The sequence below is a fragment of the Delphinapterus leucas genome, chromosome 5 (genome assembly GCF_059928025.1).
Source record: "Delphinapterus leucas isolate spDelLeu-1000000601 "Yukka" chromosome 5, BTC_Dleu_Yukka2, whole genome shotgun sequence".
Classification (NCBI taxonomy): Eukaryota; Metazoa; Chordata; class Mammalia; order Artiodactyla; family Monodontidae; genus Delphinapterus; species Delphinapterus leucas.
Window position 1 is genome coordinate 67,764,222 of NC_143133.1, and position 576,716 is coordinate 68,340,937.

General features: G+C 36.3%; 4 protein-coding genes and 2 pseudogenes across 20 annotated transcripts; 2 read left to right on the forward strand and 4 right to left on the reverse strand.

The window, feature by feature from the left end:
- Nucleotides 1-20,625: 20,625 nt before the first annotated feature.
- KCTD8 (potassium channel tetramerization domain containing 8) lies at nt 20,626-276,652 on the reverse strand. 3 transcript variants are annotated; one of them, XM_089911865.1, is made up of 7 exons: nt 275,996-276,504; nt 275,578-275,959; nt 259,828-259,854; nt 54,848-54,858; nt 45,364-45,383; nt 23,875-23,882; nt 20,626-21,458 (listed from the first exon to the last, which is right to left on the reverse strand). In XM_089911865.1, exons 1-7 carry the CDS (start codon nt 276,474-276,476, stop codon nt 21,074-21,076), a joined length of 1,314 nt encoding a protein of 437 aa, XP_089767991.1. In that variant the 5' UTR covers nt 276,477-276,504; the 3' UTR covers nt 20,626-21,073. The 3 variants fall into 3 exon arrangements, with proteins under 3 accessions (XP_089767991.1, XP_089767992.1, XP_022420785.1); XM_089911866.1 differs by lacking the exons at nt 23,875-23,882; nt 45,364-45,383; nt 54,848-54,858; nt 259,828-259,854 and adding exons at nt 190,986-191,002; nt 210,545-210,556; nt 266,487-266,503 and having other exon boundaries at nt 20,626-21,474; nt 275,574-275,959; XM_022565077.3 differs by lacking the exons at nt 23,875-23,882; nt 45,364-45,383; nt 54,848-54,858; nt 259,828-259,854 and having other exon boundaries at nt 20,626-21,534; nt 275,582-276,652.
- On the forward strand, nt 130,887-132,474 carry LOC111170194 (dnaJ homolog subfamily A member 1 pseudogene; annotated as a pseudogene).
- On the reverse strand, nt 225,154-226,561 carry LOC111171580 (enhancer of rudimentary homolog pseudogene; annotated as a pseudogene).
- A 125,260-nt stretch (nt 276,653-401,912) lies between the features above and the next one.
- On the reverse strand, nt 401,913-423,866 carry YIPF7 (Yip1 domain family member 7). Of its 2 annotated transcripts, XM_022565063.2 has the most exons (5): nt 422,981-423,866; nt 416,971-417,129; nt 410,133-410,280; nt 405,536-405,717; nt 401,913-402,981 (listed from the first exon to the last, which is right to left on the reverse strand). In XM_022565063.2, the coding sequence occupies exons 1-5, from the start codon at nt 423,094-423,096 to the stop codon at nt 402,819-402,821; spliced, it is 768 nt and encodes a 255-aa protein (XP_022420771.1). In that variant the 5' UTR covers nt 423,097-423,866; the 3' UTR covers nt 401,913-402,818. The 2 variants fall into 2 exon arrangements, with proteins under 2 accessions (XP_022420771.1, XP_089767993.1); XM_089911867.1 differs by lacking the exon at nt 416,971-417,129 and having other exon boundaries at nt 410,133-410,278; nt 422,981-423,098.
- A 17,624-nt stretch (nt 423,867-441,490) lies between these two features.
- On the forward strand, nt 441,491-465,457 carry GUF1 (GTP binding elongation factor GUF1). Of its 8 annotated transcripts, XM_022565032.3 has the most exons (17): nt 441,492-441,848; nt 443,892-444,003; nt 444,152-444,300; nt 444,582-444,662; nt 445,564-445,641; nt 447,269-447,352; nt 450,764-450,828; nt 451,342-451,545; nt 453,021-453,160; nt 454,284-454,407; nt 454,749-454,881; nt 455,699-455,842; nt 456,650-456,783; nt 459,560-459,661; nt 460,533-460,652; nt 461,955-461,991; nt 462,825-465,457. In XM_022565032.3, the coding sequence occupies exons 1-17, from the start codon at nt 441,684-441,686 to the stop codon at nt 462,960-462,962; spliced, it is 2,010 nt and encodes a 669-aa protein (XP_022420740.1). In that variant the 5' UTR covers nt 441,492-441,683; the 3' UTR covers nt 462,963-465,457. The 8 variants fall into 8 exon arrangements, with proteins under 8 accessions (XP_089767996.1, XP_022420740.1, XP_089767994.1 ...); XM_089911868.1 differs by lacking the exon at nt 444,582-444,662; XM_089911869.1 differs by lacking the exons at nt 453,021-453,160; nt 454,284-454,407.
- On the reverse strand, nt 465,458-493,353 carry GNPDA2 (glucosamine-6-phosphate deaminase 2). Of its 7 annotated transcripts, none has more exons than XR_016393272.1 (7): nt 490,092-493,143; nt 485,863-485,964; nt 484,621-484,803; nt 478,621-478,805; nt 472,846-473,020; nt 470,377-470,538; nt 465,458-466,483 (listed from the first exon to the last, which is right to left on the reverse strand). XR_016393272.1 is itself a non-coding variant. In XM_022565053.2 (7 exons), the coding sequence occupies exons 2-7, from the start codon at nt 490,213-490,215 to the stop codon at nt 466,422-466,424; spliced, it is 831 nt and encodes a 276-aa protein (XP_022420761.1). In that variant the 5' UTR covers nt 490,216-490,253; nt 493,210-493,352; the 3' UTR covers nt 465,458-466,421. The 7 variants fall into 7 exon arrangements, 6 of the variants coding, with proteins under 6 accessions (XP_022420761.1, XP_089768006.1, XP_089768001.1 ...); XM_022565053.2 differs by lacking the exon at nt 470,377-470,538 and adding an exon at nt 493,210-493,352 and having other exon boundaries at nt 490,092-490,253; XM_089911880.1 differs by lacking the exons at nt 470,377-470,538; nt 490,092-493,143 and adding an exon at nt 493,210-493,353.
- Nucleotides 493,354-576,716: the final 83,363 nt, after the last annotated feature.

Below are 576,716 nucleotides of genomic sequence, written 5' to 3' on the forward strand. Positions count from 1 at the left end.
GATTGATCCCTTGATCATTATATAGTGTCCTTCTTTGTCTCTTGTAATAGCCTTTATTTTAAAGTCTATTTTGTCTGATATGAGAATTGCTACTCCAGCTTTCTTTTGATATCCATTTGCATGGAATGTCTTTTCCCATCCCCTCACTTTCAGTCTGTATGTGTCCCTAGGTCTGAAGTGGGTCTCTGTAGACAGCATATATACGGGTCTTGTTTTTTTATTGATTCAGCCAGTTTATGTCTTTTGGTTGGAGCATTTAATCCATTTACATTTAAGGTAATTATCAATATGTATGTTCCTGTTACCATTTTCGTAATTGTTTCGGGTTTGTTATTGTAGGTCTTTTCCTTCTCTTGTGTTTCCTGCCTAGAGAAGTTCCTTTAGCATTTGTTGTAAACCTGGTTCGGTGGTGCTGAATTCTCTTAGCTTTTGCTTGTCTGTAAAGTTTTTTTTCCCCCATCAAATCTGAGATCCTTGCTGGGTAGAGTAATCTTGGTTGTAGGTTTTTCCCCTTCATCACTTTAAATATGTCCTGGCACACCCTTCTGACTTGCAGAGTTTCTGCTGAGAAATCAGTTATTAACCTTATGGGGATTCCCTTGTATGTTATTTGTTGCTTTTCCCTTGCTGCTTTTATTTTTTTTCTTTGTATTTAATTTTTGATAGTTTGATTAATATATTCTTGTCGTGTTCCTCCTTGGATTTATCCTGTATGAGACTCTCTGTGCTTCCTGGACTTGATTGACTATTTTGTTTCCCATATTAGGGAAGTTTTCAACCATAATCTCTTCAAATATTTTCTCATTCTTTTTCTCTTCTTCTTTTGTGACCCCTATAATTCGAATGTTGTTGTGTTTAATGTTGTCCTAGAAGTCTCTGAGACTGTCCTCATTTCTTTTCATTCTTTTTTCTTTATTCTGCTCTGCAGTAGTTGTTTACACTATTTTATCTTCTTGGTTGCTTATCACTCTTCTGCCTCAGTTATTCTGCTATTGATTCCTTCTAGAGTATTTTTAATTTCATTTATTGTGTTGTTCATCACTGTTTGTTTGCTCTTTAGTTCTTCTAGGTCATTGTTAAATGTTTATTGTGTTTTCTCCATTCTATTTCTGAGATTTTGGATCATCTTTACTATCATTACCCTGAATTCTTTTTCAGGTAGTCTGCCTATTTCCTCTTCATTTATTTGGTCTGGTGGGTTTTTACCTTGCTCTTTCATCTGCTGCATATTTCTCTGTCTTCTCATTTTGTTTAACTTGCTGTGTTTGGGGTCTCCTTTTCTCAGGCTGCAGGTTCATAGTTCCTGTTGTTTTTGGCATCTGGCCCCCATGGGTATGGTTGATTCAGTGGCTTGTGTAGGCTTCCTGGTGGAGGGGACTGGTGCCTGTGTTCTGGTGGGCAGGGCCATGTCTGGTGCTGTGTTTTGGAATGTCTGTGAACTTAGTATGATTTTAGTCAGCCTCTTTGCTAATGGGTGGGTTTGTGTTCCTGTCTTGCTAGTTGTTTGGTATGGGGTGTCCAGCACTGGAGCTTGCTGTTCGTTTAGTGGAGCTGGATCTTAGTGTTGAGATGGAGATCTCTGGGAGAGTTTCACCGATTGGTATTACCTGGGGCCAGGGAGTCTCTGGTGGTCCCATGTCCTGAATTCGGCTCTCCCACCTCAGAGGCTAAGGCCTGACACCCGGCCTGAGCACCAAGACCCTGTCAGTCACACAGCTCCAAACTCTGGAGCGCCACACTCCAGAGGCCCTCCATTCAACGTGCTGCCTCTCCCCTTCTGCCTCATTAGTTGCTTTTTGTGCTAGAGAATGTTAGTCAAACATTGTTAAGCTTGGCAATGATGCCTCATGGATGTAGAGCTAGGAATAAAGAGAAAAGTGTTGCCAGATGGACTAAAGGTGACCATGAATAATGTAGCAGAATCAGGCAGGGAAGGAAAAGTGAACACATGGAAAAACTCCTTAACAACTATGTCCAGTGACATTAATTGATACATTTTTAGGATCAAATGCATGTCTGACTTTAGCCTATGACTTAAAGGATTGCTGGCTGAAGCAAATGCACAAGGCTCCATCCAGAATGATATAAATTTTGGGTGATAAAATAAAGAGTAGCTTCCATGCATAACCTGACATTCCATACCTAACACTACTACTTTTGAAATTTATCCAATGAATAGATTTAATTTATTCAAATCCAGAGAAACACTCCAGCGGTCTTATCTTCTCAAATAATCGGAAGATATTTGTATGTGGTCATTTAGAATTACTCTTGCAGCAAAGAGCAATTTAAATGAGAATATTTAAAGCCAGTCCATAATTATTTAGGTTATTTCCTAATTGGGAACTCAGAAAACATGGATTCATGCCAGGAAATTATAGAGTCATTTAATTTAGAGGCAATTGTTATTTTCTGTCATTATCAAAGTTATATGAACATTGCCAGTAAACAAAAATATGAGACATATGCTTACTAACTAGGAATACTTGGAGCACTGAATGTGCATTTTTATGGCTCTGGAGATATACATGATATACATGACATATATGCTATAGATACAGCAGCTGGACAGTGCTGGGTCAGCTTTCTGGTGGTCTTCATAGGAGGGGGGAAGAAATGTAATGTTCACAAAATATGCAGTAGAAAAAGATATTGGCATTATAGTTGCAAAGCTATAGCCCCTAAGCTGTTTTCTGCAGGCTAATTGGATTCCTGCAGATATTTGATGTGACAAATAGATGAAACAGTCAACAGGCTGTGACTTAGAATGTGTAATCGAGTATTAAACTTCTCCTTTCCAAACGTCTCTTTAAGAATAATTTATTCCCCATCTCTACGCACCTATCTTGTTCCAGGTACAGAAGTATTGCTGCTAACCTACTTGAATTTAAATTCTGTTAATAATAGCAATATTTCTATTTGTGGTTTATAAAGTACTTTGAGTATGTATTATCTGATAGATATCGTGGGTTTCCACTATATAGCCAACGAAGAGCTAATTCCAAAAGGTTAAGTGACTTGCCAGTCGGTAGTGAATAACTGCAGTGGAATTCCATTTGCATCTGTTGCTCTTTTCACTTAAAGTTTTAATTAACACTAAAAGTTGTTATATTGGATATAAAAGTCGTATAAAAGGGTTAAGCCCACTAGACACATTTGTAACAGATGTGCAATATATTCGTTACAGCCCTGGGTCTTTCCAATTACTTCACTTCTATCTATATCCAGGATTTACCACCCTGTTTAAATAGATAATCTCTACCCTGGGTTATTGTGATAGAATTCCAACTGGTGGTACATAAACTCTTACCTTCCTTCCTCTGCAACCACAGTGATAGTCTAAAAGCTTTTTGTTCATGGACTCTAAAGTTTCCAAACTTTTATTGGCTTCTCGATGCCCCTAGGAAAAACCTAGAGTCTTCGATATGGCTTAAAAGGCTCAGGTCTCCACTGACATCTGCAGCTTCCTCCCTCTACATTCTGCCTTCTGGGTTTCTTTTCCTTCCCATTCTTGCAAGCCTCTCTCTTGAATTTGAAAATACTATTCCCTCGACAAAATCATTGTGTCATCCCCTTCACTTCCTGCCTACAAAATTCCAACTAATTCTTTAAATGTAGGCCAAATGTCTTCTGGTAGACCTCCCTTTTACTCTCAGATCCCTTGAGATCTACATGTGCTCCTATGGCACCTGTGCTTCTATTTGTCAGCCTTCTTTACACTCAGAATCATTTATTGAGGAAAACTTCTGTGAGTCCACCATGTCTTTGTTACTCATGATTGTAGTGTCAATATTTAACTTGGTTGTCAAATAAAAAAAACAGAAACAAAAGGAAAACAAAAAATCAACAATGGGTGAATGAATGAACAGATATAGAAATAAAATGGTGGGTACAGATATGAACAAAAAAACTAATGGTTCTTTAGCTAGGTTTCCATTTAGCTTTTTAAAAAATTACCCAATTAAAAAAAACTCCCAAACTTCAAAAACCAATATGACAAGCCAACCTATGGGATATTTTTTACATTAATAGTGGTTAACGGAATGACTATTTAACATAAGAGATACTACATTTTTCAAATAGAGAACAGACAAACAGACATAGTGATGGATGTAGTGAAAACACACACCATAACAGTGTAGGAAACTTTGCTTGTTTGAATCAAAAGTTCAACGATGCCCTTAACTGTGCTACAAACCCATCTGTTTCAGTATTTAGATGCTGACAATAGCACAAGTGAAATGGAAATCTTACCCTAATTTGAAGACAGATCCATTCTGCTCTCCATCTGCAGGTGATTTCCACTATCAAATGGAAGAATCTAGGAAGAAAAAAAAAACAATTAAAAAAACAGTTTAAGGTTTTTCAGTTAAATATTTACAGCATTAAATGATTTAACAATACTTTGCTCTTTTCAATTCTAGAAACAATAACCTACATATTTCCTTGAGATAATAAATATTCTTTACATAGGACTGTAGTGATGATTATTATAAGCAACATTGCTGCATAGAAAATAATGTATTTATGGCACACTTCGTTTTCTTCATGTCCTCAGGTGGCAAGAAATAGCATTTTCAGTGACAATTTATTTGCTATTAGGAAGATTCTAGTTTGAGATGGGATCGATTTAATTTGTGTGTTTTGTGTTATAGGTAGATTCAGAATTTTATGCTGAAATATTGCTAACACAGTTTATGAGCAGTTCTATGTGATTATGAAATGGCTGCTTTATCTCTCTGCTTGTCCTGTCTCCGTTTCAAACAGGAAGAAGCCTGAGGTTGTTCAAATTATGAGGGGGTGTGAGAACCTATTAAATACGCTGAGTTAATTGGATTGAGGGTTTATTACTGTGATATCAAAAACATTCAGTTTGGCTTTCAAATTGAAAAGGACTATTTAAAAATAAAAAGGTTCTCGGGCTCCCCTGGTGGCGCAGTGGTTAAGAATCCGCCTGCCAATGAGGGGGACACGGGTTCGATCCCTGGTTTGGGAAGATCCCACATGCCGTGGAGCAACTAAGCCCGTGCACCACAGCTACTGAGCCTGCGGTCTAGAGCCCGCAAGCCACAACTACTGAAGTCCATGTGCCAAGAGCCCGTGCTCTGCAACAAGAGAAGCCACAGCAATGAGAAGCCCGCGCACCGAAACCAAGAGTAGCCCCAGCTCACCGCAGCTAGAGAAAGCCCGCGCACAGCAATGAAGACCCAAAGCAGCCAAAAATAAATAAATAAAATAAATAAGTTTTAAAAATAAATAAATAAAAAGAGCTAGGCAAGGCCTGATATAGTTCAAAAAATAAAAATAAAATAAAAAGGTTCTAAAAGAACATTATACTATCCTGTTACAAGCCAGTCCGTACACAGGCATACACTCCCTGTTCAAGGTGAATCAGGTCCTCATCCATAAACCAAGGCTTTGAATCTGCACCTCCATGACCAACTGGTGATTTTGTTTCCAATAGAACTTTCCAAGCTACATAATTCCTCTACTGACAAGTGTTTTGAGAAAGGTGACTATCCTAAACAGCAAGCTTTTTACTACAGTCTGATCTAATCAGGACGAAGACATGAGCTCCTTTGAAGTGATTGGATTTATTACCAAGTGTAATAAATCCAATCACTTACCAGCTTCTGGCTTGGCCTCTTTTCAAGCAGGCATATGATTTCTAGGTACAGAGGGAAGTGATTATTATGCTGTTTAGAATGCAGGGAACACTGAACAATGGATGTAGTTATGAAAAATTGATTTTTTGTCAATCGCTATCATTTAGTGTCCAGGAAAGCAAATCTAGATACAACAGTCAGTGCTTTTATTATCATTAGATCAGAACTGCTAGTATTTTTAGCTATGAGAAATATAACTTTTAACATATCACATATTCTTTGATTTATGCTATTGCACCGCAGTCTTAGTTTGCATGGTGCATAATTCATCATAGAATTATAATATAATCTCAGAGTGATAAAATCAAGAAGCAAGAATAAAGGAAAATGTCCTGTGGTCTCTGTTCCGTACTCTGTTCCATAAGAGTTGAATTATGTTGAATTTGAACTGGGGATTCTGAGAAGACAATGGAGGGAATAGTTTTACCCAGTAAGATTCTATGCAATACCACTGGGTGAGCACAGATTTTCTGTGCCTAGAAAATATTTGATTTCCTATTTGTGAAAAAATTTCTCCAGACGAGGACAAACATTAAAATTATATTAAATTTCAAAACACTGATAAGACAGGAATGGATAAAAACCTCCAAAAATTCACTCCTCCGTAAAAGCAATGAGACTGGCAACAGTGGCCAAAATCAACGTTTTCAAAAATTCTGGAAATTAACCAAACACTTGCAACAATTTGGGTAGTCTTTATTCAAGATTTTATGGAATCTTAGTTTAAAAAAAGTGAGTTTTATGGCATTTCAATATTTCCTAATATCAGGTCCCTCTCTACTAGTTCTGTGGTAGCCTTGAGAACCAACAGCCCATAGTCAAAGTGAAAACCAGCAACCTAGCATCTTCTGAAAAGAGTGAAATGGAGCTGGTTTCTCCAGGTTTCCTGGAAAATCCCACTGGCAGAACTTGTTTTATTTGACCTGACTCAGACCTCTCACAGGGTGAACAGTCTTCTCCTGAGGGTGTTGTTGAAAGTACTCAGTAGCCATTATGTCTCATCACAGCTACCTGAAGCAGTAAGAATTGGGGCAAATAAAATAACGGACCAAAACAATTTAAATGAAAAGCTGGGGAATAAGACGCCCATAGGGGACTTTGAAAGCACCAATGTTATTCTGGAAATCTACAAGGCCACATGCATGTGTAGAGTTGTGTGAAATCCTAGGAGAGGCATGTACAGGGCTGTGTATATGCCTAGGACAGACCTAAGAATGTCCTACACTGTCACTGCTGGCTGACTTTCAAGCCCTGTGAAAGCAGTAAACGAAGGCCAAAATGGTGTAACGATCTATCTCTGTGTTGAAGGTAGGCCCTAACATGCACAAGAAACCTCTTAGCAAAGACTAGGAGACATTGGTGAAAACATTCAAAAACAAACAACCTTAAAGTCCTTTATCTGATAAGGATTTAGTATTCAGAACATATTAAAAACTCTTACAATCTAACTATAAAAAGACAAACAATCCAATTTAAAAATGAGCAAAGAACTTGATAAACATTTTCCTAAGGAAGATACACAAATGGCCAAAAACCTCAAAAAAGGGTGCTCAACATCATTAGTCATTAGGGAAATCAAAAGCACAACCACAACAAAATATCACTTCACACCTACTAGGATGGCTATAATCAAGACAGACAATATCAAATGTTATCTAGGATGTGGAGATGCGAGCCCTCATAGACTGCTAGTAGGAATGCAGAATGTTGTAACCATTTTGAACATGAGTTGGGGAGCTCCTCAAAAAGTTCAAACATAGAGTTACCTTATGACCCAGTAATTCTACTCCTAAGTATATACCCAACAGAATTGAAAATATATATTTACTCAAAAAATGGTATGCAAATGTTTATAGCAGCATTATTTATAATAGCCAAAGATTAAGAACAACCCAATTTCCATCAACTGATGAATGGATAAACAAAATGTCCTATATCCATCTTCAGCCTTGAAAAGAAAAATGAAATACTGATTCATGATGCAACATCCATAAACTTTGAAAATGAAAGTGAAAAATGAAACATGCTAAATGAAAAGAGCCCCATACAAAAGATGACATATTGTATGATTCCATACACATGAAACGTCCTCAACGGGCAAGTTCATAGAAACTGAAAGTAGATTAGTAAAAAGTAGATTAACCAAGGGGCTGGGGTGGGGGGGGGCATTGGGAAGTGACTACTAATGGGGATGGGCTTTCTTTATGGGATGATAAAAATGTTCTTGAATCAGGTAATGGTGATGGTTTTGCCACCTTGTGAATGTATAGATGATCACTCAGTTGTATACTGTAAATGAATGATTTTTATGGTGTTGAATTATATCTTAATAAAAAAACTGATAGCATTTAATCACTAAAGAAAAAGAGAAGAAATTCACCTTGATGTCAATATTTGTATACATTCAAGCTAATCAGATAATGAAATATTGCAATATTAAATCAAATTTAGGGGAAATATTACTTTTGGAACAATAGCGACCCCAAAAAAATTCTTTAGCAGAATCTCAAAGTATATTTGCATTCAGATAATTCAGTTTTACTACCTTAATATAGATGGATTTGAATCTTAGATAATTATGGCAAATATTTACATGCATAAGCATCTAAAATATCAACACTGATTTGTGTCCAGGTTTAATACATTTCCTTGGTATATAGATGAGATATATGAAGTTTAGCTATATATTTTTTTAAGTTTTCTGAATAGACTTTTTAATTGAAGTATAAGTGATTGAAACCTCTGTAAAATAGCACATTTCCTCAAAAGTTTGTGGAATAAATTAAGTTTACTAACAAACAAGGGGCAACTATAATGATGTATAATGATGAAAAATAGATATGCTTTGGTTTTCTGAATCAGAAAGGTGATGAATAATTAATGGTGGGGCATAACTCAGGAGTCTTAAGGTTGAAGCCTGAGTGAAAAATTAGCATCTTGTAGAACAGGCTGGGAATTTGAGAGCATTCATTTCTCCTGAAGTTTCACTTTGCAAATTCATGCTACTTTGTTTAATCTCTCTTTCATTTATTCACTGATTCATTAATATATTTATTCACTTATTTTATTTAATTTAGATATTTGATATTCAATCATATGCATTTATTAAGTAGCTAATGATGTAAAATATTGCTTAAATGTAATTAACACAAGACTAGTGCAGATTATAAATCTTCTTTCATGTAATTACAGAATGAACTTAAGGTCACATGTGGAAATATTTTGAGGTATAACAATTATATACCTCTAATAAAGGAATTTTATTTTGAGGTATAACAATTACATATCTCTAATAAAGGAAACAAGGAAATACCATCATGGCAAGAAGGTCTTTTTATAAGTGTTGAAAAAGTTTTTGAACAATGCTAAGCATTGTTTAAAGTGCCTTACATATATTAAGTCCTCACTACAACCCTTAAAGTGGCACTATTGTTATCAACATGTTTAGATGGCTACTATGTGGTGGAGATAGGATCTGAACCCAGGCAACATTTGCTATGATGTGTTTACCTGGACTTTGATGGGATTATCGTTTTGGTATGAAAAATCTTAGGGAGAAAGGGAATTCCAAGTTTGGAGAATAAAAAGAACTGAAAAGAAAAAACAGGAAGAGGATACATCTGATTGGAACTGAGGCTGATGGGAATTAGTGATTGGGAAGGTGAAATGAACAGAGTGTGGATAGGTAAGAGAGAACTGGGAACGACAGATTGAGAATTTTGGAAGTTATCTGGAGAAAGAGAGAGACTGAGAGTTTTGAGTGAAGGAGTGGAACTATGAAAGCAGTGTTTTGTGAACAGTAATCTTGCCTGGTATGGGTTATTTGCTTGAGATACATCTGAGGGAGTGGTTAATCAATCATGCAGTAAGGTCAGAATTATGGAAGTCAAATCCTTAGCCAAGAAAGTTGGAATAAGTAGATTCAAGTGATTTGGGCCCTTCTAGATTCTCTTTAAAATTTAAACTGTTAAAATCAATTAAAAGAAGAGCTTTCTGTGACCACACCCTCCATTCCCTCCACTTTGCATATACAACCACTCTTTCTGAGGTCATGCTTTGATTCATGAGATTTCCAGCCTAGTGACCACTCCATTATCCACCCCCCAATGTACTGCTTTATTTTCCATTCACTTATTTATTTTTTACATCTTTATTGAGGTATAATTGCTTTACGTTGTTCTTATTTGCTACTGTATAACAAAGTGAATCAGCTATATGTATACCTATATCCCCATATCCCCTCCCTCTTGTGTTTCCCTCCCACCCTTCTAGGTGGTCACAAAGCACCCTCCCTGTGCTATGTGGCTACTTCCCACTAGCTATCTATTTTACATTTGGTAGTGTATATATGTCCATGCCACTCTCTCACTTTGTCTCAGCTTACCGTTCCCCCTCCCCGTGTCCTCAAGTCCATTCTCTACATCTGCGTCTTTATTCCTGTCCTGCCCCTAGGGTCTTCAGAACCTTTTTTTTTTTTTAATTCCATATATATGTGTTAGCATACGGTATTTGTTTTTCTCTTTCTGACTTACTTCACTCTGTATGACAGACTCTAGGTCCATCTACCTCACTACAAATAACTCAATTTCATTTCTATTTTTGGCTGAGTAATATTCCATTGTATATATGTGCCACATCTTCTTCATCCATCTGTCGATGGACACTTAGGTTGCTTCCATGTCCTGGCTATTGTAAATAGAGTTGCAATGAACATTGTGGTACATAGCTCTTTTTGAATTATGGTTTTCTCTGAGTATATGCTCACTAGTGGGATTGCTGGGTCCTATGGTAGTTCTAGTTTTAGTTTTTTTAAGGAACCTCCATACTGTTCTCCAGAGTGGCTGTATCAATTTACATTCCCACCAACAGTGCAAGAGGGTTCCGTTTCACCCACACCCTCTCCAGCATTTGTTGTTTGTAGATTTTCTGATGATGCCCATTCTAACTGGTGTGAGGTGATACCTCAGTGTAGTTTTGATTTGCATTTCTCTAATGATTAGTGATGTTGAGCATCTTTTTATGTGTTTGTTGGCAATCTGTATATCTTCCTTGGAGAAATGTCTATTTAGGTCTTCTGCCCATTTTTGGATTGGGTTGTTGTTGTTGTTTTTTTTTTTTGCGGTACGTGGCCTCTCACTGTTGTGGCCTCTCCCACTGCAGAGCACAGGCTCTGGACGTGCAGGCTCAGCAGCCATGGCTCACGGGCCCAGCTGCTCTGCGGCATGTGGGATCTTCCCAGACCGGGGCATGAACCCGTGTCCCCTGCATCGGCAGGCAGACTCTCAACCACTGTGCCACCAGGGAAGCCCAGGTTGTTTGTTTTTTTGATATTGAGCTGCATAGCTGCTTGTATATTTTGGAGATTAATCCTTTGTCAGTTGCTTTGTTTGCAAATATTTTCTTCCATTCTGAGGGTTGTCTTTTCATCTTGTTTATGGCCTCCTTTGCTGTGCAAAAGCATTTAAGTTTCACTAGGTCCCATTTGTTCATTTTTGTTTTTATTTCCATTTCTCTAGGAGTTGGATCAAAAAGGATCTTGCTGTGATTTATGTCATAGAGTGTTCTGCCTATGTTTTCTTCTAAGAGTTTTATAGTGTCTGGCCTTACATTTAGGTCTTTAATCCATTTTTTTTTTGTATGGTGTTAGGGAGTGTTCTAATTTTATTCTTTTACATGTAGCTGTCCAGTTTTCCCAGCACCACTTGTTGAAGAGGCTGTCTTTTCTCCATTGCACTTAATTTTGTAAAATCCAGTTGAATTTGTAAGGTCCAACTTTTCACTAGGATCCTCACCAATACTCTGATCTCCCTTGCTTCTCTGTATTTCATCATAAAACTCTAATGGATAAAAAACCAAACACATAGATAATTATTTTTGTACAAATTCTCTGTGCTCTCACCCCAGTCTCCCACCTAAGAAGTCTAATACTGCTTGAGACACACAATGGGATAAATTGATGTCACTAAAAATTCTTGTTCACTAACCTCAAAAGTGCTTTCAAACTTTGCCCCAAACTCCTGTTATTCATTGAGTCAACAGTCTCCCACTTCTCAAAATGTTTTTTAAAAATTATATTTATTTTTGTTTTATCTTAAAGCATGCACAAAATTGAAGAGAAACCATGAGTATCTGTCATTTGCTTCAACAATTATCAGTGCAGCCAAACTTGCTTCATGTAGTTCAACACACAGCTCCTCCCCTATGTATTATTTTGAAGGTAAACTTGGACATCTTATTGTTTTATCCATCAATAATTCAGAGAATATCTCTAAAAGATATGAGCATTATTTTCAACATATTCACAATATCACTGTTAAAATAATGATAATTTCTTATCATTAAACATTTATCTTAAAGCTATTTGATGATGGTGATGATTTTTACAGTTGGTTTGGTTGGAGTCAGGATAAAAACAATATCCCCACATAGCATGTATAGGATCTATCTTTTAATTAAAGGTCCTTCACCCTTCATCTTTGTTTTCCCTTGCCATTTTATTATTGAAGCAGAAACTAACACACCATTGTAAAGCAATTATACTCCAATAAAGATGTTAAAAATAAATAAATAAATAACCAAAAAAAAAAGAATCAGGTAATTTGTTAGGTGAAATCTCCATCCTTTTAAAAATTACTAACTACATCATTTTATTGTCTTTTTTTTGGTGGGGGGTGGGGGTCAAGCCATTTTGTTGAGGGACTTCAGGGCAGTGTTGAAGGGCTAGGAGGACAATGAGATCTGACATTCTTTTCCTGGCTGGGATTCTCCAGTTTCACAGTCACTGAAAGCTATTGTCTTTTTTTTTTTTTTTTAATTTGATTGGATTATAGTTGATTTACAATGTTGTTTTAGCTTCAGGTGTACAGCAAACTGATTCAGTTATACGTATACATATATTCATTCTTTTTTCAGATTCTTTTCTCATATAGGTTATCACTGAATGTTGAGTTGGTTATCTATATATAGTAGTGTGTGTATGTTAATCCCCAGATCCTGATTTATCCCTCCCCGCAACGTAACCATAAGTTTGGTAACCATAAGTTTGTTTTTGATATCTGTAAGTCTGTTTCTGTTTTGTAAATAAGTTCATTTGTATCATTTTTTAAAATTAGATTCCACATATGAGTGATATCATATGATATTTGTCTGACTTCACTTTGTATAATAATCTCTAGGTCCATCCATGTTGCTGCAAATAGCATTATATCACTTTCTTATGGCTGAGTAATACTCCATTGTACATATGTATCACATCTTCTTTTAAAAAGTTTCTTTATCCCTCGTTTTCCCAGCAAACTGGCAGTTAGATCTACAGACCTGTCAGATTCGGCTCTAATGATTTTGGTAAGAATACATCATAGCTGGTGCTGTGCTGTCTCTCTAAACATGATGATAAGATTTGGATCAGATACTATTAGCCTGATTCACCCCTTATACAGTTTTTCATTATCCTTTCATAAATAATTTTAGCAGCCATGGATGACTACTGTTTACATCCATTATTTCATTAAGGTTTGCAAAATGGTGATATTTTATTTTTATTATTTATTCTGCCATGAAAACAAAGCTAAGAGGAAAGAAGAAAAATGTTCTAGGAATGGGGTGTGTGCTGTGTTTCTTGTATTCGCAATCTCTTTTATTCTATATCACCAAATATGTGAGGACTGAGCTGGAAAATCTTCATCTTTGGGAGAGGCAGAGGGAGGAACATTCACACAAGTTAACAAATTTTGTCCCTGCCATAATAAATATTACAACTGTGGGCACAAAGAAAGAAGCGGCAAATTCTTCTTGGGAGTTAGAAGTAGTTAGATGGAAAAAATAATGTGTGTTTGTGTGTGTGTGCATTGATACATGTGGGAACATGATGATAAAACTGGAGAAAAAGAGGAGGCAGAAAATGGTGGACTTTAATAATCATATAAAGTAAATTTTTTTCCTAATAGGCAGAGAGATAAAAAGTTTTAAGCAAGAAAATATGAAAAATTTGTGTTGTAGGAAGATCACATTTCTAGCAGCATGAAGAATGGACTGACAGGGAAAGATAGAAGGCAGACCAGTGTAGTCCTTATTCCTGTAGCTGAAATGAAAATGATGAAGGTGTGAACCTTTAGTTGCAGTAGAGAGAGTCCTTTATACCCCTAGCTCAGCACCTGTTAAACTATACTGTAATTTCTAGTCTGTCTTCTGCATTTAACTGCAATGAATATCAAACAAAGGTGATGGGGGCAATTTTCCCCAGGTGCAGGTAATAAAAGTAGATAATTTTAAAATGCCAATAAAACAACTATAAATTAATCTCCTTTTTATTATTACAATGCACCGGCAATTCTAAACAACGTTAGTATTAAAATACTCCTCCCCGATAAAAAATATTTTGTTGGTCTAAGTTCTGATTTTTCTTTTCATTAGTTTTAACTAATCACTTTCCATTTGGTCTCTTAACAGCATTTTAAAGAAAACTTAATTTGCATCTACCTTAGTGCCTGCGGCTGCAATCGGAGACTGGGGGCCAAAGAGAAAAAGAACGTAGGTGGGTATAACAAGAATTTACTCATGAGAATATAATCCTGAACAAGGAGATTCTTATTAAAATATTCTTCAACAGAAGAATGATATATTCATTTAAAAAAGTTGTATTTGGAAGTGTCTACAATAATATTTTTATAAATATTTTTCTGGAATATCTTCATCTGCTCCAGTCTTCTTACATATTTAAACTTATAGCCATTTGTCTTTCCTTACACAGTTCCATTTTCAGCATCCTTATAGGTACAAATCCAAATTCCCTTTCAAGTCCCAGTTCAAATTCCACTTCTATTGTAAAGCTGTTTCTTTCCTCTAAACTTATGTAGCAATATTTATGCCTTTATGTGTAAAGGCAGTATAGCCAACCCACTGCCTACCCTTAATCAAGGGTCATTGTGTACACATTGCAAAATTGAAATTAAATCCATTTTTATTATTGTTTATTCACTGCTGTATATTTAACACGTCTGATAAAGTGCTTTGCCCACAGTAGGCAAATTAGAAACAGGCATAGATTACTTTGAATTCATTTAAGATTTTTTAAAATCTTAAGTTTTAAGATTTTTAAAACTTTTAAGATTCTTTCAACCCTGCAGTTGTGTGATTCTTTTAACCTCTGTATGTTATGCTTCAAAGTGAATACTTTGGGGACTGTAGAATAGAGAGGGAGAAAAAAATTGAAAAAAAAATAGATTTATGTTTAAGGGTTTTATAAGAAACTCTTCAAATTATATCCATTTTTAATGAACATAATACTTTGGTAATATTTGCTTAACTAATCTGTACTAAAAACACTAATATACAAGGTCACAGGTTATGTTTATGGCAAACAAAGGTAAACACTGTGGAGGAGAAGACATAATTTTAAGGCCTGGTGATTGCATCTCTAGCAAGAGATGCTTAAATCACATTCATCCAAATTGGAACAAACTATGAAATATTTTTAAAAATAGTCTTTTGATTCATCTCTCATGAGAGATTAGAAATGTAGGACCAATGAGTGGGATTTGGCCTGAAAACATTGTAAAATAGCTTTTAGCAAGCCTAGTGAGGCAGGAAGAGTACCTACCAAGGACTGTTAAGGAAATTCTTACATTGAAAAGGATGTTTACTTGTTTGCCAAAATCATTCATACCTACTGTGTGCCAGAAGCTGTCTACTTAATTGTGTCCCTTCATACAAAGAAAAGTAAGAGCTTAACCTATATGAAAAATATTTCAGAACAATGGAAAATACAAATGTATATCATTACTCTTATATACTATAAAACATAAATAATATGTAGAGCAAAAGAGGATGTTTTTAAAGTGCTCTGATATTTCTGAGAATGGAATGATTAATAATTCTGTCCTTAAGGATTAAAGAAAGCTTTGGAAAGTAGGTGGTATTTGAACTGAAACATGCAGTATGGGAAAGATTTCAAATGTGAATGAAGAAGTTTGTGTGCATTTTGTGGGGGGATGGTGACAACCGGGTGCAGTAGAATCTTAGCAAGTCACTAGTAACTTGGTGTGCAGTTTGCTTCTGGTTGTGAATCTGCAAAGGATGGATTGGTTCTATAGTAGATTACAAATGGCCACAAATCCTTTGTTGCTCCTCCCATTAAGAGGTATAGTGTATTTCCATATCCCTTGAATTTGAAATGACTTGCTTTGACCAAAAGAATGCAGGGTAAGTGATGTTGTATGAGTTTGGAGCCAGGCCTCGAGATCCTTGCAACCTCCTGTCTTACATTCTTGGAACAACCAAGCGTGAACAAATCTCAGTCAGATATCTGGAGAGGATATGTAGAGAATTGAGGCACCTTGATTGAAACCTGTCAATGCCAAATATGGAGTGAGACCATTATAGTTTATTTGACCACAGACAAATTATCAGTAGATTGTCCAGAATAGTCAGCCCACGTGAGATCAGTGGAAGGACAGCCCAGCTGATCTCAGTCCAGATTGCCGATTCTCAGAATCATGAGCTGATAAATGGTTGTTGTTTTTTTAAGCCACTAAGTTTTGGAAGTGGTCTATTGTCACACAAAGGTAAATTGATATGAAGCCACTGTATTGAGGGCCTATAATGTGATACTAAAGTTTTTGGATTTTATTTTCAAAAAGTGGGGGACTTCAATATACTATCAATGAACAGGGGAATTTGAAATTAAAAACACACTACCATTAACATTAGCACTCCCTAAAATGAAAAGCTTAGGTATAAATCTAACAGAATATGTACAATCTCTGTATGAGGAAAACTACAAAACTCTGATGAACTGAATCAAATAAGAACAAAATAAATGGAGAGATATTTCATGCCCATGGATAGGAAGAGTCTACATTGTCAAGATGTCAGTTCTTCTCAACTTGTTCTGTAGATTCAATGCAATCCCAATAAAAATCCCAGCAAGTTTTTTTGTGGATATCAACAAACCGTTTCTAAAGTTTATATAAAGAGGGAAAAGACTCAAAATAGCCAACACAATATGGAAAGAGAAGAACAAAGTTAGAGGACTGATGTGATCCAACTTCTAGACTTACCATAAAGCTACAGTAATCAGGAAAATGTGGTATTGTTTAAAAAAAAAAAAAAGACAAATAGATCAATTAAACAAAATAGAGATCCCCCAAATAGACCCATATAAATATAGTCAGCTGATCTCCAACAAAGAAGAAAAGGCAACACAGTGGAGCAAATGGTTTTAAAACAACTGGACGTCCACATGCGAAAAATGAATCTGAACACAGAACTTACACCCATCACAAAAATTAATTCAAAATTGATCACAGACCTGAATGGAGAATGCAAAACTATAAACCTCCTAGAAGATAACACAGGAGAAATCTTGGGTATGACAATGACTTTTTTAATATAACACCAAAAACACAATCCATGAAAGAAATAACTGGTAAGCCAGACTTGATTAAATTAAAACCTTCTACCTGTGAAAGACAATGTCAAGAGAATGAGAAAACAAGCTACAGACTAGGAGAAAACGTTTGCAAAAGAAATATCAGATGAATGACTGTTATGCAAAATACATAAAGAATGCTTAAAATTCAACAATAAGAAAACAAATAACTGGATTAAAAAATGGGTCAAAGACATTAACAGGCATCTCACCAAAGAAGACATATAGGTGGGAGAAAAACATATGAAAAGATGCTCCACATTATGCATCATCAGGGAAGTGTGAATTAAAATGATGAGATACTACTACAAACCAATTAGAATGGCCCAAATCTGGGACATTGACAATACCAAACGCTGATGAAGATGTGAAGGAACAAGAACTCTCATTCATTGCTGGTGGGAATGCAAAATGGTACAGCCACTTTGGAAGACAGTCTGGCAGTTCCCTGCAAAACTAAATATCCACTTACCACATGATCTAGTAATCACACTCTTTGGTATATACCCAAAGGAGTTGAAAACTACATCCAAACAAAAAGCTATATATGGATGTTTATAGCAGCTTTATTCATAGCTGCCATAACTTGGAAGGAACCAAGTTGTCCTTCAGTAGGTGAATGGATAAATAAACTGTGGTAAATCCAGACAGTGGAATATTATTCAGCACTAAAAAAAAAAAGAGATATCAAGCCATGAAAAGACATGGAGGAATCTTAAATGCATATTACTAAGTGAAAGAAGCCACATCTGGAAACGCTATGTACTGTATGATTCCAATTATATAACATTCTGAAAAGAACAAGCCTATGCAGACAGTAAAAAGAACAGCAGTTGCCAGTGGTTGGGGGAAGGGTGAGGAATGAATAAGCAGAGCATGATTAGGGGGGCAGTGATGATTAGGGGGGCAGTGAAAATACTCTGTGTGATACTATAACGATGGATATGTGTCATTATGCATTTATCCAAACCCCCAGAATGTAAAATACTAAGTGTGAACAATAATGTAAACTATGGACTTTGGGTGATAACGATGCATCAAGGTAGGTTCATCAATTATAACAATGTACAATTCTGATGGGGGATGTTGATAATGGAGGAGGCTGTGCATATTGGAGGGTAAGGGGTACACAGGAAATTTCAGCACCTTCCTCTCAATTTTGCTGTGAAACTAAAATTGCTAAGTTCTTTAAAAAAAAGTAGGGAGCCTTAAAATGACTATGCAATACAATTGTGTCTACCTACCTGCAACCTGACACAGCACAGCAGCTGTTATATAAATGTTTTCTGTCTTGCTAAGTTGCACCTTTCCTGGTCCTTTGGCTAGAGAGAGCAGGATTTTGTTGGGCCTTGCTTCTTCTGCACCTGTTAATATTGCTGGGTTACCAGCTTCAGCGATATATAGACAAAAAGAAAACCCAAGAAATTCTGTCACTATGCTGTTTTTTGATCCCAATGCTTCTAGCCAGCTTTCCTTCTTTTATGAGCCTTTCAGAGCCTCTTAAGTGTGTTTGTATATAATGTCCAGGGTTTTCAGTTATACTTAGTGGGAGAAATAAGGAAAAGTATATCTACTCCATTTTCCCAAAACTGAAAATCTCACAATTTCACTTTTGTTTCCTTTTCTCATCTTAGTTAGTACTCAATTTATGTTTCCACTTGAACTAATAATAAAACATCAGGTCACAAGTTAAGTAAATACTGTATATCAAACAAAAGGTATTCTCCAAAAATACTCAACTTCAATGACTTTCCAGCTCTTTTGACTTATGGTGATCCACCAGATTTTATCTCCTGATTCTTTGGAAAAGAAGTTTTATACAGCAGTTTTAGTCTAACTCATCTTTAAATTTCGGAGTCTCCTTTTCTTCAGGGAAGAGTCCTCATTCTAGCTTCCTCCCTTGATTCTATGGTAAACCCAATTGGGACCAGCCAGGATCTAGCCTCTGGTGAATGTGTAATGATTTGGGAGAATCAGACCATAAGCTTCTTCCCAAGGGCAATAGCTAGTAATTTGTATTTCTTGAATATGTTGTTAACCTTTGAGCCAAATGTTTGGTGTATGGTAAGTGCTCAACAGACTAACAGACAAATTCTTACCATTGCAATTCTATTTGAAGTTTTGTGTTGGGAAAAAATAGAGTAGATGTGAAGTGTTCTTCAGATCTATTCCCTGCCTTGCACTGCTAGGCTTTGTATCACAGGGGGATCACCTCTATTAAATTAATTTTCCTAGGCTCCTTTGCGAACTGCTTCTACTTATATTGGGACAATGGAAAGTGTTCGTGGGGAATTGGAATGTGGGAAGCTAGGACAATTTCTCCCCTCTCTCTTTGTTTTGGGAGGTATCTTTGGAAGTGATTCTGACTCCTTAGTAGACAGAGCTCTTTTTATTCCCAATCTTTTTTTTTTAATTGGAGTATAATTGCTTCACAATGTTTAGTTTCTGCTGTACAATGAAGTGAATCAGCTATATTTTACATATATCCCCTCCCTCTTGGATCTCCCTCCTAAACCGCCCCCGCAATCCCGCCCATCTAGTTCATCTCAGAGCACGGAGCTGAGCTCCCTGTGCTATACAGCAGGTTCTCACTAGCTACCTATTTTACACATGGTAGTGTATATATGTCAATCCTAATCTCCCAGTTCATCCCACCCTTCCCTTCCCACCATGTCCGCATGTCCATTCTCTATGTCTGCGTCTTTATTCCTGCCCTGCAAATAGGTTCATCTGTACCATTATTTTAGATTCCACATGTATGCATTAATATATGATATTTGTTTTTCTCTTTCTGACTCACTTCACTCTGTATGACAGACTCTAGGTCCATCCACATTTCTACAAATGACCCAATTTCATTCCTTTGGATGGCTAATAGTCCATTGTATATATGTATCACATCTTCTTTATCCATTCATCTGTCGATGGACATTTAGTTTGCTTCCATGTCCTGGAAGCAAGTCTCTAGCTTGTCAACATTAAGGTTGAACATATCATTCTCCAGTTGGGGATTTTAAAGGAAAATTGAAGACAATGCAACAACTGAATATTTTAAAAGAAGAGTCAATAGAGATCAAGGAATTCTAATATATTTTCCTTTTTTTAAACAAATACATAAAGCTCTTTACCATTTCCCTCAATTATTTTGATTAACGTTATAGTCAGATCTTTCAGAGCATCATTATACCAATTTTCACAGCCTGATGTAAGGACTCATTTCACAGAAATAACCATGACTAGCATTAATAGATGAATGTCAGTGTCATAACACAAGATTATAAGGCATATTTACATCATCTTAACATACATACAGAACACCATACACATACACAAAAAAATCACAGATCCAGAACAAATAAGATTCAGTCTCCTAGACAGCTTACATTTATAGGCTTTGCCTGAACCTTTCTTTTTTTTTTTTTTTTTGCTATTTTTTCATAATTTTTTTCTTTCCAAGCAGCAAACAAATCTTCCCTACGTCTTGTGAATTATTTGTAACATTGTGCTCATGCAAACATAATACTTGTTTTATTGCATTAACATTTAAACAGTTTTGGATTTGGGTCCCCAAACCATGATCTAACATTTTACTTGATGTGGCTTCATCCATATTGTCACTTTACTTGGAGTGATATGATGATTTTGTTTTTGGTGAGTTACAAAATGACAAACATGACCACAGTTCAAAAATCAAGATTCTAAGCTTCTTGGTCATGCACATTTTGCTTTCATTCTTGCAAAACGGTTTGAATCAGGAACATCATTTGATTCAACATTTATGAGTTTTCTTTTTTAAAAATCATATTTCTAAAAACAACAACAACAACAAAAAGAATGAAAGAAAATACTGTCCCACATCCACTGTTCACAAAAAGGAAGAGCAGCAAAAATCACACTGACCATTGTTAGTACACAGTCAGGTGGTGACACCGTAGTAAACACTGAACGTCATTGAAATACTGCAGGAATGTGATAATTACTATAACCCATACTTCTGTAACAGTTCAGACTGCCACTGGCGTTTGCGCTCTGGAAAATAATCTGGAATGTGGATTTTTTTAAAATCCTGAATACACTTTTTCATTTCTTCTTCCACACTTAGCTTCTCACAGACTTTCTTTTTGGAAAGATTGGTTTCCCGGGATTTGCTGATGAGCGTCTGAAAGAGTTCACTGTTTCTGCGTTTGTCTGGTGGGGGCATCCATTGCACAGGTGCTTTTTTGGAAGGACGATCCAATGTTAAGGTGTTAGGTTGGTGAGCTGTCGCCTGCTGGGCACTGGGTGGGTTGTCCTGGGGAGTGCTTGCCTCTGAGTGGCTGTCACAACTGGAAGTGGAGAGCTCATTACAGGAAGTCCCACTCTCACTTCCTTTATCTGTGACTTTGTCATGTTTCCTATCTTCATGCTCTTGTTTAGGTGACACTATTTTCTGAGATGGTCCTAAAAAGGAAAAAAGGAGTAGGAAAACTGAGTAAGAAGTGGGAAGGTCAAATTAAGCAAGCTTTATATTTTTTATATTAAACCAAGAACATTTAAGAAAAATGCCGTTTGTTGCACTAGTTTATATTTGAAGGATTAAATACAACACCTGGTGTTGTTAATGTATATTGAAACATGCAACATGGTGATTAATTATTTATAACAATAAAATTCGGGAGGTTTGCTTGATGAGCATTTATGCCATAAAAGATTTTCAGTAACTTTATGCCAAAAGAGATTTTTGTTATTTCAGTTACTAGTTCCTGAAATCTGAAAAAGATATCATATATAAATATTTTGCTAGTCCCATAACTATTTCACTAGACAGTTCAGTTCTGTTTTAGCGAATGGCATTAGTTGTCCTTTGCATATATATTTCACCATTATAAAAGCAGAAAGTGGGCTTCCCTGGTGGCGCAGTGGTTTAGAGTCCGCCTGCCGATTCAGGGAACACGGGTTTGTTCCCCGGTCCGGGAAGATCGCACATGCCGCGGAGCGGCTGGGCCCGTGAGCCATGGCCGCTGAGACTGCGCGTCCGGAGCCTGTGCTCCGCAACGGGAGAGGCCACAACAGTGAGAGGCCCACGTACCGCTAAAAAAAAAAAAAAAGCAGAAAGTACCATTGCTCTATTTTACAAAGTAGCAGCATTCTCCAGGCCCAGAAGTGCAATAGCATCATTTGTGCTTCTAAGAGAGAGGCTGGTTTAAATCTCATCCTCCATCTCTTAATCTTGCTTCCTGTCTATTTCCTTGGAGAGAATTATGAAAATGATGTAAAATACATATGTGCCTAATATTATGCTGAAAAATAGGGTTGAAATATAGTATTCTCTTAAATTAAAAGGCTTACCATTTGAGGTAAATTACCTAGGAGGACAATTTTCAGAAAGTGATAGTTTGCCAAGACAATTATTTCAAATACACAGTTTATTTCCAAGAGGGAGCATATATTATACTCTTTGACTCTGCTGTGGGATTAGGACCTCCATCTAACATTTATTGAATACCACCACATACCCAGAACTATAATAAAACCTTGATTTAACTGGAGCCCAACCATTCAGAAATATAAGTTACCCAAATCTTATTTTTTTCTTGTAGTCAACTTTTATGAACAAGTTATATAAATCAGAATTGAAGGGAAAAGCATCAATATTTTAAGCAATTGCCTAGGGGATTCTGCTGTGCAGCCAGAATTGAGAACAACTGATCTAATTCAGAGGTTTCAACTTTAGCCACATATGGAATTACTTGGAAAGCTTAGATTATTGATGCCTTGGTCTTAACCCCAGACATCCTGCTTTAATGAAATGCTACCTGACCATCAGGTCATTTAATAAATTCAGGTGATTTCAACATGCAGTCAAGATTATGAGCCTTTCCTCAGTCTAACATACATGAATTGAGTTAATAACCAATATGAATAGTTTATATAAGTCAGAAGGTGGGGAAACAAACCAACAAGAATACTTTTCATAATAGCACTTACTAAGTACTACCCACTGTTGGATGTTATCACCAATTTTCCTATTTAAAATCAGAAGAAAAAAACATTGATACCAGGCATTTAGTTGAGTGGGATTAAAGATTTTTAAAAGCTTTAGAACCTTTTGGAGTGATGAAAATATTCTATATCTTGACTGTAGAGTTAAATACAGGACTGTATACATTTGTGAAAACACAGAATTGCAGAGCTAAAATGGATGGGTTTTTCTGTATGTAAACTATATCTGAATTAACCTAACCAAAAACATACAAAAAATCCAAAAAGCTTTAAAGAATGTGTACTTATTTGAGAGACGGTGTTAACCAATATTTCATACTTCCTTTGTCCACAATACAGTAAAAGCAGAACAAATGCAGACGCTTATGAAAGCTTAGTAAGAAAGTGCACTAATACATTTCAGAAGCATTTGCAACCATGGATTAAAGAAAACAAACACAAACAGTTGTTTCCTTTAAGTCTCTGCCATTTTCGTTTATGGTAAGAGAGAAAGGGGGTGAATCTGAGGTATGGGGGTGGAGAAGATACACTTCCTAATACTCCTTGCTGACTTACCCACATCCATTCTGTACCCTCCACTGTCTTTAGTGGCTGATATGGGCACAAACCATGTCCTTAGGCTCCCCTGCCTTGTGGTTTTCAGTTGGATTCAGCCAGTGATAAAGACTGGCAAGATCATGCACTACCTGACCTCACCCCCAGGATTTCTGTGATCTGGTTTCATCTTTGGACCAAAAGGCACAGCCCTGTCTGGCAGCTCTCTCCACTTCTCTCACCTTCCCCCCCTCCCTCTGCCACCCCTCCTTCTGGATTCCATTAAACTAGGCTCACAACTTCAGGCCTACAGGTATCAACCATTTCCACTGTAACTGGCATGAAGGTATTGCCTACACTGTTACAAACTGACAATATTCAACTGTGCTCAAATTACTCAACTGGATATGCTTTCTCTTTCTTCTGGGACCTTGACTGATAGACCCATACCGGTCATTAACCATCCATTGACTAGAAGGGTGTTATTTGTAGGATCAGTTTTTTTTAGTGGCATCAGGTTTTAGTGGCAATAATATTGAAAAGGGAGTGAGTTTGAAGTCCTACTGAACTGGAATCAAATTCCAGCTCTCTGGCAAATAGTCTTGTGGCCTTGAGCAAGATACTTAGCTTCCCCAAGTCTCAATTTCCTTATCTATAAAATGGTAGTAGTAGTACTTCCCTCATAGGGTTATTTTGAGATTAAATAAAATACCATACAAAAGGGCCTAGTACAGTAATTCTCAACATTGAGAGTATATCATTGTAATTAAAAAAAATGTACATATGTTCAGTCCCATCTCTGGAGATTTAAAGTTTGCTGAAGGGTTTGTGTGTATGTATTTATATGGAGGTCAGAGTGGTGAAGGAGGTATAGCATCTGCTTATCTAATTATCTTAATGGCAGAATGTGATCCCAAGCTGGCATGATGCCCACCAGCCTAGTAAAATGTAGGATATAAATAAATGGTTTTTACCCTTTCTGTCAATCTTCTGCATTTCTTTAACCAGAAATCTCCATAGAGGAATCTAAGATTTTCATTCCCAATAATGACTAAAGGATTAAATTGCAAATACCTGGGAAAACCAATTTATGTTTAAGGATAAATGATTGATGAGAATTTTTTTCCTGTTAATAGGCAGGGGAATAGAGCATTAGATAAAGATACCCAGGCAGAAAAGTAATAACATCAGAGAGGAAGACAGTACAGAAAGAGGATACTAGGTACCTCCAAAGCAAATGGTTCATTCTGTTTTTATTCACTGGGGAAAAACTGTTTAATGAGCTAGGCTAGCTGTTTATATACAGAGCTATATAAAGTCCATGTGTTAACTAAATAAATTACATATATACAGTTATTATGCCTAATGGCATTATAATTTATTCATGGAAATAAGACTCTTCCCCATCCCCTCCCCGAAATACACACAAGCAAATGCAGACTCCACAATACAGTAGGATGCAACATATGTATGATGGAAATGGATTGCTCTTGTTGGTAGTATAAGATGGAATCTCAAGGAAGATTTCTTTGAAGAAGGCATTGATCAGTTTAGCCAACAGAATTTTATTGAGCACCACTACATTCCAGGCACTGTGCTGGGATCTAAAGGAAGCACATAATGGGTGCTCCAGTGAAGTTCACAGACTATTTTATGGTATTTTATAACATAAAGTGTTTAAAATGCATGCTGCACTGTAGAATATCTTCCACTATAGACTTTAAACTCTATGAAAAAAAATGGATGTGGGAACCCGAATTTTCTATGGTCTTAAAAGCACCTTTTTATTTTTTTCCAAAAAAGAACTTGGAATAGGTACAGATATTAACAAGAATTAATAAATTTACACTTTTATTTCTCATCCCTCCTACTTCTTAAGTTATCTTTGGCAAGATGGACTCCCAATCAAGAGACCAAATAGGTTCAGATGTTTACTTAAGAGAAAATGCATAACTTAATTTTGTCCACAATTTTTGGTTTGTTTTTGAAGTGTAATTGGTCTACAGAGCTATGTTAGTTCCTGTTACACAACATAGTGATTTAATATTTCTATACATTCCAAAGTAGTCACCACAATAAGTCTATTTATGTCACCATACAAAGATATTACATAGTTATTGACTATATTCCCCACATTGTACATTTCATACCTGTGAGTCATTTATTTTGCAACTGGAAGTTTGTACCTCTTAATCTCCCTTACCTATTTCCCTTATATATACCACATCTTCTTCAGCCATTCATGTATTGATTGGCACTTAGATTCCTTCCCCATCTTGGCTATTGCAAATAATGCTGCAATGAATATAGAGGTGCATGCATCTTTTCTAGTTAGTATTTTCATTTTCTTTGGGTAAATATGTAGGAGTGGAATTGCTGGACCATATGTTAGTTCTATTTTTAAGTTTTTGAAGAACCCACTTTTTTTTTTTTTTTTTTCGGTACGCAGGCCTCTCACTGTTGTGGCCTCTCCCATTGCGGAGCACAGGCTCCAGACACGCAGGCTCAGCGGCCATGGCTCACGGGCCCAGCCGCTCCGCGGCATGTGGGATCTTCCCGGACCGGGGCACAAACCCGTGTCCCCCGCATTGGCAGGCGGACTCTCAACCACTGCGCCACCAGGGAAGCCCAAGAACCCACTTTTGAATGTATGGAATACTATGATAGTTCTTTGTATAAATCATTAAGGGTAATAGTCTCCTTTTGATTTATGTCAGAATTTTTGATGAGGCATAATATATTATATATTATAAATGCTATTTGATTAAGCATACTTTAAATCATTACTGATAACAGTGGATTGAAATTGGGACAAAGATATAACAATAAAATGATTTATGTGTTTTTTATGACATGAAATGTAAGAAAAATAAATGAATTAAGAGGAAATAATCATTTACTCTGGTTGCTTAGTTTTCTGTGGATGCCTGCTAATTGTAGGCTTCCAGGGATAGTTTAAAACTTTACGTCATTCCATTCAATGATCCAAAGCCGCTTGAAATGCCTTAGCACAACATGAATAATAACTTAAATAGCACTAAGTCCTGTATATATGGGAACAGCATGATTGTCAGAAACTTCTCTGTGTTTCTTCCGATAATAATATAATCAAATATATATCTAAGTGATCTTCCTAAAAGCATTTTGCCCTCTGAGTTGCAGCACCAATCAGACAGCATAAGAAAAGAAAATGAAGTATGATTTGGCGGCTTAATCAGCTGGGCTTTCTTCCATCACATAAAGAGACTAATGAATAATTATTAGAATAGGCAACAAACCAGTGAACAAGCAAATCTCACACCTATTTAAGATTTAATTTTAAAAAGGAATTAGTTATTTAAAAGTCCAATATATATGTGCAGCTAGAAACTTTCCAAAAAGTATTTGGAAAATTAAATCTTCCACTTTTCATTTGGCTATGTGCCATTAAATAGACTAGGATTTTCATCCAGGAGTTGATTGTCTTTCAGGGGGATTTATAGCCTTACCTTGGAGACCTGCAAGCCAGCTACCTAGGTCATGCTGCTCCACAACTAATTTTTAAAAGAACACTCAGTACACACATGCACACACATGTAACATACATTCTGTTCCTTTATTATGCTCACATCTTTCTTCACTGTGGGAAAAGCCTTGGAAGATCTGAGTCTGAGCTTGTCTCAGCCTCTCTAGGCAAGTACTTTGTGCTGGTCATATCACCTCTCTAATATTTGATCTTGCTGGTTAAAATTTTTGGCTTGGCCCCTAGATTCATTTATGTTATAAAGTTCTATAATTCTAAATTATATAATGAATAGGAAAGACTTTTCCATGTAGTAAACTTCTAATCAAATATTAAATATAAAACATGAAAGAGTCCCCATTAATAGAAATTACCTCTTAGAATGGAGAAACAAATTCAATTTCAACTTAAGTACTTCACAGAATTACAGGGTTCAAGGATAACTTTCTTCCACGTTCATTGATAGGAAGGGTAGTTCTATAAGACATTACCAACTTACATTTGTTTCATTAAATCTACCCTTGTTACTGAAACACCAGCAATGAGAATGATGCTTAAGGCAACACAGTGCAGATTGGCTGAGCTCACATCCTAGTTCAAGGACTTACTAGGTGTGCTTTTTTGGCCAGGTTACTTACTTTCTTTGGGCCTCTGTTTTCTCATGTTTAAACTTCACTGAGTTGCAGCAAGGATTCAGTGAGCTAGCACATGTGAAGTACTCAGGATGTGCCCGGCAAGTGTAAATGCTCACAGTGTTCATTATTATTATTATTGTACAGAATAAACATCCAGTGCTATTTGACTATAGTATGGCATAGCCGTTTATCTGAATATTGACAGTACTGAATGAGGAATCCAAATATTTCCATTCTAATTTTGGTCCACACATAGAACCCATGAACATATGAATTTCAGGCAAGTCACTTACTTCTCTAAGCCTGAGTTTTTTTTTAGTCTATTAAAAATGAAATAAGAATAGTAATTCCGGGGCTTCCCTGGTGGCACAGTGGTTGATAGTCCACCTGCCGATGCAGGGGACACGGGTTCGTGCCCCAGTCCGGGAGGATCCCACGTGCCGTGGAGCGGCTGGGCCCGTGGGCCATGGCCGCTGGGCCTGCGCGTCCGGGGCCTGTGCTCCGCAACGGGAGAGGCCACAACAGTGAGAGGCCCGCATACCGCAAAAACAAAAACAAAAACAAGCATAGTAATTCCTAGTCATATAGCCATAATAAGAAAGGAGATAATAGATGTCAAAGCAATTTTGCTGTAAAGTTCTCTATAAGTGATTTGAGAGGCTATTAAGTATTGAATTCTCATGTCCAAAAAGGAACTTATTTGAGAAAATAAAACACAAACGCTCTCTTTTGAGTTATTAAAATGTGTGAATTAAAAGTAGTAGTAAAAACATTACATTAAACAAAATATGCTACATTGAAGGCATCACAATGGGCCAAAACTTGTAAAACTGGGCAAAATGGGGTTTTCAATTAATTACATTGGGTTTTATTACACTGATAGAGAAAGGAGGAAATGATAGCTTTTCTAAGTCATTTGGGTGAATAGTGTCGTACAGAAATTAATCATTAATACTTTTATCTTTAAAAAAGGCACGTGACTACTGGGCAGTGCTGGGTGTAGACACATTCAGTACTAGTACTTCCTTATTTTTTTCTCAGAATACACAGGGATTTCCAAGTAAGGTCTATGTGGATAACTGCACACTTGAAAAAACCTTTTATTTTAATCTCTTTACCTGCCTAGTGATGATAAAAAAGACTGAATATGTAAAATGTGTTTTCCACAGGCACAATTCCCAGAAGGGAAATTACCCTTTAATAGTACTAAACTCAATGGTGTGTGAATGGTTATGTGGTACTTGAACAGAATGAACCAATCTGTCTTAAATATTAGCACCACATGCCTCTAAGTATTAAGCAGTTTAGTCAAAAAGGGAAAAAGTCCATTTCAATTTGATAAACATTTGTTGAGCAGCTACTATGTACCAGGCCTCACAGTGTTAGTTTAAAGAGGAAGGACACACACACACACACACACACCACCACACCCACCCACACACACACACACAGAGTCCCTGGAATCAAGTAGTCCAGGCTTAGTGTGACAAGCACAGTAATGCAGGTATATCTAAAGTGTGAATGGGACAGGAAGGAGAGAGCAGGAGTAAATGGTGATTGGAATGAGCTAAGGAAAGGGGATCATTTTTAATTCATCAGTTAAAATTTGCATATAAACTATAGTCAGCCCTCCTCTGTATCTGTGATTCCCCCCTTAGCTGAAGTATTGAAAACTAAATTGAAACTTAAAGATCATATGGGAGATGCATTCATCTTAGAGTAAAAAGGCTATTTGAATGAATAAAAACTAATTTTTATTTATTTATTTTTAAAATTTTTTTATTTTTATTTTTTTAAAGTTTTTTTGTTAGTTATCTATTTTATACATATTAGTGTATATATGTCAATCCCAATCTCCCAGTTCATCCCACCACCACCACCACCCCACCACTTAAAAACTAATTTTTATATGAGAAAAATTAAACTCATTTCTTTATGTTTTTTATAATCTCTACTATCATTACTTGACCACTTCTATGAATGAAAGTGAATAGGAAAGAAAAGTAAAGAAGGGTAATTTGAAAAGAGAAACATTTTGTGGTATTCTTTCTTCCACACTGACATGATTGGCCACTAACCCACTCTTCTGATTCTTCTTGTACCTGTTAACTTTTTACTCTATCTTTTTATTTACAGTGTATCTCCCTGTCCTTAAATTGTAAAGGCCTTGAAGACAGAAGCTGTGCCTTTGTAGCCTATCATGAAGCCTTCATCAGAGTAACTGCTTAACCAAATTAATAAAATGAAAATGATCTTCACTCCTCTGAATTTCTGTAGTATCTACTACTGACTGAATTTCTATAGTATCTACTACTGACTATATCATTTGTTTGGTACTTAGCATTCAGTACCTTTTATGTTACTAAATATTCACCTAAATGACCACTGAGTAGTAATGATGCTCCCATAATCCACACACAAATGTCCGTTCCAAAGTCACATATCCAGTGTCCTATCTTCCTCAAAAGGGTTATACAGTTGACCCTTGAACAACATGGAGGTTAGGGACACCCTCTGTGCAGTGAACAATCTGAGTATAAGTTACAGTCAGCCCTCCATACCTGTGGCTCCTCCGTATTTATGGTTCTGTATCCTCAGATTCAACCAACTGTGGATCGTGTAGTACTGTAGTATTTACTATTGAAAAAATTTGCATATAAGTGGACCCACACAGTTGGAACCCATGTTGTTCAAGGGTCAACTGTAATTTCCATGAGGTCAGAGACTGTGTCTTAAGTTTCCTTGTATCACTCAGTTCAAGAGGCTGATTTGTTTTATCATTGAATCAAAGATACTAATAAGTGAATAAGAAAAAGTAATGTAGCACTAGGAAAAAATATACGAGAAAATATACATTTAATGGAACGTATTTTGGAGGAAGTTTTAAAAGTAATCTTATCGCCTTCCTCCCATTCTATAAATCTGTATCTTCCTGTTAGTTATTTCTATAGATTATACCCAAGTCACCTTTGACTACCCAATGGATTCATCTTTTATTTCCAATTATTTTCCAAGTGTTTTTAATTCTACTCTTACACTGGCACTTGAATCTACCCCTTCATTTCTATTCCCATTTTCACCACTTATAACTGGTTTCTCATTATTTCCTACTGTCTCTTAACCAGTTCTCTGACTCCATTTTAGTTCGATTTCAAACTATTCCCTACATCATTGCTAAATAAATATTCCTAAAGTCTAATTCCATGTACAGAAACCTTCTAAATAGTTCCTTTGCACATAGAATGAAAACTCTGTGCCACATTTTGGCACTGAAAACTGTCCTCAGTGTGACCCAAATGATTATTGCAGCCTATCTTGTAATGTTCCCAATATATCAGCCAAAATACATTTATTGTTCCTGGTAAATGCCTTGCTTTATCCATGCTTATTTCCCTCCTTCTGGATTGTATACCTTCCTTGCTCCAAAGGAAAGTAACACTTTCAAAGCCTGCTCCAAATGGTGCTTTCAGCATCAAACCTTCCATTCTCACATTTGGATGTGAGTTCTTGTTATTTTTTGCTCTCTAATGACCCACTGCACTTTGTTTGAGTCTACCATGTATTGAGCTTATCTTGTCTCAAATAATAGTTATTTTTATACTAATTTTAACTTGCATCCCTGAGTTCTGCCCCACAAGACAAACACACAAACACTCATACAATCTGTTAGTCATTATGGAACAGAGATTTTATTTTATCTTTGTATTTCCTGGAGCTCCACCCTCATGACAAGGCTCATAATTATTCAGTAACTATTGAACTCAATAAAGTGAAATTAGTATAATCTACAAAAGAATGTCTAAGCACATAGGGAATTTTTTATCCCCAAAGAAGTTTTGTTTTGTTTTGTTTTAACTAAAAGAGATAAACCCAAGTATAACTAAGCTCACAGGATATAACAAAAACAAACAAAAAATAAGGGTGAAGATATGAACCCTCAGCAGTGATCTATAAGAAGGACCTCACAGTCTCTCTAGTAAGTGAAAATATTCTTTCGAGAAAGTCCCTATGTTATCTCCTTCAGGTTACAAAAGAGAAGTGAAAAGTTTTGGGGAACCACATATAATAATGAAAGACATTTTTCTTTGTTGTGCAGAGAATTCTACATCACTTATGTGATTGTACCTGATGCTTGCACATAAATATGCCTAGGAGAAAAGGTATTAAGTGTTCACTTGTCCATTCAGAATCCCTGTCACATGCAAAATGTTTACCAACACCTTGCAAGAAGTCTACATTTAAAACTGGTCTTCATATTCACTCACGGGAGCTAAGATTCTGTGGCACATGTACCCATTTTGTATTAAAAAATAAAAATAATAAACAAGAACTCCAGAAAGATGCCCTGGCTTCTTTTGAATCTTGAAATTAAGATCTGCTCATTCCCAGGTTCCCACATTTGAATTCACCACACCTTATTATTGATGGATGTCTGACATTTTCCCCATGTGCTGAAGTAGCCATCTTCTAATGACCTCCTTTATCACAGGCACATACTGTATAAGAGGGATAATTTACCTGGCTTTCAAATTTGTGAACACAAGCCCACTCATGCTTGTTCCATATCTGTAACTTGTGGATCTTAATACCTACATGGTGCTTGGCAAGGATTGAGAGGTTGTATCCACAGCACATCTGATGGCTGTGGGAGGATAAAAAGGAGCCCTGTAACTATAGGTTGGGGTGCACCTAGGGTGTGCTGTGTATAACAAATTGAAATGAACAAAAAACCATGCTGGTTGTAAATTATCCTTGCCTGTTACAAACTACTAAAAGAAAAAACCTGATGACAACAGAGGAAGCAGAGTTTGTGAGGAGGCAAAAACAAAACAAAACAAAAGGAAGCAAACAAACAAACAAACAAAACCAGGCTAATACTCTTGGGTCCCAGGAGCAGCAGTGATTGCCGGCAGAAAGTCATAGCTAAGGGGATTTGCTTGTCAGATCTCTTCAGAATCTGAGTGCCTTCCTACCAATAAACATTTTCAAGTACTTCCAACAATGGCCAGCGAGATGACACTTCTTACAGCTGCCATACTGTTTAATGTGAGTGCCACCTCTTTTCCCTTTGAGATGTATAAAAGTGTACCTGTTATAGAAGCAGCTATACAGTGAATGGAAAAAGGAAACATAAATGTTTACAGCAGGGTTTAATTTCATGTTGTGTGACAACGAAAAACTGCTCAGCCTTTGAAAACAGCAAGACAGTGTTTGAAGTAAAGTTCTGACACCTACTAGCTATGTGCCGAAATGTTTCTTTGAGATTCATTTTCCAATTTTGCTTAAGAAGGATTAAAACTATGGTACCTCCCTCCTAGAACTGCTTTAAGGAAGGCTATGTATGAGGAAGAGCCTAACAGTAGGCTGAAAAGTGGCCCCAGAAAAGACATCCCGTCCTAATCCTTGGAACCTGTAAATGTCACCTCATATGACAAAGTCTTAGCAGTTGTGATGAAGGATTTGGGGTTGGTGAAATTATTCTGGATTTTCCGGTTGGACTCTAAATTAATTACAGGTATCCTTGCAAGAAGGAGTTAGAGGGAGATTTTATACACATACAGGAGGAGGATGCAATGTGGTCACAGAGTCAGAGATTGGAGTGATTTGGCTGCAAATCAAGGAATGCTGGCAACCACCAGAAGCTGGAAGGGGCAATTTTCCCCTGGAACCTCTGGAGGCAGTGTGGCACTGCTGTCACCTTGATTTCAGCCTGGTGAAAATGATTTTGCCCTTCACCCTCCTGGAACTATGAGACAATAAATTTCTGTTGTTTTAAGCCACCAAATTTATGGTAATTTGTTACAACAGCCATTGGAAACTAACACAAGTCTATTTAGTCTAATGTCTGGTCCTTGGTCAATGCTGAGTTATGGCATTTATATAAGTGAACATGGTATTATCCTTAATAATGGATGATATTGGATCTGAATTATAGGATCTTAGTTTCTCGACTAAAACACAATCTCTTGCAATCTCTGCCAAAATGTCATCCTGTATCTTTTCCAAATAATAGCCCTTAAGATTTTGGAAAACAGTTATCATGTCTACTCTAAGTTTTCCCCAATTATGTAAATCAACTATTATTTGCATAATGAATTTTATAGTTCCCTAATGATGTCACATCTGTTCCCACAATACACTCTTCTCTTTCTACACACACACACACACACACACACACACAAACACACACTCACACTCACCTTCCCCACTCTACATACACACATTATATATATACATATATCACAAACTGTCTCTCATCTATAACTGATTCCATACACATCTCTAGCACCTGACCATTCTTTGACATATTAGCATCAGATTTTACCGCTTTCTGGACATCTAAACTTCAAACACCATATGCCAAAAAATGACGAATGACCTCACTATTCTTTCCCCTATAAACCAGTTCCTCCTCTAACGTTTTCTATTTTTCTTTTTTATAAAAGCACCACAATCTTCTGAATCTCATAGGTTTGAAATCTTAGTCATCTTCATTATTCCTGTTCCTACCCCTCTATTGATCCCTTCCTCATATGAACAGTTACCTAACCCTACTGAGTGCACTTTGATAGCATCTCAATCATTTCCCTCATTTCAGTTGTCACCCTCACAATTATGATCCTCATTAATCTTTTGTAATGACCTTTTAACCTCTTACTGAATCTACTGAAATGACATTCTAGAGATTTTTTCATCTCTAATATCTACCTCCTGTTATCCACGCTGAGAACCTAGATACATATCACTGAAACATAGCTCTTCTTATAGTATCTGTTCTCTGAAAATGACAATGGCTTTCAAAACAAATCCAAATTTCTTACCACATAAACAAGACTTCCCATGATATGGTCCCAGTTTAAACTCCAAAACTCATTTTCTATTACCAACCTATTCAAGCCAAATTAGAGATAATTAGTATTATCCTAAACACCATGTGTATTTTTGTCTTTAATTCTTCACCTATGCAAATGATAGGTTGATCTCTGTTTTGTATCATACTTATACATATGGAGTAAATTCTTTATTGCCTGTGTGTGTATGTGTGTCTGAAAATATATGTGGCGCCCCTAACCATCTTATGTAATAGACTCCGAGCCCAAGGAGTATATTTATAACCTAGACTGGGACAACCATAATACCTTACCCGCCCAGCCCCATATTCTAAGGCGAAGATGACAGGTAGGAGGCAAGCAACCTGGGTAGTCCAACAGCAGGAAATCCCTGGGATATTTTAAACTGTTGATGGGGGGAAAGAAGGAGAAGACCTTTACATGTATGGTGAAACGCTCTTGGATGTGACTTCAGATGACTAAGTGCCCAGCCCCCAACTAGAGTAGAAGAGAATGAGAGAGGAAAGGAAGCCTTAACAGTGTTGGGGGTGTCTGACTCAGTGATCCCTCTAGCCAGTTCCACCTGTTGGACAAGTATTTTAGACAGAATAAAATATTAATCTCACCAGAAAAATCCTTTTTATAAACCTGTTTAGATATTTTATTAGATGCAAACAGCCTTGAAATATAACTGAAATCTCTCTTCTTGAAGCAAGTTGAGTGACATGGTTGTATTTGTCATTGGAAAACTCTGATGCTTAATGCTTAATGCATAAACAAGTATTTTATGTTACTGATCAGAAAAGTTGGGGAAATTTAGAATGAGTTAGGCAGAAATAAATATATAATCAGTATGTATTTATGAACAAATCATTTCAACTGAAATGATTGCCTGTCAAGGACTTACTTTTATTCTATTAACGGGACCATGGGCCCCCCATCCCTGTGTTAAAACCTGTGACCAGGGTGGGGAAGGCACTGCTATTGTTCCAGACCTATCCTCATCCATTCCTTAGTCCTGGGGGAAAAGGTCTGTTTCAAGAAGGAGACTGGGGTGCAAAGTAAACACAAAGATATACACACACACAAAGTTGATATTGCTTTATTATGTAAATGTGCTTAAATTAAAAAATCATGACGTTTTGGAGTAAAGTAACTGTATCGCACCATCCCATAGCAACACATCACCGTGTGTCATGTTTTTCTGTGTGTCACTAGTAAAGGAGATGAGCTGAAGCAAACATAATAATACAAGCAGGGCAGTTTTATACTTAGTTCATATTTTACCAAGTGAGTCAAAGGTTGTACTGATACCGAACATATATTGAATGCTTACTATGGACCAGGCACCATGCTAAGTGCAATATGCTAGCATTGTACCTACAACTCACAATAACTTTATAAAGGAAGCACCTATTATGACTATTTTACACATGAGGAAAGCGAGGCATAGAGAGGTTATATTACCTGATGGGTCACATTTGGAAGTGGCAGAAACAGGAGTCAGAGGCAGATGTCTGACTTCAGAGCTTATGCTGAGTTAGGCTCTGAGATGCATTGCCTCAAAAACCCTGAAAACATTGTTAAAGCCATGAAATCCTAAACTAGATCTACAACTAGTCATGAATTTCAAGCCCTGAAAAGATTAAACTCAGATGCACATCTGTGAAAATTTTGGGATAAAAGTGTCTAACTCTACTTGGCTATGATAATTTCTGTAGATCATTTGTAATACTCAATTATGTTATAACATGTCTATTTAAAAAAAAACAAATTAAAAAGTCTAAATGTGTAAAAATACAGATTGTGCTTTCTAACTCAGTTCCTTGAGATTATTACTGGGACCAAAACACTTTAACCAGGAAATCTGTAACAAATGTAAGATTTTCCCATTTTGAAACAAATGCTTATGTTGTTATATCTTCTGAAACACATATTTTTGTAAATTTAGACCTATAAAAAAGGCTCTTTTACATTAACTGGATAGGCATGGATCAAGAAACAAGTATGGTTTAAATGAAAATTATATATTTAAATGTGAATTCCACTTTAAACTTTACAGAGTGAAAATAATTAAGAAAGAGATAAGAAGATGTAGAATTATAGCAGAAAAGAAACAGAGAGGATGAGGGAATTATCTCAGGACTCATGACTTGCCAAATTCTATAATATATTCCAAAATATCAGAATTAGATTTGTATAATATGGCATCTTTAAGACTGAACCTTTCAATGATGTGTGTCTCTTGATCAGGAAAGGTTCTGACAAAGGCCAGATGTGTTTGCTAAGAGCTTTTGGAGCCTAATTAAATAATGAGTAGATTCTGTCAGGGTTGAGATGCCTTGAACTTTTCATGTCACTTCATAGTGCACTTTAGTCTAAACCTAATATTTCAATAACAGCAGTAACATCAATCTTCCTTTCTGACATTAAAGCCTTACAGATGAAAAGATTGTGAGGTGGTACTTGTGAAACTATTACAAGATAAAAAGATGTACTGGTAGCGCCTTCTATGTAGATCAATCAATATGGTTATGTAAAGGGAGAATTTGCACTGGGAATACATTAGGAAAACCATGTTTAATTACAAGATATATTAATGATTATTCATTAAAAGCTTGAAGATAGCACTTTTTAAATATAGGCAGCATAACTAAAAGAGTGTGCCCCCAGTGTGATGCATATTGAATAACTCTTCATGAAGTCCTGAGAACACAGGATTCACAGAAACGAGTAGTCTGCTTTGACTTTATGTAGTTCAGTGAAAGTGATCTGGGGTGGTCACTCTTTGTTCACTTTATAAAACTTACTTAAACAAACTATGTACAATTTGAATGAAAAATTCAAATATAGGCATTCCTTTTAGGGTAAAAATTTCCATAACAAGGAGCTAAACTAGAGCTACAATTACTCAATAATAAGAACTATATATAAAGATCACTACTTAGTTAGAAATTATGATTTACATTATAATTGATTTTAGTACAACTATGACTGTATGTCAGCATTAGAGAAGTACAAAAAAAAAAGTGAAATCAATGATTAAAGACTCACAGCTCCTTTGCTTGAATGACTGGGTGCTCCATGTGCCTTTAATAAACAGTGAAATACTTTGCAAGCAACACTGCAAAGGCTAAAGGTCACATAGAACACAGAAGATTCTGATTTTGTAGATCAAAGAGCAAATGAGAATGGTTAATGTTTGTCTTTATTGGTTTAATTCTATCAACTTCTATCATTTTTGTTTACAATAGCAAAAACATGCATATAATTAGACAAAAAACTTTATAATGGAAATCTCAAATAAACAACCTAACTTTAAACCTAAATCAATTAGAGAAAGAAGAACAAAAAGCCCCAAATTTAGCAGAAGGAAAGAAATCGTAAAGATCAGAACAGAAATAAATGAAAAAGAAATGAAGGAAACGATAGCAAAGATCAATAAATGGTACATAGACCAGGCTGAGATGATCACACTTGACCTATTTGGTGACATAAGAAGTTCAGGTAGAATTCAAGAAACCAGTATTGAAAGAAGCCCCAGGAAATGGTGATAGGCTAAGAAATCCTGTGTCCATTACAGAGTTTTACTCTTTGAGTATAAAAGGTGAACACAGCCTTTAAGAAGAGGTTCCACTCAGCTTTCTTAGAAAGAAAATTTCTCAATTACCCCAGCAATTATCCCTGTACTATTCACTTATATTCTCTGTGAAAACAGTTCCTAATCATTGCCATAATTGTAATACAGTAATTGCATTCAGTGTTTAACCAAAGGCACTGTTGCTAATTATTTTTACAACAGTTTTACTGAGTCAATACTGATCAGTGTCATCTCTCGTATTTGCCCTGTGTTTCCTGCCAGCTGCTAGCAGGGGAAGTAATTACCTGGGAGCAGAGCCACAGGGATCTTCAGAGAACTGCACCACCACCAGAATACATCTTAATGAGTAGCCTTTGAATCTGTACTTCCACCTCTTATTCCTACTTCCATAAAATGATGCATTCCTTAAGTAGGATCATCATATCAGGTCTCAAGATAGAACTACAAAGTATATTGAAAACTTTAAAGTAACCCTAAATAAGAAGTTTGGTATGCTCCAAAAATAAATGTATGCAAATTTTTCATCCGAAAAGACAAAAATCTCGTCTAGGATTGGAATAATTGGGCTGCAGTTATTGTAGCCTTGTGTCTCTCAACTCTAACTGATATATTGTCCTGCCCTTTCACTCATATTTTATCCTCATAAAATTCAACTGGAGTCTCCCCCACTTATAGATACTGCAACTACTGAAGAAAGCAAAGTCTACATCATCATACTAGAAATTAGAAATAAAACTAGGGAGGATATGTTTATTTTTACTGCGCTTGCCAGCTCTGACTTGATAACTTATGTAAAGATATAAAATTTCAAATTAGGTGAAGGTCCACCTCTAATCCACAAGCTAAATCTCTAGGCCATATGGGAAGGATTTTATTCATTTGTTTGTTTGTTTATTTGTCTGTTTATTAAGAGGTATTCAGTTTCCTTGCATGTGGATTTTATTTGGGGGGGGTGGTTATTTTAGAAATAGCATGCACTTTCTGTTTAAGTATCCTAATAGAAAAATTAAAACAAAAGAATTAAAAATGTGTTTGTTCTGGAATCTTGGATTTTTACTCCCTCACAAACAATAATATTTAATGATCTGTTAAAAAGGGATTTTTCTAAAGGGTTTTGATTATGCATACACAGCAGGGTTTGTTTTTAAAATGGCTTGCTTCTATTGCAATGAGAAACAGAGAAAAGAGGCGTGATGGGCCAGAGAACTTAATAAAAGAATATGAGATTCAGAATTCCTGTTCAAAGGCAAGATACCAACTAGGGAATATAGGTTCAAATATGATTTTCATCTTTTTGAGTTCACTCTTTAAGCTAGTAAACATTTTATTTAACAGACTTTAGTAAAGCATTGTCCTTCCTCCTTTCACCTATGTAAAATAAAAACATACGATTAAGTATGAAAAGCAAAAAATAAATGTATGAGCAGAGGCACATTAAAGAGCCTGGACAGACTGGGCAGTAAAAATATCAAGTTGAATGGTGATCGAAAACTTACACTACAGAAACCAAGGAGATTATGCAATTCTAGCTAAATAAATAACTCCAAGAGTTGAAAGCAGCAGTGAGTTCTAGAGTGAAGGAATTGTACAAAAAACCCCAGTGAAAACAGAAAGACCAGAAGGCAAATTGACCTCTCTAAGCTCAGTCTGAGACCTATTGGAATGCCCAACATATATTTTTTTTCTCAGAATTGTATCAATACCGCAACAATCAGATAGCTGTTATCGCTTATCTTTTCTTCACAATTCTTTCCTTGAGACTGCTTTCCTCCCTCTATAAAACGTTAAAGCATCCTCAGTGAATCTAAATCCTTTAAGAGTTTTGAGAATGGGGAGTTGCTGTTCAATGGGTATAAAGTTTAGTTACATAAGATGACTAAGTTCTGGAGGTCTGCCGTACACACAATGATTATAGTGAACCATCTATACTGTACACTTAAACATTTGTAAGAGGTTGGATCTCATGTTGTCTGTTCATACAACAATTTTTTTAATTTTTATTTTGGCTCCCAGGCCTGTGGCTGTGTTATCCTGGGACCTCCCTCTGCTCTGGTCCTGGGAATTCCTTTTGCCCTTCTGTGATTTACATTCCCTATTTCTAGGATTTTTCATCTTCTTTTTTTAAAAGAGGGGTTTTAGGGCTTCCCTGGTGGTGCAGTGGTTGAGAGTCCACCTGCTGATGCAGGGGACACGGGATCATGCCCCGGTCCGGGAAGATCCCACATGCCGCGGAGCGGCTGGGCCCATGAGCCATGGCCGCTGAGCCTGCGCGTCCAGAGCCTGTGCTCCGCAATGGGAGAGGCCACAACAGTGAGAGGTCTGCGTACCGCAAAAAAAAAAAAAAGAGGGGTTATAGGCCCTCCTACACTGTTGGTAGGAATGTAAATTGGCACAGCCACTATGGAGAGCAGTATGGAGGTTCCTTAAAAAATGAAAAATAGAACTACCATATGATCCAGCAATCCCACTCCTGGACATATATCCAGACAAAATTCTAATTAGAAAAGATACATGCACCCCAATGTCCATAGTAGCACTATTCACAATAGCCAAGGCATGGACACAACCTAAATGTCCATTGATAGATGAATGGATAAAGAAGATGTGGTACATATATACAATGGAATATTAGTCAGCCATAAAAAAAGAATGAAATAATGCCATTTGCAGCTACATGGATGGACCTAGAGATTATCATATTAAGCAAAGTAAGTCAGAAAAAGAAAGAAAAATACCATATGATATCACTCATATATGAAATCTAAAATATGACACAAATGAACTTATCTACAAAACAGAAACAGACTATCAGACATAGAGAACAGACCTGTGGTTGCCAAGGTAGGGGGAGGGGGAGGAGGAGGAGGGATGGGAGCTTGGGATTAGCAGATGCCAATGATTATATATAGGATGGATGAATGACAAGGTCCTATTGTATAGTACAGGGAATTATATTGAATATCCTGTGATAAACCATAATGGAAAAGAAAAAAAGAAGTTTTAGGAAGTCAGATGACCACCGTAATGAGCCTTCCCAATTCTCTAATTCTCTGGGTGTACTTGTGGCAATGAAAAAAACTGCTGGAGCATTTTTCTTTATCTTATATATTTATCCCCTATTAGTCATAGTAATTTTTTTAATAAATCTTTATTGGAGTCTAATTGCTTCACAACACTGTGTTAGTTTCTGTTGCACAACAAAGAGAATCAGCCATATGCATACACATGTCCCCATATCCCCTCTCTCTTGAGCCTCCCTCCCATCCTCCTTATCCCACCCCTCTAAGTCATCACAAAGCACCGAGCTGATCTCCCTGTGCTATGTGGCTGCTTCCCACTAGCTATCTATTTTACATTTGGTAGTGTATATATGTCAATGCTACTCTCACTTTGCCCCAGCTTCTCCCTCCCACCCCACGTCCTCAAGGCCATTCTCTAAGTCTACCTCTTTACTCCTGCCCTGCAACTAGGTTCATCAGTACCATTTTTTTTTAGATTCCATACATATGCGTTAGCATATGGTATTTGTTTTTCTCTTTCTGACTTACTTCGCTCTGTATGACAGACTCTAGGTCCATCCACCTCATTACAAATAACTCAATTTCACTTTTTCTTATGGCTGAGTAATATTCCATTGTATATATTGCCACAACTTCTTTATCCATTCATCTGTTGATGGACATTTAGTAGCTTCCATGTCCTGGCTATTGTAAATAGTGTTGAAATGAACATTTTGGTACATGACTCTTTTTGAATTATGGTTTTCTCAGGGTATATGCCCAGTAGTGGGATTGCTGGGTCATATGAAAGTTCTATTTTTAGTTTTTTAAGGAACTTCCATAGCTGTTTTCCATAGTGGTTGTATCAATTTACATTCCCACCAACAGTGCAGGAAGGTTCCCCTTTCACCACACCCTTTCCAGCATTTATTGTTTCTAGATTTTTTGATGATGGCCATTCTGACGGGTGTGAGGTGATACCTCATTGTAGTTTTGATTTGCATGTCTCTAATAATTAGTGATGTTGAGCAACTTTTCATGTGCCTCTTGGCCATCTGTATGTCTTCCTTGGTGAAATGACTATTTAGGCTTTCCGGCCATAACTGGATTGTTTGTTTTTTTTGATATTGAGCTCTATGAGCTGTTTGTGTATTTTGGAGATTAAACCTTTGTTTGTTGTTTCATTTCCAAATATTTTCTCCCATTCTGAGGGTTGTATTTTTGTATTATTTATGGTTTCCTTTGCTGTGCAAAAGCTTTTAAGTTTAATTAACTCCCATTTGTTTATTTTTGTTTTTATTTCCGTTACTCTAGGAGGTGGGTCAAAAAAGATCCTGCTGTGGTTTAAGGTCAAAGAGTGTTTTTCCTATGTTTTCCTCTAAGAGTTGTATAGTGTCTGGTCTTATGTTTAAGTCTTTAATCCATCTGGGATTTATTTTTGCATATGGTGTTATGTAGTGTTCTAATTTCATTCTTTTACATGTAGCTGTCCAGTTTTCCCAGCACCACTTATTGAAGAGGCTGTCTTTTCTCCAGGGAGGCAAGTAATTTTGTTTTGAAAACAAGAAGATGATATGGAAAATGTTTTTATAAAATAATCAAGAAGAAAGTCTCATCAAATGAGGACATATATGTAAGTGATTAGGAAATTTTAAAGCAGTTCGCTATAAAAACAAGTGCTTCTCTGCTGGTGGGAATGTGAATTGGTTCAGCCACTACGGAGAACAGTATGGAGGTTCCTTAAAAAACTACAAGTAGAACTACCATATGACCCAGCAATCCCACTACTGGGCATATACCCTGAGAAAACCATAATTCAAAAAGAGTCATGTACCAAAATGTTCATTGCAGCTCTATATACAATAGCCTGGAGATGGAAACAACCTAAGTGTCTATCATCAGATGAATGGATAAAGAAGATGTGGCACATATATACAATGGAATATTACTCAGCCATAAAAAGAAATGAAATTGAGCTATTTGTAATGAGGTGGATGGACCTAGAGTCTGTCATACAGAGTGAAGTAAGTCAGAAAGAGAAAGACAAATACCATGTGCTAACACATATATGTGGAATTTAAGAAAAAAAAAATGTCATGAAGAACCTAGGGGTAAGACAGGAATAAAGACACAGACCTACTAGAGAATGGACTTGAGGATATGGGGAGGGGGAAGGGTAAGCTGTGACAAAGCGAGAGAGTCGCATGGACATATATACACTACCAAACGTAAAATAGATAGCTAGTGGGAAGCAGCCGCATAGCACAGGGAGATCAGCTCGGTGTTTGTGACCACCTAGAAGGGTGGGATGGTGGGGTGGGAGGGAGGGAGATGCAAGAGGGAAGAGATATGGGAACATATGTATATGTATAACTGATTCACTTTGTTATAAAGCAGAAACTAACACACCATTGTAAAGCAATTATACTCCAATAAAGATGTAAAAAAAAAACCAAGTGCTTCTTTTATTACTGTTATTTCATTATTATTATCTGCCTCAAAGAGCATCTATCCACTGTTTGTTTTGGTAATCACATAGGAAAAAATTTTTCCTAAAAGCCATTGGGTTTCAATTAAATCTGATAAACAAATGCTGGAAGGAGGGCATACATTCAATTAGGGGATAAAATAAATTTGTTATAGGAATATAGAGATGGGGCTCAACCCATCTCTGATAGGAAGACAGGAAGGAGGGGGAAAACTTTTCCTCTTTTAAGATGTGCCTGGAGGCTGGGATCTGCAGCTGGGCATTAAGCAGTTCAGTTTCTAGGAGAGTTTCCATTTCCAGTTAAAGGAGAAAAGTAGGGAAGCTTGCTCTCTGGAGGTGGGTAGAGAGTCAGTGTCACCATCAATGGAACTAACAGCAGGACTAGGCAAGCGGCAAGTTGGGACTGTAGCAGAGACACAGCTCACCAGTCATCTAGCGGCAGAAATGCATTTATTATGATTTTGCCTAATGTTTGTAAACAATAATATTATATTTGACCAGGAGATCTCTCCTTTCACTAGATTTATCCTTAACATATCTTTAAAATACCATTATAATAAGGAAAATAATATTAGGCTCATTGTAATTTTTTTTGGATTACTAACATCTTACTTCTTAATTTTTATTTTGTTCTCATTTTTCCTTTTCATCTATATTTCTTTTTTCTTTTTTTTATTGACTGAAAATTTTAATTTATACTTTTATTCTGTTTCATATTTTTCCACAACTAATTTGAGATCTATAAACTTTGTTTTTATTCTTTTAGTAGGTATGAAAACTTACTATGGAATTTAATATTTTTAGACCTCAAGCCTAGGTTAATCAAAAGGTTAATCAATATTTTGGCCATCCTCTTGAAAAAAAAATACAAGAAACTAGGTACTTGAACTCTGACCACCACCCTCTTTAGTTATATGCTATTTGTTGGCCAGTATTGACTTCTGTTTTATTTTAAATTTTTTGTAGTTGCATAATTTAGACACTATCATTATTATTATATTTGGAAAATATATCATTTTTTGTGTAGGTATATTAATTTCTGTTTTTGAGTTTTTCTGCTAGACTGACTGTCATTTGAATATTTATTTTATAGAATGTTTCTGAGGATCTGTTGATGGTGAATTTTCTGCTTTTGCTTATCTATTTTTTTATTTTTTTGTGGTATGCGGGCCTCTCACTGCTGTGGTCTCTCCCACTGCGGAGCACAGGCTCAGCAGCCATGGCTCACGGGCCCAGCCGCTCCGCGGCATGCGGGATCCTCCCCGACCGGGACACAAACCCATGTCCCCTGCATCGGCAGGCGGACTCGCAACCACTGCGCCACCAGGGAAGCCCTTGCTTACCTATTTTTAAAAGTTTGTTCTTATTCCAAAAAGACAATATTGCTGAGGACATACTTCTAAGTGGACTGTAAACTTTTCTTAGCAATTTAAAGATATTTGTCCAATGTTTTCTGACTCCATTATAGCTATTGAGAAATTTGTTGTCATTTAGGTGAACTTTCTTTTGTTTCTAGGTCCTTTTAACAGAGATTGGGAAACTACACCTAATGGCCTGTCTCCTGTTCTTATATGGCTCTCAAGCTAAGAATGGTTCTTATATTGTTAAAGGATGAAAAAAGAATAATATGAGACAGTAATCCTACATGGCACACAACGCCTAAAACATTTACTCTCTGGCCCTTTTCAGAAAGTTTGCTGAACCTTGTCCCTGTTTGCCTATTATAAGGATATTTTCATTTTATCTTTCTCTCATTAAATTCAATCATTCATTTTTCTTCCTCTTTCCTTCCTTCCTTCTTCTCTCCCTTTCTTTCCCTTCCTCCCTCCCTCCCTTCATTCCTTCCCTCCCTCCCTCCATTCTTTTTCCCTTCCTTCCTCCCATTTCCTCTTCCTCTTCCGTCCTTTCATGAGCTCTCTCTCTCTCTCCTTTCTTCCTCTTTTTTCTTTTTGTTTTGCAGTTTCTCTACAATATTGTAGGTGCCAATTTATTTTTGTTTGTTCTACTTTATATAACTTGTAAACTTTGTGCTGGTGAACTCATAGGTTTGGTTTACTTAAAAATAAATTCTAACATTGTCTTTCAAGTATTATCTCTCTCATACTTTTTCTACTGATGAAACTTGTCACTCTGTTCCATGTCTATTAAACTCTTTCATAATTTCCATCTCCTTTTTCTTAAGAAGCAAATCATGAGTCATTTTTCCAGCTCTATTTTCACTTTCATGAATTCTCTTTTCATCTGTGTCTAAACTGCCATATATATATATATATATATATATATAACTTATATCTTGAATTTGTCTAGCCTATGTTTTTAATTTTTAAAAGTCGTAATTTGATTTCTAAAAGTTATACTTTGTTCTAATTTTATTTCTAAGCATTATACTTTGTTCTTTGCCAACAAGATTTTGGCAATTTTTTGTCCTTCCTGATTTTTAAAATTTTGCATTTTACTTATGCATATTTATTTTATCTTCTGAATCTGATAATTAGCAAATCTTAAGTATTTATGCATTAAGTATACTTTTTATATTAATTCTCACTCATGGTGTTTAACATACTTAAATGTTAGCTTTTTTTTTTGTATTTATTGTGGCCACATATTTGGTTTAGGTTAATATATAAGAATCCTTAGGACTTAAATCCTCTTGTAAAGAGGATTTGGATCTACTTCTACTTGGGTCAAGACTGCCACCGAATTAAAACTCCTCACTTTAATTGCTCTAGACTAATGCAGAATATCAGGTTGGCTTCTCCACCTTGTGACAATGCAGGCTTACCTTTCCTATCTGATCTCAGCTATCTCAACTCCCTTATTGATGCTTGCTTCCATATAGGCCTTAGCTACACTTGACTTGGGGGTACTATTCAAATTCTCTTCTTCATCTTCTACTGCTCCTTCTCATCCTTCTTTTTCTGACCCTTGGGGATTTCCCTGGAAGCTCAAGACTCTTTAAATATAATTTATGGTAGTTTATCAATGATCTGCTTGTAGATAGATTATTCTTTAGACCATATAGTCATTTTTGCTTCTGTAAAACAGGAGTCCTCTAACTTACAGATAAGAAAACTAGAAATTGGAAAGAGTATGCAATTTTTCTCAAGCAACATAGGTAAAAAGTGGCAGAGGTAGCATTATAACTTATAATTTCTAGTTCTTATGCCAATAATTCTTCCATTTTTTACAATATTACAACTGACTCTCAGGGATGAAGTCCATCACTACTGACTCTTTTGAATTCAAAGTGACATATAGGGCTTCCCTGGTGGCGCAGTGGTTGATAGTCCGCCTGCTGATGCAGGAGACACGGGTTCGTGCCCCGGTCCGGGAAGATCCCACATGCTGCAGAGCGGCTGGGCCCGTGAGCCATGGCCACTGGGCCTGCGCGTCTGGAGCCTGTGCTCTGCAATGGGAGAAGCCACAACAGTGAGAGGCCCGCGTACCACAAAACAAAACAAAACAAAACAAAGTGACATATAATATGAACTACCCAATTCATCATCTCTTACTTTATACTCATTTATATGGTTGATTTATTTTAATGTATATCAGTTTTGTCTCCATATGTAGACTGAAAAATCCCTGATGTCAGGCAACATATCTGTCCTCATACCTTTATCCCTTTATCCTTTGAATATCTAAGTGAATATCTAAATTCTAAGCACCAACACTTGTTCACTGATTGTTTATGAATCAATATAATCCATGCAACATTTTAGCTCCTACTTTCTTTACTTTGTCTCTCCTTCTCTCTTTCTGTTTTAGTCAGTATTTCAAGTATACAAAAATGCAATCTTCTTCATATCAAAGGTCTTGTCAATTCTGCTTAAAAGGGAAATCATGCATATTAATGACCTGTACGCATAGTAACATGAGCAATGCTATATAGCTTAGTATTTTATCTGTCTAAAACTGAATCTATAGCAAACTATTTATCAAATAAAATAATAAAACAACATAACCCAGAAAGAAAATTAAGTTTTATTTTAATAATTTTTAATTAAAAATATAGGTAAGTGGTAATTCAATTTTAAATAAAATGTATGTGAAGTAATAGAATTCTTCATTTACTTAAATTTTAATAACACTCTTTTAAATAGTTTATAATTTTTATATGGAAACAATTAATTTTAATTGAATACTAAGGACAATTAAATTTTACATTTCTATATTCTGATTATGATATTTAATTAGGAGATCAATAAATTAAACTTTAATTCAGAAGTTACTTCTCCTTAGAGGAGTAACAGAAAATGATGCATGGAACTGATGATAAATTTTAGCTAAGATCTGTTTTAGGATCTCGTTACCTTCTCAATTTGTAATGCTTCATTAACTTTATATAGAGATTTAATGACTCCAGAATTATATAATACAAAAGGGGGTTTTGAAAAGGAGTGGACCAATATTAAGCTGTCTAGTTCTCCTGAAAGGAAAGAACCCACAAATAGGAAAAGAGCGGGGTTTCTGCCTCAACTGATATGTCTTTCTGAGAATACGAAACCAGAAACAGGGTCCCTGTTCAGGGTCATGTCTTATTAGCAGCTTAAAAAAGTCCTCAAAGCCTGATAATAAGGGAAAGTACAGACAGAGGCAACTGTTAACATTCACTGCAGCCAAAAGCACTTTCAATTTTTATCTAGAGATACTCTGAATGAAAGAAAATGCACAGAACCGGAAATTAGTATTTTTGAAAACTGTCTCTGCTATTAAATTTTTATGAATGGCTACCCTAGAGTTTTTGACAAAATAGAGAATTCATTACGCTATAAACATTATCAGTTTTGCAATTTCACAATTTAGTTTTCTTATTCTTCTTAGCTAAAGTGGCTTTTAAATTCATAGATATCAGGTCCAATCACCCAAAGCATCATTTCCCCAAGAATCTCTAAGACTTCTGGATTAAAATGAAGCAATCTCTTGGAATAACAGGCCACAAGGATTATGATTCTTGACCCAAAATTAAAGGAGACTGACTGGGAAAGCATAAGGATTGTTAAATTGATCTACAGGAAAATTTCACTGGCTAAAAGAGGAATACTTGTGGAAGCAACAATGAAGCATTTGCACTGACATGGAAATGTGTAAGAGACATTCAAACTGGTTTCAAAAGATAAGAAATATGGAGTGCCACAATATCTGTATTTATTGCTAAGTCAAGGGCCTTCTCAATATTCCTTCCTCAATCCCATCTTCCACTCTTCCTGGGTCAGTGTAGCTTCATGAAACAAGAGTTAGAGATACACAACATAAAGTGAGATTCTGAGCTAAATAATGATTACAGAATCCTTCTCTGCTTCATAAAACCAGAGCCCCATGGTCACTTATTTTCATAACATTGGGATTGTGTTTTCCTAAGTGTACCTGGACGAGCAATTTCATTCTCTTCTATTCACAAGGCTGTGGTTTAATGTTTCATATTATAGGACATGGACCCATGTCTTCTTGGCTCATCCTCTATCAATCACCCTTTCATACACCTAATACAAATTCTTTTCAGCCACTACAAAAAGTGTTATAAAGGAACCAAATTTTAAAATCTCCTTGATGAATAATGCTATAATATAATGAATTTCAATTTTATTTCTGATTTTATGCCCAATCCACAATTTTGGCAATTAATTTTATAGAAAATTTTTTTAAAATGTTGCATGTTAAATTTTGATCATTTTAAGCAAAAAGAAGACAGTATGAAGCAAAGAACCAACTAACAAATATTAATTTTCAGTTGCTTTATGTTGTGGGTTGAATTGTGTACCCAGAAAGATATGTTCAAGTTCTAATACCCTGTACCTTGAATGTGGCCTTATTTAGAAATAGGGTCTTTGTCAATGTAATCAAATTAAGATGTGGTCATATTAGATTAGGATGAGTTCTAATCCAATGACCAGTGTACTTATATGATGGGGGAAATTTGGGCACAGAGACACAGAGGGAAGAATGACATATAAAGATGGAGGCAGAAACTGGAGTTATAACAGCTACAACTCAAGGAATGCCAAAGGTTGAAAGCCACCACCAGAAGCTAAAAAGAGGCAAGGGAAGATTCTACCCAGAGTCTCAGAGGGAGCATGGCTTCTTGATTTCAGGTTTCCAGAGTCCAGAACTGTGAAAGAATAAATTTCTGTTAAGTTACCCAGCTGTGGTGATTTGTTATGGCAGCCCTAGGAAACATATCATTTTATTATTAAATATTTGTCATGGTGGTCACTATTAGAAATAATTTTTGGTCACTACATCTGCATATAACTAAAATTTATAATCACTGTTCCAAAGAGTGACTTACATCTGTGAGAATAGTTGGGATAATTTAAACATTTTACCAAAGGCAAATTATCTATAAGATTCAGACCACAACAATGTATAATTTATGAATATAAAAGTCCTTTATTTTCTGTAAGTGAAAACCATTATTTGAGTGCTTATGTAACCAAAATTCATCAGGACAAAGTGATATGAGAGGTACAAAAAATTGTAAGAACTGGTTTCCGTACTCATTTTGAAGGAAGTCACAATTTTTTTACATATATGGATTAAAGCAGCACATCAAAATGTAACCATGAATTATTCCACTGACTTTACTGCCCATTTTTTGATGTTGGGCCTTCAACCTTACTTTTGGATTGAAGGTGATTTAAGAATTTTATTACTTTAGGTTGAAGGGTTTATTTTCTTTTGACCATGTTATCATTCTGAGCCTAGCTCATGAAGGTCCTGGCTCCTACTTATTGTATTTTGGAAGACGTAAGATGGATTTTAGACCTAAAGATCAATAACCAGTTGTACACCCACACACATATACATATAACTGAATAAACAGAACAAATCCATCACCTTGGTATGAGCTAGCAATGTATATCATCATCACTGCTTAATACTTGACTTAGAAGGGTACAAATGGGGAAATATCATTGGCAAAAATCCATGATTATCCTTGGAATGCTACTAATACTAAATAAAGAACTCTGTAAAGCAGTTTTCAATTTACTGTCTCACAGCTCCAAGTTCACCCTTCAGTGCCTTCTCAGCTTCAATGGACTGGGCTCCTTAAGTATTTCAAGCATTTCTCCTTTACAGTGAGCATGATGTTAAGTACTGACAGCAGAGGGCGGTGGTGGAACACTGCAGGAGGAATGAGGTGGCTCTTGTTCTGTTGTGCTGTGTTTTGCTTTTTCTTTGCTTCTGTTGCATGGTCCATCGTGTGTGTGTGTGTGTGTGTGTGTGTGTGTGTGTGTGTGTGTGCACGCACGCGCAGGGACATCCAGTGGTGCTTTGCCTTAGCCATGTGCCAGAGGGGCAGTCCCTTGAGGGTCTCGTAGGCCTGCCATGGTCCAGTGATGACACTGCTCTTGCCCTCTCAACACAAACAATGTCTGATTCAGGACTCATGCCCAGATGAGTGTCCCAACTTCCTCTCCACTCAGTAGCTTCTGCTCACCTATGCCACAGAGGGCTGTATCCTGAGCAACTTCTCCATCCTGTGGGCTGCAACTTCACCTTCTCCAGTGAGGTCTGATTTCAGATTTCAGGAGTCTAGTAGTTTCCTAGAGCTACTCTAACAAAGCACCACAAACTGAGTGACTTAAAACAACAGAAATGTATTGTCTCACAATTCTGGAGGCTGGAAGTTTGAAATCAAGGTGTTGGCAGGTCAATGCTCCCTCTGAAACCAGTAGGGAAATTCTTCCTTGACTCTTCCTAACTTCTGATGGTTTGGCGTGCCTTGGCTTGCAGCTGCTTCACTCCAATCTCTGCTTTCCTTGTCACATGGCATTCTTCTTGTATGTCTCTGTCTTCATATGGTGGTCTTCTTATAAGGACACCGGTCGTCCTAGATTAGGCATCCACTCCAGTTCAGTATGACTTCATCTTAACTGATTATATCTCAGCAACTCTATGCCAAACAAAGTCATCCATTCTGAGGTACTGGGGATTAGAACTTCAACATATTGGTGGACACAATTTGCCCCATAACAGGGAGGAAAGTCTTCTTCCAAGTTTGTCCCCCCTCAAACACTCTCCCTCAGCCTTAGGATACATTTCAGAGTTCTTGTTATGTCTTCATATTTACTCTTCTACCATAGTCTAATCAAACTTTATATTAAACCTCTCTGTTTAAATTGATGTGTGGTTTCTGTCTCTTGATTGGACTCAGACTAGTAAAGACTGTGCAGAACACACTACAATTGAAATAGTTTTTGGAAGACTTCAGTTTTGGACTGGATGTTCTGATTGGAGAGTGAGATTTATGTCTCATCAATGAGGAATTTTCCAAAAATTCCTAGCGAAATAACTTGCTGTTTTAAAAATTAAGCCTCAATATAGGTCCATTTTCTTAATAAACTGGAATTCTTTTTAAAGGGGCAAAGAGATAGCATGCTAGAAACACTAGACTATAACTGGGAGACTGGGAAATAAGCAGGACACAAGATATAAAGCGTTTTCTAAGAGGAATTGTTAAATCTATATCAGGATATTATTTCAGGTTGGCAAAAAGGGACTGTGAATAGGAACACAGATAAATGAATAGGCATAGAGTGGAGGATTGTTGTCATCTGTGTATAAGCCAGAAAGGTTCATCCTAAGTTATAAGCAAAGATCCTGTGCAGAACTGCCTCACGGGCCTTGATCATGTGTATGTAAGAGAAGACAGGTCTTGGGTTTATATTCTAAATTTCTAACCTTGGATCTGTGAAATCTATGCTAGGCTTTTATGTTTGAACTGGAAGATGAGTTATAATATCCTATCCTTCATAGATGGAGCCTAAAGACCTAGAAGCAGGTAAACTGAATTCATAAGGAAGCAATATATAATCAGAAATTAATAAAGATTATCTGACTTCATTTATAATCCAAGAAATCAACCAGAATTTCACTTTAACTCATCTAACAATGACTGAGAAGAAGAGGCAAATAAAACAGGAGAAGAACTGAGTTGATAAGGCAGGAAAATTTAGTAAGTCAGAAGTGCTACACATCTGATTCCCCTGCTAGGAAATGGATCTCTGACAGATGAAGTCATAGAAGGTGAAGAAATATGGGTTCTGCAATCCTAGTTAAGGGGAGCTCTTGGCAGTGCCTGGTGACATAATTGTTTGGCATAATTATGGTCAGAGGTGCTACCAGCAGCTAGTGGATACAGGCCAAGGATGGAACTAAACATTTGCAACTCACAGAACATCCTCTCTCCTTCCCCCACTTCCACAACACACAAAAAGGGATTATCTGCCCCAAATCGTCAATAGTGGTAAGTTAAGAAATCTTGATTTAGGCTGACAAGTTACATTATCTAGAATTCCTTTCTCTCCTTCTAAATCTGAGAAGACTGGCACTTGAGGCAAACCTTTGTAACACGTGATACAGCAAGACAAACTCTAGATTAGCATGTTCAACGAGGCAGATCACACTCTATCCAGCCCACTTATCTCCCAGGACATGCTGCTTTCCCAGTAAAGGATCAAGCTGGTTTATACGATGGCCTTAGAATTCCTGAAGCCAATGAAGGTGTCGCACAGGGTGAGGTTCCTAACCAATGGTGGACTTGCAGTCTTGAGTGCTCAAGTAGAAGCTGCCGCCATTTGGACTGCAGCAGGAAAAGAGAAAGGCTTTGTTGAGAGGTTCTACTTAATCTCAGAAAAAAGAGGCCTCACTATCAAGTCCAGAGTATCTGACATTGTGCTTAATATTGTGATTTAGACCAAAGCAGAAGTGACAGGTTGTGAATGAATGTGAGCTGGTCACAGCATGTGATTATCACTATAGACATTTAATGCAGATCCTGTGATGCAGCTGTCCTCAGTATACTTATTTACCTCAAGTAAAGTGAAAATTGTAGAAGGGGGGGAGTACAATCTGTTCATATTTACTGCCAAAATAAAATGTATCAAATAGAATGAAGGCCACTAACTGAGTTCCAAACTGTGTTAGCTAATATCTTAAAAATTCAAATGTCTTATTAATGATATCTTTTCTCATTATTACAAATGAAAGCCGATAGATAAATAAGTAGGTAGAGGATGAATAAATAGATCAGTAGATACGTAGATAGACAGATATGCTATTTGACGTTGGCAGGGTCTTCACTGATCCTTGGCAACCATTTTATTTATATCTTCATTGAATTACTCACAATGTTTTTGCAAACATTTTTAATTTGTCTCTAGCTCAGATCCCTATTTAATTTCTTACCATTATCCCTACACTCAAAAGATGCCACATTAATCCAACAAATATTTATTAATTGTCTCGGTATACCAGGCAATGTGATACATCCTAGAGATACACTGTTCAACAAGACAAACAAATTACTGGCCTCATAGATCTTGCTTTCTAGTGGGGCAAAGGGAGAGTCAACAATAAAATAAATAACCATAGCTGTGATAGATACTATGAAATAAATGTAATAGAGAGAATCTATTTAAGGTGAGGAATCAGGAGTAACCTCTTTAAAACCTATTTAAGAATTGATATTTTTGCTAAAATCTAAGTTGGGAGTCACTCAGATAACTAGCATTGCTATGAGAGTATAGAATAAAGAATTTATTATAGGATTTAGTCCTCATGGAAATGTGACAGCCAACGGGAGAATCTGGGCAGCCTACTGCCTCTGTTTGCAGGGTTGAGCCTGATATTGCTGTAGAATCATGAAGACCAGAAGTCGTGAAGGAAAAGAAAGCTGAATGTGGACAAGAGCAAGGACAAACTGAAGCCTGCAGGGAAAAACTGGAAACCACAAGGACTGACTACTGAAACTGCATCTGTCTTTCAAGAACTCTAACCTTGACCTTGTGTTGACCTGCAGGAATAGCTGGCCCCTTCTCCACAGCTGCACACATGTGTCTCTGACCCAGAGAAGCCAAAGTTGGAGATCTGATCAGAGCTGGAGGAGCTGTGTGTCGGGATAAGCCACCACAACAGTGAGATGCTGTAGTTCCTAGTTTAAAAATGTGACCGCTGCTTCACTTCCACTTTTCAAATCTCATGCAAAATATATCTTGTATTTAAGCCTTACCCAAAACTATACACTGAAGGGAATTCTGGGAATTCTAGGTTCGCACATCAAGCATAAAGCCACCATACCTGCCTAATATGCAAAGAGAAGGGGAAAGAACCAGGCCAAAAGAAGGAAAGCAAAATTACCTGGAAACAAAAAAAAGCTTGAGAATTTTTAGGAAATGACAGCAACAATGACTGGCCGATACTGGTTAAGGTGGAGACTGGCCTTGACACTAGATTGGAGATGTGGATAAGAGACTAATTTTAGATGTCCTTGTAGGTCATGATGTGGAGTATGGATTTATTCCAAATTCAATGGGAAATCATGGAACAGTTTTAACCAGAAAATTAACTGACTTAACAATTATGTAGAGAATCTAAGGAGGGTATCAATACTGGAAGCAGGGATGTTCTGTAGCAGTCCATATGAAAAATGATAATGGAGAGAAATAGATTTTTTAAAAACTTTACTCAAGAGTGGGATCCACAAGCATGTCTGAAAACTTAGATTTTTTTCCCCAAATTGTACTCCTCTAAGGAAGAGAACAAGAATGGCTCATAGGATTTGTTTTTAGTGACTGGATAAATGGTAAAGTCACTGATGAAGATGGAAGCACTGTAAGATTAGATTTTGAGGTGGAGGAGGAAAGGAAATCAAATATGGCATTTTATACCTGTTAATTTTGAGATGCCTTTGGGACATCCAGGTGTGGAAGGGTTAGATAACTTGTTCAAAGTCAAGAATATTTCTAATAATGGCACAACTATTTTCCATTAACTCAAGCTTAACAAACAGTCTGAAACACCTTGGGTCTTTGTTCATTTTTTCTCATTCTCCATATTCAACAAGTTACAAATTTTCCAGTTAGTTAAATATTTCACTGAGTACTTACCATGTTTTCAATATGAAAATGAATACAATTTAGCCTTTCTTTCATGGAGCTCCTAGTCTAGCAGCAGAGAAACATGGACGCTGATTTTAGAGTCACCATGGAAAGTGCTACACTATCTCAGCAAGTTCTGTTTGATTGATGTCTGTGTGTTGCATCCCTTTCCTCCTTTGTCCTTCCACCTTCTACCCACCAGTCTCGTAGTTGAAGTCTTGTTGCTCTGCATCTAAACCAGGGGTGGGCAAACTAAAGCCCACAGGCTATTAAACTGTTTTTATAAATAAAGTCTTATCGGAGCATAGCCATGCCTATTCATTTAAGTATAGTCTATGACTGCTTTCATATTATAAAGGCAGAGTTGAGCAGCTGTGGCCTGCAAGCCTGAAATATTATCTGGCCCTTAAGAAACATTTGTAGATCCCTGATTTAGATCAAAGTATCTTTTATATGAGCTCCTTGTTTCCTCTTTCCTTCAATCCAATCCTTCTTATACATCACTACTATATTAATATCTCAAAAGTTGTTATAATCCTTTCTTCAAAGAGACATGGTATACTTAAATAAATATGAAAAAACATGCTAAAAATGCCTTTGAATATATTATAGCCTGCTCATAATCCTTCAAGAGCTCTCCACTGCCTTATGAATTAAATATGAACACTCATTCTGACATTCAAAAGTCTCCATTATATGATCAAGACCTAATTTTTTAGGCTTACCTCCAATTACACCCCAGTAGAGGTGCTTCAGCCAAACTGGTTTCCTTCCTATTTCTGTGATTTCTTCTCCTACCATAAAATCCCTCTTTCTACCATTCTCTTTGCAGTTTCAGTGATATCCATCTGCATTTGTTAGGATAATGTTAGCTTCTAAAATAGACAAACTCCTAAATTCCTGGCTTAATACAATAGAAATAAATTTTTACCCACACAATAGTTCAATACCTATGTTCTTGGTCATTAGTGTGAGGTGACATGTGGTGAGTGTGGTAGTCTACTCCACAAAGTCATTCGAGACTGCCATTTTCAACACAAGTCTTTTAAGGTCAACTTGGATTTCTCCTGGATACCTTTAGAGAAAGGATATCGTTTCTTAAGCCCAAAGAAGTCACACACATTGCTTCTGCCTACATTTCATTAATGAGAACTAGTCATATGGCCCCACATAATTTCAAGGGAATTTGAGAAGTTGTGGTCCCTGATGAAGCATCTACTCAGCAACAAGTCTACGTGATCAGTGGGGAGCGTGAATCTGTGATGGGCAGCTAGAATTCTCTGCCAAGCTATCTTTCATTGCACATCTCCATACTACCTTCCTTTTCAGATAAGTTCTGTTCCCTAGTCAACCCTGTAGCACTTCATTTTTATCTATTATTGGGTTCTAACATGGACTATCAGGTATTTCTTATATGTCTATTTATATTACTATTTTGTAACTTGATTTATCTTTTTACTTTTCAGACAATACCCTTTACTGACATTACTTTCCTGACAATACCCTTTGTATCCACTGTGATGATAAGTAAAAAACTCTTGTGTTGAATTTCATTTTGAATTTGTTGTTCAGGAAATAATTTTTATGAGCAAGGCATTCATAATTTTTCCTCTCCCTGTACTACCAAGATTGATATTTGAATGATGCAGGAGGTAATAGACTCAGTGAATGTTTCCTGAGAGACAATATCCCTGAGGTGAAAGGGAGATTCATAGATAATCCCTGCTACAAATACATGATAGTTTCAGAAACTAACTGTTACAGGTTGAATTGTGCTCCCCCGCCCCCAGCCAAAAAGAAGAGGTATGTTGAAGTCCTAACCCCCAGTACTTTAGAATGTGACCTTATTTGGAAAGAGGGTGTGTACTTTTTAATCAAATTAAAAAGAGGTCCTTGTAGTGGGCTCTACACCAATATGACTGGTGACATTATAAACAAGGAAAAGTTCAGACGCAGACTCACACAGAGGAAAGATGATGCGAAGACGCACAGGGAGAGTGAAGTGAAAATGGATCAGAGACTGGAGTTATGCTGCCATTAGCCAAGGAACACCTGGAGTAGCAGAATCTGGAAGAGGTTAGGAAGAGTCTTTCCTCTTGGGTTTCAGAGGGAGCATGGCCCTGCTGACATGTTGGGTTCGAACATCTAGCCTCCAGAACTGTGAGACAACATTTTTTTGCTCTTTGCATGTCTGTTTTTTCTCTCTCTTTCATTGTCATTGCCAGCTCCTCAGAGAGGTCTTCCCTGGCCAAAAAATCTAAAGCATGACTACTGCCCACTGTTCTCCCATCATAAACTAACTGAGCATATTTATTGTCTACGTCCCTCCTTGAAATGTACCCTATGGGGCAGGGTACTTGTCTCACTCTTTTGTTGCTTTAATCCCTCTGTGCTTAGCACAGTGACTCAAACATCATAGAGCCTCAATAAACAACTGGTGAATGAATGAATGATTGTTCCTTTTGCTTATATAAAGTAGGAAACTTATTCAGATAAATCATCAAATTTTTTCAAACTTTTGGCCATATTTTGGATTTAAAATACACAGATTCTGAAGCCAAACTTACTGGGTTTAGAACCCAGCCTTGCCATTTCATAGCTCTGACTTAGGGCAAGTTGAATATCCTCTTTGTTATTAATTTTCACATCTGCAAAATGGAGGTAATAGCTATACCTAAGGCACTGGATTGTTATTGTGATTGAATGAAAATGCTGTTTCTGGATCACAGATTGAATGAAGCATTTAATACATATTCTACATACATATTAATACATTCTAAATACATAAAGTATTTAGAACTAAACACAGCACATGGTAAATGCTATATTAACATTTGCTGTTATTATTGTTATTATTATAGATATGCAAAGTACAGTTTATTAGTTATAGTTGATAAAAAGAGATTAAGGCCATTTTTTTTTCTGGCTACAAGGACTTTACTATATAGCCAGGTAAACTGTATAAGTTATTCAAATAAAATTCAACTTACCAATTTAAAGCAAATGATATAATACAAATACAAAATATATAATATTTGAGGTAATAAATATGGTGAAAATGAATATAATTAACATGATTATGCATTATATAGTTATTGCCAAGTGAATTGTATTACTTAGGACTGATTTTACCATCTCTCATCACCTGGATGACAAAGCTGTGTTCCAAGAAGCATTATTCACAAGGGATTTCACTAGAAGTTACAAATTAACTTCTCCTCAAGAATTTCTAAAGGAAGTTCTTTAATGATGTGAAGATACCCAGTGACTGGCAAAAATCTACAGCAAAATATAGGATGTCTTAGGGTCTCTCACAGCAGGCGCCCCCACATCTGGGATCACTGTGCAGCTTATACGTGAGTGTTCTTTCTCATGGAGGAATGCTTGAGGGACTTTCAGTTCAGCTTGCCATTAAAATCTCTTAATATTCAAAGCTTGTCTTCAGGATCTAGAGATCTTGTTAGTACACACCATTTTCAACAACTGCGAATTGGGAATATCCAGACTCTCGAGCATAATGGACAAAAAAGAGTGTGGTTTCCAAGCCCATCTAGCCATCTGTGCTAGGCAGTTCCAAGCAAACACCCTGAAAAAATTGATTTTGCTTGCAAATTTATAAATTTGGTCATAAATTCTCTGTGTTTGTTTAGTGTTCCTGCACTGGGCAGCAGAGATGCTAAGTGGTAATGACAGACTCAGATATGCACATTTAGGTGATTATCTTGGATTCCAAACACCTGCGCCAAAAGTTGGTCCGTATTCAATAATCCCAGTTATCCTCCAGCTGCCGTGGGACTTGTTTCATACACAGGCTAGGAAAAGATCATATATCTCACCCTACTTCCCCCCACACAGGCCCTATCTCTGATTTTCAGGTCTTTCTATAATTGCTTCAATCAATGCTATAACACATTAAGTGGATATTTATGGAAAATCAATTCAGAACACCATAATTAGCAAGCACTATAAGCCTGGAAATGTTGATGCAAAGCATTCAGCTCCAGGAAGGGATTTATCTATAATAAAATTTGTATAAAATTACCTATGACGTTTACTAATACTGTCTTGGTTAATGCTTAAATCTTGGTTTTTAGCTTATTTACTTGAGATACTACATATCATGGCCTTTATCTTATTTTCTCAAACAATGATGATAAGCTACATTTGAACAAAATGGAATGTTATTTTTGAATATATAGTTTAAATATTTTCAGAATTATGTTAGGAGAGGTAAAAAGCCAATTTTGTACTCCACTGATAAAATTACTTTAATGTTCTTAATATATGAAAAAGGCATACTAAAAAATTAGCTACATATATTTTTAAATTTAACTTTTCATTAAAAATTTTTCTTGGAATGAATCAATCTCTTCTCTTCTCTTATTTTCTCTTCTCTTCTCTCTCTGATTCTCTGTTTCTCTCTGTCTGTCTGTTGATGGAATAACAAGTTGTTACCTGGTTGATTCTAGCCAGTGACTCCAGAAAGGATATCACAGTGGCTGTTCTAAAGTTAAGTTCCGAAATGCAAACCTTTTCTGTATCTTTAGGTATGTATATAATGAGTAAATAGTTCAAAATTGGATAATATTGTCACTATCACTAGTTCCCAGGCTTTTATTTCTACCAGAATCATCTGAGGAGAAGGTGTGCTGGTTAAAATGCAAATTTCTAGGCCCCAACCATAGAAATTCTGATTTAACAGATCTCTAGTGAGACCTATGTTTTAAAAACACTTAGGTGAGTCTTAAGTGGTCACTTAAGTGATCCAGAAACAGCATTTTCAGAAACAACAATTTCTAGACTAAAAGCCTCTTTCATATTGTTCAAACATTCCTTCCTAGCTTTCTCACTGATTAATTTCTCAAGATCTTATCTTTATTTTTCCCAGGGCCAAAATCTCACCCCTCGTTTATTAACGATTGGAGTGCTTATAGAAGTTGTCAGAAAATTCAATGTTGGAGCAGAGGCTCAAACCCATCCTTCTGCCCCACTCTTTTCATCATGCCCCCCTGCTTCATTATAGACCCAGTCTGCCTAGGATGGTGTTTGATTGACTGATGTTTGAAGGTAGCTGCATAGCTAGAGGATGAAGTGGGCCATAACATTCCACTCAATTTACAGATAAAACGGAATTCAACAGTGTTTACCCTTTTATAGCAGAAGAATCGACTTTGTATCAACTTTACCTCCTAAAATGTGATGACTAAATAAATAGATGGAGCTATTACGATAGCTTAATAAAAATAATAAACAACAAATTCAGGATAGTGGTTTCCTTTGGGAAAGGGCAGTCCAACCGTGGCTGGCGTGTTTTACTTCTAATTTGGGACATAGGTTCATTACATTATTATTTATACCTATTTGAGTTAATTAGGTATTTAAATAAAATTGTATTATACATTTATCTAGAAACATGGAGGTAAATGATGAAATAAAGAAATAGAAAATGGTTGCCTCTTAGGAGCTAAAGTTGGGAGTGGGAAAGTGGAGGAAGGTACGGGGACTCGATTATTGTTACAAATCCTATAGTACTAGTTGACCTTTTAAACTATACAGTGCAATATTCAATAAATCCAAAACTTCAATAAAATATTTAAAAGCCACTAGCTTAACTAGTGTTTTATTTGTTTAGTTTTGGGATTTTAATTTGCTGTTTTGTTGTTTTTTATAAGCAAGCTAATTTAGGTGATTACCTTATGGAACTCTTTCTAGAGATAAATAAGAAATGTGTGTTTTCCTTACTATTCATTTTAGTTGTTATAGTACACTATTCTGATCTGAGTTCTTTATTTTGTGAGATTTTGGCTTCCCTGAATATTTTCAGTGTCTTCCAAAGCCTCAAAATATTTCTATTAAAGATCAATTCTTTTACCATTTTTATCTTTCATTTCAATTCAGAGTGTTTCTGTTTCTGTAAATCTAATAGTCACAAAAGTAATTTGTTCTTTTTCAAGTAGCTTCCTAATTTATCTCAATGCTACGCGGCATTCCAGTTCCACTGGGTTTGTTTACCACCTCAGCATTCTGTACAACATTTGAATCTGTCAATCCCTGATTTCATTAAGATTAAACTTGCTTTAACGTAGGAAATACAGTTGCCCCAGGTTTAGGTGCAATGAACTGAAGAACAGAAACCAGGTTGCTGTCATATAGAACTGTCAGGCATATTCTGTTGCTTTGTCCTTGTTCTATTTTTTTTAATATAAATTCTATATCTCAGGGGAATATCAAAGGTTACCAACATTTAAATTAAGAATGTGATTTACAAGAAGTCTATTCTCTAAAAAAGGAAAAGCATACTTTATATAGTCCCTAAGAAGTTTAAGTATTTTTTGTAAGAATCAGGGTTTCTTTAAAATCATGTATTATTGACACAAACACTATGTAGAACATTCCAATAAAGAGATAGTCAGTGCTACTCTCTCACTTCATCCCAGCTTACCCTTTCCCCTCCCCGTGCGCTCAAGTCCATTCTCTAGGACTGCATCTTGATTCCTGTCCTGCCCCTAGGTTCTTCAGAACCATTTTTTCTTTTTTTTATTTCATCTGTATGTATGTGTTAGCATATTGACATATATACACAACTAAATGTAAAATAAACAGCTAGTGGGAAGCAGCTGCATCACATGGGGAGTTCAGCTCGGTGCTCCGTGACCACCTAGAGGGGTAGATAGGGAGGGTGGGAGAGAGACGCAAGAGGGAGGGGATATGGGGATATATGTATACATATAGCTGATTCACTTTGTTATACAGCAGAAACTAACACAACATTGTAAAGCAATTATACTCCAATAAAGAGGTTAAAAAAATAAAGAAATTGTTTGTAAATATGGTGGTTTCAGATATTTTCCCATTCATTTATATATTATTTCCTACTAGCTGCATGACCTTGGGGAAATTGCTTAACCTCTCTGTGCCTTAGTTTTCTCTTCTGTAAAGTACTATCAACATTATAAGATTGAATAATTTAATAATAAAGCTAACACGCATATTTACCATATGTCAGGCACTGTTTTAAGCCTCTTATGTGTAATTATTATTTAATCCTCAAAACAACTCATGGGAGAGTTACTCTTATCAACATCTTAATTTTATAGATTAGGAAAGTGATGCTGGGCAATTGAGATAGGACAGTGGTGTCTATGACCTACAACAAGCATGGTTTCTATTCTTAGGGGTCTTATATAGAATATAAGCTTTTACAGAATATAGAAGACAGTTAAAATCAAGTGTGATTAGTGTTTAGGCATAAGCACATAGGAGGGGGTAGGAGACAACAGGAGGCTCCAGTATGCTCTAGAGGGTGAAGGAAAACCCTTCAGGACACAGCTCTCCCCATCTGACAAAGTAGTAAAAGCCAAGCTCCATAAGAGTTCTGAAGATGACATCAAGGATGGTCTCAGTAGGCGTCCTTTGGTAGATGGGTATCAAAGGAGAGGACTGAAGAGAGGATTTTTAGGATGAATGGAGGAAAGTTGCAGCTACTTTGTTTTCTCTAGTATTATTCATAAGAGCCAACTGGATGGGGAAAGTTACCAGAGAGGAGTCCAGCACTGTCAAGGGCAGTCACCAGGGTGTGACTAGGCTTTGCATCTCTCTGCGTTGACTCTCAGAGGGAGAGAGCAGAATAGAAAACCTCTCTTCTGGCCCCCCCCGCCGCCACCTCCTTTTAGTCAATGAACACATAAGACATCAGTACATGACAGGCCCTGCTGAGAAATAGCAGGGATATTGCAGATACAATGTGTGCCCTTAGGGCCTTCACATTGCCATGTGAACCTAACAAAAGTAAAGACTTCACTACTGAAATCATCACTCTCCTACAGGGGAAAAAAAAAATTAAAAAGTAATATTCTAGAATAGGCAGACTCAGGCTCAGTTCTAATTGACATTTCCTTTAATGCCAGGATTGGTAGATGAGCTTAGCCTTGAGCAACACTGTAAAGAATAATCAGAATATATGAAGAATCGTGAGGCAGAAGGTGGTGTTTGCTTGTCCAACTCTAATAAGAAATCAAGGTCATGAAATCATTAACTAAACCCATAAATCAACATTGACCACTGTTGAGCAATAATAATGATAATGACGATAATGATATATTAGTAAAAATAACAGAAAAATGATTGAGTGCTTAAAACTTGTCAGGCAATGTGCTAAATTTTCTGTATTCAGTATCTCACTCAACCCTCAAAACCTTTTGTACATGAGAAACCCGAGACTTGGAAGAGTTAAATGACCTGTCCAAAGTCACCCAGCAAGTGAGAGGCAAAACTGAGATTTAAATCCTTACTTGTTCTGAGTCTTGTTTTGGATGTCATTAAAACTAGGATAAATTGAGAATAGTTTGGGTGAAATCCAATCACTAAGCAGGGATGAAGCAAATAGCTTTCATTCTACCAATAAAATTGTTTTATTTTAGTATTTTATTATGCTATTTTAAGTAGTACACAGAATTTAATATCATACATCTCTCAATTGTGTGGCACTCTCTGTGTTTATTCAGAGATTCTCCCCCAAAATATACCATAATGCCATAGATATTCTAGGCTTTGATTTTACACACAGTTCATCACTTTTATGACAAGGACTTCCCATACCAATCAAGGTCATGGCAGGAAAAAGAACTCAAAGATGTTGATGGGGTAGAAGTTAAGAAAGGACAAAGGGTGAGTGAGGATGAGGGGAGCCCGACAAGAGATGCTAAACCACCATAGGCCTAGCAACACGGGGGAATCCTTATTGTATCTGCAGAACTGAAGGGCAAGAGGCTACCCCAACCCGGAAAGAGTGTCTACATCCTAGCTGAGAGCTGCCCAGCAGGGGCTCTGGCCCCAGGTCCGGGAACTCAGCCACTGCCACCTGCAGCCATGAAAGAAAGAGCCCAGGAAATCGAAACCCCGACCTCATTATTCTCCTGTTCCCGACATCTTGCAGTGCTTCCCACTGCCTGAACCCTATCTGAAGTTCGAGTGTAAGTAAGCATGATTGATGCAGTACAGAAAGCCTCCTGGAGTCTGGAGGGTGAGGTACAGGTAGAAGTCCAGGTAGGTTCCATGGTTTCTGGCTACCCAGTGGACAGTGGCTGTGGCACTCACTCTAAAAGGGATGGAGAAGAGAAAGACGAGTTCATTTTGCAACCAAGTGTGTTACTTTAAAACGAGTTCCATTTTGGAAGAAATGTGTATTTCTTTATTTATTTATCCCTTTTAGAGTTTTTAAAAATTGTGAGTTGATTGTATTTAATGCTTACATATGTAAACACGTGATTTTGAAGCTATATTAACAAAAAGAAAAAAGCAAGCATCCTTCTCCACCTGGGACGCTGTGTATTAATTTGCCTGAAATGTACACACAGATATATACATATGTCTACATGGCAGACGAGTAGAAATGGCCAGATCCTTTGGAAAAGATACTGAAGAAACAAAATAAAACAAACAAAAATGAAAATATAGCTAAATAGCTATGGAGGAGCATAGACATATATTTACCCTCTCTTGTTTCTATAATAGGGAAGAAATGTCCACTACACTCCTAAGAGAAACAATGTGGGAAGAAGCCTTTATGCCTCTTTCTTCATATCTTCTCACCCCTCCCTACAGAGGGAAGAGTGAAATCTGACAGGTGAATGATTCTAGAGTCTCTCTCCCTCCTCCCTTCTCTCTTTCTTTCCATTTTCCTCTGCAAGATACACAAGAGTTCCTGTTTCTCTGTAGGCTGAGTTTATTAGGACAGAATTTGACTCTGCAGTTTGCTGTTGGGGAAGTGGGAGTCGATCTGATGGGATGGAGTGGCCTATAGTTATGGGTAAAATTAATTCATGGAACACTGCGAGGAAGACCAGTTGTGACCTGGATGTAAGTTGTATTCTCCAACTCAGATTCACCAATAGTAAAGCAAGCATTTTGATCTGCATCTGTCTAACTCACACATCACCTCAACTGGTTTGCAATTAAGGAGGAAAAGAAAGGAATGGTCTTCATACTCCACCCTGTAAAGAAGCCCAGCAGCTACTATCTTGAAGAATGAACTCATAAAAGAAATCTCCCTTTCCTGATTCTCTGTTTAACCCTGAGCATATGCACATTTTGTAAGACCTTTAATATGCCCACTTGGTTTGAATAGGCACATCATAGGAGTGAGATGACTCATTAAATAAATCTCAGGTGTTGGAGGGGAGGAACACTGCTGAAAGATTATGCAGAAACCAAAGAAACAGCTGAGATCCACATGTCACAGTTTTCAGTCGTGTGTATATAACATCCAGATCTGCTTGTCATTCAAAACAACACTAAAAAAATAAACCAAAACAAAAAACACAGAAACCCTCCAATATCTTCCACTGCTGTCAGGATGAAGTCTGAAATCTGACAGGATCAGAGCTCTGGCCTCTTCTCCCACTCACGATTCATCTTGTACCACAATCTCCCCAAATCTCTATGCTCTCTACCCCTCAAACCCAACATTCTCCCTTCTGCCACAGGACCTTTGTGTATGCTGTGAGCTCCACTTGGAATGTTCTCTATTCATGATTCATATTTTAGCTTAAGCTTCTCTTCTTCAGGAAAGCTTCCTTGACCCTCTAGCTTAGGTTATTGATACAGTTATATGCTCTCATAGTTTCAGCTACTCTCAGTCCCTCTGTCTCTGTCTCTCTCTTGATTTATACCTAGTTGTGATGTTTTATTTACTGATGGGATTATTTAACTAATGAACTATTTCAACCCAGACTGTAGCTTCATGAAGGTAGAGACCATGGGTAATTTTGTTCCCCTATCATCTAAAATAGAGCTTAGCAGAGTCTTAATACCTGTGGGTTGAATTAATGAATAAAAGAAAGGATGCAAATTAATAAAAACTATAGTCACCCATGTGTTAGTATACCATGTGTATATATGCAGAAATACTGATTAAATAGATTTTATGGGTCTTAGGATACAAGATCTTAGTGTATCCGAAGAGAATATTCCATACTGAAAAATAAATTGATTTCCACATTAGATTTTAGTAGTTTGTTTTTTGTTTCTCAAAAATATGTTCATTTCATTTTAGTGGCATAAAGTTTTAAAACCTCTGCTGTGATACAGTGAAGTTATTTCTTTATTATTCACACAGTTATCCCATTTTTAAAATCTATATAATTCATACAAATGGTAGCATTATTATGTATTATCTTAACTATCAAGGCACTCCATTGAATTTTCTAAAATTATAAATTGGTCCCAAAAAATAAATGTTGCACATTCAAGTCTTATATTAGCCTTGATTTATAAAAGAAAATCATAAGATGCTCAGAAGCAGAATAGGAGAAGCTGATTGCTTTGGGGGAAAAAAAGTAGAGCCCTTGGGTTCTAGTTCATACCACAAATTGCAAGCCATGTGCAGGAGTAACTTTAAACAACCTGAACATCTGTGTGACTGAGGAAAATGCTGCCTGCTCTGTCTTTACCAGGGGAGGATTACACAAAATAATATGGTCTCACCTCTTGGTAAAATCTAAAGTACAATTCAAATCAAAGATAATCATAGGCAATCCCTATGCTGGGAAATTTCAGAGAAAATTTTGATGCTGTTGTGGACTCTGAAGCTATGTCATACTTGTCCAAAGCCTAGAAGTGTTGGGATTAAGAACAAAGAAAAGCCTCAGTGTTCATAGGCAGTAGTTCCTTCATATCAGTCTTGGCACTGATTTTTTTTTTAATCTGACACCAAAAAGTAAAAGCAACAAATACAAAAATAAACAAATGGACTACATCAAAGTAAAAAGCTTCTGCAGAGCAAAGGAAACCATCAACAAAATGAAAAGGCAACCTAAAAAATGGGAGAAATTACTTGCAAATCGTGTATCTGATAAGGGGCTAATATTCAAAATATATAAAGAACTCATATAACTCAACAGCAAAATAATAATAATAATAATCTGATTAAAAAGCAGGCAGAAGATCTGAATAAACAGTTTTCCAAAGAAGACATACAGATGGCCAACAGGTACATGAAAAGATGTTCTACATCATTAATCATAAGGGAAATGAAAATCAAAAGTACAAGGAAATATCACCTCAAACCTGTTAAAGTGGCTACTATCAAAAAGACAACAATAAAAAGTGTTGGCGAGGATGTGAAGAAAAGGGAACCCTCGCGCACTGCTGGTGGGAATGTAAATTGATGCAGCCACTGTGGAAAACAGTATAGCGTTTCCTCAGAAAAATTAAAAATGAAACTACCATATGATCCAGCAATTCTAATTCTGAGTACTTATCCAAAGAAAATTAAAACACTAACTTGAAAAAATATGCACCCCCATTTTCATTGCAGTACTATTTACAATAGCCAAGATAGGAAAATAATGTAAGTGTCCATTAATGGATGAATGGATAAAGAAGATGTGAGATATATATATATATATATATATATATATATATGTACACACATACATACACAATGGAATATTAATCAGCCATAAAAAAGAATGAAATATTGACGCTTGCAACAACATGGATGGATTTGAGGGCATTATGCTTAGTGAAATAAGTCAGACAGAGAAAGACATGCATTATAATCTCTCTTACATGTGGAATCTAAAAGCAAAAAAGCTCATAGATACAGAGAACAGATTGGTAGTTGCCAGAGCTAGGGGACTAGGCATGGGAGAAATGGGTAAACTGTTTTTTGTTTGTTTTTTTTCTTTTAGTTTAAATAAATTAAAATATGCTTGGGGTTTTAAAGTCTCAGGCTACTTACAAGCTGCTTTCTGGAGCAGTCCCATGGTACTCAATCTTTCAGCTAACATGTGTATTGAACAGCTACTATATTCTCAGCAATGTGAATCAACTTACGTGAACATGTGAACAGCAATATAAATAAGAGAAAAAAGAAAAACAAAAAACAGAACACGGCATTTAGAGCCAGAAGGCTGGCCTCAAATTCCAGCTTCCTCACTTACTGACTATGTGTCCTCAGGCAAGTTACTTCATCTCTATGTGCCTGTTTCCTCAGTAATGTGAAGGCAATAGTAGCATATATCACATGCAGTGCTATCATGCAGATGAAATGAGGTAGTATATGAAAAGTCTGAAGAACAGTGCCCAGCACAATTATTCACAAGGACTGGTGCTATGTAAGAATTCATTGTCTGATCTATGGGTTCCTTATATTGATGGTGTGGGTGGTGGCAGTTTATTAATCCCTTCACCACATGCGTCTGCAGCCTTTTGGGTGGGAAAAAAAAATACTCTGTCCATTTAACACTTTGGAGATATTTTATCAAGGGGGATATAATGAGATATTTTATCAAGGGGGATATAACTTTGCCAATTGGAATTTAATTGAAAGACATTTATCATTTTTAATTTACTGCTTATCTCTACTGCCTTTGGTTTCACTTATACTTGGTCTTTCCTTCTCCCACAATGGGATGTGTGTTTTCTTTTGATTGGTTTGCACTTTCATCTCTCAGACTAGGCCTCCAAATTTTCCAAAGTAGTTTGGCCTCTAAGCTTGCTACCTGGTTTCTCTCTGTCTTGAGGGTTCTTCACTTCAAGATTTGTTAAGCTCACTTCTCCATTTCATGCCAATTGCCTCCCTATGTAGATTTAACAATAAAGAAATTGCAGAGGCAACCAAATATGAACTCCTGCAGAAACCACTGGAACTTCCCAAAGTGCCTTTTATGATGACCCCCACTGCCAGGCTCAATTATGTGCAGCAGGGTCACTTTGAAGCCCATTTAAATCAATTCTGTAAAACTGCCTGAGACACTAACAAATGATTTACTGAAACTGAGATATAACTCTTGCCTCCTTGGCAGCCACAAATGGTGTCCTTCTACCAAAAGAGCAATCAAGTGAGTTTTGCATGATTTGCTTTTAAGAGAACCACGGCCTTCACTGTTCACGTTCATTTCATCCTCTAGATGCTAGCAGCTCCTTTTCCTATTCCCTTACCTTGTGGAGATTAAACAGAGATTTGAGAGTCAGTGATTGCCGGCGGCAGGCAGTGCAGCTCTCTCCACGCGGTCATCACCGTCTTGTATTGCTCCCGTCATATTTTTAATGTACGTCTTTAACCCCACCCATGAATCAGAATTATTATCAGCCACAGGATTTTATTCTAGCTTGTGTTCATGAATGATTTTGTTGTCCTCCCAAGGGCTGTGACAGGAATCCGGTATCTCCAGGAGCCTTGAGTGAGACACATGCCCTACAGTGGCTTTTAAAACATGTCTAAGACTGACATTATTACAATTCTAAAGATCAGCTGGCCATGGTCAAAATCGTATATTTATCTGTTCTTTAAAAAAGTAAAAAAAATACATATTTATGGATGTGCAGAGTCTACATAGCCCCAGAGGCTGCTGTTCAACTATAGTGAAATAAACAGGAATTTCTGTTAGTTTACATGACCCACCTGTCAGAAGGCATTCAGAGGAACACATGCAACAACGTCTTCACCCTTTACTCCCTCCTCCATGATCTCAGGCAGGACATATCTCTTGAGATCAAAACCCACACCTCATTTTCCTATAGTTTCTACCAACCCAATTCTTTCTTTCCCCCATTTTGAAGCTCAATGTCACCTTGTTCTCATTTTGCCAACTGCAAATCCCTAATCTATATTACAGTTATTTTCTGCTAGGTGAGGTGCCAAGCACTGGTTATGAAATTTGTATGCATTTTCTCTTTTTATCCAGGAAAAGGAAAACTATTCATGTTTATAACACAGGTGCACCTCACGAAAGGTCAAAAATATGTAGGGCTATAGGTGTCTAAAAAATAGATTTATCTTGTGAATTTATATCATAATTCTGAAAGAAAATTAGGAGTTGTATTTAATATGTAACAATAAATAAAACAATATGTATATATGTATGTATAATTTATATACACACACACTCACTTTGTCCTTCCCCAAATCTCTATGATTATCCTCATTTCACAAAATGAAACTGTTGCAAAGAACAATTAAGTAACTTCCAAAGGTGAAACAGCTGAATAAATGATAGAGTCAGGTTTTGGACCCAGGTGGTCTGGTTCCAAAACTAATTCAAGGAATACTTAAGGAGTACATACTATGGGCAGGATACAAAGTAAATATTATTTATATAATCTGTTTTGTTTGAAAAACTCCACTCATATAAAAGCAAATAAATATCTTGTATCATACTGAATTCTCAGTTCAATAAAGTAGACAAGAATCACAGGCCATAGCCACCAAGTAACCTATCCCTTGAATGGCAGGTAGACTAACCAGATCCCTGGTGAAAGGTAACCAAACCTCTGAAAGTATAAGCCCAGAAGTCCAGACCATGTAAAGCAACCTGGTTATGAATACTGTTTCTGAGTTATACAAAAGAGAGGGCACAAGATACGTGCCTGCTCTTTATGCCTCTAATGAAAGCACAATGCTGGACTGTGCCCCTCGGTTAGGTTTTATGATTCTAGAGGTAGGCTTCCACCCAAGGAGATATCATTGTTGCTCTCGGCATTAGTCGATGCCCTGACTGAATCCCCTGCTGCCTCTCAGGTTCGCTTCGGCTGCCAATCTCCAGGCCACTGACTACTCAGTGTGCAGAGAATGGAGAGTACAGGCTTATTTCCTTGTGAAGCAAAACCTGTATTAATACAACATTTAAATGTTTTAACTCTATTGTAGTATTTAGTTCTTGTATCAACTCTATGTGATAGGTTCAGCCCAGCCCCCCTTTTTTCATATGAGGATACCAAAACACACGGAAGTTAAATAACTTATCCAGAGTCACCTGACTAGCAGATAAGTGAATAAAGAGCCTGTTTTAGAGAGTGAAAGATTATATGGTCTTAACTGAACCACAAAGCCACAGAGCCACAGGGAAAAGAACAAACAAAGAAGATGGAAGGGAGCTGATGATTTTAAAGTCAAGAAGGGCAACTTTTATTTTGTAGGTTCAGCAAAATAAAATTGAGAGATGCTAAATCAGCAGTTAAAAATCTTGCTGTCAGGGCTTGCCTGGTGGCGCAGTGGTTGAGAGTCCGCCTGCCGATGCAGGGGACGCGGGTTCGTGCCCCCGTCCAGGAAGATCCCACATGCCGCGGAGCGGCTGGGCCCATGAGCCATGGCCGCTGAGCCTGCGCGTCCGGAGCCTGTGCTCCGCAACGGGAGAGGCCACAACAGTGAGAGGCCCACATACCGCAAAAAAAAAAAAAAAAAAAAAAAAAAAAAAAAATCTTGCTGTCATTTTACATTTAATAAATTAAAACCCATGCACCCATGTGTTCTTACGAGCTGATCCTATTGCTATCTCCAGAATGGTTACAGCTTTTGTATTTACAGGATCATTTCCTGTATTAATAAAAATTACAGATTTAGAGTACACTACTACAGAGACTGAGTTCACAGTTCTAAGACAAATATCTTCCATTAATTCCTCCACCTCTGTGACTACCTGTAAAAAATCTCAGAGACAATTCTCAAAGGCTTAACGCAGGGGCCTTCATAAAAGTGAGGCTTGGCCAGGTGGCCCTTCTGGATTCCCGGTCATGGGTCCTTTTACCTGGGATGGCCCACACTCTGATCTGAGTGCTTTAAGAAATCATTTGATCTTCACAACAACATTTTCATTTTTATAAGCTGGGACAAATGTGACTCAGAGATGTTGATAACCTGACTAAGGACCGTCAACTTATAAGAAGTGACACTGCCAGGATTAAAACCTAGATCTATTTCCAAAGCCATGTACTGCTTTGTCATTCGACAGCAAAAGAATAAGAAGGGAATGAGAACAGTTGGTGGTAGAAACACTCCTGTCCGTCATCTCATTCCCCTCAGTCCTTTCTCATAGGCTACCATCACTTGCCATCTAACAACAGTCTCCAACAGGACACCTGTCTACTATATGTTTTCCTCCCAAAGAGTCTAGCCTCCCTCCTCCTCCTGGCTTTCAATAATGGGCTTCAGAAGGCGGCTTTGCTCTATTCCCCTTTGATCACCCACATTCTGGCTATTCCCAGGTAGAGCTGCCAGATAAAATACAAGATGCCCATGCAATATTTGGGACAGCCCGATACTTTAAATCACTCAATATGGTTATCTGGAATTCAAACTTGACTGGGCAATCTGTATTTTTTTAACTGAAGTATAGTTGCTGTGCAATATTATATAAGTTACAGGTGTATAATATAGTGATTCACAATTTTAAAGGTTATACTCCATTTATAGTTATTATAAAATATTGGCTATATCCCTCATGTTGTACAATATACCCTTGTAACTTATTTTATACCTAATAGATCGTATCTCTTAATCCCCTACCCTTTTATTGCCCCTCCCCGCTTCCCTCTCCCCACCGGTAACCACTAGTTTGTTCTCTGTATCTGTGAGTCTGCTTCTTTTTTTTTTTTTTTAAATATAAGGGCAGTCTGTATTTTTATTTGCTAAATCTGACAACTTTATTACCAGGAGACATTAATTTAGGCAAGATGTTCACATTCTATTATCAACACTTCAGCTCTCAGTACTCTAAACTTTCTTCCTTTTCCTTAGGCTTCTTTTCCATATTCAAACACAAAGATATTTGTAGAGACTGAGTTTTCATCCTCTTTTCTTGTGATTCTGAAATTTGATTGCAGACAACTTTTTTAGCATCCACATTTTTTTCCAGTTTTTCTTAGAGTAAAATAAACATAACCAACCTGTACCTCTTTCCTCTAGCAATTCAGTAAAGTAGCAAAAAAAAGTGCAAACTTTTGAATTCATGACTTCGAGACTCTATAAGACATGTCCAAAAAGGAGGATAATGATAATAAGGAATATTAGAGCCAGCTGGTTTTCTGGGGAAGGAAAGGGAATAGGGAGACTGGAAATGAGTCTAATAGTCCTCAGAACATTTTAAAATATATAAAAATATTAGTATCAGTGTACTAAGACTGAAACTATAGGATATATTATACTCAAAAGAGGCTAAGAGGGCTTCACTGGTGGTGCAGTGGTTGAGAGTCCGCCTGCCGATGCTGGGGACACGGGTTCGTGCCCCGGTCCGGGAAGATCCCACATGCCGTTGAGCGGCTGGACCCGTGAGCCATGGCCGCTGAGCCTGCGCTTCCGGAGCCTGTGTTCCACAACGGGAGAGGCCACAACAGTGAGAGGCCCGCGTACCGCAAAAAAAGAAAAAAAGAGGCTAAGATTGGCAGCTAACTATAAAAATGTATATATTTGTTCAGGTTTGGAAACCTCAGAAAATAATGTGACAGAAAAAAACAACAAACTCTTACACTTAGTTAACAAAATACATAGGGTCTGGGTTAACATTCATGTAGGTTCTTATATGTGTTATGGCTTTTATAGTAGTATGTTAATTTTTTCTTTAATTTTCTTTGGAAGAAAAAAACTATTTTTAAGATACCAGTAGAAAAGAAAGATAAGATTAATCTCACAATTCAATAAAGTGATAGACTATCAAGAAAATGAGATTGAGTGTAGTCTATCTGATGTTAAAATGTCAGTATTCCAATAACCATACGCCAGCACTAAAGTCAAATTAATTAGTATTTTTTTCTTATCAAGCAATAAATCAAGTAGAAGACTGCAGAAAAATCAGCTGACTTATGAAACATTCTGGCATTAGTTTTCTAAAACTAAGAAGCCTTCAGATAATCAGAAAATGCTTGAAATGATTTGAATAATTTAAGAATTCAGAAAATAATATATAACATGTATAATCCTTGTGCTTTTTACATATGCTTCTAATACTTTAGTTTTTCATACTTTTTTAATACTGAGAAGACAGTAAACACTAGAGTGAGCAAACAAAAACACATTTTCTTGTTAGGGGCAGTATTAGCAAGAAGGATATGATGATTGCCCCCCAAAATTGATGACTTGGAGTTATAACGGATTCCAATATAGAAAGACATTTGGACAATATACTTATTTTTGTCACATAGGAAATCCTTCTAATCTATCCTACCATTCCACTGGCCCAAACTATTTACAAATCAATCCAAACCTTTATAACAATCCTCAAATAAGCCAACTTCAAAAGATTTCATTCCTGGCAAATGACTCTGTCTCTTACTTTAAAAGGAATAAGTCATTGGGTATGAACTACTAGTCTCCAAACGATCGAACTCATCTAGTTCTTATCCTATTTTTCTCCCCATCTTTCAGGATGCAGTGTCTCTCCTCTCGTTTCAAGAGAGTCAACCCATTTATAATTTTTAACCTTTTGTTTTCCATTTCTTCAAGGAACATGATCCATTGATCATATCTAATTTCTCTGAGATCTTTAATCTACAAACATCCTTCTTTCAAAAGAAGCAGGCTTAAGTTTCTCGTATGAAAATCAAAATCCTTCCTTTGGCTTACTTTCTAACTATTTCTTTTCCTCTTTCTCAGTTTCCCTATTTTATCTTCTTTAAAGAGCCATCTACTCTCCATGCTTATAATCCCTCACTTCTCTTTCACTCTCAATCATCTATTTTACTTCATCCTCCCATCTTTACCCCCCATACCTTCCCCTGGAAATACTGTTACTAAAACCCAACTATGCAGACTGTTGCCAAATCCGGTGGCAATTTCTTAGTCATTATCACATTTCCCTGTGGCCTTTGATATGTTGAGCACATATTTGGCCTTCTTGCCATCTACTGCACCTGTTTCTCCTACTCTTTGCTATTCCATGTTGATCACAGTTGCATCTTCTTACTCTGATGTCCTTAAATCATAGCACTCCATAGAATCATACCACAGGCCCCCTTTTTTTTTAACTTGACAATTCTCATTATTTGTATTATTTGAGGGTGGTGATTTCCAGTTTCTATCTATAGTCCAGACATCTCGCAGGAATTTCAAAACAGCACGTATATCTGCCAAGTGGTCATCACCACCTGAGCACCTTGTAAATCACTGAAACCAACCTGCCCAAACTTTACCATCTTATGCCTCCCCCAATGCCTCTGCCTCTCACCTCCCTAAAAATGCCCCCCAATTCTTATTCTTTGTCTCTCTTTATGGTATCAATGGTTATAAATGGGGAAAAAATAGTCTTAGATCCATTTTTAGTGATCCATGCTCCCGTCATCCAATTAATCATTCACTCCTGCTAGTTATAACTTCTAATTATTTCCTGATTGTTTTCCTTTTTAACTATCAATACTGTTTTGGTCACTATTATTATCTTTTTTTCCCCTAAAATCTCTTTACTGGGCTTTTACAAATTTTTTAAATTAATTAATTAATTTATTTTTTGGCTGCGCCACACAGGCTTTGGAGTCTTAGTTCCCGGACCAGGGATCAAACCTGTGTCTCCCGTGGTGGACGCAGAGAGTCTTAACTACTGCACCGTCAGGGAAGTCCCCTACTTTTTAAATTTATAAAATTAATTTTTTTGGAGTATAGCTGATTTACAATGTTGTGTTCGTTCTGCTGTACAGCAAAGTGAATCAGTTATACTTGTATATCTTGTATATATCTTGTATACTTGTATATCCGCTCTTTTATAGATTCTATTCCCATATAGGCCATTATAGAGTATTGAGTGGAGTTCTCAGTGCTATACAGTAGGTCCTTATTAGTTATCTATTTTATGTATAGTAGTGTGTACGTGTCAATCCCAATCTCCCTATTTATATCTCCCCTCCCTTTTCTCCCTTGGTAGCCGTAAGTTTGTTTTCTACATCTGTGACTCTATTTGTTTTGTAAATAGGTTCATTCATACAATTTTTTTAGATTCTAACTATAAGCAATATCATATCATATTTGTCTTTCTCTGACTTAGTTCACTCAGTATGACAATCTCTAGGTGCATCCATGTTGCTGCAATGGCATTATTTCATTTTTTTTATTACTGAGTAATATTTCATTCTATGTATGTACCACATCTTCTTTATCCATTCCTCTGTTGATGAATATTTAGGTTGCTTCCATGTCCTGGCTATTGTAAATAGTGTTGCAATGAACATTGGGGTACCTGTATCTTTTCAAATTATGGTTTTCTTCAGATATGTGCCCAGGAGTGGGATTGTAGGATCTTATGGTAGCTCTATTTGTAGTATTTTAAGGAACCTCCATACTGTTCACTGTAGTGGCTGTACCAATTTACGTTCTCACCAACAGTGTAGGAGTGTTCCCTTTTCTCCACACCCTCTCCATCATTTATTGTTTGTAGATATTTTTATGGTGGCCATACTGACCAGTGTGAGGCGATACCTCACTGGCGTTTTGATTTGCATTTCTCTAATAATTAGTGATGTGGAGCATCTTTTCATGTGCCTCTTGGCCCTCTGTATGTCTTCTTCAGAGAAATGTCTATTTAGATCTTCCACCCATTTTTTTTGATTGTGTTGTTTGATTTTTGGTGTCAAGCTGCATGAGCTGTTTGTGTATTTTGGATATTACTCCCTTGTCAGTTGCTTTGTTTGCAAATATTTCCTCCCATTCTGTGGGTTGTCTTTTCGTTTTGTTTATGGTTTCCTTTGCTGTGCAAAAGCTTTTAAGTTTCATTAGGTCCCATTTGTTTATTTTTGTTTTCATTTCCATTACTCTAGGAGATGGATCCAAAGATACCTGATTAAGAACACTTAACAAGAGATGTACGCTTCGAACAAAATTTTCAGTGCACAATACAGTACCGTTAACTGTAAGCATAATGTTGTACAGCCAATCTCTGGAACTTACTCATCTTGCACAACTGAAACTTTATACCTGTTCCACAGCAATTCCCCATTTCACCCTGCCTCTAACCCCAGGCAACCATCATTTTACTCTCTGCTTCTACGAGTTTGACTACTTTAGATATCTCATATAAGTAGACTCATACAGTATTTGTCCTCCTGTGTCTGGCTTATTTCACATAGCACACTGTCCTCCAGGTTCATCCATGTTGTCACATATTACAGAATTTACTTCTTTTTAAGGCTCAATATTATTCTATTGTACATATATACCACATTTTCTTTATTCAGTCATCCATCAGTGGACATTTAGGTTGTTTCCGTATTCTGACTATTGTGAATAAAGCTGCAATGAACATGGGTGGGCGTTCCTCAAAAAATTAAAAGTAGAACTATCATATGATCCAGCAATCCCATTTCTAAGTATATATCCAAAAGAATTGAAACCAGTATCTCCAAGGGATACAATAGTGTTTTTTTACTGTTTTTTCCTCTTCCTCTGGAGTTATCCTCTTCAATCTAGATTCCTTTATGCTGTCAGTATGACTTTCATTAACGTTCACATGACCATAACTTTCATATGCTCTACTCAAAACCTTTAAAGACTCATTATTACCCATCAGAATGAATGTAGGCTTTTTAGCATGGCTTGAAAGAATTTCATGATATGTACCATTACTGGATTTATCAAATTAACTTATTGCACAGGACATACCTTCAGTCAGTATTTACCTGAAATTCAATTTGAATCAGGCATGCTGTATTTTTCTGGCAACCTCCATGATAGGAGACTTGATTATTACTGCTCTAGTTCATTCCTTCTGTGCTCTACCCACATGACTACTCCCCACCCTGTACTTGATTATCCAACCCCCCACCCTAAGAAAAAGAAAAACCTATAGGTCTACTTTACTCTTCTTTCTAGTCTTTTGAAACACTATACTTTCTTTCCTGTAATGTCTTATCTTTATCTGTGGTTGCTCTCTTTCTCTTTAATAGCTGTGCATAGGTATGCCCAGCTAGACCACACTTCTAGAATGCATTTGAAGTTAGATGAGGCCATATGATCAAATTATCTCCAATGAAATGGACCAAATTTGATTTGTGCCTAAAACTAGCCCTGTTTCATAATACCTCCAAAGAGTGCCCATCAATGCTCTTTGGCATGATGACACAGAGAGGGACCTGAAGTCCACGTATGGATGATAACTAAGCTGCCATCAGCCTGGGTCCCTGAAAAACTGGGTCATTGAAATGTCTCTCCATCCTCCTGGAGCACCTGTCTCAGTTTTTGTAAATAAAACAAAATGAAACAAAGTTCTATTGTGTTTGAGCCATTACACTCAGGGTCTAATTATCCTATCTTACCAATTCTCTATCTTCCCTTATATTCAGGTCTCAGCTAAATAAATATTACCTCATATAGAAATGTTTTTCTGCCTCCCAAATACTGGATTGCAGAAGGATAGGAAGAGTAGATGAAGGAAATTTGATGATTCTGAAGATTAAGAGCTGCAGTGAGAAAAGTATGACTTTCCTTACATTTTATTTGAGACATGAATTATAATACAAGAAGCCTGCATCCTCATTATTTCTTATGAACAAAGAAATATAGGTTAATGATTTTTCTCTTATGACTAAATTTAGGCTTTTCTGACTTTCACCTTTGAAAACATTTAAAACTTATCAAGTTACATTCAACAAGGCTTTGCATAAAATCACTCCAAAAGTCAATTCCCTTTACAAGTCACTACATTCTAATGCATATTTTTTAAAGTTTAAAATACTTTGTATGGGAAAAGCACACATTGTACTCTATACCAAGTGTATTTTTTTCTATACAGAGTCATATAAGAAATATTTTAGAATTTGTAGACTACACGGTCTCTGTCAATTATTCACCTCTGCCACTAAAAGGCAAAAGCCACCATAGATGACATATCAATAAATGAGCATAGTTATATTCCAATAAAACTTTATTTACACAAACATGTGACAGGCAGGATTTGGTCCATAGGTTGTAGTTTGCCAACTCTCTGATCTATACCCAAATACAAAGTACCTATAAAAACAACACAGAAATGATAAACATATTAATATTTTGCATTATTCTGTCTGTCTCTCCAAATTCTACTTACCTCCTCCTCCTCCTTTCCCTCTGCTTTCTCTCTCTCTCTCTCTCTTTACTTCTAAATGAAATGTTACAGATACAGCGACCCCCGCTTCCTTGTATCTTGCCACGCAGGTTATTATCTGACATAAATTTTTGTCTATTTGAAGAGTGTTAAATGAAATTCTCTTATTGTTTTAATAGTAATTGCTTAGATTTAAGAAATGCTTAGGTCAAGCTTGATCAAAATGATTAATATGTCTTAAGACAATCATATGAGGAAAGATTATTTTCATCTCCGTCATATAACCGAGATAACAGAGGGTCAAAAGTGTAAAGTAACTTTCCCGGGGTCACTTGGCTACTCAACGATAAAATCAGAATTTCAACTCAGGTAATCTAATTCCAAAATCCATGTTATTTACCAATGAAACTAATAATTCTCTCTCTAGGTCTGACTTTGCTTTTCTCTGACTGTGAGTAAGCCATGTCTTTTTAGTAAGTCTTCCCATCTAGTGTGGTCAATTTTCTCTCACACCCATGAAAATACTAAGACTTGGGTATTTTCATCCCTTCAGCTTTTCATGTAAATTCTAGGATCAGTTTGACAAATGCAAAAAAAAAAAAAAAGAAAAAGAAAAAAAAGAAGAAAGGCCAACTGGTTGGATTGGGAATAACTTGAATATATGGATTAATTTAGGAAGAACTGACATCTTTATTTTATTGAGTCTTTGCAAACATGAGCATGGCAAATCTCTTTATTTGTGTCTTTTTTAATGTCTTTCTTTGAGGTTTAATATATTTTTTCCATAAAAGTTCCATATAACTTTTGTTAGATTTATTCTTAAGCACCTTATTTTTGTTGTTATTATAACTAACATTTAAAGTTAGATTTTCTAATTATTTATTGCTGACATTTATGAAAGATATACATTTCTGTGATAGTAGTCTTTCTCATTTTGTTCCTCCTTTAAAATAAAATGTCTCTAACATTTCTCCATTGAAGATAATATATATTATAGGTTTTGGATGATAACTTTTGCGGAGTTAAGGACATTCTTTGCTATTCCTAATTTACCAAGATTTTTTTTCTTTTAAAATCATGACTAGGTGTGGAACTTTTCAAATGCTTTTTTGTATGTGCTGAGAGGTTATTTCCCCTTTATTGTTTACTGTGGAAAATTTCAATAATAGATTTTTCTGATGTTAAACCACTCTTGCTTTACTGAAATAAATCCTATCTTGTCTCAATGTAATTTTTTCAGAGTATACTCCTGGATTGATACTGCTAATATTTTATTTAATATTTTTACCTCTACAACCACATATGGCTTCTGGTTTTCTTTTCATAGAAAGATACTTACAAATTTTATTGAGTTATATAGCAGTCTCAAAAATTGAAAAGAGGTACTTTCCCTGTTTTCTGGAATGCTTGCATCTTATAGGTAGTAACAATTTGAAGGTTTATCATAATCTAACCTTTAAAACCTCCTCAGCCTCGTGTTTAGCTTTTTGTTTGAAGGTAGCCTTTAATGTATTGATCCTGTTCATTTCGTGGATAAAAGTTGTTTCAGATATTCCATTTTTGTCTTGCATCAGATTATCAAAGTTCCATAAAGAGTAGAATAAAGTTATGCATAATAAAGCATTATGTGCTTTAGTTATTTTTAATATTCTCATATTTTAAAATTAATGATTTTTCTTCTTTTTTAATCTCACTAGAAGTTTTATAGTCTTTTCAAAGAATAAGTTTTGCTTTTGTTGATCTTCTTTATTTCTTCTTTCATAAAATCTACCAGTGGAATCATCTAGGTCTGGGGTTTTCTTCATGGAAAGGTTTTTTGTTATAAATTCAATGTTTTAGTAGATACAGCCTACTCGTATTTTTAATTTTTCCTTTCTTCAGTTTTAAGAACTCATACTTCTGAAAGAATGTGTCTCTGGTGGATTAAAAGTGGCCATAAATCATTGTCACTACCCTGTTTAAGTGAAATTTGTGTCCTCTTCTTTAAACGTGGGCTGTTTTTGCCAAATAGAACCCAGAACATGGTGAGAGTGATGTCATGCCAGTTCTAGACCCAGCCTTTAGGAGGGCTCACAGTTTCCACTTAATATCGTTCTTATTCTTGAAGTCCAGATGCTATGTAAAGAAGCTACCCTCAGGCTTCCCTGGTGGCACAGTGGTTAAGAATCCGCCTGCCGAGGCTGGGGACACGGGTTTGATCCCTGTCCCGGGAAGACCCCACATGCTGCAGAGCAACTCAGCCCGTGCGCCACAACTACTGAGACCGCATGCTACAACTATTGAAGCCCACGTGCCTAGAGCCTGTGCTCCCTAACAAGAGAAGCCACAACAATGAGAAGCCCTTGCACCGCAATGAAGAGTAGGCCCCGCTCGCGGCAACTATAGAAAGCCTGTGCACAGCAATGAAGACCCAACACAGCCAAAAATAAAAACAAATAAATAAATAAATTTATTTAAAAAAAAAAAGAAAGAAACTACTCATGGTGAGCCTGAAGAGACAGATAGAGGTACCACCCTTTCTTTGTTAGTACCTTCTAGTTCTCCAGTCATACATGTGAGTGAAACCATCTTGGCTCGTTTAGCTCTATATGCCCTCGATTTCAGCCACATGAATGACACCAAGTGAGACCAATGGAATAACTACTTGGCCAAACCAGAAATTCATGAGATAATAAATGGATTATTTTTGTACTTTGTCACTGAGTTTTGGAGTTTTTGTTAGATAGCAATAAGTAGCCAAAACAGAAATATACAAGTGGGGTGAGACTATAATAAAACCCTAAAATATGTGCTAATGGAGGTGGGCAGAAGCAAGAAGGGCTTGGAGAAAACGGTTAGTGAATAGTGGAAGGACAGTGAATAAATTTTATTACCAGGATTAAAAAAGACAACCTGTGTTATGCAGTGGTGGAAAATGTGGCAACACTGTCACCTACAGTAACATGAAAAATAGAAAATATATCTAGTGAATTTGTGGATTTGGCTAAGAAGATTTCCACGCAGAATACTGAAAATACTGTTTCTTTTTGCTGTATATGCTAAGGCATAGAGAGAGATAGATGAACTAAATAACAAATTGTTCCATTATTAAGCAGAATCTAGAGGAAATATTTCCGGCCCAACACTTACAAATATAAAGCTACTTCTGATTCCCAATCTCTCCCAGCAAAAGATTTTCAAAACAAGTAATGGTCTTAGGAAAAAGTCAAATTCAGGTCCTGATAGGAAAACATAGTCTGAGGATCAAGATGCCAATGACTCCTTGTTCTGCTTAGCTCTGATACTTGCATCCAGTTTTCAGCCTGTAGCCTCTAGTCACTACTAGATGTTACAGAAACTTATCCTGCAGATATGCAGCCCAGCCAGAGGCCAAGGGTCTATGGTGAACACAAACATAGACTTCGAGTTCCTCCCAGTGCAAAATTTCTCTTCTCCAGTTCTCTTCTGAAAAATTCAAACAATTTAGCAACCCTGAATTCTGATCTACATCTCAGCTTCACAGGTCACCTCTCAACTTGTGCATTTCTTCTCTGCACTGTGGTAAAGAAAGTACTCCCATTCAGAGAGCCTGGGTAAATATGAGGTTCACTTCATGTACTTTCTCTGTCTCAAGAACCTCAGCATCTCTGCCTATAGTCCAATGCCTGAAGACAGTTTTGTTAATTATCTTGTACCGCTTTGTAGTTGTTATGGTAGGAGAGGAAATCTGGTCCCACTTACTCTGTCATGGTTGGAGGTATAATTATTTTGAGCTCATATTTATGTGTGATTATTATCTCCATTTAAGAATATTCTATAATTTGGGTGGGTGAAAATGTCCCCTAAGCAATTTCGTACTTGTTTTTGCCAGTATCCTAGAGGTTTCACCATGTCAGAAATAATTTTCATGCTGAGGAGTAAAATTCGAAACTTAAAACCTATATGAGTGCAATAAGTGCACAGAGATTTTTATTTTTTTATTTTATTTTTTTGTAACCCAGAGCCCAGGCACAAAAAATATAACACCATCTTACCTGTGATGGTAAACAGCTTTTTTTTTTCCTAAATCACCTTTGCACTATTGCAGCCTTTCTTGGCTAATGGAGAATTAGCAGTTCCAACACCTCAATTCAGGCAGAATCTATGCTATTCCTTCTGTTTGGCTGTAGGTGCTAAAACCTACCAAAGCTCGAAAGCCTAAAATCCTCAATCCCCAACCGTCTCATTCTTTCCTCAAGGAACCAGCAATATGCCCATTTTGGGCATCTGATCTCCAGACTGTAGATAATAAATTTATATCATTTTAAGCTACTAAGTTTGTGGTAATTTGTTACAGGAACAATATAAAATTCACCCTATGAGAGGCTATTTCTTTCTTCAGTAGACCCTTTACAGGGAATGCATTCATTAAGAGAGGTACTATAATATTCACAGCAGCACTACTTGCAATACTGAAAGCTACAAACCAGTGGCCTATCAATAGCAGAATGGATAAATAAATTGTAATATATTCACACAAAGGGATATTATGTAGAGATGAGGATAAATCACCTATAAATACATGAAATGATATGAATAATGTCACAAACAATGTTGATAGACAGAGGCTCAACACATAAAAGTAAATGCTGTATAATCTAATTTGCATAACATTTAAAAATTAATAGAAATGTAAATAGTGGCTACACCTGGGTGCAGCATAGAGTCTACATGGGCACCAAACAGGTATATTTGGGTGCTGTTAATGTCAGTTTCTTAGTCTGTGTGATGGCTGTGAGGGTGTTCAGTTTGTGAAAATCCATCACTTTCTCTACATACACTTTTCTGTAAGTATTTGACATTTTAATAAGAAGTTAAAATGTAAATTTAAAATGTGACCCAGAAATTTCTTTTGATCAACAACAAGGAAGATTAAAATCTATGGAAATTTTAAAACATTTTAAAAAATTAAAATGATTTAAAAAGTCACTTTGGATAAATCCATTAAAAATATTAACCAAGGTCTTTTTGAGGTCTTATTTAAAAATTGAAACATTCTCTCAAGGCTGAAGGCTTAGCCTGAGGCCGGGACTGTCCCTAGAGCACTGTCATGAGGTCACGCATATTTAATTGAATAGTTGATTGAAATACACATAGAAAAAAAATTTTCCCAAATATGACACAATGGCAATGTTTTCCTTTCTAGTTATTTGCTCCAATGTCCCGATCGAGACAAAAATCTTAATATAGGCTGCACTTTTAGCTACAGTCACTTCTAGTTAGATGTCTTTCAATTCCTAGTAAGGCTTTTGTACTACTTCTCCTTACTAGACACAGTGCCATTAGCGCCAGGGGCTCTCTGCTTAGAGAGTAGGTGTATGAGGATGCAATGCAACCATGATCCAGGTGTTAAAAGTGAGTTGTGAGTAACGGACAAGGCCCCTACTTTCCCTCTTTGCCTTTATATAAAGAAAAAGGATTCCACTGTCAAGGTACAAAAGCCTTGATCCGCTGACCTGAATACCCCGTTTTTAACGATCCAAGTAGCTAGACAGGCTATCGATAGCCATGGGTAAACTCATCTTCAATAGAAAGAAAGCTACTTTCCTTAATCGTGCCTTCCTAAATTCCTTGCAGTTCACTAATTCCTTTCAGTTAAAGTAACATACTTTGAGTTGACTACTGGTACAAAGCGCTGTTTTAAGAAACTGAGGGGGTCACGAGAATGAGTTAGAAAGTCTTTGCCCTCAAATAAACCAGATTCTTATAGGAAAGGTAAGCCATGATTTATGCGCACAAGTATATTTATGCACACAAGTATATTAGTATGGTATCTCTCCAATTCATTTCAAGGTTTTAAGTTTAAGGGAATATCTGGAATATTCAGTATAAGAAGATTTGAATTGGGAGTTAAAACACTGAAGAATCAGTAAATTCAGAATATATATTGATATATGTGTATATATATGAAATCTGTTTACTTACATACACATCATCATTGTACATCATCTATATCATAATGTATAGCATCTATATTAAAGCAAGTGTACAATCCTACATGCTAAATGTTAATGCAAACAGCCCTTGAGTTGCAACATAGCAGAATCAAACAAAGGTCACCACTCTCTGTAATTTAGCTTGAGATAAATTTCTCAGTTTGAGTTCTGAAGCTAGAGTAGACACTATGTAACCTTTTGTAATTTCTCTATGTCTCCATGATGAAATAAAGTAGTGATGTCCAGGATTCTGCTCTTCGTCCCCTATCCCCCCATTACTGTAGTGCATTCTATGAAGCATTAGGAGTTTGCTTTGCACAGTACCTTTCCTCAAGAAAATTACCCACCCTAGCCTTCGTTCAAGGAGCCATTCTAGACTAGTTCATTCACATAAGCCAACAAATCACCTCAGTGACAGGTGACTGGACCAGAAAGAGGCACCTAGACCTGAGATAGCCAATCTTAGAAACTCTCTTAAGGGATTTGTAAATTTGAGACCTAGAAACTAAAATCAGAAGTCAGGAGCATGTAGGGGAAGACTAGCAGTGACTATGAGGCAGAGGGAACCATGAGAGACATGACCAGAAAGAGGTTATTAATCTGAGGAAGCAGAAATCAACAGATACAAGAAGTAGAGTCTTAGGAGGAGGCAGCTGGAATGGTAGATGTAAAACAAGGATAGGCTGTTACACATTGGAAGCAGAGCATACTCACAGAATGGGAAACAAATATTTGCAAATCATGTGTCTGAAAGGCACTTGTATCTAGTATATACAGATCTCTATAGTGAAAAGACAAGTAACCCAATTAAAAATGAGTAAAGGATCTGAATAGACATTTCTCCAAAGAAAATATACAAATGGCCAGTAAGCACACGAAAACATGCTCAACATCATTAGTCATTAGGAAAATGCAAATCAAAATAACAATGAAATACCACTTCACATCCACTAAGATGGCTTTATTCAAAAGCCAGACACTAAATATGTGTTGACAAGGTTGTGGAGAAAGTGGAACACTCATTCATTTCTAGTGGGAATGTAATGTTTAGTCACTTTGAAAAATAGCTTGGCATTTACTAAATTGCTATACATAGATTTACCATACGACCCAGCAATTCCATTCCTAGGTATATATGCAAGTGAGATAAAAACACATCCACCAAAAACTTGTACATAAATGTTCATGGCAGGATTATTCGTAATTGCCAAGTGTAAACAACCTATATGTCCATAAAGTGATGAATGTATAAACAAAATATGTATAGTCTTACACTGAAATGTTATTCTGCCATAAAAAGGAATGAAGTACTGATACCTGCTGCAACATGGATGGATCCTGAAAACATTACGCTAAGTAAAAGAAGCCTGTCACAAAAGACTATATATTGTATAATTGCATTAATATGAAATGTCCAGGCAAATCAATAGAGATGTAAAATATAAATTAGTGGTTACCCAGGTAAGGGAGAGGGGAGAACAAGGAGTGAGTGTTAATAGGTACAGGGATTATTTTAGGAGTAATGAAAATGTTCTAAGCTGAGATTGTGCTGAAGGTTGTTTAGCTCTGTCCATATACTTAAAAATATTTAAAATTGTATTCCTTAAATGGGTCAATTTTATTATGTGTGGATTGTATCTCAATAAAGACTTTTTTTTAAAGCGAAGGACTAGGGGAGGAAATTCATTTATCTGGGGAGAGAGGAGGTGAAGGCCAGAACTGAACTGTGTTTCCTCTTTCCAAAGCCCAGCCAGAATATTTGTGAGTGTTCATAATTTTTGGTTGTGTGGCCATTTGTATATTTGCAAATTGAAGTGATTTCACTCCCTTAATGTCACATATGCCTTCACTGTAAAACATCCCAAACTTTAAGTAACCTGAATAAGATTATTTTCCTTAAAACCCAAATAGGATATTTAAAGCACTTCCCTGGATAATACCTCACTCCATCTTCATACTGGCTTCACATCCTTTAACCCAAAATGATTATGAGGATTGTCTTTGATATCTATATTGACATATGAGTCAAGTATTTTAAAATGTGGTCTCTCTAGCTATAGCACTTGGATACCAATTTGGTTCCACAACTTACAAACTGTGTGATCTTGGAAAAGTTCTTAAGCTCTTTGTGTCTCAGTTTCTTCATCTGTAAAATGGGATAATAATGATACCTACAATGTAAAATTGGTGTGACGTACCTGACACATAGTGAGCACTCACAAATATTAACTATTATTGTATCATTTAGAGCCAATATATTTCTAAATATGTGGTTTCCACAATTAATGAGCTGAGTTAGGAAACTTTTGGGGGAAGATAAAGCAACCTTTTCAAAATTCCCAAATACCAAAAGCACTTAAACTTTTAGCTAAAGGCTCTGTACTGGGTTTGGAATAGTGCCTCCAGGAACTTTATTTGTTTTTTAAAAAGGATATTATTTGGTTTAGTTTTGTCTGTGTTGTCCATCTATTTATTTTTTGTTTGTTTTGTTTTCAGAGTGATAGTACATGATTTTCTATATGTAGCAGTTTGAGTAGAGAGATGGTAATTACATGTTTCTTTCCTACACCTTGAGGAAATTATCAAATATTATCAGCAGGTTCCTATTACAAGTCAAGTATAAACATGTCACACTGTATGTAAATATCAAATATTATGTTGAACACCTGAAACTAATATAATGTAATATGTCAATTATACCTCAATTAAAAATAAATTAAAAAAAAACATGTCACACTAACACTTTGAATCTGGCAAATAAAGTTTCTACTACTTTTTCAAGTATAAAAGGTCATACAATTATAGAAACAGATTCAATAGAGCAGGAATAATTGTAAGATTTATTTTATTCATCCTCCTCTATTCAAGCACCTAGTCCCAAAAGTAACAGTTACTTTATTCTCCAAAACCTCTTGAGATGGAAACGTATTTTTCTTGGCAACCTCTTCCAGTGTCTTATAATCTGTATAGCCAAATAGTTCTTTATAAAGCAAGTTCAGAGTAAAGAAAAAAATTGAACACACTTCTATTTCTGATTCTTTCTCTATACATGATTTTTTTTCCATAGAAGCTGCCTGAATTTTATTATCACTTTTGTGAGATGTTTGAAGCCATTAATGCTAGAATATTTTAACAGGAGCAAAAAAGTCTAAAGGCAAATTGTTCTTCATGTTTTCATTGAGGTATACTGAGGTTTTCATGGTTTCTCTCACCGCCCCCCTAAAATTCTTAAATATGTTGCTCTAATTGTTGTAAATCAAACATTTTGAACATATCAATTCCATATCTTAGGTATAAATTTGACAGGAAGGCTCAATACCATATCTGAGGCATAAATTTGACATGAAGGTTCAATTTCTATATATACTTCAGCTTTCCACAAGTTATTTAGTTGTTAGGAAGCCAGCCCAAAAAGAAACAGAATGCATTACTAGTGTCTGAAACTCTGAAAAGGCTAACCTGGTGGCACAAAAATGGAGATACCATCAAATGGAAAATAATTAGTTTACATTAAAATGTAAAAAAAATTATTAAACAAATAAGAGAAATGATTGGTAGAAAAGTAAGTAGGATAAAATTAGAAAATATCTTGAGTTAAATAGGAAAGTAGGGGGAACATGCAAGTGATAGTCATCATTTACTCAGCATATGTGATCTGAGCACCTACTATGTTCCAGGCACTGAAGATTCAGCATTGAGCAAAGCAGAAAACACGTTCACCTTCATGGGACTTACCTTCCAAGCAGGAAGATTAAAAACAACAAATTATTAAACAAAGTTATAGAAAACATAATGTCAGGGGTTGATAAGCACTTTGAAGAAAAACTAAAGCAGGTTAAAGGAAGAGAGGGAGGAAAGGTAGCGCTCAAGATACGGTGGTAGGGAACGTCTTTTGAGGTGCTGTAATTTTAGCAAAAGTCAGAATACAGTGAGAGCTGAACCACACGAACATGTGCAAGGAAAGTATTCCAGCTCAGGAACCTCCAAGAGCAAAGGGTCTTGGAGGTCCTGTCCTCATATTTAGAATTTTCAAAGCACAGAAAGACCAGTGTGGGGACTTCCCTGGCGGTCCAGGGGTTAAGACTTCACCTTCTAATGCAGGGGGTGCGGGTTCAGTCCCTGGTCGGGTAGCTAACGTCCCACATGCCTTGCGGCCAAAAAACCAAAACATAAAACAGAAGCAATACTGTAACAAATTCAATAAAGACTTTAAAAATGGTTCACATCAAAAAAAAATCATTAAAAAACAAAGAAAGACCAGTGTGGCAGGAGCTAATGAGTAAGGAGAAGAGTGATGGAAATGAGTTATGAGAAGCCGGATGACACAGGTGATGACATACAGGCCAAGGACTTAGGAAGGTCAAGAACAGGTGCGTAACATGGCATGTATTTTGTTTTACAAAGGATCACTCTTGTTGCCGCGGGATGAACAGACTTCAGTGAGGTAAGACTGGAAGCAGACCAGTTAGTGCCTATCAAGTTAAAACATGAAAGAGATTAAAGTGGTTTAGACTAGGTTCTTGGTGGAGAGGATTAGAAGTGGTAAGATTTGGGTCCTCTTTTGAAGACACAGTTAGTAGAATTTCTACTGGTTGTATAGGAGATAGAAGAGAAAGAAGGAAGAGGACTCAAGGAAGGTGCCAAGATTTTTGACCTGAGCAACTGATGAACTAATGGTGGTCTTCACTGAGTTGGGGAACACTAGAGAAGGAAAGAGTTTGGAAAGAAAAATCAACTATTAAGTTTGAAATAAATATGAGATATTGAGAAAAATGTCAGTAAGTTGAACACACAAGTCTAGACTTCAGCAGCAAATTTGGTCCTGTAATTCAAAATTTAGCCATCATCAGAGTACAGATGTTATTTAAAATCATGAGAATGGATGGGGTCACCAAAGAAGTTCATATAAACAGAGAAGAGAAGAGGTCTCAGAATTGAGCCCTAAGCCCTAGAGCACTTGAAAACCTCAACATTGGAAAATAAGCCAGTAACAGAGACTGAGAAAGAGTAATATTGAGACAGAAGGTCTGGGAGAGTACACTGTCCTAGAAACTAAGGGAAGAAAGTACTTAAAAAAGAAAAAAGTGAACAGTTCTGTCAAACGCTTCTAAAAGAATAAGTTGTGAACAAGTATTCACTGGGTTTGACAATGAGAAAGTCATTGGTGACATTGACGAGTTCTTGACTAGACTTTCAGTGGAGTGATGGGGAAGAAGAGAGAATAGAAGATGAGGAAGTACAGATTTCAAAATATTTTTCTCTTGCCATTGCTGCCAAGGGGGATATAAGATCAAATATAAGATCAAGGTACCTATCTATCGATCTCTCTATCATCTATCAATCATCTATTAATCAATGATCTAGGAGAGAAGAGATAATTGATGACAAGGAAGAGAGAGGGAATAACTGCATGAGTGAAATCTTTGAAAAAGAAATATGGGGTAGAGTTCACATTCATTATATAAAGACATTGCTTACATACATACAAATGTGTCTTACAGTAAGTCACTTGTGCCTTAAGGTATATAAAAAGGCATTTATTCTTTACATTAATGTTAAGGAGTGATTTTATTTTGCTTTTAATGAGAAAACCTCTAGAAAGTGTGTATTAAATTTTATTTGAATCACCGCTTTTGTCAATCTCTTATGGTGGATAAAACAACTGATATAGCCCTAAAAGAAAGTGGTTTCTATAATGGTTACACTTTCCCCTCTTGGGTTTTTAAAAAATATTAAGTAAGTGAGACAAGGGTTGCACACAAGTAGAATGATGAAACATGGCCTGGTACTTTATTCTCAATCAAAAGTGTAACAGCTTGTTCAAAAATTAATATTCAATATTCTCAAGGGTTTCTTTCAAACTTCAAAGCAAGACTTTCTGATGTTTTAGTTTGTATGAAAACTTGAGCAAAGTAGAACAGCTGGGTATAACGAAATTCATTCAATTACTGTAATAAGAGATAAGTTTAGGGCAAGAGGCTGTTTGCTATATGAGATTTTTGTGTAGTTGTTTTCACTCTGCCCATGACGATTCTAAATTTCACTCTGACATGTTCTTTCTTCTGCCACTGCAGCAATGGGAAGCACACAGTAGTTTTTCTATAGGTTGTATTTTAATAATCTTTATTTTGTCACATTTCAGGCATAACAAGTAACATGAAAATCTGCTTCTTTCCCTCTCTCAAACATGAACTTATGCACTGAAAATCTAGGTAGATGAGGAAATGAAGTTGTTCTATTTTTCAAAGCATACAAGTTCACGAACCATGTCTGTATCTCTGGATTCTTTCAAAGAGAATAATGGAACACCAACGTTACCATGACCTCAAATCCATATTAATAGAGTTGGCTTTGTGTGAATCCACTGATGTTTTGGACCCTAAACATGGTTAATTCTTAATTGTTTGCGGTAGCTTCAAGCCTTTCAAACCCAGGTATAAACACTGTGCATCCTTACTGTCTACAGGTAGATTAATATACAATTTATTATTTTATTTTACTTTGGTATTAGAAAGAACAGAGAGTAGTAAAACTAGAAGGAAAGACAAAGGAAAGGGACGAGAAAGAAAGGGAAGAGAAAAGAAGGCAATACCCATTTTGGGGGAAATGGCTTAAAAATACTGAAAAGTGCTATTAAGATTACTGATGTCTTAAAATGTATCCCTGGTCAACAGCCTTCAAATGGCATAAGAAGTTGGATCTGCCACCAAGACAGGAAGTAGAATCATTTATCCATTCACATGTTTGCTTGCAATATCCAAATGTAGCTACACTCATTTCCTTAGTAGAAACTGAAGGCATTACAAAGAAGGCTCTCTGTGTCCCTGATAGTGTGACATCAACTGACATTATTTTTCTTTTCAAGAAACTGTCTCCGATCTCTCCCACTGTTGGCAAGTGATTGCCACAATTGACTGTTTCCCAAAGACACTAATTCAGAGCAGTGACTTTTCTTCATTTGCCTATATTTTCTCATCTATAAAACTAGAAAAACATCAAACTAAAACTACAATGAGTTATCACCTCACTCCGGTCAGACTGACCATCATCAAAATGCCTACAAATAATAAATGTTGAAGAGGGCGTGGAGAAAAAGGAACCCTCCTACACTGTTGGTGGGAGGAATGTAAATTGGTACAGCCACTATGGAAAACAGTATGGAGGTTCCTTAAAAAACTAAAAATAGAGTTACCACATGATCCTGCAATTCCACTCCTGGGCTATATCTGGAGAAAACTATAATTCGAAAAGATACATGCATCCCAATGTTCATTGCATTATTTACAATAGCCAAAACATGGAAGCAACCTAGATGTCCATCAACAGATGAATGGATAAAGAAGATGTGGTATAAATATACAATGGAATATTACTCATCCACAAAAAAGAAGGAAATTATGCCACTTCAAGGAACATGGATGGACCTAGAGATCATCATACTAAGTGAGGTAAGCCAGACAGAGAAAGACAAATATCATGATATCGCTTATATGTGGAATCTAGAAAAATTTTGATGAACTTATTTACAAAACAGAAATAGACCCACAGACATAGAAAACAAACTTATGGTTGTCATAGGGGAAGAGGAAGAGAGATAAATTAGGAGGATGGGATTGACATATACACATACTACTATATATAAAATAGAAAATCAACAACGACCTACTGTACAGCACAGGGAACTATACTCAGTATTTTGTAATAACCTATAAGGGAAGGTAATCTGAAAAAGAATATATATACATATATATATGTATCTAACTGAATCACTGTGCTGTACACCTGAAACTAACAGAACATTGTAAATCAACTATACTTCAATTTAAAAAAATTTTTAAAAATAAAACCCTAAAAAACAAAACTGGGATAATATCAATTTCCATCTCAATGGGTTATTATGGAAATTAAGTGAATGAAAAAGGTAAAGTGCTTTAAACTGTATCTAGAACATTTTAAACACTAAATAAATGTTATTATTAATATTACTATTAGTCCTAAAATAATGAAGAGCAACTCCTTTTCACTCTTTAAGTTCAAAATTTGAACTTATTCAAAGCTTATCCTAGGATTTGAGCCAGAATTCAGTATTTGGCCCCTTTATTACTTAATCAATATAAAATCTAAACCAATTATTAGTACTTCCATAAGTCGGTGTCAAATTTTCTTATTTTCTTTGGATTAGGGTGTTTGTCAAGCCTCATCACTGTACCTGTATTAAATTATAAAATCTTAGTAGCAGTTTTAGGCCTTTGTTGGAAATTTTCACATACTTATTATGCCCTAGCACTTGGGTTTAACAGATACTTTGGGACAATGCTGTTGCAGAAAATATAAGTGGTATATTCTACATAGGGAGAAACTTCTGAAAGCACAAATAGTTTGTTGGCAACCATATTTTCATTAATAACTTTGTTTTATAAGAAATGTGTTTATATATACATGAATGTTTGTTTCATTCCACATGATTTCCATGTCAACATTAGACCTTTTTCTTCAAAACTGTGCTACCTGTGAATAAGAAGAGTTCTTTTAAAATCCACTTATTCTCAGAATACAATTTCTTTTTTCCAAAATGTCAATCCCAACCTTTTTCTTCTTTCATTCACACTCTTAAAGTGTGAAAACAGCCCACCTGTTGACTATATGTAATATGAAAGATTGCACACTATAGAACCCCCTCCATTAAAGGCATGAGCTTAAGAGCCAAATTGAGGCTAAAATCCATAAAGAATAAGGGCAAGTTATACAAGTGCTCACCCTGACATTATTGATTAAAATGTTAATTTATTATAACCATTATTGCCTGTCAGAAGAAGTAATGTACTTCAAAGACTTTTCATTTGGAGTTCATCCTCAATCAATATTTACATGGAATTCCAGTCCTCTAGAAGGAATATTCAGCTTAACGAATAGCAATCAATCATTAGAGAAATATATTGAGTACACCAGATAATTAATATGCCAATAATTGTTTCACTGTGGGAGACAGAATGGACTAATAAAGAGTCTACAGGTTTGGATTCCAACTTCTAACGTTCAAATCCCCGTGCCACAGTTTACTGAGTGTGTTGTTAATTCCTCTACCAAATAAAGGTAGTACAATTACTTAAACCTCATGGGGGTTGTTGTTGGTATGAAATAAGAAGACACACACTAAGTGCCCATACATAGTTATGTCCATCGATAAACACACATCATATTACTAACATGGATATATGTTAGGCTGAGCCACAAGTAACTGTAATATTTTGTATCTGTCAAATATTGGAAGGATAATATAGTTCAATCTAAGAAATGCACACACAGAGTGACTCTCCAGAAGCTTCAAAAAAAACCCCACAAAAGTTAACAGCAGGCTTCCCTGGTGGCGCAGTGGTTGAGAGTCCGCCTGCCGATGCAGGGGACACGGGTTCGTGCCCCGGTCCGGGAAGATCCCACATGCCGTGGAGTGGCTGGGCCCGTGAGCCATGGCCGCTGAGCCTGCGCGTCCGGAACCTGTGCTCCACAACGGGAGAGGCCACGACAGTGAGAGGCCCGCGTACCGCAAAAAAAAAAAAAAAAAAAAAAAAATTCTGTTGGAGTTGGAAAACCTATCACACCCACATTGATCAACAGAATTCAGGTTGAAATGAAAGGGGTCTGAAATCAGAAATGATGAGAGTTAACAGTGACCTGTTTCAGAGTCAATCCAAGGCCTCATCTCTGTTCTCATCTTTTCTGACCTCTCAACCATGACTCAAAGAGTTGACCACTCTGTCTCCAAGTTTCCTCAGCCGTGCAGACGACAGACTCCACTGGCTACCAAAACCTTCTCCTCACTTTCCCCAACGTTTTCTTTATGGATATGCTGTGGCTCATTCCCAAACTCTCTGATCTCTATTCTTGTTCCTTGAACTCTTAAATTTGGGGAGACTCGCCTCTTAGAATCTGTCAGGTAGGTACTGACTAGTGGAAAGAGCACAGGTTTGGGGATCAAGGACTCCTGGGTCTTAGTCCCCATTACAACATCAGCTGTGCCACCTAGGATGAGTTGTCTATACCTTTAAGCCTTAGTTTTATCTGTGAAATGGAGATGCTGATACCTGTATCTAGGCATATTCATTTTCTCTTGCTGCCATAACAAACTACCACAAACTTACTAGTTTAAAATAGCACCCACTTATTATCTCACAGTTTTCGTGGGTCAGAAGCTTAGATACAATGTGACCAGTGAGGTTCTCTGGTTAGGTCTCATAAGGTTGAAATCAAGGTATGGCAATGCTGTGTGCCATAATGGAGGCTTGAGGGGAAAATACATCCAAGTTCATTCAGGACATTGAAAAATTCAGTTCCTTCCCACGATTTGCATGTGGTCCCCTCTGTCTTAAGCCAGTCCTTAGAATCCTCTCATGCTTCAAATCTCATTGACTTTCTCTTTCTGCCCTCAGCTGAGAGAAAGATCCCCTTTTAAGAGTTCGTGTGATGACATTGGCTACACCAGAATAACACAGATAATCTATATTATAGTCAATCTATTAGTAACTAATTACACCTGGAAAGTCATTTTTGCCCTGTAACATAACATATTCTTGAGTATGATGCCAGGAGGCAAAGGTCACGGGGGCCAAAATTCTGCCTCCTTCAAAGGATTAATGTGAAGATCAAAGAAACAAACACATGCAGGGCGAAGATCTCCATGGTGCAAGATACATAACCTGTTCTAAATAAATATTTTCTCATCTGTGCTCACCCCACACAACACACACACACACACACAAACCTCTTAGCCTTGATATGTTGGCTTCTATCTCTCCTTAATAAGATTAAATAGATGCATGAAGATGAAATGTAACATGTTATCCCAGTCTCATTCATAAAGATAGTAATGCATTAAAAACCAACCATAAATGTTTATTATTTTTTCTTCATCTTTTATGATCAACTTGTGTCTAAACCCTTAGCTCATATTTTTACCTGGGACTGAAAAATGTTTGGAGAATTTTCAATCACCTTGGGGAAAGTGCTGTGAAACATAAAATTCCTGACCTAGAGAATTGCTAGTGGACAAGAACTGCTGAAGAATCACATTTATCTTATCTTTCTGAGGAACTAAGAAATTTCAAAGAGCATGCTGAGGCCAAAGCACACCTATATTAGGACTATGTTAAACGGAAGGAGACAGGCTTTTCTTCTCCACTGAAACAGGTAAGAGACATTGGGCAATAGACAACTGATACTGCCAGCCTTTGGGCATCTTTCTCTTTCACTAATTCAAGTTTTAAAGCAACTGAGGCTATCTTCCCCTCTCCCCAAACACTCAACTTTTCCATCACCATTGAGAGTAGCATCCTTTCCTCAGATTTAGGACCACCCGGGTACTCAAACCTCACTGATGACAAGCACTAATCTCACTACTGAGGATCAAGACGGGGTCAAGGCCTTCATTTTATGCCCTCCCTCACAGCTACCTTGGGCTAGGGCGACTAGCACAGGGAGTCAAGTGGTGGAAGGAGACAGATCCATGTGCTACAAGCACTCCTTTCATTATGATCCCATAGCTCCTGCCAAATCTAGATGACATTCTCACCCTTGCTACTGAAATGTTGCCCTTGGTTTTCTTCTTGGGTTCCCTGGGTTCATGTACATCATTTCAGTAAGACTTTAAATCAAGATAAAAAGGAATTGTGGTTGCAGTGTTTCGTAAAGGAGTAATGTGGATAGTGAAATGGTATTTCTAGAGGTAGCTTGGAGTATTTCTCCAAGAAAACTGTCATTTTTATAAGGATGATAGAGTTCAGAGCTATGAGACTCAAAATTACCTAATCCAACTATGTTGTTATAAAAATTAGTAAATTGAGGCTCTTCCCCGGAGGTCCAGTGATTAAGACTCCACGCTCCCACTGCAGGGGGCAGTGGGTTCAATCCCTGGTAGGAGAACTAAGGTCCCGCATGCCACACGGAGTGACCAAAAAAAAAAAAAAAAAAAAAAAGAAGAAGAAAAAAGAGTAGTAAATTGAGGCTAAGAGAAGCTAAGTGATTTGCTTAAAGTCGCACAGTTTAATCAGGGCTAGTGAGGATCTGCACAAGGAGGGTAATCGGATGTGATTCCCACTATGCTACACTCCCTTCAAAATTCCACTAACCTCAGTCAATTTGTGAAACTGTCTCTAGGTATCTGCACCCAAATTAACCAGTGCCGATCACTTTCCCATTCCTGGTTTTTGAAGATTTACTGATTGCAACAGAATTAAAGTTATGGGTTGCTCTTTCATACAGAACGTATCTCAATGGTTTCAATTTCATAAAGTGTATACATTTTCCTACTTAGATTTAGAAGGAATACGTGTCCTGCTCTCTCCCTTCTCTATATTAAACTGTAAATGGTTCAAGTGGCAGAGATACCTGATTTCAGCAACTTCTCCTGGGCACTACTCTGAACAAACTGATGTATACACTCATTAAATACTGGGCTTTGACTGGTAAGGATTTTCCATGTGCCTTCTTCTGTCTAATGATATTAAGACAGAGTTCCCAATTTGTACCTGTGGTGATTTACTGTTCCTGCTCCAACACTAACGATGGAAAATGCTTTTCCACTATCATTTAATTAACCCAGAATCCTAGTAGAAATTAGTCTTTAAAATGTACCAGCAGAGAAAAGATTGAGAGCAGCTGTAAAGAACCTTGCACCAAGACAGGACAACTTTAATAGCACAGCATTGGTATTAAACACTATTAATAATGGGAGCAATCCTTTACCACACAAGAGTTAGAAGCAGACATCCTTAGCTTTTGGGGACTTGCGCTCCATATCTGTATAAAGAGGCTGGGCTAGCACATTTGAAATATTCGTCCCCAAAAAGATATCCTAAAATAAAGAGGCCCTGAGGATGAATACCATGTTAATAAATATTCTAAAATGAATGAGAAGTAATTCCAAGACAATGAAGTAAATCTGGCTTGCTTAACTACATATGTCGTGTCACACTATAGCTTAATTCTTATAAGTCCTCATGTGCCCAGCAAAGTACTACTACTTTAAGAAATATCTACTCCCTTAAGAAATATCAATTATATTTCTGATTGTTCTCCTGCATTTCAGATAGCAAATATAAACTCATCTGGAATCGTTAAGAAATTATGGTAACAGCTCAGGATTGATATGTCCTTACAACTAAACATGAGTTACAATATTTAAAGTACAATAAAATGCCAAATATTGAGGCCATAGTGAATGAAACAGATACTCTGATAGGCTTTAGAACTGCATAGTGATTTTGAGTTATGTTATACCAAAAAAAAAAAAAACTTGATAAATTATAGTTCTTTGAGCTTTCCAGCTGACTATGTAAGTGAGGATAACTCTAGGAAAAGAATAATGTCAAGAAAATAAAACAGGATTTGCTTTTCTAAGAATCCGGCAGTCAAAATATGTTGACTTCTTTATAAGAAAAAACTGGCTTTTGCTTTTGCGTTCTTTAGTTTTCTCTTCAGTAAAGTGAAAAATTAGAGTCACATCAGATATCACACAAAGGATATGGTGTATCAATTACATCTCTGCTTCTCAGGTATGTAAATGCTAAAATACAAACACATTTCAATACCAGATTCATCATAATGCCTTCAATTTTGATTTTTTAAAAATCTGAAGTCAATCATGATAGATTCAACTATAAGAATGCACAAGCCACATATCTAAAATTATGTGAAAAATCATTTTATCACAGCACATTGAAGTAGAAGGTTTTATATTTTTAACTACATGAATACCTGATTCACAGAGAACTTAAGAAATATAAGTGGTTCATAATGATTTTTTTCCTTTAAAAAACTGCACAAACTTGAATAAAGTCTACGGAAAGTAAGGAAAAAGTAAAATGTATTTCTGACTAAATTGAACTTCACATATATACGAAGAGACAAATCAATTTCAAAATTTTATCATAGAGAGAAGTTATTACTCTCTATATCTATCAAGGCAATAATGCCAGACTTTTAAAATAATAGTTCCAGTGTACTTGGTAAATTTCTTAATTTCAAGAATGAAAGATATTTTTAGTCTGAAAGTATTTTCTAGAAACTGTTATGGAGAGCAATATTTTTTTACTTGTCAATCAATTAAACACCTAAATTTTATAATTTAAGGTATTTTGACATTTGTTCATTTTACAGCAATGGAAGAATATCACAGTGCTTAAAATTTTCCATTTAAAGACATAAGACTAGAAAGAGAATCATTAAAATATATTACCTATAACTGTATAGAAGACTTGAGTTAGCAAAACATTTTCTTACCTTTTCTCATTTAATCCTTTCTGAAATCCTCCCTTTTTACAGAAGAGAAGATTGAGTCAGCAAATGGTTTTGCTTTCTATTTCACTGAAAGAACTAAAAAAAAAATATATATGGAACAACTCCCATAGAATTCCACATCATTCCATGTCTACCCACCTATGAGTAACTGCACCCACTTTCTCTGCCTTCTTATGAATGAGCCACTCATGGCCTCTCTAAAGACATTCTCTCTACTTGGATAGGAAATCCTGTTCCCTCTCACAAACTCACATACCTTTCTCAAGCAACTGTCAGCTCTCTTCCATATTCAACTTTTTGCTTTCTACATGTACACTTCCATCAACACAAAAATAATACAAATGTGATATAACTTCTTCCATCTAAAACAAAGCAAACAGCACTTGACTTTACTCCATTTCCTGCTCCAGCCACAACCCACATCATTTCTTTACCTGTGCAGAAAAACTCCTTGAAAGAGATATTTATATTTGCTGTCTCCAATTCCTCTCCTCTCATTCTCTCCTAACCTACTTTCACCTCCACCACTCCACTAGAACTGCTCTTGTCAAGGTCATCAAGGAACTACTTGTCAGATCCAATGGTCAATTCTCAGCGCTCATCTTACTTGACTGGTTAGCACCATTTGACATGGCTAATCTTTCCCATTTCTTGTTACGTGTTCTTCACTAGACTTTTTGAACACCACACTCACTGGTCACTCCTTCTCAGTATCCTTTGCAGATTTCTTCTCTTTTTCTAAAACCTCTTAATATTCTAGGGCTGTCTAGTTCAGTTCTTTCCCCCTTCTCATTTTTGTCTACATTCAGTCCCTTGGTAAACATAAGAAGTCTCATGACTTTAACTACCAAGTACATTCCAACAACTCACAGAACTTTAACTTAGCCCAGACCTCCCTTCTCAACTCCAGGCTCCTATATCCGACTCTTAGACATCTCAAATTCAACATCTCCAAAATTGAATTCCTGATCTTCTCTTCCAAATATCCCCTATACTTAGCCTCTCCCGTTTTAATTGATGGCAACTCTATCCTTCCAGTTGGTCAGGCTGAAAACCTTGGAGTCATCCCTGAATCCTCTGTCACAATATACCTGTCAGGAATTGCTGTTGGTGTTATCTTCAAAATGCATCCATAACTGACTACTCCTCATCTCCAATACTACCACCCTTGTTTTTCACTTATAATAATGCAATAGTCTCCCAACAGATAAAAAGTCCAGTGTGGCTGGAGTGAGGGAAAGAGGGGATGGGATATCAGAGAGAAAGGCTAGAGGTAGATTCCTGTAGAGCTTTTTAGGTAAATGCAAGAAGCTTAGGTTTTTATGCTACTACGATAGGAAACTATTGGAGTAGTTTAAGTAGGAAACTGACATGATCTGATCTGTTTTAAGAAAGATGACACTGCGGGCTTCGCTGATGGCGCAGTGGTTGAGAGTCCGCCTGCCGAGGCCGGGAACACGGCTTCGTGCCCCGCTCCGGGAAGATCCCCCGAGCCGCGGAGCGGCTGGGCCCGTGAGCCATGGCCGCTGGGCCTGCGCGTCCGGTGCCTGTGCTCCGCAACGGGAGAGGCCACAGCAGAGAGAGGCCCGCGTACCACAAAAGAAAAAAAAAAAAAAAAAAGAAGAAAGATGACACTGCTCCGGGAGGGAGAGTAAATGGTATAGGAGCAATGGTAAAAACAAAGGCATCAAGCAGGAGGCATTTCAGCAGAACAGAGAGAGATGAGAGTGAATATGGAAAGAAGAGGGCAGATTCAGAATTGGGGTAGAGACCACAGGGTGCGTTGAAAGACTGGATGAAGGAAGGTGGGAAAGAGAAATGAATGTAACTCCTGGACTTTTAGCTTAAGCAACCTGGTATATGGTAACATTATTTACTAAGGGGAGATTCATTTACTATAGTTTCATGGCATCTTCAAACTTATAACCCAAGAACTGTTTATTCTCACTTTAAATGATAGAAACTTGCATAAGTTCGATGAAAACTGAAATTCTAAAAATGATTTCATATATATAATAATGCTTCTCTGCTTTAAAATGAACTCCTTAACCATATCTTGGTCATATTGATAAACTACTTCCTACAAGCTTAGAATCATAATGCAGAAAGTGTCTATAATGCCTAATATTTCTCAAATGTGTGGCTAACTTATGTGCTAAAAATTCCAGGGAAAGGAAATTCATCCATCCCAGGGACTCTAGCACAATTTTTAAACTTATCTAATCATTAAGGTACTTTTCTCTATATTGAGCCAAAATCTACCTCCTAGGATATTTATCTAATAGTCCTTATTCTGGTTACTTAAACAGCACCTAATCTAGGATGAACAGTATTTGCCACTTTTGGCGCCCCGTTTTGTTCTTCAATTCAGAGCAGACATTGTTAATTTGATCAATGTACCCTTTCTTGCTGATCCAACAGTGGCTTCAGAATCACTTTCGACACAGTACTGTTGGCAGCCACTACAAATCAACAGAAGCTAAATCGAATTCCTCCAAATCAAAAAATGTTTATTGAGTGATTATTATGTTTCTGCACTTGAGGAATTCACAGTCTAGACTTGTAGGCAGATGATTATAAAACCACCTCATAAATACTGTAGAGAAAGAAATACAGAATACTATGAAAGCACAGAAAAGGTCACCTGTCCCAGATTGAACAGGATAAAGAAGAGCTGTCTTCCTGCTAACAGCCCTTTAATTAGATAGATATTACATATCTCTCATTTTCTTTCTCCAGGGTAAATGTCCTTAGCATCCTCAAACTCACGTGCTAAAATAAAATGTTAAAACATATTAGGGAAAGATTTCCAACCCTTTTCTATGTACAAGGCACTAATGAGTTGCACATAATTAACATTAGAAGACAGTTGAGAAATGACTGCACAGTTCTAATGTGAAAATATAAATCAAGGATGGTACACTTATCCAAGTGTCCCTTCATCTATAATCAAAAGAGAAGCAAGAGATTAGGTATTTTAGCCCATGGAAGCTCTTCTTTAAAAACACACAGACATACAAACTGACAATGAAATCTAACCAACCAAGAGATTAATCCGGATAGGTCAATAATGGAAAATAATGATAAATTAAAAATATCCAATGGTGAGTACCAAATCTAGTTAAATACAGAAATTAAGCATGTACAAGCTTTGTGAGGTGATAATTTCCTCTTCTTTCCTAGCAGGGAGTCAGTGGATACTTTGCATATTTGAAACAGTACAAAACATATCAATGTCAAGCAACATAGGTGTCTCTTTAGAGGTACAGAGGTAACTATCTTCTTATGAAGAAACATTCAAGTTTCTTTCAGTTTTACTTCTGTTCTTTTTATTTCAGTTGCGTTGAAGTAAAAATTAAATCAGTGTTTTCTATCTTTAAGTGAAAATGTATTGTATCATCCCATTTCCAAAAATCATTTCTTTCTTAGTAACCATCTAACCTTCCCTCTTCTTTTTTGCATATATGTTGAGAAATGTAGATGTAGAATATATTCAGAGAAGATGGGTAATGATTATCTGTGGTAAGCCATATTTTGAGCCTTATTCAAATGTCTCTTACAAATATATATCATTTTTATAAAAAAATAAAGAATACTTTAAAAAAACAATAGTTTAAAAACCTATATTTTAATTTTAGATTTATTTATTGTTCTGAATATCAGAATTCTGATCTGTAAAAAAAGGGATACTGTCGGGACTTCCCTGGCGGTCCAGTGCTTAAGACTCCGCACTCCCAATGCAGGGGGTGTGGGTTCGATCCTTGGTCGGGGAACTAAGATCCCACACGCTGCATGGCGTGGCCAAAAATATAAATAAATAAAATAAAAATAAAGACTTTAAAGAAAAAAGGATACTGTCTACTCACAGACTGTTGTGAGCTTTAAACAAATTGATCTATATAAATGCTCTCTGAACTGTTCAGTGTTTCATAATTATACATACACATAGCATATACAAATATGTATATTATATAATATACAATGTAATTATATATTAACAGAAGATTATATATTAATATAGTACTATGTATTAATATGATTATATATTAATATAGCATAGTAATACTATTATATGGGAACTACACCTCAGTAGCAATAATTTCTCACAATATATTAATAATAATTATGTGGGCAAAAATAATCACAGACCAAAGTATAAGAAAAAATTAAATACAAGTCAAAATTGGTATAATTGTTTTTAGATAAAACAAGACTGATCCTACTTATCCATCATTGAAATACAGTTGGATGGTGATGTATATTTTTCTTTAGCAACTATCAGTTTTAGGTATATTGGGGGGGAAAATCCAAGAAGTAAGATTTAGTCTTCATTAATAGTTCTCTAGAAGGGCCTACATTTTCCTAATCATTCCATAGCTTTCTACAGGATTAAATTTTATCTCAGAAATACCAGTAATTCCCAAATAATTTTTTTAATTATAATTTTTAATTCTAAAGCACTGCAGCTGATTTCGACTATGTGTTTACATAGGGATTAGGAGAAATAACTTTTCTGCATCTTCTATGGTTGAAATCTTTTTCAAGCCTCCTTGAAAACAATTTTCTAGTTATTAAGAGACTATAGATAGTCATTGTAGATCATTAAGAAATGCTAAAAAAATACTGCAAAGAAAATAAAAATTTCATTTAGTTAAAAACAAAAAACAATCTAAACAGATGGAAACCTTACTTAAGCACAGGATTATCATGGACACCAACACCTCTGTTTTTCTAATTTGTTTTCCATATAATGTAACTTTCTTTTGAAAACTATTTTAAGAGGCTTTTTTCTTCTTAATTGGTGGCCTTTTGCCATTCAGAGTTATCAGATATAATCTACCAAATTATTAACATTTTTTTTTTAGGTTTAAGAAAAAAATTTTAAATTATTTTGTTTATATGTTCCTTTTTTGATTGCTCAAAAATAATATAATTAAATATGTCAAATTTAAAATCCCTTTCAACTTCCTTAAATATAATATAAAAACTAAGTGGTAATACACTGTGTAAGGAATTTTTCTATACCTCAGTTTGATGCTGGTTGGGCTGGTGTGTTATGACTGCCTTTGTTTGTCAAAACTTGCAGTACTAAACATTAAACTAAGTTGTTTCTTTTTAAACAGCTTTATTGGAGTATAACTGCTTCACAATGTTGTGTTAGTTTCTGTTGTGTAACAAAGTGAATCAGCTATACGTATACATATATCCCCAAATCCGCTCCCTCTTGCGTCTTCCTCCCACTCTCCCTATCCCACAGCTCTAGGTGGTGACAAAGTACTGAGCATATCTCCCTGTGCTATGCAGCTGCTTCCCACTAGCTATCTATTTTACATTTGGTAGTGTATATATGTCAGTGCTACTCTCTCACTTCGTCCCAGCTTACCCTTCCCCTTCCCCTGTCCTGAAGTCCATTCTCTATGTCTGCGTCTTTATTACTGTCCTGCCTCTAGGCTTATCAGAACCATTATTTTTGTTTTTTTTAGATTCCATGTATATGTGTTAGAATACGGTATTTGTTTTTCTCTTTCTGATTTACTTCACTCTGTGTGACAGACTCTAGGTCCATCCACCTCAATACAATTAACTCAGTTTCATTTCTTTTTATGGCTGAGTAATATTCCATTGTATATATGTGCCACATCTTCTTTATCCATTCATCTGTCAATAGACACTTAGGTTGCTTCCATATCCTGGCTATTGTAAATAGAGCTGCAATGAACATTGTGGTACATGTCTCTTTTTGAATTATGGTTTTCTTTGGGTATATGCCCAATAGTGGGATTGCTGGGTCATATGGTAATTCTATTTTTAGTTTTTTAAGGAACCTCCATACTGTTCTCCATGGTGGCTGTATCAATTTACATTCCCACCAACAGTGCAAGAGGGTTCCATTTTCTCCACACCTCTCCAGCATTTATTGTTTATAGATTTTTTGATGACGGCCATTCTGACTGGTGTGACGTGATACCTCATTGTAGTTTTGATTTGCATTTCTCTAATGAGTAGTGATGTTGAGCATCCTTTCATGTGTTTGTTGGCAATCTGTATATATTCTTTGGAGGATTGTCTATTTAGGTCTTCTGCCCATTTTTGGACTGGGTTTTGTTTTTTTTTTTGATATTGAGCTGCATGAGCTGCTTGTATATTTTGGAGATTAACGCTTTGTCAGTTGCTTCATTTGAAAATATTTTCTCCCATTCTGAGGGCTGTCTTTTCGTCTTCGATATGGTTTCCTTTGCTGTGCAAAATATTTTAAGTTTCATTAGGTCCCATTTGTTTATTTTTATTTCCATTTCTCTAGGAGGTGGGTCAAAAAGGATCTTGCTGTGATTTATGTCAAAAAGTATTCTTCTTACATTTTCCTCTAAGAGCTCTACCAAATTATTGAGCTCAAATTATTTCCAAAAGCAAAGTTCAGCTTGCCCAAATTTGAAACCAGATTAATTTATCCCCCATACTGACTGGAGAAAAATAACATTAACTGCTGCCAAGATTCTGAACTCAGTTCTGCATCCTGGTTTACGTTTGATGTGGGCAAAACATCATTAGTAGCTATAGACTGAAGCATGGAAACCATGAAAGTGTAATTGCTAGAAGTAGCACACAAAGGACATAAAGAAATCTGATTCCTATAAGAAAATGTCAGGGAAAAGCAAATTATATTTATTACTTAATAAGGTAGACTGTCAGTCTCCTAGGAATCTGATGTGGTAGGTTTTCCTAGGAAACTGATGTGGTAGGTTGGTTGATAATATTTTACTCAATTGTTTGATGACTCAAGGGAAAGAAAAAGACCCAAGAACCTTTTTAACACTGGCCCAAAATGGAGCAAACTGTTGAAGATATTGGAGCAGAGCTACTTGAAAATTCTTTCAGCATTCCATAGCTAAAGAACAAGATATAGCATCAAATATTGTCAGACAGCCTATGGAACACCAACCCCAAAGAGAATTCCTTATCTGAAATGTTTTTAAAAAATTATTGCATTGAGAGTGAGATAAGTCTGTCTATTCATTTGTTCAACAATCTTCATGGACATATACTTTTATTAACTTCATCGTCAATGCAAAAAATTTCACATGACTAATAAAAAATTTAAATTAATGCAACCCCATGCATTTTTGCCTAAAAACTGACAAAAGATAATGGTCATGGTTAGCAAGAGTTTGATAAAATTAACATTCAAAAAATTAAGACGTAAATGATACCATGTTACTGTAGATCTAAATCACAGAAATGATTTGACACATGTAAGTTCCATATAACTATACGGAAGGAAAAATTAACAATTACATTACTGCTTCCTGAACATCCCTCTTCTTAGTATATCTGGATCCCTGGAGTCCTGTGGTAATGTAGGAAAAATGAAAGCCAATATGACACTTGGAAACTTAGTAGATTTTATGAGTTTCACTTGCCCACTGGTACCTAGGAGCCATCAAAGCACTCTCAAGATCAAAATGTAGGAACACATTCTGACCAAAGTTTTTATAAATCAAAGCCAGATTTTCTCATTGTAATGAGAGAAAATGTTTTCTTAAAAAACAAATCTACTCTTTTCTCATGCCATCCAGTTCAAATTCATTTCCTTATCACCCTCTAGCACCACAGCAACTGGTAAGATTATCTGGTTTTGATTTACAGTAGGATTGGCTCACTGTGAAACAGACTGCCTATTTATGAATATTGAAAAATTTCCTGATGGAACTTGATTTTCTTGACAACTTATCCCCTAAGATTTCACTTGGGACCTCACCAAATACCATCATCAATAGAATGGAAGAACGCTGATTCTGCACAACATCCTTTATATCAATTTTTGCACAAATTTTCTAACTTAAATTTTAAAGTTGGACTTGTTTTCCTAAGTGAGTCTTATGTAGAGCCCAATATACAGAGCAGATGAAAGTGGAGCTGACTTGTTAAAAGAGGGAGAAACCATCACCCTTCATGTTTAAGGTCCCACTTTTCTCTGGTAAAATCCTGAGGCATGTCTATTGAATCTTAAGGCCAAGGAGAACTCAGGGAATACACCACAGAACTAGGGGAAAAGGTAAGACAAATTGTTCTAGGACAAGAGGAGATAAGATGCTATCAGAGACAGAGAAACTAGATTGTGATACAGATGTCCTCCAACGGGCTCTTCTAGAACTAAGATGCTGGGAATCATAGATTTGGCCCTGGGCTCAATAGCTTTTAAGTGTAAGACCCAGGAAAGCCCTCCTTTCAGGTCCTTTGATGTCATCCTTATTTAATTGACAGTTTCTGGGGAAGGGAAGGAAAGCAAAGAAAAAAAAGTTTTTTATGTTAAATGTTGCAGATAAACATATATTGTATTTGTACCTGAATATATTCATATTCTTTGTTTTCCTATAAGTATTACCTTTTCCTTTATCTTGATATGCAATTATTAATATTAGTGATCCATTAAATATTAATTCAGTTTTAATAGTTTTTCCTTTTGTAACTTAGTCGGGTCATTTGGTAGACAAATTTAAAATTATAAGTCCCTAGATAATTAAAACTACTCTACCCATTCCCCTTTAATCACCTACCATCAATAATGATTTTTCTTGATTTAGGTATTTCCAATTCTTATCCTATCATGTTTGTTATTAAAAGCAATTTTGCAGCAGAACAAGGAATGTTAAGATTCTGTTAACAATAAATGCTGGAGAGGGTGCAGAGAAAAGGGAACACTCTTGCACTGCCGGTGGGAATGTGAATTGGTACAGCCACTATGGAGAACAGTATGGAGGTTCCTAAAAAAACTACAAATAGAACTACCATATGACCCAGCAATCCCACTATTGGGCATATACCCTGAGAAAACTATAATTCAAAAAGAGTCATGTACCAAAATGTTCATTGCAGCTCTATTTACAATAACCCGGAGATGGAAACAACCTAAGGGTCCATCATCGGATGAATGGATAAAGAAGATGTGGCACATATATACGATGGAACATTACTCAGCCATAAAAAGAAACGAAATTGAGCTATTTGTAATGAGGTGGATAGACCTAGAGTCTGTCATACAGAGTGAAGTAAGTCAGAAAGTGAAAGACAAATACCGTATGCTAACACATATATATGGAATTTAAGAAAAAAAAAATGTCATGAAGAACATAGGGGTAAGACAGGAATAAAGACACAGACCTACTAGAGAATGGACTTGAGGATATGGGGAGGGGGAAGGGTAAGCTGTGACAAAGTGAGAGAGTGGCATTGACATATATACACTACCAAATGTAAAATAGATAGCTAGTGGGAAGCAGCTGCATAGCACAGGGAGATCAGCTCCGTGCTTTGTGACCGCCTGGAGGGATGGGATAGGGAGGGTGGGAGGGAGGGAGATGCAAGAGGGAAGAGATATGGGAACATATGTATATGTATAACTGATTCACTTTGTTATAAAGCAGAAACTAACACACCATTGTAAAGCAATTATACTCCAATAAAGATAAAAAAATATGTAAAATAAATAAATGGCAGCAAATGCAAACAGACATTAGGAAAGCATTTTTTAAATACCTAGATACATATTACATGAAAGGATTAAAATTTTCCTTTGTTGGGCAAGCAAGAGATAAGTCTTCCCTCATTTTTCTGACCTTATGACTAAGTCAATTTCTCTACCTTTCTTCCCATTCAAGCCAAAATGAATTTCCTCCTAGCTGTAATAGCCAATACGAGAAAAGGCTGTGGGAAATCCTAGCTCCCCTCTACTAGAAGACCTGTGTTTGATCTTGGAAATGACTTTCCCATGGAATTAATGACATAAATGGTGTTAGTCTCAACAGTCCCATAACAGTGCCACGTAGTTTAATGAGACATTTGTAAGCAAGATTAGGGATCCAACAATCATTTATAATGCTACTATAATATGTTTCAAATTGATATGTTAATGACTTATGAAGCTTTATAATGTACAAATCATTTCTAATTGTTTGTTACAAAAAGAATATCTCAGGCACCAATATAATCTGTAGACTATTTTCTTGAGCTCTAACAAGTTCACAAGATTACTTGACTCCTCTGAGAGCACAGTGATAAATGGTTATCACTTAGGTTCCATTAATATTTTTCTCCTGAATTCTCATAAAGACACCAGAAAGCTTTGGGTTTTTTTCTCAAATATTTAGTTTCTGTGAGTTTTCTGAAAAATTATTTTCAATATTTCCCACCGTGATAACCTAAAATCAAAGGATACAAATTGTCTCTGAAAAAATTCAAGAAGAATGAGAGCCCAAAGTTTATTCTATCCTCAGCGTCACATAGTCCAAGTTACATAGGGATAATCTGAAATCTTCCAGTAGATAGTGGAAAATGATATCTTTCTATTTTCTTTTACTTCAGTAAAAGACATATTATATTAGGCTTCCAAAATTACGATTCCATATTTTAAAGTGTATATTCGGTGCTTCAGAAGCAGTGTACTTTCATAAATACTCTTGGCATATCTATGCACCAAACACTGGGTCGACATCATAAAAACCCAAATAACCCAAATAATACATTCAATAATTCAATTCAGATACTAACACATAGAAAGCATGCTATCAATGCAATGTACTAAGTTTAGATAAACAATTTAAAATAATATAAGAAAAACAAAAGTATTCCACAAATAGGTACACTCAGTAAATGGAACAAGTTAAAATAAAATGGCCCAAATAGTACTATTTTTTACAAACTTGTAAAAATAGAATTGCCATCTAAAATTTCAATTTTTCCACGCAAAAAAAAATCCTTTTTGTACATAACATGGTTCCCTATTTCTAAGATGCATATTTTTTCTATTTAAATAGCTTTCTACATTTATTATAGTACTATTATGTATTTCTCCTTTGGTAAACTATTAATTAAATAGCACTCTAGGATCAGTGAAAAATAGTATATATGTATGTTTTCTATTTTTGAGGGAAAACACTAATTTACCATTTCCTTGTACTTTAAAACATATTTGAAAAATAATGTTCCTTATTATAATGGCCAAAATCTGGAACACTGACAACACCAAATGCTGGTGAAGATGTGGAGAAACAGGAACTCTCATTCATTGTTAGTGGGGATGCAAAATGGTACAGCCATCACAGTCTGGCGATTCCTTACAAAATTACACATACTCTTACTGAATGATCTAGCAATTACATTCCTTGGTATTTACCCAAAGAAACTGAAAACATATGTCTACACAAAAACCTGCACACAGGTGTTTATAGCAGCTTTATTTATAATTGCTAAAACTTGGAAGCAACCAAGGTGAATGTATCAATAAACTGTACATCCCACCAATGAAATATACTATTCAGCGCTAAAAAGAAATGAACTATCAAGCTACGAAAAGACATGGTGGAAGCTTAAATGCATACTACTAAGTGAAAGAAGCCAATCTGAAAAGGCTACATACTGTGTGATTCCAACTACAGGACAGTCTGGAATAGGTAAAACTCTGGAGACGGTAAAAGATGAGTGCTGCCAGGGATTTACGAAGGAGAAGAGATGAATAGGTAGAGGATTTTTAGGGAAGTGAAAATATTCTGAATGATGCCGTAATGTTGGCTACGTACCATTATACATTTTTCGAAACCCTAAAAAGAATCTACAACACCAAGAGTGGACTACGGGTGATTATTATGTGTCAACGTAGGTTCAATTACTACAAATATACCTCTCTGGTGAAGAATGTTGATAATGAGGGAGGCTATGCATGTGCTGGAGCAAGGGTTATATGTGAAATCTCTGTACCCTTACTTAAATTTTGCTGTGAATCTGAAACTGCTCTAAAATTATAAAGTTTTAATAAAAATAAAAATGACCCTCCTATATGGCTACCATAAAGCATCCTGAATAAAGATCGTATTTATTAATAATGTATAAACAGAACACTATACCTGCTTCTTCCTAGACAAAGTTTTCCAGATTCTAATAGGAATATGGTATGTCTTAGACTCGTTATAGTCCAAGGGAATATATTTATCATATATATGTAAACATAAGAAAAGTCCAATTCTCCACAATGCATTTGAGACTTCCATGGAACACAGCACTTGTGCAATGTCTTTTAAACACATCTGAGTAATTCCAAAGAAAAACCTATGATTGTTTAAGGAATATTTTTTACATCTGGCAATTAGAGGTCAGTCCTGGTAGGTTCAACAGTCCTCATCCCTTTATAATGTAACTGGTGTATCCATATGTGAGCCTGCCATTAGACTGAACTAGTTGCAGTACAGAACCATCTTAAGTTATCTCTTTCCCGTCACAAAGAGCACTGTGTCTGGTATAGAGTACATCAGTGTCAAGAAGACGTGTGGAATGAGAGTTATAATGGAAAATACATACAAGAAGATGTGTATACAAGAAATATACATGAAGATGCTGCAGGAATAATAAAATGATGCTGGGTCTAACATTTCTCATTCTCTGTGCTCAGATGGAGATTTATAGTAGTCCTTCCACAACCACTGATGCTGAAGACCTCTTTGTTTCCCACAAATAGTCTGTCAGGGCTTCTTCTGTTTTGGAATTAGAAGATGATATGTTCAGTGATATATATCACCCAGAGTGGACCCGGATCCCTGCAGGGAAATGGCAAAGTCTCTACCTTTTTTTCACAGAACTCCTCCTCTGATGACCTGCCATCTCCTTTATTTTTTATAAAACAAAATTAACAAAAATAAATTAGGGTAAAAAGCATCACAACCATCACTGACTTTGCCTACATGTTTGTTTTGTTTTAGCAGCAATAAGGTATAAATATATATTAAAATCACCTCAGGGGAAGAGCTGACAGCTCCACAGAAACAGTAGGAAATAGCTCCCTGGAGAATTTTCCTAGAACTTGCTTCCTGACAGTCATCCTGACAGCCCCAATGTGAAACAAACTTCCTTAACTGACAGAACTTTTTTTAAAGTATTGAGAATGACTATCAGTTTGGAGTTCATACCAACTGGGTCTGTATCCAAGTGATAAAATACTACCTTCTTAAAGACAGGTGACATTTCTGGTCTGAATAACCCTCACTGGATCCAGAAGAACACAATACAACACCAAAGTTAGACATGAAATAAATATTTATAAAATGACAGCAAATAAAGTAACAAGTGAATGGACCTTTTGAAAAAGGCATTTATCACATGTAAATGGACAGCCTATTAAGGTGAAAACATGGTAAAGCACATATAGTTGTAAAAATTCCAAAATTCCAAATTTTGAATGGCAATAAAATCTAACTAATTTACTTATTATTCTAAGCCTCTTTGAAAACTGCCATGCAGCGAGGTTAAAGATGTAAACATCGCTGAAATTTATTTTAACGTACGTTAGTTAGGTGTCATTTTCCCCATTACAGATGTGAATAAACACATGCTTGTGGGCATTTATAAAGACCAGAAAAGTATGAAAGGATATCAAATGGCTAATAACTGCATCACCTAAAGATGAGCACTGCAAAAATTCTTACCTAACACTGGAACAGATGTTTGCAAAAGGCCTCTCAGTCTCATTTTCCAAGAGAAATTCTTCCTTATTTCTCTTTAAGAACCAAGCATGTCATCATGCTTTGCTGCCCATCAAGTCTTTCATGTAGCAACATTCTCACATGATGATGTGATTATTTCCTCTAAAAGTTTAAAGTGAGACAGCAAACTGGAGTGTGTTCCTTTCTTCTCGCACAAAAATTTAGTGGGTATTTTTTTTAAAACAACTGACTCATCTATTTTTAATATGTAACAGAAATTCAGAATTTTCTAAAATGACCTATAGAGGTGTAGAGTAACATTGTTTTACATTATTAGGTCTTCCCACTTATGCATAAATTAGAAAAGATTATAGTACCCTGAAGGTCTGGTATTTATTAGAGACATAGTTTCTGTTTCAGTTTCCTATTCATGATTTTTATTGCTAGTAATATAAGATAATAATAAATGTAAAGAATCTTCCAAAATGGATCTAATTCCAATCATGCTATCAGAAAAAAATTACATTCACATATTTTATGAGAAAATTATTTTCTATATTACCATCTCTTTTTTTTTTTTGCCATACGCGGGCCTCTCACTGTTGTGGCCTCTCCCGTTGCGGAGCACAGGCTCCGGACACGCAGGCTCAGCGGCCATGGCTCACGGGCCCAGCTGCTCCGCGGCACGTGGGATCTTCCCGGACAGGAGCACGAACCCGTGTCCCCTGCATCGGCAGGCGGACTCTCAACCACTGCACCACCAGGAAAGCCCTACCATCTCTTTTTAAATGAAAACTTTGAAAGAGTCTACTAAAGGATTGCAGAAGAGTAATCAGTTTTACAATCTGATTGCAACAAGGGAAAATACTATCATATGTGATAACTGGGGAAAAAACTAAACACTTTTATGGTATGTTTTTTAAATGCTCAGTTCAAACTAATTCTACACTACTAAGATTTTCAACAACTCCTAAATGTTTTTAAATTTTTCTTAAATAGGCCAAAAGAAAGCAAAAGTTCTTTAAATTAGCAAACTATTAGCAGAAAGAGTATAGTGCTCCAAAATCTTGGCTGCAAGACAAACACAAATTCAGGTTACAAATCAATAATGTAACATGTATGAAGTCACACTGAATCTTAACAAAAGACACTGCTAAACATGTTTCATCTAAATAAACATTGACTATGTAAAACAATATTAACAATACGTTAATTGTAGAGTATAATGAACACTAAAAAAAAAATTCTAAAAAAATTCTGGAATCAATAGCAAATACACCTAGTGGGAAATGTTTTAAGCTAAAATGTTGTAAGATTATTTTATTGTTTGAGAATAGAATAAAGAAATTGATAGATCACATGCTTTATTCAAGTACATAAATATCATATTAAAATAACTAGAATGTACCCTAAAAGAAGAGAATAAAATATGTATATTACAGTCTACAGTCTAGAAGAAAAAAACTGAATTCATAAAAACTAATGCTTACTTACTACAAAGGAAGGAGTAGAAAGAAACTATATGGCATGGATAAAATTAATAAAATATGTGATACAAAATAATCAAAGTATATAAAATATCAAATTAATTATAAATGGAATAAATTCTCAAGTTAAAAGAAAAAAATTATAATTCTGAGTAGTAAAATCTGGTGAATTACTAACCACAAAAAATTCCTAAATTTAATGACACATAAACACAGAAAATAAAGGAATATTTGAAGAAGTGTATCAGATATGTGAAACCAAGAGGGTGCAGCCAAATTCATATTAAATTTTTTTAAAAATAAAAGGCATTATCAAAGATAAATATTGAATAGAATCACTTCATGATAATGAAACAATTAAATTCAGTAGGGTAATCTAAACTCATACACATTTAACAACATAATATCAAAATATATAAACAAAAACATGACAGAGTTACAAACCAATTATCACACTGGGTAATTTTATATTTCCCTAAGCTAAGAAGACATCAAGCAGATGAGAACAATTCAGTGAATCAGCAAGGCTATAGATTTGAATAATACAATTAATATGACTAATTGAATATATTCATGCATGTTTATAGCTCTTTACCCCAAAATGAAAAATATGAATGTTTTTGGGCTTCCCTGGTGGTGCAGTGGTTGAGAGTCCGCCTGCTGATGCAGCGGACACGGGTTCGTGCCCTGGTCCGGGAAAATCCCACATGCCGCAGAGCGGCTGGGCCCGTGAGCCATGGCCGCTGAGCCTGCGCGTCTGGAGCCTGTACTCCGCAACGGGAGAGGCCACAACAGTGAGAGGCCCGTGTACCACAAAAAAAAAAAAAAAAAAGAATGTTTTCAAGTATATATTAGACATGTATAAAAACTGACCTTTTATTTATTATATCAAAAACTTTCAAATATTTACTATCAAAAAAAATCCTACCACATTTTCTGACCCTGAAGCAGTTAAATTAGTAATTAATAACAAAAAAATTTTAATGTTTAGAAATTAAAACCAATAAAAACGTTTTTAATTAAATCATTTGTCAAATATCTAAGGATAGAAATTAGAAAATACTTAAAGTTGAATAAAAATGTTGCATATCAAAATCATTTAGAGGGAAATTCTAAAATAAAATGTTTATATTAGAAAAGGTAAAAGGTTAAAAATTAATACACTAGGTATTCAACTTAAGTAGTAGATAAAGAATATAAGAATAAACTAAAAGAAAGTGAAAGGAATGAAATAATAAATATAAAACCAAAAAATTGTAAGTAGAAAATGAAGATATAATAGATAAAATGTTAGTTTAAAAGAAGGAGAGGAAATAATAGTTGTTAAGTCTCTAATATGCAATAGGTATCATGCTATCTGCTTCTTAGTATGATACTATTATTTAATATTTAGATAAGCCAAATATTATATCTTCACTTTCCTGTTAAATAACTTGCCAAAGATTACATGAATAATAAGTTAGGTATTAAAATACATGTTTCCCCAGATCCAAAGCCTTTGGCTTTTTCAATATACTTTTATATATAAATAGGAGTATAATTGATGAACAATGTTGTGTTAATTTCAGGTGTACAGCAAAGTGATTCAGTTATGTATACATACATGTATCTATTCATTTAAGAGTTAACACCTATCCTTCTGAAACTATTTCCAAAAAATTGCAGAAGAAAAACCCCTGAACTCATTCTATGAGGCCACCATCACCCTGATACCAAAACCAGAAAAAATACCACAAAAAAAAGAAAATTACAGGCCAATATCATTGATGAACATAGATGCAGAACCCCTCAATAAAATACTAGCAAACCAAATCCAACAGTGCATTAAATGGATCATACACCATGACCAAGTGGGATTTATTCCAGGGATGCAAGGATTTTTCAATATCCACAAATCAATCAGTGTGATACACCACATCAACAAATTGAAGAATAAAAACCATATGATCATCTCAACAGATGCAGAAAAAGCTTTTGACAAAATTCAACACCCACTTATGATAAAAACTCTCCAGAAAGTGGGCATAGAGGGAACATACCTCAACATAGTAAAGGCCATACCTGACAAACCTACAGCTAACATCATACTCAATGGTGAAAAGCTGAAAGCATTTCCTCTAAGATCAGGAACAAGACAGGATGTCCACTCTCACCACTTTTATTCAACATAGTTTTGGAAATCCTAGCCATGGCAATCAGAGAAGAAAAAGAAATAAAGAGAATCTAAATTGGAAAAGAAGTAAAACTGTTACTTCTTGCAGATGACATGATACTATATCAGGAAAATCCTAAAGATGCAACAGAAAACTACTAGAGCTCATCAGTGAATTTGGTAAAGTTACAGGATACAAAATTAGTACACAGAAATCTGTTGCATTTCTATACACTAACAACAAAATATCAGAAAGAGAAATTAAAGAAACAACCCCATTTACCATCGCATCAAAAAGAGTAAAATACCTAGGAATAAACCTACGCAAGGAGGCAAAAGACCTGTACTCCAAAAACTGTAAGATGCTGATGAGAGAATACAAAAATGGCACAAACAGATGGAGAGATATAACATGTTCTTGGATTGGAAGGATCAATATTGTCAAAATGACTATACTAACCAAGGCAATCTATAGATTCAATGCAATCCCTATCAAATCACCAACAGCGTTTTTCACAGAAATAGAACAAAAAAATCTTAAAATTTGTAAGGAGACACAAAAGACCACAAATAGCCAAAGCACTCTTGAGAAAGAAAAATGGAACTGGAGGAATCAGGCTCCCTGACTTCACACTGTACTACAAAGCTACAGTCATCAAAGCAGTATCATACGGGCACAAAAACAGAAATATAGATCAATGGAACAAGATAGAAAGCCCAGAAATAAATCCACCTACCTGTGGTCAATTAATCTATGACAAAGGAGGCAAGACTATACGATGGAGAAAACACAGTCTCCTCAATAAATGGTGCTGGGAAAACTGGACAGCCACATGTAAAAAAGTGAAACTAGAAGATTCTTTAACACCATACACAAAAATAAACTCAAAATGGATTAAAGACCTAAATGTAAAACCGGATACTATAAATCTCTTAGAGGAAAACATAGGCAGAATACTCTTTGACATAAATCATGACAATATCTTTTTCTATCTATCTCCCAGAGTAATGAAAATAAAAATGAAAATAAACAAATGGGACCCATTAAACTCAAAAGCTTTTGCACAGCAAAGGAAAACATAAGCAAAACAAAAAGACAGCCCACAGAATGGGAGAAAATATTTGCAAATGATGTGACCAACAAGGGATTAATCTCCAAAATTTACAAACAGCTCATGCAGCTCAATATCAGAAAAACAAACAACCCAATCAAAAAACGGGCAGAAGACCTAAATATACATTTCTCCAAAGAAGACATACAGATGGCCAACAGGTACATGGAAAGGTATTCAACATCACTAATTATTAGATAAATGCAAATCAAAATTACAATGAGATATCACCTCACACCAGTCAGAATGACCATCATCAAAAAGTCTACTAACAATAAATGCTGGAGAGGTTGTAGAGAAAAGTGAACCCTCCTACATTGTTGGTGGGAATGTAAATTGATACAGACACTATAGAGAACAGTATGTAGGTTCCTTAAGAATCTAATATACTTTAAACATCTTCATGTTAGTTCATGCTTTGCCAGCTGCACAGATCATATGTCAATATAAAAAATTTTAAAAAATCAGTTTTTGTTTCTTCACAAATTGTAATATGGAGGCCCAAATCATAAAGTTATCCATATTCCTATTATTCAAAGTGTAATCCATGGACCACTATTACCTGGAAGCTTGTTAAAAATGCAGAAGCTCAGGCCCACCCTAAACCTATGCATCAGAAACTGCACTTTAACAAGATGACCAGGTAATTCATAGGCACATTAAATTTTACGAACATTGCTATGCATAATTCATTATTCACCTACTATCATATCTACATGAAGAATCATGTGTAATATTCACATCAAATGATCAGGACATACACTGTTGGGAGAAATTAACATAATAGAGAATGGAATTAAGATTGCCAAAGGTCTGGGTAGGCTGACTCAAGACCTGACTCAAGATCAATAAATGTATGTTTTCTATGAAATGGCCTACTATGTGCTGTTCACAGTACTATGGGTTTTTTTGTTGTTGTTGTGTTTTTTAATCTCACAAAAAGCTAATGAAGTGATGGTTACAACCCTATTTTATAGATGACAAAAAAATGAGGGGCATCTAACCCAATATTGTAAATCATCTATACTTCAATTAAAAAAAAAAAATGAAACGAGAGGCAAAGGATTTAAGAAAAATAGGCCCAAAATTTAGTTCTGTTTGACTCCAAGAGCTCTGTGTTTTCCCTCTGTGGCACATCTTGTATTTTAAATTTTAAAAATTGTATCTGTATAGTAGAAGACAAAGCTGAATCGTAGCTCATGTAAAAAAAAAAAAAAAGTACCTGAGAATTATAAGGGACAATAAATGTAACCTAAGCACATAGTGTACTGTATCACTTAAAATTATATATGCACCCTTAGAAGTACCATGCCCCCATTTTGGCATGATCACCAAATTAGGCTATGTCTTCAGCATTACCTTAGTTCCAGAGCTATATTTTTTTAAAATGTATTAGACATTGAGTTTGGCTATATGTAACAAAAACCCTAACAGTAGCTTAAACAAGTTAGTGAATTCTTTTTCTCTCACAAGAGCAATTTAGAGATAGGCAATTCAAAGGTGGTATGCCAGTTCTACAATGTCATCTTGTAAATGATGCAACATGGGGTTTGGCTGCTCGCTGCTCAAGGGCCAATAAAGAGGCAAGGTTGGTGGAAAGGAAAGTTTGCTTATCTTGGATGCCAGCAATGGGGGGTGGGGGTGGATGGGAGGGCAGACTCCTGCCCAAAGGCCAACACCCCCCCAACCCGTGGGCAAGAGCTTTTATAGGCAGAGGGAGTGGGGCTACATGCAGAAACAGCACAGTCAGCTCTGGCAGTCATCTTGAAATTGGTCATGCGGTGGTCTGATCAGCATCTTCTTGATTGTTTTAAGTACAATTAACCTTCAGTTCCAGGGTAGGTTTGTTCCCATATCTTTGAGGCCAATTCTCGGAATTGTGGCAGCTTATGTCATGGCTACAGTTTGGTCATCATGTACGTAACTTCTTCCACCTGGTGGGTGTTTCCGTGTCTACAGGACAGCTCAAAGGATATGGCTCAGAATATTATCTATAGCCCTTGAGAACTAAAGGTCCTTGACTTTGCTTAATGACTAAACTATTATTATTTAGTCTTGTTGGACTGTTATCCTTTGCTTCTATATTTTCTCACTTCTCTGATTAAACTTATTCTTTGGCTAAAGTTTCTCCACAGACAAAAGGCAGGTGGAGGACATGGCGGGGAAGGACCACAGGGCCCTGCTCCATTTCAATCTGAGATCTACTGACCTTCAATATTCCTGTTCAGCCACTCTTAGCGAGTGCTTGTTGCCTCATTAGCACAAGATGATGGATCCACCTCTTTTTTTCTGAATTACAGTCAGAGAGAAGAAAGGTAAAAGAAAAGGTCCATCAATGTGAGTCAATACCCCTGTAAAGGCATTTTTAGGGAGAATATAGCCAACATTTTGTACTTAAATATGATTGGTCAGAAAATAAGTGAATGGCCATCTTGGGGAGCTAAGAAATTACGAATTTTTATTGAATTTGTCTCCAATAAAACTGGCGTTCTGTTAGTAAAGAAGAAAAAATGGATTTTAATAGGTAACTAGTACTCTCTGCCACAGATCATTAAAAAAAGGAAGAAAAGAAAGAAAAGGAAAAAGACAAGCCTCTAATTAACAAATTGGATTATCTTCAGTAGAAGGCAAGCACCAGAATGCCTAGGGTGCCTGAAAAACCAAAAGATATAAAGAATGGTTAAAGATATCAGAGACATTTCAACTGGAGAGAGTGGCTTGACAGCTGTCTTCAAATACATAATGAATTTTTAACCAAAACAGCCACAAAGAAGAACAGTAATAAAAAGTTATAAAGGAACAAAATTGGGCTCAATATAAGAAAGGATATTTTTATTAAGAGTTATCCAATCAAAGCTAGTGGAGAAGTTCCTCGTCCCTAAAGAATTTCACCACAATCTGGTGAATGTTTGTTAGGGATATTGTAGAGGACTATTAGTCTAAGCGGAAGATCAGATTAGGAGAAACTCAAGAGGCCTTCCAAGCCCATGTTCAGGTTCTAGTAATGAGGATCACATACTTTCTTTGCAATCGTGCCCAGAATTAATCAAACTTACAGAGTTAGAATTAAGCCAGCTCATCTATATCTGTTGTTTAAAACTGATCTGTTATATTATGGGAAATGCCCAAACACTTTCACATTGTGAAGTCATCCTATATTTGTTTATGCATTATTATTTTCAAGAGGAATATCATTTTTAGAAAATACTGCAATACTAGATGTATATATTTTCAATGTTTTGTCTAATGACACATATTTATTGAAGGTCAATATACCATCATTGTGATGTCAGATTACAAACACAATGTGAACCTTTATATAAAAAAATAATAGAACACTGGGTATAACACAAGATTATTTCCACTGTAACTTATTTTCCAATTAATTGCATAAATAAATTTCTAACCCTAAGAGAAAACATTCTGATTCAAGCTGCTTTTCATTATATCAACTGACATGATGAGCAAAGTAGAAATTATTATTAAATAGGCCACAGAGTGTACATAAATTTTTTCACAATGCAGTCTGATCACTCATAAATCTATGTACCTAAATAAAAATCTTTAGTCAAAAATCATAATATTAAAATAGTGTAGAAGCTCAGTGTATAATAGTTTAAAAAGACCCAGACAGAAGACAGATTTATTAATTACAAAAAGGTTAATATCACTTCCTTAAGCAACCTACAAATATGCGAATACAGCCAACTGTTATAGTCACTATTGCTTATTTCTATATACTGAAATACATCCCTTGTGTGTTTTTCATATTTAATTGCTATTATATGTAGATACAAAATTGTCCCATTATATGCAGGTGCTCCTTTATATATAATTCAGTGATCTACATTTATAAATTAAATAAAACCTTCTACGGGTCAAGATGAAAAAGGGAACATTTAAGCGTATGTGATGTCTCATGTCTGGATATGGCAACAAAGTTTTCAAACTGATATTAGTGTAGTACAATCAATCATTTAATCAATCAATCAATCAATCAATCATTTAATCAATCAATCAACAAGTGCTAGTTAAGCGCTTAATCTATGCCCATGGTAGAGATCAAATTACAACAAAACCTCTTCTTTTCCCCTAAAAAAGTAAAACACGTTCCAAATTCAGACAGTTCATTAAGAAAATTACGTAAATCTCATTTTTCTGGTTTAATAGATTGTATACTAATCATAACCCAGCAGAAAGAGTAATACGTAAATTGAAAAGGAGTAAGTAGGAAAAACAATATGGAATTTGATCCATTCTTTGTTCAATATACATATGATTTGATATTACAATATTTCATTATGTATGTAGTTTAGTTTGAAATTATGGATGCATGTTTTGAGAAGGTTGTGATGTTTACAAGGATTAAATATACTATTAAAGGAAAGTAAATATGCTTACATTTATGCTCATATCGTGTGTAATGCTTAGGGCCTCTTCCTTACAAAGTGAAAGATAAAAATAATGAAACGTGGATTGCAATTTAAACGTAAAGTAATATACTAATCAATAAAAAAAAATGCAGACTATCAAATAACATTCACTACAACACAAAGTTTTCTTAAATAAAATATGAAGAGATAAATGTTGAATCCTTTATATTATTTTCATATAGGTCTGAATTTCAGGCTTGGTGATTTCTCTTAAGGTAAATAACTTTCTAAGATCCAGTTAGGGCTTCAAATTCTTCCATAAATAATGTTCCAACCAATCTTTTAAATTACAGACATGAATAGCCTTTAGTTCGAATATCCTTTCTCCATCATTTTCCTCCTCCAAAATTTTCAAAAGTATTTTATATTCACATCTTAAATGACAATAAAGACAATATCTACAATAAGCTCCCTTTCTCTCCGTTATTTCCTATCTTACATAGTGTTACCAGCAATCTCCAAATAATTTTCCATGTTAATAGGAGCTTCTTTCACCACAAAGGTAGATAATCTTCCTGTCTATACGTTGCATCCAAATCAGTCAAATGAAAATGAAAATTGCTCATTCAACCTCAAACCATATTTACATATAGCAAATAAAGCTACCCACTTTGGCTTTATTTCAAAGAAGTTAGATTTTGAAATCCAAGAGTCACCAACAAATACCATAGTATGTCCATCGCAATGGACACTAGGAACACCATCCCCTTTGCCAGTCAGATGGAAAGCCTCTCATTACAATGCTGGGACCCAAGAGAAAACATACAGTATTTAACATTCAACAAACCATGGCATTACCAAGCAAATCCAAAGGGAGGGGATAAAAAAACGAATGTGCTTTATGGTATGAAACTGAAATGCAAGTAATTCAGAATCTGCAAAACAAAAGACCAAAATAATTTATTTGCATCTCTAAACCCCTAAATTGAATTTTAAAAGCTGAATACTAAATTTTTATTCTTCTTGGTTTCCTCATTGTCATTATGTAATCTCACGTCATCATCACAAAGGATACCTAACTGGGCTGATCTAAGTGAAGAAACTGAAGGAGACCTGTGGTTATAACCAGAGTGCCCACACGGATCCTATCAGAGATAAAGGGCCATAATTATTCTCTTATCACTTTCCCCTCTCAGTTCCAAAATCCACTTCTCTTTTGAATTTCAGGTGTCTTGATTTGTAACTTTTAAAGTTAGATAAAATGTGACTGTGGGGAGAGGTATATTTTCAGATTTTGAAGTAGTTAAATGTTGGAAAATGTTCTCTAGAGATTTTTCAAATGACATATTTTGCTCTTTGGGAGCTCTTTGAGAGTGGAGGGGGTATTTTATTTATCTTTGTTTTTCAATATACATTTAGGTTCTCAACAAGTGGCGGGGGTGTTCTAAGCCAGATAACTCACTTGATGGGACTATTAAATTGAACTGACTAGACTTTCTAATTGCATTTGCAAACAGAAAGGCCATTCAAGTCAGGACTTGAATCACTGGAGATCAATGATTGGTTATTTTTTTAGGGTACATTAAATACATATGGTTAATATTGATTATGTCTTTTTCTCCTTTTAATGGTTCACTCATTTTTTAATGTAATAGTAAATGAAAATTATCTAAGGTATAAAATCTAAAAAAAAAATAGCAATAGAGAAGACACAACTACATATGACTATAGAACTAACTCCTAAGTGCATTTTGATGCACCTAGAAAGTGAAGTTAAACTTAAAACCTTTTGCACAGCAAAGGAAAGCATAAACAAGATGAAAAGACAACCCTCAGAATGGGAGAAAATATTTGCAAATGAAGCAACTGATGAAGGATTAATCTCCAAAATATACAAACAGCTCATGCAGCTGAATATAAAAAAGACAAACAACCCAATCAAAAAATGGGCAGAAGGCATAAATAGACATTTCTCCAAAGAAGACATACAGATGGCCAAGAGGCACATGAAAAGATGCTCAACGTCACTAATTACTAGAGAAATGCAAATTGAAACTACAATGAGGTATCACCTCACACCAGTCAGAATGGCCATCATCAAAATATCTACAAACAATAAATGATGGAGAGGGTGTGGAGAAAAGGGAACCCTCTTGCACTACTGGTGCGAATGTAAATCAACACAGCCACTATGGAGAATAGTATGGCAGTTCCCTAAAAAAACTAAAAATAGAACTACCATATGACCCAGCAATCCCACTACTGGTCATATATCCTGAGAAAACCATAATTCAAAAGGATACATGTACCCAATGTTCATCACAGCACTATTTACAGTAGCCAGGACATGGAAGCAACCTAAATGTCCATCGACAGAGGGATGGATAAAGAAGATGTGGTACATATATACAATGGCATATTACTCAGCCTTAGAAAGGAACGAAATTGGGACATTTGTAGATGTGGATGGACCTAGAGTCTGTCATACGGAGTGAAGTAAGTCAGAAAGAGAAAATCAAATATTATATATTAACACATTTATGTGGAATCTAGAAAAATGGTACAGATAAAGCTATTTGCAGGGCAGGAATAGAGACGCAGACATAGAGAATGGACATGTGGACACAGAGGGGGAATGAGGGGGTGGGGTGAATTGGGAGATTAGGATTGACATATATACACTACTATGTGTAAAACTGATAGCTAGTGGGAACCTGCTGTATAGCACAGGGAGTACAGCTCAGTGCTCTGTGATGACCTAGATGGGTGGGATGTATGGGGGGGTGGGAGGGAAGCCCATGAGGAAGGGGATATAGGTGTACATATAGCTGATTCACTTTGTTGTGCAGCAGAAACTAACACAACACTGTAAAACAACTATACTCCAATAAAGAAATAAAAGAAAAAAAATTTACGTAGATGCATGAAGAAAGCATTCTTATACCCTATCCTCTGCCACCTTTAAGATTGAAGTTTGCTATGCATTCCTTCACAACTTTCTTTATGCATAAATATGTGTTTCTATACACACACAGCATAGAACTCATTATTTGATTCTTTTGCTTATTGTTGCTATTCTGTATATGCAATAATGTTTGTGGGAAGACAAACAGGTTTGTTCAATGAATAATCCAGATACTCTCCTGAATTTGCCTGGTAATGAGCCAGCTGGGACCAGGGTTTTCCTCCTCTCCCAACAACGGGTGCTGTGCAAAATCTTCATTTTTACCCAAAGCCTCCATTTGGCAGGCAGCTGGCATTCTCACTCCCTCATATTCTGTTTCAGACTATATATCCAAACTCAGACTGTTTTCTCCCAGTTTTGAGGTCACTTTCAGACTCATCTCACATAAAATGAGAGCAGCAGGATGGTGGGTCACTTTCTTGTAACACAGTGCTGTGGTGTGCACAGCTATGCCTAGCCCAAGCATACTTTCTGCAGAATTCTAAGAAAACTGGAGACATATGTATCTGTGACCTGCCCATGAGCTCCAATCAGTGAATGGTAACACCTTCTTAGTGTGTGCTCCCCCAATCTCTGTGCATCAGTGGCATCAAATGTGGGGTGAGCACCATTTGGTGCATGTGAGTTAAAAAGCATTTAAGTGAGCACACCAACAGACAGAGATATATCTCTAGAGTTACAGCAGGTCATAATAAACATGATGGCCGTGTGGTCATGTGGCCCCTGGGCTACAAATATCCTGAAGCAGGTCGGTCATTTGGCCTTGGTAGGGTACCTATAATCTTAAATGAAATTGGTCTCTAATTTGGTACATTGTTTAATTTGAATCAACAGTATTTCCTAGCTCACAATAAACTCCTCAATGAAAATTTTCTCCTCCTTGTTAATCCTTAGCAATGAGTTGGTCTGTCATTTATTTGTTCCATCTGTAAGTCAGATTCTGTCTAGAAGAATGACATATATCATTGATTAATCCATTTAATACAAAATTGTTATTGTTTATAGTTTACCAGGCACTGGTTTAGGTAATGAAGATATGATGATACCTTACTAGGAGGTGTAGATAAATAAATACCTATGAGACAAAGAGGGATAGACACAGGATCCTTTGGAACAAATATCTAATTTCTGACCTGAAAAGTATATCAGTTGTTCGCCTGGCAGGGATGTGAGGAAAGAAATTCCAATACAGAAACAACACCTGCAAAAGCCTGCAAGGAAACCTGCCAAAGTTAGGGAAATAAAGGTAGCTTCTCCTTCACGAAACAGAACGAACAAGGAAGGAGTCATGAGAGATAGATAGGGCTGATGAAATAAACCAATGGCGAGATAAAAATGGTCATGTAAAATATGGTAAGCATTTTGGCCTAAATCAAACTGGGTTGTAGAAGAAAGAAAAATTTATAAATTCAAGAGAGCAGAAGATTAAATGGATAGGATCTAGTGTTTGATTGGATATATCAGTCATGAAGATGGAGAATTAGTGATGTCATACCAAGGTCTAGCTTGGGCACCCGGTGGGAAGGAGTTCTCATTCATAATAAAGAAAGGCAAACTAGACAACAGTACCGGTTGCTTTGGGTTGGTGAGGTAAAGCACAAAGATTGTACATTCTATTTTGGAAATGTGTGTCTCAGATGATGTGAGACATACACGTAGATGCAGCTGCTGGTAGTTAAGATATATTAGGCTGAAGTTCCAGAAGATATCTGGGTGGTTAATTCAGATTTGTAACCAGCAGAATATATCTGAGATATGAAGCAGTATGAAAGAATGGACAGAAAAGTAGTAAGAAAAAATGCAATGTCGTGGAAGTCAAGTAATAGCTTTTATTTTCTTAATTACATAAGTTATATGTTCCTTATAATCTGATCCAAGCAGGGAAGTGTGCATTAAGTAAGAAGTAAGTCCTGTTTCCTTCACCAATGCAATCTCAATCCTCTGAAGCCTTTGGTGTGCACTACACCAGACGTTCATTACACCAGACATTCACCAGACATTCATATATATATATATATATATATATATATATATATATATAAAAATACATACACCTATACCCATATTTATACACTAGGGATTGTATTCTATATCTTGTAACTTATTTTATTTATTAGATTGTGGATATATTTCACTATCAGTTCATAGAGATGTATGCTATTCTTTTTAGTGACATCATATTCCATTGTATGAATATATCATGAGTAAACCATTTAAATTTTATATTTAAATGCTTATAATAGAAATAATTCAAGGACACTATGAAAAAAGTAATAAAAAATAAAACTAAAACCTTAAAATCTTCCTTCTCTACTACAGAATTGACCCCTGTTAGTTTTTTAGGCCACCTGGAGGTTGTTGCCAAGTATTACATTTAAAATTGTATTTTATAATCCACCAACTTTAGATTTCTATTACTCCTCACCTATAAAAGATGAAAAATTTAGGAAATTTTTGCAACCTCTCATTTCTCTTCCCCTCTACATCTAAATCTTTGTTAGTTAATAATTTTAATTTCTTCTAGGGTTTGCATTTTTTATTTATTTATGTAACAGATTGTAATCTATTTTTCTTGAGTTACTTATCATTTTTAATATCATTTATTTTCCCTTGAATTACAAAAAGAGAAAATTAGCTACTCAGCTTTTCTTCCATTTCTCAAAAAATTTTGGCATAAATTATTTTAGGCGCCTAACTTTTGCATTCTCTTCTGTAAATATAAATTCTAAAAGTAATTTTCTTTATTTCTATAGCTTAATACTAAAAATGTTTAACCACTGTACAGAATTTAATATATGATTATGTAAACTTTATATACCATAGACTCAAAATGTGGGCTCGAACTCATAGTGATGTAAGATTATGTTATTTTAACTATTGTTTGTAGCTGCCTTTCCAACTTCTTTATAAGTATTTTTGTATTCCATATTGCCCTCCCTGCCCCCATTTTCGGTGGAGGTTTTTCTTTTTATTTCCCGGAATACTTCCTCCAGTGATTTTGTTTTTCACAAAGTAAATATGTATAGTGAAATTTCTGAGTCATTCTACTCCTGCAAAAGTGTGTATTTTAACTTCACATTTGATCAATAATATATTCAGATACAGAACTCTAGTTTCACAACATTTTCCCTCAGACTTGGAAAGCCATTGTTCTAGGTTCTGATGTTTCTCATGAGAAGTCTGATGTCTTTCTGAGTGCCAATTCTTTGAAATCAACATATATTAACATAATTGCTTTGTCTCATTTCTTTTTGGATAAGTTTAGGATTTTCTCTTTAACCCTGATATTCTAAAGTTTTGCTCTTTTGGCTCTTTTCATTCATCTCGCTTAGTAATTAAAAACTTTTTACCCATGTATTCAGAACATCAGATAAGGCAAATCAGTGTCTCTCTATTCTCCCTCTAAAATTCCTTTTAGACATGCACTGGGCTTTTCTGATTTACTTTTCTTAATTATCCTCATAATTTTTATCTGTTTCTTTTTTGTCTAAATTCTGTCAGATTTCCTGATTTTTTTCCTGGATGATTTGTTGCTCTTTTTTAAGATAATTTCTTCCACCAGTACACCTTAACTATGTTCATTTTTACCACTCAGACTTTGTCTTTTTTTTATTTCCACAGTCATTTTTATAATTTATAAATAATCATTCGAATAGTTTAATTTACACCTAAATCTTAATAAGGACAATTACATTTAACTTTAAGTTTTCTTTCGTTCTCTGAATTATCTCTAATCCTCCAGAGCTGATTTTTCTTTTAGTTTATCTTGGTTCTTCTCTTCTCTTTGGTGATGTTAATTTTTTTTCAGATGTCACATGTTCATTCATAAGTATAAGTGAAATACTATCTTAGCTAGTATAGTGGCTTAAATCTTTTTCTCACCAGTTATATATGTCTCTTCTAGGTGATAGCTCTCTTCAACTGGAAGATCAACTGCAATTGTCAGTATAAATATTTGGGCATGTCAACAGGTAATCTTCCTATAGGCTGCACAGATAAGAAACAGGACGTCAGACATCTACACTGCCAGAGGAAGGAGCAAGCAATTTGGCAGTGGAGACAGTCGTTTTACTACTTGATGAAACTATATTTCTTTTCATTTCTCTCCTTGGTCTTTTGTGGATCTAGAGCAGAGGTTGACACAAGTAACACGATTTTAATGGAACTCAGCCATGCTCATTGGTTTAGGTACTATTTATGGTTGCTTTCATGCCAAGACAGAACTGAGTAGTTGCAACAGATTATATGGCCTGAAAGACTTGACTTACTATCAAGTCTTTTGTTAAGAAAAGTTTGGCAACTCCTTGTCTAGGGTATCCTTAAGCTCCATGATACTTCTTTCTCATCCTCAATGCACACTAGTAACTGTGCTCAGGTAGATCACTTTCTGTGTTTAAGAAAGAAATTCCAGTACTTATCTTTATGTTAAAAATACCAGTTGTTAGATACTTAGTTTACAATAGGAAGGGGGAAGAAAGTCATCTGTCTCAGGTATTCTAAAGGTGTTTACTTAATAAATTATCTGGTTGATTCCCAGTGGTCTTTGAATTTGTTGACTCTGAACCTGGAGCATCTCTGGACTTCCTTGGGAAGTCCTTGCTTATCCCTGATATCTACAGGATATTCTACATTTATCTTATGCTATCCTCTTTCTATATCCCAACTTTATGAAATTTCTGATTCATTATTGACATAAATTATTTCTTGTTATTATTGTAACTGTATTTTAGCTTCTGTTTTTGTGAAATTTCTGACTGATTTATAAAAGCTTTTGAAATAAGTGAGCTAGATTCTGGTGCTCAAGCTGTCATCTGGTACATGAAACTCCAAAGAAGAAAGTTTTACAAGAAGTAATAATCAATATTGCTAAATACTGCTGAGAATTCAAGTGAGATGTGGGGGAAAAGTGGCTCTAGACATAGAAACAAGGAGGTCATTGGTTACCTTGTAGATAGTAGGTTAAGTAGAATAGTGGGGGAAGAGGGCAGAGAGCAGTAGCTTGGGGAATGATTGAGATTTGAAGAAATAGACACACATACAACTTCCTGGTGTTTGATTGTAAGGGAGAGGAGAGATATAGGTGAGTGTGTGACCAGGAAAGTATGATTAAATTGTGGACTCATGTTTGCTTCTTTATGGTTATGGTTTATGTTTATGGTTGCTTTTCCTTTTTAAGATTAAAGTGAATACATCATCTTTAAAATCCAGTGAAAAAAACTTTGAAACAGAAAGACGTTTTATTTGAAGAAAGAAAAAGGAAAGGAGGGGGTATAATTTATGAAATGTGTCCTTGAACAGGCAGAAAAGAGTAGAATCCTGGGTAGAGATGGAAGAATTCACTTTAGATAAGATGGTAGACAGGAGAGGAGGGAAGAGCAGTGTGGATACAGTCTAGAAATCGATAGCAGTAAGTCACAAAGGTTTTCATCCTTATTACTTTTAGTTTCTATGTGAGGAACCAGCTGGGAATGTTTATGTGTTAGCTAGCCCTAGAAATTCAGAGAGGGTTGGAATAGCTGCCATAGATAATGAAGAGAGAAGAACTCAAATAACACTGAACTACTGAGGAAGCATTAAGGATCCAACTGAGGGTGGGCACCACTCTTTTAGTACAAGTTTCAGTTTGTAATTTTCTATAACAGCTTTGAGCACTCTGAATAAGGGTGCAGAAGAAGCACACAGCTAGATTTATCCAGAGTCAGGGTTTTACCCAGTAAAGAACCAGGAGATTTGCAAAACACTAACTGAAATTTGACCACAATGCTTAAGATGAATAGGAAGGAAGTAAAAATAGGAGGTGACTGATATGGTGAAAATGTAGAGGATTTAGGGACTGCATACCTTTGTGGTTAAAAATGCATGATAGTGTAAAAACATGGAGTGACAGAGTTGCAGGGAAAGATGTTGTGACTACAGAGTCAATTTTTAAATTTAAAATAATAGCGGCTACAAAAGACAACGGCTGCGGCGCTCCAGGCGGAACTTTCCAGAACGCTCGGTGAAAAAGCGGAGGAGCGGCGGCTGCCCGAGCTGCGCACGGCAACGCGCTCCTTTCCGCTCCCCCACACCGGCATCGGCCCTCTCACCGGCTGTAGGAAATGGTGAAAGAAACCACTTATTATGATGTTTTGGGGGGTCAAACCCAATGCCACCCAAGAAGAATTGAAAAAGGCTTACAGGAAACTGGCCTTGAAGTACCACCCTGATAAGAATCCAAATGAAGGAGAGAAGTTTAAACAGATTTCTGAAGCTTACGAAGTGCTCTCTGATGCAAAGAAAAGGGAATTATATGACAAAGGAGGAGAGCAGGCAATTAAAGAAGGTGGAGCAGGTGGCGGTTTTGGCTCCCTGGACATCTTCGATATGTGTTTTGGAGGAGGAGGCAGGATGCAGAGAAAGGAGAGGTAAAAATGTTGTGCATCAACTCACAGTAACCTTAGAAGATTTATATAATGGTGCAAGAAGAAAACTAGCTCTGCAAAAGAATGTGATTTGTGACAAATGTGAAGGCCGAGGTGATAAGAAAGGAGCAGTAGAGTTCTGTCCCAATTGCCGAGGTACTGGAATGCAATTAAGAATTCATCAGATAGGACCTGGAATGGTTCAGCAAATTCAGTCTGTCTGCATGGAGTGCCAGGGCCATGGGGAGCGGATCAGTCCTAAAGATAGATGTAAAAGCTGCAACGGAAGGAAGATAGTTGGAGAGAAGAAAATTCTAGAAGTTCATATTGACAAAGGCATGAAAGATGGCCAGAAGATAACATTCCATGGTGAAGGAGACCAAGAACCAGGACTGGAGCCAGGAGATATTATCATCGTTTTAGATCAGAAGGACCATGCTGTTTTTACTCGATGAGGAGAAGACATTTTCATGTGTCTGGACATACAGCTGGTTGAGGCATTGTGTGGCTTCCAAAAGCCAATATCTACTCTTGACAACCGAACCATAGTCATCACTTCTCATCCAGGTCAGATTGTCAAGCATGGAGATATCAAGTGTGTGCTAAATGAAGGCATGCCAGTTTATCATAGACCATATGAAAAGGGTCGCCTAATCATTGAATTTAAGGTAAGCTTTCCTGAGAATGGCTTTCTCTCCCTGGATAAACTCTCTTTGCTGGAAAAACTCCTACCTGAGAGGAAGGAAGTAGAAGAGACTGATGAAATGGACCAGGTAGAACTAGTGGACTTCGATCCAAATCAGGAAAGACGGCGCCATTACAATGGAGAAGCATATGGGGATGATGAACATCATCCTCGGGTTGGTGTTCAGTGTCAGACCTCCTAAGGCGGCCAGTGAATAACACTCACTGCTGGCATTTTATTTGCAGTAGTGACTGAGTGAAGGACTATAATCATAATATGCTCACTACTTGCTATTGTTTGTTTTAATATTCAACTATAGTAGTGTTTTAAAAGTTAAATGAAGAATAAACTCAAATATAAAAGCTCTGACTTTGCCCTGTACGTATGATGACTTCAGTGTGCATGATAAGTTTAATACTTGTAAAAACTACTTTAAAAAATTTCCCCTAGCATTTGTTAGGCCATACTTTGTAACTGATTTCAGCTATGTACATGGAATAGCTTAGACTGAAATGCCAGGTATATGTATTGGCTTCAGTGTATGACCCTTAATTGCCAAGCTATGAAGTTAAAATTGTATTTAACTGGCAGTCAGACAAAGAATTTGTAGAAAAGTGTTGGTCTGTACAGTGGTATTAAGTGGGATTCATTGTGATGCCTCTGCATTTATTCTATTGCCTCAACTGTTACTTGAAGATGGCATGCTATATAATTTAGCCTGTGGTATCAGTGATAGAAATGATACCTTTCTAAAGAAGGGGTTTATCACATAACATGCTGCTTCTTGAGGGCTTGCACTTGTAGGATTGCATTCCCTTCTGCTGTGCCATCTTTTTTTTAATATATCTAGCTATTGGTCCTGGTTACTTTCTTTTTTTCTTCCTTCTCTTTGGACCACAGTAAGCCTTAGAGTAGTCACTTCTGGAGCAGGGTAACTTAGAGGTTAGAGTAATGAGAAGTAATTTGCATATATGAGTTAGGAAGGTGTTTTGCAGGTATGTTACAGGCTTACTTTAAACCATTTAACTTATGCTCCAAAGTAAATGTAATTTAATGTTGGTAGAATAGCAAATTATGAATAGCTTTAATTGTATGTTTAAAGTCATATGTTCACAAGCTTAAATCTGGATATCAGAATTTAAGCAATTCTTGAAATGTATGAATGTCTCCTTAATATACTGATTCAAAAGCAAAAAATAAATAAATAAAATAAAATAAAATAATAGAGATAATGCACCCCTGTGCCATGATCTTCTTATAGATAAATTTCTAGTTAAATTCTCACTTCAAACTGAAGACCTATTATTTAATTCCTCTCAGAGATGAGAAAATCAAGTATAAGAACAGTAACTTGCAAAGGTTTACACAATGCCAAAAACTGATGGACCTGAAATTTGAAAAGTATAGCTGTTTGTAAAATCAATCCTATATTCTTCACGTTCTCCCTGTGTCTCAATGATATTTCCAATGAGAAGTGGACCAGTAGAGAATGACACTTCTATGCCCCGTTCCCATAGAGCATCAAGTCCTGCAGCAAGTTACTCTTATCCGCTCCTATATTTTATGTCTATCCTTTCATATACAATTTCACATAAAGAAAACAATCCCTTTGTGAAAATGTTTGGGCACTCCAGATCTGGGGGGAATTTTTTATTTGCAACTAGGTTTTTTTAAAAGGCACTTAGAAAAGGATATTTCAGAATTTTCTTCAGTAGAAATCCACTTTAGATTCTGGTATTGCCTTAAATTATAAGAATACATGTTATGATTCAGATATATAGCTATGCCTAGTCACTGGTACCTTTTCCCTGTAAATATTATGAAATAAGGCTTCATATATTTTGGTGGTGTAGAGAGAATCACTGAAAAATAGACCTCACCCAATAAAGTATTTTTATTTTGGAAGCATAATTACAGCCTTAGAAAACTCTGCTAGAATTCATTTTCAGGAAAAGTTTTGCAATTGAAAGACTGGATGCACAACAGTAAAGCAGCAGTTGTGTGTGAGAAAATGGAGCCAAGGTTATTGAATCTATAATAAATCCCTATGCAATGGTGACTGGAAGAATGGAAGAGAGAGAAATGAAACAAAATCCATTATTCCTGATTCTAAGAAAAGCCCATCAATACCTCCTCTTTTCTAATGTACCTTGTTTAAGACATTTTAAGAAGGCAAGCAAAAGGACAAGATTAGAGTGACAGGAGAAGCCTGATAGTGGAACCAGGGGCCTCACAAAATGGCATTTCCAGATGGATCTGCACATGCTGTTCTTCATGCCTAGAATCTGCTCCTTGCAATGCCCATGCTCCATTTCTTCCATTTGTGTTCCAAAAGTGCCATGTGCTCACAGCAGCCTTCATCAACCTCCCTGGGTAAACACTTCCTACCCTGTTTTGCCTATCACTTCACTCTGTACCGATTTCCTTCAAAGTATTTATCATAATACCTGTTTTACTTGTACTTTTTATTCTCACTTTCTGTCCTCTCTTTAACCCCTATTTTTTACTGTATGAGCGATTAGATCAGGATCAAGGCTGTTTTATGCACAATTTCCCACCATGAACCTTGTATACAGTATGCACTTGATTATCTTTTGCTGATTTAATTAATTAATCTGCCATCCTCATCTTTATGACAACAGTCTTCCAAAGGCTTACTGTAAGATTCACTGCGTCACTCAGGTTTGTATTTGAGTGCAGGCAACAGAGACTCTACAGTGGCTTGTCCAAAGGATATAGCTGTTTCACTTTATTTTTTCACATAACAAAGTGCTCAGAGGTAAGTAGTAGTTCAGGAAAGGTGTGACAACACCATATTACCATTGTCCTAAAATCCTTTGATTTTTCTGTTTTCCCAGCCTTAGCATCCTGCAAGAGAGATTGGAAAATGTGTTTTTTGCTTGTTGGGAATATTGTAAAAAATATCAGTGTTCTGTTCATAAGAAATAAGTCTGAGAGAAGAATTAATAGCCCCTTTATACACACTAGAATGCCTCCTGGTTGATATATAACAACAACAAAAAATCATCATCACATGATCTATATCACCCCAGCAGGCATAATCAGCTATAGAGACTGTTCTATACAGGAAACAAAATCTTTATCAGAGAAGGTCTAGAGAATACTGAGTTAAAATGAAGAGAGGTAGATAAATGAGATAACAATGGAATGGAAGGATAAGACAGCCTGATGTATACATATTCACTTTAGGGATGGCTTGTCCAATGAGATAGGAATATTCAAAGTTTGTTGAAAAAGGCACCTTCTTCTCTAGACCATATTCGAATTGACACAGTCAAATCAATTCTGGGACCCTCTCTTTTCTATACCTCATTTTCTGACTAAATCCTTTCTTAAGGGCATATTCTTTCTTTTGATATTTTACTATATGAAATTAAATTAAACTTAGTCTTGTAATTCAAGAAGTTGGTATTTCTCTTTAGGGCAACTTTGTATATCTCTGAGCTGATCTAGTATGTGTTGACTTCAAAGTTTAACTCTCAGAAAACAATTTCATTCTCATTTTTTCCCAAGTGCTCCTGAGACATTTCAGCATAGTCATAAAATATTGACAACGGATATATGTAGTAGACAATACCTAGTGTGCAATCTTAAAATTGAGTAAAAAATATTCATCATAAAATATCTTTCAAAGTTTGCTTAATTAACTATTCCTTCAATTGCCCCTTAGGCTGGATAATTGTCCCCAATAGTATTTTAGGAATAAAGATTCTTCTGCTAATGTCCAATATTGATACTGGTTTCCCCTTGGAGACTTTTGGTAAATATATTATTTTCTTAACCTAAGAATTGTTAACATTTCTGAATGTGTGATTGCTTAACAGTTTACCAATTTATTCTCTTTTTAAGTGTAAGGGTTTGGAATATGAATGGTCCAATTTGAGGCTGGCTTTACAATACTAACTGATTTTAGGCAACTCACTTGACATCCCTGAACTTGATTTTCTCCATCCAGTGATACATCTGCCAAGCTATCATACAAAATTGTTTAAAAAATCAGATTACATAGGCATGAGAAAAAAGTAGGATGGAAGGAATGATCTTGGTTAAGGCAAGAATTTCTAAGTGTTGCTTAACTAAATTTCTACAATTCTGGAAGATAGAACTTTAAATACAATTGTCTGTTTGAATATAGCCAATGCAGATCTCTAGCCACAATTGCCTCTTTGGAGGGTTGCAAAGAGTTTGGATATATAAGCTGAGATACCTCAGGTGTGTGTATGTAAGGCCCCTGAAAATACAGGAGGAATTCAAGGTAAAGAGAATAGTTCAAAAACTGTAGGGGGGAAGGTGTGAGGGCAAGCTCTCCTAGCACTGCCATCTTCTAGAATAGAACTCTGAGGCGTCTAATAATTATAAATTGAAACCTGGCATTCTAGTTTTTATGAAAATATATTAGTCAAGGTACAAAGGTAAAACCTGTTTTATTTAATAATTTACTAATTCGATATACAATTTAAAATATTCATACATATAGTATATATTCTTGTCCCATACCTGCAAATGTTATTAGCAGCTGGCTTAAATCTTAATCTCTCCCTATACTTAAGAAATATTTATAAATAGCCCTACAGAAGGAGGTGTATCTTCATCTCCTTAATTCATGCAGTATATAATCAATCCAGTGTTACATGGCACGAGACATCCAAAACAGGGCAGAAAGAAACTTGTAGAGATATAAGATATACATTTCATCTGCTTCAAACACTGGTGAGGTGGGAAAAATCTAGACTCAAGGCATAACTTCTCAAAATAGAATCTCTAAATATACAGGAAAAACAAATGTGAACAAGGCAACCACTGTGCAAATGGCCAGGCAGGAGATGTGCTCTGAAGTATTCAGTTTGAAATGCATATCCCTTGTATGCCATTGCTTCTTCTGCTATGTTCACAACTTTATACTGTTCTGGGGTTATGTGTGTTCGATTCATTGAGTAAATTGGGCATATTCTATATGTGATGAGCCTTTTGTATATTTTTAACATTCGACACTTCATATTTTGGGTCATTTTTACCCTCAGGAACAACAGCATAGCACCAATCACACTACGATTAAACATGATTTTGTATGTGTGTGTGTGCGCACGTGTGTGTGTGTGTGTGTGTGTGTGTGTTTCAGTAGCTGTCTATCACCTAGATTAATTTTTTCTAAAAAAACAGGATTCTATTTTGTGTGATATGTCTTTAACCTCTATGGGTTTAGAATTACGATTAAACCAGTCTGATTTGATGAAAGTGATTACTTAAATCCCTCAGAATATAAAAACCTCAGGCCTATTCCCATATATTTTACTTACAGGGTTTGGGACCTGAATTACCGAGATAATTGCCTTCACTCTTCACTGTATTTGTCTAAACAATTTAAAACTTAAGCCCCATTTTATTTTTCACATTTTAGCTAATCTTATTTTTTTTTTGTATAAAACAGGTTGTGTCTTTCTTCCTCAGCTTTATGCCCTATTTGTTTGTCCAGTTACTTTTCTCCCTACTTGTTATTTACTACAGATGGCCATGGATGATACTCCTGTCTTTCTAATATCTTAACATTTTAAAGCAAGCTGTTTTCCAGAAAGATTCCCATGCATGAGTAACAAGTATTCTGACAGTGAAATTAACCACCTCATATTCTTCATCCCTTTATTCTTCCAAATGAGAAAACTAACCTTGTTATGTAAGAAGTCATTACTTCATCTACTCATCAGCTGTTTCTGACATGCTCCAGTTGGCTCTCAGTTTGTAAATAAAATTACACAAGAATGAAAATGAAGACTGTTTCAGAGCATTTTCAAGGAAGATTTGTTCCTTTAATGGGCTCTTTGCTGAAAGATATGGTTTTAATTTGTGAGAAAATAAAAGTGCAGTTCAAACAAGTGAAGCATACAAAGTCAGGGGTCAAAAGACTTTCTTATTTTTTATAGGAAGAAGTTCAACCTCCATATGAAGTGAAATCACAAGCACAACTTTTGCTGTGATTTATCTCTTAACAGTTTGGGCAATTCATCGAAAAACAATTTAAAATTTAGTCTGGTTTATATCAGTTTTTCATACATATTAGTTTCAGAATCCAATATTTTTTCCAAGTAAAGTATTAAGCACATTAAGTTCAGCCTCACCATTTCTATTTTCTCGTAATTATAGGTCTCTGTTTTACATTTTCTGGCAAATAAAATATTTCCTAATTGATACACCAGGTTGATAAAGAATGTTTGCATAATGTGCTCCACAGTAGCTCTGGTTGCAAGAGATTTTACAAATATTTGAGCTGAGAGCAAACCCTAAGGATACAGTGAAATAATCAAGGCTCAGAAAGAAAGAACACAAGAGTCTGAGATAAAGTTACTTATTATTATCATTAATATTATAATTAGTATTATTTTATTTAAATACTTACAGAGGTAGGAATTAAGAAAACACAGTCTCCCGAGACAGACTTTCTGTACTCACATGCCAGCTTCACCACTACCTAGCTGTTTAGCTGTGCAATCTTGGGCAGTTACTCAGCATATCTATGCCTTGATAGCCTCATGTGTTGAATGGGGCCAGGGTTGGGGAGCGGTAAATAAAGTAGGTCGTAACTCATATAGGCGTTGTGAAGATTTAATGATTCATTACAAACTGTAATCATTTCCTGAACACTTGCTTTGCTTCAGACACTATTCTAAGCAATTTATAATCCGCAAAGTTTGTAACTTTAAGTTTTAAAATATTAAGTTTGAAAGCTCATTGGCAATTTATACACTCCTTCAGGGATATTTCTTTTATAGGAAAATAAAGTAATGCCACTATCTCATATCAACTAATAATTTAACAGTTTTACTAATGTTTAACTGTCCTATGTATTGTCTTCATTTTCAAATACAAATACATAAAAAATAGATTTATTGGTTGTAGAAGGCACTCTGCACAAAGCATCAACATAAAAATAAACCACATAGTTGCTAAATTTGTTGATGACAATGGCAACCATGTTGTAATTGACTTATCTTTAAAGGAGTTTTCCTAACATCTACTAAATGTCTTATTCTGACTCCAGCAAACATATTTGAATTAGAGAGAGATCTTTGCACAACTGAGAATTGCATGACCACTTTGTTAATATATACTCTGGTAAATCCAATGATGTGGCCCTACTACATGTTTCTTCTCTTAGCTTCTAGCAATTTTCACATGGAAGGCATCCATAAAATATATTGATATTATTATGCATAGTAAGAACTCATTAAAAATAAATTTAGATGATTTTCCATTAACTATTCTGTGCTAGCAAAGACCATGATAATCAAGCTGCTAAATAATCAGTGGCATCCTGAGAGTTGCTTTTAAGCTTCAACAAATAATAGATGTGGCTGAACTCAGCCAGGGGAAATAGTTCCAGCTTTTATTCAGTCTAATCTTAACTACCCGCAAGTTACTTTGGAAAATCCATTAATCTTCAGAGAGCTCTGAGATTTACTTCATTACTGACTGTCAGTAGAAACTGAGTTCGCCCATCACTCCCTGGCAGCTAAGGAGTAAAGAAAAAAGAGAACTGGGTTCTCGTCCCCATCCTATAGCCACTTAGTTGATATATTGTACAAGTCACTTATGGTCCCAGGGCTTTTGTATTTCCATCTACATACTGACACTGAAATATCTCTCTTAAAATCTTGCTAACTGTTTGGATACTGCGTAGGTACCATAAGAACTAGAGTGTTCCTTTTGGAACATTACATCAGAGAAGTAAATATTACTTTAAGGTCTTATGCTAATTAATGGGTTTCAATAGTTTTAAGGATAAATTCTCTACTTTTTGTTTTTCAAGATAGAAAACAATTTTGCTATTTTTCTTCTAAAATCTGTCTTATTTAAAACATGTGTAGATACCAAAAATATCATTCACAAATTAATTGCATTTCCAGCAAAGATGAAGTTTTGTAGGTAATATTCTGAAAACTTTGAGAAAAAGTCACCTCTCCCATTTTATTTCTTTTTTTTTTTTTTTTTTTTTTTTTTTTTTTGCGGTACGCGGGCCTCTCACTGTTGTGGCCTCTCCCGTTGCGGAGCACAGGCTCCGGACGCGCAGGCTCAGGGGCCATGGCTCACGGGCCCAGCCGCTCCGCGGCATGTGGGATCTTCCTGGACCAGGGCACGAACCCGTGTCCCCTGCATCGGCAGGCGGATTCTCAACCACTGCACCACCAGGGAAGCCCTACATGTTTCTTAATAAGTTTGTACTATGTTCTCTCCTCTTTTCAGAGGGTCTCTCTGAAGCACAATTTCAGTTCTATCATGAGGTGAAACTGGTACTGGTCTAAATCAAGCCTCTCATGAACTGCTCCTGGCTTGACCAGTTCCACCGTGTGACTGTGGTTTAGTCATTCAACCTGTCCAGTCTCAGTTACCTCACCGGCAGCAAAGGAGGGACAAATGGGAAAACTGCCTCACTACTGGAAGTGAACCAGCAACACTGGTATCACCCAGGACCTTGTAGGAAACTGCAGAAACTAAAGCCCAGACTTGCTGAATCAGAACTGACATCTTAACAAAATCCCCAAGTGTTTCCTGTACACATTAAACTTTGAAAAGTGTTAAAAGAATGAAGTTTAACAACTGTGAGAGCAGTTTGTAATTTGTAAAGTTCTATAGATATGTAACACGCCATTATTCTCATGTTCCTAATTCCAGATACAATTAACCCTGAGCTTTTTCTTTCCAATCAGATTTAAAACATAAGCACCCAACACAAACTTTTGTACTAGAATATGAACAATTAATATATATTTATTGGATGAAAAACAAAAGTGATATTTACCCAAAGAAAACACTAATTCAAAAAATATACACACATCAATGTTCATTGCAGCATTATTTAAAATAGCCAAGATATGGAAGCAACCTAAAGTGTCCATCGTAGATGAATGGATGAAGAAAATGTCGTATATATACACAATGTAATATTACTTAGCCATAAAAAAAGAATGAGATCTTGTCCTTTGGGACAACATGATTGGACCTAGAGGGTATTATAACAAGTGAAATAAATCACAGAGAAAGACAAATACTGCATGATCTCACTTAAATGTGAAATGTAAAAAAAAAAACAAAGCAAAATGAAAACAGTCTCATAGATACAGAGAACAAACAGATGCTTGCCAGAGGGTAGGGGGGTGAGGTGGGACAAAATAGGTGAAGAGGATTAAGAGGTACAAACCTCCAATTATATAATAAATAAGTCATTGGGATGTAATATGCAGCATAAGGAATATGGTTAATAATATTGTAATAACTTTGTATGGGCAAGATGGTTACTAGACTTATCATGGTGATCACTTCTAATGTATGCAAATGTCAAATTATTATGTAGTATACCTGAAACTAACATAATTAGTCAATAACAAATACAGTCAACTATATTTCAATAAAAAAGAAGACATAAAAATGTAAGTTGAGAATGTAGAGCACCTGTTCTAAATGAAATATTTATAACAGTCTATTACATAATTTTAAGATACAAAGGACTCAAATCACTAGTTTTTTCTCTTCGATGTTATAATGCCAATACAGGTAGGTGGTGACAGCCGGTGAAGAAGGAAGGTAGATTTTAAACTGTAATTAAAATCAAAATGTGTTTTGTACAGGTCATGTAGAGAAACATTCATGGAGTAGCATGCACTAAACCTGGAAATCAATTTTAATAATCCAAATTGGGACTTCCCTGGTGCTGCAGTGGTTGAGAGTCCGCCTGCTGATGCAGGACACACGGGTTCGTGCCGGTCCGGGAGGATCCCACGTGCCGCGGAGTGACTGGGCCCGTGAGCCATGGCCACTGAGCCTGCGCGTCCGGAGCCTGTGCTCCGCAACGGGAGAGGCCACAACAGTGAGAGGCCCGCGTACCACACACACACACAAAAAATAATAATAATAATCCAAATAAATTACCTTCTAAATTTCTTGGAATAAGCTTTACCACATAAAATTGAAATGTCCATTCTAAATTTGACCTCATAGATTTTAGCTTAGAGGACACTATAGTGAGTATAACTCTGACTTTTCATTTAAGACCATCGCAGCTTCCACGTACTGGCATTTCCCAATACCATGAGAAATATATCCTGAAACCATATGGCTCAATATCTCACAATCTGGCCACCACACCTACTTTATATTCTATATAGAAAAGCCTGAACAATTCAGAAAAAAATGCACATGACCCTGTTGGCTCTTTCTATCGTCATTGTACTTTTCAATGTAACTGAAAGCCTCACGTTTCAGATTAGATATGCCTGAATCATAGCAGTCAGGTGGATCTTTTGGTTAATCTTCCAGGCACCAGTGATATGCTGTTAGAATTTCCCACAAAATTTACAAATGTGGGTCAAACCTCAGGCAGATATTTCACTTATAAAAATTTTACCCACTCTTGACTATTTGCTTGAGCCCTCAGGTCAATGTTGTCTTTACTTTTCTATAACACTATCACTAGTTCATTCCTATGCTTCATTTAATTCTGCCCTTCTCAAATATATCAATTTCTCTCCTTACCTTATGAATTTTTAGAAATTTGATATCTCTAGGATTGAGCTTCCTACTCTAGTTTTCATCGGCATTTGTTATTCATGGGTGTTATCAGTATCAATATCTATATCTATCAATATCAGAATATTATCTATTTTGCAGAGACTCCAGCCCATCTTTGCAGTAGCTTTTATGATTAAAAGTAAGTAGTTAATTGTGGTATGTATAATGGAAAAAAATTAGAATTGAAAATCAAAGAGACCTGGGTATAAATTAGACCTGTAATTTATAGGTGTAATTTAGAGGTGTAAACTTGAGTTAAATTACCCAACTCAAAAAAAAAAAAAATTACCCAACTTATACTCTGAACCTTGGTGAATCTGTCTATATAGCAGGTATGAAAAATGGCTACCAGAAATTCACACCAGAAATGTGAATGCTAAATAAGGTAATATATGCAACGCACTGGTACATAGTAAATGTAGGACTCGGTTTCATGTGGGATTGGTTGTGTGATGATGATGATGACTGCGATGATGACAAAGACAATGTGTTGATGATGCTGATTCAGAGCTTCAATCACTTTCCTGTTTGAGCCAGAGAACAGAGAGCTCTAGCAACAACATTCTCCCAAAGCAGAGAGGACATTGTAACACTGCCCCCCTCCAACCCCAACCTCATCACCTCTTAGATGCTTTATGATAAGACAGGAGAACTTTTACTTTTTGTGGATTATACCTGTTAAACAGTTTTCATCTTTGGAGACATTGCTCTTAATCCCAGGTACATTATAAACTGAGAAGCCTTGGTAGTCTCACATGACTTCTAAAGAAAGTCCATGAAAAAATAAAATGTGAAAAAAATTACATTTTTGTAGCTATCTGATTCTTCTAGGTTCAGCAATACATTTTTGATGGAAAGAATAGCTCTAACGGTCAGAGGTCTTAATATATTAATATATACAAATTACATAAATATTCTTAATTTTACATCCTCTAATAATGTCAAGAAAAATGGAGAACCAGAAGACACACCCTATGTTGAAGATATTTTAATTCAATGATGATAGGTATAAAATTAGATCCTACACATTTTAACATAGTATTTTACAATTATTTTCTTTAAAAAAAATATCCACTCAATTTAATATTCTTCATTCTGTTATAAAGCACTGAGAAAATGATTTGGATTCAGTGAGAGAAAATAGATGGTAGAGTCTTAATGATTGGATAGTCATATTGTTCTTAATATAGTTAATGTGACAAGATGTGTATTCAAATCAATCTGCCAGAAAACTCACTGCCATTTTTTTTTTTTTTTTTTTTTTTTGTGGTACGCGGGCCCTCTCACCGTTGCGGAGCACAGACTCCGGACACGCAGGCTCAGCGGCCATGGCTCACGGGCCCAGCCGCTCCGCGGCATGTGGGATCTTCCCGGACCAGGGCACGAACCCGTGTTCCCTGCATCGGCAGGCGTACTCTCAACCACTGAACCATCAGGGAAGCCCCTCACTGCCATTTTTGAGTAGAAAAATTCACTGCTCATCTTTCATCTTCCTTGTTGATTTGGAGATAGCAATTTACAGAAGCAAACTACAGAAATATATATATATATATATAGAGAGAGAGAGAGAGAGAGAGAGAGAGACTGACAGACAGAAAGACAGAGACACAGAGAGGTGGAGAGAGAAAAGGCAACCCTACAAGAATCCATGCAAATAACTGTTTCATTCTGAGACCGATTTTTCAAAAGCCTGAAATAAGTCACAAATGATAAAGAGTTATTATACAGTTACTCCACAGAAACTAATGGATACCCTCAAGTAAAACACAGGCCAAGTTTCTCTCAGATCATCACGCTTTGACAGGTATAAAGTTTAATGCAATATGTGAAAAGAAACACTCTAAGGAGTCAGAAGACCTAAATTTCACTGACTGTTCAATTAATTTCTAGCTACACAATCTCCAGTAAGTCACATCTTCTAAATTTCAATATTCTTTTTTTTGGAGTATAATTGCTTTACAATGTTGTGTTAGTTTCTGCTATACAATGAAGTGAATCAGCTATATGTACACCTATATTCCCTCCCTCTTGGACCTCCCTCCCACCCCCTCATCCTGCCCATCTAGGTCATCACAGAGTACTGAGCTGAGCTTCCTGTGCTTTATTGCATGTTTCCGCTAGCTATCTATTTTACGCATGGTAGTGTATATATGTCAATCCTAATCTCCCAATTCGTCCTACCCTCCCCTTCCCATCCTATGTCCACATGTCCGTTCTCTACATCTGCGTCTCTGTTCCTGCCCTGCAAATAGGTTGATCTGTACAATTTTTCTAGATTCCACATATATGCATTAATATGTGATATTTGTTTTTTCTCTTTCTGACTTACTTTACTCTATGAAAGACTCTAGGTCCATTGACATCTCCACAAATGACCCAATTTCATTCCTTTTTAAGGCTGAGTAATATTCCATTGTATATATGTACCACATCTTCTTTATTCATTCATCTGTCATTGGACATTTAGGTTGTTTGCATGTCCTGGCTATTGTAAATAGTGCTGCAATGAACATTGGGGTACATGTGTTCTTTTGAATTATGGTTTTCTCAGGGTATATGCCCAGTAGTGGGATTGCTGGGTCATATGGTAGTTCTATTTTTAGTTTTTTAAGGAACCTCCATACTGTTCTAGAAGGACTTGGAGTAGATCAACTAGTGTTTTTCGAACTAGTCTTCTTAACAGTCGACTTTTTCAAACACGGTCTGTACAGTACATGTCTAACAGATGACAGTGGATCTGCTCTGTTGGAATGAAGATGAGAGAAACATGGTCCAGTAACTTCAGCCTTATCTGTCACACATGGCTATTATACAAATACCTTAAACATTGTTTCAAATCAATTATTTCCACTTCTAAAAGTCATTCATCACAAGTCTATGAATTTCAGTCTTTCAACACAGAAGAGAATGGAATATTAGTCAACAGTTTCATTCTCAGTGGAATCACACAGCATAGGTGCTTAACAAACGGTTATTGACTTGAATGCCTTTATCTGCAATTCTACCTTATATTTATGTACTATTTTACTTCTTACAAAGAACTTCCACAGTTTCTCATCCTCTCACTTGATTTTGCCACTTAAGAAGTAGGCAAGACAACTATAAATAAAAGAGGAGATTCCTTCTTACTGTATTCATCTTTCTCTTTAAAAAAATCTCAGTAGTTAGGAAAAGACAAATCCATCATACTAATTCCATCTTGAATGATTATATTTTTATCAGACCACACAGCACACATATCCCATATTCATATCACTCTTTCAAAAATGCCTTTTGCTTTATATGAGAGACCAGCGATTCTCTTCCTTGGCACTATTGACATTTGGGGTTGGATAATTCTTTGTTGAGGGATGCTATCCTGTGAACTATAGGATGTTTACTGGCATCCCTGGTCTTTACCCTCTACATACTTTTTAAATTTCCCCAGTTGCTACCACTGAAAATGTCTTCAGATTTTGTCAAATATCCCCTAGGAAGCAAAATCATCTCCAGTAGAGAGCCACTTGGTAGACAAACACTGAGACTAAATGTAATGATAAGATTCATTTCAATATGCCTGCCATATTTTCAACTATTTGCACAACTGAATAGAGAACAATGCCATTCTTCATTGCTGTTGCTGTTGTTAAATGGCCCAAATAACCAACTGAATCCACTGAAGCCTTCTCATTTACCCATATTGAGACAGTGGAATGAGTACCTCATAGGACATGTGGGTAATTTATTAGACCTTGGAAGACACTGTATCTCTTCATTGATATTGAAGATAGAGACAGGAAATCTAATACAGAGACCAGGAAAGATGTGAGTCCTAAAATGAATATTATGACTCTAATTATATAGAAGAGCAGACTGTATAGAAAATATCATGTGCTTAAATAAGTCACCAGTAAATTAAGGGAAGCCTTTTATTGGAAATATTCTGAATAAAAACCTGTGCTACTGTATTAAAGATATAACTCAATACTTCTCAAATACTGTGCTTTACCCATATCCTCCCAGTGACGCACAGCAGTAATTCAATTGTCAAAGGTAGAGCTGAGCACAAGCTGGGTGTAACTAAGGTCAAGTGTTCAGTTAATACTTAAGGACAATACATAACTGACAGTCCTTCAAGGAAGACCGTGATGACTACTCGAAACTGACCCCATCACTCATCCACTTCTCCACACATTTATTAAATGATCATTTTATCTGATAATATGTAAGAGATTAGAAAATAAAGATAGTATAGCAGCTAAGCTAAAGACGTGATGTATGGAGATGAATGAGACTGATGATATGGAGATGGACAGTCTTTTGACAGAAAAGTTTTAAAAATGAAATGCAAAAACATAAGGCAAATCCAAATGTAAAAAGGAGTAGTGGCTATATTAATTGCCAAAGAAATTAAAGGAAAGAAGGTCGATCACTTTATATATTTAAAAATTAATATGCATAGAAAGATCTAATATTCATAATCCTTTTTACACTAAAAAGGTATCATCAAAATACATGGTGCAAAGACTATTAGAAGTATGAGAAAAACTGAAAAAAATGCAACTCTAAATAGCACTACCAATTTATTGTCAATTAAGAAGGCAGAAATTAGGACAGAATTTGAAGAATAGAATTAATACAGTTGAGTTAACAGCTACAGTGTATTCAACTTAGCACTCTACAGAGAGATATTATACTTTTTATTCCAATAAGCCACTGAACATTTTTAAAAAGTCACTCAATACATTAGGTGTCTACTACATGCCAGGCACTCTCCTAGTAACTGGAATACAGCAAAGAACAAAAGGAAAAATTTGCTTCATCATGAAGCATACATTTTGTTGCACTAAGCCACCAAGAAACCGTCAATAAATTCCAAAGTAGAAATTGTACAAGACATATTTTCTAACCACAGCATAGTATAAGAAGAAATTAAATTCGACATGTTCAAACAAAACCCTCACCAGGCTTTTTGTTCTTTTTTTGTATTAAATGTTCATGTTCATGACAATTTTACCTAGTAATACAAGTTCTAGAAGTTTATCCTAAGAAAATAATGAGATATGGGCACACAGTTTTATTTGCAAGGATATTTGCCAAGGCATTAACTATATTAATGAAAGCCATAGGGTTTGAATTGTAAATTTATGGAAAAAATTTCAATCAACCATATGATGTAATAATATGCAAACTTTTAAAATACAGGTTTGAGGAGAATATACAATAATATGAGAAAATTCTTAAACATAAGAATTTTAAAAATCCAGAATGTACTCTAATGTATACAGTCTGATCACAAAAGAATGAAACATCAAAATGAAAACCATAAATAGTTGGAACTGGGGGCATGAAATAAATAAATATGCATTGGAAATTTTGAAATACTTTGCTCAATTGCTTTATACTCAAAGTGAAATCCAAACATACAACTGCAGATTACCTAGAATACAACCAAAATGAGGATAACATATATCAAAAATTTTTAAACACTAACACATAATAGGCAAATTAGAAAAATGATTAATTTTTCATCAGACAAGGGATAATACCATGAAAATAAGGTTTTAGATAACAAAAGTATTCAAATGGACAATTAAATACAATAATTGGTTCTGGCAAAAGATTTTTTAATGCTCTATCTAGAAAGCACAAATAAAGTTAGCAATAAAAATGTACATATAACACATATGAACTATTGATATTTGAAAAATATGATATTATGTACCAGTCTATGCTAACAGAGTTGATTATCTCAATGAAATGGAAAATTATTTTTAAGTGAAATACTTAACAAGAACAAATAAGCAAACATAAATTCTGAAAACCATGAAAAGACCACTAGTCACAGAAGACATTTTAAAAATAAGAAAGGATCTTCTGCAAGAATGACAGTTTTATTAGTGAATTGAGAATTATTAGTGAATTTGTTATGCTTTCCAGACCAGACAGTACCTGTTACAGGTGCAATATAGATATAGATACAAGAAAAATGATAGTCTTTTAGAGAATGGAAAAGAAGGAAAGCATCTCCTGATTCAATGAGAAGATTGTAACCTCAAAGGACCTCTGAACACAACAGAAGAAATTACTGAATATTTATAAAACAAAATTTTAAATGTTTGAATAAAATATTAGTGAATTGAATTGAATATTAAAACAAAAATGAAAAATACCAATAAGGATTCATCTCACAAATATGAAATGGCTTAATATTAGACTCTCTAATAAACTAACATATCAATAAAACAAACAAGAAAAAATATCATCTTCATTGAATTGAAAATTTATCTGGTAATTTTCATTACTCAATTACACAATCAGTAACAAAACATACCTCCTTAAAGTCAAGAAGCATGTCATACTTAAATAGAGAGCATTTTATTTATTTCCATTTATGGTGAGTCAATGAAGGCACACATACCAAAATCAAAACCCCCAAACTGTTGTTGCTTCTGGGCTATAAAACAACAACAAAACATGAAACATAAATAAAAATTATAATTATAAGAGAAAGTATGACTGTTTACAAAATATCAACTAAAAATTAGAGATACAACATATTCAAATGGCTGAGAAGATAGAAGTGAAAAACTACATTCTGTTACAGCAGGAAAAGAAAATATATAAACAGTCATAACATCATAAAATTAAAATATCCCAAGCAATAAATGTGTGACATCTACTTGGAGACATCTACATAAGTTAATTAGGAGATATAAAGAGAACTGATGAGCACTTTGTTAAAAAAAAAAGAATAAAATTATATGTCCAAGCCGAAACTTTGCAAGCCAGAAGGGAGTGGCAGGACATATTTAAAGTGATGAAGGGGAAAACTTACAACCAAGGTTACTCTACCCAGCAAGGATCTCATTCAGATTCAATGGAGAAATTAAAACCTTTACAGACAAGCAAAAGTTAAGAGAATTCAGCACCACAAAACCAGCTTTACAACAAATGCTAAAGGATCTTCTCTAGGCTGGAAACACAAGAGAAGGAAAAGACCTACAAAAACAAACCCAGAACAATTAAGAAAATGGTAATACGAACATACATATCGTTAATGACCTTAAATGTAAATGGATTAAATGCTCCAATCAAAAGACATAGACTGGCTGAATGGATACAAAAACAAGACCCATACATATGCTGTCTACAAGAGACCCACTTCACAACTATGGGCACATACAGACTGAAAGTGAGGGGATAGAAAAATATATTCCATGCAAATGAGATCAAAAGAAAGCTGGGGGGGGGGGCTTCCCTGGTGGCGCAATGGTTGAGATTCCGCCTGCCGATGCAGGGGACGCAGGTTCGGGCCCCGGTCTGGGAGGATCCCACATGCCGCGGAGCGGCTGGTCCTGTGAGCCATGGCCGCTGAGCCTGCGCGTCCAGAGCCTGTGCTCCGCAACGGGAGAGGCCACAACAGTGAGAGGCCCACATACAGCAAAAAAAAAAAAAAAAAAAAAAAAGAAAGCTGGAGTAGCAATTCTCCTATCACACAAAATAGACTTTAAAATAAAGACTGTTACAAGAGACAAAGAAGGACACTACATAATGATCAAGGGATCAATCCAAGAAGAATATATAATAATTGTAAATATTTATGCCCCCAACATAGGAGCACCTTAACACATAGGGCAAATGCTAACAGCCATAAGAGGGGAAAGTGACAGTAACACAATAATAGTAGGGGATTTTAACACCCCACTTTCACCAATGGACAGATCATCCAAAATGAAAATAAATAAGGAAACACAAGCTTTAAATGACACAGTAAACAAGATGGACTTAATTGATATTTATAGGACATTCCATCCAAAAACAACAAAATACACTTTCTTCTCAAGTGCTCATGGAACATTCTCCAGGATAGATCATATCTTGGGCCATAAATCAAGGCTTGGTAAATTTAAGAAAATTGAAATTGTATCAAGTATCTTCTCTGACAACAATGCTATGAGACTAGATATCAATTACAGGAAAAAATCTGTAAAAAATACAAACACATGGAGGCTAAATAATACACTACTAAATAACCAAAGTATCACTGAAGAAATGAAAGAGTAAATCAAAAAATAAATAGAAACCAATGACAATGAAAACACGACGACCCAAAACCTACGGGATGCAGCAAAAGGGAGTTCTAAGAGGGAAGTTTATAACAATACAATCCTACCTCAAGAAACAAGAAACATCTCAAATAAGCAACCTAACCTTACACCTAAAGCAATTAGAGAAAGAAGAACAAAAAAAAACCCAAAGGTAACAGAAGGAAAGAAATTATAAAGATCAGATCAGAAATAAATGAAAAAGAAATGAAGGAAAAAATAGCAAAGATCAATAAAACTAAAAGCTGGTTCTTTGAGAAGATAAAATTGATAAACCACTACCAGACTCATCAAGAAAAAAAGAGAGAAGACTCAAATGAATAGAATTAGAAATGAAAAAGGAGAAGTAACAACTGACACTGCAGAAGTACAAAGAATCATGAGGGATTACTACAAGCAACTATATGCCAATAAAATGGAAAACCTGGAAAACCAGACAAATTCTTAGAAAAGCACAACCTTCTGAGACTGAACCAGGAAGAAACAAAATATAAACAGACCAACCACAAGCACTGAAAATGAGATTGTGATTAAAAATCTTCCAACAAACAAGAGGCCAGGGCCAGATGGCTTAACAGGCAAATTCTATCAAACATTTAGAGAAGAGCTAACACCTATCCTTCTCAAATTCTTCCAAAATATAGCAGAGGGAGGAACACTCCCAAACTCATTCTATGAGGACACCACCACCCTGATACAAAAACCAGACAAAGATGTCACAAAAAAAGAAAACTACAGACCAATATGACTGATGAAATACATGCAAGAATCCTCAATAAAATACTAGCAAACAGAATCCAACAGCACATTAAAAGGATCATACATCATGATCAAGTGGGGTTTATCCCAGGAATGCAAGGATTCTTCAATATATGCAAATCAATCAATGTGATACACCATATTACCAAACTGAGGGAGAAAAACTACATGATCATCTCAATAGATGCAGAAAAAGCTTTCAACAAAATTCAAAACCCATTTATGATAAAAACTCTCCAGAAAGTAGGCATAGAGGGAACTTACCTCAACATAATAAAGGCCATATATGACAAACCCACAGTAAATATCATTCTCAATGGTGAAAATCTGAAACCATTTCCTCTAAGATCAGGAGCAAGACAAGATTGTCCACTCTCACCACTATTATTCAACACAGTTTTGGACGTTTTAGCCACAGCAATCAGAAAAGAAAAGGAAATAAACGGAATCCAAATGGGAAAAGAAGAAGTAAAGCTGTCACTGTTTGCAGATGACATGATACTATACATAGAATATCCTAAAGATGCTACCAGAAAACTACTACAGTTAACTAATGAATGGGGTAAAGTAGCAGGGTACAAAATTAATGCACAGAAATCTCTTGCATTCCTATACACTAATAATGAAAAATCTGAAAGAGAAATTAAAGAAACACTCCCATTTACCATTGCAACAAAAAGAATAAAATACCTAGGAATAAACCTACCTAAGGGGGAAGAAGACCTGTAAGCAGCAAACTAAAAGACACTGATGAAAGAAATTAAAGATGATACAAACAGATGGAGAGATATACCATGTTCTTGGATTGGAAGAATCAACATTGTGAAAATGACTATACTACCCAAAGCAATCTACAGTTTCAATGCAATCCCTATCAAACTACCAATGGCATTTTTCACAGAACTAGAACAAAAAAATTTCACAATATGTATGGAAAAACAAAAAACCCCGAATAGCCAAAGCAATCTTGAGAAAGAAAAACGGAGCTGGAGGAATCAGGCTCCCTGACTTCAGACTATACTACAAAGCTACAGTAATCAAGACAGTATGCTACTGGCACAAAAACAGAACTATAGATCAATGGAACAGGATAGAAAGCCCAGAGATAAACCCACGCACATATGGTCACCTTATCTTTGATAAAGGAGGCAAGAATATACAATGGAGAAAAGGTAGCCTCTTCAATAAGTGGTGCTGGGAAAACTAGACAGCTACACGTAAAAGAATGAAATTAGAACACTTCCTAACATCATACACAAAAATAAACTCAAAATGGATTAAAGACCTAAATGTAAGGCCAGACACTATAAAACCCTTAGAGAAAAACCTAGGAAGAACACTCTTTGAGAAAAATCACAAGATCCTCTTTGACCCACCTCCTAGAGAAATGGAAATAAAAATAAAAGTAAACAAATAGGACCTAATGAAACCTAAAAGCTTTTGCACAGCAAAGGAAACCATAAACAAGACAAAAAGACAGCCCTCAGAATGGGAGAAAATATTTGCAAATGAAGCAACTGAGAAAGGATTAATCTCCAAAATATACAAGCAGCTCATGCAGCTCAGTATCAAAAAAAACAAACAACCCAATCCAAAAATGGGCAGAAGACCTAAATAGACAATCCTCCAAAGAAGATATACAGATTGCCAACAAACACATGAAAGGATGCTAAACATCACTAATCATTAGATAAATGCAAATCAAAACTACAATGAGGTATCACGTCACACCCATCAGAATGGCCATCATCAAAAAATCTACAAACAATAAATGCTGGAGAGGTGTGGAGAAAATGGAACCCTCTTGCACTGTTGGTGGGAATGTAAATTGATACAGCCACTATGGAGAACAGTATGGAAGTTCCTTAAAAGATTAAAAATAGAACTACCATATGACCCAGCAATCCCACTACTGGGCATATACCCTGAGAAAACCATAATTCAAAAAGAGTCATGTACCACAATGTTCATTGCAGCACTATTTACAATAGCTAGGACATGGAAGCAACATAAGTGTCCTTTGATCAATGAATGGACAAAGAATATGTGGCACACATAGACAATGGAATATTACTCATCCATAAAAAGAAACGAAATTGTTATTTGTAGTGAGGTGGATGGACCTAGAGTCTGTCATACAGAGTGAAGTAAGTCAGAAAGAGAAAAAGAAATATGCTAACACATATACATGGAATCTAAATAAGAAAAAAAATGTTTCCGATGAACCTAGGGGCAGGACAGGAATAAAGATGCAGACGTAGAGAATGGACTTGGGGACTTGGGGACTTGGGGAGGGGGAAGGGTAAGCTGGGATGAAGTGAGAGAGTAGCATTGACATATATACACTACCAAACGTAAAATAGATAGCTAGTGGGAAGCAGCTACATTGCACAGGGAGATCAGCTTTGTGCTTTGTGACCACCTAGAGGGGTGGGATAGGGAGGATGGGAGGGAGACGCAACAGGGAGGGGATATTAGGATATCTGTAGACATATAGCTGATTCACTTTTTTATACAGCAGAAACTAACACAACATTGTAAAGCAATTATACCCCAATAAAGATTAAAAAATATTATATGTCCACTCTGTATATCAAAAGAAACTTAAAAACTTAAAATAAATGGTACATAAATCTCTAAATAAGAAGTGTTTTTATTTTTAAAAAGGATTGAAGAAATGATAATTGAAAACCAATTCAATAAAATGACAAAAGGGAAAATATTTAGAGTAATGATGCCAAAATATGAATTAATTTAGGAAAGGATCTGAACTAAAATGTCATAAAGAAGAAACACACATAAGAAATACAAACCTCTAAAATGTTCAGTATAACTAATAATAAATTATAAAGGAAAGCAAATTACAGATTAATTAATCTAACTTTAATGAACTAATCAGAGGGATTTTTTAAAGTATACATTTTGAATAGGATTTTTAGTGCAAGGAAACGCAGAGAAGATGGTTAAGCAAATAATTTTTACTTATAATATAAAAATCTCTCTTCATAAGACCTTAAATACTCACAAGAAAACAAAGCAGAGAAATAGCTATCTGAGGCCTTTTTTGAATAAGGAAGCACATTCTGAATTTAAATGAGGAAAAATGGGATTTTTTCCTATTTTTAACTCCCTTGCATGGCAGGGAAATTTAGATTTTGAAGGGAAGGAAACAGGTTAGAATCTTGAATCTGTAGTTTAAATGCTGGGTAACATTGAACCTCATTGACTTTATCTCCAAAAGGGAGATATTACCTGCCCAATTTACCTAGCAGGATTGTTTTAAGACTAAGTATAATGTAGAAATGTATAGCTAACGAAGTGATTACTAGTTGTGATACAGTCTTCTTTAAAATTTTCAAAGGTTATTTTTTTAAAACTTGAAGTATATTTACTATAATTCATGTTTTATTTATTGAGGAAAGAAGAAACACAACCTATCAATACATACACAAGAAGAGCTTTGGGGATTCATGTTGGGTGTATAGTGGAAAGATCCCTCAAATTGCAAAAGGAATTTTAAAGGTTGTATTAATGATTATTCCAGAGTGTTTAGGATCCCTAACAAAATACCCAAACATTTAAGAACAAGAGAAAAAACTGTTTTAAATGTACCAGTATTTCAATCAGGGTGAAAACTGGATCAACTCAAAGAGTATGTGTCTGTATGAATCATTTTACCCAAATCTACAGAAAGAGAAAAAAAGATTAAGTAGCTATAATAGGATCACACACACACAAATCAAATGCTTTGGCATTCTTGACACATATGTCTTCCTTCTTATTTTGTTAGTTCAATCCCATATCTGTTCTTTTTTCTCCCCCACCTCTCACTACACAGTAACAACCGCTCAGCCAACATTTGATATAACAAAGGTCAGAAAATTATTGGTTCCTCTAATGCCTCTAAAGGGCGTCAATTAGCACTTCAAATTGTAATGGATATTAAAAAGCAAAGTCTATCATCTTTGAGGTGCTATGCCTTATATGTGGGTCCTGAACTAACAGAGATTTCATAAAGAATTTCTTAGCATCTGTGGTAGGATGAATAATACTTCTCCCCCTGCAAAAAGATTTAAAAAAAGAAAAGTCCTAGACCCACCTAACCCCCAGATCCTGTAGCTATGCTACCTTCAATGAGAACAAGGGACTCTGCTAATAATGATAGGTTTAAGGGCCTAGAGTTGTGGAGATGATGCTGGATTATCTGGGTGGGCCCAATCTAATCAAATGGGTTCTTAAAGTTGAAGACAGTAGAAGAGTGGATCAGAAAGACCCAATGTGAGGACTCAGTCCACTGTTGCAGGCCTTAAACACTGAGAAAGGGGGCTACAAGCCAATGAATTCCAGCAGTCTCTAGAAGCTGGAAATGTCCCTCAGTTTACAGCCAAAGAGAAAATGAGGTCCTTGGTTCTACAACCATAAGAAACTTAATTCTGCCAAAAACACAAAGGAGCAATAAATGGATTCTCCTTTAGAGCCACCAGAAAGGACTGCAGGCCTGCCAAAACCTTGATTTTAGCTCTGTGAAACCCTTACTGAGCTTCTGATCTGTGGGCCTGTAATATATTTATGTTGTCTAAGCCACTAAATCTGTGATAATTTGTTATGGCAACAATAGAAAACTAATACAGAATCATATACTCAGAGAAAATGTTAAAAGTCATTTGGAAGAAAAAAGGACAATTGTAAAATACTCATGTTCTGTCAAATACTATCAGAGCACTAACTGATCATAAAGCATTTATACTAATTATTTACTAAGTATCATCAAATAATATAATCTAAAAAATATAATTACCACTACTACTAACAATAACTTATGTACACAGAATGTGAAGTGTAATCCTAAATACGTGACTAATATTATCTTACTTAACCCTCAGAAAGCCCTTATGGTAGATTTGATTTTTATCCCTATCTTATAGATAAACAAACTGAGGCTTAGAGAAATAAAGTAAATTCCCTAAAGTCACTCAGATAGTAAAAGGGAGAGATGAAACTCAAACCCTAATCTCTGGTAACAAAACTTGTGATTTTAATACTATGATAAATGTTATATATTACCCATTAATGTAGTTGGCAAATTTGGCTTTGTGTCTTTGCATGTTTTGGAGGATCTCTGCTCCAACTATTTTACTGTATTTCTCAAAGACCCAGAACCAGAACTTTCACAGAATAATTAATACCCTCTAAAGTTTGCAAAATATAGCAGCATATGAATTTTTTTAATAAATAAAAATACCACAAAACACTTCAAACATTGACATTTACAAATAAGAATGAAATGATACAAATAAGAAGTCAAATTAAAAATAAATATTCTTCAATTTCTTATAAAAATATTTTTGAGAGCAAGCTATGTGTCACCCACTCTTATAGGTAACTGTGCATATTGCCCAGGTGTTTATCCAAAAGAAATGAAAATTTATATTAACAAAGCAATCTGTACATGAATATCTATAGTCTGCTTATTCATAACCACTGAAAGTTGTTAATAGCACTACTGTATTTTACCCAAGGGATGACTAAACAAACTCTGATAGTACTCAGCAATAAAAAGGAAGGAGCTATCAATACATACAACAGTATGACTCTCAGATGCATTTTTCAAAGTGAAAGAGTCAGACTCAAAAGGCTATATACTATATATTTCATTTATATCATATTCTGAAAAATTCAGCACTACAGCAATAGAGAACAGATCAATGCCTAACTGGGGATGGGTGTGGGAGGAATGGTTGTTTATAAAGGGAGTTAATAGAGCATTCTATATATGTTCTATACGTTGATTATGGTGATAGACACAATTCCATTCTTTTTTAAAACCTACATAACTCTAAACCAAAAAGAATAAGTTTTACTATGTAAATTAAAAATATATAAAAAGGCAATGTTTACAAAACAGAAATAGAGTCACAGATGTAAAAAAATCAACTTATGGATACGGGGCGGAAAGGGGGTGGGAAGGATAAATTGGGAGATTGGGATTGACATATACACACTACTATATATAAAATACATAACTAATAAGGACCTACTGTATGGCACAGGGAACCCTACTCAATACTCTGTAATGATGTATATGGGAAAAGAATCTAAAAAAGAGTGGATATATGTATATGTATAACTGTTTCACTTTGCTATACAGCAGAAGCTAACACAACATTGTAAATCAACTGTACTCCAATAAAAAAAATTTGTTTAAAGTGAAAAAAAAAACCCAGCAGAGTATATATTATGGAATGCTGAAAGCTACTCAGGAGACAACAGGATTGAAGGGTCAGAGATACAAAAATCAAATGACACAAGTAGGAAAAAACCCCAGCAAAATAGGCTTACAAACAACTATATCAATCATTACGTTAATCATAAATTTATTAATACTTTAATTAAAAGGAACAATTATCAGGGTGGATAAAAAACTAAGTATATGCTATCTTTATCACATATTAAATGTAAACACGTAGATGGCTTAAAAGTAGGTAGATGGCCAAAGATACAGCTTGATAACACTAATCCTTAGAAAATTGTAGTGGTTTATCAGAAAAAGTAATCTCCAGTTAAGGAGTACCATCGAAAATAAACAGATATGACCATTATTTATTTATTTATTTATTTTAGCTTTGTGAACACCTAGAGGGGTGGGATAGGGAGGGTAGGAGGGAGGGAGATGCAAGAGGGAAGAGATATGGAGATATATGTATATGTATAACTGACTCACTTTGTTATAAAGCAGAAACTAACACACCATTGTAAAGCAATTATACGCCAATAAAGATGTTAAAAAAAAGAAACAGATATAATTCAAATGATAAAAGGATCAATTCATCAGGAAGATGAAATTCCAAATACATAAGCACCTAAAAATGGAGCTTCAAAATACATAAAACAAAATGATACAACTGAAGTGAGAAATAGTTCCACAATTATAGTTGAAGGATGTAAACCTCCTTGCTCAGTAACTGATAAAACAAGGAGACAAAAAATCCACAGGGATATATAAGATTTTAAAAACACTATCAACCAACTTAAAATAATTGACAATTTAGAACATTACAACAAAATAGTGAGAAGGAGCATATTCCAAGAGAGACTAGTACTTTGAAAAAATTTAAATCATATAAAATAGAGGGCTCTGATCACAGTATTAAATTAAAAACAAATAACAAATATATTTCAGATAATTGCCAAATACTTGGAAATTAAACATCCAATAATTGTCTCATAATTGCCTGATGAAATATTTGTACAAAATACAAAAGCATTTTTCAAATAAATAAAAGACAAAACCTAATGGAAAAACAACTTGAAAAGACTTCAAAAGTAAAACACACAGACGGTCAATAATTACATAAAGGGTGTTCAATATCATTAGTCATCAGGGAAATAGAAAATAAACCACAGGATACCACACAAACTCACTAACCTAGCTAAATTTAAAGACTGACAGCACCAAAATTTTGAAAGGACATCGAGAAACTGGAGCTCTCTGTATTGCTGATGAGAGTGAAAATGGTACAGCCACTTTGGAAACTCGTTTTACACTTTTATAAAATTAAATAACTCAGCATTTGATACAATAATTCTACTTCTAGATTTACAAAAGTGAAATAAAACATGTCTGCATAAAGAAATATATAAGAATGTTAGCAACTTTATTCATAACAAGCAAAAGTTGGAGGCAACCTAAATGTCCACCTAAAGATCGATGTATTAAAAAATTGTGGCAGGGCTTTCCTGGTGGCGCAGTGGTTAAGAATCCACCTGCCAACACAGGGGACACAGGTTCAAGCCCTGGTCCAGGAAGATCCCACATGCCGCGGAGCAAGTAAGCCCGTGCGCTGCAACTACTGAGCCTGCGCTCTAGAGCCCATGAGCCACAACTACTGAGTCCACGTGCTGCAACTACTGAAGCCCGTGCGCCTAGAGCCCGTGCTCCACAAGAGAAGCCACCGCAACGAGGAGCCTGCGCACCACAACAAAGAGTAGCCCCCACTTGCCACAACCAGAGAAAGCCCATGCACAGCAACAAAGACCCAATGCAGCCAAAATAAATAAATAAATAAATTTATTAAAAAAATAAAAATTGTGGCATATTCAAGCAATGGAATACTATTCAGCAATAAAAGAACTGAACTCCAGCAAGTTATTCTGTGGGTACAAACAAATGATTCTAAAGCTTATCAAAAGAGACAAAAGACACAGAATACCCAATAAAATATTGAAAGAGAAGAAAACGTTGGAGGACTGAAACTACCCAACTTCAAGATTACTATAAAGCTACAGTAAACAAGAATGTGGTAATGGCAAAGAATAGACAAATAGATCAACATTATTCCCTTCTTACTTGTTTCTGTGTTCTTTCATTGAGTTCCAAGAAAAAATTTCACTGTCTTTCCTGTATCTTTTAGGACACACTGTAATTGAAACTACTTCAGCATGTTTCTCAGGCCTGGATAGTTTAGACAGTTTCTACTTTCTTTACTTTATGTTTTATTCATTTCCAGTAATTCAGGATTTAGTTTGAGAATATTTTATTAAGTACTAAGAGCAATAAATTAGCCTTTAATTTCTAATTTACAATAGAAATTATTTTTAACATTCAAAAATCCCTATTTTTACTATAAAGAATTTTCATGAATATTAAATGCAAAAGACAAATGAATATCAGATATATTCAAACATAGTAAAGAAAACTGGAAATTTTCTCAAACATGCTCTTGGCAGATTAGAATAAAACGCCCTAAGGAAATGGTTTCAAAAGTACTCTGGTTAGATTTATACAAAGTAAAATAGAGAACTAACAATTAAGTGATAAATTCTAGAGGTATATTCAAACAATATGGATAGTTTAAACAAAAACATACCATTGGTCCTAGTTATCTAAGTGACCACTTATATACCCCTAATTTACCATATAGTGTTCACAAAACATTAAATTAGAGACCTAGCATCATCACGATCAGTTTAATTTACTATAAGAAATAGAAAATTTTATGTATTTAGTGTACATACTGATCAAGTTTTCACCTTTTTATTATGCCGAAACACAAGCATACTCTCCTATGGTCAAAAGGGTTTCATGTTTTTTGCTTGTTTGGTTTTGGTTTGGGGTTTTGTTGTTTGTTTGCTTCTTTCTTATCACCACAACTAGACTAGACTCTATTCTCAAGTACCAGATTCTCCACAAAGCAGAGAACTGGGGAGAAAACACACTATGTGTTACTAAAATTAAAACTGATTTATATGTTACCTAGATAAAAAACAAAACAGACTTTTTAGCAATTGTGTATCATGAGTAAACTTTCAAAAATACATTCAAAAGCCTGAATACTGGGAGCCAAGACAAAGACAATGAAAGAAATATAAGAATAATTAGAGATGCTTATATCCTACTAAGTGGAGATGTCAATCAAATTGAGGAGCTCATAAACTATGTGACAGTGCTTTAATATTAACACTTTGCTACCATATTAAAGAAAAGTTATGAACATTAGCTAGATCTGCATTTGAATAGCTGAGCAGAATCAGATCTCGATAAGACCCCACTTGAGAATTCTATGGTAGCTTGCAAGCTCTTTTTCAAATGATTATATACACATTTATATACCTCAAAGGCTTGGTTTTGTCAAAATGACTTTAGGATTGCAATATCATTCTGTCCAGGGTCTTAACTGACACCTGTAACCAGAAGCTCTGGTCCTCATTCCAAAGATATTTACTGAAGATGTGTCAGAGCAAACTACAAGAATGGGCAAATTTTATATCCCTAAATCCATTACATTCTGTAGCCATTTTAAATTCCAACTCCCAAAACTCCTTGTGGTGCTAATAAAAGTGACAAATTCAACCAGTCACACACTTTCTCTATATCTTAGGCCCAGCCACTAACTGATTTCATCAGCTTCCTACTGGTGGCTTGTTAGTCACCCAGAGTAACTATATCACATGATTGAACTAATTAATAAACAAGTGACCAGGGGTCATTTTTAGTGATAGACCTCAAGTTCCAGAGAAAGAATGAGAATATGTCAAACCAAAAATGTATACAGATACAAATGTCACACCACCTCTTGGCTGCATGAAATAAACGGGATATTGGAACACAAATGACTGTGTAGGAGTGGCACAAAAAGAAACCTGTAATACTGGCCAGCCCTCCTTAGTTCTCCAAGTCACCATAAACCGGGACTCCCATTGAGCTTGTGCTCTTCTTAACAAAATATACAACCTTTTAATTAAAAGAAATAGACCTCTTCATGTTTAGTAGGAGGGACTGGGATTGTAACCTTGGTTTTATAAACACAAAAAGTGAAGAACATATTTGAAGGGAAAGAACAAGATTACTAAAACCTGGACTGAATCTCTCATGAGTTCAGCAGGAAATGGGGAAATAAAACCAGTGTACCAAATTGCTCTCTAGGGTTCTTCAGATTTAGATTCCTCAGAACACATTATCTAGGATGATTCTATAGCCCACAACATTAAATACAGCAATGTTGTGATTGGGGATGTCCAAGTGGAGGCTGCTGCTCAAATGCTGTGAATAAAGATGTAGTTCTAGCTCTTCTTAAAGTTAACATAATGTCAACCAGTGGAAATGAGCAATTGTTCATATTATTTTAAAGATTCAATCAAACCTTATTAAACATGGTAACATCATCATTAGGTACATCTAATGAAGGAAGGGCCATCTAAATTCCTCTGATCAAGGCCCATAACAATCATGGCTGGAACAAAGGCTTTGGACCACATATGGCTTAGGCCAGTTCTTCAATATCACCAATGGCAGCATGAAGCAGAGAGGATGGCAAGTGACTCAGCTTTTTCTCAGTGCTAATTGGTGGCAACTAAAGCACTAGGATCAGAAGGCACTCCTGAAGACAACATCAGAAGGCTACTGGCCAGTGGAGACTTTCTAACCTCCATCTTCAAGATCTGATCCTGGAGAAATCTCTTTGTTTGCTCCTATTAATTCCCCAATGTTTAATGCAGTATTCCTGAGCTTTTTCAACTAAGCATGCTTAGTTAGCACTAAAATCCTTAGGAAATGATTAATAAGTAAGGTATTTTATGTCCCAATTTTTGTATTTGTCCTTAGTAGAATTAATGAGAAAATTATATTAGATAAAAATACATCAGCATTATCAACACTCTGACATTCATGATCAACAAAAGAACTTTATATAAAACTCTTCAGCTATATGATTTTTTAAATTAGTTTTAAATATAATAATATTATGTGTATAAGCCAGAATCATGCTAATGGTAATGCAGGCAACCACATATTTCTCCTGGTACCAGTAAAGAAATAATTAGATCAATACTTTTATAAAAAAAAAAAAAAAAGCCATTATTATCCCTGTAGGGCATAATCTTGGCCTTTCACTTAAGATAAGATGGCAAGTTTCCTTCATGATAAATAATGTAATCTTAATATCACAGTTGGAGAACTGTTCTCTGAATACCCACAGCAGGTACAGGAATTACAGCCCAATTTTACTTGGAAATACACCACTTCTTCCTAATGAGTATGTCTAGATTCAAACAAAGTAGAAGGACAGAGTTAAGACCATAATTAAAGTGATTGTATTACATTAAGAAGCACACAACTTTGCATAATAAAGGCTGTAGGTCAGCTGTGAAAATGACTAAAGAAAATGACACAGTTAATTGGGCTAAATATTAGACAAGGAAAGCCATTATTCAAAGCCCTATTTTTCTACTTCCCTTTTCTTAACATAGTTTAAACTAACTGCAATAATGCAGATCACATGTGTAACACCAATCTGAAAGACACACTCTAGAAAATAAAGGTGTAAACCAACTAAGGAGATATTATGTTTACTTCCATTTGCTTCAACCAGGGTGGAAAATGAATGCAAACTAGGTAGAACCACGAAGACAAATGAAATGTGTGAGTGTGTATCTTCAAAGTTTATTCTTACGATCAATAGTATTCATTCTAATAATGAATATGTGTGTCTTAACAACAGTTGACTATGATTCTTATATCAATTCCTTATCAAAAATACTTATAAAAAATATCTATTGCTTCATTGGGGAAGTGGTATTTCCTTAGGGTTAAGTTCTAGACCTAAGGTTCTAGGAGATTAGTGACCCCTCTTTGTCCTTGTTGCTTATAGACATTTATGCTCACATTGAAGAACAGAGTCACATTTCAGAAACAAAAACCAGGTAACATGACCTTTCTGCTGTGCTGACGCTCCTTGACAGTTTGGCAGTGTTTATGGTATTGATTCCCTTGTCCTCACTGAAACTCACTTCTCTGTTGGCACAGTTCTCCTGTTACTATCCTTAAGCCTCCTTTTTTTTCTGACTTTTTCTCTCTTTCTTAGATTCCACCTCTTTGGATACATTGGCAGTTCTAGGAACTGCACACTTATAAACTGTATTTCTGGATAGGATGCTAAAAAAATTAAGTGATGCAAAGGTCAAATTATCCTCATCATCCAGCATCAGCTCTAGCATTTGTCTTCACTCTCGGATTTTCACACTTTAATTACCCCCAGATGAACATTTTTGAGATAGAGATAGGAGCACATGAGATTTGTTGGGGATAATACCTGTGAAAGATAAAGAAGGTGAAGAAGGAAGATTGGGTGGGGAAATCCTTCAGACTGTGATACAGATCTGAAAAATATTTAAGACAAGGACTTAGGGGAAGGAGAGAAGCAGAATTGGCAGAGAGAGCCTCAAGCCACAGTAAAGATCTAACAAAGTCTTGCCTAACCCAGTGGGGTGCTCTGGAGCAAGGACTTCCCATTACAGGAGTCCTGCATTGGGCAGAAATGGCCAGACTCTAGGGCCCCTGACATGCTCAGTCATCACTGGTACAGAAATGCCCAGGAAAAAGCATGACCTCGGTCCAAAACCAATGTGAATCCTGAAAGCACTAAACAGCAGGAATCTGTCCACTAGCTGTACAACTTGCAGCTGACCAGCAGGCTGTTTCTGAAAGGGAGAGCCAAGCAGCACATCTCTATGGCTGCCATACTCTTAATAACTTCAGCTTACATGAATACATTTGACTTAGGCTTGGTGTGTTCTAATCCTATTTCTCCATTCCAATCAGTCCTAGACTCAGCCATCAGATTAATTTTCCAAAGCACAACTCTGATTGTACCAATGTTTATTCAAAAAGGCTTTGATATTATTTAATATTATTTATTATGTATTTATTATTCAATAAATGAAGTTGAAATTATTTAACTCAGTATCAAAGGTTAACCAAAATCTGGGCCCAATGATTCTTTACGGACTTACCTAAGAGACAGTGAAGTCCAGTAGAAAAGACACTTCGGAGCAAGAGAGATAAGATTCTATCCACCACTCAGTAGGTATACAACTTTTTTTCCATCTTAATTTCCTCACTAGTAAAATAGGAATATGTGGGGTAGATTTTTGAAAGTTTATTGAGATAATTTTAGGGCATAAAAAACACAACATGTTTTAATTCCCTTTACTGTTTATTTCTCCTCTCTGTATCCAATTGTATTTTAAGTATCCTATCAGATCATTTACCATGCCTTGAATATGACTCATGCTTTCTTGCCTATGCCTTACCTCTGACCCTTTTTTAAACTCTTTCTCTGCACCATACCATTTCCACAGTACCTTCTCAGCTATTAAAATCCTACCCATCATCTGAAGTCTTACAGTCCAACACTTCTGATCACCCCAGTCAGATGCAGCTCCATAATTTAGACCAAAACAAAAACAAAACAAAACAATGAAATTTGGGAGAACCTGCATGGACTGCAATGTACTCTTTATTTCTACACTCATATGTTTTCATTTATTCCTATAATAAGTGGATCATGAGGTCAAGGTCAGTATATGCACACATATTATACATAAATACATGCATACACAGCTTTTGCACTAGTAGATTCTCAATAAATATTTCAATACAACATCATCTGGTTGTATGTAGTCTAACAGCTTCATAACAGTATTTAGTAATATTCTAAGGATATCTGTTTACATATGATGGCACCACAAAAGATGTATGTTGGCAAAGTGAGTAAAAATTTTTCATTGTTTAGAAAAAAATTTGATAGCCCCTAATCTATGAAATGTCATCAAGGTAAAATGACACTATAATGAATCAGAAAAACTAGACCATCCTTTCCATCATTTATTTGACAAATATTGATTTTCTGCCCTAATTCGAAGTCCTTGAAAGAACTGTCAATACCTCCTCTCTTCCCATCCTCTTATCCACTGCAATCAAACTTCTGTCACCGTTTCATGAATACAAGCATTATCGCATTCACCAATGAACTCCATGTTGGCTCTCTGGAACACTCACAGGGTAGATTCTAATTCACCCAATACCTCAATTTCATTCAGATCTCTGTCCAAGTATAGCTCCTCAGCTTCCCTGACCCCCTATTTAAGAAAGAATTTTCCCCCATTTATTTTATTCTCTTTCTGTGCTTTTCCTCACATACTTATAATTACCTGACATAATTTACATATTGACTCTTTAAAATGGTCAAAATTTCTGTCTCCTTTCTGGGAATGCAAATTTAATAAGGACATAGACTTTGTGTTATTCACTGTTTTACCACCAGCACTTAGAAAATCTCCTGGCTATCAGTAAATAACTGTGCCATGCATTAATAAATGATGGTCTGAGAACAGCATTATGGGTTAGATGATCTGATATTTTCACCAGAGGACTGAAATTAGTTTGATTTTTAGTTATTAAAGAAAAAGATTTTTGTGCATTAAAAGTACCCAAACACATTTAGTTAGTATCAAAACCAAGATTTCCATATTATTTTGGCTATATTTCTTCAGAAAAAAATAATATAGATTGCTGAAAAATTATCTTTGTCATTGATTTTCAGGTTGTGTGATTCTGGACCATAAAGTTCAGAGGAAGTCTGGGGATCTCAGCAAGAACCCTAGACCTCTGTGGAATTTTCTGGAGTGAGTGAGACACTGAGTTCTGAGTTTCAAGTGTTTCAGGCTCATACTCCCTCCCATCCCAACTGCCTTTTTTCTTTAATTTCATGCATTGAAGGCCCACACAGTATTTCCTTTGGTTAGGGTGGTGTAAAAAATGTGGTTTTATTACTTTAACAATGAGATGATCCAGGAAATATCATTAATGTAAAGTATCAATATGCTATAATAGGACAAAGGGATCATAACATCCTTGAAATCATGAACCTGACCTTTCAGTAACTTTATATTATCTCTCTACCTAGAAAACTACTGAGTACAGAGGGCTGGCACCAATGAGAGCTATTTGAGATGAATATTCATTTATTCTTTATTATTATTCTTTATTAAACATTTTAGCTTCAATTTATTCAGGCAAATTCAAGCTTCAGTAAATGTCCATTCATCTTTGCTTATACAGGCATAGTCTAAATAGAAGAAAACAATAAAATAGTTTACGTATTTTAAGGAAGAAAATGGGCCTAGGGATCTGAAAAACTTCTTGCCTGGTCATTACCAAGGACACAGACATTCTCTTTTCATTCCATGAATCCTAAAATTTTTGCTCACTTATCTTGGAATACCACCCTGGATATAGGCCAGGATTCATTAAAATGAAGCCAGCTTCCTAAAAATGAAGGCCTTGTTAGCCTTACTCAACATTTTTTTCAGCTTACACTGACATCTCACACATTTATCAATGAACTCATTACCTCTGAAGCAGCAAGATGCTGACTTGTGGTTAAGTGGGTGACATATGTGATGATGGTTAGAAAAGGCATAGCTCCCTTGATAGACAGGGACAGGAAATTCTGTAATAAAAAGATTAGAAAGGCATCAGATTAACTGCTATTAATCCAATCCATTGAATTTTCAATTTAGATATTTTATATTTCAGCTGTCGGTCCCATTTAATTCTCTTTCATATCTTCTATTTCTATTATTATTATGTTCATGGTTTTCTTTAAATCTTCAGCATGTTTATAACAAATGATTTAAACTATTTTCTGTTATTTTCATCATCTCTGTAATTTCTGCATTCATTTCTATTATCATATTTTTTCCTGAAGAGATTAGGCGTTACATTGGTTTTGCATATCTCACTTTTTTTTGGTTTTGGTTTCTGGACATTGTGAATGTTGTTACTGAGTACTGAATTGTGTTGAATTTTTCAAAAAGGTATCTGACTTTTCTTCTGACAAGCAGTCATGTGCAGACCAGCTTGATCCTTTTTAGACTTGTTTTAGGTTTTGTGTGTGTGTTGATTTTTTATTGGGGAGCGGGGGAGGGTCTTATGTAGCCTTTATTCTAAGCTAAACTTACATCTGTTTCTAAGGTGTGATCTTATGTGGTCTCTTATGAATGTCCCAGGTGTTCAAACAGTTCTCCCTACTCTAGCCTGTTGGAACTAAAACATCCCCTAGCCCTGTGTGATCTCTGAAAATTGATCACGTTAAAGCTCCCTACTTATTCCTTAATCAGCTTCATGGAATTTCCTTCTACACCTGGCTGGCTTAGTATTCACCAATAGACTCAATGATACAACTATTCGAATTTTTAGAGCTCTTTTTCCTCATAGCTCCCTCCTGCCTTGTAAATTCCAGCAGTTCGGGCCTCCTCAATCTCTGTGTCTCTCACCTCAACTCAGAGAGACCCCTGAACTCTGCCTTGACTCTTCCTCCTTGCACCATGGTTAGGAAAATGTTTTCAGGGAAAAAGCCAAAGTGATCATAAGGCTCTCCTCATTTTTTTCCTCTTCTCTCTGTGATCACAGTCCTGCATTTCCCATTGCCCAATGTTCAAAAACATTTGTTCAACTTATTTTATCCAGTATTCTATTGTTTACTGAGACACAGCTACTTTAGCCCCAGGTATGGTGTCATGGTTGGAAAACCTGCTTTGGGTTACTCCAAAGCATTGTTATTGCTCACCTTGCAACCAACATTAGAAAACATCTAGTAGATACTCAATTTAAACAAAAGTTAATTTTCTAAAATCCATCCATGACTCCTTCTTTGCCATTCTTATTATCACTAGCCTACTTTGTTTGCCAGTTGTTTTTTTTTTCAATAACATACAACATGTCTCTTTTCCTCCAATCTCTTTTTAAAAAAACAAACTAAATATATTAATTTTCTAAGATAAAATTTGAATCATATCAGCTTCTAGGCTTAATGTATTTTTTTTGTAATTTCTAAATTAAGTAAAAAACTTCTCAGATTGGCCTAGCAGCCCTTCCACTCTCTGACCCCAGCATAACGTTTCTAGATAGTTCGATCCTATTCCTTCATGCTTATTTTCCATACCAGTGAAACTGGATCACTCTTCCCTAAATATGACACACAGTCCCATCTGTGAGCCATGGCTCTCTCCATCTGAAACAGCTGCCTCTTTCAGAGTGTTGCCTTCTCGCACTTATCAAAATCACATCTTTCATGTCCATCTCAGATTCTGTATTTTTCATTGAGCCTAAACTATACAGACGTAACCTCCTTCTTCTGAACCATTATAGTATATTCTTATTTTATCAACTTACTGAGCACTTAGTATGTGCCACTTACTTTTCTAAGTGTTCGTGCAAATTAAAATAAGTTGTCTACAAACTACACTACTTGTAAGCACCATGCTGTGTTGTTTTACTTAGCACATCCTTACAGTATCATAGATATATTCGATACTATGAGCCCCACGAGGGCAGTGGCTTTGCAAATACCCTGAATAGCTCAGGCATAGTACGGTAAGTATTTGTACCTCCTCTGGGAGGCAGAAAGAGTGAAAAGTAATTGCCATGAAATGTGATTCTTTTTTAAAAGTTGATTTAATTTTGGGAAGACAAAAGCACAGGAATTAGCAAGTAGGCAATAAATAAGAGTTTTAGCTGCCTTGACACTTTATTTGCATAATTGTTCTATTAAAACTAAAAACTGAAGTAGAAAACTTTATGAAAATTCAGTCAATTGAGAAGAATTCAGTAACGACTAGTTCTAATGGAAATTCTGTTTCCAGATAAAGTTTACCCTTTATGTAATAAAATTTTATTTTAAACTTATTATTATTGAGAAAATTCTTGAAACATATATGCTTTCCTCTGTCTTTTAAAACAGGGGATACCAAAGCACTACTCATCCTTTCTCTGATAATATAGTCATCAAAAATATTGATTACTAAAATATGCAGTTATAAGGTCATGCCTTCAGTACTTAAACGAGATCGATGAAGACATTTGCTTTATTGCTGGGCACGTTGCTTCTTGCGTCTTCTTCCTTACTAGGAACCATGATACAGTGTTTCCACTTTAAGTAACCCTAATCCATGCTGTTAGTACTTTGTGATGTCAAATTTACTAAATTAGACAACATAACTTTACACATATTTTTAAAAATATTCTCTGCCATAGTGGGTTTTCTAATTCTATTGTAATCCGCTATGGACTTTGCAGTGTTTTCCCTTAAGAAATTGTTTTCATTTATTTCTTAGTGAATTTGTTTAGATTTTTAGAGTTGTCAAAATATGACTTCTACACAAATAGAGTATCTATATAAATAGAATAAATTACCATCCAGTGTCTTAATGAAACTTATTTGGTCTGCATATTGAGGACACGGACACAATCAATTGAGAAATCCAGATTAGCAAACTTCTCCATTCCATAATATTAATCTCCAGCTAAAAATGCAACTTATTTATCTTTGCTTTCTATATGGTGCAGTGTAGTTACTTAAAATGTTTAGTAAATGAACAAAGCTACTGTAAGAGTAAAATCTAATCATTAAATAAAATTCACAGAAGTACAAAAAGTAATCAATACAATTTACAGCAAAAGTTATACAAAATCTGAGTATTATCATCAGAAATCATTTGCAAAATTATCGCTATCTAAACTTGGAACGTATTTACACAAACACACGATATGTAGATACACAATACGTAAATTCTTCATCCCAATTAGGCTTTGTCCCTCATGCTTAAGTAGTATATATACATCCTTCTAACTTAGTCTGAATCTTACATAGTCTTCAGGTTTCAACTACAGCTTAAGAGTGTTTAACTTTGTGTCAAGTCTCTTTTTTTACTACCTCTCACTCAACTTTAATATTTACCTACTTTACCTAACATTTACTAAGATCCTGAAGATCCCAAGAAGTCTGCTGTGAGTTTAAAATGATGGATGTATCCTTATCCTCTCTCCTTATATTTCTGTGCATTGTTTCTTCTTTTATGGTAAAATAAAAAAGAAAGGAAAGACTAAGCCTTATTAGTTGACAGTTATAAAAAAGTAATTGCTTCTCTCCATAGATCTCATCACATGTTCTTAAAGCCCTGTTTTTTCTACCTCTTATCAGGCGCCTAGATCATGGGCAAGGTAGTATCAAATGAAAAGAGCAGTGTACTAGAATTTATGTAATCCATATTTCATTCCATCTCAGCTGCTTGCTATTTGTGTACTTGGAATAAAAGACTTAGTTTGTATGAGGATATCAATGACTGTGATAACTCTGACCTAAAACTGTCATAAGACTCAATAATCCATGTTCAGAACAATATTTTGAAAATCTAAGCAGCATAAAATTATTAAATATTCTTTTTGTAGACAATCCTCCTTTGTAAGATGTCATGCCATTTTTCACAGAACTCAATTTAAAGGTAATTATTGCAAAAAGATATTTAAAACAAAAAATAATCTTCAAAACAAAGATATAAAATAGTCAACGGTTACATTACATGAATTAATCCATACCTCTTCCTCTAACACGCCATTCTGTCCTACTTCTAAAGACGAGGAAAGTGAGAAACAAAGAGATTAAATAACTTGACAAATGTCACACTAGTAAAGTGGTGGAACTCAGGCAGCCTGACCCCAGACACAAAGCTCTGGATTCAACTTTTGTTCTTTCTTCCCCAGTCTACCCTTTCTCCTTCTCTCTCCTCTCCTCCATCATTACCAAACCACTGGCACAGAGAAAGAGGAATACATATTTCAATGAATGAATGCATGCAGCCTTCTTCCTCTGCTGATTAAGATTAATCCAAGGCACAGAAAATTCCATAAAATAACTACATTGGCTCTCAATACAGAAAAGCAAACAGCTGAAGTCTATTACAAGAATATTTAAGACTGAGTAGGGGGTCAGTTAACACCACTATTTAATGGCAGACTATTTGCCTCCTAAAGCTAATTCCCCAACAAAAAGGAACAAAGAATATAAGTAACAGTCCATGAGAAACTCTGCTCAAAGGAATCACCAGAGTTGGATATATCATTCAGAGGAAATAAGTAGGAGCACTACATATAATGGTTACCATTCTGTAACTTACCTAAAATTGAAAGAGAAAAAAAAATCAACTCTGTATATACTTTTAAGTAGATATTTTATTTTATACATTTACTTTCTGTTTGAATAAATGCTAAACTCTAGTATTATCAAAATAAAAGGAAATATGAAGTTAAGGACTAATTATATCCAGCATAAGACAGATATTTTCTAAATATATAGATATTCTTTAATTAGATGTTCCAGATTTCACCTATTCTATTTGTTTGTTTCTATTTCATAGTATAGTAAAAAAAATGTGAGGTAAAAGAAACACTGCTGGAAATATTTTCTTATGGTAAGCTTGAATGCTATTAAAGTCTCTAAATATAGAAAGTGAAACTGAGTTGGAAATTTCTACCAAACCCATAGAGGAAGGACTTCACAAGGTCAGGGGAGAGTTTTCTTCCCCTCTCTTGAAGCTATACACTTCTTGCAATTGAATATGAACATAAACATGTTACTTAAAATATCAAGGTAGGGTCACTGCTTAATTAGCAGTTTAAAAATTGTTTCTTTCAAGGCCATTACAGTATAATGGATATGCAGTAGAATAACTGGAGGTAGTGGAAAGTATACTGATTTAGAAGCAGGCGAACTGCGTTCTGTTCCCAGAACCACTACCGAATGACATTTTCACATCACTTTCCTCTATGAATCTCTTTTTCTTCTTTGATAAAAATAAAGTGATTGTTTCAGATGATCCCTATGGTGTGTTAGATTGAGTTACTGTCTTTTTTCTTGAGAAGAGGTTTTTGTTGTTTTGTTTTTTTATCAAAAACAGAATGACCTCTGTTCCTCCAAAGCTACCCTTCGATTCAACATAGTTTTGATGTTTCAGAGAGAGGTAAGGAGGACTTCCAAAACTAAAATCTTCCTGCTCTAGAACCTGTGAATTTTATCACCAAGAGTTTCTAATTTCTGAACTATACAATTTGTTTTCTACTTGCATGATATAATGGTTTGTTTCCTTTTGCTTTCTAAAGTTAATGTACAACTTCCTTCATTCTGCATTTCATATTAAAGGAAGAAGCACTTAAATTTTACCATATTTGCTACAGACTTCAACACAGTGCTAGAAGAAAAAGATATTAAAATATCATTCTTAAGTAAACCTATTGGTATTAGTGAATAATTAATTATGGTTTACTGAACAGGTTAAAGAGGCAGACTGTGGAGGGTTGATTCCTGTCTTACAGCCTACCTGCTGAGTGACATCTGATAAATTTCTTAATCTCTCTGTGCTTCAGTGCCCTTATCTACTAAATAATAAAAACCTACTTTATCAGATAGTTTTGAAGATTAAATAAATGAGAAATGTGAAAACCTTAGGAAATTGCTGGCCACAGAGTAAGCACCAAGTAATATATATTAGCAATTATTATGTTGTATTTTTTCCTATTTTTGGCATCCAGTTAAAAAGAAACATTTTCAATAAGAGAAATATTGAATGATAGTTTATATTCATTGGGTAGAAAAGGCTGCTCTAACCATGACAGAAAATGATGAGCTATAAAGATCAAAAGATTAAAAATAGAAAAAAAATCATTGTATAAAAATAGCTCCATAAACAAAGTTAAAGACTAAATACCACACTGGAATAAGTATTTGCATCATAGGTGATAGACAAAGCATAAGAACCCTAATTTTAAAAGGGTTCCAATAAGTCAATAATAAAAAGGCAACCCAATTAAAAATGAGAAAAGGGGTATATAATCAAAATGGTGGCATAGGAAGACCCTGAGCTCACCTCTCCCATGAACACACCAAAATTACAACTACTTACAGAGCAACTATTTATGAGAATGACCTGAAGACTAGCAGAAAAGATTTTCCACAACTAAAGATATAATGAAGGAACCACACAAGGCAGGTAAGAGTGGGGGAGATGCAGTATAATCAGGACCCAAATCCTCGAGTCCACAAACCACATACAGGAGGAATATCACAATTGCAGAGGTACTCCCTGAGGAGCAAGAGGTTCAAGCCCCACATTGGGCTTCCAAGCTCAGAGCTCCCGAAATGGAAAGACAAGCTTCTGGAATGTCTGATTTTAAAAAACAACAGGGCTTACATTTGGTCAAGTTGGAGGGTTATAGGAAACAGACTCCTCTCTTAAAGGGTGTACACAAAATCTCACATGCTGCAAGTCCCAGCAGAAAGGCAGTAATTTGAAAGAAGCCTGGGTCAAACACACTTGCTGACCTGGGATATCCTCCCAGAGAGGCAGCAGGCAACTGGGACTCTGCTGTGGACAGAGATGCTGGCGACAACCACTGTGGGAACTAATTCTACCAGGAGGACATTGATGTTGGCAAGTGCCATTTAAAAGTCAGCCCTCCCTCTAGCCTATTAGTATCAAGGGCTTACACATCAACCAGCAGGTCTGCTCCAGCACTGTGGCACCCCAGTCCTCACAACAAGCCATCTGGGGACCCAGTGCTACCTACCAGCAGGCCAGCATCAGCCCCAAAGCTCCTCAGCCTGGGCAGCCAGACACTCAAGGACAGAGTCCTGCCCTCCAGAGGGCCAGCACCAACCTTGCAGCTCCCTGGTCTGCACAGCCAACCATGAGGGGACACAGCCACACACCCTATAGCAGGCCTGCAGCCACCACAAAAAGAAGGGCCTCACAGATAACCAGGGGCCAGCCACACTGACCAGGATGCCCATAGTGGCCAGCAATGTCACAATAGAAGGTGGCACTCTACCCAGATAGGGTGCACCCCTAGAGCATATAGTTCTGTTGACCAGAAGAAAGCATGCTGCTGGGCCTCACAGGACATGTCCTAAACACAGACAGTTCTCCAAGATCAGGAAATGTAACTGACTTACCTAATACATAAAAATAAGCTCAGATAATTAGGTAAAATGAGGATATAGAGAAATACATTCCAAACAAAGGAGCAAAACCTCAGAAAAAGAATTAAACTAAGGGGAGATAAGCAATCTCTCCAATAAAGAGTTCAAGATAATGATCATAAAGATGCTCAACAAATTCAGGAGAAGAATGAATGAACACAGTGAGAATATCAACAAAGAGTTAGAAAATATAATGAAGAACTAAACAGAGGGAAATACAATAACTAAAATTAAATACAATAACTAAAATATAATAACTAAAATACAATAACTAAAATTTAAAAATACACTAAAAGGATTCAACAGTAAATTAGATGATATAAAGGAACAGATCAGTGATCTGGAAGACAGTCACCCAAGCTGAACAGATAAAAAGAAAAAAAAATGTAAAAGAAATGAGGATAATTTAAGAGATTTCTGGGACAACGTAAAGCATACTAATATTTGCACTATACCAGTCAAGAAGGAGAAAAGAGAGATAAACGAGCAGAGACTTATTTGATAAAATGATAGCTGAAAATTTTCCAAACCTGGGAAAGGAACCAGGCATCCAGATTCAAGTAGCATAAAGAGTTCCAATAAGATGAACCAAAGAGGTCTACATCAAGACACAGTATAATTAAAATAACAAAAATTAAAGATAAAGGAAGTACCATAAAAGCAGCCAGAGAAAAGCAACCAGTTGCATACAAGAAAACTGCCATAGGATAATCAGCTGACTTTTCAGCAGAGCATTGCAGGCCAGAAGGGAGAGGCATGATATATTCACTGAAGAAAGGAAATCTACAAGCAAGAATACTCTACCTGGCAAGGATATCATTCAGACTTCAAGAACAGATAAAGAGTTTTACAGACAAAAAAAAAGAAAAAAGAAAAAAGATAAAAGATTTCAGCACCACTGAACTGGCATTATGAGAAATGTTAGAAGGATTTCTTTCAGCAGAAAAGAAAAAGGCAATAACTAGAAACATAAAAATTATGAAAGGGAAAATGTCACTGGTAAAGGCAAACATACAATAAAAGTAGTAGATCAACCAATTATAAAGCTAGCAGAAAGATTAAAAGACAAAAGTAGTAGAATCATCTATATGCACAACAAGTATTTAAGGGATACACAAAACAAAAACATGTAAATATGATGTCAAAAACATTAAATATGGGGATGAGGAATAAAATTGTAGGGTTATAAGAATGTGTTTGAACTTAAGAGATCAACTTAAAACAATCACATAATGCTAAAGATGGTCATCAAATCTCAAGAGAAGAAAAAAGGAACAAAAATGAACTGTAAAACAACCAGAAAACAGTCAACAAAATGGCATAAGCAAATGCCTATCAATAATTACTTTAAATGTTAAGTGGACTAAATGCTCCGATTAAAAGACAAAGAGTAGCTGAATGGATGAGAACAAAACCCCTCTATATGTTGCCTACAAGAGACACACTTCAGATATAAAGATACACACAGACTGAAAATGAGGTGATGGAGAAAGGTATTCCATGGAATGGAAACAAAAAGAAAGTTGAGGCAGCAATACTCATGTCAGACAAATTGACTTTAAAATGAAAACTTTAACGAGAGACAAAAAAAGACATTATATAATGATAAAAGGATTTTTCCAACAAGAAGATATAGCAATTGTCAATGTATATGTACCCAGCATAGGAGCATTTAAATACATAAAGCAAATATTAACAACATAATTGGAGAAATTGACAATAACGCAATAATGTTATGGAATTTTAACACCCTACTTACATCAATAGACAGATCAAATATACAGAAAATCAATAAGGCAACACTGGCCTTAAATGACACATTAGACCAATGGACTTAATAGATATATATAGCACATTCCAGCAAAAGCAGCAGAAAACACATTGTTTTCAAATGCACGTGAAACATTCTCCAGGATAGATAGCATGCTAGGCCACAAAAAAAGACTCAACAAATTTAAAAAGACTAAAATAATATCAAGCATCTTTTCATAAAGGTATGAGACTAGAAATCAACTACAAGAAAAAAACTACAAAAATCACAAACATGTAGAGGCTAAACAATATGCTACTAAACAACCAATGGGTCACTGAAGAAATCAAAGAGGAAATTTCAAAAAAACACCTGAGACAAATGAGAATAGAAACACAACCATCCAAAATCTGGGACACAGCAAAAGTGGTTCTAAGAGGAAAGGTTATAGTGATACAAGCTTACCTCAGAACAAATAAACAATCCAAACTTACACCTAAAGGAAGTAAGTAAAGAAGAACAACAACCACCGCTGCCCCCCCCAAAAAAAAACAAAGTCAGTAGAAGAAAAGTAAAGATCAGATTGGAAATAAATGAAATAGAGACTGAAAAAAAATAAAACAGAAAAGATCAACAAAACTAAGAGCTGGATTTTTTAAAAGATAGACAAAATTGATAAACTTTAAGCAGACTCATCAAGAAAAAAAGAGGGTTCAAATTAATAAAATCAGAAGTGAAAGAAAAGAAGTTACAACACAGAAACACAAAGAATGCTAAGAGATTACTGTCAGCAATTATATGCCAATAAAAATGGACAGCCTAGAAGAAATGGATAAATTCCTGGGAACATAATCTCCCAAGACTGAATCAGGAAGAAATAGAAAATATGAACAAAACGATTACCCTTAAAGAAATTGAATCAGTAATTTAAAAAAAACACCCAAATTCAAAAGTCCAGGACCAGATAGCTTCATAGGTGAATTCTATCAAACATTTAATGAAGAGTTAATGCCTATATTTCTCAAACTATTCTGAAAAATTGAACAGGAAGGAAGGAATGCCTCTGAACTGATTCTATGAGGTCATTATCACCTTGACACCAAAACCAGACAAAGACACCACAGAAAAAGAAAATTACAGGCCAATATCACTGATGAACATAGATGCAAAAAATCCTCAACAAAATACTAGCAAACGAAATTCAACAATATATTAAAAGGATCATACACCAAGTTCGAGTGGGATATGTCCCAGTGATGCAAGGATGTGGTACACAACAAATCAATCAATGTGATACACCACAATAAGAAATAGAAGAATAAAAATCATACAATCACCTCAATAGATATAGAAAAAGCTTTAGAAAAAACTTCAACATTCATTCATGATAAAGACTGTCAACAAAGTGATATAGAGGGAACATACCTCAACAGAATAAAGTCCATATATGACAAGCCTACAGCCAACATCATACTCAACAGTGAAAACCTGAAAGCATTTCCTCTAAGGTCAAGGAGCAAGACAAGAATACCCTCTCACTACTTTTATTCAACATAGTATCGGATGTCCTTGCCACAGCAATCAGATAAGAAAAATAAATAAAAGGAATTCAAACTGGAAAGGAAGAAGTAAAACTGTTTCTATTTGCAGATGACATGATACAATGTAGAGAAAATCTTAAAGATACCACCAAAAGACTACTAGAATAAATGAATTCAGTAAAGTTGCAGAATATAAGATTAATATACAGAAATCTATTGTATTTCTCTACTTTAACAACCAGCTAACAGAAGGAGAAATTAAGAAAACAGTCCCATTTACAACTGCATTGAAAGAAATAAAATACAAGGAATAAATCTAACCAAGGAGATAAAAATACATGTACTCTGAAAAGTATAAGATACTGATGAAATAAACTGAAGATTATATAAACATATGGGAAGATATACTATGTGCATGGATTGAAAGAATTAATATTCTTAAAATGACCATACTCTCCAAGGCAATCTACAGATTCAATGCAATCTGTATCAAAATACCAATGACATTTTTCACAGAAGTAGAACAAATAAATTCTGAAATCTGTACAGAAACACAAAAGACTCCAAATAGCCAAAGCAACCTTGAGAAAGAAGAACAAAGGTGGAGGTATAATGTCCCCTTACTTCAAACTATACTACAAAACTACAGTATATTACTGGCACAAAAACAGACACATAGATCAATGGAACAGAATAGACAGCCCATAAATAAATTCACACTTATCTGGTCAGTTAATCTGTGACAAAGGAGGCAAGAATATACAATGAGGAAAAGAAAGCCTCTTCAGTAAATGGTGAAAATGGTGCAAATGCAAAAGAATGTTACTGGACTACTTTTTTACATCATATATAAAAACAAAATCAAAATAGACATCCAATTCTATGTTTAAATACTTAAAAGTAAGGCCTGAAACTAAAAAACTCCTAGAAGAAAACATAAGCAGTATACTCTTTGTCATCAATCTTAGCAATTTTTTTTTTCTTTTGGATCTGTCTCCTCAGGCAAGGGAAAAAAAAAAGTAAAAGTAAACACATGGCACATATCAATCTAAAACACGTTTACACAGTGAAGCAAACCATCAATGAAGTGAAAAATCAGCCTACTGAATGGGAGAAGATATTTGCAAATGATAAACCTGATAAGGGGTTAAAATACAAAGAACGCATAAAACTCAACATCAAAACAAACAATTCAAAAAATGAGCAGAAGACTAGACATTTTTCCAAAGAAGACATACAGATGGCCAAAAGACACATGAAATTATGCTCAACATTACTAATTTTCAAGGAAATGCAAATTAAAACCACAATGAGATAGCACCTCACACCTGTCAGAATGGCTATCATCTAAAAGACAACAAATAAGTTTTGGTGAGAATGTGGGTAAAAGGGAATCCTCATGCACTGTTGGTGGAGCCACTATGGAAAACAGCATGTGGGTTCCTCAAAAAATTATAAATATAATTGCCATATGATCCAGAAATTTCATTTCTGGGTATTTACCCAAAGAAAACAAAAGCACCTATTCTAGAAGATATACTCACCCTAATGTTCATTGCAGCATTATTTACAATAGTCAAGATATGGAAGAAACCTAAGTGTCCATTGATAGATGAATAGACAAAGAAACTGCAGTACATACATATACAATGGAATATTACTCAGCCATAAAAGATGAAATCTTGCCATTTGGGACAACATGGGTGGATCTAGAGTGTATTATACTAATTGAAACAAGTCACAGACAGAAAAACAAATTTCTTATTATCTCCTTATATATGGAATCTAAAAAACAAAACAAACAAAACAAAACAGAATCATAGATATAGAAAACAAACACGTAGTTGCCAAAATGAAGGGGGTGGGGTAATGGACAAAGTAGGTGAAGATTATTAAAAGGTACAAACCTACAGCTATAAAATAAATAATCCATGGTATGTCATTTACAGCAGAAAGAATATGGTCAATAATATAACTTTGTATCAGAACAGATGGTTATTAGACTTGTGGTAATCATTTCATAATGTATGTAAATGTCAAATAACTATGTAGTACACCAGAAACTAACATAATATTGTACATCAACTATATTTCAATTTTTAAAAAGAGGAAAGGATATTCACAGGAAGATATATTCAAATGGTCCCAAATTACAACCTACTTAAAAAATTGAAAATTAAAATGAGATGTCATTTTTGGATATCAATTTGTCCAAAAAATAATTGTGATTATTATTTGGTTTTGGAGAGAATGTGAGGTTAGTGCTCCAAAACAACATGCTTGATGTGAGTGGAAATCACGTTATTAGAGAGCAATTTTACATATTATGTCAAAAATTGAAATCACATGCTCTGAACCCAGCAATTCCACTTAAGGGATCTATTACAGAAATATTCACATACATTTTCAAAGAAGTTCTTTACAACATTATCTGTTATAAATAATTTAAAAACTTATACACTCATTAAAAGGGGTATGGATAAATTAATTTTTAGAACATCCAAGCTATGAAATAAGTAGTTATTTTTTTAAAAAATAGATCTATTAATAAAAATATGCATTACTGTTAAAAAAACACATTGCTGAGTAATTATATATTATAATCATTTTCTTCTAAATTATACAAGTTGGGGGAGATATTACTAAATATATCTCAATGACACAGCTATGGGCTTAAGTTAATTTTTTTCTGCATTCTATTGCTCTGTTAAGTCCTCTCAGTAAGAACCTCTTTCTTAGAAAACTTGATAATATTAGCAATTCTTTGGAGGGAAACTAGCTTACATGCATGTGACCTTGAAATGATACTTTTATTCATTAGCAAGATGATGCACGTACTGACATGGGCACTTTAAAAATCTTTCAGTGCAGTGATTTTACAAATTAAAGTAATGCTTTCTTTGACTTTTATTTTATCAGAAGGAGGGTTATGATTACCAGTTCTATTATCGAGAAATTCTTAACATTATAGACACATAACATTTCGATGACAAAATGATGTTTCTATCAAATCCCTATTCACAGAACAAAAATGCCATTTCTGTATACTCTCCTGACAGGCATTCATATTGAGGTTTTATGTAAAAATTCAGTAATAGCTAAAACATAATTCAGAATGTCAAGTCTGTAGATTCAGTGTTGTCCTGAATTTTAGAAATAAATTCAAATTGCACAAATGTCATACAAATATTACTATGGAAGCATATTAAGCAATTTCATTTTCTCTTTTAAAGATGTCTTGTACATACCTAAAACATTTAACAATTGAAAATAGATGGCACAGTAAGACAGAAAAGAAAACCAAACACTTAATGAGGTCAAGTTAGCTGTTAAGTTAGCTGTTAAACACTTAATGAGGTCAAGTTAGTTGTCAAGACACCTGCAGTGTTGTCACATGAAGAGTAGACAGACACACATTCTCTTGCTCCAGTGGCTGAACTTAGTCAGATGTGTGGAAATAGCACAGAAGAAGAATTACTTTAGCAGTATAAAAAACTTCTAAGCTTTCACTTTTTATTTCATACAATTCTCTCCTACCTGCATGATTTTTTAAAGAATCATGTATTATTTTTAGAATAAAAAATGACATTTAGAAAAAAAAAAGTAGAGAAAAATAAGTAGAGTCATGAATTCTTAAAGAATTGATATAGAAAGGGACTATAGTATTGTCCAATAATGAAGAAGGTTGCCTCAAAGAATACCATTCTTCATCCTGGGAAGCTTTCCAATAGATAGTATGCAATTAAATTCCAGATATGTAGGCCAAGTTCCTTCTTTAGTTTGAATGAAAAGATCTCTGAAGTCTCTTTGAAATACAATAGATTAACCTAGCATTATAACATTTAGTCCTGCACATATATAAACATTACTCTAAATGTAATTAATCTCCAGGAGCATAGCACATCTGGAAACAACTGGAGTACAGGAAGTGACTCATTTTGTGAGTAACACGGTTGAAGTTTGAGGCATCCCTGGAATGAAAAAAGGGTTGAATATCCACCCTAACTGAACTTCAGTGCTCTGCCAAAAATAATGTTATACATCTTATTTTAACTCCTGGAAAATTAAGTTATAGGGTAGATTTCTCTTCACATAATAATACAGTTTCTATGGAAAAATATTAAAAATAGTTATACCAAGACTTGACTCCTAATTGTCTAATCTTCTGTTTCACTAAACCTTTTTTAAATAAATTATCATGTTTTGACAAATTAAAATCAATAAGGGATAATAGAATATACACTATATATATATATGTTTGACAGATTAAAATCAATAAGGGGTAATAGTGGAAAATATATATATGAGCGAGAGAGAAAAGAATATGGTGGCTCCAGAAATCCTATTACAGTATATATCCATATTTAGCAAAGCATTTGCTACTAAACTTTAGAGAGAACTGCCTGATGGGCACCAGGCTGTCATCTATGACCTTCCTCTAAGGAGGAGTTACTATTAGTTTTTCTCTCCAGCATTCATGTCCTTTCTTAAAAGCATTCAGTTTTCCTTAAGGAATTATACTCTGCTCTTTTTCCCATTGTGTGTAGCATTGGTGCAAAGATAGTTTTCAGGAACCATCTTCTACTGAAAAAGACCAAAGACACAATTTTCCCTCTCTTTATATAAGGAGAGTCAGGAAGTGATCTAAGTTTGGTAAATTAAATGCTCTGTGCTATGAATAATACACTTGAGGAAAAGATGCAAGAATAAGCAAGAACATAGAAAAGTTGTCACAGAGGAAACATGCTTTCAAACTTCAGTTCATGATCCTAGGACCTTGGCATTGACTTTGTTCTCACTTGTTTTGAAAACAGATTCCCAGAAACCCAGATATCTTTTCTCTCACCTGTATTCTCTTTTAAGTTCTCCTTTGCGTAAATTAGCCAAAATCAGTTTCTGTTGCTGGCAACCAAAATCCATAGATTTTCAGAGGGCAATGACAAAGTTATTGTATTGAATTGAGATACACAGCAAGCATTACTAACCCTGATATAAAATAATTTTAGAAAGATTTACACGGATGCCAGAGACATAGTTTTACAAGGGCTCTAGACACATAGTAGCTTGAAAAACATGCTATTTATGACAGTAGGAAAACCAATCAAATACTAGGATTAAATCTCATAAAAGACATGAAGGTCTCTTCACACAAAAAAATGACATTTTATTGAGAGAAAACACAAAAGATCTAAAAATCTGGAGAGATACATCATGTTCATGGATTTGAAGTGTCAACATTTTAAGATGTTAATTCTCCCCAAATTTCTCTAAGGGTTGAATGAAATACAAAAAAAAAAAAAAAAAATCACAATTTTGTGTGACATGTGTGTGTTTGTATCCTTGTAACTTGACAAGTTGCTACTAAATGTGGAAGTGCAAAGAGCCAAGAATAGCTGAGACACTACTGAGGAAGAACAAGGTAAAAAGACTTGCTCTATGGGATATCAGGAGTTATTATAAAAATACAATTATTAAAACAACGTTGTATGGGCACAAGGACAGACAAGAAAAACAAATGGAACGAAATGGAGCATTCATTACCACATGTATGCACCTATGGACAATTGATTTTTAACAAAGTTAGCACTTTATACAGTGGGGAAAGGACAGTCTCTTTCAATAAACAATTCTAGGACAATTTAATATCCACATGGAATAAAATGAAGCTTGTCATCTATCTCACATAATACATAAAGATCAATTCCAGGTAAACTATTTAGCAAAATGTGAGAGGTAAAACAATAAAGCTTCTAGAATACAATACAAGAAAGTATATTCATGATAGGGCAGGGAAAGATTTCTTAAACAGGGCACAATAAGCAATAACTATGGAGAAAAAGACAGGCCAACTGGACCACATAAGAATTAATTATTTTTGTTTCCAGCAGACAGCATTAAGAAAACAAAAAGGTAAACTACACACTGGGAGAAGATATTTACAACAAATATAACCAACACAGGATTTTTATACTGTGTCTGAGTGTGTGGGTGTATTAATCATACAAATCCATAGAGAGGAAAAAAGATAACACAATAGAAAAATATGGCAAGAGATTTAAATAAAACCTTCACAAATGGCCAAACAGAACTCAACCTAATTGGTCAGCTATGCAAATTAAAAGTATCCTAAGATACTACAACACATCCATCAGAGTAACTAGAATTTTAAAAGCAAAGAAATAACAAAGGTTGGTAAGGACGTGAATTAATGGGGAAATATCAAATGGGAGTGCAGAGTTATACCACGTGGGAAACAGTTTAGCAATACCCACTAGACCTGAAGTTACACATTCCTAGCAATTCCACACTTATGTATACACCCAAGAGTCATGAAGATAAAAACTAGAAACAATTCAAATGTCCATGAACAGAATGGATTTTAAAAGTGTAAAAGAGCCATACAAAGAAGACAATATGGCAATGTAAATGAACAAAGCACAGCTACACACAACATGGCTAAATATCACATATACCATGTTAGGAGAAAGAAGCCAGGCATGAAAGGATGCATAGTGCGTGATTCCATTTCTCCAACAAATGGTGAACTAAACATGGTTAGGGATGTGCATTTCATAGTAAAAACTATTAAAGAAAAGCAAGGCAATTAATAACATTAAATCAGTAACCTTAAAATTAGCATAAAAGTTAACTTGGGAGGCTAAGGCACAGACGGTGAATAAAAGGGCAAAGATCTATTTCCTGTCCTGCATGTGGTTGCACAGGTGTTGGCTTTGCAATAGAGATAAAGTGTATAATTTTGCTTTAGAGGTTTTTCAGAATATATATCATAGCAATAGAAATTCAAAATTAAAAAAAGAAAAAGAAATAAAAACAAATGTTACTCTCCAAATGATAATTTTTAAAAAGCAAAAGCCCCACATACACTAAAAAAAAAGCACTGGGAATTTTGTTTTATTAGTTTATTATTTTTTTCCTGCCTGGATTCATGTATTTAGCAAGATTTTAATACATTGTTCCCTCTCCTACTAACTGGCTTTCCCTAACATATCAAATTATATGATTATATTACTCTATTGATATTTTATTGAAATTAATGGCAGGATAAAGTTTGTAATAGGAATAAAATTAGATAAATTTTGAACATATCACTTACAAAATTTATTGATCATCCAAGTCATCAATTATTTGTAGACTGGACAGGTAGCACACCTCAGAGACCGAGAAGGAAATAAAATATGTAGGAAATGCTAGTGGAACTGTTTCTTACGTACTTTCCCTTATACTGAGGTAATATAATATTCAAAACCCTCAACACAGTTAATTCATTTTACACAAATATCATTGGTTTCTTTAGTTATTGAACTCTGTTATTTGGCTCTTGCTGCTTGTGAGGCTTAATTAAAAGTTTAAACCCATGTAGAACATTTATCTTTTCTCTAGTTTTAAACAAAATTTCTAGCAACAAAGACCATTTTGAATAAATTCAACATTGATCTGTTTGAGATCAGATAAGACCAGCCTGAGAACAGAGAAGAAATTTATTATTAAAAATCTGTGGGGGCTTCCCTGGTGGCGCAGTGGTTGAGAGTCCGCCTGCCGATGCAGGGGACACGGGTTCGTGCCCCGGTCTGGGAAGATCTCACATGCCGCGGAGCGGCTGGGCCCATGAGCCACGGCCGCTGAGCCTGCGCATCCGGAGCCTCCGGGAGAGGCCACAACAGTGAGAGGCCCGCGTACCGCAAAAAAAAAAAAAAAAAAAATCTGCATGTAGCTCTCCCCTAAATATTTTTGAGATGGTACAGCTTAACAAAACCATACATTTTTATTCTAATTGTGTTGCACAATGAATAGATGTACATGTGACATTTTAAAAAATAAGGAATAATGCATTATTCCAGCAGGGTTAAAGCACAGTAAATTATTACATTAAAAGTATATATACAGGAGCAAAACTATTTACCCTTAGCAAACCAACACCTAAATATGTTTTATTTTATAATAAAATATTTTATTCACAAAAAGGAATGTTTGGAACATATAAATTGTAAATGTAATATAATGAAAAAGTAGATTATCCAGATTGCTTCATACACACCATCCAAATGCTCTAAGAAGCTACAAAATTTTTATATGGTTTATCTATTCCTGGCCTTAAAGAAAAGATAAATTGTTAAAAGCCCTGCTCCCTGTTATGCTTTTTGCACTTACTGCTTGTGACTCTCTTTCTACCAGTGCCATCCAGAACTATACAGTTATCTTTCATGGACAATTTCATAAAATTCTTAAAGAAAAGTTAGATGCCATCAATAGAATCGAAGCTGCCATAAGGAACACAACAACAATACTCTGGATGGTTTTAATTATCCTTACAGCTGCTGGAAGTCTGAAGAGGTAGACCAACGAACAAGTGTTTTCTTTATTAAATAAATTGAGTATTCTTTTTCAAACAGCCAGGAGTATCAAGGGAACAGAATGGAATGGCAATCCTTGCATTTGTTAAAACTAACCGAAGTGGAAACAGAGATATCCTTGAGGGATCCTTTTAGGAAAGCAATAATAAAAATTTAGTATTTAAAGTCTTAAAATTTTTTTAAAGATTAACAAGTCAGTATAAATGCAGAGCAAACAGTTTTTTAAACTTCATACTGACAGACATTAAGTATGTCTTAAAGATGCAATCCAGAAAAGCCTCCTATTTGGGGCCCTACTGCGCTTTTTATACTTCATTGACTTATGGGTATATTTCTTTCCACATGGCTTTGTTCCGTTAAATTCCCAATATTTCTTCTTCAGTTTTCTCAAATGCTCTTTTCTTTTCCTCTCCCCTTCCATCAAAGTCCATTATCATCTCCTGACTCTCCATCTCAAAGCAGAATTTTCCTTAGAGACATCATTAAAAGCCTCATATATGCTTTATGCTTACCTCATCTCACGCAAAGTGAGATTTTTCTTCCTTGATTTTACTCATTCCAAGTTTTTCACTGACATAATTCATCTATCACTACAATAGCTCTAGGGTTCATTTATCACATTCTTTTGTGAAGGTCCTTATTTTATAACGGAGGCTATGAAATCATCTTCCCTTGGGATAATTAAGACTAGAAGAGTTGTCTTCCTGTCAGAAATGGTTTAGGTAAAACTTGCCTGAAAATACGGAAAATGTATTAGACAGGTTAAGAAGCTTTTTTTAGTCTTATGGTGTATAATGAGATATTATGTGATTATCTGGGGCATTTTTTAACATGCTCTTCTGAACAAAAGGACACTCATTTAGTAATACAATAGAATCTTATGTGTTCTGATGGTTTGGAGTCAGAAATAAAATAGATATTCTAAAAATACAAAGTATCAACTAAAAATGCCTTCAGTTCTCTCCTTAATGGGAATAGATTTGTCAAACTTTGATATATCAGGGGACATTTCTGCTGTTATAGCCAACTTGAGCTAATTTTCTAGATAATAATAATAATAAATATACTCAAGGTGATATGCACTCTGCATTGCTGAAATCATCTAAGAAGTCCTCCTGAGCCAACACAGGAAAAAAATTATCCCAAATTTTGTCCATTTTTAATGTTTTAATGAGAAAAAAATATCTCTATGAGAAATAATCCTGAAATAATGGGATGATTATAGATATTAAAAAGGTAAATTATACCTTAATTCACCAAATGGTTATTGAAAACTTTGTGTCTGATACAGTTCTAAGTGCCATGAGCTTGCATGACTATAACACTGGCCTTGCTATTGTGTACCTTAAGGTCTCTTAGAAAAGACCTTTATACAAGTAACTACTATTCAAAGCAGTAAGTATTAGGTGTCATAAGAAAGTAAAAATCAGTGCCCTACAAATATCAGGAAAAAAGGGGTCATTCTTCTTAGGCTGCTTACATTTGATCAGGAATTTGAAGATGCCTTGTCAGGTTGCATTAATGAATTGGGAGCATTTCAATAAGTGATGAAGATAGAGGAAAGAAATTCCAGGCAGCAGAAATATAAAAGAGGTGGAGGTACAGGAAGAGAGAAGCCAAGGATGGAACATAGGAGTTCTGAATGGGCTTTGGCTAAAATGTTGCCCATGTACAGATGAGTTAATGTGTTGAGAGGTGGTCTGAGCTCAAACTCTGGTTGATTTTGTATGCCAAGTTAAGAATTTTGGACTTTCTTCAATAGACAGATGAGAAGTATTAATAAAATAAGCATTATTTTCATTTAATCATAATTCCAACTTTTACGAGTTTGTTGAAAAGGCCCCATTTTATAATTAAGGACACTGAAACTTAGAGAGATTAAAGACTGAGTCCAAAATTCCGGAAATAGTAAGTGGTCTTTATTGCAAAACCCATACTCTTTTCTACGTCACAATGCAGAAGTTACTATAATAATATGAGCAGTATAGTGTTTGCGGAAGATCCAATAGTGGGTAGAGTATGGGGCAAAACAGTGAAGGGGAAGACTGAAGTCAGAGACATCATGAAGTTGTTATAAAAATAGTCCAGGTGATTTTCTCAGGGTATATGCCCAGTAGTGGGATTGCTGGGTCGTATGGTAGTTCTATTTTTAGTTTTTTAAGGAACCTCCATACTGTTCTCCATAGTGGCTGTATCAGTTTACATTCCCACCAACAGTGCAAGAGGGTTCCCTTTTCTCCACACCCTCTCCAGTACTTATTGTTTGTAGATTTTTTGAGATGGTGTGAGATGATACCTCATTGTAGAGTGGCATTGTCATATATACACTACCAGATGTAAAATAGATAGCTAGTGGGAAGCAGCCGCATAGCACAGGGAGATCAGCTCCGTCCTTTGTTTCCACATAGAGGAGCGGGATAGGGAGGGTGGGAGGGAGACGCAACAGGGAGGAGATAGGGGGATATATATGTATAGCTGATTCACTTTGTTATAAAGCAGAAACTAACACACCATTGTAAAGCAATTATACTCCAATAAATATGTTTAAAAAAAATACTTCAGGTGAGATGAAATGGAAACCTGCAGTAATTGTAGTAGGAAAGTAATGGAAAAGAAATATTTCAAATGATACTGCAAAGAATTTACACACCTTCTTCACTGAATTGTAAAGGAATACCACAATAACTTCAAGTGACTATTTCTTTCTATGTTAAAGGTGAATTTTTAAAAAAATTCTTTAAAACATTAACCCAGTTAAGACCCCCCCAAAATTAAGAAATAGCAGATATTTAAATACTAAGAAATAGCTCATCAATTCCAAGCATAATTCTCTAAATACCAAAGTGTTATAAGATGTATTTATAATATTTAAACCATCTGCTTACTTTTTTTGTTTCTATAATTTGGGTTAAAATAATCTGGTAGAACTAGACAAAAATAAGCATGGTGTTATATGGAATAAAATAATTCTTGAAATCGATATTTTCAATTCATTTACTCCAGGAATGAGCTTGTATGCAAGATGGTAATTTAATCAAGAAGCTAGAGGAATTAAAAATACATTCTTTTTTCAAATCAACTGAAAGCATCATTAATTCTAAGTATTTCCTTGATGCCTGTCACCATGGTATCAAATCACAGAACTATTAAAAGAGAAACATTAAAAGGAACTGAAACTTTGACATCTTTTTATTCCATTGTAGGTCATATCAAAGCTTAGGAACTAAAAGAAATATTTCCAAGTTATTTATTCCGAGGTTAAAGAGGGTCATTTAAAAAAATGTGTCTTTGATATATTCCTGCACATTTTAATATTGAGACTAGAGCCAGTCTCCAGGAGTGTGGATCAGGAGCTTGGGCATCTACTGAAAACTCTCTGCCTCTGGCATCAGTGAATGAAGTTCACTGCCAAACAACAAAGACAAAGGTTACAGACTTAAGTAAGATGAGAAGCAGTAAGAAGGACCAGGGCAGAGAGGGGAGATGTTAGAAAACATAATTTCTCCTCTAGGCAACACGTATAATTTTGCACCAACTTTTGAATAGTCCTTTGTGTGTTACTAAACAACATACCAGTTCTATTAAAATGGGACATTATGGAAGTGTTTCTGCCGTGAATTCATCTTAAGGAGTCTTAGAATAAGTAGAAGTCACTTAAATGGCTTTCAAGCAGACCATTCAGAAGTAGCAAATATTCAGATCTATAAATCTATAGCCACATTTATATCTTAGTATCAATAACACAGGGATGCTTCAGGGTTCCAAGCATGGACAAAAAGACATCTGTGGTGCTTGAACAACTGGACATCTACACCAAAAAAAGTGAATATAAACCCAGTCCTTACACCTTTCACAAAAATCAGCTCAAAATGGATCATAGATCTAAAAGTAAAACACAAAACTATGAAATTCCTAGAAAATAACATAGGAGAAAATTTAGATGACCTTGGTTTTGGAGATGACTTTTTAGATACAAAAATAAAAACACTAATGATGAAAGAAAAATTGATAAACTTGACTTTATTAAAATTAAAAATGTCTGCTCTGTGAAAGACACTGATGAGAGAATGAAAAGATAAGCCATAGAAAATATTTGCAAAACATATATTGGATAAAAGACTTGTATCTAAAATATACAAAGAACTCTGAAAATTCAACAATAAGAAACAAACAACCCAATTAAAAAATGGTAAAAATTTTGAAGACACCACATTAAAAAAGATGTGCAGATGGCAAATAAGCAAATGAAAATTTGCTCAACATATATCATAGGAAATTACAAATTAAAACAATGTGATACTACTATACATCTATTAGAATGGCAAAATTAGAAAACACTGACAACTACAAATGCTAGTGAGGATGTAGAGCAACAGGAACTCTCATTTATTGGTTGTGAGAAAACAAAATGGTACAGCCATTCTGGAAGACAGTCTAACAGCATCTTACAAAGCTAATCATAGTCTTACCATATGATCCAGCAATTATGCTTTACCCACATGTGTTGAAAACGTGTCCACACAAAAGCATGCACATGAATGTTTACAGCAACTTTGTTCATAATTTCCAAAAATTATGGAAGTAGCTATAATAATAGGTAAACAAACTCTGATTTGGAATAGTATTCAGCAATAAGAAAAAGTAAGCTATCACTCCACTGAAAGACATGGAGTAACCTTAAATACACACTGCTAAGTGGAAGAACCCAATCTGCAAAGGCTGCATACTATATGATTCCAACTATATGACATTCTGGAAAAGACAAAACTATAAAGACAATAAAAATGTCAATAGCTTCCAGGGGTTCAGGCAAAGAAGTGAGGGAAGGGAGGAGAGACGAACAAGTGGAGCACAGGGATGTTTAGGGCAGTAAAACTATTCCACATGCACATTTAATATAGATACATGACATCATACATTTTCCCAAATCCATAGAAAGTATAACACAATATGATTTATGGACTGTAGTTAATAATAATGCATCAATATCGGCTCATCAACTGTGACAAATGTACCACACTCATGCAAGATATTAATAACAGGGGAAACTGCAGGAAGGGTTGTGGGCATATGGGAACTCTGTATTTTCTATACATTTTTTCTGTAAACCTATAACTGTTCTAAAAAATAGAGTCTATTAATTTTTTTAAAATTAGGAAAAATATCTGTGAACCATTTAGTCTTTAGAAAAATAGGGCTTTGCATAATGGCATCAAGGAAAATGTGTCTTTATAATGTTAATTTTACCTGGTTCCACCAGATACTATCCCTGAACTAAAAGAGATGACTCCAAAGTCTAAAAAGAAAAGGATATGTTATATTAAGCACTAAAATATTTTAAGGATATTTAATGATATCAAAAGAATTCCTAAAAATGAAATTAATACACCAAAATGTGATACAGAGCTGTTGAGAAAAATAACATTAATTTCAAAATAGTCAATGAAAACTGTAAAACGTATCATCTGTAACCTAGCAGAAAGGCAAAAAATAATAATCTGAATAAAAATGCATCTATCCAGCCTTGACAAAGACATAGTAAAATGGACATTATTTCCAAAACTGATAAAGATTAAATTGTTTCAAACTTTTTGGAGGGCAGAGAATCCATAAACATATTGAAATTTTAAATGTTTATACCAACTGATCCAGTAATTTCATCTGGAAATTTATCCTAAGAAGATAATCAAAGATAAAAAGATTTATTTCCTAGGATACTCATTCAGTCTTGCATAATAGGAAAAAATGGAAGTAGCACACATGTTCATCAGAAGGAAAATTTTTAAATTCTGGTCACCCTACAATAGGTTACTATCAAAGTGGAGCTTCTATATGTCTCATTGACAAGGAAATATCTTGCTTAAAAATTGAGTTTGAAAAGCAGTTTGTAAAATTATACTTCTAATACAATTTATATAAAATTATATACAGGCTGCCTGTATGTATACATTTATTCATTGCATGTGTGTGTGTGTGTGTGTGTGTGTGTGTGTGTGTACAAAGAGGGAGGGCTAAGAAGGAATCTTTGTTTTTATTTTTATATCTTGACTTCTTAAAAATGTGGACGTAGAAAAAAAATAATTAAAACAAGTAGGGCTTCCCTGGTGGCGCAGTGGTTGAGAGTCCGCCTGTCGATGCAGGGGACACGGGTTCGTGCCCCGGTCTGGGAAGATCCCACATGCTGCGGAGCGGCTGGGCCCGTGAGCCATGGCTGCTGAGCCTGCGTGTCTGGAGCCTGTGCTCCGCAACAGGAGAGGCCACAGCAGTGAGAGGCCCACGTACCGCCAAAAAAAAAACAAGTAGGCAAGCAAGCAAACAAACAAAAACAAAACCAGAGAGCTTATTTAGGAAGACTTCCATAAGGGGAGACTTGGCTGTATGGATTAGCTTACAACACTAATAGTTATCATCATAATAAACTTGTATCCATAATTCATTGTAATGGGATTTGGAATTACAAACAATCATGCTCAATTTTTGGAAACCCAATTAAGTAACCCAGTCTTCCTTTTACTGCCCTTTGGTCATTTGTAAAGTCCTAGAAAGCCCTAACCACATGGTGGGTATACACTCCCCATTCTCCATTTCTTTCCACACTCACATTTCTTTCCACCTGAGCGGTCTTTTTAGAATAAGAATTTTTATCATATTATAATGTGTCCTACCCTGCTCTCTGAATCACCTATTTTAAAATCCTTTAATGAATTCCCATTGCTCTTAAGATAAAGATAAAACACTTGAGGACCCTGCTTGATGGCTCTTCCCTACCCATTCCAGCCTCACAGTGAGCTACATTCCATTCTACACTCCAGCCAGCCCTGTCTTCCTTCAGCCCCTCAGACTTGCAGGGCTCCCTTCTACCACAGACACTTTGTCCTCTTCCCCTACTTAACTCTTCCCCTACTTAACTTGTTCCCTTCCCCTCTTTAACTCCTGCTTCTCCTCCACACATCAGTTCAAGCATGGCCCTCACCAAAGGCCTCCTTGACCTCCCTGACTAGGTGAAATCTTCCATTATGCTATCACATAATATCATGTACTTCTGTTGCTTTTATCACAGCTGTAATGTATGATAAGTCTGACTAATGCCTCTCTCCCCTACTTCACAGCAAGCTCCAAGACTACAGGGGGGAACATGTCTATTTTTGCCTACTATTGCATTGCCAGCCCACAGCTTGATACCCAGAAGGAACTCAATAAATCATTCACTGAATGAATAAATAAATGAATCAATCAATCAATATCAAAGCTAACAGAATTCTTAGAGGTTCATCCCTCATTAGTGAATCCAGTTTAGCACATCAGGCTGCAATGCTTACACTGTACATTAAGTTTACAACAAGGAATCATATGAACAGACTATCACTGACCTTATAAAGAAGTATTTTTAGAATACTCCTAAAAAGAAAAAAATTTAAGAAATATTTTTAAATACCAGTAAAATATATTTTCTCTCAATATTCAACTTTTTTTGTGTGTGGGGGGAAGGGGCTCAGCATACTTGAAATTAGAAATAATGCTACAATCTCTTCAACTAACTAAATTAGCATTACTGAAAATCTCTGAGATGGCTACAGAAAAAAATGATGGTGGTGTTTCTTTTTTACTGGCTATAAGTTTGATAATCTAAGGCGGATAATCTTTTCAATACCTTTCCAGCTATTGGGTGTATAAAATACAGCAAATGAAATGACAGAAACCATCCAAAGATATTCAAGATTTCATACAATCTTTAAAGCTAACACCATAGGTTGCTATCTTAAATTATGATAGAGACCCAAGGGAGGAAAATGAACTGACAAAGTAGGAGAAAAATATTTTCTTCAGAAAATCTTTTGGTTGCTTTATCAAGATTGCTTTGAACTGAAATCCTCTGATATGGGCATTCATGTACAGTCTTTGAGATTAAAGATAAAATCAGGATTTCACAGACATCACCTAGAGTTTCTTGAACAGTTTCATCAGTGTCTGGTTTGTATCTTTCCTAAAGGCAAATCGGATTCTGCATGAGCCATACTCTGTAATTTAGCCAATGACTACTAAAACTCAGTGACACTAAAGTAACAGCAGGATGTCCAATCATAAAATTAATTTTTGGTGAGATTAAGTGGAGCACTACCTTTAGTGTATCAAAAAAAACTCTATAAATATGGATAGAACAAGCTATGCTTTAGATCCCTTGACTGTTGGAATTAGCAGTAGAAAGATAAATATGGATTTTGGCACCCAGAAAGGGAACAGGTTTTTTGAGGAGAAGAGCTGTTATGTAAACTAAAAGGTAAAGAGGTAAGCTTAGAGACAGCAAACAATAAACCCTATTAGACGCCTCTTTACCCCAACAGTATTTTCAAAATCACTGTCTCCAGAGAAAGCAACATAAATCCAGAGTCATAGTTAACTATGAAGGGCAAATGATGATATTTTGAGAAAGGATTAAAGCTTCATAATCATTAAGAAAACACACTTTCTAGAAATCTTACCTTCTGGCACATTTCAGTATCTGGGCTGGGCTGCTTCTAACTTGATTTTACACTTGACTGGACTTCAGTGAGTCACCAGCATAGACACTGCTCAGCTCCTTCTGTCCTTTTTTTGCAAAGTTACATGCAAGCTGGTCGTCCAGGTTTTCTACTCAAGTAGTAGCTGAGTGTACACCAGTGTAAGGAAGACATAAAATGAAAATATTCCTTTCTGGTTAAGAGGGGAAAAGTGGGGCATTTACTGGCATAAAAGAACTCTATACTAGAATAGAAATGCATTGAAGAGGGAGAAGTATTTATTCCCTTAGCATAGTCTTCTGTCATTGATTGGAGAGAGATTATTTTTAAGCTCCGTGAAGATTACCTATACTTCTAATTAGGTCATGTTTAGCGTTCAAGAAAACAATTCCAGAAGAAAAGGTTTTTTGCCTTCTATGTAGGAGAGCTGAGCATAATGACTAGTTCAATATATGCTCATAGTTCAAAACAAGGTAACAGGACATTTAAGAAAGAATAACCATAGCAACCTGCTGGCAGGATTTACACATTTTATGTGAAGGAGTTTGCAAACTGCAGAGCACGTCTACATGTGAAGATGTGAAGTTTTCTGAGTTTTGCTTAACTTAGTAGATAACCACTTTTTTTTTAGTAAAAGGGATAGAGATGATAACGGACGAGCACAGTTACTTTTATGGGCATTTCTTTTCTGAGTACTTGCAGGTTTTTTGTTTGTTTATTTTAATAAACAATATCATACCTACTGACTGGAATTTCCCTGGAATTTACACAAATCCTCAACACATTTTCTGGGTTAAAAATTACCCAGATATTTCAGAATAATGAAGAAAACACAAGTTAGATGAGAACAAGTGTCTCCTGACACTGCAGTTCTTTCTGTTTCTGCCTCTTAGAAATAAAGATTGGGTTCTCTTTTCACCTACAGTATATACACAAGGAAACATTCTCTTTTTTAAAAAGGCTCCTGGGCATTAGTGTTCTACTATTTCTCTCTTAATCCTGCTCTCTCATAGAAAGCTGATGGGGTTATTTTATGCACTCAAATATACCTTTACTATCATTGAAAAGATACAATGAGTTGAAAATGTACAGTTAAGAAATACCAGTCATTTGAATTGGATGCTATCAGATATTTGGCATTATAAAATGTTTTAAACCTTCAAGATGTAAATATGGCCAAAATGCATCCCATGTCATACCCTTATACTCAAAAATTATACATCAAGAAGTTAATCTTATCAGAATAATTAGAAATGGGTTCAATATTTTGCATATGATATTATTTATTATAGCATAATTTGAAAACTGGAAAAAGTGTAAAATAATCTAAAGACACCGAAACAGCAGGTTGGCTGAATAATAGGTAACAGTAGGACTCTATGTAGCTGCAAATCACAGAAAATCTGACTTGATAATGCAGACTTGATAATATGAGTTAATTTTCCTCACTTAGTAAGTCTATGGTAAGTAGTGGCTCACACTGCTTTTGGTGCTCAACAACGCCACTTGGATTTTTCTGTATTTCTGATCTAACCATCCTTAGAATGTTGCCTGCATTCTCATAGTTGAAAGACGTCAGGCATAGCTCAGATATCACCTTTCAAGGTAGAAAGAAGGGGATAGTGGTCAAAAATCTCAACATATCAGTCCTTTTTATCAAAAAAGCAAAACCTTCCCAGAAATCCAGGAAGAGACTTCTCCTTAAATCCTATAGGCCTTACATAGGTTACATGCCTTCCCTAACTGGAAGACAAGTGAGAAAGCCAAGTACTTCTTTTCCGGCCTCAATCCCTGGAAGCAGAGAGGAGGAGGTGTAAATGAAAGCTGAGTTAGCCAACCAACAGTAGTGGCCACACAAATTACATCTTTGAAATAGTTACATGAGAACAGGAACTTTATCTCTTGCCTTATGTATCCCTGGGGTACAGTCCACTGCTTGGCACACAGTAATATTCAATGAGTGGTTGAATGAATGGATTGATAATTGAATGGAATACAGGCAGTCATAAAAGTATATGTTCAAGGGATATTAAGAGAACTGGGGATTGCTCCCAACAAAATATGATATGAAGAAAGCAGAATACAAACCTATATATTCTGTGACCCCGATCCTGAGCACACACATAACAAACAAGTGTGACTACAAATTCCATACTCTTAAAGTGGTTCTCTCTTGTTAGCATTACTCTGAGTTACAACTCTGCTGTGCCTTAGTAGCTACACTGTAAAACTGGTAACATCCCAAGTTCGTTATGATACTGAAATGAAATGAGTATAATCCAAGTTGTTGTTTATCCAAAAGAATCTGCTTTCTTCCCTTTCCTATTCTTTTCATTTCTTGAAATGAATTAAATGTATTAAAATTTTGTTTGAGCTTTGTTTTCCTGCCTGATTTTCTCAATTTCTGCTCCAGATAACTTAGGTGGTGCTTATAGCTACATTCTGCTGATTCTCTATTTGAGATCAATCTTGACAATGAAATGGTTAAAAAAAAGAACCAACTGGTGAACACTGAGGACAATCTTTGTATTTCTAGGGAGCCACGCATTTCCTTTTTCTGATCGAAATAGCATTATTCCCCACTTGATAATATTTTAGTAGTGTTAGATGATTCAGACTTTTAATAAGTACAATATGTCATGCAGTCCATTAGAATGAATATAATAAAGTCCCTACTCTCCAGGGGCTCACAGTCCAGTGAAAGACAAACAGAGGTACTAAGAATTATAAGTACATGAGGCAGGTGCACTGATGATACTAAAGCTACAGTGAGGGTACGGGTACAAGCATGGAGGAAGGTCACAGGATCAACTAGGGCAGGAGGGATGAAGACAGCTTTGTGGAGGAGGTGATACCAGAGCACAGTCATATTACACAAACAGGTGGACTTTGAAGGGGAGGGAAGGGAGGTAAAGCATTCAGGAACAATAAAAAGAGAACATCTTTTAAAGGATTATTCATTTCTATGAAAAGAAGCCTGGGGCATTTTTTCCTTCAGTCACTTTACTCACTTCCAGATCCAGTGAGTTTCTGCTTAATAAACATTCTTCATTGTGTCAGAAAGGAAAGGTCTTAAAACCAATAACAGGATGCCTTTCCAGGTACAGATTTGTGTCTTAATGTATGCTTCTCAAAATCAGGCTGCATTTCAGAGACACTGCTTCAATTATTTTAAAAACTTGGGACACTATTACAAGGTTCATGCTTGGTGCAGAGAAATAACTCCATATTATCTTTCGTTACAGCACAACTATAATTAAAATCCGAGCTTTATCAGTGGTTTTGTAAGTCCTTCCATATGATAGGTTTTAGCAGCTCATAAAATATGGAGGGATGCTTCTCTGTGCAATAATATAGAATGATGTATCAGTTGCAAATACTATTTATTTTGTATAAAGTAAATGCAAAATCTTTCCCTTTACCAATGGAGCTCACCTTCCCTTGAGCTTCCTTCTTCCTCCCCTCATGTGGCTGACCTCCACTATCAGCAGGCATAAACCTCACCTTCTCTGGAATCCTTTGCTAACTCTGGAACCCTGGGAGAGAAGTCTTTCCTGTCGGCTTCCTTATCTTCTTATGCGCTTCATCCCAACACGTCTATTCATTGTCCCTGTCCTTTACCGCACTTCCAGTGCCCATGGACTATAGACCCTCAAGAAGGCTCAGTACAAGGTTGTAGTTAAAAGCAAGGGCTCCAGAGCAGGGCGACTTGGGATCAAATCCCAGCTCTGTCACTCAGTAGCTCTATGATTGTATGTACTTAACCTGTTTATTCCTCAGTTTCCTCATTTGTAAAATGGGAAACATAACAATATTTATTTCATAGGGTTGTTATGAAGATAAAATAATATCATATTTTAAAGCATTTATTCTAGGGCTTGACCCATAGTAAGTACTATACAAGTTTAGCTATTATTTTTATTATTTAAATCATTAGTGTTTGCCCAGGACTAACATCATTCCTGGCCCCGAACTGGTAATAAATATGTGTTGAATAAAGGAATGGAAAAACATTATGGATAAGACTTTCTCCTCCCATCTCATTCTTCCTGCTCTTCCTGCCTCCTTCATTCCTTCTTCCCAGGCCCCAGTCTCTTTTCCTTCTCTCTTATTCTTTCTCCCTCTCTCACTCACATTTCAGATATCCAGTCAATAGTCCAAGATATTATAAAACCCTTGGATTAGAAACTATGAAATTTCACACACCTCATTTGCTGCACTGAAAGGTCAGGCTTGATTAAAAATATCTAAATCTATTTCTCCCGAAGTACTATCCTTTAGAAATAACACAAAATAGTTCAGACAGCTATACAGCAAGGTAAGTGAAGATTACAGTCTTCTCAGAAGAACTGGGGCAATCCTCAAAACCAGTCTTTCATGTATATAATGCTCAATATGTGTTAGCCTAGAGTATCTATAACTTTCTAGACGATCACAGGGGTTTTTACTATACACGGATGGGGAGGCCCAAATTCTAAGTGAAGACTAATGCAAAAAAGTATACAAAGGTGCTCCTGGAGGAGAAAGGACAGTCAACATGAAAAGGAGTGCTGGCATGCATAGGAAGAATTTTGCACACTTCCCTGGTGGTCCAGTGGTTAAGACTCTGTGCTTCCATTGCAGGGGGCACAGGTTCAATCCCTGGTCTAGGTACTAAGATCCTGCATGCCGCACGGCATGGCCAAAAAATAAATAAGTAAATAAAAATACAAACTGATGCAAAAAAAATCCATGAAGAACAAAAAAATCAAAATTAAAAAAAGAAGAAGAATTTTGCCTATATTTTAGCAGAACTTGAGGCTGTAGAAAAAGGTCCAAATGCCTTCACTCCTGAGGTGAGATTGAAGCTCTCCTCTCATATTGCCTGGCATTCTCTAGCTCATCCACTAAAAGGAACAAAAATGAACAAACACTAAAAGGAACAAAGGGAGCACCAATCGGTAAATGGTTCACTGTGACCAGGGGAGGTTGGAAATAACTTTCGTTCTGGGTCTTCAAGAATATGTGTCAGGTTCTTAGATAAAAAAGTTGAAAAGGGTATTCTTGGGAGAGGAGGTAATACATGCAAAAGCATCAAGTAACATAGAAGGCTGAGAAATCTGTAAGGCACTAGATATGTCTGGAGCACGCGGAATGAGTGAAAAACAGGGGGAAATAATCTTGGAGAAAAGACTTGACACTTACATTTGCAGGACCCAGAGTAAAAATATAAATGAAGTCTGCATACCATATGTCTAAATATTTAAAATGTGTAAGTCAAGATAACCCAATGTTAAATAGAATATGCTAGCCTCCTACGTTTACAAATAGATAGTTTTAACAACATGAAGGCCAGAATGAAATCTAGACTTCTTGTATTTCTTGAGGTTTCACATCAGAGCCTGGTGGTGTGTGGGAGACAGCTGCCATACTTTGGTCAGTCCCACCTCTCTCCCCACCCTTAGTTCCTTCCCTTAATGTGAGGGGATTCTCACACACATGAATTGGGACACTCCAGCCTGTGTGATCAACTTCCATCCATGCTCACTGGAACAGTGGTCATCCCTCATGCCAACAGGAAAGCACATTGACAAAGAGCCTACTCTTGGAAGGGCAGACAATATTGAGGAGGCCCAGGGATACCCTGGAAGCAGGCTCAAGGTCAATTTCGAGGGAAATTATGGGGTCCTGAGTACCTCACTCATGGTCTAAAAGAAGGAGGTGCAGCTCCAGGGTGGGCACCAATCCTTGGGCCCACAGACAACATATGCTATGGAGAATTGTCTGGAGAAAGACCAGAGGAGGTCCAGCCAAACACAGGGCTGACAAGAGTTGCTGTTGCTTGAGTTTCAAGACAGTCCTGCCGTAGAAGGAAGGAAGGAGAAAGGTCATAAAGGGTTTTATACCTTTTATCCTCAGCTCATTATCCTATAGGTAATATGGTGACATGGAAGGAAGTCACATGATCAGACAGGCCTTGATGGAAGCAGTGTAGACTTGCTAACTTAAGGATCCATAGCCTTGTCTGTGCTACGTTATGTCTTCTTTCTTCCCTTCCCCCTTCCTCCTATGAAGCTTTTATTGAGTCCCAGGATCAGAAAACTTAAATCACTTCTTACTCTACCTTCCCAGAGAACTCTTCATAATTCTGTTTGGAATATAGAGGCAAGTTAGCTGTATAGATATCTGCTTTCCTCCATAGACTGTGAAATGCTTTATAACTGAGATCTCCTATGTATAAAGTCAACTATTTGTAAGATGGGATTCTCTTTGTGAGCTGAATCTATTACTTGCCATATTATTAAGAAATGATAATATTATTGAAATAAAGTTCATGCCACTGCTCTAGAGCAATAACTAAGAATAAACCTAGTCATATCTATTTCTCCTTGGAATTAAAAAAATACAATGAAACGTATGTGGGAACAGTCTATACTTCACATCTGAGTTATATTAGGGTGTGAGGTCATGGAAGGCCACCTATTTATTATCTACTGCTATTTGAAAAATTACCCCACAACACAGTAACTTAAAATAACAACATTTGTTATCTTTTAGTTCTATGGGTTAGTAATGCAGGCACAGCTTACGTGGATGCTTTAGCTCAAGGTCTCTCATAAGGTTACAACCGAACTGTCCACTGGAGCTGTGACCTCATTTGGAGGCTTGACTAGGAGAAAATATGCTTCTGAGATCACTCACATGGCAGGTTTCTTGATAACTATTGGAACTATAACCTCAGTTCATCATAGCTATAGCTTTGGCCAGAGATTTCCATTTCCATCAGTTCCTTGCCATGTGAGCACCTCCATAGGACAGCTTACAACACAGCAGTTGGCTTCTCTCAGAGAGAATGAGTAAGAGCTCAAGAGTGAACACCTAAGATGAAAGTCATTGTCCTTTTATAACCTAACCCTAGAAGTGATACCCCGTCACTTTTACTGCATTCTATTCATTTGAAGGGAGTCACTAGGTCCAGCCCACACTCTAGGAAAGGGTATTACACAAGAGCATGAATACCAGGAAGCAGGATCAATGGGGTACCATCTTAGAGGCTTCCTACAACAGACCACATGCAGATAACAATTACAATCAAACACCCTTCTTTATATATATAACACAGAACACACAGACACACGTGTCTGTGCATACAACAATGAATGAACAAGTGTTAGGATAATAATGTTCATGTATCCTTGATTTAAAATGGTTTTGAATTAACTATTAGTGACTGCAGTGAACAATGTAATGATTATTTTTTTTACTAATAAAGCAATCACAAAGAAATTCCCATAAATATTTTGGGGTTGAATTAGTTTCCTACAGCTGCTGTTAATTTCCTCAGACTGCAAATCATCACAAATTTGACAGCTTAAAACAACACAAATTTTTTATCTTATGGTTCTAGAAGCAAGAAGCTCAAAATCAGTTTTTGTGGACTAAAATCAAGGTGTCAGCAAGGTTGGTTCTTTCTAGAAGTTTTAGGGGAGAATCTGTTTCCTTGCCTTTTCTAACTTCTAGGGGCTGCCTGCATTACTTAGCTCATGGCCCCATCTTCCATCTTCACCACCAGCAGCACAGTATTGTCCAATATCTTTTTTTAACTCTGAAACTCTTGCCTCTTACAGGGACCCTTGTGATTACATTGGACCCACCTGGACAATCCAAGATAATCTTCCCATTTCAAAATCCTTAACTTGATCACATATGCAAACTTCATCCAAAGTAACATACTTTCAGATCCCTAGGATTAGGACATGGACCATCTTTGAAGGGTTAGGACGTGGACATCTTTGGGAAGGATTAGGACATAGATATCTTGGTGGGGGAGCACTCAATGATTGGTATAAATAACCAAAATAATACTCTTTGTGAATGTAAAAGTCACCTACTCTTTGGCCATGCAATTTAAATGAAAATAAAAAGATCAAATTACATCAAATTGTTTAGAACTGTCCCTAATCTTCTGAAGTGAGCACACCTTGGGATTATACTCGATAAACTGTTGAGACCTACTGTTAGGTTTCACATGAGGACTAAACATTAACACTCTTTATATTAGGTCTTTGACAGATCCTACGTAAATCCTGTGATTAGTCCATGAAAACTAAAATAGAAGCTGCAAAGCGGAATAAAAGCAGGTGTATATGTGTGTGTGTGTGTGTGTGTGTGTGTGTGTGTGTGTGTGCGTGTGTGTGTGTGTGTGTGTGGTCTGTCTGCCTTCTGTATATATCTGTGTGCATGCTTACACATGTATTCATGCTAGGGATAAAGGAGTGTTGACACCATGTAATGGATAAATTGGTTAAGAATCAAAACACCATGTTCTTCATATTTTATTGTAAAATGTCCTCTGTGAGATAGCACACTGCAAAGGATATCAACTATCTAATTTGATTAAAACACCATATTAAGCTAGGTAATGGAATTATGTATTGTTGCCATGTAAAATTACATTAATCTTTATAGTGCTAAAATTTTTATTGCATGACCATCACATACACTATGGAAATCTAGCATTTATACAGAACTTGACTTAAATTTTAAATTCAAAGTCTAAAATTTTTATTAATTCATTTTGTAATTCCCTGAGGTAGCTAGGCATTTCCTTTCAATTAAATAAAACCTATTATAATACAGCACAGTTATCTTTTATATCAATGATAAATTTAGCATTGTCTGATAAAGGAACAAATTTCCTAGCATATATTGTTTTGTTTCCTAAAGTGTCATACTTGAATGTATCAATTGCTGTGAGCCTAAGGACCAGTCCTAGACAAACTGTAAAGTAAATAAAATTTACCTTTTCCCTTTTATTGTTCTATCATGGGACACATCATATACACCATCCTCAACCTTCCTCATAGCACCCCCTTTCATTTAATGTTCAACAACATCATCATATTTAGCCACTCTGGCTTCTAGTCTTGGAGCTCACTTCTGTAACACAGTTAAACACACCTATCCACATAAGATAGAAGTAAACCAACTGCAAAATTTGGCCAATGCTGAATGAGGGCTGTTAAAAATCAATATTTGGTCAAGATTAAAAAAGACCAAAATGAATATTTTAACTCTATAGTGAATGTATGTGATACAGTAATAAATCTGAGGTTTTATTAAGCAATTTAGCTATTAATATAATTTTATTACTAAAATTTTTAATGGTAAATTAAAAGTTCAACATTATAATCCAGGAAGGATAATTTCTTAGCATAGAGAGTTACCACATTGCTCCTGAGATCACCCAATTTCACATCTGTAATCCTAAACAGATTGCCACTTTGCAGTGACAAATAAATAAATAAATAAATAAAAGGTATTTAGAGCATACCTCAATTTTCTCTATAACTGTGTTCTTTTCTTCATACATTTTTATATTCCTTATAATATCTGGATTGAAGAGAATTAATCACAAATCTTCTATGTGATTTGGAAGGCTTCCCTCCTTGTGAAATGTTGAAGTGCAAAGTTGATATTCTTTGTCATATTTGCTTAAAAGATGTAAAGACTTTCAAAGTGAAATCTTCACGTTTAATTTTTTTAAAATTAGAATTATGAAATCACATATATTGAAATCTCTATATTCTACCTTTTACTATTTTTAAAATTATATAAACATTTGCGGGTTCAAAAAGAATATAATGTATTCCTAAGCTAATTAATTAATGCAATTACTCCTAATAGACCTATTATATTTCAATGTACTTCCAAATTTATTTGGAAATTTTTAATAAATATTTTTCTTAATAAAATTAAAAACCTTCACAATTTGCCTTATTGTAGCATTTTATGCTTACACTAATATACACGTATACTTCAAAGTATAAATCACATGAGACTTTTCAGTCTAAGTTAGCTCTAAAATATTTACCTGTTTTTAAAATTGAATGTTCAGCTACAAAAAAATCCTCTTAGAACAAATAATGAATTCAGCAATGTTGCACGATACAAAATCAACACTCAAAAAGCAATTGCATTTCTACACACTAGCAATGAATAATATGAAAGGAAAATTAAGAAAACAATTCAATTTACAATAGACCAAAAAGAATAAAATACTTAGCAATAAGTTTAACCAACAAGGCAAAAGACTTGTACACTGGAAACTACAAAACACTAAAAGAAATTAAAGAAGACACATCATGTGGGCTTCCCTGGTGGCACAGTGGTTGAGAGTCCACCTGCCGATGCAGGGGAAATGGGTTTGTGCCCCGGTCCGGGAAGATCCCACATGCCACGGAGCGGCTGGGCCCATGAGCCATGGCCGCTGAGCCTGTGCTCTGCAACGGGAGAGGCCACAACAGTGAGAGGCCCGCATACCGCAAAAAAAAAAAAAAAAAGACACATCATGTGTGTATGATTGGAAGACTTAATATTATTAAAATGTCAATACTACCCAAAGTGATCTACAGATTAATGCAATCTCTATCAAAATCCCAATGTCATTTTTTGTAGAAATGGACAATTCCATTTTAAATTCATATGGAATCTTAAGAAATTCTGAATAGTCAAAACAGTTTTGAAAAAGAAATAGTTGGAAATCTCACACATCCCATTTTAAAACTTATTACAAAGTTACAGTAATCAAAACAGAGTGGTAACAGCATAAAGCAAGATATATGATGGAATATAATAGAGAGCTCAGAAATAAACCTATATGGTCAAGTGTTTTTTGACAAATGTGCCAAGATTACACAATGGAGAGAGGACAGTCTTTTTAACAAATAGTATTGAGAAAACTAGATATCCATATGCGAAAGAATAAAGAATGAAGAAAACTGGATATCAATATTCATATGCAAAACAATTAATAAAGAATGCGAGAATTAAGTTGAACACTTGTATTGCATCATATGCAAAGATTAACACATAATTGATCAAAGACCTAAACATAAGAGTGAAAACTATAAAACTCTTAGAGGAAAGCATAGAGGAAAAGCTTCATGACATGGAATTTGGCAATGATTTCATGGATATGACACTAAAATCATAGGCAACAACGAAAACAAAAAATAAATAAGCTGGACTACATCAAACTTTAAAACTTCTGTGCATCAAGAGACACAATCAACAAAATAAAAAGGCAACCCACAGAATGGGAAATAATATTTATATATCATATGTCTAATAAGGAGTTAATATCCAGAATATGTAAAGAACTCTTATAACTCAACAACAGAAAAACAAACAACCTGATTAAAAATGGGCAAAGGACTTGAAAAGACATTTCTCCAAAGAAGATATATAAATGGCCAACAAGCAGAAGAAAAAATGCTCAACATCAATAGTCATTAGAGAAATGCAAATCAAAACTATAATAAGATACTACATCACACACATTAGGATGGCTACTATATTAAAAGAAAAAGAAAACAGAAAATAACAACCATTGGCAAGGATGTGGAGAAATTGGAACCTTGTATATTGTTAGATTAGAATGTAAAATGATGCAGTGGCTACAGAAAACAATATGGCAGTTCATCAAAAATTTAAAAATAGAATTACCATATGATTCAGCAATTCCACTTCTGGGTGTACACCCAAAAGAATTCAAAGCAGTGAGTTTTTCAAAGAGATATTTTTACATGCATGTTCATAGCAGCATTATTCAGAACAGCTAAAATGTGAAGCAACCCAAGTGTCCAGCCACAGAAGAATGGATAAATAAAATGTGGTATAAACATATAATGTAATATAATTAAACCTAAAAAAAGGAAGGAAATTAGACTATCACATGCTACAATATGGATGAACCTTGAGGACATTATGCTAAATGAAATAAGCCATTCAAAAAAAACCCTGCAAATACTGTCATTCTATTTACATGAGGTACCCAGAGTAGTCAAATTCTTAGAGACAAAAGTAGAATGGTGGTTGCCAGAGACAAGGGGAAGAGAAGATAAGGAGTTGTTTAATGAGTATGGAGTTTCAGTTTTGCAAGATGAAAAGCGTTCTGGAGACTGGTTGCTGCTATGATCTGAAATTCCTATGTTGAAACCTGATGCTCAATGTGATAATATTAGGAGGTAGAACTTTGGGAAGCATAATTAGGTCATAAGGGTGGAGGCCATATGAATGGATTAGTGCCCTTCTAAAAGAGGACCAAGAGAGCCATCCTGCTCCTTTCACCATGTGAGGACAGAGCACAAAGGCACAAAGGCAGTCTATGAACCAGGAAGTGGGTCCTCATAAGACACTGAATCTGCCTGTGGTTTGATCTTGTACTTCCCAGCCTCCAGAACTGTGAGAAATAAATTTCTGTTGTAGCAGCCCAAATGGACTAAGGTAGTTGTACAACAATGTAAGTGTACTTAACATTACTGAACTGTACACGTAATGGTTAAGACAGTAAATTTTATGTTACGTATATTTTACTGCAATTAAAAACTTAAAATAATAAACATATGTTCAGATTTTCATAATCAAAACAAATGGCATACTTTGTATTACTGTTAAACTGATTAGGTGTACCATAATATGATGGTAATCCAAGTAATTCCGCACAAGTTCAAGGTTGCCAGAAATGACACAGAAATGGCATTCAGCAAATTAATCTTCCTGAGCCTGATGCTAAAACCAAACAGCAGGTGTAGTCTAAATTTCAAGGCCTATGCCAAATCTCAGTACAAGCTGAAATGAAGACTCTTACAAGAGTCTTGCCAACTGTGAAAATTTCAGAAACTTTGGCAGACAGGTTGAGAACAAATTTTTGGTCAAGCAACCCTATTTGCCTTCCTTCAACCTACATAGATCTTACTATTTAGATGAGTGCTCATTCCCTTAATCACAGAATCAGATCCATAGGTTTGTACTGTCCCTAAAACTTAAATAAACCTCTTCCTTATTTTAAGTTGGTCCTAAGAAAGGCCATTAAGGTTTATGGAAGGAAAGAGAGTTGGTCCTCTGAGTGGGTATATCGTGTGGCCCTTTCCCATCTCGGCAGTGTTAGAGGAGCTTTCTACAGTGTACGTGGTCTTCTGCAAAACAAGGCTTTAAATATATATTAAATAACACATTTATTGACTGTACCTTTTGAATCCTAAAAAATAACAAGTTGAGCTTCTGGGCTGGGATTTTAATTGTCATCATATTGTTTCAACTATTACTGAGTCAGATTACTCACAACATCATAGTCAAATCTTAGTTAAACGGTTTGGGTGTGCTTGGAAAGGACTTTGCATCGCTCCAAACCATCTTAGTTTCCCTGCCAATAATCATGAGCATTCAAAGGTTAGAGGCTGATTCACTCATATAAAGTACCATTAACAAAAGATGCTTACTAAGTATTTTTCATCAAGCTGCTGATGAAAACTTCTGGAGCTAAGAATAGTCAGGTGAGATAATCCCAAATGGTGGATACAACTTCCCCTCCAAGGTTAAATGAGGAAAAGTATAACATGGTGAGATTTGGTTTTCAGGCAGAGAATGGTCTCAATTCATCATAATTTCTTCCTTGAACATTGCAATATAAAGTTTATTATAAACTATAGCTCTGTACAGCTGAAAAACATCTATTTTTACTAAACACCAAAAATATCACCAAATGATATTCATGAGATAAACCTAAATATATCAAATTGTCAGAACAGATAAGGACAAAGAAGCACTTTTCTCCCAGCCTACAAAGCAAGAATACTGATCACTGCTAAGTCATAGTTGGGAAAAGTGCTGACACTAAATTCCAATTCCTGCTGGAAATATTTATGCCCCACAATGTGGGAAAGATGCAATATTGTGACAATGGAAGAGTTACACTCCTTCCATATTTAAGCATTGACTGTAGTGAGCACAGTTCTGTGGCTTTAAATGAGTATGGTATTTTTAGGAGCATTATAATAGCAAACTATAGCTTTGCTGGCTTGTCAAAAGGAGGATCAGATTTCAGTAAGACATGGTTGGGACAAAAACAAAGGTTACACTATTTTCCTAAAGTTATAAAGAAAGTTGAAAGAAGAATACAGATTTGGTCTTGCAATAATATATTCCTTATAAATTAGTGTCAAAAAATTTCTAAAACTATACTACGGTTATTCACACACCAGTGTGGCTAGAAGTATGTAATTAAACAAAAGAATTAGGAGATTAAAATTATGCCAATGATGTTAGTAAATGTACTATCTCTTCAAAACAGAGTCGCTACTGATGGTCACTGAAAAAAATACATGAAAAAAAGCCTATTTTAAAACTCAATATAAAAAAATCAGTCATAAAATTCAAATGAGCATTCTTAGAAAACTACCCTTCATCAACAATGGAGTTTCTGGATAGTAACTGGAAGAACATTAAAGTGTCTTAAAGAATTATTAATGTAATAGTATTTCATATGCCAGTATTATGTTTATAGCTCTGCAATTACTTTGAATTTGATAATCTATGTAACATGGTTTTGGTCAATGAGAATATAGAGTTCAAGAGAACATATTTCCCAACCATTCAGTGTGTTTAGTTTATTGTCACTTCTTTACTTTCTCTTAAGTCATTAGAAAGTATCAAAAGTAATCTTTATTTAAAAATATGGAACATTCACTCTAAAACATAATTTTAAGTAGCAAACACAAATGAATCAGAAGAAAAAGTAACATCTACTGATTGCCCAATAGCATGCCAAGGACTAGGAGTTTTCATGTGCATCGTCTAATTTAGTTGAGGATAAGTGCTACTATGCCCTTTAATGAAGGCAAAGAAACAGAGGGTCAGAAAGATCAAATAACGAGCCCAAGTTCACAATTAATAGAAGTGGGATGTGAGTATTCGTCTTCTTTGAGTTGCCCAATTCCATGATCCCAATGCAAAATGAACGTGTCTCAGAAAACTTAAACTCAGAAAGGAAAAGATAAATCCTGTCTTTGTTGAAGTACTCCAGGAGAAAGCCAAGGTTTGTGTAATATGTAATCCCATATTATGGTATTTAATGTCACAAAATAACCATGATGTAGTCATTATTATTCCTATTTTAAATTTAATTCCTCAAGATTAAATCCTGGCTTCAAACTCAAGTCTCTCTGACAACATAAAACCACAGAGTTCAAATCAGGTAACCTGAGTACACACTTTTATGTATCTCATGCATGGTACAGACAGATGAAGCATTCCCCCTAGGGGCTTTTAATTACAACTCCAAACCAAGCCAAAGTCTCAAAAACAAAAGAACCTTAATTTGAGTCAGTGAAGAAATGGATACTGCATAAATTGAGCATTTACCAGAAAATAAGGAAAATCTTACAGTGACAAATATTTTCTCGTATTAACAAGGCATCTAGGTTCTAACATAGGCCTTGGTCCAGTGACTCAACCATGTTAGGGCTCAACTCTGTGGTTACCTAGGCTTTTCCTTCATTCATGGTCCCTCATGCTCTCAAGATGGCTGCTCAGGTTTCCAACATCAGAGCTGTGCTTATGGCAAAATGAGAAAGGAGTTTTCTCTTTTATAGTGAGAAAGCAAAGCTTTCTTGGGCACATTCCTAGCAAACTTCTTCCTATGTCTAGTGGCCAGAACTGTGCAAGCTTTCCAGCCGTACCAGCAAGAAAGATGGGGAAACAGTGTTCAGCTTTCCAAACTCTATAGAAAAGACAGAAAGAAGTGTAGGCAGAGGGAAAGAGGCATTGTGTCAACCAACTACAGTGTCTGCCTCAAGAACTACAAGGGAGGTTTTTTAAATGCTTCAGATTAAAAGATACTTGCAATTTTGTTTATCCTCAAAATCAGCTCACAGAAAGCTAAAACAACCTCATCAACTTTTCTTTGTCAATCTGCTCATAACATGAAACTTCTGAAGAAATATATAAAACCAACGAAAAGAATAATTCGATCTCCACCTAAGAAAAAAATCAAGTTGATCTTTGCCAGAAACTATTAGGGAAGTATCTGCGGCAGAGTCCACTACTAGCATACTCACTATCTTTTCTCCACTTCTTCTTTACTAAGAGAATCACCTTCCTTAGCATCCGGGAATGACCTCACGACACATTTCAAACCCATGCAGTGTAAATTGGTGGAAGGAGTTTTAAGAAAGTTCCTCAAAAGAAAACAACCGATTCAGCTGATGTGTCCCATTTTGCCCTTCGTCATCCTTTTACTTACAGATTGAAATGCAAACCTGGTGGCTGAACTCCAGCAGGCAATTTGCAAACTTGAACAGTATCATACTCTAAGAAGAGAGTTTGAGAAAGCTCAGAGGGGTCTGAATTCTGGGGACACAATAGGGCCTCCATAACATTCTAGACTGCCTCCATCAAGACTCTTTCTCGCAAGTGAAAGAGAACCCCTTAATTTGTTTAAGCCAGAGTTTTTTAAGTTCTGTTAGTCAGATTATGAACTGCTATTAATTGGAAATAAAATAAAGATAGCATAACAAATCTAAACGAATCAGTTTACATAAAAATGGGAACCACAAAAACGTTAAAAATCAATAGTCCCTTTTATAGATCACATTCCAATTAGTGAAACTATTTTTAGTAATTTTGTAAGTATCTTGACCATAAGTAGCACATATGCACATATTAAGCCCATCTCTCTAATATTTTTATATACATTTAAAATTATACATATATTTATGCACATTGATATATATGTACATAGAAAGTTTGTGTGTGTGTGTGTGTGTGTGTATGCACTCACACATATGCCTATAAATATAATATATATACACAGAACACAACATTCAGTTGGTAAATAGGAGTTTATGTTATGGCTCAAAATAAGTTAATTCAAGTCTTATATAAAGAGATAACTAGGGCTTCCCTGGTAGCACAGTGGTTGAGAGTCTGCCTGCCGATGCAGGGGACACGGGTTCATGCCCCGGTCCGGGAAGATCCCACATGCCGCAGAGCGGCTGGGCCCGTGAGCCACAGCTGCTGAGCCTGCGCATCTGGAGCCTGTGCTCCACAACGGGAGAGGCCACAACAGTGAGAGGCCCGCGTACCGCAAAAGAAAAAAGAGATAACTAGAGAGTCATCTGCATAATATTGGTAATAGTATTTTCTGGGAGGTTACTTTTTTTTTTTTTTTTCGGTACATGGGCCTCTCACTGTTGTGGCCTCTCCCATTGCGGAGCACAGGCTCCGGACACGCAGGCTCAGCGGCCATGCCTCACGGGCCCAGCCGCTCCGCGGCATGTGGGATCTTCCCAGACCGGGGCACGAACCCGCGTCCCCTGCATCGGCAGGCGAACTCTCAACCACTGTGCCACCAGGGAAGCCCTGGGAGGTTATACTTGAATAACTATTTTATTATTATTATTAAATGTTTCTGTATTGCTTATCTATTCTTTTAATAACGAGCTTGTATCTTTTTCTTACAAAAAGAATGAAATCATTCTTTAGAAAAAAAGAAGTTAGGATTTATTGTTGCTAATTTATTAAAACTAAAATACACTGGCAAATGTTTTTACTATGTGGGGAAATATTATAAGAATTTTGAACTGTTTTTTTTCCCAATAATATAAATTTTATTATTATTGTTTTTAACATCTTTATTGGGGTTGAACTGTTTTTTCAAGCACAATTCTTTGCAGTCATGGTATCTAACACATAGAATTAATTTATTTGTGGTTACAAAGCAGTTGTAGCATAATGAATTACAGTTAAATCTATATTTAAAACAGAAACTAAATTTCCTTTTGCTTAGATGTATTTTTTTAATGCGATGAACTCATTTTACAGCCTGTTCCTGTAGGAAAATCACTGATAGAAAATTGAAATATTTATTCTTGGGTTCACACAATGAAACTCAGAAATGTATTTTACTTTATTTTATAAGACAGTCATAGAAAATATTTAAAATAACATATGTCAGGTAAATAACTAGAATATACATAGCTATATGCCTTTAGAGGTCAAAGCCTTTTATCTGTTTTCCTTATTGCCTAAAAGTTATTCCTTGGAAGTAAGTTTAAAAAGTCAACTATTGCAGTCCCTTAAATCAGACATGCAAGAAAATGGTGCCCAGTTGTATGAGTTAATGTGTCCTCTTTAACACTTGTTACTTCTGTTCCTGAAAGGATTAGATTCTCTATGTCACTTCTCACCAGAAATAAAAGAGCAAAGCTGAAGAACAAACATGAAAGATGAAGTACAAAGAGAGGTGACTTATCCTAAGTCACACAATGATAACTGATTTATTCATTAAGCATCCACTGTGCATCAACTATATTCTAGCTGTCAAGGACACAAAGTTGATGAAGGGAATATTTGAAGGTATTTTGCTCTATGGCCATTATAGCAGCCTTTCAACTCTATCATCTTAGGTCATTTATGTCTATCACCAAATTAAAGATTCAAAACAACCTCTAGAGGACACCTAGTACAAGCTTATTTTTTTTATAGCTTATTTCACTGGGCAGCAAGAAAGCAGACCTATTTTTTATAAGGTAGTCATTTAAAATTACACCTGAAAAAAGAGTCACGCATGTGAAGAGCAAGGTATAGTAAATACTAAGCACACATGGAGGAAACAGCATGTGTGGTTCTTGGAACCGAAGAAAGGCCAGAGTGACTGGAGTATATTGATGCCAAAGAAGAGAAGTATGAGTTGAGGTCAGAAAGTAAGCCAGGACCAGAACAGGCAGATTCCTGGGGTCTATGGTTAGGAGATTGGATTTAATTTTAAATTAAAAAACAAATTAGAGAAGAGATTTGATAATAAAACCTTCAGGAATGACTTCTTACATTTGGTACAGAGGAGAAGGAAAAGGAATGAGCAAGGTTGGGTACTATGAAGATAACCAAGACAGGACTATGTCACAGAAGCCAAAGGCGGAGAGAGTTCTGGGGAGGGTGGGGGGAAATGATCAATACTGCCAAACATTACACACACAACATGGAGGTTATTCCATTTGTCCATTAGATGAGAACAGTTTCAATAAAATATTGAAAAGGCAGAAGCCAGACTGTGGGGGAGTAAAAAATAACTGATTACTGAGAGAATTGAGGAAACTCAATTTTGTAAGTGAAGGGAATAAGAGAAATCAGTGAAGACAGACCACTCATATGGAAGTAATAATGGTGAAAAAAAATTGTTGGAATGTGGAAATTCTGGTTTCAATGCAGGTAGGGGCAAAGAGCCAGTGGAACAGGGAGAAACTAAGGATGTGAACAAGATCAGAGAGAAGGCAGGAGGGGATGGGATCTGAATCAGAGGTGAAAGAGTTGCCCTAGGCAAAGGGTCAAGCAAAGAAGAGATCAATGGCCATTTTTATTGGATTAGAAAAAGCTAGTACAATCCATAAGTGATGGTCCCTCAGCAGGATAAAGGGTATCAAATACAGCAACAGTGAGTGTATGGCTTGGGGACTTGAGGAAAAAGTAAAATTGGGAGAACATACTCTGTTAAATGTCAAAGGCATCCTCAAAAGATGAAAAACAGCAATCAAGTCATAGTAAGGGTCTCATTAAGGTTGGATAGCATTAATCACACAACAGAAGAAAAAGGCCCAAACGTAACTAGGAGTATCTTTACCTCTCTCCAACTGTAATGGAGATAAATCTGTTACTGAGCATCTACTCTAGATGGTATTGAAAATAAATATAGTCTTTTTAGATAAGCCAACTCATCACATTTTCAGCTGGCCTCTGAAACAACCTTGAATTTCCCACTATCATTCTTTAATTTCGCATTATTTTCTGTGATAAAAGGATACCTCACACTAGTTAGAGACTAGATAATTTACAATTGATACCAACTCTACTGTTCACAGTACATTTTAGAATTGTGTACCTGACATTTCAATTGCCTTTCTCTGTTCAAATAAATCTGCATTATTTTATTACTAGGAGAAGGCAGGCTCAGTCATATTTAATTTCTGATAACAAGTCTCTGTAAAGTTCCTTCAAAATTCCTCTGTAAAATAATGGCCTGTATTGCCTCCCCATAGCAAATGTTTAGTGTTTGAAGTATAGAATTTCACCTACTTTCCCACTGCTTCAGTGAGATAGTGATGTCAGGCAAAAACCATGATATTCCTGTCTCCTAGTTTCCATCTTCTCTAGAATGCTGTTACTATGCTCAAACTGGAGAGAAGAGAAAAAAAAAACAGACATCAAAAAGCACCTCTTTTAGCCTGCATGTACCCTTCTTGCTTAAGCACTGCTCCCCTCTGGGGCTAGGGTCATGGTGGAGGGGAGGGGAAAGCACACATTTAAAAGGAACAGAGCCAGCTCAGACCCAACCCTCAGGACCTCTGCCCCAGCAACTTGGGATCTGACCCCACCCCCAAAAGAGCAGTGATGACCAATGAGCAGAGGGGAAGCCCTGCCTCACACCTGGCTCCAGCCCTAGCCCCTCCATCTCCAGTCCACTTCCTACTAAGGTGATAACTGCTAGCATACCCTGAGGAAAGAAGTGACTTGCTTCCATGTCAAATTGGGCTCTCCAACCAAAAGCACTGAGCACACATGGTCCATGCAGGAATGCTTGCACGTAAGGACATCACTTCAATACTGCAATAGGTAATTGTTTCACTGAAATTCATAGAGATAAAGACATTAAGCAGATTGAGAAAGCAGAAGAACTGGTCTCAACTGAAAGAGCAAGGGAAAACCCCTGAAAAAATAATGAAACAGAGATAAACAATTTACCAGATAAAAAATTCAAAACATTAGTAAATAAGAATGCTAACTGAATTAGGAAAAGAATAGATGAACACAGTCAGTGAGAATTTTAACAAGGGACAAGAAAATATAAAGGAAACCCAATCAGAAATGAAGATTCAGTAACTGACATAAAAAACACACTAGAGGGGCTTCCCTGGTGGCGCAGTGGTTGAGAGTCTGCCTGCCGATGCAGGGGACATGGGTTCGTGCCCCGGTCTGGGAAGATCCCACATGCCACGGAGCGGCTGGGCCCGTGAGCCATGGCCGCTGAGCCTGCGCATCCGGAGCCTGTGCTCCGCAACGGGAGAGGCCACAATGGTGAGAGGCCCGCATAGTGCAAAAAAAAAAAAAAAAAAAAACACTAGAAGGAATGAATAGCAGACCAAGTGATACCAAAGAACACAAAAGTGATCTGGAAGATAGGATAATGAAAATCACTCAATCAGAAGAGCAAAAAGAAAAAAAAAATTTTTTAAATGAAAACAACTTAAGAGATTTGGGGGATAATATCAAGCATACCAACATCTGCATGATAGGAGTTCCAGAAGGAGAGGAGAGGGATAAGGGGCTTGAAATTGTATTTGATAAAATTGTGGCTGAAAACTTCCAAAACCTAAAGAAGGAAACAGATATCCACATACAGGAAGCACAGAGTGTCCCAAACAAGATGAACCCAAACAGACCCACACCAAGACATATCATAATTAAAATAGCAAAATTTAAAGATAAAGAGAGAATTCTAAAGGCAGCAAAAGAAAAACAGAGTCATGTATGAGAGAACCTCCATAAAGCTATCAGCTGATTTTTGTGCAGAAACTTTGCAGGCCAGGAGGGATGGAAAGATATATTCAAAGGGCTGAAAGGGAGAAATATGCAACCTAAGGTATTCTACCCAACAGAAACTTTGCAGGCCAGAGAGGTGGAAAGATATATTCAAAGGGCTGAAAGGGAAAAATATGCAACCTAAGGTATTCTACCCAACAAGACTATCACTTAGATTCAAAGGATAGATAAAGAACTTCTCAAACAGGCAAAAACCAAAAGAGTTCATCAATACTAAACCACCCCTAAAAGAAATGTTAAAAGGTATTCTCTAAGTGGAAAAGAAGTAAGCATCTACAAGAAAGGTAAAATCCCACTAGAAAATGCAAATATATTGTAAGGGCTAAGGATCAAACACTTAAATAAGCTAGAACAAAGATTAAAAGACAAAAATTATAAAAGCAACTATAATCACAATAAACACTTAAGGGATAAACATGTATATGTAAAATAGGATGTCAAAAACACAAAAAGTGGGGGAGGAGAGCAATAAATATAGAGCTTTTAGACTGTATTTGAACTTAAATGACTACCAGTTTAAAACAAGAAGATATAGTTATAGGTCAACATATATGAACTCCATGGTAATGACATAAAAAAATCTACAATAGATACACAAAAACTAAAAAGGAAGGAACACAAGCATACTACTAAAGAAAATCATCAAAACACAAAGAAAGAAATATAAAAATAAAAAGAAGAAATGAACAGAGAATAACTACAAAAACAACTGGAAAACAATTAATAAAATGGAAATAAGTACCTACCTATCAATAATTACTTTAAATGCTAATAAGCTAAATGCTCTGATCAAAAGACATAGAGTGGCTGATTGGTTAAAAAAATAAGAACCATCTATTTGCTGCCTACAAAAGACTCGCTTCAGAGCTAAAGATACACACAGATTGAAAGTTAGAGGATGGAAAAAGATATTTCATGCAAATGGGAATACCAAGAAAGCGGGGGTAGCAATACTCATATCAGACAAAAAAAAAAGACTTTAAAACAAAGGTTATAACAAAGACAAAGAAGGGCATTACATAATGTAAAGGAAACAGTACAAGAAGAGGACATTATACTCATTAACATATATGCACCCAATACAGGAGCACCTAAATATAGAAAGCAAATATTAACAGACATAAAGGGAGAAACTGACAATAACACAATAATGGTATGGGGCTTTAATGCATCACTGACATCAATGGACAGATCATCCAGACACAAAATCAATAAGGCAACAGTATCTTAAATGACACAATAGACCAGTAGGACTTAAAAGAGATCTAGAGGACATTCCATCCAAAAACAGCTGAATCCACATTATTTTCGGGTGCACATGGAACATTCTCCAGGACAGATCACATGCTAGGGCACAAAACAAGTCTCAACAAATTTAAGAGGACAGAAATCATGACAAGCACTTTTTTCAACCACAAAGGTATGAAACTACAAATCAATTACAGAAAGAAAAGTGGGAGAAGCACAAACACATAGAGACTAAACATGCTACTTAAAAACCAATGGGTCAATAAAGAAGTCAAAGAGGAAATCAGAAAATACCTTGAGATAGATGAAAATGGCAACACAACACACCAAAATCTATGGGATGCAGCAAAAGCAGTTCTAAGAAGGAAGTTTAAAGTGACATAGACCTTCCTCAAGAAACAATAAAAAGGGCTTCCCTGGTGGTGCAGTGGTTGAGAGTCCACCTGCCTATGCAGGGGACACGGGTTCATGCCCTGGTCCGGGAAGATCCCACATGCCGCAGAGCGGCTGGGCCCGTGAGCCATGGCCGCTGAGCCTGCGCATCCGGAACCTGTGTTACGCAATGGGAGAGGCCACAGCAGTGAAAGGCCCAAGTACCAAAAAAAAAAAAGAAACAATAAAAATCTCAAAAAAAACCAACCTAAGCTACCAGCTAGAAGAACTGGAAACAGAACAAACAAAGCACAAAGTCAGCAGAAACATAGGAACAATAGAGATCAGAGAGGAAATAATACAGACCAAAAAAAAAAAAAAAAATCAGTGAAACCAAGAGCTGGTTTTTTTGAAAAGATATACAAAACCTTCAGCTAGGTTTATAATGAAGAAAAATTAGAGGACCCACTAAAAAAAATAAATGAAAAAAGAGAAACAACAACTGATGCAAGAGACATATAAAAATTAATAAGAAGGAATACTAGAGACAGTTATATGTGAACAAATTGGACAATCTAGAAGAAATGGACAAATTTATAGAAACATACAACATGCCAAGACTGAATCAGGAAGAAACAGACAATTTGAACAGACTGATCACTAGAAGTAAAATTGAATTTATAATAAAAAAAACTTCCAGCAAACAAAAGTGCAGGACCAGTCAGTTTCACATAGAAATTCTACCAAAAATATAAAGAAGAAAAAATACCTATCCTTCTCAAAATATTTCCAAAACACTGAAGTGGACAGAACACTCCCAAATTCATTTTACAAGGCCACCATTACCCTGATGCCAAAACCAGACAAAGACACCACAAAAAAAGAAAATTTCAGGCCAATATCTTGATAAATATAGTTGTAAAAATTCTCAACAAAATATTAGCAAACTGAACTCAACAGTATATGAGAAGGATAATACACTATGATCAAGTGGGATTTATTCCAGGGACACAAGGATGGTTGAATATTTGCAAATCAATCAGTGTGATACACCACATAAACAACAACAAAAAAGATAAAAATCACATTATCATACCAATAGATGCAGGAAAAGCAATGGAAAAAATTCAATATCCATTTATGATAAAAACTCTCATCAAAGTTGACATGAAAGGAACACACTGTAAAATAATCAAGCCATTTATGACATACCCACAGCTAACATCATACTCAATGGTGAAAGCTGAAAGCCTTTCCTCTAAAATCAGGAACAAGACAAGGATGCCTGCTCCTCTCTCTACTTCTTTTTAATATATAATAGTATTGGAAGTCCTAGCCACAGTAATCAGACAAGAAAAAGAAAATAATGTATCGAATTTGGAAAGGAAAAATTAAAACAGCCACTATCTGTAGATGACATGATACTCTATATAGAGAACCCTAAAGTCTCCACACAAAACTATTAGAACTATTAAATGATTTCAACAGGGTAGCAGGATACAACATTAATATATAGAAATCTCTTGAATATCTATACACTAATAATGAAATATAAGAAAGCAAAAGTAAAAAAATAATTCTTATTTAAAATTGTATCCAAAAAAATACTTGGGAATAAACTTAACCAAGGAGGTGAAAGACCTATTCTCTGAAAGCTGTAAAACACTGATGAAAGGTATTTAAGATGATAAAAAGAAAGGGAAGATATCCCATGTTCTTAGATTGGAATAATTAACGTTAAAATGTTCATACTACCCAAAGCAGTCTATATATTTAATGCAATCCCTATCAAAACACCCACGACATTTTCCACAGAACAAGGACAATCCTAAAATTTATATGGAATCATAAAAAACCCCAAATTGCCAAAGCAATCTTGAGGAAAAACAATGCTGGGGGTACCAAGCTCCCTGACTGTAGACTCTACTACAAAGCTACAGTAATAAAACAGAATGGTACTGCCACAAAAACATACACAGAGATGAAAGGAACAGGCTAGAAAGCCTGGAAATAAACCCACACACTGATGGTCAATTAATCTATGACAAAGGTGGCAAGAATATATAATGGATAAAAGACAGAGAACGCAAAAGAATGAGATTAGAACATTTCCTCACACCATGTACAAAAATAAACTCAAAATTGTTTTAAGACCTAAATGTAATACCTGAAACCATAAAACTCTTAGAAGAGAACATGCACAGAACACTCTTTGATATAAATCATAGGAATTTTTTTTGGATCTGTCTCCTAGGACAAAAGAAATAAAAGTAAAAATAAACAAATGGGACCTAATTAAACTTAAAAGCTTTTGCACAGCAAAGGAAACCATTGACAAAATGAAAGGACAACCTATGGAAAATATTTGCAAGTGATCTATTTACTATCCAAATATATAATAGTATAATATTTACTATCCAAAATATATAAACAGCTCATACAACTCAACAATACAAAACAAATAAACTGATTAAAAATTTGACAGAGACCTAAACAGACATTTTTCCAAAGAAGACAAACAGATGGCTAACAGGCACATGAGAAAATGCTCACCTTGCTAATTATTAGAGAAATGCAAATCAAAACCACAATAAGATATCACCTCACACCTGTGAAAATGGCTCACCAAAAAGTCCACAAGTAACAAATGTTGGTGAATATGTAGAGAAAAGAGAACCCTAGTGCACTGTTGGTGGGATTGTAAATTAGTGCAGCCACTGTGGAAAACAGTATGGAGGTCCCTCAAAAAATTAAAAATAGAACTACCATATGATCCAGCAATTCCACTGCTGGGTATATATCCAGAAAGAACAAAAACACTAATTCAAAAATATACATGTACCCCAATGTCCATAGCAGCACTATAGCCAAGTACAATAGCCAAGACATGGAAGCAACCCATCAGACAAATGGATAAAAAAGATGTGGTATATATATATACAGTGGAATATTAGCCGTAAAAAAGAATGAAATTCTGCCATTTGCAGCAATGTGGATGGACCTTGAGAATATTATGCTTAGTGAAATAAGTCAGAGAAAGACAAATACTATATGATATCACTTATATGTGGAATCTGAAAAATAAAGCATATGAATGTACATAGCAAAACAGAAACAGACTCACAGATATAGATAACAAACTAGTGCTTACCAGAGGGGAGACGGAAGAAGAAGGGGCAAAATAGGAGTAGGGGATCAGGAGATAGAAACTACTATGCATAAAATAGATAAAAAACTAGGAATATTTTTATCCTTGTACAGCACAGGGAATTATAGCCATTGTTCTGTAATGACTTTATATGGAGTATAATATATAAAAATACAGAATCTCTATGCTGTACACCTGAAACTAAAATAATATTGTATATCAACTATACTTCAAAAACAAGATTTAAAAAGCAGCTCTTTTAGTACCTTCAATTCTGCAAGCTCAATCAATCTCATGGGAATTCACTATACGGCTACTTTGTTTCAGTTCAATATGGATAAATTTCATGATTTTGTTTTGATCATGAGTTTCTTAAGATGCAGTTTGGTATGATAAATAAATGCTGCAGACTTACGGTGCTAAGTGCTTTCAAACAAGACTTTACAATTCACACATTCAGTACTTTTCCTCTAATCACCATATCAGAAGCAAGAATCCTTTAGAACTCTCTGAAATGACTGAAGTTTTCATCCTTGTTTTTTTCAGTGTGTTCCTCTTGTGTGCATCTTCTTATAGCTGTCACTGACTCACTGCCAAAGAAAGTGGGGCAGTACAGGCCAAAGGTTAGGTATTTGGGCTTTCAAGTCAGAATCCTGTGGGTATAAGCCACGTTTGTGCAAGTTACTTTACCTCTCTGAGCCTTGATCTCCTCATCTATCAAATGAGAAGGAAATATTGCTTATGTTGCAGTTATGTTAAGGAATAAATGAGTTAAGACATGTAAAACATTTAACACAGGACACAGTACACACTAAATCTTAACTAACGGCATTAGTTACTACTCTATTTAGGCATCCCCTCTTATTGCCATTTCCTTAATATTCTCTCTAAGCCTCAAAATACCTACACTGCTCCCTCCAGAAGCTACAACATTATTATGGTATTGAATAAATGAATCTGTTTTTTACACTGCCAGGAGCAGCATAGCTCTCCCAAAATAATTTTACACAAAGGACCATGAATTTCCACAAACTGAAATATATGATGAAGCATAAGGTAATCCAACAAAGATTCCCTTAGTTATATCAAGCTCTCAAATTAAAAAAAAATCCTAAATTTTTGAATGAAAATCTATTTTCTAGGTCAAAAATTGAATTTACAAAGGTAAAGTACACCTGGCACTTGAATATACAGTAAGAAAGATTTAACCAGAGAACAACAACAAAATAAAGGCTAATTCAGGGAGTTACATTTTTAACTTCTTAGATTTTAGTCATGCTGCTATCTGCTTTTTCATTTTAGTATCTCTGAATTTAAGCCTGTCAACCTCAAATGCATATTTTCTCTTTTATGCACAGCCCTTAGCTCAACAGAGTAATGAATATAAACAATAATCTATTAATGCAAATATTCCAAGACTCTACTTCCTCTTGGCATTAGAATCCTTAACAGAATATCAATATTTAATTACTATTTAACTGAAATTGCCATATGACATTTAAATATATAAGAAAGAATAAAAATGCATAAATCCATGCTTTAGAAAAGAAAAATAAAACTACATAGAGAAAGAGACCTCAATAGTGCCACCATTAACTGCTGTGTGAATTTAAGCAAAACTCTTGAGTCACAGAAGCCAGCTTACCCAGAAGCTACTAACGCTTAAGCTTCAAGGATCCCTCCCAGGCCCTAGGAGGAACCCTAGCAATGGATTTACACTTAGATCTTCATAAAATTTGCAAAAGATATCTTAACTGCAATTGATTCTAATTGCTGTCTTTTCCTATGTTGATTTCTGTCACACTGAAGTGTTTGTGAGCACTTCAGGAATCTGGCTAAGGGGAATTTGAATTAGGAATGCATGCTGTCTGATATGCTGAAATTTTAAGTAGCTTCCATTATATTACCCATTCCAGAGTACAAATGGCTTCTAAGAACACTTCTACTGTCCACCAGCACCACTTACTCAGCTTTGAAACACAAAGGCATAGACTGAAGATTATATCATGATATAATTGTGTCCTTTGCCACCCACTATTAAAAGTATGTGGTCAGTGAAGGAGAAACAAGATTGTCAATGAATGGAGCCAGAAGCTAATCTGTGAGAAATTCTTTCACTTATCGAACATTTTAATGTAAAAATGAAAATGGAAAATTTATCAACACAGTTAAAACGGAAGGTTATCTCTTGTCAAGATACTCAACAATGAGCATATGTAAGCATAAAAGCGTATTTTGGCAGGTTTCGAGTTGAGCAAAATAGAATTTATCAGAATTACTCTGTTTGCTGATCATAATGTGAGTACATCTGTGTGTAAAGTCACATGGTTTATGCATCTCAATGATAAAAAAGTATATTTCAATTTCAGTCATACAAGAGGAAAAGCGGAATTTTCTCTCATTTTTCCTATAGAAAATATTACAAAACCCTTTTAGTAGGTAGAAGGTGGAGGCATTCTATTAGTTTGCTAGGGCTGCTACAGTAAATATCACAGACTGGGTGGATTAAACAAAAGAAATTTATTTTCTTGTGGTTCTAGAGGCTGGAAGTCCAAAATCAAGGTGTCAGCAGGTTTGGTGTTTCCTTGGGTCTCCCTCCTTGCCTTGCGGATGGCAACCTTGTGACTGAGTCTTCAGATGGTCCTTTCTCTGTGAGCACACATTCCTGGTGTCCCTTTGTGTGTCCTAATCTCCTCTTCTTCAAAGGATACCAATCAGATTGGATTAGGGTCCACCCTACAGGCCTCATTTTAACTCGAAGGCCCTATCTTCATTCTGAGATAACTAGGGGTGAGGGTCTCAACACACAAATTTTGGGGGAACACAATTCAGCCCATAACAGACACTAAGAGCATGCAGCCATAAAATGTAATTAAAAAGTAACTTTTGTAAACAATTAACAATTTTTTAACATCTTTATTGCAGTATAATTACTTTACAATGGTGTGTTAGTTTCTGCTTTATAACAAAGTGAATCAGCTATACATATACATCCATCCCCATATCTCCTCCCTCTTGCGTCTCCCTCCCATCCTCCCTATCCCACCCCTCTAGGTGGTCACAAAGCACCAAGCTGATCTCCCTGTGCTATGCAGCTGCTTCCCACTAGCTATCTATTTTACATTTGGTAGGGTAACCACCAATGTTCACGTCACTCTCTCACTTCGGATTTTGGGATGTTTTCAACATTTGTCATCTTTTTTAAATGTGCAATTTGTTGCAATTTATTTTCTCATGTGAAAGACACATTCACTTTTGTACTGAGTTTTTTATTCATAATTTGCTTTGTATTCCTTCAAGAGAGCTGCTTGCCCTCCATATTGCACTGGATTCGGTTGTTACAAAAAGGAGGATCCATTCCCATCTCATAGATTCAATATCTTTATAGGTTCAATTGATTAATCTCTAAAATAGAAATCATTTTATTGATGTTGAAAAATGTGTAGTTTCCATTTCAATACAAGATATCTGCATTTTGCAAAGAAATAGTCATCCCTGAAATGTCATATATTGAAATTGTTTCCTAGAAGGCCATAAATAACGTTTTTCCTAATATACAATTGTCCTTAAATCCAGACATTAAATTCCTTGCATGTTATTATATTTCATGTCTTGTTCCTACCTCTCTATATAAAAGTCATAAGTAGAAAAACGTTTAAATACCAATGAAGGAAATGTTGCCTAGTGACACCAGCAGTATCTACATGAGCCTGCCCTTGCCAAGAGGACAAACGTAGGACATTTTACATTTCTATATTATAGTCTATACATCATTCTTTAATGAGGTGCAAATTGTGTAAACCTGTATAGAGTTTCTCCTGGATCATCAGCATGCCCTTGAGTATGATCTAAGTTTTGCCTTAGGTCTAAGGAGATAGAATCCAGAAGAGGAAATAGACTGAATGACCTCAAGAGCTGGCCTGTTTGACAGACAAGCAGGGCAGTAGTGAGAGAGAGAAATTGGGAAGTTGATTCATAAAATCCTCATATTTTGCATTTCAAGAAATCTCCTAACTCACATTCATTCAAGATTCTATCATTTTATGTTTAATTTCATGTTTGAAGTCACATAAAAGTAATGAAGCTTGTCAAGCAATCTCACTTTAAACAAGTAAGAAGAATTTAGGTCAGATTTCAGGTGCTAAATGCCTCTCTTGTTTCATAATAATCACGGTTCACCTTCATGTGGCAAGGTTTGAAGTAAAATATTTTGGGTTGTTTAGGACAAAGCTGCTTTGAAAGCCTAAAGAAAGTACAGTTCAAAGTAAATAACTGCAATTTTATTTTTCAAAATTTAAATTTCATGAGCTTCTTAATTTAGGTCTGGATTTCTACATTCTAGGATCTAAAATTAATGATATTTACCAGCTTTTGTTCCAACCAAAACAATAGCAGAAAAAGGATTTAAAACACTCATGCATGGTCTTAGGTCAAAAAATAATTGCAAAATGTGCTCCTATTAAGGGTAAAAGATCTGATTAGCCAGGTTGTTAAAATCAAGCAAGAGTAGAATAGGGCATGGTCATAATTCGTGTCACTCTTCTAATTTTCTTGTTTCGTCCTCTGGAACTCTACTCAAATAGCCCCACATAGCAAGAAAAAAAGTATTATCCATTCTTCTCTTAACCCAAGCTAAAAACCAAAGTTTCTTAATGGTGGTCAATGTTAACTTGGGGATGAATTAACCAATCATCTCTCTAGTTATGAGTATTTTTTTTTAGCTAAAGAACATTTATTTGTTTTTCACTAAGACTTTTTCTTGAGGACATAACTAAACCGCATCACCACCCCCCACCCCAATGTGAAGAAGGGTTAGTACCGTGAATGTTATAAAGGAACAGTTTGAAGGATTGGAACCAACATTAGCTGACAGAAACCAACTTCCATCTAAATCATCATAAAAATGTTTAAGTAAAAAAAAAAAAGGAGGGGGCAGGGGGGGAAAGGGGGTTTCAGACTGAACAAGATCCTCACATTTCATCTAATACATTCAATCCTGGCTAGAGTGCACCAAAATGGAAACAGGATTACTATAATACAAAACTTCCACTGCAGCACACTGTACACAGCTGTGTTCCAAGCCCACCCCGTCCCCCTAATGCTTCCAAACTCAACTCTTTCCTGGCCTGTTGTGCCTGTCGACAAAGGAGCACCTGGATCTTCTCTTTAATCCAGTCTTTGCCATAAGGCTGGTTTGTCTGGGTATCAGCTCAGTAAACACGGCAGCTGAGGTCTGCCGGCTCATCAATAGAATCAAACAACTGACTGATATCATATGTGATAGAGGGGCTGTTGGGATTCATTCTCTTCAGATGTTCTTCATACATTTTACAAACACCTTCCATGCATTCATTCACAGATTCATAGTCAGCATAAGTTCTGCCTTCCGGCCTCTTGGTAGGCTGTTACCAGCAAAATGGTGTGAGACATCGCACCAAACTCTTTCTCTGCAGCCACTCCTGACTCGGCCGCTGCACCTAGTTATGACTATTTTGAAGAGCTTGCCCAGTTTTCTCCAGAGAACAACCAATAGTACAGTTCTTCTCATTCCAAAGCACATCTTTATGCTCTGAGCCATTCTGCGCACAAGTTTTAGAGGAAACTAAACAAGAGTAGAAGAAATGGGTGGCTACGCTAGAAGATTGGCATGATATTTTGACAGCCCTGCTTTCTTTGAGATCAACTTATATTTTGCACTTCTTGGTAAGGTTATAGTCAATAGAAAAATATAATACATCTCATCTAGATTGAGACATTTCTGCTTTCTTCATTATATTCTGTATACCCTCTTCCTCTCCCCACACTGGGATAGCATCCAAGGATGAGGAGGTGAAAATACAGTGGATATCAGTTCTGAGATTAAGATAGAAAATGGACAAATATTTGGTAGTCAGCATAGCATGCAAAGGATATACTGGATATCTTTCAAGAGCAAAATATAGTCTGGATAGTTAACTTCAAAGCATAATTTTATGCACTGAAAGATATGGCTCTTCTCTTTACTTAACTCAAGCATGATCTATAAAATATCAAATGTAAGAAAAGGATTTAGGAGAATAAATATCTATGGCAATGACAGATTTGACCAAAAAGAAAAAAAGTTGAAGTAAAATTTTTGAAAAAAATTCAAGTGATTCAAGTGCATCCCATCTGTGCTTCTTGTCACATTATTTTTATCCTCAAATTTACATATTGTATTTACAAATGTTTCTGTTCTCAGGTTAATTTTAAGAGCTCAAGTTGGGTATTTAAATGTTTGAATTAAGCATAACAACTAAATAAATATGAGAACACAAATCTTAGATGTTAAATGCATATAGAAGACTATCAAATTTGTCTTCTTAATCCTCAGCCAACACTTGAGTTCAGTTCCATCTAATAATCCACTAGAGATTCCACTGTATTGTCCAACCATCAACCCACAATTCTCTAAATACATTACTTTTTCTTCCTCAGCAAAGTACTGCTTTACATTGTTTCCTTACTTCAATCAATGTTATCAAAATCCTTTCAATTACTTAAAATACAAATTTCAGCATCTTCATTTTCTCTTTCATCTCTTTCATCCCCAAATAAGTTCTAAAGACACTGCCTTCCAAAATCTCCTCTTTTATTAACTTAGGCAAGGTTTTCATCATTCTCGTCTCAACTACTACAATAAACTCCTAATTCATTTTAATGTTCAAACACTACCTCTTTCTAGTTACCCTGACATAGACATCACATCAATTTTTTTTTAATTCACTATTTTCACCATGACATTCCATCACCGTGGATCAAATCCTTCAATAATTATTTACCACCTACTCTAACAATTTTAAGCTTTCTAGTCTGTTACCTACTTTCTCACACTGCCTACCAAATTCTCATACTTCAAGAGTTAATCTGGTCTCACCTCTTCTCTGATTTTTCTTTACCCTGTGTCATTAGAAGCAGTATGGTAGAGTAGGAAACATTTACTCTGAGGCTTCAGGTGACTGTGAGATGAAATCCCAGCCCTGTCATCTATCTACTGGGAAGAACAAGTTAAACCCTTGAACCTTGGCTTCATTATATGCAATATATGAGATAATAAAGCCAAATTCCTATGGCCAATGAAAGATTAAATGAAACAGTGTATGTAAAGTACTAGCAAGGACAAATGATTTTACTTGGCAGATTATTAAATACTAATCCATATTTCTAAATATAATAGTAAAGTGTTGTTAAAATTATGACCTTGACTCACCAAATGATGCCTAAACATTTATTAAACAAAAAAGAAATATCTGTAGCAAACTCTTATTACTACCATACATTCTTATTCTATGAGCCCTTTGAAAATTGATAATATATACCTGGTGTATGGCCTTCATTTAACTAGAATTCTTTATTAACAAATAAATAAATAAATAATAATTCCCTCAAATGACATATCCACAAACAGCCAGACAAAATTTAATATATTTAATGGTTAAGAAATGAGTGTGAAGATTTTTGAATTTAGAAAGACCTGAATGGAAAATTTCTAACCATCCTTTTAGAATTATGATTCTTCTGAGTGAAATGACTGACAAAGAAGAAAGTGACATTTTTAAATATCCAAGGGAGACCCCAAGCAAAATCTGCAACTCTTCCAAGAAAGAACTGTCATACAATATCAAGTTGTGCTGGCAGAGCAGTCCATATCCTCTAAGGGGCAGGAGGACAAGCTGGTGACTCAAGTGGTCTAGCTGTAAGAAGCATGGTGGTAGCAAGCGGAGAGATTATAAGGAACTGATGGGGTAAGAGGGACATTCAGAAACTAAGAAATAATAGTGAAGTGGTAGCTGGGTGCTTATCTTTAGCTTACACAAAAATAATCATTTTAAGGGACATAATTCAGTAACATTTTACCAACTTGGTAGAGATTATGAAGCTAGCAATTTCAACCATGTAGAAAAATATACTCAAAAATCTGCAGAAGAAAAAAAAAGCTTTCAGCCATCTTTATTATTTTGAAAAGAATTGAATGACTCGCATTATCAGCTTTCCAGTTTATGGTGTATTTTAAAAGAGCAAGGGTTGAAATAAGCGATAGAATAGAGCACCTAGGAAACAGAAAAAAAGAAATTGGCAACTAAATACCTGACATAAAGGACAAAAGGAGAAAACACACAAAAATCCAAAGCACAGCATTCTGAGGCTTTTATTACAAGTTCTCTCAGCCTTATATTTTTCAATTGCTCCAGGGGCTTAACTTTTTTTTTTTTTTTTTTTTTCTGGTATGCGGGCCTCTCTCTGTTGTGGCCTCTCCCGCTGCGGAGCACAGGCTCCAGATGCTCAGGCTCAGCGGCCACGGCTCACGGGCCCAACCGCTCCATGGCATGTGGGATCCTCCCAGACCGGGGCACGAACCCATGTCCCCTGCATCGGCAGGCAGACTCTCAACCACTGCGCCACCAGGGAAGCCTTTCACTTAACTTTTTAACAGTACAGTGACTAGTATTCTGAATGAAGAACCTTCTTAATTTTACTCATCCTCCAAAAAACTCTCCCTAAAATATACTGCATGATTTCCTCCATTATTATACATATTACATAGATTCTAATATAATATTTTTTCTTGAGATATTGCTGTAAAAAGCTAAAATACTTAAATACTCTGAGAATAAAAAGTATGTTCTCTTTATTCTGTGAATTATATAGAAATTGTGTTCAAGCTAATAAGTATGGTCCTCTTGTTTGATGGATCTCAACATCACTCTGGATTAATGCCTAGTGACAAATATTGACTAAATATAAGACTAAATCACATTAATGATAAACATGCATTGAATACTTTTTATGGTCCAATACTGGGTCATACTCTTTGCCTGTTTTATCTTACTTAATAGTCTCAATCATTTTTATGCTATAACTGTAATTATTATTCTTATTTTACAGTTGAGAAAACTGAAGCATAAGAACGTAAATTAACCTTTCCATATTCCTAATGAAAAGGGACAATAGTATATATGTTGTGATTCCCTGATTTGTCATTTTCCAAAACAGTTGTACAAAGTACTGTGTTAACATAATTAAGAGTTTCCGACATCTAAGACATTTGGGGAACTTAAGGTTAGGTTCAATATATTTCACACAGGACTTCTGAATGACTTTAATATCTTAAGGAGTACTAGGTCTCCAAGAAGGGTACATAAAATGTAGACTAACATTCAGTTAATCTCACCATTATTTGATCATGCACTCCACTTTTCTTAGAGCATCTTGAAAAACTAGTTTTTCTTGGGACAAACTTACAAAACAGCTCATTTATAAAAAGTACAATAATTGTTTTCATACAATCATTAGTTCTTTGATACAAAGTTGAGAACATAATGCCAAAATAATACAATTCATAGGGCTTCCCTGGTGGCGCAGTGGTTGAGAGTCTGCCTGCCGATGCAGGGGACACAGGTTTGTGCCCCAGTCTGGGAAGATCCCACATGCCGTGGAGTGGCTGGGCCCGTGAGCCATGGCCGCTGAGCCCGCGCATCCGGAGCCTGTGCTCCGCAACGGGAGAGACCACAACAGTGAGAGGCCCGCATACCGCAAAAAAACAAAACAAAAAACCCACAATTCATAAAAATAATTCTGTTTTTCCAAATATAGTACACATGGTGTTATGGGTTGAATTGTGTCCCCCAACAAAGGTATGTTGAAATTCTAACCCCCAGGTCTTCAGAATATTACCTTATTTGAAACTAGAGTTGTAACCCACGTAATTAGTTCAGATGAGGTCATACTAGAGTAGGGTAGGGCCTTATTCTGATATGACTGCTGTCCTTATACGAGGAGGAGAGACACAGTAAGGAGAATACCATGTGAAAACACAGACACACTGGGAAAATGCCATGTGATGACACAGGCTGCAGTTGCAAGCCAAGCAGCAGACTGACAGCCACCAACAGCCAACAAAACCAGGCAAGGAAGGAGTCTACTAAGTGTCTTAGCGGAGCATGGCCCCGCAGATACCTAGATTTTGAACTTCTCCAGAATTGTAAGATAATAAATTTCCATTCTCTTAAGTCACCCAGTATATGGCACTTTCTTACAGCAACCCTAAGGAAACCAATATGCATGGGTTACAAGAACACAAAATATTGATACCTTGAACATGGGATACAATATAGAATATTTAGAGTAAAGCACTGTGTAATAATTGGAGAGAGTAGATAATCCGGAAAGAAACTTGAGAGCAGATAGTCATGTGGCTGAGAAGAGATCTACTTGTTTATATTAATTTTTTAAAAACTAAAGTAAGTATTTGAACATCTGTCTAAACATCAATTTTCTTATCTGGAAAGTGGGGTTTCCAGCTCATTCCTTACAAGATTATTATGATGATTAAGTGGGAAACACAGTATATAGGAAGCAATCAAGACATATAATTATATTACATTAGCTACTTCATACCATCAAGTTATCTCTGCAGCCTAGACCTCGTGTTATCTCAGAGAAGTCCAAAGTCACTGAAAACGTGTTATTCTAGTGAAGAAAGAATTGATACTATAGAGGGCAGAAGCAAGAAGAACTACAATTCTGCAGTCTGTTGAATGCAAACCACATTCACAGAAAGACAGACAAAATGAAAAGGCAGAGGACTATGTACCAGATGAAAGAACAAGATAAAACCCCAGAAAAACAACTAAATGAAGTGGAGATAGGCAACCTTCCAGAAAAAGAATTCACAATAATGGTGGTGAAGATGATCCAGGATCTCAAAAAAAGAATGGAGGCAAAGATCAAGAAAATGCAAAAATTTTAACAAAAACCTAGAAGAATTAAAGAACCAACACCTAGAAGAATTAAAGAACAAAAAAACAGAGGTGAACAATACAATAACTGAAATGAAAAACAGAGTAGAAGGAATCAAGAGCAGAATAACTGAGGCAGAAGAACGGATAAGTTACCTGGAAGACAGAATGATGGAATTCATGGCCACAGAACAGAATAAAGAAAAAAGAATAAAAAGAAATAAAGACAGCCTGAGAGACTTCTGGGACAACATTTAACACAGCAATATGTACAATATAGGTGCCCCAGAAAGAGAAGAGACAGAGGAAGGACCCAAGAAAATATTTGAATAGACTATAGTCAAAAACTTCCCTAATATGAGAAAGGAAATAGCCACCCAAGTGCAGGAAGCACAGAGAGCCCCAGGAAGGATAAACCCAAGGAGAAACATGCCAAGATCCATAGCAATCAAATTGACAAAAATTAAAGACAAAGGAAAATTATTAAAAGCAACAAGAGAAAAATGACAACATACAAGGGAACTCCCATAAGGTTAACAGCTGATTTCCCAGCAGAAACTCTGCAAGCCAGAAGGGAATGGAATGATATATTTAAAGTGATGAAAGGGAAGGACCTACAACCAAGATTACTCTACCCAGCAAGGATTTCATTCAGATTGGACAGAGAAATCAAAAGCTTTACAAACAAGCTAAAGCAAAGAGAATTCAGCACCACCAAACCAGCTCTACAACAAATGCTAAAGGAACTTCTCTAAATGGGAAACACAAGAGAAGAAAAGGACCTAAAAAACAAACCCATAACAATTCAGAAAATGGTAATAGGAACATACATATCGATAATTACCTTAAACGTGAATGGATTAAATGCTCCAACCAAAAGACACAGGCTCGCTGAAGGGATAAAAAAACAAGACCCATATATATGCTATCTACAAGAGATCACTTCAGACCTAGGGACACATACAGACTGAAAGTGAGGGGATGGAAAAAGATACTCCATGCAAATGTAAATCAGAAGAAAGCTGGGGGGGCTTCCCTGGTGGTGCAGTGGTTGAGAGTCTGCCTGCTGATGCAGGGGACACGGGTTCATGCCCTGGTCCGGGAAGATCCCACGTGACGCGGAGCGACTGGGCCTGTGAGCCATGGCCGCTGGGCCTGCACGTCCAGAGTCTGTGCTCCACGAAGGGAGAGGCCACAGCAGTGAGAGGCCCGCGTACCGCAAAAAAAAAAAAAAAGAAAGCTGGAATAGCAATACTCATATCAGGTAAAATAGACTTTAAAATAAAGAATGTTACAAGAGACAAGGAAGGACACTACATAATGATCAAGGGATCAATCCAAGAAGAAGATATTACAATTATAAATATATATGCACCCAACATAGGAGCGCCTCAATACATAAGGCAACTGCTAACAGCTATAAAAGAGGAAATCGACAGTAACACAAAAATAGTGGGGGACTTTAACACCTCACTTACACCAATGGACAGGTCATCCAAACAGAAAATTAAGAAGGAAACAGAAGCTTTAAATGACACAGTAGACCAGATAGATTTAATTGATATTTATAGGACGTTCCATCCAAAAACAGCAGATTACACTTTCTTATCAAGTGCACACAGAACATTCTCCAGGATAGATCACATATTGGGTCACAAATAAAGCCTCAGTACATTTAAGAGAATTGAAATCACATCAAGCATCTTTTCTGACCACAAGGTTATGAGATTAGACATCAATTACAGGGGAAAAAAACGTAAAAAAACAAACACATGGAGGTTAAACAATACGTTACTAAATAACCAAGAGATCACTGAAGAAATCAAAGTAAAAAAATACCTAGAGACAAATTACAATGAAAACACAACAATCCAAAACCTATGGGATGCAGCAAAAGCAGTTCTAAGAGGGTAGTTTAGAGCAATACAAGCCTACCTCAAGAAACAGGAAAACCTCAAATAAACAATCTAAGCTTACACTTAAAGAAGCTAGAGAAAGAAGAACAAACAAAACCCAAAGTTGGGAGGAAAGAAATCATAAAGATCAGAGCAGAAATAAATGAAATAGAAACAAAGAAAACAATAGCAAAGATCAATAAAACTAAAAGCTGGTTCTTTGAGAAGATGAAAAAAACTGATAAATCTTTAGCCAGACTCATCAAGAAAAAGAGGCAGAGGACTCAAACCAATAAAATTAGAAATGAAAAAGGAGAAGGTACAATGGACACTGCAGGAATACAAAGCATCGTAAGAGACTACTAAAAACATCTCTATGCCAATAAAATGGACAACCTGGAAGAAATGGACAAATTCTTAGAAAGGTATAACCTTCCAAGACTGAACCAGAAAGAAATAGAAAATATGAACAGACTGATCACAAGTAATGAAATTGAAACTGTGATTAAAAATCTTCCAACAAACAAAAGTCCAGAACCAGATGGCTTCACAGGTGAACTCTATCAAACATTTAGAGAAGAGCTAACACCCATCCTTCTCAAACTTCCAAAAAATTGCAGAGGAGGGAACACTGCCAAACTCATTCTAGGAGGCTACCATCACCCTGATACCAAAACCAGAGAGAAGTCCAAAAGAAGAAAATTACAGGGCTTCCCTGGTGGCACAGTGGTTGAGAATCTACCTGCTAATGCGGGAGACACAGGTTCGAGCCCTGGTCTGGGAAGATCCCACATGCCATGGAGCACTAAGCCCACATGTCACAACTACTGAGCCTGTGCTCTAGAGCCCACGAGCCACAACTACTGAAGCTCGCGCGTCTAGAGTCCATGCTCCGCAACAAGTGAAGCCACCACAATGAGAAGCCCATAAACCACACGAAAAGTGTGCCCAGCTCTCTGCAACTAGAGAAAGCCCATGTGCAACAACGAAGACCCAACGCAGCCAAAATAAATAAATAAATAAAATTTTGAAAATAAAGAGAAAATTACAGACCAATATCACTGATGAATATAGATGCAAAAATCCTCAACAAAATACTAGCAAACAGAATGCTACAACACATTAAAAGGATCATACACCATGATCAAGTGGGATTTATCCCAGGGATGCAAGGATTCTTCAATATATGCAAACCAATCAATGTGATACACCACATTAACAAACTGAAGGATAAAAACCATGTGATATTCTCAATAGATGCAGAAAAAGCTTTTGACAAAATTCAACACCCATGTATGATAAAAACTCTCCAGAAAGTGGGAACAGAGGGAACCTACCTCAACATAATAAAGGCCATATATGACAAACCCACAGCAAACATCATTCTCAATGGTGAAAAACTGAAAGCATTTCCTCTAAGATCAGGAACAAGACAAGGATGTCCACTTTTGCCAGTATTATTCAAAATAGTTTTGGAAGTCCTAGCCATGGCAATCAGAGAAGAAAAAGAAATAAAAGGAATCCAATTGGGAAAGAAGTAAAACTGTCACTGTTTGTAGATGACATGATACTATACATAGGTAACCCTAAAGATGCCACCAGAAAACTACTAGAGCTAATTAATGAATTTGGTAAAGTTGCAGGATACAAAATTAATGCACAGAAATCTCTTGCATTCCTGTACACTAACAACAAAAAATCTGAAAGAGAAATTAAGGAAACACTCCCATTTACCATTGCAATAAAAAGAATAAAATACCTATGAATAAGCCTAAGGAGAAAAAAGACCTGTATGCAGAAAACTATAAGACACTGATGAAAGAAATTAAACATGATACAAACAGATGGAGAGATATACCATGTTCTTGGATTGGAAGAATCAACATTGTGAAAACGACTATATTACCCAAAGGAATGACTACAGAGTCAATGCAATCTCTATCAAACTACTGCTGGCATTTTTCACAGAACTAGAACAAAAAATTTCACAATTTGTATGGAAACACAAAAGACCCCAAATAGCCAAAGCAATCTTGAGAAAGAAAAACAGAGCTGGAGGAATCAGGCTCCCAGACTTCAGACTATACTACAAAGCTACAGTAATCAAGACAGTATGGTACTGGCACAAAACCAGAAATGTAGATCAATGGAACAGGATAGAAAGCCCAGAGATAAACCCAAGCACCTATGGTCAACTAATCTATGACAAAGGAGGCAAGGATATACAATGGAGAAAAGACAGTATCTTCAATAAGTGGTGCTTGGAAAACTAGGCAGCTACCTGTAAAAGAATGAAATTAGAACACTTCCTAACACCATACACGAAAATAAACTCCAAATGGATTAAGGGCTTAAATGTACGACGGGACACTATAAAAGTCTCGGAGGAAAACATAACATAAATCACAGAAAGATCTTTTTTGACCCACCTCCTAGAGTAATGGAAATAAAAGGAAAAATTAAAAAATGGGACCTAATGAAACTTAAAAGCTTTTGTACAACAAAGGAAACCATAAGCAAGATGAAAAGACAACCCTCAGAATGGGAGAAAATATTTGCAAACGAATCAATGGACAAAGGATTAATCTCAAAAATACATAACCAGCTCATGAAGCTCAGTATTAAAAAAACAAACAACCCAATTAAAAACTGGGCAGAAGACCTAAATAGACATCTCTCCAAAGAAGACATACAGATGGCCAAGAGGCACATGAAAAGCTTCTCAACATCACTAATTATTAGAGAAATGAGAGTCAAAACTACAATGAGGGGGCTTCCCTGGTGGCACAGTGGTTGAGAGTCCGCATGCCGATGCAGGGGACGCAGGTTCATGCCCCAGTCCGGGAAGATCCCACCTGCCGCGGGGCAGCTAGGCCTGTGAGCCATGGCCTCTGAGCCTGCGCATCCAGAGCCTGTGCTCCACAATGGCAGAGGCCACAACAGTGAGAGGCCCGCATACCACAAAAAAAAACCCAAAAAAAACTACAATGAGGTATCACCTAACACCAATGGGAATGGGAATCATTAGAAAATCTACAAACAACAAACGCTGAAGAGGGTGTGGAAAAAAGGGAACCCTCTTGCACTGTTGGTGGGAATGTAAATTGATACAGCCACTATGGAGAACAGTATGGAGGTTTCTTAAAAAACTAAAAATAGAATTACCATATGATCCAGAAATCCCACTACTGGGCATATACCCAGAGAAAACCATAATTCAAAAAGACACATGCACCCCAATGTTCATTGCAGCACTATTTACAATAGCCAGCTCATGGAAGCAACCTAAATGCCCATCAACAGACAAATGGATAAAGAAGATGGTGTACATACATACAATGGAGTACTACTGAGCCATAAAAAGGAATGAAATTGGGTCATTTGTAGAGACGTGGATGGACCTAGAGACTGTCATACAGAGTGAAGTAAGTCAGAAAGAGAAAAACAAATATCGTATATTAACACATATATGTGGAATCTAGAAAATTCGTACAGATGAACTGGTTTGCAAGGCAGAAATAGAGACACAGATGTAGAGAACAAACGTATGGACAGCAAGGGGGGTAAGTGGGCGGGGGGTGGTGGTGGGATGAATTGGAAGATTGGGATTGACATATATACACTAATATGTATAAAATAGATAACTAATAAGAACCTGCTATATAAAAAATTTTAAAAAATAAAACTGTCAACATTTTAAAAAGTAGATTGCAAAAAAATAATCAAATGTATCACATTTATTTTAAAAAATGGGTACTATAAATAGGTCCCCAAGTTATAATTTTTCATACTTGGTATCCGTAAGATACCAAGTGCATTAGCTTAATGGTTCAGAAGACTTAGTACAACTTCTAAAAGCAATACATATATATTAGAAGACAGCATCAAGACATATACCTTTGAAACTTTGCCTTCTATGAAAGGAATTCCTATAACATTTGCTTTTTTGATAGACTTGGAGGCAGACCTTGGCCTAAGATTACACATTTTAAGAGTATTTAATTGGACAGAATAGCCCCCAGGTACATAACACAATGAAAAAGGAAGCACTTACAACGATGACACTCAAAATACAATTTAAAATTAATGCTATCATTTTGCTAGCCGCATTGTCAATTAGTTAAATTATTTAATATGATGTAAAGCTATTTGCCTGAGATTTCATGTAGGTAATTTTTATTTATTTGGAGGGCTGGTCCAAAGCACAAAACTACCCTTCTTTCTTCTCAGTCCTTTCTCCCAGTTATCTTCACCTTGTCATGATCATGCTTTCCTGCTACTGCAATTTAGTCATTAGTTCAGAACTTATAAAATGAATAGACAGCACAATAAAATATTGCCTGTATTCCATCTAGAAGTCACTCCCAGGTAAAAGTTTCTTATTCTGTCCTTATATTTTGCTGTTTAATACAGTAAATCCTATAACAACAGTACCTATTACATCTCATCAAATCAGTGCAGACATATAGATAGCATCAATATATGGAAGGCCCTCAAAAAGGAAAATTCATTGTATAATTTACCTAAACTGACAGTGAAAAGCATAAGCACATCTAAAAAAGTCAGATTAAAGTAATTATTAAAATTTTAAAAACTACTATTATGATACATTAATATTTAACTGAATTAGCATCCTTAGAAAAACAGCAATTCCAGGGAAATAAATTTCCCAAGTAACTGAAACTTTTAACTTCATTTTTCTTTTTTGAAGTATAGTTGATTTACAATATTACATTAGTTTCAGGTATAAAGCATAGTGATTCAGTATTTTTACAGATTTATACTCCATTGAAAGTTACTACAAGATAATGGCTATAATCCCTTGTGCCATACAATATATCCTCGTTGCTTGTCTATTTTGTACATAGTTGTTTGTACCTCTTAATCCCCTACCCCTGTATTTCCCCTCGCCTCTTCCTTCTCCTCAATAATAACCACTAGTTTGTTTTCTATATCTGTGAGAATTTCATTCTTTTTTATAGCTGAGTAATACTCCACTTTATACATATACAACTTCATTACCCATTCATCTATTGATGGACACTGGGTTGTTTCCACATCTTGGCTATTGTAAATAGTGCTTCTATGAACACCTGGGTGTTTGTATCTTTTCAAATTAGTGGTGGTTTTTTTTTCTGGATATATACCCAGCAGTGCAATTGCTGGATCATATGGTAGTTCTATTTTTAGTTTTTGGAGGGATGAAACTTGCAACTTTAAAAGATAAACTTTGGAAAAGAAGTCCTCACCCCTACAGGTAGAAATTTCTAAATATATGACCTACATCCTTGAGACTTCTAGTAGGTAACTAAGAAGTACTTGAACGTCAATTAACATTAGCCTGTAAGAATTGAACCAGTAAATTTAACACATAAGGAATAAAATGAGCTATTACAGAAACCTGCCTAAAGGACCAGATTTCTCGTAAATCAGTGCTTAAAGAGCAGTCTGGAAATATAACTGCACCATTGTTAAATGTGAAAAATGTAAGTATCTGATCAACAGTGTTACAACACCCACAGAAAGACTATCTAGATGGCTGCGGTAGGCAGAATAATGCCCTGTAAACTGTGCAGCCCCCAATCCTCAGAACCTGTGAGTATGTCACTTTATTTGGCAAAAGAGATCTTGCACATGTGATTAAGTTAAGGATCTTGAGATGGGGAGTTAAGTATTACCCAGGTGGACCCTGAGTCATTATAAGTGAAAGAGAGTGGCAGGAGAACCAGAGACATAGATTTGAAATATTACTCTGATGGCTTTGAAGATGGAAGGGACCCAGGAACTAAGCAATACAGGCAGGGTTCTAGAAGCTGGAAGAAGCAAGGAAACAGATTGTCCACTAGAGCCTCCTGAAGAAACACAGCCCTGCTGACACTTAAATTTTAGCCTGATGGACCCTTTCCAGACTTCTGACCTCCAGAACTGTAAAACGTACGTTGTTTTAAGCCACTAACTTTGTGGTAATTTGTTACAGCAGCTATAGATAACTAATATGGTGGGCTTCATAGAGTACTGAAAAAGAACAAAATATCGGAAAGATGTTTTTATTCAGCATGACCAAAGGAGAAAGACTCTGAAGTGCACTAGTTATTGGAAAGGTATACTCTTTTTGGTCAGGAGACTTTAATGGGTTTTTAAGCAACTTGGATAAAAAAATTCCCCAAACAGTGCAATTCTCTTTGATTTGCTTCAGTGCTCCTCATGAAAACTTCTAGTGACCAAATTGGCATCTAGGATATAAAATAAGAAGAAAGTGCTCAGAGTAGTGAACTGTACTATAAAAATGGCATTGTCTCCACTACAAATGAGCCAAAAGTAGGAGCATCTCCTGATCCTTTTGAGTCCATTTAAAAAGATGCATCTCAACAAATTACCTGCCCTCCCGCCCACTGCCCATAGCTGAGGACTAGATTGATGACCATTCTTTCAGAGGTCTGGGTGTCTTGCCATGATTCCTTCATTGACACCTTTATCTCACTTTTTAATTTTGACACTTACTTGAATATATATATACTGTAAATTATATGAAATATTTTAAAATATTCAATATTTAATAATTAGATAATTAAACAAATATTTAAATAATTCTGGGGAATTATTGCAGTAACTACAAATATTATAGTAAATATATTTTGAGGGCTTACTATGTACCAGGCACTATACCATGAACTGTTAAAACCATAATCTCTTTAATCCTCAAAATAATTTCTGAAGCATCGCACAGTGAAGAAACGATACTTAGAATAGCTAAGTAACTTGTCCAAAGTCACATAATAAGGATCCAGAAGTTGAATCCCCGTGTGTCTGACTGCAAAGCCCCAAGCTCTGACCTATAATCACTGTAATATAACAATGCTATTGGGGGTTACTTATGGCTTTTTGCTCACAGCAAATTGTCCCCAAGAGCTAGATTTTTGAAATTCTTGAATGATGTCTCTACTGGTTTTTCCTAGCTTGTTATCAGAATCTAATTCAGATCTCCCACAGAACTTAGAAAGCAAAGCTTATTTAAAAATATGACCAAATTATAGCCTATCGGCTATTACTCTAGGAGAGCACTTTATCTACAAGTTGTCTTTGGTGAAACCTTAGCCTTGAAAATTATTTTAAGATAAAATAATACTATCTATTCTAGTAAATTACTAACTCAAAAGAATTTGCCACACTGTTTTATAATCACTGGCAAAATGTTTTCCTAGTTACAGTATATCCTACCTGGGATAAAGAACCAGGCATTACTTGGATTTGTATCCCTGTCTATGGCAGATCCTTGAGAAAAATCTCTTCCATGAAGCCTGAAAAACACACCACCAACACCCACTCGAAACAAGTCTCCCTTCTTGTGGGAAGCTGGAGGCATTAGCAGACTGTATATATTGTAACTGCTGTCCTAAACAGGCTGCCTTAAGGTCTTTGTGCCATTTTCTAAAACTAGAGACTGCATACTGCAATAAGGAAGGAGAACACCAAATACCCTCTAGTTACCTAGAAATTTTTTGCTCCATATTTCTATTTAAAAATAGAGATACATTTTCTCTGAAGCGTCAAAACTGAGGTAAGAAAATTATGCTTGAATGTCATCCAAAGACCCATAAGTTCTCCCCTGAGATGAAGGAGCCAGAAATCACCCCTTTGCAAGAGTTATTTAAAAGAATAATGATAACTTGGAACCTAGACCCACTAGGACAAGTGAATAATTTCACCTTTAGGCAGAGGACCAGAAATAGTTCAACTAACTTCTGAATATTGTTTAAGATTGAATTTGATCAGAAAATAAATGAATAGTAAAACCATTTTGTCTAGTCTATGTCTCTTGATGTCCTGAAATTTCTGTCTCATTGTAATTTAAAAAATCAAAGCAGAGTGTTTTCCAGAAAGGTCCATTACCCCTGACAAATCTCTAGACCTATCTAGAGATGACAGGTATTAGCTTTGAATATATCTGTGATTTATTAAATGAGTGAATGAATAAATGAATGATGGAAATATAGGTTGATAAAGCATGTGAGGTTGGAGAAAAAAATCAATCTGAATAAGGCTTTACAAAGGCAGTGTTTAATTTATCTTTAAAATTCAATTTGTTTAAATGAATATAAACCACTAGACCCAAGAACAGGAAAAGCTGATTATAAATGTTAATTAAAAATATTTAATTTTCTGGGCATGATGAGCCACATGAAGAAATACTATTCACACTCAGATAATTCTCAGAGAACTGCCAAGCAAAGAAAAAAATTTTGTGGCAAATATAAGTATAAACAACTGCTGTCTGCCTGTCTAGCCATGCTGATTTAAGTACAGGTTTGAACATATGTTATTAGATAAGTAATAACAGAAAGGCAAAGTGAGTATGCAATTGTTAAGTATTTGTTTTCTAATCAAGAAGTTAGACTTATAACTAGCAATATAAGCTCACGGATACTAACTGGGTTCATCTAATAAAACTGATTTAAGTAACTGCTGTGTTCCAGGCACTGTCGAGACTCTGGAGTTACGAAGGTGAGTAAAGTATATCCCACTCCCTGGTCAACTTGGAGTCTAGGAGATCAGACAGGTTCACAAAAACTCACCTAAACATGCTCTGAGGAATGAATGTTATGATAAAGATCCTTTCCAATGACTGTGCGAGGACCATTAAGGAACCACAAATTCTGCCTCTGCATTGGCGGAAACTAGGGAACGCTTCATAGAACTGGCCACCTAAGCATCTGGCTTTAAAGGATGGCAATGGAAAAAGGACATCCATGAAGAGATGGCAGCAGTGTGAGTGGATGAAACTAAATGGCAGCACTACAGAAAGTGACCAGATGGATGTGGCTAGTACACAGGATTTGTAATGGGCAGTCATTGGAAGCGGGAAAGAATAAGCACGAACCAATAATGGTGGAATAGTTGAAATTTCTTCTGGGGAATAAAATGTGGACTGTAACATTATCCATTCATTCATATATCTTTATGACCAATTAGAACTTATAACAGATGTTTTAACGTTTTTTATTTTGGATTCTTACAATTAAGCAAGGGATCAGATTGATGTCAGCAGGCAAAGAGGAAGCTGTGCAAGGATCAGGGGAGTATTTTTAGAAGCTTTTACAGAAGATTAAGGCAGGGGGTAAGGAAATGGAAAGAAGAGAAAGGAATAAAAATAGGCCTTGCTGAACAACTGCAAGTGTATTACAGTGGTCCAGGCATGGCCTTTGCACTCAGACTTGCTTTGTTAGAATTCCAGCTCCCCAATTACTAGTTGTGTTACCTTGTGCAAATCATGCTTAACCTCTTCAAGCCTCAGTCCCCTTATCTGTAAAATGGTAAAAACAAATACTATGTATGTCCTAAGGTTAATTCAGACAATGCACACAGAAAATAATCAAAAAAGAGCAGTTATCATTATTATAATTTTTAAATGCATGCATTACCAGTTTGTTCACCTGGCAACCACCTTGCATATACCCAAATGTGACCGTGTTTAATAAAAACTCAAATCATTTTATTATTATTATTCTCAAATATTGTAACATACTACATTCAAATAAACAACTAATCAAAACAATTGAGTCAGGAATCCTGCAAAAATGGTGGCAACCATGGAAACATAATTTTGAATCCTCTGAATCTCCATATAAAAACATAAAAAGGCACTACACTGCAAAACTAAGAGCTCATGGACAACATTTACCAAAGATAGGTGACAAGATGCTCTGCACAGCCTCAAAGTAAACGTGAGTGGTTTCAAATCACTAACAGCCACAAGACCTGCTAGGTATCATCACTTTGTGAAAAGAAACAGAAAGAATCAACAGTGCCACTGAAGATCTGAGAACAAAAGAATCCCAAAGTAGCCACTGGGTAGTCGCTGAAAAGTGCCACTGAAAAGTTTTAAGAACTGCAACTGAATAGAAGGGGTTTTCCCCACTCCAATAGTGTCCCATGGTGAGGGCTGACGGAGCTGGACTAGTTTAATGCATATGACTTCTAAACAAGGACCTTCCAAGCTGCCTTCCTAACAGAACTCCACAGCAAGGAAGAACTATGGGGAATGGCATCAAAATACAGTAGAATAGAGACAAGAGGGAGGGGGAAATGAGAAAACTCAGAAAAGAGAGTTTAGGAACCAAACCAGGAAATCTCAGAAAGTAAGGTGCCATATTATTTAATGCTACTCAAAAAAAAAAAAAGCAGACTGTGGGAAAATCTACCAAACTATCCAGATTCTTTAAGAGATAAATTAATTGTAAGTGGAAAAAAAAAGGAGGGGAGGGAAGTTGACAACTTTTGGGTATCACTTGGAGACATAGAGAGCTGAAAAGCCTTCACTCCCAACTTTAAACAAAAATGATATTATGGATGTCTTAGTTCATTTGGGCTGCAATAGCGGAATACCATAGACTGGGTGGCTTATAGCCAACAGACATTTATTTCTCGCACGTGTGGAGGCTGGGAAGTCCAAGATCAAGGTTCTGACAGATTCAATATCTGGTAAGGATCTGCTTCCTGGTTCACAGACACCACTGTGTCCTCACATGCTAGAAGCGGCAAGGGAGCTCCCTTGGGTCTCTTTTATAAGGGCACTAATCCCATTCATGAGAGCTCCACCTTTATGACCTAATCACCTCCCAAAGGTCCCCAGCTCCTAATACCATCACATCGTGCATTAGGATTTAATACAAAAATTTTAAGGGCACACACAATATTCAGTCTATAGCAATAAACAAACAGCAAGTTGACAACTTGAACTTAACTGAATTGCTAAGGTCACAGGGCAACCAAGGGGCCCAAAATATATAAGAAGAGTCAGGTGCCTGCAAGAAGAGACTAGAGGTGAACAGTGATTTAATTGGCCGAGATACATCTGGACACTGATAAGAAGAGATCAAGGGTCGGCAAACTTTTTCTTCATGGGGCCAGATAGTAAATATTTTCAGCTTTGGAGGCCACACAGACTGGATCACAAATACTTACCTATGTAAAAAACAGACATAACTAATAGGTAAATGAATGAGCATGGATGTATCCCAGTAGAAGCTTATTTAGAAAAAAATTCACAGCGACCATGGTTTGGTGCCCCTGAGCTGGATGTGTGGTCAGTTGCTTGAGACTGAGTGTGCCCTGGCAAGAGAGTAAAGCCCCCAGGAACTGCAAATACCGAGAGAGTTTGCCTCCTCTTCCTGGGCTTCTCCCCAGGTATTCAGAGAAAAGATCAGGAAAGTCCTGAGAAGGTCTTTCTCATGAAATAAAATAATAATTCCTAACAATCCAGGTAATATTTTAAAGAGTTATAAGGAGAAATTTTAAGACTGTCAGGAACCTAATTAAAATAAGTCAGAAAATGAAGGCTCTAAAAAACTACAATTAAATAGTATAAAATAGAGTAAGGTTAGTGGTCTTCAGTCTCTAGGATGACTCAGAGACAAATATAAGCTGCTTTTTAGGAGAGGATGGAGGAAAAAATGATAGGCAGTGAATTTCCAACAGAAAGGCAAGGAACTTATAGAACCCCTTCCTGAAGATGTTTTTAAAATTGTTTTCTTTTTCTTTTTTTTCATTTTATTGTTTTGTTAATGCAGACAACAGATATAGCATAAGTGGGTTTTCCTGAGAGCAAATGTTTTTTCATACCCTCTGGTTTTATAATATTTACTAAGTATGACATTTAATATATATGTCTTTCCAAAGAATGGAATAAATTTCTCAAGATTAGACTTTGGAGAGCACCTATCCAAGCAGATTCACAAAAGTTTAATACAACATATGCATGATAGGGGTATTAAATGACTTCCTATCCCTCCCTCCCTACCATTTAAAATATATAAAATCCTTGGAAATTATGGAAAAAACATGCAACATCTGTTTCAGATGTTTCGGTGTTTAATGTAGCTACTATTGGGAGAAAGCCCAGAATTCTTATAATATGGGAAAAAATCTCACAATGACTTGTTCATAATGATGTTTATTGTTTCCAGTTTTAACCATGGATCCCCTTTTTTTCTTTATATAAATTATTCTGTGTTTAACAGCAATTACATAATCTGAGCATGGGCATTAATTAACTGTTCCTAAAATATGTGCCATTCATTCTTATTTTTGTTACTTAGCAATATCTTTCTAAACGTCTACGCTTAGTGTAATACACTGTGTTTCTTAGCAATAAAATAGAAATCTCAAACTTGACATTTATATCTTTAACTTAGAATTTTACCCCTCCTTAGTTTTTCTATCTACTTGTTAGCCATCTGGTTGGGTTATTAGCCATAACCCTTCTCTCCAAGAAAACAATAAAAGTACTAAAGGTAAGTCTATCAAACTTTGTTATTAGAAAGAAGGTCTTGTAATTTAGGAATTAATGTGCTTGTAGTAAGAAATTTTTTTCTCCATTATCAATTGTTGGAGTGAATACCTTTGAGATACATGAATCAGTGTGATTTTCAATCTGGGAACATAGGAGGGAGGTGAGAAGACAGGACCAACCTCATGGCCAAGAAAGAATATTCTAATACTTTGGAGAATAGGTACAGTTTAAAGGAGCTCCCTCCAAATTTTTCTTTGGAGATGGGTCTGACTAGGTTTCATCCTAACTGCATCACCTATCAGGTATTTGACCCTGGGCAGGTAGCTTAATCACCTTTAGCCTCAATTCACAGGGGAGTAGAATGAGAACAACAATGTTCTCTTCATAGGGCTTTGAGGAGGAATAAATGAAACAACATAAAGGGCCTAGGATAGTCCTTGGTACTTGGTTTGTATCCAGCAAATGTTCCTTTCCATCTCCTTAGCCCAAGGGCAGTAGCTGTCGTTGTCATTGTCATCGTTGTTGCTGTTGTTTCTGACTAGGAAAGAGACCGACCCTTCCACAACTCTATTTTACCAACCAGAAAGTTGACTGCTTCAGTTTCTAGGGTAAATTTGGACATTGATCTAAGTCAGTGGTTCTCAGCGAGGGCAATTTTGTCCCCCACCCGAGGATATCTGGCAGTATCTGGGGACATTTTTAATTGTCACAACTGGGAGAGTGGAACAGGTAGGGTACACTAGTGGCATCTATTAGATAGAGGCCAGGAATTCTACTAAACAGCCTACACAAGAAGTACTGGACCCAAAATGTCAAAAGTACTAAAGTTGAGAAACCCTGACCTGGATTAGTAAAGTTGGCACACTTACACTGTTTCTTCAGTGAATACCCATTACACAGATCGGGGTACATGCTTTTCCACTCTTTAGCAATTTTTGAAGTCTGCTATCACAACACTCTGAACACAAAATATTCCATTAGTAAAACAGCTATGCTGTTAATTATTTTGTGAATTGTCAAGACATCAGTGAAACAAGAGCTTCTCTGCAGTTCATTAACTGACACAGCTGTGATTCCAGAGAATGTCTACAGGTCTTATCTGCTTAATAAAAACTGACCCAATTCCTCTGTTAATTTAAGCTGTAAAAAGTTCTTGAGAATGGTCCACAAGAGACAATGAACTTCATCTCCCTTTAAAGGCAAAACAAGAATTCTAAAGCTAAGAGACACTAGAAAGTTAGCAGGGGAAACAAGTAAATAATAAATGTACCATGAGATTATTATTTACATGAGTCAACAGTGATGGAGAAATTATAAGCTTTTATAATCCCACTGAGTCATGAACAGAAGGTGAGCTGCTTACAACATAAAAAGAAGAGCACTTTAACCAGCAGATCCATACACCTTCTACACATTCTGAAGTTTCATCCTAAAGAAAAGTTTGATTTCTTCCATAAGTATTTAATGAGACTTCCGAATAATCCTTGTGGCTTAATTTAACAGTTAAATTCATTCAGAGAGAGCTTACACACTTTCAGGTGCTGATGATAAAAATAATATATAAATGATATCATAATGTCATACTGAACTATACCCAATAAAGTAGTACTGAGTAGTCTCTATAGGCTTTTTCTAACACAACCCATCTTTAAACCAGCCAAATGGGTTCTAGTTTGATTTTATACAATAAACAGTGTCCACCTTTCAGATCCAGAAAGACTCTATTAACCAGTATGGGTTGACCAGTCTTTTCTAAAGACGTATCTATGGCCTTAAGGAGACTCTCCTGGGTTTCCCACCAACTCCCCCAACCCTTCCCCTGGTCATCCACCGGTCTGGCCATTTACCTATACTTGTTTCAACACGCAGTAGAAGCTCCTAGAGTCTTACTTGACTGTCCTCACTCCCAGCCCATCATTCTCAGGGTTCTTTCCACTACATGACCCTGCTTTTCTACATAATTCGACAGATTTCCACATATACACACAATGTAAGTAGCCATTCTCTCTTCTTTGCCAATCAATTTTGCCTATATGCTTACAAGCAAAAATTAGTACAAAAGAATGGGAAATTTGGAACAGAATAACACTTACTAAAAAAGTTAAAGACTCTTAAATACTGTTCAGGAAATATAAGTTGAAAGCAATCCTGTCTGACATAATTGTGTGAGGCTGTCCCTCTGTAATCCAGGTTTGTCCACCAAAAATAAGTTTAGTAATTGCTTCTAACATTAGCCCTGAAAAGCTTAAACACATAGTCATATTACTTTAAATACTCCAAAAACATCAACTCCAAAGTTAACTTATGGAAATATCTAGTTCTACTAATTTAATCATAGAGAATATCTACCAGTAACATTTGTTATAATAATATTAAGAAACACTTCATTGTTACATACTTCCCATAGTTATGGACTGAATTGTATCCCCCAAAAATTCATATGATGAAGTCCTAACCAATACCTCAGAATGTAACTATATTTGGAGATAAGGTTTTTGAAGAGATAATTAAAGTCAAAAAAAATAAATAGGGTGTTTATCATATCAGACTGGTGTCCTTATTAGAAGAGGAGATTAGGACACAGACATACCAGGGGGAAGACCATATGAAGAAACTAGAAGCCAGCCATCAACAAGCCAAGGAGAGAGGCCTTGGAAGAAACCAATGCTGCCACCATCTTGATCTCAGACTTCTAGCCTCCAGAATTGAAAATAAATTTCTGTTGTTTAAGCCACCCAGTCTGGTACTTTGCTATGGCAGCCCCAGCAAACAAATACACTCAGGTAGCCTAAACATTCTGATTTTTGAAAAATGTTTAAAATGGAAGAAAAAGTTCCCATGTAACATGGATTATTTCCATAATTACATGTGATTTACCAATTTTGGCCTATCTGCATCTGACAGAACAAAAGGAAATGGAGCAGATACTGCAGTCAGCCAGTCCTCTGCTTCTCTGGACACTGAGTATCACATATTTATGCTTACATTAAGTCTGACCAGCCAGTTAGTTTTGCATTTATAAATGTATAGCTATATTTCATTTTGGCTTGGAAAAAAAAAAGGTTTTATCAATAAAAGTGTGAGGGGGTTAGCGTGTCTTTTTCACCACTTAATCCTCAGCACCTAGAACTATTCTGGACATTGTCATTGCTTAATCAATAGTTATTGAATGCTGAAATAGTCAATGAATAGAAAATACTAGTAGCTTCTGGTTCCTGAGAAGATGGCAAACTAGCACAGGCTGCTGCTTCTTCCCCTAAAATTCATCCTTTGGACAAAAGACAGAGAGAACCATAGATCTGAGGAACCAATGTAAAAGCTATGAGAATCCAATAAAGATGTTAAATTTTGAAAAATTAAAAGAAAAATAAAAACTGTGAGAAAACTGTTGTGGCAGAGCATGGCTAGGCACAGAATCAGAGGATAGTTTTGGGAGGGACCCTGCTCTTGCCTCTCCTAACCATTGTCTTAAAAGAATCACTCTCTGTCCCACACTATTTGCCAGACAGTAGTAACAATATATATATATCAAAGTTATGTGACCCAAAGCAATATAAGCCACCAATAAAAGAGAGGAAATGAAAATATGTGTCTAGAACCAAGTAAAACAATGCTAAATAACATATACTAAAAAAGAAAAGAGAAATGAAAGAATATAAACTGAATAATGCATATAAACATGTATACGACACTTTAAAGTATCATTTAAATGAAGATTTATTTTAAGTACATTCATCAAGAAAGAAAAAGTGTTGGAAAAAATGAGCCAATCCTTGAACTTGGAAAGTGGGAAAAAAGGGCAACATAACAAACCCAGAGAAACAAGGAAGAAGAAAATAATAAAGACACTAACAGAAATCAATACATAGGGAACAAATCCACCCAAAAAATGAGGGAAAACAAATAAGTAAAAGCTTTTAGGACATTAATAGATACATAGACTCTGGCAATTAGTTTTGGGAGTGAGAAGGAGGGAGAGAAAGAGAGGAAGAGAGAGAGAGAGGGGGAAGGATGGGGAAGACAAACACAGGGACAGGGAGAAGATATAAATAGAAAAACAGAAGTGAGGAAGGAATAACTATAGACACGAAAGGATATTAAATTGGTAAAAGAATATTATGAGCTCCCATATGGTACCAAGTTTGCAAATGCAGACAAACATTTATTTCTGGAAAAATACAAAATGTGAAATTAATATGAAAGGAAATAAAAAACTTGAATAGATTAATAAGTATTAAAGAAATTTAAAAGGCAACTTCTCTTCCTCCACAAAATCCCCTGGTCTTGCTGATTTTTAGGTGCGCTCTACCAAACTATCAAAGAACAGATAATTCTTATCTTTCAAGGAAAAGCAGAAAGAAAGAAAGGTGCCCATTTTACGAGGTTGGTGTAATTTCTATTCCAAAATTAGATAAAGATTGTGCAAAAAGAAAATTATAGGCCTATTCAATTACAAATAGTGCAAATGCCAAAAATAAATATTAGTCAAATGAAGAGGTATATTAAAATAAAATTCAATATGATTAAGTAGGATTTATCCCAGCATTGGGAGAAAATTTTAGTACAAAAAAAAAAACACAGCAATATAATTCACCATGTCATTATATAAACATATAAGAAAGAAAGCATATAATTATTTCAAGAGATGGAGGAAGATGGATTGGATAAAACCTAAAACATATTTATAATTAAAAAAGAAATCTACTCCTAGAAAACTAGGAATAGAAGAAAATAGACTAAAATTGGTTATGGTTATGAACTAAATACTAAAGCAAATATTATGCTTAAAAACTTCATTTAAGGGAAAATTTTAGACATTTTTTTTACAATCAAGATAGGCATTTATAAAAAATTGTATATTGCATTTTGGGGGACTTACAGAATTGCAAGAGGTCCAAGAAACTGCAAGATTATATATGCTTTAGATAGTACTATAAATCCTGGCAAGTGCTCTAAAAAAAGACAGAGATATAAAAGTACAAAGATTGGAAGGGGAGCAATAAAACTGTCCTTTAGGTAATATGATGGTCTACAACAGAAAAAATGATAGAATTAGACAAACTATTAAAATGAGCAAAAAGAGTTTTATCAAATACAAGATCAATTTCTAAAAACATGAACATTACACTAGAAATAACCAAATAACCTGCTATATATGAGAAATAAAATACCCTTCATAATAGAAATCATAGAAAAAGAAAATCTAAGGCTTCCCTGGTGGCGCAGTGGTTGAGAGTCCGCCTGCCGATGCAGGGGATATGGGTTCATGCCCCGGTCTGGGAAGATCCCATATGCTGCGGAGCGGCTGGGCCCGTGAGCCATGGCGGCTGAGCCTGCGCGTCCGGAGCCTGTGCTCTGCAATGGGAGAGGCCACAACAGTGAGAGGCCCGCGTACCGCAAAAAAAAAAAAAGAGTACTCCAGATGGTTAGAAAAACCTCAATATAAAAAGTAAAACTGAAGTTAATAAAAGAAATAATCTTGTTTAATGTTTCCCTTGTTATTTTTGACATCCTGTGATAGTAGTACAGGGCTAATTGTTACTTTGAACAGTAAAATAGGCCTAGGGAATTGGGCTGGGTGATATTATAATCATAAGTCAGAGGCAGATCAGGGCACATGAAACATAATGGAAATTAACTTGTACAAACAAGTTAAAAAGAAGCTCATTTTATCCCACCATTTTTAAAATACAAATATAAAATTTGATGAAAATACCACATGTTTTTATTTTGCATATAAACATAACCTATTTGAGTTTGAAATAAATTATAAACAGGGAATTTTCCTACGCCGATGCACAGCAAAGAACAAGTATGTTCAGGCTTACATTACTATCAGTGCAGTTTCATTTAGGATAAGAAGTGATGATCTCTACTGAAAATAATTTGATTGTGACCATTAAATGTGTTAATGGGAAAAGAGTAGTGTCTGGCCTGGAAGTCAGGGGCCTGGGTTCGAGTTCCTTCTTTGGCTCTAGCCAGAAGTATGATTCTGCCAAAGTCACTTAACCTCTCTGGGTTTCAGTTTCCTCATCCATGAGTGAGAAAGTTAATCAAAATATTGATTAGTCTTATCAATATTTTCTTGGATTCTGGACCCTTCTGAGAATCTCATGAGTACTAGGTATCTCTCGCCTAAAAATGCTCAGACAATTATGCACAGAAAATTGTGAATCAAACGTTCAAGGATTCATTGATCTGCAAGGGGCCCCTGCACCTCAGATTAAATACTTGTAAACTAGCAAATAGCTACAATTCCTTTTAACTCTAAAAGAAAAACAAGCAGAGATGTATGTCAAGGAAGAATACTAGATTTCTGGCTTCTATAACAGAATGCATGAAATGGCCATTGACTGAAAAAGACAACACTGAAACTGAAATAGGTATTGGTAGGAGTGGGAGAGGAGAGAGATTATGAATTTTGGACTTGTTAGCTCGGACATAATAAGTCAGACATGTCACTCACATATTTGCATGGAAACATTGAATAGAAGCTGGGTTACCAGTAGGTACGGCACTCAAAGGAAAAGTTTATGCTGTGGACATAAATTTGGGAGCCATTAGCATATACATGAGCATACATCAGCATACACATCACGGTGATGAGAGCTCCCAGTGACAAGGGAATGGTAAGAAAGGACATAGAACAAAACTTAAGTAACTCTAATATTTAAATGCTAGGTAGAGAGTGGTGATCCTACAAATGAAACAAAAGGAAGAGCCAAAGAGATAGCCATAATGTTGTGTCATAAACTTCAGAACCCTGAAAGTATACCTTATAAATTGGTGAATAGAAAAACATCTCCTCTTTCCTCTGGGTCTGACACTGGCCCATGCTTTTGCACAAGGTTTGCATAGAGGGTCAGACATTAGATTTTATTCCCTCAGTCCCTTAAGCATAAGCTGAACGGCCAGATGCACAGAAGCCAAGAGAAGGTGTTCCAAGACAGAACAGTCAACAATGGCAAATGCTGATAAGGAGTGGAAGGAAAGATAGATAGCTACTGAATTGAATGGCATGGATGGAAAACTAGAGACCTTTAAAGGGGCTGTTTTAAAGGCATGTTGAGGACAAAAAGTCTGATTTGAGTGTACTGAGATATAAGCACAAATTGAAAAAATGGAAATATTGGCATCAAAATACAGACCGTTCTCTCAAAAAGTTCAGTTGTGTAAAGTGGTAATTGGTTAGATATAAGGAATAACTTTCAAAAAATTCAGCTATGTAATGGAGTAGTTGGATAAAAATAAGAAATAACTTTGGGGACATTGCATTATTGTTTTCATGGAAAGAACTCTAGCAAGTTTGAAAGCCAATGGGAAGGATACAGTTGAGAGAGAGAGGTTGAATGTCAAAAACTAAAGGTAATAATAATTAATGCAATATTCCTAGTAATGAGGATGGAATGGAATGGCAGTGATAGGACTCAGAGCATAGAGTGGAAGAACTGTCCCAGTGCAGAAGAGATAGTTCCTCTATCAGCAGGTAAGGTAGATAAGATGGTTTCAGTTGTGGATAGTTTGCATGATTGGCAGCAGAAACATGAATGAGCAGGAAGATGAATGAATGTAATGGCTTCCATGTTCTCTATAAAGAAACAGATAAGGACATTTGCTAAGAGTGATGATCAAGAATAGGTGAGGTAATTGGAGGTTTAAAGAAAAGTTATAATAAAAATGTACTGTGACGATTAGAAGGGTTTACCAGAGAAGCATGGGAGATTTGGCAGGCAGTGCTGATGGTTTATTTAAAACTGGTGTTCATGGATTTTTAGTAGGAATGATCTTCTCTGTTGTGTGGTTTTCTCTGGAAGTTCTATGTTACTTGATTATAGCAGGGAAAAGGTGTTAGTTAGGTCCACTCAAAGCCGCCAAAGGGATTAGGAAAAAACAAAAAAAGATGGAAGAACAAGAGTATTTAGGATATTTCCAGGAGAGTCACTGGAATTACAAACCTGTAACCTAAATAGATAATGAGGGCAGTGAACTAAAGAAGGCTAATGAATGCAGAGGAAAAGGTTATAATAGAGAATGATGACACAAGGTGGCAGGAGAGGATGTTATAATGAGATTTTGAATTAGTAGTTTTGAAGATGGAGCAACTATGCCTATACAGCATATGGTTTACCTTTGTTGTCCTGAGTTAGCGACCAGAAAAATACAAAATTTGCCCCAAACTTTTTGTCTCCCCCAGTGATCTTTCTATCTAGGAAGTTTATTGGTAATCCTCTTTCCATGAAGGCACGTTTTGAACAGGGCAGAAGTACAAACTCTTACAGATATGGTTATGACTATAATGACCATCTTGATTAAAATGAACTAGCCTCATTATCTTCCTCCTGCCCCTAAATCTGTCTTTCCTCTCATCTTCCATAGTCCTGTGAGTTCTTCTAGGTACCAAGTACTGAAGCATGAGAGTCACCTTTGACTCTACCTCGTACCTCCCTTGGACTCAATAAGCAGTCCACAGCCCGAATAATTATTTCTTCACAATGTGTTTCATATCTATCCTCTCTTCTCCATTCAAGTTATCATCAGCTCAGTTCAAGCTAGGCCCATCTCATGCCTGGACTCTTGCAGTCACCTCCCAAAGGCCTGTGTTGCTATAATTTACGCCCTTCATGCTTTCTTTGGCCTCAATACCTTTAATATTTGCCATTATCTTCAGGTTAAAGATCTCATTTGTTTTGTATAAAAATACCACCTATATTGGTAGTCCCTGAAGTTAAGAATATTTATGATTTATACATTTTGATATTCCTCATTAAACAGTCCAGCTTCTAATAATTACTCAATAAACATTTATGAATTTGACACACTCACTTGGCTCTGACACTACTGTGTATGACACCAGCTTTGTCAAAAACCTAACACAAAAAAAATTCCTTGGTTTAAGTCTTCCAAGAAATATTCTGCCCTCATGTACTCATTTTCTATCAGGATAGCTGAAGACAGATATATGACTAGGTGACTAGTAATCTATGGCAGATTTCAGCCACTTCTCTAAGACGACCTTCGAGATTTTCCGAGCACAGCTGAATTCATGATTTCAGGCTTCTTTCAGACTGATGTTCCCTCCACATCACTGTACTGATTCTACAAAGTGATCTGTACGTTGTTTTTTCCATGACACTTGGACAGTTTAGGTCTTGATCAAAAAAGTGGGTAGAAGCTGAGAGTCTGAATATCTGTAATCTTAAGAGTGTTAGAGGACAGGCCACCCTCATCAAAATTATGATGTACATGGAATTTGTTTTTCGCACACAAAGCTCTGCTTTTTACTCCATGTTCCTCTCGGTATCTTTCCTCTATACCTTATTCAGGTATGAAATGTCTTTAATGTTCTTTCTTCCTTCTATCTTTATTAAAACATTTTCTTTAATACAGTATCCTACCTGTATCTATAATCTAGTACATAGAAATACATCATTTATTAGCTACCAATTTTTAATAATCGTAATTTATTTTTCATTATAAAAATACAAGCTGAAAATAAAAGGTTTACAAAAATAAAAGTTATTTAAAAATCCTACAATCTAGAAATAACTAAGTTATTTTAAAGCCTTCCAGGCTTTTTAAATGCCTGAACATTGACTTGCGTCTTTTTTAATATAATTATCAGCATTCTATGCATACAGATCTCTGTCCTACTTTTTTTTTTTTTTTTTTTTTGCGGTACGCGGGCCTCTCACCGTTGTGGCCTCTCCCGTTGCAGAGCACTGGCTCCGGACGCACAGGCTCAGCAGCCATGGTTCACGGGCCCAGCCGCTCCGCAGCATGTGGGATCTTCCCGGACCGGGGCACGAACCCGTGTCCCCTGCATCGGCAGGCGGACTCCCAACCACTGCGCCACCAGGGAAGCCCTCTGTCCTATTTTTTAACTTAATATTCTAGCAAGACCTTAATTTTTCTCAGTACCCACTTGTTTATAATTAGGGAAATTCTTAAACTTTAATCTGGAAAACTGCTTAAAGAAGAATATGCTCAGGCACCCAGAGATTCTAAGTCAGTATGAAACAAATATTGAAGTTTGAGCAACATCTGAGGTTCTACTACTACAAGTTCCTTAGACTATCACAACTTTACTGATTTCTTTACCCACCCTGGAGGAAGCAACTAGTTGTACCAACTACTCATTTATCAGTATTTTTTTTTTTTTTCTTGCGGTACGCGGGCCTCTCACTGTCGTGGCCTCTCCCGTTGCGGAGCACAGGCTCCGGACGCGCAGGCTCAGCGGCCATGGCTCACGGGCCCAGCCGCTCCGCGGCATGTGGGATCTTCCCGGACCGGGACACGAACCCTTGTCCCCTGCATCGGCAGGCGGACTCTCAACCACTGCGCTACCAGGGAAGCCCTATCAGTATTCTTAACTAGCTCTGCTCTGCTCTTCAGAGCACCCACACTAAAATCCACAAGCCTGGATGAATCCCATTATCTACCCTCTCTACTTCTGCATCCACATCAGAGGCCATCCCCGTCATGCAATTCGTTACCACTACAAATTTATAATTTTCTTTAATTATCTCTAAAATCAGTAATGAGCTCCTAATTGGTAAATCTAATTGATGTTTTCAGTCTTAATCGATGGTCAACCCTGCAGCATTTATACTGTTCTGCTTAAAACTCACTTCTTTGTGCTTAAAACTTGTTTTTCCTATAAATTCCACAACCACTTCTCTCTTCTGACACTTCCAATGTCCCACGGGCCTTTCTCAGTGTCATTCACGGGCTCCTCTTTATTTACCTATTCCTTCAACAGCTTCAGCACAGTCTTTCTCTCCATGATCTCTTTCTGATCATTCATGTGATATCCAGTACCTACATTTTGAGACATATCCACCTGAAAATTACACAGATATCTCAAATTTAACAGATCTAAAACTGACCTTATCATCCTCTCCTTAGGGATGGGGGCAGGGCCTCACTCATCCAGTATGCCTTCTCTCAGTTACAGCCATCACCAACTGGAGTCATCCTCTATATCTCTTTCTCCCTATTCCCTACATCCAATAGGTCAAAATGTTTGAACTAACACACAAGATCAGATGGTCACATTGGATGCCCATGAAACAGATCAGAGTATCAAGTGTCACCAACAATTTAAAGAAGAGAGGCACAGATGAAACCAGAAGTGGTCTGGGACATCCCACATGACTCCCTAGTTCCTTCCTTCCCACACAGGACATTCACTCTCTGGCCCAGAATGATCAATGAGGGATTCAAGGGAAGTTTTATGGGGTTCCCCACACAGGCAAAGACATATAAGTTATAAAATTTCTACATGTTATATATCCAGAGAAATGAATAGCTCATATGGTATCCTCCAGGGATCCATGCCTTATAGATTCTGTACTTATTTACTGTAAGTCATCCTTTAACCAGGGTCATTTGGAAAAGACGTTCACTAATTAAGATCTCTTCTTCCTATAAACAGCATTCATCTATTTACTTGGAGAGCCAGCTGACAAGGAGAATAGACCAAGTCACCTGCCTTCTTTTCTTTCTCCCAAGGTATCCTCCTGTGAAGGGAATAAATGAACCATCGGTCAGCTGTCAGATGCTTTAATTCCTTCTTCCCAAAGTTCAATTGACTATACCACCTACATAGCATCAGAATATATCCCTTACTTCCTATCTCTACTGGAGCACATCAGCTCATCTCTGGCCTGAACCTTTCCCATAACTACCAACTAACCAAGTAACTTCAGTTTCCCCAAGTACATGTCTCACTCTGCTGCCATAGATGCTTCTTGAAAATGCACATTTAACCATATCCTTTTCTGGTTCAAAATCCTTTGACCAATATAAACTGTACTTCATCAGCTTTCCCCCGCTTACATTTCCAGATTTTTTCCCCCAACACGTTCCCTGATATCCAGCCAGACCAACCTATTCTCTAACACTCCATGCCTAGCAAAGCTCCCAAGCTCTCACATGGATGCCCACGTTCAGCCAATACTTTGCAATGTCATCTTTTCTTGAATGCCTTCCCTGAACCCCGACATTCAGTTCAGGCAATAATCACATCCTCTGTATTGCCACTGTTTCTTGTAAATAATAAGTAAAATAGTTCACTTTAGAAAACCTTGACTTTGAATAAGATGTTGTGCCGAGTTTTTTATTTGCCTCATACAATTTAATCCTCAGAGCACCCTCTGAAATATGTACTGTTATTCTGATAATTTACAAAAGAGGAAACCATGGCTTGGATACAATACATGACTTACCCAGAGTCACACAGTTATTAACGAAAAAGGTTAGGATATGAATGTAGCCCTGTTTTACTCCAGAGCCCTCCTCCTTAAACTCAGTCATAATATGTCTCTACTCACCCATTACACAGCTTCCCTAATTAAATTAACAAACATTTGTTAAATGACAATTTGGTGCCAGGCACAGTGTGAGGCTTCACTGAGTAAGGCATGGAGAGTAAATCTAATTTAAAAAGTCACCCTCTCTAATTAAAGAAATCACCAGTTTTAATTTCACTTAAAAAACCAAACTAGTATATACCACCCCTTACTACTTCAATCAAGAATTAGAGTGTCAGACACAGTGTGAGATTTCATTCCATAAGGAAGGGAGAGTAGATCCAATGTGAAATTATATCCTTAACTTGATTAGCAAAAAAATCTGCATCAGGTTTAGCAGTGAATTTCTCTGGGGATTTAAAGTTACCTAGAAATTGCTGTCATTCATGGGCTTTTGTGGGATCATTTATTACATTGCACAGGCATTACCGTTGCCGGTACTTTTTTTACATCTGCCCTATATCTTGCACTTCAGTGACTTAAACTCACATTCCCTTGCCAGACAAAAGATATTCATCTGGCACACAGCTGGGGTAGAACCCTCAGCTTGTATCTTACCTGTGACAGAGAATGAGATAGCATCTTAACCAGCTTCTTCCTCATAGTTTACCTCAAAGCAATTTATATGTTGTTACTATTGGTTCAATTTATATATGATAATTCAACTGAGGTGCTAAAAACACCTGACATGTATCATCTCATCCATGCTCAAATCATTCTTAAGATGAGAGATGGGGAAATAATCTCAAAGTATTTAAGGGATTTTCGTGAAATCAATAAGTAGAAAGTGACAGAAGCAAAAGGTTAGCCAAGATCCTCTGATTTTCTCTAATCTTTGCCACAATCCATATACACTTTAGCATTACTACAACTATAGATGTCTAACAATTTAGCAGATTTTCATTTATCCTAGACTCTAACATGCATATTTTGAAACTACATACTTGTAGTATATATATACTTCCACTATATACTTCTAGTATATACTACATACTTCTAGTATATACTACATACTTCTAGTATATACATACTTCCACTACATACTTCTAGTATATACATACTTCCACTATATACATATATGTATATATATATGAATATATATATATATATTCCTCAGGTAATTTTTTTATTATCCAGGCTGAGATCCTACTTCCTATATTGTTCCTCATTGATACCTTGCACTGAAATGATGTCATTAAAATTACTAGTCTCATTTCTACTATACACACATTAGTACATAAAAGAATTCCCATAAAGGGGTTTATACAATGATGTCTTTGTAGAAATGAGATGTGTGTGACTATGAATATATTTGCAGGCATTTTAATAAAAATTATTGTCTTTCTGAGATGTTCTTCTTGAAGTTAATTGAGGCACAGGGTGTGCAGAATATAGAGCATGGGCCTGCTGTTTACTAGCAGGAAGAGGCTAGATAGCTGAAAACCAAATTTCCTGATTCCACTGAGATGGGCTTCTGGATGTAACCCGTGTTGCGTGAATCAGCTGTCCTCCTACAGACTTTCATTCAGAATTCAGAGGAGGCAGGGAGCATGATGGTTTTGCAGGGGAAGTCATCTGTGGCTATGCTGGCCGATTCTTATTCTGAGTCCCCTGTTTGTGACAAAGGCAGCAGCCCCATCAGGGGCCAGTTCTCCAGAGTGCTTTAACATCCTCCTTCCTAGGGTCTATTTCTTCATTCCTTCCTATGATTCTGTGAGATATGTACATCCTTAATAAATCCCTTTCAGCTTAAACTAACTAGAGTTCGTTTGGTTTTATGCAGCTAATGAATATAACTTAGACTAGAGAATGTGGCTCTTGCTGTGATAACAAACCTAAAGTAGGGCACTGGTTTAATGTAGTGGGGAAGCAGTCCAGTGGTTGGCCACAGGATAAGGATGTTATAGATGAAAACACAGACAACAATTATTATGTGACAGTGACCATATGGTCAAATTATGATCCCTAGAAGGTAGACATATGCCAACTACCTTAGAAGGTAGACATATGCCAACTAAAGCTATAGCATGAGATAAAATGCTAGGAAATTTCAAAATAGTAGTGTGTAGTGTTGGTTTCCTGCCTCTTTCAGCATCATCTTATAAGAAAGACCCACCTAGAAAACCTTCCAGAAGAGATAGAAAAGCGCACAGCTCCTCTAAAGGAGGCACTCTTTTCTCCCTTTCCCTGTAAGAGGAGTTGAAGGAGAGTCCTACAATTTGGAAACGTATGAAGTTGACAAATCCAGCTATTTCTATACCACAAACCAAGGCAGTTAAAAGTTGTAGCTGCATAATACCAAGTAACCTACCAAGGACTTAATGGGCTGTGTCAAAAGAGCACATAGTCTCTCCCTGGTCAAAGACCGAACAGTTTGAGCATCCTAAATAATACATGCACTTGACTGAAATGCTGAAACATATAAAATATCCATGATTCCACAACTACACTTGAGAGAGACAGAGGCATTGAGAAAAGCAGCAGCAGCAGAGGGGAGGAAGAGGAGAAGAACAAAGATGATGACTGCCATAACAGGGAAGTAGGAAGGAAAGCACCAGAATACCAAACAATAGCAGCAACTTACCGAGTACCATTGGAAGTTACAAGGGAACCAACTCCTCACTGTCAAAACGGCAAGAAATAAGATTTATGCATTTGCCCTGTCTTTCCTCAATGAACTATATTTTAAGTAACTCATGAGAGAAAGTTCTTCATTACAAGACTCCACATAACAAATGTGAAAGAAATGATAAAATTGGAAAATCATGATTTTGCAACCCGTAATGTAATATCTGCATCAGGCAATGGTCATCGATGATAAAACTATTAGGTAAACATTTGATGGGAACTTATAATGAAGAAATAGGACTGAGACCACTCACCTCTACCATTTAATTATTATAAAAATAGTCTTGCCCTCCAAAACAGCAGCAGCAGAATCTAATCAAGGTTGACTTAATGTTCACTTACAGAAAATATAAGAACAAAGGAACAATTTAAATAACATCAGAAGAAAGAAAGCAGGCACAATCAGAACAACAGACCTTATTTCTGTAAACAAATTGATGTCACTACATGTAAAGAGATATAGACAAGGACAGAAAATTAGAACGAGAAATAGGCAGAGGAGGAACTATTCTACATTAAGAGAGAAGGCACATAAAAATAAAATAAACAGTCGAGTTAAAAAAGAAACAACTATAAAAATGTTTTGAGACAATCTTTAAATAGGATTATGGATTATGGTTCAGATATTATACAAAATATTATCTGCCTTGTTAGAGTTGATAATGGAGGCTGGTTATATAAGAAAATAGCCATTTTTGTTTTAGATACTAAAATATGTAGGGGTGAAATAATATTTTGGGCTGGCTTTAAGATGCTTTAACAAAAAATTCAGAGATGAAGTGATATTTTGATTATTGTTGAATCTAGGAGATGAATACAGGGGAGGATTTATTTTTAACAATTCTTTTGTTTTCATTATGTTGAAAATTTTCATTATATAAAAAGTTGTGTTTAAAAGGCAACATCAACAACAAAATCTAACTACAAAATTGCAGCCTTAGCAGGAGGTACTCTTTCACACAAGGGTGCCTGCCCCACTGACAAAGCTGCCACCATCCACGTAGACCATCAATTTAAGAGAGGGGGAAGCAAGTGATTCACAGAGGCCACAAAATAAAGAGTCTTCAGGCCTAAAAATGACACTACACAAGATTTTTGTTGCTCTTAATTCACTCATGAAACTGACCAGAAGTGCAGTACAATTTTGAAGAAATTCTTCTGCCAAAGAAACTGCAAGACTAGTCATCCGTAGCCTAGGCTATTTAACCCTAAAGCAACCCGCAAGGAAGGGAATTTTACTCAATGACAGAACCAAGTGCTGTCAGGTAGGTTTAACAAGGAATTTTTTCTGTTGCCAGTAAAGGGAGTCTCTGCTGTCTGCAAGGTGGGATTTGCTATAGACCTGTGGTGCTGTATGTTTCCTATTTTCCCATTTTTGGAACAAAATCTTTCACTGAAGTCATCCCACTCCTATTTGACACTGTTTATTGAATGCACTGAGGGCAAATAACTTACATATTAATATATTAACTCATAGGTGACCATTCCACAAGGAATCACATTTGGACCTAATACAGTGTACTGTACACCACCTTTAGGAGCCCTATTCTATGGTGTCTAGGAGTCACTCCTGGAAGCTCAGACCTCCCAAGTAATCTGTGAGCTATCGACATTATACTTAATAAGTGTTTTCCAGTCTAAATTACCTAGAATGGAATCTGTCGTCTGCAACTAAGACCTCTGAAAATTTCAGGGAGTTTTAAAACCATTGCCTTTCAAGCTTTCCCCAGATTTGTTACAAGATAAAGAGTTTGAAACGACTTTTGTACTTTGCTAGAGCTGCCATAACAAAGTACCAGAAACTGGGTGGCTTAAACAACAAAAATGTATTACCTCACAGTTCTCACAGCTAGACGTCCAAGGTCAAGGTGTTGGAAGGTTTGGTTCTCCCTGAGGGATATGAGAAAAAATCTGTTCCATGCTTCTCTCCTCACTTCTGTTGGTTTGCTGATAATCTTTAGCATTCCTTTTCTTGTAGATGCATCAGTGTGATCTCCACCTTCATGCTCACGTGGTGTTCTCCTGGTGTGCACGTGCATCTACATCTCTACATCCAAAATTTCTCCTTTTTATAAGGACACCAGTCATATCGGATTAGGCCCACTCTCATGACCTCATTCTAAATTAATTACCTCTGTAAAGACCCTGTTTCCATATAAGGTCACATTCTGAAGTACTGGGGGTTAGGGCATCAAAATATCTTTGGGGGGGCACAATTTCAGTTCATAAAATATTGTGTACAGTTTAACAAAAATTATAGCCATTAGTCTTTAGACCCTGGTGTTTGTACTAAAACTGTGAAGTAAATCTTTCATCCTTTTTTTTAGTTTTACCAAATACTGGGTAAAACTGAGCTTCACAGTATGAATGCTAAGTACCAAATTATAATAATGATAAATATGGCTTGATAGTGTTAGCTATAAAACAGCTTGAAATAACTAAGTTTACTTTACAATCCAAACATGCTAACACAGAAAGCGAAAGCTGAAATATTTTAATGGTTCTTGCATGCCTTAGAAACACATCAGTCCAGCAGAGGAGATGTAAATGATTATATAAAGCTAGAGAAATTTCAATGCTGGACTTCCTAGCATATTTATTCATGGTTCCATTTCCCAGCAACATTAAGAATTGTTAACAAGTTCCATACTTCTTGCTACAGAGCAAATATATATCTTTTTACCACTGTCTGTGAAACATGCTAAATCAACCCGTCACATGTCTGCTTAACTGAAATGAAAAGGAATACCTCATAACCACTTCAAATTCAAATTTAATCTCAATTATAGAATACCTATCAAAGGTAACCAGCAGAAGTCTTCATTTTAATTTGACTTTAGGATTTCTTCATGGAGAATAGGCAACATCTATATAAGTAGTATAGCAAAATCTAGATTCCTGAATAGACTTCAAGAGATAAAATTTCTCAAAAAGGGAGTGAGGTATGATGTAGAAACCAGAAAAATTTTCATTTTCAATACTGAGTTTATATCTAAATAAGCAATTTCAACAAAAGGTCAAGATTAATAATAGTGTCACATTTTTCTAAAACAAACTGGTCATTATTCAACCACAATTCAGAGGGCAAAAGTTTTTTAATTGCCAGCAGTGGTCATGGAGTCATACTGATGCTCTCCCTAAACACACTCATGTGCACACACACACACACACACACACACACACACACACTCATGCCTAGATTCCTGTGGTCAGAAGTTAGAGATATAACTAACTAACTTTGGCCATTGGTCTTTAGCCATGAGTAGGACCATTACTCAAAAGCTCACAAGTGGTGCATTGCACATCTACAATACACAACCTATTGTATTGCTATACACCTAGACCCAGTAAATGAAATCTAGAGTTAAGCAATGTACAAACTGCACATCTGTATGTCATGGTCCTGATCATGAAAGGCAGGAAATGTGTTCGCCATTGTTTACCACCACATCTTCATCACCTAACAGGCTGCTTTGTATATAATACTGATTATGAATGCATGAATAAATATAAATAAACTAAATAAGACATAAGACTCAGTCGCTTAAAATTAATCTAATCTGGATTTCTCTTAGTTTGGTAGTCTTTATATTTCTGAATGTTTCTTTAAACATCATTAAATTCTTTTCTATTTTGGTTTATCACAGGATATTGAGTATAGTTCCCTGTGCTCTACATTAGGACGTTGTTGTTTATCCATTCTAAATGTAATAGTTTGCATCTACCAATCCCACCCCTATTGCTTTTATTTTAAAAAAATTTTTTAACATCTTTATTGGAGTATAATTGCTTTACACTGTTGTGTTAGTTTCTGCTGTATAATAAAATGAATCAGCTATACATTAAATAAGATAGTACATGAAAAGGTTTCACCCTAAATAAATGTTTTGTTAACATCAATATACTCAACACATTCTCTTTAAGAAATGACAATCGGACACACTAAAACAAGAACAATATCCTATTTTTATTCAGCACAGATTACTTGGAACATTCTACTTATGGAATTCCATGGAGGTAATATGAAAAAAAAAGATCAACTTCTACCATTTTCTACATGAAAAATGAAGCACAGAAAAGGAAAGTTAGCACAAAATAAAACAAATATGCATACTAATGAAGGTTAAGATGATAGTCCGAAGACTTCTATTGCCAGCTCTTTCTTTTGTCTTCTAAAAGTCAGGATCAACTTTAGAAGATTCATTCCAAAAATCACAATGTAGATTAAACCAATAATTTGTAATCACCATGCTTGCTTCCTCCTGCCACTCACTATAAAGTTGCCACGGTAGCAACTTTTCCTTGACAAAAACAGAAGTCACTTTAGAATTATATGAATGAATCCTTACCCTCTACCTGCAAAGAGATGCAGCCTTTGCCAACCAGAAGAAATAGGTCAAAATATTGGAGCATTATCTCTGAATGGCTGCCAGCATCTCCCTTAGATCTCTATGCTTTCTTCAAATAGCTGGACTTTTAGCAACTAAAAAACATACTCAAAATGTGTAGAGTAGTTTCAATAGGAGCTGATTGAGTTGAAAGCTAACATAGTTTTCCTAAAATTGTGGAGATAAGTATTTAATCCAAAACCTAGCCTGAAATTTTTTGGCCAAATGCCCAAACTCTAAGCAATGTTTGAGTCCCTGGCCCTGTGACAATGTGTTCTCTTGCATAAAACTGCTGAAAATCAAAGCTAAAAACCTTCAACAGAAATATAAATATAGAATGTGATTAAGAGGTGCTCTGCCTCAACACACCCCATCGTTAGAAACAATAACTGCTGAATGCCAGTATTCCTGTTAATTGTGTCAAAATTGACCAGTGACCAGCGCTAGACCTGGAAGAATGCATTTTTTTCCTAGACAATGAAGAACAAACTAGAATAAACTTATTTTAATAATATGTTACAATTAATTTTATACTTAGTAGGTCAAGTTTTTTTTAATTTCACTAATGATAATGGGACCTTTTCAGAGCAATTCTGAATAGGTATTGCTATCAATTTCCTCAAAAAAAAAAAAAAGAAGAAATTTGGTACTATGAATTGATAATGTAGAGAAGTGGGAACATATAGATAGATATATGTTTTGAGGATATTAAGTTAGTAAGTGACACTAACTGACATATATTGAGCAATTAATTTTTACCTGTCTGATAGTCTTCTAAGTGTTTTATATGGATTACTTCATTTAATCCTCATAATAAACCTACAAGATGAGTGTTATTGTTTCCCTCACTCTTCCTTCAGGAGGGAGATTAAATTATTTTTCCAAGCTCTCAAAGCTAGAGCCAGAATTTTTCAAGGAATCTGACTAAAAAGTAGAAAATCATTCATAGTGTTCAAGCTTGTTGGGAGTGGGGACCAAGAGATTCTGGTATTGTCTCTTTCTAAGCACAGTATTCTTCTCCCTAGTCTCCTTGTATCAGAAATTAAACATGTCTAATTATACAAGATGAAAGGAAATGGCAATATACTGTGGATTCCATCTATGCTCAAGGGTTTTGTTATTATAACTGGTGCAAGAAATGGAACTAGCATAACTGAATGGTGAAATCACCATTCTGGTGAGCTGGAAATCAACACTACGTATATATTTTTATTCTTTTGTTGTATCTAACTCATATTCCCCCATGTAAGCAGGATTTAATAAGAGAATGATTAAAATATGGTAGAAATTATATTCCACGTTTACACTGCAACTGCTGAACAAGCACTGAACTAAGTTTAACTGGTGAATGAAGCTATGTGCTGTTATTACGAGCAAAGTTGATTTGTTTTAATGAACTACCTTGACACAAGGTTAATAAGTAAAATTCATATTGTAATATGGATCATGAAACAGCAATACCTCTTAAGTGTATTTCAAGATACCTTTTAAAAACTAGGAGTAGAGATAACAAAATAGTTCACTGGATCCTCATATTTGCAAACACCTACCAGTACAGCCAGATACTTCCTGAACTTATGTTACACCACAGTAGGCCCTGACCATGTCTGGAGGCAGCAGTCACTACACATTCTAAGATGTTCTGAAAGGCAAGTGGTTGCAGGTAGGCTGCAGCTCAGAGCATTTGCCTGACATCTTTCATACATTAAAAAAAAAAAAAGGTCAGCTAATTTTTGATGCCTTGTACCTTCTACTCTACCAGTCATTTTAGTATAAATAAATAAATAATTGTGTGTGTCTCTGTGTGTATTTTTACCATCCTAACAACTTCATTTATAACATTATTTGAAGCTGTCCCGTGTTTTAGTTAACATTTCAGTTATTTTCATTCTTTATAGGTGCCTGTGCAACAGCCTCTCATGCCATTACTCTGTCTCTTGTTAATACACCAAATAACCCCTCTATAACATAATTCAATATTACATAAAGCTTACCGTGATCACCTTAAACGCAAGGTCTCTGTCATTCACATTGGCCTGTCTTGTCCCAAGCTATAGCCTGGTAATTGCTCAATAGGTGCAATTTAAATTGAAGTGAAACTAAATCTCAACTCAATAACTACGTTGGTACAACCAGCAAGATCGCTGGTTCATTTGTTAATTTATACTTTCATTCAAAAAAGAAATATTTACTGAGTTCTTAATGTGACAGTAGCCACTGCACTGGGGGATGAAAAGACAAAAGTGAGACTCGGTGCCAACTCTCAAGGAGAAAGTAGGCCAGTGTGGAAGGTCAATATGAAAAGAGATAATTATATGATCCAGCAATCCCACTTCTGGATATATATCCAAAGGAAATAAAAACAGGATGTCTAAAAGATATCTGTACTCCCATGTTTATTGCAGCATTATCCACAACAGCCAAGATATGGAAACAACCCAAGTGTCTGTCAGCGAATGAATGAGTAAAGATGTGGTGTATATATACAATGGACTAATAGTCAGCCATATTAAAGAAGAAAGAAGATGGATGGGCCAGGGGGCAGTATGCTGGTGAAAAAAAAGTCAGACAGAGAAAGACAAATGATGTATGATATCACTTATAAGTGGAATCTTAAAAAAAGCCGAACTCATAGAAACAGAGTAAAATGGTAGTTACCAGGGGGCTGAGGGGGGTGGAGGAAATGAGATGTTGGTCAAAGGGTACAAACTTCCAGTTATCAGATGAATCAGTTCTGGGGATCTAACTCACCACACTGTGATTACAGCCAAAAATACTGTACTATATACTTGAAAGTTGCTAAGAGAATAGATCTTAAATGTTCCCACCATAAAAAAAGAACTAGTAATTATGTGAGGAGATGGAAGTGTTAGCTAACACTATAGTGGTAATCAAATTGCAATATACACGTGTATCAAATCAACATGTTAACTTACAAAATGTTATATGTCAATTATATCTCAATAAAGCTAGGAAAAAAAATAGGATACAACAAGAAAAAAGAGAAAGATAGTTACATGCTTAGGAAATGCAATGAAGGCCCTATACGTAGTGTACTAGGAAGAGACAGGGAAGTGTGGAAGCTAAATGCAGAAGGATTCTACAGCAAGAGGTCACTCAGTTACGACATGACTATGGTACCGGGGGTACACTAAAAAACCAATGAGTTAAGAAATAAACTTGTAAACAGTATAAACTCAGTATAAAATACTCATATATTTTGCTTTTGAAAGTGCAAAATACAACTAACCTTACAGGATAATTAGGTTTCATGCTCCCTCGCAGAAACGAATGATGAGGAAGTATACAGATGCTAGGCACAGGACACCTTAGATTCAAGTCAGCAGCTGGAGGTTCACCATTACCCTTAGAACTTATAGTTAACTTACCTATGGGAGTGACTTTGAAAACCTGTAAATAAAGTTATTCTCATCTTTAGGTAAGTCTTTGCAAAACCTTTTAGAATCATCTCCATTAGAGAAGCTGCCAGCTTGTCTTGCAGGATTGTGGCTGCTAAGTGCTGACAATACCCTGAAGTTAATTAAAAGAGGCTTTAAAAATGGTAACTGTAATGAAACATAGATTGAAGGGTTACCTGAAACACTACTTTCCAATTACTTCAAATGTATAGATATACTTCCACAATACTTTAAGCCTTCAAAAACACCAAAAGCCAATAATTCCAATACCCAGGAGATATTTGATATTTTTTTGGACCTAATTATAGCAAGTATATAATTTAAAGGCATTACCCAATAGTTAGGGCCAATAAACTTTACGTAATTAAAAAAATTGATTTCAACCAAAATACCTTCTTCATTTTGTCACCTTCTAAGAACATACATAAAACGTGTTATATTACACAAGGTAAAATGAATTTTCTGCAGAAGACTACCTTAACACTGTTTAAAATTGGTCAGTCTATCAAACCTACAGATACTACTTGTTCCCCCAAAAGAGTGGTAAACTGAGTCAAATGGTTTATTTTCTTTAATTTTAAAAATATCCATTAATGTGGTAGCCTTAATCGTTAAAAGTTAACCCTTTCAGCAAGTAAAGACATAAAACATATACAATTGACTCTTGAATAATGCAGGGGCTAGGGGGTGCCCACCCCTGCTCAGTAGAAAATCTGCTTATAACTTTATAGTTGGTCCTTGTATTGGAGGTTCTGCATCCTCAGATTCAACCAACCTCAATACATATTATTCGAACAAAAATCTGCTTACAGATAGACCCTCGCAGTTGTTCAAGGGTCAACTGCATTTACTGTATTCTTAAGGAAATTTAAAATAGATTAAGAAAAATTAGGTTCATTCATATACAGCTCACACTACCCATTTCTGCTTAAAGAGCTAAGTTCTAGGTACTCAGTAGACATTGAAATATATTTACAAAATTGATTGCATGAAACAGGGCTTACTTTTAAATATTCAAGAGTAAGGGCTTCGCAGTAAGGCAGAACTATTCTAGTTCCAGCTCAGCCGCATACCAGCTCTATGAACTAAGGATGTTAACTTAACCTCTCCAAATCATAGTTTCCTAACTGAAGTATTAGGGAACTAATGCCAAGCTAATGGAATGTTAAAAAAGTAAAAGTAATGGCTATAAAACATTTATCACAAAACTAAGTACACAGTAAATGTTCTCTTTATTATACATACTGTACTTTGAAAAAATCAACTCTTTTCTAAGCTTACAGGGAAAATATCCAACACCAATATTTATTTATAATACTGTCTGTGGCAAAGGACATGTATTATACTTTTATCTAAGATGTCAATGAAAAAATTCAATGTCTTGTGGGAAATGTTACTAAATGTATAACTGCATTAAATGTATAAAGCAAAACAAAGTAAAGATGGCATATAAACCATCTACATAGTATCACCATAACTTTCAAAAAGTATGTCTGTCATCTTCACAGGCTTAGAACAAAGACTGGAAGGAAACGAGTCAAGATTTTATTAGCAGTTACTGGTGGCAATTTTTTAAAATTTTACTTCTCTTTTATAAAGTTCCTAAAACTGCACATATTACTTCCATTATCAAAAAAGGGCTGTATTTGAATAAGCTGACAATCGTTTTCACATTTTAAACTAATTGACCCAATAACTTATAACAACAGAATAGATAATAATTGTTGCTAATTTCATACATATTATTTCTCTTTTTCCAAAGAGATTTTTTTTTCTTTTTAACTAAGGCACACAAATACACTCATTGTGAGTTCTTCTACTCTAAGCTACAAAAGAGAAAGAACTTGCCAAATGAGGCTTGGAGTGCCATTGTCTTTTTGCTTTATTATATGCTTAAGGATTGACCCACACAAGGCTGTAGGAAGGGTGGCAGAGAAAACTAAAGCCGTAACACAATTTTAAAAGATCAAATTTAGAGACAGTACTATGCCAGACATAAAAGTTTAATGTCCTTAAACAGTAACCAATGCCATGGCATGGCTTCCAAACATTGTGCACTCCAAGGTTTTTGTCATTTTCTGCTGCTTTATCACTGCAAATATTGTATTTGCATGAAATAAGAATCTTGGTGTTTTACAAAGTTATCTGTTCCCCGTCGATTCAAAAGTCATTCAGCCATGTGGTTGCAGAAGATATTTTTCCATGATAATTATAAAAATGACTAGTAAGTCTCCAAGAAGAAAAGAACCAACTTTAAAAAAAAAATAAGAAGGAACAAAGTTATTTTCCATAAAACAGTGTTTGTGGATAAAAGTAGAAGTATTTTTGGACTAGAAAATAATATATAATTTTAAAGGTATGTATCTAAATAGAATGACTTTTTAAAGACGTTTCTTAGAAAGCTTTTAATGCAACAGGCCTGCTAACATAGGATTGAATAGCTGTTTGAATATTTTCAACTCAGCTAGCTTTCTTCAACCAAACACAGTGAAATAAATCAGAATGTATTTGAAAGAGTGTATATAAAAATCCATTAAGACAGATTAGAATTCACAGTCCAGTTCAGTAACAGCATTAGGTCCTATATCGGGCATTCTCATACATCACAACAAAAAAGGCTGTACAAAATTTAAGGAATATCAAATGCACCTAGAGAAATGTATCCTTTCACACCACGTATTATTCAACCAACACAGAATGCAAAACTCAAGGCACTATAAGAGAAGACCAGTGAATCAGTACTACCTTTCTGTAAACACAGTTTATGAGAAATAAAGGATATATATAATGCTCGTTTTAATTATGGGTAGTCTACATATCACATTCCAAGCAGATAGCTACTGTCTATGTAATACAATGCCAACACAAAATGCCTTTTTTCGTCTCTGAGATATTGCTAAAAAGAGCCACAATTACACTTAACAGACACCCCCCAAAAAACAGAAAACACAATAAATCACTGTTTTCCTTCAAGAAAGGACAATCCATCTTTAGTACTAGTAGAGTAATATGGAATTTAATAGTACTAATATATGTTGCAGAGTCTAAAATCTTGATAAAACTATGAGTTATGACTGATAATAGATCAAAGTGTCCATGTAGCCAAATGAAGCTGATATTAAATCTTTAATAGCCTGTATATAACCTTGAGTATTAGAACCCAATGATGTGGATCCAAGTACTTAAGGAGATATGAATCTAGCTCAGTGTCTGTGAGAAAATACTACCAAAGTTTCAACTCCTAATGGAGAGTATTAAAACACTTCTTGGCCCTGAATCAGAAAAAGGTTCTGTTGGAGTTGATGCAGAAGAACTAATTGGAGTGTGATTGGCAAACCTAGGTGACTCGAACTTGGCCTGAAAAATCCAAGTTCCAGGGAAGAATCTGGTTATTAAATTGGTAGTTTCAAACTTCTGAAAGTTTATTATGCTATCATTTAATTGCAAAATAATTTTCTAATTAACTTTACAAGTAAATCAACTATACTTACTAAAAACAAAATTTAAATTTAATACTGACAAGAAAAAGTCTTTACTATAATTGTAACAGCTAACATTTTTTAAGCTTTTATTATAGGTCAAGCACTGGTCCAAGCACTTTACATGTATTCTCAAATTCAATAAAATTCGTACTATAATAATCTCCATTGCACAGGTGAGGAAACTAAAATAATTTAGTCAAGATCACACATTTGGCAAATAGCAGTGTCTGGGATTACTGAACCATTTGCCACTCTCCTCCCATCTCTACAGAAACTCAGGGGTGAAGTTGGGTGCAAGGGCGGGGGGAGTGAAGAGCTGAAATTGATGTTCAAGTGTATAAACCAATTCTACACTTCTTAGAGCAGCTTCAAACTACTAAGTTCACCTTTAAAAGGTGTTAAAATGACTGATACATGTTATACATTAAAAAAAATGTTTTGAAAGAACTGTGTCAAAGGAGAAATAAAATATAATAAGGCCCTCTGCATCTGAAATGGTGGACAAACAAGTTCATCTAATGATTTTGTTTTTATGAATAACACTGGTAGTCTTTTAAAAATAGAGATTGCTAAACAAGATAACTACACTGAATAGTTAACATTATTACCTTCACTAAATAGGATGGAAATACAGTGAATTTTCATTCACCAATTTAAATGGAACCCCATACAAAATAATTTGTGAAAATGTGCTGCAAGCTATACAAAACATAAAATAAGTGTATATATAACAGTGTTCGAGATAAATTTTATATGACAAATAAAAAGCGGCAACCACATTTGGTTGGTCAACTGGAATACCACTTCAAAAGAACCATATTTAATCTGGAATTGTGTATTTTCCCCCTCAGGATAATCAATGAAAAAGGCTTTGAGTTGTTTCCTTAGATTTCTGGGACTTTTATCAATGAATCTCTGAACTCATTTGTTATGTGAATACTCTGCAAGTCATTATTCATAATATAAATATTTTATTTTCTTTCACTTCCTCTAGCTCCAGAAGTGAAATATCCTGAATTCTAAGCATCTCTCAAATCATCTTATGACTTAAATTGGCTGAGTTTCCAACTTCAGTACACTATTTTATGAGCATTTTTCATAATTTAAAGACAACCTGTATTATTTCTTCATAATCAAAGTAACGGGCATTTTCAAGTCCGCAAGTTTCTAGGGGAAAAAGAGACCAAAACTGCGAAAGAATCCAAAATTCAAGAACCTTAACTGCAGAACACTTATGCTTACACCTTCTCTAACAAAAATCACTAACCACTAAAAATCACTAAAAGAAGTCAAAAGTTCATTTCCTCTCATCTTCTGAAATGCTTGGAAATATATCTATTATATAAATGACATAAATGTTTAAGGTCTGAAGTGTCAATAAAGGTCCCTTCCTTTGGGTGGCTTTTCTGACTATTGTGATCTTTTTACTGTGTAACAAATAATACTTTCATATAATTAAGAATAAAAAATCTTATTAGATTTTTTATTGAAATATAATTGATTTACATTATTGTGTTAGTTTCAGGTGCACAGAAAAGTGATTCAGTTATATATATATATTTTTTCAGATTATTTTCCATTACAGGTTATTACAAGATATTGAATATAGTTGCCTGTGCTGTACAGTAAATCCTTGTTGCTTATCTACTTTATGTATAGTTATTTGTATCTGTTAATCCCAAACTCCAAATTTATTCCTCCCCCCTTTCCCCTTTGGTAACCATAACCTTTTTTTTCTATGTCTGTGAGTCTGTTTCTGTTTTGTATATAGATTCATTTGTATTATTTTTTAGATTCCACATACAAGTGATATAATATTTGTCTTTCTCTAAGAAAATTAGATTTTTATCTACCACTTCAATGGACACTTTCTTTGCTTCTCTGTTGAAATGGTTTTCTTAGGAAAACCAGCACTATTAAAAAAGACAATCTAACACTAAGTGTGCTGTGTTTTGTCACCCTTACCTCCAAGGTTACTAGAATACACAAACAATGAGCAACTTCCAATCAATCTCACGCCTGTGCAAAGAGAGGTCCTTTCCACTTCCCTAGTCAAAATAAAGTGCAAAAAATTGCCTGGATCCCAAACAGTTAGTGAATTACTTAAAAAATAAATGCAATTAAAGCTGGGCTTATACATAGGCTGTCAGTGCTACTCTCCCTAACACTACAGGCAAGTTTTCAATCTTCTTGTGTCTTGAGAAAGAAAAAACATTTGCCAAATGATGTTCCTGCTCCCATCCCAGATGGCTTTCCATTTGTCCACATAGCTCTCTAGTTGCGGCCCTCCTCACTTTATAAACGTCACTGCGAATTGTCCCCGCCCCAGTTCCCCATCCCCCAAGCCTCAGTGCTAGTCGGTGGAGTTCTTGAACTTGACCCACAGAACCCGGTCCCCCCACCGCCCCCGCCAAAGTGCACTACAAAAGGCATTGCGCCAGATGCTTTCCAATCCACTCCCTCGTTCTCTGAGTTCAGAAAATCACTGCGTTTATTCCCCCTGGGAAAGTGGATTCAATCCCTCATTCGCACTGGAGGCGCCCAGAAAGGAAACACCATCACACACGCGCGCGCGCACACACACACAGGCGCATACACACCACTTCCCTTCCTCATGTCCAACTCTGACAGCACTCAGACCACCAAGGCCCGTTCCCTCCACCCTTCTCTGTTCAAAACCCCTAACAGTTACAGAAGACAACTGGCGCGAGAGAAATCTGAGGTTTCTATGGGTCAATGGAAACCTCTTTCCCCCCGGGCCCTTGAGGGGCTTTGAAGGCACAATCGCCACTTCTCTTGTTGCCCCTTTCCGCAACCACCCATAATTGAATGCTCCAGCGCCGACCCGCACCAACCGGAGGTAAACCCGGCGTGCGCCGCGGTACCTTGATGCCAACCCGCCCTCTGGAGGGACACCACTGGGACCCACATAAGTTGACCCCCGTGAGTCCCACGGAGACAGAGGGAAGGAAGGGGACCTACGCGCCCAGCCTTGTGCCCCTGTCTTTTCCCAGCCCTCGGTAGTAGAAGGGTGTCCAGAGGCTCCAAGAGCTGGGCGGGGCGAGAGGGCAAGATCATAAAGTTAAGAAAGAGGACTGCTTGGGAATTGCGTGCTCCTGAGTTGCTGAAGAGAGGAGCCAAAAGGGAGATCACAAGGCACGAAACCGTAAATCGTGTCTGCCGCGATAGGGGAGGCACACAACGACACCAGACGCGCTGGAACCCGCCGCGGGTCGGCGAGGGGGCGGGAGAACTGGGAAATTCGGAGACCACGAACTTACGGAAGAAGATGTACTCCGTGTAGCTGCTCCAGATCTTGTCTTCGCGGTACTGGTTGACGAAGGCGGCGGTGCCCGAGGAGTTACACGCCACCATGTGGAAGCCGGCCTCAGACAGGCGATCGAACGCCTGCTCCAAGTAGGTGAACTTGAGGTAGAAGCGGGACGTGTACTTCTCGGGCGGCCGGTCAGGGTCGCGGCTCTCGTTGAGCGTGTCTCCGAACACCTCCTTGGCCAGCGCGATGCGTCCGCACACCATGATGCGCGCCACGCGCCGGAACTTGGCGTCCGCCTGGTTGTCACGCACCGTGGTGTAGGAGCCTCGGTAGCCGAGCGTGAGGAAGCCGGAGCGCTTGTCCGGTGCGCCGCCACCCCCGTGCGCTCCGGGACCCGAGGGCGCTGCGGCCGCCGCCCCGCGCAGCAGCGCCTCGCTGCTGCCCTGCGAGACGTTGTCCTCCAGGTCGCTCTGGCAGCCCTCGTCGTTGAGCGAGTTCTGCTTGATGACCTTGGGCGACAGCAGCTTGACCAGGTCAGTGAGCTGGAAGTACTCGGCCTCGCGCAGGAGCCGCTCCTTCTCGGGGAAGTGCTCCGGCAGCGCGAGCTGCTTGTCCCGCAGATAATCCAGCACGTACCTGAAGAGGAAGCCGTCCCGGTCGATGAAGAAGCGCGCCCGGCTGTCCCTGGGCAGCTCGCCCCGGCGTCGGGCGCCGCCCCGGGGGCTAGAGGGCGAGAACATACTGGCCAGAGTGCTATCCGGGACGCTGAGCAGCGTCGAGTGCTTGGTCACATAGACCTGGCCCCCTACGTTCAGCTCCACCACCTCGGGGAAGGGCGAGGGCGCGCAGGGCCCCGGGGCGGCGGCTGCCGACGCGCCGGGCGAGCTAGAAGAGGAGACCATCTCGCTAATGGGCAGGATGGTGCCGCCGCCGCTGCCCGTGTCCTTCAAAGCCATGGTCCCCCCCCGCCGCTGGCCAAGTGACCCTGGAGAGCAGCACTTTCTCCTTTCCGAAACCCGCGCCTTGCACCCCCAGTGGCGTGCCCCTGATGCGCCCTCGGGCCGGGCGGCACGTTTCTCCGGCCGAGGAGGCCCGGTTCAGGGCTCGGGGCAGCGGCGGCGGCGGCGGCGCCCGGGCTCCATCGAGGGAGCGATGTGCAGGAGAGGAGCTCTGCGGACGCCGCGGCGGCGGCGCGAGGAGGAGCGGCTGCTCCTTTGGGGGCGACGGCGGGGAAGTGTGAGAGACTTGCGAGAGGCTCTTAAGCTGCCGCTCGGCTCTCCGCGGGGAGGGCGGGAGGAGGGGCGGGAGCAAAGAAAACTCGCCGCCCCAGCAGCTTGCGAGCGCGCCGCGAGCCCCGAGCGCGGACTGTGGCGCAAACTACTCCTCGTAGCCGGGGAGGCGGCGCTGACGTCAAGCCCGGGACTGGGACCCGAGCCACAGCTGTCATTTAAAGAGATAGGTGCCAGCCTCCGGCTGCGGGGCTCCGACGCTAGGGGGAAGGACCGAGGGCCGAGCCTGGAGGTGATGCTACTTGACAGCGAGCGTGGAGATGGGAAGAAGAGGGCAGGGAACCGAAAACAAACGGGAAAAAGGACAGCATCTCTCCTTCATCCATTTCATTCCCCCCTTCCGTCCGTCCGTCCGTCCCTTCCTTCCTCCCTTGCCCTTGTTCGCCCAGTAAAACTGTCTTTTTTTTTTTTTTTAATCTTGCATTAAGGTGGGAAGTGGGGTAGCGGGTTGGGTTATAACAGAAATGCTAGGGTGCCAATCTGAAATTACTACAAATGTTGGCGTGAGGACTTTGATTGCCAAACAAACTACATGGGGGGGTGAATCTCTTGTAGTGGTTTTAGCATAGTTTTTGAAGTGAAGGGCGAAATGCCGGAACCTCAATTACATTCAGATGTCCTGATTGCATATTTAACTGCATGTGCTACAAATAGTTGAAAATGTTTAAAACTGAAATCTGTTTTTCAGTTCACAAAACTAATAAAAGATTGTGGTAACGTGACGGTTCTCTCCTTTCATCCCTTCAGTATTTGATTCATAGTAGATGCTTAATAGATATTTTTGGAGGAAGGGACAAAGCCAGGGAGGGAACTTAACTCTATTTGCTCCTAGTTTCCGATCCTGCTCTATCCTCTGATTAATCTCTTCATTTCCCTTTCAGCTTTCAGGGCAAGAGAAATGGTTTATGTTTTATTAGTAATCTAACCGTAAGAGTCAGGGCATAAATGAAAATTATATGAATTTAAGTTCACTTTAATTTCCATTTGTACACAGCACAGGTACAGGCTGTAAGATCAGCATTATTTGTGATAGTGAGGATAGAGATGCAAATGAGGAACTCCCTTCTTGTGGCTATTCATCCTGGGACATCCTTTTGTGTTCAGAAACATAAAGAATCATTGATTTATAAAGTACAAAGGTGAAAAGACTACACTGCTATACAAGTAGTTTGCTTCAAAAATTATCATAGTATTATAGATGAACCTTATCCATTAACAAAATAATGTACAGATTTTCACATCTTTTTAAAAATTCTAAATGCCTACTTAAGATTCCTTCACTCTGAATCAACCACACACACACATACACACACACACACACAAAAGTACTGGATTTGAGATAACAGTTGTAACCTCTAATTTTTATAAATAATTAATAAATTGTTATTTGGAGTATTAAAAACTATATTTAATTCATTGATCCTTATAAGCCACATCCCCAGAAAATGTTATATCAGTTTTGAAGTTAGATTACCTGAGACTGAAAATGCACTAATGAAAGAATACAATATATTTACCGAAGTTCTAAGACTTAAAACCTGGAGTGCATTATGCATCTTCATGCAATCCTCATATTCAAGCCTATTGCCTCCCCCCAAATTTATAAACTGATTAAGAAGCAGAATTGATTTTAGCCTTCTTCACTTAAAAGCTACCATCAGAAAACATCTGAAATGAAAAGTAATAGTTTCTGAAAAATGAATTAATAGAAGATTTATAATCTCTATAGATGAATAAATAATAAAGCCTTGAACCACTACTAATGAAGCCCGTTTATCATGAGGTAAGTGTCCCTAATGATAAGTATGTTATAGACCATAGAATCATAATGAAGTGGATGTATAATACATATGCATAAGTGTACATGAATATAAGGTCTCCAATGTTATCAGGTTGAAATCCGTTTTATTCTTTTTAATTACATAAAGTATGCTCATGAGACAAAATGGTCTAAAACGTGTACTCTAAATGAATCATCTTAGAAATTCTTAGTGAATTTCTCTGTGTGATGTATTGCTTTTTAAAATAATTCTTTCAACAATGATTGAATATTTTTCCTTAATCCCTTCCATCCCCATACTCCTCTTACTCTCACCTCCTCCCCCCACTATACCCTCCAAACTCCAAACTAAAATTGCAGGTCCAGAATGTCTTTACCTGTTGTTCTCTCAGCTAGGAATGCCTTTCCTTTTCCACCAGTCCCCTAATCCTTTCTCCTTGTTTACTGCTTCCCTGATGTTTCAGCTTAAATAGTACTTCCTCTGGAAATCTTTCAGATTTTTACCAGTCCAGGTGTTTCCACAGCACCCTATGCTTATACAAGGGCAGGGTTTGTCACACTAGTATGTCATTGTTTCCCATCAGATTGTAAGTACGGCATACAACCATATGCACTATTCTATCCCCAGCATCGTGCCTAGCCCTTAAAAGATAGTCAGTTTCTATTTCTTGAATCTTTACTGCATAGAAATGTGTTCACATCACAAATGGATGACAAAGCATCAACTAACTGCTAGACACTGGGCTAAGCAATGATATTGCAGAGATGAATAAGACTCAGTCCTTCACAACTAAAATCAGGAAAAGTGAGAACAGAATCTGATTAAAACAAAATCAGATCTAAAGGAGAAGGGAAAGCAAGAAAGAGATAGACACTATTGGAGCAATCATTTTGGTGAACTGAAGAATTAACACCAAATACTATAATTAGAACCATCTTGTTCTAAGCCACAGACACCATTAATGTTCCCTAGGCCAATGTGATCACAAAGGTGGGTCCTTAAGCTCTTCTGTTGCTGTGCAAAGACAAGACATCAAACTTCTCTGCCTACAAACTACACTAGGTCACTTCACATTCCCAGAAGTTTTAAATAATACAGTCAAAACTGTGTCTCTAAAGGTACAGCAAACTAACCAAAAAGGATAAAGTCCAATTTGTAATAAATAATTTGTAAATTAAAATAACAAATTAAATATTTCTTCACTAGTCTAAGAGTTACTTAAAGGCAGGAACTATATCCTCTTTGACAGGGGAGGACGAGCACAGAAGGTAACAGTGAGATTTAAAGTCAGGTAGAACTGGCTTAAAAAAATCTACCTTTGTCTCTTCCTGGCTTTGTGATTTGAGCAAGTGACTTAACTGCTCTAAACCTTAGTGTCCTCATGGGTATAGCAGAAATAATAAAGACCAGAGACTTCTCTGGTCAAGAGACTTCTCTGGTCAAGATGGCCTTGACCATCTTCTGCGATCATGCGTCCAGTAACATGGCCATTCCAGTTTGATGGAGTTCATTGTATTTACTGTCTGTTTCACACCGCTGTTCTGAGGACTGAGAGCAGAGCCACACCCTAACTAGAAAGATCTGGGATTCCAAAGCAGATAACTGGTTACAGTAGCTCTACCTACCTTTCTTCCAATCGTCTCACCCCTAGGGTAACATGCAGTAGCACAGCCCCTCCATCATGAACTTCCCCACACTACCCCCAGCATGTCCTTCCCTGTCTGTAGCCATGGTTGTTCCTCTCTTGTTGCACTTTATCATCCTAGACATTGATATAATTCCATTGATTTAATTTACCTAGGTCCTGTTCTTTTCTTTCGTTTTTTAACTTTATTCAGTCTTTTTACTGTGGTCTAATTATCCCTTTTAGCTTGTTTGTGAACAAGGCCAACTGCACTTCTAATTTTCAGGAACCCACCTGGTATCTGTTTATCTTGTTCAAGGCAGTTGAAAGTTTTACACACACACACACACCCAGAAAAAAATCTTCAAGTATTTGTAATTCTAAGCAAAAAGCCTGAGATTCTTTCCTGTAGAGAAAGAGCCTGGCAGTTTTTAGAGCAGTGATGTCCTATAAAAATATGTGAACCACATTTCTAATTTTAAATGTTCTAATAACCACATTAAAAAAGTGAAAAATGAAATAGGTGAACTTATTTTAATAATATCATTTAGTTAGCCCAATGTATCCAAAATATTATCATTTCCATATGTAATCAATACAAAAATGTATTAATGACATAATTTATATTTTTTTCCATCCTAGGTCTTCAAACTATGGCATGTATTTTACACTTATAGCACATCTCATTTTGAACTGTCCATATTTCATCTGCACAATAGCCACACGCGGCTAGTGGTTACTCTAATGTTCAGCACAGCTCTAGAGCATTTGCGACTAATATACTTGCTTGTTTTGAGGATTAGGTAAGATAACATGTCTTTTTAAAGATTTTATTACAGGATCTGTAACGAGATGAGTCTGTAATTCAACACTTGAGTAGAGTCATTAACACTTGGAATGGGGACCATGAAGCAAAAGCCAAAAAAAAGAGGAAAATCTCTAAAAAAGAAGAAAGAAAATAATATATACTCTATCAGTGGAAGAATTTTGGTTTCCCTTTCACACCCATCACACTCCCATAAAGGAAAAATATGGGCAAGTTTTGCTACACACATCAATATTGTGGAAAGCAGGCCAACCCAAGGGCCGATGGCTTCTTGCAAGGTAAGAAGTATAAGCATTGCTGCCAGAACAGGGTCAACATGGGTAGGTACAAAACAATATAAGATGAGAAGGACCATCTTCAAATTCAACGGTTGCTGGGGAAACTTAGAAAGCAGAGTATAAAAACTAGCTCACCCCAAAAACCTCACCTATCAGTTTTGAGAATTTCAATGATGCTGTGAAACAAAAAAACTTTGCAAATGAAGTATTTAGGAAACTCAGGATATCAGTGTTTGATGCATTTGTTATATAGCATATTCCAGCAATTTAGATACCTTACTGTAAATTCATATGAGTTCTTGGTCTATATTATAAATTATAGGAGCACCACTAAAGGTTAGGGTGACAGTTGGTAAAACTCTATTAAATTAATACCCAAAGATATTAATGAAATTTTGTATAGATCATGATTCAGTATATCTAAGCACTTAATATAATGCCTGTTAAATAAAAAGTGCTCAATAGATATTTATGAATAAAATAATTTGTCAGCCATTTTCATATTAACTTACATCATGTAAAGGTCATGTTTTTGGATGTGGCTGTGTAATTTAATATATAGTATGTGTGTGGGAATGTATGTGTTGGGAGTAGTTTAGCAACACATGGCTTCGTATTTCATCTTGCCCAGTCGGCTGCCTCCTTGAAACACTGATTAGCTCCTCAAACCTTGGAGGGAAACCGCAACATAGCCTTAGGACATTCTGGATAAAAATTTTAGGCTGGGCAGTGGGGATAATATCCTGATCAGGATGGAATCTGAGCCTCTTCAGATAACATAAACCAGGAGCCTAAAACTGGTTATGCATATATATTATATACGTAATATAAGTTTTATCAATTCTGTGCTGCAATTAAAAAAAAGTTTCACTGATTAGAAGAAGATTCTGAAACATATGACAGGGTAATGTTAACTTCTGATGTCAGATTTTCCCTTCGAAATGCCCCCAAATTACAAACTTTCCTTATTATTTTAACCAATGACTAGGTATTAACTGATGAGTTTGACTCCATTACTAAAAAAACTAATCATAACAGGAATTCAAGTATTTCCTACACCTTTAAAGTTTTTGTCCTACCTCCTAGGTTTGTCAAGAGGATTATTTAAATAATGACTGTAAGGCACTTGATGCTCCTCAAAGAAAGTTACTACTGAAGCAAAATAGTGTTATTGTAAATTCTTTACCTCTCCTGTGATGCTTTTCTCCAGTGGGGACACAAGGCTGAGTTGCATTTGTGAACTTAATCCTTCATTCTAAGGTTCCCAGTTAGTAAAATGCTTGATAACTATCTTAAATCTAACAAGAAGCAATTAACATTTTAAAATAAATGCCCCCAGGTAATCTACTATTAAAACTTATGAATGCAGTGTGGATGGGATTGCTGATAGTTTGATACACTACAATACAGTATATATTTTCTAGAAAATTCCTTCTCTTCTCATTGGGCTTTTTTAAAAGGATGACTGGAAGATATGTCAAATGACTAAAGTCCTTGGCAGGGGCTAGGTGCCTGAGCCTGGGACAGTATCTTCACCAAACTGATAGATGAGGGTGAACCACATGAAATAGCCAATTTTGTAAAAACTATCAAAAATCGGCAATTTAATATGGTTCAATTTAATAGTTTTCAGGAACAAGGACAATGAATCTAGCACCATGTCACTCAATGCTTAAATATTTAGAAATGTGTAATTCATAACTTGAGTTTTAAACATGCATATTTAAGTGTGCTAAATCTTTATAATTTTTCAGAAAAAAAGTTCTGTCTACCACTTTACTCTTGGTTCCCTCAGCACTTAAATATAGCTAGTACAAAAGACAGTTTGTTAATATTTGGCTTGACTGTATTCTGAATTATCCTTCATGTGTGTCTGTTTAGCATCTCTACCTAGATAACAAACTCTTTGCAAACAGGGACTATTCTCCAGTTGTTTCATTTCCAATTCAGTGTTCTGCATACAGGATGATTAAAATGATGATGGTGAGTTATTTGTCTACAGCATGACTAATTAGCAGTGAGACTACTCACAGATATTTGTGGTACTGTTTCATTTTTATGTGTACTGCTAAACAGGAAAATATTGATATTTGTATATCTCCAGATTCTACTTTAAGGAGCACATCAGTCAAGTTTGACTTTAAAAATACAATTAAAGCATAATGCTTCAATCTGGGAGAACATTCTAATATAAGGTGTAAACTGAACTAATGAACACCTATTATAGTACACTATGTTATTCAGTAAAGAGCTTTCTAAAAATCTAGCTAAGTACATTAAGTGTTATAACTTTTCATGCCAGTGAATGTTAGGGTGTATTGTGTTTCCCCTCTCTCATAACTGAAGTGGACCAGAAGTCTGAACAGGAGCCAGAAATTGAATTTTAATCCCAGCCCTACCAATGACAGAGATTTACTAAGTGACCCAGAGCAAGTATCTTTCCTGTTCACTCTCCTAGATGGTCAGATATACACATCCTGATATATTTGGGGAACCTTTCTGATGATCTGTTGCTGCACAAAACCACCCCAAAACTTAGTGGCGTAAACAGTAATCACTTTATCCCTATCTTTATGATTCTGGACTCAGCTGGGTGGTTCTTGCTCAGGCCTCTACAGGTTGCAGTCAGACAAGTGGCTGGGACTGGAATCACCCAGTGCCTGAGCTCTGAAGGCTCAACCATCCGAGGACTGGAATAGGTGGGGCTTTTTGTTCTCTCTCTTTCTCTCTCTCTCTGTTTCTTTCTATGTGTTCTGTGCATATAGTCTCTCCATCATGGTGGCTCAGGGCTCCAAAGTTGCACAACCCAAGAAGAGGGTGCCAAGCAGAAGCTGTATCATGTTTTATAACCTAACCTAAGAAGTCACAAAGTCTCACTTGTATCATATTTTATTAAGCAAGGCAGCCACAAAGGCCTTTCCAGTTTTAAGGGGAGAAAATATGGACTCTACTGCTTGAAGGGAGAGTGAAAACATTCTGGAAGAGCATGTGGGACCAGAAATATCATGGCCATTTCTGCAAAGCAAAATCTGCCACAAAGCTCTAAAAAACCACGCATCATTATACCCTTTATGTTATTTATATAGAGAAAGCTCTGTAAATAGAGCCCTAGCATTTCACTGTAGCACACATTTTATAGACTTTGCATACCTAATTGTGATGTATGGGGACCCACAAACACGAAGAGGTATACACACACGCCCAAGCAGCCAACTCAGTAGTATGGTTGTCTGAAATCTGAAGCCAATATTTAGAAGCATGAAAGGTCAGCCAGGCGTTTCCTTCACTTTTAATAAGAATCTCCATTTTTTTCACTTTGGTCATTTATTCTGCTCTAATAAATTGCTTCAGGCAATTTGCCTTTGTTCTAATTAATCCAGAACCCCACCCCACCACCTCTTTCTTTTAACATCCTTTACAACATCTGCAAGTCTTCATTCTCCCTCAGTGAATCATCTCTTTTCATCTTTTAGATGCTGACCTAGTAAACACAAATACATCTGTGAACAGTTAAAAATTTACTTCTTACCCAGTTTTTCAACAATTTTCTCTACTCCGATCATTGTACAATGGATACAGCTCCACAGCCTAAATTTCAGTCTCTGTGTTCCAAAGTTTACTCTGCTCCCTACAAAAGTACTGGCTCTTTGTCTGGCTATGCTCACTTTTCTCACTATGCTTACTATGCTCATTTTTTCTATCACCCATGTTACTCTCACTTTATTCCATACTAATCATGTTATTTATTTATTCAAAGATCAGAAAGGCAGTAAATATAATATGGCTTGGTACATGGCCACCTATGAAACCAGAATTTAAAATTTTTCTGCCTAATCTTGGGGAAATTAATAAAAGGAAAACATTATTTTTGGGTCCAAATATCCAAAAATAGATGGTATTTATGTTTGGGTTATACACGTAGTTTGAATAAATTTTGAGGTAGCTTTAAAGTCTAAGTTCACATCAAATCCATTTTAATAAAATTCAATGTGTATTTGTTGAATATCAATTACATGCTCTGCTAAGTGCACTGTGGGTTATAAAAATGACTAGAACATGTACCCTTGTCATTAAAAACTTACAACATGGGACAGGAGAATTAGAAAAGACCCAGAATAACCAGAGATTGAATTACACAGAGGAGTAAGATTAATGTTGCCACAGAAGAACACACAAAGTGATGTGAGGGTCAGCAGAAAGAGAGCACTTCTAGTCCAAGGATTAGAAAATGTTAAAAAGAGTAGGTAGAGGGTAGAATAGATTGGCTGTGCAAAATAGACATAATTTTCATAGGTTTGGATAACAGAAGATAGTATTTCAAGTCTAAATGATAGTATGAACAAAACCAGGACTAGTTAGTAACAATACTTGTCTCACTGATCTACCTATCTACGCACCTACCTATTCAATTTTTCATCTACAAATCCTTACCCTGACATGTTTCACCAAGTGGCTTGTAGAAAAATATGAATAGAAGAAATCAGGGTAGGGAAAATATAGCATACACTATTGAGACCAATAAGAAAATTAGACATAATTACCTATTTCATAGTATCCTAAGTTAGTAAAGTTGACCCAAATTTGGCTCATAAGGAATAAGAGCTTCCTAGAGGGAGCAAAAGTGATCAGTTATATGACGAAAAAAAAAGAAAAAACCCTTGGGAAAACATATTGATTTGTTAAACTTTTCTATTTGTAAGGCAGCTTGAGTATATAATAATGGTCAATTTCACAAATAACATACCTGATATAAATGTAATAGCAGATTAAGGTTAGTAGCAAATTTACTTATCCTCACTAAGAGCTAAGGATGAAACATTAATGTATAACTTAGTAAAAGCAATTCTATAGGGAATGTTGGTAATATTATTCCTGTTTTACAAAATAAGAAATAGAGATTCATGCATAGTTAGTTAGTCACCCAAGACACACAGCTAATAGCTATTAGAGTTTGGATTTGGATTTGAATCCAGGTTTTGTGTTACTCTGGTGTTAAGATTAAAAGCTGATTAGAAAAGGATATAAAGTTGGTCAAGAGAAAGACTATAGGCAGAAATCATTCACAAAACGTGGCTATGATGAAAATAATTGAGATTATATTATCAGGATTAAAATAAAGCTCTTTGGGGACATGGAAAATAAGGATGCCTGTTGGCTACAAGAAAGCAGCTTGTGGGAAAAAGTGAGAATGTTAAAGAGAGGCTGCTTAGTGGAACAGAGCCTAAAGAAAGATGGAATCAAGAGACGTGATGAAGGGTTTAGCCTTGACAGAGAGGTAGAACTAGTCTTCCTTGAACAAAATGTGAATAAAAGGAATGATATCACCCAAAGAACACAAGAAATGATCCAAGCAGTCTTTCAGCAGGTTTGGAAGCAAACTAGAGTTTGTTTAGATTTCTAGACTAAATTCCAAGTAAAATATCTTATGTTGCCCTTTGACCCCTAAAGGAACCAGCATTCAGGAGCAAAATAATAGGATATACTGTAGCCATTTTTTAATTTCACTCCATTTCCTGCTTATCTGAAATAAGTCATGTCTGGAAATGTGTATACTAGTCTGGGGATAAGAATGAAAATATTTCCTTATTAGCCATGGACTTGGCACCAATTTAAGATTTGCCTGGCATTTGGAAAAATAAGTCCAGCTTCTAGATTATTCACTTTGGTCTACTTACTCATTCTTTTGGAGCCTCAATATCATCATATAAAAATTGAAATTTTAATATTTGCTATTTGAATTTTATTAAGGATTAAATGTACCCAGGATTATGTCTAAGATACACTAAACAATCAATAAATGTGAGTTTGTCCCTTCCTGTACCTTCAGTGGCACACAGTAAGATCTGACAGCTGGAAAAGATTCTTAATAGAAGAGCAGTAAGTGCTTCCTCATCTGGCGTTCTTTTATTATTTCATTTCCAATTCTTTCAATAAGTATTTATGCAATGCCTTCTGTATGACAAACACCCAGATATCCTTGAAAACAATGCATAATCTCAGGGTTGGTCAGCATTCTTCTTGTGTCTATTCTCTGGTTCTAACTGTTTTTTAGATGATTTGTCATTTTTCTTACATTGGTACTTAAAATCCTGTATCTTAATACAGACCTTGATCCCCTTTAAACTAAGCTGCTGGTTCCTGCTTCCTGCCTCACATCTCTTACTTAGGTTTTACGTCCTGTCTCAAGCTAATACTCTGTTCTGATGCCTGATAGCTCTTGGTCAGGATTAATGAGGTAACATATCAAATATGCTTTAAATGCCTTAAAGAAAAGGAAATGAATAAGAACAAAATGTAAATTATTTCTTTTATCAGTAAAAGGAAAAGTAATAAAATTCATAATTTATATTCTGAATTATTTCCTATTCAATACTTTCAACCTAGAATTTCTCTCATTTAATCTCCTTTCTCAAAGAGCATTGTAAGCACTGTGTCACGTGGGGTCTAAGCACAAAACTGATGGTACACATTCTTGTGTAACTTATAAGAGTTGGTGTGCATAGAGTTTAAGAAATGTAACAGAGGAAGCACTTGGACCATTAAGAGCAGAAGGTCATTGCCATGTCTAAGTCTGAAGGGCAAGGGGAAGGAGCAGTTACTGGAACCTCAGAGACAGAGCTATCTGGAGAGGGCTATTTGACAGGGGTTATGACCTTTGGTAGAGAGGCATCAACCCAGAGCAATTCAGCAGGAAGGAAGCAAAGGAAAAATAAACACTCCAATCTTATACTTTTTATTATTTTACTTTATTTGTTTGTTTGTTGCCAGTGATTATCACCTAGTTAAACCCAGCCAAAAGCAAAACAGCAAGGGAACCCACTGTTTATTCCATATGGGTCAACATTCTGGAGCCACACAGCAGACTATAGAGGGATGAAAAGTGGACCTGGAAGGACAAAAGGGATCTATCCGGATCAGACAAATAATCCAATGTGAAAGTGCTAGAATAGCAATGTAAACAAAATGCTAAGGGAACAACAAGCCAAGAAAGAGAACTCTGGCCAGATTTTGATGACACGGAAGGCCAAAGTGGAAGACAAATGGAGGATTTGGGGCAAAAAAAAAAAAAAAGTAATATTCCCAGATGAGGGGTTAGTAAGAAAAGAAATACTTGCTGTTTTTAAAAGAATGTGAGTCAACCCATAGAAATGCAAGGGAAAAAAATAAAATTAAATTAAATTTAAAGAAAAAAGAAATGCGAGGAAGTGAATGGAAATAATGGGGCCAAAGATAGGCTGGAATGCCAAATTAAGTAGTTTTGTGTTTATTGTGCAAATTATGGGGATGTATCAGCGTATTTTATGGAAAAGAGTTATGTAATCATTCCTACTGGTGAAAAGAAGAGAGGGGAAGAAACAGGAGGGCTTTTCAAGACCATTTAAGAAATTTGAAATGATCCAGGCAAGCAAAGAGAAAGACATGAACTAGTTCTGTGCAGAGAGATCTAAGTGTAAGAGACAGATTTGGAAGACCTTCATCAACAAAATCAATCGTCCTTAATGACTCACTGGAGGTAAGGCCTGAGTTAAAGGAAAGAATTGGTGATAATCAGGTAGATTGTGACACCACTTATGCAAGTCTTCCTATACCTGAGAGCAACAATTCCTGTACACTTATTCTCGCATACTATGGGCCAGCGATGTTGTAAGCCCTGTTTTGTAGTAAACCATTTGGTCCTCACAAGGATCCCATGAGATAGGTACTGTATTACCTCTACCATTATTTAGAATTAAATTGAGGCACAGGAAGATTAGATAACTTGCCCACTTTCACATATCTGGCAAATGGTGGAGGTGAAGTTAATAACCAGGCAGTTTAGCTGCAGTGACAAGTAATCACTCCTTTATACTAACCCTGATTTCTGGCTCATTTGAAAGGTTGGTTTGTTTATTTGTTTTGTATAAGTTTGTATTTTGTTTATAAACAGAAAGAAGGATTTATAGAAAGTTACAGCGGCCTCTTTGACCACTTTCCTTGCAACTCGCTGAAGTTTTTCTCTGAACATTTTCATGGATCAAACTCACTACATCTATAACACTCTGTTTCACCCAGATGATTAGAATCCAAGCAAATGTGTGTCCTTAAATAACTAACAGCCATTTAAATAATTGTTCCCTACATTTAGCCATGGTACCTCATGCTGTCTTATTCCACCTTTCCTGCTAGACGCCAATTCTATCCCAGCCCTGTCCAAAGAAATACAATGCAAGCCACAAATGTGAGATGTGTATACTTTTAAAAGTTCTAGTAGCCACGTTAAACAAAGTAAAGAGGTACGAATACAAAGTTCAGGAGCAGCCCAGAAGTTCATCCTTCTAACACCAACTGCAAGGAGGGTCTTCAAGACCACCACACCTCTGACACCAACTGCAATTTCAGGATCTATAAGACCACTCAGTTTTGGTAATTTGCTAGAAGGGCTCATAGACCTCACTGAACTCCTTTATACTCATGGTTAGGGTTTACTACAGGGAAAGGATATGAGTTAAAATCAGCCAAGGAAAGAGTTGCAAGGGCAGAGTCCAGGAAAGTTCCACCCATGGAGCTTCCGGTTGTCTTCTCCCAGGAGAGTCATGGACAGTGCTAATTTTCCCAGCATCGATGTGGGCAACATGCATGGAGTATTGCCAACCAGGGACGCTCACCTAAGACATGGTATCCAGAGTCTTTATTGGAGCTCCAACACATAGACATACATGGTTGACTGCCCACACGGTTAACCTCAGTCGCCAGCTCCTTCCAAGTTTGAGCTGATACCATTTGACTCAAAGCCCCTTCATACATACAGACCGTTATATGGTCTGCTGGTGCCCAAGACTTCTAGGTAAACAGACACCCTTATCAACAGGACATTCCAAAGGCTTAAAGATTACCTCCCAGGTAATGGGAGTTGCTGGCAAACACCAGACATTTTTTTTAAGTAAGGTTAAATGCTCTACTACACAGGTGAAATTAATTTTAATAGTATAGTTTATTTAGCTCGGTTTATCAAAAACATTATCATTTTAACATGTAATCAATATAAAATATTACTGAGCTATTTTACATTTTTTCCATATTAAGTCTTTGAAATCTCGTGTGTATTTTACATTTGCAGCACCTCTCAGTTTGGACGAGCCACATTTCAAAGGGCCTTAAAGCCACATGTGGCTAGTGCAGCTGAATCCAAGTATTATATATTCTGTGGGCATAATTATCTGTGTGCTCTAATATTTTTAACCTCTTGTTATAAATGTATTATTATTACAGGAGTTTTCCTATCACACAAAGGTGATGCTTAAGATACATATTTTTTTCAAGTACAAAAACAAATGCAATATCAACAAATAACCTCCTTACCTTCCCATCTGAAATCTCAATTGTTATTCCTTATGTAGGTAGTCACTCCTCCAGTGTACTTTGATTATTTTTAGATTGGTTTTCAACTTGGTCATAAAGTGACACTGTAGATGGTTAATGACCTACCTCTTGTCACTCATAATTCAGATTTCTATTTGCAGTGTGCCTGATTTTTGCAAGCATTTAATGTCCCTTCTCTTTCAATAGCATCTTTGGTAATCAGTGCAGTAAGAGCAAGAGTTTAGAGAATCCCAAACTATTACTTTTTGTGTGCAAACCCTCCCCTTCCTGAAAGGGATGTTTGATACAATTTATTTTTATCTTAGACTGAAAATATTTCAAGAAGTCTGCAAAAGCCTTAAAAATATCTAGAGCCTACCTAAGTTATCATCAAAACTAATAGGAAGCACTATTAGCTATTAGAGAAATTATTTTTCAGCATTCTCTATTCCAGTTTCAGTCTAACACTTTAAAACTTATATTTAAATTACAGGGGAAAAAAAACACTTTATAGAATAATATGTATTATTTAGTTCGGCTTCTTTTCCTTATTTATAAACATACTAAAAAGGGGATGTTAAATGGTAGTGCTAATGGGGGCTATTGAAATGCTAAACTGTGAAGTCAAAGTCAGCCTACAAGTGCCTTCATTTTCCTTCTTGGACTCCTTCCTTTCTTCCGGCGTTGCATGACCCCCTGCGGTGGCAGGGCACGTCGTGGGCTGGTAGTTAGTCCAGGTGTGCCTTGAGGATTTTAAATTCATTCCTTCTGCATTAAAACTGTACAATATTATTAGTCTCATGTAGTTCCTTTGTTTTTTCTCTTCAAGAATCTTAGAATCATACTATCTTCCACCCTCCATACTGGGCTCCTTTCCATCATAGCTACCATTTTATGTGCAGTTGTCTCTGTACATTTTCTGTTGTTTGCTGCTTTTATGCCCTTTTGTCTGTAATCTTGGCCCTTGTTTGTACTGACTATCTGTGAGATAGAAAGGTCTGATGTATTCAAGTGTTCTACAATGAGAGCACGCTTCCTACCTAAATATGGGAGGTAATTTTCATTTTGGGACGGGGGTCATATGGATATTAGCACTTTTTGCCTAGAAAATTAGCACTTTGGGGGGGCCACATTTCCTCTTGCACACATACTCACGTATGTATGTGTGTGTTTATCAATCGATATCCCAAGACTATTGTGACCTTTAAAATCCCTTTCCCATTTTCTTAACTGTTGACACATCTCTTGCCTCTTTAGTTAAAATTCTTAATCCCTTTCTCCTCTTATGAGCTGAAAATGCTTTGTCCTCTTCTCTTTGGTCCCTTACCCTTGTAACATTTATGAACAGATAATTAGTGCTACATGATATAGTTGGAACTCTTGTTCTTTCCTACTAAGATGGTTCTTTCTTTTTTAAATGTTACCTTAATATCTCCTCTCCTTTCTTCCTTTAAAGCATTATATCATTTATTGAACTAGAAATATTACTTCAAAATAAGCTGTGTTTTACTGTAAATTAGTGACCTATCAAAAGCCCTTACCACCAACTGAATCAATACCCTGACCACACATATATGAAGCAGAGCTAGATGAATTTATGTCTGATGCATCTTGTCTTAGTCAATCTGGGCTGCTATAGCAGAAAACCACAGACTGGGTGGCTTAAACAACATTTATTTCTCAGAGTTCTGGGGGCTGGGAAGTCCAAAATCAAGGTACTCGTAGATTCTGTGTCTGGTGAGAACCCACTTCCCGGTTCAAAGACAATCTTCTCTCTGTGTCCTCTGTGGTGGATGGAGCAAGAGAGCTCTCCGGGGTCTCATAATCCCAATCATGAGGGCTCCAATCTCATGACTTAATCTCCTCTCAAAGGCTCCACCTCGGGCTTCCCTGGTGGCGCAGTGGTTGAGAGTCCGCCTGCCGATGCAGGGGACACGGGGTCGTGCCCCGGTCCGGGAGGATCCCACATACCGCGGAGCCGCTGGGCCCGTGAGCCATGGCCGCTGAGCCTGCATGCATGTCCGGAGCCTGTGCTCCGCAACGGGAGAGGCCAGAACAGTGAGAGGCCCGCGTACAGCAAAAAAAAAAAAAAACCTGAGCTAGGTTGCCAGATAAAATATAAGACATTTAGTTAAACTTGAGTAACTTTTTAGTACAAGTGTGTCCAAAATATTACATGAGACATAATTATACTAAAAACTATACATTGTTAATCTAAAATTCAAATTTAACTGGGTGTCTGGAATTCTTATTGGCTAAACCTGCAACTCTTTCTTGTTGCTAAATCTACAAATTCTACAGCTGTACCACATGTGTAGTATCAACATTTGTGACAGAGGACAGTAGTGAGGCAGCTCACAGATGTAAGAACAGGAAAAACCCTGAATTCCAGCAGTGCTCCCCAGAAAGAGCACTTCAGGAGAACAACTGAAATCAGGCAGGTTTCCACATTCTCCAACTTTCAGATGAGGGCATGGGGCCTGCAGTGAGGTTTAGAGAACTAGAGTAGGCTGGTGGACCAGGGTAGGCTTGCTTCAGGATGAAAGGAGAGCCCACTTGGAATAGAATCCAAAATTAGCAAAACAGGGACAATTGTTATTGGGTTGGCCAAAAAGTTCATTCAGGTTTTTCGTAAGATGTTACGGAAAAACCCGAATGAAATTTTTGGTGAGCACAATGCAATGAAAAGGAAGGTCCAGAGTGTTAGGAAGGGCCACAAACTAGGATATCCCTAGGCCTTATGTTTGAACAATTCACAAAGACAATGGAAGAGGGAGCTGTAATGCCTGGAAGTTAGGAAATGTATACTGACCACTTTTCCCTCCTAAATGTCCATTATTTGGGGACAGGTTGAATAAATAATAGTACATTCACATAATTAATTACAATGTGGTTGTACAAAGGAAAAGAGAATATCTCCATGTACAACTATGGAAAGATTTCCAGGATATATTATTACCTGAAAAAAGTATATGTAAACAATAAACTAGATTAAGAACTACATTTTGTATTTGAATAAAATTTAGACATTATACTAGAAGGAAGTTATATAAGTTAAAGAATAAAAATCAATGTTGAGGGAATTTTTTTTGCTTATTTCTTAACTTTATCTCACTGTAGTAATAGAATAGGAGGACCAGTACTTTCAAGGAGAATTCTTCAGTTGTGTAAGCTTTTGCATATAAAAATGAAGCTGCATGGTAATGATAAATTAAATAATAGTTTGAATCTAAGAATAATGTTAAATCTGACAAGTTTCACAGAGAGGGGAAATGAAAAAGGAGCACAAGTTCAAATTTCAGCAGTATCTACAAAAGTTATTTTCAGTTATTCTTCACAGAGAAGGATACTATAAATAATGCCAAATTGTATTTTAAAAGACAATCAAGCATTGGAAACTGGATGGAATATATAGTAACAAACTCTCCCTAGCATTTTTTTTTTTTTTTTGGGGTACGCGCGCCTCTCACTGTTGTGGCCTCTCCCGTTGCGGAGCACAGGCTCCAGACGCGCAGGCTCAGCAGCCATGGCCCACAGGCCTAGCCGCTCCGCGGCATGTGGAATCTTCCTGTACCGGGGCACAAACCCATGTCCCCTGCATCGGCAGGCGGACTCTCAACCACTGCACCACCAGGGAAGCCCACCCTAGCATTTTTAAACTGATGATTTTAGTCTAAGAGAAGTAAATTTTAAATTTAAAAGCTGGCAACAGTAAAAAAATGGCATAAAATAATATGCTGGTAATGTGAGTTTCAGAAATGCTGTTATATGTGACACTAATTCTCATACTGATGTGATAAAATTATTTTAAAAGCTCCTACATCTTATTTAGATATGTATTTTACATTCTTTAATTGAGCCCAGTCATCTACCAAAGGTCAATGATTTTGTCATCGTCAAATCATTTAAATTATTTTTACCGACATCAGTAACCAACAGTGCTTGATGTGATGTTAAGGCCCGGTGTATTTTCTCTCATAATTGCCACAAGGTGGTACTAGTATCCCCCCAGTTATATATGGAAGGGAGAATAAGCCCTATTGTTTTTCGTATATACTTTTAATAGTATATAAATGGCATGGTGGTGTAAATTGTGTTCTGTTTCTTAGTTTTTCCATTCAACATTGTTTTTGACATGCAATATATGTTGCTATATGCAAATCTAGGTTTTTACTACTGATTAATATTCTATGATATGCATAACTACATGTCATTTACCCATTCATATATGATAAACATGTGGGTTGCCTCCAACTTCTTACTCATACATTACTACCATAAATAGCCTCATGAGTGTCTCTTTGTGTACCTGAAGGCAAGTCTCTTGGGTATATATGTCCCAGAGTGAGTAGGTACTTACTCAGTTTTACTAAAATCTGCCAGTTTGCTCTCTAAAATGGACTTCACTAAATTACACTCTCAAAGATAGAGTACAAGATTCCCAAATCCTGCCATCTTTAACAGCCATGAGCTAACCAATTTTCTCATTTTTGCCAATTAAATGAGTATAAAATGACATCCACAGGTTTTTAATTTAAATTTTTATTATGAATTAATGTAAGAATAATTTTCAGTGTCCTGGAACATAAAAATGATAATAGATTAAGGAAATGTGAATAAAGTAAATGAAAATTTACTATAAATTTTAATAAATGATATTATATCAGTGTGGATTCATTAGTTGTGGCAAAGGAATCATACAAATATAAGATGTTAACAATAAGGGGGATTGTCTAGAGAGTATGTATAAAATCTCTGTACTATCATTGCAACTTTCTGGTAAATACTAAACTTTTCTAAAATTAAAAGTTGACTTTTTTAATGTTGCAAATATTTTCTCCCAGTCTATCAGCTGTTAATTTTGTCTCCGGTGACTTCACTGAACAGAAATCTAAACATGATGGTTGCTTGAACATAAGTGATAATATAGAGGTGAAGAGAAGCGGAGAGATTTGGGAACTATTTCAGACAATGGTGAATTAGATGTAGGAAGCAAAAGGAAACAAGACATTGGGAATTAACTCTGAACTTTTTTACTTCAGGAATTGAGTGCTTAATTTCTAAAAGCTTCATAGTCCTTTTTTTTTTTTTTGCGGTACGTGGGCCTCTCACTGCTGTGGCCTCTCCCATTGCGGAGCACAGGCTCCGGACGCTCAGCGGCCATGGTTCAGGGGCCCAGCCGCTCAGCAGCATGTGGGATCTTCCCAGACCGGGGCATGAACCCGTGTCCCCCTCATCGGCAGGCGGACTCTCAACCACTGTGCCACCAGGGAAGCCCAAGCTTCATAGTCTTTATTGTGATTGTAAATAGTATCCTAATTTCTATTTCAATTTCTGCATGTTTATTGCTATTGCAAAGAAATGCTAATGATTTTTGCATATTGATCTTGTTATCTTAATAGGTCTAACAGTTTGCTAATTATATGGGGTTTTCTTTGCAAATAGTCAATTAATTACAAATACTGAACATTTGTCTTCTTCCTTTTAATTCACAGACATGTTTTTTTCTTTGTATTTAATTGGACAGAACTTCCAGTACTATGTTAAGCAGTAGTATATCAGAGTTTTTGCCTAATTCCTAATATTAAAAGGAAGCCTCTGAAATTCCATCATTAAATATAACATTTGGTATTGGTTTGTGTTTGTTATTTTGTTCGTTTTGCTTTATATTGCAATTGGGGATGGGTATCAGGAGAGGTGAGGAAAGATAGATTCTATCTGATTAAGGAGATTTCCTTTTATTCCTACTTTTTAAAGAACATTTTTCTAAAAATCTGAAATGAATTATGAGCATTATCAGAAGTTTTTCTATGTATATTGAGATGATCATATAATGTTTCCCCTCCATCCATTAGTGTGATAAGTTATGTTTTTACATGTTCTGATGTTGACTGTCCTTGCATTCCTGAGATAAATCCTCTTTGATTCATGGTGTGTTTTTTAAAATGTGCTGCTTATTTTGTTGGCTAATTAATACTTAGAAAAGTATAGTGTATGCTCAAAAAATAAATCGACTTACACATTCATTTTCTCAGTGTCTTCATCTAGTTTTGACATTCTGCTACATATTTTTTCATTTGTCCTTCTGAACTTATTCTCTATTCTTCTCCCTGCTCTGTATCATGGAACATGACTGAATGGTTTCCATCAATGGGCTCCTTTGCCCTCTGGCTTCTCATATCGTTGTCAACGACCTCCTTCTGGCAGGAGATTCAAGGGCAGGATATGAGTGAAGTCTGGGTATTTACTCCCCCAATGTCCTTTCTATTAGATTGCAGTTCGATGCATCCTTCTAGCAAAGGTTCCAGTTCCACTCTGGATTTTGTAAATAATTCTATCAAATTACCCCTTTAGGTCAAAGAGTGATATTGGCTTCTTTTATTATAAGCCTTAATGCAAAACTATTCTCCATTGGTTTTCCTCAAGTCAGCCCAAACCATTATAAAGAGTCCCTTCATTAAAATCTCTTCTATTCCCCAGTGTGAGTGTGCCAACCACTTCCTGCTGGGACCCTGACTGATGCAGATATCAAAGTTACACTCACATCAAAATATGAGTTGTATGTCTTTTCTGCTACAAGAAATAAATTGTGAAAAATAGACATATATTTTATGGAAGTGTGGTAGAATTCATTTATAAAACCATCTTTTTCGGGGCAAGGATTTAGTGTAGTTATTAATCTATAAAAATTTTATGTTTCTGTGTCAATTTTGGAGTATTATATTGTTAAAAATACCCATTAACTTAAGATTTCAAATTATCAGCATTTAGCAGTTCATAATATTCTTGAATAACTTTTAGATATCTTTCACACTGCAACTATTTTTCCTTTTCTTTGATTACAAATTAAATTGGAATACTTGTGCATTGCTTTTGGGAATATAAAATGATGCATCCACTGTGGAAAATGGTTTGGTGATTCCTTAATAAGTTAAACATACAATTACCACATAACCCAGAAATTCCACTCCTGGATAGAACTGAAATCAGGTGTTCGAGCAAAAATGTGTGCCAGAATATTCATAACAGCAATATTCACAAAGGCTGAAAGGTGGAAACAACTCAAATGTCCATCAGCTGATGAATGGATAAACAAAATATGGTGTATCTATACAACAGAATATTTTTCCCACACAAAAAGGAATGAAATACTGATACATGCTACAATATGGATGAACCTTGAAACACTATGCTAAGTGAAAGAAACCAGTCACAAGAGACCACATATGCTTCAATTATATGAAATATCAAGAACAGGCAACTCCATAGGGACAGAAAAGAGATTAATGATTGCCACAAGCTAGGAGGAGAGGGGGATGAAGAGTATTTAAAAGAAAGAGTCTTCCTTTTGAGGTGATGATAATGTTCTGGAATTAGAGAGTGGTGATGGTTGCATAACCTTGAGAATGTACAAAATGTTACTTATACTGAATGTTATGTTAGAGGTATTTTACCAAAATATATGAAAATAAGAAATAAATAAAAATAAAAATGTATGCATTTATATGACTCTATCCCACCTACTCTTTAAACTCCTGACCCTTTCCTAAATGCTTACCAAATTATTACTGAGGGTCCCTGGGGTGGAGAAATGAGGGAAGGGTAAGTGAACCCTATGGTCTAATCCTCCTCAACAATTTCCTAGTGTTACTATTTTCTTCTCTTTCAGCACTTACTAGCTGTGATGATATCTCCTATAGCGACTAATGGCAAAAAAAACACTTAATCACAGATATGCACTGAAGGTGCTTGACTCAAATGCTGATGTCACTGATGTCCACTCCTAGGCTCAGAGGTTGCCTTTTTCGGCTGCCTTTTTTGTAGTTGTTTATTAATATACCTCATTCCAAAAAAACGGCTTGAGTTAATCAATGCCTAAGTCAAGAACACCAATGTCTGTGCCCATCATTGCCAAAACGTCCTACATAAATGTAGCTGATGCTTCACAGAGCAATTTCAGACAGATTTTAATAAAATACTCTAATTTTTATTTGTTCTGTTATTGGAGACTGTTGTCCTGGGACTCAGACCTGAAGCCTTTAAATGTCTGAGTGTTAGAAATGTCTATCTGTCCTTCCTGTTGGGACTGGGAGGACTTTCATTCAAGAGCTACTATCATATTGTCTGTTGGTCATGGCAGGAATGATGCCAGATTGTGCCCCAGGATTTTTCTCCAAGCCTGTCCCGCATAGAGAACCTCTCCACCCCCCTGCTCTCCTTGCAATACCTCAGAATACTGGTAAGCTACAAAGGGAAGTGTTGGTGTTCAGAAGAAACCTTCTATCGTGTATATGCATGGACAATCTAATTGAGATTTCTCCTGAATCAATGCTGGGACTAAACATCCTTCTGTGATAGTACATTTGAAACAAAAAGGATTCTAGGGTCTGTTAATCTTTGGGTTTGAATCTGGAGAAATAAAACTTTAAAGGTTTTATATAAGAAGGCAAAATGTGGCTTTTCCCAGGGTAAATGAAAGTTCTATGAAGATAAAAATGGGGAAAGAAAACTGATTTTAAAAAATGATAATTTTAAAATGAAACTAAATACACTTGCTCAGAGAAATTCTCTGAAATAAGTAATATCCAGCATGACATTACAAACATCAATGATAACACTAAACTGAGTTACTTTTAAACCTCTAATACTTTAAGAGAGATCCATTTGAATAAGGATTTTTTAAAAGCTCTTCCATCTACCTAAAAGAAGTCTATGTATTATACATGGCTAGGTGCCTAAAAAATGTATTTTCAATGAATGAATAAAGAGCTAATATTGGAGATGATTAACTTTACAAAAAATTCCTCCAGAATTGCAAAACATTCATTTGCTACTAATTTTCTATAATGAAGTTTTATTTGTTAAATCTTCAAAACATGAGTATTATATTTCTTATACCACCATGGTGTTTTTGAAGAATATAACAATATCATTCTGTCATGATGAACCAGATGATACATGAGGATAAAATGGAATTTGTTCAAGGTGATTAAACTTTTTTTGATAGAAGGAAGATTTATTTGGTGCTTAGAAATAATTTTATTAGAGGATTGAAGATTCAGAAAAAGGTGATAAAAAACTAGCTAAAAAGAAATCTCTAAAAGAATTCCAATAAAACAAATTAAGTTAGAAGTTATTGACATTAAATAAAGGAATGTAAGCTCAATAATGGGAGGATGTGAAAAATATCTAGCCAGAATTAGAGAGTTCTTCATATGAAGCAAAAAAGTATGCTGCAGTCATAACTGTAAATTAGAATGAAAAGTGGAATAACTAGCATATATGTGATAAAGGATATCAATAGCTGATAAGCTGGAAAGAAAAATGAAAGAGTCTGGTAATATCTGACTACAAAAAGTTAGTAGTTATAAAGAAACTGACAAACTAAAAATTGTAATAATCATAATATTAATTCCTTCAGCAATCCTATTTTGAAAACCTGCCTTGTGCTGACCCTCTCTGTTAAATTCTGGGAATGCACAACTGAAGAGATGATTTTGCAGACCTCTAGGAGCTCTAAAGATAGAGAAGGATATGCATGAGAAAAATATGATGTAATGCAATCTTTAAGTGCTTTTCTAGAGGCATGAATAAACTGTTTTAACTGCATAAAGGCAGGCAACTGTTGCTTCTCTCTGATAGAGTTGCCAAATACCTCTCTGAGTGGTGGTGGGTAAGCAGGATAGTTATGAGCTATTGACAGGGGAAGTGCTGGTGGGTCACAGGTGACGAGAGATGACTGTAGGTAAGAACATTGCAAACACAGAAGAGAAAGGGACTGAAACAAATGCCAAGTATTTTAAAGCCAGATTCTCACCACTGTTAGTCATGGTTAAGGCAGCTGGCAAAGAAAGGAAGTGCGTACGAACAACACAACCTTGCTTCTCTGATTTTATCCCTATCATCTCCTATACTATGACATCCAAAGTTATACAAAGAATTTTTGCATATCTTGGCATAGACTGTAATACTTCCTTTTCCTCCTCTGCTCTGGCTTAATTACAGAGTTGATTTGGCCATTTTCTCTAATGCTTTACTAATTACCTCTTTCCAACTCCCACCACAGGGGTGTGTGTGTGTGTGTGTGTGTGTGTGTGTGTTCTGATCACTGAATTAACAAAGAGACCAAGTTTGAAGTAGGCAAAATTTGTCTTTTTGTAGGTCACATTGAAGGCCCTTTCACCCCTTTAGGTACTCTTTCTTGGCCCTGGCATCCCCAGGTATTAAATATTAATAATAGCTTAGGTACAAAGCATTCCCCCTCCCAAGAAGTATTTGCATTCTAAAGGAGGTTAGAATAAAAATTCTCTATAATGATATGATTTTAACATCTGTAGCAGGTGAGAGAGAAAAATACTTGAAGAGAATGTGACTCTTCAGCATATATTCCATACTGTGCCATGTTTCTCCCTTGTGTAATACAAACTTCAAATATAAATTCTCTCTAACTTATAAAAAAACTTTAGTTAATTTATCACCATCTTAGAAAGGAATAATATCACATTATTTTATTAATCAAGAATTTTACTCTTACAAAGCATTTTTATATGCCTGATTTTATTTAGACCCTAATAGAGCCATTGGTGTTGTTTTTGCTACTACCCTCAATTTTAGAGATACAGCAACTGAGCCTCAGTGAGGAATTAAGTGGCTTGCTCCAGGTTATACAGCTAATAAGTGACGAATCCTGGGCACAATTCAAGCATTCCTTCTTTCAGTTTACTGCTTTTTGTCACTATACTACTTTTTCTCACTATGTTACTCTATCCCCTGCTCCCCTGCAAATTTCTCACCTAAGAGTTCAGGGCTCATCCACAGAGGTGATAATTTTGTAGGTGTGGGGTTACAAATATGCATTCTTCATATCTCAGGTATTTCAGATGCAGGTAGGTCAAGTGTCATAACTTGAGAAACACAGCTCTAGAAACTATTTTGGGTGATTACGCAAGTGAGAGTAGGACAGAAGGGTTAACACTCCAATTAATCAGTCAACCCAAGGTAGAGGCAGGTCTTAGATAAAACAGATCTTAGCCCTTCAAGTAGCCCTTTCACCTCTAGCACCTTCACTTGCTACCCTCCAGTCCAGGGAACCTTACAGGGAAAGCCTCTCTTGCTCTGTAGCACCCAACCCAGCTTGGCCCTGAAGTGATCTATGCTGCCTGCATTCGTATCTCCCCAGTTTAGAAGGAACATTGCTATTTGAACTACCTAGTGTTTTATCACCCCGGTGGTTTGTATTAGAAGAGAAACAGGAAGGTTTTTACCCCATGCAATGAATTTCATATCATAGAATTTCAAAGTAAAAAAGAAGACTGTGGAATGAAAGCAATCAGGACGGCAAAGGAATTTTTAAGTCATTCCAAAATTATTGCACAGAAATAGCCACATATTCTGAAAATACATAGGACTACTCTAGCATTGCAGAAGAGCTATTATTTTAGAGTCTTACTGTTTTATTCTGGTGGGGTTGGTTTGTTTTATAGAATCACACGCTGCCCAGAACTTCTACAAACTGTTTAAGATATACAGATTAGTACCCTCATTCAGAAGTTTTAACAAAGTGGATTAATGATCAGCCTTTCTGCCACAATAGTAAAGAGAGCCAGCTCTGCAGACAACCTGACTCAAATATCATACAATCACCCAGTAGCAAAGTGCCAATCATACCTCAATATCTCATCTGTAGCTTGACTTGGAGGAAAATGAAACTAAACGATGAATGTAAACTACTAAGTCTTCAATAAAGAGTAATTATTGTTGAAGGGCAGTACAGTTGACTCTCACTATTCATGATAATTTTGTTCTATACAGTTGCTGTGAACAATAAATTAACCAATACTGAACAGTTGTTTCCAAAAGAAATACAGGGTTAAATTCCTGTGAACCTCTTGTCACATTTTTGTCAACTGATCAATAATACATAATCATGTTTTATGTGTGTGCTGTTTAAAGACACTTTATTTCATATATATGGTTCATTCATTGACGTTGAACTCACAGACAACAGCACTATAACTCAAGCCTAAACGATGCTTATCTAAACACACTTATTTTCTCTCTAATGCTTATGACAGCCTTTTTGCCTTTTAGAAAGCAAGACAGCACTTCACCTCTTCTGCTTGAGTGCCATTTTAAACAGAGAAATCCTCAACAAACATTACCAAAATGCAAAAACTGTGGCACTAAGTAGACCATGAGAAGAATACTTGCTTACAGTATGAAAGCCCCAACGATGACAGAGTATTGCCTTGTTGGACGTCAGCTGGGAATGTACATGTCTAGTGACTCAAATTTTTGGCTGCTCTGCACATGTCTGCAAATGACCACAAAAGTGCAGCAGGTATTGGTTTGGGAGTTAGAAATAAATTTTAGCAAGTAGGTGAATTCAAGAACATAGAATCCAGGAATACTGCAGATCAACTGTATAATGTTGTAGTGAAGGGCCTGTAGTCTGTCACCGTCAGTCTGCCCTAACTGCTCATCATCTGTGTAGTTTGGAGAAAGTGTCAGTTTCTTTACCTGTGAAATAAAATAACCACAACTCCAACCTCTTGTGTATGTGATGAGAATTAAATGAGAAACTGCGTGTAAGGTGGCACATGACCAGTTATCAAAAATTACTAATGCAAGGAACACTAAATAAGGCAGCAAGAATTAACTTTAACATAGGTGGAATTTTCTTACTAACACTTCTCAAAATGCTGGGGAAAAAAGATCTGACTGAATAATTTACTTTTTCCTCTTATTTCCTATGTATGAGCAGAACCAATTTTTGTGACAGATATAATGGTGTTATATTCGAATACAAAAATCATTTTGGTGAAGTATTATAAATCAATAGTGTCGTTTTAAGGATCTTAACTAAAGTATGCAGACGCTAAGTTTTAAATGGAGCCTTGTGCTAGAATTTCAATTAATGTAAATGCAAAGAAAGTTGAACTGTAAGTACTAATTTTATTTGCCTAGATTAAGCCAGGAAAAAATGAGCTCATGTCTCTAAGGATCTGATCTCAATGCTGAAAGATAAATGCACAGAAACATAGTCACATGACCTAAAATTTCATCTTTTTTGATATGTTTTAAATAGTTTCTATTTTAAATAAACACTAGCTTTTGCTGGAAATCCTAATATTTCCAAACTTTACCATCCATCTGTACATCTGTGATAACAAAAATTTTAAAATGAAAAACTGCCTTATTAGTTATTAAGCCAAGAATTCCTGCTCAAAAACAGTGGCCGGGCTTCCCTGGTGGCGCAGTGGTTGAGAGTCCGCCTGCCGATGCAGGGGACACGGGTTCGTGCCCTGGTCCGGGAAGATCCCACATGCCGTGGAGTGGCTGGGCCCATGAGCCATGGCCGCTGGGCCTGCGTGTCCGGAGCCTGTGCTCCGCAACGGGAGAGGCCACAGCAGTGAGAGGCCCGTGTAGCGCAAAAAAACCCCAAAAAAACAGCGGCCACTTAATTCACTGAAAGGATACTTAAATTATGTCTCACTTTATTTCTATTAGGTGTATGCAATACTCAAAATTTCACCAGATAGTGCAAAACAGAATAATGAATGATGAAAACTGATGAAATCATAAGGAGAGCAAATGAGTGGGAAGTGGTTTTTTCATGTGGTACGTTGTGATTATAGACTGCCAGGTAGTGGTGAAATGACAAACTTTTCAGGTTGACCATACTTCATTCAATTTAAAACGTTACCAAAATGATTTAGAAAAAAATATACTAAATAAGTATGGTTCTCGATCATTTTGGGACTGCTTCAAAAATCTAAAAAAATAAATACATAAACTAAAACTAAGGAACTTTCTCCCCAGAAAAGTTCACGATACATATACACACTTAAAAAAATACACATATGCATTTTTTATAATGTTAGTGTGCTTAAGGATGTACCCCAAGTTAATAATCTTCTCCAAAGTGATGGAAAAAAGTCACATTTAATTGCACATAAATTGATTTTCACGTATGAAGCTTTTGAAAATAATAAAAGATAATAATTTAAACCACTTTTAGGGAAGTCAAAATATATGTTTCTATTTCTATAGAATTTTGTAATTTCATTTCCCCCAACACTCTCCCATAAATATTAACTGAAAATTGCTGCTTAGAATAAACAAAGCAACTTTACCTCTTTTTAGCCTTTTTGTACTGATAGAACTTTGTGGATTTTCATTAAATTGGTATAGACCTTCAGGGTCTTGTCCAGTAGAAAATCTGTACATACTGTTGATTTCAATAAGGAAGGCAAAATCGGCAAATTGTGAAGGAAAACAACTCTAAAAACAAGAACTAAGAATACATCATTCCATTCTGTGATGTTTGATGGGTACTATTTGAAGAAATTATTCACTTCCTCCATAAGCCCATGGCCAAAAGCAAAATAATATCATCATTTGGGTCAACAAGTGCCCCATATTACCATTACCTATAATCTTGCATATTTCACATTTCACTATGCTCCATAGACATATAAGGATTCATCTCAATCATATTACAAAAACATTCAAAGACTGGAAGCAGTTCATTTTTCAAAGATCCATTGGTCACATAACTTGGCTTTAACAGAAATATACAATTGTAGCTGATAATGCTATTTTACACACTATGATCCAGCGGTTCAACCTGACACCCTTTGGTGCTTATCTTTGGCATCATCCAGAAGCTGTATCAGATGCCAAGCTTGGTCATGCAGAGAAAGTAAATTTAAAGAGCGATTTTCATTTATAACAAACAGACCCAGCTGGTAACACAGCTGTTAAATGGGAAGTCAAATCAAAATTTCCTGCTACCTGGAAGGGTCTAATTATAAAACCACCTAGACAAGTTTTCAAAAGCCATAGATGAACTAGCCCACCCTCAATGTGGGTTTAACTTAAAAAGAGAAAAAAAAAAGAGAGAAATTATCTGGATCACATATTACAGAAGTAATCAGGAGTATTTTATAAAGTCCTAAGATCTATATATGTCTAAATTGAACCTGCCTTTGATTCTTAACATAGTTTCCCAGCTTCTCTATATTCAGACTTAAAATCTAAAGTTTGGAATAACCCAGATAGAAAGAAATGTGAATTATAGCTTTTTAAAATTCTATCTCTCCCGTGTCCTTCACTAAATAAACAAGAAAAGATCAGCAAGTACAGTACATGAAAACAAAATCTAGAATTTTGAATATAATAGCTAAGGTTCTTAATAGTCAAGGGAGTTAAATACATTTACATATAGAGTATCTGTCATTCCCTAACACTTTAGCAAGTTTTAGCAATCAAAAAATTTCATTGTCACTGTGGTATGTTGTTCACGGTTGTCCTTTTTGTAAATTGACCTTGGAAAATAAAGTGAGGTGTTTTTTTTCTTTTTTTTTTTTAACATCTTTATTGGAGTATAATTGCTTTACAATGGTGTGTTAGTTTCTGCTTTATAACAAAGTGAATCAGCTATACATATACATATATACTCAGAGTTTTTAAGCATGATTTGATCCAACATCTTCACAGCTTAGTATCTATTTCTTGGGCATCAGAGACCTCCCAATACAGCAGTCTGGGACCCCCAGATGGCAGAGAGGTCCTAAGGGGGGAAGAACTGCAGAGAGTGTTATTCCCTCCACCCATTGTCTCCTTTAGTCTCATTAACTTTCTGAAACACACCCAGTATTCCTGAGATACATGTATAACACATGTTAAGTATCTGTCCAGTAGTTACTAGTTAATAGATGATAAATTCTAAAGGGTTACACATGTTGGTCTCTGTGTACAGTATCAGTACTTCACAGTAAATAAGCAGATGTTTCACAGGTGCTACTTTTAAATTAAACTTTGGATTCATTTCATTTATGATTTATCCCATACTAGGTTATCCATGAAGATTCATCTACCCTGTAATGAAACCCCAGCAGCAATTATGAATAGACTTGAGAAGCCATGTTTTTAAGAGCATAAATTGAATTTGAGTTTTTAACTTTTATCACTTCTTTTTTGCTTGTTTAACACTTTGCTCCTTTGCATGGAAAAAAAGATTTCATATTAACAATAAACTCTCATAAGATTTTTTTAATGGAAATGTAATTTACGTAACAATATTGGATCTGGATTTTACCTAACAGATATCTGAGAAAATGAGACACATTTTAAAAATTATAGAAATCAAACTTGTACAACCTTGCCTCCAGTTGTACAGCATTTTGTCACATTATTCTTAATTCTTTACTTTTTCACATTTCTGCATTTATGTTTAGACTTGGCACCTTTCCAACTGAGACCATCCTGTGGTTAAATAACCCTTCCTGCTTTATAGTGGTGATGAGTGTTCAAATACTTCCTCCAACAAAATAATGTTAATATGTTAGTAAATTATATATTTCCAAAAGACCCTAAAAATTTGAGCACAAATGTGGTGCCCTTCAAAGAAACTTCCCCATGGAAGTAAGGAATGAATAAGAGAAGGAAAAGAGGGAGAAGGGAATAACATTAGTAATGGTTAGAATTTATGAAGTGTTTATTGTGTCGGGTATTACTCTAAGCCATAATATATTCATTTTCTCATGCAATCTTCACAACAATCTTAGGAAGTATTATTTTCCAGATAAGGACACTGGCAGGCACTAAAATTGAATTTATCTATTAAATTTACCTACTAAATTTGATATTTAGGTGATGTTTCTGGAATTATCTGTCCTGGGGTTCTCTGTAGTAGGGTTTGATGTCAGCTCAGGAAGAAGAAACTACATAACAGGGGTTCTTAACCTCAAAATTTTCTGGTGAGGGATCCGTGGTAGGACTCAGTGTATTAATGAACCCAGTAGTATGCTTTTCAAAGCAGTATGAGTGCATACATGAATTTTTTTTCACTATTGTATTCATAGCTTTTACGAGATCCACAAAAAAAACCTCCAGAATAACACCACCAACAACCAAAAGTTTAAGAAGCAATGTTCTAAGGGGTGACATCAGTGAAAATGGTGGAGTGAGGATGTCTGAAACTTTCCCCCTCAATAAAAGCAATAAAATAACTGGAAAAGAATATCAGAATCAATTTTTCACAACTCTGGAAATTAACCAAAAGCTTGCAAAAGTCCAGTTGAATCTCTATAAGAACAATGAGATTTGTGGCATTTTCTCCTACCCTAGTCCTATTCCCTCCCATCACTCCCCAGCATTACAGCAACCTTAAAAATAATATCCAGCATTCCAGTACCAGGCTGAGAAGAAAAGTGTTGGAACTATTTCAAGGCCTCATTCCCAAATAGGATTCATTATTTACCCCAATTAGTGGTTCCCTAGAAGACCCCCCTTGAAAGGCTTGCTTTTATTGACCTCAGTTGAACTTGCTCTGTGCTGAAAGCTTTTTCCCAGAGGCCATTTGTTGAATATTTTAACATCACTATTGCTTGAGGCAACAGATAAGAGTTGGAGCAACCGATATGCTAACCAAAAAGTTTACAAGGAAAAGTTGAGAAATGAGATGGCCATAGGGGCTTTTAAAAAGCTGCAACATATTCCTGTGAGTTTAGAATGCCACATTCAAGTGTGGAGCCTTATGCATGCTTAGGAAAGATCTGAGAAGTCCCTACACTCTTACCTCTGATTGATATTGAGGCTCTGAAAGCAGGAAATAAAGGCTAAGGCAGAGCTGTAATCTAACTGACTTGAGTGTAGAAGGCAGATCCCAATACACACATAGAACCCTCAGAAAAATGGGAGATTTATTGATTCCAGACATGTAAAGAAATCTCTGTCCAATCATTAGCTGACCCTAAACTAAATGACTAGAGACTTCAGTGACAACATACAACAAAGATACAGAATTTACAACATTAGGTCAGAAAAGTCAATAAACAAATGACAACCAAAGCAGAAAGCAGCAACAACAAACCCTGGGAAGGGGGAGAATCTGATTTTCAGAGTTTCAAAATTATATTATTTGAAATCAGTTTTCAACATACAATTAGAAAACATGCAAAGAAATAACATAGTATGACCTATACACTCTATGGCAAAGTTCAGATCTCAGAATTACTAGAAAAAAATTTTAAATCGGCTATTTTAAATATGTTCAAAGACCTAAAGTAGCCACGTCTAAAGGGAACAATTATAACTAAGGGGAAATATTATAATTATGTCTCATTCTAATATTTAATGAATAGACTATTAATAAAGAGATAGAAATTATAAAAAGAAACCAAATAGAAATTCTAAAGTTGAAAAGTACAACTTAAATAAAAAATTTACTATAGAGGACAAACAGCAAATTCAGTTAGATTAAAAAAAAGAAGCAGCAAACTTAAAGACAGGTCAATTGATGTTATCCAATCTGAGGAACAGAAGTATAAAAAAGTAAAGAAAAATGAACAGATCTTAAGAGATTTGTGGGATGCTATCAAGTTTACCAGCATACGGGGCTTCCCTGGTGGCGCAGTGGTTGACAGTCCGCCTGCCGGTGCAGGGGGCGTGGGTTTGTGCCCCGGTCCGGGAGGATCCCACATGCCGCAGAGAGGCTGGGCCCGTGAGCCATGGCCACTGAGCCTGCGCGTCTGGAGCCTGTGCTCCACAACGGGAGAGGCCACAACAGTGAGAGGCCCGCGTACCGCAAAAAAAAAAAAAAAAAGTTTACCAGCATACAAATAATGGGAGTTTCAGAAGGAGAGGAGAGAGAGAGAGAAAGGATCAGAAAGAATATCTGAAGAAATAATGGCTAAAAACTTCTCAAATTAAGTTTAAAAATTCATCTACTGAAAGAAAATGAAGTTGGAGGACTGATGCTACCTAACTTCAAGACTTAGTATTAAGCTACAGTAACCAAGACTGCATGGTATTGACAAAAGAATAGACAAATATCAATGGGACAGAATAGGGAGCCTGGTAATAGACCCACATATAGTCAACTGATCTTTGACAAAAGAGCAAGAGTAATACAATGGAGCAAAGATTGTCTTTCCAGCAAATTCTGGAACCGAATATCCACATGCAAAAAAAAGAATCTAGATGCAGAAATTACACCTCACAAAAATTAACTCAAAATAGATTATAGACTTAAATGAAATTGCAAAACTGTAAAACTCTTAGAAGATAACATAGGGTAGATAACCTATATGACCTTGCTATTGTGATAACTTCTTAGATACAACACTGAATGCACAATTCATGAAAGAAATAGTTAATAAGCTGGACTTCATTAAAATTAAAAACTTCTGCTCTCTGAAAGACAATGTCAAGAGAATATGAGAACAAGTCACAAACAGGGAAAAAATATTTGCAAAACACACATAAGATATAGGATTGTAATCCAAAATAACAAAGAACTCTTAAAACTCAATAATAAGAAAACAAACAACCTGATTTTAAAATGGGTCAAAGATTTTAACAGACACTTCACCAAAGAACATATGCAGATGGAAAACAAGCATATGAAAAGATGTCCTACATGACACATCATCAAGGAAATGCAAATTAAAACAGCATGAGGTACCACTGTACACCTATTAGAATGGCCAAAGTCTGAAAGACTGACAAGGATGTGGAGCAACAGAAACTCATTCATTGCTGGTGAAAACACAAAATGGTACAGCTACTTAAAAGACAGATTGGAAATTTCTTACAAAACTAAGCATACTCTTACCATGTGATGCAGCAATTGTGCTCCTTGATATTTACCCAAAGGAGTTGAAAACTTATGTCCATACAAAAACCTGCACATGGATATTTGTCACAGCTTTATTCATAATTGCCAAAACTTGGAAGCAAGCAATTGCCTTTCAGTAGGTGAATGGATAAATAAACTGTGTAACATCCAAACAATGAAATACTATTCAACACTAAAAGAAATGTGCTATCAAGCCATGAAAAAACATGGAGTAAACTTAAATGTGCATTACTAAGTGAAAGAAGACAACTTGAAAAGGCTACATCCTATATATTTCCAACTGTATGACATTCAGGAAAAGGCAAAACTATGGAGGTAGTAAAAAGATCAGAGGTTAGAAGGTTAGAAGGTGGAATGGGATGAAGAGTGGGAAAACAGAGGATTTTTTTTTAACATCTTTATTGGAGTATTATTTCTTTAAAATGTTGTGTTAGTTTCTGCTATATAACAAAGTGAATCAGCTATATATATTCATATATCCCCATATTCCTTCCTTCTTGCATCTCCCTCTCACCCTCCCTATCCCACCCTTCTAGATGGTCACAAAGCACCGAGCTGATCTCCCTGTGTTCTGCAGCTGCTTCCCTCTAGCTATTTTACATTTGGTAGTGTATCTATATCAATGCTACTATCTCACTTCGCCCCAACTTACACTTCACCCTCCCCATGTCCTCAAGTCCATTCTCTACATCTGCATCTTTATTCCTGTCCTGCCCCTAGGTTCATCAGAACCTTTTTTTTCTTTTTTAGGTTCCATGTATGTGTGTTAGAAAATGGTATCTGTTTTTCTCTTTCTGGCTTGCTTCACTCTGTCTGACAGACTCTAGGTCCATCCACCTCACTAAAAATAACTCAATTTCGTCTCTTTTTATGGCTAATATTCCATTGTATAAATCTACCACATCTTCTTTATTCATTCATCTGTCGATGGACACTTAAGCTGATTCCATGTATGGGCTATTGTAAATAGAGCGTCAATGAACATTGTGGTACATGACTCTTTTTGAATTATGGTTTTCTCAGGGTATAGGCCCAGTAGTGGGATTGCTGGGTCATATGGTAGTTCTATTTGTAGTTTTTTAAGGAACCTCCATACTGTTTTCCATAGTGGATGTAAATAGGTGCTGAATTTTGTCAAAAGCTTTTTCTGCATCTATTGAGATGATCATATGGCTTTTATCCTTCAATTTGTTAATATGGTGTATCACATTGATTTATTTGCATATATGAAGAATCTTTTCATTCCTGGGATAAACCCCACTTGATCATGGTGTATGATCCTTTTAATGTGTTGTTGGATTTTGTTTGCTAATATTGTGTTGAGATTTTTTGCATGTATGTTCATCAGTGATATTGGCCTGTAGTTTTCTTTGTGACATCATTGTCTGGTTTTGGTATCAGGGAGATGGTGACCTCATAGAATGAGTTTGGGAGTGTTCCTCCCTCTGCTATATTTTGGAAGATTTGAGAAGGATAGGTGTTAGCTCCTCTCTAAATGTTTGCTAGAATTCGCCTATGAAGCCATCTGGTCCTGGGCTTCTGTTTTTTGGAAGATTTTTAATCACAGTCTCAATTTCAGTGCCTGTGATTGGTCTGTTTATATTTTCTATTTCTTCCTGGTTTAGTCTTGGAAGGTTGTGCTTTTCTAAGAATTTGTCCATTTGTTCCAGGTTGTCCATTTTACTAGCATATAGTTGCTTATAGTAATCTCTCATGATCCTTTGTATTTCTGCAGTGTTAGTTGTTACTTCTCCTTTTTCGTTTCTAATTCTGTTGATTTGAGTCTTCTCTTTTTTTCTTGATGAGTCTGGCTAGGTGTTTATCAATTTTGTTTATCTTCTCAAAGAGCCAGCTTTTAGTTTTATTGATCTTTGCTGTTGTTTCCTTTATTTCTTTTTCACTTATTTCTGATCTGGTCTTTATGATTTCTTTCCTTCTGCTAACTTTGGGGGTTTTTTTGTTCTTCTTTTGCTAATTGCTTTAGGTGTAAGGTTAGGTTGTTTATTTGAGATTTTTCTTGCTTTCTGAGGTAGGATTGTATTGCTATAAACTTCCCTCTTAGAACTGCTTTTGCTGCATCCAATAGGTTTTGGGTCATCGTGTTTTCATTTTCATTTGTTTCTAGGTATTTTTTGATTTCCTCTTTGATTTCTTCAGTGATCTCTTGGTTATTTAGTAGCGTATTGTTCAGCCTCCATGTGTTTGTATTTTTTACAGTTTTTTTCTTGTAATTGATATCTAGTCTCATAGCATTGTGGTCGGAAAAGATACTTGATGTGCTTTCAATTTTCTTAAATTTACCAAGGCTTGATTTGGTAATATCAAAATGACCCAAGATATGATCTATCCTGGAGAATGTTTCATGAGCATTAGAGAGGAAAGTGCATTCTGTTGTTTTGGGATGGAATGTCCTATAAATATCAATTAAATCCATCTTGTTTAATGTGTCATTTAAAGCTTGTGTTTCCTTATTTAGTTTCATTTTGGGTGATCTGTCCATGGGTGCAAGTGGGGTGTTAAAGTCCCCTACTATTACTGTGTTACTGCCAATTTCCCCTTTTATGGGAGTTAGCATTTGCCTTATGTGTTGAGGTGTTTCTATGTGGGATGCAGAAATATTTACAATTGTTATATCTTCTTGGATTGATCCCTTGATCATTATGTAGTGTCCTTCCTTGTCTCTTGTGATAGTCTTTATTTTAAAGTCTTTTCTCTGATGTGAGACTTGCTACTTCAGCTTTCTTTTGATTTCCATTTGCATGGAATATTTTTTCCATCCCCTCACTTTCAGTCTTTACGTGTCCCTAGGTCTGAAGTGCATCTCTTGTAGGCAGCATATATACAGGTCTTATTATTGTATCCATTCAGCCAGTCTATTCCTTTTGGTTGGAGGATTTAATCCATTTACATTTAAGGTAATTATCTATATGTATTTTCCTATTACCATTTTCTTAATTGTTTTGAGTTTGTTTTTGTAGGTCTTTTCCTTCTCTTGTGTTTCCTGCCTAGAGAAGTTCCTTTAGCATTTGTTGTAAAGCTGGTTTGGTGGTGCTGAATTCTCTTAACTTTTGCTTGTTTGTAAATGTTTTAATTTCTCCATCAAATCTGAATGTGATCCTTGCTGGGTAGAGTAATCTTGGTTGTAGGTTCTTCCCTTTCATCACTTTAAATATATCCTGCCACTCCTTTCTGCCTTGTAGAGTTTCTGCTGAAAGATTAGCTGTTAACCTTATGGGGATTCCCTTGTATGTTATATGTTGCTTTTCCCTTGCTGCTTTTAATACTTTTTCTTTGTATTTAATTTTTGATAGTTTGATTAATATGTGTCTTGGCATGTTTCTCCTTGGATTTATCCTGTGTGGGACTCTCTGCGCTTCCTGGACTTGATTTACTATTTCCTTTCCCATGTTAGGGAAGTATTCAACTATAATCTCTTCAAATATTTTCTCAGACCCTTTCTTTTTCTCTTCTTCTTCTGGGACCCCTATAATTTGAATGTTGGTGTGTTTAATGTTGTCCCAGAAGTCTCTGAGGCTGTCCTACAATCTTTTCATTCTTTTTTCTTTATTCTTCCCTGCAGTAGTTATTTCAACTATTTTATCTTCCAGGTCACCTATCCCTTCTTCTGCTTCAGTATTCTGCTTTTGATTCCTTCTAGAGAATTTTAAATTTCATTTATTGTGTTGTTCATCATTGTTTGTTTGCTCTTTAGTTCTTATAGGTCCTTGTTAAACGTTTCTTGTATTTTCTCCATTCTATTTCCAAGATTTTGGATCATCTTTACTATCATTACTCTGAATTCTTTTTCACATAGACTGCCTATTTCCTCTTCGTTTGTTTGGTGTGGTGGGTTTTTACCTTGCTCCTTCATCTGCTGTGTGTTTCTCTGCCTTCTGTTTTTTTTTAACTTACTGTGTTTGGTGTCTCCTTTTTGCAGGCTGCAGGTTCATAGTTCTGGTTGTTTCTAGTGTCTGACCCCAGTGGGTAAGATTGGTTCAGTGGCTTGTGTAGGCTTCCTGGTGGAGGGGACTGGTGCCTGTGTTCTGGTGGGTGGGGCTGGATCTTTTCTTTCTGGTGGGCAGTGCCATGTCCGGTGTTGTGTTTTGGGGTGTCTGTGACTTTATTATGGTTTTAGCCAACCTGTCTGCTAATGAGTGGGGTTGTGCTGCTGTCTTGCTAGTTGTTTGGCATGGGTGCCCAGTGCTGGAGCTTGCTGGCCATTGGGTGGAGCTAGGTCTTAGCTTGAGACAGAGATCTCTGGGAGAGCTCTTGCCAATTGATATTATGTGGAGCTGGGAGGTCTCTGGTGGTCCAATGTCCTGAACTTGGCTCTCCCACCTCAGAGACTCAGGCTTGACATCAGGCTGATGTCAAGACCCTGTCAGCCACATGGCTCAGAAGAAAAAAATTATAATAAATTAAAAAATATAAAATTATGAAAATAAAGAAATTTTAAAAATTATTAAAATTATAAAAAATTTTTAAGGTAATAAAAAAAAGAAGATATCAACCAAGCCAATAAACAAATCCACTAATGATAACAAGCACTAAAAGCTATACTAAGATAATCATAAAAATCAGAAACAAGTCAGTCACAGACAGCAAATCCCAAGTCTACAGTTGCTCCCAATGTCCACCGACTCAATTTTGGGATGATTCATTTTCTATTCTGGTATTCCACAGATGCAGGGTACATCAAGTTCATTGTGGGGATTTAATCTGCTGCTCCTGAGGCTGCAAGGAGAAATTTCCCTTTCTCTTCTTTGTTCGCACAGCTCCTGTGGCTCACCTTTGGTTTTGGCCCCACCTCTGCGTGTAGGTCACCCTCAGGCATCTGTTCCTGTCCAGACAGGACAGGGTTAAAGCAGCAGCTGATTAGGGGGCTCTATTCACTCATGCCAGTGGGGAGGGAGGGTTAGGTAGTTATAATCGGAATGCAGGGCAAACCAGCTGTGGCAGAGGCCGGCCTGACTCTGCAACAGCCTGAGGCGTGCCATGTGTTCTCCCAGGGATGTTGTCCCTGGATCACGGGACCCTAGCAGTGGTGTGCTGCATAGCCTCTGGGTGGGGGTGGGGGGAGGGCGGGGCAGGCGTGTGGATAGTGACCTGTGCTTGCACACAGGATTCTTGGTGGCTGCAGCAGCAGCATTAGTGTTTCATGCCCATCTCTGTGTTCCGAGTTGATAGCCGTGGCTTGTGCCCATCTCTTGAGCTCGTTTAGACAGTGCTCTGCCTTCTGTGGGCAGACAGGGAAGACATGCCCCCTCCTCACACACCCTGAAACAGTGGTCTCTTGCCTCTTAGGCAGGCCCAGACTTTTTCCCAGACTCCCTCCCGGCTAGCTGTGGTGCATTAACCCCCTTGAGGCTGTGTTCACACAGCCAACCCCAGTCCTCTCCCTGGGATTTGACTTCTTAAGCCTGAGCCTCAGCTCCCAGGCCCCACCAGCCCCAGCAGGTGAGCAGACAAGCCTCTCAGGCTGGTGAGTGCTGGTCGGCACTGATCTTCTGTGGAGGAATCTCTCTGCTTTGCCCTCTGCAACCCTGTTGCTGCACTCACCTCTGTGGCTCCGAAGCTTCCCCCCCGCCACCCCCTGTCTCCACCATGAAGGGGCTTCGTAGTGTGTGGAAACTTTTCCTCCTTCACAGCTCCCTCCCAGAGGTGCAGGTCCTGTCCCTATTCTTTTGTCTCTGTTTTTTCTTTTTTCTTTTGTCCTACCCAGGTATGTGGGGACTTTCTTGCCTTTTGGGAAGTCTGAGGTCTTCTGCCAGCATTCAGTAGGTGTTCTGTCAGAGTTGTTCCACATGTAGTTGTATTCTTGATGTATTTGTGGGGAGGAAGGTGATCTCCACGTCTTACTCTTCCACCGTCTTGAAGAGTCCCCCAGACAGAGGATTTTTAAGGCAGAGAAAATATTCTGTATGACCCCACAATGAAGGATACATGTCAGACATTTGTCCCAGCTCATAGAATATACAATACCGAGAATGAACTGTAATGTAAACTCTGGACTTTGGATGATAGTGATGTGTCAATGTAGGTCATCAGTTGTAACGAACATACTACTCTGGTGGGGGATGTTGATAATGGGGGATGCTATGCTTGTGTGGGGACAGGAAGTATATGGGAAATCTCTATACGTCCTCTTAATTTAGGTGAACTTAAAACCCCTCTAACAAAACAAAGTTTTAATAAAAGCAAATAGCAGCAGCAAAAAATACACTGGATTCAACCTCAGCATTAAATCAATCCACCGATTTTATTAATTAATCAGGTTAAAAAATTTATCTATACATCCAAGATGCTCAACAAACCAAGCATGGTAAACTAAAAGAGATTCATATCTAGGCACATCATAAACCAGCTTTTGAAACCAGACACAATGAGAGAATCTTGAAAGCAGCAAGCAAGGTGACTTATCATATACAAGATATCCTAAATAAGTTGATTTCTTGCCAAAAACTATGGAGGCCAGAAGACAATAGCATGATATATTCAAAATCCTTGAAGGAAAAAACTGTCAATCAAAGCAACCTTTAAAAAAGGAAAGAGAATTTAAGATATTTCCAGATTTTTAAATATTGAGATAATTTATTGTTATTTGACTTGCCTTACAAGAAATAATAAAGGTGGTCCTTCAAGCTGAAATGAAAGGATTTTAAGGAATAACTCACATCCAAATGAAGAAATAGAGAGTACTAGTAAAGGTAGCTACATTGGTAAGACATAGGTAAATTTATAAAACAGTATTAATGTATTTTTTGTTTTTTTATCCTACATTATTTAAAATACAATTGCATAATGCAATCATTGTAAATCTCAGTTGATGGACACACAACATATGAAAATGTAATTTGTGAAAATAACAGCATAAAGGAGGCAGGAAAACAAAGTTATATATAAGAGAAGAGTTTTATATATCATTCATACTAGGCTGCTATTAATCAGGACTAGATTGTTATAAATAAAGTGGTTAATGGTAATTCCAAGCCCAACCACTAAGAAAATAATTCAAAAAAATATAGTGAAAGACATGACAAAGCAATTAAAATCATATACTGGAACACCAAAAAAGGGCAGGAATGGAATAAATGAGAAACAAAAGGATATAGGACATATAGAAAATAACTAGCAAAATAGCAAGTATAAATCCTACCTAATCAGTAATTACATTAGATGTAAATAGATGAAACTATTCAATTAAAAGGCAGAGATTGATAAGATAGAAAAAGAACCCAGCATGATTCAACTATATGCTGTATAAAACAGAAACACTTTAGATTCAAAGACACAAAAATATTGAAAATGTAAGATAGAAAAAGTTATTCCATGCAAATGAGAACCAAAAGAGAGCTGGAGTACCTATATACTAATATCAGACAAAATAGACTTTAAGGCAAAAGTTATTAGTAGAGATGAAGAACATTTTACAGTGATAAAATGCTCAATTCATGAATAATTTATACCAGTTATAAACATATATGCATCTAACAGCAGATCCTCAAAATACATGAAGCAAAGCTGAAAAAGAATTGAAAGTAGGAATAGATGATTCAAAAATAATAGTTGGAGACTTCAATACCCCACTGTCAATAATGGATAGAACAACTAGACAGAAGATCAGCAAAGAAACAGAATACTTGAACAATACTATAAACCAACTAGACCTAACAGACACATATAGAACACATCATCCAACAACTTCTTCTCAGGCGCACAATAAACATGTTCATAGCAGCATTATTCATAGTGATCAAAATATAGGAATAACCTGAATGTCCATCAACTGATGTGTGGATAAACAAAATATGTTATATATTGGGTTAGCTAAAAAATTTGTTCAGGTTTTTCCATAATATCTCAGGGAAAAACCCAAATGAACTTTTTGGCCAACCCAATATAAACAATGGAATATTACTCAACCATATAAAGGAATGAAGTACTAATATGTATGACAACATGGATAAACCATGAAAGCCTTATGTTTAGGGAAAGGAGCCAGACATATTGGGTAATCCTGGCTCCTACCATGGCCTCTACTACAGGGAGGACTCAGCACTGATCCACATGTTTTGGCTCTTGCCATGTGAGATCCCTAGGAGAGGCTAGAAGTAGAGCCAGCAAATTGATAGAGTGGTCAGGGACACTACTGTGGTGTTCACAGCAAAATGATTAAAGGTTGGGTTGGGAGTCCAACCAGGTACAAATCCCTATTTTGATGCTGTTTAATAGCTTGAGACCTTGGGCAAGTTACTTAGTTTGTCTCAAATTTTTCACCTGCAAAACATGGATGGGATCTATCTCATAGGATTTTTGTAAGGATTCTATAATAAAATGCCCAATTTTCTTAGCAAAAATCTATGCTAATAATGAATGCTCAAGCACTGTTAGCAACTTTCATTATCACTCCAATGGAAAAGGGCAGTAAAAGCAAGATAGAGAAAATAGATGACTGTATCCCTTTTACTAATTATGGCTGATTCACCAACTTTTAAAAACTGCTTTCAGTTTAATCAAAGTAAAAATAAACAGACTTGTGAAAATATGGATTTACTATTTCCACTATGTAAGTTGATGCTGTTGTTTAAACGGTTTGCAAATTGTTTTTCAAGTTTTTAAAGCTCATCTTGATCTCTGAATAAGATATTCCTCCATTCGCAGGGTGCTAGTTTCTGCAGAGCTCTCAGGTGGACTGCTAGCCATGTCTTAGTCTTACCATCCTGGGCATTTATCAGTTAAGTCAGGCCCATGATGGAATTCTCTGTATAATTTTCTAGAAGGCAAATTACATACAAACTGCTTGAGTTTGCCAGCATTAGTACATAGCCGAAGTCACCAGACACATACATATACCTTAAGCTGTCAGTAGTTAATACTGGAATCTGGAGGAAAAGTGAGTAGGATATTTTGAAATGAATGTAAGAGGTCAGTCTGTGAGCTTGCTATTTTGTTTGCTGGAGGGAACAAGGCTGACTCCTAGCTGTAAACAAAGTTAACTAAGGTGTGGGATAGGGGGTGGTGCTCCAAATATACAGGAGAGCCGGAGAGGACTGAGAATTTTCCTCAGTGGGATATATTTGCCTCCTCTGTACTCCTTGAAGAAGAATCAGTGCCTGAGCTAAGGAAGACATTTTTATAAAGACCTACTAAATGTATCAGATTGTAGGAAAAATAAGAATGTAGTTATAGGAGCTGCAATCCTCAAAGAAATTTGGATTCTAGGGCAGCAAAATCTCCACTGAGTCAGCCAGCAGTCATTAAGAAGTGCTTCTGATTTTCCTGCACTTTGTAATACAGTCAGTGCCATTGATTGCCTGGTGTGCTACTGAGTTCTAGATTCCGTAATTCAGTGACTCTCAAAGTGAAGTTTTTGACCAGTAACATAACATCACCTGGGAGCTTTTTAGAAATGTAAATTTTCAACCCATACCTACAGATTTAGAAACTCTTTCATAACAAATCCTCTACGTGAGTCTGATGGACCCTTAAGTTTGAGAACCACAGATATAACCATATAGTTTATGGAGGGATTGTGGAGAATGACCATGAAGACCTCCAGGTCAGGTTAACCCAAGAACCCCAGAAGCAAAATGTGTGACAGAGGCAGGATTTGTAGTGGAATTTCATGGGAAAGTTAGAAAAAACTATAGTTCAAACTAAGACACCAAAAGTTCATGTGTGACCTTCCTGAGAGTAATGTGTTTGACTTTTTGCTTCTAGTTCTGTTTCTTACTGATGCAAGTTGATGTCTGAATTATAAAAAAAACCATAAATGATGTAAGAATTCTTGCATAGGCTCTGCCTTTCTAGAAACAATAGACAAGATTCTAGACAGAAAAAAGATCTTGGAAGGAAGCCAGAAAGTCAAAGAAATTTAAGGTGGTGAAGGGGAATTAAAACTGGAGTCAAGAGGCTGAAAGTAGGACAATGTGATAAAAAGAGAAAAAGAAGAAAATACATTCAGGACCATCTTAGCTAAATAGAAGTTATGATCTGCTCTCAAACAGTATAAATCCAGTCCTTCTGATTCCACATCTAATACAACAATAAAGAAGATTCATATACACAATCAAATGTAATGCATCTTTTTAATAATCCTGAGAGGAGGACATGGGATGCTAAGAGTCATGCAAACATGACTGTGCCCAGAGACGTATGGAAAGACTACCAAAACTCAAATCTCCTGACATTACTCTGTTCCTTTTAGTTCATGAAGGATTGGATAATTCAGCCAAAATAAACATGAACTCCATCTCCATTGATGTTGAAGCCTTCATAGGAAAGAGAATAATACAAAAGTTTTTTTCTTTTCTTCTCAATTGAATACTGTCAGTTTGGAAGAGAATTTGGCAGGATGTATGAATATAAAATTAAGAACAACTTGTTGAAGTACACTAGTTTCTTCATCATGATTGATATAAGAAAATTAGGTCAATGACGATATCATGAAGACCGAAGGTAACATTTTCACTTAGGGCATCATAATTTGGCCCAGTGAATTCCAAACAAAAACCCTCTAATGAAAAATAGATGTGATTACAGGAAAAAAAAAGAACAATAGTAGTAGTGACTAAAAATCCTTAAAAGAACACAGGAAAGAGGGAAATATAGAGCTTCAGATGTCTTTAGTTACAATGAATTTTAATAAAAACAAGCAGTTTTGGTCCCACAAAAATAACCATGTCCTGGTGGTAAGACACATGATTGCCAGGGAAATGGAAAGATATACCTATTTAAACAAAGCATAGTGGGATTTACAACTATGTGCCAAGGAGATACTTGTATAAAATTCACAAGGCTGAGAACAAAGGGAGGTTGAGAGCAAGTGAATGAGTGTGAAAGGAGACACATTCTGGACTGTCTAGTCAGGGTCAGACAGGGTATGTTAGTTACTTGCCTAATATAGAGGGCAAAACTGGAGCAGAAGTTATTAGTGGTTGGGGACTTTAATTATCTGTATATCTGCTAGGTGTTTCATTCATCTGAGGCCAAAACAGCTGATAAAATATTGCTAAAAATGTCACTCAGAAGAGATAGAATTATATCATGTACGTGCAGAAAAGATTTTCATGCGAGTCGAGTTCAATTCCCTCCCCTCAAATTTAAATCCAGGAAAGCCAAGACCTGGAGAAGTGGCAGAGTTAATTATACGTGAGACAGAAATAAAACACTAGTCCCATTTCATTCATTCACTCTTCAAATACAGAGTGCCTTCTATATGCCAGACACTGTCCTAGGTACTTACTATATGTTACTGAATAAACAGACAAAAGTCTATGTATTCAGGGCTCTTATATTCCTGTATAATGGGACAACAGACAATAAATAACAAGTAGGTAGACCATCTAATAAAGCATTGTGTAATTTGGTAGCCACTAGTCACATGTGGCTATTTAAATTTAAATTAATTAAAAGATTAGCCTGGGTTTCCCTGGTGGCGCAGTGGTTGAGAGTCCGCCTGCCAATGCAGGGGACGCGGGTTTGTGCCCCGGACCGGGAGGATCCCACATGCCGCGGAGCGGCTGGGCCCGTGAGCCATGGCCGCTGAGCCTGCTCGTCCGGAGCCTGTGCTCCACAACGGGAGAGGCCACAACAGTGAGAGGCCCGCGTACCGGCAGGCAGTGTTTGAGGTGTAAGAGGCACAGCAATGAATAAAACAAACAGTGGAAAGACAGTGGAAAAGATAGAAGGCAATCAAATAAGCAAATCAAGATGTAATATGTTGGCTGATAGCAGTAAGCGTTATGAAGTAAAGTAAAGTAGGGGTAGGGCAGGGATAAAATGAATGGTATTAGGCTATTTTAGGTAGGGTGGTGCTGTTGGTTGGGAAGAAACCCAAAGGCAGTATCTCAGCAAGCCCTATGGTTATCAGAGGGAAAATTATCCCATGCAAATTGAACAGCAATTACAAAGGTTCTAAAGAAGGTGTACGTGCGGCATGTTCCTAGAACATTAAGGAAGCCCAGGTGATTGGAACATAGGAAAAAAAGAGCAGAAAAGTAGGAGAAAGGCTGGAGAGGGAGTTTCGGGACCAGATCACATAGAGCCTTGTAAGTCAAAGTCTGGATTTCGGAACTTACTCTATGTGTAAAGGAATGCCCTTGGGGGAGATTCAAGGAGGGCAGTAACAAGATCAGATGTACATTGTAAAAGAATACTAAAGCTGCTGTATGGAAAATAGAATCTAAAAGGGCAGGCACGAAGGAGGGAGACCAGTCGTTCTGTGGATAACCACATCTGCCAAGTCTATTTGGCATATAAGGTAACATATTCACAGTTTCTGGAGGTTAGCCCACCACAGAGTTCTTGGTTAACTACACATTTAAACAAAGTAAATAATGCAATTCAGCTATTAAAAGATTATATTCACAGAAATGACTAATTCTATTTTAAGACCACAGGACTCTCATAAAATCACATTCTCTTAGGATGCAGCTCTCATGTCAGATCAGCAAAAGTTCTTCCACTCAATTCATCTTTTTTATTACTCCCCCCTTTCAGGAATTTGGCATTAGTTTCCAGATGGGCCTAGTCAAGACACAGATTGATAGTCTCAGGGCTGTACACACCTCCATATTGACTCTGCCATCCCCCTCCCCTTGCTCTTTAGGGTTGCTAATCTCTGTCACCCTGTCACTGTCAGGGATACAACATGAGAGATTAAAGGACTGTCATGGTTCCAAACTGCTTGGAAGTCTTAGCTCTGTAGCCATCAAACCCAATGTGTTTGGTCAGTTTCTTTCTCCCATGAGTCTCCTTCCATTCTACCAAAAAAAGAATGTCTACAATCCATATTTCTTACCTGCACCAACCTACCTAAGCGCACCTAAATTTACAGTGGATACATATACAGATGAGACCTTCATTCACTAGGATCAACGAAGAGGAAGCTGTTTTGAGCCTGGGCCTGGCAGAGAGAATTTTGACAGGCATCCTGGGCCAAGTTAGGAGGGAAGAAATCCAACACCAAACGTGGAGTCACAAAAGTTAGAGGCATATTTAGGGAATAGCAAGAAATTCACTTAGGTTAGAACCTTATTCATATTTTCAGTGCTCCTGACATGAAATTAGACAATTTCGTATTTGAATCTTAGCTAATAGGCTGTGATTTTTGTCACTGTGACTTTTGTATATTTATAAGCTTAACTGAAATACAAAGGTACTAAAATTATGCTTTATACAGAAAGAAGCAAAATATCATTATTGTTGGAAAACTTACCTGCTGTGCTTATAATGCTCTTGTTGACTACCCCTGGGAAGTCCATTATGATAAATTGATTAAGTTGGTGGACTCTTTGGTTCATAAATGAGAACCACTGCTGAATAAAAATATTCTATATGTTTTTCATAATGAAGCTTTTTTTTTTTTTTTTTGCCTATGTGCTGGTAACCCACTCATTAAAGAGAAGCTCATGACTTGTACAAGAAAAGCATATTTTTCTCACTTTCTTTTACATCAGGTTTGAAGCCAGTTCTTTCTCTCAGGTGACTTCTCTAAATTACGAAACAAATTAACAGATATCTAACTATAGGGACTTCCCTGGCGGTTCAGTGGTTAAGACTACAAGCTTCCAATGCAGGGGGTGTGGGTTCCATCCCTGGTCAGGGAAATAATATTGGGGACCTAAGATCCCACATGCCATGTGGCATGGCCAAAAAATTTAAAAAAAATCTTTTTAAAGATGTCTAACTATAACTATATCTAGTAGATCATATTTCTCAAATGAGCCATTTAAAAGAGGTTTTAAAAATGTGACTGGGGTGTCTGGCTTGCTAATATCAGTAATTAACATTTGTATTTGGAAATCTGTGATCTTTGACACAGATTTAAAAGTATCTCTATCAGAACTGGCAAACTGGAGGCCCATGGACCTAGCCATTGCTAACTTAATTAAACAAGGAGGTCATTTGAGGTGGCCCCATGCCTTCACTAAAGAAAACCAATCACAATCAACGAGCCTTTAAGCAATAGCTAATCAAATCATTTTCTTGCTTGCTTCCCCACTTTCTCTCTTTAAGTTTTTCTCCTGGCTCCTGTCGGAGGAGCCCTCCTATACATTTGGGTTTGGTGCTACCCAGTTTGAATTGATTTATGCTCAAATGAACTCAAAAATTTTAATATGCCTCAGTTTATCTTTTAGCACCATGTTGGCTGACATGTTTGGTTTTGCCAATAAGTGTTTTAAAATGTTTATATTTCACAAAGTTTTAGGCTGTCTTCTATAGGATAATAGGAGGATTTTGCAACACTGAGCTGGAATTCCTGTGTGCCATCAATTGGATTAAACCAATGAGTAACTCTCAGTTTGTACCAGGCTCCATGCTTCCCTCCACTATCTTCTGTCTGACCCTCTTCACTCCCTTATGTCTTTTTTTTTTTTTTTTTTGCGGTACGCGGGCCTCTCCCTGCTGTGGCCTCTCCCGCTGCGGAGCACAGGCCCCAGACGCACAGGCCCAGCAAGCCATGGCTCACGGGCCCAGCTGCTCCGCGGCATGTGGGATCTTCCGGGAACGGGGCACGGACCCGCATCCCCTGCATCGGCAGGCAGACCCTCAACCCCTGCGCCACCAGGGAAGCCCAATGTCTTGCTCCAGGCTTCTGTAAGCATTTGTGTTTGTTATCTAATTTCTTTGTCTGATACTTATTGTGGAATCTTATTGTTTAATATTTCTGTAACTTAAATCAGTCAAAATAAATGCCATATCCTTCATATTTTGCAAGGGAAGAAGTATCGAGTCAAGATCAATCCTTCGTAGACTTCTCAAAACCTTATAAGGATTTTCCACACCCTAGTCCATACATGGTGCTTAGCCAAACACTCCTCTCAAACTTCTCACACAGTGGTAAGGAAATGTAGGAGGGCAAGATCTCCAGGAGTGCATATTTATTTGCTGACTGTATTCAGCTGAATAGAGAGAGCACCTGTCATGTTTCACTCAATTTCATAACACCCCTGGGGGGGAAAGAAAACCCCGTCCAATGAAAACCAATATTTTTTTTTTGCTTTGAATCAAAAAGATAAAAAGGAAAACAAACAAAAATCCCCAATCTTCTCATTTTTCCCTTTAAAAAAAAAACTCCTTTCATTATCATAATGGCATGACTGGTGGTGGGAGTTAAGAAGATCTTAATAAGTAGATCTTAATTTGACTCTTGGCATTATAATTTACTTAAGGTTAACTGAACCTTCTTTATATTCCGTTTCAGCAGTAAAGCGGGGCTGTTAATAGCTAAGCCATAGCATTGCTAATGAAGTTCCCAGGAAATGTATGCAAAACTGAGCACATTGGAAGTGAATAATTGGCACCATGTTATTATAATTTGAGCTAAATACCTTCATCTAACCTCTAACTTCTGTAGACAGAAACAGTTGCCAAGAACTGGATTTAGACACGTTGCAGTGTTAAAGGATGACTTCTGATTATTAACCCCAACCTTACATGAACCTAACCATCTGCTTTCCCTACACCTGTGCCCATGAAGTGAGCACAGCTAGGAAAAAAAATCATGTAATGGGGCAGATTTCACTGTATGCTGGATTGCTAAATTTAAATAGGTACTGATCACTGTCTAGTTACCACTACCCGTAATCCCATCGTTGTTTTCTCTTTCAGCTTGTTCTTCTGCAGAGATTAGTTCATTAACTTCTCACTTTTCAAATCCCTACCCTTGTTTTCCCCTTGCTTACAGCTGACGTTCATGCCTTATGCTTCATTGACAAAAGACAGTTAGTGTGCCGGAAGCTGCTCATATTCTCATCAATAAATCACAGGGCACACATCCTTTCCACCCTCCCTTTTGCTCCAGTATGGGAAGTGTCACTACTCCCATCACAGGCTAATTTTGCCATTTGCTTCCTTGCTTTGTCCTGCTTTCTCAAGGACCTTACCCTTAGAAAATCTCTCTATATTCTCATCATCACTCTCCCTCTCATCCAGATGTAACCTTTATGCACACAAATGCACATCCTTCATCTTAAGCAACTTCTCTCTTGACCCTATATTCCCTTTCATCTACTGCCTCTATCTTCTGTTCTCATCTCATTCCAAATCACACTTCCATAATGAATTATTTACATGCTGTGTTCACTCCTTAATCCTAACTGTTCTTCAGCCCATCTGGTTTCTATCCCACTACACTGAAATAGCCTTTCTCAACTCAGCCAAAGACCTCCATTTGGCTTACTCAAAAGTTAATTTTACGTCTGTTTCTAAAATTAAATATGCAGATGAATCACCTGGGCATCTTTTAAAAACGCAGATTCAGATTCAGTACATCTGAAGTGGTACCCAAGATTCTGCCTTGCTAACAAGGTCCCAGGTGATATTAATGCTGCTCATCTCTGGACCATGGTTGTGCAGCAAGTGGCTTCAGACTTTGTGTTTCCGTTTTTATAGTCATTTTTGGTTTTGTCTTTTTGTCTTCTTTTTCCCGTTTCCTCCTCCTCAAAAATTCTTCTTTCTTATGCTTTGCGTGTGGTATTCTTATCCTTCAAATCTCAGGTAAAAATTGGCCTCCTCAAAAAGTCCTTACTAGACCACCCATCTAGAGGGGATGCTTGATATTTTTTCCTAAATATATATATAGGTAGGTAGATAGATTTATTTAACAATAAAAGCACTCATTTTGTTACATATTTTGTTTCTTTTCCTGTTTTTTTGTTTTTGTTGTTGCTGACGTCCCCACTAGACTGTAAACTCCAGAGAATGGGGATCATGTCATGATTATTCACCACTCTAATCTAATGTAAAGCTAGACATATAGTAGGATTTTAGTAAACATTGAATTAATAAATACCTGCAAGTTATAGGTAACCCTGCAAGATTATGCTCTCTAAGTTCAAATTGAAGTTTGAAAACCTTCAAAAGTGCTTTTGCTGATTTTGGTGTTTTTTTTCCTACCCAAACCCATTGCCATGCTGGATTCCTGCTCCTGTCTTCAAATATTTACCTCCCATTACCCTTGTCTCAGTTTCCATCTCGTGATGGTGTAAAGTCAAACCATAGTTAGGTCCTGACTCTTCTTAGAAAATCTCCCAACTAGTACTTTCCAGTGTCCTCTTGCTTGACAAGAAGCAAGCATTTCTTCCACTCATGGGAATTCAGTATATAATATTTTGAATAAGCCATCTTATCTTGGATTTATCATCTCCTTTCCTAAATGAATAGTAGTTTCCTAGAATTCAAGGACCATATCATAATAATGGTAACAATTTACTAAATACCAATTATATGCCAGTGCTTTACATAAATAATTTGCAGTCTTCAGAACAATTCTTTTGTAATTTTTATTGTGCCAATTTTATAAATTAGAAAATTATGGTCCAAAATGTTACTTTCCCGAGGTTTCCTTGGATAAAGATGGGCAAGTGTGAGCACAAAATCAATGTTCCTTCCACCACGATTCCTTTTGTTATCACCCCATATCTCCTTTTTCCTATGTATTGATCTCTAGCACCTAGAAAAACTCTCTCACATTGTAACTGTTAGCAAAAACCCTGGCCCATATCCTCTCTGGATCCTGAACTAGAAAGAGACTAAAATGACTAGAAATTTCCATAGCCCATCCTTTCTCCCCAGAGGTACCTATGCTAAACAGTGTATGACATAGGAACCTACTGATGTTCTTACCTTGTCTTTTTGCAATCCTGCTATTTAGACAGTGAAAGGAAACTCATGATACCTCTCTTTTGCAAAAACATATACTGAAAGTGCTCACAAGTTTTCTCACTTTTATGGCAGTTTTTATAGAATATTTATTGCTTGATAAGAGTAAAATCTTAGAGGAATTCAGGAATAAATATACAATAATCATTTTCTCCCTTAGAATTTCATAACTTTTGCCTTTGGGAATAAAAAGGAATGCTCTGAAATATGGGGCATAATGAGAAAAAGGGCATTCCTCCTCAGATAAGCAGGGAATGGATTTAGTCCCCAGCTTGGGGGATGGAGGTAGAAACAGGGCTCACTCTGCTTTTTAATCCCTCGTGAGTGTTGTAAGGCTTTATTTAGTGGGGCAGGTAAACCCTCACACTTCTCAGCAAACTCTGAAATTAAGCACGTATTTGAGAAGTATATTCCACTCAGTCACAGAAAGGAGAACAGCCCTGTCTTAAAAGTCTACAATTAAGCATACCCTAAAAGAGACGTGGGGGGCTTCCCTGGTGGCACAGTGTTTGAGAGTCCGCCTGCCGATGCAGGGGACACGGGTTCGTGCCCGGGTGCGGGAAGATCCCACATGCCGTGTAGCGGCTGGGCCCGTGATCCATGGCCGCTGAGCCTGCGCGTCCGGAGCCTGTGCTCCGCAACGGGAGAGGCCACAACAGTGGGAGGCCCGCGTACCGCAAAAAAAAAAAAAAAGAGATGATCAGTAGGAAGTATGTGGAGTCTAGCCTGAGGGGCGGCATTTCACAGGTCCTTGCGGCTGGCCCTGGAAAGTCACACATGGAAAGCAAAGCCTGCTAGAATTAATATGTGAATTTTGACAGGATGACAATATATAAGGTTGATATAAGAAAGATTAATATACAACAATAAATTGTGTCTCTATATTCTAGCAGTGAACAACCAAAAGCTGGAATTTGAAAAATAGACTATTTACAATAGCAACAAAAATGTAAAATACTTAAAGATGAATTGAGTTTGACAAAATATGTGAAAGTCTTATATACTAAAACCTATATGGCATTACTGAAAAAAAACAGAAAGCCAAAATAAATTGATGTGTCATATTCATGGATTGAAAAACTCATTACTGTTAAGATAATAATGCTCCCCAAAATGATCTATATATTTAATGCAGTCCAAATAAAACCCTAGTAAGCTTATTGTATAAACTGGTGAACTACTTCTAACATTTATATGGAAAAGGAGAGGACCTAGGATAACCCAAACAGCTTTGAAAAAGGAAAGCAAAGTTGGAGGACTTATGCTACCTGACTTCAAGACCTATTATAAAGCCACAGTAAATGAGACAGTGTGGTATTGGAATAAAGATAAATAAATAGATCAATGCAATCCAATTGAAAGCTCAGAAATAGACCTACACATTCATGATTAATTAATTTGCTAATTGATGTGAAGGCAATTCAATGAGAAAAGAGGGTTTTATCAACAAATGTTGCTGGAACAACTGGATAGCCAGAAATAGGATGACATTTTATCATAACTCACACCATATAATGTGAAACCTAAAACCAGAAAACTTCTTGAATAAGACTTAAGAGAAAATCTTTGTGTCTTTTCTTACATACAAAATCAACAGCATGATCCATACAAAAAAATTGATAAATTGGACTTTATCAAAATTAAGAAATTCTGTAATTTGAAAAACTGTTAAGAGAATGGAAACACAAAACACAGACTAAAAGAAAATATTTGTCAACCACATTTCTGATAAAAGACTTATACTCAGAATGCATTTTTTTTAACTGAAAATAAGGATGCAAAAAATCAGTAAAAACTGACAGATTTTAACAGACACTCCAACAAAGAAGGTATATAGATGACAATTAAGTACATGAAAAGATGCTCAACTTCATTCACCATTAGGGAGATACAAAATCAAACCACAATAAGTTTTTATCACACTTATTAGAATGGCTAAAATGAAAGAGACTGGCCATATCAAAGACTGGCAAGATGTAGAGGAACTGGAACTCTCATATACTGATGGTGGGAAAGTGAAATTATACAATTTTGGAAAACAGTTTGGTATTTTTGTAAAATGTTAAACATACATCTACTATATGATCCATTTATTGTACCCAAGAAAAATGAATTTATATATCCATGCAAAGACATATGCAAATGTTCATAGAAGCTTCATTTTTCATAACCAAAAACTATAAACAATCCATATATTCATTGATCAGTAAATGAATAATCAAATTGTGGTGTATTCATTCAATTAAAAAGTACTTAGCAATAAAAAGATAACAACATGGATAACTTAAAATAATTATTCTGAGTGAAAAGGAAGCCAGACTAAAAGAGTGCATACTCTATATTCCATTTATTAAAAATCCTAGAAAATGGAAACTAATCTACAGACTGAAAAAGTAGTGATTGTCTTCGAATGGGATGGTGAAGAGGAGGGGGGTTGTATTACAGAAGATCTTGAGGAAACTTTTGGGGGTTATAGGTACATTCAAAATCAAGATGATATCTTGATTTTGGTGATGGTTCCATAGATGTATTCGTAAGTCAAAACTTAGAAAACTGTTTAAGTGGTGTGTACATTTTACTCTATGTTAATTATACCTCGAGAAAAATGGTTTTTAAAATTAGTGTAATTTAATTGTTTATAATAATTGCATTTAAACTTAGAGTGTACTATATTGAAGAAATTGTTCTATGTGCTCCATATACATTAATGTAAGCCTCATGAAGTGGGACAATTACAATTCCCAGTTTCTAGGTGATAAAACTGAGACACAGAGAGACCAACTAAGTTTCCCAAAGTCACACTTCCAGTAAGTAAAACAGCTGAGTTTTGATGCGAGGATGTCCGGTTCCATAGTCTGTGGACTTGTCCGCTATGCTACACTGATCCTTAGGCAGGGTTGAGATGCTGTGCTGAAATTAGGTCACAAGCCTAAAATGAATAAGGTCCTGGTTACCACTGCATTTTGCATTTGTTTTTTGAGTTCAACAAGCCTGTGCTACCATGTTTCTTGTGTTGGCTCAAATCTTCCACCATTTTCTCTGCTGAACAATTTGTTTATCTAATGCAGGATGACATCATTTTATTTTTTATGGAATCAACTCAATATTAAATTCACAGTTGTTCTTTTCTAATTGGTATATAATATATACAATGGAATACTACTCAGCCGCAAAAAGAACTAAATAATGCCATCTGCAGCAACATGGATGCAACTGGAGATTATCCTACTAGGTGAAGTAAAATACCATATGATATCACTTATATGTGGAATCTAAAATATGACACAAATGAACTTATCTACAAAGCAGAAACAGACTCACAGACATAGAGAACAGGCTTGTGGTTGCCAAGGGAGAGGGGGTTGGGGGAGGGATGGACTGGGAGTTTGGGGTTAGTAGATGCAAACTATTACATATAGAATGGATGGACAACAAGGTCCTATTGTATAGCACAGGGAACTATATTCAGGTTCCTGGGATAAACCCTAATGGAAAAGAATATAAAAAAGAATAGGTAGTTAGACTGATAGATAGATAGATAGAGATATATATAATGGAATCACTTTGCCGTACAGCAGAATAACACAACATTGTAAATCAACTAAACTTTCATTTTAAAAAGTTAAAGAAAATAATAATAATTAGATTAGTAGTATATGGCACTCATGGCAATTATGAAAATATTGGCCATTACAAACACTGAAATGGCCAGTATTATTTGATTATAATGTAGTCATCCAGATGACCTGGAGTATGTTTAGGCTAATATTTTGTTAATACCATCAAACTGAAAACAGGATAACTTGAGAGCCTCCAGAAGTATGTCTACCAACATCCAGAAATCTATGAAACCCAACTGGAGAAACATTGTTCTAGAAGTGGGAAGAGCTAAGCAAATTTTTTAGTCTCTCACCCTGTAACCTGACAGCCAAGAACAGTTCTCCACAGTTCTCATTAAATAATCACATTTAAGCTTTCTACCTTGTAACCATGAACCATTTAGTTTCAGCTGAAGTTCAGTTTTTTCATTTATTAAATAGATATCATAGTTTCTTGCTCCATAGATGTTTCTCTTCAAAATAGAATATACGTATAAAATGTTCTTTATATATATTTTAAGGTTGTAGTATGATTGAAGAGAATTTCCTTCTTAAACTGACTTCATATTTTATAACACTTGCATTTGTGCTCTATGTATTGCCTGCCACTTCCACAGTTCACTAGCAGTGTCATCCTGGCTAAGTCACTGAACAGAGGCTACCTTGGACTCCTTATGTATAAAATGGGTATAATAACAGACCTACCTCACAGATTGTTAGGAGGATTCAATGAGTTAAATCTTAGCTGTTGGAACAGTGCCTGGCCATGTAATTACTCAATAAGTATTAGCTTCTAAGAGGGTAGGATATTTTATAAGGATTACTCTATAAAAATGGAATGTTTCCCCCTGCTCTTTGACAAGCCATGTCTTATCTTTCCTCTTTAAAATTTTGCATAGAGTCATCTTTCCCATAATCAAATGCAATAAAGTTTTCTATTTTTTTAGCAACAGAAATTGGTTAAAATTTACAAAATTGAAGAAGGATATATAATTCTTTTTTCAAATCTAAACTTTTTAAAATAACTGATGGAATATTTTAAAAAATGCTTTTAGGATATGTAAGAAGAAATACTCATATCATGTCATGCTGAGCAAACTATAGACTTCAATCACCTAAGCAATAATATAGAATAGGAAAATTTTTAGAAGTTTGAATAAATTTATCATGACATTACTGTAGTTAAGAGGTCAGATCAAAAGTTTGGAGATATTTTTCAAATTTTTCCTTATATTTTAATCTCAGGTTAAATTTACAGGTTTGAATTAAATTTTTCTTTTTTTTTCAGAACTTGGTAATGGGAGCAGTAGGAGGAGAAAGGGTCTTTCCCTTCTCCTCTCTAGTACTGCGAATCTTCAGTACCTTCTCTTGGTTGATTAAATTTTTCCCTACAGCTGTCAAATTAGAGGATATGAACCATCACAGTTCTGTAACATCAGGGCTATATTAAAAACAAGAATACTAAAGGTATGTTAGCTTATTTTACAGTAAACACAGTACATGAACACCCACACTCATTTAATCTTCACAACAATCTTATAATGAAAATATATACTAAAATTCAAATATTTTGCAAATGAAGCAACCAAGGTTTGCTTCTAGGTTTATAGCCTAGACCAATATCAAGTCTTCAGATTGCATTTCCAGAACACCTTCCCAGGTTTTTACTTTGTTCTTAATTCTTTTTTTTATAATCCCTGGCACTGTATTGACTTTTCAGCCCTGAAAGCACATAGGACCACTGTCTTTAGGGTACCACCTATATCACTTCTTAAATGTTTCCTTGGTCTATACCAATTGCTCAGAATCCACTTTCATATAAATATGGTTTAAGATCGCTCTCATGCCCCATCAATCAACCAGTACCTTACAAACCAAAAGAACCTAAAGTCAGCCCCAATATTGGAAAACTCGCTGCCATTTCCCTACCTACAACTGTTTTATGGTCTATACTGTGTCTTCTTTATCTTTATTTTATTTCATTTTACAAATGTTAATATAATGCTTACTATGTGCCGAGTCATGTTCTAAATGTTTTACAAATATTATTTTTTCAATCCTTATAAGTTAAGTACCATTATTACCCTCATTTTGGAGGTGGAGGATGGAGAGGCACTTGCCTAAGGGCACCAGGCTAGTATGTGGTAGAGCTTTACACAGTAACAATTATAAAAAACAGAGTCACAACAGCACCATAAGTCCAATTGGTGAAATTCTACAGTTTAGACTAAAATTTGAGAAGTCTCAGATGAAGACCTGTACATTAACAGTCTATCAGCTCTAACACTGAAATCAATAAATGACTGTGACTAATTCAGGGTCTAAAGTCGGCCTGGTAGATTAGAAGGCAGTGTAGAAATTCAATGAAAGAGGAGGAGTTAGATCAGAGCATTACCCGAGGCACTTCTGGCCAGGCTGTACACATATATGTGTATATACACACACAAACATATGTGTAGATAGGTAGGTAGATACACATGTTTATATGTATATATAACATTATATAATATACATATATATTACATTATATATATATATTCAGTTAACTAAACATGGAAATTTCATTGCCATCACATAACTAGCCATGGAGCATTTCCTTGAGAGAATAAATTTCTTTGCTATTAATCCTTTTGTAATCTTTGCTTAGAGTTAAAATAAATACTTCAGTTACTGTTAGGGAAAACTTTGATCTCTGAGGTAGATCTAAATCACATTTACAGTCATTCTATTTTTGTCTAAAAATATACTACACTTAAACAACAGCAACAAAATGACTACATTTATTTTTCACTGATAAATTGTCCCTACTGTTTCAAATGAACAATTGCTGTGAAGTTATTTGAGTATTTTTTAAAAAGAAAAATAATATTTAATAATTTGAGCGCTTAATTTGTGCCAGGCCCTTTTCTAAGAGCTTTACATGCTTACCTCACAGAATCCCCATAATAACCCTATGAAATAGATACCATTATGATTCCCATTTTGCACTTAAAGGAACTAAAACAGAGCAAATTTACATAATTGGCCCAAGGTGATATAGCTAGTAGATGAAACAGATTTAAACTCCAAATGTCTGACTTCAGAACTTTTGCTCCTAACCACCATGATAGAAATAGTGGTCAGAATAACACGATTATAACTGAAGGCTTTAGATTCAGAAGCCTTGTCCCTATTCTTATTTTAATTTTTCAAAAGTCCCTAGAAAATGAGTGAATATCGTCTGCAGTTAGGAAACCAAAGTGAGATGGTTCCCAAATTCTCCGAGAAAAGAAATATGACTATCTTGTAAAAACTCTACTAATAAACATAACACATTGCTACCTGAGACTGAATGCCAATAGAAGTCATTTTAAAAGACTTGCCTTGTGACTTGTGATCACTGCCCAGGCAAAAGATGAAGTCTTCTGCTGGATTCGTAGACCCTAACAATAGGCTAAGTTTTTGACCAACGATTCCACATTACTAATTTTATGTAATTTTAAAACTCTTAATGGAGGTACTAACCATCTGATGATGTATCTATTTCCAGTTTGCAATTAGTTCTGAAATATCCTTTTTGCTTACCATAAATTTGATCTTTTAACTCTCTCATCACTGGCACATATTATATTAGATCCATGAAAATAGCAAATATAGTCAAAAATATTTATATAGCCTTATTATATGACACAGTACTAAGCATGTCACATATTTTAACTCACTTAATCCACACAACAACTTTATTAAATAAACACAGTTATTATCACCATTTCACACATAAAGAAACTGTGGCACTGAGAGGTTAAGCATCTTCAAGGTCACTTACTAGTGCAAATGATAGACTGGATCCAAAGCAGATAGGCTGGCCAAAGAGCCTATGTTCATAACCTATATGTTGCACTATCATGAGATAATCCAACTATTCTAAAAATGCCATTAGAGCCACAGACCTATCTCTTGGGCAACTTATCCCCAAATACTAACTCATTCACTAAACATTTATTGAGTACCAGTTTTCCTGACCTTCCAAATCTGGGAACACAATGATAAATAAGGCAGAGGAACTTTTAAGAAGAGGAAGGCATATAAATGCTTAATTATAATAGGAGGGTTAAATGCCAGCATAGAGTATATAGAAAAGGCTGCAGAAGCATAAATGTGACTATACTTGGTCCAGAAGCCCTCATGGCGGGGAGGGGAAAAGGGAGAAGACATCTTTGTGGAGGAGAAAATGGAGTAAACCGCCTCCCCTAAAAAAAAAACAAAACTAACAGTGAATTTTTAAAAATGGAACCTATTACTTTTAGATTTACCTCAAGGAAAAAAAGGTGGTTAATAATGCTACAAGAATATGAATCAATTTATAGTCAGGATCCTTGCAGGACACATAAAAGTGATAACTGACACAGTTTAATGAAGGGACTGTTTACAGACTTGTGCGGAGGGTTAAAGGCACCAGCTAGAGAAGGAGGAGCATTAGAAACTCCAATAGTCAGAAGCTGTTACCATCTCCAGTCCATAAGAGCAAAGCGGTATTGCTGTCCCTGAAGCTGAGAAGAGCTGCAATGGTGGGAGAGGGTCTGACCCAGTAGGAGCTGTGGCTCTGGGTAGAGGAACACAGCCACTACCAAACCACACTCCAACAAATGGGTGGGGTAAATGCATACTGTGACCTCATTATCTCCCATCCACCAATCTCCAGCTGGTGTCTCCACTGGCTGAACAGAGGGCAGGGGAGTTTACATGATGCAGTCCACAGAAGTCAGAATCCTGCCACCCAGAGCAGGATAAGGAGGGGAGAAGGGTCGGGTGCTGACCTGGTAGGACAGATAAATGGAGAATAACCAACACCCGTTTATTGCTCAAAAGACAGTACTTGGTACTTACTTCATCACCTTGGAAGAAAACGGATAGAAAGAGACACCTATATTGGGTGAAATGAAGACTCTTTTAGAAGAGCTACATAATTACTAAAATCAGCTACACCAACATGGACTTTGCAGAAATCTCATGAGAAGATTTTTAAATACAAAATTTGCGTCACTTTTTCTGGGCTCAGTTCTCTCTCATAGTACTAACTACTTTTAAAAAATTTTTTAATTGAGACAGTCCACCTACAGAACCCACGTTTCATGACTTCTCTTTGAGAGACTTTGTTTTTGTTCATTTGATCAGCAAAGGTTATTAATTGTACCTCTAAACATCCCTGTATCTATTTCCTTTTCCATTTTCCCACTGCTACTGCTCAGTTCAAGTTCTTATCAACCAAGGCTACTATTGGCCCTGACAGCAGTGAACTTCAAGTTCCTGAAATGACAGGCTGCTCTCTGCCCAGGGTCCTGACTATTCTCCCTAAATACAACGTAAAATAAACTCAGACGAAGGCACCAGGAATTTCACAGAGAAAGATCCGTTACTGATTATGTTTTCCAATTTGCATGTAATCTGCAATAATTTTAACTGTGCAAAATTAGCATTTAATTAGCATTTATTCTTTTTGGTTTCTTTTAGGGAGCCCCATTAATTAAGGTGTGAATTTAGATGAATCTGGTTCTGCTGAATAAGCAAAATTACTTTGATCTTTATGTAAAACTTAGGCATTCTAAAAATTCCATTAATGTTCCCTCTAGTCATGTTTAATTCTTGAGTGTTTAGTACTATTGTCCTTTACTAAACTTTCCTTTACAGTGCTCTCAAAAAAGATTTATATTGTGCAATATTTCTTATTTGTTAATCTTTTTCTTTGGTGAGCATGGAAAAATGGAACCAATTGTCAAAGCTGTCCTTGAGGGTAAAAAAGAAGGTAAGAGGGACTTCCCTGGTGGTACAGCGGTTGAGAATGCACCTGCCAATGTAGGGGACACGGGTTCGATCCCTGGTCCAGGAAGATCCCACATGCTGCAGAGCAACTAAGCCCATGGGCCACAACTGTGAGCCTGCACTCTAGAGACTGCGAGCCACAACTGCTGAAGCCTGTGCACCTAGAGCCCGTGCTCTGCAACAAAGAGAAGCCACTGCAATGAGAAGCACGCGCACTGCAATGAAAAGCAGCCCCCTCTCGCCACAACTACAGAAAGCCCACATGCAGAAACGAAGACCCAAGGGCTTCCCTGGTGGCGAAGTGGTTGAGAGTCCGCCTACCGATGCAGGGGAAACGGGTTCGTGTCCCAGTCTGGGAAGATCCCACATGCCGCGGAGCGGCTAGGCCCATGAGCCATGGCCGCTGAGCCTGTGCTCCGCAACGGGAGAGGCCACAACAGTGAGAGGCCCACGTACCGCAAAAAAAAAAAAAATTCTGGTGAGAAACGAAGACCCAATGCAGCCAAAAATAAATAAATAAATTTATTTTTAAAAAAAGAGGGTAAGAAGTGATGGAAAAGTAGCAAGTATAATCTCTTTCTTTTTCTCTTCCCATGATGCTGCAGAAAAAAAAAAAAAGGATTTGGAATGTATTAATGGATCAGGAAAGTGAAAAATAAAGAATGGGAGGAAGGGAGTGGTAACTGTAAAACTCAATTCTCATTACTTTAATATATGTATATATATTATATATTTATATGTATGCTTGTAATACATATATAAATATTTATAATATATACTTTTTTCAGGTTTATATTGGGACAGCTGATGCCACATGAAACACATGCATCTGCTCTCTACACTACCTACAAAACTAAATTTAAGACCCTCATACACGTTATACTTAATCAAATGTATGTCAATAAATATTTGAATACTTAATCTCTGCCCAGTCCTCTTCTGAGTGTTCTTAGGAGAACGCAGACATTTAATATATGACTCTACAGCAGAAAAAATTGTTAATAAAACTTTTTAAAAAATAACAGTGAACACTGCCAACCCTCTATGATTAAAGGCAGTATCATCATTGTGAGAATTAAGACATATAAAACTCAGACTAGTTAGAATAGCCTTTATGGAAGGGATAGGTTTGGAGGAGGTGGAGGGTTTAGTTAAGTAGTCAGAAGATGAAAGAGGTAAGAGGGAAGAAGGCAACAGCTAAGGCTGTCTACACAGTTTCATATCTTTTAGGCTTAATTAAGGCTAGACAAAAAAAAAAAAAGGTTAACACATTTATTGAATACCATTTATTTCCTAATTGACACTCATAACAAAGTAATGAGATAACATAATATTATGGTATAAGGGTAAGATATTGATCATAATATGGTGCAATGACCATAAGTATCTTATTTAAACTTGCCAAACTTAACAAAATTTAATTTCCTCATCTATGAATGGGGAAAACCATCAACATTACCTATTTCATTTGTGAAGTTTAAATAAGATAATAGTTATAAATTACTTTGAACAGAGTTCGTCTCTCAGAGCTAATAAATGGTAAAGCTCACAGCCTGACTCCTAGACAGAAACCTAACCCTGTGCTGTGGGTGTGAAAGGGGTACAGGCCTGACTCCTAGACAGAAACCTAACCCTGTGCTGTGGGTGTGAAAGGGGCACAGAAAGATAGAGAAGATCCAGATCCACTTAGGCAATATTTCTCAAAGTGGTCCAGTCCTACCTCGATTGCAATCATTTTGACAACTTTTTAAAAAAAGTTTCATTCCACTGTTTAAGATGTCAAACCCCACCCATGGGTTTATCTTCTACTTTTCTCCCTTCTCTCTCTAAAATGAAAAGAAAGGAAAAAAGAAGCTTCTCTTTCCATACACAGTGAAGATAGAAATGAGGAAAGCTGACGATCAGTAAGAGATCTAGGCATACTGAAGGGAAAGCAAAGCGGGTGGAGCCATGTTGCGGCTTGCTGATACTCATGAAGCTGGGCAAAGTGACACAGGAAGAGCCTGCAGCAGGGAAGGTGGACTCTCCAGTTCAACGGAGGCTTGGAGTGAGTTGTAGTTTATTAGAAACAGGCTGTCTTTGAAAGTCCTTTTATGAAACAGTAGGCCTCCTCCACCCCTCTTCCCTATCCCAAAGCCCCCAAAATTTGGCAGTCGGATGCTTTCACTCAAGGCAATAGAATTCCATTCTTATCTAAAAAAATTGAGCAAATCAGTGTGACATAACATAGTGAGTTCATATTAGCACTGCGGGGGAGCCCCTGAGGATGGTGGAAGGGTGAAGGGGAACTGAGATTTTGCCTTTTCTTTGCTTGTCAAACATTGTCATCCACACATAAAGGGCACCCACAGGAAGAGGGTGCGCAGTGGATCTACCCAAAGGCCTTTTCTATTTTTATTAGTCTAAAGAAGTCTCCTTTTTCTGTTTAATTTATCCAGAGCTGGTGCCTTTTTCTATCCTGTCTTCTCACAGAGGATGCCTTTTCTAGTTTCAACAGTGATGCAGTGCAGGTTAACAAGTTTAACAATGATGGAATTAGTGAGCAGAAACCTCCACATGCTGGCATCTAAGGGCCCCCTAACACTATCTTCTCTGCTAACACAAAAGCAAGGCATGCCTTTATTTAGCTAAAAGCATTACCCATTTACCCAGACCTCCATATTCAAGAGAGGTGGCTGATAGGAAGCCATTCTACCTCTACATTGAATGAGCCAATAAAGAGGGGGTCAGCACTCTGTGTTCTTGAACTAAATCCCACTTGCTACTTGTTTTTGTACAGCCTGTGAGCTAAAAATTTAATAATTTTTATGGTTGAATAAAGTCAAAAGAAGATTAATATTCTGTGCCTGTGTACACTGTATGAAATTCAAACTTCTGTGTCCATAAATAACATTTTTTTGGAACCTAGCCATGCTCATTAACTTATTATTGATGACTGCTTTGGTACAACAATGGCAGAGTTCAGTAGCTGTGATAGAGAGCATAGGGCTTAGAAATCCTAAGATATTTGCTCTCTCATCCTTTACAGAAAAAGTTTTTCAATCCCTACTCTAAAGTGTTTATTTTAAAAATGTTCCTTTCCTTGGGCTTCCCTGGTGGCGCAGTGGTTGAGAGTCCGCCTGCCAATGCAGGGGACACGGGTTCGTACCCCGGTCCGGGAAGATCCCACATGCCGCGGAGCGGCTGGGCCCGTGAGCCATGGCCGCTGGGCCTGCGCATCCGGAGCCTGTGCTCCACAATGGGAGAGGCCACAACAGTGAGAGGCCCGCGGTATTCACTGCTTTTTTTTTACTTGCTTTCTTTTGGGCTAGTCTATGCATAGCATCTTATATTTCACATTACTTGGTGCTTTCACCCTTGTTAAAAAGCTGAAAGTGGAACCACATAAGCAAGATCCATGTCCACCCTCTTGTTGTTGGAGGGAACCAATGCAAAGGGCACATTCTGAAAAAGTCAGGCTGAATTTGGGTATGTGTGAGGGAGTGGGGAAGTCAGGCCAAATCTTTCACCCCATCTTTAGGACCTAGAATTTCAAAGAGTTCTGTATAAACAGCCCCAGAGGACCAATGCTTAAGAACTGGTTGTCGTCCTTTTAAAAAATATTTTATTTATTTTTATTTATTTATTTTGGCTGTACCGTGTGGCATGTGGGTTCTTAGTTCCCTGACCAGGGATCAAATCTGTGCCCCCTGCATTGGGAGAGTGGAGTCTTAACCACTGGACCACCAGAGAAGTCCCTCGGTTGTTGTCCTTTTATAAGAATCTTCTTTTGCCCTCCTGAACCTATGCAATAGTATTTTATTTGTATCTTTTCTCTGGAAACAGGTTTAAATCAACCTTTCACCACTGCCTGATTTCATGTTCCTACAGAATGGCCTTGTAATAGCTCTTTTCCTTAATACACGTGACTAGATGTTCTTTTATAGGTGCAGGAAATCAGCTCTCAGGTCCTGAAGAGGAGACAGGAGCTGAACCTGAATAAAGAAGAGAACTATTAGAGAACCCCTCAGAGCCAACATGGGGTTTTCCAAAGGACAACAGGTACACCTTCATTTTCAGTTCCTGACATGTTATTGAGCTGCCCTGAAAGAGACACCACAAATCATTGACATTCTGAGAGCTAGGCAGAATTTTTGCAGTGTTATAATGCTTTCCTTTTATGTCCTAGATATACCTGAAATAATGTGAATTTCCCTTTGGGAATTTGTGTTCTTTCAGTGTTTTGACATAAGCGCATGAAGAAGCCAGAGGCACCTACAACATTAAAAGTGAAATCCAAAGAAACAGAATGAAGAACAAACACATGGTATGTCTGTGGATTACTTACTCCAGAATTCCCCAACCCGATAGCACCTAGACTACTTAGAAATGAGGTAACCTTAAAGGGCTTTGGGGTTGGAAACAGAAGATTTAAGTGGGCAAGTCTAATTGGGGACCTAGTTATGCTTATGGCATAATTCTAAAGCTAAAGGTAAATTAATATTTGATTTTGCAAATGTGTGCCCAATACCAATCACTGACTACAATGCTGTTCTTTAAAAGGGCAGTAATCTTATTTGTATTCATACAAAGCACATACTGAAGAAACATGAAGAAAATCTACTTAGAATGGTTGCCATTTGTCTTCTGGACATTACTAGAAAGGCTGCCAGTCTATTTACCTTCAAAAAGACAAAGACAAAACTCTCAAAAGCAAACTGATCCTTGTAATACTTTGGGATTTATTACCTAAACTCCAGTAAAGAAGATAATATACATACTCTGCAATGAATTTGTGAAAAGATAATGTGTCAAATTGAAATTATTATAATTATAATCATGTGCCATTAGGAAGACAGCCACTATGTTTTACTCACGTACTGACTCTAGACAGAATTTAACATCAACATAACATTGTGCTATACAGCAATTATGGTAATAGTCGTCTAATTCATTATTAGATGGATTCACAATTGTAATGAAGTAATTCCATGAATGCTTAATAAAACACATTAACCCCCATAGCACTACCAAATTCTGTACACTTTCTTCCAGAAAAGAATATTTTTATATTTAGAAAATGTTAACTTTTAGCAAGATGGAGATATTTAGACCTTGTGGCATAAAAATATGTACACTATTTTAGAATATACTGTTACAGTAGACATTACAAGAACAGAATTTGATACTCATTATATATAACAGCTAAATTATACTGAGAGATGCTTTAAAGCATATATATATATATATATATATATATATATATTAGCCTGCTCAAGCTGCCATAAAAGAATACCAGAGACTAGGTGGCTTAAACAATAGAAATTTTTTTTTCTCATAGCTGGAGGCTAAAAGTCCAAGATCAAGGTGCCAGCAATGTTGATTTCTGGTGAGGCCTCTCTTCTTTTCCTTTGTGTGTACATAGAGGCAGAGAGAGATCTCTGGTGCCTCTTCTTATTATTATAAGTTCACCAGTCCTATCAGATAAGGCTCCACCTTTATGATCTCATTTAACTTGAGTCACCTTCTTAACGGCCCTATCTCCAAATATAGTCACACTGAGGCTTAGGGCTTCAACATGTGAATTTTGAAGGGATACAATTCAGTCCATAACTATATAGACTAAGGAAGTGCATTCCCCTTTTCACTCATTGTTTTAATTATTACAGAAAAATATATTACATTTTGAGCTTAGATCTCCTATTCATACCCTGTTAATAAGCCAGCAAAGAGCTAAAGGAAGTATGTTGATTCTTACCACAGGTGGCCTTTTTGGGGCACTGTGAAAATAATGGTAACCTAAAATGATATCTTTTAGTTGTGAGAAAATTCACCAATGTTTTTAATGGAAAGCAAGTTAATCTGCTCATTTGAACATTTATTGTATTTTATGTACACTATTTCTGTGATACCCTTGTTTTAAAATATGGTATAATGAATGGAATTAAACATCTTGATTCTGATTTATTGAGATACCCAAGAACCTTTTTTAATCTTTGATATTCTTAATATTTTTAAACTTAGAAAATCCCTCCTCCAAAGTTCAAGAGCAGTAAGTAGCAACACTTGAATCCAGATCTTTTAGAAGAACTTATTTTTCCCTAATTCCTTGCTACACAGGGTGAGAATGCTGTATGACTTATGATTCCAAATAATGTTTGCTACCACTGTTATTGTTATTGTTTTTTTATGACCTAAAGGCTGAAAGAAAGAAATGGTTTGGGTAATTCGTGGTAGATTAATGTTTACCTACTTTCATATTTTGGAATTGGAAAAAGTACCTTTAGTTCATATGAAGAAAGACCAAGCATCTTCATAGCCCAAGTGTGGGGAGAAGGATAACAAATATTAGGGAAAGTAGAGAGGTGAAACAGTGTGAATTAGCACTCCCCTCCTTAGGATATGTCAAACAGCAGAATGCAATATGCTACTGTTTATTAAACAATAGAATAGTAGTAGCCACCAGTCATCAAGTGGCAACTATGTGACAGCCAGTGTAACAGTGGACTTTTGATAATCTTTATTTCATTTAATCTTTATAACTCTATGCATAGCTACCATAATTTTTTCTTTTTTAACAGATGAGGAAGCTGAAGCTCAGAGAGGTTACTCAGCTAAACCAAGGTCACACAGTAAGTGTCCAGGTCAAAATTCCTACCTAGGGCTGCCTTCTGTATCCATGTATGTTCTATTTATGCTACAATTCACACCCATATGTCCAAAAAAGTATAATCTCAGTTTACAGAATGCTTTGTATTTCTAAATAGTATAAAAATAGGAAGTTAAAGGGTATCTTCCCCTCCAAATGGTATGAATAGAAGGAAATCACATAAATGGATATGGTAATAAATACCATAAGCTATGAGTGCACTTGGCAAAATCTGACTGCCTATATGTGATGTACGTGATCCTTTATCTTGAAATAGCCCCTCCACATGCACCACCCTCATTCCTGTTTTTCTGCTTTCTTCATGTTTTCCAGCCATCTTGGAATTCTTTAACCTACCTAATTCCATGAATTCTTTAAGGAACAGCTAAAGTCTAACCCCTTCTAGGGACCTTTTGTCAGGTGTTTTAACCAAGTGATCCCACTGCTTTTATGGTCTTTACCCAGGTCTTAGCCCTTGATTATAAACTACAAGGTATTTTTCTCCACTTATATGTCCAAATTACAAGTGTTTTCAGTCCCTCTACAGCAAACTTTCAGCACATAACAAATGCTTAAAATCAGTTATTTGACTAATGAACTGTCAGATCACCTTATGTCTTTTAAATTATGTATGTAGTAATTGGTCCATTTATTAGAGTATGGAGTCAAAGGTACACATATATCCTGTCAAACCAATATGTTATTTTCCTAAAACTAAACTCTGTTCCAACTCTGGAGACCATTCCCAAACTCTAAATATCCATTTCAGAGTAGAGAATATAGATGCCTCATATACTCAAACAGAAATTTATTAACTTCTCTGTCCTGAGTTCAACATAAGGGACTGAATGAGGTCCCCATCCCTGCTTGTAACAAATGTAGCATTCTAGTACAGAGGACACAATTGTACAGACATATAAGTTAAAATATTCAGTGAATTTGCTGTTTCATAGGGACTTAGAAAGAAATAGCTATGTCATCAGAGAAAAGCCAGCCAGCTGGACATCTGGAAGTCCCACAGATTAGCATCAACTTGATAAAATAAAAACAATAAACTTCTTATTTAACTGGCCCAGAAATTTGGTCTTGATAACTCATAAAAAAGGTTATAGAGTCTTGAGGACAAATTTCCACAAAGGAAATCCTCTGCAGAGTGATGTTAGTGTGTTAAGTTATAATTTAAAATGAGGTATTTAAGGTAACCAACAAGGACCTACTGTATAGAACAGGGAACTCTGCTCAATATTCTGTAATAACCTAAATGGGAAAAGAATTTGAAAAAGAATAGATACATGTATATGTATAACTGAATCACTTTGCTGTACAACCAAAACAAACACAACATTGTTAATCAACTATACTCCAATATGAAATAAAAATTTTTTTAAAAAAGTGAATAGATATCCTGTCCTATGACCCACTCATTCTTTCTTTGTAAGATATGGCAGCCAAACTGTAGCCAGGTTTTTGGTGAGCATTGAATCATAATAATTTGTTCTGTAATTACTACCACATGACCCTGGAAAATTAACCACTTTTTGTCTTAATTTACACATCTGAAAAATAGTGATCATGATGATACCTACCTCTAAGATTGCAGTAGGAGCCGAATGAGTTAATACATGTAAAATGTTTACAATAGTTTCTTGCACAAGTAGAAGCACAATAATAAAATAATATTATTGAAATATTTAATGATGTGGTTTATAACAGCCTGATGTACACAATACACAGCAGAGTTATAGAAGCTAAGAGAATGGATTTATTCATTCATTTAATCATTCCTTGATATCTATGGAGCACCTAACATAAGTCATTCACTGTATTTGGTGTTCGTAATAGAATAGTCAACCAATCAAACTGATGTCTTCCCTTAACCAAACTTATATTCTAATAGTAAACATCAAATAATTACAATAAAATGTGATGGCCATTATTGTTGGGGGTGGGGACTTAAATTCCTATTCCCAATATATCCTTCCATGTGGAGGAAGATAACTTTCTGAATTTTCTCTGTGTCCTCACTCATTTGTCTCCCAGGTAGGAGGAGTAAATTCCCTAAAAGGTGAATTTTGGTTAAGAAAATTGGGCATGCATGGCTCCCTGTCCCTTTACTCTTCCTCACTAGCTCACCTACCTGATAAGAGCATGTGCCCTCTTCTGCAACATAGCCCATTTTTGCTCTTCAAGATCTTTAGAAATGTCAAAATAGCCAAACTTCATCTTAGGTTATATTCTCACTTTTTGTTATTGGAAAGCTTTCAATAATCCATTTAAATTATTGCTCTTTTAGAAGTTAATTCTCCATCATTTGTTATAATAAAAGCTACAATTATTGAGTACTTGTCTGTCAGGGAGTATGCAAAGAACTTTACATACATGATCTCATTCGATCCTTGTAAAACCCTAATTGGGATGGTGTTACTATGCCCATATTCAGATAAGAAAATTAAGGCAGAAGAGGCTTGTCCCCAGATCACATAGTTAGTAAGTGGCAGAGTCAGGGTAGAAACCAATTACATAATTTTAACTCCAGTGTCTACCTCCAGTAATTTTTTATCTAATTCTCATTTGATTCAGGACTTAAGAGGGTAAGAGAGTTATCTGTTGGATATCTTGAATGCCATCTCCTAACAATCGTACTTTACCTTCTTAAAAGCTAATGTTATTTCTAAATTTTGCATTACTTGTTTTATCCCCTGACTAATTATGACAAGACCATGCAAACAAAATTCTATAGGATGTCAGCAAGGAAAAAGGCACTGCATTGCATCCAATCCCTTCCACTGGCAGACCAATCAAACTACAAGACCTTTTGATGCAGAGTAAAATGTGTGGCTTTTGGGTGGCAAACATGGTAACTTTTTTCCTTTTTGATTCACTAAAACCCAAGCAGAATTAGCTTTAATGAGGTGTCATGTGATTTTGGAAATATATTTGCATATATATCAATGTACACTGTAATGCCTAAATTAATATGTTCCTTCCTGAGACTTTCTCATGAACAATTTTTGAACTACAGAAATATATGTTTTGAATTAACTAAGTTAAATTCAACACAAATTTACTAAGCATTAGCAACATGCAATTTTGCCAGGAACAACAAAGAATAAATTCTATCTTCAAGGATATCACAATGTCTGACATTGTGATTTCTTATTCTCATTTCTATTCACAGAAGTAATTTTATTATTTTCTAAGTGAACTTCCTGTTCTTCTTTTCCTATTTGTTTTGTTGTCCAATATAAATGAGAGATGGGTTCCTTCATAAACCATATTTTTATTGCTTTGCATCACAGCAAAGAAAAAAAAAACAGGTGAATAAGAATTTTCTGTTTCAAACTAAAATTTTAAATAGCACCTAGAACACTGTCATCATAAAAAATAATTGATTGTGGTGTCAATGCCAGCATTTATTTCCTTGGCACTTTATTTGACTGAAAACATTATAGTGAATGAGAGGCTTTACCCATTCTAAGTATCACGAATGGCTGACAAATATCCCCCTATATTCTAAAACCATTCTGAGACATGTACAGTAATCTGCTCCAAATTCACCACCACAGCTAAAAAACAATCGGCACAACACCTGCTCCCCAGGGGCAGAGAGTTTAGAAGGAAGGAGAGCCAACAGGAGGAATGAGAGCCTGCTTAGGAAAAATGCTTCCTAGCAGAAAGCAGGATTTATGAAAGGCTGTCTCCCCTCTAATAACCACCTACCTTTTTACAGAGGCAACTTATTGTAAGTTTCTGGAATGCAGGCTAGAAGTTTGCCCTATACTTCCTGGTATGTCATATTATAATCAAAGTATATACCCTATAGATGTTAAATGAAAATCACTTTATACATTGATGGATTCTGTAGGCCTTCATCGTGGCCTGAGTCTTCCATGTTTCAATCTACACTGATAAGATGTTAATTTAAAGTGAAAATACAAGTCTTTTAAGGATGGTATGCAGAGAATGAGGAGGAGAAGAAGAGAGTCTTTTCAGCAGCACAGAGAGTCTAGATTGGATAGAGAAAAATACAGAATGGCTCTCTGTATCAGCTTGTCTTTCTGTAATTACAACAATCACTTTTAAGAACTGTCTGGATATAAAAATGGTAAAACTAAAATCAATCTAATTATCCACAGTGAACCTTCCTTCCATCAATTTCCATTACAGAGGAAACAAAATTGGCCATTACTTACCACTTCAGTATTAATGCTGGCTGCAGCCCCACTGAGAGGTACTTACATGCACACCATTTTTTAGAAATCTGAAAGCGATCCCTTTGACTATTAGCATATGCACAGCAAGAGAGAAGAGACAGGGAGAAATTACTAACTCTTTTTTTCTTTCAACAAATAGGCACTGGGCTTAGCCCCGGGACTATAAGCATATATAAGATGTTATTTCTTTATTCAAGGAATTCAGAGTCTGTTTGGGGAGTCAAACACATAAACAGATAATAATGAAACAATGAGGTAAGAGCAATGCTAGATTCAGACAATACTGAGAACCACTAACTAGCCAAGTCAGGATGTTTGTAAAAAAATAAGAAGAGGGATGTTAATCAGGGATGTGACTGAGCGTTTCTTGGGAGAAGTTGGAAAGAGGAAGACAGCACTTCCTCTAGAAGGAAAGGCCTCAACAAAAAACATGGAGGTAAAAAATAGTAAGAGCTGGGCTTCCCTGGTGGCGCAGTGGTTGAGAGTCCGCCTGCCGATGCAGGGCACACGGGTTCGTGCCCCGGTCCGGGAAGATCCCACATGCCGCGGAGTGGCTGGGCCCGTGAGCCATGGCCGCTGAGCCTGCACGTCCGGAGCCTGTGCTCCGCAACGGGAGAGGCCGCAGCAGTGAGAGGCCCGCGTACCACAAAAAAAAAAAAAAAAAAAATACTAAGAGCTTAATATGGAACCACAAGCAACTTGCATTTCTAACCTGATAAGCAAGGCAGAGACTACCAGACAAAGAGGCAATGGGGCAATAAAAATATTGCGTTTCTTTTTTTTTTAACATCTTTATTGGAGTATAATTGCTCCACAATGGTGTGTTAGCTTCTGCTGTATAACAAAGTGAATCAGCTATACATATACACACATCCCCATATCTCTTCCCTCTTGCATCTCCCTCCCTCCCACCCTTCCTATCCCACCCCTCTAGGTGGTCACAAAGCTGATGACCGAGCTGATCTCCCTGTGCTAGGCAGCTGCTTCCCACTAGCTATCTATTTTACATTTGGTAGTGTATATATGTCCATGTCACTCTCTCACTTTGTCCCAGCTTACCCTTCCCCCTCCCTGTGTTTCATTTTAAAGAACAGAAATTTAGCTAATAGGAGATGGGGGAGTCCAAATATTTATAAGCAATGGAGCTATGTTGTAAGATCTGTGTGCTGGATTGTTCCACTACACTTCAGGAGCCATTCTCCACTTGTTTCCATTCTGTGCTCTGCCTTGGAGACTAACTGGTACAGATTACATCAAGGGGTTCTCATGCCTTCTGATATCTATTTGGGTTTCCCAACAGGGTCCCCAGTCAAAGATTGGAGGGAGGGTGGGATTGAGGACGCGGTATTTATCTGGTGTGATATGAACGAACTTTGGTCTGGGATGTCCCTTGAGTAATCAAAGATCTCTGCTTTTTTCAAATCAGACACTTTATTTTTCTGTGTTCTAGTAGCCACTCCCTCACGTCATCCCATGGGATGTAGAAGTGGTAACAGCTTGGCCAGACTATTACACCATCCGTTGTAGTTGTCCTACACCCAAACCTGTGGACATAATCTCTTTGTGAATAAAGCTTCCTTGAATTAATCTTATTTTGAAGGTGCCCATTGTTTCCTGCTGGGACTTGAGCCTATACACTTTGCATTTAGGTAAGCCAAACTGAAGTCTGTAAGGGAGATGGTTTAAAAAGAAGAGAGAGGAGAGCACCCAGCAGAGATATGGTGAAGAACTTAATTGTATCTATGATATTTGTATCAGGGAAGCAGGAAAAAGTTTGGGAAATACTTGAAGGTAAAATCTGTTGAATGAATTGATTGACTGGTTGAGGAGAAGGGGGAAGGAGAACGGGAAATAAAAGTTTGTTTCCAATTTTCTAACTTTCAAGTTTTCAACCTCAGTGACTAGATTATAGATGACGGATGATGGTGCTACCGATGGAGACTACAGATGAAGGAGCAGGTTTATGGAGTAAGATAATAAGTTCACTTTTACATGTATTGGCTTTGAGGTGTCTGGGTCTGCTGGATATATGAAAATAAATGGTCAGGACTGAAAGTGATACCTTTGAAAGTTGTAAGCATATCAGTAGGTGGTACTTAAACCATGAGATTGAGAACAGTGAACTGGAAATGAAACCCTGGAAAGGGCTGACATGTAAGGAAATGTTCTCAAATTTTAATATTTGTGAAGTTCTACTCAGAAAGCTGGTTAAAATGCATCATCCAGGGACCCTAGTTTAGTGACTGATTCAATAGATAGAGTGGTGGATTCAGAGATGGTGTATCCCAAACACATATCCCAAGTGATCCTGATTACATAGTTTTCAGACCACACTGAGAGAGAAATACTCATTTAAAGAACGGAGGGAGGAAGAAATGCTCACAAAAGAGAAAAAATGGAATATCAAGGCTATATAGAGAACTCCTAAATCTCAACAACAAACAAAAAACTCAATTCAAAAATGAGCAAGGGACTTAGACATTTCTCCAAAGAAGGTATATAAATGGCTAAGTAGCATATAAAAAGTTGCTCAATATGACTAATCATTAGGGAAATGCAAATAAAAAACACAGTGAGACAACACTTCACACATATTATAAAATATCATAAAAGAGAAAATAAGTTTTGTTGAGGATGTGGAGAAATTGGAACACTTACGCACTGTTGGTGGTAAAGTACAGTGGTACAGTCACATGGAAAACAATATGGCAGTTCTTCAAAAACTTAAAAATAACATTACCATATGATCCAGCAATTCCATTTCTGGGTGTATATACAAAAGAACAGAAAGCAAAGTCCTAAAGAGACATTTGTCCACCCATGTTCTGCAGCATTATCCCTAAGAGCTAAAATGTGGAAGCAACCTAAACGTCCACTGACAGGTGAATGGATTAGAATGTGGTATATGCATACAATGGAATCTTTTTTTAACTTATTATTTTATACTGGAGTATAGTTGATTAACAATGTTTTGATAGTTTCAGGTGTACAGCAAAGTGATTCAGTTATACCTATACATGTATTTATTCTTCTTCAAATTCTTTTCCCATTTAGGTTGTTAACATACTATTGAGCAGAGTTCCTGTGCTATACAGTAGGTCCTTGTTGGTTATCCATTTTCAATATAGTAGTGTGGACATGTCAATCCCAAACTCCCTAACTGTCTGTTCCCCCAACCTGTCTGTACAATGGAATATTATTTGGCCTTAAAAAGGAAGGAAATTCTGACATATGCTACAACATAGATAAACCTTGAGGACGTATGCTAAGTGAAATAAGTCAGTCACATAGAGACAAATACTGTATGATTTCACCTACATGAGGTACCTAGAGTAGTCAAAATCATAGATACAGGAAGTAAATGGTGGCTGCCGGGGGCTGGGAGCAGGGAGAAATGGGGAGTTACTGTTTAACAGGTATAGCATTCCAGTCTTAAAAGATGAAAAGAGTTCTGGAGAGAAGGGGTAGTGATGGTTACACAACATTATATATGTACTTAATACCACTGAATTGTATGTACACTTAAAATGGTTAAGATGGTAAATACTATGTTAAATGTATTTTATCAAAATACAATGTAAAATATAAAATAAAAATAAATTCACCATTTTATTCCAGAGAGGGAAAAGAGAGAGAAAAGTCATCAAAGTATGAAAAAAAGGAGAATTTCAAGATGGAGAGAGCAATCAACAATGTCAAATGAAGCAGACGACTATATGCTGCAAACAGCTTATTTCACCATAAATAGCAAGGAAATGTTGTCCCTAAATTTCAATACATTTTCTGTATATCTCTCAGCAAAATCTGGTGCCCTCCTTTGAGTAAGAATATAATGTTAAATATTGCATATGTTCTCTAGAATTAGATTTATCCACCAAGAAACTGAATCTCTCTTCTTTATGAATGAGGCATTCATTAATTTTAGAAGTATGCATAGAAGAAATAATTTTTAATACAAAATAAAGCATTCAAACACAAGACAGCCTAAAGGTCACAGAATTCTGGCTGTTTGCTTACTCCACCATGTCACATTTCCCCCAAGAAGAATATGAAAGTAACAAACAATAACCATAACATCAAAACCTTAGGCCTGTTTGCCAGAAACATACCAAGCTGGCATTAGGCAGATGCAGGTTTCCGTAGTCTCTGAATATCTGAGAAGAACAAGGTTTCTTGAGAAACTTGCTGAGCTCTCATTTATTTCGTATTAAGCACCCCCTAAATCCGCAGATTGGACCTGCCATTTCTCAGAATCAATATGAAGCATAGAAACACAATGTATCATTGGGAACATTTAGTTCTTTCAAAGGCACTTATCTTTCTGCATGTTCACAGATCCACTTCCTTTTGAGCCTTCAGGTGATAATCATCTGTGCTCTATGCAGCTTCATTTTTCCATCCCTCAAACATTTGAAAGTGACCACTCTTTGAAAATACATCTTGCCATTTTCAGTTTAAGATCCCATGTACCCAAACAAATAGCAAATATTAATTTTTAAAGGAGAATAATGGTGAGGATTATTCAAAAGATGGGTTATATCACATTAATTTTATTTGGTTTATGGTTTCAGGAAAAGTACAAATTTATTCCCCTAACTGTGCTTATCCTGGACGTAAGTTAATGCTTATGCTGATTTCCCTTCCTGAAAACAAATGACACCTTCCTAAATTCACGACTTTTTCTACTTCTTTATTGATCCTGAAGTTGGATTTCTCTCATTGTGTACTTTGGTCCATTTCACATTGCATATTTTCACAGTTTATCTGTCCATTCTGACCTTACTCACTTATTCTCCCCAAGTCCTAAGGCTTGGACTGTCTCATTTTAAAGCTGTTTCCTAAGTAGCTTGACCACTTTGATATGCTATTGTGCTACCATGTCAGTTTTGCTTCTTGGGGTAATTGCTGTGAATAACATACATTGGTTGGATGCACTGCAAATTAAATTATATTTGTAATTTCAGAAGCAGTATAGATAGTGGTTAAGTGGACATGTGACATTTAAGCTGGGTTGTGCTAATCACCTGAACTCACCAAGTTTTGGTTGTCTCATCTATAAACCAGGGACAACAGAAGACCTCCATGTAGCTTCACAATTGTCTAAATCCAAATCTCTCTAGCCATCCTCCAAAACTCTACAGATACATGAGCCACACAACTCCCTTTCTTTCCATATAACAAACTCAAAATTACCTGTAAATTTAATAAAGTAAGATAACATACCTATTTATCAAGCCCCTGATGCAAGTCTTTGCAGAGAGGCCCAGAGGTCCAGAAAAACCGTGCTAGAGAACAAAAGATTGAGATAAAATCTCCCAGAAAGGGAAAGTCTTCCTTACATGCAAAACTACTGAAGAAGAGTTCTGGTCCTTCAGAACACTGACTACAGAAAGGGGATTTAAAAACATACATGAAGAGGCAGTCTTGGGAAGGTGATACTACTGGGGAAACAAAGGTAAAAAGGAAGGGAGAGACACTTTTGTGTGGTTAAGTGTAAAGGAAGAAAGAGGAGAAGTTTTACAATCCCTCAAAACAGAAGTAAAGCAGAAATTTCAAGGTAAACAAACTTCTCCTAATTGAACAAAAAAGAAAAAGTCAAAATAAAATAAAATAAATAAAAGAAAAAGTCATCCATTAAAGAGACTGCAATCATTTACTCTGTCCTTGAACTATAATCACATAAGCATCCCAAACCACCACATCTGTCCAAGAAATATAGAGATGCAAGCAGTATTTATTATACAAAGCTACTAAAAAGAATACTATACTAAAGCTACTAAAAGCTACTAAAGCTACTAAAAGCTACTAAAAAGCTACTAAAAAGAATAAATTAAAAAATGGGCATTAAATATTTCTGCTACCATCCCCCCGCAAAAAAGCAGAGAAGTACAATAAAACTGTAACAGAACACTCTACACTGAATCAAATAGCATTAAAAAAGGAAGTGGAGATATGAAACTAAAACACCTTGAATCATAAACTCAAAGTTTAAAAATAAATATACATATAAAAGCATGAATAAATGAAATGAGAAATGATTCAACTCAAGGAAGATGTGGAAGAAAAAGACAAAATGATATAATAAATGATGACAAAATTACAAGATTCCCAAAAGGAGGATAAACTCAAAGAAAATTTAATAAAAGTTATTTTAAAAAAGGAGGAAAGCAATCAAAAGGATGAAAGTGAAATAGTAAAATAAGTAAATAGAAAAAAAGAAGAAAGAGAAAGAGAATAAAAGCAGGAAGATAGCAAAGAAAATTCAACAGATATATAATTACTGACCCTAGGCAAACAAAATGAAACAATTGAGCAAAACTAATATTTAGAATATAATCCAAGAAATCTTTCCAGAAATAAAAGAAGAGCTCACTCTACATATTGAAAGGGCCTACCAAGTTGCTGGGAAAATTTGCCTGCAGCAATCAACTCAGTGAAGTATACTATTAAAATATTTGACATTAAAAGATGAAAAAATCCTCAATGCCTCTGGGCAATGTCATCAAAGAATTTACAAGGGATAAGGAATTAGACTGTCATCAAACTTTCAAAGCAACATTCAAAACATGGCAACAATGGAACAGCATTTTCAAGAAACTCAAGGATAAAACGTGTGGACCAAGGATTTTATACCCAGCTAATCTCTCCTTCAAGTATCAAGGCTATTGAAAAACAATTTTAAACATTCAACAGCTGGGAGATTTCTGTATCTCTGAGCTGTACCCATTCCTCTTGAGAAATATAGTAGAGAATGACCTTCATCCATCCAGGAGATAATTGGAGAAACTTTAACAAAAGGACTGGTGGTGAAGAAATTATATATTATTTAATCAGATCTAAGAGGAAAACAAAGGTTGGAGACAATACTGAAAGAATAATATATAAATATTACATGTTTTGAAAAAGAAATATTGCAACTAAAAATGGGAAGAAAAGAAAAGGGAAACAGAAAAGTTGAATAAATGTATTGATTGTTGGATAGGCAATATATAGGTGTCACTAAAAACTGACACTAAATATCAATAACCCAGACACTTAATGGTCATATTAAGAAAACTTGATAAAGGACATTAAAAAGTATAAAGCTAAAACTCCTGGAACAAAAATATAAAACTTCATTAAAGAGAAAATAATGTTTAAGAAAAGAAAAGGAAACACATCATGTAGAGAAAGAAAAAAGGTAAACATGATATAGCAATGTATAATATAAAATTATATGACAGTCAAGTTCAAAAATATCAGTCATATCAATAAATGAGAATGGACTTAACTTACCTAGTAAAAGAAAAACATCTCGATTTGTCTCACAAGGCAATAATTATATGTTGTGTGCAACAGACATACCTAAAACAAAGTGATTCAGAGAGGTTGAAAATAAAGCAAAAATTAATGTTACACCGGTCGAATGGAAACAATAAGAAAACTGGAGTTTCAATATCTATATCAAGTAAACCAAATCAGAATCGAAGCCAAAAAGCATTAAACCTGACAAGGAAATTTTGCTGAAAACCACAATTCACTATGAATACATAACGTTATAAATATCTGTCTGTCACACAATATAGCAACCACTTTGTAAAGCAGAAACACAAGAGATTCAAAGAGACATTGGGAGAAAAACTTACACTAGGAGAATTTACACACTACTTTCAGTCAAAACAGACCAAGTGGGCCAAAAATAATGAAAGATATGGACAATAACAACATAATCAATAAAGTAGATTTTATATGAAATTTACTAGTAGATTTCATATTTCATGTGAATGTATATTGAAATTTACATTCAAATAATTAAGAGCATATCCTCATCTCAAGTGCATAAGGAACATTCACTAAGATCAATCTCATATTAGATCACAAAGAAAGCATTCGTAAGTTCCATAATGTAGAATTGCTACGAACAGCACTTTCTGAATACAATACAATAAAACTAGAAATGAATGAATGAATGAATGAATGGACATATGGAAAATTTTGTACACAGGGATGATTAATACAAAATGATAGCAAGAAAGCTTATGGACTGTGTAAAAACTTTAACAAGGGACTTCCCTGGTGGCTCAGTGGTTAAGAATCTGCCTGCCAATGCAGGGGACATGGGTTGGAGCCCTGGTCCAGGAAGATCCCACATGCTGCAGAGCAATTAAGCCCGTGCACCACAACTACTGAGTCTGCACTCTAGAGCCCCCGAGCCACAATTACTGACCCCGTGTGCTACAACTACTGAAGCCCACACGCTTAGAGCCTGTGCTCCGCAACAAGAGAAGCCACCACAATGAGAAGCCTGCGCACTGCAATGAAGTGTAGTCCCTGCTCACTGCAACTAGAGAAAGCCCATGCACAGCAACAAAGGCCTAACACAACCAAAACTAAAATTAATTAATTAATTTAAAAAAGTTAACAATGAAAGTGGCTATCAGATTTCAATTGTTTGGCAAATGAGAGAAGTGGGATAAGGGCTGAGCCAGGTGATTTCTTAAAGTCTCTCCTCTGATGCTTTAATAAATAGGTGATTTAAATAAAATAAAGTAGGCAGCTAGAAGACTAGACTATTTCTTTACACAGAATATATTCTAATTGTTCAACTTCTTTAAAGAAAAAACGGGGGGGGGGCAAAATATCCAGAGCTGAATTGAGGACAGGGCAAGGAGTAATGAGGTTTTATAAGATCTGACAATTTCGAAGAAAGAGCTGAGCCTTCTCTCGATAACCCTGCCTAAAAGACAAAGTACCTTAAGAGGAAACAGTTAAGGATGATTGGCAAGCATTCTATTTAAAGAGGGATCATATCTTATGTTCTGCAAACACCATCACATTCAGAATGATGGCAACAGCATCTTTATCATGAAACAGGAGAGATGGAGTAAATACAACAATAGCTGAGAGATATCATGTGTGCTTCCTTTTGGGATTGTTAAACTATTCTACACTGAGGGGAAAAAGGATCCTAAATCCAGCAGAAGGACAGTGGAGGACGGATGATAATAGCCTCAGTATTCTCCCTTTCAACAGTGTTGGCTACATCCTTCTAGTTGCACAAGAGAATATTATTTCGTGGAGATATACTTTTCATATGCTTCTGTAATAATTATTATAACTCTTCACATGTGTTTAATAACCTACTCACCTACAGCTCTTTGTGATGACTGAAGGTTTTGCTTAAATATCCCCAGGAAGTAGATTTTCCTTCCCTTTTTGTTATCAGCTATCAAAAGTATACAAGCTACCAGGAAAATTTCATTAAGACTGCAAAATATTTCATATATCTTCTTCACAGTTTCTGCAAACCTGTAGTAATTGTTGAGCACGGTTACCTTTGATTCCAAAAGAAAGAAGGGCAGAGCAGATAGAACTTAGTGTATCTCTGTCAAAGAAGCTAAGATCAGGGCTTCCCTGGTGGTGCAGTGGTTGAGAGTCTGCCTGCCGATGCAGGGGACACGGGTTCGTGCCCCAGTCTGGGAAGATCCCACATGCCGCGGAGTGGCTGGGCCCGTGAGCCATGGTCGCTGAGCCTGCGCGTCCGGAGCCTGTGCTCCGCAACGGGAGAGGCCACAACAGTGAGAGGCCCGTGTACAGCACACACACACAAAAAGAAGCTAAGATCAATCACTAATCCCCTCCTTCTATTTTACCTCTGTCCTGTCCCTCATGGCCCTTTATGCAGCTGTGCAGGTTGTTCACTGTACACAGGTATCTTTACAAACAGGTAAGTGGAGGCTGAAATGTAAGTCAAACTCCATTCACCAAGGCATGTGCTCCAACATAGGGCTGCATTTCATCAGCACATCCACCTTTTTCAAATTCTCAAAGATACCCTGTGAGCTCACAACCACTTTGCCTGTCTGTAACTCTTGGGGCATGGATGGAAATATTGACATAATGCTAGGCAGTGATCTCTCCTGCATGAGCAGAAAGGTCCCAATAGAAAACTACTACTGAGTATCAAACATCCCTTTCTCCTTCCTCCTGAGAAAACCTGCTTTTATTCATAATGGCAATATGCCCATTTGAAAACATTCAACTCCTTAGACTCCCTCAAACTAAGGAGTGTTCAAGCCACACAGTTGTGGCCATAAGATAGAAGCTGAAGCTTTCCAGGTAAGCTTTGCTCTTTCTGATATAAGTGCCAGCCCCTCCTGTTTCCTTTCCTTTTTCTTTTGCTTGCAAAGCAGATGTTGTGCTGAGGACACCTCAGCCATTTTGTGATTGGGTGACAACATGAAGAAAAATATTCTTCCATGGAGAAGGGTGCACCACCAGGAAGATAAAACAATCCAGGAGAGTAACAGCATCATGAAGACACTTCCCCAATACAAACTTCCCACCTCCAGGCTGCTTGTTGTGAGCAAAAAATAAACTTTTTTGTTAAGCCACTATATACTGTCCCACACAGCAGAAAGAACTCTTAACTGACATGTCAATCTGGCCTCCACCTTGGAAGAGATGTGTGAAAAAGTTGTTGCTAGTTTTCATTTCCAGAATAGTTTTTGTATATTAAATTCATCCAGTTCAAAAGTCTCCTCGTTAATTACCAAGGAGAACCTAACTTACTGTTCCTACTACATAGACAAGTAATTTAAGTAGGTTTTAGTTAAACGGCACAGATATATTGCTAAAGACGAATCATGAAAAACACCAAAGTTAGCAGAAGGAAAGAAATCATAAAAATCACATCAGAAATAAATGAAAAAGAAATGAAGGAAATAATAGCAAAGATCAATAAAACTAAAAGCTGGTTCTTTGAGAAGATAAACAAAATTGATAAACCATTAGCCAGACTCATCAAGAAAAAAAGGGAGAAGACTCAAATCAGTAGAATTAGAAATGAAAAAGGAGAAGTAGCAACTGATGCGGCAGAAATACAAAGGATCATGAAAGATTATTACAAGCAACTATATGCCAATGAAATGGACAACCTGGAAGAAATGGACAAATTCTTAGAAATGCACAACCTTCTGAGACTGAACCAGGAAGAAATAGAAAATATGAACAGACCAATCACAAGCACTGAAATTGAAACTGTGATGAAAAATCTTCCAACAAACAAAATCCCAGGACCAGACGGCTTCACAGGCGAATTCCATCAAGCATTTAGAGAAGAGCTAACACCTATCCTTCTCAAACTCTTCCAAAATATAGCACAGGGAGGAACACTCCCAAACTCATTCTACGAGGCCACCATCACCCTGATACCAAAACCAGACAAAGCTGTCACAAAGAAAGAAAACTACAGGCCAATATCACTGATGAACATAGATGCAAAAATCCTCAACAAAATACTAGCAAACAGAATCCAACAGCACATTAAAAGGATCATACACCATGATCAAGTGGGGTTTATCCCAGGAATGCAAGGATTCTTCAATACACGCAAATCCATCAATGTGATACACCATATTAACAAATTGAAGGAGAAAAACCATATGATCATCTGAATAGATGAAGAGAAAGCTTTCGACAAAGTTCAACACTCATTTATGATAAAAACTCTCCGGAAAGTAGGCACAGAGGGAACTCACCTCAACATAATAAAGGCCATATATGACAAACCCACAGCCAACATCATCCTCAATGGTGAAACACTGAAACCATTTCCACTAAGATCAGGAACAAGACAAGGTTGCCCACTCTCACCACTCTTATTCAACATAGTTTTGGAAGTTTTAGCCACAGCAATCAGAGAAGAAAAAGAAATAAAAGGAATCCAAATTGGAAAAAAAGGAGTAAAGCTGTCACTGTTTGCAGATGACATGATACTATACACAGAGAATCCTAAAGATGCTACCAGAAAACTACTAGAGATAAGCAATGAATTTGGTAAAGTAGCAGGATACAAAATTAATGCACAGAAATCTTCTGCATCCTATACACTAATGATGAAAAACCTGAAAGTGAAATTAAGAAAACATTCCCATTTACCAGTGCAACAAAAAGAATAAACTACCTAGGAATAAACCTACCTAAGGAGACAAAAGACCTATATGAAGAAAATTATAAGACACTGATGAAAGAAATTAAACATGATACAAACAGATGGAGAGATATACCACGTTCTTGGATTGGAAGAATCAACATTGTGAAAATGACTATACTACCTAAAACAATGACTACAGATTCAATGCAATCTCTATCAAACTACCACTGGCATTTTTCACAGAACTAGAACAAAAAATTTCACAATTTGTATGGAAACACAAAAGACCCCGAATTGCCAAAGCAATCTTGAGAATGAAAAACAGAGCTGGAGGAATCAGGCTCCCTGACTTCAGACTATACTGCAAAGCTACAGTAATCAAGACAGTATGGTACTGGCACAAAAACAGAACTATAGATCAATGGAACAGGATAGAAAGCCCAGAGATAAACCCACACACATATGGTCACCTTATCTTTGATAAAGGAGGCAAGAATATACAGTGGAGAAAAGACAGCATCTTCAATAAGTGGTGCTGGGAAAACTGGACAGCTACATGTAAAAGAATGAAATTAGAACACTCCCTAACACCATACACAAAGATAAACTCAAAATGGATTAAAGACTAAATGTAAGGCCAGAAACTCTCAAACTCCTAGTGGAAAACACAGGCAGAACACTCTGTTTATGACATAAATCACAGCAAGATCCTTTTTGACCCACCTCCTAGAGAAATGGAAATAAAAACAAAAATAAACAAATGGGACCTAATGAAACTTAAAAGCTTTTGCACAGCAAAGGAAACCTTAAGTAAGACGAAAAGGCAACCCTCAGAATGGGAGAAAATATTTGCAAATGCAGCAACTGACAAAGGATTAATCTCCAAAATTACAAGCAGCTCATGCAGCTCAATATCAAAAAAACAAACAACCCAATCCAAAAATGGGCAGAAGACTTAAATTAGACATTTCTCCAAAGAAGAGATACAGATTTCCAACAAGCACATGAAAGAATGTTCAACATCATTAATCATTAGAGAAATGCAAATCAAAACTACAATGAGATATCATCTTACACAGGTCAGAATGGCCATCATCAAAAAATCCACAAACAAACAAACAAAAATATCCACAAACAATAAATGCTGGAGAGGGTTGGAGAAAAGGAAACCCTCTTGCATTGTTGGTGGAATGTAAATTCATACAGCCACTATGGAGAACAGTATGGAGGTTCCTTAAAAAACTAAAAATAGAACTACCATATGACCCAGCAATCCCACTACTGGGCATATACCCTGAGAAAACCATAATTCAAAAAGAGTCATGTACCACAATGTTCATTGCAGCTCTATTTACAATAGCCAGGACATGGAAGCAACCTAAGTGTCCATCGACAGATGAATGGATAAAGAAGATGTGGCACATATATACAATGGAATATTACTCAGCCATAAAAAGAAACGAAATTGAGTTATTTGTAGTGAGGTGGATGGACCTAGAGTTTGTCATACAGAGTGAAGTAAGTCAGAAAGAGAAAAACAAATACCATATACTAACACATATATATGGGATCTAAAAAACAAACCAAAAAAATAGTCATGAAGAACCTAGGGGCAAGATGGGAATGAAGACACAGACCTACTAGAGAATGGACTTGAGGATACGGGGAGGGGGAAGGGTAAGCTGGGACAAAGTGGGAGAGTGGCATGACATATATACACTACCAAACGTAAAATAGATAGCTAGTGGGAAGCAGCCTCATAGCACAGGGAGATCAGCTCAGTGCTTTGTGACCACCTAGAGGGGTGGGATAGGGAGGGTGGGAGGGAGGGAGACACAAGAGGGAAGAGATATGGGAATATATGTATAGGTATAACTGATTCATTTTGTTATAAAGCAGAAACTAAGACACCATTGTAAAGCAATTATACTCCAATAAAGATGTTAAAAGAAAAAAAAGAAGACGAATTATGACTTTTCCTAAAGTCTTGGTAAGATTGCAAGGAAAGGGGAATAGCAGTTAACATTTAGCTGAGCTCTGCTGTTTTCTCTGTTTAATATGCTCAGCATATAGAATTTTTTAAAGATCTTGGCACATGGTCAGTAAATATTGAATAATGATTACAATGATGGAGATATATCAACTGTTTTAATTTCCAAAAGAACGGTTTATGCTATAGATAAAAATAGACTGGATAAATTATACATCCTGATGTTACAGCTCCTAAAAAGAACATCCCTCCATCCTAGAGGGCAAAGTGTCTTGCTATTTAAGAACTGTAAGGTTTTACTAAAAATTTACTCATAGTAAACTTTGATGAAAGTCTACATAATTATTTTCATGAAATAAGAATTTTTGTGAGTATCATTTAAAAGGAGAGTTCCAGAGAGTTGGTATAGATGCACAGTGTTTGTGCCCTGATGACTGGTACTACATGTAAGATGAGAAATAATCATTTAGTAAACATCCTTTGTGCCTTATGTCCTCCTCAGAGTGTCAACTCCAGAGGGCACTGTTTTTCAGCCTCTGTAAGCTTGGATCTTAGAATATTACAATTCACCCCCTACTGAAACTTCTCTCTGTTGTTTTCCAGGCACCATGTCACTAGAGGTGAAAAAGTAGATTACTGCGTTCTCCTGGAAGTGTTCATGGTCTTTTGGTGGAAATATATCTATATTTATACCAAAATAAGGAGAATCTAGTAACTGAGGTGGGTAATCACCTTGCAATTGTAATATATGAATAAAAACTGCTAGAAATAAAAAGGGAAACAGGAAAACATAGTACTAGTAGGATATTTTAAGACATGTCTTTCAGTCTTTGATACAAGTAAGCAAAAATAATCCTAGAAATAATAGAAATCTGAATAACAGATCTTTCAAACAGCTCTATAGAGAGGAAAACTTGTATCACATAAATAATTACTTTTTAAAATTGCTTATAGAAAATTTCAGACACTGACTCTTTATTTGGCCACAAAGATAATATCAAGTAATTCCCCAAAGAATGCAAACAACATTCTCTGATGACTGTGAAATTAATCTACAAGTAAAAAAGATATAAACAGCCAATGTGCAACTGCTTAAAAATGTTAAGAAAAAATATTTAAATAATATTGGGGCCAAGAAAAATTAAAAATCTTGCTTTCAAATTATTTAGAAAATAATCATTAAAAAATAGTAAACATCAAAACACATAGGCTGTAGTTAATGCTAGTTACAGAAAAATTTATAACTTTAGAAAGTTTCATTAATAATTAAGAAAAAATAAAGATAAATTACTTAAACATTTATGAGTTAGCATAAAATCGTAGAATTAAATAATTCTCTCTTCAGTTAGGTTATGAAATATTTTTACCCAGCTTTGATTACTGGGAATCAGTTAAAGCAAAAATTCTTACCCTGGGCCCATAAATACTTTTTTCTGTGTTCCTATGGTATAAAAGGCTTTTTTTTTTAACTTGATGAGGAAACATATAAAACAAAAAGCTTAGAATAATTGTTTAATCAATCAAAGAAATTTCTCTGTAAGACTAGACTTAACTGTATCTTTACATGATATAGCAAGAGAAAAACTCCATGTGTGTATGTGTGTGTAATTTCCCTCCATTCAATATAAAGAGACAACTCTTGTGTTTTCCATATGTTACTAACTAAGCTTGTGAAATTTTGAAGATGGCTACCATGTATCATCATTTTCCTTTTGGAAAAGAGTTAATCAACAATATTTTTAGAAAAAAGTGCTTCTGGTGCTCAAAAACACCTGTATGTAATATGGAGCTGATTTATTTCTCATTAAAAAAAAAAGGAGAATAAACCCAAGGAAATGCAAGGGTAGAATTCAAATGATAACAGTGAATTAATAAATTAGAAAACGAAAAATCAAGGAAAATTATTTGCTATGGTGGTTTTTGGGGAGAGGGATAGGGATAAAACCCTAGGTATACTAACTAGAAAATTAATGTATAAAATATGAAAGGGCCATGTGTAATAAGTACAGATTAAAAGAAACTTGAATTGCTTATATGAGAATTCTGCATAATAACACCATAATGATAAATTTCATGTTAATGATACCACGCAATGATAAAGTAGACTATTGACTAAATGTATAAAAAAATTGATCTAAGAATAGGGCTGACAGAATTTGCAAATAAAAATACAAGATGCATAGTTAATTTGAATCTCAAAAAACAAATAATTTTTAATTAAAAATTCCCCATTCAACAGTTAGGCCATATTACACTAAAGCATTATTCACAGTTTATTCAAAATTCAAATTTAACTGGGCATTTTGTGTTTTATCAGACAACCCTACTTAAGAAGAAAAATGGCTACCTTTGAAAATAGTACTGAAGGAAGTCTTTCAAACCTTTCAAAAGACATATTTACTTAGTATGTAAATGGTTCCTAATCATAGATATGTTTCCTTTTCCAAAAAAATCAATAAAGGCAATGTAACAAAGATAATACAACTTCACAAAAATAATACAAACAAAATTAACTATAAACCATTTAATTCTGTAAATAAAGATGCAGAAGGTTTAAATAAAACATTCATAAATAATTACAGCAATGTATTAAATTAATGGAACACCTTGAACTGTCCTTCATTCCAGTAACAGAAATATGGTTCAAATGGGAAAAGGTGCAATTATAACAACCACTTCTATCTATCCTCAATGTCACCCTCTAGTTTTCCCCTTCGATATTCTAACAAATTGCAGTCTTTCTGCATCCATTCTTACCCTTTCAAACTCATTTTCCAACCTGCTAACAGAGAAATACTGTATTTTGAAAACACATATATTATCATTTCACACTCATTCTCAGAACACTTAAATCATCTATATATTATCTGTAGAATAAATCCCCAAACTCTTAACAAGGACATACAAAGCTCTCTCCAATCTACATCTGCATTATTTATTTTCTCTTTGTATATGCAAATATATAAGATATATGTAAGCTATAATGCATAACAATGAAAGCTTAAGAACCCAATATTTAAATCAAGAACTAGAACATCACCAATAATGTGTTCTTTCCTCAGCATATCCTTCTACCTACTCACCCCCAACCAAATAACCACAATCCTGAGTTTTGTGATCATAATTCTTTCATTCTGTCTTTTTTTTTTAATAAATTTATTTATTTATTTGTTTGTTTTATTTTTTGGCTGTGTTGGGTCTTCGTTGTTGTGCGCGCGGACTTTCTCTAGTTGCAGCGAGCGGGGGTTACTCTTCGTTGCAGTGCACAGGCTTCTCATTGCCGTGGCTTCTCTTGCTGTGGAGCACAGGCTCTAGGCACACAGGCTTCAGTAGTTGTAGCACATGGGCTCAGTAGTTGTGGCTCGCAGGGTCGTAGCACACAGGCCTAGTTGCTCCACAGTATGTGGGATCTTCCTGGACCAGGGCTCTAACCTGTGTCCCCTGCATTGGCAGGCGGATTCGTAACCACTGTGCCACCAGGGAAGTCCTCTGTTGTTTTTTTTTAATGAATGAATTTTTAAGTAATAAAGTAATTGGTTTTGCTTGTTCTTGAGATTCACAAACGTGGCCTCTTACTGCATAGTTTTCCAAGACTAGCATTTTCTTTCAACCTTGTTTTATTAATATTATTATCATTGCATGTATATGTGGGGAGCTACTTTAAGCTGGGTTGGGGTTTTACCAGACTGGTATGATGGATGGAGAGAGACCAAGGAAGCCAAACATGTAAGCAAGGTTGTGATTATAATGATTGCCTATGGAATTTAAAGAAGATATTGATCACACAAGAGGGATGAGGAGCATGGAAAACATGACTTCATCAATGCTTTATAGGTCCTGGTGGGAATCAAAATATTGTTAGAGTCAAACAACTAGTGGAAGTAAGTTAGAAAGATAGAAAGTGATATTGAGAGAATATATTTCAAATATTAATGAATATGAAAAGATCAAGAGAGCAAAAAAAAGATGTGAACTTTTAACTAGATGCCAAAAAAGCCTATTTTTTTAAAATTATAGATAATTTTATAAAAGATTATAAAAAGGTATATTTCAAACCAACACCTAGCACTATATTTAAGGGTGATATCATGTCTATTAAAGGTAGGACTAAAACAGTCTTTTGCCTTATCATCAATGTTATTTAGCATTGTTCTGGAGGAATTACTCCAAAAAATTGAATTTTAGCTCCTGACTAAAAATATTCCTCTTCACTCCAAATTTCTGGCACCATTTTCAGTGATATCAACATTCTGCTCAGATACAATGACCTTTCTCTTTACTTCAGCAGACCTTTGCATCACCAGAGACCAAACACCTCCAAAATCTCAATTTCTTACACTGTACCCTCTGAACAATTCCTTTGAGTTTTCCCACTCTCTTGCTCACGTATACTCCCTGTGACTATAAAGAGATTGAACAAATTTAAAAACAACAACAATAATACTGTGGGTTACTGGACTTAAAATTATTTCATTATTCTCAATTGTAATTTTGTTATTTTCATCACTTGTTTTACCATCAACGAACCACTTTTGACCCACTGATCTGTTGTAATACAACAGAAACCAATGAAGCATGCAAACTTAATAAATGTAAATATTAATATGCAAATGCTATGAAAATAATTACTCTAGGAATTACACTCTCAATTTAATGTAAGTTGAGACAGTGACCAATAGTCCTTAAGTATATGCACAAAACTTGAGAACATTAATTTTTATTAAGAACATAATAAGGTTACTATGAAAATTATAATCAGTCTTAGAGTTCAAATTTATTATATGTTTGAAAACAAATTAATTACATTTATTTTTCTTCTGCATATGCTAACCTGACCATGGAACCACAAGAGGTCCAAAGAACCCTCACTGTGTAACACTCCTATAGGTTTATTGATGTGGTAGGTTGTCTCTGAATACGGCCAATATCAGTTCTGTTCCTCCTCATATTTGCATGTCACACCTACGTCAAATAGTTGAATCTAATTCCCTTCTTCTTGAATCAGGCCAGATCCTATTGTCTGACTAATAAAATTCTGTGGGAGTGATATTCAAGAACTTCTGAGGTTAAGTTTCTTCCTGCACCTCAGAATGCTCCTTCTTGAGACTTTCCCTCTTGGAACTCAGCTTTTATGCTGTGAGAAGACCAAACTACAAGATGAGTCTATGTGTAGGAGCTCTGGACTTGAGATCCCAGACAGTGTCACCTGCTGGCTTTCTGAATGAGCCATCTAGAATATCTAGCTTAGTCAAGCCTTTAATGACTCCAGTCTTACCTGTGAGAGACCTAACTTAGAACTGCCCCACTGGGGCTCAGTCAACCCCGCAGAACTGTGGGAGATAATATTTTATTTTAAGGCATTATGTTTTGGGGTGATTTTTTACACAATAGATAACTGGAAAACACTCCATATTTTTGTAAATTAAAAAAAGTATCTTTTGGGCTTCCCTGGTGGCACAGTGGTTGGGAGTCTGCCTGCCGATGCAGGGGACACGGTTCGTGCCCCGGTCCAGGAAGATCCCACATGCCGCGGAGCGGCTGGGCCCGTGAGCCATGGTCGCTGGGCCTGCGCGTCCGGATCCTGTGCTCCACAACGGGAGGGGCCAAAACAGTGAGAGGCCCGCGTACTGCAAAAAAAAAAAAAAAAAAAGTATCTTTTAACGATTTTTTTTTTTTTTTTTTTTGGCAGTACGTGGACCTCTCACTGCCGTGGCCTCTCCCGTTGCGGAGCACAGGCTCCGGACACGCAGGCCCAGCGGCCACGGCTCACGGGCCCAGCCGCTCCGCGGCATGTGGGATCCTCCCGGACCAGGGCACGAACCCGTGTCCCCTGCATCGGCAGGCGGACTCCCAACCACTGCACCACCAGGGAAGCCCTGAAATTCATCTTTTTGACTAGAACTTAATCCCTCCAATACCTGAACAAACTAGCACAGTAAACTTATTTTATCTTAGTATAAGTTAGTTTATAGGATTTTCTATAATGATATTTTTCAAGGTTTAATTAAAGAGACAGCAGGAAAGAGGAGTGCAGGCTCTAGGGTCATTCTAGAAAGGTCCAGGCACGAAGATGCAGAAGGACACTGTGCTAACCTATACTGGCAAGAAAGGGATGAGAAGGAATGTGATGTGTATGTGTGTTGGGAAAAGGAAGTGCACAAATTATAAATGGGATGACCTTTTACCTCTCCACACAACTTGGAAGTTTCTAATGTTTTCCATCATGTCTCAGCATATACATAGGAAATTTTCTGCCTTCTCCCACCAGTCAAGGTTTTCAAAAGTCCCTCATTCATTCATTCATTCAACAAGTATTTATTAAACAGCTGCTCTTTTCAATGCCCTAAGCTCGGCAGTGATGATACAGTGACAAACAAGACAGACAACTAAAATGCCTGGGATGTACAGAGGAGGCATCCCAAAATTCAGTTTTAAAGAACTTAACAGTAGGATGCTGATGCTATTTATGCAATGATTGAAGAAGTTTGGGTGAGGTACTAGGGCCTAGCCAGGACAATATACTTCAATAATATGATCAACATTCCTCAAAAATATTAAAAATAGAAATATTATTCAGCCATAAAAACAAGGAAATCTAGGGCTTCCCTGGTGGCGCAGTGGTTGAGGGTCCGTCTGCCGATGCAGGGGACGCGGGTTCGTGCCCCGGTCCGGGAGGATCCCACATGCCCCGGAGCGGCTGGGCCCGTGAGCCATGGCCGGTGAGCCTGTGCGTCTAGAGCCTGTGCTCCGCAACGGGAGAGACCACAACAGTGAGAGGCCCGCATACCGCAAAAAACAAACAAACAAGGAAATCTTGCCATTTGTGACAATCATGGATGGACATTGAGGGCATTATGCTAAGTGAAATAAGTCAGAAAGACAAACATTGTATGATCTCACTTATATGTGGAATCCAAAAAACAAAACAAACTCAGAAAAAGAGATCAGATTTGTGGTTACCAATTATAAGATAAATAAGTACTGCGGATGGAATGTACAACATGATAACTATAATTAACACTGCTATATGATATATATGGACGTTATTGGGAATAAATCCTAACACTTCTCATCATAAGGAAAACAAATTTTTTCTTTTTTCTTTTGTACCTATCTGAGATGATGAATGTTAACTAACTTATTGTGGTAATCATTTCATGATAACTAAGTCAAATCATTACACTGTACATAATATAGTGCTTTATGTCAATACAGAGCTTAAGCATATACAGTGCTGTCTCTCAATTATATCGCAATAAAACTGGGGGAAAACTGTGATCAATAGCCTGATCAATCCAGGCAGGTTGCTCCAAGCCTTGGTGCTGGAACTGACTCTCTGGGCAATGCTGTTTCTGGGTACTTGGCTGAAGGAACTTTTAGGGAAACATTATCTCTCATCAGTTCTTCTGTGGCTCTACAGGCTCCAGCATTTTTACGACCACCGTTCATGCCTACGGGACCACCATCCTTGTTCTGGCTCAGGAACTATCTCAGTCTCCCAGTACAGCATCCTTTTGCATTGTCCTTGCATTGTTCCTCATCCTTCTCCAAGTTTCCTTGCCTCTAACCTCTTCTTCCTTAAACACTTATAAACCCAAACTTTATTCAGCTCCTTTTATTTGAAAATAAAGACCATTAAAAAGTTGCTATCAGAAACAATCTCTAGACCCTAGCAACATAAAATTGTCCTTTTCATTGAGTTCTAATCTGAATTTTATCTCACAGAGTAAGAAAATATGTAATAAAAGTTTAGTAATTTAGTTATAATACCCTGGTTAAAAAAATTATGTGTTAAAGTCTTTAGTTTTTGCAAAACACAAAGTTAAATAATTCTAGAAGAGGAAAACAACTACATAAAACTCAGAAGGAACACTGCTATAATAAAATATTTAAAACATTATTTTTGAAGTAAATACAATTACTTTCTCCCTTTGTATACAACCATGGCTAGTCCACAGAAGAGGCAATGGGAGAATTATAATTTAGACAATACAGTCAATAAAGCTAACCTTACTGTCACTGAAAACCTCCCAATCCATTTAAAGTAAGGAAATAAAACACTCAGAGCTTTTGGCTATAGCTGCAAAGATAAATGAAGTAATGGAGTTACATTAAGTGGCTTAGGAAGAGAACAAATCTAACCATGGGTGGGAAACTATAAAAATATATGAACTAATTTTTGTCCGCATACTTGCAGATAGGAAAACAAAGAGAAGTAGATCCAGGCACTTTTATATGGAAAAATTATTTGCATAAATCTTCATCACTGAAGAAAGTCCTAATGACCATGGAACATTTTACCAAAGATTTTTTTATATATTTATACTTAAGTTTAATGTACTTCCAAAGAATTACAAGAATCACAGACCAGTGCTAATCAAAGGAGATCTATATAGTACCAAAATAATTATATTACAGTATTTCAAGAAATAGAACTTGGGTCCTTAAAAATGATTGGAAATAAAAGTAGTAGCCAAAATTCTGTTAGATTCTATTTTTTAAATACCATAGAGGATTTCTTCTTCCACAGTGTTACTCAGGGAAAATTATTTTATCTGTACAGAAACCCACAGAAAGCTGCAAAACTCTAAAACAGCTAAGGTTCTATCCCCTGTGTGCTGGCTACAAAGAGAGAGCAAAGAAAAGGAAAAAAACAGAGTCCAGCAAAAGACAAACTGGGATTGAGAAGTTTGTTGGGCATACTCAGAGGTATGTTATATTATTTCTGGCTCACTAGCATTACAAAAATACCCAGGTTATAGAATTTTATTCAGATTCCCTTTTTTTTCTCTCTACCATGTCTGTTGTCAAGAGTGAGTTCAACTTGCTTTTGCAAATACATTATATGATATCAAGAATATATTTCCACACTTTTGAAGGCACGTAATTATATTAAGAGGAGGTAAACATTTATAATTATTGAGCAATTGGTTTATTTTTTAAGCTGCTTATATTTCTCTTTTGCAAATATGTCTATTTCCAAAGTCTAACCAACAGTTTTAATTAAAAAAAATAGGCAATAAGACTTAAAACATATACACTTTGATTGACAAAGATCTCTAGACATTACAATAAAATGGGCTAAGATATAGGAAGCACAACTTTTAAAAAAAAATAACAAAATTAGAAAATAACAATATCACATGTTTTACAACAATAAGAAAAACTCATTAAACTGGAATCTCAAACTTCAGGTGATTATATGAACAAATCATTACAAACCATTAATATTACACTGAATCCAGGCTTCTAATGTATAAGAAATATCATGTTTTAAAAAAGCAAACACCTAATATTAGCAATTAATGACTCGAATCAAGATAAATAACTACTCCTCATCTTTAAAAATTAAGAAGCAGTCACAGAAACCATGTAGTTTATCTGGTCCCTTCATTGAGAGCAGCAGGATCTTGGCATGCCTTTACTAATCCCATTCTCTGATTCCAGAATATTCCTCCATCCTTCACCCTGCTCCAGTCCCAATCATGTCTACCTCTCCCATTTGCAGAATACACTCTTACTCTTCTTCAATGTTCAGTTGTGGCATCACCTCCTGAGCAAGCCTCACCTGTCCCTCAGCCCTTGGCCCCTGCAACACTGAGGACTAGATAAAGTAACTTTATATCGATATTATCTCATTTCATGCTACTTAGTTAACTGCCTTATGCTGTCTGGGTGTCTTCAGGTGTGAAGCAGCATCTTATTTACCTTTCTCACTAAGTCCTATGCCTGATGTTTATTATGCCTTTGAGAAATATTTGCTCTACTAAACTGAATGGAATTTAATTTCTTCCTAGTCAGTTTAACAATCTCTGAAGCTCTATTAATTTGGGCCAAAAAAAAAAAAAAGTTGAGAAGAATTGAATAAATATTATGGAATGAACTATGTAGCCTTAAGCATAACAATAATAGCAAATCTTTTAAAAATGGTTAAGACTAGTGTCTGATTATTGTATGAATGATCAGCCCTTCCACTCTAAGACATAAAACTCTTAGTTAGGTGCCCCCAAGGGAATCTCTCTGTCCCAGATCTGGTCCAGATATGCTTCTACTATTTTTACCTTCTTTTTTTTTTTTTTTTTTTAAACCACCCACTAACCCTGTTCTGTTCCCAAATTGGTTCATGTCAGGCTAATTACTTCCTTTTTATAAGAGCTTCTATACAAATCTCAAAGACTTCTCAGTCTCTGCTATAATTGATCCAAGCTGACTTTAATGTAGAAACTTTCTCAACTCTATTCCTATAACCCTAACACAGATTTGTAAGTTGGCAAATTTTCCATAGATGTGATTCTTTTCCCAATCCACTTCTGTCAAATATTTTTCAGCAGCTGCCTGAGAATTCCCAGAGATAGTTTTTCTTTTTACTTCTGGAGGCCAGTCTGATATTTAGGAGAAGAAAATAACTTCTAAGCTAAATAAAACTCTTCTCCCAACATTAGAAAGAAGAAAAACTCTATAGTTACATGGCATTTTAGCATCCAAAAATGCCTTATGTTTATTAATGTTCCAGGTACATTTATGCACATTGCAATTTGCAGTACCTACACAGTGTACACAACTCATTTACAATGAATCATAAGTCTCTATTTAGATATAAAATTTATTCAATATTGGAGTTTATTTTAATATCAGAATTTGGGATAAACTGTAGATATCAGCTAAAATAGGAGCCAACTCACATCATGCTTGAGTCTTCTGCAAACTTTTTCAAAACACAAAGCCTTAAAAAAATCTCATTTTTTTTTTTTACAGAGACAGTAGTAGCAGCACTTAAAATAGCAATTACTTTCCACTTCCATCACAACTATTCATGTGGATATTCACAAGATATTGCTCTCAATGCACTTTAAGCAACAGTTAAAAGAAAGTATGTTCATGTCACATTCTAAAAGGCAAAGAGAAATGGAAAAGTATATGCACTAGAATATCTCAAAACAAACAGTAGAAAGATAATCTATAGGCAACTGAAGGAAGAAAAAAGTTAGAATTTTGAGGTGAGAATTATATGTTAAAAAAACACATGATTAAAATAGGAAACAAAGATCTTTATGAAGCTTTATTTTTATTGGGGTAAAGCTCTTAGCCAGTTATATGTTCTTCTTTTAAAATGAACTCAAACTCTTGCATCAAATAAAAATAAATCTGTTAGATTGAATTTGCAAGCAAAACTATATTCAAGCACAGAGAATATTTGTCAGTAATAATATTGAGGAAATAACAACATTCATAATAATGGAAAAGCTAGGTTTCACACAATTTGATTTAAAGCTTTTCTGACTATAAAAATAATAGCTTATTGTAGAAAATTTTAAAAGTCTCTAAATAAAAATACGTGTAATTCTATCTCTCAGAATTACATTTTCACATTTTTCTTTGCATACGCTTTACAACCTGAAATAATATTCGAAATTAAAAATTATGTGGGTTTTTACTATTTAATATTACTATTTAAGTATTATCTGTGTCTTTGATTTATTTGCAGAGAATTGAGACACAATTGAAAATGGCTTAAGCAAATAAAGGTAAGTTTTACCTTGTATGAATAAAAAGGTTACTGAAAAGGCCAGGAGTAAGCTTGCTTGGGCTTTTGTGCTCATATGAATTAATCGAAAATTCATCTCTATCCACCTCTTAGCAGTGGATTTTCCTGTGTTGATTTTATTCCCAATCAGTTCTTCCTACAAGATGGCAAAAGAATCCTGGAAGCTTTTCATTTAGAAACTCCCATGGAAATTTTCTGCCTCTTCAATAATACTCCCACGGAGGGTTCTCAATGGAGTCCTTCACTCTACCTAGGGGGATATAGCATTATTACTCAGCCCTTAATTGCCTGGGAAATTTGGGAGTCATTGGCATGAAGCTGAATCCAAAGTTCTGAGGCTGGATGATATGACTGCCTAGGGAACAAGTACAGATCCAGAAGAGAAGAGTCCGCAAAATAAAACCTAGGTCACACAACTAGACTTGTAAGTAGATAACCATTTGGTAAAGAGCAATAGCAGTGGATTCTTTTTTGTATAAATTCCATAGTCCCGGTGAATAGTCAGAAAGCCATGGACTAAAATGTTCATGTATTCTAACATATACCAATGTTAGTCCCAAGGTGACAGATTTTCAGAAGAAAGTATTTCAGTGAACATCACCAGAAAATCAACATCACAAAATCCAATTAAAATAGTACAATTAAAATTTACTAAATGGGTTCAATGAAAGCCTACATTCAACTTTAAAGAAAAAATTCATTGCTCTGTGCCTAACGACTGTAAATTCCTTCATGGTCAAACAGTTGATAAGACAGCCCAGCCTGCTCATCTTCAAAATCAAGTTCAACAATACCTGGGAAGCCATGACAAAAGACAAACTGTCACCCAAGATTAACATATATTTTTTCACTTGATGTAAAACTGCCACTTCTGAGGGTATTCAATGTCTTTGAAAATTTTATCATCAAGACCAAACTGCACAAGACTAGAATTTTTTAAAGTAATTTATACTCTATAACAATTTGCAAAGAATTTGGCATAACAGAAAATAAAATATGAATAGCTTTACTACTATGTTAAGCTCATGTTATAATGAATAATTTGTAATATTTCCTTTGGAAATTTTAAATAATATAAAGTAAACTACATTAAAATTTTATATGATATAAGTATATATAAATATCCTTATTAGCTTTTGAACATAGCATGGTGCATAATCTACATTATTGCTGGAGGAATCCTAAATTGTACAAAAGAAACCATTTTTCAATGTTTTGTTAGATTTCTCTGTTAAAATAAGAAATTATGGAATAAAGATGCAGATGTAGGGCTTCCCTGGTGGCGCAGTGGTTGAGAGTCCGCCTGCCGATGCAAGGGACACGGGTTCGTGCCCCGGTCCGGGAAGATCCTACATGCCGCGGAGCGGCTGCGCCCGTGAGCCATGGCCGCTGAGCCTGCGCGTCCAGAGCCTGTGCTCCGCAACGGGAGAGGCCACAAGAAAAGATGCAGACGTAGAGAATGGGCTTGAGGACACGGGGAGGGGGAAGGGTAAACTAGGATGAAGTGAGAGAGTAACACTGACATATATACACTACCAAATGTAAAATAAATAGCTAGTGAGAAGCAGCCGCATAGCACAGGGAGATCAGCTTGGTACTTTGTGACCACCTAGAGGGGTGGGATAGGGAGGGTGGAAGGGAGACACAAGAGGGAGGAGATATGGGGATATATGTATATATATAGCTGATTCACTTTGTTATACAGCAGAAACTAACACAACACTACAAAGCAATTATACTCCAATAAAGATGTTAATTAAATTTAAAAAAAGAAATTATTACATAAGTTTACAAATTAATTCTTGGTCTACAAGGTCATATAGCTCTAATTTGTAAGACAATCAAAACTTCACTGTGATAGAAAGCATGTTCTGAATAACTCAAAGCAAACTTATTAATAATATTCTTTATCCACAAAGAAGAAATTAGAAGATAACGTTCACTTTTATTCTATATACTTTTGTTTTATAGGACTTTTTCAGATAATAATCTCTTTTTATAATTATTTAAAAGCAATTTGTAGTCTTAATGAAGTACTAGAAAAATATATCAACTATGTCAAATTGTAATACGCAAAAGGATCAACTCTCTTTCCTAATTAAAAAAAAATACAGATTATTTGGGCCTCACCCTGAAAAAAAATCTAATAAAATAAGTCTGGAGTGGGGCATCTGGTTTCTACATTTTAAATAAGCAAACCCAGGTGATTCTGCACAGGTGCTCTGTAGGCTACAATTCAGAAAAATACGGATAATGAGGAATAATTTCATAATGTTATAGAGGAAGAGAACATTCTGAGCCTGTTAGCAAAAGCAAAATCTAGGAAGAGGAGATAGATCTGACAAATAAAAATTTAAGACTAAACTATGTCAGAAAAAACTGATCAAAATTTAAAAGCAAATAATAATTTGTTAAAACTATCTTAAAATAAAAAATCACAGTTAACTCTGATATACTAAAATGTTTAAAAATCAATTAAAACAATGCACATCCTAATAGAAAAGCCCTATAAGATTCTATATCTCAAGAATTTTATGTGTTAAATACCAAAAAAAAAAAAGAATTAAGCAATTAACCCTGAAGAGTATAGCTGTTAAGAAGAAGAAGCCGACGAAGCCAGGAGGATTAGATGGGGCCAAGAGGAGTTTAGGTTTGGGGGCACAAAGGGTCAGAGCAAGCTGAAGTTTTGAGGAAGTAGAGTTAGAAGGCAGAGTAGTGGAAAGACTACACAAGTCAATACAAAGAACACAGCACTGCTGTCAAGCTCCTGACAGTTCATGAACCTCTGCTGCTGAAATGATTAGTGCTTCCTTGGATCAAGTTCCATATGTATGATGGCCAGCTGTACTATGGTTTCCATTCTTGGAACCCTATTCCATCTCTGTCTCTCTAATTGCCTTAAATATTTCCTTACTATAAATCCCTCATTATTAAGACAACTTGAGTGAGTCTACGTTTCCTGTGACTAAAAGATTATAACTAGGACATCTGCTGAATTCTATCTAATGCATCTATCTCGGTGAATATACTAATACACATTTGGCCTTGAAAGTCAGAAGAGTGTCCCTGATTTTTCCGTAGTAACGGGTAGCAGCAAGGTCATGATACACTGTTATATTTCACACAACCAGCTAAATAATTACATTCTATATTTATAGGCAAGAATCCATTACATAGATTGTAAGCCTTTTATGGGGAGGAGCTGTGTGTTTTTCCTCTTTAGCCCCCAGCACATACATAGTACTGTATAGTCGATAGACTGTGTGCCTGGATTTATTGTGATCTCTCCATATTCTCTCTTGTCCTGTCTTCACTAGACTCAGAAACACACAAATTCTGAAACTGAGATAAAAGATTTGTATAGTTACCTTTTCTCTTAAATAAACTACCGTTATTTCAAATTAATACTCTCATTTTAAAAATATGTTTTTTAATGACATAATTAAAAGTAACTTGGTTCTATTACATCTATCTATTACATTGGTGACACTCTACTTCATAAACAACATTCCAAAAAATTTCCAGCATGCCCATGTTTTCTTAAACAAGTTTAAAATATATATATATATATTTAAACATACATTTATATTTTATATGTACAAATTGCTATTGGTCGTTCATATCACATTATGTGGCTTTCATATCATGATGCTTTATAACCCTTCAGGGACTTCACTCAGTTCTTCAGTATATGACCTGGTAAAAGGATGAAACATAGCAGACCGATAGATAGATAGATGATAGATAGATGATAGATAGATAGATGATAGATAGATAGATAGATAGATAGATGATAGGTAGACACACAGACTTTTACTTGGTGTTCTAAACAGTTGAACTCATATCCATGAATTAAATCAGAAGCCACTTGAAAGTGTTATTTGAAGGAAGTGTTCAACTGACAAAAACAAAGAAACTGAAAGTTAACTGTACACAAGCTAGGACCCTCTCCTCATGAAAGCTCCTTTTAAGAATTATTTAAGGAAGTTTATAAAGTATTTTTCCCAAGTATTCCAAGTTAAATGCTTGGTGTAGTTTTATCTGCCTTAAAATCACTTGGTTGTTAAGATTTACTGATGAGGTTTACAGGGTAATGTTGATCCAGATAATCTTTTTTCTGATAATAAACATGATTTGATCAAGTTCCACTATTAATTCACACAAACACAACCTTCTATCAAGGAGAATAAAATCACATAAAAATAAAACTAGATTATAGAAAAAGATCAAACTGAATATTCTCTCCATTCTAGAATTTGAGCAGAATCTGTGCTGAAAATAACAGTTTGGGGGCATACTGAGGAGTTTAATATCAATTGATCTATTTCCTAAAATTCTATGTTAAGAGTCTCTCAGTCCATCTTAAGACAGATAGAATAAAAAACACTGAACAGAAACAAGCTGTTTTAACGCTTGTAGGTATAAGGTCCAAATGTACATTGAGATTAGGCCTCATTACCGTCTCTGCTTCATCTAGAACTGAAACTTTGATGAATACATGAACTATTGAAAGTATACCAGCACTATCTGGTATCAGCAGTGTATAGAAGATATGAGAATCCTTTGGCAGGGGAGCACCATGGACACCAACCTGCAAATTCTGGGGGAGATGGCACTCTGTATCATCTCAACAAAACATCACATATGACCAAGCCAAATCCTACATTTGTAATAGCCTCACTGAAATGCAGCTCAAAAATTAGGGAAGCAGTTTCTCATATAAGTACTACTCATAATTCAAAAATAGGGATACCTTGTAAACAGGGTCATCAGGACACAGGAAATGCACTCTCTAAAAGGTGTGCTAATGCATGCAGACCCTTTAGCTCTCATTCAGGCTTCAGAAGTTTCCATCAACATTCAGTTTGCTAACTCAGGGATATAGGTAGACATTCTGCATGAAAGAGAAACACCTAGACAGAATGTGGTAGTCAGAAAGTATCAATATAGCTTAAAAGTCAGAAAATATTATTGTTCACATAGCAGGGAAGTCCAGGAATTGATTGCTTTCAGAGAAGGGGAGATGGCTTAGGATATAATGGTATTTAAAATAGTGTTTACAGATAGTAATTACTGCAAAGTGGAGGTTAGTAGATGAATTTTTAAAATATCTCCTATAAATTTTAAGAATTTTTGTCAAAGTTGTTGAAACAAACTTTCTTTAAAATCACAACAATCGCAGAATTGATATTATTGTGAAATGTAATGTGGATTCAGTTCCACTCAAAATAGGTTTACTGAGTCCTATTAAAGAAAACCCAGAACTGGACAGCAGTTAAAACAGTAAAAACATATTTTACTCAGGAACTACTGCGATAGAAGAAAGGAGACCTCATTTCCGAATACAACAAGAACAAGTAGGGATTGATAGCCAAGGATTGGGGTGGCTGTCAATGGATGGAAAATTACTGAGAGGAAACATCAGGGGTAAGGAAGGGTTCTGGCTAAACCAACTTAACAGGAATCTTGCTGAAGGCAGACCAGGCTGATCAGATATTACCTGGGAGATAGTGGGGGATGAGGAATTTGATCAGCTATTGAAGGTGATCAGATATGGAGGGTAAAGGTTCTGGCTAAACTGACAGCATGATTTTTGCTAAAACTTGGCAATGCAAAGAAAAACAAGGAAGCCCAAATGTTGGGACTAGTTGAGAAGATGACTCAGAGGATCCTGTCTAAAATTTAGTCAAGGAGAGAATCTGTCAATACATACCAGATGCAATGTAATAAAACAATTGCAGTAAGAGGTAAGAAGAAGAAGAAGTTACGATTGCTGTACAAAAGAATCTAACACTGAAGCAGGGGAGATATGTCACTTACTTAAATATGGTCATTAGCTCTGGACCAAAACTATCATTAAAATCATGTTGCCATAATGGTATAAATCACGAAGGTCCTAAAACCCCACCAAGTTGGATGGCAAACTTGAGCATGACCCTCCAAGGATTTCTTCACCATTGCCTCTAGTGAGTCTCTACTAGAGGTGGTCCCTGCAGTTCATGAATCTACAGAGCTGCAGCATCAAATTTTTTACTGATGGCCTCCAGTAGTTCTGAGAGCACGTGATCTTCTTCAAGCCTCTATTATGGTCACTACCTAGCTTGGGAGGGGTGTGAAGAGTCTACACTTATATTCCCATAGCAGAGCTCAGCTTAACATTTCATGAGACTTCAAGGAAGCTTTAATACCAAATGTAGATATTCTCAAGCCTGCAAGCCCAATATTCACGCAGCACTTCCAGGCTTGGCTAAAGGCTGACTCCACGTGGCAGGAACCAGTGTAATTCTACCCCAGGTACACCTGCATGTACTAACATCTTTTGTGAAATGTCAGATCATACCTTCCACATTTATCCTTCCCACCTGAGGTCTGCCTTCCAAGTTCTTATTTCTTCTCCTACCTTATGCTTTTTCCAGGAAAACTTACAGAGGACTTATTTTCTCTATTCAGGCAAAATACCACCCCTCCCATCATCAGTAGTGTGTCCTGATTCTCTCTCTACAACTGGATAATCGCTTGAAAAAACGATTCAATTGTCCATTTTCCCAATGCTGATCTCCCTGTGCTATGCAGCTGCTTCCCACTAGCTATCTATTTTACATTTGGTAGTGTATATATGTCCCTGCCACTCTCTCACTTCATTGAGGACATGGGGAGGGGGAAGGGTAAGCTGAGACTTAGGTTCTTAAACATGCCTGATATTAGCTGGTGTGGCATTTAATCCCTCTTAATATCCTTCACATCCCTGTGTTTTAATTTTGACATCATAACAGGCAAAAGTTGATTCTCGTGGTTATCAGTGACTCAGGCACTGCCAGAATGGAAAACTATGGTCTCTCCCTCCCTATCTCAATCACATTATATACCTTAGAACTGGAACTCAGATCCACCAGACCCAAAATCCATTTGTTATTTCCATAACTACTTGTCATGTTATCTTGGCCTCATTTCCCAAAGATATTTCAGAAATATTCACAATGGGTCCATAGGATCCCAGGTACACTGTTCTTCCTTCAGTTGTCCAAGCTCGTCAAGCTCTTTTCAGCTTCTTGGGCTTAGGGCCTAATGTTTTTCCCTCCCTGGAAATGCTCATCTCCCTACTCTGCACATAGCCACCTCCTCGTGACCTTCAGGTTTTTATTAGTCTACTTAGTTTACTGTAACAAAATACCACAGCCTAGAAGACTTAAACAACAGACATTTATCTACTCACAGTTCTGGAGGCTAGAAGTCCAAGATCAAGTTACCAGTAGGGTTGTTTTCTGGTAAAAAAAATTCTCCTCAGCTTGAAATGGTGTCTTCTTGCTATGTCCTTGCATGGTCTTTTCTCTGTGCACAGAGAGAAAACTTTGGTGTTTCTTTCTCTTTTTATAAGGACACCAATCCTATGCAGATAGGGCCCCTTTATAACCTCTTTTAACTTCAGTCACCACTTTAAAGGCCCTCTCTCCAAATACAATCACATTAGAGGTTAGGGCTTCAACATATGAATGGGAGGTGGCACAGTTCTGTCCCTAACAAGATCTCCAGTTAAAACTTACCTGGCCAGAGAGTGCTGACCTGCCCCTGCCTCTCTAAATTTAATCTCTTATGTTTTTCTCTCACAGTTCCATGTTCATTTACTTCAGTGTGTCTGTGTGTATATACATATGTACACATATACATGTAGATTTTATACTGTTCATTTACTGAGTCTGTCTTCACCACGATAGTATAGACTATATCATAAGGGTAAGAGACAAGCCCACAATATTCAGGATTATATGTTCAGCATATTAGCATAAGGCCTGGTACATACAGGGCAGGTAATACATACGGTGTGGTTTTCTCACTCAGTTATTTATTGCCTGAGAACATTTTACATCAAAATGCAAAAGAAGAATGATTCCTAACATTTACTGAACTCCTCTATATCCTGGCAGTGTTACATGTATTCTTTAAGCATTATCTCAAGTATTCTTCACAGTAATATAAGCTGTTGCCATTTTATCTTCCAGTCGGTAATGATAAACATTATCTGCATTTATGATCCACAAGAGTGGAATGACTGGGTCAAAACATATGAGCATTTTAAGGCTCTTGACAAATGTTGTTAAACTGATTTTTAGAGAAATTTGTAGTAATTTACACTACTACCACTGCACACCCACACAACTGTTAACATTCATTTTTATCTTTGCTAATTTTAGGGGTAGATGTAGGACAGTATGGCTATTTTAATTTGTTAAATGTAATTTATTTGGTTACCAATGAGTCTGAAGGCAAGGTCCTTGGCTATCTTCCCTGCGCATGTCTTGTCTCATATGCCTCCATATGCCCCTGCTTCTTCGCAGGAAGTTGCCAAGAAGCCTCCAAGAATTCGTGAGTGTTTCAGCAGCATGTTACAGAAAGATCTTAATTGTGATGGGTGCCTTAAAATTGCTCAGGAAACTCATTTTATTTTTGGTTAAAAATTTATTTGCACAAAATTCTTCAATAACTCCTGATGACCTTCAAAAGTAAGCCCAGACTCCCTCTTACAGTACAGAAGTCACTACCTTTGCTGGCCACCACCGCACGTCCAGGGTCATCTCTCCCCATCCCTGCTTCACACTTTATGGTCCAACAACACCCAGCTGCCTGCAGGTCTCTACACGACAGTGCTTCTCATTCCTTTCTCTTGGCTGACGATCTCCCCTCTGCCTTGGCTATGTTAGCTTTCCTGCTTTTCCCTTTCCTATTTTCCTCAGCCTCATTCCATCTGACAAGACCCCATTTCTATTCAGCATTATTCAACAAATTTTTATTGTACTATTTTTCTGGGCCAAGATATCACCCTCTCTGTAAGTACTTCACTAGTGACTAGATTGAGTGACCTTCCTTCCTCTGTTTCCCTATAGCAGCCTGTGATTACTTCTTAATTAATTATCCATTCGCTTGTGTCTCAATGTTAAGGCAATGAACTCCTTAAGGGCATAGACCAAGTCTTCATCTTGTATTCTCAGGAACTAACACAGTACCAGTGATAATAACATGGTATAGATGTTTAATAAATATGTTTAAATAAATAGGTGAATTAATGCCTGAGTAAATGAACAATTAACCTTGAGCAGGAAATATAACATTTCTCCCTGGGAAATGGAAGGGAAAGAAGAAATACTAAAAAAAAACAAAGAAGAAGAAATACCAAGTATGATGAGTATCAGTGAAGTTTTGGAAGGAACAAAAGAAAAAACTCTCAGAATTTAATGTGGGAAGGGATTTAACACAGGGTATTAGATCCCAGAGAAACAAAGACTTGGGGGGTTGGGGTAGAGTCAAGCAATCAGGTGATCAATTAGGACAACAACCAAACTGAAAATAAGACTTTATTCACTTGCTGTGACAGTGTAAGCAAGGGACAAAACAAGACATTGGCTCCCCAATGTTTCCATTTTTTCCCCATGGAATGGCACCAGCAGGGGTCAGGCATGGATGGCAGGGATCACATCACCACTGAGGAGTCCAGAACAAAAAGCTCATCCTTCTTTATGGGTCCATGAGCTGGCAGGAGGGACTCAGGGAAGAGGTCAAAGTCAAGTAGAGAAGTGCCTTAAGCAAAGTTCCTAATAAGGAACAGGAAGTGCCTTGAAGTGTGAAGACCCCAAAGCCCCTAATAAGGTGACCTGTGATATGTATATGAGTGTGGCTGGACCAGAGGAGCCTGGGTCCTTGGCCTGTCACTCCCTACAGAGAGCTTCAAGGCCCTGGCTGTGCAACAAGTCTGTTGTGTAGAGTGCTTCCCCTTAGGAGGCCCGCGGGGCAAAACCTTGTAGTTGCCTGGGGATCAGCCTGCAAGATCAGCTAGGATTCTGACCTGGAGCTGAACTCCTCTGAGGGAAGCCATTAGCATTCAAGAGTTCAGTATATCTGGAAATTGTAGGAAAATACAAATGCTAATCATTTGCCTGTAGCATCAGATTGGAAGATGGGTGAGAGAATATCCAGAAGGTGAAAAACCTCATATTTGCCTTCTGCCAAAGCCCTTGTTTGCCCACCACTTAGGAGGAATAATGGTTTCTGCTTCTCTTCCACCTGCTACCCCTTGCATGAAAGACTTATTGGAATCTTACTTGGAATTTTGGTAAATATAATTCCCAGGTTTCTATGCCATGTGATACAAAGTAGCACACAAAAAGAAAGAATGATTCTGAGCTGTCAATAAACAAACAAACACAGGGCAGAAGACAAAATGTTGGGATGGAGGAATATTATTGCAAGATAGACTCATTTGTTGTCAATTAGACAAGTATAGAAATAAAAGTTAGAATGGGTGACCGCTAGAGGACATTGAGAATTCAGAGTGACTGGGAAGAATGGGAGAGTGAGATGACCAGGAAAAGTCCAAGTGATCACTTCTAAAATGTGAATAGGAAATTCATAAAATAATAGATAACAGAAACTTATAAAGTGGAACATTCAATCTTACTAGTAATCAAAGAAATGAAATAGACACACAAAATTTTTGGTCATTTAAACGTACAAAAGCTTGTAAATGCTATCAGTGATACTTTTATATAAGCTATTCAAGGTACCAAGTAAGTTATTCTTACTTCCACTATTATTGGAATCTATTCTCAATTTTCTCAAAGATTATTGTCAAAGTACATGCAGAACCTCAAAAACTTATTTTCTTTAGCTCCCAGGTTCTATCTTTAAAAATTCACTCTCGAGAAAAAAAGTTTGAGTTGCTGGTCAGTAACAACCTAAATATCCAGCAATAAAGGAAAGTTAAAAATAAACTGTAATGTGTCTAAAAGGGGGAATGTTATGAAGCTACTAAAAATTAGGCATTGAAACTAAATTCCATGACGTGGACTAATTTCATAATAGTAAGGGGCATTTTCTAAAATAATATGCATATTTTGTCCGGTATTTATATAGAAATGAGATTAGAAGGAAAAGCACCAAAATCTTAATGACAGTTTTTTCTGTGATATTATAAGTGTCTTTTCCCCTCACACTGTTATGTTTTGTTTGCTTTCATGAGTTCTATAATGAACATGTTTTACTTTTATAAATATTGAGGTGCTTTAAGAACCCATTTGAGGAACTTCCGGGAAGATGCCGGAAGAGTAAGACACGGAGATCCCCTTCCTCCCCACAGATACACCAGAAATACATCTACACGTGGAACAATTCCTACAGAACGCCTACTGAACGCTGGCAGAAGACCTCAGACCTCCCAAAAGGCAAGAAACCCCCCCACGTACCTGGGTAGGAAAAAAGAATAAACAGAGACAAAAGGATAAGGACGGGACCTGCACCAGTGGGAGGGAGCTGTGAAGGAGGAAAGGTTACCACACACTAGGAGCCCCTTCGCGGGTGGAGACTGCGGGTGGCGGACGGGAAAGCTTTGGAGCCACGGAGGAGAGCGGAGCAACAGGGATGCGGAGGGCAAAGCAGAGAGATTCCCGCACAGAGGATCAGTGCTGATCGGCACTCACCAGCCCGAGAGGCTTGTCTGCTCACCCGCCGGGACGGGCGGGGCTGGGAGCTGAGGCTCAGGCTTCAGTCGGAGCGCAGGAAGAGGACTGGGGTTGGCGGCGTGAACACAGCCTGCAGGGGGTTAGTGCGTCACGGCTGGCCGGGAGGGAGTCCGGGGAAAAGTCTGGAGCTGCCGAAGAGGCAAGAGACATTTTCTTCCCTCTTTGTTTCCTGGTGCGCGACGAGAGGGGATTCAGAGCGCTGCTTAAAGGAGCTCCAGAGACGGGCGCGAGCCGCTAAGGCTGGTGCTGTGGCCACCAAGAAGCCTGTGTGTGAGCACAGGTCACTCTCCACACCCCCTTGCTTGGGAGCCTGTGCAGCCCGCCACTGCCAGGGTCCCGGAATCCAGGGACAACTTACCCGAGAGAACGCACGGCGCGCCTCAGGCTGGTGCAACATCACGCCGCCCTCTGCTGCCGCAGGCCCGCCCCGCACTCCGTGCCCCTCCCTCCCCACGCCCTGAGTGAACCAGAGCCTCCGAATCAGCGGCTCCTTTAACCCCGCCCTGTCTGAGCAAAGAACAGATGCCCTCTGGCGACCTACAGGCAGAGGCAGGGCCAAATCCAAAGCTGAGCCCCTGGGAGCTGTGAGAACAAAGAAGAGAAAGGGAAATCCCTCCCAGCAGCCGCAGGAGCACAGGATTAAAGCTCCACAATCAACTTGATGTACCCTGCATCTGTGGAATACATGAATAGACAACGAATCATCCCAAATTAAGGAGCTGGACTTTGAGAGCAAGGTTTATGATTTTTTCCCCTTTTCCTCTTTTCGCCGTGTGGATGAAAGGCTCTTGGTGCTGCAGCCAGGAGTCAGTGCTGTGCCTCTGAGGTGGGAGAGCCAACTTCAGGACACTGGTCCACAAGAGACCGCCCAGCTCCACATAATATCAAATGGTGAAAATCTCCCAGAGATCTCCATCTCAACAACAGCACCCAGCTTCACTCAATGACCAGCAAGCTACAGTGCTGGACGTCCTATGCCAAACAACTAGCAAGACAGGAACACAGCCCCACCCATTAGCAGAGAGGCTGCCCAAAATCATAATAAGTCCACAGACACCCCCAAACACACCACCAGACGTGGACCTGCCCACCAGAAAGACAATATCCAGCCTCATCCACCAGAACACAGGCACTAGTCCCCTCCACCAGGAAGCCTACACAACCCACTGAACCAACCTTAGCCGCTGGGGACAGACACCAAAAACAACGGGAACTACAAACCTGCAGCCTGCAAAAAGGAGACCCCAAACACAGTAAGATAAGCAAGATGAGAAGACAGAAAAACACACAGCAGATGAAGGAGCAAGATAAAAACCCACCAGACCTAAAAAATGAAGAGGAAATAGGCAGTCTACCTGAAAAAGAATTCAGAATAATGATAGTAAAGATGATCCCAAATCTTGGAAATAGAATACAGAAAATGCAAGAAACATGTAACAAGGACCTAGAAGAACTAAAGATGAAACAAACAATGAAGAACAACACAATAAATGAAATGAAAAATACTCTAGATGGGATCAATAGCAGAATAACTGAGGCAGAAGAACGGATAAGTGACCTGGAAGATAAAATAGTGGAAATAACTACTGCAGAGCAGAATAAAGAAAAAAGAATGAAAAGAACTGAGGACAGTCTCAGCGACCTCTGGGACAACATTACACGCACCAACATTCGAATTATAAGGGTTCCAGAAGAAGAAGAGAAAAAGAAAGGGACTGAGAAAATATTTGAAGAGATTATAGTTGAAAACTTCCCTAATATGGGAAAGGAAATAGTTAATCAAGTCCAGGAAGCACAGAGAGTCCCACACAGGATAAATCCAAGGAGAAATACGCCAAGACACATATTAATCAATCTGTCAAAAATTAAATACAAAGGAAACATATTAAAAGCAGCAAGGGAAAAACAACAAATAACACACAAGGGAATCCCCAAAAGGTTAACAGCTGATCTTTCAGCAGAAACTCTGCAAGCCAGAAGGGACTGGCAGGACATATTTAAACTGATGAAGGAGAAAAACCTGCAACCAAGATTACTCTACACAGCAAGGATCTCATTCAGGTTTGATGGAGAAATTAAAACCTTTACAGACAAGCAAAAGCTGAGAGTTCAGCACCACCAAACCAGCTCTACAAGAACTGCTAAAGGAACTTCTCTAGGCAAGAAAACAAGAGAAGGAAAAGACCTACAATAACAAACCCAAAACAATTAAAATGGTAATAGGAACATACATATCGATAATTACCTTAAACGTGAATGGATTAAGTGCACCAACCAAAAGACACAGATTGACTGAATGGATACAAAAAAAAGACCCATATATTTGCTGTCTACAAGACACCCACTTCAGACCTAGAGACACATACAGACTGAAAGTAAGGGGATGGAAAAAGATATTTCATGCAAATGAAAACCAAAAGAAAGCTGGAGTAACAATTCTCATATCAGACAAAATAGACTTTAAAATAAAGACTATTAGAAGAGACAAAGAAGGACACTACATAATGATCAAGGGATCGATCCAAGAAGAACATATAACAATTGTAAATATTTATGCACCCAACATAGGAGCACCTCAATACGTAAGGCAAATACTAACATCCATAAAAGGGGAAATCGACAGTAACACATTCATAGTAGGGGACTTTAACACCCCACTTTCACCAATGGACAGATCATCCAAAATGAAAATAAATAAGGAAACACAAGCTTTAAATGATACATTAAACAAGATGGACTTAATTGATATTTATAGGACATTCCATCCAAAAACAACAGAATACACATTTTTCTCTAGTGCTCATGGAAGATTCTCCAGGATAAATCATATTTGGGTCACAAATCAAGCCTTGGTAAATTTAAGAAAATTGAAATTGTATCAAGTATCTTTTCCGACCAGAGCGCTATGAGATTAGATATCAATTACAGGAAAAGATCTGTAAAAAATACAAACACATGGAGGCTAAACACTACTTAATAACGAAGTGATCACTGAAGAAATCAAAGAGGAAATCAAAAAATACCTAGAAACAAATGACAATGGAGACATGACGACCCAAAATCTATGGGATGCAGCAAAAGCAGTTCTAGTAGGGAAGTTTATAGCAATACAATCCTACCTTAAGAAACAGGAAACATCTCGAATAAACAACCTAACCTTGCACCTCAAGCAATTAGAGAAAGAAGAACAAAAAAACCCCAAAGCTAGCAGAAGGAAACAAATCATAAAAATCAGATCAGAAATAAATGAAAAAGAAATGAAGGAAACGATAGCAAAGATCAATAAAACTAAAACCTGTTTCTTTGAGAAGATAAACAAAATTGATAAACCATTAGCCAGACTCATCAAGAAAAAAAGGGAGAAGGCTCAAATCAATAGAATTAGAATTGAAAAAGGAGAAGTAACATCTGACACTGCAGAAATACAAAAGATCATGAGAGATTACTACAAGCAACTATAGGCCAATAAAATGGACAACCTGGAAGAAATGGACAAAATCTTAGAAAAGCACAACCTGCCAAGACTGAATCAGGAAGAAATAGAAAATATGAACAGACCAATCACAAGCACTGAAATTGAAACTGTGATTAAAAATCTTCCAACAAACAAAAGCCCAGGACCAGATGGCTTCACAGGCGAATTCTATCAAACATTTAGAGAAGAGCTAACACCTATCCTTCTCAAACTCTTCCAAAATATAGCACAGGGAGGAACACTCCCAAACTCATTCTACGAGGCCACTATCACCCTGATACCAAAACCAGACAAGGATGTCACAAAGAAAGAAAACTACAGGCCAATATCACTGATGAACATACATGCAAAAATTCTCAACAAAATACTAGCAAACAGAATCCAACAGCACATTAAACGGATCATACACCATGATCAAGTGGGGTTTATTCCAGGAATGCAAGGATTCTTCAATATATGCAAATCCATCAATGTGATACACCATATTAACAAATTGAAGGAGAAAAACCATATGATCATCTCAATAGATGCAGACAAAGTTTTCGACAAAATTCAACACCCATTTATGATAAAAACCCTGCAGAAAGTAGGCATAGAGGGAACTTTCCTCAACATAATAAAGGCCATATATGACAAACCCACGGCCAACATCATCCTCAATGGTGAAAAACTGAAACCATTTCCACTAAGATCAGGAACAAGACAAGGTTGCCCACTCTCACCACTCTTATTCAACATAGTTTTGGAAGTTTTAGCCACAGCAATCAGAGAAGAAAAGGAAACAAAAGGAATCCAAATTGGAAAAGAAGAAGTAAAGCTGTCACTGTTTGCAGATGACATGATACTATACATAGAGAATCCTAAAGATGCTACCAGAAAACTACTAGAGCTAATCAATGAATTTGGTAAAGTAGCAGGATACAAAATTAATGCACAGAAATCTCTGATATTTCTATACACTAATGATGAAAAATCTGAAAATGAAATCAAGAAAACACTCCCATTTTCCATTGCAACAAAAAGAATAAAATATCTAGGAATAAACCTACCTAAGGAGACAAAAGACCTGTATGAAGAAAATTAAAAGACACTGATGAAAAACATTAAACATGATACAAACAGATGGAGAGATATACCATGTTCTTGGATTGGAAGAATCAACATTGTGTCAGTGACTCTACTACCCAAAGTAATCTACAGATTCAATGCAATCCCTATCAAACTACCACTGGCATTTTTCACAGAACTAGAACAAAAAATGTCACAATTTGTATGGAAACACAAAAGACCCCGAATTGCCAAAGCAATCTTGAGAACGAAAAATGAAGCTGGAAGAATCAGGCTCCCTGACTTCAGACTATAATACAAAGCTACAGTAATCAAGACACTATGGCACTGGCACAAAAACAGAACTATAGATCAATGGAACAGGATAGAAAGCCCAGAGATAAACCCACGCACATATGGGCACCTTATGTTTGATAAAGGAGGCAGGAATGTACAGTGGAGAAAAGACAGCCTCTTCAATAAGTGGTGCTGGGAAAATTGGATAGGTGAATGTAAAAGTATGAGATTAGATCACTCCCTAACACCATACACAAAAATAAGCTCAAAATGGACTAAAGACCTAAATGTAAGGCCAGAAACTATCAAACTCTTAGAGGAAAACAAGGCAGGACACTCTATGACATATATCACAGCAAGATCCTTTTTGACCCACCTCCTAGAGAAATGGAAATTTAAAAAATAAACAAATGGGACCTAATGAAACTTCAAAGCTTTTGCACAGAAAAAGAAACCATAAACAAGACCAAAAGACAACCCTTCTAATGGGAGAAAATATTTGCAAATGAAGCAACTGACAAAGGATTAATCTCCAGAATTTATAAGCAGCTCATGCAGCTTATTAACAAAAAACCAAATAACCCAATCCAAAAATGGGCAGAAGACCTAAATAGACATTTCTCCGAAGAAGATATACAGACTGCCAACAAACACATGAAAGAATGCTCAACATCACTAATCATTAGAGAAATGCAAATCAAAACTACAATGAGATATCATCTCACACCAGTCAGAATGGCCATCATCAAAAAATCTAGAAACAATAAATGCTGGTGAGGGTGTGGAGAACAGGGAACCCTCTTGCACTGTTGGTGGGAATGTAAATTGATACAGCCACTGTGGAGAACAGTATGGAGTTTCTTTAAAAAACTACAAATAGAACTACCATATGACCCAGCAATCCCACTACTGGGCATATACCCTGAGAAAACCATAATTCAAAAAGTGTCATGTACCAAAATATTCATTGCAGCTCTATTTACAATAGCCTGGAGATGGAAACAACCTAAGTGCCCATGATTGGATGAATGGATAAAGAAGATGTGGCACATATATGGAATATTACTCAGCCATAAAAAGAAATGAAATTGAGCTATTTGTAATGAGGTGGATGGACCTAGAGTCTGTCATACAGAGTGAAGTAAGTCAGAAAGAGAGAGACAAATACTGTATGCTAACACATATGTATGGAATTTAAGAAAAAAAATGTCATGAAGAACCTAGGGGTAAAACAGGAATAAAGACACAGATCTACTAGAGAATGGACTTGAGGTTATGGGGAGGGGGAAGGGTAAGCTGTGAGAAAGCACGAGAGAGGCATGGACATATATACACTACCAAAGTAAGGTAGATAGCTAGTGGGAAGCAGCCGCATAGCACAGGGAGATCAGCTCAGTGCTTTGTGACCGCCTGGAGGGGTGGGATAGGGAGGGTGGGAGGGAGGGAGACGCAAGAGGGAAGAGATATGGGAACATATTTGTATATATATAACTGATTCATTTTGTTGTAAAGCAGAATCTAACACACCAGTGTAAAGCAATTATACTCCAATAAAGATGTTAAAAAGAAAAAAAAGTACCCATTTGATATTTTAGTTTATAAACTTGAAATCAAACAAATCAATATTGTTATATGATTCTCCAGTTTTCCAGCAGCTCCCATCGGACCACGTAGGAAATTAGGAAACCAGGAGTTTATATTAATCGGAGGTTATATGCAGTTTAGCAAAACAAGTTGGGAGAAAGGCAAAGGACTTAGAGAGTTGAGAACGTGAGACACCATGATATCTGACCTGGATAGAAACAAAAGTTAAATGTCTTGGGGGTGGGAAAAGAATACTGGGGAAAAAGGAAAGAAATAACTGAGAAACTGAGAACACTAATGACAGTTTTCTCTTGAGATGGATCAATTCTCGAAAACAGCAACGTACAGAGTGTGGCTGTGGTAGTAGGATGGGAATGGAGAAGAAATAAAAGCTGCTGCAGTCATCAAGGATCTCAGGATGGAGTGCGGGATGCGCCATCCACACAGATGAGCAGGACCCTTGAGAAAACAGCAGGACACAGTAAGGACCCCATGTCCTCAATGGATCCAAAGGTGTTCCCTGGAGGCGGGGTGACAAGAAAGAGGGTACAGACATGGCCTGAGAAGCATGAGGAAGTGACAGTGGGGGAAAGATGAGAATTACAGCATTGCCTCCAAGTTTGAAGTTCTCAGAATGTTTCTTTTTTTTAATTAAAAAAAAAGAAACTTTGATTTTTACCATTTTTAATTATCATCACTCCTTACAAAATGTGTTCAGATGTAACCAATTTTCCTGTGGTACCTTTATGATTACTTAGCTTCTGAAGGGGAAAAGGTTATAGTATCAGTTAATTTACTTCCCAGCTATCATTGCAGTGATTAATGACTGGCCACACGAAGAAGTGTGCTTTTAATTTTTTTTCTCATTAAAATTGTGCAAGGAATGTTGACAGTACCAATTGTACCTTAACAGGCATTTCAGATTCAAGAATAGTTGAGAATCATTCTGTGGATGGTTGCTCCAGTGAATAGATTTCAAATTATGTGAAATTGGTTTCATGTTAAAAGTGCAAGAGTTTGGCCTAAAAATACATTAATTTTATTAAATTGTTTAGTGGCTTGGAGTAGCGGCTTGAAGTTCCCTTTGGACAGAGCTAGATAAGGGTAAGGATGAATGAGAATTCCGCTCTCACTGCCTACGCTATGTCCTGGGATAATGCAAAGGAATTCTCTAAGGTAGTGCTCCCCAAACTTTTTGGCACCAGGGACCAGTTTTGTGGAAGACAGTTTTTCCACGGACCCACGGACCGTGGGGCGGAGCGGGAGGGGTGGGTGTTCAGGTGGTAATGAGAGTGATGGGAAGCAATGGGGAGCGGCAGATGAAGCTTCACCCGCTTGCCCGCCGCTCACCTCCTGCTGTGTGGCCCAGTTCCCAACAGGCCGTGGACTGGTACCAGTCCGAGGCCCAGGGGTTGGGGACTCTGCTCCAAGGTTATGGTAAACTATCCATCCTCAAGGTGGTAAAATGGGAACAGGGTTTCACTGAAGCCAAAGGAGCATGAAGTTAGCTGATACTACTTCTAGTTAGAGTCCCCATCAACATATTCTCAGGTAGGAGCTCTCTATCCAAGACGTCTTCCTCACTAACATTTCTAGCCCCTCAGTGTTCCTCTGTGGGCTGTCTTATTGCAACCCAGGAGCCTGGACTTCTTACACAGTGGCTCAAGGCCTCAAAACCCAGGGAGCAGAAGTAGCCAGTCCTCTTAGAGGCTGGGCTCAGAACTGGCACAGTGTCATGTGCTGGCCAGATCAGTCAAAGCAGCCCAGATTCAAGGCAGGATGTAGACACTGTACAGAGAGGGAAGGAACTGTTGGCAGCAGCCATATTTCCTGGGAGTGGACGTGGGAGGGTGGAGGCTATGTCATAAGGGGTATAGAAAATAGTTGTTCTTAGCAGATTGAGGAAGAAATTACAAAATTACTTGGAAAAACAGGTGGTATGATATAAACAAGCATTAACTCTGTGGTGAGGATATAATAATGATTAGACATGAAGAGTGCTATGAACTGAATTGTGCTCTCCACCCCCCCTTCCAATTTATACGATGAAGTCCTAAACTCCAGTACTTCAGAATATGACTGTATTTGTGTATAGGATCTTTAAAGAGGTAATTAAAGTAACAATGAGGTCATTTGGGTGGGCCTAATCCATTATGACTGGTGTTCTTGTAAGAAGAGGAGATTAGAACATAGAAGACACAGACTAAGGAAGCAACATGAGAGGACACAGGGAGAAAGCAGCCACCTGCAAAACAAGGAGAGAGGTCTCAGAAGAACCCTAATTTCCTGACACCTTGACCTTGGACTTGTAGCCTTCAGAACTGTGAGAAAATAAATCTCTGTTGTTGAAGACACCCATTCTGTGGCAATCAGTATCAGTAATACAATCAGTATCCTCAAGATACTTAACTCCACTGAAGGTGTAGACAGATAAATAGGGGTAGACACACGATGCTATGGGAGCATATGAAATAGGCATTGTATTCTCTTGGTTTGTATTTTGTACTTGCATAATGTCTCATTGCTTTTTCTGATAGTAAAATGAGACATTCTACATAAAACCCTGAAACATAATAGATGCCCACTCTATATTGATATTAGTTCTTAGATACTTCCTTCATGCTTATTGTATAAACACATAATGTTTTTTCTCCTTCTACCCGTGGAAGGAAAAAGATGTAGAACGCAAGAGTGGAAGAGTCTAAAAAAAGAAATTCCATTGACCCACATCTCTTGGCTTTATACCCAGAGTATGGTGACCTGGCCTGGGCATGTCTGGCTCATATAAGAGAGAAGCCTTTCACAACCAAATGGCTGCTAGTTCTGAAGTTCTGTGAAGCTGTGTGCATGATCCAGAATGATTCTGATGATAATCTTAAAATATTCTGGATTAGTTCATTCTGCTCAAGTTAAAAAGCACCTTCTCAAGATTAAACTATGAAAACAAAGATTAGTAAATAGAATATCTCATTATTTTTAAATAATATGAAAATATAATGTTTAAGGAAATTCTAACGGCTATTTAAGGAATCTATTTCATCAAAGTTTATAAATGATGAAAGGTTTATTGAAAAGAGTTTATGCCGAAGGGAATTTATCCTGGGAAATCTTTCTGGAAGTGTTATATCTAATAAGATTAAGTAAGCATTAATGCATATCGTTCATCAAGGAGAAGTTATTTATATTTCTGATTTCTTGTTTTAATTTAGCATTGCTTCTTAATAGTACTTATGACTCAGGGCAGATAAATAGGGTACAGGTTATAGGCATGCAAAATATCATACCAGGCTCAATGACTCCTTACAGAAGCACAGGCCCAGGGTCATGTCCAAAAAGATATAAAATAGATGCTTCTGTAGTCAGTGTTTACAAAAATTATGCTAGGAAAAAAAAGTCCTTGCATATTCTATGTATTTTTGGACTTGCTCCAGCAATCTCTCTGGGCAAATGAATATAAACACAGAAATGCTAAACAGCATTTTGAGGCCTCTACAAACAATCACACTCTGAGAAAATCCAAGGAACCTGAAAGAATTCTATAAAAATTCCTCTAATACACTTTTGATCTAAGAAAAACATTGCTTGTACTCGTAATGGCTTCTCTCACCCCGCCTATTCAATAAATTACCCCTCCAAGGGAAGTTCAGTTTATCTACAAGTCCCACACTTTTTATTAAGTAAGAATGATTTCCCTAGTTACCACATTTTAAAAGGCAAGACAGGATGAGGCGATGTGCACTCTTCACTGCTCAGTGGGAGGACTTTGGGCTGGTGGTGTTCCTCTCTCCTTCTGCCCCTGCCTGCATTCCACCTCTAGGAAATATTTAACGTGGTCCTCTTCACGTTCTGCATCTATTCTAGCATGGCTTCTCCCTCTCTACCACATTACACAACATCAAATACAGTCTCAGAAGGTTTGCTGGTGGGACAGGTAAAATCCATGTTCTTAATTTATCCCCAGAGTTTGGGAATTATACTTTAGTTACCAAAATCCTCTCCTCAGATTACGTTCAGTTTCAAGTGCCATTTTTTTGGTATTGCTTTGTGTGATGATACCTCCACAATGACAGTTTAGGTGCTAAGTGTTCTACATGTGAGAGCTACATACAGTACAGTCATCTTCTTGGACAATGTAGAGAGTACATTTATTTAAACCCTCCATACTATGATAACCTAATTTATACTCCAAAGGTTTGGTAATACTGAGAGGAAATACTCACTAGTTTACTAATTCCTTGGAGTTCTTGATTGCAAACAGCAGAAATCGACTCTGGTTAATATAAAAAGAGAATGGGATTTATAAGAAAGACATAGGATTGATCATAGAACCAATTTTAGAGCAAGAGAACCAAGCTCTTGAAAAGAGCATAATTCAAAAGAGACCAGGCAGAGAACATAGCTCAGGTCTGGTCAGAGAGAAAGTCTAGTCTAGCAGGTATAACCCCAGCTACGTATTCCCTGCTTCTGTTTCCATGAGTATTTGTAAGTGTGCCTCTGTCCTTGCATCACTTTATCAGGATTCCAAGTACTGAACCAGAGGATCTAACTGGCTGACCTTTGTTCACATGCTACTAGTTTCCAAGAATCAGCTGCCTACTTTGTTTTCTGCTTTGGGAGATAGAGAACACCTTCAATATAATAAGGATGTTCAGATGCTTGGGAGCCAAATAATGAAACTTCAGCAAAGACCCTCTTTCAAATTCATAAAATTGTGTTAATATTTGTAATAACACAAAAAATGTTTAACTGGCTTTGACGTGATCCCCTCACCAGTTGCACTACTATGCTGAAAAAATGTTTTCCACTAAGTATGTGTCTCAGTTAAGGTCATCATTCTTATAATTTCATTCATGATATATGGAATAGCAAATAGTATTTCTTATAATCTCATCCCAGAGGATCTATTACAGCTGTGGTAACTTTCCATTTATTGAGTAACTACTATATTCCAGGCACTAGGCTAGGTAAGTTATCTGCAGCATCCTATTTAGTCCCCAAAAGGACTTTGCAAACTCTGTATCACTCACTTCATTTTTTACATGAAGAAAATGAGATTCAGAAAGGTACATAATGGTCTCAAAGTCACCAAGCTCTTTACAAGTAGAGCCAGGACTAGAATCTGATGCTGAAAGCTCGTCCTCTGTGCACGGATGCCAAATCAAATCTTGAGACAGTTTTAGGTGAAGCAGAAAAGAATAGCTTTATTGCCTTGCCAGGCAAAGGGGAACACAGCAGGTTCCTGCCCTGAAAAATTATGGGTCCCAACCTGGGAGGATTTGATGAGGAGTTTTATAGCAATAGTTCAAGGGTGGGGTTGCTGACAAGATTAAGGTGTGTGCAGGGCCTCCACTCTTCTAATCTGGTCTCAGGTAATCTTATTGATGAGCTTCTCTGCTTCCTTTAATGTAGCCTCAGGTGGTCTTTCTCAGGTATGAAGAATGTTGACATCTTAAAGAGCTTAAAGACATTTTTTTATGTGTATCCCTTGAAGTGGAACCAGGATCCTGCCCCAAGGCTGCACTATTGTTTCCTGGCTGCCCCTCCCTTGTCTCTGCATCCCTTCCCTTCTCAGATTAGTAACTGTTAGAATCTGTCCTTTGGAACTCAGGGAAGGTCATGGGGCCTGGAGTCAAGAAACAGAGGGGCAGAAAGGCTTCCATGGCCAGGAGCCCAACAGGGTCCTGCTCGGTTTCAAACATAGGATTTCCTTCCTTCCTTCCTTCCTTCCACTTTTTCTTTCTCCTACATCAAAGTCCTTGTTCATATTTTCACTGCTTTGCAGTATAAAAGCCTGTGAATTCCACCTTCATGAAAGAAGTCCTTTTATTTTCCTGAAAATATATATTTGGTTACCATAATCATGGTTACCATTACTGTTCTGCGGCCTGGTAGGAACCGGGCCGCCCAGCAGGAGGTGAGCAATGGGTGAGCGAGCAAAGCTGCATCTGCCGCTCCCCATCGCTCCCCATAGCTGGCATTACCGCCTGAACCATCCCCCACGCCCCCACCCCCGTCTCTGGAAAAATTGTCTTCCACGATACTGGTCCCTGTTGCCAGAAAGTTTGGGGACCACTGGTGGACTGCACCCCACAGACCTACAAGTCCTGTGCTTGCCCAGCTCCAACACTGAAGAAAGAGCCTAGAGTCCGCAATAGAGACATTAATGGTTTAATGAATCAGGGGAGCATTCACGTCCGAAGCAAGGTCGTGGAGCAACACCCCACCGTGTGAGGTGGACGGCAGGCAGGACATGGTGGCAGTTGTTGCTTCTGGAGGAAGGGGAGATTGCCAGTTACAGTGGGAATTGACATCAGGTTGGCTCATTGGTTACCAGGGAAACTAGCAGAGGGGCACACCCCTCACAGCCCCTTTAATAGGAACAATTACTAGCTGGGCCCTGGGGCAAGTATGTAGGAAGGTCAGTCATGTGATTGGGGTGTAAGTGAAGCAGGCACTGGTCGAGCAGGGGATGTACAGAAAGCAAGAGAACAGCCATGTTGAGTGTCCTGACTATACATGTCTAGTCTGGTTGGCTTTTTAAACTGAAAAAAAATCTATATTGTGATTTATAAGATAGATAGAAGATAGATAGATAGATAGATAGATAGATTTGGTCTTCATCCCCATTTTTAACACAGAGCTCCTGAAACCTTTGGAATTTATGAGTGCAATAAGAAAAAACTTTGGAAGTGATAAGTGCAATTTGTTATGCTAATTAGGTGACTTTTGGACCTCACCTAAGCTGGTTGCCAGGAGAACCAACCATGTAATTAGAAGGGTGTAGCTTTCAATCCTACCCTCCCACTTCTGGGGAGGGGAGAGAGGCTGGAAGTTGAATCAATCTACAATGGTCAATGATTTAACCAACCATGCCTATGTAATAAAGACTCTATAGACACCCAAAAGGATGGGATTCAGAGAGCTTCTGAGGTGGTAAACACATGGAGATTTGGAGAGAGTGGCACACTTGGAGAGAGCATGGAAGCTCCTTTTCACCATACCTTGCCCTACACATCTCATCCATGTGGATATTTATCTGCATCCTTTATCATATTCTTTCACAATAAACCAGTAAGTAAAATGCTTCTCTGAGTTCTGTGAGCCGCTCTGGTAAATTAATTAAACCCTAGGAGGGGGTCATGGAGCCTCTGATTTATAGCCACTTGGTTAGAAGTACAGGTAAGAACCTGGGCTTGGGGCTGGCATCTGAAGTAGGGGAAGGGGCAGTCTTATAAGACTGAACCTTTAGCCTGTGGAATCTGATGCTATCTCTGGGTAGATGGTGTCAGAATTGAGTTGAATTCTCAAACTTCCTGCAGATGTTCAAGAATTACTTGTCGGTGGGGTGGGAAACTACCCCTCCCTCCATACATAGAAATTTGGGTCCCAAATCACTCATTTAAAATCATTCCAGACTTCCACTCAGAAATAAAAACTGATTTGAAAAGCTATAGATCCTTCATTACGTCACTGAAAAACAGAACAGACCCCACTGTACTCTAAGAAAAAGTGGAGCAGGAGATTGTCCGTATGGTTTTATAGTTGGCTTTCTTTGCTGTGAACCAGATCAGAGTAGAAAGGCATCTGTCATCAGACATTGCAAAGGCCACTGCCCTAGTTAAACTGTTGTGAACTGGAGCACTTGAGTCTCAGTAATTCAGGACTTTTTTAATTTTCAGCACATGTCCCCATTCATTCTTGTAGAAATGAAGGCCACCTCTTGACTCCAAATGTGCCATTTACCTTTCACATATAATCTGTAACTTTTGTCCAACCAGTAAAAACAGAAAAGTGAAAAAAATGTTGCCTTCTCAGATAAAAGAAGTTGAAAGTGTTTGAGTAAAAGGGAAAGGGAGAAAGTTTGCTAGGGTCTATTCAACCAAAAAAAAAAAACATTTCTAGTTGTGTACCCTAAATGGCTTCCTTTCACTTTGTCATTTTTTTCTGTAATACATCCTACTGACCATAAATAGATATCACCATTAACAAAGGAAAATATCTCTATTCCATACAAATGCATATAATGCAAACACTACTTGCAATGAGGGAAAAGGCCTATATTTTGCAAGATTTTTCTACTCAAATGCCAACTAGATCTGAATCTGCATAGCTTATTTCAACTAGAGTTCAGAAATGGACCCAGGATTCATGCAGGTATCTCTTTAGTCCTGTTAGATACTCTGGATTCGTCTTCTATCTTATTATTGTATTATTTTTCCCTGGCAGGTAAAACTCTTTGCCTCTGTCCAGTATTGACTAAGGTCAAGGGAAAAGGATGATCTGAGTAGAAGAGGTAGTAGACATGTTGATGGCCATGAGAAGATGCAATTAGGTTTTTGCTCAGTAACAGGAGGGTTATGTTGTGGTTATGGACACTGGAATGCAGCTCTCCTGATTCAAATTCTGTTTTTTGGCTGAATAACCTTGGGCAAGTGGTTTAGCTGATCTGTAACTAGTAGCCTCATTTGTAAAACAGAGGTGATGATAAGAGCACTTCATAGAGGTATTGTGAAGATGAAGTGAGTCAATAAAGTAAAGCATCTAGGTCAACCCCTAGTAAGACTTGAGTAAATATCAAAATTATGCAAATTTCATGCATCCATTTTCTCATATTATCATTCTTCCAAAATATTTTCATGTAGTTACCTAGCATTCAACCATAGAGATAAACAATAATTGATTTAACTTACTGCCTATAGTAATATATTTTTGGATTGTTTCATTTTTTCACAGTTACACCTTTGCCTATTTTTTAAGATTAACATTAAAGTCACTTTGTATTAAAGTATTTAAAGAAAACTACTCCTGGAATTTTAATTGGAATTATATTAAGTCTATACATTTATTTGGGGCACAATATTTTACAAAGTCCAATTTTCTCATCCTGTGATATAGGATATCTGTCTACATATCTAGTCTTCTTTAAAAGTGCCTCTAATATTTTATAATTATTTTTATAGAGATCATCTATATTTATTTTTACATTCATACTTAGGTATTTCATAATTCTGCCATTATGAACTATTAAATGAATTTATTCCTATTTCTTACTCTTATGAAATATTTAGTATTTTGTTTATGGGGCTTTTTATACAGATGTTATAATTTTTCATAGTAAAAAAATCAAAACTTTTTTGGGTATAACTGTTTTTATGCACAGAAAAATAATGTCAACCTACATCCTGAATTTAGAGCAATATTTGCCTATACTTTTTTTTAATTAAAGAACTTTCTAAAAGATAAAAATTTAAATCCATAATGTAAATGTACCTCTAAGAAATAGGACTATATACCATAGAGAAATCACTATAATAAAGAGCATTCTTGCTTCATCTCACTTAAGCAAAGGGTAAGAAGACCATCTTAGTCCAAATAGAAAGAGCAAGAACTTAAGGAAACTCCATGCTTTGTTAACAGGTTAATTAATGAATTATAAAGTACAGAAGTCTGACATTTACCACAGTGCTGCCTTCTTTTCAACATATTCCTCCTTAGCATTCTTCTCATACTTCTGTAATTATCTTGTTTATTTATTGTTTACTTGTTTATTGTCTATTTTTTTTTCCTACCCCCAAAGTAATTTCTATTAGGGCTGCAGCCATGGTTGTCTTATTTACTACAATTATCAACACCCACTGCACAGGAGGAAAAATTTTTCTTTCTTCCCTTCTAGGTTCTTTGGCTGACCAAATAATTAAATTGACATAAGATAGATTAACAGGAGAAAACAAATTTAATTTCATACATACAGGAACCCCAAAGATATGAGACCTAAAGACAATTTGAACAATTGAGGCCTATATGCCATCTTGAGCTAAGGAATGGGATAGGGGTCTGGAGCTTCAAAGGGGAGGAGGTGATTCACAGGACAATCACAAGAGCAGATGTTTGGTAATTAGATATTTTCCTTGCCATATGGATAGGTCTTTCAAATAAAAAGTTATCTCTGATAATAACTCCATCACACATTCCCCCTTGTCACTGTCTCTTTTCTTCTCCACATCCAGCCCCTGCACCTGCATAACCAGTGTTTTCCTCTTGACCTATTATTCATAGCAGCACATAAATATCTTTCAATGTTTCTTACCATAAAATAAAAATCCTTTGATTCAATATCACTCTTCAGTTATGGCCCATTTCTCTGGCTTTTATAGGGGGAATGTGTGTGTGTGTGTGTGTGTATATATATATATATATATATATACGCACATATGCATACACACACGTCTTTATAGATATATACATGTATCTATAAAGATGCATGTAGGTTGATATATCTGGTGATGGGAAGACACACTTTTTTTCTAGGTGTTTCTTTCAATAAAGTAAGAAAGGTCATCAACTAACAGTATGAAAGGAGTATTGGAGATCTGAGCAGTGAAGAAATGGTGTGAAACAATCGTCTCAGAAAGTGCGAAAGTGTATTTATCAATAGTAGGATAATGTAATAGGACTCAAAAGGTTGTACTGAGCAGCCATTTAAGATGTAGTCATATAATAAAATAGAAACAAGTGGCATTTCCTCCAGTCGCATTCATCTATTCAGGGGGCAAAATGGCAAGGGTACTGAGGATATACTTATTCAAGGGAGAAATTATAGTAATGGACCATGGCATCTAAACCAAGTAAGAAGGAAGTTAGGGCTTGAAAAAGTGGTGAGTGAATGCATTGTTCAAATGGGACCAAACAATAGTTGTGAAAATAAATGAATGGAAAGGCAGGAGATTCTTTGACTCTCAGGTGAATCAAACCCTAAATAACACCTCCCCTGAAATTCTCCAAAGGCCCTGGACAGTGTGACTTAAACAACTTGTACACAGCTTGAACTGTCATGAAGATTTCTCAAAAGGCTCACTGTAGATTGCCTCTACCCAGTCAGCATATGATTTTATTTACTTACAATTTCTCAGAAATACATCCATTGAGAAAAGCAGGGTCCATCAGTACAACAACTATATCCCTTTTTATTTTAAAGTATTTTAAATTGTTTTAATGCACCAACCAATAAGCAAATCATCATTCAAACCAAACAGCCTATTAAAGCCCCATCCTTAAGTGCTGTTTTGTCTCTCTGCTTATTATTCTCTCAACAGCGATAAAACAGAAATCATATGACCAAATGTGAATGCCAATACATTTCCAGGATAATCTGAGCGACAAACAAATAGAATCCTGTAATGCCATCTCAAATAATCTTCAGAAAACTGTTAGGAGGGCAAAAAGCCCATAAAGTAAGGCGCAAGGGTAGGCAATGAGAAGCTGCTGTCCTTCCATGGCCAAGGCTGAAGTGAAAATTTTGGAGGCTGAGAGACTACACCAGCCAATGATGACCAGTGCCAACACAGTTCCAAAGGTGCCCCTAGAGCAAAGACAAAGGAGATGGTTATCTTACACCAGGAGAAAAAGAGGTTATTGAATCACAGCTGCCTCTGAAATGTCCTTGGTACAATATTTATAACCACTTTCTCAATTTGTAAAAGGAGGGTGAGGAACCACAGGAACTCAAAGGCCTCAGCTATTTAGAAAATTTTTGAATCAAGTTCACCATTAGAAGCTAAATATTTTATAGGGTGGTAAAAACTCAGATTATTGGAAACAGAAGAATTGACCTGCTGTCACTCTCATGAGTCAACATTCAAATCCCAACTTCCGAAATTCTTTTATATAAGCTATGTTTAGAGACTTCTTTTACAGCTACAGATTTCTTTTCCCCACTTGCTTCCTAAATTTACCCCCAGTATGAGCAGAAAAATGACTGGACTCGCATTCCAGTGGGGTTCCTACTCCCCAGCGCTCCCAGGTCCATGTCCTGGGTTTTTGTCTAGGACAGCAAAGCCTGACACAGCTCAGAGAGGGAACAGATGCAGCAGTAAGGCACAGATGTGTGTGGCCTCCCACCTCATTGCTGAAGATCACTTTGGCAAATAAACGTGTGGATTTTTATAATATCAAAATGGATTTGTTCAAATTGGTATCTTCAAAAAGTAACTGTGGAGACAATTGGTTCTTTAGGAAGAAATGGGAGTGAAGTGACTTAAAAAAATTGCAAAGTGAAATGGTCATTAGGGCAAGTGCTGCTAAGTACCAGCATATTGTTCTAGCCACTGTCAAACTATACTGCCTCACTTGATCCTGGCTGAATCTGAAATTGAGAATTGTGTTTATTATTTGTGAGAATGACAGAAATACCTACTTTTAATAATTGAACCAAAGCAAAACAAGTGAAAAAGTGTACAGTATAGCTTATGATGCCTTAGATTATAAACAAACCCAAAATATTTTAAAACACTCTAGTAAATATTACATTTGTAGGTTTAGTTAATATCTATTAGAAATAAAATTTAGAGTGATTCAATTTACAGGTTTTGGTGAACAAAAATGTGACATTATATATAATTCATTTGAATGTTATAGTAATATGCCCAAAAAGGCAATTTCAGTTTAATGGTCTTAGAGATCAGATAGCTTATTCCCCATTAATATAATTTAAAGGATTTCTAATTCATCCTTTACATTTCAGAATGAAAATCTAATGAAAAATGTCCAGACCTCTGATGATTCTCAAAATTCAAGAGTTGTAGTTTTTATTTTCTTTCCCTAATAATCTGGAGTCATTTAAGATACCCCAAAGCTAAACTTTGATGGAAATAATGTCTAAAACCTAGAATTTTTAAATGGTTGATCATTATAGTATTCTTTGGCAAAAGCATCTGACAAAATGGAAGTTGTAAAACTGAACTCTGTAGTAACTTGTCAAACATCTGTACCAAACAACATAGTAAACAGAACAGCTTGCTAAGGAACATGATATACAAAAAGTGGAATTTTTCCATGGACAAGACTCAATAAATACACCTTTAACTCACGTTGTACTTATACATTCAAAGTTTCCATTTTCTGTTGTATTCCTCTCTTTTAAGTGTTAAGCACTCGCTGGTAAAGTAAGAGTTTGCTCTCTTATTCTCAAGACTATTACTTTCAAAATGAAACCATATTAAAACAAAAAAAGCATTTCCATCTATGTCATTCTCAATAACGTTATGAAGAAAATATCTGAGATTATATCTAAACAAAAATATTAAAGTCTTTCTAAAATGTTTATCTGGCATTGGCAAAATTCTGTATGTAGTATCCTATCCAGTATAGTGTTGATAACCTAAAACTTGGATTATCCAAGAAAAAAAATGTGAATTGTGTCTCCTTTGGATGTGGAAGAATGAGCACTGATGGCAAATGTTTATTTCTAATTGGATTTAGAGCATGGCAGGTGACAAAGGACTATGTAATTACTTACTCTTCCCAACCAAAGTGGTAGTGATATGCACTGCCCTGGGAAAGTGCCCGACAGAAGCGTATCTACTGAATCCTCATTAATATTTTTGAATTGCAAATACTATCTGCCCAGGAAGTAAAAAAGAAAAAAAATATTGACTGAGCATATATGCTATAAAGTTCTCTAGCAGTAATATCCTCATTAGGCTTCCTGGGAATTCTGCACTGCAAGGAGTCCAGCTGAGAAAGAATACTTGCTTCCCGCCTAGAAGGCAGAGTGCTTGGGAGCTGAAGCAATTTGTCAGTGTGCACCAGGCACTTACTCTTCTTAATTCAAACAAGTGAATTTTCTGTTGTTGGTTATATTACCCATGACAATAGTTCATACTGAAGAATGTGACAACTTACAAAGTGCCAATTTTAAAGATAACTTCGTTTAATTTATTTTTTAAATCATCGAAATAGGAACAGCACCTGAGCCAAAACCGACCTACTTTCCTGAATCTGTATATAGCTTTTAATAGCCAGTTTCCCCAATCCCACTACTAACATGATCAGAAAGAGGCTAACTGTTGTACTGGTGTGGCAAACCCTAGTGATGATTGTGCAGGTCGGGTCAATTAGCACACACAGACGCTTACTGCAGTGAAAAGAAGATGGCACAGCCGGACAGGATGACCATGGGTATCAGGCAGTAACCCAGAACACTCGCCACGCAGCCATAGGACACCCCTGAAGAGCTCATCAAGTTTAGTAAGGCGTGAATCCCTAAGCAGCCAATGGCACTCGTGCCATACACGTAACCAAACTGGACTTTTCCTGCCTGAAACAACGGGAAGAAAACGGTTTGAACATAGAACAAACATCAAGAAGAAATCAGATTGTCAACAAAGCAGAGAGTATTTTTGAATCAATCAGCTCAATGCTGCTCATGTCTTTGTAGTATAAGTCTCGAGACTGGGAGTTCTGGAAAAAATACTGCCTGTAATACAGATTCAGGTCATGAAAACAAACACCACCACCCCCCCCCCTTGAACTATACGTGAGATGGCACAAGCGTGCTTATATTTCCAGATTTATATTTTTTATCATAGATTGCCTATTGGGGTACTAGGCATAGGCAAGGATATATTTTTCTCCCCATATCTGTTGAACAATTAAATGAATGAATAAGTTAATGAAAACATTCCAATTTAGTCTTGGAGATTTACAAAATATATTAGTAATATTAGCAAACATCTGTCAGATTTACTATGTTCGGTCCTATTCTAAAGATTTCACATATATTAATTTATTTAATCCACACAACATAATCAGTTGGTACCATTGTTGTACCCATTATACACATGAGGAAACTGAGGTGCAGAGAGGTTAAGGAACTTGCCCAAGGTAAAATAATGGTAAGCAGTGGAGCTCAGTTTTGAACCCAGGCAGTCCAGCCCTAAAATTTAGGTCTTTAACACCTGCAGGAGCTCTAACAAGTCATAAACAAGGGGACTTATTTAACCTTATTTAAGCCAGTATACCCCAAACTTATCTGACCCCAGAATCCTTTGTTTTCATAATGCCTATTACCAGCTTAACTGAACAGACTTTATGAAAAACTGATTTATATAAACCAACTGATAGCAAATCACAAAAGAGGTATTGTTAAAGGAAGTCAGTAGTGTTCAGGATAGACCACTGACCTGAGGATTCATCAAAATAGCCATCACCCACAGAGCACTAGAGACTTGTTCCTGAGCCAGCACCGTTAAACTCATCCAGGGAAAGTCACAATCTACTACTGATTCAACAGAGGATATTTTAATGTTTGCTACCCGAGGATGCCAAAGCTCCAGTAAAGAATGCATGTCATTTATATATACATACATTAAGCTGGTTAGAAATTCTAGATAAAGATTGAGGAGGCTGACTCCAGTTTTCATGGGAATTATTTGAAAACAACAAAGGATCTGGTAAGTTGATTCAGGGAGAGAGCTTTTTAGCTGTCCTTTTTTCTGCTCCATAGCTGTCCTTATGTCTTACAGAATAAAGAGATATTTATTTTGTAATTAATTAATGGAGAATATCATGACCATTTTAATGTTTAAAATTGTCCGGCTATTTTGAAGTTTTCTTCCTCTGCAGTTGGGGAAGTTGATCACTACAAAGTTCTTTCACAAAATGTCCCTGGGCTATGCTGCAGAATTCTTTGCTGCATTAGTCATAATAAGTCCTCCTGGCTATTTTGTGAAATAATGCCAATAATGCTAATGGGCGTGCTAAAAGAAACACATCAGTTATGTACTGCTCTATTGGGTGAGTTTGTTCCACTTGGAAAATAGTGACAATTTCAAATCACTTTCATGTATTAGAGAAACATTCTACTTAATATTTTAATTGGGTGGGATAATTCTGAGGTAGGAATAGTTGTAATGGTGAAACACAACTTCCCTGTACCCAAAGGACTCATAGCTGGTCCATGACCCTAACCAGTTTTGTGCATAGGGTAAATAGAGGGCTGATAAAACTAATTTGGTAGTAAAATTGTCCTTTTCCATATCAGTTACTGACCTCTCGCCTTATCTCTTACTCTTGTTAGTTTATCTAATTTGAGGTACAATTCCATCTGGCAGGGCCAGTCCCATTTTTTAAGTTGTTTCAAATTCTAACAAGGACTTGTAATTGAAATGGAAAATAAATGTTCAATTTCTTTTTAAATTCAAAAATTTTTAGGTCAGCCTTGTACCACCCTTATTACTACATCTTTACTTGAAATACTTCTTATTCTTCTGATTATGCTTTTATATTGGCTGTGCATGTTCCTTTTCCAGATCACACTCTTAGCTCTACTAGAAAAATTAAATGGAGCCATAGCTTTAAAACACTTGTGTTCATGGTTTGGGGGGTGAAAATAATTTTAAGAGGAAGAATAAGTAAAGTTAAATTTGTGTTGAGTGTTTGAAGCAATTCTTTTTAGTTTGCTTCCTTCAACATGAAGAAAGTCCACTAAAAGGTGTTGTGCCTTATATAATTATAAATCATAAAAGTGATGAGTATGTGACTATGAATCTTACGCCTCCAGAGATAATGAACAGATTTGAATATTGTTTCTGGATTTAGTTTTGCTTTCTCTAGTACAATGCATATACCAGCCCATAAAATCAACTTTTACATTTTAATTTTAGATATCCAGGGCAGGGTTAACAGCCTCAAATGGACTCTGAGTTAAATTTGGCTTTATTAATATCCAGTGGAGTTTTTCGGTCCTTATTGTTCTACATGTATCAGAATCAATTCTGAAGTAACCACATCTAATGGTAAAGTTGAAGTGAAAATATTTGCCTAAAAAGTTTGAGAAAATATGCACTTTTACACATTCCCTAAAAGTTCACAACTGAAACGAACCTTAAGAACCACTTATATAAACCTCTTTTTTGATCTTCAAAATGAAAAAAATGAAGGCCAAGAAATAGGAAAACAAAAAAAAGGTTCAGGATCACACCTGGAGGCAAAGTTAGGGGCAGATCCAATTTTTCCACTTTCAGTTGAGTTCTTTGCCTGTATTACTTTGCACTTAAAACAAAAGAGGGGATATTTAAATAATTCCAACTAACATTATGTACCCAAAAAAGACCTTAATGGGATTAATGCTTTCCTTTAAGAGGTGGTAATAGTAATATTTTCTACAGAAAAACAAACAGCTGTTATATTACAAATTACCTGAAAAAGAAAGATGAGTTAATATATTAAATTGATTGTTTCTGACAATTTGATTAATTGACATGGTCTTACTTAGCAGCTTAATCCAAGATTATCAAATTACTATGACAAAGACAGAAGGGACGTTAGAGACTAAATTAAAACTCTGGTTGATATAGTGTTAGATTATTTGAGTATTTGCATTTGCTGTAGTTCAAAGGAAGAAATAAGATGCTATAACTAAGTACTATTGTATTGGGTAAATATGATGTGATTATTGACCACACTACAATGCAGAAATTAGATTTCTATCAGAATTTCGATTAGTATTATGTAATTAATAATGAAAAGTGAAGACTCATTTAGTTGCAAATACATTTTACAGCTATTTTTGAGAAGTATAGTTGCATTAGGGAAGTGGATAGCTGTAAGAAAGGAAAGTGAAATGAGTAGTTATTTTAAGGACTTTTCTTAGAATCTTTAATTTCCTATATTACCTCTCTTGCCAAGTTTATCTCTTTGTGCCCTAATGAAACTGTACTTGTCAGACTGGCTTGACCATCTTGTTCAACCTCTGTTTTTAATGTATTGTCATTACTTCCTTAATACAAAATCATAGACCTTTCTCATTTCTTCTTTTTCTTCCCTTTTTTGGGTGGAGAAATCATTTTTCTAAACTATAAGCTAGAATACCTTCTAAACTTAACCTAGGTGGAAATATGTTTTTCTTTTTTGATGACTCTGAATATCATTACTCCCAGATTTAAAGAATGAAAGAGGCCCATACACAAGACAAATGGAGATGTCAGGGGAAAAATTGCCTTCATAAAAAACAGAAAACTAAAATGATAGGGGAAATATACAGGTTGAATAAACAAATCACGGCTTATCGTTGCAAGTCAATTTATTCATAATAGCCTAACCAGAAACAAGGAGACTCATCTCATACCTAACAGAATATTTGAAATAGTCTAGAGATAGATACACCCCAGCAATTAAAATGATGAGTAAATAGAGGGGATTTGTCCAGTGTCACAACAGAAATCTCACAGAAAACAAGAAATAAAATTTCAGCCCTCTGTTTCCCAAATCCATGTGTTCCTCCAACTTTTTCAGATCGACAGTCTTTTCTAAACAACAAAAAAGACTTAATTACAAGAAAATCATTTATGTGATTTCCTGCTTTGTTGAAAATCTGTCTTGGTGATTTGATTTTTGAAATTCTATTTAAATTTACATTTTTTATCTGTTGTAATACACGATGGCAGTTTCTCTTTGTCATTACGGTTCTATTAAATATGTCTCTCTCACCAAGAAAAAATGTAGTTATGAATCAAACAATTTTCACTTCATAAAGTGATATACTTTCTTCCATATTTACAAAGACCTCTTAAAAAATGACATTTGAAAGGACATGCATTAAAATCTGGTACTTGGCTGTGGTGTATGCAGAAGTAGAAATATAATGCTGTAAACATGAAACTTAGATAAACCAATGTTAGCTTCAAAAAAGGAAAAGAAAAGGAATACGTAGTGCTTGCTGCTGTCCATTACCAGAAGTAGGGAAGCTCCTAGGACCCCACAGAACAGGATGGGCCCAGTGAGGTCTGTTTCATTCATAATGCTGCCATCTGCTGGCTTCAGTGGGTTTAACACTGTCAATGTTTTTTGCCGTATGTGATCAAAATTAATTCCAAGTTCTATAAAGAAGAAGGGGGAGGAGATAATATAAATACAGAAAAATAAACATGAGTAATATTCTTTAATTAAAGTTAACAAATATTATTAATTTACTTAGCACTTTAATCTGATTGTTATACCTTCATAGTTTAAAGTTCTACGTAATATATAGCAACCTTGAAACAAAAAAAGACTTTTTATTCCCACACAATGAGCTGAAAGATATATTTTAGAGAAATAATTCCATCAAGGAAAAATTTCCCTGCCTTCTGCAGCAAATAGAAGCTTAAAATGCAGCCAAAAATGAGGAAATGGACATTATACAGTAAAAACAAAAATATAATGGTAGCTAACAAACGAAAAGTCCCATCTTAATACCCATTAAGATATTTCTTTTTCCTGCATTTTCTATCGCTAACACTTCTGAAACTTGTCCTACCAAACATGCATAATTTTCAATTAGCATTGTTATCTAATCTAAAGACACTTAGCCTAGGTCTGGGATTTTACTTATACTCCACCTGATGAGAAGAGCAATACCATGCTAACTGCCTGAAACTCCACAGAGGAGAAAAGGCAATGGCTCATTCAGCAAATAAAAGCAATCATGGCGTGCATACATATTTTAATAAGGTCAGTGCTCTGTGTTGTTGAGTCTGTGTATTCAGAGATTAAATTCTTGAGACAATTAACCTTTCCCTTTTATGAGTGGTGATGCTAGAATAAAATATCCAAAAGCAGTGGGCTCAGTGTCCATGAGTCTACACTCAATTAGTAATTTCTAATTATTTCTCCAATGCCTTGTTTTTCAAAGAATTCTGACTGCCCCTTTACAGACCCCGCTGCTAGATTCTGCTCCTCTTATATCTTTTTCATTAAAAAAAAAAACAAAAAAACCAGCCATTTGACGTCCACTGAATATAGAAATAAAGGCCAACATCACACCAGTTACTTTTCTCACCACTCTTATAAAGATAAACTTTAAGATGCATCTGGAGTAGAAAAAAAAGGACATTCACAAAGGAGAATATAACGTCACTACTTAGGAACCAGTAATCAAGCTGGTTACCCTCCTTCTCTCATTTTAAATTTGAATATGGGTGAGGTGGAGGTTAGGAAAAACTGGAGCTAAACTACTATAAAGTACATACATTTGAGCTAAAAAGAGTGGAATTCTTTTTAACTGAATATTTTTACTGAGTTTTGCTGTAAGCCTTACAAGATTTACATGTGTTGGTCTTACTGACATGCATTGAGGCTGGTACTGTTATTTTATTCCTACTTTGTGCATCAGATGGCCGAGGTTTGGAGTGATGAACCTTTCCAAAGTCACAGAGCCAGTAATAGAAAACTAAATAAATAAAATAGTCCAATTAAAAAATGGACAGAAGAACTGAACAGAAATTTTTCCAAAGAAGACATACAAATGGCCAACAGGTACATGAAAATGTGCTCAACACCATTAATCACCAGGGAAATGCAAATCAAAACCACAATATCATCTCACACCTGTTAGAATGGCTAACATCAAAAAGACAAGAAATAAGTGTTGGCAAGGATGTGGAGAAAAGGGAACATTTGTACACTCTTCGTGGGAATGTTTATTGGTGCAGCCAGTATGGAGAACAGTATGGGGGTTCCTCAAAATGTTTTTTAAAAATAGAACTACTGGGCTTTCCTGGTGGCACAGTGGTTGAGAGTCCGCCTGCCGATGCAGGGGACACGGGTTCGTGCCCCGGTCCGGGAAGATCCCACGTGCTGTGGAGCGGCTGGGCCCGTGAGCCATGGCCGCTGAGCCTGCGTGTCCGGAGCCTGTGCTCCGCAGCGGGAGAGGCCACAACAGTGAGAGGTCCGCGTACCGCAAAAAAAAAAAAAAAAAAAAAAATGTAAATAAAAAATAAAACTACTGTATGATCCAGCCATGCCACTTCTGGGAATATATCTGAAGGAAACAAAAACAGGATATCAAAGAGATATCTGCACCCCCGTGTTGAAAGCAGCAACGGCCAAGGCATGGAAACCACCAAAGTGTACACTGATGGATGAATGTGTAAAAAAGTTGTGGTATATATATATATATATATATATATATATATATATATACACACATTGGAACACTATTCAGTCATAAAAAATCAAGGAAATCCTGTCATTTGTGACAACATGAATGGCCCTTGAGAGCATTTTTCTAAGTGAAATAAGCCAGACAGAGAAAGTCAAATACTGAATGGTATCACTTGTATGTGGAGTCTAAAAAAATTTTAAGTCAAACTCATAGAGTTGGAGCAGAAAAGTGGTTGCCAGGGGCTAGGGATAGGGTACAAAACAAGAGGGTACAAAAGAAAAAAAGAACCCATGCTTTTAATCATATAGCTGCGGTCGAGTCAATGTGCTTCTAATCTCATAAGGTTTGTAGCTTTTTGAAGTGAGCCCAGCTCTCCCATGTGAAGGATTGTCTCCCTAAATCATTGGTACCTGCCATTCAACTTCCCTTCCCAGGATTTAGTAACGCTCTTTGGTCAGAGACAGGGTATAATTCAACTTCTTTTATAGTTGTGTATACCACCTAAACACCTTGCAAAGCTGACATTCTACACACAGAATACTAGATGAACTTTCAATGATCACCATGACATACAGGGACCTTGCTCTAACAGGGGCCTAGACATTTTTAAAAGGTCAGCCAGACGTTGCCCGAACTAGGATAGAAAGTGTATCTTTCACTCTTTTCACATCCAGGTTGACAATTGCTAGCCAACCCAAGCTTGAAAAGAAACAATTTGAATTTAATTTGAATTAAATAAATAGTGAGCAAATCATTTACATTTCAACTTCCCTTTTTATTTTCACAGTGTATTTATATATTTCTTAATGAACATACACTTTGGAATATATGAGTAGTTCACCAACTTAAAATAGGTTAGAATGTTCAATGTGATTTTTAAAATAGCAGAAGATTTTAAAAATTGAGAAATACTATAGTTTAAATGAATTTCACCTGAAGCTTATGTTGTCTTCAAACTTTATTTTCAATTTATATATTTACGTTAACAATATGTTTTCAGTATTTACCACAATAAAGTGGCCTTTAATTCAAAATGCCTTTCTCTTCAAAAAGCATAATCATTATTCCTGAAGAAACCCAGATGAAAATGCTTTATGAGACATTATTACTGATATCAGCCATTTATTTGACGGCATAATTAACTTTTGCATGTTTCAACATGGAGTCATGAAACAATGAATGAACATAAGACCTACTAAATATTTTCATAAGAAAAAATATTTTATGTGGTTTTTACCAAAATACATCTCCATAATACTTTGTTTTCAAATTTATTATAAGGTATGCAAATGAGATACCTATTTATCAATTGTAGATACCCTAATATAACAACTTATTTTACAAGATAAAAAAAGATGAAACTGCTGTGAAATTTGAATGCAAAATTTATTGATTTGCTGTCATCTAGTGGTAGTAAAGTATACAATATATATGTTATAAAAATGAATTAATATCTTTGTTTACTATGCAAATTGTGGCACTGGCCTTTCAAATGTAAACATCAGGCTATGTGACAAATGTAAATACCAAATATCACAGTAATTTTTCTAGTCTGACAGATTTGAATTGACTATTATTCTTCAAGATGCATTTGTTAACATTGATTATACATGATCAAATAGCAAAGTTTATTATTCTTACATAAAACGAAACAAGTCTTTTAGACAACTAAGTATTTAAGGAATAAATGAGTGCACTTTCAAATAGCATGTTTTTGTGCAAGGGATGTTAATTATTATAACTTCATAATTTTATAGGTTGTTTTGGTGTACGCTCAATAAAAACTAGCAAATGTCTTTTATCATCTTATCCTAGAAATCCTGGCTATGGTCTTTTTATATCTTTTAGACAGATGAGGGTTGAGGCTTTCACAAAGTCACCCAGCCTGAAGAACATATTGGATCAGAGTCTAGAAATTTCATAGACTCAAAATGCAAAATTATATCAGATACTCTCTCTTCTAATATACAATATATTTGGTGGAGATAATCACAAAGAGAAAACAAAACAATCTAGGAATTTCTCTGAGATGTAGTAGGAGGGGAAATCTAGTATATTTCCTATTTGAAATTTAAGAAGACATCATGGGAGAATGTATTTGAGTTTAGAATATTAGAATGGAGGCATCTGAGACAAGTAGAAAAGATTATTTTCAGTAAATGTTACAGGAAAAATTGATTAATCATTAAAGAAAAAAAAAAGTTAAATTCTACTTCATGTACTAACCTAAAACAATTTTCAATGAATCAAAAATTTAAGTGAAAAACAAAAAGATAATTTAAAAATTTAAGAATCTACAAGAGGATATAAGCAGTATCTAGAGCTGGAGAAATATATTCTAAACAAAAGAGCAATTGGAAAGAAAAGTTACCAAGAAAAATATTGTGGAGTTAAAAACATAAACATGATTAATAAAATGACTATATGCCCTAATATCCCACAAACAAATTAGAAGGCAAACACAACCTAGGAAAAAAAAGCTTGAAATACATATTCCAGACAATAATTAATATCTTTACCATATAAATATCTCTATAAATAAAAAAGGAAAGGAAAAATCTTAAGATTCCAATAGGAAATCTGGCAAAGAACTTGAAAAACAGAAAGAAGTAAAAACATGTAAAACAATAAACATACGAAAAAAACATATAAAACAGTCAATAAACATATGAAAAAAAAGTCTAACTTTTCTAGTAACCAAGAAATAAAAAGTATTCTTTTTTGCCTTTTTGCCTATCAAATTAACAAAGACATTTCATATTCTACTATGGAGGTCTGTTGGCTCATTATTTTTCTAGATGAGCCTGACAGTATAAATGACTTTTGACCCAGTAATCCCAATGTTATAATTCCATCCTAAGGACAGATTCTGTACAGGTCAAAGTTTTTACTATGATATTCACCAAAGCATTATTGATTATAAAGAATGACCTCTATGGTAGATTTAAATTATAGTACTTGTATATAGTAAAATATTATGAAGCCATTACATGTCATATTTTCAAATAACATTTAATGACTTTAAAGAATGCCTGTATAGAAATGCTTATGATATAAAGTAACTTTAAAAAATATAAAACTTTATGCCCATAGTATGACCCAACTTTTATTTTTAAGTATTTACCAATATATTCATAGTCAAAGAAATATAGTATTTCATTTTTTAGTGTATATATGTATATATTCATAGAAAAACAGAATAAAGGATGGAAGAAATTACATCAAATTATTAATGATATGTCTCAGAGACAAAATTTTTGGTGATTTTAAAATATTTTTATTCATATGTTTCTATATTTTCCAAATTTCTATTTTGAATATAGATTAATTTTATAATTAGTCAGTTGATAGGTTTTTTTATGTAGAGATGTTGGTGGAGTCAAGGAAAATTCTTGATGAGAATAGCTTATAACTTTCAGGTGTTAGATATCAGATGCAGAGGCAAATTAGAATGAATTGGTTAAGCGTAATTGATCCAAAAACTTAACTGGCTTCTAAAGAGCCAACAAATCGATTATATAAATCTCTGTGCTTTTCTGAATGGTTTAAATCTTTCCTCTTTTCTTAAATTGAAGGCAAAGAGAGAAGAATGTTTTACTATCAGGTGGCTGGCTGTGTTCATAAGAAGCAAACAATGATCTTTTGATGTGAAATATTGGGAATTTTAGCCTATCCCTTTTCACTGGACTACATACAAAAGAGTTAGAGCAGTTAGCCTGTGAATATTTCTCCTTGGCTTCCAAATTTTTTTTTTTTTTTCGGTACGCGGGCCTCTCACTGCTGTGGCCTCTCCCGTTGCGGAGCACAGGCTCCGGACGCGCAGACTCAGCGGCCATGGCTCACGGGCCCAGCTGCTCCGCGGCATGTGGGATCTTCCCAGACGGGGGCACAAAGCCGTGTCCCCTGCATCGGCAGGCGAACTCTCAACCACTGCACCACCAGGGAAGCCCGTTGGCTTCCAAATATAAATCTCCTTGAACTTTAGTTTTCTAGCATCATGTTGACATTCCTTAAGAACAAAAGTGGCAGATATAAATTGGCTGGATTAAAAAAAAAAATCAATGGATGGAAGATGCCTGAAATCTTTGGAGGCCACTTTTAACTGCAAGGGTCCCTAGGTTTCCTTGCCACCAACAGTGCTATTTACTGGAATCATATTCCTTCCCACTTAGTCGTATCTATCTGAGATGTGCGGGCTCACATGAGCCAGGAAGGGAAAAAAACCTGTCTTTTCTCCATGACAACAAAAAAAGAGTACTGGGAAACTACCCACTTTGCTCCCAGGCAAACATAGCAGAAAATAGTAAGATATGCTTGTGGTTACTCTGATATAATCACTCTGCCAAAAGATGTCTTCACTGTTGTCTAGATATGGTCAGGGAGTACACATTCAAGAAACAGTGAAGAAACATTTAAAAACTGCAAGACTAGCACAGCAATAGCTCGTATCTACTTCCAATTGTCCCCACACATACAGGAGACAAACTCCCAAAGGTTTAAGTGTGTTGGTCTGGCAGACTCTTGTTTATATGTGGAATAATCACATAAAACACTGTGTGTGGCATGCTGACAGCGCACATTAAGAGCTGATTATTGCTATTGTTCTTTGAGCTGTACACACATTAATACCACTTCCTTAACTTATCTTCTAGTAAAGGAGGCTCTTCATCAAAACTGTCAATGTAAGAAGATGGTGAATAATAATCCTGGTTGGATGCTGGCTGAAAGAATTGTCCCGCATAACTTGATGACACGAGCATCTCTGGTGGGACGAAGGCAGCCTGAGGCTGCTCACTGGCTTGTTGTCTAGAAAAAGGAAAATACTGATATTTACACATCTAAGAAAGGGCTATTATGACAAATCAAGGAAGGAAACTACAATTTTCCTTTTATGATTTCTCCTAGTTTTTATGACTATTTACCCATGAAAGAATTAACTTGCTTGACGTTTAAATTTAATCAAAAAAAGTGACTAGTTGTGAGAAAACTCTCTAGAAGAATGATCCATATTGACTAACATGTATTGATAATTTACAATGTGCTGGACACTCTACTTCACATTTTCTCACGTAATTAAAACTCTGCAAGGTAAAAACCGTAGTTTTAATCCCATCTTACAGAAAAAGAAATACAGGTTCATGGAGACTGAATGACTTGCCTGGTAACACACAATAACATTCAGGTGCTGGACTGTGAACTGAAACTGTCTGAGCAGTGCCCTGATCCCTACACAATGCTGCTTTTTCACTGGTTTTCAGGGACAGTCACCAAACAGGACATTCCCTATAAATCTGTGGAGGCAGCAAGTAAAAAATCATAGTCATACTAAGTGAAGTCAGACAGACAGAGAAAGACAAATATCATATGCTATTGCTTATATGTAGAATATATATTAAAAAAAGATACAAATGAACTTATTTACAAAACAGAAATAGACCCACAGACATAGAAAACAAACTTATGGTTACTAAAAGGGAAAGAGGAGGAGGGATAAATTAGGAGTTTGGAATTAACATATACACACTACTATGTTTAAAATAGATAATCAACAAGAACCTACTGTATAGCACAGGGAACTATACTCAATATCTTGTAGTAACCTATAATGGAAGAGAATGTAAAAGAAGAATATATATATATATATATATATATATATAACTGAATCACTTTGCTGTACACCTGAAACTAACACAACATTGTAAATCAACTATATTTCAATAAAAATTTTTAAAAATCAAAATTTTAATAGTAGTCAATTCATAGGAAAAAAATAAACACCTAAACTGACCGTTGTCCATCAAGGAGTAGACTTTTCAGCTCTGGCTATTCCCAGACAGTTATTGACAATCAAATTATCTTTGAGAACCTGACTTAAAAGTCTTCCATAGCTGGCTTCACTGTCCGTCTTTTGAAATGTGCAGTTTAGTTTTGTTGAAACACCATATTACAATATTTCCTTGATTGTGCTTTTATTTGGTTTTTATTTCACCATTTGTGTGAGAAAGTTGGAAAGCAATCTTAGTAAATAACTTCTTGCAGGAAGAGAAAGGAAGGAAGAAGAAAGGGCTCATCCATGAGGTTATTTGGTCATTTCAAATTGTTTTTACCGAAAGGAAAGGGAAGGGAAGGGAATGGAAGGGAAGGGAAAGGAAGGGGAGGGGAGGGGAGGGGAGGAGACAAGAGGAGAGGAGAGGAGAAGAGAGGAGAGGGAAGGGAAGGGAAGGGAAAGGAAGGGAACATAAAAAGTGGTCCTTGATTTCCTTGATTACAGAGCATCTTAATTAGCTCTTTGAGAAGGTAAATACTGAAATTTTGATGATTTCTAACTCAACACATTATTCCAACTTTCAACTGAATTAGACCAGAATAAACACTGGACTCTGGCTGCTAGGATTTAAATATTACCTTTGTTAACAGGCATCTCCTATTCCTGTAAAAATCATTTCAAACAACTGTGAAGTGAGTGCAAAAGCCTCCTTTAGAACGACTGGCAACATTCTTGGTCATTTTTCCCTTCTTTTGCTTTCCAACTCTGTGTATTATATTGCTGCCTGTAATGCTAGTCCCATCATAGGATGTATCCTGAACCAAGTAGAGTGCTTAGCAAACAGGACTCCTGGAGTCTGACTGCCTGGGTTCAAATCCCAATTTTATAATCTTAGGCAAATCATTTCACATTCTGTGCCTCAGTTTCCTCATCTGTAATATGAAGACAATAATAGAACTCAAAAGGTTATGATGAATTAAATTAACTGAAATAAATAAAGCACTTAGGTTAGCGTGGGACACACAGAAAGTGATCAATAAGCATTAGCTAAGTATCTGTATGCTCTTCTCTTCCCGAGACTGACACTGAAGCATTCTAGACACCTTCCTCACACCCTGAAGCAACATTTTCTCTATTTGCAAATTGCTGTCTCCCAGTCTGCCACTTCCTCAGAGAAAATAACACTAATAGGAAGCCAAGAGTTTGTATTCCTTCTGTGCTGATCATCTCTAGCTTTTTCCCATTTTGGTTTCCCTGGAACACTCAGACTGACTTTGACAACATCCCACCCACCCTTTGTTTTCCTACCAGGAGAATCTCCACTACACCCATGCCTGGCTTGGCTTTCCGTCTCTAAGCCATGAAGCAATGGCCACATCTGGTCCATATACAAACCCTCTGAATGCTCACTAATTCTTCAATATTCCCCTTTTCACCACCTATACATGGGGTTATACAGTTCCAACCAGCCTGAAGAGGCTTGTCTTTACTTAGATGATATTGTGTTAAGATACGGCATGGCCTCCAGCTTGGGAAAAATATTTAACTGTTTCTGAGACAACAGGACTTAACATTCACCTTCCAATGTAAATACAGAAGATCACTGTTAGAAGACTCAGTTATACTTTCTGTGGTTTCAGAATTATGTCTGTTGCACAGAGTCAGTTTTCTGTCGCATCACATAATCAATAGGTACATATTTTATTAGAGGCTTTGTTTTTCCAAAACTATATGGACTTCCATCATGAGGGTCAATTGATGTTCCTTTCCTTTTTCAGTCTGATCCCTGGGGGAATGGGCTTGTATGACATTCCCAGATCCTGGCTCAGCCAGCGGGTACACATAATGATGTGCCATTAACTATGCTTGAAACACTAAAGGAATAGCAGGTCTAGAGATTCAGAAAAGCTGATGATTCAGTATCTATCTGTTAAAGTCCTGCTGAAACATTCAAAGGGAGTTTTCCAGTTGTCGTCACCTTTCTGCAGAAACAGCTATTTCTTACTCTAAATAATTGGAATAGATTTCCCATTTCAGAAGTTGGAAACTGCAGTGGGAATATACAGCCCAGAAAACTGGCTGCAGTCATTGGAAATAATGCCTATCTGAATGACTGGATAGTTAAGTTGTTTTTTTAATGAGAAAACTCCATCTTGTTCATCCTAAAATAAGAAAAGTTCGTTAAAAATATAAATATCTTCATTCATAATAAGCACATTCAACCAGCTTTCAGATCACTACGCCATTCATTGAGCATAACAAGTGTTTTAAAATGAGCTCTCATACTGAGGAGGAGGGAATGGGGCAGGGGACAGGGAGAGAGGGACTAATTGATTATAACTAGCTACTGGATTCCTATGTCTTTTGCCAGTATGATGAGCATCTTATTCTGATTTGGGGTACATTTTAATTGAACTATTCACTGTATGAATAAAAGATCAAGTTTCTGGAGTTATTTGATGCACATTTGTAAATCACTGACCTGACTCCATGTTTTATGTACCTCATAAAAGCACCACAGCTAATATGCCCTTTTCTAATTCCTAAGACTTGCAGTGTGGGTTGGAATTTAAATGTTACCACATCCAAATCAGGACTTGGATTTAAATGCTAAGCATCTGAAGTAGGCCAGGCCATCAACCTGATGCAATATAATCATAACTTGTCCTCACTTGGTTATATTAATTTCCATCTCCTTGTCATCTCGATTTCTGGTCAACATTGATATGTGCAATCAAATGGAGAAAGAAAATTGGGTGGGCTGGGGTGGGGGGAGAAGGCTGTGGTTTGAGTCCCTGCTTAAGGAGACAGCTTTGTCTCTCTTTTACTGGACTTTTCAGTTTCGTTTAGTCTGAAAATGTGGATTGCAGATGGCTGCCCAGGTGCTTATTCCATCTGGAGAAGAGAAGGGAGAAAAGGAACAGCAGGCCACTGGATCCCTTCAATAAAACAGGAGCACAGAGCTGAAAAAACCTATTAGATAGCTTTCATGTGAATTATATATTTTGAGTTACCGTCCTGTAATACCTTCATGCTCAAACTACTCCCTGGGCCATCATACACTTTTCTGTTTTTTCTCGACCTTCCAAACTGTAAATCATAAATGAAATAAAATTAACTTCTTTTTCTGTTGTTGGATTCAGCAATGATTGAGCCAATTCTAGACAGCTTTATCCTTTCCCCCCATTTTTCTTATAAATATTTTAAACACATTTAATTTGCCTGGTGATAATATTCAGATAGATAGGTAGATAGAGGTATGGATTGCTTTTCATTTTAAGAAGTTCTTATGGCAATTTGACTAATGCTATACAACATAGACTAGGGGCATGAAGGAGATAAAATTCCAGATATTTAATTTCTACAGTTTTAAAAACATTGGTTACCAATTCCTTTCCCTATCGCTTTAGAGAAGTGGTTCAGCACGAGTAGTAAGGATGTAGCTTGTGAAAACGGCACCTATCTGCCTGTGTCTGCAGGAGTCATCAGCCCATAAAAACAACATCCAAATTGTCTTGGGTGTAGTTGAAATGGAAGAGTCCCCACTGCTTGTTGTATTTATTCTGTTTTTTCCTCCTTATTCTGGAGTTTTCAAGGTACTTACCTGTGTTCGAAAAATAAACTTCAAGAATTAATAAATTTGAAGTATTTCTTATGTGGTTATTTGCCCTAAACTTGTCGGAATGGCACAGCAACCACACATCCCAGTTTGTCTAAGATGATCCAGTTTATTCTTATTTGTACCAACATTGTTATTAATAGCACACATTTTACTCTCAAAAATGTCTTGATTTTACAATAAATTATATGCCCCCTAGTCTAATCCAACAACCTTGGACTAGTAGCCTAACCCCATTTTTTACTAGCTGTGTGACCTTGGAAAAATTCCTTAATTTCTCTGTCCCTTCTCACAGTTCACTAATGTAAAAGAACATCTAAAGAAGCAACTGTGTAACCAAATGCATGTTTAAGTGACTTGGCAATGGTGTCCATTGCTACTGCAAACTATAGTTATATGAAAAAATAACATATATATTATAATGGTTTTACTTTAACACACACTTTCCTGCACATTATCACAATTGTTCTTCTGACAATTCTCATGAAATAGGTACTATTAACATCCTTATTTCTCAGTTTAACACACTCGGCTGGGGAAGTTGTCTTTCCCAATGTGACAAAAAACAAATACCAGAGCCAGATTGAACCAAATTCTTCTCATTCTAACTGCCCTATTTGGGGCAGTAGTAGAGGGTAAATACTAAATTCTTAATCATTTTTTAATTTATTTTCAACTCAAGTTGAATTGTCAACTCAAATAACTAACACATTCTGAATTACACTTATCTCGATTTCAGTTAGGAATTGCCACACTGTATTATAATAGCATATTTAATTGTCCCCCTCTCCAATATAAATTTTTTAATTTTGTGAGGGAAAAGATTATAGATTTCTTCTTTATCTTTAGGTTTATAGTGCCTTTCTTAATTTCTGACACACATGCAGGCACTCAGTAAATGTTTATTAAGTTGAATAAAATCGGTTTCTTGAGCAGTATCCTGGGAAATATCAGGTAAAAGGAAAATGTTTTCTGTTTGTCCAGGGCCTGTATTCATGCTCCTGGTTAAGTGATGTTTTGAAAAGAGGAGGCAAGTCTTTCACCTGAGGCGACAAGTCTTTCACCTTGATCGCCTGAGGCGATCAAGGCCATTCATGGGAAACTGAATTCATTTCTCTGCCCTTTCCTAACATTTCTTCTTTGGCATTTTACTGAGATACAGTGGGGAGAGGTTTTGCTTCCCTCAAGGGAAATTCCCTACCTGAAACTCCCTGTCAAAATATTATGAATTCTTAAAATGAGAACATATTTTCTCAGTGTCAAGTACTTACTTTCTAGATCCATAAAGATTTCCATAGGCATTAGAATCATTATAACTCTGCTCCTGATTTTCAATGTTATAATTAGATTGGTAAAAGTCGGAGTCAAATTGTCCCAAGTTTGACATCCTGAAAAATAAGAGTGAAAAATGCAGAAGTTTAGGAGTCAATAAAGGTTCCCTTGAGGTACTTACAAGGATTAATAGATGCTGTGATTATGGCAGGATTCCTATTATAGAACAAGGTAGTCTTTGAATGGGGGAAGGGTGTGGAAATGTATGCTAGAAAGTCATTTACAAAACCTATATCTTCAATTCACTTTTCTGAAGTTTTCACTCACTAGGACTGTGACTTTGACTAAATTGACTTTAACTGGTCTGAAAAAAAAACATTCTTCACCTAATACCTTATTCTCAGCAGTTTAAGAGAAAAAGTTTAAAAGTTGGTATACATCTAGAAAGTTTTCCCTTAAACAATGTTAGTTCCCCACTATAAGAATATATATATAGAGAGAGATAAAAATACATATATATACATATATATGTGTGTATGTATCTATCTATTTATATATATATATATATATCTTGTTGCAAGGCCAGAAAGCAAACAGCTAATAATAATAATAATGTTTGATTTTCTCATAGAGCTTTAAAGTGTGCTAACAACCTCTCTTCTCCCCAAAACATAGACAAAACTCTAAAAACTAATCTCCTAGTTCTACTTTATAATTCCTAAAAGGTGTTTGAAACATTTTCCTTTTCTCTTGCTCTGCCTGCTGCACTTAGGCTTATGCTAAGTCGGAGGGAGAAAGGCTCAATTCTGCTACAGGAACAGAGTCTATCTTTCCATACACCATCTACATAGTTTTTATTCACTTCTGGGAATGAAGAGGAGTGCATGATCTTGATATAGACCTAACGGTTTAGAATAGCAGAGGGAAAAAGAAAGACTTGACAGGAGGAAAAGGTGGGGAAAGAAAACAATAGCAAAGTGGGTAATAGTGTCTCTTTGGATGAAAATTAGAGAATGGAGTAAAGAATATTTTCAACCTGACAGATATGGTTTTCAACTCAACATTTTAACCTTTATTTTTTCTTTGAAAAGCTTTCTATTTCAAAAGAATGAATTTAAAAATCACTAACAGTAATCCATATAATTATAATAAATCTATGGCATACTACTTACAATAAATTTCAAATGAAACTGCATAAACAGCCTTAGCTCTAAGGGCCTCATTAATCAGAAATATGCAAGTAACAGTTGTCAAATATATCAAATTTTTTTCAGCTCAGTAAAAATACAGAAAGCTTTTCTAAAATTAGATTCATACATCTGATATAAGAAGTCAAGATTTTTCATTAGTAATGTGTATAAAAGTAACTATGATTATATAAACTAAAATCAGGACTAGGAGAGTGTTAAATCTTTTAACAACTTATAATTTAAAGAATTTAAAGTTTAAGAGCAGAACTTTCTCAGTCCATGAAAATATGTTATTATAAAGCATAGAGAGTAATTTTACTGGAAAATACAGTAAGTTTTCAGAACATGCAAAGCTTTATGTAATATGACTATAGGTATTAAAGTCCTTACATAACCCAGCTTTATATTTTGTTTAAATGCCAAATTTTTTAGAAGGATCAGACACATACCTTTATGTTATTTTAGTCGAAAGATCCTCCAACAAATGTAGCTTTATCTGAGAAATTTTTAACAACAGCTCATGAAAAGATGACCTGCTGGCTATATATATAAGCTTCTAAATTTGTACTCTGACACTCTGAACAGATGCTACAGCCAAAAAAAAAAAAAAAACCAAACAAACAAAAACCTGCCAAAAGCCAAACACAGTATCTTGTAATACTTGTTAAAGTGTATAAACACAGTGAATGGTGTAGAGAAAATTTGATAAAGTAAATGGTGGATTCAGTTTCCTTCTGTGACTAATATGCCCTTAAACAATGATTTAAAGTCATTTATTTGAGGCAAACAATAAAGAAGCCTTAACACTCCTTCTGCTTTTTAGCCTATGAGAGTAATTCACCCTAGACAAGATTTCCTAATAATACGCAGTAAAAATCAATATATGGTACATGATCTTAGCATGATGATCTTAGCAACAATCTGAAAATGAATGTTATCAATTTTATCCAAATATGAACCATTCAGTTTATATAAACGACGTTTAGGAAGACTACCCATGATCTACCTCTGATATTTTTCCCTACTTCTTACTTCTCCATCACAGCCCCAAATGGATATGCTAATGTGATCTAGGAGCACTCCTCATTTATAGGGCATGTTCTCTCTCATTTTTGACCCAATGTTGACCACTGAAAGGCACGTATGATATTGTGATTTATAAGAAAAATATATATATGGTCATTCAGTTGACCAAATACATTTCTCATATATATATTTGGTCTTTGCTCATAGCTCATAGCTCATAGCTCACTCATAGCTCCCAAAACCCTTGGAATTTTCTAAGTGTTGAGAATGACAAAGGTGTTTCGATATGTTAATGAGGTAATTTTGGGACATCACCTAAGGATGGGGGCTGGCTGCCAATGGAGCCAATAATGTGATTAGAGGGTTGGAACTGTCATTCCTATCCTAACTTCTGAGAAGGGAAGAGGGTCTAGATGTTGAATCAGTTGCCAATGGCCAATGATTTAATCAATCATGACTATATAATGGAGCTTTCATAAAACCCCAAAAGGATGGTGTTTGGAGAGCTTCTGGATTGGTAAACATGTGGAGGTGCTGGGAGAGTGGCACCCTTGTGGAGAGGGCATGGAAACTCTGCACCCTTTCACCATACTTTGCCCTATGAATCTCTTCCATCTGGCTGTTCCTGAGTTATATCCTTTCAAAGTAAACTAATAGTCTAGTAAGTAAATTGATTTCTCTGAGCTCTGGGAGCCACTCTTGCAAATAAATTGAATCCCAGGAGGAGATCGTGGTAACCTCTGATTTATAGCTCATGGGTCAGAAGTACAGGTAACAACCTGGTCTAGCTACTGGTATCTGATGGGGGTGGGAGAGACATTCTGTTGGAACTGAGCTCTTAACCTATGGAATCTGACACTATCTCTAGGTAGATACTGTCAGATTGAGTTGAATTATAGGACACCCATCTGGTGTCCCAAGAATTGCTTGATGCTGCATGGGAACCACCCCCCTGCAACATGTTGGAAATGGTACCACAAATAATTTAGCATCATATTAATTTCCATCCCAGGAAACTGCCTGAATTGGTTCCCTTTACATCTGAAGTTTACTTCCAGGAGGTTTCTCCCTAGTTCTGACACAGGTACCCTGGCTAATACTCCCAATACCTATCTGGATCTGGTGGTTTTGTCCTTAATATCAACATCATGGCTGGAGGTCAAGTTCCCCTGCCATCTGCTTCTTGCTGACTTTCCTTTATAGAATGTGAGACTCCCCATGTATCCAGATCTCAGTAACTGAAATCTACTGTTCAAGGGTAGATTATGTGGCATTTTGGAACTTTCAACCAGAGCCAACGGCAGAATGGTAAAGTAAATTTTTCCACATTATTTTAAAAGATTTGGAATTTGAATTTCTTTAATCAGAGGTATCTTTTGCCAGGTAACCAGTCAGGTAATAATGAGTCATGCATTTTTTGAGGATCTATTGAATACCAGACTGTATTCTAGATGTCGTAATTACAGAAGTGGATGAACTAAATAGACCTGCATTTCAAGAGCTATATTTTAGCATCAATTCTACTATATCTACAATAAATAACAATGACTAGCCAGGTACTGTTCCATGAACTTAAGGTTTAAGTCATTTAACTTTCGCAACAACCTTATGAAGTATTATTATCCCATTTTACAGAAAAAGAAGTAGAGATTAAATAACTTGCCCAGGTGGAAGCTAGTTGGTGGAAAAGCCAGTGTTTGCAACCTGGTATGCTGAGTCCAGAGTTCACAATTTATCCAAGACAATTTCATGAATTAACCAAAATCTATCAAGAAGTGATCATATACTGTTAAGATGGAGAGTGCAAAAGGGAGAAAATTGGAGTGTTCAGTGAAGTCCTCTTAAGAAGGTCATTCGAATTGAGACCTGGTTGATGAGAAGAAGCCACTTGAAAGACTATGTGAAGAGGATACAAAGCAAATGCTCTGAGATGGCAAGGAATTGACAGTTTGTAGCTTAGGGAAAAAGCCACGTGGTTGTGATTTTGAATCAAAGAAAAGTTGAAGGAGATGAGGTAACAGACGTAGGCAGAGGCCAGATCATAAAGGCCATGGTAAGGAGTCTAGATTTGATTGTGATTGAAATAAGATGCCACTGCAGGTTTTTAAGCATAGGATGATATGATCAACCTTGTGCAGAAATTGCAGAAGGAGACCTGTCAGGAGGATGTTGTGGCAGTAACACATGCATGATATACAGGTGGCTTGGACTAGGGTAGCAGTGGAAGTGGGAGAACTGGTAGAAAAGTCTTGGCAGCTGAGGGAAGTGAAATGGAGCAGGACCCTATGATCCTCCCCCCACCCCCTGTGTCCTGCCTGATTTTTGTCTGTGGAAAAACTTTAGCCAAAGAATAAATTTAATCAGAGAAGTGAGAAAATGCAGAAGCAAAGGAAAACAGTCAAAAGAGACCAAATAATAGTGGTTTAGTCATTAAACATAGTCAAGGACCTCTAGTTCCTCCTCAGGGGCTGTAGATAATATTCTGAGCCATATCCTGTGAGCTGTCTTACAGATACTGAAGCCCACACCCGGTGGAAGAAGTTAACTACATGATGACCAGATGGTAGCCATGACATAAGCTGCCACAATTCCAAGAATTGGCCTCAAAGAAATGAGAACAAACAGACCCTCAAACTGAAGACTAACTGTACCTAAAGCAATCAAGATGACGCTGGTTTGACCACTGCATGACCAATTTCAAGATGGCTGTCAGAGCTGAGTGCGCTGTTTCTGCAGGTAGCCCCTCCCTCTGATTGTCGGGGGGTGGGGGGGAATCGGCCTTTGGACGGGAGTCCCCCCTCCCCACCACCATGCCGGTTGCCGGCATCCAAAATAAAGCAAACTTTCCTTTCCATCAACCAGGTCTCTTTATTGGCTTTTGAGCAGCGAGAAGCAGGACTCCACTTTCAGTTACAGAGGGATGAATTGAAGGGGTCAGGACTAGAGCAGGTGCCGAAGTAAGGAAGAGAGTTCATTCCAGGGAAATGATGTGAAGTTGTCTGAACTGGGGAGGGTCCAGTGCAGGTGGAGAGGACTAAACAGGTACAAAAGATATGTGGAAAGAAGATTTTATAGGGTTTAATTTCTATTGCATAAGAGGGAGAAGAGAGGGATAATTACTGAAGATGATTTCTAGAATCCTGACAACTTCCCCATCCTAGTGTATCAACATTATGGAAAAAGGCCAAGTTGCTATACGGTAGCCAAATTTAGATCATCATGCTTTCTATTCCTCCTTTCAGAGTTTTTTATGTGAGAACGTAAGTCTCTCCCTGTAACAGCAAGGACTCAGAGTGCATTCTTTTTTCTGATGTACAAAGTCATTGAAAAGTTTGCCAAAGATAGTATTTTCAATCTTAGTCCATTTAGTTAAATTTTAAACTTACTTTGTGGTTTTGTACTTTTCAACTTAGTTTTTCTTCATGAAAAACCAGCTTGATTAAATGAATTGCAGAAAAATGAGAAGCAAAAATGGCATATAAAAATGCAATTAATCTAAGCCTCAAGTGAACTGTAAGGCATGAAACATTGAAGACCAAATGACTTCATTCTCCTGACAAGTGCTTTAATGGACCATTAATACATGCCAGAATACTTTGAAGCTACTCTTATACGTGTAACACTGTATATGTATAAAACATACATGTAAATATTTATTTCCATTAATGAATTACCCAATTGTTATAATGTATGTTGAAGGACAGAGTTGAAATTGATATTATAGTCAGCCTGATCAATTGATTAATTTAGCTCATCTACTTAAATAATTATTTCTGGGTTCTGAATGATCAAAAAGACTGGATAATATGAATAAGGATTCTCACCCGATGTAAAGACCATCATGTTCTACACACAGCCACTTTCCTTTCCTTTCCCTTTCTCCTTCCCGCCATCCTTTCCTCGCTTTTCTCTGTCCTCTCTCTAAACTCTCTTCTGGGGTCATCTCATCCATTCCCCTGGCTTTATAGACCATCTATATAGAGAGAGTTCCTGAAGTCACATATGTAGCCCTCACATTTTTTCTCAGCTCCAAACTGTTTATATTATAGACAATTCAAACTTGACATAATCCAAACTGATTTTTTTTTTTAAATTTCTACCTTCCCCAACCCAACTCTCTCTTCTCCATTTCAGGAGATGGCATTACAAACCACTCATTCAAATCAAAAATCATCTAATCCTTCAGTGAATTGTATTGATTCTATCTGTAAAATATATCTCCCACTAACTCTCTCCATCTCAACTGCTGTCACCCTGGTGTGTGCTCCTGCGTTCTCCCACTTAGACTTTTGTTTGTAACTATTCAATAAAGTGAAATACTCTTTTTAAAGTAGCAGATCCAGTACGTGGTCATACAAGTGTACGTAATAAAGACTGTAAAAATCATACCATTAATGGACAGTGACTTGCCAAATCAGGAAAAAGTTTCTTTTGTGGTTGCTGACTGCAATTTGCAGCGGGAATAAGGAGAAGAATCCCCATCTGTAATTTCTTAATCTCCCTCTGGTGATCTGTCAAGTGTCAAAAGATTGTAAGTTGATCAACAGCTGTATCTGAAATAATTTGCCCTGTACCTGACAATTACACATACATATTTATGTTAAATTAAAGGATTAGGGGTTAGATGGTTGGGTGAATAATCACTACTATTAATCTTGCCTACTCAGAAACCAGCATTTCAATTGTGTAATTCTCTCTAAGAATCACATATGATTATGACATCCATTACTGTAACCTTTCAATATAGAAATAGAGGCTCCAAGAGGCTGACTTCTGCACAGTCATACACCTAATATGTGACAGAGCCTAATCTGGAAAATCAGTTCTCTCACTCAGCCCCATTTCCTTTCATAACTCAGACTGTTTCCCCAAAAACACTATCAATGGCTGTCTGAAACACTAGTTTTGGGAGGTACTGGTTTGAAAATACTAAACGATATTTATTCACAATCTCCAACAAATTATTTTCAGCTGAACAGAGCTGCCAGTGAACCAGGAGAAAAATATGTCATCATTTTCTACCTCTGCCGAAAGACAAGTGGGTTGTTTGCTATCAGTGTTTATCAAGTAATTATTTTGGCAGTCTGTATTGCAATTTAATGTGCATTATACTATAAATTACTACTCTTATTAAGGCAGAAAAAATAATACATGTTGTGTTCCATTACTTTTTAAAATACATTTTGCTCAGTGTTCTCTACATGCTGCTTTTGGTAATACCACATAAGATTTGTTCCTGATCATGTGCCCTTTAAAGACCGTGCTGCTTCTATTTTATAAGCCTGAAACTGCAGCCCTGAATATTACACAGTCATATGAAAGTGGACATAAAATTCTGTTTCGTTGCATGAATTTTAAAGAGTTCAATGTGTCCTATGACAAGAAAAGAAAAGAAAAGAAAATTACAGGGTTTTCTTTCATTAATGCTAACAGAGTTATCCCTGACTTTTAATTTGGCTATTTCTTGTTAGCTTCCACTTTTGTCTTAGAAATAAAAATTGGAATCTGGCAGAAATATTACTGAACATGTACAAGTTTTTAGTTTGATAGCAACTAACTGTTAGCAAAATATAATTTACACCTGAAATTATGAAAATTGATATGAGTAGTAGTTAATTTGTATATTCTTAGTAACCGTATTATTATAATAATCATTTTTAAATATAATGAATTAAATTTACATACAATATAAACTTAGCATACTGATATAACTAATTTTATAGGAAAATTTTCCTAGGAATTACATAAGTTCCTCCACAGGTTATCTAACCACACGGATCCACAGCTCCCTCATTCATAAAGCAGGAATAAAATTTTTTCCTACCTCGTAGCTACTATGTATTTTATCTTTATCTCATGAACTTAATTTTATTTTTCCCTGTGTTTCATAATATATCTAAATTATTAATCAATAGATACATATATATAATTTATATGTGTGTATACATGTACATGTATAAATAAATTTGTGTATAAAGTATGAGGATTAAACAGAATTTTGAACAGGAACAATTAACACAGGCAGGCGCAAGTTGCAAATGCTCAATAAATGTTATCTGTTATGATTATGACGATTACACTTATCAACAACAACAACAAAAACACACAAAAAGCTGCAAATAAGAGAAAGTTTACTTGAGGTTTTAAGTATTGCAATTCAGGAAGCATAGATTGGAGTAGCAACTCAAAGGTGCTCCGAGGTAAATGGAAAATGGCGGGAGTTTATAAAGGCAACTTACAAGACTTTCCACAGAAGGTTATTTTTACAGAACTATGATTGGTGTCGCAGGCATTCAGTCACTTGTTGGCAGCAGGTTGGTTGCTAAGCTGCCGTCTCTAGAGAGTAAAGAAAACAAGTCCCAGGTGGTCTCAGGTTGGCCTAATCAAAAGTTTATGTTGCATCCAGATGTGCACATGTGTCAGTTCCTCTTCCCTAGTAGTCTCCCAGCTCCATTTTGACATAAATGACTCCACTGTTTTTTGTTCATGGCCCATAACTTCTAGATGGAAAAGAAGTTGGATCAATAGAAGGTGCCTGTATTTACTCTTGTGTTCATTATTCACAGTCACTCAACACATAAATATTTTTAGCAAACTCTACTTTGATAGTATACAAATTTGTATGAAAAATCCATTTTACCCAGAAGATGGTGGTAGGTGGGAAGAGTACTTACATTGTCATGTAGACAGGTTGTGATTACTATAGACATAAAACATTTCTTCAGCATGCATCTCATTTTTTAATAAAGAAATAAGATTTCTAATAACAGAAAGGCTAAGAATGAACTTTATTGCCAAGATACTCCTTATTATTTTGACTAAACTCCCTTAGGCACCAATCAGTAAAGGATGAAGCATATACTGGCTATATTGCTTTCATCAGTGAAGGGCAAACTCTTTCCCAATGCTCTGCCATAATTATACCTTTGCAACTGTACCATTACTGAGATTTTTTCCAAGATATTCCAAGTTTAAACTGAATATTTTATTATATTCACTGGGTGAAGGTAGTTACAGAATTTAAAAAAATTATCAGACATGGCCTATATCTAAATGTAACTGTCAATATACAAATTCTATTTCATAAAACAATATCGCGACCTTCATTTGGCATGAGGACCTCACGAGCTACTTACAGCTTAGAGTTTTAACTTAATAGGACGTTAACTTAAACGTTGCCTTGATACAGAGGAGCCCTATCATGGAAAACTCTCTTCTTTGCAGTATTTATATTTTCATTCACTAATATGAGCTGGGGAAAGTAGCATACAGAGTAACAAAATAATATTTTGAATACAACTTTATTTTCTTAAAAAAAAATCTGGAGTCTCTTGTTTAAAATGGCACTAGGCTACAAAATTACTTCACAATTCCCAGCATAATACCTATGGTGGTTTAGAAAAAAGATCAGTATTCCACTATCTGAAAATATTTGGAATCACCTGTTGCCGGAGTCTGGGCAAAATTTCTATGATAAAGCTGAGGACTCTGTAGTGAGAAAAATGTTTTTTTGGTTTTTTTGCCCACGCTGTGCGGCATGTGGGATCTTAGTTCCCAGACCAGGGATCGAACCCTGGCCACCTGCAGTGGGGCACAGAGTCCTGACCACTGGATCACCAGGGAATTCCCAAGAAAAATGATTTTAACCATCGAGGGACAAGTGCACAAGGACAGCCCACCCATAGAAATGACTTAGGAAGATTCCTGAGACCCTTGGAGATCTAGATTTTACACCAATGCTGTGGCTGGACTGGCCCTTGGCATTCTTATGTTGCCAGATGCCCTCAGCGATAATCACAGGAAACTTTGAAAGAAACAAGGTTTATTACTTACAAGTTCTGGAAATTACATAGCACAACTGGGGCCACACAGAGAGGTAGGAGAGAGAGAGAGTATTACAAAAAGAAAAGAGCCAAATGTCAGGGCTTACACTACAGTTATAGACCCTCTCAATTAAACTGTAGCGATTTTAGGAATGTTAATGTTCCACAGCAGCCACATGAGTGGCCCAAGTGATAAAAGGGACTGTAGTGGGAAGAACTATTGATTGTGAGGTTGGTTATAAATCGATCCGTAAAAAACTCAAAAGGGGAGGCAGCATATTCACTGAGCAGATAATTCGCTGTTCTCTCAGTGGAAGTTGGTACAATTTTTGGACAGTAAGAATTCTTACACAAACTTTGCAACTAGTACATGTTCTTTTTGTTGCAATATGTATATTTGTAGTCGCTTATAAAAAGTGCATATGTGTCTTCGTGTCGTCCCCTTAATCCTAAATCTTTCACACCAGGGAGGAGACATCATTCACGAGAGGTGAGAATTACTGGGCTTCAAATCTTAAACTTCAAACCTGAAAAGGTACATTTGACCAAGAATGTTGCAGAGAAATCTATATGCAAGGCAGAAGATAATTGGAAGATTAGTTAGTGAGGTGGAATCAGAGCCTGGGGACTTTATTTCAGCTCTCTATGCTTCCACGTCTGGCCAGCAGATAAAGTTCTTGGTTCAAGGAACTCACAGCTGTGGACCCTGTAAAGGCACTGTCAACCTTTGCTTCTTGAACCCTTTCTTCTTTTTTTGTTTCTTGTTTATCTTCATTCTGATGGACGCATGTTTTTCTTCAGCTATACTGAAACCATTTATTAAGTTATACCAACCATTCTGACCTGTACACCATTCCTTTTTCTTGAAGTGGTTTTGGATATTCATGATCTCATCTCTTACAGCTAGATTTTAGGCTTTAAGAGAGGAATGTTTTGGCTCTGATTTCCAAAACTCGGACGGAAACAACAGAACCACTATTGTGATCATCAAAGTGAGCACAGAATTTACTGACTGGCAAAGCAAGAGAACACACACCTGTGAAAAATTCAATGAATAGTTTTCTGAGGGGAAACTGCAGGAAGCATTATGAGCTAGGGAAGTGGTGGGAGTTCATGGTGGTTATCTTAGATGAGGATTGGTGTTTATTTTCTGGATAAAGCACAGGGGTACGTAAGTCTCTACAAGGTTAGTTAAAAATAAGCCCCATGGTACATTGCTCAGGAAAGGGTCTTTCCACTGTGCCCAGTGTTAAAGAGAAAACCACAGGCCCAAAAGTATATCACTTGCGCTATAGCTGGTGAAAGTTCAATGTACCTGATGGCCTAATAGCTTCAGTTGGTTAGAAGCATTTGTGGTGAAACACAGAATTTAGGCTAAATATATCACAGGCAATTACTGCTATAAGTTGAAAATCTTTCTTTTACGTATCTCATTACAGCCATAATTTACCACTTGCCATAATTATATCCAGGGCTTATATTCCATCCTGGGACGATAGTTTAGAGCTTATTTACATTTGTATTTCATCATAGTATATAGTACAGTACCTGGATATAGTCAATGCTCAATGAAAATTGTTGAATTAATGAAAACTAAATAAGGTAGCTGAACATTTTTGTATCATTTTTTAGAATTTTGTCAAGATTAATATATATGCATTATGAATAAAAATTGTGTAACAGGATTTCTTAACATTTTATCAGAGTAACATACTCTAAAATATCACATAACATAGTGAAATCCTCATCAATTTTAACTTCTCTTTTCTCAGTCATTTCCAATTTGCAGTTTATTAAAATTGTTTCACATATGTTTACTTCTCTGTGCTCCCAATTAACTGGTAAATTGATTCAATGATAAATTGAATATCCACTATTCTTGTTCACAGCATTTAACAAAGAAGACTAATAATGCATACACTCCCAAATTCATTTGACAGAATTGATTTTCAGGATTGACCATTTAAAATATATTTCTCACATCATGGAATGGCCTTTATAACTTACATGAGCTTGTTTTAGTATATATATATATATTATATATATGTATATCATGTGATATATAGATCATGGAGTTAGAAACAGTAATAACTCATAGTAATTAGCAAAACTGATAAATTAATTGATAACAGCAAATATTAAAGACAAACATTTCTATTAAAAAATAGATGCATCACATTCCTTGGTATTTACCCAAAGGAGTTGAAAACTTATGTCTACACCAAAACCTGCACATTGATGTTTACAGCAGCTTTATTTGTAACTGCCAAAACTTGGAAGCAACCAAGATGTCTTCAGTCTGTGAGAGGATAAATAACTGTGGTGTATCCACACAATGGAATATTATTCAGTGCTAAAAAGAAATAAGTGATCAAACTATGCAAAGACATATAGAAATATTACATGCTTATTACTAAGTGAAATAAGCCAGACTGAAAATGCTATATCCTGTATGTTTCCAACTATACGATATTTTGGAAAAGGCAAAACTAAGGAGACAGTAAAAAAACAGTCAGTGATTGCCAGGGGTTGGGAGGAGGAAGAATTAATTAATACTCAGCACACAGAGGATATGGGAAATCTCTGTACCTTACTCTCCATTTTGTTGTGACCCTAAAACTATTTTTTTTTTTTACGGTACGCGGGCCTCTCACTGTTGTAGCCTCTCCCGTTGCGGAGCACAGGCTCCGGACGCGCAGGCTCAGCGGCCATGGCTCACGGGCCCAGCCGCTCCGCGGCATGTGGGATCTTCCCGGACCGGGGCACGAACCCGTGTCCCCTGCATCGGCAGGTGGACTCTCAACCACTGCACCACCAGGGAAGCCCATAAATCATTTATTTTAACAAAGAAGGGAAATAGGAGACATTACATTCATCCAACGAAATGATACCAGAGGACCTACAGCTCATCTTTTTCTGGAAGAACAGAATCAAGTTTCTCCACTGAGACAGCCACTGAGTTTCATTTCCGAGATTTCCCTAGCAATCATTTCTGCAAACCTGTAGGCTTGCATCCAGTAACACAAGCTGCCTTCTCCCCACTGTTTGACCTCAGCCAATTTAATTAGCTTCTTTGGATCTCAGTTTTCTCATCAATAGAATGAAGTTTTTGGACTATATGATGTATAAAAACATCTCCTATAACTACTGAGACATTGCAGGTAAGTGTACCTTAAAAAAAAAAATAAATAAAAGGCTACACTCTTAATGTAGCCACAGCAGAAGCTTCTGATGGCACACTATTACCTGTGATGCAAAGCTGTTTGATATACAGCCTGAATGTGCCAATAATTTCTGCTCACATATTTTATTGCAAACTTAAATCTACTGCAATCTGCAGAGATGCTTTTCAGTAGAGCCCCTAGGCTTTTTTTTTTTTTTCTGACAGTTGTTTACTTTTTTCATCTTCTTAGTGCAACTTTAAAAGGGTTTTATTCTTCTTATTCTTTACTCTAGATGTGACAATTTCTTTCCTTGGGAGCAAGAAAGAAATAAGTTCTACAACTGCCAAAGAGAAATAAGCGCAAAATTTTGGAAATGATACTGTCCTTAAAGTAACTAACTCCCTTTCAAATAAATGAATATTTATGTGAAGAGTTTAATAAAACTAACATTAAGAATCAAAGCAATTAGAAGAGGCAAATTAATCAGCAAGTAATGATTCACAATGAAAGAATAAAAGATGTCAGGGAAGCAAAAAATAAAGCAGGTAAGAACTAGATGCTAATGTGATTATCTAAGACGAAGTCACAGAAAAATTAATTCCCTTCAGGAATAAATACCTATTTTCCTTGGCCTTTGTACACTTAGAAATGCACTTTGCTGGGTTGTTTACAAATCCTTTCATCCCTGTAATGAACATTTATTGTTCCCAAGTATCCATCTTCATTTTTCTCTCCTATCAGCACCTAGTTTTTCCTTTGAAGAAGACCCTGCTGACTTTGTGTGAAAGCCATGTGATTCTGACTAGAATGACAGTACACCTTCTGGTAGAAACATTGTAAGAGCTAATGTGTCTTTTATTGCTGTCTCTTATTTTGCTACTGTTGTACTTGTTGGGTTTGGATACTTTTTCAGTTTAAACACTTCTAATCCTAATGCCTTCCCCCATTTTATGAAGATAAAAATTATACACCAACATCCATATTAAATTACTTATAAGTAATTTAATTTTTTATAGCAAAATCCATCAAAACTCTTAATGAAGTCCTCTTAAATGAAGCACAGTTGCTCACCGACATAGTCTTGGAAGAGGACATAACTTTCACCTTCTTCCTAGTGAAGCTGTGTGCGCCCAAACATACGACAGTCCAAAGAATATTGGGCTTTCCCTTGGGGTTATGGAAGTTAGCCAACTGAGAACCAAAGCTCTGGGCCATTCGTGTGTGACTTAATTTGATGCAGGAGCACCCCATCGTCTCAGCAGGTCAAAGACTTTAAACTGGGGCATCAAATAGGTTTCTATACACCCCAAACAGTAAGAGTAAGAATGCCAAAGACAAGTCATTTTAGTTATTTCTAAATCCCTGAATCAATTTTTCATTGAGAAATATGTGGACAATAAACTTTGCTTTTAAGGATCTTTTTAAACCATAAAGACCTATATCCCATGAAGTTAGAAAGTAATCCGGTTGGTTTTCATCTGACAAGACCACTACAAAAGTTTCAACAGTGCAAAATGGAATGAAATGCTGCTTTTTCCCTTGTAGTCCTAGTGAATTTTTGAAACCAGTAGATAATACCTGTGATGAGTGGAAATCAGAGACCAGTTGATACATTTCAAGTGTGAAACACGGACAATTATACTAATCATAGGACTGTTTTGAGGATTAATTGAGGTAATATAACATCCTTAGAAGAGTATGTGACAGATAGTTAGCTCTTTATAAATGTATATAAATAAATCATATCTATTTCATGTTTGCATCCTCATGGCTTAATACTGTACTCTTGGATACTTAAGGAAGTTCCTGAACAATGTCAACACACACCATACAAGCTATTCCATGACTGTAAAGCTTTTTTTTCTCATTTCACAAAAGGATACCCTAAGATATGGCAAGTACTTTTCTCAACTATTTTATGTTCTACTCTCTGACCTCAAAAACTCACTCAATACCGCTGTTTTTGTTTTACTACCTTATTATATATGGTTCCAAAACTCTAGCCCTGAACTTTTTCCCAAGCTCCATTTACAACTACCTGTGAGATATTTAATATCTATGCTTCACATTTTGGTAAACAGCAATTACATTCTCCAATCTAGCAGAGTTAGAAAATTTGGATGCCTCCCTCTCTCTCTACATCAAATGAACTCAGTTAATTCTATCTCAAAATGTCTACCAATCACTCCTTCATCCCTATTCGCTCCAGTGACTCCTTCAGGCCCTTACTGTGTCTCACCTAGATTATAACATAGAAGACTCTCCTCTCTCTGCCTCTGTTTCTCTCTCATTACTTCATCCACTTTCCTCTTCAATTCATTTACACACCATTGTCATAGTAGGCTTCCTAAGGAAAACCTGTGTTATTTCCTTACAATCACTTCTGCACGGAATGATAGTGAAACGGTAAGTAGCAAAGACCCTATCCAAGGTCCTTCAGAAACTTGGCTGAAACTGTTCTTTCCATATATAACACCAGCCAATTTTTCTCCTCCTTTCCCCAGATACTTGCTATTTTCTGATATAAAATATTTATAAAGCCTTAATTTATGTGCACAATTTGAAAAACAATATGAAAATCAAAAAAAAAAGTCACAGAAGACTTAAGAAACTAACTGAAACGTGAATTCCAAGCTGTATTTTCCACTGTAGACATGTTGGGGCACCATTTTAGCTGGTTAATAGCAACTCTGGAGATCCAGATCCTTTGTTAACATCATGTTAAGTTGCTCTAAGTTTGTGTGTGTACCTGTGATAACTATTGAACTGATATTAAATATTTATTAATGGTATTACTGTTAAAAATGCTCCAACATATCAGTAACTTTGAAACAGAATTTAGAGGTGATAAAAATTGTTGTTTATATATATAATTTTTAAATTTATTATTCCCTTTCTTATGGGCTGAATTGATATTTAAAGTTCACATGTTGAAGTCTTAACCCCTAGTACACCTCAGAATGTGACCATATTTAAAGATAAAGTCTTTAAAGAGGTAATTAAGTTAAAAACAGGTCATTAGAGTGGGCCCAAATCCAATATGACTGGTGTCCTTATCAGAAGAGGAGATTAGGACACAGACAGGTATTGAGAGAAGACCATATGGAGACACAGGGAGAAGATGGTCATCTATAAGCCAAGGAGGAAGGCCTCAGAAAAAACCAACACAGCTGACACCTTGATCTCAGACTTCTAGACTCCAGAACGGTGAGAAAAAAAATTTCTGTTTTATGCCACCCCCTCTACTGTACTTTGTTCTTGCAGCCCTAGCAAATCAATAGACCCTTCAAATATGTTTAAAAACATAAATACAATAGTTGCAGATTACTGTACTATGCAAGAATGTAACTTCCCTATTATACATTCCCTTCTATGGGGAAATGAGCCTCCATTTATGTTTTTAATTATGTGTGCTCTTCAGAAACCCTTGCCTCAAGTAAAACGCCGAGGTTCTAATCTTGGCCATTTTCCTCTTCTGAGCATTAACTCAATGTCATACCTGCTTACTCATTCACCCTCGCTCAGCAGAGTTTAATGGAGTGGTTAAGGGTGTAGAGCCAGTCCACCTGGGCTCACAGCCCACTTCATCACTAACTGTGTGACTTTAGGCAGTTACTTAAAAAGCCTGGGCCACATTTTTCTCAGATATGTGTACAGTAGAAACAATCATAAGAGTACTTGCATTAGAGGGCTCTGTAAGAATTGAGTTGATACATACAAAGTGTGTAGAATAGTATTGGGAACATAGGAAGTACAATTATGCTAGCAATGATCCCTCTGCTTAATTAGGCTCCAGTTATCTCTTTCAGAAAAACTTTTTATCCTTCAAGGTCCAGAAAAAAAATGATACCTCAACTTTGAAACTTAGAGTGACTCCACTTCCCCTTTCTTCCCAGGTTGAATACTAAACGATCTCGTGTTGTCAAAGGTATTGTAGAGGTTTGAGCTTTGGTTTTTAATCTGAATTCAAATATAGATTTTTTCCCATTTACCTATTATACAATTTCAGACAATTTGCTTAATTTGTCTGAGTTTGCACATCTAGTACATTACATGACAGGCATGCTCAGTATTTTTCTAATAAATACATATTTCATCTTGGGTCTGGGAGGATAATGTCAACCACATAAGATATTACAGTATTCCCAAAGTGTGAGACTAATGGAGGTACCAAGATAATTTTAGGCTGAACATAGACGTGGCATTAAGGACACTGAATCATACAGAGAAAATTCTTCTTTCAGTTTTACTTCAATACTGCTGATTAGGTCAAGAAGAATTATCTCAGTCTGGTCCTATGTTTTAAAATTCTTTAATGCTTATTCATCCCCATTTTTAATCAAGAGAGATTCTGAGCGTTTATCAGGTAACATTTATTTAGAATTGAATCACATTTATTATTAATTACACTTATTTTTACTTTGAAATTTAGGACAGGTCACAGTGCTTTTTCCATTTATAGAAAACGATACAAATTTTTCTTTTAAAATAAACTCATTCAAGTATAAAAGGTAAGTTGATTTAAAGAAAAATATCACGTATTAATAGTGGTATGAGGACATGGTGAAAATCGAGGAAAATATGCAAATTACTGAAATTTGGGCAACACTAACTTATATGAATTATTAGAAACGATTGTGTTCAATACATTTCAAGGTGGCTATTAAGTTCATTCTGTAAGATGACAGTAGCAATTAGTGATGTATCAAGTATTATTTTACAGTAGTCCCAAGAAAAAACTAGAAACAGTACAATGGTGAACTCAACACAGCTGCTGCTTTTCTTCTGTACCAGACCCTGGATATTGCATAAAAGCCCACGGGAGATAGTGGGAGACAGACACTAGATGTGGCATACAGGTCTCATTATCTCTTATCATTATCCTCCACCTTAGAGCTCTGCCTGCCCCACAAGGTAAACACTGTTGAAGTGGTAACCCGAAGGTGATAGAGATTGAGGGCTTTCAGGATGTAATTTTTTTCCTCCTTCACTTCTGGCCCAAACTTTCCTAGGATACATTATTGCAATAAATTTTACTGCCCGTTTCCATTCGGATGCACTTCAATACTAGCGATACCGCAGATAACATGGAGAATACACCTCAGCTTCCAGATTTTAAAAGTTACTCTCGTACTTTACCACTTGGTAGGTTAACCCCCAAGGTTTCGCTAAGAGCACTGCTAACACAGCCCGCGAGAGCTTCCCTCACGTGACTTCCTTAGAGCTCCGCGCGGAGGCACGCTGACGTCAAGACGTCATGCGACGTCAAGACGTCATGCCACGTCCGGACGTCAGCGAGTCGCCGAGCGTCTTGGGCGTTCTGCCGGGGCAGCTAGTTGGGCCGTGGTTCACAGCTTAAGTCTTCCTCTCTGCTTCCGAAAGCGTGTTTGAATCCTGTCTTTCAGCTCGTAGCGGGGGCGTCTTGGAGGAAACGGAGCCGGGAGTGATGACGCCGTCGCGTCTCGGGACCCTCTCCTGACGATTCTGTTGCGCGGGGGGATGTGGACGCTTGCAGGTCAGGGCTGCTGGCGCAGAAGCGCGCTGGCGGCTTGGGCCACCCGAGCGGCGCGTCGGGGGCTGCCCGGGCCTCGCCCCGCGCCGACCCGGGGAACTGCAGCCGAGTCCAAGACTCCAGACAGGAGCTACAGCTCCGCGGACCGCAAGGTGACCGCCTCCGAGTTTCTCGTCAGCCAAGTTTTAAAACTTGGGAGGGGGCTTATTTTGCTACTGTTGTACTTGCTGTGTTTGGATACTTTTTCAGTTTAAACACTTCTAATCCTAATGCCTTCGCCCATTTTATGAAGATAAAAATTATACACCAACATCCATATTAAATTACTTATAAGTAATTTGGGAATGTGTCGGCCTTCCTAGGACTACCTGTGAACGCAGGCTGCGCTTCTGAGAAGGGTGCGGGCACCGCGCGGGTTTCTGACTCCATTGCTCACCAGTGTGACCTTGGGCAAGTCACGCTCTAACTTTCCTCATTGGTGATATCAGAACTCTTTTATTGTTTATGCGAGGTGCTGGTCTCAGCATGTATTTAATTTTAAAAGCCTATTGGGGAAGCTGCTCGTTCCATTTTCGTGCAACTTTTTAGCCATGGGACTTGGGCAAGTTACCTGACCTTTCTGTGACTGCTTCTTCGGTTGTTGAATGAGATGCTCATAAAACTCCGAATGGCTGTTTGTGAGGCTTGCGCGGTGTAAGGCACAGACCTTTTAGCCCAGTACGTAGACTGTAAGGAGTGCTGGGTATGCCTTAGCTTCTGTTTTATTATTTCGTTTAGCCTCAGCCGGAGCAGGCTTGTGCAGTTCTAACTATTCCTGTGGTTGGAGGAGGTGGGGCTCCAGCGACTCTTAAAAACTATACTGTCTGATAACTGTGAAGAGATAACAGTTTAGGCAGTAAAGTAACTGAATGCAAGTTATGAGTAACTGCGGATAAAAAAGACTATAATTATTCGGTTTTACCCTTTTCTAAAATGCCTGTGGAATGTAAAATGGATTTATGTTGCAATTCCCAGATATTAAAAATGGTGCAGGACTGTATATCTTTTGAATTGAATGGTGGGGGGGAAATCCACGGGGCAAACAAATCAGGTTTAGTTTTTTTGCAGAATTCCTTTCAGATGTAGTTGCACTCTTATTGTGCGCCTTGTATTGGAGCACTTACAAAAAAAAAGGAAACTTAAGCTCATGAGAGTTGTGTATTTCATTGTAATTTCATTTTTTTTTTTGCTGTTTAGGAGATAAAAATTTGATTGGAAAAATGAAATGTTTTGAGTACAAAAAACTGACATATCTGCTTAAATACCAGTTTTTAGCAATTTGCAGTGAGTCTCAGTAAAACAGTAAAGGTGTATGCAACTAAAAATCAGAAGTTAACTTTTCAAAATATTTTAAGAATTAAAGTGATAAAAAAAGAGGCTTTTTTTCCTGATGTGGTCATATTTTTTCCTTCTCTCTCTCCAAAGAAGTTGTCAAATAACAAAATCATCTAAATTAAACTTCTGAAGGCTCTACTAGGAGCACAGATTTTTAAGTAGACTGTTGATTAAATATGTGATGGGGGCGAAAACTTTTCCTTTTATTCTTTCAGCTTCTCTGTAGCTTTTTTGTTTCAAGAGATTTTGTTAGACCAGGTGCTCCAAGGCAGTGGTAGCATTGGTCTGAGGCCTGTTAGGAACCGGGCCGCACAGCAGGAGGTGAGGTCCAGCAGGGGGGAAGCTTCATCTGCCTCCCCTCATCGCTCCCCATCACTCGCATGGCTGCCTGAACCTCCCCCTGCCCCCCATCCATGGAACAATTGTCTTCCATGAAACCGGTCCCTGGTGCGAAAAAGGTTGGGGACCGCTGCTCTAAGGCTGTAGAGGAGTTCTACGTATCTTGTGTTCTCCATTCATGAAAGTACATTCAGTTCCTCATTGGCCCTCGAGTGATGGAAATATTATGAGACTTTTATTTAGCTATATGGTCACCTTTGACAGTGAAACCAATGTTTTTGATGGTCCTGTTGTAATCCATTGCTTGTAATACGACTTTAGCCATATGTCTCTTTACTGTCAGAGGAATAATATAAACAATATAAATGCTATAAATGAAATTGTTCTAAGAAGACTAAAAGAACATTCTTTAATTTAGTATACTTGTTTCATATTGTGCACAATTTATACTCATAAATGTAATATGTCTCTCCCCTTTCTAGGAAAAAATTGATATGTCTAGATTCCCTGTTGAAAACACTAGAAATTTCAGCATCATTGCACATGTGGATCATGGCAAAAGTACTTTAGCAGACAGGCTCCTGGAACTAACAGGTATTTTCATTTTATATTCTATACCTAATTAATGGCAATGAATAATTGATAATTTTACCATGCTTTTTAAAAGTTTGGTTTTAATTGTATATGCAGTATTGTCTCTTTTTAAAAGCTCAGAAATATCAATAAACATTTGTATTTATAGGGGCAATTGATAAAACAAAAAATAATAAACAAGTTCTTGATAAATTGCAAGTGGAACGAGAAAGAGGAATCACTGTTAAAGCACAGACAGCCTCTCTCTTCTATGATTATGAAGGAAAGCAGTACCTTTTAAATCTCATCGATACGCCGGTAAATTTAATATCAATTTTTTCTCTATTGTTAAAGTCAGCCTTGTATTAATACTGCAAACAAATCCTTTTTTCAGGTTTTGAACTGAACATTAAACACCTCACTTTGCTTTTTGTTTTCTCAGTGTTCTTATGTTCGTGTCAGTTGTTTCACAAGCACAGGCTAAAAAAGAAAACTATTAACTTTTTATCCAGTGGAGTCAATAGATTTACCATAGTGCTCCTCCCTAAGAAACATTTAAACTCCAACACTTAGAGGGATTAATATTTTTTGTTTCTCAGGGCCATGTTGATTTTAGTTATGAAGTATCCAGGTCACTCTCAGCTTGCCAGGGTGTTTTACTTGTGGTGGATGCAAATGAGGTAGGTACTTTAATTTTATATGATGTGATATGCTACTTGGTTGTTCCAGGGTTTTCCTTAAAATGCTTTGGGAAATAGAATTTTTGTGTTTGAAGAAAATAAGATTTAGTTTATTACTTAAAGTTATGTTTTGGTCCTGTTAATTTGAAGTTTTATTACACTAAAGTTGTCTGTGAAGTTGAGTAGTTCATTCTTTTAAAAATGTTAAGAGGAATTGTTCAAGAGATTTTTGAAGTATGTCATGTTATATATACATCCTACCAAAAACCCTCAATTTTAAGCAGTTCTTAATCTGAGGTTTCAATTTTTTAGCAGAACTTGAAAATAAATCTTTATTTTTGAGGTCATTTGGGGTGTTTTTAAGGTAATAATTTGGGAAGTGTTAGGTTTAAAGAAACATGTCAATAACATTACCAAGTGCTCTGGTATAAATATAACCATAATAACATATTGAGATGAGAATATAAGAGCTATGATATACTATTTAAATTAAGCTTTTGATATGTTTCAGTTTCTCACAGACTCTTCATTCAAAACCCAAAGATTTTTTTGTTTTTGTGTTAAATCTTCCCTGAGCCTGTCAGGGAGAGTCAGTCTCTACCTTACATACATATACTGGGCTTTACAAAATGTGTCACAAGAGTCCTTTGGGAGGCTTAGAGGTCTTTAAGGATCTGTGTTTTACTGCTTTGTCTCCAAAGCCTAATACAGTGCCCTCTAAAAAACATTTCCTGAACTGAAAGAAATTTTCACAGGGAATGATCCAGATGCATGGAAGTATAGATACCATAGTTTGCCTTGTACCTTTGCTTTTGATGAGGATGTGTGGAATGGTCTTGAATTACAACTTTTGCCATAAATGGTGGAATGATCATCTTAGTGTCTTGTGTCTTATTTCCAGGGTATTCAAGCCCAAACTGTAGCAAACTTTTTTCTTGCTTTTGAAGCACAGCTATCGGTAATTCCAGTCATAAACAAGGTAATTTGTTAGGACAACAGTGCTATTTATTATTTTACTTTGTAAACTATATAAAGGAAAAGTCAAAAATCTGCGTGTAACTTTTGACTCCCCACAAACTTAACTACTAATGACCTACTGTTGACCGAAGCCTTACCAGTAGCTTAAACAGTCTCTTAATGCATACTTTGTATGTTATATATAGTTATATGTATTGTATACTATATTCTTACAATAAAGTAAGCTAAAGAAAATAAAATGCTAAGAAAATCATAAGGAGGAGAAAATATATTTACAGTACTCTATTTATCAATACCCTAAGTTTATGTCATCTGTTTATAAGGTGAATCATCTCTCAGTACTTACATCAATATTGTCTTAGGTGATACAAAACACCGTAGATGTTATATGTATTACTGACACCAGACATCAAAAAATTAAAACATAATGTGAAAAAGAACTTCATATTCATTTGCAGGTATAATGATTCACACATTGATAATGAAGCAGAAATATGATTGCTTTATGGTATGATACTGTATGTGATTGCTTCATGGAAACCTAGCAAATACACTAATGAATGAATCCTTATAAAGTTTTTATGGCATACAGTATTACAGTCACATTCATAACAGTATTGGAAACATTACTACATTTAAAAAAAATATGCTTATATATAATTATAGGCTGATATGCAGTTTCTCCAGTTATGAGAGGCATACTGTATGGTAATGTAATTCTTTGAAAGCAAAGTTATAAAACAGTAAGAAAACCAACACATTATTAATTTTATGTTAAATATCACTCATCTTATGCCTTTGCTAGGGATAGGCTATCCACTCAATACAAGTTTTGCACATGATGTTCTACAAGTGTATTTTTACATATTTATTGAAAAAAAATCTGCACACAAGTGGACCTGTGTGGTTGAAACTCTTGTTATTCAAGGGTCAGTTGTATATTGGTGGGATTTATTTCTTTGAATTGCATATGATAAAATTGCAACTCAAACTCCTATACCCTGGCATGTAGTTGAGAAGATGGTCTCCCTGACTTACATGGAGTGATGGGGGGCTGTTTCTGTAGTAAAGGGCAGGGCAGGCACAATAGTGTTGGACTAAACCATATAAAGGAAAAGAAAAGGACCTTATGAACTAGGATGAAACAGTGTAACACAGGACACTTAACAGTTAAGTGCTAAATTGAGCAGTGTTGATAAAGCTTACTTTTATATTTTAAAATTAATAAATTAAGAGTCTTAATTAAAAATCTGCATGGCATTCAGTTTTATTTTTTGATATTGAAGTTAGGTTTAAAAGAAGCAAGGTTGCTTATAGGTAAGACAGTTTGTTGTTATATCTAACTTATAAAATCGGTTTATATGGTGTTATTGAACTCTTCTGCCTTGAATAGCTAACTGCCTCAGTTTCATGCTTGCTCTGATGTCTGCCTATTTTCAGTGGCCATGCTTGTTAAAATTATATTGCCTTTTTCTAGATTATTCTTATTTTAATACTTTTGAAAATAAAATCATAAAGGGGTCAGTTAGTTTAAAAGCAGGTATGCTTTTATCTATCTCCAAATACCACTAATAAATAATACATTTTAATTTAATTATATTAAGACATAATTAATTTTTCTTTTTAAGATAGATCTGAAGAATGCTGATCCTGAAAGGGTTGAAAAACAAATTGAAAAGGTGTTTGATATTCCAAGTGATGAATGTATTAAGGTAAAATACTCTTTTTTTTTAGAAGACTTGGTTTTACTTTCAAAAATCTCAGGTAATTGGCCTAAGTATATTATTATCTTACAGTTCTACAAAGTTCTTTTTACTGATATTTCATTTGATCTTTGCCAAAAATCCCTATTATATGGTTAGGACAGATAGAAATTACTCTTATGATACAGTTGAAAAGACTAAGAGTCAAAGATTTTACAGATAGAAATTACTCTTATGATACAGTTGAAAAGACTAAGAGTCAAAGATTTTATCACTTTCTTAAGGTTATAGACCTAGTTAGCTAATGTGCCAGGACTAAAATGTAGGCCTCCTGCAACTCTGTATAGTATTATTTCTTGTATGCCATTTTGCCTCTATGGAAATATTCTCTTTGAAGAGCAGGGTCAGACTAATTTCAAGGCATATGTACATATCATTCTTGGAAATAGATTTTATTTATATCAAAGTTGATACTATTTTAAATTTGAATTTTTAAATTTACCTTTTAAATGGCGCTTTGGGTGTTAAATAGCCATCACTGAACTGAGCTGTGCTACATGCTTGTGTAGTAAGTCTTGTCAGTGCAGTAATATAATGTTTAGCTTCCACTTTCAATCTTGTCTGAGTTTTGAAAAAGCAAGTTTCAGCTGATGAAGTGGGTTTTTTTGGTTTTTTAAATTTTAACACATTGGATGATTATATAAACTTGGTAATAACTAGAAAAAGCAATAATTTTTTTCTTGGATATATACGTAGAATTTAGTGGGTTTTATTATGAAGAGGGACCTCATTGTAAGGCAGTTCTGAAATTATGGTATCATGACTTGGATTATGTTATATTGAAGTATAATTAACTGTTCAGATTTTAATAAATATTTACAAAATTCATTCATATACTTAATTTGGTGTGTGCCAGCTAGGGACAATAGCAGTGAACAGTACAGGCAAGACCTCTGTCTCGTGTTTATATTCTGCTTGGGGAGGCACTCATTGAATAAGTAAAAAGAGAAGTAAGTATAGTAATTATTGAATGAGACATATGTTATCAAGGAAATACATTAATGGAGTGTATTGTTCCAGGTGGAATTACCATACTTAATGAAAAAGGTCTTTTTCTCAGAGAGGAGCTGTGATGCAGAGTAACTTAGGGAATTCTTCTCTGATGAACTGAGACTTGAAGAAATGAAGAGTTGGGAGAAATGCATTTCTGGAAGAGGAAGGAGCAAGTGTAAAGGCTTGGCATGTTTGGCAAGGTTTGGCATGTTTAAGGAACAGAAAGAAGGCAAGTTAGATGAAACAGCTTTGTAGGTTAGGTGGGAATCAAGTCATTCTGGGACTCTTGCTGTGCTAAAGGGTTTAAAATTTTTAAGATAATGAAAGAATTTTAAAGCAAGAGAGGAAAATAAGCTGATCATTCAGGTTGCCTTATAGAGAATGGATTGAAAAAGGGTAAGAGGAGATATGGGGAAACCAGCTTGTAGTAGTAGCCCAGGTGCAAAATGGTGGTGGCTAAGTATGTGCTGCTGATGTTGAAGAAGTGGGCAAATTTGATGTGTATTTTGTGGATACAGTAGATTTTGCTGGTGTGTTATGTGTAAGGAAGTGAAATAAAGAATCATGGAGGGTTTGGATTTGAGCATCTGGTTGAATACTGGTATTTGTTAATATGGAGAGGACTCGGGGAGGAACAGACATAGTGGGAAAATGAAAAGCTCTGTTTTGGACATAGTGGATTTGAAATGTCTGTTAGACATCCAAGTAGAGATATTGCATAAATCTACAATTCTGGCATTTGTGGAGAGGGCTGAGTCAAAGATATTTAAGAGTCTCTAGCATGTATGTAGTACTGAGGCCACAGAAATGGATGCCGTTTCCTAGGGAGGAAGTGTAGGTAGAAAAAGAGGTCCTAGAAGCCAGACTACACTACATTATTATCAATTTGTAGGGGGTTTTGAGTAAGAATTTGAGAAGGATTAGAGAGTAGGATTCAGAAGAGGAGGATGCAAGGATTGAGTTTTCAGAGAGGTGAGAATATAGATTGTAACAAGAGAGAAGGCAAAGAGGTTGTGTATACAGGTACAGATGGATTTGTATGTTTGGGTAAAGGAGTTTTTGATGTTTTCTGTTTCCTTAAATGAAGTAAGAGGCAACCGTATCTGAGAGTGAATTGGCCATAGGGAAATTGTGTAGATTGAAAAGGAAGGTGGTGTGAATTATCTTAATGAGCGACAATGTGAATTTAGTAAGGGCTGTGTCCTGGGACTACCAGGAAATGTTAACTGCACATTGAGATCTGTGGTCATGAACTTACAGAAACCAGCCAGACCAGTTACTTGACTTTTCTCCAGCAATGTTAAGCTGCTCTGATTATAGGCATAGAAAAGGCACATAGTTGGATGCAGTCACAGTTGAGGTTTTACCAACTGCTTAGGATAGAGAATAAAAAGTAGTTAAACAGAGTGATTACAAACAGTTGACCCTTGGAGTCTCAGCTGGGAAAAGAGGCAGGGGGTGAATGGATAATGAAAAAAAAAAGTAGCCTATTCAGTGGATTAGAGGTTGTGATCTTAAAGGATTGTTGCAAAGAATGTACTAGAGTCTAAAGCAGTGGTTCTCATTAGGGGGTAGTTTTGCCCCTAGGAAACATTTGGCAATGTCTGAAGTCCTTTTTTGTTGTCACACTGGGGGATGGATGCTACTGGCATCTTGTGGGTAGATGAGAATCCATGGATACTGTTAAGCATCTTACAGTTCATAGAACAGCCCCCCAAACAAAGAATTATCCAGCCCAAAATGTCCTTAGTGTCGAGTTGAGAAACTGACCTAGAGGGACTTTAAAGGGTAAGAGAAAGTATTCAGGGAATTGGGTTTGAAATAAAGATTTCAGAGATAAGTTCAATAACTGATAATGACAAAGATGAGTCAAATGCACATGTGTTTTGAGTCTTTTGACCTGTATTTTCAGTGTGAGAACAATAGGAATAATATGCCCTACAGTTACCTGTATGATATCCACAAATATTGCTTATTCACACAGCAACCTTGAGGTTTAGGTAAAATATGAAAAATCAGTTCATTTATCAGATGAAGAATTTGAAGCTTAAAGAAATGTGTATTGTTTGAAGTCATTTATTACATGTGGAGTGATAATTATAACCCAGATTTTTTTGAACTCTTAGTCCACTGTTCTTTCAATACCATAATCAGAATGCTTTTGTAATTTAATACCAGAGAATCACCTATCTGTAATGGAAGGGCAGTTGTTGATGTTATATGCTTTGTGCTTCCTTTTACCAAGTTCTTCAAGCAAATTGATAACTTTTAGAGTTCTTTTTCCCTTCTAATTATAAAGCTCAGTCACAAGGATAGAAAAGTGAAGTCTTAACTTTTTCAGTGTTTGTTTCACATACATATTTTTAGATTTCTGCTAAACTTGGAACGAATGTTGAAAGTGTTCTTCAGGCAGTCATCAAAAGAATACCCCCGTATGTATTTTGCTCTTTTTATACTATTTGTTTAACAGTACAAGGTCCATCAGTTTGATCTGCTATTTTAGCTTAGTAGCTATGGCAAATGTACTCTTTGCAGTCAGTGAGAATAAATTTTTAATTTATTTTTAGTAACATATAGAAGGCAAATACAGTATAGAAAAATAAAAGAAAAAAGGATGATAGAGATCTCTTAACAATTATTGCAATAGACTTGAATACATTGGTAATTATTGTTTTTTCTTAATCCTGAACAAATATATTTAATCAGTTTCATAAGTAATTTAAAAACAGTCATTTAAAATGTATTTAAAACTTGAGGTCAAATTAAAACTAATATAGGCATTATACCTTATAGAAAGGTCCTTTTATTTTAGCTGTCAGTTAATCAACTGTACTAGAATAAATTAAGCATAATATTTGAGTTAAAAAGGCATTATATTAAGATTTTAATTTATTTATTATTTAAATTTAATTTATTAGTGTTTGTTCTTTACTTATTTTTAATAGTCCTAAAGTGCATCGCAAAAATCCCTTGAGAGCTTTGGTATTTGACTCCACCTTTGACCAGTATAGGGGTGTGATTGCCAATGTAGCATTATTTGATGGAGTGGTTTCCAAAGGAGATAAAATTGTATCTGCGCATACTCAAAAGACATATGAAGTTAACGAAGTAGGAGTTCTGAATCCTAATGAGCAGCCAACTCACAAACTGTAAGTAATCTGCATTAGTAATTAAAAGACACTTGTATGTGTTTCTGTCACAGCCTTTCTTAACTTGGTGCGCTTAGAATGATCCCAATTTGATAACTTAGAAAAAAAACAAAACCTGATTATTGAATGCAACTACATAGTGAATCCTCTTTGAAAAAGAATCTCATGTGTGAGGAACAGTAGGGATTTGATGTATTTTTTTATTCCTTTTGACTAGCCACAACTAATTTTATATTCTGGTTGCAGACTGGGTCCAACATTGATGTACTTGATGAGATAGTGAAAGAGATAATTCTCTCATCCATATCCATATCCATACTGGGTATCAATTTTTGACATTTAATTTTTTTGTAATTAGATTTTTCAACATAAAATAGTGAAGGAAAATTCGATAATTGTTTTCTTTAGTGTGGAATTCATGGTAAAACTTTGATTAACAAGAATTTATGGCGTTTGAGGTTAGCAAGGTAGTGTACATTATAAAACTGAGTTCTGAGTTCACTTATAAAACAAATATTTATTGAGTGCCTATTCCATCAGTACGCCAGATACTAAGATAGATTACCTTGGGCACATAGTTTTCTAAGGTCTTTGTTTCATCATTTGTCAAATTCAGGATATGAACCAGGTGACTATATAGGTCACAATTGATAGTTTAATGTTGTATGTCTAAAACTGCACTATTTTGTCATTTTTTTAGGTAATTGAAAGTCATAAAGTCTATTGTAATTTTCTCAAATATTTCTAAAATCTGTCTATATTCTTATTTAAGTATAGTTGATTTACAGTATTATATTAGTTTCAGGCGTACAGCATTATGGTTCAGTATTTTTATAGATTATACATTAAGAGTTATTGCAAGATAATGGCTATAATTCCCTGTGCTATGCAAAGTCTGTCTATATTGTGTCGCATATATATTGACAATTACTGCATCTTTAGTAAAGATTTTTGTACCTCATCCTAAATGGAAATTATCATTTAGGAAGTTTGCTTTAAAAAAAAAAAAAAGCTACAACTCTGAAATCTTGGATTTGCTCTTCCTGCAAGAGGCACATCAAACAGATAATCAGATTTGTTGAGAGTTCATATTTTTTTGCTTGGTTAAAATTGTTCTTTTCTTTTTTAAAGGACATTTGTAATATAATTCACTAATAAAACAAATATTACAAGGAGCCTTTTATGTTTCTGCATTTATCAGTTTCACTGTTGTTTAATATGCAGAGGTGGGCAGAGTCATTAAGAAGGTCCCTAGGCTTATTGTATTGCAGAGGTCCTTGGTAATGGATTGTAAGGCATGGGATGTTCTTTTGCTGACGATTCTTAGAGTTGAGAATTGATATGTAGCACTTAGTTTCAGTTTGATGAGGTTTTGTCTGGAAAGTGTGATCATTTCCTAGAAGAGCAGAGCTAATTGTGAGTGTGCACATGAAACATGAAAACAGTAAATATTTCCATATAATAATTTTATTTAGATATGCAGGACAGGTGGGCTATCTGATTGCTGGGATGAAAGATGTCACTGAAGCACAAATAGGAGATACATTATATTTACATAAACAACCAGTGGAACCCTTGCCTGGGTTTAAATCAGCGAAGCCAATGGTATTTGCAGGTGAGGAGCGCACATATTCAAAGGATAAGGGCCAGTTTACTCTAAATTGAAATAAAAATTATTAGAAATACTCATTTTAAAGAGCAGCTAATTCCTGTTAAAATAACAGTTACTCTAGTTTTCTTAATTTTTTTTTTTTGTGGGTGTGCTATTTACATAGCAGTTAATTGCATATGTATGGTGAAACTTTATGTGGGAGATAATTTCCTAAATTTTTTTTAGGACTTCTTAAAAATTAACCTTTTAAACAAGCCCTCTGATATATTGGAAGAGCACAGTAATATGAACTTCCTTCTTGTTTCACTAGAGAGTAGGTCATTGTGTTTGAAATACTTTCCTAATTAGGATGTTTTTATTACTAATTATCAGTGGACATTTACTGACTGCCTTCCCCTTAGCTGGCCTTTCTTTAATACTGTATTATACTAGTGTAGGCATGGCAGAGAAGAGTGTCACCTCATGTATGCATAACTTCAGAACCTCTTATTTCTGCATTATATTACATACATTTGAAAAAGGAAGACCTGATTGAAGGTCATCTGGTTACTCTGTACTGGGTATCCATTCCTTGTTTTCTCCCTTTTGTATTTCTCATTGGGAATTATAAATGTTGTTTAACTCTCCCTGCCCCTGTTAAGACAAAGTCAGTCATTTGGATTTTGAAGAACTTAAGAGGTGAGGACTTGGGTTTGAGGTGAAAGAGAATCTGATGAATCAGTAGTTCTTGTTTTCATTTCTACCTCTGCTTTTTATCTGCTAATGGAATTTCGTTTGTGGTTGTGGATGTCTTGCACTTTTGTTTCTTAAAATAAACACAATGTATTTTCCTGATAGGCTTAATTCCCATGGTTCTTTTTTGTTTTCTCTGTATTTTTTGCAAAAGCAAAAACATCACTTTGAGTGTGAATCTAGTGGTAAATTCAAAGTTTATGAAACTCGTAAAATACTTTGAAGCCGATTTAACTTAGTATTTATAGTTTTCTTAGCAAACCAGTATTTTGGTCAGTGAAATACAGAAAGTAATTAAAAAGCTAAGCGATTAATTTTGAACTTGGCAGCAGTGCATATTAGCTTTTCTAGGCAGCGTTTCACATGTGATAATTAGAAATCATTGTGTCCCCAGGAATGTACCCTATAGACCAATCTGAATATAATAACCTGAAGAGTGCTATAGAAAAACTGACTCTAAATGATTCCAGTGTGACAGTTCATCGGGATAGTAGCCTTGCCCTAGGTGCTGGCTGGAGGTAAGGTTCAGTTATGTTGTAGTGTTCCATTTTTATCAAAAAGTAAAGTTTAAATGGTGTATTTGCTCTTTAACATTTCTGAAGATAAGTTCATATTAGTGTAAAATGAACTAAACAATGTCTGCCTATTTCTCACTGTGGATTCATGTTCTGTGGGTAAGTTTTAAAGCTATTTTACCAATGGAAGATTTTATCTTATTTAATGAATTTATGTTAGCATTTAATTATGATGTGATAGATTGAATGACTCTTTTGATTCCACTCCTCCCCCACAAAGTAGCAGTATATTCATACAGCCCATGGGACATAAACATTTTGGAGTTTGGCTTTTTCTCTCCCAGGTTAGGATTTCTTGGACTTTTGCATATGGAAGTTTTCAACCAGCGACTTGAGCAAGAATATAATGCTTCTGTTATTTTGACAACACCTACTGTTCCATATAAAGCTGTTCTTTCATCAGCAAAATTGATAAAGGTACTGTTGTGAGTCAGCATACAAAGGAAAACTCAATAAATGTATGTGTGTGTGTATGTGTGTGCAGAATACAAGAGAAATATTTTAGTACACCAGTAGCTGAATAGCTATTAAAACTAAATATTTCTTGATTAATAGTAATAAAAGTTGAATTACCTTATGATGGAGAAGTTACTTGAGAACTAATTTATGCAGTATTTTTCTTAACCTGATAAAACGTCCACATTATCAATACTAGTCTGTTACTAAGGGTAAAAAGTAGAGTTAGTTCTGAAAATACTGTTCAAAATTCAGCACAAAGATTAAGAGTATAATTTCGGTCATAAGTAATTCATCTTATGAAAAGTAAAGCATTCTGTCCTACGTGGTTGTAGGAAATTTTAGATTTCAAATTAACAGTAGAGACAATATTGTATTCAGTCTAAGTGGCAATCTATTCATTTTAAACAAATATTAACTGGCATCTGTAAATATTTTCCAACAAAATTAACTTGGGAAACTACTTACAGTGCCTTATGAGGGGCAGATTAAAATGTATTCTTCCATCATATTTTTGTAAGTGGTGTACACAATGTGTTTTAGTAAATGTCAATAACCAGAATATATTAATGATGGTTATTAATGTTAAAGATTACAGTTGGAGAGTTTTTAATCTAAAGTGTGTTAAGATAATATTCTAACCTTTAAGAATTCTTTTGTGTTTATTCCAACACATTCAGTAACAGTAAATTCTAATATATATTATAAATAACAAATTTTAAGACATTGTAATTATTAAGATTTCTTTTTAACTATTGGTGATTTTTCTTATTTTTAGGAATACAGAGAAAAGGAAATTACAATCATCAATCCTGCACAATTCCCTGATAAGTCAAAAGTAACAGAATATTTGGAGCCGATTGTTTTGGGCACCATTATCACACCAGATGAATATACTGGAAAAATAATGATGCTTTGCCAGGTATAAATGTAATACTGTTTGATACAAAAGTAAACTTTAGTCTTCTCAAACAGTGGTACCCAGCTTAGGTTTTGAATTGTTTCTCTCGGCAGTGCACATTGAATTTAACAAAAGAAATTTTCATAAAGATCTATATCTTTATATATTTTACCTATTTATACATGAAGGTATACATATATAATTACAGTATTTTGATTTTTAAATAAGAAAATAGAGCTAGAATTTTTGATCATCTGTGTTAGTTTATTGAATTGATATTTTAGCCTAAAGAAAAGGAATTTGATGCCCTTTTAACTTGAGTAGATAAAAGTATAATTTCCTTTCGCCTTTTTGAGTATTTGAAATTGAGTATCATTTGAAAGATAGTTATAATACTTTAGAGACCTTTGTTTGGAAGGTATTCCTCAGTTTGCTTTAGTTCTTGCCACATTGTAATAAATGATTTAATCCACAAATTTGATATAATCATAGTCCTTAAAAAGTACGTATTTGAAATATTCTGACATATATTGAAAAGAACTCTCAAATGACTATTGTTAAATGAAATACTGTATAATTAAAAAAGACAAAGTAGTTTGATAAAGACAAAGGATTAAAAGCTTTGGTAGCAAATATATTGTAATTGAGATACAAAATGGTTCTTCCTGTATTATAAATATTGGTCTGATGTTTTTACTAGATCATTAAAAAAATATACCTTCGTTTTGCCCATTCTTTAAAGTTGATAATTGACATCTTTCTATATTCATTAAATAAACCATTATTTGAATAGGTTATCATTCAATACATTTTTTATTCCCTTTTCAGGCTCGAAGAGCAGTTCAGAAGAATATGATGTATATTGATCAAAATAGAATAATGCTTAAATATCTCTTCCCTTTGAATGAAATTGTGGTGGATTTTTATGATTCTTTGAAATCTCTGTCTTCTGGATATGCTAGGTAAAAATTTAATGGGAAACTCTGATACTTAGACAACTTTTTATGAAATATTGACCAAGCAAGTGTGTACTAATACTCCACTTATTTAATCTCAGTGATCTTGAAGATGGTTGAGAATCACACTGTAAGGTTAGAAAAGCTTGGAGCAACCTTATAGGTGTTACAGAGTACTTGTAATTTGCTTAATGGAAGAATGAATTTCTTTGATTCATCAAACTATTACTCCTTTCTTTTTTTTTTTTTTTTTTGCGGTACGAGGGCCTCTCACTGTTGTGGCCTCTCCCGTTGTGGAGCACAGGCTCCAGACGTGCAGGTTCAGTGGCCATGGCTCACGGGCCCAGCCGCTCCGTGGCGTGTGGGATCTTCCCAGACCGGGGCAGGAACCCGTGTCCCCTGCATCGGCAGGCAGACTCTCAACCACTGCGCCACCAGGGAAGCCCCTATTACTCCTCTCTTAATGGCAAAAATTTTAGTGCCCTGTTCGTGAGAGGAGTTGTACTCCTGTATTTCAATTAAAAATTATAATAATTTGAAAAAGCTACTATGACCTCAGTGACACTTTTAAAATGTATTTGTATGTTATGTAATCCTAGGAGCATCTGTGTACATTTGGAAAATAGAAGTACATATTTAGTCTGTAAAAAATGCTAGGTGTGCCCCTGTATTTGTGAACACTTCAGTAACTTGGTCTTCTCAGGAATAAGTGGTCTGCATCATGAAAACCATTATCTTATCCCATAAAAGTACATGGAGGAACAGCCTGGTAAAACTGAAGAAAGAGTATAGCATTGTGGGAGTATTTTTTGTTAAGGCAAATGACTCTAGGTGCCTTTAGTGTCCTAAAATCGTACATATACTGGATAGCATATACTAGGATATAAAGGAAATGTAAAATATAATGGGGAAGTTGATGGAAAAGTGAATGTTCACATCTGTAAAACATGCATGAATGTACATTCATACTTAAAATTAACATTCAAAGAAAGATCCTAGCGTTCTGAAGAACATGCTACAGTGACCTGGAAGTTTACTTTGTGAAATGAGCTTTTCAGTGAAGAGAGTCAGCATAACTCTTGATACAAAGGAATCTTCTTTATTTGTATTGAGAATTTATTTTTTCTAATACGTCACCGAATTTTTTTCCTATGTCTTCTTTCAGACAAGAGCTTGAGCAAGTAAGTAGCAGTGTAATTTAAAATAAACTGAATTGAGGCAGCAAGTTGTTAAACAACTACTATAATTAAAAGAATGATTACTAAGTGTTTATAACACTTTTAACAAAAGTGTGAATTCTAGTTTGCATTTGGGTACCACTTTCTGAGTTAAGTGGTCTTAAAAATCTTTTAGCTTGGAAAATTAAATATATTTCACATTAAGTGAGAGAACATGGTTTATTTTGAACTATGTAAAAATAATTCCAGCTTCCAAAATTAAGGTAATTCTTATGTTCAAAAATGCATGTGGATAATTTTTTGCATTCTAAAAAATTGAAATTCTAAGATTTTGGAGCATAGAAAATTATAAAGCTGTAAACAAGGTGGAAAGTCTAGGGACTAAGTTTATGTCTTATCTCCTCTTATTCTGCATAGTACTTAACATGGTACCTTTATATAGTATATGATTAATGATGTTTGTTGAAAAAAAAAGGATTTTGGCAACAGTTTAGACAGTAATCAGGTTTTAGAGAGTATTAGTGTCACTTAGTGACCTTCCTGCTGAAAACCTTTTGAAGCCAAACATTTGCAACTCTAGGCACCGGTTTGTTTTAAAATTAAGGCAGGGGCTTCCCTGGTGGCGCAGTGGTTGAGAGTCCGCCTGCCGATGCAGGGGACACGGGTTCGTGCCCCGGTCGGGGAAGATCCCACATGCCGCGGAGAAGCTAGGCCCATGAGCCATGGCCACTGAGCCTGCGTGTCTGGAGCCTGTGCTCCGCACCGGGAGAGGCCACAACAGTGAGAGGCCCGTGTACCGCAAAAATAAATAAATAAATAAATAAAATAAAATAAAATTAAAGCAGGAGGAATACACATGTTCTCGTCCATAATTGGAAAGACATGAAAGCATAATTGAAATTTTCTTTCTCATAAGACATCAGTTTTGTAAGTTAAACCTGTTTTGATTAGCACTTTAAGCTTTGACCATATCGTTAATAGAAATAGTTGACACTAAATGCATATTGTGCTCAGCTAGGCTCTGTTCTTAACACTTTTTATGTACTAGGCTGTTCACGTGCTTTACATGTATTAACTCATTTCATTCTCAAAAAAGCCTTGTGAAGGTTCACACTGAAGAGCCATATATGAAGTCCAGAAGTCTCATTTATTAATGGCTGCTTAGCACTGTCATAGCATTTATTTAACTGGTAATAGAAAACTAAAAAGAAACCCAACTCATGAGTCTGAGAGTGACTCACTAGAACATACTGTTGTCTACAGCCAGCCAGCTGCTAGGAGGGAACATTGGGTAGGTGACATTTTCTTTCAGTGATCCATTTTCCTAGCCTGGCTTCACAGTTTTTTCCCCTTCCTTTAGTAGAGCATGTTCCCCTTGATTTTTGTACCTAATTTCATAAATGTAAAAAGATGAGGATGTTTGTTCCTTACCGTGATCATGTAGATCCATTCATCTGAAATTTATATGTAACATTTTGTTTGAAAGTTAGATCTTTTGGTAAGGATATGGCAAGAGATAGAAAAAAGATATTTTGAAAAGAAAAAAATGTAATCTCTTGGGAAATATAATGTTTATCTATCACTTGGACATTTTTCCTTGTTAGTTTTGACTACGAAGATGCAGGCTACCAGACTGCGGAACTTGTAAAAATGGATATTCTACTGAATGGAAATATTGTAGAAGAGCTAGTAACTGTTGTACACAAGTAAGTTGAATAGAAACTAATCACAGAATGTGAAAGTACCCACTTTTTGACATGTTTTCATTTAATTATTGGTTGCTCATTTTTATTTGACAGCTACATTTTGAAAACTTAATTAAAGGTAATTAAATTTCCATGAACTAGTTTTTCCTTCCATTGTTTTTCCATGCTTCTCTTTCCAAACTGTTAAAAGGAGACCAGAATTACAATAGCCAAAAATAGTAGTGTCATAGAAAGAAATGTTTCCCTTACCACATGAGACAAAGTAAATGTTTTTTAAACTATGATAAATTTAGAATTGAGAACAAAAAGTTTTTTATTTTCATTAAAACTTTTATAATAATGAAAAATGAAATCCCTTGTATGTTCAAGAAATAGTGGATTGGTTAAAATAAATTATGGGGCACCCATATAATAAATCTATTAAGCCATTAAAATTATATTGTAGAGTAATACTTAGTGATGTAAAAAATGTCTATTAAGTAAAAAAGGGTAGAATATATCATAAACACTATGATCCAAACTGTAAAAAACAATTAAATATAAATATGTATGCAGAAAAATAACTACAAGGATGGATATATGTTTAACAGACATTCTAGAATGTTTTACAGTGGTATTCTATGGGTGAGGGAAGCCCATCAAGGATGGTTTTTTTTCTCTAATGTATGTTTTGCTAGATTTTCTGTAATAGATTGTTAGTTTTGCAATCAGAAAGGTCATATATGATTCAGAGATTAAGTGATGCTTATGTTAAACAAGTTCCATTTGTATCTCCTTAATAGCCTTTACATTGACTATGCATATTAACTAGAAAGCTACTTTAAATATTCTTATTTAGGATATGTGAATAACTGCATTTTTTCTATCTCAGAGACAAAGCATACTCTGCTGGCAAAGCCATATGTGAACGTCTGAAGGATTCTCTTCCTAGGCAGCTGTTTGAGATAGCAATTCAAGCTGCTCTTGGAAGCAAAATCATTGCAAGAGAAACGTGAGTTGAAATTCATTTTTCAACCAACCCTGGTTGGTTTTAGCCGTGATATACATAGAAAATGAAAGAATATTAAAAAACTTAACATTGTCCTAAACTTTATTCCTACTTATAGATACATTAATCTCTTAATTCTACTAAAGTGATGACTGTTACTTTGAATTACTTATATGACACTTTTGGGTGATAATTATTTAGTTATTAATATATATGCTGTGAGGAGTTTTATTTCCATTTATTTTATTCAGTGACCCCACTGAATTTTATGGTTAATGAATTTCTATAAAGTTTTTATGGTTTTATCCCTTTAAGTAGATTATAAACTAATAGGAACTGGAATTAAAAAGGTGTTGGAGGTAATTCTTCCAAAAGACAAAACTAAATTATGATTTTTACTTGAAGCATTTAATATCACTTCCTCAGAGCTAGTCAGGTGGTAAATTGTAAAGGTGAGAGAGGAATGCTGGTATCATGTTAGGCTTCAGGGGTTTGTAGTAGTCTTGGGATAAATTGTAAGCCTGTATTTGCAGTGAATTTCATTTCCTAACACCATTTTGCTTTAGTTATTTTGTGTTTCATAAATGCCCAGAGATTAGGCAGAGTGAAGTTTATTTATAATAAGGGAACATCCAGGAAAATGCAATTTAAAACAGTTAGCAAATAATCATTCAAACATAAATGTGCTGAGGTAGAGAATACCTTAAAGAAGACTTTTATGTCTTCTTATGGAATACAAAAAAGTGGAGCTGTTTTCAAATTTTGATCCTCCAAATTTCTCAGATACATTATAGAAATAGTTTATTGCTGCTTAAATGACTATATTAAAATTATTTCATTTTCCCTGAAATGGGTTTTATAAAATATATCGTTCTTTATATTCCTAGTCACTCTTGACCCACATTCAGTAGAGTTAGTAATGAGATAATAACCATTTTAGTTTTTGTGGTAGTGGTAGTAGTAGTAGTATTTTTAGGTTGAGCTGGAAATGACCTTTTATAATTGTTGTAATCAAGCTCACACCATGCTTAAATTTGACCTCTTCAAGACTGCCCACAAGCCTTGACCTTTTTTTATTCTTAACAAAGTTTGTGTTGATATTCGTGTTGAATTAATTTTCTATTTTATTCCAAATACATGAAAATAAATACAAGAGCATTTAAGCTATCTAATTATTTGCTTATGGCAATGTTATATAGGCGTGACCTGATCTTAGTATGTTTACTAAAGGGGAGATTGATTTTGAAAATAAGTACTTCTAAATAGTATAAGCTATGTACTTATACAGAACTTTCTCGTTTACAGTGTGAAAGCCTATAGGAAAAATGTTTTGGCAAAATGCGTACGTATCTACATGTGTTCTATTTTGTAATATATCTATTTTATAAGTTTAGAATCAGAGGGGGTATAAATACATTGGTTTCCATTGCTGGTTTTTATAATACCCTTTATCTCATCTCCACATTTTCTTTTTAAATAGGTAAATTTCAGCTTGACTTTAATAATAGCATATTCATTTTGATCACATTTTCCCATCTTATTTTAAAAATTTTCCTTATGTGCAACTATCTAAGAACATTTTTATAATAGTTATGATCAGGATAATGTTTTATTGTTTTAATTTATAAGGACAGATTTTGAAGACAATAACTATGTCTTACAATGGGAGTTGAAACTGAAATTGAAATCCATCTCTCCTGCATTATTTGCCAAGTTTGCTGTTTCGTCTATTAAAAAAAAAAGATTAAGTTATTATGAGAATTAAATGATAAATGCTTTTTCTAAATCCTTAGCATAGGGACTGACACATTTAAGCCTATGTGAGTCTCTGTATTAGACTACAGCTAAATCTAAAATTTCAAGCCCTTGAATCAGTAAGGAGATGGATAACTTTTCCTTGACATGCATAATGTTGTACTGGGTTTCCTTGAGGATCTTCATCTTCTTCCAAAAACAAATAAATAAATAAAGCCTTTATTCTTTTGAGAAGACAGTAAAATTAGGATCTGCTTGGGGGTAACTTTGGAAGTTACCCTTAGGAAGACACTTTGCAGGTGTCTACTTCATGGGTAATAATTGTAAAGTTTTTGTAATTGTATTGATGTCTCTAGGTAATTGTAGGATTATTTTTCTGTGGAGTGATTTGGACTTGTAGTTTTTAAAAATGTTTTTCAGTATGGTGGTGATATTACCCGGAAAATGAAACTTTTGAAGAGACAAGCAGAAGGAAAGAAAAAATTAAGGAAAGTTGGCAATGTTGAAGTTCCAAAAGATGCTTTTATAAAAGTTCTGAAAACACAATCTGATAAATAATTGGTGGGAAAATATAAGGAATTTTCATAAATTAAAAATTGTGTATTTTTTCTTTGTAATTTATAATATGTTGAACACAACAGAATGAAAATTATAAAATTTGCTTGTTACTTTCCAGGTTTTCAGTTTTAAATAACCTCTTGGCTTTTCTTTGAAAGAGAGTCATGGGTAGATAAGAGCATAGATTCTGAAGCCATATTGCCTGGTTTCAAATTTCTGTTCCACCACTCACTAGGCATAGTGACGTTGGCCAAATTACCCTCTTTGTCTGTTTACTCTTTAGTAAAATCAGGATTATACTATTACTTACCTCCATAGGCTGTGAAGATTAAATATGTTTAAAATATTCAGAAGACTGCATGACACCTAGTCAGTGCTCAGTGAATCTTAATTTTTCAAGCATATTCCTTACTCACACTAAAAGGCCCTGTACTTAAGATTCTATCTAGTTTCAAGCCCAAGATACAATATTTTCATAATCACCTTAAATATCAACTTGTTAGATGGATATATTTAGATATATATGAATCTGTTATTAAGTATTCAAATAACAGCATCTAGACATGTGCTGTAGTTTTTCATAAAATTTTTACAAATGTTACTTTGAAACTAGACAGTTTACATATGCATATAAATTAAAATGATGGGGCTGTCTTATTCTGAGAATTAAAATGCATTTGTGCAAAGTGATGTTTGATATTAGCAGCAGCTGTTATTAATGACAGTTTAATAATGATTGCCTAGATTTCATAATTGAGGAGACTGAGTAAATAACTTACTTAAGGTCACATAGCCAGTAAACGGTTGTCTTACTTTCAGAGCATGTCTACCCAAGTCAATAAACAAACCAGAGGGCAGACTGTATTACAGTAAGATAAAATAATTTAGCCATTGATTTTTGTCCTTTACTTCGAATGAATTGAATGAGGTTAATGTCTTCTAGGGATAAGACTGTCAGTGATAAATTTTATACAAGGTTGTTATGAGATAATTATAAATTCAGATAGTGGGGATTTACCTAAAATTGTGTATGGAGGTTAAATAACCCGTGGCTTAGTCCTAGTTACATAAATTAATCAACTGTCTTCCCTATTTCTTCTAGCTCTGGTAGAACAGATGAATTACGAGATCTCATGACCAAAGTATCAATATTTTAGAAAATGGCAGTATTTTTGAAACTAGAAAAGCATTTTAATGTAATTTCTAAGACAAGACGTCTACCATTATTGCCAGGGGAAAGTTACAAGTTGGTACCTGGCACATAGTATGTATGGTGTGTCTACTATTTAGTATTTGTGTCTTATTAGTATGCTTACAGTTTGGATACTTTTTTTCCCCCTTTAACCTCTGACTTTTTAGGAAAGTTTATTTGTAGTAGTACGAAAAGTATTTTCCAGGTTTTTTAGCATACTCTTAAGTTCTCTCCCCTGGCCACTCTCCTAAACGTGATTGAGAGTTGTGTATCTCCCAGAGGGCCTTATATTACTAAGATTTTTGTGTACGTTAAAATAACAAACTATTAGTATTAGAATAGCCACCATTTATTGAGTTTACTATGTGACAGCCACTGTGCTGAGCTCTATAGACAATTCCCTCATTCAAACTACATGGCAATGGAGGTACAGGCACCATTACCATCCCATTTCACAGGGGAAGAAGCTCAGACTTATGTATCAGTATTGTCCAACAACATCACAGCTCTTGACAGCTGGGATTCAGACAGTGGTTTCTTTCTCCAAACCCCAATTCTTAGCTACCATGCTTTATTGCCTCTTGTGGGAATATCTTCAATAGACTTAGTTTTTTGCTTAACTGCAGCTTAGCTCCTGAGTTAGGGACTTTAAGTAGCAGGAACGCAGTTTGCTGTGGACCTTGAGTATATGGACTTCGAACTTACAGGGCAGTGATGGAAAGGAGAGTTTAGACTGTTTCAGCTAGCACATTTAAAGCACAGAAATAACAGCTGAACCGTGCACCAATCTTTAGCTTTTTCACTAAACTATATGACCTTCTAAGGTAGTTTGCACTAACCAATACTGTATAACCAGGTGTGGGACTGGGAGATAATGCTGATTGCACTTACTGTTCAAAAACCATTTATAATACTTAAGGCTATTAGAAGTTCATTATCTAGAATTAAGGCAGCATATTTTATCTTAACAGTCCTATTTATTTTTAAATTTGCTATTTAAATGTTTTAAGGAACTTAACTGTAAATACATTTCAATCACATAGGCAATTAGCAGGTGTGTAAGTGATGCTTCTACTAGGTGGACTTACAAAAAGCAAAATATGCAGAGAAAAGGAAGCATATTTTACTCCCCGAGGAGCAGAACTAAGAATTATAGGCAGAGACATTGTCTTTTAATTTAAATCTAATTGCATAATGACAACAAATAAAAAGTAAACGCAAGCTCATAGCTACTGTTAATTGTTATTCTTTCAGATGTATGTGTTCAATTTCACTGTTGGAAATAAAATTTAGATAACTTACATTTGTTTATTATAAGCTTTATTTGAGTTAAAGATAAAAAACAATATACTTTTATTTGCAATTTAATAATGCAAGTTGTTATGGCAATCTAAAATAGTTTACAGTAACTTTATATTATACTTCATCATATGATCCTTTTAGACATTATATATATGTAAGGAATAAAGCTAACCATTTATGAAGTTTAACGATAATAAGAAAATTTTCTTCAAAAAAAATAATTTCCTTAAGTGTGTTGCTAGGTATAAAGCTCCTAACTGCTAAAATACTTAAATTAGGTGCATGAACCCAAGTCGTTAACTAAAGAGCACATCTGTTTAAAAAAGTGCTACAGAAGGTGGTGCACAAAAAACATGCACTTATACATACTTTCCAAAAGGACGTAAACTGTACTTTTAGGCACTGCAGTCTCTTCAAATTTTCTGTACCAACAATATATAGCAGGACTTTTGATGTCCAGATGCTACTACAGGAAGATGACTAAGGCAACCACGTGCAGAAAGCTTGTGCAGAGAGAATATTATAAAGATAGCATTCCGGAAGTAAAGGCTTGCAATGATAGTGGTTTGATACCTGAAAGGCTTGGAGTGTCTTCCTGTGATTAAAAAATTAAAATCTAATAATGCCACTGGAGTCATATACATGGTACTTTATGTACAGAACTGTCACCTTTAAAATGACTTAAAATTTGTAAACAGGCAGACATTTCATTTCTGTGCTATGTTATAGAGTGACTGTGGCTTCTGTAACAACTAGCTGATCAATTGTGAGAGCCAATTATGTACGTCTAAACCCTAGTATAAAATGGACACATTGTAAATATGGAATGTTTAACATATAGATATTAGACTTCAAAAATGACAATATTCAAAGATTCCCCAAGTTTTATCATATTGCATAGCTGAAAATTCATCTATGTATAAAAGTGTTCTGTTCATTCAAGCAGAATTTTGATCCAGTCTCCTTCAATTTGCTTCTTTCATACTGTATAGTGGATCCACAAGTTTATTGTGCACATGCATTAAACCTTAAAGAAAAAAAGCACAGTTCTAGTTGTATTTCTGATTTTGAACTATATCTCATTTAGAAAACAAAAGATTTAATATTAAAATACAAATATACTGGCCCCCATCTAGTACAAAATAGTTAAATTTATTGGAAAAATGCAAATAGAAATGTTTCAGAATGTTTAGTTTTAACTACCTAGCATATATCAATTTAGTTATTTATGAAACCATGGATCTGGAATGGGTACAGGTTCTTTGTGAGTAACCAGAAGTAGGGGCAGTTCTTGTCTTTAGAACTTCCTTCAGTATGACAACAAATTTGAATACTAATTACATCTAACAGTCTGTTGAGTTTGACCCTCTGCCAGTTAATCTAACAGATTCCAACAAGGGGCTCAGAACTGTTGTTACATTAGTTCTCTAATACATTACCCTATCCATTCATCTGGCAAATTATTTTCTACTATTTTGACATGTGTATTTACAATAGGGGTTGATTACAAGCCACACAGGTTTACTAAAACAATAAGATAACCTAAATATCAATTTCCAAGTAAATTTAAATTTCATCTTATAATTGGTATGCTTGTAAACTGTCCTTAATTTTATTAAAGCTTCTTGGGAAATATATTGCAGTTATTCATGTCTTAATGCACATGTATCGTATTTGGGGAAATAAACTGTCCCAATTAATGAACTAAAGATTCTATATTGTGCAGGTTAAAGAAATCAGTTAAATTTACCAGGCTGTTAAGAACATGGAGGCTGGGGAAAGGGACTCATAATGTGGTTTTCTTAGGAAATGGGATTACTGGATCGAGGAGACAGGGTACTTGTTAGTAAGAAGGTGTACTTTGTCAGAAAGGCTGCAAAAGCACTCTAAAATCCAAACTGTGAAGACCCACTTTTAAGAGATAAGCAAAGGGACATGCAGAGAACACTTAAGTATACGTGTAGTAGGAGAAAAACCAGGAGTGAACAGTCTTAAAAGGAGAGAGAAATATTCACTCGTGAAATTGAAAGAGAGAATGCTAATTAACTCAACAGCTCACTTCAGTGTCTAATCAGCACCTCAAACTTGTTAACAACATCCAGACCCATTTTCCCCTTCTAAACCATTTCTTTAAAAATACTGTATATGGTGTTACCCTCTGATGAGCTGCTAAAGCCAGACAACTGAAATTCACTGTTGATTTTTTTCTCTTTCCTTTTTAAATTCAGCAGCAAGACTGGTGGGCATTACTTTCAAAATATTGATATATCCCAAATTAGCTACATTTCTTCATCTCCACAGCACTGCCCTTAGTCGAAGCCACTTTCATCTCTAATCTGATTACCAACTCACACCCTACTTCCATCACTTCCCATTGTCCAATTTTTCTAAAAACAGAAGCTAGATTATACCATTTCCCAACTTAAAATTCTCCAATTGCTCTTGTCACTTAGAATATAATTTAGATTTTATTCTGTTGTCTTCATTTATCCTTCTGATCTCGTGTCCTCCCCACTCTCCCCCTTTTGTGTTACACTCAACCCTGGCTTTGTTGCTATTACCTCAGAAAGGCTAAGCTTGGTTATAGTACAGGGTCCTTATATTTGCTGTCTCATTCAGCCTGGAATGCTCTTCTCCCTGAACAAAGCATGATTATCTCCTTTTGGCTTTTTGGGTCTCAGCCCAAATGTCACCTTATAATGAATTACTGTTTCACTTTCTTTAGAGCAATTTTCACTCTTAGAAAATGTTTTTCCTACCATGTCTCCAACTAGAATCTGAGGTCCAGGACCTTAAATTTACTGCTCTAAGTCCTGGGTCTATAAAGGTCATGATACATGTTGGGAGCTCAAGAAACATTTACTTTAAAAAATCTGTGAAGATTCAGTGAGATGGTCTCTGGAAGCTTTTTTTAAATTTAAAATGAATCTAGAACATATATTGTTAAAAAGGAGGCAGGAGAAAAGGAGGGAGCAGAGACCAAGATTCTGTAGTTCAAGGTCCTGAAGACAGAAAAGTATCAAGGGCACTGGCAGAACGGCTAGACATGAAAGGAAAGGATGCTTAACGATTAGGATAAATTTAAAATCTTGGAGGTAGGACTGTGGAGGGACTGAAGTTAAGCCTTCCATGCAGCTGGAGGGACAGAAGGGTCAAAAGGTTAAAATAAGTAATGGGAAGAGTTTGAAGAAAGCAAAACAAGGAGCACAGCTAACCCAGGAAATGAAAGAATTATGTATAAAAAGTACCAAACTAAGCATAAAGGCACTTGATCGGTTCTGCCTCCACCTCAGGTATATGGCAGCCATTTATCCATCTGGCCTTACTTATAAAATGGAGTAACCTCAGCTCAAAAATTTAAAAAAGAAAGCAATGTACTCAATATAGTGCATAAAAGTCTTATAATGATGTTTGGTATATATGTCTGAGATAATGTAATCTCTGATACTTGAATGTTTCTATAGTGACAGTTCCATAAAGTTATATAACCCTCCCTTCCATGCTTACCAGTGCAGACAAAAAGCCTGTGATAAAAATCCATGAGTATGTGGACAAACCAACAAATACTTCATTCATTAGACTGTTTTATGCAAACTATCTCCGAGGCTGGATTTGAAGCACACTGGTTTATTGGCATTTGTTCTTTGCTCAAAAAATGTTAATACATACGAATATTTTTCTCAGGGCTAATAAGCCCTCCCCCCCCAATACCCTTTTGAAAGGCAACTGATATGCAAGCCCTCATTTGCCTTTTCACTCTTAATTTTGTTTTTAAAGTATAAGCTAGCTCCATTTTATCGGTATACTTTGTTCTCTATTAAGAGGAACTTTTTCTGCGACTGTGTTAGCTCATCCTTACACCTGTGCTATTATGGCATTCTCTTCAAATCTAAGTGTTACCATCTTCTACAGCTCTCAGTCCCATCAGCTCCATTCAAGTTTTCATCAACTACTATTTAACTATAAAAATCTCTCCCTTAACATCCCTTGGACTTCACAGTGATTTACATAATTTAGCACTTAAACTGAAATGGTATCAATGTCATGTGTCATCCATCTACCTGCCCAAACTACCTAGAATTTACCAAGTGTCTCCAGTGTACTAGGTAGTACTTTGAGATGCTCAACTATTGCAATGAACCAAAACTGAAGTCCCTACCGTCATGGAGCTACATTTTATTTTCTCGAATCACTTAGTGAGCCAGTTTTATGAAGAATGCCAACTACTTTCAGGCAGGGATACTTGTACTTCTTTCGGGTATAACAACACATGAGACAATGTACTTGAAGGCACTGTAACCCATGTTTCTTGGCTGATGACATTAACTGGAAAATATAGTTTACATTTACCAAAAATAAACATTAAAGGGTAATTTTTTTATACTGTAAAAGTATATATCTGCTAATGAAAAATATTTACCAGATAATTAGCTCTAAATAGAACCAATCTTATTTAAAACAATATTTAACTGAAAAGTTTAACAACCAGTATGTAAAAAGCAGCAAAATGGAGATTGGAGAGACCCAAGAGAGGGGACAACAAAGACAATGGTAATCTCAGCCATGTGGTTTAGAAGATATACCTCTTCCAGAGTATCAGCTCTTTGAGGATCATTCTACTTGATATAATTCATCTATCATTCACTTAAAGCTTTGATCATGGAAAGAATACATTAGAGCTTAAAAACACACAACTTAAAACATCAGGATAAACATTAAAAATCCAACTCCTGTAAAGTTTTTTAAAAACTAAACACTGGCTATAACTTGTACATAACATAAAGCTAGTTCCAAACTAAAAATAATTTTGGAAATTTTAGTACTTGCTTTCTGAATAATAAATCAAGTGTTTACTATGACTAAAGGTAAAAACTGACAACGTTCTACACAAGAATGTGATAAAAATAAATAACTGCTTACTTAAATCATAAACAGAAGTAAATTCTAATGAGTACTGATAAAAATGCATAGACTTTCTGATGTTGCTTGAAGAAGAAAAGTTAAATATAATAGATTTTATAGTTTGGTTCAATCTGAATTCATTCAGCCTCTATCAAGCTATTGGAGCTATTGGAGTAGGGCCTAAAAAGGATAAAACAAAAAGAATGTTCACCATGATGATGATGTCTTGAAAATATATTATCTCAGGACATAAAACATAGGTTTTATTTTTTTAAAAACAAAAAACTAGAATAAAACAAATTATTAAAATGTTTTCCTGTGATTTACTTATATCTTTCAAAAGATATATACTGAAATAAACTTCCATATGCTAATGATTTTTATTGTTTTAGATGTAGTTAACCTAGACTTCAAGAGCTAAATAATTAGAACCCTTTAAGATTCCTCTTGACACTTTTAAAGAGATGGCAGAAGAAATAGTGATGTGAATGGTATTCGAAGAATTACAGATTATAACTAAGGGATTCATTTCCTCCAGTATATCTTGCAGTGATATAATAATAAGGATATGACAAATACATAAAACTACATTTATAACATGTATAAATTTATGAAGTCATTCTAATATCAAAATATCTTACTGTAAGATGAGGTCTATATATATAGCCCAGAACAATATTGCAAATCCATTTTTCTCCATATTGAAGGAGGCATCCTGACAGAGGCTGATGTCCTGAATCTCTTCAGAAATATATACAGCTCCAATGGAAAATAATTTCTAAGTGACTTTAACATCCCTACTAAGCCTGTTAATTCACCTATAAATGGGATTATAAGAGTACCCATGTCATAGAATTGTGAGATTTAAGTAAATCAGTAAGTATAATATGCTTAGAATAGCACCTGGTCATATAACTATTGGGCTATTATTAAATGTTTACTTCACTAAAATGTAAAAATTTTCTGATAAAAACTAAACTGACAAAAATCAGATAAGTATAGGGGTTAATCTGGGGATTACTGGTGCTAGAAAATGGCAATGTTAAATGAATCTCCTCAAAACTGTTATTAAAATATGTGGATAGGGTTTCCCTGGTGGCACAGTGGTTGAGAGTCCGCCTGCCGATGCAGGGGACACGGGTTCGTGCCCCGGTCTGGGAAGATCCCACATGCCGCGGAGCGGCTAGGCCCGTGAGCCATGGCCACTGGGCCTGCGTGTATGGAGCCTGTGCTCCGCAAAGGGAGAGGCCACAACAGTGAGAGGCTCGCATACCACACACACACAAAAAAATATGTGGATAATGAAGATTCCTTCTATTAACTTTTTCAAGGAATCTAATATTTGTGATGAAACCTGGACTACATGGAAATAGATGGGTAAAACGCCATCTAAGAGCTCTTATTCACAACCCATAACTGAGCTATTCTCTGCTTTTATCTGTCAAATTACTAACAAGCTAACAATTTTCAGTTTAATTTGGTATATTTGTGACTTGGTAAAAAACTGGTAATTTAACTGATAAAAATATAAATGACTGGAAGTAATCTAAGTGCTTAACACTAAGGAAACCTTTAACACCTTTTATTAAAGAGATTTAAAACGTATTTTCATTCATATAGTATCAGTAGTACACTTATTACATACTTTGTGAATTACTGAACTATATATATGGCTCATTACATAATATTTTCATATCAGCTATATAAATACAGGTGCTTTGTAAAAAGTACCTATTTATACAGCTTGTTTATGTGTGTGTATTTATATGTGGAGTTGACTCAAGCAGGGAATGGCTTCTAAACTGAGTGTATTCAAAATTGTCCTTGAAAATCTCTTAAACACCTATCACAGCAAGTGTATATGGTTTTATATATATAGATAGATATATACACGTGTGTGTGTGTGTATATATATATATATATATATATATACGGTATGGTAAAGTTTAAAAATTACTGAACTAGACTGTAGGAAGAAGCAAAAGGAAGCTAAATATGCAGAAGTCTGGGCAAACTCTGCTTACTTGCGGAGTTTATTCCATACTGTTTGACATTTAGCAAAATTTATTGTGAAGATTAAATGAGATAGTGGGCAACCCATCTTATCCCCTGATTTCATTCTAAACATAGCTGAGAGGTTAGGGTGGGACAGGTAAACAATGAAAAAATTAGAAAGGACATATATACATTTCCTTTGGGGCTATTTAATCTTGTATATTCAATATGAAAGTAAAATATTTAATTTTGGATTTCAAGAAACATCTTGTTTACTGGAAATATAGATTGAAGAGGTTTTCTTCAAGAAAAAATATTAGGAAATTACTTTGAAAGCTAGTATTATCTGAAGTGAGACATTTCTAATCCTCAGCACAGTGCCAGTTTTCAATAGCCCACAATGCAGAATGTAACTCCCCAGTCATACTAAGTTTTAATTGTCATCTACAATGGAATATTCTCCCAGTCTGCTTTTGAAATTTCAGTCCTCACCTTTAAAGTATTTCACAGTTTTAACTCTTAATTCTAAAGTAGCATCTTCATCACATACAAAAATAGTTCGGGGATGTTGCTGGAAGGCTGAAACAGTCCACATGTGATTGACTCCTTCTTCTATTGCTTTGTAGAGAGCAAATGCCTTGTGTGCACCTGTTATGAGGATCATTACCTGAAAAATCGTGGACATTACCTGTCAATTCTTAAAACATGTTCCAAATGACACAGAAGCTCTATTTTTTTTAAACAAAGAATTTAGCACCAGTATTTTTCTGAGGGTTAAAATAAAAATAAACAGCTCCATATTTCTTCATAGTTCAAGGTATTTATTTCTGCTCTTTAAGGTAACAGGCAAGCACAAAGTGTATCTCTACTTCTGGCTGAACAAAGTAAAATAGTGTCTTGTAATGGAGTATTATTGAATATACCATAATGCCTATGATAATTAACACATTAAATACTGATGTGCAAGAAGAGACCTGGGAGAATGAAGAAAAAGAAACAAAAGGGCTGTTTTGCAAAAGCAGAGTTACAGATCAACAAAGAATTTATATAACCAGAAATGATATATCAAATTGCTCTAGCCCAGATAAGCAATAGATATTACTTTGGAAAAGCAAAAGACTCTGAAATAAGATATTTTAAAAGTAATCTAGAGAAATGAGCTAAAGATTGTTTCACTGAACGGGTGCTATCTAAAGCTGTTTTGGAACAAAACTAGATTTAAAGAAGGGTTCAGAATCTACTTAAATGCAGGAACTGTCCTTTAAACACACATAACTGAGACCATCCTTAGGTACAGAAAATCCAAGGTCTTTGTCCCAGATCCCTGATAGCCTACGAGATAAGTCAAAGAATGTATGCAAATGTGAGTGAGTGTATACAGGTGTCTGAATGAATCTTTTCTTTAACATTTTTAGCAGTAAATCAATCCTGTTTTTACAAGTTAAACAGTTTATGTAATGTAATAAATCTTTAAACATGTTTTTTCCTCATTATTTTTAAAAAAATGAATGTTAAAGTGGTTGTAATTCTAAAATATCTGTAACAATGTAAAAATTCTGTATTTCACATTTTAGAACCAGACCTTCTAAAACAGGGAGGAAATTAAAGATTAATGAACCAGATATTACTGTATTTCTTTTATCAAGATTCATTACTTTTCATTTTGAAGCTATATTTGATTAATATCAAAGCCCATGAATGAAATAAGATACGTATGAATTCTTACTGTTTTTATTGATACTTCTTGTTCTTAAGTATAGAGATCTAGGCTCAGGGAAGAATTAATATGCCATCACCTATAATTAAAAGCATTTTTTAAAAATTAGCAATGCTTGATATAATAAGGTAAGCACAGCACTGATTAATGGGTCTATTAGTTTTCCTTACTGGAAATTAATATTTTTTTTCTTAAGACTGATATGTGTTACAGAGGAGTTTGAAAAAAAAAAATATTCAAGTTCTTTGCTCCATCCTGTCTTCTAATTCAGAATCTTTGGGATTAGGACCCAAGAATCAGGGTCCCTTAAGTGATTAGTATGCAATCTGGCAGAAGTCCTTATCCTAGCACTTGAAAAGGCTTTTTAAAACTATTTTCACACACACTACATTAAATGAGAATATGTAGTGATTGCTGCATGATGGATATTTTCTGAAGTTTAATTTATTTCAGGAGTTTTAAAATGTGATTTGGTGGTTTCAAAGTTAAACACCGAACTTAAGCACTTTTCGTGAATTATTATCTCATTTAACTACCCACATCAACAGCGTGAGATAAATACTATTCTTACTCATATTTCACAGATAAGGAATGAGGCACAGATATTCTGTAACTTGCCCAACGTCTTGGTAAGGCTACTATATAAACAAGAGGTCTGATTCCAGCATCCATATCCTTAACAGCTACAATAAGACATATATAACCTTTAATTGAGAATTAAGAAGAAATATCTGGAAAATCAGAAATTGAAGAAAATCCCTCTTGGAATATAATTTGACGTTGATAATATGTGATTATTTCTACTCTATCTGCTCCACTATTCTCAAGGAGAGTATTTCTTGTATTGTGAAAAAGCTTAAGAGTAGCCCTATCTGAAACCAAATCTTAAGGATAAGCAGAAAAGAAAAGGGGGCACTTCAGACAGTTATGGGGTGGTCAATAAAAAGCTAGAAATTTGGTAAGGCTGAGCATAGGGAAATGAGATGGCTGAAAACTGAATTTTGATAACACAGAGCATTTTATGCCAAAGAGGCTAGATATCTTGTGGTGAAGCAGCAAGGAATAGAGACTCTTCATTACATGCATGAGTAGTAACTATGTTTCGGGGAAAAAAAAAAATTCAGGCTGTAATAGAGAACAGGAAAGGGAAAGAATGGAGATAGCCATGATTTAGGATGCGTTTGCAATAATCCTTAAAAAACTGATATAGACCAGAAGTAAGGCAGCTCCGATGGATTTATCTCTGTTCGATGGAGGGCTGGATCCTTATTTATCTCTAAGTTAAATGGTGGAATGTGGTGACTGATTAGATGTGAAGAAGCTGAGAATGACACACGTTTCAAGTTCAGATAATTTTCATGGAGGGTGTTGCTATTCACCAAGGGAGGGAGACAATTTTGGTAGAAAGATGAATTTAAATTTTGAACAGTTTAAATAAGGAGTCAATTGGAAATATGAAATCTGCAGCTTCAGAAAAAGAACTGGCTAAAGATATGTACTGGTAGTTATCACTGTATTGAGCGTAGTTGACCTTTTTAGAATAGTACTAAATCTACCAAGAACAGGGTTCCAAAGTGTGACTGCCCAGAAGTATGCATAGTGAATACGCAGTGCTAGGAGATGACCCCCTAGGTAACAACAACATTCAAAAGGCAGATGGAGGAAGAAAGAGCCAGGGAAGCATACTGAGAAAGAATGGTCAGAAAGAAAGAAGAGTAATAGTAGAGGTTTATGACGGAAGAAATAGTCCATAGGAATAAATGATGAAAAGAAGCCCAGTAGGATAAGACCTGTAGAAAAGATGATGGTCTTAACAATTAAGAACTTGTCACTGGTGACTTCTGTGACATTCAGTAAGTCAACAAAATCAAAAGATTTTTAAGTTTTACTGGTTTTTCCTTATGTCATCACAAGAATAAACATTCAAATTATTATAATTATATATAATAAGCAATTCTAAAGATGCTACAGTAATTAAAAACAATGTGTCTTTTCTTTTGGAATTACCTTTAAAATATAAAGCATTATCTTGAAATATATCTCAGTAAAAACAAATTTTAATCCTTTGAGGGTAAATGTGGCTTCCATCAAACAGCCAGAAGTCAATAAAAATCAGATCTGGTGGTTCAGGTAGACAGCCAAGCTGTGGATAGAACCAACTTTGTCCAAAATGAATTATGGGCAAAAGTAATTCATTCAAACTATTCTCAACAGTTACCGAATACCTATTATGTGACAGGCAGTGTACTGTGCTAGATATACATGACTCATAAACACTTGGAGATTATAAACTAATGAGGAAGGGTATTAAACAACGAAACATACAGAAACAATTATAAACTGCAAAAAGTGCTATAAACAAAAACTGTGGTAAAAGAATAAAAGAAAATAATTTTGATTATAAGAATTATGGTCAGAAAATGGAACTCTGAAAGCTGAAAACGGGTGCCATTTTAGCTAAGCAAGGGCTAGAGAAGTAGAACATTTCACAATTAATTAACATCAATGTAAGGCCTCAAAGCAAGGAAGGAGTGAAAATTGAGGGCAGTGACTTGTGTGGTTCATTACCTAGTGGACAATTCCCAAGTCTTAAGAAACCTGTAATAACTTCTGGGTTGTCACTTCCAGGGTCTGTACAGAAGGTCCTCATTATCTGAGTTGCCAAAGTGTGAAGATACTTATGGATGCACTGACCACTTAAAGATTTGTCTCCCAGTCAAACCTACTTTCCACTCAACAGTGACATCTGTCCCACACATGGATTTAAATTTTAAATATATTTGCAGTTATTGAAAATGACACTGACGAACAGCTCACATCACAGTTAAAACCACTGGCAGATGAAAATGTGTACACATGAAGCCCATTAAAATTGAAGATAAAGTCATTAAGTATAATCATGTGATACTTGTTTCAAAAGAATGCTATGAAAAATCTAGCAAGACAATAGCCAAGACAATGGAAACAACCCAAGTGTCCATCAACAGAGGATTGGTTTAAGAAGATGTGGTACACACACACACACACACACACACACACACACACACAATGGAATATTACTCAGCCATAAAAAAGACTGACATACTGCCATTTGCAGCAACATGGACGGACCTAAAGAATATCATACGAAGTGAATCAAGTCATACAGAAAAAAACAATACTATATGCTATCACTTATATGTGGAGTCTAAAACACAATAAAAGTTAATCTATATAAAACAGAAAAAAACTCACAGACATAGAAAAGAAACTAATGGCTACCAACGGGAAAGGGGGTAAGTTAGGAGTATGGGACTAAAAGATACAAATTACTGTATGTAAAACAGATAAGTAACAAGGATTTACTATATAGCACAGGGAACTATTCAATATCTTGTAATAACCTATAATGAAAAATAATCTGAAAAAATATATATATAACTGAATCACTGCTGCACACTGGAAACTAACACAGTATTGTAAATCAACTATAATAAAGCACTAAAGTCCTTGGGAAAACTACTGAATAATAAAAGTTTTGCCATAATTTTCTTTACAGTCATGCTGGGAATGAATACTGTGAGGTGAATAGCATCATATAATTTTGTTGGAAAAGTCAAACAAAAGAAAAAAAATCAATGTTTGAATAATTCTGTTAATTCTAAGAATTAGCATAAGAGTTGCACCATAACTTTAATTTTGTTATATGTAAGAAATCGTTTTGCGTAACTTTCATATTTTAGAACTAAGATTGCTCTAATTTTTTTCAATTTATTTACTATGAAATTTCAGTCTTTAAAAGGTCTTTTTTCATAAACCAATTATTGTTAGATGTAAAACTCCATTTTGAATGACAGTTCTATTTGTGCATTCAAGTCTAGATATATTTACATTAAGATCAGTTACTCATTCACCATACCTTGTCTGTACTCTTTCCTCTGAACCTGTCCAATCCTGCTGCCAGAAGGGAATGGAGCTTTGGGTTTCCATATAATTTAACCACTTATAATCATGATCTGACTATAATTTGGTCTGTTATTCTCAGGGCAGGAAATGACAGCCCAATTAAAAACTAAAAAATTTGAGTCTACTGTTCAGAACTCTTGCCTTCTTAAACATACCAAATTTAGAACAGATCCAGCCCTAAAGGGGTTCTTTTTCCACTGGAAACCAACTGAGCTATCCTCCTACAGTCAAGAATCACATTACACGAAATTATCCTAAGCCTCCAAAAGCAGTCTAATGTTAATTATGACTGCATCTTTGTTGCAACAGTCCTTTCACAAGACTATATGATCAGTGTGATTTTAGGACCTCAAACTGTGAAACAAGAAGAGGCAAGTAAAGCAGTACCCCAAAAGAGATGGTGCCTAATTTTTAGTTTCCAGCTCCAAAGACTTAATTTACTTGAATTCTAAACATGGCAAAGAGCCTGAAAGAAATTACTGAAAGCTAGACAACAATTTATACTGCAAATAGGATTAACCCAAAATAGCACTTATTTGACACCACAATTTCTCCAAAGTCTATAGACATCAAAGGAAAAACATCAAAGAACATTTAATTCTTACTTCTCTAGCATCCATCACTGTCCCCACACCAACTGTTAGAGCCATAGTTGGCACTTTTGATAAATCTCCATCAAAATATTTAGCATTTGCCAAAATGGTGTCCATTGCTAGAGTCTTTACTCTTGTCCTTGATACTAAACTGGATCCTGGCTCATTGAAAGCAATATGACCATCTGGACCAATTCCTTTCAAAAGAAATACATATACACACACATATATACATAAGTAAATAAGGTTTCTCAAAGTTCAACATGATTTAAAGACCAAAGAAATAGTCATAAACACGCTTACCTTGTTTTATTTGATAGCTGAATTTCTAATGCTGCAGTAAAAGATTTGTTCCTGTATTTGATTCAACAAGTATTTCAATGTTTTCCATATGCTTAGCATTGAGCTAGCATGATTCTAACAGCAAAATTAAGTATCACTTTATAATAATACTTTATAAAGCAACTTCACATGCATCCTCTCAACAACACATATATTTAACAATCTTGTGACATAGTCAGATTAACCATATCTATTTACCTCATCTCCCCCTTTTTTTAAGCTCAAAAGGAAACGTTGATGCTAAAGGATAATATATGATTTGTTCAAGGTAAATAATTTAGTAAATACTAAGACAAAACTCAAATCTAAATCTTCTGATTCCTAACCCAGTGGTCTTTATATTCACACTTTAACTTGCTTGGTTCTAGTCTAGATGGGGCAGTTAACTACTGGACCTCCCTGTAGTATAGTTTTCCTCACTTATAAAAATGTTTAGATTGGACAAGATATTATCTAAGGCAGTAGTTTTCTTCAAACTTTGACTGCAACCTACTGCAAGAAATACATTTGACACTGCAATCTAGTACACATATAAATACAATTAAAACAAGAATTGCATGAAATAATACCCTTACGAGGAGCCATTCAAGCTATTTTTGATTACATTTTGTTTCATTAACAAAACGTACAAAGGGAAATGGTGGATGTGACTGACCATATTGATTTCATGCCCTAATAATGTGTGACAACCACAATTTGAAAACTCTGCTTTAAGGAGATCTACTGCCAGCTGAAATATTCTAGGACTGCCTCTAAAATATAGATAAGAATATGACATTTCTTATTTGAAGGAAATTGGAGGTAAATCTTTTCATAAAATCAAGAATCTTTCTATGGCTTAAGTAAATCAAGTTTTATATACATGGACCCTACTTGCTAGTCAGATTTCTGGCAACTTCAATCAAAAAAAAAAACCCCACAAGTTCTCTGGGTCAAAATACCGGTTATACTTATATTCTGCATATTTAATGATATATAGGTGTATCTTATTGGCTCTTAACACACAATTCTAACAACTTTTCCCCAGGCTACAACAAAGTAAAATATGACAAAGAGTAACCTGGTTTTGAATGAAGAAGGAAGAACTGAAAACCTTAGGAAGCAAATATGAACTACCAAAGCACAATAATCTAGGAATTTTTAACAATATAGGATTAATTTTTAATCTAGTACGTAAAGCCAGACCTATATGTGGTTAATATGGTTTCCACTATTAAGTATATATATGCTTGTCTATTTTAAATCACAGATATGCATATCTCTCTAGATTTGTAAAACTGTTCTGCTTTTCCTCTTAAGTATACATCTACCTAAATATTTTTAATTATATTTCTCTATGGAGGAAAGGATGGAACCAGGAAAATAAAAGAGTTCCAGAAAAAAATAGGAGGTCCTCAAAGATCAGTATTAGTGGTCTCACCACTGATTTGGGTCACACAAGTGTACAGCAAAGCTGAAATTATCAGGAATGGTTCATGATGGAGAAGCGTCAATACATTCCCTTACTATCAGTAACTATCAAAAATTGAGCTTTTCCTGATATAAAATTATATTTTTAAAATGTTCAGAATGTTTTACAAAGCCTTATAAAATTTTCTTAAAAATAATCATGAACTCTAAACACCATGGTTAATTCTTATTCAGTCTTTAAGTGTAGACTAAGACATCAACACCTTTTTTTTTTTTTAATTTATTTTATTTTTGGCTGTGTTGGGTCTTCATTGCTGTGCACAGGCTTTCTCTAGTTGTGGCGAGCGGGGGCTCTCTTCATTGCGGTGTGCAGGCTTCTCACTGCAGTGGCTTCTCTTATTGCTGAGCACAGGCTCTAGGTGTGAGGGCTTCAGTAGTTGTGGTGTGCGGGCTCAGTAGTTGTGGCATGCAGGCTCCAGAGCACAGGCTCAGTAGTTGTGGCACACGGGCTTAATTGCTCCACGGCATGTGAGATCTTCCCAGACCAGGGCTCGAACCTGTGTCCCCTGCATTGGCAGGCGGATTCTTAACCACTGCGCCCCAGGGAAGCCCGAGATAATCAACACCTTTATGAAACATCCCTAAAACCTCTGAGTCTGGATTGTGTGTCTTTCCTGTGTCTATAGTTCTGTGGGCTAGAAGGTAAACGTCATGAGAGTAGACTTTCTCTTCTTCATAACTGTATCCTTACTATTTAGAACACATGACACACAGGAGGCCCTCAATAAATAACGGTTGAATAAATGAATGGATGGTTGGTATTGTTCAGAATGTTCAGTACAGTTTTTGCCCCCTTCTACCCTGCTCTGCTCCCCTCACAACAGGGGCTAGACCAATCATAACACCCTATATCTCATATCGTTTAGGCAGAACTGTTGTGATCTAAGGACAAGTACTTAGGCCAAGCTGAAACAATCAGAATTTCTCTCTATAAATCTGAAACTTGACCAGGAACACAGAAAGAAAGAAGGCATCTAGAGCTGAGGCATTTGATGACAGCACTGCAGGAGAGGATCAGGTGAGTCCCTGCTTCAGCTGATCTGAGGCTCCTGGTTCTTGTTCTTTTAAAGACTTGTTTTTTCCAACTCTGATATCAATTCTGTGAGTTACCCCAGAATTATTCCAATAAATTCACTTTTAGTCTCATTAGTAGACTACATTTACTTGCAAATCAAAGAATCTAATCGTGTAACCAAAGTAGAGGGTTAAAAATATCCCCAGTGTCTTATTTTTACCTTTTAAACACAAATTATCTTAAGATAATTTTAAAGTTAATAATGCTTTTAGAGTCTATTTATAGGTTTCCATGTTTGTGTACTTTATTGCTGGGTATGGATCAGGAATTGCATGATACACCTTATTCTTTCTCCCAACAATTCTGTCATCAGAAGAAGAACTTCTGAGTATGTATTTCCTCCTTTCTCCTTTCTATAGAGGGAAGGGAACTCTTGCTCCATTTCCCAGGAGTGAGCAATGGTGGATTAATACTCTGGAGCTCTTCTCTGGTCTTACTATTTCCAAATTCAGAGGGGAGGAGTAGGAAACCCCATTCTGGCCTCAAGCCCAACCTGCAATCTCTAATCCAACTTTACCTTTAATAAAGCTGATATTTTGATCCCATTTGGCTCAGTTCTTAGTGTTTTTATTAACCAAACCCTGGAACAAAAGAAGGGTAAGTGGTAAGACCCAGACACCAAGCCTCATCTTGAATATCCAATGATAACAACCTAGATCAACAAAGGTGAAGAATCAAATGAGATTCTTTCATGAGACAGATCCAATAATAGGGTATCCCAAACAGGGAAAAGTTCAAAGAAAATGTAATAAGCCAACCCTCCGTTCCCTATACACAATTATATGTCCCTTCGATAATAAATATAAACTGTCAGACCCTGGATTAGCCCACGACTACAATGAAGGTGTTAATGGAAGAGGAAAGGAAATCCTGTTAAGTTTTTTTGCAAGGGGAGAACTACAGGAAGTTTAAGACAAAAATTGGTTAAAAAACAAAGTTCTTTTTAGTAGTAAGAGTCAGTGATAAACATAAATAATTATGATTATGCTCCATTAGTTTCAAAGGTAGAACTAAGGTGAGTTATTGTGAGGAAATGCACTGAAAAACTTTAGCTACAAAGAAACAAGAAGTGGCTTAAAGCTATGGGGAAAGAAGAAAGTTTACTATAAATCTCTGAAAAGGGAGATTAAACATTACATTAAGCTAAAATATTTTCTGGAAAGTAGGCAAAAGGACAAAATGGAGTTAAAGAGCTCTTATCAGTTTTTTTCCCCCAAGTAAATTCTACTTCCTGGCATTGAGACCCCAAGGGATTTGTCACAAGAATCCTTATGTAAGGTCAATAAATTAACAGGAAAAAATATGTCCTCAAATAAAGAAGTAAAAAGATACTATTTATGTTATCCATTCAGCCATTTTTAATACTAAAGTTTTAATAATTGCCATATCTTTTTGTATAATGGTAAATGAGTGAAAATATTTCTTGATATAACTAAGATAAACAGTTTAGGTATATTATTTTACAGTAATTCTACTTGATTTTGGTAGAGTTTAGAAAATCTAAAGAATGCATGGGTAGCGCACTCCTTAAACATTTTCAAATATCTACTGCCTTGGCCTTGATATTGGTAGGCGCAAACGGTAATTATCTCAGAATTGAGCAATACAGACAAAACTGGAATGCAAATGTTTTCCAGGAATAGTGAAGTAATATTAGCAAGTTTTATTTAAAAAATAGATACTTTCTATTTTGAAAAGCAAACTAGTCTAACTTGGATTCTTGCTCAGATAAAAAAACCACCCTAGACTGTCTATTTAAGAAAGTAATTGATATTAGTTCTGCTAGGTAGAGATAACAATTTCCTCAAAGAGAAAAACTTCAGTCTTGCTGGATACCCTTAGAGGTAAATCAGTAAAAGAGCAGGACATTCAATGAACTAAGGAAAAATTACTTCAGAAACTACACCTCAGAGACAGAGTGGAGTAACACTTAATGGATTACCAACTACATACCAAGCACTGCACAAGGCATTTTATACATGTTATAATGTGGTTAATTCTCATCAATTCTGAAATGGTTAATATAATCTTGTTTTACAAATAACTTAATTATATTGAATTAGTATACTGAACTAGCTTACTGAAATCAATAAATTTCCTAAGATCTTACAGATAGTAAGTGGCCAAAACAGGATGCTAATTTTTGTCTGACGATAAAACCCAATTTTCTCCAAAGGCAACCAAACACCTCTACAATACCTGGCCACCTCAACCATAAATTAACCTTAGTACAGGTCTATTGAAGATCTAATTCATATAGTTTTGAGCAGTCTTCTAATAAATTAATTGTAAGATACACCTGGATCTAATGGATATACCTATATCTCTATATATCTAATGTTAATTTAGAGCTTTAGTATGTTTAGTTGAATACTAAAGAATCTGGCAAAAAAAAATTTTGGTTTCAGTTTAGATGATGTACTATTCATATGCTTCATACTGATAGCAGAAAACCGTATTGTCATTACAAAGGAAGAGATTCTTTCACCTCTTCAGTGGTAGATCATGAACACACAATATACATACACATATGTATGTTTGTGTGTGTATGTATATATATAAATTTCAAGTGGAATTTAGTTAATTAAACATTTACTTTAGAGTTTATTAAGACAATTATACAGCTTAATTCATATTAACTAAAGCCTGATGATAAAAATTTTACATTCTTAACTGATTACTCAGTGAAATGAAGCAATTTGAATGATCAGTAGAGAAATGTTAAAATCCACCTGTTCCACATGCAGACTTTCAGAGATTTAACGCTGTAATTTGATAAGAAAGCTGGGTTGGGGTTTTAAAGAAACAGTAAAAGAATAAGAGTATCACTGAGGAAAAGAAACATCACTCGTTTTCTAAGATGTGGTAAACTATCAGTTCTAAAGAGGTAATTAGGCAGGGATTAGGACCTATTTCTCAAGCCATAATTTAAACAATCCCCACTTGCAACATTAAGATTATTTTTTGATGAAAATAAAGTAAAACAGAAATCAATAGCTGAATAAATGGGTATTACAGACAGTCACAGATGTTCTTTACATTACACAAAGGTAAGTTTTGTTTTTTTTTTTAAAGCACCTAATCCAAATATTAATAAATGATTAATGACAAAATGTTTTACATACCTCCAACAAAAAGATCAATTCCTCCAGCTTCTTTTATTTTCTTTTCAAATGCATCACATTCTGCTTGTAAATCTGTAGCATTCCCATCAAGGATATGAGCATTATTAGGATCTATATCAATATGCTTAAAAAAGTTATTCCACATATAAGAATGGTAGCTTTCAGGATGATTTCTGGGAAGTCCTAAATACAAAGTTAATAAATAAAAATGTAACTATTTCCAGAAATAAATCTAAAGTTTACTTTTCTGATTAAGCCATAAATGCTATTTAAAATATGTAACATTTCTATACCATATTCAATTTAAAAGCATTTTTATATGGAATATATGCTTATTATGTGCCAGGCATTATTTTAATCACTGTACATGTATGTATTAATTAATGTGTACAATGTCTATGGAAATAACTATTATCAATCTCACTTTATAGATGAACAGAAACACAGAAAAGTAACTTTCCCAGGGTCACAGAGCTCACAAAGGGGCTGGAGCACAGAAGTCTAGTTCATGTGCATGTAATCACTATATTCCCCTTCTCAAATACAAAATTTTAACCAATAAAACTGATTTATGTGTTAAATTCAACATAAATTAAATGGCCACACAACTGAAATCTTGATCTACGTTCTTCCTGTTATTCCTATTTACATACAAGGTATACTAAATTACAACAGTTCTTTGACAATGACTCAGGCTACTGTTAAAAATGTGTACCTATAAAATTTAAATTTTAACACAGAGTTTATATGTATCACTGATCTTTCTAGTTAAGCAAGGTCACAATCAATAAATTATAAAAGCTTCAAGGCTACAAATAGCCTTATATTTAAAAAATATTTTACTAATTACTTTTACATACATATTAATTCATTTATCCCCACAACAATACTGGTTTTAACTTTGCCTTAAGAAAAAAAGAAAAAGAGAAAAAGAGAGAATGAGAAATGTGAATGAATTGGCTCAAAGTCGATGGAGCCAGGACTGGTAAGTGGCACAGCTGAAGACGAATGCAAATCTTCTCATTTCTAGTCTCACGGTCCTTCTACTATGTCATGCTGTCATTACAAAAATTTTTTTTTTTTATATAAACTCCCAACCCCACTACAAGGTAATACATTATACTTTAGAAATATATTCATATTACATTCAAAACAAATTTAAATAATGTTAATATTCTCAATATATTAATTTTTTAAAAAATATAACATGTCCAAATAATATATTCAAATAATATAGCTTACCTACATATTCATCCATGTTAAAGGTCTTCACATATTTAAAAGAAAGGTCTCCATTCTTGTGATATTCTATTAGTTTTTTATAACATCCTAAAGGTGTACTCCCTAAAACAGATAAACATTCCATTTTCTAACATAACTTGAAAATCTAATTTAAAAAATAGTTTATATTAACCTTATTCTCTTCTTACTTAATAGTATTTTATATTTCTAATTTATTAGGCAAACAATTATTAATTTAAATACACATTCAGTTAACAAATATATGTTGAATTAGGCTCTCTACCAGGTAACCTAAAATTTTAGTAAACTAGAATTTGCTGAATAAAGCTGGGAATCTGTCAACGAAATTATAGCTTGGAAAATTATTCTTGTGTCGCTGGATATTTGGAATTAATGGTGTATATTCCAGGATTAGAAACTTCTAGAGAGCACATGTGAATTAGAAAAATAAATGTCCCACCTTTAGAGAAAAAACTATTTAGAGAGGGATTTGTAGCATAAATGATACATAAATAGGTCAAGTATTGACCATTCAATGAAATCAAAAGTGAAACCAGAGCTGAATTTAAACACTGCCTCTACTTTCAAAATAGAAAGTGGCAAGGATTGAGTGAGGAGGCTTACCCTTTCAGTTTTTAACTGGAGCTCCTGTTTCTCATTTTGTGTTATTTTCAGCATATATCAGCTAAAATGTATAAAGTAAAATGATTTCTAGGAAATGGGATCTTGGCTTTGGATACTTCATCTGAGTTCTTAATGTTATTGTTTTATAAGTGTGATTCTTTTATGTTTTATAAAATTAAGATCTGCTTGATAGTGCTCCATGAAACGACACAATAAAGATAAATGAATTTAGCCACTTGAGGATGGCCTCCCTTTGTTTTTTAAATTTGCTGTATTTTTTCATTTTAACTACAAATTCGAAGACTAGATTGACTACATTCTTACAACAAGCAACCTGGCCCACACAATCCTGGTCAGAGTATTGGTTTCTAGTCCGCCCACCATCACAAAACAAAATAAAACACCCAAACACAAAATTTCTACTCAAGAGGCAGGGAGAAGTATGGCAGAACTAAGCAGTCTCTGGCAAAAAAAAAAAAAAAACCACCAGAAAAACAAAAAAACAACTAATACAAAAAAAATCTAGAGTAGTAAAAAAACTGACTCTCATTTAAGATGACAGAATAATAGAAGTGGCTAAATATCACACAGACAGGTTCACAGAACAGAAGACTAATAGGTTTTCTTAAAGTTAAGCACACATACTGTTTTAAATTGTCATTAATAATTTAAAATTTATGTGGTCAAACTTTACAATTCCTTCTCAAAGAACTACAGCCCACTAACATGAAACCTGGATAAAAGATGGATAAGTATGCTCTTCTTTCTCCTTTTCTAGAAGCATAACAAATTTTCTGTGTGTATCTTTCAGTGTCAAGAGAATAGTTATAGGACTCCCTCCATAATTTAAGGACATATGAACATAAAAAGAAGTCACAATAGTGATAAAAATCACATTCATTTTCTACTTTTTAATCAAAGTGGCTGAATAGAAAAAAATCAATGGAAGATACGGTACACGGTGAACTGGTAAAAGAAACTTCATTTTAATATATTTGCTTTGCAATACTCATTTACTAACATAACTAATTTAGCAAGTGCTTACTATGATTCAGATAAAACAAAGATTATGACTGTTTCTACCCTAAAAGAACTCACAGAATACGGATAGACAAGTACAAAGTAACTATAACACAAGGAAAAATATAAATAACCTATAAGAAGTCTGGGGCAATATAGTGAATCAAAGAAGAAAACACTATAGTCTTGCTTGTGGGAGAAAGGATGAAAGACGGCATTTCAACTGAGTCTTTGAAGAAGAAGTGAAATTCCCATAATCAAAGAATGGGTTAAGTTGTAATTGAAAATAGAAAAAAGATGGGGGAGGAGGTTCAGAGATGACACTTGTATGCCTACCATGTGCTAGATGCTATGCTGGTGTTTCATACATTAGCTAATGTAAATCTCACAAGTTTGGGAAATTGGCATTATCTTTCCCACTTTGAAGGTGGAAGAATTGGGGTAAAAAAATTAAGGAATGTGCCAAATATCACACACACGGCAGTGAAGCCAGATATTCAAGAGATTCTCATAAAGTTCTTATTATACAGTATGCTAGCAACATGAGTGAAAGTAAAGCCAGCAAGTTCAGGCCTGTTCTTTGAACTACAAGCAGTGTAACCTGCCTACCCTGATTCAGTGTAGAGGAATAGTGGGAATAAGTCTGGGAGGCAGGTTGGGCCCACAGCATGCAGGCCCTTAAATGTCAAGCTTGTCAACATCACTTCAATAAATATATTACTGAACAGGGCTTCCCTGGTGGTGCAGTGGTTAAGAATCTGCCTGCCAATGCAGGGGACACAGGTTCAAGCCCTGGTCCGGGAAGATCCCACATGCCGCGGAGCAACTAAGCCTGTGCGCCACAACTACTGAGCCTGCGCTCTAGAGCCTGCGAGCCACAACTACTGAAGCCTGCGCGCCTAGAACCCATGCTCCGCAACAACAGAAGCCACCGCAGTGATAAGCCTGCACACCACAACCAAGAGTAGCCCCCACTCACCATGACTAGAGAAAGCCCACACGCAGTAGCGAAGACCCATCACAGCCAAAAATAAACAAATAAATAAAATTTTTTTTAAAAAGATATATACTGAACAGATATTCCCCAGAATTGTGCTTGGTGGGGCGTAATTACAACATAGCATGTTGTTTACAGAAATGTATGTTCAAATTTCAAAAGCATGGGGTGGGGGGAGGTAAGGATGGGGCATGATTAACACTGTCATTGTCAATGAAGGAGAAAAGTAGAAAATGTTAACAAAGGTTTCCAGAGATATACCCTTGGCAGATGTATTATTAGGCAGTAATACTATCCAAAATAAAGCAGAAGAATTGCATATCAAAATACACAAAAACATGTTTAGCACTGCTGGCGTTTATGGCTCTGAAGCCTTTCTGCTCCCATACTCAAATTACTGTTTATTTCTTCATAATTAAGACAAAGTGATTAAGGCAGCTAGTCTGAGCATGGCCCAGGTTTACAGAAGGCAAACTGATACAGAGGCCATGTTCAACCACTGGGGCTCACATATCAGAACTGTGGGTGCTGAGGGGGCCCATTTCTGGTGTGCACAATTAAAAAAATATCCTCTTTGCCATTCTTACCAACACCTACTGCCATGGACCGAAAAACAAAAAGCAAAACAACAAACAAACAAAAAATCAACTTGGTGAGCTAACAGTATCTTTCATGGAAATTATGCAAGTGAAAAACAATTACGATTGTAGCTTTTCTATAGTTGACATGTATGGGGGGAGGAACAAGAGGAAAAAATACTGTTTAAATAAAACACACTTAAGAGAACCTTAAATTTACATAGTGTTTACAGTATACAAGGGACTTGCTCTTACTGGAGCTTCAAAACAGCATTGTAAGCTATTAATTTCCTTATCTTCCTTAAAAGTAAGGAAAACAAGATTATGGTGTAGAATAAATGCCCTTCAGTCACCAAGAAAGTAGCAGCTCTGATTCCAGGTCCAATACTCTTTCCTATGTAAGTCAACAATATCAAATAAAGTACCATGTATCAGTGACACTACTTGGTTATTTTTTAAGAAAAACCTTAACCGAGAACTAAATCCAATAAAGTGTATAATTAATGCTTATGTTCATTCTGTCATGAAGACATACATGTCTTCAATTTTTCACCTGTAATACTTCTAAAATAGAAAATAATCACAGAAATAGCAAAGGGCTAATAAGCTAATATGAGGCATATGAGGTAAAATTAAGAGGCAGTAGTACATATTTTAGGTACCTCTTAATGATCAATGAGAAGGCTAATCTCCCAAGAAACTGCATGAATAGTGAAAGCAACATCCCTAAATACAAACAAAAGACTACAAGAAAAAGGTACAAAAAATATCATGACCATGACCTGAGCTATATTTCCTTTTCAATTCTGGAGTGGTAGGTGAGACAGAATTTTAACAAATAGTAATGAAACTTAGACACCAGATATGTCTGTATCTATATATTTGACTTGATATCCTAATATGTTAAATCAGTGATATGACAAGAAATAAACAGGAAACATATTTTACTAAGAAAAAGCCTTCAATCCCACAACCTTGAGTACCTAATATGGAAAAAAATGGTGCATTACCTGTTGGCAAACCCAGTGTAAAATATCTGTCCTGTCCAGGTCTGAATTGAATGATGCGATTACAGATGTATTTGGCTGCCCATTCACTAGCCAAGTCATAGTTATCAAGAATTACAAGCCTCATTATGGTGATGCACAGCTTCCAGGACAAGGAGTTCAAACCTGAGAAAATTCCATTGTAGAGCACTTTAAGTAATTTACAGTCAAAGTAAAATACACTGATGACTTTAGAAAGGACAGTACTTAAGAAAGACATGCTTCTATACAAATACAATCTATACTTTTAAAATAGTAATAATGGCTGTTCTCTTTTGGACGAACTTTGAGTTCTGGGCAGTGGGCTAGGTCATTTAAGTACAAATATCAATTCTTACAACAACCTTCTGAAGTACATACAACATCCAGTTTTAGATGAGTAGAGGGACTGACACAATTTGACTGAGTTCACACAGTTACTAAGTGACAAAGCTAAAATTTATATCAAGGCAAATTTACCATAAAGACATCACACTGCACTATCTCTACAGGTATACTATATAAAGCAACATAAAACAAATCTAAAGGCAAACAAAGCAGCACTCATTTATTGATTGCAAATTAATGGTAGTAATGATTACTCAGCGCCTTTTGGGTTACTTACTAAAATCCAGAACTCTCCCTATGACTGATGTAATAACCAAACCTCCCTTCTGTATAAAAGTGATACCTGCACTTAAAAAAATTTCAATCAATACAGAAAGATAAAAAGAAGTTAAAAAAAAAAATCGACCCAAATCCTGCCACTCCGAAATAATGCTCATTACTATTTGGTATACATCATTCTAGCTATCTATCTAATGCACACATATAAATAGGATGTATAGAAATAATTTCTAACAATGGAATCATACTAGACATGCTATTTTTAACAAAAAGCATAACGAATTGAATTCTTTCTGCATTAAACAGAAGCAAAAGAAAATAAAGTGAACTAAAGAAACTGCTGATCTCTGGGGGAAAAAATTATTCACAAAAAGCAATTTCAGTTCCTAAAAGTATTCTTAGGTTAAGAAAAAATATACAAATATTAAGAGATCAGCATCATTTAAAAACTACATGATTCCATTTTAGACAACATGGATTGACCTACTACCATGAAAGATGTGAAAATTGCATTCTTACACTTCCTCCCACCCCGATTTCTGTAAGATGTATTATTTTATACTGCCAAGATTTATAACATTTACAATGTGTTCTACAACTATAATTCCCAGATTTTAATTCTTAGTTTTATTATACTTAAATGGATTTGTTACCCACACCAATCCTTTCACAAATGGCTTCAGCAGTCCTGAATTCTGTACCCACAAACCATACATACAGAAGTCAAAATCTTTACATTAGTGGGAGTAGGAGGTCTTATTACAATGGAAACACTGAATCTAAATATGTCCTTAAGAACATGATGATTTAGATTCTGGCATAACAAAAACTTACGATCACCATGATCTAGAGTTATGGCACAATAACAAGAGATAAATACCATTTACAGACAATAATTTACACAGTTAAGTCATGAATTCAGTCCAACAGATGGACTTGGCCTCCATTTAAATTCATTAATAATCTAATGGCAGAAACAATTTCAAAGTTACACCAAAGAATCAGAAACATTTCCTGGCTGTTTTAACCATCAAGAGATATACTTATCTCTAATAAGAATATTCAGCAAAATGACTACTGATAAAAAGAGAAAAAAAAAAAAAACCCTGTAAGGTGAGGAGGAGGAATGGCATTAGAGCTTTCCAAGTGTCTTCTGTGTTTTGGGGCATGCTATTTCTTTTCTCAGTTCAACACACTTGTGAGGGAGGGCCTATTAAATGCCAAGCACTAAGCTCTGTAGACACAAAAATGACAAAGATAAGGATCCTACTATCAAAGGGCTTAGACTCAGTCTCTGGGGAAGAACTTATCCTCATTTTTCAGATAAAGAAAAGTGCAACTCACAAGTTTATTACTGAAGTTATAAAGCTATTAAGTGGTGGAGGGCCTATCTGACTGAAAGATACATGCTTCCCAAAAGTGCCTTATAAGGAAGAATCACTTAGGATGCCTGTTAAAAAGATTCCCCGGACCTTTCCCTGGACATGGTGTTTCAAAAGATATGAAATGGGGTCCACGGAATCTGCACAAATATCACAGGTGATTCTTACAATCAGGATACATTTGGAAAATAACATCATACAAGATGACTTCATTGCACAGAGGTTCAAGTAAGCCTCTCAGACCAAACACAGGCACGTTTTGCTTTCTTAAACTCTTGCGCGAGTCTACAGTTCAGTTCTAAAAGTCCCAAATGAATCACCTCACCCAGAGAAAAGTAGAATGCCACATGTGTTCAGATTTTTAAATGTGTCTTTTTCCAGTTTTTGCCAATCCTCACACATCTGAACTGCTGCTGCGGTCGACCATTCTCTGACATCTTGACCCGACAGCACTCAAAAAATGCCACAGCACCACCCCTGCCCTCATCTTCCTCTGGTGCTGATTCATTTTGGGTGTGCGTCCCTTGGACAAAGAGCTGCCAAACACAAACCTGAACTTTAAAGCTGGATGGGAACTTCTAGACGACTTGGGTTACACAGCTATTTTAGAATCTGTACTAGAATCTGGAATCTAGGCTTACAGAATCCCTGCTCTGCGCTTTTTCCCTAAAACACACTACACCTGACCTCAAAAGATTCCTGAAGCCCGACCAGGAAGGGGGCTCTCAGAGCAGGGGTCCAGGTCAGGGTCCCGACGAGAGGCGAGAAGCAGCAGAGAAGGCTGTGGTCCCTGCCCGGAAGGCGAGGGCTGCAAACTCACCTCACCTGCCAGGCCGCTGGGCCCGTCTCTCCTTAAACCCTAACGAATGCAAATGAGGATGACTATTACGAATTTGTAACAAGTGTCAGGAGAAGACTGCCAAAGAGCAGCGGCCAGGAAAGCCCCGTCCCGAAGAGGACGACCAGTCAAGTTGGAGGCTCCCGGGACCCCCATCCGCCCCGCGTCCCCGTCTCCGCATAGAGCCCACCGGTGGGTGCAACAAACAGCCGGGCCCCCGCCCGACTCCCCTTCCAGGCCCTTCCCGTGTACTCACCTGCCGACCTACCGGCTCTTCTGACGCTGGAACAGCGAAAACAACCAGCAGTCAGTCAGCCCGGAGAAACACCAGCCGGCGCGAGGAGCGTAAAGCGTAAGGAGCCGGATGTAAACCTAGGCGCCGAGGAGAAGGCGGAGCGGCCTGCGGGTGCTGCGCATGCGCGCTGGTGCTGCGCATGCGCGCGCCTCCGGCTCGCCCAGGGTGAGCTGCAAAGAGGTCTTTGTGAGTTGCGCGAGACCGGAAGTCTTTACTTAACGTGAGTCTCAAGTTGTTGGGTCATCACCTCGACGTTGTTCGTTTTTCATCTCTCATAGGTTGAATGGCGGTAGATTCTTTGGGTTTATGAGATTTAGCATGTAGGACTACAGTGCTCATACATAAGCATTACTTTAGTTGCTGCTTATAATAGCAATATAAATTCATGTCTCTCTACCCCAAGCTATTGAATGTCTACTTTGCAAGCACAATGACAACTAAGCGCTTTTTATCAATAAGCTCATCAAAGTTAAATTTAACATGCTGCAGAAAGGCAAATCTTGGAGTGGCTCAATAAGCGTAAACTCTAGAAGGAAATTCTGATGAGATACGAATTTGTGCTGAGATTCTAGGAAAGGGGTAGAAGAAGCAGAATCTGCTTTGAACTGAGTATCATAGATCTTTGTTCGTGAGGTGGATGGAAGGAAGCAGGGCTGGGGAAGTTATTGTTAAGAAAGCAGCAGTCACTCAAAGGAAGGGTCTTGTGGCCTCACCAGGTCCCATTAGAAACACTGTTTAGAGTTCTGGGGTGACAGGCAGACTCAAGTTTCCTTGGACACTGCAAAGTTAAGATAAATGTGTAATGCTACAATCCTAAATTCCTTATCTGAAGTTCTGCACCTGGGTTGTAAATCCACCCTGCTTCTCTGGATCAAATGAACCCCCTGGCTCACATTTTTAAGGCAAGAGTAGAATGTTCCATTCTCAGATAAAACTTCAAACAGCAAAATTTCTCACAAACTGGTACTAGGGGACAGAGTTTTTTGGCACTATAGCTTTGAGTTAGTTTACAAAGACAGTTTCAAATACCACCCCAGTACTATAATTTATCATCTAACAAAAATCTAGTGTGCATCTACTGTAGTCAAAAAGACCTACAAATAATAAAAAGAGCCTTGCAGGGAATATTATTGGAGCATAGAGTGATATTTGTGAAATGTATTCTTTCTCAATAGTTTTACTTCTTCATGTGTTTCTGACACTAGAAAAATAAGTTCTGTCCCTGCTGTAAGTGCTGACAATGGTTAATTCTGCTTTGATTGCACTGTTTCATGTCCTGTCTTCCTTTTCTCCCAAGTTGGTGTTTCTCACCTCTTGCAGCCCATATGCCATGCTTTGTATAAGATTAAAGCAAGAAATTACTGCCATCAAAAGCAAAATATTTAATACTAAACAGAAAAAAGTTGCTTTTGACAAGGACAGGGACAAGTATGCTGAGTCACTCATTTTTCCATTCAATAAATATTTAGTGATTATGTGTCAGACACCAACATGAGGAAAACAGACACACAGTCTTTGCTTTCAGTGAACTAAGAGTCTTGTGGGGATACAGACATTACCCAGCAAATCCTAACAAAGGAAAGTAGTCTCAGTCATGAGACTCTAATTGAGACATTCCTTTATGTTTGGGGATGACCTGAGCATAGAAAGAACCTGTGTCTTGTCCTCCAGATAAAGCCCCAAGGAATGATAAGATTAACAGAAAGATCCTATGAACTAAGGTTTTAGATGAAGAGTTTGGTAGGAAAATTTTAACAGGCGATCACCCAGGGAAGGTGACAGATTTACAGCAGCATAAGAGCAGTACAGTAGAGGTAGCTAGATAGGTGACAGGAAAATATGCCTGATGACAGCCCTGGTCTACTACAGGTCACAAAGAGAAGCATCAAACAGCAGTCATACCCTGTCATCCTGATAGCTGGCACGGAGCTGAAGTTAGCTGATACAGAGCCTGAAATTGTGCTTCAGTCAACATGTATCATGCAAATGGAGGCCGATGGACAAAAGATGTTTCAGCAGACACCAATGAGGATATATACTGAAGACCAAAATGCAGAGGAAGAGATACCTATCCATTAAGTGGATGTCAGAGAAGAGAAAATGGCCCCAGAACAGATGCCTCCACCGATGTAGATGCCAGTAGCCTCCCCACCTTAGATGCCATCCTAAGTCAAAGGTGGGGAAGAGGGATAGAAATGACAGAATTTACATTTGAAATGACTAAGGAAACACTAAAACAATTAAATGAACCTGAAAGATAACTTTTGTTTCCTGCTCTCATGAGAATGGGGCTTGAGGGAGAGATTTAAGTAAAAGTTACATTAAAGCTGTATATTATATAGAGATATTACGGAAAAATAAGAAATGGCACATTGGAATTTATGGCCTATGCAATTTCTATATGCTACAAAAGGTTTTAGTAGGGTATACCATGATCAGATTTGTATGTAAAACAAAAATTACCCTGTATGCCTGTAAAGAATAGACTGAAGTTGGGTCAGGAGTAGATCAGGGAAAGCTGGATTTTGCCAGAATGAATACAGAGGGGGATACTGTAAGCCCAGGAAATAGTTTGCACAAAGGTATGCAGGCAGGAAAGTAAAAGGCATATATATGGAATTCTGAATGACTACCAAGTGGCTAAGATAGGATGTATTTCAAAAACTAGAGAAAATGAATCTGGAAGGCTATGCATACAAATTGGACTTTATATTGTAAGCAGTGGGGAACCACTTAAGCTTTATGAGTGTAGTAAGAGACTAGCAGATTGTGTTTTAGGAAGAAGGAAGTAGAATGGGTAGGGATTGTATGATAGCAGCAAAAATCCAGACACAAAAAGACTCTAGGCTCATTTTGTATTTTCCCTGCCCCAGCCATAGTACTAGGCATTTCACTAATTGCTGAGAGTTTTTGGTTTTGCTTTGTTTTGTTTTGTTTTTTATCAAGAATGTTAGGTTTTACCAAACACTTCCTGCATCTATTGAAATGATGGTGTGGTTTTCCATTTTAATCTGTTGGTGAGTTATGGTGATTGATTTTTGAATATTAAATATACCTTGCATTGCTGAGATAAAGCTGACTTGGGCATGGTTTTTCTTGTCATGGTCATGGACTTTCAGTCAGAAGCAACTAAACATTTGCCTGGATAGTTTTTGACAAATGACTCTTTCCCCAAGAGTGGCTTGAGTACTAGGCAAGAGTTCTGAATTAGACAAAATAAAAAAAGCCTTTCAGTGGCTTCTTCCAAGGTTCTTCTGTCTTAAAGAGAGAGGTAGGGCTTCCCTGGTGGCGCAGTGGTTGAGAGTCCACCTGCCGATGCAGGGGACACGGGTTCGTGCCTCAGTCCGGGAGGATCCCACATGCCACAGAGTGGCTGGGCCTGTGAGCCATGGCCACTGAGCCTGCGCGTCTGGAGCCTGTGCTCCGCTACGGGAGAGGCCACGACAGTGAGAGGCCCGCGTACTGCAAAAAACAAACAAACAAAAAAAAAAAAAAAAGAGAGAGAGAGAGGTAAAATAATAATGGCTGTTTTGGGGAATGAGGGTTTGAAAGTGCTCCAGCCCAGTTTTTCTCCCTATAGTACTTGGAATGTAAACTTGTTTTTGTTTTTGTTTTTCCCAAGGCTACCATAGTTCTGGGAGCAGGGGATGGGATACGGGTAAGTTAAAACAAACAAAACTGACCGTTCTTATTGACAGTCCTTCAACTTTCATGAAAAAGCCTCCCAGGTTGCTGAAAGACTTTCAGTAGTCTTCACAGTTTTCAGAAATGTAGATTTTTATAGTTTGTCCGTTTTCTTTTTGTTTTTATGGGGGGATAAATTTTTGGATATCCTTACGCTGCCATTTTTGCTGAAATCCTCGATTACTTTTTGAGTGAGCGTTGACAGTTTGTCTTTCAAGGATTTTTAAAATTTATGTTGCAAAATTATCGGCATAACACTGTAACATTCGTTGTTATCTGTGCAATCCTTAGTGATTTCACTGCTCTCATTTCTGATATTGGTAAATTGTATCTTAATTTTTTTTCTCCCTAATCACCGTGGTAAGATGTTTATTAATTTAATTGATCTCTTCAAAGAACCAAATTTTGGATTGATTGAGTTTTGCATTGCTTTCTGTTTTCCATTTCATTGATCTCTACTCTGATCTTTACTATTTCCCAAGGTCTGCTTACTTTGGGTTGAATTTTCACTTCTTTTGCTAGTTTCTTAAGTGGAAGCTAAGATTATTGTTTTGCAACCTTTGTTATTTTCTCATATATACTTGTAGTGCTGTATATTTCCCCTCTTAGAACTGCTTTAGTGGCATCCCACAAATTTTTATATCTTGTCTTTTCATTTTCATTCAGCAGAAAATTCTTTCTAGTTTCATTTTTGATTTCTTTTTGACCCACAGGTTATTTAGAAGTGTATTCTTAGTTTCCAAATATTTGGGTATTTTCCAGATAGCTTTCTGTTTTTTATTTTACTTCATTTTTCTTCAAAGAACATCCTTTGTATGACTTAATTTTTTAAAAATATATTAAGATTTTTTGTGGCCCAGAATATGGTATATTTTCAAGTTCATTAGAAAAAAAAATGTGAATTCTATTTTGGGGTGGATTACCCTGTTAGGTAAATTAGGTGAAGTTGGTTGATAGTGTTCCAATTTCCTATATCTTTACTGATTTTATGTTACTAATTTTATGAATTAATGAGAGAGTAGTTTTGAAATTACAGACATTTGTGTATTTTTTGTTGCCATTTTATCAGTGTTTGGTTCATGTCTTCTGATGCTCTGTTATTAGGTACATAAACATTTAGGTTTATTATGTACTCTTGATGAATTAAATACTTTATCATTATGAAAGGATCTTCTTTATCTTGAGTGATATTCTTTGTTCTGTAATCTTTGTCTGATATTAGTATCATCATTCCAACATTTTTTTGATTAGTGTTTGAATGGAATATATTTTCCATTCTTTTAACTTATTCACATCTTTATGTTTAAAGTTTAAAAAAACAGATTTATTGAGGTATGATTGATATACAAAAACTGCACATATTTGAAGTGTACGAGTTGATGCATTTGGGCATATGCATACACCTGTGAAATCATCATCATAATCTAGGAAATAAACATACCCATCACCTCCAAAAATGTGCATATGTCTCCCTCTTGCCTTTAGTTAACATGAGATCTACCCTCTTAACTAAAATTTTAAGAGTGCAGTACAGTATTGTTAATGTAATAGGCACTATGTTACACAGCAGATCTCTAGAACTTGTTCATCTTACATAACCGAAACTTTATATACATTGAACAACAAATTCTATTTTCTCCTGCCCCTAGCTTCTGGCAACCAACGATCTATTCTCTGCATCTATGAGTCTGGCTATTTTAGATACCTCATATATGTAGAATCATGCATTATTTGTCCTTCTATGACTGGCTTAATCAAAGCATAATGTACTTCTAGTTCATCCATGTTGTCTCATATGGCAGAATTTCCTTCATTTTAAGGCTCAGTGATATTTCATTGTATGTGTATATCACATTTTATTTTTTATCCATTCATCTGTTGATGAATATTCGGATTGTTTCCATAGTTTGAATATTGAGAGTAATGCTGTAGTGAACATGGGAGTTAAGGTATCTCTTGGAGATCCTCATTTCAGTTCTTTTGGATATATACCCAGAAGTGAAATTGCTGTATCATATGGTAGTTCTGTTTAGTTTTTTGAGGACTCTGTTTTCCGTAGTGGCTACCAGCAATGTCCAAGGGTTCCAATTTCTCTATATCCTCACCAATATTTGTTATCTTCTTTGTGGGGGTCAAGGGGATAATAGCCATCCTAACTGGTGTGGCAGGATAGCCACTGTGGTTTTGATATGCATGTCCCTCATAATTAGTGATATTGAGCACTTTTTCATTTTGGTCATTTTTATGTCTTCTTCTTTGAAATATCTATTCAACTCCTTTGCCAATTATTTGAGTCATTTGTCATTTTGCTATTGAGTTGTAGGAGTTCCTTATATATTTTGGATATTAGCCCCTTACCAGATATGTGGTCTGAAAATATTTTCCCCCATTCCGTAGGTTGTCTTTTCATTCTGTTGATTGTCTCCTTTGCTATGCAGAAGGTTTTGGTTTGATGTAGTGTTGCTTGTTTATTTTTGCTTTGCTGCCTGTGCTTTTGGTGTTATCTTCAAGAAATCATGGCCAAACCAATGTCAAGAGTCTTTTCCCCCATGTTCCTTCTAGGAGTTTTACAATTCAGTCTTATGTTTAAGTCTTCAATCTTTTTTGAATTGATTTTTGTATCCATTTCATGATTTTGCTTGTGGATATCCAGCTTTCTAAGCACCATTTGTTGAAGAGACAGTTCTTTCTCCATTGTGTACTCTTGGCTCCCTTGTCAAAGATCAGTTGATCACTTATACTTGGGTTTACTTTTGGGTTCTCTATTCTGTTCCATTGGCCTATATGTTTATCTTTATGCCAGTTCCATACTGTTTTAATTACTATAGGTTCACATTATATTTTGAAATTGGGAGGTGTGATGCCTCCAGCTTTGTTGTTCTTCCTCAAGATTGCTTTTATTCTTTGGGGTCTTTCTGGCTTAATATCACTTATAGGATTTTTTTTTCTAATTCTGTAAAAAATACCATTGGGATTTTGATGGGGATAACATTGAATCTGTAGATTGCTTTGGGTAGTATGGACATTTTAACAATATTAAGTCTTCTAATCCATTAATGTGGGATGTCTTTCCATTTATTTATGTGTTCTTTAATTTCTTTCATCTGTTTTTTGTAGTTTTCAGTGTTTTGTAGTTTTCAGTCTTTCATCTGCTTGATTAAGTTTATTCCTAATTACTTTATTCTTTTTGGTACTATTGTGAATGGGATTGTTTTCTTAATTTCCCTATATGGATAGTTCTTTGTTAGTGTAGAGAAACAAAACTGATTTTTACCTGTTCATTGTATACCCTGAAACTTTACTGAATTCATTTATTAGTCCTAACAGTTTTTTTGTGGAGTCTTTAGAGTTTTCTGCATGTAGGATTAGGTCACCTACAGAGATAATTTACTTCTTTCTTTACATTCTGGATGCCCTTTATTTCTTTTTCTTGCCTAATTGCTCTCACTAGGACTTCTAATATTACATTTAAAAGTGGCAAGAGTAGGCATCCTTGCCTTGTTTCTGATCTTAGAAGAAAAGCTTTCAGCTTTTCACTATTTACTATGATGTTAGCTTTGGGCTTACTATATATGGTCTTTGTCATATCGAGGTAAATAACTTCTATACCTTGTTTGTTGAGAATTTTTATCACAGAGGTGTGTTGAATTTTGTTAATGCTTTTTCTGTATCTATGATGATAATCATGTGATTTTTGTCCTGTATTCTGTTAATGTGGTATATTATGTTAATTGATTGGAATATGTTGCACCATTCTTTTTTTTTAACATCTTTATTGGAGTATTATTGCTTTACAATGGTGTGTTAGTTTCTGCTTTATAACAAAGTGAATCAGCTATACATATACATATATCCCCATGTCTCCTCGCTCTTGCATCTCCCTCCCGCCCTCCCTATCCCACCCCTCTAGGTGGTCACAAAGCACTGAGCTGTGTTGCACCATTCTTGAATCTCAGGGGTAAATCCCACTTTGTCATAATGTACGATTTCTTAATATGCTGTTGGATTCAGCTTGCTAGTATTTTGTTGAGGATTTTTGCATTTAGTTCACCAGGGGTATTGGCCTGTAGTTTTCTATTTTTCTCTTTTGATTATATGTCTCTAATATTTATTATTTCCCTTTTTCTAATAACTTTGGGTTTGGTTTATTTTTCTTTTTCTAGCTCTTTGAGGTGTAAAGTTAGGTTGAGCTCTTTTCTTATTTTCTAATGTGGGCATTTATCACTATAAACTTCCTTCTTAGAACTGCTTTTGTTCCATCCTTGTTTGATTTATTTGTTATTCAAGAGAGTGTTGTTTAATTTCAACATATTTGTGAATTTTCCTTCTTCTGTGATTTCTAGTTTCATTCCTATGTGGTCAGAAAAGATATTTGATGTGATTTCAGTCTTCTTAAATTTGTTAAGACATGTTTTGTGACCTAATAAAATACAGGGTATTTTCCATCTCAAACACTGTAGTTTTCATCTCTAAAAATTTGATGGAAGTTTTTTTTATTGTCCATGTTTCTACTTAATATATTCAATCTTTTCTTTAGCTTCTTGAACATATAGAATATAGTTAAGATAATTTTTTAAGGTCCTTGTCTACTAAGTTTATTATTTGTGTTATTTCTAGTTCTCTTTCAATTGATTGATTTATATGTTTTATTCTAATTGTGGGAACAGGCACTATGTCTGTCTCTATGAGTGGCTCTGACACTGTTTCCTCTAATCTTTTCAGGTGGTTCTCTCAGCCTCAGATAGTTTCCTTAGCTGTGTTTGCTGATCAGTACTCAACTGAATACTCCAGGGGAACACTCTTCAGAACTTTAGAGTTCTCTCTGTGTGCATCTTGCTTCTCTGTGGTACTCTGCCTTGCAAACTCTAGCTACCATGGCTTCCCTGGATTCTCATCTCTCAACACAGAGACACCATCGGTCTCTGCCTGCATCTCCTTTCCCTATGCTACAGTGTGGAAACTTTCTGTAGACATTAACCTGGGACAATTGTAGGGCTCACTTTTTTTGTTTCTCATCACTCAGGGATACTGGTCCTTCATTGCCTGATGTTTTGTGTCTTGAGAGATGTTGTTTCATTCTTTTTTTTTTTTTTTTTTTTCTTTGCGGTACGTGGGCCTCTCACTGTTGCGGCCTCTCCCGTTGTGGAGCACAGGCTCCGGACGCGCAGGCTCAGCGGCCATGGCTCACGGGCCCAGCCGCTCCACGACATGTGGTATCTTCCCGGACCGGGACACGAACCTGTGTCCCCTGCATCGGCAGGCGGACTCTCAACCACTGCGCCACCAGGGAAGCCCTTTCATTCATATTTTGTCCAGCTTTTTAGTTGTTTAAGTCAGAAGGGTGAATCAGATCCCTCTGACTCTATCTCAGCTGGATTTAAAGAATGGCTGGATCCTCAAAACACAATTTAATGAATTCTTATTACCCAAATTCTGTTTAATTCTGAAAAGTAAATTGCTGTGGCCAGTGAAAAAGCAATAAATTTTCTTCTGCTGGTTGTTACAACCTATTTGCTTCCTATAAAAGTGACTATTAAACTTTCAGAGACTTCGTTGAAAAATCATTATCAAGAATTACATATTGCATGTCAAGCATAAAACCTGATAGAAAAAAAAATGTTATGTTCATGGAATCAAGTTCAAATTTCTCAGAAAATAAAAATAAAAAGATTTTATTTAGAAGTTTTATACCAATTAAAATTTAATATCTTTCTTAATACTTTATATTTCATTTTTTGTCTGACTTGTAATATGAAGAAATTAATAAAATTTTCCACTAGCCTGATATAGATGCCCTCAAAACTCCTTTAGTTTACTTCAGTGTGCTGTACATATTTGATCTTTCTCTGTGTAACCCCTCACATGAAAAGTGAGTCTAAATCTTGAAAGACCCTTTGCTATAAGTAGCAACTGTAGAGGTGGGGATGGGTGTGAGTGAGCTCATGACTGTTGGTAGGGGGCACCCAGAATGTTTGTGTGTGTGCATAAATGTGTGTTTTAGTTTTCCTTGTTCAGAAGGTATAGTAAAAGCAAAAGGAAGGTCAGATTTGATTTAGAAAGGAGATCATTTTATAGTCAACATTGCATTACTAGACATCTTGTAGCATACTGATTGCAAAAATGGCTTCAATCCTCTATCTCTCCTTAGATCCACACTCTATCTATTGTGACTGTGCTTGGCGGTGGCTTATTTTACATGATTGTTATAGCAATTGCTTACTGATACACATCTGTTGTAATGCATTGGAGAAAGAATTCAATAATATGTGGATCCTTCCACACTCAAACGTGTTGGCAAAGCTCTCACAGATGTTGGATATATCTGCTGAGCTGGGCTTCTTGACTCCCAAGCAAAGATGTTGCCTTACCTTTTGCATCATGCAGGAGTGAATGTTTGTCAGATCAGGTACATTGGCTCATGACTCTGGTCTCTATGGGCAAGGCAGGCAGTGAAAGCTGCCTTAAAATTTCATAAGCTTTCATTCATAATTTTAGCCAGATATTTGAATATACGATAAAATGAGGCAAAGCATTCCCAGGGCAAAGTGGAAAATGCTCCTATCATCCATTTTTAAAAGGAAATATGATACATAGTCTGAGAAGGCAAATGGGGGATTTAGATTTTTAATGTAAGTGGGGTTTTGAGTCAGTCATTTGGTTGTAAAGAGAGACTGGGAAACTTGACTTGAAGCTACCTTTGCAGAGCAGGCTCTTTGTTTGAAATTAGATTTTAGGTTTATTAAGGGTTGTTTGGGGTTTGATATACTTGGGGGAGGGGTTAAAGTCACCATGCATAAGACTAACCTTAACTAGGGGTCCCCCAACCTCCAAACACTGAGGTAGAATAAGAGAATACTCTTATAGTTAGAATAAAAGGGGTTGGGCAATTGAGTAAATGAGAAATACACAGTGGTCCTCACACTTAAGAATGAGGGGACAACCTCCTGATAATTGTTAAAGGTGAAACAATAGTCTATGTGTAAAAGGTAGAATGCTAGAATGGATGATTACTGACTTAAATGTTTCATTGAAATCAAATTCTCTTAAGATCTGCCTACTATGGTTTATATCTTATCATATCTGCTTTTATTATAGAAAGTTTCATTATGGGCCATATTGTCATCTATCTGCAAGCCATCACAATTAAGTTTCTGCTCCTTTAAATTAAAACAAGAACTTTTGTTTTCAAAACCCACAAAAAGTAAGTAAAATTTAAGAAATTTATGTCAGCTCTGAGATTTTCAGAGGATTTCTTTAGATAAGAATCATAAAAATGCAGATGGTAAGAATATATAATTGGATTTAGGGAATTTCAATTTTAATAACATAGACTAAAGCACTGTCTCTTGTCTATAATTTAATAAGGAAAATTTTCCTGGGATCATAAACTATGAAATTTTTATTTCATAGTTTATTTCATAGAGGCTTCTCAATGACAACTAACACTAAGATTAAATAAGAGCTTTAGAATTAAACATCACAGCATCATTTTATTGAAGATTTTATCTTTGTAAATAGTAGCTATAAAACTAAATCAATGGATTATGAAATTTTTACCACTAGAAGTTAAAGAGAAGAGTTTATGGCAAGCTAAATCAATAATTTAAGATTGTAGACTAAAGAAATTAGTGGCAATATTTTTTAGCTGATAAAAGTATTTGTACCATATAATGAAATGCTAAATCTTCATACAGAAGTTTTCAAATGGAATGTAAACTTATGTAATAATTAAAGTAAGTCCTAAATAATCTCCATGAGGATAGGGACCTTGTAGGTCTTGTCCACAGCTGTGGACTCAGCACCCAGCCTAGCACCTGGCTCATAGCGAGTATGTGATGTTCACCGTGTTGTACTGAATATTTCAATTTAAAGTTGGAGCTGCTATGCTACACTTAGACACAAGAGGGCATGATGGAACCTGGTATAGGACAGGCTGTGCTGATTTTCTTATAAACTGTGGTTTTTGTTTTTTCCAGTTGTTCTTTGTGAATAGCAGGTCACTCTGGCTGACCTTCTATAGCATAGCAGTAACATATAGTAAGGACTATTAAAAAGCTGAAATTTATATTTACTCCTATATAAAACTTAATAACTACTTTCATTTATAATATTTAAGAGATTTACCAGAGAACTGAAAAAGAAAAACACAAAATAGAGTGATGTAAAATTTTAGGATTTTTTAAAAATAGCAACTCTTCCATGCAAACTGGAACTCTATCTCAGATCACTGCCATAGAAATCAGGCTTTTATTTGGATAGCATACTCTTTACATTGCATTTTTGCCCATTTTTGTGAGTAGTGAACTGAAGAAAATTAGTAAAAGAAAATTAACCTTGTTAAAGAAAATGTATTCTTCAGCATATAAAACAGTGATGATAAGCAAGGGGTGGAATTGGAACAGTAGCCCCCAATATTTTATATGTTGGGGAGATGGAGGGAGGTTTATTGAGCATCCTGGACGCTTGGCAGGTGGCTGTGCTGGTTCTATAAAGATCCAAGGCACAGACACTTCCTGACAGTTGTATATTACAATTGTATAGCCATTATAGATCACTCTTACCCTCCTGTTTTCCAGCTCTCTCCCATGGGCTTGCACTGCCCTCATAAAAAAATAAAGAGCCTAATAGATAGCCAAAAAAAAAAAAAATCACTTGTCTCTAACGAATTCCCTATATATTTATCTTACTTGGCAATGGTCACCATGCCAACATGGCTAAAATTGATAGGCATTCTTCATCTTCTTATTTGATCTCTGGGAAGCATTTAATACCATTGGCCTCTCTTCCATCTTAAAATATTGCTCTCTCCTCTTTTCTTTTTACTTTCATGGACTTTCCTTTGCAGTCTGTCAAATGGGCTTCTCTTTCCAAGATTCCCTCTTTGACCCTCTCTGTAATCACACTGTGTCTGGACACTTTTGCTCTGTGACTTCAGTTATATTGTCCCAAACTTATGTAACTCTAGCTTAGCTCTCAATCTTGAGCTCTAGACCCCTATGAATCTGAGCTCTGGGCTTTCCAGCTAGAAATTCAAATGTGTTCAAAGATATCGCCTCACTCCCTACCCCAAACCTGTTTCTCTCGCATTGCTTCGTCCATGAATGACAATACCATCCAGACAATGGTCTAAGCCAGGTGTCTAAGCAATCCTTTAGAGTTCTCCTTCTTTCTCAGCTTCCACAGCTAATTAGATCCTCTGGGAGACACTATTGGTTGTCTCTCCAACAGCCAATTCCAACCTTCTCTTCACTGTTGTTAGAATCTACCTCCCACTATAGAGGCTGAAAGAGCCAGATTTTGTTCTCTGAACTTTCCTTGCATTGAAGGCATGGGCATTTGACCCACTCTGATTAATGGGATTCTAGGAAAGGTTTTCCTCTCTGATTAAAAAACAAAGAGATGCCTGTACAATGGAGGTCTCCCCTTCTTTCCTGTTGTGGGCATTGCTGTTTGAGGATCCAATGCTCAAGGCTGCTGCTTGAAAAAGAGAAAAACTACGTGGAGAAGTCAACCTGAGTTCTGACGGGCATGTGGCAACTGTGCCTGACTCCGTTCTTCTTATGTAAGAAAGTGACTCCCAATTACTTTCGTACTTACACTTGAAATTTTCTGACTTAATGTTGTAAAGATACAGCTTGAAGGCCAATTGATTTTAGCTCCTAAATATCTCTTGAATCTGCTTCCTTCTTTCAGTCCCTTGGTTAACCCCTCTGTTGGGCCTTTTTCATTCGTGCGGGGATTGCTGCAACAACAGCCTGACTGATGTAACTTCTTCCACTCTTGTTTCTTCTTCTCCAGGACCACTTTCCCTCTGATATCAGAGGGATTTTAATTTCAAACTTCAAGTCAAATCACACCTCTTCCCTTGTTACAAAATTTTCAGTGGTTCCTCTTCAATAGTAGTTAAGTAATCAGACAGTTGCTAAGCTTCAGCTACTACTTCAGCTGCTAGATCGATTTCCCACATTTCCATAAATGTGGTTGGTAAGGAAACAGTGAGCTTAAGTGGATTGAGATGTTTATCACTCATGAGACATCAGGCAGCAGGAGCTTCCCCTTTGCTCTCCCCTCATGTCACGGGGGCGATGCAGAGTGGATCCTGGTGGACCTTGCAAACATACTGGATGTAGGTCACAGCTGAGCTTAGGAAACCAGGTGTTTTTTTTTTTAGGATTTATTTATTTATTTAATTTATTTATTTTTGGCCTCATCATTGCAGCGCATGGGTCTTAGTTGCAGTGTGTGGGCTCTTCATTGTGGTGCGTGGGCTTCTCTCTCTAGTTGTGGCACGTGGGCATCTCTCTCTAGTTGTGGCATGCGGGCTCCAGGGTGCGTGGGCTCTGTAGTTGTGGCACGTGGGCTCCAAGGCGCGTGGGCTCTGTAGTTGTGGCACACGGGTTCCAGAGTGCATAGGCTCTGTAGTTTGCAGCACACAGGCTCCCTAGTTGAGGCGTGCAAGCTCAGTAGTTGTGGCGTGCCGGCTTAGTTGCCCCGCGGTATGTGAGACCTTGATTCCCTGACCAGGAATCGAACCCACGTCCCCTGCATTATAAAGCAGATTTACCACTAGACCACCAGGGAAGTCCCAGGAAACCAGTTTTATAAGGGGGTTGCAAGCTGCAAGCCAATCTGTCTATTCTTTGCTTCCAAAGGAGACATTACCTTAAGTATCTTGATCAGGAAACAAATCTGTCCTTAAACCTGGAGAGAGACACTCTTTTAGTCTCCGAGGATGTTTATTGTATAAACATCCCTGAAAAGATAACCTGAGACATGCAGAAATGCGATGGAGAATTGCTCCCAACAAATAGGAACTAGGTTTGAGAATCAAACAGATCTGGAATTAAGTTCATATGTTTATATATATTAAATTAGATGGCTTCCAGGTTTATTTCTCCAGCCCCAGAGTCTTTTCCCTAGACTCTAGTCCTATACATCCAACTTCCTACTTGACAATTTCTAGTTGATTTGAACGTCTGATAAGGATATCAATCATACAATATCCAAGTCTAAGCTCCTGGTATTTACCACCAAACCTCTTCTTCCCAAATATTAATGGCAATTTACCTTTCTCCAGCTTCAAACCTTGCTGTCATTCTTGTCTCCTCTCTTTCCCTTACACCCCCATATTCAATCCATCTGCAAATCCTGTTGGCTCTACTTTCAAATATATTGAGAATCTGACAACTTGCCACTCTTCTACTGTTATGACACTTGTACAAAGCACTACCTCCTGCTGTCTGAATTATTGAAAACATCTTCTAACCAGTCTCCCTGCTTCCTCTCTTCAGATTGTTCTCAGCATAGTAGCCAAAGCAATCCTGTTAAAACATATCCTTCTACGATCAAAACCCCATTTTCCTATCTGGAACAAACACCAAAGACCTGACTATGAACTACAAGGTCCTGTGTGATCTGCCCCCTCCACCATTACATCCAGATCTCATCTTCTGCTCTTCCCTTCTCTCCCTCAGCTCCAGCCACATCAACCCCCATCTCAGGACCTTTCTACTTGCTATTTGTTCTTCCTTACATGCCTTCCCCTTAGATATCTGCTCACCCAACTCCATCACTATTTTTAAGCAATTACTCAAACGTTGCCTTCTCTCGTGTATTCTCAGCCTACTTGACAAATACATCTGGATGCCTAACAAGCATGTCAAACTTGCCACGTTCAACAAGAAGGCTTTCCTGAACATCTTACTTAAAATTTCAATCTCCATCACCTTCTGTTTCACTTCTGTGTTTCATTTATCTCTATCTGCTAAACTGTGTGTGTGTGTGTGTGTGTGTGTGTGTATAAAATATACTTAATTTTTATTTTCTTTGTTTTCTGTTTCCCTCCCTAGAGTATAATTTTCTTGACGGTAGGTATTTTTATCTGCTGTCTTCACTACTGTAATCTCAGCATCTGGAACACGCCTCTCACACAGTAGGTGCTCAATAATTATTTGTTAACTGAATGAGTTTTGGCTTTATCCCTTATTTTCCGCAGGCTTTGGAAAAGTTAGTTAAACTGAGCCTTATCTTTCTCATCAGTAAAAAGGGAAAAACAATAGCACTACCTTGTTGGATTATTGTGAGGGTTAAATGGTATAATGTGCATAAAAAATTTAACATGCCTAGTGCCTGGCACACACTAGGCAGTCTGATTCCCTAGGGCTGGAGGTACCTCACCATCCCCCTTCCAGTTTGTATCAGCCATGAATCCTCATAGCATTCTGCGTCTTACATTGTACATTAATTGTTGAAGTTATTGTCTAATTCTTGTTTGTCTGCCTAGCTTGGTGTTTGACTTATAGTAGGAACTGAGGGAAAAAAAGTAATTTGGTAGGTTACAATTTGCTTTTAAATACATTATCTAATTTGATCCTTAGAACTAACCTGCGTGGGGAATAGACTGGTAAAATCATAAGAAAAAACAGGTTTAGCGGGATTCACAGCATTGCCAGATCTTATCTGGTGATGATTTTGTTGTTGTTGTTTAGATAAAATGAGTCTCACATTTTCTAAATGGTACTGAAATGAAAGCATTTTTGAAACAGAAGCAATCCATATACCCATGAACATTATGTGAGTTCTTCAGTTCCCAATTGTGTTGGACCTTCCCAGGCTTAATTTAAACATATTTTTACCATTTTGATGAAATTGTGTTAGAAGTGAGATATCACCTTTATTCTCCTCATTCTCTTGTGCTTCACTTATATACCTATTATTGGTAGATCAAACAAAAAATGCCTAATTTTGTTAAGTAGTTTGTTCTTAAAGAAGAGATCAACTCACAACACAAACAACTCTTGTCTTCTCAAAAATAAAATATAGCTCATTATTATGTGCTATTTGAGGATTTAAAAATATATTTTGCCTCTAAATTATGTCTGAATGACATTAATTAAAATAGTTGTATAATCAGTATTTAAATATTCATTAAGTCTTTGCTAATATCTTTTCTAGTAATTGTTTTGACAAAGTAATTTATAGAAAACATCACTATCTTATCAATTGAAAATTTTCATCTTACAAATAAAGATAGTTTGGGAGTACCAATAGATGATTGAAATAGGAAAGATATTTGACAAGGAGGGAGCAGTTTCTTGGCATCTGGGGAAAGCTGGAACGATTTTTCTTGGTGTATTAGTTTCCTGTTGCTGCTGTAAAAATTACCACGAACTTAGTAGCTTCAGGGAGCACACATTTATTATCTTATCGTTCTGGGAGTCAGAAGTTTGCAGTAGGCCTCATTGGGCTAAAATTAACGTGTCAGCAGGGCTGCCTTATTTCCTGGCTGTTCCAAGGGAGAATCCACTTCCTTAACTTTTCCAGCTTCTAGAGGTTTCCTGGATTCCTTGGCTCGTGGCCCCCTTAATCTCCAAAGCCAGCAAAGTCTTTCTCATGATGCCATCTTTCTGGCTCTGACTCTTCTGCTTCCCTCTCCCACATTTAAGAAAGGGGACTGTCATGATTAATTACATTGAGCCCAGCTGGATAATCCAGGATAATTTCCTTACTTTAACTTCAGCTGATTAACAACCTTAATTCCATCTGCAACTTTAACTCTCTCTTGCCGTGTAATGTAATGTTCACAGGTCCTGGAGATTAGGATATGGACATCTTTAGGGGCACATTATTTTGTCTACCATAGTGGGTAACTCAAAGATAGAGGCCTAAAATGGTGTAAGATTGTACCATATAATTATGTTTGTTTAGGTAAGGAGTTAAGGGGTGAATACACACTACAATTTAATACTTACTCACATGTCAGTTTGCTATTTATTTTAAGAAGTTATCATTTTAGAAAGTTCTGATCATGCTTTGTGATCCAGATTGAACCCATCACTGGCAATTACCTTCTTTAACAGTACTTATTTTTCTGCTGGCTTGCCACTTTTATGTTTTTTAGCAAATGATTTTGCAGTTATCAATAATATATGCCAATTGAATATGAACTGCCCCATACTTGATGTCCCTTTCTTGTTACCTTCTGGCAGGTAGTGAACAATGTTATTCGTTATACTAATTTTAGCTCATATAGATTTCTACCCACCACCAGGGGAAAGGGTTTGCATTAGAAATAGCAAGAGATGCAAAAACAAATAAACAGTAGTTTTCAAACACTTAAAGCATTTACAGAACTTTTTCTTCAAATTATATATTCTGTGGAAGTCTGTAGACCATTATTTGAAGCACATAAAAACCGAACTGTGTTGTTGGCAGAGAGAAAGCTCTAACCTCACTCCTCACTTTCTTGGCAATTCCATCTTGAAAAAGAGTAAATTCATGTGTCCTCAGGAAAGGTACTAGGAAGTTAAGGATGAAACAAATAAAAACTTCTATTTTTTATTAAAAATGTTTTCCCCAGCTTTATGGAGATGTAATTGACATATAGCATTGTGTAGACTTAGAGTGTACAATGTAATGATTAGATACGTGTATATATTGCAAAATGATGCCACAATAAGGTTTGTTAACACATCTGTCCCCACACACAGATAAAATTTGGGGGTGTGTGGGGAGAACTTTTAAAATCTACTCTCAGTAGTTTTCAAATATACAATAGAGGATTGTTAACTATAGTCACCATGCTGTACATTGCATCCCCAGCACTTATTCATGTTATAACTGGAAGTTTGTACCCTTTGACCACCTTCACCTTTTCCCCCCATCTCCCACCCCCTGTCCCTGGCAACAAATAAAAATTTTAGTAGAAGGCAGAGTGTCCAGGGTAGACAAAGAGTGAGGTACAGTGTGGACTGGAAGTCCAGGAAACAGAAAAATCGTAATAAGCTGCTGGAATCTGTGGTACTGAAGTCATGACTTAAAGTTCAAATAAGATTTTGGACGAGCTGAGACACAAAGGCAGCAGCACAGCAGAGAGTAAAGAGGTGAGTGAGGGTAAAGAAACCAAAGAAGACAGGCCACGTCTGTGCATAGCACATAGTTCATCTGGACACCAGCACTGGCTGAATTTAAGAGAAGACTGAGAATCGGAGTCAGGACATGACATGGGGCAGGCTGGAGAAAAGCCTTAAATAGCAGAGTGAAAAAACTGAGTTTATTTGCTCACGGGAAACTTGCACTAAACACTGGAGTCAGGAATTAGAAGCAGGTTGGATTAAAAAAGTGAAGCTCATTTATAAAAAGCCATTGATAGTATGACAGTCTCCTTTGAATTAAGCAAAGAATGCATGTTGGTGAGCCATGACGACTACTTTGACTTTCTATCATGCTGTGTAGTGTGTCCTAGCTTGTGACAATGAATGTGCTCAGTCATATCTACTGATCCCAAAGATTTTCTTTCTTACAACCCACTCTGCTATTTTCTGTAATAGCACACTTGAAATTTTCCTATCCCTAGAAGGGCATTTAACTTAATTGAAACATAGAGTTCAGTGAATATAAAGCCTATTTTTTGATATGTTGCATCCTTTCATTGTGGTGAATTCCCACAGGAAGATCGATTTGGCAGATGTGAGCAGGACTTTATATGACTTTAGACCTCAAAGGAAATCACAGCTTATTTTCATACATTCTGTCAGTGTTGGTTATAAAAGTTCAGTAGATTCCAGTGTCATATCGTACAATGTATAGTTTTTCAGTAACAACTTTTTCTTTTAATTGAGCCTTAAGCTGAGTATTTCTACCACATTCTTTCAGTTGCTATTGCTATGTTATTTGTGTAGATTTCTGGTTCACACCACTGGGAAAAACATGCATGGAAAATTTTATTCACTTTCTGGGGAAAACCCACCAGTGAGGGACTCTTTTGGCCCTATCTCTGTAAATGGCACCATCATCCCCTCAGTTTCTTCTTAGGCAAGAAACCAGGGAGTCATCACTGATGTTTTCTTTTGCTCTCTCCCATTAATTAGGTTTTTTTTAGATGGTGACAATTATCTACCCTCTAGGCTCCCCACCATTTACAATGTGACTTTAGCTCCTCCCATCAATAGATAGATCTACTTCTCTCTTTGAATTTGAGTAGGCCTTGTAAATCTTTGGAGAAATGCTTTGTAACTTAATTGATTAATATATGTGCTATTTCCAAGCCTAGGTGTCAAGCAACCTTGCACATTTCTGCTGTTCTCACCTATACCGCCTATACCTCTGTTCTGCCACTATGAGAACAGACCTGGGCTAGCCTGCTGAGGGACAAAAGACCATGCACCATGAATCAATTGATTCATCCCAGCTGAGGCCCCAGACATGTAGGAGAACCCAGCCAAGATCAGTAGAGGTATCTTACAGCTGATCTGCCATGTACTATGTGCTGTGAGCTCTCTTGCAGCTCAGTTCACTGAGACACATGTGCAAGGTCCTTCCAGACTTTCCTGGCCCTAGCTAATCCATCAGTTTATGATTTAAGTAAATGCTTGTTATTTTAAGCCACTAAATTTTGTGTGGTTAATTATGCAACGAAAGCTAACTGATATATCCTCCTTCACTTAATTGTTCTCTGAGTATTATAGCTTTTACCGCCTTAATATAATTTCTCTGCATTTCATTTTCTCCTCCTTTACTGCCTTCTATCTCAATTTTAATCCCACCTCATTTCTACTACTAGAATAGTCATGTTATTCTTCTACTTAAACCCCTTTAATGGTCATCATTTTCAATGGAATAAAGCACACAGTGCTGAAGGGAGTCACCCTGATGGCTATGAGCCCAATTTATTATGTCAGACTCCCTGGCTCCCTCACTTTCTGGCTGTGTGACCTTGGGCAAGTTACTAAAGCACTCTGTGCTTCAGTTTCCTCATGCTTAAAATGGAATAAAAATGAGCCATTGCAAGTAGAGTCTAGAATAGAACCTGGCACATCATAATTATGCAAATTATATGTACTACAATTTTTACTCCTTAGTATGAAATATAAGACCTTCTGTGAACTGGCTCTTTTATTCTCTCTCTAAAGTTGTATGTCACTATGACTTCTTCACAACCCAAGTCAAAGCCCTTGGTTCTTCCAGTATGTACCATGTTGTTTAAAGCCTCCATATTTTTATTCATGTTGCTTCAATGTTTTGAGTGCCTGGTTCCTGCCTCTCTTTTCTCTGGCCTCTAGTCCCCTTCTCTGACTATATGAACTCCTCTTTCAGTGCTTACCTCAAGCAGTGCCATCTTAATGAAGTCTTTTCTAGACTCCACTGGTATAATTAGTTATGCCCTGATTCATGCCCCCATAGTATCCTGCCCATACTCCTTGCATGGTATGTATTGGCTTATACAGTCCAGACTGTCAGTTCCTTTTAGGAAAAAACAGTGTGCTATTTGTTCTTGTTTCTCGATCATCTAGAACAATGCCTGAAACATAGTCTGAACTTCAGAAATGATGATTACAAATTTAGGACACTATAAAGACACAGAGGAAGTAATTGAGAAGAAATGAATCAGGCTCTAATTTTCTGTTTCCAAAATGCTAAAGCCACAGGTGCTCTTGGAGTGATTGCAGATAACTATAGGCAAGGAGGCCATTGGGGTGGGGCTGAATGTAGGCAAGAGTGTGTGGGTAGGGCACTTGTGGGTAATGCTGTATGTCCTTGTGGATCTTGAAGAACTTGGAAGATGATAATATAACTAAAACACTGGGGAAAAGCTGAAGTCCAGGAGCATGGCATTACTAAAGACACGTAGAAACTGCTTACTTTGGTTAGAATAGACAGGTTCCTACCATTTTAGCTACTATGAATGAACGCAAGGACAATTTAAAAGTTGGGATCTTTGACAATAAGATAATCTTCAAGTTATGTATGCTGTGTTCTAACTTCATGCTTGTTATATATATATTTTTTTAATTAATTTATTTTTTTGCGGTACGCAGACCTCTCACTGCTGTGGCCTCTCCCGTTGTGGAGTACAGGCTCCAGACGCGCAGGCTCAGTGGCCATGGCCCACAGGCCCAGCCGCTCCGCGGCATGTGGGATCCTCCTGGACCAGGGCACAAACCTGCGTCCCCTGCATCGGCAGGCGGACTGTCAACCACTGTGCCACCAGGGAAGCCCCTATATTTTTTATTAATATTGTCTCTTCTTATAAACTTAATGTTCTTAAAAAGGAACGATGGAATGCTTATGATCATATATGCTGTAGGACATAGGAAAGTTGGGATGGGAAATATTTCATGAAGTTGATTTTTCATGCATTTAGTGAGCCAAGTTTGTGATTTCCAATGATTAAAAAAGCACTCCAGTAGAATCACTGTTTGAAAACCAAACATCATGTAATACCTCAATGGAGAAAGTTGGAACTCTTTATCAGTTATACAATAACTCCCCGTAGCTTCTCCCCCAACAACTGGAAACCATCATTCTACTTTCCGTCTCTACTATAGGAACTTCATATAAGTGGAATCATATAGTATTTGTCTTTTTGTGATTTGCTTATTTGACTTGGCTTAATGTCCTCAGGATTCATCCCTGTTGTAGCATATGTCAGAATTTCCTTCCTTTATAAGGCTGAATCATAAATCATTGTGTGTATATAACACATTTTGCTTATCCATTCATCCATCAATAGACACTTGGGTTACTTCTAAGATTCAGCTATTGTAACTAATGTTGCTATGAACATGGGTTCATAAACATCTATTTGAGATTCTGCTTTTAACTCTTTTGGTTAGATATCTAGAAGTGGAATTACTGGATCATATGGTAATTCTATTTCTAACTTTTTGGGAAACTGCCATACTGTTTTCCACAACAGCTGTACCATTTTACATTCCCACCAACAGTGCAAAAGTATTCCAATTTCTCTACATCCTCACCAATACTGTTGGTTATTTATTTATTTGTTTGTTTATTTATTTATTTGTCATCCTAATGGATGTGAAGTGATGTCTCATTGTGATATATATGGGGTGAAATTTCACTGTAATTTTGATTTGCATTTACCTAATGTCTAGTAATGTGGAACATATTTACATGTGCTTATTAGTCATTTATATATCTTTGGAGAAATATATACAGAAGTCCCTTGCCCATTTTTGAATCGTGTTTTTTTTTTTAATTGAGTTTTAGGAGTTCTCTATCTATTCTGGATTTTAACCCCTTATCAGATATATGACTTTCAAATATTTTCTCTCACTCTGTGGGTTGCCTTTTTACTCTGTTCATAGTGTCTTTTGATCCACAAAATTTTAAATTTTTCATCAAGTTCAGTTTGTCTCTTTTTTCTTTGGTTGCCTGTGCCTTTGGTGTCATATCCAAGAAATCATTGCCAAACCCAGTGCTATGAATCTTTTGCCCTATGTTTTCCTCTAAGAGTTTTATAGTTTGAGGTCTTATGTATGGGTACATTTTGAATTATTTTTTGTATATGGTATTAGATAAAGGTCTCACTTCATTCTTTTGCATGTAGATATCTAGTTACCTCAGAACCATTTGTTGAAGAGACAGATTGTCCTTTCCCCATTGAATGGTCTTGGCTCTCCAGTTGAAAATCATTTGACCGTATAGGCATGGGTTTATTTCTGGGATTTCTATCTTTTCCATTGGTTTACATGTCTGTCTTTATGCCAGTACCACACTGTTTTGATTATGGTACTTTTTCATAAGTTTTCAAAACTTTTTCAAAGTTTTCAAAACTTTTTCATAAGTTTTCAAAACTTTTTCATAAGTTTTGAAATCTGGAAGTGTGAGTCCTCCAGCTTTATGTTTTACACATTTTTGTGACACCCTGATCCATGGGTGCACTTAATGGATCCTTCAAACACTTGTGGATTTAATGATGGAACTGCAACTATCATCTAATGTGGGACATGCTGGGAAACTTGCTCTTATCTTGCCAAACCTAGAGTAATTTCCACAGAACTATTTTCAACAAGAAAATATCAAACATATTTTTCATAATATAAGTTATTCCAAATACTGCTTACTGGTGAAGAATGAATTGATTTATTCTCACAGTATGTTGCCCTCTTTTATATTCATTAAAATTCAGGTGATTGGTATTACAGAAAGAAAATCTTTTTCAGTTTAGTCATGGATTCTGAGCATAAAGTTTTCCAATGCTAGAATATTGATCTGGCACCATTTCTTATCCATGGCAAAATAGCATGATCTCTTTATTACAGTTTTAACTTAACATTATGGTATGTATTAAAAGTCTAAGGGAATATGATAGAGGATGTTAATGTTGTATTTAGCAATGCCATGATATAAAGATATGAAGACAAAGTGATTAGAATCTAGGGAAGTAAATATCAGAAGTGATATACATTATAAATCACCTTAGTAAAAGAAACCTAGTGCTAGGCATTCTAGTTTTATTGAACCATAATTTCTGTTTGTTTTTAAATTTATGAGCATAATATTTATAATCTTTTCATTTTTTTTCTGATTAAAACTTAAGAGTTTCAGAACTTTAAGACATCTGAAAATTCATTGTATTAGTTAAAGTAAGACTTGTGTGCTGTAATAAATAGAACTAACAATAGTTTAGTGGCTCAGAGAAAGTAAGTTTCCTTTTTCCCTCATGCTGTAGTCTGAGATGAGCATTCTAGGTTAGCCTACAGCTGTGCTCTGGGCAATCTTTGAGTACCAGCTTCCTTCTACTTTGTTTTTGATGATTCCCTCGGGCATTGTCTTTACCTGCTTGAGTGAAACTGGTTTCAGGCACTTCCTTATTCTAGTTTGTGGAAGAGAACTTGAATACAGGAGCTCAGTACAAGGTTTTATAGGCCAGGCTGGGAAGGGGTAAATGTCACTTCTGCTGACGTTCCATTGGTGAGAGCTCAGTCACTAAGCCACACCTGGCTACAGGAGGAACTGGGAAATAAGGTCCTGGGTAGGCACTCATGTCAGCTATAGCTCTCTTACTATGTAGAAAAGAAAAAATGAATTTTGAATAACAAGCAGTGTCCTTCTCAATCACCCAGACCGAAGCCCTCAGTTTCCTAGTGAGGGTAGGGAGACTGGAGAGCAATTAATCACTTACCACCTATGTGACCTTGGACATACAGCCTTTACCACTTAATCAGCCATCTGACCTGGACTACCTAACCTTTACTACTTACCACGGATATGACCTTGAACACATAATTTCTACCACTTACCACCCATCTGACCTTGAATAATTAACCTCTGTCATTTATTTCTTATAGACATTGGACACATAATCTCTACCATTTATGTGACTTGGTGTCATGACCTTTACCACATAACACCTTTATGACCATCTTGTAATTTCTACCACTTAACACCTATGTGACCATGGCCTATAACCTCGATAAGCATATTTTTCTCATCTTTACCTCATAGGATTGTGTTAGACAAGGCAATTAATATAAAGACATTAGAAAAATGATGAGCACATAGTGCTCAATAAATATACTCTGCTGTTGCTGCCATTACCACCATCACCACTCATGTTCCTACTATTTGTATTACCTAGCTAACAGAAAACTAATAAACATGATAATTAATGAATGTTTCAGGGCCTCCAGGTTATTACTATAGAGTTTAGTTATTGCTAAGCATAGAAATGCTCCTGAATTAAAAAGTTATAGTCAATATAATGTCACCTTTACAAGCATTTAATATACACACTTTAATAGTGTGTAGTAGTTATAGTCTCAGATTAAGTGGGAGAGTAACACATTTGTATATTCTGGTTCTATTTGCCAGTTTTAAGATTCAGTGACTCGTTTATTGGGTATTGGTCCTATAGGAGAAATTAGAACATAAAAAGATAATTTATTCTGAATATAATATTAGAGTTAAATAAACTATCAATATATTTTATTCATCCTTTTGTTATGCTGACATCCCAGGGAAGCTAAGTGACCCTGATGATTATTAGCTCAAAGCATAAACCATTTAGTTGGAAACAGAAGTCAAAGAACTAAAAACCCCAAGTAGCTGTTTGCCAGATTTTCCAAAATGAAATTCAGTTAATTTGTAAATCGGTCCTTAAATGCAAATGATTTATTCCTTCCTGCATGGAGCAAAATAACTTGGACAGTTGAAAAGTCCTTATGAACTAAAGAGAGTAAACAAATCACTATAGAAGTCAGAATGCATTTTCCTATGTTTTACAGACATCACAGCAAAAATTTTAAACATTCAACTTCAATTGATGCCATAGCTTGCTTTGTCTTTTCTCTAGATCAGTTTATGTATATATTACCTAGAGTTCCCTTACAAAGTGTGTTGATACCTCAGTTACCCTAAATGAGAGTTCATACTTGTTGATTGCATGTACGGTGTGATTTTCAGAGAGACTATCTATCTGTAAAGGTGCAGTTTTTGATGTATATTTTAAAGCCTAGCAATTATTCAAAGAAATTTTCATAGAATGCAGAAGATCTTTAATATTTGTAAATTATGCGTGCACGCACAGGCATACATACACACACACACACACACACACACAAATTTAATGAATTTATATTCTGTGGAAAATGAACCTGAGAATGAAATGAAGTGTTATTGCTGGTGATGGAAATAATGAGAAGATACAAAGTGACTTATTAGAAAATAGAAGTTTGTACTAAATTAAGAGCAAGCAGTCAAATCTGTGGTGGCTTGGCTGATGTCATGAACAAGTCCACCATGTGTTTTATGGAGAAATGTGAAAATAAGAACCCTGAAATTATTTCAGTGAGTGCTCCAGGAAGAATTAGGTTTTATAGGTTTATTAGTGGAAACATTGAGAGCTGTTTTGTAAAATCGATAAGGGTATGAAAAGACACCAAATTTTTACATTTAGTTATGATATATTATGAAGTAAATTATGTGCATTATAATATTTAAGGATTTGGGGAGTCTTTATAGCCTCAGCTTATGTTCTCTGCAGTGGCAATATTTATTTAGCAAAGAATAATCATTTCACTCACCCCTGATCTCTTACTCACTAAACACATACTGTCAATCTGTAAGCCTAGACACTGGATTGTGTTCTGTCTAGATTTTGCTGAAGTAGCACTAACATGAAAATGTAGTTTAAGGCCAACTATTTAAAAAAAAAACCCTCTAGTTTATGCTTATAGTTACAGCTTTTAACTCAATTTTCAAATTAATTGATTTTCAGAATATACTGAAAGTGAAAAATGTGTCACTACAATTAGAATTAAACAACAGTGTGTATTTAATTACGCACAGTTAGACAATAACTTTCTAATTTTCATGAGAGATTTCATGGAAATGCAGGTGAGAATCATCTAGTTTCTTTCATTTTATTTTAGTAAAGGTATGTTTACTTGAAACTAATATTCTACTATCAGTCAAAACATTTTCCTGAGTAGTCTCACTTTATTTTAATTCTTCAGTTTGCAGATAATAACAAGTTTTACCCCTGGGGGTCGCTATTTACCTATATTTTGAAAAACCAGCTTCTTGATGAAGTGATGTAACTGGATAACTGTAGTGTGTGGTTTACAGTTTAAAGAAACATTGATTCTGGAAAAGTCTAAATTTAGATGAAAGTTCCTAGGGACTAAAATACTATCCTTTGTAAATTAAGTGATTCCACAGAGCCAATGATTTTTCTAGAGATTTCATTCAGAGATAACTAAATAGTAATTATGTTCAAAATAGCCATGTATGTATTTCAGGAGACTTAAAAATGCTTTACCAATCTGAGGCAGCTATGGGCTAGATGCTTTCCCAGTCCCCAGGGAATGGTGGAGGAGACACGGGGCTTGGAAAAGGACAAAGGACTCAGGCAGGAGAGTTAGGTTCTACTCTGGCTTATTTTTCACTGACCAGGGATCTGATCCAGTCTCTTATGCCCAGATTTTCCCTTTGTAAAATTAAGGTAGAAGGCTCTGCATTATTTCAATACTCCCTTCTGGTCCTATCTTTCTAAGAGCCCTTGTCACTATCAGTTAGATTTTAAAGTTTTCAGATGAAAGGGAATGAAACTATTTTTACTATTTCATCTCCATGGTAGACAAATTTCAAAATAGCAAAACAAAAGTACGATTTTTTTTGTGTGATACAGCAGAATGAAGTGACTATCACTAGAAGATTTTCTTTTTCAGTGATGTGAAGGGGGAACTGATACCCTGGAAAGTTTATAGCTTTTTAGGCCAGGTTAAGTGCTTTTTATCAGTTTTGCTTAAAGAATTATTATTTTATCAATGCCTATTTTTTTTCAATTATTCACTTGGTGCTGATTGATCCAAAAGAGTAAAAAGTCCTGGCCCAAGAGCTGCTGGATTCTTTTTCTTTCCCAACTTGCAGCCAAGAAAGCTTCACTCTCAATGAACCACATACCCTTCATTTACAGACTTGGTGCTGTTTCAGTCTCCAGGACTAGTTCTGTGCCAGGCGTCCCCTGATCCTGTGCCTCTGATCAATGATAACAAAAATACCTAGTGTTTGTAGCACACTCTAAAAAGAATTTTACACGTTAAATGTTTTTCATAACAACCCTGCGAAATAAAGCAAGTAGTATTACCTACCTAATTTTGGACTTCTGGAAATCAAGATCCAGAAGGAGTAAGTGATTTATCCAAGTGATTTGTGCAGTTTATAAACTAACTATGAATTGAATCCAGATTTTCAGTCTCCAAATATTTACTTTCTGAAGATCCAGATTCTCTTTTATACTAAGTTCAGTTCACAGAATTCTGTTCTGACATTTTTCTCGTGTTTGAGGCTCTGGACTAGTAGATTGTCTTACAATGCCATCTATTATGGGCTGAATTGTGTCCCCACAAGATTCTTATGTTGAAACCTTAACCCCCAGTAACTCAGAATGTAACTGTATTTAGATAGGGCCTTTAAAGTGATGATTAATTTAAATGAGGCCATTAGTGTAGGCTCTAACCCAACTTGACTGGTGTCTTTCTAGGAAGAGAAGTTTGGACACACATAGAGACACCAGGGATGTTCATGCACAGAGGACAGACCATGTGAGGACAAAGCAAGAAAGTTGACCATTTTCAAACCAAGGAGAGAGGCCTGGGAAGAAAACAAACCTACTGACACCTTGATCTTGGATGTCCAGCCTCCAGAACCGTGAGAAAATTAAGTTCTGTTCTTTAAGCCACTCAGTCTTCTGTGGTGTTTTGTTATGGGAGCCTTAGCTGACTAAGGCACCATCCATCTGAAAATAATGACGTAGTATCTAACATGCCAAGCACTGTGTTGCTCTTTGGGATTGAGAGATAAATGATATAGGCCATCTCCTCAAGGCCCTCATAATCTAGTGTAATGTGTGCTTATAGTGGTGACCTGTGGGGAGGGGGAAACAAACAGTTAATACTATAAGGTGTGCTGAGTTACGACAGGGAATCCGTAGAGAATCATGGAAGTACAGAGAAGGAGGCTTTGTCTCAGCCTGAGTTAAAGTGGGGTAGAAGTAGAGGTGGGGAGCCCAGAGAAGGTAACTTGAAGAGCAGTGAAAGTTAAACATCCCCTCACCCCACAAACTATTTCATAGGATCTAGTCATGGTCCTGAACTCCATCTGGGTGAAGGCCAGTTATCTGCTTAGATATTCTTGATTTCAAATATGTACGTAGATTTTCAGGATTGTTAGCCTCTGGATTTTCTTTTCCCTTACTCTGTCAACAAACCTAACACAGCTCTGATACCTACTGTTTGCCTGAAGTACCTACACCTTCCTATCTGTCAAAATCCCTTTGGAAGCCATGTCTTAGCACATCCAACTGGTTCTTGCCATAGCTTGTGAAAACTTGCAATTCTGTGTTCTACACATGTGATAATTTCTCCTGTCCAGCAGAAGTTAACCAGGCCATTGTAGACTTTGTTCTAAGATCTAACAGTATCTGTGTAGAATAATCAAGCCAGACTATAGGCTTCCTACCAAATAGCCCTTATCTATGGGAGCATCATGGGTTTTTGCAGCTCATCTTTATCTAACTGTCCGTAGAAAATTAGAGATAAACATGATGTCATTAGTTTGGCTACACTGCTACAATATTTACACAGAGAAAATATTGTCTACTGTGAAATAGGTTTACAATGTCCATAAGTAATGTAGGACTCGAGAGAAGATGGCATCATGGAACTTTTGGTTATCCATATGGAAAATTTTTGTATATCCATATGGAAAAAATTGAATTTAACTCCTTCTTTACACCATACGCAAAAATTAATTCTAGGCATCTTTTAGATTTAAGTTTGAATGGCAAAATAGCAAAACTTTTAGTATGAATAAAGCTCACCTGGAAGAGTTATGAGTATCTTTGAGACTAAACTTCACAACATCGTCCAATTTGTCTGCTTGTGTGACCGTGCATTGAGTAATGGTAACAAGGCATCCTGCACAGATATCGGAGCACATTAAGAGGAGCGAAGGCTCTCTTCAGAAAGAGAGGGAGGAAGCTGGAGCTTCAGACTTTAGCATGAGCTGCTGCTGAGTTGAAGCTCCATCTGCAAAGGCTTGTTCCATCTTGTTCTTGGTCTGCAGCCATAGGCTTGGCTTAATTAGAATGGTTAGGGGACAGTATTTTGAATGTGGCCACTCAAAAAGTGGTGCTTGTAGCCTTTCTTTTGAAAAATTATTTCTTACTTTGAAGACAAGCTAAAGATTCTTTACACTATTGTAGAACACACCAGTGGCTTATGTTTCACAGTCTTTTATAGGAGAGTTGTGAACTTCTACTGTTAACACTGATGACTCTCACCTAGCACATTTTCCTCACATGGAGCTTAGCATCATTGTGGTGGAAATGGGGTAGGGGAGGGCTCTCTTATGTATCCAGAACTAAGGCTTATGCCTTAACTTGTGCCTGGTAAATTGTATCCACTATGAATATTTAAATCAGAAATCTAGGGTACCATCTACTTCTGGAGAGGCCCTCCAGTTAGGAGTTCATAGTTATACTCTAAGGGAGGCTTTGAAAAAAATCCTTCAATACTGCCACTGTCATGATGAGGTTGGGTGAAGGTAGCAGGACTCTTGAAAATACTTCCGGCCACCTGATGTGCCTCTCCTGTTGCTTTCTATTGTTTTACTTCCCCCATGCTGCTAATTTGTCTTCCATTGCGTGGTCTTTCCTGCTCATTCAAATAATCTTTCAAACTCAGTTTTGCTGGAAAATATTAAAGGTTATAAATATTAAGGTTATAAATCTAAATAAATGACAGCAGTCTGGATTCAAATATCTAATCCTTCAGTAAAATCTGTTAGCACCACTGATTGCCAGATTTAAGGATACCATATGTGGCTTTCTCTAGATATCAATGAAATAATTTTTATCCACCCTCCATTCCTACTTCCTTCTTTCTGTCCGTCTTCCAAAAACAAATATTTTTTGAGAGTCAGTTATTTCTAAGTAATGAGAATACATAAGTGAACAAAATTAAGTCTCTCATTCAAATGGAATGACATGAATAATAAACATTAAAACATTAAAATATAATATATCAAATAATTATATGTATTGTTAACGAGGTCATCGAGGGGATGTGACTGATGGTTAACCTGTGAGCTGGATCCAGGCAATTGGAGGCTTAACCCCTCCCCTGTCCTTGGAATGTATGCTCAGCTCACCCATACTAGGAGCCGCTTTAGGGAGCAACCCTGAGAGAGTAATGTGTTATTGAGACCATCTGGACTGAATACATGACTGGACCCCATTAAGGCCTCTATATAAATGCTTAAGATGCTTGTGGGCATGTGCTGAGCTCTACTCATCTTGAGGTTGCCCAGGACAAGCCTTGTATGTAAATTCTCTTGCTTATCAAAACTGCCACCTGCCAATCTGGAGTGATCTGCCCCTTTCTTGGGTCTTTCTTTACCTCCCCTGTACAGTGGCCAGTTTCAGACTTCACCATGGGAACTCCTGAGGTTGCAAACCAACAATTGGTGAGCCAGCCAGGGAACTGAAGAAATGAGTCTTGGGAAAGAGGCATCCATAGTAGAAATCTGGGGATGGCCATTGACCTCTAAGTGGGGGAGGGCTGACCTGTACGCTAGATGCTTGTGGACTGCAGAGTGAGTACTAGGATGCCCCGAAAACCCAGGCTGGTTTGATGCATCTCTTTGAGGAAGGGAGACAAATGGCTGTGCAGTGGGCTGGCCTCTACTGTGGGCAGGTCAGCTGGACACTGATGCTCAATTAGAGGCTGAAGCATGAGTTAGAAAGTCAAAAAAAATAGCTGAGGTTAGAGAAGGTTGTATGGTTGTCCACTGCTCTGCTAGCTTCAGGGCTGGCAGACAAGGTGGGAAAGCAGGTTAATAAATTGGAGACGTTAGTGAGATGTTTTGCAAAGCTAAGGAGGGCACAAGGTGCCACAGATTAAGGTCCAAGCACTTGTAACAAAGCCTGGTTGAGACACTAAGAGTTGGAATCCCTGGGAAAGTGATGAGAGTGAAAAGGAGGATGTTATGGAGATTAACAGTGCAATGGAAGAAGCACCCCATGTTGTCTGACCCCTAATGTAGAGGAAAGCAAAAACACTGCATTAGCAACTCAGCCAGCAGGGCAGCCCCCAGTTCAGGAAATGTTCACGATGAAAGAGTATGCATCCACTGAGCTTATTGATATGGCAGCTAAGTTCCAACAAAAGGCCAGGGACAGTATCTAGGCATAGCTAGTATGGCTATGAGAATTGGGGGCCATGGTATTTCTCTAACCAGGCACGAGGCAGAGAAAATGAGCAACGTCACCACACATGATGCCCACCAGCAGCACCTGCATGGTAGTCAGGAGGTTCAAGAGACTCACTTCCTTATAGATTGGATTATTTTATCCTGTAGGGAGGTGTGGCCCAATGAGGGCCTGGAAATCTATGGAGGAGGAGCAGATTTTTAGGGAGGTAGGAATGAGACAGGCCATCTACACTCCTGTCTTTGAAGACCCTGATTGGGCCACATTCACTGCAGGAATGAAAGCCAAGATACTCCAGTTCTCCTCAGCACCTGGTATGGGACCTGATATTCATGCTGGCCTAGCCATAGGACAAGACGTTTATGATGCTGGACAGTCCATTGCTGATCTGGGGGAAACTGACAAATCCTGGGAACAGGTATGGACTGTGGGAAAGACCCAAAACAGAGAGGGAGCTTGAGAAGCCAAAAGCCTATCCCAGTTGGCTGTAAAGTGTCTGGTAAAGGTAACTGGGAGCAAATGTGGTTTGACCTCATTGCTGCAGGGCCCCCACCTGAAAAGACAGACCAGCAACCCAACACTGTGTTTTTGGCCTGTAGAATGCCTTAAAACCTGAACAACAGTTCAGACCTGCCCCAACTACCCCAAGTGCTCCACAGGCTCCAGCAGAGGCATCATGGGATGCGTGCTTCCCATGCCCTGGGTATAGGATGCAGGCCAAGGTCGCCTACAGGTGAGGGCCATTGGGAATGATTGGGGCCCATGTTGAGCTCACTATTCACTGTCCCCCAGCAATAAACAAAAGGCTCTGGTTGATACTGGAGCCAAATGTACTCTAATCCGTGTAACCCTCAGAATTTTCCTGGCCCCCTCAGTGCCATCGATGGTTATGGAGGACAAACAGTTATGGTCAGTAAGGTTCCTTTGATGTTGCAAATTGGGTGTTTTCCCCCATGGGAATACAAGGTTTTTCTCTCTCCAATGCCAGAGAGCATAGTGGGCATTGACATCCTACAAGGTCAAACTCTGCCAACCTCTACTGGAGAATTCCACCTCCAGTTTAAAGTAATCAAACCAGTGCTGAGGGGAAATGCCAACTGGGAACTGGTAAGTCTACCACCCCAAGAAAGAGTGGTAACTGTCAAACAATATAAATCACCTGGGGTTAAGGGGAATAAGGTAATAGGAGAAATTATTCAAAAACTGCCCTGAACAGGTATTGTACACCCTGCCCATAGTGCTTCCAGCAGCCGGGTATGGCTGTTGAACAGCAGTTTTAAAGATGAATAAACAATTGTAGTAGATGAATAAAGGAAGCTAAAGATAGGGTGACTGGTGGAGATGGGGGGTTAGGTGGTGCTGTTTTATAGGTGGTTGTCAAGAAGGCGACATTTGATCAATACCAGAAGATAACTAAGGAATGAGCCATGTAGATACCAGGAAAAAGAGGATTCTGAGCAGAAATTAGCAAGTGCAGGTGTCCTGAGGTGAAGTTTGCTTGGTGTGTTAAAGCAACAATGGAGTCCAGTAAAGCTGGAGGAGAGTGAGTGAGCCAGTAGTGGTGGCCATAAGGCCCAAGAGATGTCATGGATTTGGGAATTTACTCCAAATAAAATGTGAAGCCAAAGGAAGGTTTCATTATATGCAGAAAATTTTTTAAGACAGATTTTTGCTAAACTTTCCAAAATTCCTAAAATTGATTAGTGCTTCTAGTTCCAATTCTTCTGGGTTTTATAGTCATAAGTGGAAAGAATTAAACTTTCATGTAGTAAACAAATATAGGTAAACAATATTCTGGGGAGATATGTGATTTCCCAGAAGTAAATGATAACAACATTCTAAATTGATAAATAATAGCACTATAACTCTATTCCAGCTGTTCTGAACTATGTGTGGAAGCATTTGGGCACCGTCAATTACTGCCAGGAGTTAGGGTGAAACTTGAAAATTATTTAATATTTCCTCTCATAATAAGCATTATGTATTTAAGCATTACCAAACACTGTCAAAATGAATGTGGTATTTTCCATAGTGAACTTGTAAGACCAATCTTTGCTCTGCCACATACTTACTCTTTTACCTTGAGCAAATTCCCACAGCATCTTTGAGGCTCAGTTTCTTTATTCCCAGCATGGGCATCATAGGATCTAATTTACAGATAATGTCTGTTAAGCACTTACCCCAGTTTTTACCACATAGTAAACATTTAAAAATAGTTGTAGCTACAACAACTATATTGTTTTTGCTCTCTCCCAGTATTGTTGCATATTGTAACTAAAATAGGTTACCATGTTTGCATTCTGTTCACTAAAGCACACTTATTAACGTTTATTGATATACTCTTAATTTTTTATAAATTCTGAGGATACAAAAATAATATGTACAAGAATAAAACAAAGAAACCCCATAAATGCAAATAATTTAGACAGATAAGCAATACATTCTTTTATACAAATCAATTAACATGAAATTTTAATTTCAGAATAGCCAGCCTTTGCTTAGTATTATTAGGACTTATTTTTTTGTTGTTGTTCAAAGAATGTTTGACAATGCCTATTTTTTCTTGACTCACCTGGCATTTTGCTGATAATATATGTTCAAAAAATGCTTGACAAAGAAAGTGTGTGTGTGTGTGTGTGTGTGTGAGAGAGAGAGAGAGAGAGAGAGAGAGAGAGAGAAAGAAAGAGAGATTTAAAAAGTAAACCACAATTGGGACTCTTGTACATTGCTGATAAGAATGTAAAGTGGTACAGCCACTATGGAAAACAAAATGGCTGTTCCTCAGAAAGAATTATTATGTGATCCAGCAACTCCACTTCTATGTACATACCCAAAAGAATTGCAAGCAGGAACCAAAACCAAAACAGATACATGTCCACCAATGTTCATAGCAAACATTATTCACAGTAACCAAAAAGTGAAAACAACCCAAATATCCATCATCAAATGATTAGATAAACAAAATGTGATATATACATACAATGGAATATGATTCAGCCTAGAAAGGAATGGAATTCTGATAAAGGAATGGAATGGACAAACCTGGAAAACATCATACAATTTGAAATAAGCTAGATTTTTAAAAATATTGTATTATTCCACTTATATGAGTCATATAGAATAGGCAAATTCACAGAGGCAGAAAGTCTAACAGAGGTTACCAGAGGCTGGCGGAAGGGGAAAATGGGGAGTTTCTGTGAAATGGGTACAAAGTACAAAGTTCTGTAAATGAATAGTGTGATGGTTATACAGCATTGTGAATGTACTTAATCCCATGGAATTTTATGCCTGAAATGATTAAAATAGTAAATTTTATGTTTGTGTATTTTACCTCAATTAAAAAAGAAAAAATAGTCTGTTTAGAATTTTCAAAACCAAAATATCTTCAAAAATAAATTGGCTAAATATTGCCCAGATAAATATAATTATTTATTTAGTGATACATGTTGTTTTATACATTCAATTATTGAAAATTTATTACATATTATGGTTGTTTTCCCAGCTCATTTCCTAGAACATTATGTACCAGCCATGCAGTTCGGGGAGAGGGGTATGGGGTATTCATATTTTTACACCCTCCAGAATTGTTTTAACCTATCATGGTAATTTGGTGCTTCTTGTCACAGAGATTGCTTCAGAGATGGGTAGTTGCCCAGGCATAAGACAACATATTAAGGGCTACAATATTAATGTCTATGAAAGGAGCATAGCTGTAGACTAACCACCTCAACTACTGAATGCTTCCATTCTCCAAGAAATGGAGATTTGACTGTGTCATGGACATTTTTTAAAAAATTGAAGTATAGTTGTCTTACAATATTTCAGGTATACAGCAAAGTGATTCAGTTATACATACATACATATGTGTATATGTATATATATGTATATGTGTATTCTTTTTCAGATTCTTTTATAGGTTATTGCAAGGTATAGGTTATCCTTTTTTTTAGCATCTTTATTGGGATATAACTGCTTTACAATGTTGTGTTAATTTCTTCTGTATAACAAAGTGAATCAGCTGTACGTATACATATATCCCTATATCCCCTCCCTCTTGCATCTCCCTCCCACCCTCCCTGTCCCACCCCTCTAGGTGTTCACAAAGCACTGAGCTGATCTCCTTGTGCTATGCAGCTGCTTCCCACTAGCTATCTATTTTATGTCAATGCTAATCTCTCACCTCGTCCCAGCTTACCCTTAGGTTATTGCAAGATATCATAGCTGTTGAATATAGTTCCATACTGTACAATAGGTCCCTGTTGTTTATCTATTTTGTATATCCATTAATCCCAAATTCCTAATTTATCCCTCCCTCTCTCCCCCCTTTGGTAACTATAAATTTGTTTTCTATGTCTGTGAGCCTATCTTTGTTTTGTAAATAAGTTCACTTGTATCATTCTTTCAGTTTCCACATGTAAGTAATATCATATGAAATTTGTCTTTCTCTGTGTAACTTACTTCACTTAGTATGATAATCTCTAGGCCCATCCATGTTGCTGTAAATGGCATTATTTCATTCTTTTTATGGTTGAGTAATATTCCATTATATATATATATATATATATATATATAAAATCTTTTTTTCTCAAAATATATCACAACTTTATAATAACTGCAATTCCATAACTTTCTCTGGCTATTAAATGTTACCATGTCTTAAAAATTCTTACAGGAGTACTGTTTCAAAATCAAGTTATAATTTTCCAGATATAAATAAACAAGTTACATAAAAACTGCCATTTAATTTTATTGGTACACTTACTAAGTTGTCCAAGTTTGTCCAATAAAGGTCTTTTTATTAATGATTCATAAATTTGTTTGAACTTTAAATTTTCTCTTTTAATAGATAGATATGTACTCATCTGTTAACATTTCTTTTGGTTTTAATTTTATGTACTGTATAGTTACTTTTGTAGGTTTTTCTTTTTTGTGTATTTGGTTTTTTATTGAAGTGCAGTTGATTTACAATGTTGTGTTAGTTTCATGTGTACAGCAAAGTGATTCAGAGATATATATATATTCTTTTTCAGATTCTTTACCCTTATAGGTTATTACAAAATACTGAGTATAGCTCCCTGTGCTATACAGCCTTGTTGATTATCTATTTTATATATAGTAGTGTGTATATGTTAATCCCAAATTCTGAATTTATCCCTAACCCCCCTTTCCTATTTGGTAACCATAAGTTTGCTTTCTATGTCTGTGGGTCTATTTCCATTTTGTATATAAGTTCATTTGTATCATTTTTTTTAAGATTCCACATAGAAGGAATATACATATTTGTCTTTCTCTGGCTTACTTCACTTAGTACGATAATCTTCATAGTACGATGGACTTCATAGTCCATCCATGTTGCTGCAAATGGGATTATTTCATTATTTTTTATGGCTGAGTAATATTCCAGTGTGTGTGTGTGTGTGTGTGTGTGTGTGTGTGTGTGTGTGTGTGTGTGTATACCACATCTTCTTTATCTGCTCATCTGTCAATGGACATTTAGGTTGCTTCCATGTCTTGGCTGTTGTAAATTGTGCTGTAATGAACACTGGGGTGCACGTACCTTTTCGAATTATGGTTTTCTCAGATATATGCCCAGGAGTGGGATTGCAGGATTATATAGTAGCTCTATGTTTAGTTTTTTAAGGAACCTCCATACTGTTCTCCATAGTGGCTGTACCAATTTACATTCCCACCAACAGTGTAGGAGGGTTTCTTTTTCTCACACCCTCTCCAGCATTTATTTTTATAGACTTCTTGATGATGGCCATTCTGACCAGTGTGAGGTGATACCTTGTTATAGTCTTGATTTGCACTTCTGTACCACATCTTCTTTATCCATTCGTTTGATAGACATTTAGATTGCTTCCATGTCTTGGCTATTGTAAATAGTGCTGCAGTGAACATTGGGGTGAATGTATGTTTTCAAATCAGTTTTTATACGGATACTTTCATGGCCTAGCATCACAAAACACAACCAGTCTATACTAAAAACTACGTTCCAGGGAATTCCCTGGTGGTCCAGTGGTTATGATTCTGTGTTTCCACTGCAGGGCATGCGGGTTCGATCCCTGGTCGGGGAACTAAGATCCCGCAAGCTGCATGGCCAAAAAAAACAAAACCAACCAAACAAACAAAAAACCAAATAAAACCCCAAAAACAAAACAAACAAAAATCTATGTTCCAAGTAAATTCACTGGCATGTTATGAAACATTAGAGCCTCACCTGTCCTCAGGAAAGGTGTCAGTATTTTGGTATTTTTTTAGAGTTTAAAAATAACTTGAGAGCTACTAGAAAAACCACTGGCAAACAGAGGGAGAAGCATGTGAAGCTATAATAAAATTACCTGTGTTTCCTTTCTCTTTGTTTAATATGCTAAATGCAGAACAGTGCTGGGTGTATCCCTAGGTTCATTTAACCAAAACTCTGTAATTTTGCCCAAGAACATTCAGAACAGACAGTGTCCACCTTCCCCCGCAGCCCCTCTTACTTAAAGCAAGAGAATCTTCTAAAGCAAACAGAGACAAATTGTTCTCAGTCTGAAACTAAATCACCTTTGGTGGAGGTGGAAAAGGCCTTTGACTACAAAGAATACAATAGCCAGTTATTTTGGTACTGTTTCTCTGTTAAGTAAGTGCAGGCTTGTGTCCTTTCTCCTCCCTTCCTCCCTTTTTCCATTATCTGTCAAAAGAGGAACAGCAAAAATCAAGCGAGCTAAAATAAAATAAAGTAAAATAAAATCATGGCGACAAATGATTGAATCAGATATAATCTTAAGGAGACAGAGTTTAAATTCTGTTTTTGAAGTTTTAGTTATACAATTGTACACAAGGTTCATTTTGGTTTAGCTTTTGTAAAGGTATATGCTTTTGTATTCAAGGAGAAGTATTAAACTGGAGTTTAGGAGGTGAAATTACTTTCTATAAATGCATGGAAAGGAGGTTTTCATGGAAGCATTACCAAACAGGAATCTTAATTCAAGGCATTTGACCACTATCATTCTGTGTCTAATTGGGGGGAATAAATTACTGAAAAATGTTATACATTTTTCCAAATATGCTTTGGTAAGTCACAAAAAGGCATTCAAAGGGACACAAATTGTTGAAGGTTTTAAAAGAATAAATAGAAGTAACTGGAAACTAAACCCAGCAAAACTGTTGAGCAGATGTGGGGACCACCATTTGATAGGGATTTTGGAGAAATGTGGTTTCTCACTACTCCTCACTTGAACTTTGAGCAATTATTTTGTGCTTTTTAGCCTACATAATGTACATGACTTGAAAGTTCCTGTAGACAAGGGAATATTTCTAAATGTTTAGAAACCTAACAGCATGTCTAGAGGAATTATTTCTCTAAGATTAGAAAGAAAAGGGAGAATGTGCTGGCAGTGATTAGAAGAGTTTCTGTTCCTTCAGAAGATGATCAAAGTTTGTAATGAAAACCTCCCTTGCAGCTGTCCAGCAAACGTGCTGGGTGTGTGGTAGGAGGGGCCAGTGTCAGAGACCTGAGGCTCCATTGAAGATCTCCCAATCTAAGCAACCCAAGGTGGCTCAAGGCTCTGGGTAAATGACTTACTCTGCCTTGTTTGTAACTCCTTTTCCACAATTTTTTTCATTTAACTGTATTTATTATGCAAAGAAAATGATGATAAGAGCAACAATTCTGAAAGAAATGTATTCACTCAAAAATCTATCTCTTAAAACATTTTTCTTTTTTTTTTGTTTTTTTCCTTGTTCCTTTACAATATTTATTGTTCATGTGAACCTATGTCATTTATAAGTAGTTGTAATCACTTCAAAGATACGGTTTTGAATTCACCCCAGTATTTCACCCCAGCATCTGTTTATGAGAATTATTCCATGTTCCCGTTAGTTTTAAAATAATCTCATTAATGGCCATGACTGCCTGTTTCTGTAGTATTTGACAATTAAGTTTTATCAGTCTTTTGTAGCCACAAATAATATTAAGAAAGGTGCTATAAATCCCTTTTTAGAGAGTAAATGTTTTTGTAAAAATATATGTCAGGAGCCTGAGGTACAGGGTGAGACATTAAAGCTTCAGCTAAGACCAAGACTTCTGAGAAAGGACAGAAGTATGTGAAAGAGACATACAGGAGAAATTATTTAGCCTTCTTGTGAGACAATGGAAAGTTAGTGGGGAAAAGAGCCAATAATACTGATATGTTCACCATTGTTTAGCTTTTTTCCCCATTTATTATTATTTTATTTCTTATTTTAAAATTTTTCTATTTTTTTCTCATTTTAATTTTCTTATTCTTTTATCTTTCTTATTTTTTTCTTCATAAAGATTTAAAGAGGAAACATATATGATAACAATTGTTCTTGATAAATATTGCCAAATTATTTCTAAAATAGTTTCTCATTGACTTTGCCATTAACATAAAACAAGAGCAATCAGTTCCTCCAAATATTATTAGCAGCCTCCATATATTACACAGCATTTAAATGAACTCAAGAGAGTTTATCATGGTGAGTATAGGGTGAGGAAAAGTATTGCCTGAATTGCTTTGGAGATAAAGACAACCGAGTGGGTATATCTGACTATAATTATATTTGCTAGTTGTATTGTATCCTTCATTACCTAGCTATTGTGTTATTAGTTAAAAATCTCTCCTCTAGGAACCTCTTCCCATCCATTCAAATGGTTGCAGTGAGAGTTGCCATATTATTGTTACACAATTTTATTTTCCATTGTCACCATTGGCTGGACCAGAGATGAGACTTTGACCCATTTGGGCTATTCAGTTCCTTCGCTGGGAATATAGGTGAACACTGGAATCAATTTATCCTTGTTTCCAAGATTGTAATATGGGAGACTCATGGGTTATTGGTTGTTTGTTTTATCACATGGATTGTGAAGGAGGTGAAGCTTGTCTGCAGGAATATCATACAAGGAGAATATCTAGAGAGAGAAGCAGACACCAAGTGGTGAAAGAAGCTGATGGCATTGGAGCTCATGTTCCAATTCTTTCATGATGTTTAAATCTTGAATTCTCTCTTCTTTTCTTATTTACTCTTGAGGCCTCTTGGATAGATGCACAGTACTGCTGTGCACTTTTCTGCCTGTATGGTGATCTGTTGGGGAATCTTACCTTGGAATCTCATGCTTCTCTGAGATGAACTTTGCTCTTGGTTAAGCCTCCATTAACTATCAGTTAATTCTATTAGCCTCTTGTTATTGGAAAAATAATTATCCTCTAAACTAATTCACAATAATTTGTAAATACAGGTTAATAGTTTGATGTACATACCCAAACCTGGTAAATCAGAATTTTCCAGAAAGATACTACAATTTTCTATTTCTTTGTTATGCCAGTTATTACAGAGAACTTAAGGAGAATCACTCAGCAAAATGTGAGGTACTGAAATAGTTTGGACTGGCCTCTCTCTATTTTCTGCCTTTCCTTTCTGCCTGCCTCCCTCTCTCTCTGGACCGACCACCTCTCTTTTCTGTGCTGCATATTTCTTCTTTACTTCAGCTGCCTGTATGTGGCCCTGGCAGGTGTGTGTGTGGGGGGACCTATATACAAAGCTGACAAGTAACTTCCATATTTGGTCAGAACTGAACAATACAACTCCACTTGGACTTCATGATCACTCGGTAAAAAGTAAAGTCCCAGGAGCCCCTGCTAACACCAGTCTTCACTCTTCATCTATTTACAGCTTGCTACATCCTGACACAGTCACATGATAGTATGTTTCACTTTTAGATCCACTGCTAACCAACGTAAGTCTCTCAATATTCCCTGTTTCACTGGCTGAGGGAGACAAGTCTGATTAGCAAAATTTATCATTTCCCCTGACCATGAGTCATGTACGAACTGATGGGTTGGCTGCCTTGGTGTCAGGTGCTCAGTCCTGGTCCTATTCCAATGACAGGAAGTGTGGATTTACAGAGAGTGAACTCTTGTCACCTAGGCATAACAGAAATCCTTTTAGCAGAGGGATTGGGCAAACATGATATTAAATGATTCAGTTTTTTAAGTGAAATCTCGATTGATCTTAACCACAAAATAAGGTAAGAAGAGATATAATTTTTTTAAATTTAAAAGATGACTTAATAAATTTTTCTCCCTTCTTTCCTTCCTTCCTTCCTCCCTCCCTCCCTTCCTTCCTTCCTTCCTTTCTTCCTTCCTTCCTTCCTTCCTTCCTTCCTTCCTTCCTTCCTTCCTTCTTTTGTACAAATGCTCACACACACACACACATGCACACACACACGTGGTCTAGATAGTTGCAGTTAATGATCCTAATTTTTCAGAATTAACCATGTAATAACCCACAATTGTTTACTCAGCTCTTTGGAGGCATGCTTAGTCTTAATTTCCTGTCTTTTTTTTTTTTGTCTTCCCCTTCTCCATCAGGAAATAATATAGGATAACACAGTAGAAAGAGCACTTAGAGACCAGCAACTTAGATCCCCTGACAATCACCAACTAGCTGATTGTTTTTGAGAAGTCATCTAGGTTTATCTAACACTCTCTCTCTCTCTCTCTCTCTCTCTCTCTATATATATATATATATATATATATACACTATATAGTATATATATATAAAACAGAGATATATATACACATATATAATATATATGTATGCATATATTTATATTTATAAATATGTCATAATATAATAATGTTTATAAATATTTTATATTTACCACAGACAAAAGGAAAATGTGATGACTCTAATACTCAACACATGTATTTATAAAACTGTCAATTTCTCAAATATAAATTACTATGGGTTCAAACTTTTAAGCAGCAATACAAAAATGAATAAATTATCATTTATAAAATGTACAATGTCTACAAAATTAGGAAGACTGTATGGCCCCAAAGGAGAATAACATTTCTATTTACTGAGATGAAGGAGCTATTCCTTCCATGGGTCCTCATAGAGAGGGCACCATATAAATGTAATAAAAAATATTTCTAACTATCTCCTGAAAGTAATTACAGAAGTAAGTAATTCCTGTCATGATTAAGGGAATGGGCTCTGAAAATTGCACTCAAGTTTTCATATCACCATTTTCAAGCTGAGTGACCTTGAGCAAATTACTCAATCTCTTTGTGGCTCTGCTTCCTCATTGTTAAAATAGGGAAAACAATCGTTGTTCACTTAAATGTGTTGTGAGGATTAAATTAAATCTCGTGCTCATGATTCTTAGAATATTGACTGGCACATAATCAACACTTAATAAGCTATCATTATTTCTGAAATACAGTTTATTATTTTTTTTAAATTATTTTAAAATAAAATAATAGCCTAACACCAAATTGCATTTCTGTCACAATAAGGTTTTGAGCAAGCCAAATGTTTCAGAGTTCTGTGACAATCAGACCCAATCCAGGGAGATACTTTAAAGTAGACAAATAAATGGACCACCTATTCTTCAATAATCCGTAAATAGTTTTGTTCAACTCAGTTTGTGATAGCTATTGATCAGCAGTGATTTTGTGGTTATACTCTTTGACAAGTACTGAGAGTGCAGTTTTTCTGAGTTAAGTGCTAAACTCATGTTTTGAAAGGGCTAAAAGACAAAGTTGAGAAGCTCGATAAAAGCACGTGTCTTAATAGAAACCCTCTATCTTTGCATGGAGATGGCCAGAGGCTACCTGTGGGAAATAACAACATTCTACTTAAAATATAATCTGGCGTTTGACCCAGCATCTAGATGGATGTGCGATTGAGGCTCACTCATTTTAATCAGAAAGCAGAGGTACACTACAAAATGTAAGGTAGATAGCTAGTGGGAAGCAGCCGCATAGCACAGAGATATCAGCTCAGTGCTTTGTGACCGCCTGGAGGGGTGGGATAGGGAGGGTAGGAGGGAGGAAGATGCAAGAGGGAAGAGATATGGGAACATATGTATATGTATAACTGATTCACTTTGTTATAAAGCAGAAACTAACACACCATTGTAAAGCAATTATACCCCAATAAAGATGTTAAAAAAAAAAAAAGAAAGCAGAGGTACAATGGTTTCACCTTGGAATGTTTTGGAAGCAGGTAAAAACAAATGCTCACCTCAACCGTAAATAAAGACTCTATGAGTGAAATCCTCACAGAATATTTAACCTTGAGCAATATCCCTTACTTGTATGTGCACCAAATATATGCCAAAGTAACTGAATGGATTTAACATACTGTATAGGTTTATTGATTAAGAGCCATTTAAGAGTTATAGAACATGTACTCAAAATAATCATTTTGTTTATAGAATGTTTCATGGTACAGTTTATGTTTAAAATTGCATAAACTGTATAGTCTACTGGCTGTAGACTAGATTGCTGGAAGGCAATGGTGAAATCAGGAAGATAAATTAGGATGCTCACAGTGAATCAGTTCAAGGATTTGTAAAAGCCCCTGGCAGGGAACCCACAAGTTTCATTCCCAATCCTGATGTTCATATCCCCAGTTTTAGCTGACTCCTTCAAGGAATATGAGAAACCGTAGTTAAAAATATCACCAAATGGGGCTTCCCTGGTGGTGTAGTGGTTGAGAGTCCGCCTGCCGATGCAGGGGACACGGGTTCGTGCCCCGGTCCGGGAAGATCCCACATGCCGCGGAGCGGCTGGGCCCGTGAGCCATGGCCACTGAGCCTGCGTGTCTGGAGCCTGTGCTCCGCAACGGTAGAGGCCACAGCAGTGAGAGGCCCGCGTACCGCAAAATAATAATAATAATAATATCACCAAATGATCTTTTAAACCTTACCAGTGCATGTGTGCCTTGACTGGGGCAATGTACTTTTTAAAACAAACCCTACACAGCTTGCCAGGGATCTGAACTGGGATCAGAAACAAGAGCTGTCAGTAGGAGGAGTAAGGTGACAGTCCCTTTGCAGTCGACACTGATACCGATGGCCAAATGACACTTCTTTTTGCTAATTTTTTTCTGTGAATTCTGGAGATTTAAAAGTTCACAAAGCTGTCAAAGTGAACATATAATTGCTCGGAACTCCAAGTCTCTTACTGGAAAGTGATAGAGAAAAATTCCATCAGGATTCTTATTTTTGGCTGTCCAACTAGCCATGTTTCAGAAAAGAAACCATAATCTTTGAAGCTTACTTTCCAGGGAAACTACTACACTAAAATTAGAAAACTTGTGAATCAATATATTTACATTGCCCATCTGGCAATATTAGGAAATATTACCAATACAGAGCACTCTTTAAAGGCAGATGAAGTTATATTGCCAAAATATTAATTTTAAATTCAGATCTTTATTAAGAACTTGGAAGGGTCTGAAATTTTATCCTATTTGCACACTAACATGTTAGCCTGCTACAGTTTCATGGATACTGGTAGGAGACATGAAACTCTTGGGTCAGAGACAAAGGATTTTATTACTCTAGGTGTGGCAAACAGCATGAGTCTTAATTTGCATTGACCCCTTGCCCGACCTCCCACCAAGCCCCACAGGAGCCATGCAGAGGTGGGCCCAGGTGGATGCTGTGCAGGTAGTGCATTTGCATCACAGCTGAGGGACCTCAAGCTTAGTAAACCTCAATCTTTTGTAAGATGGATGCAAGCAAACCTGTCCAATCTTTGCTCTAAAGGGAGATATTATCTTTATTATACTGGACAGTAAGCAAATCTGCCCTCTGCTTCAGAGGCAGTATATCTATCCTTCATGGCTGTTTGCTATCCAAACATCCTTCCAAAGAGAGCCCAGTAAAAGATCTATCAGTAACTCTTCTCATAAGACATACAGAAATGTGAGAGACATATGGAGAATTTTGTCCGAACAATGTTTATGAAAAAAGCCACACAAATAGCACCAAAACACAATTTTAACTATGATAAATTTATCTTCATTGTAAAAATTTTTGTTATAAAAATTTTATAGCCATCAATGTCTGGTGTTACACTTATATCTCATTTGAGCACCTGGGTTGAGAAGCTATTTGGTATATGATGTAGTCAGCTTAAATTGGGCTCTTCCACCTTGATCAATCAAGAACAGACAAGTGTTCTTTTTGGGGTCTTCAAAGCAGTAGAAGAAGTTCAGCCAACCTTCTTTGTGACAATTCCATTCTGTCCCTTCCATCTGCTTCTGTCCTCTTCTTGGCTTTTCACTACATTGATATACAGCTAGATTAAAGGTCCGGTAGCCTGTGGGGAACAGTAAGGGGGCTACAAATAGATGGCACATGGTGTTTTTTTTAATTCCCACTATGTATGCTATTGAGAAAATTTATGACCATATTGGAAATTATATGCAGAAAACCAAAACAGCGTGTTCTAAAAAGTAGCAATTTTCCTGAATTATATCCCATATTCTTTTCTCTGAACTTGGAAGAGATACTTCAACTGTTTATAAGTTAATGATAAATACTGTTAGCAAAGGATATCTGTATCTGTAGGTTTCTTACTGTGAATCTCGGTATTGTAGCTAATAATCCGTATATTTCAGAGTTAATCATGTGTTAAGCTTCAGCTCCACAGTGGCTTTTGGTGTTTACTTGGCTATTTGGAGATATGTTTAGTCTTGCTTTTCTTTCTCCCAACTATTTAGCACTGTATTAAATGAATTGTAATTATTCCTTCCTCTTATTTCACCTTCCTATCCATCGACCTGACCACTAAGCTCACGCCACACATTTTAGATTTTTTGGTATACAGTGACTCAGATTAAAATTAAATTTCTGTAAAGTAAATGGAACATAAATAGATAAAAAGTGAGTTACTGTATTTTTTTTAGAGATAAATCTAATTTTTTTTTTTACATTTTTTTGATGTGGACCATTTTTAAAGTCTTTATTGAATTTGTTACAATATTGCTTCTGTTTTATGTTTTTTTGGCCACGAGGCATGTGGGATCTTAGTTCCCCAACCAGTGATCAAACCTGCACCCCCTGCATTGGAAGGCGAAGCCTTAACCACTGGACACCAAGGAAATCTCATTACTGTATTTTTTTTTTTTTTTTTTTGCAGTACGCGGGCCTCTCACTGTTGTGGCCTCTCCCGTTGCGGAGCACAGGCTCCGGACGCGCAGGCTCAGCGGCCATGGCTCACGGGCCCAGCCACTCCGCAGCATGTGGGGTCTTCCCGGACCGGTGTCCCCTGCATCGGCAGGCAGACTTTCAACCACTGCGCCACCAGGGAAGCCCATCATTACTGTACTTTTTAAGACTTAAAATATATGATATATGATAATGGAAGTCACTAAAAAGAAATTGCTGTCAAATTAGGATTGGGTGAGTCAAATGTAAATTATTAGAAAACAAAGGGATGAGAAGCACTTAAAAAGATGCTGTACTTATACAACTTACAACCGACTCTAAGTTGTATTCTAGTTTTAAAGAAACCTATAACTGGAAACCACGGAGCTTTTATTTAGTATGTTGTTCATTCATAAAAAAGGCACCGAATTACCGTTAACAGGCCTTTATATAAGGACTAAGTTTTGGTAATATATCAAAAGGTTGGTGAAAGAGTATCTGTCTGTCTGTCAGTCTGTCCATCTATCCATCTACTTTTGAATCCTCCATTTTAACCAACATATTCAACTAAATGACACATCTTTCTGATAGAAGGTAGGGGGGCTTCCTTCTTCCCGGGTAGCAGTTGGTGGCATGGGCTCACTTCTGCCCCTTCAGAGGCTTTTGCATATGTATATTCTGATCCAGTTTGTGCTAATTTAAAAATGTAATCTTTAAACAAATTTTTTTTTGGCCGTGCCACGTGGCATGCGGGATCCTAGTTCCCCAACCGTGGATCAAACCCACGCCCCTGCATTGGAAGCACAGAGTCTTAGTTGCTGGACCACCAGGGGAGTCCTAAAATATAATTTTTAAGGACAATTTATTTCTACCCAAATTACTCGGGAAAGGGAGAGAATTCTTATACAAAGCTGGTCAAACTATGTATGTAGCTTTGTTTTGTTTTGTTCTTTGCTTTTTTCACTTAAAATTGCAGTGTGAGCATTTACTCATATCATTTAGTCTTGGAAAATGTGATTTTTGGATAGCATGGTATTTCATCAAATACAGTCCCCTTTAAATTTACTTTAGTACCCAAATTTTGGACATTTAGGTTACCACAAATTTTAAATTTTAACAATTTAAATTATCAGATACCTGCTATGATTATCCCTTGTGCTTATGGTCCAATTATTCCTTTGGATAAATTACTAGAGGTTGAATTGCTGTATCAAAGGGTATGAAAAATTTTAAGGCTCTTGATAATATATGTAGCCAAAGTACTCTATAAAGCTTATTCCAATTTAAATTCCTTCCAGCCAGTTTATTGCATCCTATTGAACAATAAATATTAACAACTTTATAATCTTTGTCAAATTGTTAGGCCAAAATGGTGTTATTCTACCTTACTGTACATTTGGTTCTAAGGGGAACATTTCCTCACATGTTTACATTTGTCATTCTTCTCTTGTATGAACGCTACATTCTTCAGGAAGATATGATTGTTGTTTATCATGTTTACTGCAAATATCTTCCCAACTTATGCTTTGTAATTTTATGGTGTTTGAAAACGCAAAACACTCCAACAAAGCTAGAAGTACAGACATTTCAATGTTACTATTTAAATGCCAGATTTTTTTTTAAATCAGGAAACATTTAAATTATTAAAGGGCTTGCTTGTAATTAACAGTAAGTAAATCAAGCAATCCCCAAATTACTTGATTAGAGTTTATGAGTTTTAAAGACCATCATAAAAAGGTGAAGAAAATGATGACTGATTATGGCTTTGCTATAGCAAGATACTGCTTTTGTAGTGTGAAATATGATTACCCTCTTGAAAATCAGAGTAGTAAATTTATTTTTCTTTGTCATTTAGCCATCCAAGAAAACCTCAAACACCCACAATGCAGTTATATTATTGACATTGGGTTGTTATGTCTTTTAGTTGTCTGTGTGATTTTCTGAAAGATAAGGCCTCTCTAGGGCAGGGCATACTACAAACATTTTTCAAAAAAAAAAGTAAAAGAAAAAAAAAGCCTGCTGCATTTCATAAAACAAGCATGATATATATTTGCTAATTAGATTTAAAAGTAAATCTCAGCAGAAATGTAATCACTTTCATTATATGAAAAAGAAGTGAGACATAAATAGATATATAGCATGTGTTACACGGAGTAATTCATACATATTACATTAGGCAATCAAGTCCGTAGAGTAAAATGACTGTCAGATAAGCTTATATAACCCTGCATTTGACTGGTGTTTCCCTTAGTGGTATCATTATGGTAGCAAATATATATTGAGTGTATTCTATGTCAAGTGCTTTACAGGCATTATTTTATTAATGACACATTCACAAACTCTCTGAGGTAGATTCAGTTAGTGTCTCCACTTTATCTATGAGGGAATAGAGACTTAAATTTACTTAGGTATTCTTTTATTTCTTTCAACAATGTTTTGTATGTATCAATGTACAAGTTTTGCACTTCTTTAGTGAAATTTACTTCTAAGTGTTTAATTCTTTTTGGTGCTATTGTAAATAGCATTATTTTCTTAATTTCATTTCAGGTTGTTTATTGCTAGTATATATGAATATTGTACAGTTGATTTTAGTGTATTGGTCTTGTGTCCTGCAACCTTGCTGAACTTTATTAGTTTTAATAGTTTTTTGGTTGATTCCTTAGGATTTTCTATGTATAAGAGAGTGTTATCTATGAAACAAGATGATTTTTTCCTTCTTTTCAAATCTGGGTGAATTTTATTTCTTTTTCTTGCCTAATTTACCTGGAATGAACCGTGGGTACACAACGTTCAATAGAGTGTTGAGAGTGGACATACTTGTCTTGTTCCCGATCTTATGTGGACTGTTGTCAGACTTTTGCCACTAAATGTGATGTTAGTGGTGCAGCTCTCATAGATACCCTTTATCAGGTTGAAGAAAGTCCCTTCTCTTCCTAGTTTTTTTAAAACTTATTTTTATTGAAGTATAGTTGATTTACAATGTTGTGTTAGTTTCAGATGTACAGCAGCACAGATTCAGTATATATATATTCTTTTCCCTTATAGATTATTACAAAATATTAACTATAGTCCCCTGTGCTCCTTAATTCATTATTGTGCTCTTAACATCAGGGACTCATTTACTCACACATCTGAATTTTAATCTATTATTGTAGACAAGGAGGTCTATGCCACCCTAATCCCAGTTCAAGGCAGGACTTGTTGCCCAGTTGTGGGCAGTACAGTCAGCCAAGCACTTTCATATAGGGCTGGGTTCAGTTGCAGGAAGGAAACTTACTAAGGTCATGCACTACCTAGGTATCTGCATTTGATGGCTGAGAAAGGCAGGTATACACAGGTCCTTTCTGGCCCAATGTGAGAAACCACAGCAGACAAACTTTGCCCCAGAGCTCTTCATTGTGTTCACTCTTCATTGTGTTCATTGTGTTCGCCATGATATATCTTTATCAGATATATCATATTTTACTCTGTTTTCTGTCTGGTTCCTTTTTTTCCCCATTCTCTTCACAAGTGTTGATCCCTAATTACTATCTTGAACCTCCAAACTACATTCCAAAGTCTACTTGGAAGGAATTAATCTACTAACAGTTGGGACCAGGAGTGTCTAAGAAAGCAGGTGATAAGATGGCGTTTTGGGGCTTGATCACTCACAGCCTGATTGGCAATGAGGTCCTCATCACTGGTTATACATGGAAGTATAATTGTTTAACTGGTAATGAATTGAGAAGGTGTGCCAATGGAAGGTAATGTATGAGAAGTCTGAAATGTATAGAGAAAATAGTAGATATAAAGGTAATGGGATTGGATGGGTATTGCTGAATTCCACTGGTGTTCCTCAGAAAGACAATAAAGATCTGAGAGAAAATAAAAGGCAATAGAAAGCTAGATGTGAATCCAAAGGGCCTCTTCTTTTGCATACAAAGAAGTCCTCAACTCTTCTTGTCAGAGAGTGAAGAAAGTAGAGGACCAAGGACTAACCTTCAAAGATGACTAAAACCCAAGTAAGTCAAGTCTGTTATGGCAAGATTAGGACCCTGATTAGGAAAACCTGGGGCCCTGACAAAAAAGGATGGAAAGATCTGGGTGAATTCTCTGCAAGGTTTTATTTCTCCAGACTCATCCAAGATGGTGTAAAAATCTTCCTTTAGGACTCTGCCTGCTATAAGACAGAGCACAAGGCAACATCTACCTCCTCCCCCCACCCTCCCCACCATGATCTTTTATTATCTCTCCTCCTGGCCATTCCTTTCAGGACTGTAACTAGGGTTAAGTGATAGCATACCTCTAGCACATATACTCTGGGTCTGATAAGGGAAGAAGGGACTATACCAAAAAGGAACAGTTAAATTTAGGGGCATATATTGGCAGGAGTGGGGAGAGTCTGTATGGGAGAAGATTCTGAGGTTGTTTGATCAACATGGTCCTTAACATAAAATTGGATAAAGAAGAATTTATGGATCTGAGTGGGGATGGTGAGAACTTGCTATTAGCATGGCTCCTAGAAGTATGAAAAAATTGACGGCCTGTGCTGAGTGAAGTTGAAATGCCAGAAATGCCATGCAGATGTTGGGGAAGAGATTAAGGCTCTGAAGAGTAGGAATAGTGGAATGGATATATCAATACTATATGTGGCCAAAAACCCCTTCAGGTGATTATATTCCGCAGGAAGGCTCAAAAGACACACCATTTACTAAGGCCATAAGGAATGTGCTGTTGAGTGCATTAGCTTCCCTTAAAAAGTTCACTGGTGACTCCCCCGTAGCCAGGACTTAACGTAGGGTAAGACATTAACAACTAGGCTCTTTCATGACCATGGTGATGAGAGGATTCTGAAACAATGGAAGGTAGATGGTGGTGCTTAACCATTAGAAGTCAGAGTCTCAATTATTGTAGTCACTGGAGTGGCAGCTTGGAGAGCTTGACCCGAAGAGTTGGGATGACAGTCACTTGAACACAGCATCACAAAGGGAAAAACATATGGGCATCCAGTAAGAGTACTGTTAAAATATATAACAAAAAGAAAATGAGAATGGACAAGCAGGAGGCTGAGACAGTCACTGAACAAAAATTCTCATTTTCAGACCAGGAATCCACTGACTGAAGAAGTTATCAGACCTCCAGGGGGAAGTATGCTGCAACACAATTCAAATACCTGCTATACTTATTCCTCCAGTTCTTCAGTATTACCTATGGCCATGGACTCACACAGTGACATACAAGGTAAAGGGGCATACCCAGGCATTTGAGAACTCCTTGATATAGGGTCTGAGTTGACCTTGATACTCTGTCACCATGGCCCCCTGTTAGAGTGGGGAAATATGGGACCAGGTAAAAAATGGAATGCTAATCAAGGTCTGGCTTATGAGGGGTCCAAACTCACCTCATGGTCACTCATCCATTCCCTGACTATATAATTGGAATTGACATACTTGGCAGTTGACACTGTCATATATTGGGTCTATGGTATATGGGTTAATGGCCAAATGAAATGCCCCCTCCCCAGCCAAGATAGTAAATCAAAAACAATAGTACATCACAGGAGATGGAGCATGGATGGAGGAGGTTAGAGATTTAGGATCTAAAAGATGAAGGGATGGTGGTACTCCTATTAATTCATCAGTTTAGCCACTGCAGAAACTACATGGATACTGTAGGGTGACTGTGCATTAGTTCAAGCTCAAGTAAATAGTAGCTCTTATCACAGCCACCCTGCCAGCAGTAGTGATTTTCTAGAGCTGATTACTCTAACCTTTATCTGCATAGTTATGCACCACGTATATGTTAACTCTCTTGTTCTCTGTTATAATGTAGTTGTTCCCCTCTAGGTCACACACTTTGCAGGGAAGCTCACAACTAGTGACTGAATAAGTGAGCTATCTAAGGCCTGGGTGTTTTGGCCTGACATAGAACCCTGTGGGAGCCAATACTCCCTCTCGAGCTCCCCACCAAGTTGGACAAGACTTTCTCAGGCCTGCGTTGTAGTTAAAATTCTTCTTGTATCCAGTCCTGCTTCCTGTCTTTCAGAGATCCATGGATTTTTGTAATGTATTTTTAATCAAATTGTTTATATTGAAAGGGGGTGCTGCAAAAACCTGTTTTTTTGTTTGTTTGTTTGTTTGTTTGCTTGGGGCCCTGCATACTGTAGAGTCAGCCATTGGGTAACACCAGGTGACCCAAGATGACCCAATCCAGTCAATTTCTTGGCTAGTCTTCTTAGTCTACATTTACAATTCTGCCAGAGAATTCTGGCATCTTTTTTCTTCTCCCATATTTATGACCCACTACTGCCCACTTGGTGTTGCAGTAACATTCATTCTTAATTTCTAGAAATGAGAAGTCTTATTTAATTAAAAAAAAGTTTAACAAATAAAGGGGTGGTCCTGATTGTAACTAGTTTTGACGGTTGATATATTCCTTTTGTGTGTTCAGAAAGGTGCCATTCACCTATTTTCTGCTTCCTAAAGCACCTTAATGCTACTTTCTTGGCAGGCATTTAGAACACATGCACATAAACCATAGGTGAAAAACGGAATAGAGCCCTCTGTATTAATTTCTAGGCAGCAATTTGTTGGGGTTGTATTTGTTCTCATAAAACTATTGAACTACTGCTCAGGGTTGGCTCCGTTTTGATGGAAGTGATTGATTCCTTGGCAAGGTTTTCCCTTCTTCTACCCCATGCTGATAGCAGCTGGGTCAGAAACACACTCAGCATTGCTTTCGTGCTTGACAGTTATAGTTTTGACCATGTTAATTACCATCCTGTCGAATTGCACAATGGGGACACTCTATGGCACTGAGACTGATTGTAGCCTTGTCTTCTTCAGGAAGACCTCATTGGAAACAGTGTGCAATTTGTAATGAAAGTTCTAGTCATCCTTGGTAAATGCATCTTTTTTCTAGTATAAAATTCTATTTTACTTTCATCTTAACTAAATATTTTACAAGTTAGGTATATCTAGGGGTGGGATCCTAAGGGTCTCATGTTCTGTGGTCTGTGACAGTTAGGAGTGAAAAAATAACAACATTGTAAGGATGACTTATTCTTTTTTTTTTTTTTTTTTTTTTGGCTTCTCTTGTTGTGGAGCACAAGCTCTAGGCACTCAGCTTCAGTAATTGTAGCACACAGGCTCAGTAGTTGTGGCTCGCGGGCTCCAGAGCACAAGCTCAGTAGTTGTGGTGCACGGGCTTATTTGCTCCGCGGCATGTGGGATCTTCCTGTACCGGGGCTCGACCCCATGTCTCCTGCATTGGCAGGCAGATTCTTAACCCCTGTGCTACCAGGGAAGTCCCAAGGATGACTTATTCTTATAAAACTTTTAAATACATGAAATAAAATATATTTAAATGAAAAAATAATTTGCATCTTTATATTTAAAATATATTTTGTTCAAGACTGCAAAAATATACAGCTCAGTGAATTATTCTAAAATGCAAAATGAACAATCAGGAAATCATGCCCACCACCAATTACCAAACTCTGGATCACCAGAGTTTATATATGATGTGAGGTAGAGGTACATTTTGTTTTTTTCCCATGTTTTATCCAATTGTTTCAGGGTCATTTATTGCAAAGTCTACATTTCCCACATTGTTCTACAATGCTACCATTATTTTGAATTAAATGTCCATATGTTCATGGACCCCTTACTGGACTATTTTTAAATCACTCCAGTTGTCTGTTGGTATATCCTGGCATTAATATCACACTGTTTTAATTAAATGTTGCTTTAAAAATAAATCTTAACATCATGTGTTAAAGTAAATCTTTCCCCTTCTATCTTGAATAGTATCTTGACTATTCTAAGACCATTGCATTAAATTTAAATTTTAGAGTAATTTATAAAGTTACACTCACAAATGCCCACTCCATTGTAATTGTGTTGATTCTTTGGCAGTTTGAGGAGAATTGAAATCCTCATAATATCAAGTCTTCCCATGAGTAAACATGTTAATCTCTACATTTATCTAGGTCTTCTTTAATTTCTCTCAATAGTGTTTTATTGTTTTGTGTGTATAGGTCTTACACATCTGCTATTAGATTTGCTATCAATATATTTCATAATTTTGATGTTCTGTAAATAGTATGTTCATTAGCATTTTTATTTTCTAATAATTTATTGTGGGAATTTATGGAAATACAATAGATTATTCCATGTTGAATTTATAATAATTAACTTTTCTAAAATAATATATCAATTCTAAAAAAGTATGTATAGATTGTTTTATATTTTCTTTATATACTGTCATATTATAGAATAGTATAGAATAGTATGGAATAGCGGTTAAGATGATAAGTTCTAGAAGTTGGCTGTCTAATTTCCAATTCCAGCTCTGCCAATTTTTGGGCAGGTCTTTCGTAAGCTATTTAAACTTTTCCGGTTTTGTTATTTTATCTGTAAAAATGCTATAATAATAAAATCTATCTCATAAGGATTTTGTGAGGTTTAATTAGGTGCTGAGCCAGAGCTTTCTGAGGAAGCTAGCTAGCAATAACTAGGAAACCAGGAATGGAAACCAAGAATATATCTATATATAGTTAAATTAAAAAATTTTAGAGTAGTTTTAGATTTACAAAAAAATTGCAAAGATTATACATAAATTTCCCATATACCTCGCATCTGGTTTCCTTTGTTATTTAGATCTTACATTAATATTTATTTCTGTGCCAGGATTCTGTCCAATACCACATGATAGCATTTAGTTGTCATGTCTCTTTAGGCTTCACTAGACTGTGACAGTTTCTTAGACTCTTCTTGCTTTCAATGACCTTGACAGTTTTGAAAGTACTGGTCAGGTATTTTGTAGGATATCCCTCAATTTGAGTTAGGCTTATCTTTTTCCTATGCTTAGACTGAGATTATGCATTTTGGGGAGGAAGACCACAGAGGTAAAATGCCATTCGCATCACATCATATCTAAGGTACATGCTATCAGAATGTTTGCTGTGGTTAATGTTAACCTTGGCTAGATACTGTTTGTCAGGTTTCTCTGCTGCTAAGTTACCTTTTTCCCTCTTTCCATACTGTCTTCGTTGAAAGGAAGTCACTATTGCAGCCCACACTTCGGGAGTGGGGAGTTATACTCCACCTCCTTGAGGACACAGTATCTACCTAAATTATTTGAAATTCTTCTGCATGGGAGATTTGTCTCTTCTTCCCCATTTATATCAGTATGAACTCAGAAGTATTTATTTTATATGTTGGGTTATAATCCAATATTACTTTATTTCATTCAAATTGTTCCAGCTTTGGCCTTTGGGAGCTCCTTTAATCAACTCTTGTGTCTCTTTGATAGATATATCACTATCAGTGTAGGTTTCCTTTGTCTTTTTTCTTTTTAAATAAATTTATTTATTTATTTAAATATTTTTGGCTGCGTTGGGTCTGTTGCTGCGTGTGGGCTTTCTCTAGTTGCAGCGGGTGGGGGCTACTCTTCGTTGCAGTTTGTGGTCTTCTCATTGTGGTGGCTTCTCTTGTTGCCGAGCACGGGCTCTAGGTGTGAGGGCTTCATTAGTTGTGGTGCACGGGCTTAACTGCTCCTTGGCATGTGGGATCTTCCTAGACCAGGGCTCGAACCGTGTCCCCTGCATTGGCAGGCAGAATCTTAACCACTGTGCCACCAGGGAAGTCCCCTCTTTTTTGCTTTTGAGCCCTCATATAAAATGTGAAAAATTTAAAGTGCTTCTAGTGGAGAATACAAAAAACAATAAGCCCTGAAGAAATTCTAAAGGGGTGAGGCTTTATTTTCTTCAGAAAGGTAAGGTGAGGGAACAGCTAATTGCCTTAAAGTATATGATGTGCCATATCTTACTTGTTAGAATTAGTACCACTAATCACAGTTCAAAGGGAAATGGACAAGAACTTAGGAATTTTTTTTTAATATGTAGTTGTGAGACTTTAGAATTGCCAAGGCAATCTTTCTCTGATTGTTACACTAGAAAAGAAAAAAGGGAATTCCCTGGCAGTCCATTGTTTAGGGCTCCGCTCTTTCACTGCTGAGTGCCCAGGTTCAATCTCTGGTCCCTGGTTGGTGAACTAAGATCCCATAAGCCACACAGCAGCAAAAAAAAAGAAAAGAAAAGAAATTATAAAGAAGAGGTTTTAGGGTAACTGTAGGAGGAACTAATTTTTAGCATGTACTTATACTATATTCCCAGCACTTTTCATCTATTATATCATTTGCATAATAGCCATCTTCCTCAGATTTTCTCTGCTTAAATTCTGGGGAATAAATTCAAAAGTCTGTTGTTCTCATGCTACACTGAGATTCTGTGAATCATCAAAAGCCAACTAAAGAATTTCAGGACGCAAGAAACATTAGTTATTTTTATAAAAAGAAGTCAAGTTATATCCAAATTCCATAGGAATGACTTTCTTGCTACTTTGCTACTCCTCTTTGTAAATTTCTAATAATAAGCAGTGAGGTACAAAGAATAAGATATAGGACACAGCTTGTTCCAAGTATATCAATTGTGAAGTGTCCTTTTCTCTTTAGTTAACAAAAGCACACTTCTAACTTCTGTAGTCTAACCTGCCGTTGCTGATAAACACGATTCACCGGTGAAAAGAGTGGTTCTGTGGACCTTTGACTCATGTGATGCATGATGCTTGGAGACTCCAGCTGGGGCCAATCTATTCTCTCTGCTGTGTTTCTGACCTTAGATTATCACCTGTATTTGGTTCAAGTAATGAGATTCTCAGGTGGAATCATACAGTTATTTTCCCCCAGAATTTAAGAAATCTCAGGGACTACTTATGTTATTACCAGTCAAGGCAGTGATCCTTGGTTTCCAGGTCTCCTTGCTCTCCTGACAACTTAATAATTCCAATCTCTTGCTTCTGACTTGGAGCCCATAATAAACTGAGGTTCTGCAGCTCCTGAAATATTTTCAAAGCCCCCAGACACACAAGTTTTCCCTAGGAAGGGTTTTTTAACCCACATTGAGAGATGTAAGTACCTGCCTACATTTTAATGAGCCTTTTTAACACAATTTCTATGATGTTGGTATATTCGTTTCCTAGGACAGCATTAATAAATTACCACTTAATTTGGTGACTTAAAATAACAGAAATTTATCCTCTCAGTCTGGAGACTAGAAGTCTGAAATCATGGTGTTGGTGGTGCCATGCTCCCTGTGAAGGTTCCAGTGAAAAATCCTTTCTTGTTTCTTCCTTGTGTCTGGTGGCTCCCAGCAATCTCTGGCATTCCTTGGTTTATAGCTGCACTGCTCCAATCTTTGCCTCTGTCTTTACGTGTTCTTCCGTGTGCCTCTATGTATCTCTGGTTTTCTCCTCTTCTTATAAGGTCACCAGTCATTGGATTTAGGGACTGCCCTGATCCAGTGTGACCTCATTTTACCTTAACTGCAAAGATCTTATTACCAAATAAGGTTACATTCTGAGGCTCCGGGAAGACAGGAATTTCTGAGTACACTCTTCAACCTGTTATGCTTGGTTATTTCTTTTCTCAATGGAAAGCAAATTATGAGAACAATCAGGGGCAGGTTAAGGAGACTTCTGAGACTGTACAGGGAAAACAATGAGAAATGCTGCTAACAACCTGACAGCGAGGGAAAGGTTGAAACTCCAAAACACACTTAGGATGCTTTGTGCACACTACTTCAGAGTCCCCAAATGTATCCCATCAAGAACATGTTTATGTGGAGTATTGTCCCATTACTAGTTTTTGGAGATCACTTTATAAATATTAACTTAATTCTTTTTTTATTTGAATTTTTTAAATAAAAAGTTTAATTAATCTTCTTTTTTAAAAATATATCTTTATTGGAGTATAATTGCTTCACAATACTGTGTTAGTTTCTGTTGTACAACAAAGTGAATGAGCCATATGCATACATATATCCCCATATCCCCTCCCTCTTGAGCCTCCCTCCCACCCTCCCTATCCCACCCCTCTAGGTGGTCACAAAGCACTGAGCTGATCTCCCTGTGTTATGCTGCTGCTTCCCACTAGCTAACTATTTTACATTTGGTAGTGTATATATGTCCATGCTACTCTCATTCTCCTTAATGAAACATTACTTTTCCGTTAAGCAAAATACTCCTAACAAATTTTTGATTTTCTGTTAATCTCATTTTCTCATCTAAAATGTAAACTTCTTAAAAAAAAAGATGATGGATGTATTATTTCCAATATCAACTAGCATGATTTATCAATATTATCAAGCATTTACTGAGCATATCCTAATTAATTAGAGGATTCGATATCATAATAGTTAAGAGGGCAAACTCTGCTAATAAACTGTCTGGATTTGAAGCACGGCTTTACACTTTACTAGCTGTGCTTTAGTTTCCTCATCTGTAAAATGGCAAATATAATAGTACCTATTTCATAAGGTTGTTATCAGGATTAAATGAGTATATAGATGTATGTCAAGGCCTGTATAGATATATGTGTATATATATGTGTGTGTGTGTGTATTTTTATGATATATACATATTATATATTACATATTACACAAGTATTATATGCTTGCTACCCAAAGTTCTAAGTGTTTTATTGAATCATGTCATATAATCTTCACATGTAACCTTTGAGTTAAGTATCATTTTTCTCAGCCCTATTCTGTAAATGAGAGAAAATGCTATTATCTCCCAGAGGTAAGTAATTTGCTGAAACTCCCACAGTAGAGTAATTAGAATACTAATCTAGGCAGTCTCGTTTCAAAGCCCATACCATTAATTATTACAAAATATTGCCTCACCTTTTATAGGTAATTATTTTTTATTTTATAGGTAATTAATAACGACTTGTGATTAAGTAAGTCTGTGCTCTGTTTCCTGCTGGTTTAACTTATTCATAAACCTCTCAAACTTATGTTGTTCCTTAGTGGCTATAGGTCACTCTGTTAGTTGTCTATTGCTGCCTAACAAATTATCCCAATCCTAGTGGCTTAAAAGAACAATAATTGTTTATTATCTCTCACCATTTCTGTGGGTCAGGAATTTGGAACTGTTTGGCTAGGCAGGCTCTGGTTCAGACCCTTTTATAAGGTTGTAGTCAGATGTTGGCTGGGGTAGAGGTCATCTGAAGCCTGGACAGGACCTGGAGGATCCATTTCCACAGTGGTTCCTTCCCATGGCTCCCGAGACTGTTAAAGGGAGGAGGGTTCAGCCCCTCTTCACGTGGGGCTCTCCACAGGGCCACTTGAGTGTCCTCATGGCATGGAGCTGGATTTGTCCAGAGTAAAAAATCTAGGAGACTAGTGAAGAAGTTCCAATGACTTCTATGGCCTTGGCTTGAAAGTCAAAAATCTTCTTTACTTTCATTGCAAAGACTTCTGGTCTCAGAGATCAGCCCTGATCAAAATGCAATAAACTGTATAAGGTATGAGGTTTATTAGGGGACATTTTGGAGGATGGATACCACAGTCACGTGGGCACAGCTTGTTTCCTTCTCCAGCCTGTTTTGGTAAGTCTCCTCCCTTTTTCTGGGGAGATGGCTCTTCTGGATTCCACAGTAACCTACCCCTTGAACTCACCTCTGCTTAGGTTTACAAAAGTGGGAAGGTGACATACCCAAGGACAACCAGGTATCAGTTCCAACAATTTTATTCCTGCATGGAAATACACAGATTCAAAAGATCGTCTGTCTAAATCATCCAGTGAATACATGGGAAGATTGTCTAGAAATTTCTGTTGCTTCCCTGGTTCCTGCTCTTTTCACATCCTGGGTGTTCAGTTCTTTCAGAACTTTCTTCTTAGGTAAATCAGAGTTGGTGTTTTTCTTCACCATCAGAAAGTTCTAATTGACATAGCTACTTTCAATAAGTACTCCACCCCCAAGGATAAAGTACATAGAGTGTGTTATGCGAGTAAAACAATCAGGAAGCCTTTCTGTTGTTGTAGTTTCTTGGTTTCCCAGGCAAGGGGATCTTGTTGCTCTGGGAGGTGTGTGGTCCCTGAGATGAACTTCAGCGACCTGCACTAGAAGCACCTTTTACCTCTTGTTTTGTCAGGTCCTGCCATCACAGACTCAGTACTGAAAGACTTCATTCCGTCCAAACCTGGGCTCACTGTTTATAGGAGTCCTGTTCATAGAGAATTTGTTAATTTAGTTAACATTTTAAACTCGTGATTTAGTCTTGTGTGTATAAAAATCAAAATGTCTCAATTTTATATACTGTTAATATTTCATTAAATAGCCTGAAAAAGTCAAAGTCTTTGGTAAATGTATGACTGCTTCATTTGCTGAAAGATTCCTACATACTAATGTGTACAAGAATTTTCCTTTGTTAAAAAGAATTTCTTTAAGGAAATCCATTTCAAGTGGTCCAGTCTTCTTGATTTCATTATTATGAACAATGAACCACCAACTTCTAAAATATACTTTCTCAGCTGGGGGTATATCTTATTAGCTTAGTCTTCAAAGGTAATAGAAATAGACATTATGTTCCAACCTTTTTACACCCTGAAAAACAAGCTTAGGGGAAGAAGGAATACAATTATGTGTGGGAAGATAAAAGCAAGGATAATAGTTTCTGGCACACTGTTAACTAAAAGTGTGTGTGTGGGTGTTCAAGACACCATCAGCTGAGAAGCAAGTGTAAGAATATTCACGTAAGGTGCTTCCTAAATATTTTCCCACCAAATTAATGTGTTGAGGTCTTTTCCTGAAATGATTAAATGGTATCTAAGTGTGATATTCCATGTAAATGAATCACATGTAACATGATGAATCAGGGACTAACAAGACAAAAGCTATTTCATTTGTATTTTATTTGAAGATGGGATTTCAGTACATTCTAAGTAGAAAAACACCCCGGCTGCCTCCTGTCATTTGCACATGTTCTGAGTTTTGCTGTGGGTATTGATAGTCACCTGAAACACCCTTGCACACAGATACACGCAGGAACGTTTGTAGGGAATACCAGCTTACTTTTGCACCCAGCCAGGTGCCTGGCTGTTTCATGTGTGTAATGGCTGTATTCTGACTGCTGGTAGGGCTACTGTATGTGCAGGTTTGTGCAAATATCTGTGGCCATGCATACAGGTGCATACTTGTTGGCACGTTTTATTGTCTGTATGAGCCTTGTATGTGCCTCTGTGTATCTTCTTACATGTCTTTGTTTAACTTAGTTATCTATTTCATTCCGTGCTCACTAGTTATTACATCTTCACACTCCTAGTATTTTGTTTCTTTCTTTCACCTCATCACCCCATTGCAGAGATCATGGAACACTTTTCAATCACGTAAACCCTTAGATTAAATGAGTATTTGAGAATTGAGTCCCTTTCTTCTCCCTGCCTTCTTTCTGAATCGTTCCTCTGTACTTTACAGAAATCTCTTCACTACTGTTGGCAATATCCAAGACACATCTTCCCTATTTGGGAGAGGAGAGGAGCAAAGAGAAATAACTGATAGTCTACAGAAGGGAAATATAAGTCAAAGAGATACATGGGTGGCATTTTTCACATAGTGATTTTAAAAGTTACATAGAAGCAATATGTTCCTTTATTCACCCAGCATTTATTCATTTCTTCTATTTTCAAGGTAGCATTCTGGGTAGTATTTAACAATGATAATGGTATTCAACTCTTCAAAATTTTCTGAAAGTTGCGCTAAAAGAAAAATATTTCAGTAAGTGATTTACTTGTTCAGTAGAAAGATACCTCTTCAAAGTTAGTTCTACCGGAAAGAGCACTGGGTTTGGAGACAATATCTGCACAGAAACCCCAGCCCTCCAGATTCTGGCTTCTCCACACTGTAGCCAGAATCTTTATTTTAGGATGCAAATCTGATCCTATTATATCTCCTTGTCCTTTAATCACTTCTTATTGTCCTTAGGATAAAAATGGCAGTCTTTAACGTGGCCTACAGATCCTGCAGTCTGGCTCAGCCTACTTCTCTGATCATTTCTGCCAGTACTGCCCCCCTGGTGCTGTTTGCTCCAGCCACTGCAGCTGTAGTTTATTTACTAGACAATGCTTGTCTCTCAGGACCATTGCCCAAGCTATTTTTCTCTCTAAAACACCTCTCCTTTCTTTGCCTTTTAAACTTCCTCTTATCCCATTTAAAGCAGATTAAGTGGATTCGTGAAACCGATTCATGAAACCATGTTGCTTTCCTCTGGATCACTTATCTCCATTCTTAATTGTATATTTATTTGTGTGATTAATGTTGGCCACTCCCACTTGACTATGTCCATGACCATTGGCTCCCCTGTTCCTATCACTGTTTCTGACACACACATTTTTTGAAAAGTTGAGTGATTGGAGGAAATTATTTAACTGATCTGAAACAAAGTTTCACCAAATATAGAATGAGGATAATAGCTGAGAATAGAATGGTAGATTAATGGAAAGAATGTGCATAAAAGGTTTTCAGAATGCTATTAAATAAAGGATAGGATAATAATTATAATAATAACTAAGAGGAGTTGCTATTCTAATTAATTTGATCAATAGAGAAGAAGTGGTGTTGTGGGTATGAAGATAACTTTAAGAGAAATCATTGTCTTCTTGCAAAAAGAAAACAGTAAGAGGAACTTCTATATCTGTATTTCTCCATCTCTCTATCTCTATCTCTAAAGATAATTGAGAAGGAAATTTTAAAAATGAAACTTCCTTCCTCCGTCCTCACTTCTAGCTACAATCTGCAGTTGTAACCACTTTAAAGAATTTTTTAAAAATTTATTTATTTTTGGCTATATTGGGTCTTCATTGCTGTGCACAGGCTTCTCACTGTGGTGGCTTCTCCTGTTGCGGATCACGGGCTCTAGGGCGTGGGGGCTTCAGTAGTTGTGGCACGTGGGCTCAATAGTTGTGGTTCGCAGGCTCTAGAGCACAGGTTCAGTAGTTGTGGTGCACGGGCTCAGTTGCTCCACGGCATGTGGGATCTTTCCGGACCAGGGCTCAAACCCGTGTCCTCTGCATTGGCAGGCGGATTCTTAACCACTTTGCCACCAGGGAAGTCCCTAAAGAATTTTTGTTTTCAGCTCATCTGTGGTTATCACTGGCTCCATAATTATATGTTATTTCTATTTCTTCATTTATCAACTTTAGACAGTATATATTGAGTTTAGATCATCACACTAGCTCCCACTTTTCACCTTTCTAGTGCCCAATTGTTATTATTTATATTATTTATGATTATTCTAGTATTAGATTTATGACTTGAAATAATATTCTTCCACAAATGTTTCTTCATTCATGTAATTTCTGAGTACTTATTGACCTCACTTTACACAAGATAAAGAAAGTGGTGTACTTAACGTTTTTCTTTAATTCTCCTTGCCCTTTCCATTTCCTAAATTCTGTCAGACATAGCATTGTTTGATTTTTGCCAACTTATATTCTGTTTCATTTTTTCAAGTTTTATGTTATTGTCTGTGTTTTCACTAATGGTTCATTTAAAAACTGAACACAAATCAACCTCATAAAACAGTAACATTATGTAAATGAGATGAGTATTATGCATAAACAATATTAAAAACAAATAAATATTATTTCAATCAAAGTACTGTAAGGGGACCCATTGTAAAGCAGATGTAATCCTATGTAATTGAAACTGCCAAACAAAGGAGAACATTCCAAGTTCTTAATGCTCAAAATCATGTTATATTTTAGTGTTCAATATGTAGTCTATGAGTTTCTTATTCAGCTTTTTGTTCTCCAAAGAGTTCCTAATTGTATTTCTTATTACTTGCAACAAAACATTCCCATAAGTTTAGTCATATTGGTAAAAACATTCAAGATCTTAATAATACAGATGTTGAATGGAATCCATCTTCTTAAGGAAATTTTTAATAGAATTCTCTGACTTGCTGTTCTCATTTGAACAGATTACACAGAGATTACATTGCATAATTTCAGTGAATCCAAATGTGCTACACTTTCTTGATTTTTTTTTTTACTTTTCCGTAATACAAACTCAAGTTTTTTATAAGATGCCTGCAAGCAGGTAATCATTCTTAATCCTGAAGGTCTGAAAATGCTTTTAATTTCTCTTTAAGTTTGATTGTTATTTTGACTGGATATGGAATTCCAACTTCAAACTAATTTCCCTCAGAAATTCTAAAGGCATTGTTCTATTGTCTCCTTGCCTTCTATATGGTTAATGAGAAGCTTGATACCGTATTCTTTTTCCTTTGTAGGTAGCCTAAACTTATTTTCTAAATATTTTAAGTATATTCTTTTTATTTTTACGTTGAAATTGTACTAGGATTTGCAACCATATGGATTAACTTTTCATTCATGTTTTTGCATAAAGTAGACGCTTTCATTCTGGAGATTATACTTTTCTTCAGCTCAGGAAATACATAGTTTTAAAAAATTTTCTCTTCCTCCCATTTTATGTCCTCTTTTCTAGAGTTCTTCTCAGATATTTTCCCTCCTGTATTGATTCTCCCTGTCTCCTTACCTTACTAATTTACATCATTTTTGCCTTTTTGCTTTATAATTATTCATTAATTGATTAATATATCAATAAATACTTATTGAAGACATCCTAAGTGAATATTGAGCTCTAGCCTCTGTGAATACAATAGGAAACAGGCAAAATTCAATGCCCTTACATTATAGGGTCTTACACACCCTAGTTTAGGTATTCTGAGAGATCTCCTCTGCTCTGTCTTAGAGAACAGTAATTTTGTCTTCACCTATGTTTATCTTATTTTTTCCTTCTGCTGAAATTTTAAATATCATTTATCATATTTTCAATATATAAATTTTTTTCTTCTATTTTTTTCTTTATTATGGTCACCTCTAGTTTTATGGTTTCAGTGTCTATTTGAATAGACCCCAAATTGCTTATTATATATCTGTCTATCTATCTACCTACCCATTTCTAATAGAAGGGCACAATCTTAGTGCAGGGTGGTATGCATAGTGAGGATGGAGTTACAGGAACTCAGAATTTGGTTACAGCTATAGGGTCTAAGAAAATGGAGAATGTGAACTTGTACTTCTTGTCTCATTTAACAGACTTTCCCTAAGTAGGAGGTAAACCCAGAATCTGTTTCTCCAACAAAGGAGTGGAAAACCAAGATTTTTTTTTTAAAAGAACTCTGAAGTTATTGGCCAACTTGTGAATTCTGTCCAAAGTTAAGTCAATGATTTCCCTGTCAATGGTACAATGCCCTTGGGCATAGTTATTGGCAGAATTTTCTTTGCCAGTGATGTGCCACACAGGGTGGAAGAACCATTGGTACAAACTTCATTAAAAATGTGGGTTTCAGGTCACAAACACTATAGTAGGCCCTCCTCAACTGCGGTTTTGCTTTTTGTGGTTTCAGTTACCCGTGGTCAACTGTGTTCCGAAAATATTACATGGAAAATTCCAGAAATAACAACTCATAAGTTTTAAATTGTATGCCATTCTGGGTAGTGTAATGAAATCTCAAGCCATCCTGCACTGCCCAACCTGGGATGTGAGCTGTCCCTTTTTCCCATGTATCTTGCCTGTTAGTGACAGTCACTTAGTAGCCATCTTGGTTATAGATCGACTGTCATGGTATTGCAGTGCTTGTGTACAAGTAACCCTTACTTTGCTTAATAATGGCCCCACAGCAGGAGAGTACTGATGCAGGCAATTCAGATATGCCAAAGAGAAGCTGTCGTACTCATACTGGCAATTTGGATGTGCCAAAGAGAAGCTGTAAGGCTTCCTTGAAGTGAAAAGGTAAAACCTCTTGACTTAATAATAAAGAAAGAAAAAACTCCTATGCTGAGATTGCTAAGATCTACAGTAAGAACAAATCTTCTACCTGTGAAATTGTGAAGAAAGAAAAAGAAATTTGTAATAGTTTTCCTTTTTGCACCTCAAACCCTCAAACTACAAAAGTTATAGCCACAGTGCGTATTTGAGAGAGAGAGGGAGATTCACGTAAGTTTTATTAAAGTGGAGTTGGTCCTTGAACAACACCAGGGTTAGGGATGCCGACCTCATTGCAGTCAAAATTCTGCATATAGGGCTTCCCTGGTGGCGCAGTGGTTGAGAGTCCGCCTGCCGATGCAGGGGACGCGGGTTTGTGACCCGGTCTGGGAGGATCCCACATGCCGCGGAGCGGCTGGGCCCATGAGCCATGACCGCTGAGCCTGTGCGTCCGGAGCCTGTGCTGTACAATGGGAGAGGCCACAACAGTGAGAGGCCCGCGTACCGAAAAAAAAATTCTGCATATAATTTTACAGTCAGCCCTCCATATCTGTGGTTCTGCATCCAAGGATTCTACCAACCTCGGATTATATAGTACTGTAGTGCATATTTAGTGGAAAATCGCCACATATAAGTGGACCCGTGCACTGTTGTTCAAGGTTCAACTGCATATTGTTGTAATTATTCTATTTTATTATGTTATTGTTAATCTCTTACTGCGCCTAATTTATAAATTAAACTTTATCATAGGTATGTATGTACAGGGAAAAACATAGTATATATAGCGTTTCGTACTGTTTGCCATTTCAGGCATCCACGGGGGGTCTTGGAACGTATCACATGCAGATAAGAAGGGCTACTGTACTTTGGAGATGTGCTATCACCCATCTCACTGAAGGTGGTAAAGGAGTCACCACCCCTAAACCACAAGAGTCTTGTTGCTTGGCTCGATGACGTGTTCCAGGCAGTAGAGTGCCCAGCAGTCAATTGCCTGTCTGGGGCACATGCTAGCTAATGTTGTGGAGATGAATGTATGCATGTAGCTATGGGTTAGGAGATGAAGCTAGCTGGAACAGACGCAGTGTCCTGGTTACCATGCCAACCAGCTAAGGTTTAAGGTAAGTAATTTACTCAGAATTTTTTTGGAAGTTTGATTTTATCCTCCACATGATTTATTTTAATTTAGAGTGTGTTACTGTGTTTGCTCACATTGGGATTTCTTTTTCCACGTAAGGAGGTCCCCAGATCATCTCTGGTGATACTTAGTTCTTTGCTCATGTTTATTGAATGGTGATTAGATTGGTCAGCATAGGTAGCTATAATGCAGGATTCTTTTAATTTAATTTAAATAGGTTCAGAAATAGAATGGGGGAGACAATAGACCAAATGATGTAGAATATTTTAAATATACAGCCTTAATTAGGAAAATAGCTAAACATAAATAAAGGTGCTGTACTGTTTCTGAATAATGACACTGTGGTCACCATCATTATGACTGACCAATATTTCCTTCTCTGTAAACATCTGAGTTCACTATATGTTGATAAACTCTAATAGAGAGAAGGATATATTGGTTTAAATATTGGTTTATATTAGATAGAATCTCTGCCATAAGAAGATTTACAGCTTAGTGGATCTAATTATCTTTCAGTAACTTTGGAAAATGCATCAACTTGTCAAACCTGGCATCAGTTTAGCACCAAGAGCAAATATTAAATAATGAAGATGGTTTATTACAAAATTCCTATGAATAACTATTTTAATTTCATTTACAAAAATTTTCAAACATACTTAAGACAGAAAAGGAGCAAAATAAATGCAAACAGTTTTATGGCAATTCTTCCCCTTTTGCCACAAGAGATGTGCTCCATTTATAGCCCTTTAAGCGCTGGCTTTAAAATAATGTGTTGCCATATTTTATTTGCTCCTTCGTATGCTCAATTATAAAATACCAGCATTAAAGCAGTAAATACTACACAGAAGATATTGATGGAAACAGTAGCATAATACAAAAATATAACTCACTTTTCCTCTTTATATGGGAATATTGGAAAACAAATCAAGCAAAAGGGGGAGTTCTGTGAGAAGGGATACATTTTAAAAATGTGCCAATTAAATTTTCTCTTTTAGCTCTTCTTTTTAAAGGCTGTATTTTTTTTTTTTTTATTTCTTCACTTATCTCTGTGGCATGACACTTGCAGAAAGTAATATTAAAACTCTGACTCACAAGATGAGTCCTGTGGATGCTGGAACTAGTCCTTAGAGGTCACAAAGGGTGATTCTCCCATCACTGTTCCTCATTTCATTTAATATGCAAATAGCTCCCATGGTTTTGCTCTCTCATAACTTCTCTTCAGTGCTTTCCAGAATTATTTTGAGGCACACATCATTATCAAAGAACAGTAAAAAAAGGTTTCAGTTGTTCATGACAGAAGATTAAACTACATATCTATCTTATACTGTAGCCTCTTATGTCTTTTTTCTCAATTGTTATTATACATTGATATTTTTCTCTTCCAACCTGATTTAAAGTAAAAGAATATACTTTGTGTAGTTTATCTTAAACATTTTCTTTCTATTCAGTAGTGATAGGTGTATATAATTGAGTTTGATAGGTTATCTATTTTGTTATTGCAGAATTCTGGGCTTTCCTTAAATTGTCAGAAGTTCAAATCATCTTTGCCTAGATGCACAGTCATTGCTTAGATTGCCCCAAGTAATTGGATATAGAGAAATTTCTATGAATCTTGGTACGACTCCTGGTATATATGATAAAAATGTTTATTTTTCTTTATGTTTGTTCATGGTTCTAAACTATGGACTGACTCAGTAATAAGCCACCAACACTGGCATGTCTTCTTACATGTACACTTCATGATAGCAAATGACTGTCAGGATTCTTATGCCAAGGACCCCACAGTCCTGTTCCAGAGAACAACTTACTTACTTGTGATGAGGGCTCTGGTACTGAAGAGACAGGGCCTCATTCTAGGAAGCTAGAACTATTCTTTTTCCAGAGTCCAGTCCAATGAAGTCTCTGAGATACTCATGGAAGAAATCTAGAATGGACAGTGTGGATTTCTCTATAGACATGTGTGCCAGATACTCCAGGGTGAAATGAGAGTATTTCTATGCCCTAGGAAGTGAATGTTTTTCTGAAACTAGTTATAGTTAATTGAAAACAACATGGTTCCACTATGGGTGCATTAAATACCCAGTATAAAGAGTCTGTCCATTTGTCTGTCTCTCTCTTTTTCTATTTGTTCTTGAGAGGGTGAATTGATATCTTTATGAAAGCAGTAACTTTTTTGACACTCTCCTTAGTACTAAAACAGTACTCCTTTCCTGAAACCTTGCAACATTTGAATGTTCAGCTCCATAGCTTGTCTAACTTTGTTGCTGTCACCAGAATCAATGTAGTTGCTTCATGTTTGCCTAATAACTCCAAAGTCTGCTTAGTGTTGTCCTATTATGTGAATCTGTGTAACTGTGTTCTAATAACCATTATTGTTTTAGGTCAGCCAACTGGATTCTACTGAAATTTTTATTGCTCTCATGACTGGCTATGGTATATTGGTATATCTGCTCACTGCGGGCCACACTTAGTTCTATCCTTGTCAGAGTTTGCTATAGGTAACAATAAATCAGAGATTGTGTATATAAAACTCCTTGTAAGAAGTTCATTAATTAAAGCCTATTGAGGAAAAAATGATGCTCAGGGGCAACAAGTGTTTCATAATACTACATTCCATCAGTTTTTCATGTATTAATATCTCTGAAATTGGTTTTCATGTTACAGTCAATGGCATCTTAGATTTGATTAAAAATGGTTTCATCTACCAGTCTTCTTATGTCCTCAAGCATTCTATATCAAAGATGCAAAGACTAAATTGGGCCAGAAAGTTTAGAAAATGAATTAATTATATGAAGAGTCTTCATTTCTGAAATGAAGCATCACATCATTTGGGGGATACTATAGATGCTGGGTTAATCCCAAGAATCATCATACTCTAATCAGTAGGATATAAATCAGACCCTGGGTTATAACAATGTCTGTTTTTTAAGATCCAGCCAAGCAGGGATGATTGGAATGGAATTGCCAAAATTAAAACACACACACACACAAAATCACAACTGGCGCGGTATTGCAGTGCACTGACAGATGTTTAGAAAAGTTGGAAATAACTCTCATTCAAATAGGAAAATTTCAAAGTAGAGTGTCCTGAACAAAAAATAAATAAGTAATAAATAAATAAAGGGAGGAAATGACCAAAACAATCTAATTTTTTGACCAATGTAAAAACTTAATAAGGGAGGAAATCTAGCCATCTTGTTAAATTCACACACAAACCCATCTTATGTTGAAACGGCTCAATCAAAATAAATTCGAATAAAAAAGGCCATTAAAAAGATGCTATTCAAGCCCTCTAGCTCTTTTCAGTGGGTGACCTTCCAGTCCACTGTTGGTTGCACAATTACTGAGAGCCAGTGAGCACAGATTCTTTGTGTTCTGCCAGCTTTTGAAGTGGATAAGCTAAATCCGCCGAACCCTCGGTACTCAGCATTCTGCAGAGTTAGCATCAACAATGGCCACAGCTGATGACATTACCCCGTAAATTGTGCTCTACACATCATTCAAGATAGAACCATTTTTAAAAAGAGAGGCATATCTTTGACTTGACAGGCCTGATAAATCAAATCTAAGTTCCAAAGCCAGGAGTAGATTCAGTGAAACCATATGAAGCCAAGAGCTGGTTCAGAGAAGCTATCTAGTAAAATTAAACTTGTTTTTAAATGTCATAGATATGCGTAAAAGTCCCATTTGGTGGGACTGTAATAATGTTTTAATTAATTTGTGTACCTAAATTATAACAGGAATAACACAGAAAATTTAAACAGTTCATAATCTCTGAGAGTAGATGTCCTTATTTATTACTTGGGATCAAATTAGATAAATGATTCTGAACTTGAAGGTAAAAAATAGCTAGAAGTGTCTCTCTAATTTCTGTTGAACAACATCTGTGATTAATACATGCAGGGGACTGTGGTGAGATGGAAATGCACTGGCTGCATCTCCCTCACGGGGGGACTTGTTCCAGCTATCATCAGACAGTGTCTAGCTGTTCGCCCCTTCAGTGTCTGCCTCAGCTAGGGAGTGCTGCCTCCCTCAACGCACAGGCTTCCTGAAGCAATCCACATCAGTGACTACTCACGGTGGGGTCTAAAGGCCTGGCCATCTTGGTTCACCAAGGAGTGGGCCATCTGTTCTCCAGAGCCCTGCACGGGGTTAGTCGAGGCTTTGTGGGGACTGCGTTGCTATTCAACTGCTCTCTCTGCTCCATCCTGCATCCTTCCCCTCCACATACATTCACAGTCATCCTGCATGCCAAATTCTTCCTCTGTGCCTGCTTCTAGAAAACCAGCCTGCAACAGAGGAGCATACAGAAATGATCTGCAAGCAAAGTGTCAAGCCCTAGCTCTTCTCTGAATATGTCACAACAAATAGTTCAACCCGCAGAGGGCTTTGGTGGGGTAAAAAATGGCAACCCATGGTGTCTACCACTGTTTGCTCCAGGGACCAACTTTCTCACTACCCTGCCAGAAAGAATTGTGTGGTATTTCCTTCTTTACCAGACACTTACCTATGAAATGATAATTGTTGGGAAATTTCCTTATTTTGTGTACTAATTTAAAAATCTGGATGAAAAATAATTTACCTTTAGGGGAGACAACTCCAGAGGAGAGAAATGTACATGTAAGCTGTTGCAGAATGACTCCTGGGCTGGTTTACTGTTAACAGCTATTTCAGTACTCTCTACTCCACCTGCTTATTTCCACTGAATTAAGCAATCTTAAAATTACGCACGAGAAAAGTAAAGAGGCCTATTTATTTAAACAAAAATGGAAAAGTAAGGATACTATTAATCCAACCCTGAACCTCCTGCTCTTGGCTTTAAGGGAGGTGATTCTCCCTATGGGAAGCTTCTGTGTCAGGGCACAAGCGGGTGGCAGTGAATGGGATGTGACTTGGTTGCACAGGGCCCCAGTTTGCTGTGATTTATTCTCATTCTTATGAGGAAAGGTAAGAGGCTGAAGGTGGGTCTCAAGGCATTACCCAAATGTACACCGTAGCAACCTATTCTCTGATGGGGATTCTTTCAGCTAAAAGCATTTTCTCTTTCCCTCATGTTTCTAGTCCTCAACACCTGTCTATGAGATACAAAACTTCTTGTAAATAGCTCCTCTCCTCCAAGGCTAATTATCAGAAATGGGAATCGAGATTCATCTCTGATAGCTTCAATTACTTTTAAGTCCTGATCAGAGGACTGAAAATCTAAGTTATTAAATGCCTTCATTTTTTTAGTTATATAAAATAGTAAATAACTAGGAATATGATACATTCCTCTTGCCAGATATATTTGAAGAGGAAAATATATTTATTACTGAACCCTGAATATATCAATATAATTTCTCTATTTTCCTTGAAGAAAAAATCAAACAAACCACAAAGAAATTGCTATACTTGCTCTGCCATTTTCTCCTAAACCCAAAGAATATCTATATAGTCACAAAAGGGAATTTAACTAAGTAGCCAGTGAGGTACCTCTTCCTACCCCACATCATACATGGCTCTCAACTACTCACCTGTACTTTCCAAAGAATGTGAGAAAGAGACCACTGCGATGAACAACCATGAAATTCTAAGGAGAAAGGTGACATTGATTTTGATGGAAGCGAATGACCCAAACTTGAGCCTTAGAGCAAGACTCCTAGAGAACAAAATTCTCTTGGCCAGTTATTGTTTTCCTTAGTCTTTTTGATCTCTCTCTCTGTGTTCCAGTTTTGCCTGGGAATTAATGATTTTTGCATTCTCCTGCTCATTCTTAATCTTTGATGGTCAATCCACTTTTAGGGAGAGGGTGGCAGTTAACTGCTATGCCTTCTTTGCTTCACTTTTCCACTGAAACAGTCCCTTTTCACTCCTACCTTGCTATGAGACAGAGGTATACTGTTTTAGTATTTTGTGTAGTATTAGTAATTCTGTTTTATAGAATAAGCAAGTGTTTGGTTAGCTGTGTGATCGTAGGAAAGACACCTCAACCCTTTCAAAATTTTGGTCAGGAAAACCAAGTATTTGCAGAAGGAAGGTTTTAATGCTGGGAAGAAACTGCTTTAAACATTATTGGAAAAGCTGGAGGAGTAAAGGTCAGGGAAAGCCATCACTCTAATGTTCTCTGATAGTTTTCTGTGAATCAGCGTGTTACTCTTGTTATCTGGCTCAGGAAATTCAGAAAATACACCCGCGATGGGCACAGCTATATTTAACACCAAGGCGGGTGACTCATGGAAGGACACCTGGGGGCTTTAGCAAAACTTCCCATCGGCAAAGCCCACACACCTGACCATATAGAAGGAGAATAATGGCCTGTGTCTTTCTAATAAGTGTCTCTCATTGGTGAAATCTATATAGGAACCGCGATAAAAAGGTTTCTAGTACACGTAGCTCGCAGGATTCTTGGTTCCTTAAGCTTTTGTTTTCCTTTTAATAAATGCAGTGACTTGTGTATTCCTGCCCAGTGTTAGCTAAGAAAAATAAAGTAAACTTACCTCATGTTACTAATATGATGGCCAGATGACAGCCAGAGGGAGTAGCCTCAACTAACTTCATTTTGAATAAAAACGACAGTCGCCCATAATGAAATCTTCAAATACTATGCATACAAGTGCCTTTGTTCAAAGACATGCTTGGATCAACAGCGGGGATGATTTCCATGAAACTGCTCATGGTTTGACTATTGTAATTTGAGAGGGAATAGTTTTTCTCTAGTTCCTCAAAATAATAGTTTTTGCAATGTTTTTATGCTCTTTTTAGAATAAGTTAAATTTAGTGTCATTCAGTGTCTTTAACTCTCTTTTTTCTTAAATCTTCTATGATTTATAAGCTATTTCAAGAATACAAATATGATCTGGAGTTAGACATTTCCAGATTCTGAATAATTGCTCCAGGCTCTATCTGCCTCTTCTTTCCTCTTCCTACTACTTTTCTCTTCTTCACTATTAAGTCCTATCTAAATGATCAGCAAGACCTCCTGCTCTAGGATGCTCCTGACCACAAGAGGGTGATATTTAAGCAGCCAAACCTCGATATTTAGTGGCTTAATATTAAGTTGTCTTTTCTGCTTGACCATCCATGACACTGCTCACAGTTTTAGTAAATGGGCTTCAGGACGGTTCCCTGTGCATGACTTTGTTTGTTGGTTTGAGTTTTATTCTAGGGAGAGGGAGGCAGGCCAAAGGCTATCTGCCTCTTCCTTTAATCTACTCAGGCCTCCAGCCCAGTGACTCCTGACATACTTGCCTCTTTACTTCAAGAGTTACTAATCCACTTGAACGTGTGATTTTTACCAGATATGTTCAACCCCCAGGGTAACAATAAAAAAGGAAGAATATTATTGGTATGATGAAGTTTAGAGAAATTTCTAGATGGGCACAATCAGAAGGACTAGAAGGTTAGATAGTTAAGGATGCTGGTGAGACAGAGATTGAAATATGAATTCTCAAATTGGATTTGGAAGGAAGTACAGCCAACAGGATTTATAAATTTGGAGAAAATGGATGTATCAGTCAGATTCTAGTAGAAAATAGAATATAATATTCTTAAAAGAGGTAAGAGTTTATATACTAATATTTGGGCAATTAATAAAACATGGTAAAGTTCCCAAGGTCTATCAACAGAGGGGAGTTGTTACGTTCCCTAGGCCTAAAAGGTTACAGAAGAAGGGAGTAGAGAGAGAGAGAGAGAGAGAGAGAGAGAGAGAGAGAGGGAGAGGGAGAGAGAGAAAGGATGAAAAAGACAAAGAGCAGGAGGGAGAGGCAGAGAGAAAGAGAGGATGAGAGAGTTTAACTATTGGAGAAGGTGGCTGAAAATAGAATATGGCCTTTGGTAGTGGAAAGAGACAGAATAAATTCCTCATCTCATTCTCCTGCCACCCTCTGATTTCATGCCTAAGACTCATTGACTGAATCCATCCAAAATCAGAGTTGCAAGGGATACTGACTGGTTGTGACAGTATTATCAGTGAGGCTCCTGGTACAGAGTCCAGGTGGAAGAAAAGCAGAATATAAATTTGTGTGGAGTACAAAAAATACCTGGTACAAGGAAGGAGTCAATTGATATGAGATTTTTTTTTTAGTGTAAAGAAGTGTGAAAGGTATGGTATTTTTTAAAATGGTGGCAGAGACAGTAGGTTTTAAACATTCAGTGGTGAAGCAATTTTGGAGAGTGACAAGTTCTAGTGTACATTCAAGTGAGTGGGCTGATAAAGCAGAGAAAGAATGAAGGTCATTAGGCTTGGTCCTGAAGGTAGAGCGAACTATCCTAGTTTGCTTGGGATGAAAAGTGTTCCAGGGATCTTGGACTTTCAGTGCTAAAACCAGGAGAATCCTGGACAGACTGGGACAGTTGCAGGCAAGTTGTGACAGTTGGTCAAACTTCTTGAAGGTTAAGTGGATATTGACAGGAATTCCATGCAGAGGGAAAATGTTAGCCAAGGTACAGAAACCGTAGTAGGAAATATTTGCAGGAACAATGATATGCATTTTGTCTGGAATCCAGGGTAGACTTAATAGGAAGGGTAAACAAAGTGAAAAGTAGTATCACTAGTTTACGCAAGAACAAGGAACTTGAACTTTATGCTATATAATCAGAATTTGAGTTTTCTAGTGTTGTTGAGTCTAGCTGACCAATTTACAGGTGACACAGATGATACACAGGGATAGATCCTGTGTATACCTTCATATAGCAGTATATATATTTTTTTCTCTCCTTTTGATTGTCTGTGATTTTTGTCATTCTTATCAATCATTCAAACTATCTGAAGTCTTCAGATAAAATCTGTTAGTGCATGTTTTTATGTTTGTATGGTTATAATTATCTGAGAACATCAAACTTTCAAATCTAGCCTTTTTTCAATCATCAGAGGATCCAGTAATCAGTAGGATTGAAAGAATTAAAATTCAATTTCTCCCCTAATAGTCAAGTTTTAAAATCCCAGGTAGGAAATTAGTGCCAGATAATGCCAGATGTTGTCTTAAATTGGGGAAAACAGAAAAACTGAAAAAAATCTGTCATTTGAAGCAATCAAATCAAATTAAAAATCGATGTTATAGTTAAAATAAGTTTCTTTTCCCATTTTAAATATGATTTAAAATTATGAACTGCTATTTCACATGATCTAAAATGCTTCATTATGAATCACTTTTTAAAAAGCCTATATCATATTAATATTGATATTGAATAATAGTTTTGTTTGTGGGATCAGTTGGCTAAAGTGTTCTTTAAATACTTCCCTGTCACACCAGAAATCACTACTCTTGTAAGAGCAGTGTAGCAAGAAGAGATAATTTGGGGAAGTAGATGAGGGTGTTCTGGGATTATGATGGGATTTCCATATGACTTTAAAGTCCTCACAGATAGGCAAGCATAGCTCTGTTAAAGTGGCTGCTTACGCCTAGGAATCTAACCAAAGTTACAATGCTGGAAGCAAGTCTGAGGCTACTTCTCAGGCTTATTTGCCTTTGAAACTCAAAGAGAGTGTGTCATGTCAGATTAAGTAAAATATCATCATCATGTCCACAAAGTAGAATAGGAACATTACTATACGAAATTGATATAATTTGGTTTGTTGGAAAGGTGTATGTTAAATAAATTCTATCTAGAGTTTTTTCTAAGATGTAGTCTGGGGAAAAATGCTTGTTAATCATATAATACCTGGTACATCTTGAGCTCTTGATCAATGTATTTTAAAAATGCTAATTTTGAATGTCTATTTGCTGTCTTTGTGCTTCACACTTTAACCAATTCCTCACTGTGGCAGAATTGCCTGAGAAACATAATGCAATATTAATCAGTCCTAGATTTAAATAACACAGGGTCATTCCTGTTTTCAGAGGTGAATTTTTAAAAACTTTTTGAATAAAATAAAATAACAGGTCATTAAGAAACCATCTATGTTTTAAAATACTGAAAAGTCTAAGAGTTCGGAAAAAATGGCGCCAAAGTGCCGATTACCCAATTTATCAATTATTTCTTATGTTAATATTTTCTTCAGGTGTTAATAGGCACATTAAACTTTACAAAACAGAAGAACTGGAGAATAATTCTATACTTATTGTTGTATTTTCCTGGGTTACTGCATCCACTCTACAATAAAGAACTCTGAGCACCAAGTAAGAACCAATGAGTAGGAGTTACAGGGAGTTCTCATCATCCTGGTGGAACACCCATAAAACCATTATGCCATGTATATTCTTGTTGAAGTATTTAAACCACTTCTGAGTTTTTATTTATCGGTTTATTTATTTATGATTTTTTTTGGTTGAGTGAAAGGTTCTTTAAATTCTACAGTGCTTTATAATTTTCAAAAGTTTCACGCACATGATTTCATATGATCCCATAATAACTTTTTTTTCCCCTTCCCCTGTATTGCTCAAGAATGCATTGACAAGAGCACAGCCAGGCCAACCTGGACTAAGAGAGATTGTGACTGAGATTCTAGGCTGCAGGAGACAGCTGGGAAAGCTGCTCAGCAAGCAAGGAGAGTATATTCTCCAATGCCCTCCTCAAATGTGGCTAAGATAATGGTATATAAAAAAAAGAATAACCCAGAGGGTATCTGAGGCCTTTTGGCAAATAGATTTCATCCCCCTGTTCCACCCCATCTCTGCACTTGAAGGGATTATTCAAGGTCAGCATTTGCTGAGCCATAAGAGAAAAGTTGGCTTTTGGCTGCCTACTTTGATTATATTGACATTTTCATAACTAAAAGAGATTTAGTTGGGGCATTGGCTGCCTACTTTGATTATATTGACATTTTCATAACTAAAAGAGATTAAAATTTTTTTTCTCCCATAGTCACAAAAATCTGCCCAGAAAAGATTTGCCTTTTTACCGATGATGATAGAGGTACTTCAATTGGCAACTCTCGTATAAGTTGTAAAGTTCCCTGTGACAAGGTCAAGGTAGAAATCAACTTGCTTCTTTTTTGGTGTGTATTGGAAAGTAAAAATCTTTTCCCTTCTTTTTCGGTTATAATTTCTTCAACACTAGCAATTTCACATTGCATCTAATATTACACAAGACATATCCGTGATTAAAAGGTGTGAACTAATGTTTACACAGAATTTTCCAACTCCTTGATCCTTTTTCTCTCTCACAAGATGCAGCAAATTCGTAAAGTTACAGCATTGAACAAGTTGGAGAGTTGAATCTCAATCCCTAAAATCAAGTCTTTCTACATTGTTTTAAACATTATACTACAGTTTTCAGAAATATTCTTTGTTGATTTCTTTCACTAGGAAATCTAAAGGATTTGTCAAGACTGGCTTCAGAGAAAGGAGTTTTTGTTGTTTTGCTCTAAAATAAATATTCTGAAGCTTATATATCCAGATGTATAGGGGAGTTAACTGCAAAAAGCTTAGTGGTGGAAGGAAAATAAACTTTAGCTTGGTAAAAGGAAAATTATTGAATATGATTTCCTTGAGTCATTTGAAATGGTGATATGTGGAGGAGGAAATAGGTTTATTCTTTTAGCTTCAAATGTTGTCAGAACTAAGGAAAGTTAATGGATGTCTTAGAGAAGGAAATCCAATAGAATCAACCATGGGCTTAAGTAGACCCTAAATGATCATAAATTGCAGATATTATAGATTTTTATATTGAATGAAATGTTGGACAATATGCATATTAAAGTATTCTCCAACTTTAAAACTCTAAGATTTCATAAATTTCATAATTTGGGGAAGATATAAACTTAATCTAGAAAGGTGAACATTACTCAGATCTTTTTTGAAACTCTTTTTATTGGAGCAGACTTCAGAGCCCATGTCTTTCCACTGTGAGAAAAATATTATTTATAGTTACAAAAATTTCTTTCTTGATTTTCATCATTTTCTTCCTCTATGTACATCTTCAGACTTCTTTTCATCTTACTTCTTCCCTTTCCACCTGTGATGCACATGGGTTCATAGTACTCAGCAGGTCTTTGAGCCAACAATCTGGATGATCAGACAGTCTCTGTGCTGGTATTGACTTTTTTAAAAAAATCTTTGGGGAACAGAGGCTGTGATATAGACCCAGACTCAAGATGTACATTCAGATAAATATGGGTCTTGCTAATGTATGTTTTGTAGCAATAAGTCTTAGCCTCATAAAGCCAGTCATGGGAGTTTCATACTTTTTAAATCTTAGGATTCTTATGATCTCTATTATCATGGATAAATAAACAAAAAAATGATATTCCTAATAATTCTAAAGTTCATCTAGACATAGGAAGCACTGTTATAACCAAAAAACTTACCACAATTTAAAAAGTCCCTATCATTGAATTGCTTCTTTATGTTCTTTTTGTTCACAGAAAGCTCTTAAAATGCCAGTGTGAACTCCAGAATGAATAATACATAAGGCCACATACCCTTATAACTCATGAATACTTTCTTATATCAACTTTCTTTTACATAGCAGAGAGCAGTGCCCTCATGAGTTAGGGCATAAGAAAGCCATGCTATATGGAGCAAGAGGAGAGGAGAGCCTGGAGGACAGGACTGCATACACACAGAGGGCCAAGGAGGTCTTTGGCAGCTTAGGGAATAGCATAAAGGCTCTGCATTGCCGGTGGGAAGAAGAGTCCAATGGGGATGGATATGAGTTTGTCCCTTACAGAAGACAAACTCAGTTGGTCAAAAGTACTTAAAATTAATACTAAAAGGTCTTTTAGATCTTGTTATCTCTAACAAGTTACTTAGTCTATATAAGCCTATATAAGCTTCTTTATCCTCATCTGTAAATTAGAAATAATTCTACTTAACAGTGGTTAGTATTTAGATGAAATGACGTTAATGAAAGCGTGTTAAATTCTTCTGAGTTATGTATGAATTAATAAATAATGTTCGTAGAGGAAAATATAGGAAGAACACTCTTTGACATAAATCACAGCAAGATCTTTTTTGATCCACCTCCTTGAGTAATGGAAATAAAAACCGAAATAAACAAATGGGACCTAATGGAACTTAAAAGCTTTTGCAAAGCAAAGGAAACTACAAACAAGACGAAAAGACAACCCTCAGAATGGGAGAAAATATTTGCAAATGAATCAACAGACAAAGGATTAATCTCCAAAATATATAAACAGCTCATGCAGCTCAATATTAAAAAAACAAACAACCCAATCCAAAAATGGGCAGAAGACCTAAATAGACATTTCTCCAAAGAAGACATACAGATGGCCAAGAGGCACACGAAAAGCTGCTCAACATCACTAATTATTAGAGAAATGCAAATCAAAGCTAGAATGAAGTATCACCTCACACCAGTTAGAATGGGCATCATCAGAAAATCTACAGACAACAAATGCTGGAGAGGGTGTGGAGAAAAGGGAACCCTCTTGCAGTGTTGGTGGGAATGTAAATTGATACAGGCACTATGGAGAACAGTATGAAAGTTCCTTAAAAAACTGAAGATAGAATTACCATATGACCCAGCAATGCCACTACTGGGCATATACCCAGTGAAAACCACAACTCAAAAAGACACATGCACCCCAATGTTCACTGCAGCACTATTTACAATAGCCAAATCATGGAAGCAACCTAAATGCCCATCGACAGACGAATGGATAAAGAAGATGTGGTACATACATACAATGGAATATTACTCAGCCATAAAATGGAATGAAATTGGATCATTTATAGAGATGTGGATGGATCTAGAGACTGTCATACAGAGTGAAGTAAGTCAGAAAGAGAAAAACAAATATCATATAATAATGCATATATGTGGAACCTAGAAAAATGGTACAGATGAACTGGTTTGCAGGGTAGAAATAGAGACACAGATGCAGAGAACAAACGTGTGGACACAAGGCGGGAAAGTGGCAGGGGAGTAGTGGCGGTGTGATGAATTGGGCGATTGGGATTGACATATATACACTAGTATGTATAAAATGGATAACTAATAAGAACCTGCTGTATAAAAAAGTAAATAAAATTCAAAAAACCCAAAAAAGAAAAAAGAAAAGAATGTTAATAATGATTATTATTATCTTAAAATTGTATCTGAGGTCTGAATGATATGTGAAACAATTAACTAAAAATTATAGTTAAGAATTAAACCTAATTACACTACTGAATATTTGAGGGAAATAGCAGTTTCTCCTAAGAAAAAGCTGTAATCCTATCTACTACTTTTGGAAATCTTAGTTCTACGTGAGCAATTTTATTTTTTGTGACCTGGAATTTGGACAGAAGTTCTGGCTGGGAGGTTGAGACAGGGAAAACAAAGGGTAAGCAATTTGTTTTTTTTTGGCACAGCTGACTATCAGACTGTCTCCACATCACAGTGTTTTCCTGATTCTCCAGGCTTGCCATCCCTACTCCCTATTTCTATTTTATTTTATTATGTATTTTTAAATTTTATTTTAATTTAATTTAGTTTTATTTCTATTGTAGTAAGAACACTTAACATGAGATCTACCTTCTTAACAGATCTTTAAGTATACAATACAGTATTGATAACTATAGGCACAATTTTGTGTAGCAGACCTCTAGAACTTACTCATCTTGCATAACTTAAACTTTATGCTTATTGATTAGCAACTCTCTATTTCCCTCTCCCTCCTAGCCCCCGTAACCACTATTCTATTCTCTGCTTCTGCAATTTGACTATTTTAGATACTGCATATAAGTGGAAGCACGCAGTATTTGTCCTTCTGTGACTGGCTTTTCCACCTAGCATAATGTCCTCAATGTTCATCCATGTTGTTGCATATTGCAGGAATTCCTTCTTTTTAAAGTCTGAATAATACTCCACTGTTATATATACCACATTTTAAAATACATTCATCTACTGATGGACCTTTAGGTTGTTTCCACATCTTGGCTATTGTGAATAGTGCTGCAGTGATGTGGAAGTGCCAGCATCTCTTCAAGATCCTGATTTCGGTTCTTTTGGATAAATACCCAGAAGTAGAATTGCTAGATCATATGGTAGCTCTAGTTTTAATTTTTTGAAGAGCCTCCATACTGTTTTCTATAGTGATTGCACCACTTTGTATTCTCATCAATGGTGTCCAAGTGTTCTAATTTCTACACATCCTTGCTAACATTTGTAATATCTTTATTTATTTATTTTATTTATATAGCCATTCCAGCTCATGTGAGGTAATCTCACTGTGGTTTTGATTTGCATTTCCCTGATAATTAGTAACATTGAACATCTTTTTTATATGCCTGTTGGCCATTTGTATACTTTGGTTAAATAAATGTTGGCTGACACTGGGGAACTGGTGACCTCAAAGATGATGTGGTAACTGGCAATTGACTAGTATCTGGGGCCTTGTGCATTGCTCCCAAGATACAATAGTTTTTCACCAGTGCTATCAGCTCTTAATATCACTTTCTAACCTGCCCCTACCCAGTCTCAGAAGTTTAAGAAATAAGATCCTTACTTAGGCATATGTGTTAGTCTTATTTAACATTGGTTCAACTTGAGCATATATTCAGTTGATATGTATATGGGTGCAGTACTTATACATTAGGTATCCTATTTTAAATGCCTTAATTTCTAGAAAAACCATAGCATATGTCCAAAGTAATAGTCTCTAATCCTACACTTGACTCTTCTATAACTTCTAAATGCAC

Excerpts from the sequence above, each read along its gene's own strand:
- GUF1 (XM_022565032.3), top strand. The coding sequence starts at position 441,684 with ATGTGGACGCTTGCAGGTCAGGGCTGCTGGCGCAGAAGCGCGCTGGCG. Across the intron at positions 441,849-443,891 it reads ACAGCTCCGCGGACCGCAAG|GAAAAAATTGATATGTCTAG; the intron begins GTGACCGCCTCC and ends TCCCCTTTCTAG. Across the intron at positions 454,408-454,748 it reads GCCCTAGGTGCTGGCTGGAG|GTTAGGATTTCTTGGACTTT; the intron begins GTAAGGTTCAGT and ends TTTCTCTCCCAG.
- GNPDA2 (XM_089911875.1), bottom strand. The coding sequence starts at position 490,347 with ATGTCTTTCTTAAGTACTGTCCTTTCTAAAGTCATCAGTGTATTTTAC. Across the intron at positions 478,806-484,620 it reads AATTGATCTTTTTGTTGGAG|GAATTGGTCCAGATGGTCAT; the intron begins GTATGTAAAACA and ends TTCTTTTGAAAG. Across the intron at positions 466,484-472,845 it reads AACTGTGAAATACTTTAAAG|GTTTAATGCATGTGCACAAT; the intron begins GTGAGGACTGAA and ends TTTTTCTTTAAG.
- YIPF7 (XM_022565063.2), bottom strand. The coding sequence starts at position 423,096 with ATGTCAAACTTGGGACAATTTGACTCCGACTTTTACCAATCTAATTAT. Across the intron at positions 417,130-422,980 it reads AATCTTTATGGATCTAGAAA|ACAACAAGCCAGTGAGCAGC; the intron begins GTAAGTACTTGA and ends TCCTTTTTCTAG. Across the intron at positions 405,718-410,132 it reads TAGGAGCTTCCCTACTTCTG|GCAGGAAAAGTCCAGTTTGG; the intron begins GTAATGGACAGC and ends CCGTTGTTTCAG.
- KCTD8 (XM_022565077.3), bottom strand. The coding sequence starts at position 276,530 with ATGGCTTTGAAGGACACGGGCAGCGGCGGCGGCACCATCCTGCCCATT. Across the intron at positions 21,535-275,581 it reads CACGGAGTACATCTTCTTCC|GACCATCTCAGAAAATAGTG; the intron begins GTAAGTTCGTGG and ends TTTCCTTTTTAG.